Below are 576,716 nucleotides of genomic sequence, written 5' to 3'. Positions count from 1 at the left end.
CATGCGCTGCATAGGTAAAACGACCTTTAGCTATCGGTACAGCTTTTCAGCCAAAAACGTGCACGTGTGGCGATTTACTTGCGGGAGCGAGCGGCTGGCGCCATATGTTATCAATTGTCACAGGTCGCAATTATATGTATTGTCTCAATTTTATCTTGTTTTAGTTCAGGGATTTAGTTTAGTAATCCCTATTGATTGTTTTTCCATATTTTGTTGTATGTATTTGTTTAGTCATAAGGTACGTTATTTTATACCTGTCTTTATCTGTGCCTTAAGGGAACCCTTTCTCTTACCTAGGTTGAATAACCCAATTTCCCTTGGCCTACACAAGGGGTACCTCTCTGTTTTTTACATTAATTGTCACGGTGCCAGCCGCTGGCTCCCGCAAGTGAATCATGCATGCCCCCTCCTCTCCCCCCTGCCGCGTGCGGCGCACACGCTTGTTCTTTCAAAGTAATTGCTCAGGTCCTGAAATTGTTCCACTGGGGAAATGACTCAGGTTTGTCTTAAGGATGCCTCTCTCCCACTCCTATAGGCACTTACTTCATCAAGGCAGACCGCCTATCGTAGTACCTACTACCGTCCGGTTTGAGATCCAGATGTTGCTGGAAAGGCAGCCTAAGCGGACTAAGTAGTTGGACTGGCACCTATACATTCCCTATGCTTGCGCGTGTGCACTCGCTGACGTCATGCGGCTTCTCATTGGTTGATGTCGCCTTGGCCCCACAATGTCTACGCCCCCCAGGCAAACTTAACCCTGAAGTAGTATAGTAGCCTGTAATCGTGGACTGGGCATACAATTAACTCTTTTATGTCAGGAGGAATTCTGGTGGTACATTTAGTCAAACACAATGGCAATTGTTAGCATAGGGCCCATATGTAAGGGTGCAGGCATCATCTCTAAAATGTAGTAAGTCATGCCTCACTTTGTTGAGGGTCAATTCATTATTTGTGTGTAGTTGTGCTCTGTGACCCATTTTAGGGGCCAGTCTCTTATTAATACACAGTAGTGCTCTGTGAACCATGTGGTTGTATCGCAGTAAAAAATCATGGGGATATTTTTTTTGTAAACCATGTCAGTGGAACTTCATCCTATCATGGGCCAACAGAGTTTTTAATACGGTTGTCCTCCATAAATGAAATGAGTACATGGTATCAGGAAACTTTGGTGCTACCCCCAAGCCAGCTTTAAGAGGTATATGCACCAGTGTCCTAAATGTGGAGAAACTCTATACTTAAGTGTATGACTATGAGGGGGGATAGAACTATGTTGTCTGTCGCATGGCGATGGCATTCCTCTGTATGTTGTCATTTAAACCTGTTTTTGGAGTGGAGAGGCAGTAGATACAACATTGTTCTTTTTCTTCTAGGCAACTCTATAGATTGTTCTGGCTTCCTTCTAGTTGTTCTATTATAACCCACGGCATGTTGTTTGGTGTGTGTCCTTCCTTTAAGAAATGATCCTTCATCTTTGTGGTATTCCGTTTGCGTCTTACATTGCTGCAGTGCACGAAGATCTGTGTTTTTATTTTCCTGCTGGTTATTCCTACGTAGCGAAGCTAGCAGGGGCATGTGATCATATATATCACATTCATCGACTTGCAATTCGTGAGTTTCTTTATCATCCACACCTTGCCAGGTTCAAGATTCAGCGTTTTTGTAGTCTTAGTCAAATGTCATAAACTGCTATTGCCACAGGCATAATGACCCACTACTTTGGGCAAACCCCACTTGTTCAATATTGTTGTTCTCTGTTCTGTAGGTCTTTTGGGGCGTTTTGAGACCAGGCTTTCTTTTAGACTTCTCGCTCTCTTAAAGGAAACAAGCATTTGCAATGCGATAGGTCTCACTTTTGCCAGAGATTTAGCTTTTCACAATACAAATAACAATGCCTTTTATTTTGTTTTCGTTTTTGAAACATAAATAAAAGGCATTGTCATTTACAATGCCAATAGCTTAAACCCGCGTAAATGCGAGACCTAGTGCATTGCAAATGCTTGTTTATGCTTGTTTCTGTGGGACTCCCAACATGATGACAGAGAAGATTCAAGAATGTTATTCCTTGAAGGATATTAATATTGTACCGATAAGTAACTTGTATTTTTTTCGTTGAACCTGCCACCGGCGTAGCTAGGGGGGGGGGTCTGCCCCAGGCGACACGATGTTGAGGGCGGCAGCCGCGCTGCACTGGCCTGTTGTGGCAGCCTTTTTAATTTATTTGAGTACACTGACTGACACTACTGCCAGTCAGTTTATCCAAATAAATTATAAAGGCTGCCACAACAGGCCACGTTTGAATTGCCCCTGGAACCTTCCACAACTTCTTTCTCACAAAGGAGAGATATAATTCCCGGAGCCTCAGGGGTACTGCGCTACACAAGAATTCAAAAGGGCAGAAGCAGGGGACGTCACAGGCCCCGCACGCCCTCTGCCTCTGTCCTTTTGAACTCTTGTGTGGCGCAGCACCCTTGAGGTTCCATGAATTATTTCTCTCCTCCACTGCCTGCAGTGGCAGTGCACTTGCTGCTAGCTCACCTCGACCTTGCCCCGTGTCTGCTGCCAACTTGAAGATGGAAGGGCTGGGCAGCAGCAGCATGTTCCCACGATGTGTGGTCCGAGGTCCCTCATGCGCGATGGGGCCCATAAAGTGAGGTGAGGCCAGTGGTAGAAGTGGGGCAGGATCGGCAGGGCACTGCGTGCCCCTACTTCAGAGGTCTTCAAACTTTTGGATGCTGAGGCCCCCTGTCAAATTTTTCAGGCGTAAGGACCCCCTCCTGACAAAAATTTCAGACTTGGTACTCTTCCTCATCAACAACCATAAACACCCCCAGTTCCCATGGCAAATCATTTTTACTGTGGGGAAATATTATTAAACCGGGTTTAGCAAATCAAAGGTTTGTGGGTGACTGTGGTTCAGAGTCGGAGGCTCCTCGGAGTAGCCGTGCGCTATAGAAGCACCCCTTTTAACATAACATAACTACACAGTTAAAAAAAAAAGTCTCCAAAAAGAATTACCTCAAAATGCACAACGGTACATTTTTTTTCCCAAACACAACATAATTTGGCACAGCTTATTTGGATAATAACACATTTCTGAATTAATGTGTGGGTGTGCCTGCTTTTCTCCAGGGAGATGGTCAATTTGTGGATGTATTCTGTGCTCCACCTCAAGTCTTGAACTGTACTTCGTCTTTAATACTGCCAATGCTGAGGACCCAATCTCATATAAATCTGATGGCTAAAAGGCAGAAGAGCCAAGACTGCAATTTTTGACAAACATGAATGTTCTTCACACATTGAGGCTTATCTATAGCTGTGTGGAACATGGATCGCCAAATCTATAGCTATGCAGAATACACAGCAGCAGCAAAACTGCATAATTCTAGTGTCCCTCCCTGCCTATAACCAGGGCAGTCTGAGCCTAACCACTGCTCAACCTGGCCCATTCACTGTTCCCTACCAAGCCTGCATGGCACTCTGCCCTCTGGACACTGCACTGCTCTCCATCCTTTGGACCCTGCACTCCTCTCAACACCTTTAAATGAGGCCCCAATTACTCAATGCTGCTAATAACTCTTCAAAATATATAAACATCAAAACAACTATAATTGAATGTGCTGGTTTTCGTAGTGGTGGTATTTGTTTTTTCTGCCTGCAGCAACATCAACATACCGAGTAAAATTCTGTTTTGGTGTCAGGACAAATCTTTCTAACAATGCTGTGTTTTTTAAATGAATGTTATGTGAAACTGGTTCCTGGTCCAGACTTTCTAAAGAGAAGGAAAAGGACAAGTATTCGGGAAAAATATTTAAAAAGAGAGCATGTGAGATTAAGATTGACCACAGTCACGAGAGAGTGGTACGAAAGAGTCCACTGATTAAGAGAGAGAGGCATGCTGAACTAAGACAGAGCACAAACGCACACTCAACCATGGGAAGGGGCGAGACGCACCAAGCATCTCTCTTGTTTCCCCTGGCATCAATGTCCACGCCCAAAAAGAAATCCTGAGACGGGTGCTGCAGATTTACACTTTTGAGAATAAATAAACGAAACTCACCTGGTCCTGGTTTGTGCGCAGCAGGAGTCCCCCTTAAAACTCTGGTGGTCCTGTGATGAGTTAAGCAGTTCACCCATGCCTCTTTCCTCCCACCCCCATCCTCCCATCCCTCTCACCTCTCCCAACCCCAGATCCCTTTGCAGGCCATTTTCTTTCATCCATGTTTTACATCTTCTGAACTCTCCCCATTCCTCTCACTTCTCCTTTAATCACCTCTTGCTGTTCTGTCTTTTCACTCCTCTCATCTCAAACAGTTTCTCGCATTTATCTCCTGGCCTCTCTGGCCCCGTCACTTCTTTCATCACTCAGCACTTCTAATTCACCTTAAATCTCTCCCTTCAAATTTCTATATATTCGTATCTTACACCTCTCCAGTCAACCAATTCATCTTTCATATCTCCCCTTTGATCTCCCACACCTTCTTGAACCGGCACCCACCACAGTATTTCTTCTCTTCCCCTATCGCTGCTCTCCCTCACCCATGTTGCATTGAATTTTCGTTTTAGCTCTTAGTTCACCTCTCATCTATCTTCTCTCACCCTTCAACAGTAGCCCTCCTCTCTGCACTCACCTCTCGTCTTGCCATTCCGCACTTCCTTTGCCACTTCACAGTTCTCCTCACCCCTGACCTCTTAAATCGAATTCTGTCCCTCCCTTGCCACCCTCGTCATTTCTCTCAACTGCCTCCTCTCACCCTCTCACTCTTTCACGCCTCTCACCCTGCGTCTGCTCACTTCACTCACATCATCCACCCCTTCTCTCCAGTCCCCTCTCATGCCTGCATCCTGCCTCTCGCTCCGCACCTCTCCTTGCCTTCCAGTTGGCCTCGCATAGACACATCTCCCATCCGCATTCATAACATATTATGGTACGTGTTGTGCACCAATATTTCTTCTGTATGTATAGGCACAGTATATATTTTTTTCTATTTTAGCTGTCTGTTTATTCCTAATTCATCATTATACATCATCTTCCAAGTATTTGCCCTAATTTTTCACAACCTCTTTATGCAAAGTTTAAGGGGCACTCGCAAGTTTGGGGTAAAGTAACCCTTTAATCCAGATTGTCCCCGAGCTTTTTTGTTGCTATGGTTCATACGATACAATATAAGCAAAAGCAGAATCGAAATTACAAAGTTTGGCTCCTCGTGCAGTGCCTTGACACTCTTCGGAGCCTTAACTGTGCTCCAAAAAAATATACAAAAGAATACGAGAGGCCTTGAAATTTAGCAATAATCCACCAGTTTGGGTGTTATGTTGTTTCTTTAATGTTGTATCTTCCTCTTTAAGGCTCGTGTGTGTTAGAGCATTAGAATATATAATGCAGGTGTGTTCTAGTTTAACAGGCAGTTGCTGTATGACTGAGAAGCCTCCCAGATGTGTTCCTGGCACTACCTGTTCTTTCCTGCTATATCTTAATAAAGATATTTAAAGTAATCTACTGCCTGGTTACTTTACAAGTGGCGACGAGGGAAACCGGATTTCTTCTAAAACAAAGATTTAAGGATAAAGGAAACGGAGTTTGGAAGAAACAAAGGAATTGAAAAAAAGTAAGAAAAGGAAAAATACTGAGTTTTTACTTCTGAACTATCGTCGTGTCAATAATACTCTCTGCGCTGCTTATGGCAAGGTAGGAAAGAATTAATTCATCGTACCTTTCAGGTCATTTCTATCGACCTGCATCTTTCAAAATTGCCATAGCGCGAACAGTCTCTAGCGCGAGTGTTCGGCGCGAGTGTAAACAGCTCCTGGCGGCCATCGCATCATCATAAAACAGGATATTGACGTGCGTGATGACGTATAACGCATGGTCACGTAGCGTGACCTTTGCGTGGCGGCCATTTTAAGTGGAAAACATCGAGTATTACGTCTGAAAAGATTAAATATCACACGGACACGATCTTTTCATACCTGACTTGATTTAATGAAGAGATATTGTTATTTACAAGTATTCTATTAGCAGAGTTACATATATACGGAGAGAACAGGTGAGGAAGTCGGGACACTTTAAAAAAAAAAAAAAATTTGATATATTATTACATTTCTGCTTGTGAGTGTGAAAGGTGGAAAAGAGGAAATATATATAAAAAAAAAGAATAGAAACTTTGTTTTATTCTATGGACGGAGGTGATCAGACAGGGGTTGAGATTGAAGAAGGAATGGCTCAACACAGTTTTACCATAAGTCCTCCACAACCTTTTTGGTCTACAGGATCACAACCAGAGATCAAATGGGTGGAATGGAAGGAATATTTCACTAACTACATTTGTGCTATCGATGAAGCAGGGAAAATGAAGGCAGAACAGAGAAGAGAATATTATTACATTCACTTGGTCCTAAAGGTTTAAAAACTTTTTCACACATGCAAAAAGTTGTGAATGCAGAATTAAGTGAATTTGAAAATGCCTTGAATGATATGGACAGGTATTTTGCACCTAAAGTGTGCATTGGAGTTATAAGACATAAATTCTTCCAGAGAAAGCAAAATAAAGAAGAATTAGTGGATGAATGGCTGGATGGTTTAAAAAAACTGGCAATTGACTGCAAATGTGGTAATCTTCATGATGATCTTATCAGGGACCAACTGGTTATGCACAATGACAATTCACCTATACAAGACCGGTTATGGATGAATGGAGACGCACCCTTAGATGACGTACTTGCCATTATGAGGAAATCTGAAATGTCAGGTAGATGTGCAAATGTAATTAAAGACACAGTGAAAGATACCGAAAAAACTACTTCAGCAGTGTTTAAGATCCAGAATGCTTCAAAAAACACAAACAGACAGTTCCAAGCGAAATCAACTAGTTTACCATTCAAGAGTCAAGGAAGAGATAAGATTACAGAGGAAAGGAGATGTTACCGATGTGACAGCCGGGAACATTTAGCCTTTAGCAAGATGTGCCCTGCTTTAAGAAAAAAGTGTGGCATATGTGGATTAGTTGGACATTTTAGCAAAATGTGCCGCAGACGTAGTAACGTTAAATGCATTTGGAGTGAAGAATCGTATGCAGGAGAAAGCGATTGTGATGAGGATGAGTGTATAAAGAATATAAGAGGAAACTATATGCTCAATATTACTGATGAAGCAATAGAGGGGAAACCAATGTGTGATGTGTCTTTGGGTGGTGTAACAGTAAAGGTGTATGCTGATTCTGGTTCCCCATATACCATTGTAAGCGAAGAGGTGTGGAAAAGGAAATTTGTACAGAAAATAGGTGATCATCTGAATGAATCTGATGTGAATCCAGTAGGATACACAGGCGAAAGGATAAATTTGTTAGGATTCAGATGGCTATCATTTTTATTTAAAGGAAGGATGACAAGAGGGAAACTATATATAGCAAAGAAGGGGCCATCTGTGTTAGGATGGTATGATCAAAAAAATCTTCATATCATTTTGGACCCAAATAGTAAAGACAAAGTGCTAGTACTAGATGAAGGCACTAAAATAGAAGATTTTTTAAAGAATAAGTTTGAAAATGTTGTTAGTCAAAAATTGGGGGAATTGAAAGGATTTGAACATAAGATTATGCTTAAGGCAGATGCTCAGCCGAAAGTACATAAGGTCAGACCTATTCCAATGTTGATAAGGGAGGAGGTGAAGAAGGAAATTCAGGGACTTTTGGCTAAAGGGGTCATAGAGGAGGTGGACACATCAGAATGGATTTCTCTGATTGTGGTCGCGAGGAAGCCCAACGGAAAAATTCGTTTGTGCATCGATTTACGCCATCTTAATAAGAACATTGTCATAGAGAGGTTCCCCTTGCCAAAAATAAATGAGATGGTGTCATATTTAAGAGGGGCAACTTGGTTTTCTACAATCGACCTCTCTGCTGCCTATCATCAGGTGGTTTTAGAACCAGAGTCAAGACATCTCACAGCATTCATTACGCCATTTGGGTGCTACCAATTTAAAAGGATGCCTTTTGGCTTAGCGTCAGCGGCTGCTGTTTTTCAACGTTTGATGCACAGGTTATTTGGAGAAATGGAGGGTATATGTTTTTTTCAGGACGATGTTCTCATTACTGGAAATAACAAGGAGGATCATGACGCTAAGTTGATGAGAGTGTTCGAGGTTTTGAGCTCTGCCGGTTTGACTGTGGAATTGACAAAGTGTAAATTTGGTGAAAGAAGTGTTTCTTACCTGGGTTATGTGATCAGTGAGGATGGTGTCAGACCTAAGGTGTCCTTGGTTGAGAATATTTTGGCTGCGCCAGCCCCTAAATCTAAAGACGAGATTAAATCATTTTTAGGGATGGCGGAATATTGCGCAAAATTCATAAAAATTTTTGCTTCGAAAGTGTATAACATTAGATCTTTGCTTAAAAAGAATGCAAGATTTGATTGGACCGAGCAGTGTGAAAGAGAATTTGTTGAAATTAAGATGGATTTGCAGAAGGTGAATTCACTTTCAAGTTTTGACCCTAATTTGGATTGTTTACTGACTACTGACGCAAGTGATAAGGGTTTGGGGGCAGTGCTTTCGCAAATTGATGATGATGGTAAAGAAAAGATTATTCTCTTTGCATCCAGAGCCTTGTCACCAGCTGAGGGAAGATACCCTATCATAGAAAAAGAAGCGCTGGTTTGTGCCTGGGCTTTAGAACATTTTCGCGCTTTTGTGTGGGGCAAGTTGGTACACATTCGAACAGACCACAAACCGTTGGTTCATATATTATCTACGGAAGGGACTGCGACAGCTTCAGCTAGACTTGCAAGAATTTCAATGCGTATGAAAGAGTATATTTATAAGTTAAGTTACATGCCAGGTAGGGATAACGTGGTGGCGGATTGTTTGTCCAGGTTGCCTACCCCTTTGGAGGAATGTGTAGATGATCCATGGGGAAGTTTTAGTGTGGCCCTGGTTCAGGATTCTGGTGTCCCTGCTATTAGTAAGGAGGATTGGGCTAAAGAGCATGGTAAAGATAAGATCTTAGTAGATGTATCTAAGTTTATTTGCAAAGGTTGGCCTAAGGAGAAGTTTATTGCCAATGAGTTGAGACCATTTTGGGAAGTACGCCTGGAGTTGTCCTTTGAGAAAAATGTATTACTCAGGGGTGACAGGATTGTTCCACCGGTAAGCTTACGGAAAAGGATTATACAAATGTGTGTTTGGTTTGTACCTCTGCCGATAAGTCTTTAAAGACTTTGAAACCTATGATGAGTGAAGGTTTAATTCCTAATTTTCCTTGGGAGACTGTTGCTGTGGACATTTTTGGTCCGGTAGGGGAGCTCAAGGAGTATGGATTGGTTGCTATAGATCTTTTTTCTAAATGGCCAGTAGTTAAATTTGTAGAGAAGGTGGATACCCTAACTGTTCTTAAATTTTTGGACAAGATTTTTACAATGGAAGGGTTACCAGTTAACATCTTAACAGACAATTGTGTGCAATTTTTATCGAATTTGGCAAAAGAATATTTTGGAAGATGTGGAATTAAACATAAGACCACTGCTCTGTACAATCCAAGTGGCAACGGTACTGTGGAACGATTTAACAGAGTAATTAAGGGAATTTTACAAGCTGCAATTAATAAGAAATTAGATTGGAAGCTACAAATACAGAAGGCTGTATGGTCTTACAGAGTTACGGTGCATAATAGTACAGGGTTATCCCCTTTTGTGATCTTAAGAGGCAGGTCGCCAAGGTGCAAGTTCAGTCCTGGATGGATGTTTGAAGGTAAGTTGGAAAATTGGTCTATTGATGAGGTGAAGAGAAATTTAGAAAATGTACATTCTAAGAGCAAGCTTTATTATGATAAGCTTCATGGTACCAAAGACACTCAAGTCAAGGTTGGAGATTGGATTCGAGTGAAAAAGCCTTTTAGAGTTCAGAAAGGTGAGAACAAGTTTGATGTGGCCAAGCAGGTAGTTGATGTTTTTAGAAACTCAGTTAGGTTGGATGATGGGAAAGTCTGGAATCTCAAGGATATTGCATTTGATATCAGTTTGGACCATGATAAGGTTGTTCCTAGTGATGGATGTGGTAAAAGATTTTGATTGGGTGGAAGATTATTTTGAAAATAGTGATTTGCAGTCTCGGTTGGCTTTGGAGGAAAGACATGATGTACAGTCTCAAAGTTGTCTTTCTAGTGGGAGTGTCTCAACTGTGCCTTCTCTAGTAAGGGAAGGGGAAGGGTCAGTGGATAAGGATGGTGGTGATAATGAGAACTTGCAGTCAAGTGTTGTGGAAGACACTATTTGTACAAAGAGAAAAAGAACGCCACCTTTGTGGTTGAAGGATTATGTCAAGTGAAATTATGGAATTACTGTTCAAGGTATTATTACATCTCAGTTTTGTTTAATTGTTTTTATTTATTTTCTTTTTAGTTCCTTGTATTTTGTGAGGGGGGGGGTGTGTTATGTTGTTTCTTTAATGTTGTATCTTCCTCTTTAAGGCTCATGTGTGTTAGAGCATTAGAATGTATAATGCAGGTGTGTTCTAGTTTAACAGGCAGTTGCTGTCTGACTGAGAAGCCTCCCAGATGTGTTCCTGGCACTACCTGTTCTTTCCTGCTATATCTTAATAAAGATATTTAAAGTAATCTACTGCCTGGTTACTTTACATTGGGTTGTTGCCAACTATGTCGCAATGCATGCTAGCGTTAACCTTTCACCGAAATGCACAGTAAATTAAACAAAAAATTATATGAAATAGCCAGGTCACCTAAACCGAGGGCTGCATTTACTTCATACACATTTAAACTAACTGCAGCCATGTTCCATGTGTTTATAGCAATGAAATGTAGATATGATTCTGGGGGAAATGTGTGTGACCAGATAGAAGGGGTTTAAGGCACTAGACTAGGGCAACTTTTTATAAAGACAATGTGATAGTATTCCCACAAACAGAAAGCCCATATTTCCAAGTAGCACAAAAAGGACACGAGCTAAAAAAAACACAGCAGCAGTGGCAACGAGGAAGACCAGGAAAGGCAACAGGACGGAGTGCAAGGAAGCGGGGACAGAATAATATCGAAGCACTCCAGAGCATTCCACAGTTGCATATTTCTGGCCTCAGTTCCCGCCCGGCCCGGCATTTCCTGATGTTTATCCTGCAGTCTCTCTGATTGGAGGACAGTTATGGATGACGTTGTATTCTTTTACGATGTCGTCCAATCAGAGAGCCCATTGAGATGCATTCTGGATCCAAAACAAAGAACAAACGTTTTGGATTCCGGATCCAGGCAGTTCCATGCTGGAGTGCGACTGAGAATGCGCGACCCCCTTTGTATGTCTTCACGCCCCCCCCTGGGGGTCGCGCCCCACAGATTGAAGACCCCTGCCCTAGAGCAACAGTGACTCTGTCACTGATATCACAGGACCCTTGAGTAGGGTGGCTCTAGAGCGGTGCGATTAGTGCGATCCAGGTGCTGACTTAGGGTGGGGGCATCATTTTTGCAAGTATATTATGTTTCTAAAAGCACTTCCTGCCTCCTTCCTGGCCTACAGCAATTTTCAGCAAACATAAAAATGTCATGATAACTGGTGTTTAATGTTCTTCCTAGAGGGAGATGGAGTTTTGTCAAGTGGAAGTTTTGACTTGTGGAAAGGTAGTGCAGAGAGTTTAATGTGCCTGCTGCAAAGAACATGTACCATGCAGATCACAAAGTGCAAATAAAGTAAATTGGTCAGTGGGCTACTGCTTTTGTCAGTGAGATCCTTTTATTACTCGCAGCTTATAAGTCAAAATCTTAACATAGAACAGTGAGCTATTAACTGTCATCTGAGAGCTGCATGCAAACTGCAAGGTATAAATTAGAGCGTTATGGTTTTCCCCCAGTCTTTGATTATCCTAATATTCCAAAAAGGGTTCATTTGGATAGCAATGAATTTTGGTTATTAAAGAGAACCCCCAACCATGGTATTATATTCTAAATTCAGAGTTTGTGTTTCGCCAGACCAATCACTATTAAACTATACTGACTACTAGTATAGTTGTTATGTGACTCCTACACCTTGTAGTCCTTTGTCTTATATAACATTTCCTATACAGTGATTTACACACGCCTGATTGATTGTCTCTGTGTAATGTGTGTGATGTAAAGTGCTCTGACACCCTACACTGGTATCAGTTGCGCTGTAAATCAAATTAAATGCATCTGAGCCAGAGTGTGGTTATGGAGACTTGAGGGGCACTGTTAAAGGGTCGTAGTGAGAGAATCTGTGGTGGAGGGAGTCGCAGGGGGGCACAGGGATCCACCAGCAATAAATCTGTCGTTGCCCTTGACGCCAGTCTACCTCACACATTGGTTACTCCATTGGGCTTGTTTCAGCAGTAGTAGCTGCAACTTACCAGGGGTCTGCAATGCATGATTTGCATGCACGCCAAACTAAGTTTATAAACTTCATGGTCTCGCTGCTTCATGCACAAGCACTTTAAACATATGTGGCTTGTTTTGGGGGTCACTGGAATTATGCAGCAACAGAGGACAAATTATGCTGCAGTGTTGACTAAATTATGCAGTAAAAAAAGGCTGCAGCATAATGCAGTATATTTTCTGATACTGATTATTTTGACATTTTTACACATGCTAACAGTCTCTGTGAAGATTTTGCCTTATTAGTACCAGTGTAACATACAAATGCATCAGTGAGAAACGTGATCAGTCAACCTTTGCAAAGGGTCGTCCACTTCGCAGAAACACATTTTCTATTAACTTTTGATCTGTTTGAGCTACAAACTATTTATTAGTTCAAATTGTCAAATTATGCAGCAGATGATGCATTGTGTGGCTAACATTGCAGAGCCATATTTATATAGAAAATATTTGCAAATTAGGATATTTTGCCATTCATGTTTGAACTGCTCTCATGGAAAGAGGGAGAAGTGCTGATGTCAGAAACTCCATGGCTTTGAGACAAATGGCTTGTGATTCCACTTTTAAGCATATTTGGGACATTCTGTGATTGGAAATGAATCCCACTCTGTGAATCTATTTTAATGTCAATAACTCATAACCTTAAATAAACGTGTATCTATGGGTTGAATTAAATAATGTAATAATCAGTAACTGGGTAGTGAAATGCCAAACAAATACTAAAAATAAGAATAATTTGCTCTTTCTGGCAAATCCGCCCACTGACCCAGAACTCGGGTTATTCCCGCCCTCTGATTCTCCGTCCACAGTTCCCCTACTTTTTTTCCCCCACTATGTGTGACATCGAGAGATCACAGACAGCCTCAGCCTCTTCGTGTTACCACTAAAGCTGCACTGGCCTCCGTAGCTTGTCTGACCCTGTGACCGTCCCTTTAAGACTGGGAATGGAATCCTTGTAAAATGGGGGTTCCTCGACACAGTGCAGACCTGGGTTATTGTGATGCACACCAAAGTGTCTGTATCCTCAGCTTTGAAAGCAATAGATGCCCCTTTGGGGGGCTGTGTGAATGTGTGCACGTTCCTCTTGTGCTAAGTGGTCCCTGACTGCAGTCTGCAACACCTGTCCCACACGGATGTAGAGCAGGCCTCACACTCACACATGCACGCAAGACAGACACAAACCAACACAGTCTCAAAAGCAGATGTCAACATACACGCACACAGAACAGACACTTGCACAAGCATGCACACACGCAATGCAACAGCCACAGTGTCATGTATGTGCATGTAACTTGCATGATCGAGGTAACCATTAGCGGCGATACTACATGTCTCTCGGACCTCTTTCAGGTGCTAGCCGTCGTTTTTCCCCAGCACCCCCCAGGGGGGCGGCAATCTGTAGGATAGCCCCGGGCGCCACAAGCTCTAGCTACGCCTCTGGAACCTGCTAGTAAATAAAGACTTCATTATTACAGTGTGTGATCTTCTTTGACTTCAACAGATTTATTAGGGCATTGGTGTGAGAAACCTCCTGAAAATTATTTTTGAATACCCACAAACTTGAGAGGTTGTCTATGCTCATCAACTTTTCTTGGTAGCTGGGTCAAAAATGCTCACAAGACCCTAAGTAACACATTTGCTCACACAGAAATACCAACACATAGACTCTCCACATAAGCAAATGTCATTGACAAGTGCAAAATCTCAAAATTCCTGGGTATGTTGTTATGTTATGTTATATAGTCTTATATAGCGCTCAGCTGCCCCAGCAAAGGGGCGTCCCGGCGTATGTCAATTGGAAGCTGGAAGTTGCACTCACAGATTGCATTTTTGAGCCCCTAACATGTATTTAGGAGTAAAAAAAATATTTGAGAATTTGTGCCTTGATCATTAGAATGACGGGTATGTGAAACAAACAATGATTCTTGCTTCTGCCACTAAAGAACTGGTGAAATGTTCAATAGATTAAGCATAAAAAGCACAGTTCACTGTATGCACAGGTGTTAATTTCAGGCCGCATGCAACATTCTTACACTGCAGCACCAATCGAAAAGGCACTGTCCAAGCACCCTGAAACACCTCAGTATTTCTATTTTTTAACTAAATATCTTACCACATTCTGTTTTTAAAGTATAGTTTTGCTGATGAGTTGCAGTTAATGGAAAGATTTTAGAATTTCAGAAAAGCTTTTCAATAATTATCATATCCCACAGCATCACGAGCCAGACAGGGGCTACTGGGTTTCAACCATATGGGTGGAGGTAATTTGCCACTGACTATCAATCTGCAAATTGGCTCTCAGGGTAGTAAGGGCGCACAGTCACAGGCTTCGCAGGGAGGTAGTGTGGGGTGCTTAAGCTCAGAGGTCAACAATCAACCAACAGACCTAACATAGTTAATGTCTAGCTTAGTCCTTAATTTTGTAAGAAAGAAAAATACTTCAGTCACACGGTTGTAATCAGTACTACACACCTCAATACTTGTATACAAGTTATTGCCTCAAGGTGTTATCTCTTGTAAACACTGCACCACCCAACTCACTCTCGGGTCTTCATCCAAGCTCTGTCCCCTGGTTCTGGGTCCCCCCTCTCTCTAAGTGTTATCAGGAGTAGCGTGGAACAGGCTCAGGTGCAATTCAATCACCCACAGATTATAGTGTATTTAGTCTCAGGTTTTACTCGTTTGCTGAATGGAATAATTTTTGCAAGGTGTTTTCAGGGCTGATATCCTCCAGCAGCACTCCTATGCACTATTAGAAAGTGGGAGCATATGCTGCTCGCCCAGACTTCTGCCGCACTACCGTGGAAAGAAGATGGAGGCTGGGGCAGTTGATAGCTCCATTTCAGGGTCTTGGGTCTGAGGCGTATCTGTTGTACCCTGCAAGGCTTAAGGTGATTAAGAAGGGGCAGGTTAAAATGTTTTTTTCAGAGGAAAAAGCACAACAGTATGTGGAGGGACTGAAAGGACAGGAGAGGGTATGAGGCAGAAGGTATGACTGCTGAGGACTAGACAGTCCATGTATCCTCCCTATGCTGTAATAACTGATAAATGACAAATGGGATTATTGGGTTAAAAGCAAGGGGTACACCGTTTGGACACATCATGGCACTGAGGGGGGAGGAGGCTGCGACAGCTGCGAGCTTAGTGGTCACACATAGGTCATGGTTGACCTATTTGCCTGTAAGGGGGGAGGAGTCTCCAAGGGGGGGCTTTGGGTGGGATGGGACAGGGTGGGTGGGGCTGGGGAGGAGGGAGGGCATGAAGGGGAGCACACACAGCACAGCACAGACCAGAACACTATTTAAAACTTTCTAATTTGCTGGTGTAAAAATTGGGACTCTCATTTGATGTATTTTAATGAGTATTCAAATTGCGTCAATTAATGTTTGTGGCCTTAATGATCACGCTAAAAGGCAGCAAGTTGCTAGTGTGTTAAAGGTAATGCAATTAGACCTGGCATGCTTACAAGAGACTCATATAAAGGGGATGAGGGGCTACCTCCTGGAGCAGTTAGGATTTTCACTTCTGGTGCATACCAAGCAAGGTGCCAAGACTAGGGGAGTCGCGGTATTAGCCAAAAGGGGCGACATCCCAGTGAACATGAAACTGGAAGATCAATGGGGCAGATGGGTTCTTTTTGAGTGTATAATGCACAGCAAAGTATTTACCATAGCTTCAGTCTATGGGTCAACGGATGATGACCCTAACATCTTTGAATACTTGGATACAGAATTAGCCCTATGGCCGGAACCAATAATCTGTTGTGGAGATTTTAATGTTAACGGTTTGGATGGACTAGGGATTGAGGGGGGACAGGTCTATAAGGGCCGTAAAAAAAGACATGCCGTTGAATAGTTAACATCGCCCAACACAACTCTCTAATTGTTGTCTGGGCACGATTGAATCCTATAGGTTCTGGTAGCACATATTACTCAGCACCACATAAAATTTGAGTCAGGCTGGACTATTTCTTAGTCACCAATTCTTTAATGGAAAGAACCCAGATAGAGAAATTCCCCCGGATCATATTCAACCATAACGCATTAGTTATTACCCTTAAGATGGGCAGGTCAGTTAAAAAGGAGAGGTCATGGTCATTTGAAAGGGCATTAATAAAAGATGATCACTACATAAGTTATATGAGCAACTGGATGGTCTCCTTTTGGGATATTAATAGGGGGAGCGCCTCCCCAGGGATGATATGGGACGCATTTAAGGCATGTATAAAAGGTGAGACTTTGAGCTATAGCCTACACAAACAATAACAGGAAGGAATAAAAGTGAAAGAACTCTTTAAGGCAGTAGCAGTAGCAGAGGAAGAATTAAATATAGCAATCCAGCAGGGTACATCCCTAGAGCAAATTCTCCTTAAAAAAATATCTGGTAAAGCAGAGGCTGTCGAGAATATCGCTAGGAAGGCAGCAGCTAACTTTTTGCTCAGGAAAGAACTATCAAATAACAAGAGAAAGTGCCAGTGCTGATAACATTTATTCAATGATAAAACTCATCATCCACATCAAGAAAAATAATTCAAGATTGGGTATTGCTACTTAGTCGCAATTTTATTTTATAGAAATTTCAACCATTATTACAAAATGTATCTGTATACATCCAAACACCCCAATCATGTCACAGTCAAAAAGACATTCACCACTTTCATACCAAAATCAAACATAACACATCATGCGGATACAATAAAAAGAAAGAAAATACAAACTGGGTCTGCACAAATTATACAAGACTTTTTTGTACAATAATTTGAAACTAGTACATTCCAATAGATTTATAAGTTTTACACCATTCATTAGAAATTAATACAATGATAGGAAATGTACAGTAGATGATATGGAGTATATGAGTAATAATGACTCCTAGATACTCAAGCAGACCAGTTCAGAATGGCCTACGCGTTTCAAATCCCCTTCTATTCGCCAGGGATTCTCATCAGGGCCTCAAACACTGCAAACGTGAAGAGAGGAAAAGACATAAAATAAATATTTAAAACAGAGGAAATAAAAGTGAAAATAGCATATGTGAAGGATTCAGTTCAAAGAGCTTATTTGAAAAATTAACAGAGAGTGCACATCAGAAATCTAACGTCTTAGCCAAGCACCTGTCATCAGTTAGCACTAGGCTGAATGGAACGTATTATACAGAATGCTCTATGGAAGAACAACCTAGATGCCAGTTGGTTTACGGCACTAGGGGAAAAACAAGGACGATTCCTCTTAATGGTTTTGGGATTCCTCAGAACGCAAGTAGTACCTACTTCACACTGTGTATTGTGGATACTTACCACCCAACAGACTGAACATCGGTCCTATGGGGGTAAGAACAGGATGGGCTTCTCTGGGATGGCAAAGCCTAAAAAATATAAAGAGTGAATTGTTAACGAATGACTTAGCGGAGGCGTGGTTCTACTGGGTAGCTGGAGGAGAACCCGGATAACTCAGCCTTAATAATGTACTATGGCTACATACATCGACCTACATTGGAAAATGGAATACACGCCCTAGTGGCGAGGCCACATAGTAGATGCCAAGCCACATGGTACAAACTGGCTCTGTGTCAAACGTTAAAGTGAACCATACATGATACACGGGAGAATTAAAGTACCTAGTAAATGCTTAGTTGCGAGTGCTGAGGAAAAGAAAGAAATATACAAAATTGACACCAATGGTCGCGGAGGGTATGGCGGGAGTCAGCCTCGGGGGAAGGGAACACCAAGGGTTCAGGACCCAGACTTATTAGGCAGCGATTCTTACCAAAATGCTTGAGTCCGAAGGTGTCTCACTAGGTGCTGGGGTCTGGCGGCGTCTAATTTCACGCTAATCTCTCGCGCAGGCGCGTTACCCTGCCGAGTGCGGTTCTCCTTAAATAACGGAGAGGATGGACTGAGACCGACTACTACGGGGCGGTTCTACGAATGCGGGAGGGGAGGGTGGATCCAAAAAGTGGAGGGCGGGGTTCTGCTCAACGGCGCTGTGTGAAGAGAATCCCTAATTAGAACAAAACAATGGACATTATACCAGGCCAAAACGGAAAGAAAGTGTATCAGAACCGGGACACTAGGCTTAGTTGGCAATAAGTTCTAACACTCTTGCCAAAGCTTGCTATAGTCAGAACAATGGTTGTGAAAAGGTAACTGGAAGAAAAACTTGCAAGAGGTCACATTGTCCTAAAGAGGAAAGCAAATTGTGGCGTGTCAAATTTAACAATCAGCAATGCCTCCCTTTTGGATAATTGGAGACTCACGTCATCCCCCCCCCGTGGATCTTTTTCTATTCTAGAGATAGAATAGAAAAAGATCCACGGGAGGTGACGTGAGTCTCCAATTATCCAAAAGGGAGGCATTGCTGATTGTTAAGTTTGACACGGCTGTGTCAGGCCTGAACGAATTATCTGAAATCTTCAAGCTATGATCAATGTACATGGAAGCGCCACAATTTGCTTTCCTCTTTAGGACAATGTGACCTCTTGCAAGTTTTTCTTCCAGTTACCTTTTCGCAACCATTGTTCTGACTATAGCAAGCTTTGGCAAGAGTGTTAGAACTTTTGCCAACTAAGCCTAGTGTCCCGGTTCTGATACACTTTCTTTCCGTTTTGGCCTGGTATAATGTCCATTGTTTTGTTCTAATTAGGGATTCTCTCCACACAGCGCCGTTGAGCAGAACCCCGCCCTCCACTTTTTGGATCCACCCTCCCCTCCCGTATTCGTAGAACCGCCCCGTAGTAGGCGGTCTCAGTCCATCCTCTCCGTTATTTAAGGAGAACCGTACTCGGCAGGGTAACGCGCCTGCGCGAGAGATTAGTGTGAAATTAGACACCGCCAGACCCCAGCACCTAGTGAGACACCTTCGGACTCAAGCCTTTTGGTAAGAATCGCTGCCTAATAAGTCTGGGTCCTGAACCCTTGGTGTTCCCTTCCCCCGAGGCTGACTCCCGCCATACCCTCCGCGACCATTGGTGTCAATTTTGTATATTTCTTTCTTTTCCTCAGCACTCGCAACTAAGCCGACTTGTGCTGACGCTGCCCCTCCTCTCATCTTTTCAACGCTGCAGAGGGGAATCTTTTAAAGCTGACTATGCTTTTCAGTCTTCCAAGGTGAGATAACCACGAGATAATTCTAAACCTTTGCCTTCCTCCCGAGGCTGACCCCCGTACACCCTCCATGACCCTTAGTGTCAATTTTGTCAATTTTATCTATTCTTTTCCTCAGCACTCGCGACTAAGCGGGCTTGTGCTGACGATGCCCCTCCTTAAATCTTCTTAACGCTGCAGAGGGGAATCTTCTAAAGCCCACTACGTTCCTCCGTCTTCTAAGGTGAGACAACCCCGAGATATTTCCAAACCTTTACACCACCCTTACTTCCCATACTAAGCCCTGCATTTCTTCCGCCTCTGTAGAAATACCCTTACAGCATCAGCCATCCTCGACCAAGCGGGGAAGCGCCAACCATCCTGACGGCGACAGAGATTATTTCCGTTCCACACGCCGACCAAACGTCATCCTGCATATTCAGCGCTTGGATTTAATTTACTAGGTACTTTAATTCTCCCGTGTATCATGTATGGTTCACTTTAACGTTTGACACAGAGCCAGTTTGTACCATGTGGCTTGGCATCTACTATGTGGCCTCGCCACTAGGGCATGTATTCCATTTCCCAATGTAGGTCGATGTATCTAGCCATAGTACATTATTAAGTCTGAGTTATCCGGGTTCTCCTCCAGCTACCCAGTAGAACCACGCCTCCGCTAAGTCATTCATTAACAATTCACTCTTTATATTTTTTAGACTTTGCCATCCCAGAGAAGCCCATCCTGTTCTTACCCCCATAGGACCGATGTTCAGTCTGTTGGGTGGTAAGTATCCACAATACACAGTGTGAAGTAGGTACTACTTGCGTTCTGAGGAATCCCAAAACCATTAAGAGGAATCGTCCTTGTTTTTCCCCTAGTGCCGTAATCCAACTGGCATCTAGGTTGTTCTTCCATAGAGCATTCTGTATAATACGTTCCATTCAGCCTAGTGCTAACTGATGACAGGTGCTTGGCTAAGACGTTAGATTTCTGATGTGCCCTCTCTGTTAATTTTTCAAATAAGCTCTTTGAACTGAATCCTTCACATATGCTATTTTCACTTTTATTTCCTCTGTTTTAAATATTTCTTTTATGTCTTTTTCTCTCTTTACGTTTGCATTGTTTGAGGCCCTGATGAGAATCCCTGGCGAATAGAAGGGGATTTGAAACGCGTAGGCCATTCTGAACTGGTCTGCTTGAGTATCTAGGAGTCATTATTACTCATATACTCCGTATCACCTACTGTACATTTCCTATCATTGTATTAATTTCTAATGAATGGTGTAAAACTTATAAATCTATTGGAATGTACTAGTTTCAAATTATTGTACAAAAAAGTCTTGTATAATTTGTGCAGACCCAGTTTGTATTTTCTTTCTTTTTATTGTATCCGCATGATGTGTTATGTTTGATTTTGGTATGAAAGTGGTGAATGTCTTTTTGACTGTGACATGATTGGGGTGTTTGGATGTATGAAGTGTCTATTGAATATAGTTGTGTCTTGAATTGTTCTAATTCTCCTTATGCTTTTCTTTTTTAAGAACAGATACATTTTGTAATAATGGTTGAAATTTCTATAAAATAAAATTGCGACTAAGTAGCAATACCCAATCTTGAATTATTTTTCTTGATGTGGATGATGAGTTTTATCATTGAATAAATGCTATCAGCACTGGCACTTTCTCTTGTTATTTGATATATAGGCTTAGCCTTGCTGATTAGAGCCAACCCTATTTTTGTTTTTTCAGGAAAGAACTATGCCACGAGCTAAGCGAGAGGGTGGACACACATTGGCGATATGTACAAGACAGAAGGCTGCAGCAGGAGAAATAAGGGATATTTTGGATGGCAGAGGTGGCACTATATCAGATTCTAGCGGGATTCAGGAAGTCTTTAGGCTATTTTACGTTGAGTTATTTAAAGAAGATCAGCTAAGGGATGCAATCGAGACCGATGCATATCTTAAAGATATACCTCCCACTGGCCTCTCTGAGGATGAGAAGGCGGCATTGGAACTCCCTATAACTATTGAAGAGTTGCTAGCGGCATTAAACAGTCTCCAATCAGGCAAAGCGGCAGGCCCCGATCAGGTGCCCCTTGAATTTTATAAAGTTTTCCAAATGATTCTAAGTAAGGATATGAGGGATACGATGTTGCAGGCACAAATAGGAGAATCTATACCAAACTCTTGGGCAGGGGCAGAGATAGTAATAATACTGAAGAAAGGCAAACCACCGCTAGAGCCAGGATCTTATAGGCCCATAACACTCATGAATACAGACGCAAAAATCTATTCTAAGATATTAGATTCAAGGTTAGCTAGAGTGATAGAGGGATTGGTTGGCCCCACTCAACACAGCTTTATACCAGGAAAGGGCACTGCGCACCACATAAGACAAGTTATCACTCTCTTTGATGCAGCGGAAGTCTCGGGGGACCCTATGGCTGTCCTACTTTTAGATGCAGAGAAGGCATTAGATAGGGTCTCCTGGGACTACCTCGGGGCGACCATGAGGTGGAACGGCATTGGGGAGGGATTTATAGAAGCCATTCAAGCTTTATATAGAGGTCCTACAGCCCGGTTTAGAATCAACAGAGGATATACCGCGCCCTTAAAGATTAAGCGTGGGACTCGCCAAGGGTGCCCTTGCTCGCAACTCCTTTTCACCCTCTGTATTGACCCACTGCTACGCAGGCGGAATTAAATGACAGGATTGAGCCATTGTAATGGCTGCCTTTTTGCTGGCTCTTTGGAGAAGGAGAATGATGGAGAGTGACTCCAGCCTATCACCCCCATAGCATAGGGATTAGGACTATAGACAGGGACTCTGTCTTACATATATTAGGGCATTTTCGTGTCATTTTCCTTAAAGTAGGGCTTATGAATTTAAGGTAGGGGATAGATATATAAGTATTAGTTATGATTTGCTCATTTGCTAACATGCTGGGCTATTTTCCATGGAGCTATGCATATTGTGGGCTCCGTAGGCCTTAAACGAGACAGACTCCATTTTGCTTTCTGCCCGGTAGCCGAGAAGGCCTTCTAGGTCAAGTGTGATATTATAGTTTTAAGCTGTTGTTCGCTTGGAGAGAACCGGTTCAGGCTGGCCCTTATCGAAGGAATGTATTTTTCTCCACTCCGAAGACACAACTTCAGGCCGGCCGGCTGGGAAAGTGTCCTTGGTACGGGGAGGTACAAGAATTTGGTGGGCGGCAGGTTACTGGCCGTGAATTTCCATGAAGGAACGGGCTTTGATATTAGCGAAGGTGTTAGTCAGTTTGTCAGTTAGTCCGTAGGCGGCATCTAGCCGTTAGCATCTCTGCCATTATTCATCTTATGGTGGACAAGTCGCCATCTTTGAACTCTGACAAAGATTTAAGACCGAAACTCTCTGAGAAAGACTGAACGAGAAGCAGCGCGGAGCGCACTGATACAGAGAGAGAGAGAGACGGTAGCTAATAATCAGCAGGGTTCCGGTGTCCTGAAGAGAAGCAGACGAGGTTGAGCCTAGCGGTGCAGACGTGTACTTGTGACGGCTGGGGGTGACTGCAAGGCGAGCCAGGATACAGAGACGAGAAGGGAACCTAGATGACTGCCGAGTCCAGACTTCCTATTAATCAGGTGACGTCCGCCCAACTCTAATAGAATGTGCACTCTAATCTTTACCTTTTCTTTGCAGAAGTTATGTTGCATAGTAATGTGATTCGTGCCTATTGTTTATAAATACCCTAATTCTTATAGAATTATTGTGTACCTGGTGTTCATGTTCAATCTTGGTAAATTCAACTCCTAGTTGGGAATTGTTTATGTGAACGGATGGGAAATCCCGATCAGGTAAATGGTGATCAAATAAAGAGGGAGTGAGTGGACCTTTGATGCCAAGAGCAGGGAGTACACTATATAATTTGGAACTATATTCAAAGTTATTATTGTAGTTTTATCCCGAGCAGATAACTGAGATATTATCCCGATAACTGTTCATAGGAATGTGGTCGTCGTTGATATGCGGCGTTAATGAGAGCACTGAGTAGGAGATCAGTGTGTATACCCACTGGATTGTGGCTTGAATAAATGAGAGCACTAGGAGGTCGAACTAGTGTGTAGTTTTGCAGGATTGCAAACACTTTGGAAAAGGGAGCATTGGGTTCTGCAGGCCCGTGTGTAGACGCACCGGATTGTGTGTCATATCTGCCCTAGGGTAGAACGGTCTGGGTCGGGGTGGCCGCGAGACCAACTGATGTGAATAAGATATTGTAGAAAATCCATACATGTATATTGTCATTCCCCATCCTTAGGTGCGATTTGTATATATCTGTATATCTATCCATTATGAATACGATCTGAGGAGGGAAGGTGAGTACGTTTTGGCTGGGTCATAGGGGCCCCTGGGGGCTGATCCCATCTAAACAGAAAATCCGGCCAATACAGCCATTAAAAACGAAAGGGCAAGATTTTAAAACATTTGCATACGCGGATGACGTGCCAATCGTAACTGCAATGCCAGTTGGAACGGTTGAAGAGGTAGAGAGAGAAGCTCAGGCTTTCGGGCAGGCTCCAGGATATGCCCTCAATAGGGCTAAAACCCAGATAATTAAGAATAATAAGGAAGTGTGCGATGATGAGAGGGTGACAGATTCAGCTGTCCACCTTGTGATCAACATCTCAGCAGACCTGGACAAAACAGTGGAAAGGAATATTGAGCCTATGATCACTAAAACTAAACGCGATCTCCACAGGCTGCATAATCTACACCTGTCATTAGTGGGGCATGCAAATGTGATCAAAATGATAATTGTGCCTAAATTCCTGTACCTATTTAGGACAATTCCACTCTTTTTCGAGGCCAAATGGTTTGTGGCATTAGAACAAACTCTGAACAGGTTTATATGGGCTCATGGTAAGACAAGGAGAGCACTGCGGTACATGACTCTCCCTAGGGCTAGAGGAGGCTGGGCGATACCGGATTTTAAAATGTATTACTGGGCAGCGGCGCTCCAGTATATGCAGGGTTTCCTAGGAGGACCGACAGGGGACTTAAGAGTAAAGATTGGTTCTACTGAGGTATATGCAGCAATTCTGGGTGAAGAAGCAGAGAACTGCCTCCTCAACTGTGCCGATTTTTGCTATTATAAAAGAACAAGGTTCAAAACACTGCATGCAGTTTGTAAGATATGGGTAGCATTCTCTAAAAAAGACGGTCTTGGCAGATTTAATCACTATACACACATGTTTAGGAACGTGTCACTCCCAGGAGAAATATTTGCGGATACAGTAATGGCTGAATGGGGAAGGCAGGGTATCTTGAAACTGGGAGATCTGATGGGGCTTGATGGGATCCTCCAATTCACTGAGCTGCAGGCGATTTACGGGATCGATAGAAGGAGCTTCTTTAAATACTTGCACGTTCGGAGCTTCTTCTGGAAAAAACAGGGAGGCTCTGCAGGGTTTAATAAGAACACAATTCTCGAGGCTATAGAGAGTGGGCTGACTGCTCTATCCGCAGATTCTACTCAGAGCTCTCTGCTACAAAGGCGGATGATCTGGAGAAATACGGCACTAAATGGGCAGACAAGCTGGGGATAGAGCAGGACTGCTTCCAGGAATCACTAGAATTCGGACAGACCTTACTGTGCTCAGCAGGGCTGCAGGCCCAACATTATAAGACGATATATTCTCTATACTACACACCGGCAAGGATAGCTCGGTGGGGGGGACAACAGGGATTACCTGCCCGCGCTGTGATTCCTCGGAGGCAGACATAATCCATATCTTCGCCCGCTGCCCCCAGTTATATACGCTCCTAAGAGCCATAGAAACTTTCCTATTCAGGTCGTTGGGAATTGAGATTACACTCACACCGGTCTGGATTATCCTTGAGGTTAGTGGAGAGCCTGACTAAGGGCCTGATGCCTAGTTTCTATTTATGGCTATGGCTGTCCTATGGCTGTGTGTGTAGCAAGGGCATGGTTGGATAGAGCACCACCAACTCTACACCAGTGGTTGGTCTGCCTCCTCGCTGCATTTACCTAGAAAAGGGCATATATGCAAGAAAAGGTAAAAAGGGTAGATTGCTAGGGAGGCGAATATGGGAACCTATTCAGAAATGGAAAGAAAATATTTTAAAAACCCTCGGTAGGGTCTTAGCCATGAAGGATTGTATGGTTTGTTCTTTGTTTTTTTTTATCTGTTTTTCCTTTTTTTTGTTGCTCCTGATACTCTTTTCCTTTTCATTGTTGTGGTCTTCTTTAATTTGATTGATTCACGCTGTCTGTAAATTCTAGAAATATGCTGAAGAATGTACTGCAACTTATGGAAATTTGATTTTTTCTTTTTTTGCTGTGCTGTAACACCAAAAACCTTTAATAAAATATTTTTTTTTTAAAAAGAAAGTGGGAGCATATGTCTGTAAAGCAAAAAACACATGCCCCTGACATCCAGGAAGTTTGCTCATTTGCCTTTACTTACCTTCCAGACCGCCATGCTTACTGGCAGTTACATAGATGAAAAAAAAGTACAACAGACCGTACCCTCTAAATAGAGCAGGCGGTCTGCTGTGCTTGAACTGATTGCACAGTGTCTGTTGAGCTTTCGGTGTACAGTTTCCACTGTCGGAGTCAACAGAGGCAACACCGTTGGAAATATGATGGTCACTTTGACTCAAAATAGAGTGGGACGGACCATCAATTTGGTGGGCAGGTTTCTATTCCATGTTTGTGGAGGAGTGCCCTATCCTCAGAAACTCTAACTTGGGTCTAGAGTTTGCAGTCCCACCCCTCAACCCTACCGTCTGCCGAATAGCAGTATTCAGGAAGACTATTCAACAGCTCATTTCTAACCAAAAGGCCTCATAGTATATCTATATTAGATTCTGACTCCACCTCTCAGTTCAGATTTTAGGTGTCCTCCCTGCAACTGCAGGTATGTAAGAAATGTACTTCCACTGTCTGGAAGTACCCTCCATCCTGTGCAAGGCCAGGCCAGGGGCATCCAATATGGATCCCACTGGCTGCTATTCTTCTGGCCCATTGACACACACCATGCCTGTGCCACACTGGCCACATACAACCACATGATTATGCATTTTGGATGTTAGAACAACGAACTGGACAAGTGCATAGAAGCCAAACTTTACAGAGGTGGGCCAGTCAACATCTACTTCAGCGACCTAGAGAAAAAGGTCTGCTCACACTATTGATCCTTAAAACATGGCATTGTGCCATCACAACCTTATGCACTAAATCCATGGCAGGGACAGTAGTCCTTTTTCACAAAAGAGGAAAAGCATTCACAACCCTGGAGAACAAAGGATAGGGCCTCTCATAGGCCAGAAAATGCCTAAGCCTCTGGTCACATGATTAGATGACTCTTACGCCAGGGTTAAAAATAAAAAGTCAGGACATCAGATACAAGTAGTGGGACACTCATGACAGTGAAACACATGAATTGACTATGCAGGGTAACATTCTCGTCCAAACAGAGAAGCAAGGTTTTAGATGGGCCATCTCAGTAAATAAAATAAGGGTCTGAATGTAAGGAATCTGTCTGAACAAATAGACATCATTGTTGTGTTTTATTCTGTGCTACGCCTCACCCAGGCCACTTCAGAGCCCCAAAACAGAAAGGAAAAAAACATAACAAGGGCAAGTTGTTTTTAAGGTTTCATTACAAATGTTTATTATGTACATTGTCAGACTTGGTCATCTCTGCAGGGCAGCTGCCAAAATATTTGCCTTCTCCCACCCTGGTTAGCTGAATTCGTTTTTGTTGGACTTTAGGACTCTGAGCACTTTACAACTGCTGGCCAGTACTAAAGTGCTTGTTCTCACTTTCTAAAACATGGTGCCGTGATTCCCAAAGTGCTTCCGAACTCGGGGCGAAGTCTCCGCAGCCGTAGTGGGATCTCCCAATTTGTGGTGTGATCTCTGCATAGAAGTTTCCTATTGTGGAGATCCCGCCACACACTTATTATGCCACCCGCTTACGTAGTCCCTTAAAACATGCCTCAGGCATGCCACTGCAGCATATATGCAGTGATACAGCCGTTGCATTCAGTCTCCATATTAGTTTTCTTTATCAGCTTAGCATCTTTTTGAGATGGTGGTTTGAACATATTTTTCATTAGCACGAGAAAGTGCCATGCACGCATTTCTTTTTGGTGAACATCGTTGTTCTGTAATCTCCACTGTTAGTTTCAGGGACACACTTACTAAAACGTGATGTCCTTGCCTTATTATATGCGCGTAGGAGACAAGTCTTATCCCCAGACTAATAAAGATGTTATTCTGAGTCACAAGCAGAATGAGATAAAGCTGGTGTTTTAATATTTAAAAATATATATTTTTTTTTATTCAGGAAGAGTGTGGTAAAATCTAATTACCCATGCTTAATTTATACGGTAAAGTCAATACGAATAACTCAGATAAATAAGAGGCAAAATCCGTGATATTGAGGTTTACTCAAAAAGGGTTTTATTCCTTAAAAAGGAATTGGGTATTTGGCTCGAGCCAAGGTGGCATACCATTCCGTCACCACATAGGTTCGGGAAGGGACTGACAGACAACATTTTATTGACAGTTATTCATATATATAGTCAATGCATTACAGTAAGACATATGCAGAAGGCGTAACAGCTGAAAAGAGAGATAAAACGCTCATACGTAACAGAAAAAGGCGTTGCAATAGGCGTGCATGAAGGCGTGTACTAGAAACGTCATTTATCATGAGGTCACAAGTAGGTGGATCCATAAGAGAATCCTACAGTGTCAGCAGAATTACATGGCAGAGATGCGCGCGCAGCAGTATGACGTGTGATTGACGTGTAACTGGAGGGTGAAGGGGACTCGACATTTAGCCCTACAAGTGCAGACATAAGTCTGGGATGTCAGACCAACCTAATCCCAAATCATATCTGATATCTTATGTTTAAGGAACTGTAGTATCTGGAAGGGAAAGGTCTCTCGGACGGAGGCTATTCTATACTGGTTGTGAATGCGTGTATAAGCGTTTTGTGTCTACGTGTCTGCATGAGAGGTGAGGGGGCATGGGCCTACCATGGCAACGGAGTCTATGAATTACTTGCAGGGAGACAGAAAGGCCGGGCCCATTGCTCCTGCAGCTGGGAGGATGTTTACTTGAACGACGAGACAGGAATGTATTTTCGAGGAGTGGAGCCGATAAATCGAAGGTTGAATACAGTCTTGGCAGGCAGTAGGCTGAGCTAAGCGCCGTGAGCCGCGCAAGAAGTAAGGCAGGGGTCACTGGTACAGAGGCAGCCTGGGCTGAGGCCCTCAGAGTCAGAAGGCAGGAAAAAGAGGCTCGATGGCAGAATCAGGGCCTACTTCGCCAGAGCTGAAAAACGTGTAAAGTATATCACAAAAAGACGTTGGCATAGCATATTTAGAAACTGAATATTCAATCCGTTCATGGCGGATCTGAAAGAGGACATGTTAAAGATGGACGCAAATGTATTTGCGTCTTCATAGCTGGCACAGGAGGGAAATTACATGCACTTCAAGCTAGTACATGGAGACGGTGGGGTACGCGTTAGGGAACATTACTTGACCAAAAATCTATATTTCCTCATTCCCTCCTTGTTCCCTACGGACCCTTCATGATACATCGATCCTCATGAATCGATCTATCTGTTCACGTAACATCATTTGCTCTTCTTTCTTCTTTTCGCGTTTTGAATGAGAATTTGAATTTGAATGCGGAATGCATGATGTGGCGCACAGGCCACAAATCGCCGGCCCACATTGTAGACACAGGCAGCAACTGAATACTATGAGAAGGGCAATGCCTAGGAAGGATAGGATCTTCCATCCCCAAGCGGTCAACGTTGTCCAAAACCAACCGGACCAAGTCCAGGTGCCTGGATTCTGGTGTATCAAACTTGCAATTTTATGAAGATGTGTGATAGCTTTATATACAGTTGGCGCGTTCTCTGGTATGAAAACACAGCAACTTGACCCGATGACCTTACAAGCTCCACCCCTATCTGCCAAGATGACGTCAATAACGAGACGATTCTGAGGAACAACAACCCGCATGGCGGACTGCTCCTCCGTTAGGTTACCTAGAGCTGAAGTAGTCTCATTCACTACTGCTTCGAGAGTTCTGGTCAATCTGCGTATCAGTTTACTATTAAAAACAGCACCTAGATAGGGGAAGAAACCTTTATTGAAATCTGTATATTGCTCCCATGCCGTTTCAGTGTAATCGACAAGCGGGAGATCTCTTCGGAGTCGATGGTTTACTAGATTAGTATTTCTATGATAATCAGGTGGGGCTAGGAAAACAGGTGGCAAAAGGAATGCAATGTAACAGGTACCATCCCAATCTAGAGGTAAGCGTATGTATGCGGTATGGCCGCAAACAAAATAGGAATGACGTGAAGCTCTGAATGTAGATCTGCCGTGGTCACTGAATTCGACCACAGTAGTGCATTTGCTATGACCTAAATGTACTGAACCATTTTTCCGGACACATAATTCGCCTGTGACTGGTAATACTGACATAGCTGGTAAGGCTGGTGCAGCTTCAGATTCAATAGTTAGAATCATAAAATTAACGGTGTAATTACCTAACCCATACACTTCATTTTCTAAATCAGTTCCTGTCCCAACGGGAAGTCCCTCCTTGTCAGGGTAGCAGGCTTTAAGCAAGACTAAGTTCAGGTTTCCCCAAACCCAGCTTCCTTCATATACAGCAGTATCAGGATCTAGGGCATTAATCAATTTAAACCACGCGCCACATGAACCATTGTGAGTGAACGGGTACGGAAAGAGGGGCAGAACTCCCTTGTATTTCTGGTAGGGAGGTAGTCGGCCACATATCCAACAATTGGTAGCGTTATTAGTCTGATGGGAGTGATGTAACATACTAATGAAAGTGTTGTTGCGCAGCGCAAGTCTGTAAGACAATTCATGGGGGGGTAATTCACTAAAAGAATGTTCAGCAGTGACGTTATAAGCAGATTGTGCATGCTTGAATATAGGGTAGTAGATGTGCAGCAAGATACTAGCAGCAATAATCAGAAGGCTTAAGAAAAACATAATCAGTAACGTCACTATACAGTGACTACGAAGTGATTTACAATATGCACGCTTCTTTTGTTGTCTTTGTCTATCTCTCTCTCTATCTCGATCTAGGGGATACATGTCAGAAACTAATTTAACCGATTCACCTAGGGGAGGACTTAAACAATTAAACTGTCTGACTTGCTAGATCGTAATTTTAGTCTATATTCTTCAGAAGCAGTTTTTTCAACTAAAGGGAGTTTTGAATCAGTTTGTGTAGGAGGGCAGGGCTTAGAGTCCAAGTCCGAAGGAAGTCCGTGGAATTTCTTGACGTGGCTGGAATGCAGCCACCCTTTCCTGCCCTCAACCTTGACAGCTGTCCTCGTTGTTAGAAGAACCAATTTCGGGGTTTGCCAGCGGGGCTCCAACGGACTTCTCCGATCGAAGTTGCGCACAAAGACAAAATCCCCCGGGACCACTTCGTGGGGCGTCACCTCGGTGTTGTCGGGAAAGGCTGCAGCTACCTGTGAACGACAAGATTGTAGTGCAGACATCAAGGAGGCAAGGTAATCTGTCAGCATAATACAGTCAACATCTGTAATTTTACGTGGAATAGGCGTCCCCCACATATTCGGTGGCCTCCCAAAGACCACTTCATACGGGGATAGCCCAGTTCGAGAATGGGCCACCATCCTCATATAGAAGAGGGCAACCGGCAGAGCAACTATCCAGTCAACACCCTTCTCTCTACAGATCTTGGAAAGTCGGATTTTTAGAGTCTGATTATGGCGCTCCACGAGACCTGCTGCCTCGGGATGCCGGACACAGTGGAACTTCCACTGATAGCCTAACAGGAGTGTAATGTGTTTCACAAGCTCGGATGAGAATGGCTGACCGTTATCTGAGTACACGATACGGGGCAAACCATACCGTGGGAAGAATTCACGAACCAGCTGCTTGGCAGTGGTCGGAGCAGTATAATCTGGGACTGGGTATGCTTCTGTCCATCGGGAAAGAGCACATACGACTACGAGGACATATTTGAATCCTCGGCAACGTTCCATCTGGATATAATCCATCTGGAGGACTTCAAAAGGGTGTTCGGGAGGCTGAAATCCACCTTTCTCTACGGGGATGCTTTTACCTGGATTAAACTGACCACAAATCATGCAAGTACGCACTTTCTGCTTGGCTGCTGCTCGTAAGTTATTATTGGACCATATGTGTTGAATACTGTCTAGCATTGCTTTCTCTCCTAGGTGTGCAGGACTATGTATCGTGTTAATGATAACCTGAACCATAGAGTCGGGGAGAAACCATGTAGATTTTCCCTTCGTCATCCATCCCTGGTCTGTTTGGATCCCTCCTAATTCAGTCCACTTCTTGATTTCGTCTGGCGTGGCATGTGTTTGTATGTCAATTACATCACGTGCGGGATCCCTGACTGTCATGCAGTGTGTTGGTACTACTATTTGTGTCTGGTCAGTTACATGATGTCGGTTTTGAGCGGTTTGCTTTGCTGTTCGGTCTGCCAGGTCGTTACCCTGGGAGATGGTATCGGTAACTTTTGTATGTGCCTTACATTTCATGATCGAGATTTCAGTGGGTAGATGTATTGCATCTAACAGAGCTTGAATGAGGGGACCATGTTGGATGTTGGCACCGTGAGAAGTTAAGTAACCTCTCTCTCGCCAGAGGACTCCAAAGTCGTGAACGACTCCGAATGCATAACGTGAATCAGTGTATATATTGACTTTCTTATTCTTGGCTTGAATACATGCTTGTGTCAGAGCGATGAGCTCTGCTGCTTGAGCTGACAAGGTGTCGATACAATTGGTTTCAATAACTTCGGTGTCTGTCGTGACTGCGTAGGCTGCCACTAATTCACCTGTCTTTGTTCTCATACATGAACCGTCCACATAAAGTGTCAGGTCTGGATCTGATAGTGGAACATCTGTCAAGTCTTGTCTGGGCTTTGTTGTAATAGTAATGACTTCAATACAATCATGTGCCAACGGATCTACTCCATTGAGTGGTAATAACGTAGCCGGATTTAATGTGCTGCAGCGTCTAATTTCTATGTGTGGTTGAAACAATGTTAATTCGTAACCTGTCAATCTTGCTATGGTCAGGTGTTGAGTCTGTGTTCGATTCAAAAGGACTTCCACGGAATGTGGAACCTGTACTGTCAATGGATGTCCTAATACAATGGAATCACTCTGTCTGATTGCTAAAGCTGTTGCTGCAACTGATTTCAAACACGCCGGGAGGGCCTGGACTACTGGATCTAATGTGCTAGAAAAGTAAGCACACGGTTTGTGTGAACCTGCTTGTTCCTGAGTGAGGACTGACAAGGCAGTACCTTCACGTTCTGTGACAAAAAGCGTAAAAGGTTTATTGTAACATGGTGTTGCTAAAACAGGTGCTTGACATAGGGCTTTCTTCAAGTCTTCAAAGGCTTGTGTATGTTCCTGTTTCCAAGGGAGGACAGTCGAAGTCGCTGCCTCCTGTGTTGTCAACTGAATGAGTGGTTTTGCTAGAAATGCATATTGGGGAATCCATTGTCTGCAGTATGAAGTGAGGCCTATGAAAGCCCGCACCTCCTTTTGTGTTTTGGGTGGTGACATGTTTACAATTAACTGAATGCGATCAGGAGTGAGCTGTCTCCCCACTTTGGACAGCAAGTGACCCAGGTACACAACTTGCTGAACACAGAACTGCAGCTTCGAAGGGGACACCTTGTGCCCTTTGTCAGCCAGGAAGTTCAAAACAGTCAGTGAGGCATGTTCACATTCAGGTTCGCTTCGAGCGGTGATCAGCAGATCATCGACATATTGAAGCAGGGCAGTGTTAACTGGCATGTGGATACTGTCGAGTTGTTTTTTCAATGCTTGGCTATAAATGCTGGGGCTTTCTGTGAATCCTTGAGGTGCGCGTGCAAATTTGAAAGATCGTCCATTTAAACTGAATCCGAACAAGTATTGGCTTTCCGGATCGATCGGGACACTGAAGAAGGCGTTCTTGAGGTCAATTACAGTGAAGAACGTCGCTTCTGAATCAATAGCTGTCAGTAATGAAGAGATATCAGGGACCACAGGATACTGTGGCACAATGCATTTATTCAATTCGCGCAGATCAATAACTAATCGATAAACAGGTGGTGCATTTGGGTCAGTACGTTTAAGAACTGGAATAATAGGAGAATTACATACATTGGAGTCAGTTTCCACAACCACTCCTTGTGCAATGAGCTTGTCAATGATTCTTAGTAAAGCCACTACAGCATCTGGAGGTAACTTGTATTGTCGAATACGTGGTAATATCACCCCTGCTTTTAGTGTGACTCGATATGGTGTAATGTGCATACAACCTACATCAGTGGGGCCTTGCGCCCACAAGTGTGCAGGGACATCCCGTAACCTGCGATCCATGTCTCTCAATACATAATGGCCTTTGAAATCTCGCAAAAACAATCGTACTCCTTCTGGAGAACAGCATATAATAGCTCCTAGAGCTTTCAATGTCTTTATGCCTAACAAGTTTTCTGGACATGATTTCGTAAGCAATAAATCTGTAGTCCGTGTCAAAGGACCAACTGCAAGAGGAAGAGGTTGTGATACCTCATTAATAATAGGTTTTCCTGAAAATCCAAGGGACACGTTCTGTGAGCCTGAGAGGGGTGCCCCTGGTACTTCATTGTGACTTATCGTGGTTCTGCTTGCCCCTGTATCAATGAGAAACTTTCTGTCTTTTCCTAATACTTGACTGTGTACATAAGGACCCCTTTGATCTACAGGAACCTCAATAAGAGGCAAGCGGAACTCCCTCTCCAGGCTGTTTCATGTGTATCGTTGATAATCGGGGTAATCATTTTGTGCATACTGGTACATCTGCTGTGTCGTGTTTTGTGTTGCGGTGATAGGCTGTTGTTGTGGTATCGCTACGGTCTGTGATGAAGCTGGCATAGGCGGAATATGTTGGATATTCTGGGGTACTTGTTGTTGAACCTGATCTTGTCTAGGTGGACGCGGTCTCTCCTTGGTCTTACCCGTGGCGATATTGTGTTTCAGAACTGCACAATCGTTTATATAATGACCTGGCTGTTTACAATAGTTACATATCCCTTTAACAGGAGCCGTTGAATTACTGGGCTGGGTCGCACCCTTTTTGTGACCGTCGGCAGGAACCGACTGAGCAACTAACATTTTCATTTTCGTATCTTTCATATGTCTTTGTTCGTGTTCCTGTTCTTCTCTAAGTCTATTCTGATGGTACTGTAACATTTGTAACATTTGCGAAGGAGTATTAGCTTGCCAAGTGCTTTCTACTTTCAGTACTCTGTTCTTAACCTGGGGCAGGGAATTCTCGACTAATTTCGTTACAAAAAGATGTGGATATGACTCGCTACTTGCTTTCAGACCGCTATTAATACCAAAACATTTCTCAAATCGGGTGTAGAAATCACTAGTGTCTTCATCTGGTTTCTGTTTGCAGGCTGAGATTGCACCCCAATCTTCCTTTTTCGTACTCAATAAACGTGGCAATACCTGTACTAACAACCCTGGTAACGCCTTGACTTTGTCTCCAAGCCCTAGGCCTGGAACTCGAGTATTTTCTTCATCTTCTAATGCAGCCCAATCAATCTTTGTGTCTCCCACCTCCCACTCTTTTTCTTTGAGTTTCTCATATATACCTGGAGGCAGTAATACTTTCAATATTTTCATAAGGTCTGGAAAAGTGTAATCGCCCATTAATAACATATCCTTTATTTCACGGTGAAAACCTGCGGGATCTTTGTCATGACTAGGTACTAATTTCTTCATCTCCAATAATTCCATTTTAGTTATGGGTGTGTACACAAACACGCGTCTAAGCGTATTGTCTGCGTTTTGTACTGGGTGCACTTCTCGCAACGGATTCTGTCTGTCCATGTAATACATTTTTCTTTCCATGACATGTGTTGAGTTGATCTGTGGACATAAGAAGGTACTATACTTGTGACGATGTTCTAGAATTACTTTAATTAGATCAGTACCCAGACCACTCCATCTGTTCATGAGCAGTTCTATTAATATATCAGGAAGAGGGCCTGGATCGGAATGTTGGCTTCTATACAATAAGAGCAGGTGTTGTATCATGTATATACCAGCTAAACGCTGGTCACTCGGTGTCAGGTTCAAAAACGTATGTGCTAACGCATCATCACTATACTTCTCAGAATTGTCAGCCCATTGCACGGCTGACCTGGCTAATTCTTGTTCGTCCATAGAATCGAGTACATGGTACCCCATTCGTTCTTGAAGTACTTTATCAGTGGCCTGGAATAAGTGTTCGGGGGTTCTCGGATTACACATGGCTTCCTGAAAAATCCTTTTACTTTCTGGGCGCACTGGGCGCATTGAATTATTGAACGGTCTTCCTTTACCTACATAAGCTATCATTTCTCTAGCCGGTGTCTGTGTGTGCTCTGGTGTCTCTTCTTGTTCGTTCTCCTCCTCCTCCGAGGATTCATGCTTGTCTGAATCTACTTCTGGTAGTGGCTGTCTTTTCTCATGCATTTTATTTATTGCAGTTCTGATTCTTCGGTACATGTTTTCTATACAGGCCTGTTTGTCATGATTCCCATCTGCTATATTCTGGCCCCACCTGTGGAGTGCCTTTACGTCATCCGGGTTCATACCCGGCCTATCCACTTCTCTTATGAAACAGTTTATAAGAAACCGTAATATCTTGGCTTGAGTATCTACTTTCTGGTAGGTCATGGCCTCCTTAATACTTTCAGGCCCTACTCCTGTCTGGACAAACCGATATATTCGATCTAGGTGATCTATCATTCCAGGTAGTGTTAATAGGAAGTTCGTGACTCTCCGCAATCGTACTGATGCGAGCAACATTCTTTCATCATTCTTTTTACCAGGTACTGGATCATATCTACAATCTGCAAGACGATCTCTATAGATGGTAATATCGCCTGTTCTAGGTGTACGTTGTTGTGCTTGTTCTCTAAAAGTCATCCGATGGGTGGGTGGCGGGGTCTGGAAACCTACCGCTCCTCCGGACGCGCCACCTGAGGCGCCGGCTCCGAAGGGGTTAGTTGGGGCCATATCAAGGGGTGCAGGTCCAGGAAGAGGTGGAAGGAGGATTGGAAGACCAGGAGGAACAGCGGGAGGAGGAGTAGCTTGTCGGGGAGGTAGGGGCTGACCATCTTGGCCGCCAGGCGGAGGTGTGCGTGGCGGCACGGTATTAACATATGCAGGGGCTACATCGTCTAGATAGGAAGAAAGGAAAACGTCCTTTGCTGTTTTCTGGTGCTTTTTAGTCGGAAGCAGTGGGGGTGGTAGGTTTTTCGGGACTTCCGGGGTGGCTTTAGGCAAACCCTCAGTTAAGAGGGGATACATGCCATTCATGAGTGTGTTTCGCTGTCTGTCTACTTGTTCTAATTTTACTCGGATACCTTCCTCAACCAATGCGTTTTCTCGAGTCTTTTCAGGCTCCTCCTTCTTTTTCTCTTCTAGTCTGTGTGCTTTTTCTGTGCGCCTATGCGATTCTTTACGCCATAGTTCAATGGCATCTTTCTGTGACTGTCTGGCTTTCTTTTTCCATAATGCTTCCTCTACTCTCATGATGCAATCTGCATCCCATGTCCCAGCAGCGGGCCATCTCTGATTCTCTGATAGGTCTTTAGTGTAATCCACCCATAAGTCGAGAAATAAAACGGCATCTAGGCCATGCTTGTGGTACATAAAGTACCCTGGAGTGTCCCTAGGTGGAATGGGGACGGCTTCTTCTAGTACCCCTTTTCTAGTTTTTATTTGTCTTAATTTGGAGAATAATGGCATTCTGAAATCTAGCTACTTGGTCCTTACTCAGATATGAACACACTGAACACAATAATCACAATAAAGAAGATCGAACATTCACTCATACCACGACATTTGAATGACACATTAAAACAATTCAAAACGAACAACGATAATTATAACAAAACCTACTAACTGCGTGAAACTAGATGTACTGCTAAACAGTACAGATACACTGCTAAACAGTGCAGACCAGGTCTGTGTACCCAGACCTGTCTTGACCGGCACAAACTAATGCGCACGTCTAGATGCGTCCCTAGCAACGGTACTCACCGGGAAGCACGGAAACAGAAGGCCTCGGAAACCCTGGACTGGACTGGACTCGGACTGGATTCGGCTCGTGACACAGATACTTCGGAACTTCGGAACCTGGTGGGCCTCCGTATACCTCGGATCTTGCTCTCTCAGCTAGGCTCTGGTCGGGATCCTCCGCACTCCTCACCGCCTCGTCTGGGTGTCGATCGCAGCCTCAGTCACCTCCGTTGGCCTGAGGGAGATACAGGAAATCCTGCGGGTACGCGTAGTTGTCCGTCCGGCTGTGGCAGGGGGCCAGGCCTGCAACGCACCGCCGGCGCGTGAGATGGGGGAGGGGTCCCTATTCGGGCGCCAGTTCTGTGGTAAAATCTAATTACCCATGCTTAATTTATACGGTAAAGTCAATACGAATAACTCAGATAAATAAGAGGCAAAATCCGTGATATTGAGGTTTACTCAAAAAGGGTTTTATTCCTTAAAAAGGAATTGGGTATTTGGCTCGAGCCAAGGTGGCATACCATTCCGTCACCACATAGGTTCGGGAAGGGACTGACAGACAACATTTTATTGACAGTTATTCATATATATAGTCAATGCATTACAGTAAGACATATGCAGAAGGCGTAACAGCTGAAAAGAGAGATAAAACGCTCATACGTAACAGAAAAAGGCGTTGCAATAGGCGTGCATGAAGGCGTGTACTAGAAACGTCATTTATCATGAGGTCACAAGTAGGTGGATCCATAAGAGAATCCTACAGTGTCAGCAGAATTACATGGCAGAGATGCGCGCGCAGCAGTATGACGTGTGATTGACGTGTAACTGGAGGGTGAAGGGGACTCGACATTTAGCCCTACAAGTGCAGACATAAGTCTGGGATGTCAGACCAACCTAATCCCAAATCATATCTGATATCTTATGTTTAAGGAACTGTAGTATCTGGAAGGGAAAGGTCTCTCGGACGGAGGCTATTCTATACTGGTTGTGAATGCGTGTATAAGCGTTTTGTGTCTACGTGTCTGCATGAGAGGTGAGGGGGCATGGGCCTACCATGGCAACGGAGTCTATGAATTACTTGCACGGAGACAGAAAGGCCGGGCCCATTGCTCCTGCAGCTGGGAGGATGTTTACTTGAACGACGAGACAGGAATGTATTTTCGAGGAGTGGAGCCGATAAATCGAAGGTTGAATACAGTCTTGGCAGGCAGTAGGCTGAGCTAAGCGCCGTGAGCCGCGCAAGAAGTAAGGCAGGGGTCACTGGTACAGAGGCAGCCTGGGCTGAGGCCCTCAGAGTCAGAAGGCAGGAAAAAGAGGCTCGATGGCAGAATCAGGGCCTACTTCGCCAGAGCTGAAAAACGTGTAAAGTATATCACAAAAAGACGTTGGCATAGCATATTTAGAAACTGAATATTCAATCCGTTCATGGCGGATCTGAAAGAGGACATGTTAAAGATGGACGCAAATGTATTTGCGTCTTCATAGCTGGCACAGGAGGGAAATTACATGCACTTCAAGCTAGTACATGGAGACGGTGGGGTACGCGTTAGGGAACATTACTTGACCAAAAATCTATATTTCCTCAAGAGGCACATCACACCGAAGGTATCATGGAAGCTGCTGACTGAGATTCCGCTCCTCAGGTCCCAACATTCATCATAAGAGGGACTGAGGCCGGCTTCCTGAAACATTACACCAGGGTATGGGATTAGATCATTCCAACTGGGTCTGGTAGAAGGTACTTCCATCATGCTCTCGCTAGAGTAGGGATATTGGAGTATGATAGGAGTAACATTAGGAACAATTAACATGGTTGAATTGTTTGTGTTTTCACCATTTGAATAATGCTTATGAAAATGATGTGTCTCATCTGTCTAATTATCACAGTTCATGTTTTACTTACAAGGATTAGATGTTTTCAATGAACATTTGAAAATGTATTATTGTCTCTTCTGTTTGTAAAACCTTGAGCACACTACATTGGCAAATGAAAGGGTTAGATCTGTTTTCATGAATTCCTATGGAATAAGAGTGGTTATGTTCAAGGTTGCTGACAGCATCCATAACTGGCGATTTTAGGAGTTTGGATATAGTACTGTGAGCTAGCCGAAACAACATGTATTGATGATATAATAAGAGTTTGGGCCTAATTATGAGTTTGGCATTGTGGGAGCAGGCCGCCACGCCACCGCCCTGCTCCCACATTGACAAACCTCACCGCCGCCACCTGCCTGCCATATTATGAGTCATGTCATGGTCTGGCGGGTGGGCGGTCCCGCTGCGGTGCAGACAAAGGCTCATATGTGACACAGTGGCACCACCAAGCATATTGTGTGCCTTAAGACTGCCGCTCCAATACCAGGGATTGCAGATCCCTGGCAGTTGCAGCAGTCCCATGGAGGTCCGACCACTGTACTCATAATGCGGGAGTCAGACTGCTGGTGCAGCAGTCCCCAAATGCCACTGCACCTCCAACAAGGGTTTGGCAGTCCTATGGACCGCCAAACTCGTAATTAGGTTCAGAGTCCCTATATTATGTTTGTTGATAAAATACACAGTTCTACTAAATCCTTAGGAAGCATATAACATGGCACCAACAACGTTTTAGGTTTGGTACCTATTTAAAGGGTCTCCTGAATAGTTGGTATAGTTTCTTCAGTGTACCCAAGGCTCCTTTATTGGCTTTATATGGAGACATCCATGATGATAAGGGATTATGCTGCTCAGTTTAATAAGAATTGTCTATTTATTTCTGTAGTTTGATCAAGTTTGGTCTTTTAAAAGGATAGTCACTTATAGTGTTTAATTTCTTTTAATTAGGCTCACTTATATGGTAGTGCAAGCAGTGATTATTGCTATTAATTGTAGACAAGCAATAACTCATCATTTGAATAGATATAGGCTTGCGGTGGAGATTTTACCTTTGTGGTTGAGGCTCATGAAGTATATAAATGTGAAATGTTTTATTTCTGGGTTAATTTTCCTGCAGTCGATGCAAATTCACAAACATGTCATATGTACTGAGGCCACTGTTCCACCTGCACATAGATCTTATGAGTATTTAGAAATCCCATTAACTTACCAGGAACATCATAATTGGTTCCAAGATGCCCTCCACATACACATCAGAATGTAAGACTGGGCCCTCTCAGTAAGGAAGGGACAACCTGGCTGGTCTTAGCAGGCCATATGCCTTTTCTGCATGCAAATGAATTAACACAATAAGAGACAATTGCTCTCTTAAACAATTTAGTTAAACTGTATCGACGACAGATGCAGTTTATAATGCGTACCATAAATACTAAACCAACAAAGGCTCCTCAAGCTGGAAAGGCACAGTTAACTGTGCCTGCAATTAGTCAAATGACCATTAATGCCATTATGGGTAATATCATAGCCAAATGGGAAGATTGCATTTTGGATAGCAGACAAAACAAATCAGTGTGATGCCGTTTTTCCACAAAAGAGACTTTGAGATAAGTTTAAAATCTTCACTATGGGCTCGGTTGTGATGTCATTCAGACTTGAGTCCCCCCGACACCGTTCCGTCTCGGGCACCACTGACCTCTGGTCGGGACCCACTGACCTCTGGTTGCATTTTGGATAGCACACAAAACAAATCAGTGTGAGGCCATTTTTCCGTAAAAGAGACTTCGAGATAAGTTTAGAATCTTCACTATGGGCTCGGTTGTGATGTCATTCAGACTTGAGTCCCCCCGACACCGTCACGGTCTCGGGACCCACTGACCTCTGGTCGGTAGTCCCAACACCGCTATTAGGATGTGACTGAACATGGTGCGGTTGCATACTCCCATTTCTTTATGGGAGCTTGCGTTACAGCCTAAACCCACCATAAAACAAGCTCCCATAGAGAAATGGGAGATTGTGTTAATCCCTGCACCCTGTGGCAGGCACCTCAAGGTGACTGCCACAAAGTGCAGGGATCAACAAGGGGGCACCATAGGTACCCTGTCAGCCCCCAATCGGAGGCCAGAAATAGAAGGTGGCCCTGCTAGGGGCCCCCAAACACGCTTTCCGACAGGCTTTTCATGTCAGAAAGCCAGCATGGAAAGCCTGTCGGAAACCTTGCATCACAATCCAGGCGGTGTAAAAAGCTGTCCAAATGGATTACGGACGGCTTCTGACTGTCCGACGGGCTCCTTGAGCCCATCAGAATCCTGCCGGAATGACTGTCCGGTTTCAGTTCCGACTGTTTGTATTGTAATCATCTGGTCAGAATTGAAACCGATGATCTCGGTCAGAAAGCCTCTGACCTAAAGTCCCCTATGTGTCTTCCACTTGGTACGGTTCCCCCATTTGAGGAGTGTAATGCATGGGGTACTATATTTGCTAGCCTCTACACCATTACTCATGGTACTCCTTCAATTGCTGGTTGCCTGAAGTGCTTAAACAGATTCAACCTGAACATGGTGCAGTCCCTGCCCTAGATTTGGGGATGAATCTTAATGGCAACTTTTCCGCAGGGTCCTCAATTATTTTAAGTAACTTTGGGGGAGGCAGCTTCTTTCGCGATACACCAATGGCTCATTTTAGTTTCAACTGTAAATAAAGAACACAAGATGCCAAAATAATTTCTTAAACCTATACTTTTAAAGATCGAGATAGTTTGGGAACCAGGCCAATAAGCCACAAATGAAAGGCAAGTCAGAAGCAAAAATTACTAAGCAGGCACCTGAGTCTTCTAAAAAAAACACTGGGATAAAAATAAAGAAAGGACCAGAATTAAAAGACGGAATGGATCACCGGAATCTTCTGAGAAACTTCATAATTTACGTGACCATGATAAAATTAAACAGCCTGATAGGTATCAGTATTCTGAAACAAGTCCTTCTCATTCCTTGTAGGACTCTCCAGACGAGCAGTCTTAGTGAGGAGATTGAGGTGATCACAGACAGGAGGAGTATGTCAAACCAAAGCCTGACTCAGCACTCCTCTGACATCATTATAAAAAAGGAAGATAAACTTCACAACAACAAGCGCAGCGGGAAATGAAGAAACTGTCAGGAATTTCCAGTAAAAATTGCATAAATGCTAAGAACTCTTCTTCGAAACAAGACATGGGCAAGAAACCTTCTCTAAAGGTTGGTAGAGGTCACAATAGTTCATCGCACTCTTCAATAGTTTCTGGTGGTGAGACGGACTGCTGAATATGTACAGGTTGAAGCTCCAGATCAGCGGCTTAGCCCTCCAGATAGAATGTATAATTTGGACATTCAAATTGAAGGCAACATACCGCTTACTATTAAAGCAATATTCTGGAAGAATTTGACCACTGATTATGACATTCTCTTGGCTGAGTTTGATTGGCCACCCGAGTTTGTTAGAAATGTTCTACAAGGAGGGGATGTAACTATACCTTGCTTTTTTGTTCTTGTTGCGTAGGAGGTGAAAGCAGCATATTCTGCAAAGAGGGCTCTTGTTCAGGCCCCAGTTTTATATCGTACTCAAGGAGGTTGGATAAGGACAGCCCACAGCCTCAAGCACAAAATCATATTAAACATTAAGCTAATCACCAAGTTAGGGAGATTCTATCTCAATTAGAATATCAAGGTGTGATTGAACCTTATGTCTACCCTATGAATAAGACGAAGAACTGGCTTGGTAGTTTGGGCTGAACTGTTCCCATAAGGTACAAGGTCAAGACTGATTTGCATATAGTTGGTTCTGAAATGGGGAGGCGAAGTGAACTAAAGAGTGCTGATGGATTCAACCCAGATCTGTGACTGGAGTTGAGTGTCTGAAAAGTTACAGTGCTCCGTCCATCAACTCCTTGAGTTTGCTTTGTTCACCCTAAATTGGCAGGGGGACGTGGCATATTATGTTCTGTACATTTCTTTTCTTGTATCATCTCTTTGAAAAATGCCTTCTAACATGGCCACTCCCTCTGCTGACCTAATGTTAATCAATTTCGGCTTCAGTACCATGTAATGTTCAACAGTGTATACAGGGCACATTATACAACACCACTTTTTAAACCTCATACCTCACGCGCCATTTAATATGTTTAATATGATGACTCCATCTGTCTGTATTTAAGTATTCACACTCAAATGATGAAGGTTGTATATGCACTTTTAATAGTGTTCATTTTGTTCCTCTCTAATTGTATCCACAAAACCATGCACTATTATTTACTCTATGTGTATATTGTCATACAGTGTATTTCAACTGAACAGTTTATTTCAACCGAACACACTTTAACCCGAATCACGCTGTTCCGCATATTTCTTTATACTTATCTTTCTATCCTCACTCCAATCACAATACTCATCATATTGCCCCCCTCTTCCTTTTCTCCCGTCTTGGGTGCACTACCCTTTGTCATTGTTCAAAATAACTTTACAAATTGAAGTCGGTTCAGTGTGATTAAACAACACTGATTACTGAATATTTTATTTGTCTTTCCTGGTATATACTTTGACGCATTGTATGTTTTTTGTTGATGCATTGTCAATTGGGCCCTTTTCCTAATGTACCAAATTAAAAAGATTACAATACCTGCATCAAAATTCAAGAAATAAATAACTGCCCAGTTGCTATCTGTACTGTAGCATCTAGTGTGCATGCGTCCAATAAAAAAAATTGGTGATTACTTCAGGTAGTGCAGTGATAGATTCCCTGCCTGCCTATATTGGTCTCAATTTCTTTTACAGACTCAATTGCCACAGCATTTTGATGAGCTTGTACACTGTGTTGTTAATGCTACTAACACAGGTGGAGTAGCACACTTTTTTAAAAATGATTGGTTCTGGACTTGTTTCTATTTTCCACACTGTACTTGGAGTTATTCGACCATTTTGCAATTCTTATTCTCAAGCATTTTTGGAGGCATTTTGATTGTATTATTTCTTCTTGTTGCTGCATTGGTTCTATTGTTGTTGCTCTGCAATGTGTGTCCCACAGCAAGGCCAAATGGAAACGAGACTACTGCACAGACTTCTGTGACGTGAACGCATGATGCAGCATTTTGGAGGTTCAATATTACTGGATCTGAACTAGAACTGGCCTGTATGGTTTCAGAGAGTGTAGCCTGTGTTTCACTGTCTATGGTGCTCATTTGAGTGTGAACTCGACTTATGCCTTGCTACTCAATTGTTGCAGTCTCCAGATATAATTCTGCGTGTGTGCTCTTTACAGTCGCATCGGCTGTGTTGTCAAATGATACTGCTTCCTTTGCTGCAAGAAGCCGATTATAAGCCACCTTCGCCAATGCCAGGTGCTCTTTCAGCTTCAGGTTTTCTGGCATCTGGGCACTCTTCGTTACTTGTATCTTGCTCTTCAGGCCTCATTCAATATGATGTGGGTGAATGCTGGTTCCCTCCATGGCCCTGCAGCCACTCTGGACATAGATGTTGTGGAGATTTCGTAGACACCACCCTTCACTTTGGATGCCTCTTCAATTCATAAATTGGCATTTTGGAATTATTATTTTCTTTTTTTGTACTATATATGGTTTTTAATTGGAATTTTTTTCAAACTTTAAGTTTGCTTATGTTGTTTTAGTGTTCATATGAAATGCTCTGCTTTTTACACATTCTTGCTGCTACTGCTATTATTTCATGGGGCCCGCCCAAACAGAGATCTTCTTGGGAGAATATTTAGTGCACATTGAACCCCATGTAAATGAGTCAGCCAACCCCTGCCAGTACCTAAGACTCTAGCTGTCAAAGATTTCTATAAGTAACGGTTCATTCGCTCCACTATTCAATTGCCCTCAGGCCTGTATGGAGACGAAAATTACAATAGCACCCCCAGCGACCTCATCGCATCCTTGTAAGCCTTAGAGGTGAATGCAGGACCTTGGTCAGATTGGAAGGTCCCACAAGCAAATATTCCGATAAAGACACGCAAATCCCTAATGACATTTCGGGCATCAGCCCTACGTTGCGGCCAAACCCAAAGGAATCTAGTGCACGAATCCACTGCAACCAAAATATATTTATAGGCAGTGTCGGACGTCAAAGGACTGCAGTGATCTAGATAAATACATCCAAATGGTTGATTTGAGATGTATAGCTGGGTGTGAGGTGGACGTGCAACCGTGGACGGTTTAATTTGTTGATCAATGTCACAAGAAAGTATAATTACGTGTCTGTCTATATAGACCAAGCCGCCAATAAAGCTGCTGCAAAAGAGAAACTGTCATTGAAACTCCAGCATTGCAGAGGCCAAGCCTTCGTGCACAGCAATTATCAAAGGAAGTCTGCTGTCCTCAATGGGAATCAGCCAATCCCCAATGGACAGAATGGAAGCAAAGGGCACTTGTTCCAGTGTTAAATGATAAGAATGGTTGTATGGGAAACCTTGTGGGAACACTGCCCCATCCCTTATGGCAGCTATAGATGTCAGAATTTCATTATCAATTTTAGTCATGGACCTTGTAATTGCTGCTAGTGAAAAAGCCTATACTAAAGCCCGCAGCTCAGCCAACTGAGCCATACAGTCACCAAGGGACTGTGTGTAGACTGAGGAAGACTTAAACACACCGTCAACCATACAGCCCGCCACAATGGCACAGGTGGCAGAGTAAGCATGCTTAGAACCAATAGCCGGCTATGTAGATCCGTCGGTATAAACTATACATTTGTTTTGGTCAAGAGGAAGCAAAAATTGAGGCACATGGGGAACCTGTTCATACTAAGCATGGGTGTAAAATCTGTTTCGTTTGCGGAATTTGCAGATTTATGGCAAATTTGCAGTCTGCAAATCGCGCAAATTTGCCCAAAAATCCGCAAATTCGCAAGCTGCGAATTATTTTGCTTGGTCGCGCTTGAAAAATACAATATCGCGCAAGCAGCATTGACTTACCGTGATTCTGAGTCCGCCAAGTTGTTTTTCTCCCGGTTTGCGTGTGCTGCGCCATTTTGGATCTTGCTGCGTGATCACGTGAGAGTTTTTCGAACGCAATTACGTCATTGCGGCTCACCCTCTTGCACAGCGAGAGTTTGACAACGCGAGTACGTCATAGTGGCCCGCGATCACACATTGCGGGAGTAAACAATGCCGAACACGTAGATGCGGTACAAAAGGGGGTGGTGATGGACGAAGCATCTGAACCAATCAAACACTCACACCCAGTCAACAGATCTGGGTTTAATCCAACACCGTTCTTTAGCCCACTCTGCCAACCCAGTTCAGACAGATGCGGCGCGCAGCTGACTTCCGGCGGGAGATTTGAACAGCTCGCTTTCCCGAAATTGCAAAAATTGCAATTCTGCACAAGAAATCCACCGCAGGAAGCATAAACCTTCTGAAAATTATGATTTTGATCAGAATTACTCCTCAGATTGACATTTGGCTGCACTTTTTGGTGCAAGGAGTCCATTTTTTTTGGGGGGGGGGGAAGGAAGTGCCCCAGAGTCTCCAACTTCCTGTTCCTCCCCAGCAGGCTCCTCCCAGTGCTTTGTCCATGTCCTGGTCACTTTTGATTTGGGTCTGGAGCTGGAAGGATTACTTTTTGTGGCTGCTGCTGGATATTTGTATTTGAGGACTTTTTGGACTTTGGAGTTTATTTCACTTTTGGACTTGAGATTTTATAAGTAATTTGGTGTTGTTTGTTTAGGACATTGCAGTTGCTGCAACTATAGTTTTAAAACTTTATTCACAACTTAAAAAAAATATGTATTGTGGGTAGCCACAGTATCCAGTAGGCCCAGGGTTAATCATGGGTGCATGATACAACTGTTTCTGTGATTTTTTTTTACTTAATTCTCATTTATGTCATGGAATTTGAGCTCACTGTTATATGTTCATTTTTTTGTGGGGTGCCGCTAAAGCCTCACTAGCCAGTAGGCCCTGGGGTAGTGAGTGGTGCATGGACCAAATCTTTCTGTGGGGCGTCTTTAATTTATACATCATTGAGGGCATGGATGGCATTGGATTGTGGTGATTTTTGTGTTTTTTTACTTTTTCGGGTGTTGTTGGGGCCTGGCCATGTGGGTGGGGGCCATTTTGAGGCTTCCTAGAAGATCTTCCTCCAGGGCACCGCTCCAGGCTTTGCACTGGCTTCCGGTTGGAGCAGGGTGGAATTCAAGGCTCTTGCCACTTGTCACCGCATTCTGAGAGGCAAAGCCCCTGCCCCGTTACAGAGTCTGGTTACTTGGTACGAGCCTACAAGGAGTTTGCGCTCCTCCTGCACAAGACTTCTGAAAATCCCCAAAATAAAGAAAGCACGCATGGGGGGCAGATCATTCAGATATCTGGCCGCGAAGCGGTGGAATGACCTGCCTCCAGAACTACGCTTGGAGCATTCAGAATCCTTGTTTAGGCGGAAACTTAAGACTCATCTCTTCAGACGCTAGGTAACTGTGATGGCTGTTTAGACTGTTACCCTACTTACCATAGCGCGGGGACACGCCTTTGGGCGTAAACCAGGCGCTTTATAAAACTCCCTAATAATAATAATAATAATTTTGAGGCCTGGTCCAGGCAGTGCCTGGCCATTTGGCTGGGGGTCTAGGGTCCATTTTGAAGCCAGACCGTGTGCTCAGGCCTGCACCCAGTTTGCCTTGCTTTCTTCCATTAGGCCCAGGGGTACTCAGTGGTGCATGGACCAAGTCTTTCTGTGGGGTGTCTTGAATTTAAACATCATTGAGGGCATGGATGGCATTGGATTGTGGTGATTTTCGACTTTTCGGGGTGTTTAACTGATGTTCCTCTGGCTTCCATTGCTTTTAGGTGCACAAGAGAACCACCAGTGCCAGGAAGAAGTCCTGCAGCGGTGTGTGCAGCACAACGTCACGTGACGTCACGTGTGGCCACAGACAAGACAACTCTGCAACTCGGGCAACTGCGGCCTGCTGTTCTGACATTGAAGAAGATAGGCCCAAAGAAAGGTGGCGGTAGTGCCTCAGCGAAAAAAGTTGCCAGTGCCACTGTCAGTAAGAAGGAGCAGAAGAAGCAAGAGGCACAACCTTCCAAGGAGACTGGTGTGCCCACCGACACCTTTTTGGGGAAAAAAACTACACCGGCAGCAGCAGCGGTGTCCGCCGGGGACCAAGCTGGAAGCAGCACCTCCACTTCATTTGGCTCAGTGCCACCACGCCAAGTTAGGTTCAAGACCATGAGTGCTGTTGAGGCAGCCACTTTACTTTCTCAATCACCATCGACCAGTGATGTTGGCTCATCACAAGAAAGTACCATCCAATCAAGGCCGGGTGTAACTCAGCTGACGAGTGTTCAACAACCACAGCCACAACGACAACCACAGGTGCAACTAGTACAAGCGCAAGTACATGGGCAAGGAGAGGCGCAAGTAGAGGCGCAAGGAGAGGCGCAAGTAGAGGCACATGGAGAGGTGCATGGAGAGGTGCAACTAGAGGTTCATGGAGCGGCACAACTGCCTACAACGCTTGTTCCTCCAGAAGTAGGGGCACATCAGGAAATTGATATTCAAGCGTTATCATACGAGGAAGCCACTCCTCCTGATGATGATCCATTGTCTTCCAGATCCCCAGCAAGAAAAAGGTCAAGGATGGACACTACTACTACTACAAGTTCTTCTTCAAGCCCCCTTCATTCTGATGATCTTGATCTTGATTGGAACCCAGCAATGTAGTCTGAGAGTGAGTCACGCCATGAGCCGACAAAGGTAGCTAAGCCTAAAAGGAAGGTTCCCACAAGGCTTCGACTTATGGGTGATGACGACGAACAAGAAGTGGTGTCTTCTGCTGCTGATGAATAGTCTGACGATGACCCAGTCATCACAGTCATCACTCCAGCCCCAAGGGGCATGCAGCAGACATACATTTTTGCCTTATCCTGAATGGCTGCTGAGCGGGATGTGGGCGGCGTGGCACTGGTACCACCACCAACGCAGTTAACTACAACACCAACACGACCTACAGCTTCCATATTTATTAGTCAGAAGGGCCGGCAGGGACCTCCATCCAGCTCGACCTCAAGTAGTGGTGCTGTAAGTGAACAACAGAAACTAATTCAGCCACGCCCATCCTCCACTTCATCTGGCTTTGAAAGTCAAAGTAGCACCTTCACCACCAGCAGACATTATCAGTCCCCAGTTTGGGACTTCTTTACTGTTAGCGAAAAGGCAGAAAACATGGTAGTTTGTTCGATTTGTAAAGTATTAGTCGGGGTAAGCTTGGTACCAACTATGGTACCGGAGGCCAGAGAGCTCATCTCAAAAAACACCACACTATCCAGTGGGATGCGCACATAAGGAACATCCGGGAAGACCAAAGTATAACTGATTTAAATGTATCCATTCACATTGCATCTGATGCTGACGAGGGGCTGATTGTGCAGGGGGGAGTCAAGAACCGACATTTTTTCTGGTACACCCAGTACCCCTGACAGCAGCACTGCAGTGGTAGCGCCCACACCCTCTACCCCTGCAACATGTATGAGGCACACTAAGAGTCTGGGAGAGACACCAATGCGAAAAAGTACATCACTGGGCCTAACTGGTTTGAAGAGGTCATCATCATCATCACATAAAATGGTCCAGCCCACCATTAGCAGAATGTTTTGGTCGGAGGCGCCATTTGAACGCAACCACCCAACGGTACGTCTGTATAACGCAAAGCTGGCTAAAATGCTAGCGCTGGACCTTCTCCCTTTTTCTTTCTTGGAAGGGGTGGGTTTTCTAGAATTTGTGGCAACAGTCTCCCCAAAATGGAAGGTTCCTAGCCGGTCCTATTTTGATAGAGTTGCCGTTCCAACACTACATCAAGATGTGCTGGAGGTGATTGGGGCAGCTTTGCAGAAGAGTGCTGTTCACACTACCCACTTGACAACAGACATGTGGACCAGTTGCCAAGCCCTTGATTACATGTGCATCACTGCACACTGGGTCTCTTTTGCAGGGGTTAGAGACAAGACAAATGCAGATGTTGACCCGGACACAGTTTTTCAAGCTACTCGGAAATATGCAACATTAGCCATGTTTGCCATGGAGAAAACTCATACTGCACCTAACCTTTTGGACAAGGTCTCTGAATGGCTGCATCCTAGAAATCACATGGTTGGTTATGTTTCCACGGATAATGGCAGTAATATCGTTAAGGCCATGCAGCAAGGTGGCTATTTCAGACTGCCGTGTTTGGCGCACAGTATTAACATCGTGGTGCAAGATTTATTGAAAAAAAGAAAACACAGTCAGCAAGTTACTGACCACCTGCCGAAGAATCTGCACACATTTCAGCCATTCTTTTAAGGCCCGGAAGGAGCTGAGGAGCATTCAACATGAATGTAGAGTGCAAGTCAAAGGACTCATCCAGGAGGTGGCAACACGTTGGAACTCAACCTTTTACATGCTTGAGCGTCTGTTTGAGCAGTGGGGGGTAATAAATGATTATGTCTATAAACTGGGTTCTACTACGAAAGACATGAGGCTAGAGTTGGAGGAATGGAAGCTAGTTGCAAGCCTAAAGAGACATGCTTTGCCCTTTTGAGGTCTTCACGCGTGAAGTCAGCAGGGAGGACTGTTCTTTGGGCAAAGCTATCCCATTGTTGGTCATGCTAGAGCACCAACTAAAGGCAGTGTCTTCAACGTTCCGAGATGATGCTGAAAAGCAAGACGCATATCAGTTGGCGGAGAGGTTATTAAGCCACCTAGTTGCCAATGAAAGGCTTAAAAACATACATACAGAACAACATTACATTTGTGCCACTATTCTGGCTCCACGGTACAAAAAGGCAGTGGCTAGCAAAGCATTAATTGCTTTTGATGAAGCAGATGTTTCAAAGTACAAACATTGGCTAGCTGTGTCAGCCACTCGGTTCGAAAAAGAGCGGCAGAAAATTCAAGGAGCCGGCAGAAGTACAACTGAATCAGCAGGCCATCCGGCATCAAGTTCCACTTCTGAATCTGTGGCCGAAGGGAGTCACTTTCCCACACAGCCGTTAACAACACCAGCAGCAACCGTATCATCATCCTCACCTGCACCAGGCCCAGCCATAATATTGTCGGAAGAGGATTGGCTAACTCATCAAGGGTTTGCTCGTCCCAGTGCTGCAAAGGCCACAGATGGTACCCAAAGTGGAGCAACCGTGGAGAACTTTGAGTCGATGGTGCAGGCCTATCTGGATGACCCAACAGAGGTCTTTGTTAATCAGAACCCATTGCTGTATTGGTATAGGAAAAGGCCTCTATGCCCACTGATCACCAACCTGGCTCTAAATTATTTGTCTTGCCCACTCGCAAGCGTGTCTTCTGAACGTGTTTTCAGTGCTGCTGGTGCCATTGTAACTTCAAAAAGGACCCGCCTCTCGTCCAAAAATGTGGAGAGGTTAACACTGATCAAGATGAATCAGCAATTCATACCACCAGATTACAAAATACTTAAATGCACGCAGGAAGAAGAGGACACCGACTTAGGTGACGGAAGTTCTTCTCTGTTAGCTGACCTACTCCCGTCTCAATTTGTAGAGTTTGAGGACGAGCTTTACTTCCCTGACACCGACGCCTGAAAATGACTTCCTTTTTTTCATCCTTATTCACTTTTATTCCTGTGTGTCTTTCTTTGTTTTGCAACTTTTACCACAACAAAACTCTCACAACAAGTCCATCAGCAGCACTGTCTTCATCTTATTTTCCTTATTGATTTGAAGGTGCCGCAGTCTGCATTCCTGAGGTTCACAGGTTCACAACTCAATCATGCTCCTCTATCCTCCTCCTCCAGACTCCTCCAGACTCCACTTATCCATTTCCCTCAAGGCATATGGATGGATTGCAAAGAATAAAGAAACGTTTTCATAGACGAGTCCCCTCAAGTAGGACTGAAATTACTGACTGAGTACATGCTTGCTGATTGCTGACATAGTTACTTCTGAAATTGACAGGAGAGGCTGCCCTGTGGGCCCTAACTTTCCAAAGAAGATGGGGACAAAAAGTAGAACAGGTAATGAATAATTGAGAAGATGGCATGCAGTGGACAGCAATGGCTGTCTGGCTCTGATGAAACCAATTGCTGTTTGTTTTTTGTCCATGAAATGAATCATGTGTCTTGTCTAAGTTATTATTTAATCTTTTACATAGTAATTGTAACTCATGTCTACTACTCTGGTTTTTTTACCTTGTTTAATTCAAATTGTACTTCAAATTCAGGGCCCACTATTTTGCATTTTACAGTATGCAAAATGTCCTTGGAGTGGACTCACTTGCCAATATACCATGATGATTGATTAAATAATATATATTTTTTCTTTACAGTCACTTACTGGGATGGATGGATCATCAGCGTCAGTTTACGGAAGAACTATGGCCAATTTGTGAGTGGCAAACAGGTAAACCAGTCTACAACAACTACTACAGCAGAACTACATGTCTTGTTATTCGTGGTATGTAGTGGTCGAGGGCGAGCAGTGTATTGTTGTTGTTATGCCAGGCAGAGTCCACTCCAGACAGCAGTCCATGTAAAATTGGGGCTATGTGGGTTGCTGCATACAATTAGATATGTAAATGTAGGATACTTGTAAAGCGCACAGCTGCCCATCACCAGGGCGTCCCGGCACTGTATAACGCTGAGGAACCCTTCCTGGCTCTCCCTGTGAGATGCCCCTCCTGGGCCCCCCAAGGTGAAGCCAGGCATCCCAGTGTTGTAGGGGCCGTTGTGGAGATTAAGCAAGCTATTGCCCAGAGTTGCAGCGTGGGACCCTATGATTAGAGTAGGCGCTGAGGCGAGAACTATCGAGTCCGCAGACAAATGAGCCCAAGACCCTGCCACGTCGGGAATTGAACCCTGGTCCCGGGCCAGACCTCTGCATCAGGTTCTGCCGCTCTAACCATTGAGCCACACTCCTCCAATATGCTTTGTCTGTCTGACAAAGAGCCTAGGTATGCTACATCAGGTTGCTTCACTCAGTGGTGCCTGCCTTGACCGTCTGCATGGCACTGCCTCAAGCTTGGGCCAAACATCCGTTATGTTTGCGAAATTTGCTGTTTTTCAGTTTTTCGCGCATCTTGCGAAATTATCGAAAAATCGCAAATTCTTGAGCGGAACGGATTTTTGGCCCATGCTTGCGGCAGGGCCATGCAGACAGTCAATGCAGGCATCACTGAGTGAAGCATCCTGATGTAGCATACCTAGGTTCTTTGACACAGACAGACAAAGCATATCTAGGGTTTAGGGTTCAGTGCGATTTACTAGGATTTTTGGGTTTAGGTTGGTAGGGTTCCCACTGAGTCTAGGGCTCAGGGCCCGATGCAGGCTCATTCATAATGATGTTGGCAAGGTTTAAGGGGGTTTGGCGTTCTTTGGTCCAGAATTGGCAGAATTTGGGCCTTTTTTGGTGTTTTGCGGGCGTGTGCTTTTGGGTAAAAACGAAGTAAAACTAGTGGTAGACCTTCTTCTTTTTCTTCTTCTTCAAAGCGCAGTGGTTCGATTTTGTTCTGCCTTGCTGAGATTCTTGGGAAACGCTGGAACAAGTGTCCAGGTAAGTTTCAAGAGGATCGAAGTAGTGGAAGTGCTGAAAACAGCAATTTTTTGTGAACAGCGCAATTTGCCATGTTTTGAATATACCAGTATAGCATGTTTTGGGGGGCTGTTTGGGGGTGTTCTAGATTTGTGGGGGTGGGTCGGGGGGGTCTTGGAGCACTGCTGGGAAGGTCTAATTTTGATTGCAAGTGGTTTGTAGAAAATCCATGGTGTAAAAGGGGTGTTTGGGCCTAGTTGCAGACAGCGTTTTGGCACAATTTAAAATAAGGCCTAGCAGTATTGCGTGTTTTTGGGGGGCTGTTTGGGAGGGGTTTTTGGGGGTGGGTTTGGGGGTCTGGGAGCACTGCTGGGATAGTATAACTTTGATTGCAAGTGGTTTGAAGAAAATCCATGGTGGGAAAGGGGAGTTAGGGCCTAGCTGCAGAGTGCGTTTGGAGTGATTTTGACTGGTAGGCCGGAAATCTGTGTCACATTTTCTATTTTTGCTTTTGGCCTGTTTGCGGGTGTTCTACTTTTTTGCGGGAGGGTTGAGGGGTCTGGGGGCATCGCTGGGAAGGTCTAATATTGGATGCAAGTGTTTTGGATAAAATCCATCGTGAAAAAGTTTTTCCGTTTTTGCTCACTTGCTTGTTTTTGGGGGGCTGTTTGGGGGGTTCTAGGTTTTTGGGGTGGGTTTGGGGGTCTGGGAGCACTGCTGGGATAGTCTAAATTTGATTGCAAGTGGTTTGAAGAAAATCCATGGTGGAAAAGGGGGGTTTGGGCATAGCTGCAGAGTGGGTTTTGGCACAATTTGAAGTTAGGGTTCAACCTGGTAACAGTATCGCATGTTTTTAGGGGGCTACTTGAGGGTGTTCTAGATTTTGGCGAATGGGTTCAGGGGTCTGGGAGCACTACTGGTAATGTCTAATTTTGAATGCAAGTGTTTTGAAGAAAACCCATTGTGGAAAAGGGGGGTTTGGGCCTAGTTGCAGAGTACGTTTTGGCACGATTTGGAGTTAGGGTTAGCACTTTCGCATTTCTTTCTGGGGGCTACTTGGGGGTGTTCTACATTTTTGCGACTGGGTTCAGTGGTCTGGGAGAACTCTTGGGAATGTGTAATTGTGATTGCAAATGGTTTGAAGAAAACTCTGAGGTGAATTTTCTTTTTTTTTCTTCCAAAATTGCATTTCTGCGGAGGGCTACTTGGGGGGGGGGGGTTCTAGATTTTTGCAACTGGGTTTAGGGGTCTGGGAGCACTCCTGGGAATGTCTAATAATCATTGCAAGTGTTTTGAAGAAAATCCATGGTGGAAAAGGGGTCTTTTGGGCCCAATTTCAAAGTCCGCTTTCTGCTTGATTTTCAACTAGGCCTCATCCCCGTCGCAGTATTGCATGTTTTTGGGGGGCTAGTTGGGGGGGTTCTACAGTTTTGCGCCTGGGTTACGGGGTCATGGGGCACTCCTGGGAATGTCTAATGTTGATTGCAAGTGTTTTGAAGAAAATCCACGGTAAAAATGGGGGGTAACTTGCAGAGTGCGTTTTGGCACGTTTTGAACTTAGGCCTGTAGCACTATTGCGTGATTTTAGGGGGCTAATTGGGGGGGTTCTACATGTTTTCAACTGGGTTCATGGGTCTGAGAGCACTCCTGGGAATGTTTAATATTGAATGCAAGTGTTTTGAAGAAAATCCATGGTGGAAAAGGGGGGTTTGGGCCTAGTTGCAGTGTGCTTTTGGCACGATTTGAAGTTAGGGTTCAACCTGGTAGCAGTATCGAATGTTTTTAGGGGGCTACTTGGGGGTGTTCTACATTTTACCGAATGGGTTCAGGGGTCTGAGAGCACTCCTGGGAATGTCTAATTTTGTTTGCAATTTTTTTAAAGAAAATCCATGGTGGATCCGCAGAATTCAACCATAGTTACTATTACTATCCTTGTAAAGGAGAACCAGGTTATGCACTTTTGAAGTGATGATTGTATATAATAATAATGTCAGCTCTGAAAACTGAAAGTGTTATTTTTGCATTACACAGTGTACCTTAGATTTTTTTAACAGTTGTATGTTGTTGCAACGCATGCTTTTACCACGCATGCCTTTACAACGCAGGTATTACAACGCAAGTCGTTACAACGACTTGCGTTGGGGGGCGCTGGATTGTGAATAGTTTAATTTACTATTCCAACTCCAGTCCCAGTGGATAGTAAGGTTGTAATGCCTGCGTTGTAAAGGTACTGCGTGGTAAAAGTTTCGTTGTAAAGGGTGTTCCCCTTTTTTAACTGGTTCACTTCCTGTTTTTTTCCATCAAAAATTACAGGACTGCTTTTAACATGTGCCATGGAACAAACAATGAACTCAGACGCAATCCGCAATTACTCATCAGGCAGCCAGTGGACAGTGTGTCTGGTCACCAATATTGATTGACGGAGCGTAAGATGGAATGGAGGAGTATATAGCGAATAAGAGGAATGGCTGGATGCATGCAACTTCACCAATTCAACAGGACAACTACAACATAAAGTTACAGTATTCTCTCTTAACTTCACCTTATCTATCAAATGTTATTGTTGTAAACTTGAACTTCTACGAATGTGACTAGGTGCGTTTCTTTGTTCTCTGCTTCAAAGTCATCTCTCCAGCTATTTCATACGTTTTTTTGCTATTTTTATAACTAAATTAATGTACTTATAATACGTGTTTATTCTCTATGAGGGCAGAAAGGCAAGTGAAATTGCGTAATTAATCCAGCCCTGTACTAGTGTCAATGTCAAATTGTTTCCTCATACTTACCAATAAGATGTAGTAAGTACAACTTTTCAGTAACCTAACCATCCGTTTAGCAAACAACTTCATGCATGCAGTAGTGCACTACCTTTATATCCCTTAAAAGATTTATGGATATCTTTGAATCCAAACTCTCCACAAAACTTTTCCCAAAAAACCCCATTCCCATCCAATCTTCAAAAACCCTAACCCACTTCCCCCGGGCTGTGTGGTTTTTCATTGACGTATGACTAAATGACAACAAGAAATTCCACACACTTGCAGGGGAGTATAAGGTCTAAGCAACAGAAAAATGTTGGAAAATGGAATTTCATTTGCGACATGGTGGATTGAGCATCAAACATCATGCTCGTACACATGACGAATCAAATGATTAATTCTTATGTTTAAGTATCCTTTGCCTTCATAATATTTCTTATAGTAGCCATAGTCCACAAAACTAGTACTTATATTTAGAATACTTTAGCACTGCTTAGGCTACAATTTATGGCACTGTTCTGTAGCGTACTATCTATCGTACTGTTTCTAATGCTACGCTCAGGCCACTCAATGTTTAATTTCCTTTTATTTCATATGCTGCTACTGCCAGTGTGTACCACTACTACTACCAGCACAACAATGATATTTCATCCGTCGAGGATTCAAGTCAACAACCAACCTTAATCACCATTTGCCATGCAGGCAGCCCTGTGGCCACCCCTATTCTCAAACACGAATTACAGGTAAGATAAGCATTTTGGAGAGGTAGAAAAATGGGTAAGGACTGGGAGGAGAGCAGAGACTGCCAGTACTACTAGTAAAGTACTAGTAGGGCTACTGAATTCACTGACTTGGTTACTGGAACTTTGATACATTTCAGGACTAGATGTTTCATTCATGCTGGTAAGTTGGAAGAAACCAAACGTCCAGTATCCACCGCCCACCCCCACACAAAATAATATGAACGCGTATACTATGTTTTGGTATGAAAAATAATTATTGAGAAATATATTGAGGTAGTCAAAAAATTAAATAAATTAACCCAACTCTCCCCCTGCCTAACCCCAACCAATGTACAAAAGTCCAAAAGTCCCCTTTCCCAAACACCCAATTCCCACCCCCCCCAACAGTCTTTAAAAAAGGGGCAAGGGACAGTCACTTCCTCCGGTGGCGTAGTGTGGACAGCTGATCCTGCACGTCCCGGAGCTGGTGCTGATGTTTTTCGACCAACCGCTCCAGGTATTCCACTCTTTTACGGAGGCGGCGCTGGCGTACCATCCAGGCTCTGGGGGTGGGGTCAGCTGATTGTGTTGGTGCTGTGCGGCGGCAGCGGGAGGCTGTCGGGCCACGGCTCCGTTTGGCTGAAGGCTTCTGGCTGGTGGACCCGGGGGCACTGGAGGAGGATGCAGTGGTTGCTGTCTCCTCCACCTGCTCCCGAGCCCACAGCCGCCGATACTCGGCACAAATAGCCTCCAGCTTATGGGCCCTGGCCCGGACAGCCATCTCCTTTCTGGTGAGCTTTTTCGGAGTAGCATCTATATGAAGAAAGAAAGAAAGAAAAATACTGTAGCCAATAGTCTTTAACATAAAGTCAAAATAATTCAACAGAAAGTTGACTCTCAGTAACACCAGCGAGTAGCAAACACAGTGTAACATTTTGGCATGTATCTTTCCGCCGTCTTAGTAGGCCTGTGACATTACTGGGAGTTTCAGGAATTCCACTAGCAGGACTATGGATGGACTCACTACTAAATACATAGTTAGAGAGTACTAAAAAAAGTCTTCAGTTTTTTTCTCTGGTTTTGCAAAAGAAATTACCGGTACATGAACTTGTGGTAGCCGGCATGGCAGCTCACTCAGCTTGCACCAAAGAAAAATAGACACAAGCCATGATGAGGCAGACTCGCAGTACTTTAAGCAGCACATGCAGGTGGGGATAGGAAGCTCTTACTTTTCTATAGAGGTGGCACTGCCACTGGCCATACTCGGTTACATCAAGGGCTACTGCTCAATGTAATGATATCTTTCGCACTGCCGTGACTACTACAAAAGAAGAATGCAGATTATTCAATTCTGATCATATATCATTATCCTGCCGATCACATGATCTTTGGTTATATGATGGATGACTTTAGGTGCTTTGTTTTGATAGATTGAGTGAACTACAGCGATAGTCCACCGATGACACAGCTGAAATAAAATTATTAGCACAGGGAGTGAGTGTGGTACCCATAATTGCCGGAGGAAAGGACTTGACTTGATATAATGTTGTCAACTATACAATACATACACAATAGATGCTGTGCTTGCAAAGTAAAGTACTGTACTGTTAGTCAAGGCAGGGAGTATTTGTGAACAATCACAAATTCTAGTATTTGGATTTCCTCAGCTTTGCTACTCTGGCACGGACATGCTGTTCAAAGAAACAATCTTCATCCACTCAGCGTCTGCTCTACTACATCATACACCTCTGCTATCGATGAAGAAAAAGAAGATAACATCCAGGCTTCCTAAGTACGTCTATCATTCTTCTTAATGCCTCAAATGTACCAATTTTTCTTTTTCTCAACAACCAACTAACACCCTTTTCATTATATTTTGGAAACCATTGTCTTCTTTTCTTGACTTGCATTCAAAAACACCATTCTTTACAGTCATAAATGTTAAGACTCGCTCGTCCTTCGTTTCACCCTTCTTTCACTTTTCGTTCTTCACATCCCTAAAGTACATCTGATATGACTTGGCTTCACGATAAAAGTTTGCCAGCTGAGTTGAAGTCAAATATAGGGGGCCATTGCTTACCCGAGAAGTACCGCCGCTAATGCTATTACAAGTCAAGGTTATTATTATTATTATTATTATTGGGACACTTGTAGAGCGCTGCGTTACGCACACCGGCGTGTCCACACGCTGAGAAGGTTGACTGTCTTCTCCGTGGTAGCCAAAAAAGTAGTTCTAAATTAGTAACTGTTCTTAACAGTACAGTGTACTTGTATTAGTGTACTGTGTACTGTACAGTACATCATACACTCCTTTGCGAGCCTACTCAAATATTTCAATAAGTAAGGAGTATAATAACTTACCACCGTCCGCCGCCACTGAGCCTCCCCCCCCCCCAGCTCCTCTCGGTGGCACCGCCGCATCCGCCCCTAGAGTGGACCCCTCCACACTGCTGCTCCGGCACTTGTGGTCCTCTGTGCCGCATCAGATGTTGTGACATCTAGAAAAAACATGTCATATTTTCAGATGCCATACCAATACCCTATTTCGTCTCGTAATGGAAGAAAATGTTACATAATACGTTTTTTATTACTGGGATTGAAGAAAAGTAACGGTTTTGGGGAGGGTGTTAACTTTTTATATGCTTATTCCATTAAATGCTACACTTCTTAAGACAACTGATGAATGCTTGCTTAACGTGACAACTGATGAATGCTTGCTTAACGTGCACCATTTTTTTAATTACAGAAAGAAGACTACATTGCCCTTCTGCCAACAGGGCGATTCACCAACTACTAGTAAGTCATCACCAACAGTACTTTAAGTACTTTAAAGAAGGTGGGGGCTCCCGCACAGTTATTCTAATAATTTCATGTGTCTGTTAACTATTACGTTAAAGTAATTTGATTCATGGGAATGTTGTTTAAACTTTAACGTCATCTATCAGCAGTGCTCACTCCGAATACTACGCTATTAAAAATAAAGAAATAATTTTTTCATTTCTTAATGCAAAATAAAATTTTAAAACTAACAAACACTGTGTGGTTTTTGTTCACGAGTGAGTTAGCGGAAGGGTTTGAACTACTGCACTTGGCAGTCATGTTTCAGTGACTCAGATAGGCCCGGACTCGGCGGAAGTCTTCTTCTGTTCTTCTGGGTCGTAAAATCATTGGTCAGACACACTCGATAGTCGGTCAGGGGATTGGGGGTTCAACTTCTGTTCGGACTGAGGTATGTGGAAAGTCGAACTGCACCTATCATCAATAATTTCCTATTTCTCTTGTCCATACTTCTTTATGTGCAGAATAGTCCCAGAAACACTAGCGGTATGGTATGTGCTCCTACCAAATCAAAAAGGCAACTGCTACCTTTTTCTTGGTGTAAACATTGACATTTTGTTGTTGGAAATTGTCAAAGCACTTACATTAAGAAGACTGGAATAGACAGCAAGGGCAACCCAGATGACTGCACTCAGTGCCTAGAGCTATTGCTGGATCAGAGTTTTGTTTAACACCGTTTGCCGACTGGGCAAGCTTAGCTACCTACACAGACCGACTCATAATCGTTAATAGTAGTAGCACAGAGAGTGATGGTAGAGGCAGGATAAGAATGTAGAAAGTAGTCTAGAATAAAAGAAGATCGAAGACTATTTTGTAAAAAATAGAATTAGAAAACAGTTTGTAATGAATAGGAGCTGTAAAAGTTAGGGAAGTATAAGTATTAATATAACAATAGAACAACTTACTGGGCCAGCAGAAGAGCCTGCAAGGGACCGATCCTGTGACTGTCCACCTTCTTCCACCGGAGTCTCAATGGTGCTAGTCGCCTTGCCACTGGGAGGTGCTGATGATCATGAAATAAAGAAACACAACATGGATGATTGTTTCTTTGAAATATTTGATTTCTTTGAACACAATCTAAAATGATCTCGGGGAAACAAATTAACAACAATTGCACTACATGTATTGACCTATCTGATCTGGTCAACTAGGAGGATAGTATAGTATTGCAGGATTCGCAGACCGTCTAATAGGAAAGTTATGTAATTCACTAACTACACCAACAACAAAAAGGTTCTACTACGACTGCCATCACTCAGCAGCACGAGACGTCACGTGACAGACACAGTCCGTCATCGTGATTGCAGACCACTAACAAATAAATAATATACTCAACGTATCAATCCATAACTATCTCTTCTTAGTGGCAGCAGGAGTACACAGAAGTACTAGACTTGAGTCTCTACTGTCTCTAGCATTACGCAGTTATGCTCTCAAATGAGCAAAAAGTTGCAAACAAGTAAGCATAGTAGCAACGCAAATTACCTGGCGAGCAACTGCAATGGCAGAAGCTATTTAAACATTAATTTACCTGCAATGTATTCGAATCAGCAGCATTCGTACTATTCCGGAAAAAAAAAGATTAGCAATATAACACAGAGCAGAAGAAAACAAAGCAGTTATTAAATAGCTACTCACCAAGGCCAGGGATCTAAACACCTAGCAGGTCGAGCAGGTCATGCTCCCGGTCGAGGACGTTGGCCCACTGGTGCGTCGCTTGGTCGTGGGTGCGCCGGACCCCCGACTCCCTCCGCATGGCCAGCACACCTTATCCCACCGCTGGTGACGCTCCCGGAGGCCATACCCTTGACCGGGCCTGCCCCCTGCTGCCACGGTCTTAGGGAGGGGGCGCAGAACAAAAAATATAAGGGCGGCCACCTCCACCGCGTTGAAAATCTCCCTGGCCACCACTTGCCCCCCCCTCAAACGCCCGCATGGGAGCCGGGTGCGGGGTGCGGGACCCTTCCCCTACTCTTCCCGGCTCCCTTTGGCATGGTCCTGGACAGCTGAAGAAAATAAAATAGGAAAGAATAGGGGAAAAGTAAAGAAAAGAAAAGAGTTTTAAAAAGTAGCTTTAAAAGTAACGAAAAGTTAAAAAAAAATGTATGTAGATGTAGGAAAATAGAGGGATAGGTAAAAAAGATCAAAAAAAAGTTCAAAGAAACAAAGGATTGCAGAGATTAGGGAAGGATAGGAAAAGCATGCCCAGAACCATACCAATGAATGAAAAACAAGATGGGCGTGCCCATTAAGGACCGCGTGGGTAAGTTTGCGCAATATTTCCCCCGCGAGCACGCAAAAACACACGCAAACTCGTAATAGAGCGCCGCACACAATGCGAGCTTGCCAATAGCGCCTGGAAACAGAAATACGCAATGCGCACAAGATGGCCGCGCCCATGTACGACCGCATGGGTAACTTCGCTGTCGGTGAGCAGCAAGCGGCCCGCAAATACACAAAAACCCTGCGAACCCGCAAAAAAATAATCCACAAATTCGCACAAATTCGCGAATTTTGTCGATTGCGAGTTCGCTTTCGCACGAATTCACGGATCGCGAATTCGTAAATTTCGCCCATACTTAGTTCATACTGCAAAAACTCCAGCATCTGCAAAGATGAGTCAAAGACAAAAGTGACATCAGCCGATGTCAAAGAACTTGCCCACTGAATCCCACTGGGGTGTAAGGCTTTAGAAGTCGGAACGTTCGCCTTTTTGACCTCTTCTAGAGTATGCACAATCAATACCATAATAATGCATTTTTCCTAAGCCAATGAGCGCTCCTTCAGGATCGTCATTTGTACTGCTGTAAGAATTTTCTAAAAGGGTGAAAAACGAGATGTACAAATGCGATTTGTAGACAATGGGGACCGTATCCCCCTCATTGAACGTCGGGTAAGTGAAACCCACTGTAACCGGTACAAACCGTATGACTAAGTTAGTTGTGTTGTCACTAGTGAACAACAAGTTAGCGCAAGCAGATCAGACTGCAAGGACCGAAGAATATCTGTATGTTTCGGAGGCCAGCTGGGAGACAAAAAAGAGGGTTGTACCAACGCGTAATGCGGTTTGATATGCTGAGCATAATCAGGAATATATGTCTTCCCGAAATTCAAAAATCCCAGCAGAGGTTGTAACTTCTTAAGAGTGGAAAGAGGCTGTAATTGAGCAAATGTTTCCAGCAAGTGGGGGTCTAACCCCCTCCCTTCATTGTTGAGTTTGTAATCCACAAAGAGAACTGCCAAATAGGCAATGTGCAACTTAGCAAAATTAAATTTGTATCCTAAGTCTGCAAAAGCAAGAGGATGTGGTCAACACACACCAGATGCAGTTTCAAGTCGTCATCAGTCAAAAAAAAATGACGTTGACATAAGAGAAATCATCATGACCTATGTCCTGTAAAAGTGACACAACACGTGCAGGAAACGCATCAGGCCTATTCTTATAGCCCATGGGCAATCTTTGTAAATCTTTTCTGATTGCCAACCGCAGTAAATGCGGTCTAGTCACGGCTCTTAGGAGCCAAATTGTCACTGTAAAATCCATTGGAAATGTCCAAAGTTGTTTTATACTTTTTACAGACAATAATATTTATTAACACAGAGCTGTGGGTGTTTTGTATGCCAAACATGCAAAAATTATTGTTTAAATTAGAATGGATGCCCCTCCTTTTTAGGAGGGGGTTTATTTTGAGGCTGAGTAAAAGGTTTATTCCATATATTATTACACCCTAATGGTTTATACACCTTAGCGATAATCTTAAGCAATTTGCGTTGTTTCTCAACATCTTCTACTGCCTCAAGGCACTAACTCACTTGCAAACTGACCACTTCTCCTTTTATATTGTCAAGTATCATATCAGAGACTATAGGGAATACCCCAACCAGTCTCATCCACAACTCCAGGGCAGCCTCCGCCCAGGGCTCCGCGTGAACCTTCTTAAGAACTGTCGGAAGCACTGTCATGGAGGAGATGCCAAAGCAGAGCGAATACAGCGCCGCAAACACCTTACCCCAGTGGTGCAATCAGTCAAATTGGGAATAAGACCTTTTGGTAAACTCATTGTAAGGATTCTATGCTTATCCAAAAGGGAAGTATTGAGGAATGCAGTTTTGAGTTGCTCAAATCGCTCGGCTAACCAGAACGCCATTTCATCTCTATTTTTAGGATGTTTGTCCATCACTGAATTAATCATGATTGGGCTAATTACCATTCCTCCATGTCCTGGTTGCTGAGGATGGGCCCTAGCTGGAGCCGCCTGGACCATGTGACACACATATTCTATCACACTTCTGTGTATATGAACTAATGATTCATGCAATAGACGCAGCTCTGCGAGTGTAACACCACAATAATTTGGGTGTGGTGTAAAACCCGCCAAAACAGGCCATGTGGCTCCGTCGACCGATAAAGGGCCTAAAGGAACCATTGTAACAGGGTTAGGTAGGGCACCATTAAACCAGATGGTGTGCTCCCAAGCTGACAACGGAACTTCAAGTGACCGATAAGGTCTATAATCCTGGGGAACCGTGGCGTATTCCTATTCATGAAAGAAATTTTCATTCCCATCCACCGCCGGGACCTTAACCCCTTCCATGCTGATGACGAACCCCAGCCGTCATGCACTACGGTGCTCGTGTGCTGATGACGGCTGGGGTTCGTCACGGCCCGCCCCTGTTCGTGCGGTTTACAGCACACCAGGGGAATCGCGGCAGCATGGAAAGAGTTAACCCAAGAAAAAAACACCTTGAAGTGAAAAGCAGCGTTTGCTTCAACCACAACGATAATGTCTGCCCACGTAGCCGGTACTCCATGTTGCATCAAATGAGCAGTCAGTGCTGCGCGATTATGAGCAGCAATAGCCATTATCTATCAGAGAGGAAAAGAAAAAAAACCGCAGTGCAACACTGGGCTTTAAAGACGAAAAACTAACCCTTTTTAAAATCCATGCTTGAAAAACGTATAATTGCTAATATAGGAGGGTAATCCCCCGCACCACATACGTCTCCGGTAATTGGTGAGAGGGGTTTGTGGACAAGCACAAGTGCTACTCAGGGGTCTCGTGAATAAGTACCAGACCAAACGTTGGTAGCTCCATGTTGCAGGGATTCTGCTCATACACAGAACTACGCGCAGGAAAATGGGACCTCGGTGTATAGGGGCTAAGCCTTCCCACCACATTAGTGCCCACAAACCCAGGACTGACTAGCTATAGTGTCTCACTCGCTTTCCTACTCACAAATGGAGAAACCAATGATTAGACCCCCCAGAACACAATACTCCCGGATCTCTCAGGAATCGCAGTAACAAGAAACACCTTTTCGCTCACACTCTTGTACTTGTCCACAATAAGATCTGAAAGAGACACAAAAATAGTTTAAAATATTTATTTTAACTAACGTGCTCTAAGATGCAGTATACGAGCCTGGACCGGCAGCAAAATGCATAATATCAATATAGTCAGCATTGCGGCAAGGTTACATATCATAAAGGTAGATGTAATTTACAAAGACAGTAGATAAAGGACTATAAGGCCTTACCACCCTCCCCTTGGTAATCAGAAGTATTCTATTCTATTCTTCTATACTAATATAATAAAGAGAGAGCCAAACCTTTGAGGCAGGTAATCTCAGGAACCACAGCACCAATCAAAACCCAGTCCAGTGTTGGGAAGGGCAGTTGCAGCAGAAGGACATAGGCTATGCAGACGTCCACCATATACATTTAAAAGGTAAAAGAACCGTGCCAGCAAAGTAGTCCCTTGTGGGCGTGTGCTGGGGGCGTGACAAACGCTGGGGGCGTGTGGTATGTTCCGCCCTTCATGACATGTCTCATATTGTGTGCTAATTCCACCCTGCTCCCTTTAAATACCCCTGCACCCCATAATCATAACCCACCCCTTACTTCTTAAAATACCCCAGCACCCTTAAACACTAACCCATCCTAACCCTATAAATATACCATGCACCCCAAAACCCAAACCTATCCCTAAACCCTAAAAATACCCCTGTACCCCAAAACCCAAACCTAGCCCTGAACCCTTACAATACCCATGTACCCCAAACCCCAAACCCCAAACCTACCCCTGAACCCTAAAAATATCCCTGTACCCCAAACCTAGCCCTGAACCCTAAAAATACACCTGTACCCCAAAACCCAAACCTAGCCCTGAACCCCAAAAATACCACTGTACCCCAAAACCCAAACCTACCCCTGAGCCCTAAAATACCCCTGTACCCCAAAACCCAAACCTAGCCCTGAACCCTTAAAATACCCCTGTACCCCAAAAGCCAAACCTGCAACTGAACCCTAAAAATACCCCTGTACCCCAAAACCCAAACCTAGCCCTGAACCCTAAAAATAACCCTGTACCCCAAAACCAAAACCTACCCCTGAACCCTAAAATACCCCTCTACCCCAAAACCTAGACCTGAACCCTAAAAATACCCCTGCACTCCAAAACCCAAACCTAGCCCTGAACCCTTAAAATACCCCTGTACCCCAAAACCCAAACCTACCCCTGAACCCTAAAAATACCCCTATACTCCAAAACCCAAACCTAGCCCTGAACCCTAAAAATACCCCTGTACCCCAAAACCCATACCTATCCCTAAACCCTAAAACTACCCCTGTACCCCATAACCCAAAGCTATATCTGAACCCTTAAAATACCCAAACACCACAAAACATATACCTCAGTACCCCAAAACATATACCCCTATACCCATACTTACCTTATCCAAACATTTTTAAAAACCATGCTTTTACCATTCATGCATTTACAACGAATTTCGTTGTAAATGTATGCGTGGTAAAAGCATATAAAATGTAATGCCATGCGTTATAATGGCATTGCGGAGTCATGATACTTTCGTAATGAAAGTATGCGGAGTGATGGTATGCGGAAATAAAGTTGCGGAATAATGGGTGTTTACCCACCCCCGGTAAGTATATTGGTGGCATGGCGGCCCACATCTCCAGCAACATACTCATATTTTTTCACCACCCATTTGAAAAATGCACAGGTCTCTCTCATTGATGGCCAGCACCGACATACACTTTTAGACACACCTCTCGCCACAAGTTCTAGGATTGCGAACTTTAGAGCTGGGGAGCTACGTTCGAATCTCGGCATCAGCTCAACATCCTGTGATTACAGGCAAATCGCTTTGTCTCCCCGTGCCTACCACAAATGAATGTGTTCTTCTGTAATGTAAATTGTGCTGATGCCATGTTGTCGAGTTCGCGCTATATAATATTGCAAGAAAAAATAAAGTAGGGAAACTCGAGTTCACACACTACTGAACGTGCACTCTTAAGTGCATCAGCAGTGCACTGTGAATCGGAGCGTTTCACAGGCCTGTCACAGATAAGAAATGCTATCAAAACGAAATCCTACAAAACAATATACTACTGGCCGGCAGCAATTCATACCCGGACAACGTTGGGACGGGCTGCTAGAATTGTATAAAAGAAGATCTCTGGGCTTTGTCAGCAGACCCCATACCTCAGGCCGTAGATCGTATTTCTACGTGACAGGTGCGGGTTGCTCTTCTCCCTGGAAAAGTCCCTCTATACATTTGTTTTACCTAAACATGCATCCTCATAATATCAAAGTACGAAACAGCTGCATTGGTTTGTTTTACCTAAGTGCTAGGGCCTGACCAAAACAGTAAAAAAAAGACTCAGTGTTTATCGGCCTTGCGCACAATGTTCAGACAAAACTCCAGGAACAGGCAGAGAACGAGCACAGCAGAGGGTTCTCATGTGAAAGGCAGAAGCAGAGTCATGCAAAAATAAAGACATGCAGTGTTGTGCTCAAAAGCAGCATCATGCCTACCGAGCTCATGCTAACTAAAAGATGTCGACAATGTCTCTAGTAACCACATGACACTATCTCCGCCCCTACGGAGATATACAAGACCCAAGTCTGTGGGGCCGCCCTTCATGGAGCAGAATATCCTCTCTAGTGCGCCAATACTCCCCATTCATATGGGGATGTACATGAGATCTATCTTGTATATAGCAGCATTGAGATCTATTCAATACTGGATAAGATTGTGATCAGTTGAGGACCTATAACCAACCCTATATGAATTTGAGGCCTGCTGGATGGCTCCACACTCATAAGATCCTCTGGTTTATCAATATAAAAGCTGGCTTTTCAAGCTAGGCCTGGAGGACGTTTGGTTACACCTTTCAGAGCTCTTGTGTGATGCACATGAAAAGCTAAAACTGTCTTACTGAAACTTTGTCTTCAGAGGGAACATTTCAAGGATCACCTTGGGGAGTTTGACAGATTGTTTCTTATCATGTAAATGTTCATTTGAGTTTGACTTTTATCTAGATATGGTGTCTGAACCTTTTGCACATGCACTCTATATCAAACTCAGATTAGTGATTTTATCATTAGCAGCTTTTAACTGATCATGGAAAATTAGACTGATATGTCAAATATATGCCTAATGGGATGTCATGCAGTGGAGACCATTGAACATGTTCTGTTTTGTTGTATGGCCTACAAAAGGCAACAATTCAGCTGGATTAAACCCCTCTGCAAACTCATGGGCTTTAGGGATTGCCTTATAACCCTGAGAGTATGTAAAACCAACATCAGTGACCCGGTTGTGTTTTCAATTGTCAAATGTTTTATCAGCAATTTGGTATATTAGGTCAAGGACTCTTGCCTAGAGACAAAGATCGCTGCTTTCATAGGAGCTTATACATCCCCTTCTATTTCTATTCGGAACCTGAATATCTTCTTTGAAGTGGAAATTCTTTTTAACATTTTCCTTGTAAATGCATGTACATATTGTTTGCATATGAATGTATGTTTGATGCCTTTTATTGCCCTATGTGAGCCAACATAAGGAAAAATATGAAAAAGAAGACTTAGTCCCAATATTATGAAGCTTTGTTGATGTAATACACAGTCCTATTAATTCCATCGGAATCGTATAACAGCAGTTTTAAATGGTCAGTTTGACTTGGCAAAATAAACCCTTTGCCAGACCTAAACTTCCCTTTTTAATACATATAAGTCACCCTTAAGGTAGGCTCTAAACAGCCAATAGGGCAGGGTGCATTGCATTTAAAGTTGAGCATGTATTTTGAATGTTTACATTTCCTGGTAGTGAAAACCCCATAAATGTGTGTTTCCACTACTGTGAGGCCTACCCTCCCATAGGATAACATTGGGTTACCTTATTACATTTAATAAGTGATAATTTATGTTTGGGAACAGTTGGAAATGTCATTTTTGATGTCTAAAGATTTGTAATTTAAAATACTCTTTAATAGCAAAGTCGAATTTTAAATCACAGCTCAGAAAATGCCGCTTTTAGAATGTTGGTACTTTCTTGTCCTAACCATTTGGTGCCTGCAGCCCTTCTCATGGGTCACATGACTAAGTGTAGTTGGCAGTTGGTCTTTGTGAATTCCTCCCAGACAGTCACACAATAGAGGTTTTGGGTAGTGGCAGGAAGGAGGGGCAGAGCTGTGAACAACTCCATTTGCACTTCAAAGACACTGCCTAAGCACAATTCACAGTGAGAGGGACAGGGAGCAGAACAAGAAGGTCCAGTACCCGTGCTCTCAAGAGCACATATCAAACACACTGAAGGGTAACTGTTCCTAAGGAGGTAAACCGGCTCATTCGGCTACAGATTGTCTTGGAGAAGAGATAGAAGAGTGGAGATGATTCATCCAAGATGGATAGGTCTCAGGTTGGATATAATAGATAGTGGGGAAATTCCTCACATTTGAAGAGTTTCCCTCACACACCTGTTAAGGTGTCATGCTTCATCATAGGGTGTTTTGCTCCTCGTGGGGTTGGCGCTGCAGTCCACCATGGGCCCAACGAGAGGGCTCTTTAAATGAGATCTTTTCAAAGGAGAACGCTGTAGTGGTGCGTGCGGGTGTTTTTGGGAAAGTACAAGGGTGGGTTGAAAATGCCATGATGATGTCCCAAAAGGTAATGGTATATCCAGTATGGTTAAAAACAGAAAAACTAACTTTTGACCTTCCACCAATGAGAAATTGCAATCTGGTTCTAAGAAAGTGAAATAGTGATAAAGGTCATAGGGTTGACATGTCTTATGCCCTGGTGGTCCAGAGAGGATCCTTGGCGTTTCTTCAGGACAGAAAAGAGTTATAAAGTGAGTCTGCGTCAAAAACATACAGGGTACAGTGCTTGATTGTAACCTATCAGTTTCTTCAAAGTAAAATTCCCATTTCGAGGTTTTGAAAGTCTTTTTTGCTCTTGAGTGGAACATAAGCCCAGCATCTTACTATCCTCCTCCCTCCGTGTAGAAAAAACACCAACATTAAGGGCAGGAGCAAACTCTGGGTTAGAATGAATTACCGAAAACGGGGGTGGAAAAGACGCAATTTCCATGAGCAGCCATGTGATCTCAGAGACATACATCACTGAGGGACAATCCCTGCTCGGGAGCCATAAAAGGTTCCACAACGACCTATGTATCAAGGCATGTCCTAGATGTGGTGGAAAACGAATTTGGATGTGTGTGAATATCAGGGATTTGAACAGACACAAATGGGTTGACTGTCAACCTCTTCCGAATATCTCCGAGGCTTTGACAATGTTTGGTGGTGCCCGTGTTTTTCGTGTGATGGACCTATCGTCAGCATACCAACTAGTTAAGTTTCATGATGATGGCAGACACCTCACGTCATTTATTACCCCCCCCCCCCCCCCCCACCCCCCCATGGTGCCTATCGGTTAATCAAAATGCCTTTTGGGTTGGCATCGGCTGTGACATGTTTCCAAAGAGTGATGAAGAAAGTGCTGGAGGGTGTACCCAATATATTGTTCTTTCAAGATGATATTTTACTTCATGGCAAGAACATAATGGCAAATGATGTCATGTTGAGATTAGTCTTAAATAGGGTGGCAGTAGCTTGGCTTTAGATAAATGAAGATAAATATAAATTCTGTGTTACTGTTGTAAAGCATTTTAGAATCAAGCGAAATTCACCGATTCATGGCCTTTTATATCTATAATTTACATTGCCCCTATATAGGCATAGAAACCATGCCCATATTTAGATATAAACCATCCAGTCCAAATACAGGCATGGCTACTTCCACTAGTTCCAAAAAGCCACAACGATTTCTTGGAAAACTCCGCTTCAGCAGTCAGGGACATCCTCTTACTTGAATATTGATTTGTCCTAGAAATCATGGCGTTTTTAAAGAACTACCATTCCCTTGGGGTTCTTTGGTGACGTTATTATGTCCGACTTTACGTCAAACAAGGCACCTTCAAGGTATAAATATGCCTACACTCGCCCTAGCAAACACACGGTGGTTCGGAGCAGCTTGACTATCTACTTGCCCGACGCAGTTCGCTACAGCAAGTCCCGAAGGAAGCCGACCCCCCAGCTGACTCACTGACAGAGAAGCTGTCCTTTCTCTTGCTGAGAATCCAGCTCCAGTATTTCCAAGCTTCCCTCGCGGGGTGTTGGGAAATCGAGTCCCGAGATAGAGATACCAGACTACCTTCATTCTAAAACCAAGGTACAGAGCTGATTAGACCCTAAGAGAAATCTTAGTTAGATTCTTGGCAAAAACAGATTAAACCTACGATACACCTCACTTACTTCTTCCTTCGTACTAGACTTAGGTTAGGTACATTTGGGGTAGGCGTATTTTAGAAGCACCAGTTGAGTACTTTTTAGCTTTGTTATTTATGTATGTATTTATCTATAGTCTAGGAACCATACAAGGCTTTTAGAGTATTATTTTATAATACTCTTCTTCCTGTACGCATTATACTTTGCAACCAGTATTACGATTGTAGCAGTTCACTTTACTTGCATGAGAAAGAAGACTGTTCAATAAACCCTTTTATTGAAAACGCCCTTCTCTCTATTTCTCTGCACCTCTGATGAAACGAAGCATGCACGATTGACTGAGTAAAATATCTATCTATTTTTTCCACGACTCTGAAGATCAGTTTTATTCTTGGGGAAACAAAGTTGTCATGTTTATGCAGTTGTCAGAAACGAATCCCTTCTTGTTTATTCGAGAACATTTCTAGTGACCTCTGAGCTAGCTGGCACTCACAATTAAGTCTAGTATATTCGATAGAGACCTAGTCGACCTAAGTCCTACGTCAAATCTATAGGATATATTATTCCAATGCGCAGAGCCTATTGGGAATATAGGAACTACACTACATGGCGCCAAACGTTTGGTAAGGCACTAATTTAACGCTAGATAATAGAGTAACTCAGTCGTGCTTTTCACAGAGACCCCTTTTTCCCATAGACGTCTGGAGTGGGTAAAAGGATAAAATATCCGCCATAACTGAGTAGGACGAAAATCCTATGTATTCGTTTTTTGGTTTGTTCAACGTTGAAGGACACAGTGTTCCAAAATATTGTGCCCCTTATCTTTGTCTCCTTGAAATTTGCTCTGCAAACTTTCAGTCAACAAAATGGCCGACGAGGATACTCCCGGGGCCAGTGGAACTGCAGCGTCTACAGCCCGACCGGGTTTAGACGTTATAGGTATCCAACAAAATGGCCCGGATGCTATAATCATCCTGGAAAACATAAGGAAAACCATCACTATAAAGCTTATAACACATGGCCTATCACCTAGAGGTGGTAGGGTAATTTTTGTCATAGAGGCACACGAATATCGGCAGAGAGAGGTATTCTATTCATGGATTGTCTTCCCTCAAGCAAATCCAGTAACACATGAGTTCCACTTCTACAAAGTAGAGGAGCCTCCAACGGAATACACTCCTTACGAGGACTTTGAAATTCCACTAACTTACCAAGAGCATCAGCTCTGGTTTAAAGGCACCCTACAACATCAAAATCACATTACCAGGCTCGGTCCACTAGGTAGACCAGGAGCAACATACAGGCCAGGCCAGCTATACACCACATCCTGACATTGAAGAAATGTCAAGTGAGGAACTATTAGTTCAACTAAAACAACTAATAAAAATACATAGACAATTGGTTCAATATGTCATGCCGACTCTAACAGTCCAACCTCCTATGAGGATTCCACAACAAACCCCTGACCAGGGGAACACAATAAAAATTACACCACAGACTATACAATCATTCATCAGGTAAATTGCCCGCATTGTCTTATTTGGGTCACACCATCATGGCTAAGGGGGTTAAACCAAAATTTTAGTTAGCTATTTCCATCTTGGAAGTGCCAGCTCCGCAGGATAAAGATCAAGTAAGGTATTTCCTTGTGTTGGCGGAGTGGGCATAGTTCTACTCCAGATTCGTTAATAATCCAGTGTGGATCAACTCATTAGGTCCCTACTCAAGAAGAGTAACAAGTTTGATTGGTCAGAAGATTTGAATTTGAGCTTTTAAGACCATCAGGGAAAGTATAAGCAAAATGCCTACTCTGTGACATTTTCAAATGAGGAGAAAAAATATCTTGGAAACAGATGTTGTTGCATTCAATTCACGTTCACTCAAAGGTGCTGAAGAAAGTTACTCAGTGGTTAAAAGGGAGGCCCTGGCATGTGTATGGGCATTCAGACATTTCACATTTTATTTGTGGGGCTTGCCCTTTGTGGTTTATTCTGATCATAGACCCCTTACACAATTGTTCGCCACTTGGAAATATTATGAGGTCACCCCAAGAATCAAGAGATGGGTGTAAAGTGTAGTGATTTTAACTTCGGCGTTGAGTATTTTCAGATGCTAAAAAAAATGTTGCGAACTGTTTGTCCAGGCTTCCTATGGATGGTGATGTCGGTGATTAGGATATGTGTCAGGCCAGTTGGGCTTGTGAAAGCGCTATTCATAAGGAAGTATGTAGGATGACGAAAGAGAAGGACACCGAGGCTCAGAGTATTAAGGAATTTGCCCCAGTATTGGAACTTTCATAGATTCCCATGCTTTGTATCATTCCCCGTCGTCGGAATGGGAGTCTCGGTAATAAAAAATACCATAGTAGTAGGTACAAAAGAGAAAGGAAAGGCCTAGGCCTCATTCCCTTTTGTAGCATATCAGCCTCTTTTTGTAAAAGAGACCAAACTCTAGGCATCAGCCAATCAGAAGAGCCTCATCCCTGGAACCTTCCTGAAGGAACCTCAGAGCCTCAGATTTTCTACCGCACGTTGTGCTAGGGAGTCTCCATTGAGCTCTGCTCTATTTTCAACTCTTTCTAGTAGATTTCTACAGTTATTTCTTCAGGAATGTCTTCGGGTTACTTCAGAAAACTCTCTTTTTCTTCAAGATGTCTGTGGTTCAGAAAAAGAAAGCCCTTTTCAAGCCCTGTTCCACCTGTGGAAAGAAAAGGCTGTTTGTGGAGGACAAACACAAGGATTGCATCTACTGCCTTTATCCAGATCACAAGGCAGAGGACTGCAAGATTTGCCGCACTCTCTCCACCAAGACCTTGAGAGATCGTGCTGGAAGACTGCTTACATGGCTGCAGAAGCAGAAGGAAAGGAAACATTGAGTTTCCAGTGATGAGGAGGAATCGTCTTAATTTGCTTCCTCAAAAAGGTCAGTGAAAAGGGGTAGAGGTTCCCCATCTTCCTCTGTTGGGCGCCCCTCAAAGGCTTCAAAGAAGACCCCCAGAGAGTCTGATGGCCGGGGTTCAGGAAGTTCCCCCCACCACAGTGGGACGGATAAGGCAGAACTGGTTTCGCCTCCTAAGGGTGAGAAGACAGACCCAGCCTTCAAAAAACCCTCCTCACATTCTTCAGAGAGTAGTTCCAAGTCCTCTACGACGAAGACTTCGTCGACGGTGGCTCCGTCGACGACGAAAATGAAGGCCAAAATCCAATTGGTCCCGTCGACGGGCTCGTCGGCGGGAGGGTCGACGACGAAAGCTCCGTCGTCGTCGTCGAAGAAGGGGTCGTCGACGGAAGTGTCGACAGAGAGTGTGCCGACGACATCGTCGATGAAGACATCGTCGACGAGGAAACCATCATCGTCGGCGGCAGTGACGACGACGGCAGTGACGACGATGACGTCGACGACGGTGATGTCGTCGACGAGTGCATCGACGACGACGACGACGGTATCTCCGGCGTCGACAGAACCACCGACGATACTGGCTACGGAGAGACGGGTGACGATTTCTTTGACGAAAATCACGCCTGAGATGACATCTCCGAGAAGGGTGACCTCTTTACCGCCGACTTTGTTGTTAGACCAAGAAGACTCTGAGGGAGACGGACAGGATGCTTTTGAATATGCCAATAGCCCATCTCAGCTTCTCATCAAGAGTCAAGACACAGATTCGGAGGGGGCGTATGACCAAGGAGAAGGCGAATATCATCAAACGGCCCACTCTAGGAGCTATGAGCCACAAGACATGGTTTCAGTTCCTACAACATTCCTGCATGACCTTCACGAGATGCTGCAGGACTATAAGTCAAAAGCAGAAAGACCAGAACCATGTAGGTCTGCTCCTTCGACACCAGTGAGGAACCAATCATCTGTAGTCCCTCTGGTGCATCCGATACAAACACCAACTCAAGCTCAGCGGCCAGTGCCTCAGGCTACGTCGGAGCCAGCCGATGATCCAGATGGGGATAATGATGATGATAATGATGTGTCATCAGATGATAATCAAGACTCGGATCATGACGGGGATGAATATAATGACTACATCATCCCAGACCAAGCTTCGCCTCATCAAGACTTAGGAGATTTTCCTCCTGCTGACATCGGCGGTTTTCACCAGCTGATGGAACGTGCAGCTGGAAGATTTAAATTGGTAATGCCTGCTCAAACCACGGACTGTTTCTTATACGATTTTAAAGAAACTCACCGCAAAACAACAAGGTCGATTCCAATTGTGGAGCATTTGTGGGAGGAATGCTTGAAAGCCATGAAAAACCCAGCGACGGTGGTCCCTGTGCTACCGCGCCTGGATAAAAAGTATAAAGCACCAGATGATGGACCTGCAGCACTAACGGACCATCCGAAACCTGACTCTGTCATCTCACAGGCAGCACAGAGGAAGTCACGGAACCCTTCTGCTCCCTTAATGGCCCCTCCTGACAAGGATGGACGACGGCTTGATAACACGGGCAAGCGGTTTTCATCGATAGCTAGCCTTCTGGTTCGCGCCACCAATGCTTTGGCAATATTAGGACAATATGATCGCCAGTTATGGTGCGATATAGCTCCATATTTAGAACAACTTCCACCGGAGTCAGTGGTGGAAGCAAAGAAAACTTTGCAAGAGGGTGAGGCAGTCTCGATGGAAATAATAGACTGTGCCATGGACATTGCCACAACGTCCTTTCGGGCTTTGGCAGGAGCGGCAGTGTTAAGACGCCAAAGGTGGCTAAAGGCAACTTGGTTTAGACTGGAAATCCAGAACAAAGTCCTTGATCTGCCCTTTGATGGCGAGGCCCTTTTCGGTAAACTGATCGATGATACTCTTCAAGAGATCAAAAAAGACACAGAAACAGCTAGATCGCTGTGAACCCTCCAGTATCGCAAAACCCCTTTCAGAGGTGCGAGAGGCAGAGGAGGTGGTTATAGAGGTTCATACCAACAACAGCAGCAACGCTATTCTTCGAACAGCTCTGGATACCAGCCAAACCGCCAGTCATACCAGCAAAGACAGGGCCAATCTTTGGGTTACTCAAGGCCTTACAACAAAGGCAAGCAGGCTGCCCGTGGACGGGACTCGTCCAAACGCCAATAGCGGCCTCCTGGCTCTGCCTACTGTTCCCTCCTCCAAGAGATCATCAGTTGGAGGCAGGGTGTCAAAATTCCTTCAAAACTGGTCCCAAATTACATCGGACCATTGGGTGCTCAACATCATCAAACGAGGACATACTTTGGAATTTATGGAAGTCCCTCCACCTAGACCTCCGGCAGCCATTCCATCAAAACATCTGCATCTCCTAAAACTCGAGGTACAACAAATGCTCCGCAAAGGGGCGATAGAGCCGGTCCCCTCCAACCAACAGGGCCAAGGTTTCTATTCCAGGTTCTTCCTGGTGAGAAAGACGCTGGAAAAATGGCGCCCCATCCTGGATCTCAGGGAGCTAAATGCCTATCTCATCTCCCTATCCTTCCGGATGGTATCCCTACAGGACATATTGAAAATGGTCAGCCCGGGGGATTTCATGGCCACGCTCGATCTGGAGGACGCGTACTTCCATGTCCCGATTCACCCAGCACACAGAAGGTTCCTACGCTTCACAGTAGCTAAGAGCCATTTTCAGTTCAGAGTTCTACCGTTCGGTCTTCGCTCTGCCCCAAGGATTTTTACGAAGGTGCTGGCACCGGTGGCAGCGTTTCTGCGAAAGAACCACTTCTAGGTCTTCCCTTATCTGGATGATTGGTTACTGAAGGCCCCGACCAGAACATTAGCGCAGGACGCAGTGCAGGCTTGCACCAATCTGTTCCTAAATCTGGGTCTCACTTTGAACAGGGAGAAATCCACGCTGATGCCCTCAAGAAGAGCATGGTTCCTGGGAGCAGTATTAGATTCAAAGCTCTTGAAAGCGTTTCCAACTTGAGAGGGGATACAGAAACTACAACGATTGGCACGAGACCTTCGAGGAAAAAAGTGTCTTTCTGTTCGCAGCTACAAGTCGCTGCTAGGGGTGATGTCATCATGTATTCCCCTAATTCCGCACTGCAGACTGCGGATGCGTCCCCTGCAGGAACAACTGGACCTCCAGTGGGAACAAGTGCACGGATCGTTCGAGGACAAAGTGGTTGTCACTCGAGAGATGAAAGAGGCAGTGATTTGGTGGTCACATCAAGACAATTTGTGCCAAGGTCTATCCTTCGCAAGCGTACCATCGCCTCAAATACTAACGACGGAAGCGTCATTGGAGGGATGGGGAGCAGTGATGCAGGATCTGCAGATCAGCGGCCATTGGTCTCCTCGCGAGCAAAAGCTGCACATCAACCTGTTGGAGCTGAGAGCAATCAGGCTAGCTCTTCAAGCCTTTCTTCCCCGACTCCAGGGTTCACAAGTGCTAGTCAGGACGGACAACACCACAGCTATGCATTATGTGAACAAGGAAGGAAGAACGAGGTCACTCCTCTTGTCTCGGGAAGCTCAACAGATACTGGAATGGACAATTCTTCAAGGAATTTCACTAAAGGCGGAGCACTTACCAGGAGTGCTGAACGAAGGTGCCGACAGACTGAGCAGGCTCACCTCAGTCAGTCACGAGTGGGAGGTAAAACAGCAGGTTCTAGATCTACTCTTTCAGACATGGGGCACACCAGAGGTGGACCTCTTTGCGATGCCAACCAACAAGAAGTGCCGGACATACGCCAGAAGGTTCCACCATCAGGGCTCATTGGGCAATGCCCTATCAATAGCCTGGACAGGGAGGTTTCTTTACGCGTTTCCACCGATTCCCCTGATTCCACGCCTCATCAGGAAAATGAATACGGAACCATGCAAGATTATCCTTATTGCCCCGGCATGGCCGAGACAATTTTTGTACACCGAGCTGCATCTGCTGTCGCTAGTTCCTCCAATGGGGCTGGAGGAAGTTCCGGATCTACTGACAATGTCCGAAGGTCAGGTTTGGCATCCAGACCCAAGGTCGTTACACCTGACTGCATGGCTCCTGACCAGCGAGAATTCATGAATGTCCCTCTTTCCAAGGAGATCAAAGACATTCTTTCCCAGGCAAGAGCACCATCAACAAACAAGACATACAGATTGAAATGGAAAAGATTCTGTATTTGGTGTAAAAAGGAAAAGGTTGATCCTTTCACTTCAAAACCTCATCAACTCCTGCCTTATCTACTCTCGCTAGCTAAGTCTAATCTGTCCCATTCTACGATCAAAGTCCATTTGGCGGCAATTTCAAGATTCAGGAGATCTGACTCTGGTCCTTCATTATGGTCTTCAAGAATTGTCAAACAATTCCTCAAAGGCCTGTTCAGGGTCTATCCGCCAGTGAGATCTCCTCCTCCAACATGGCATTTAAACTTGGTCCTGGCTCAGCTGATGAAGGAACCATTTGAGCCGATTCACCGCTCAGACCTCAAATACTTGTCATGGAAATTGGCTCTGCTCTTGGCCCTCACCTCGGCAAGGCGAGTGGGGGAATTGCAGGCCCTTACTATCCAAGAACCGTTTTTGCAGTTCAAAAGGAACACGGTCATCTTGCGGACGAACCCAAGATTCATTCCTAAAGTTCCTACAGACTTTCACTTAAATGAGCCAGTGATTCTAAAGACATTTTTTCCAAACCCAGTCACTCCAGTGGAAAAGACATTGCACACTCTGAATTTACAACGATGTCTAAAATTCTACATAGACCGTACCAAAGAATTTCGAAAGTCTTCGCAGTTGTTCATTGCCTTTGGCGGTCCAAGTAAAGGTCTCCCTCTGTCCAAACAGGGGATCTCAAGATGGATTTAGAGTGCTATTCTGCATTGCCACAAGATAGCAGGGAAACCTCTGGTGGGCAGGATCCGTGCTCACTCAACGAGATCAGTGGCATCTTCAACAGCCCTCTTTGTGGGGGTACATATCAAAGACATTTGCAGGGCTGCTATCTGGAGCAGCGTGCATACGTTCACTAAGCATTACTGCTTAGAGTCATTGCAGCAGGATGACGCGGCAGTGGGCCAGGCTGTCCTGAGAAACCTCTTCAAGTGATTGGTGAGCTTTGCTTTCTATCCCACCTTCCATGGGTAACACATTTTGTACTTTTATTTCTACTGTTATAATGTACTTATTTGCAAAATGTGTTTATGGTGTTACTGCTTGCTATTCTGATATAAAGCATGGGAATCTATGAAAGTTCCAATACTGGGGCAAGAAAACAAGTTACTTACCTGTAACTTTGGTTCCCCAGTATTGGTAACTTTCATAGATTCCGATGCGCCCACCCACCTCCCCGGGGAATGCTCAGCCTTCAGCAAGTAGGGTGTCTAGCACACAATGGCTACGAAAATCTGAGGCTCTGAGGTTCCTTCAGGAAGGTTCCAGGGGTGAGGCTCTTCTGATTGGCTGAAGCCTAGAGTTTGGTCTCTTTTACAAAAAGAGGCTGATATGCTACAAAAGGGAATGAGGCCTAGGCCTTTCCTTTCTCTTTTGTACCTACTACTATGGCATTTTTTATTACCGAGACTCCCATTCCGACGATGGGGAATGATACAAAGCATGGGAATCTATGAAAGTTACCAATACTGGGGAACCAAAGTTACAGGTAAGTAACTTGTTTTCTTATCTTGAAGGGTTGGACAGAGTACATAACACTTATGGAAATTTTTTTTTTTGAAAGTTTTTGAAAACCTTTATTTGAGGAAATGGATGCATACAAATACGGGCCTACAACCCGGGGGCCGGCCACGGAACAAAACTGAAAAGCACCATTATCAATTAAAGGCACGGAGTGGTTAGACGATATTACCTAACGCTGCAAGTCAATGATACTAGCTAACTGGAACCACTCGACATAGGATCAAAGGAGATTAATTTTATATATTAAAAGAATAAAGGATCAGTCGTCTAGGTAGCAACCTGGTGTACGTGGCGGGGAACAAACCAACTGTATCATAGCAGTACAACTAAAAAGCAATCATCAGAAAGGTCCAGAGCATGCAAAGCATAGGTTCGCTTACAGTTCCTCATTGGTAGTGTCCACGCACGACCACTTGTACCCAGAGACAAACTGAACAGCGTTTCCGTTATAATAACAACCATCAGGGAAACAGATAAGTTGCAATCATTATACAACCCAACCCGAGAAATAAGAAAACAAAAGTACAAAAAAAAAGGGGAAGTAGGGGGACTCCACGTTACTGTACCCGCCCCACGGTGGTGATGGCGATCAATAATACAAATAGCGAACGTGCTTGGGGGCGAAGCAACTAATTCAGGATAAACAGAGCTATGGGTACCATATTACATATAATATCTATTCCTCCCCCCCATTATGCACAGTCGTGGAGACCCAAGAAAAGGACACAAAAGAGCCATAGAAACAAAGAACTATCTAATAGACCCTAATCCACCCGCCCCACCCTGCACCCCTGCAGAAGGCTACGGCCTACCCCCCCAGCAGCGTGCCTGTCGCCCTAATTAAGAACTCGAAATATAGATGAGATGATATAGAGAAAAGGAAAAGGAAAGAGAAAAAAGGAAAACCTGGGGAGAGGAACCATGTAGCAGATGACGCGGCCCCCGCCCCCCACCCACACAAACCATGAGTGTGGCCCAAAACGAATCTGGCAAGTGTTCAGTTATACGTAAATATGAAGGAATCAACAAAGTATCACAATTTGGGGCAGTCCATAACTCCGTTCACCGATTAGTAGTCCTCCGAAGTAAGAACCGGACTCATCCTAGTCCTTTCTTAGCTAACGTCACGATGTGTGTCGATCCAGTGGACATAAAACATGGCGATGAGAAAAGGCCGTGGAAAAGTCGCTGGACGATCAATGGAAGCAACCCATGGGACCTCCTCTGCCGATGGCAATGCAGGAGCTGTTCACGGCAGTCGTGTATACCAGTGTCAATGATCATCAGCGGTTCTACCCGCTCACATATCGGATCATCGCTACCCCAACCTGAAAGCGGGGAACAATCAATGACCACCTCGGGCCCATCCGCGTCCTCAAGAGACGACCCGGGAGCAATGGCGGCCATCACATCGTCCTGTACACAAGAGTCCTTGGCCATGGTCAATTTCCAATTCTTCAACGCTTGCAGGACATCGCCAATCGTGGGTTCGAGCTCACCAGTACAGGTCCAAGCGGAGCACAAGGGCAAAGGATCGGCATCCCGGGACGTTACACAGGACATGGCACCAGCCGCCATTTTGCGACAATTGCGCCGTCTCGTCGGAATCATCTCCAGGGGTGGGCTCAACAGCAGGGCCCCGGCGGGATCCCCCTCAAGCGCACAAATCGCACCCACGGCGCTAAAATGATGACCACCAAAAGAGGGGGACCCGCCGGCGACACCACTCCGCTAGGATCACTCTCCGCTACCGAGCGAAGGAGTCCGGTACGGCCGGGCGGCAACAAAGGGGGGAGCCACCAACACGGCGTCCCCCTCCCACAACTTGCCGCACACCACCTCTGGAGCACCGGACGGTAGTCCCAGGCGCGCTAATCTGCCTCTGGGCTCTTCGCACATCGGCATCTTCCGGCCGGCCCCAATCCTCCACCCGAGGCCGCCGCTGACACCGCCTCGCCGGCAACTCGCTAAGGGCGAGGCCCCGGTCTCAACCCCGGAGAGGCCGCACTTTCCGGGAGGACGCCACTGCGGATCCACTGAGCGCCGGATCCACCAGGATGGTTGGTAAGTGACTGCGGAGCTTTGCATATAAGTTGTTGTCCTTTTTGGATAGGATGAGTGACAGGATATTCGAGTTTAGGCAGGTAGGACAGCGGAGCCGAGCTAACGTGCGGCCATCTCGATGTCGAGCTTGGCTCCTCCCCTCACTTATGGAAAATGTGAAGGGTTCTGGAATGTGAGAGGGGAGTTAAATTGGACTGAAGATTAATTATTCACAGGGTAAATAGGCAGCCTTACCTCATTCTTTTGGCAGACTATATGTCTAAATGGGTTGTCATGAAGTGTTTGAAATCCTTGGACACTAGGATATTGGTGGTATTTTTTAAGGAGTAATTCGCTCGGGAGGGCATACCCAATTACAATATGACAGACAATGGGGTCCAACTAACTTCCCTAGAGCAATCAATTTTAAAGAGTCTCTCAATTGTTCTTCTGAAGTCGGAGCTATAGTCCCCAATGGGTTGGCTGAGCGAATAAACAGGTTGGTTATGTCAAGTGTGCAGAAATGCTGTTGATTTGAAAAGGCCTTTGTCTAAAGTTTTGAACGAATTGTGGTGGGCACACTGTACAGTCATAATCTAGTCATTTTCAATTTACTTTTCTTTTGGATGAGAGGTATAGTGGGGAATACCAATTTGAATCCTGCCTGGATGAATGATGGCATTCATGATCCAGGGCTGCTGTATAATGAGAAATACATAAGTATTTGAAGAGTCATGGAAGGGGCTTGAGATAGAGTAACCAAAACCAAATGAGAGGAGGTATATTCAGAACAAGTGTGTGAAATTTATGCCTTGGTGTGTTGGTGATTTCACGTTGGTAAAAACACCAGGGTTCATGAAGAAAGGGTGTGATCGCACTTCATGGGTTCTTTAGCAGTCAAAACCGTAATGAGACATGTTGTAGAATTGGAAAATGGTGATGTGTGGGGTATGTCGAGATTGGTGAAGTGTGAGGAGAGCGCCTCCTCTAATGTCACTTAGGATTCCACACATTTCCCCTTGGTGAATAAAGATGGCAGAACTCGTACTGGTAGTGCACGTGAAGTAAGATCGTCTCATAGATCTTCTCATAGACCCAGTTAGTAGAAAGATTTCAAGATGTTCTAATTAGAGAGTGTATGTACTGATTTGTGTCTCTTTTATATTTTTGCATTTTATATTATGCTATTAATATGGCTTTACCTATTGCATATACTTAGTCAATAAGTTAATGTTGTTGTTCTCTGTATTTCTTATCAATATGGTATCATACCTGTGGTTCCCATTATTGATTCCACTTATATTATTTTGGTATTGTGGGGAAGGAGACATGTTATGATCTTCTTTGCCTGCCAAATCAGAATGTCTTCCAGCCTTCTAGAAGTAATTGCATGATGTTGTAATGTATGAGGTGGAGTATTCCAGTGAGTGTCAGTTGGAGACTGGACTTGTACAGTGACCGGACCCTGTCTGTTGGAGTTGAGATTCATCAATTAAGCCTACCAGATACGTCTTACACTATGCGAAAAGGAGTATTCCTTTTTCAACTGATGCATATTTCTGTATTATTAACACAATGTGAGATTTACCACTGGAAGAATACCTTTTTTGTATTGTATTGTAATTGCATTTATATAGCGCTTACTACCCCTGACGAGGCGTTGAAGCGCTTTTTCAGCGGGTAGTACGCTACTCCGGGACCCATAAAGGACCAGTGTTGAACGAGCACAGTGAAACATGCAAGAACATTCCAAGTGGTGGATAGGTTAGTCATCCATTTGGATATGGAATGAAAGCAGAAGGATAGAGGAGGAAAAAGGTCTGCACCCATCTATTGCTTGTTGACGCATGCCACTCAGGAAGCCCACACTCATCCTCGGGACTTCGCGTCACGAACACATGACCCAAAACCTACGAGACCTCCACTGGCTCCCCGTCGAGAAGAGGGTCACCTTTAAACTCCTCACCCACGCCTACAAATCCTTTAACAACATCGGACACAAGTAACTCAACGAGAGAGTATCCTTCCACTAGTGGTGGCTGGTGACATTTGAAAGTGGCGAGGCATAAAAGTTAGGGATGACTTTTGAGGAGCAGCGAGCACTGCAATTTCATTTACTTTCGCCTGGTTATTATTTAGAAGACTGTGCACCCCCATAATGGCGGTCCCATCACACCCATTTAGACAGAATCACAGTTACTACAGGAGTACATGACCACTGCTCCGATGTGTTCTGGCCCGAGATATTGAGTGCTCTGTTTTTTGGTAGATCTTGCTTTATAGTAATGCTCTTTTTACTTTAGTAAGCATCCTTCTTGTTAAAAAAAAGGGGCTATAATACATACAAAGGTTGAAAATATATGTGTTAGTATGTCAATGTAAATATTGTGTACAGTTTGTGATGAATATAAATGTGTTGTATATATATGTATTTGTTGTGTATATGTAGTTTATTGTACAACCATAAAAATAATGATTTCTGTCTATGAAAAAATAGAACAGTAATCAAAAATTAATAATAAAAAAAGAGCTACTTAGTAAGTTCTTTCTGTGTCATTTAGTTTGGTTTCAGATGAACATAAAATATAGATTGGTTCTGATATGATTCAATTCAAGTAGGAAGGGATACTTTTTTTTCTCTGTCCTTGAAATAGATTGATTATTATTTCCTGTGCATCAGTTTTTGTGGAATATGTTCTTTACCCAGATGCCATAGGGTTACTTGGGTTACCCCTCTTTATAAAGAGATTGTGATAACACTTTTTTAAGTGTGAGGTTTTTTGTCAGAGAAACTATGTTAGTCATTGCAACATTGTGACTAGGTAGTTTAATACATTCATCTGTTTCCAAACTGACCATATATATATATTTTTTGTGAATGTATATATAGATATATTCTTTCTGATTTTTACTTGAGGTATGTTTAGGAGCACTGTGGTATATATATTATTTTTATACACAAATTTTTTGTTTGTTGAATATATTTGGATATGTCAGAACCTGTAACAGTTGGTTATAGCGAAGAAGAAATCAGTGCCATTTTGCAAAAAACACCATCATTATTGAGTGGTACCCAGCCAGCAACACAAGCTGCTAATGTAGATAAAATAGAAAAATTAAAGCAATTGAAAAAGAAAAATATTAGAACTCAGTTACATGCTAAAGTGTTATCTCAACATCTAAAAAACAATACCATCCCTGTAGGACTTCAAGTCAAAAATATCCCTGTAATTTTCATCACAGACAAAACCTATTTGAATAGGTTTCGAGGTGTGGGAACAAAATGTTCAATTGATTGGATGGCCTTATCGGTAGAAACAGCATTAAGATTGAACGAAGAAGAACTAAGAGAGATTGAGGTGCTGGGACAAGAAATACTAGGAGATACTACCATTAAAGACTCTAAACAACTGTTAGAATCAGTAGAGAAAACTATTGCAGACTTTACGGTACACAATAAAACTTGAAAATTACCAAAGTAGCAAGAGATATCAAAAGCTTTAAACTCGATGAAGTATATCCTTTTTTAAAAGACGACTTCTACCAGAATAATAACCCGAGTTCATTGAATCTCCAGTACAGAGGCAGATCTCGTAAGAAATATATTACATTTTCTGAGAGTTCATCAGATTCTCATCAAGGGTCTTAGAGTGGTTATTACTCTAATCCCCTATATCCAAGATCGTTTCCATCTTTTTCAGGCATAGGCAGGTATCGAACAAGGGGAGGAGGGCCCCGATGGAGAGGGTACAACCAGCAAGTGAGAATGTTCCCCCCACAAGGCCAATTCCAACAGTCCGAACAACATCAGAATCAGGAATCCGAGCCTTTCCGCACGCTGAAGAAAACCTACAGACGTTAAATATGATGATGTCTGAAGGAGATAAAAAGGCCAACACCATACCCATTTATAACTTGTCTAACTATACACCAACAGAGCCTGAATTACCCATTTTATCTAAGGGTCTTTCATTCGTTCCAACTACATTGCAAAATCCAATTGATACTAAGATAGAAATTCTTAACTTTCTCAGAAAAGTTAGAATAAAAGCATTCTTCTTAGAACGGGAATCCCAAGAACAGATCAATATAAGCGGGTTAAGGAATAAATCTAAATTTATCACTGAAAGTGTCCTATTACCAGCAGAAATTTTAATTTTTGAAGACTTACAGCCCGATTCATGAAGCTAAATTGCACTCGCAAAGGGCCAGATTCTGAGAATCTGGCCCTTTGCGCGTGCAATTTTTGCATTTGGGATTCATCATCCCAAATGCAAAAATCGCTATTTGCGAAATCGCATATTTGCGAGGAATTGGATTTAAGGAATCTCTATTAGAGATTCCTTAAATGCAATTCATTAACCAATTGGAAATTGTGAATTCGCAATATTTGGTCACCATTTACCACGAAGTCTGACTTTGTGGTAAATAGCGAAAAAATAGTAAAAAGCACTTTAGTGCATTTTTTTCTGTTGCATGTTACACACACATGTCCTTTGGACATGTGTGTGCGCAACACCTGTTTAAATTTGCATTTCAGGGGTGCTACAGGGTGTCCTTTGGACACCCCTGGCACCCTTGATATCGCTATCTTATTTGCGATTAGCTAATTGCTAATCGCAAATAAGGAATACTTCCCATTCATTTCTATGGGCCTTTCCATAGGAATGAATGGGGAGTTATTCCTTATTTGCGATTAGCAATTTGCTAATCGCAAATAAGGAATGTGTAGGAATCACAATTTATTTTTCGATTCCTACATGAATCCCGTTTTGCGAGTCTGTAATAGCGATTCCTTATGAATCGCTATTAAAAACTCGCAAAACGGGTCTTTGATGAATCTACCTGTTAGTCCTTCGAGAATTGGATTCTTTACAATCAAAAAAGATTTTTTTCAATGCAAATTGTAGTAAAACTGAAAGGGCTGCCCTTAAGAATCTATCGAATAATCCGTCCTTAATAATTAAGCCGGCGGATAAAGAGGGTGGAATAGTTCTTTGGGATACAGACAAATATGACCTAGAAGTAAGTAGACAATTGTCCAATACAATTCACTATAGACAATTGGAGAACAATCCTAAAGAGAGATTGAAAGGAGAAATTCTTAACATCACAAAAGAGGGTCTAGACCAAGGTTGGCTATGCCAAAACTAATTTGACTTTTTAAACAGTGAGCAGAATAAAATACCTAGTATCTATGTCCTGCCGAAGGTTCATAAATCAACTACTAACCGGCCGGGCAGGCCTATAGTATCTGCTTGTGGCTCTATGTTAGAACCCCTGGCCAAATACATAATAGATATTTTTCTTATTCCCCTGGTAAAAGAGACTCAATCATACATTAAAGATTTATTTTTAAACATGTTTTATTAGTTTCATGTCTAATACAAAACATTAGAGTAGAATGAAATCCTGATGAAGCCACACAATTATTAACACTGCAGTAGGTAAAACATGGTACAGATGCATAGTGTCTAGGCGCCCCTGCAGGCACAAGAATAGTTAAATCTGTTACAAACCGACATGAACGTCCATATCGGTTAGGGCAATTGTGCAGTTCCACACCATGCATAGTGTATCTGCAATATTACTATAATGAAAGGAAAAGGAAATTATAATCTTAATTAAAAAACAAACAAACAAAATAAGATAAAACAATCCCTCTGAATAAATCCCCCCGCCACCCTCCTCCCCAAGGTCACGGTGCGAGGTCGTTGTACATATACTGTCGGAACTACTAGAAGGGCGGGCAGTGCCACAAGTTAACAGGGTGAGAATACGTTCAGTGGCATACCGCAGTGTGGATGTGTATTGCATCTCATAGCCATGACACCAACTCCCAGTACTGTACCAACCTGGATGAAACCTATGTCCCTTCAGCTCTTCTCTTGTGCTCTTAAACCTTCCAACATTACTTCCCATTCAAGAGAGATCGGTGTCTTTCTAAATCCCTTTGCCTCTTCCCTACGGAGTGCGGCGCCCTCTGCCGCAGCCCAGCGCAGGACCTCTTCTCTCCAGATGTGTACCTCAGGAGGGAGACGGGATTTCCATTTTCTAGTTATGTTACGTATTGCTATTATGCATGCCAAATTTATAAAGCGGTATTGCACTTTGTTAGTGGTGATCCGGGCATGTAGCCCTAGAATGCATTCCGCCGCTGTGTTTTTGATAGTAATGTGTTTGGAGGTTTCCAGTAGATGTCGCACCGATTCCCAATAATGACTTAGTTTAGGACAATCCCATACTATGTGTTGGAATCCCGCCCCGATTAGTAGACAATGCGGGCAGTGGTGCTGCGTCTGGGGAAACATCTTGTCTAGTCTACGAGGAGTGAGGTATGCGCGGTGTAAAATCATCGTCTGTATAAACTTAAATCTAGCATTCCTTGGGATTTTTTTGGGGTGTTCCAGCACTATCTCCCATTCCTTATCTGAGAGGTCCTTCCCCAACTCCTCCTCCCATTTGGTCTTCAATATGTGGAGGGTGAGCCTCGTGTGCTTACTAATGCCATTATACAACCATTTTACCAAGTGTCTCCCTCTTCCCATGTAGTACATCATCTTTATCAAATCATTGTCAGGGGGGATATACCCCGCGGGGCCCAGGTTTTCTTTACAAATCTGGCCAGCGCCATGTGTGTGAGAAACATAGAAGTCGGAGCACCAGTGCATTGTACCAATGTATCATGGTCCATAAGTGTCCCGTCTTCAAACAAACCAGCAAGTGTACTCACACCTACCTCCAGCCAAGGGGATAGGATTCGCCTCGTCAGTCTGACAGTAGCCAGTGGAATCCCCAACAGTGGAATATTTCCGGAATATCCACCACCCGAACGAGTGTATCTCAGTGCCGCTTTCCATCATCATAGGGCTGTCTGTAGTAGAGGGGGGAGGATTGCAGGAGCACTACTCCCCGGAAGCAGAAGAGCGTTCAATCTGCCTCTTTCTATGTCATCTAATGTGTAATCTATTTCATGCAGGTTACGTCCTGCAGTCCATTAGGATAACCACTGCAGCTGACAAGCATAATAGTATGCACAGAAATCCGGCACTCCCAAACCGCCAGCAGTAGAGCAGATCTGAAGTTTTTTAAGGCTAATGCGCCTTCTACCCGTACCCCAGATAAGATCGGTCAATAGCGTGTTAAGCAATGCAAAAGTGCTCTGTGGTACCAGTATAGGAAGGTTTGTAAAATAGTAGAGCAAGCGAGGTAGCATAACCATTTTCGCTATTGCAGCCCTGCCGGGGACGGAGTGTGGTAACGTCGTCCTGATCGCGATGCTAGACCTCAACGCCCTGATAGCCTTATTCAGATTCCCATCTAGCATATCCGCTGATGTCCGATAAATTTGGATGCCTAAATAGCGGAACGACGTGGGTGTAACCTGTATTGTAGAGCCCCCAATGTCTAGTTCCTCAACATCCGCCTCCTCCATAAAGAAAAGGCATGCGTCTTGGACGTGTTTAAAGCCAGCCCAGATACGCCCTCAAATCCGTGAAACGCTTCAAACAGTGGAGCCAGCGGGGCGTAGAGGTCTGATAAATATAATAAAATATCGTCAGCGTAGGCCGAGAATAGGTGTGTGGTGTTACCCAAACGGATCCCCAAATCTGCAAAATCACGGCGCAGCCGTATAGCCAAGGGTTTGAGCGCCAATATAAAGAGGAGGGGGAACAACGGGCAACCCTGACGAGTGCCTTTGTGTATAGTATACACCGCCGAGATGTGGCCCCCGGTCCTAGTCCGCGCCGATGGCGCCTCATACAGTATCCTCACCCATTCAATATATTCCATAGGAATGCCAAATTTCTCCAGTGTACGGAGCATGTACCCCCACTGAATGGAGTCAAAGGCCTGGCGTAAGTCCAGGGACACACATCCGGCAAGCGGGTAGGTCCTCGGGGCTTCGGTCAATAAATAGTGTAATTTCCGGACATTAAGGGATGTACTTCGAGCTGGTAAGAATCCAGTTTGGTCATCGTGAATCAATTTTGGCAGTGCGGGACTAGTCTGTTAGCGAGTATCTTACTCAGAATCTTGTATTCTGTGGTCAATAATGACAACGGACGATAGTTAGCCATATTCGTGTGGTCTCTGCCCGGTTTTGGGAGTGCAATGACCAGTGCCTGTGCAGATGTTTGGGGCAGTGAATGCCTGTCCCATATTTCTTTATATAATCTCACCAGTTGCGGCACCAACAACTCCGCATACGTGTCATAGAACTCTACGGGCAGGCCGTCAATACCAGGCGTTTTGTTGCGAGGTAGATCCCTTATAGCCTTTTTAATCTCGTGCATTGTAATGTGACCGGTCATACCCTTGCGGAGTGTTTCCGGTATCGTCGGGTATGTCAAATCTGATAAATACTCATCTATCTGTGAGTTCGTCTGGGCCACTGGAGGGCCATACAAGGTGGTGTAATAATCACGGAACGCAGAGTTAATTTCCCCCTGCGTAGTAAGCATGCCGCCTGTGCTAGACAGAATACGGGGTATTGCCATAGGCGGGGGGGCATCTCGCAATATTCTAGCCAGCAAGGCTCCTGCTCCATCTGACCCACCATGTACACGTTGTATGAATGCCGTATGATCAATTACTCTCATTGACTCCAGCAGTTCTGCATGTTGTATACGTGTTTCCTGCAATGGCTCTTTCTTCGTCCCATCCACAATTGCAGCCTTCTCTAGATCTCCCATACGGTTTTCCACCTCCACTAGCGACTTGTGAAGTTCTTGGCGTGCCCCTACCGTTGTACCTATGGCCCTACCCCGCACCACCACCTTGAATGCGTCCGATTCGATTAATGCATTAGACGCTGTATGGCTGTTTTCTGCAAAGTAGTGAGCTATGCTGTCAGAAAGGGTATGCCGGAAGACCTGGTCTTCTAATAGTTGCGACCATAGCCGCCATGTGGAATTGGAGTAGGTATCCTGCCCCATGTCATGGTAGTTTCCAAGGGGTTATGGTCTGAAAGTGTCTTTGGTAAATAAGTGGAGTCTAACACCTGTTTGACTATACTACCCGTCTAAAGAAATCTGTCAATTCTTGTATGAAGGCCGTGCACACCAGAGTAATATGAGTATCCCTGTCAAAAGGATGTCCTAAGCGCCACACGTCCCTCAGGTCCCTGCCTAACAGCCAATTAGTGAAAGCGTCTGCTTGTTTCAATACAGAGGTGCCCTGCAGTGGGGCGATTGATCTATCTAGCGCCACATCCATGACTACATTACAGTCTCCTCCCAGTAGCCAGGGGCACCCCTCCCAACCAGCAAGGGCCCCACTTAGTATGGGCCAGAATTGATCCTGTTCGTAGTTGGGGGCATAAAAAGTACATAAGACCACCAAGTGGCCATCCAAAGACCCTTTTATAAACACATATCTACCCTGCTTGTCAATTCTTTGATCTTGGGCTATGAAGGGTAGACCGTGTCTGATCCAAACCGTGGCACCCCGGGCGTAGTTAGGATATCCAGTGGAGAACACTTGGCATCTCCATTTTTTCTTAAGCTTCGCTATCTCACTGTCTATCAGGTGTGATTCTTGAAAATAGGCTATGTGTGCTTTGCGGCGTTGTAATTGAGCATGAATCCTGTGCCTCTTGTGGACCGTGCCCATACCACTTACGTTCCAAGTGATACGTTTATACTTTCCCGGTGTTTGCAGTTGGCAAGATAATAGAGCAAATAACAGCAGTACAACATACATCGACAGGTGTCCACTCTCAAAGTAATAAACAAACCCAGACCGTGACCAGACCCAGCCCCCTTAATACCAGGTCCAAACAAAAACAAGCATCGGACCATAACTCCCGCTAACATAAACCAACATTGTTAGAAAACTTGGCATTGCAGGAATAACAAGCATAATCACATCAAACAGGATATGCATTCGCCATATGGGGGGTTGCGGCGCCGCCTTGCTTGTGGTAGCACTTAATGGGCAGTTGTCGAAACAGGCTACTACCGCCCCTGAGCATAGTATGATCGCTTATATATATAGTATAAAAGAAACAAGGAGCATGGTGCGCGGGGAGGGGAGCAGTGCGTCCTATACTACACATCACATAAAGGAGTAAGGACCAAGAGTTACAATACTTGAGTGAGTCCGTCAGCCAAACAGGTTAGTTATCAGCTGTGGCGTTGCCAAAGGAAACAGAGCCACGATACCCTCAGAGTCTGAACCTTGAGTGTCGTCAGTGGACGATGACGAATTAAGCGGTGGTCTCGTCGCATTCGTGAAAGTTGCCGTGGCCAGCACCGCCTGCTGCTTGTTCTGTTGGGCCTGTTGCTGAGGAATCCTTACAGTGTCTCTGGTACTCTGCTGTTTTCGGCCTCGGCGCCGGGACGAAGAGATCACCGACGAGCTCTTCCGCTCCTCCGCAAGCAGGGTCCGCTCTTCCGCGTTGGTAAGTTCCATTACTTCCAGCCAGTCCTCGACATTGCCCGGGCTCTCAAAAAAATAAGATTTCTGGTCATGTATGATTTTGAGACGAGCAGGAAACAGGAGCGCATATTGGAGTTGTAAATCCAGGAGACGTCGTTTCACTGTCAGGAAGGAAGCTCTCTGTTTTTGTACCATCACAGTGTAATCAGGGAATCACGAGATCCGGGCGTTTTCAAAGTTGATCGGTGCGGCCGTTCTAGCTTTCTGCAGCAAGATGTCACGATCGCGAAAGTTCAAAAATTTAACGATCCGGGGCCTCGGGGGGACTCCGGGCATCGGGCGACCTGTTGGGATTCTGTGCGCCCTTTCTATGCAATATTGCGGAGACAAGCCCTGAGTCGTGATGTTGTCCTTGAACCATTGTTCCATAAACGCAACCGCGTCCGATTCCTCGCTTCGTTCCGGAAGGCCAATGACGCGGACATTATTTCTGCGCGCCCTGCCTTCCGCGTCTTCCACCCTGTCCATCAAGGTGGCCACCTGCGTCTGGAGCCTCAGCAGCATCAGCAAGAGTCACCCTCTGTTCCTTAACAGTATCCGCTGTTTTGGCATGGTCAGCACGAAGCAAATTTAGGCCCGTGGACAGTGAACCAATTTGCATCTCTGGCGCCTTGCGAGTGTCCCGCAGCTCATTTAAGATGGTATCGAGCTTATCTTCCTGGGCGGGCGCCGCAGTCGGGGGAACATAGCCAGAAACTGTTGCCTCACCCGAACTCACCATATCTCCCTTGGAGTGGTGCGCATTGTTGGAATAAGGCATCTTCAGTTTAGGGCGCCCCACCTTCCCATAGTCTCACCACCCAGCGACACCAAGGGGAGGCAGAAAATAGAGGAGTGGTTCGCGTTGCGAGGGCAAACCAGCAAAACGGGCACCTGTATGTCAATGTGTTCATGTATGGGGGAAGGGTGGGCAGCTCCACTCCGCAGGTAAGGTACAGTCAAGCAGATGTATCCCCTCAGGGCCCCGGTGATATGGTGGGCCTTCTGGTTGGACCGGGCCCAGTCACCGATGGCGCCGATGGCAGCAAGAGAGGGGATGGGCAGTGTGGGAAGCCCAATATAGTAAATGAAAAGCTCAAACAGGACGCTCACAGTGAGGGAGTTCTCACCGCCCCTCACCACGTGGAGGTATGTAGCAGGGCAGATGGCGTCACCGGTCACCTCAGGGAAGCCACAGCGGGAGGTTACAGCCTCGTGGAGTCCGTCAACGTCCCTCGTTCACACCATCAGGAAGGCCACAGGGGATCCCCGGGCTCACGTAGTCATGCGATCCGGGCAACAGGCAGGCAGCATATCCGGACACCGATCGCGTTCACCGTTCTGTGGCGGACAATCCCAGCTTCACACCTGACCGCCAGTCCTCGCGCCCACCTCCGACTCCTGTGTCAGCTGCCCGTGGTCCTACAGTAGCGGCACCGTCTCAGAAGCTGTACGCAGCAGCGAACGCGGCCTGACTCACAACCGCAGCGTCCACCCGATTACGAGCAGCAATTCACCATAATCGGGCCGCTCCGCAAGGTAGAACCCGGTGCCATGAAAATTAGTTTGTGCACCTTGCTCCGCTCCACCCCGGCAACACGGCACAGGCAATTATGGGCGCATTAGAACAGGATTTCGAGCTCTCTAGGCCGGAGCTCGCTTACTTAGCGTCCGCCATGCTTGGCAGTTGGCCACGCCCCCCCAATCATACATTAAAGATACAATGGATTTGATATCAAAGATAGAAGATTTACCTTAGAATATGGAGAACCAATTATTGGTATTCTTTGATATTGAATCACTTTACACAAACATACCCCAAGATGAGGCTTTGCCAGTAATGAGACATGTTCTAGATTTACGAGACCGCCCTCACCACGTACCAACAGAATTTTTGATATCTCTAGCTACTATTTGCCTTAAGAACAACTTTTTAATTTCAAAGACAATCTATATTTGCAAACGTCTGGAGTGGCTATGGGTTGTAGTTTTTCACCCGAGATAGATGGGAAACATCCTTTACAACGCAACTTTTACCACGCAGTGCTTTTACATCGCAACTTTTACAAAGCAAACCATTACAACGCATTGCGCTGTGGGGCGCTGTAGGATAGGGAATAGAATTCATTTACTATTTAACAACTTTCCTACTATACACGGGGACTGGAGTTGGAATAGTAAATTAAACTATTCACTATCCAGCACCCCTCAACACTATGCTTTGTAAAGGCATGCGTTGTAAAAGTTGCGATGTAAAAGCATGCGTGGTAAAAGCATGCGTTGTGATGTCATACATCTGAGATAGATAATCTAGTGATGGCAGAATTTGAGAAAAAGTGGATATATAGCGACACCAATCCCTTTAAGAACCAGGTGAATTATTGGTGTCGCTATATAGATGACATTTTTATGATCTGGAATGGAGAGGATTTTCTGTTAAAAGATTTCCATAATTGGTTAAATACAAGAACCCATGAATTCAATTTTACCCTGTCCAGTGATAGAAATAGACTCAATTTTTGGGATGTATATATTCAACAAGAAATGGTCATCTACAAGTTAGTCTGTACACAAAACCGACAGACTGGAACACACTTCTACATTTCTCGAGTTGCCATCCTCGCACGTTAAAAGAGAATTTGCCATATCGTCAATTTCTCAGTGTGAGGAGAAATTGTAGTAAAAAGGAGGACTATTTTGAAAGTGCAGAGATATTGAAAGACAAACTAGTGGCCCGGGGCTACCCGAAAAAATTGGTTAAAGTTGCCCTAAAAAGAGCTTGGTACACACTGAGAGAAGTACTTCTGGTGGCAAAAACTAAAGAGAAAGAAACCCCATTAACGTGTGTTCTTACTTATGATCCCAAAGCAAATAAAGTTAAAAAACTGATTCAAATAAATTGGAAACTTATTGAACATTTAGGTATCCCAAAACCCCTTTTTGCTTTAAAAAAAGGAAAAAATGTGAGACAGCATTTAGTGAGAGCAGCAAGAAAGAAAGATTCGGTCAATAAAGATCTAAGGGGGTTACTGAATTTACCTCCAGTAGTAGGACAATTTTCGATGTCAAACCTGTGCCGCATGCAGCTTAACAAGAGACTCAAAAGAAGTAGATATAAATCGCCAGATTCACCAGCAGAGAACTTTCTCTAATTGTATTTCAAAAAATACAGTTTACTGTATTAAATGTCCCTGCAACAGGTTCTATATAGGACAAACTACACAAATTGTTAAGAAACGCATATTACAACACAAATCACGAGTGAAATGTAAAGTTCAAGGAGCCTCACTTGTCCATCATTTTCAAAGTAATAATCATTCAGAAAACGATATCGAATGGACAGTGTTATGTACATTGGGTAAGACAAATCTGGAAGAAGTTGAAGCCAAATTGAATCGATTGGAAGCAAGACTAATAGAAAAGTATCATACAGCGGTATCAGGTCTTAATGATAGAGATGAAATCTGGGCATTAATATAATGAGCATCGTCTGTCTCTTCAGATGATAGATTTGCTTGGCACACTACATGTCTTGAATTTTTTAGATTGTAAGGAGTGGCGGCACTTTCTGTATCTGTGAAGTTGATTTATTTCCTTTTTCATTTAATTGAATTATTTATTATTTTATATTTTTTGCTTGATTTATTAAATCCTTTTCTATTATTAAGTACATTGAAGTTATCCTTTAACCCCTTGCGTGCTCGTGACGGAACGGTTCCATCACGAGCCTCGGGTGGGCTGTGAGAGAGCGCAAACTGACCAAATTGTAGAAGTGCGTCACACTTACACGTAGTAAGCACAAGTCATGAAGAGAAATGCCATGAGTGCTGATAGTACCTACAGTTATATTCTGAAATGTGTAGTTAATGTAGAGATTTAAGTAGAAGTGGAACTAATACAGAAATGTGTGAACCAAATGATTTAATTAAACGTGATTATTCCTGAATCCATGTTGTGTAGCTGCTAAAATATAAGATGGCATACAGTTAAACGTAGAACGAGGTAGGCCTCAGGGCCAGAGCTAGAAGGGAGGGGGAAGGTGGTTCAATTTCACAACATGGATTGCACTAATGTTTTAGTAATAACAAATAGACCATGATTTATAGATGTGTTTACTGAATAGCAGAATAAGAGTACTAACATGCCATAATTAAAGAAAAGTCGAAAGTTATAATCATTATGAGAAATGTTGTAGGCCTGAAAAGTTTAACGTTGATTTACACATATTAGTCTGGGCCGGGGAATGTTGCAACGCTGTTGGAAGTCTATGAGAATTGGGATTTGGCTGCAAATATCTGTCTGTAAGAGAAAAGGGGGTATTCAATTAGAAATAAAATGAATAGAAGTCTGTTCAAGAAGCGGACCAGACATGGAGGAGGGTTCCGGAATGTTTAAGGGGTATCAGCGGGCCGGAGACGAGTCTGAGAAGCAAGGTCGACTCTAACCACAAGGCCTCATCATGGAAAAAGCCAGAAGCTACACCACGTGAGGGGCGTCTCACGAGGGGCGTCCTAAATGATGTTGTATTTTTGTATTAGGGACAGCACCCCTGGGTGGAGTTAGAGCAGAAGCCTGAGGACCCTTAAGAGAGCGGATGGGTAGGCAGAGAGGGGTCATGATTGGAGAACTATAGGTTTTCACCAAGAGACTGAGAGTGGGTGACTTCCCTTGGGGGTCATTCACTGCTGACACCTTTGTTAGGTAGGGACCTGATTAAGTAGGGATACCAACTAGATCAGGGTAGGGACAGCCTAACCTGTCTTTTCCCTCCGGCTGTAAATGACTGAGAGATCTCAGTATGTGTCTATGCTAATAGCCCTATTATTTTTAGAACTGGTTTTGGTAGTTTCCGTTGCTCGTCTGAGGGCTTTCAGAGAGCACATGTATGTAGTTGGGCCCATGTATCTTGTGAATCTCATCTTGAGATGCTTGTACCTGCAACTTATCTTGACTTTATAATAAATCCTTGAAAGCTAGAAGTTGTTTGTGATCCTTTTAAGCGGAGTCCTTTATTGGGTGAACTAACTTGGTAAGAGATGCACTTTCTTCCCTCAATGACAGGCAATAAAGATTCAGTCGACCAGATCGGGGTTTTAGATCAATAGTGATAAGATATCGATCAAAATCTCGCCCTTCCAGTTGGTAGCAGAGGATGGTTGCCTTCTTGAGGAAGGTGATCTAGGCCAGGTTAGATTACCCCAAGGCCCCTAGAGATCGATGATCGGAAGAACCGCCCGCCGAAGAAGGACCGGATGACGTGAGACAGAAAAGCAGCAGTATCGGTCGAGAGTGAGTATAAAGGGTCATGCGTGTTAAGATTGCGGTGTTTTGTATTGTACCTAGGTTGTAATGTCTGGCGGAGTTGAATGCCTGTAGAGTGACTGTGGAACAGGTTGTGAGCGCGCACAACCGGTGGAAATCTTAAGTTCAAGGAGAGCTTAAGTGGTTCGGGTGTGCCGGACACCCAGAGTAATTGTCAACTAGTGTAAAGGGGGGTCACGAGGTACCACTGATCACCCGAAGGACCGAGATAGGGGGAACGTAAGAGTGAGTGCGTGAGTAACGGACGCTGGTCGGAAGTTACTGTGTGTGTAAAGAACCTATCAGAGAGACGATAGACATCTCGTCAGTTGTGTTGACAATTACAGATAGACTGTGGACGTACAGTCGAGGGAAGTGACCGCTTGGTCGGAAGTAGTCATTTTTCGGAGTATGAATGGGACGCATGCATGACCGCGAAGAGAGCTGAGAAAGGAGGGGTGCTGCTGCGAAGCGGAGACTAGTGACGTCAGAAAGTGCCGCGCTGGGATTGGCCGGCCGGTGAAAGACCGCGCTGCGATAGGACAGCTAGCAAAGCCGCGCTAGGATTGGTGGATTGTCATCAGGAAGTAAACAGAGTATTCAAGCTGGAAATTTTACGCATAATCATGAAGTGTTTTAAATGGTTAAGAGCGCTGTTTAAAAGAGAGAGGCGGGGATCGTATGAAGGGGAAGAAGCCCCGCCGGAGGGTACACCAGCCCGTTATATGGGGACAAATGTTGGGCTGCATACGATTCTATGGATCACAGAGTGGAGTAAGATGACAGACGGAAATGAGGAACTTACGTTCCCGAAGTACGGGACGTTCAGATTAGAGGTGCTACACAGATTAAAAGCAATTATGACCTCAACGAGACCCTTGCCTAGACCAACCCAGTTTGAAGCCCTTAATGCATGGATTAGGGCAGCGCATGAAAAGAACATGAACAGACGGCAAGAAAGAGTGAAACGTTCGGTAAGGGCAGTACAGGATGCCAAGTGGGATGCGGATGCTAAAAGATGGAGGGTGCATAACCTGGAAGTAAATAAATTATATCCAGTGTTAGAGATGCCCGGGAACAAAAGCCCCCTAGAAGAAGATGACGAGAGCGAGACAGAGGACAGCCTGATAAACAGATTATTGACAGACAGGCCACCCCCGTATAACAAAGGGGGGGATGATGAGAATAGTGAGAAGGGGGGGGGCAATGCAGGAGAGCATAGGCCGCTTCCCAGTCCTGATTGGGATCCCGCTGCAAAGAAAGAACTGTCCCAGCCTAGCCAGGTGCAACAGGTGGTCGGGAGGTTTGTGGTGCAAAGGCCGCCAGAGACGGAGTGTGCCACATCCTACGCATTACCTGATGCACTACAGGTACCCGTTACCATAGGTCCTATAGTATCGATATATGACCCAGAGAGAGCTAGAGGGGAGGAACGGGTACGGAGGGACAGAGAAAGAGCAGGGATGGCAAGGAGGAATGATACGATCAACTCCCCAAGCCAGTTGCCGATACCAAGAGAGTGGAGCACCCCAGTACACACAACAGGAGATCCGGGGGGCCATAGATGGCCAGAGGATATGAGGGGATCAGGACGGAAATCCTTTCAGGAGTTAAACGAGTACATGAAGAAGTGGGATGAGGCAGTGGAGGCTCACAAGAACATCATAACTGCAGAAGCTGAAAGGGAAAGGCAGGACAGCAGAGCCCGGACTCACTGCGGGGCTGAAGAGAGCAGTCCGGAGTGGGACGGGAGGGAGAAAGGCAGTAGGAGAGGCACCCATTGGGCCCGGAGGGAAGGTAGATCAGACCTGGAAAACGGGGACCCAGAGAACGGGGGGGTGTCTCGCCCAATACATAGTGAAGAAGACAGGAGGGCTCAGGAGTACAGAGACAGCTTTAAGTGTATCCACTGTGTACCCGGCAACAGAGAACAGAGTGGGAGATGCGAGAGACCGCACCATAGTCCCTGTGATGACGGACATGAGCGCAGCCCAGGGAATATGCGAAACCAGGAAGGATCGTATCAGATACTGAGTGATACGAGGGCAAGAGAGAATGGGGACCGAAGGGAGAATAGCAGAGAGGCTTACTGTGAAAAGAGAGGAGAGAATGGACAAAGTAAGATAGGGGGTAACAGGCCCGTGTTCCATCACCTTCCAAGATCGGATGGCCGAGCATGGGACCTGGAGAGATGGGAACAAGAGAGAGCACTCCCCAACTCTCCCGAACCCAAACGTAGGGCCCGGAGTTGGGATGGGAGAGAAACCTGTGAACCCCCCTCGAAGGAGGTATTGCGAGCAGAAATAAAAGCCAAAAGACTCGATGTCTCCAGCTTAAAGTCGGATCTGGATGACATGGTAGACGGTACCCTGCCCTTAGAGAGAATGGACATGTATGAGCAGGATGAAATTCTGTTCATGGCAAAGGACGTAACTCGAAAGGCGAGGGCAATCCATGAGAAATTGGTAGAACTAGCAGGCAAATATATGGTGGACCTGTCAAGAACCAAAGCATTACAGGGCAACCACAGACTACATTACACGGACCGAGATCTAGATGAGAGGAGAACCATCGGATTGAAAACACACATAAGAGAGCTGATCACTGGAATAAGGACATGGAGGGCCCTAGATAAGTGGGAAGAGAGGTGGTCCAAGAGAGGGACCGTCAGGAGAAGCACACTTATGATGACACCAGGAGGACAGCAGGGAGTAGAGACATACCCTTTGAGGGAAGTCGCAAATGGGACCTATGTCCACGTCCCTTGGAGTAGGGGGGATTTAGCTGCTTTTACCACCTCTTTCCCCAAACTGCGGGAAAACCCAGTGGAGTGGTATAAGCAAGTTGAGAGATTCGTAAAAATCTCAAAGGTCCTGTGGATAGATTTGAACACGCTGTTTGACATAGTAGTGCCAGGAGATTTGTGGACCGCATGCAAGGTTAGCGCCGAGTGGCCCACCATAGAGCCCGAGAGAGATGCTAAGACTAATGGGCCGTCCGAGAGTGTGATGGCAAAATTCGAGAGAGTAATGACTTGGCTGAAAGATAAAGTGCCAATGCAGGACATAGATTGGGTAAAAATTGACAGAACAAGACAGGAACCCAAAGAGACAGTTCACGAATACTATGAGAGATTGCTGAAGGCGTTTAAACAGTATAGCGGTCTGGATGTAATGGATCCAAAGGACATAGGGCAATTTGTGTCCAAGTTCGTCTTGGGCCTGAGACCGGATATTAGTTTAATGATACAGCAACACTTGATTTGTTGGCAAAACAAACCCCTAGACGAAATACTGAGGTATGCCAGGTACTGCTGTGATGAGATAGACTCCAAGGCTAAGAAACTAAAGGAGAAACTGATGGTGGTACAGATGCAGGCAGCTGGGAAGGGGGGACAGCAGCAACAGCAACCAGGAACAGGTACTGGAGGGAAGAAACAGTACAGTCAGAACAAGGGCAATGAGGAGAACTCCACCTTTAGACCCAGGATAGATATAGCTGCCTTAAAGAAAACAACTAGGTGCCACCAGTGTAACGAGGTGGGGCATTGGAAACGCGAGTGTCCCTATAATGTTGAGATAGGAGACCAAGAGGTAGAAGAGGAAGTGACCCAGAGTGCGCCTGCAAGAGGGGTAACGCAATACCAGGGAAAGGTGCTCAAAGGGGGGGGCCCACCTCCCCGAGCTCAGTTCCCGCAGCCACCCAGAGTAGGGACTATGGGTAAGACCTATAGACAGATGCCACTGTTTGTCGGAGGAGAGGAATGCTATTATGTGGACCCGCTAACTGGACAGAGGGTAGAAAGGGACGACTGCACCCTCGGGGCAGCTCTGGAGGTAGATCAGAGGGGACCCTATGTTGAGGCCGAAGTGGCAGGGTTCCCCACGACATTTTTAGTGGACACAGGAGCCACCCGATCCACGATCAGATCAGCCGCAGTGCCAGGCCTGCCCATGTCTGGAGAGACCATACAAGTGGTAGGGGTCGCTAACAGGAGAATGACCAGTCCTCTGACTGAACCCGTGCAGGTGAAAATAGGGAAGTACAGTGATGAGCATCAGTTTGTGGTTTGCGATTCTAGTCCTGTATGTCTGCTAGGAAGAGACCTTTTGTGCAAGTTAAATTGCACCATATACTGCACACCACAGGGCGTGGAGGTATTGACTAATGACGATGATGCTGACTTTAAAGTCGTCAATTCCAGAATATGTGTGGAATTGTATCCCACTCTGACAGTAGATGAGCTCCCCTGGGATCTGAGAGAGACAGTTGCTCCAGAAGTGTGGGATTTCACTGGAGAAGAGATTGGGTTGGTGAAAGGGGTGGACCCAGTGAAAATTGTAGTGAAACCGCATGCTGAGTTTCCAAGAACACCTCAATATAAATTGACTCCAGAAACGATTGCAGGCATCAAACCCGTGATCGAATCCATGATTAAGCAGGGAATACTGAAGGAAATCGTGGGTAGTCCATGTAACTCCCCGATTATGGGTTTGCAGAAACCAAATGGGAAATTCCGGATAGTGCAGGACCTCAGAAAGATTAATAACATAGTCGTTTCGTGTTGTCCAGTGGTACCGAATCCATCAGTGATACTGTTTCAGATACCGTTCCAAGCAGAATGGTTCACTGTAATTGATCTTTGTCAGGCTTTCTTCTCGATCCCTCTGGACGAAGAAAGCCATTTTCTTTTCGCATTTAAGCTGGAAGGTCGCGTCCTAACATGGTGTCGTATTCCTCAGGGGTATACAGAGAGCCCGTCGATCTTCAACCAGCTTCTAAAGAAAAATCTTGAAAGTCTAGTGCTGCCCCAGAGGTCAGTTCTGGTCCAGTACATAGACGACCTCCTTGTGGCGTCAGAAACAGAGGAAGCTTGCAGGGAAGACTCTATTGCTTTGTTAAATCACCTAGCTGAGAATGGGCATAAGGTGTCCCCGGGAAAATTGCAGTACTGCTTGACAGAGGTGCAATACTTGGGACACAGAATTGAGAAAGGGAAACGAAAAGTGTCACCAGATAGGATAGAGGCCATCATGAAGATGAATGCGCCTAAAACACAGAGAGAAGTCAGGATGTTCCTAGGAATGGTGGGATATTGCCGACAGTGGATTGCAAACTTTTCACTGAAAGCAAAGCCTTTGCAAAAACTGACGCACAGGGAGGTGAGTGATCCGGTACCATGGGACAAAGACTGTTTGATGGCGTTCCTGCAGCTGGGAGAGGACTTGTGTCGTGCTCCGGCTCTGGGAATGCCAGATTACGATAAACCATTCTTGCTCTACTGTTGCGAGAGAGAGGGATGCGCGCTGTCTGTGTTAGTCCAAATTCATGGGAATGCCCGTAGACCAGTCGCTTATTTCTCGGCTACTTTAGACCCAGTAGCCGCAGCGTTGCCCGGATGTCTCAAATCCGTTGCCGCAACAGGTGTCAGCATTGAGAGGTGTGAAAATATAGTCATGGGGCACCCGTTAGAGGTGCATGTGCCCCACTCTGTTGAATTGTTGATGACCAGGACCAAAACACAGCATCTGACGAACAGCAGGCTCACGCGCTATGAGCAAGTCATTCTTGCTGCAGAGAACGTGACCCTCAGGAGATGCTCTGTTTTAAATCCTGCTACCTTGATGCCACTTCCAAACGATATAGAGGATGATGATGATTGTACAGACCATGACTGCCTCGATGTGACTGAACTATGCACCAAACCAAGACCCGACATCGTAGATGAGCCACTGACTGACCCAGATGAAATTTTCTTTGTCGATGGCTCATGTGTAAGAGACGAAGTTGGGCAGTTGAGAGCAGCTTACGCTGTTTGTACAATTACTGGAGTTGTGGAAGCTGGATGCCTGGAAGGAGTACACTCCGCTCAGGTAGCCGAGATTATTGCCCTGACACGTGCCTGCCTGGCAAGCAATCAAATCCGAGTCACCATATACACTGACAGTCAATATGGTTACGGGGTAGTTCATGATTACGGGCAGTTGTGGTCTCCAAGAGGTTTCATGACCTCTTCAGGCTCTCCCATTCGCAATGGAGAATTTGTGCGCCTGTTGTTAGAGGCATTGCAATGCCCAGCAGGTATTGCAGTTGTGAAATGCACCGCACATACCAGAAATATGGACTTCGTGTCACAAGGCAATAGATATGCCGACGAAGTCGCACGGTATTGCGCGGAAACAGGGTACTCTTTCACCGAGGTGGAAGTGGGTGGAATAAATGTAAGGACTGAATTAGCCATGATATTAGAAACTGTTGATACTTGGGACGAACTAAAAGACATGCAAGAAAATGCTCCTGATAGTGAAAAAGAAACATGGCAAAAGGCAGGATGTGTGATGGGTGAGGCCCATTTCTGGGTCTCAGCAGATGGCAGAGCAGTGTTGCCTAATGAGATGGTGAGCCCAATGGCCAGACACATACATGGTCCTGTCCACTTAGGAAGAGATGCTATGCTGAGAGTGTTTAGACAGACCTGGTACAACCCTAAGTTCAGAGTAGCAGCCGAAGCAGTGTGCCAGCGTTGTGTGACGTGTCAGCAGTTGAATGTAGGAAAAAAGACACCAGTTGCACTGAGCCACATTGGGAGGTCAGGAGGTCCATTCAATCGAATGCAGATAGATTTCATTGAAATGCCAAGGTGCAGCCGCCTCCGTTATATCCTGGTGGTTGTTTGCGTTTTCTCCAGATGGGTTGAGGCATATCCTACACGTAGGTGCGACACCCTCACAGTAGCCAAGTTACTGCTTAGGGAGCTTATCCCGCGCTTCGGGGTGCCGGCCTCTTTGGAATCAGATAGGGGAACGCATTTCAACAGCTCGCTTGTGAAAATGATTTGTGCAGCTTTGAACATAGATCAGAAACTACATTGCAGTTATCGACCAGAGGCTTCAGGAATTGTGGAGCAAATAAATGGCACCATCAAGGCCAGAATTGCAAAGGTGTGTTCATCAACATCCTTGAGTTGGCCTGATGCGTTGCCATTGGTCCTTATGAGCCTCCGTAGTACCCCGGATAGGAGAACTGGTTTGTCTCCTCATGAGGTATTGATGGGAAGAGCAATGAGGTTACCTTCTGTCCCAACTGCTGCACTGATTAGCATCACAGATGATATGATCCTGGACTATTGTAAGGGGCTGTCTGACGCCATTCATTCTGTGTCCCTTCAGGTGCAGGCTGCCGAGGTACCATCGTGCCAGGACCCGTGTCATGACTTGCTTCCTGGGGACTGGGTCCTGGTGAAAAAGCACGTGAGAAGAAGCTGCTTGGATGTTCGTTGGCGTGGGCCCTTTCAGATCATCCTGATCACGAACACGGCAGTGAAAGTGGGAGGCCTGCCCAACTGGATCCACGCGTCGCACACGCGGAGAGTACCAGCACCTCTGGAAGACACAGCTCCTCTCTCGGATAGACGTCCAGCTGCGGACCGAGAAGCCATAGAGGGGGCTAGCCAAGCTGTAGAGGTGCCAGCGGAAGCAAGGAACGAGTCTGACCAAGCTGAGGACGGTCAGTACAGCAGCGAAACCGACGACGCTACTGAAGGAGAAAGTAGCTGGGAGTACGAGTCAGACACTGACAGGTCTGACAGAGAGCGCGAACAGACGAGAAGAAGAAGGAGTAGAAGGGTACGTGGAGAAGCGGATTGGCCGCAGAGAAGAAGCTCTAGTCTGAGGTCAACTCCAGAGAGAACCCTTCCTCCGATATCAGAAGATTCAGACCCGGAAGAAGGTGCTCAGGGCGCTGAAGCACCGGACTTGAGGAGGTCAAGAAGAGTGCGTGTACCTAGCAGGAGATACTCCACCCCTGAGTGGACATATCTGGCGACAGATGGCTTCGAAACCAGTGACAGGGAGGATCCGAGCGGTGGTGGTGTCCAGTTCTGAGCCCATCATAACAGTAGAGATACGACTGTTAGTGCCCGGTGTCGAACAAGAAGGGTCACTGACATTTATGGTTCCCCGACCTCCCCGCCTCAGCAAGTTAAAGCACATGTTTCTCACAGAATTGCAATTCCCCGATTTTGGTACAAAGATATCAGCCCAAGAAGAGCACAATCTTCGTATGGAGATATTGAACTTTGCTGTCGAAGCTGCAGGCGATCGCCTGATAGTAGATGCTTAAAGGACTTTGTAAATAAGCGAGAAGAAAAGAAGATTACCTAGCGCCCAGGAAGCAGAGAATCTTAGGGACCTTCCCTTGAGTTACTGGAGAAGGGCTAGGGTTGTCTGTATTGGACTGTAAAGAACTTTTGCGAAGAAGGTTGTCAGCTTCCAGTTGTGTGGTTCTAAGGACAATAAGGAGTAAAAGAGACTGTAAAGGAACGAAAGGAAAGGAACTTTGTGCCAAGATAAGAAAGAGCCATACAGTCTGACGAAATGGAGGCCGGCACCCAGAACCGCAGAGCGAAATGTATAATAGGTACACTAATAGTAGGAGTGATAATATTAATAGCTTTAGTAGTAACAGTCTCTTATGTAAAGGGACGTGAGGAAGAGGTAAAGGTAACTGATGGGAAATCTGTAGAGGCGCTTACACCCACCGTTGCTGGTGAGAAAGGGGAAAACACTCAAGAAAAAGCGTTATTAGCTGCAGAAGCCCGCAGGTTACACGTAGATGAGTCCCAAGGAGACTTTAGGTCTAATGCTTATGCTAAACTTCTGTATGAATACGTGGATGCCATGGAGGTTAAGGACTGTTACGTCTGCATGCAGTTGCCGGCGTCTGTAGATGAAGGCATTCGATATCATCACCTCCCGCTGACATATGGCATTACATGTAGCTTATTGCTTAGTATATTTTATGGGAGAGATAGTTTTGAATACTATTTCTCCAACTACGATGCAGTGTTACCAGAAGTCCCTAATTATAAACAAATGAATAAATGGGACTACTGGAAGAGTGAAGACAGGTTGGCAAAGTTTTTCATTCCTTGGATTACCTTAGATACTTCACATGCCCGCAGAAATAACCTGACATGCAAGGTGTCAGAAGTCGAGAAAAAGTTCATAGGGCAGGTGGATGATCGAAATAGGAGACAAAAGATTTTGAAAAAATCAGGACAATGGAAAACAGATTGGACCGAGGAAGAGAAGGCACACAAGAGAAAGGGTAGTAGTGGTCCAATAGCTTTAGATAGAACGCAGAGAGGAAAGTTATGTCTTCATAGAGCCAAAACGTATTATGAGAATGTATACGTGGGAGAAGTTAGCTGTGAACATGCTTTCAATTTAGAGTACTATACTAAAGACTTCCTGAAGGGAATGCAAGCGATTCCAAATGTATATTTTGTATGTGGGAGAAATGCCTACGTGAGACTACCTGACAACTGGTATGGATCATGTTATTTGGCAATTATCTTCCCTAAAATATATCATGCCCAAGACTTAGAGATCATCGAGGGCAAGACATCATCGAGGGGAAGGAGAGAGGTAGGAGGTGTAGAAATGGTTGGAGATGTCTTTGGAGCTGTGTTCCCTCTTTTGGGATTAATCCTTAATGATGTCAAAATTAGACGACTGGCAACAGTCGTAGACAGGTTGTCTGCCAGCACTGCTCAGTCCTTAATGCTGGTAGAAGGAGAGATGCAATCGATAAGGGCTATGGTTCTTCAGAACCGTCTTGCCTTAGACGTCCTATTAGCAAAAGAGGGCGGAGTCTGTAAGGCTTTGAAGGTCCAGGAATGTTGTACTTACATTCCAGACAATTCGAAGCCCCTTGAGAAAGTTATTAGGAACATAACTGATATTCACAAAGAGATCGAAGACCTGAGCAAAGAAAACGTCTGGGAAAAGGTGGGCCATGGAATAAGTGAAGCTGGAGGTTGGCTCACCACCTTAGGCAAAAGCTTTGTGTGGAAAATACTAAAACCTATCATCATAATATTGATCTGTGGGATCGTGTTGTGGGGATTGGTGAGGGTATTCAAATGGTACAGATCAAGAAGGTCAGAGAGGGCTCGGAGAAAACAGCTGCAGAGATTGGCTGCCATACAAGATAGTCAGTACCGGAGTCTGAGGGCTCTGGAAACACAGAAACGAGTTATGCTAGCAATCACTGCAGTTTGAATGTTAATGATGACCCCGAGAGGTCATCAAAGGGGGGAACTGAGAGAGCGCAAACTGACCAAATTGTAGAAGTGCGTCACACTTACACGTAGTAAGCACAAGTCATGAAGAGAAATGCCATGAGTGCTGATAGTACCTACAGTTATATTCTGAAATGTGTAGTTAATGTAGAGATTTAAGTAGAAGTGGAACTAATACAGAAATGTGTGAACCAAATGATTTAATTAAACGTGATTATTCCTGAATCCATGTTGTGTAGCTGCTAAAATATAAGATGGCATACAGTTAAACGTAGAACGAGGTAGGCCTCAGGGCCAGAGCTAGAAGGGAGGGGGAAGGTGGTTCAATTTCACAACATGGATTGCACTAATGTTTTAGTAATAACAAATAGACCATGATTTATAGATGTGTTTACTGAATAGCAGAATAAGAGTACTAACATGCCATAATTAAAGAAAAGTCGAAAGTTATAATCATTATGAGAAATGTTGTAGGCCTGAAAAGTTTAACGTTGATTTACACATATTAGTCTGGGCCGGGGAATGTTGCAACGCTGTTGGAAGTCTATGAGAATTGGGATTTGGCTGCAAATATCTGTCTGTAAGAGAAAAGGGGGTATTCAATTAGAAATAAAATGAATAGAAGTCTGTTCAAGAAGCGGACCAGACATGGAGGAGGGTTCCGGAATGTTTAAGGGGTATCAGCGGGCCGGAGACGAGTCTGAGAAGCAAGGTCGACTCTAACCACAAGGCCTCATCATGGAAAAAGCCAGAAGCTACACCACGTGAGGGGCGTCTCACGAGGGGCGTCCTAAATGATGTTGTATTTTTGTATTAGGGACAGCACCCCTGGGTGGAGTTAGAGCAGAAGCCTGAGGACCCTTAAGAGAGCGGATGGGTAGGCAGAGAGGGGTCATGATTGGAGAACTATAGGTTTTCACCAAGAGACTGAGAGTGGGTGACTTCCCTTGGGGGTCATTCACTGCTGACACCTTTGTTAGGTAGGGACCTGATTAAGTAGGGATACCATCTAGATCAGGGTAGGGACAGCCTAACCTGTCTTTTCCCTCCGGCTGTAAATGACTGAGAGATCTCAGTATGTGTCTATGCTAATAGCCCTATTATTTTTAGAACTGGTTTTGGTAGTTTCCGTTGCTCGTCTGAGGGCTTTCAGAGAGCACATGTATGTAGTTGGGCCCATGTATCTTGTGAATCTCATCTTGAGATGCTTGTACCTGCAACTTATCTTGACTTTATAATAAATCCTTGAAAGCTAGAAGTTGTTTGTGATCCTTTTAAGCGGAGTCCTTTATTGGGTGAACTAACTTGGTAAGAGATGCACTTTCTTCCCTCAATGACAGGCAATAAAGATTCAGTCGACCAGATCGGGGTTTTAGATCAATAGTGATAAGATATCGATCAAAATCTCGCCCTTCCACTGTGCTGGTGATGGAACGGTTCCGTTACGGCCTGCTCGCCGCGCCTGCGCAAATTCCGCCCCTGCACTGAGAGTTCTATTAGGCGGGCGGGGCCGTGACGGAACCGTTCCGTCACAAGCACAGCCCACCCAAGGTTCGTGACGGAGCGGTTCCGTCACGAGCAGGGGAGCACAACGCGGCTCCCCCTCCCCCTTAGCACTGCGGCGGAATAGCCGCCGCAGCTAAGGGGTTAAAGTCGGTAACCACATTTTAAGAGAAGGTTTCATTATAGACATGACACTGCCTTCTGTTGTTTTGCACGATCGGCCCCATTGGTTGTAGCTGTGGAAATTTTGTCTCCCAGATTCACCGTGGCAGTTTTGTAGTCCCTTGTTTGTTTCGCTGTATTTCGTGAGACCTATCTATTTATACTTCTGCATCACTTGACTAGATGCACGCTAGAAGAATCAGAATGGCGTTTAGCCTACATGCAAATTCGCGCTAGCAGGGTAAGTGTAGTTTTGCCTTTTTGTGCTTCGCGAAAGGAATTGTCATAGCTAAGCAGGCTCCCCCCTTACAGCGTTTATATTCTATTTTAGAAAACTAAGCGATATAAGGTATCTCCGGCCACACGTTTGTTTCGATACTCTGCAAAAACAGGGTAAGACCTCAGGGAGAGATTTCTTCTTTCCTTGTCTCGCATGTGTAAATCGTTTTGTTTGTTACATGGTACAGATACAGCATTTATATTTATTTGCAGAGAACGTGGGTGTTTATTTGCCAGCCCTCCGTTACCTATTAAAAAGCGGCGATCCATACATACCTAGAACTATAGATCTCTGTCTGGTAAGCCACACGGGGCGGCACATGTGTTTAGTGACTACATATACTTTTGTGTGCGCAAGACTGACAGCGTTTTACTTTTCCCTAGCTGTCGTCAGAATAAGGAATTAAGACTCTTCTAGATTTATACCATCCTAACACACAGGATGATGTAGACCACAGTAAGGGGGTTATTAGGATTGCGGATTTTCCGCATCCTCTGGGCCGGCGGAAGCCACCGCCTGCCCGGAGGATGCGGAAAATCCGCTGCGGACCCACCAAAGACCCACCGCCACATTAGGATGGCTGGTGGGTCCTGGTTTCCATCCGCAGCTTTTCCGCCGCGGCTGGCTTACACCCGCGGTGGAAAAGCTCTAATATGGTGACGGTGTCTGTCAGACACCGTCCGCCATATTAGGATGGCCTGTTTCAGATGCTTTTCCGCGGCGGGTTTTCCGCCGTGGAAAAGCATGTGTAACTTCACTGCGGGGGCTCGTTGCGGGCCCCCTAGGTGAAGGGGGGGTGGGGGGTGCACATGTGGGGTACCTATGGTACCCCCCTGCATTTGTATGCGGAAAGCGACAGGCACCGCGCGGTGCCTGCCTCTTTCTGCATACAAATGCAACACCTGCATTTTTAACATTGCCGCGGGTGCAGCTTGAAGCCGCACCCGCCGCAATGTTAAAAATAGAGGATGTGACCGCCAGGGTGGCGGTCACATCCTAATTGCACAGGAGGGAACTCCGCATGCCATGCAGAGGTTCCCTCCCGCTCTGGGGTCGTGGACGGATGCAAGTCCGTCCGCGATCTTAATGAGGCCCTAAATACGTTTAATTGTCATATAGACGATACTGTTGGTTGGGGTCTATTCTTTGTCACCCTATTCTCCGAAAGCTGTTTGATTTCTTTCAATAAGACACACGTTTTCTTCAGTTTGGTTCCCACTTCACTTGGGTGTTTTTTGGATAATTTTTTTCTGTGCCAGACCACTCCGAGGAAGAGTTTGTAAATAACGTGAATATAAAAGATATATATATATATAGAAAATACCCCTTGTTTCTATATTAATATCATGGAGCATTTCAAATTAGTATTAGTGTATATATAAATGTTTTTATTTATTGTTTTTTTGATTCCATAGACGGACCTTTAATAGCCCTTGTTCTGATAAGGCCCGTATCTATTGGGCTGAAACGCGTCAACATTATTATGAAGTCACCATCAAAAATTTATGTTGCAAAAATAGATCGATGAGTAGTGCTTAAATAAGAAAGTTCCAAATAATATATACCTTCTAGGCTCCTGCTCTGTTTTTTGGTAGATCTTGCTTTATAGGAATGCTATTTTTACTTTAGTAAGCATCCTTCTTGTTCAAAAAAATGGGCTATAATACATACAAAGGTTGAAAATATATGTGTTAGTATGTCATTGTAAATATTGTGTACAGTTTGTGATGAATATAAATGTGTTGTATGTATATGTATTTCTTGTGTATATATAGTTTATTGTAAAAAGAATTCTTTCTATGAAAAATAGAACAGTAATCAACAAATAATAATAATAAACAAGAGCTACTTAGTAAGATCTTTCTGTGTCATTTAGTTTGGTTTCAGATGAACATAAAACATAGATTGGTTCTGATATGATTCAATTCAAGTAAGAAGGGATAATTTATGTTTCTTTGTCCTTGAAATAGATTGATTATTATTTCCTGTGCATCAGTTTTTGTTGAATATCTGATTTATAAGGCGGCTGCATGCCTTTTCTGCAATATCAATTCTGTAGTGTAAGGGCAGCACCTACAATGCAAATCATGTAATGAAGCTGGCACCGTCTCCTTAACTGTTTATTTGGCGTGCTGCTGGCGTACATGTGTTTCTGAACAGTGTGTAGAAAGTTAACACGATCTATGCTGCGACTGCAATCAGACGTATTTGAAAACATGAATTAGATAATGAGTGGGCTAGTGCGAAATGTTATGAGGAAACTACAACTGGTGCCTCTACTGGCATATATGGGAGCATAAGACTTCTTCCTGCAGTGAGATACTCACTGTGAGTGCACATCATGGTACGTACTGACTGTGTTGGTCTCCAGCCTTGCCACCGGCACACAAAGGCCGGGCAGGATGCAATCACAAAGTCCGGTCCATACAAACAGAGCTGAATTTCATGCTGTTGGCATGGTTCATGCTGCCTTACATCACAGATGTGGTGGCAGATTTGAGATTTAGCACCTTCTGCTAAGTAGCACTGCTAACAATCACAGTCCCATCTTTATTTTAATTTTATCCTCAGGTCCATCATAAACAGACACCCCAAATTCAATCCTTCGCTGAACTATGTATCATTACTATATGCATCTAGAGAGACCGAGACATACAGGTCATGCCACATGGTCACAGCCACACTTTGGAAAAGATGCAGGCAGGCATGGCAAGACATGTAGTGCACCGGCCTGTCTGTCAGCGGCAAACCTCAATCAGAGCTCTCAGGTATCAGGTCCTACTAGTGTGAATTTCAAGCTGAATCTAATATTAAATATACCTCCCTGGCACGAAGTGAATGCAGTATGTTTTCACCTGAGCAAAAAAAGACTTCTACTCTATGTAGCATAACAAGTGTACTTGTGAGAGTCTGGGTCCCTGTGCCTAATGATAACCTTTCATACCAATTAAATAGCTTTCCAGATCCACCCCAGAGTAGCTAGGGTACAGTTTTCTTTGCATTCTGGAGATCACATTACAAGAACTAAAAGTCCCAGAAGGCAAAGATACAGACATGTCAGCCCTTCAAAATAATCTGTGACAGCTCACTGTTTAAGCCAACTCTCGGTTATAGTAAAACAAGGACTTCAACAAACATGCCCTCATTGGGACAGATATAACTATGCATTTAAGCGCACTGTGTAATGTTAGAAAAATACGTGTTATCGAATTTATCGCCGCTTGAAAAAGATGTCGCTGGCGCACATCTGAGGGGAAAGAGTGAGCAGAGGCCCCTGAGTGGTGAACGGTCAGACAGCTTGTTTTCAGGAAAAATGCAGGTTTCTTTCAAGTACAGCACAGACACAGCGCTAGCAAAGAACATATATGTTATGGTGCCATGAGCCTGCCTATGAACCAACCGGTCCTCAGAATACTTCACCAGTCACCCCAATAGCAAGTAAAAAAGCCTGAGGGCAAGCCAAGTAACGTGGACTTAGGAGTGCCCATGGCTATGCTTGGAGTGAAGATTAGCTATACTGGTTATAGCTCATAAACGGCAGGCCTGAACCCGAGTGAGTTATTAAAGGTTTCGTATAAGGGTAAAATAAATGTAAAAACATTCCATCCCTGTGATCTCTTCCTTCTCACTGTTGTCGCTTCCCTTTCCTCTCACTGCTGTCCCTTCCTTCCCTCTCACCACTGCCGCTTCCCCTCTCACCACTGCCCCTTCCTTCCCTCTCATGCTTCCTTCCCTCTGTCGCTTCCACCCCTCTCACCGCTGTCGCTTTCATTCCATCTTAGCGCTGTTGCTTCCATCTTACCTCTATTGTTTTCCTTCCCTCTCACCGATATCGCTTCCTTAGCTCTTATTGCTGTCTGTCACCAAAGAACAGCAGTCACTATCTTTCCTCCTGCCCTCGTTAGTGTCATATCGTTATGCCTGACCTCTGTCCAGGGACAGGGCAGGCAAGTAGGAAGGGGCGGGACCGGAAAGGGAAACAAGGTTTTGGGAATAAGTTTTGTACGAGATTGGTAGTCACAGAATAAAGACGTACAAATGCATGCTATGATTCTGGTGTCTTTCTTTGGGACAGAAGGTTTCTACATAAACGCAACTTGGATTACGAACGCTACATGTTCAACTTAGCCACCCAAGAGAAAGAAGAGCGCATGTGTGACTTCATTGTGCACATCAGAAGACTGGCGCGTCACTGCGAGTTCGATGACTTCAACACTGAAGATGCGCTATGACTCTGCATCATTGAAGGCTGCCAATCTGAGTCACTACGTTGGCGGCTGTTAAAAAAACATTACACTCTCGAGGAAATTGAGGAACTAACGAGAATCAACGACCAAGCAGAAGACCATGCGAAGAAGATGGAGACCCATAAAACGGAAAGGAAGGAACAAGCATTCCGGATGCAAGCCCATAAAGATACAAGATACAAAACAGACTCTCACAGATCAAGCAAATCAGCTCATCCCATGACCTCTAGGAGGACATCATCCCGACACGAGTCACGTCACACAAAATCCAGCAAAACTGTGCCAGCATGCTACAGGTGTGGACAAGACTACCCTCACTCAGGACAATGCCCGGCCATCGGCCAGCGATGCCATCGCTGTGGAAGGGAAAATCACTTTGAGACAGTTTGTCAGACCCAGCGGTCAAGACGAAGACCCTCCAAATCCCGACCTACCACTCGACACCACGTTCGCGCAGTCAAAGGAAGGGAAGGACGTTCCTCCAGCTCGTCCAGGTCAAGTGTTCGGTCAGCAAGCTCGTATCGATCACAAAGCCGGTCAGCAAGCTCATATCGATCACAAAGATCAACGTCCAGCGAGTCACTATCGCACACACCTGTGTCACAAGACAGTGACGAATACATCTGTATGGTGTCAGACCCTGATCGCCTGAAGAAGTACCCGAAATTGGACATCCGGATTGGAGATCACCCGGCTAAGTTCGTCCTTGACTCAGGAGCGTTGTTAAACTACATCTGCGCCCTCGAGTACCAGAGCATGAAACCACGACCCAAACTAGAGCCAGCAGCTGTCCGCATACTCATGTGGATGTCAAGAAAACCACTACCATGTCTAGGCCGTTTCAACATGACTCTCTCATACAAAGACCGGAAAATACCAGCCTACATCCATGTTGTGGAAGGCCCGGATTTAACTGAATGCCTACTCAGCTTGCCAACAGCTGCAAGACTAAAACTGGTGGAACTCCTCCATATGACTGAAGATGCCCCCGACATTGTTGTAAAATTCCCGAACCTCTTCAAAGGACTAGGTAAACTTAATCACTTCAAAGTGAAACTGCACATCGACAAACGAGTGACCCCAGTCGCTCAACATCACAGAAAGGTGCAGTTTCACCTACAACAAGCTGTAGACGACGAGCTTCAAGAGCTTTGAAAGACGGACATCATCGAGCGCACGTCGGGATCGACCCCATGGGTGTCACCGGTTGTAGTAGTGCCCAAGAAAGGACAAGATAATAAAGTGCGTCTATGTGTGGACATGCGCGCGCCCAATACTGCCATCGAGCAGGAGCGCCATCCGGGGCCACACATAAGCGACATGATTACTCGCCTCAATGGAGCCACAGTATTCTCCAAGCTTGACCTTAACAAAGGTTATCATCAGCTAGAGCTCCATGACAAGTCGCGATATATCACGACCTTCACGACACATTAAGGCCTCTTTCGCTACAAGCGACTGAACTTTGGCATCTCGTCAGCCGCTGAAATCTTCCAAGAGGCCATTCGGCGAGTCATTCAAGGAATTCCCAACGCTTTCAATTACAGCGATGACCTACTAGTTTTCGGGAAAGACCAGACCGAACATGATACCGCTCTGGACAGAGTAAGCCACGCTTTGCTGAACGCCAACCTAACACTAAATGCGAACAAATACGAATTTTACAAGACCACTCTGAAATTCTACGGTCACATCTTTTCCAGAGACTGAATGAAACCAGACCCAGAGAAGGTGTCTGCTCTGGCTGACACCCCGACACCCCGAGACGTTAGCGACCTCCGTTCCTTCCTCGGAATGGCAAGCTACTGTGCACGCTACATCCGGGATTACGCTACCATCAGCTATCCCTTAAGAGAACTCACATGCCAAGGTCAACCGTTCACGTGGTCAACTGCGTGCGAACAGGCATTTGTCAAGATCAAACAGGCCGTCAGTTCAGCCATCAATCTTGCTTATTTGGACACCAGAAAGAGAACGGAAATCACCGTTGATGCTAGCCCTTGTCACCATCTTTGGCAACCCCAACGCCAAGATGCCACCGCGCATGGAACGGTGGGGACTACGTCTCCAGGACTACATCTATACCATCGTCCACAAGCCAGGAAAGGCAGAAAACCCGGCTGACTATATGTCCAGACATCCCCAACCACTCACAGGCGTGGCACACTCACTAGCCGTAGAATACATTCATTTTGTTGTTGGCACTGCCTGCCCACCTACAGTCCCACTGGAAGCCATCAGGGAGGCATCAGCGCAAGATTCAGTCCTGCAAGATGTCATGGACCGCGTACGCAGCAACTCGTGGTGCCTTGTAAAAGACACCTCACAAGACTCAAGTAACGATGTCCGTGACCTGGTGGCATTCAAACATGTCCAAGAAGAACTATCCATCAGTGAAGACGGTTTACTCCTGAGACGGGGGAGGCTTGTAATCCCACAAGGACTACGGCAAGGAGTGATCAACCTCGCTCATGAAGGCCACAGAGGCATAAGTGCCATGAAGAAAGCACTACGGGAACGTGTCTGGTTCCCCCACACTGGATCAGATGGTGGAGACTACTCTTAAAGACTGCGTCCCATGTCAACTGGTGAGTCGCGAAGAACCACCCGCTCCCCTCCAAATGTCAGAACTGCCAGAAGGGGTATGGCCATAAGTCGCCATCGATTTCTTTGGCCCTCTAAAATCAGGTCAATACATCGTCGTCGTCATGGACGAATACGCCCGATTTCCATTTGCACACCTAGTGCCATCCACCAGAGCGACAACAGTGATTCCAGTGCTTGACGAAATCTTTGCAGCATGGGGCATCCTGCTGCGAGTCAAATCCGACAACGGGCCCCCATTCAACGGCTATGAATTTGCAGAGTTCGCAGCACATCTCAATTTCAAGCACCAGAAAATCACACCATTGTGGCCCCAAGCCAATGGCATGGTGGAGCGCTTCATGGGGACTCTAAAAAAGGCTATTCAGCAAGCAGAGTTAACTCATCGAGATATCCAGCAAACCTTGAACGAAGTACTGCGGGCATATCGCACCACGCCGCACAACACCACTAATCAGTGTCCGGCCACTGTGATGCTAGGAAGAACTCCCTGCACTCGACTGCCCACGCTGGACAGCACACTCCAATCACGGACTGTGAATATTGATCATGACACACTAGTCAAGATAGATTATGAGAAGAAATTACAAATGAAGACGTATGCGGACCGGCGCAGACAAGCCAGACACACTGACATCCAAGAGGGAGACTGGGTGATGGTCCGGGGTGACCGAAGAACAAAAGCAGACAGTCGCTACCTCGCTCATCCTCTTAAAGTCAGCAGACGAAAAGGAACTATGATCACAGCAGAGGCTGATCACAAACGGATCACCATAAACATCACGCACTTCAAAAAGTGCAATTCCAACAGCTACTATGAGGCCCAGCCACGTGGAGCCTCCGCTGATTCAACGAGCCAAAGTGAAAACAGGGACCGAGGTCACTATAGCCCAGCGAGGCCTGATGATACCGCGGATCTCCGCGCCAGGACACCAGAGCGATCAGGCCGCCCTAGAAGACAAGTCAGACGGCCAACACGTCTCATCGAAGTGATATAAGAGACAGTAAGATATTGTACAAAAGGGGGAGGTGTCATATTGTTATGCCTGACCTCTGTCCAGGGACAGGGCAGGCAAGTAGGAAGGGGCGGGACCGGAAAGGGAAACCGGGTTTTGGGAACAAGTTTAGTACGAGATTGGTAGTCACAGAATAAAGACGTACCAATGCATGCTCTGACTCCGGTGTCTTTCTTTGGGGATTGCAACAGTTAGTTCTTGCTTCTTCTCACATCTTTCTCTGTCCTTTTTCTACATTCTTCTTTCTTCCCTCTCCCCAGGCTTCATCTTGGTCACCTTTCATCCGTTTCTCCCCATTCTCCTACCCTTATCTCGTCCATGGATCCGTGAGTTTAAAACGGACTCCAGTTGCTGATTTCTCCTGAGGGCGCAAGAGCAACAAATAATATTTTATTTTCATAATGCTGACAATATGCCAGTTACAGTTTTTAATTAGGAACACTAACAGCAAGTGGTGTCATGTGGCAGGGGCAGCGGGCTTCGGATCAGCAGGTAAAATGCAGAATGCCTCTGGCAATTAACCCGCTGAGCCATCGTTCCGGATAATAGCATCACCAGGCACCATGCTTGCAGTATCGCGAGGCACCGTGCACGCAGTATCGCGAGGCCCATGTACGCAGTATAACAAGCCACTGTGTACTATCACTACTACAGAATGAGCATAGTAACACAAAGCCTGGTCCAGTAGCAGCAAGCACTGTGTGCTCACAGTCCCACCTGGTACGTTGTGCTCACAGCATCAGTGTCACCAGGCTCTGCGTGTTCACAGTGTCTCGAGGCACTGTACAGTATTACCAGGCACAGTGTCTCACAGTGCCTCCAGGTATCGAGTACTCAGAGTAACACGAGGAGCTCTCTACTCACTATATCACAATTCAAGGCCCTGTACAATATAACCAAGTATTGTCTGCTCACAGTAACGTCTTGTTCGTTGAGGCAGTGAATGTGCAGCAGCGCAGAAAAGGAATCCAACTTTAAAACCGCCTGACCAGCTTCTCTGATCAATGCTGGAGGTGCCACTGTACCAAAGTTATTAAATGCAAACAATCACTCAGCTTCTGGTGGTGCCGACATAGACCATCAGTCAGAGACAACAAAGAACACTTGCGGACTCCTGGAGGCGTGCATCGAGCTTGTGAATGTGACTGTTAGCTCAGCCCTCAGTCCCGCTGCTATGACTCAAGAGCCAATCTAAGTGCTGCTCCCTTGCTGTTATTGATTGGAAACAGCATTAAAGCAGCGCAAGGATTGGCTTGGTCAGACGCTGCCAACGCTCCAAAGTAGACATGGGGGCTGCAGCAGCAATCCTTGAGGCTCCCTACGTTGTGAATATATGCAAGGGATCAAGTGCGCATGTCAAGCTGGGCAGAGCAAGACACCCATCCAACCCGACATGCCCACTTAACTCCAGGGAGTCCTGGCCCCATACCTGTCAATTACTCAAGCTCCCCTCGCCACACTCTGCTGAAAAGGAAAATTTTGCCTGGGTGATGCTGCGCCGCGCACTATAGCTAAAAGAAAACTGAACACAGTAAAGTCAGAAATCATGATTTAATATGGGGCAAATAAACAGGGGTGATGCCCCCATGCCCATATGAGGAAACCCCCACTGCCTTCCACGTTCCCAAGAGGAACCACCGCTCCATCGACCTCGCAGAGGTCCCCCGCATCAGCAGAAACAGAACATGCGGGAGAGTCTTCTTCTACATCGTGGCCAAGACCTGGAACTATCTCCCTGTAAACATCAGACGCTCCCGGACCCTGCACACGTTCAGGAAGGACCTCGAGACCTGGCTCTTTGACTGATCTGGAGCTGCACCCCCCTCCATCCCCAGTACCATGACACCCTCATGGGTGAGTAGCGCGCTTTATAAAACCCTAATTGATTGACTGATTGAGGCTGCAATATGCTGGCAGTGCTGCTGCAGCACCACCAAGCATATTATGATTTTCCTCACATCCACCCTTTTCATGGCAGTGAGCCCGCTATGAAAAGGGTGGCGGTGAAGAAAACAAGTCCGGCAACTTGACCAAGAATGCCACGCGCACAATAGAGCGGTGTACAAGCTTTTGAGTGGCCGAGAATAATCAGACATTTGTCGCATGAGGTGCCATAGCTCCAGTGGCCATATCTTGATGGATTTGTAACAAAGGGCAATAGAGAAGTGTTGTCCATATCTATTCATACAATTCACTCAGCTTTTTGAAGTCAACATAAGAAGACTCAATAAAGGGAAGACGCGTACGCCCCTAATTTTAGCTTCACTCTGTGGCGAATGTGAGAAGGAAGTTGCCACCGGGAGGGAGACAGATCCCCCCACCTATATATTTTTATATCATCTGCCTTGATGAATGTGTTGGGAGACACTGAATTGTATTTGTAAGCCTGAAGAAGGTGGTGGAACAAACTATACCACCGAAACAAGTTGCTTTTTGAAAACGCACCCAAGCAGTACTTGATTCTGTCGGAAAAAAGAACGCTATGAAGAATTGAACCAGTGTTATTAATTCAGCTTCTGTACTTGGTCTGCTCACTTGATTTATCAGATTCTGATGTTACTATTATCTGTTTTACTCTCCCAGGTTTTTAACTTAGATGAATATTTGATGAGTATTGATGCATGTGTTTTTTTTTAATGTATATAGCTTGAATCTATTAGGATCCTATTAATAAAGATACAGTATATATATTTACATAACTTTTTTGGTTTCTATTTTGGTGTAGGTGACTGGTTGTGGATTTATGATCATAGTGAGTAATTGTATGTTTAAAAGAGACCCAAAGGGATCTTGTCTTTGACAGAAGTGTCTATCTCTGATGTCCTGTCCCTTTGGGGAGAAAGATCCCTCTCTCTAATTTGGGAATTTGTCCCTAAGAGGTGCCAGTGTGGAGTCTGGCAGGCCATGGACCAGGACATTACCATCATACAGATGTGAAAATACAAGAGTTTGAACAGCAGGTCAGAGGTCACTTTATGGAGGAAAGAGTTTGAGTGTGTTTAGAAGAGAAAGCTGGTATGAGGTTTTCTTTGTGTTTTTGGCAGTGCGTTTCATGAGTGTCCAGGGAAAATGCAAAGGACTTGGCATTTGGTGAAAGCTAGTGTTCAAAGTTGTCAAGGTTTGTGTCATTAAGCCATATTTGTACTGTATCTTGTTTGTTGTTCTTGGCAAATAAATTGATTGGGTGGAGCTTCAGGTAGGCGCTGGACAACTAGGTCGGGATAAAGTGTAAGCCGTGTTTGAGGCATCGGATGTCTGAAGCAGAAGAGACTTTCAAGTAGAGTTGTATATCATCAGCATTTTGGTGAATCTTGAGCACCAAGCGAGTCTGTGTAAGGGTACCTCGAGTATGGAAACCTGGGGGAGTCCACAGGGGACACAAATTTTTCTGTGACCTAGAGGTACCCATACGAACAAACTGGTCTTGGGTGGAAAGATAGAAGGAGAACCAATTAAGGTCATTGCCGGTGAATCCCATTCGAGGCACTGGGGTGCGTATGAGGGTGGTATTTGAAAGAACAGATTTTATATATATTGCCCATATCTCCAAGTCAGCATTGTAATGCCTGAACGGACCAGTCTTTTTTTGAATTGATGAACTCTACTAATATGCTCAATGCTCCCTCCAAACTTATTGTACTTCTTAACTTGGAAATATTTCAGGTAATTGAAACTGATGCAATGAGTTTTACAAAGTATCCCACATATCTTTCTTTGATCAAAAGCGTTATGTTACCCATTCAGAGCACGAGCTCTCTGAACTGAATCTACAGTCAGAGGGCTTGAAACTGGAAATGTGCCTGGTAACTGCAAAAAGTGGAGTTTGACTTAGGTTCACGAACACAAAAAACTTACTAGCATACTGACTTCCTCAGATGTTCGCTGAAACACACCAACTCACGCTCCAACAACTAATCCAAAATTCTTGCACCTGTGCCTTTTAATAGTATTTATGGATTGCATTAGTCCGAGGGACTTTGTAAACAACCACACTGGACTCCATGCCATAGGTACTGTACCCTAGGAAGCTAACATATTGCGAAGATCACGCAGGGCTCGGCCCGATCAGATGAAGCTGAAAGATGAACGGGGCAGTCTCCCTAATCAACTGAGCAATGTTCTTAGAGTGTGTAAAGTGAGAGGCCTCATCCCTTTCATGCCAGAGAGCTCTGACAGCAACAGGCCCTGACACCAATGCACCCCCGCCGCTCGAGGCTTCAAGTATGAATTATTCAGCAAAATGCAAAATTGAAACTAGAGCAAGAGCAAAAACAGAGCATTGCTGGGTCGAAAGCAGATTAGTCTGCGGGTCTGCCAGACACAGTTTAACTCTAGATATGTTATTGGATTATGGATTTTCTTTTATAGATTTGCTCCCGGGACGCCGCCCGGCATCCAGTGACATTGCTTGATGATGACGGGGCAGGAGAGGGAAGCAACATCCCAGTGACCTGCTCCGAGGGTGGGCACGCGCTTCTGACGCTGCTGTCACTTGCAGTTACTGCTAAGACTCGTGACGCCTCAGCCCTGCAAGCAAGTCAGTGGTCCGAAAGAATCAGTAAAGGAAATGTGGCCCTCACCGGCATCCATAGATGTATGAAATGAGCTCATGATGTTCTCATTTTGGTATGGATGTCTTCGAAAAGGAAGAGTTAATATATAGAATTATAAATTGGCACACGTGGGAGTGACAACCCTGAGGTCCCTGTGTACTAAATAACGGTACACGTGTGGTGGAACACGCACTGCTTTTTTAGAAATGTTCTTCTGATTGATACGTTATATAGCGTGCTTCAAGGGTATCACTCTGATCTGTGAGTGTGACACATTGAAGATGCAGGTAGCGTCCCCTAGATTCGGGGGCGTACCCCTGAGCACAGCCAAGAGCCCCCAATAGGCTGAGTGAGGAATCTAAAAGATGCGGTAATTTGCATAAACGAGGAATCACAAGTGTTCTGTGAGTTTATATCATCGTGAAACTTTTATTCTTGTATCGATATTTCATCCTTCATATCAGATATTGCCCGAAATTCATTATGCGATTCGTTTCAAATGATGTGAGATTTAACCATCCATCCTTAAAGCATCTGATATGAAGGATGAAATATCAATGCAAGAATAGAAGTCTTACCATGATATAAACTCACAGAACACTTGTGATTACTCGTTTATACAAATCACCGCATTTTTTACATTTCCTCACTCAGCCGATTGGGGGCTCTTGGCTGTGCTCAGGGGGTTGCCCCCGAATCTAGGGGACGCTACCTGCATACTAAATAATGGTGCATGTTCAATTAAATCGACCAATTGCAATATTTATTCTGGACCCAACTCAAACGAGCATTGACAAAGCCAATATGTCTGATGTAGGGCCGCCAGCCTTTTGGCAATTCATGGTTTGTTCTGTCGTGATTTTTGCAAACCATTGTTGCTGGGGACTCGGAGGCTGCTGGATCCTCTTCAATTAAAAAAAAACAACAAAAAAAATTGGCTGAAGCCAAAAATAATTTTGTCTCAAAAAAGCACTCATTACCTTAATAGTCCAGCCTGGCACTAAAGTGAGCTACCTTGTGTGTAAATGTGGTCCGTGTGAAGGGCGGCCTGACATAACACACAGTGAGGTCAGCAAATGGCTGGAGTGGGCTGGTCATTGCCTCATGATGCATGCTGGAGTGGGTGGAATACACATCTGAATGACACAACAACAGACTAATGGTTGATGTATGAAAGCCCCTAGAATGCCTATACACATAATTTTGGTCAAATGAAATGGTCTTAACGAATACTAGATCGCATAAAAAGCCAATCGGTCTGGCATTAGCTGCCAGCTTCTTACCATTGCTGCAGCCACGGCCGGAAGTGGGAGTACCTGCAGGGCGGTGACGTAGAGAGGGGGAGGGCAGGGTGGGGGGTAGTAATGTATGGATTACAGGTAAGTAAACATTTAAATAAATAGAATTTGTGTGCACTGCATCGCATTTGGGGATGCAGTGCACTCAACGAAATTCGTTTTATTTATTTAAATGTTTACTTACCTGGGAAGCTCCGTAATCCATACATTACTGCCCCCCACCCTGCCCCTCCCGCTCCCGACGTCACCGCCCTGCAGGTACTCCCACTGCCGGCCGCGGCTGCATTGCTAATGCTTTTTTTGTAATGTGATTGTAATTTTTTTATTACAAACAGAGCGCCTTGCAAACAATTACAGATAAATAGAAAGCCTTGCAAATACATACCCAGTGGTAGTTGCCACTGGGTGGTTATAATTAGAATCATGTTTCCATAGGAAAAGCGCCTTTTGTTTTCTGAATAACTTTGGCACCGTTTGACAAATCTGTACAAAAATTTCCAACAAAATACCTCTTACACCTCAGCTCCATCCTGGAAAGTGTTGGTGTGTTGTGTCATGCAGGGAACTTAGAAAAATGGTTTGGGGGTTTCCAAAACGCATATTCCCCATTTGATTTTTCATAGGAAATTTAGACACAGCTAGAGCCAAACGCTTGAACACATTTACACCAAATTTAGCAGAAATCTAGACCATGGTTTAGAAAGAGTGTTTTTGTAATTTGCTGTAAATCCATTCAGCAGTTTTTTGAGCAATTGAAGTAAAAAAATGTATATTTCACGCTGCGGATGATCTGTGAAGCCAACACATCTCATGGCGAGATCTGATTGGCTGCCACCACATCAAGAAGGATGTAGCAGTATTCATTCTAGGACTCCAAACTCAGTTCAGAGTCCTATGACAAACATACACGAAAAGACATAAGGTTACAGGGTAGGGATACTCTGACCCCCTAGGCCTGGTGGCGGGGTCTTAGAGCGACCTTGGCTTGGACCAAAAACATTTTTTTTAAATTTTGCTGTGAATTCACAGAGGATCTGCGAATCCACAGTACAATTAGAGAAAAAAAACGCAGGATCCTGTGCTACTTTAAAAAAAAAAAAACAGATTGAGCCAGGGACTGTGGTGGCGCAAAATATTCCTTTTATGAAAGATTATGCGTGTGTCCCCTCCGCAGGCCTATGAGAGGCTCTGGTGACTCCAACCCCTGGGGTAAATGTGTAAAATAACAGGATGGGGTGTGTATGCCCCCCTCAAGCCTCAAAAGGCCCTGGAGACCCCCTGGGCCAAACTGAACTTTAAAGAGAGGGGGCCACACACCCCCCTACCTGAGCCTGTTAAGGCCAGAGGACCTTATTTCACAGGCCTGGCTCAATTACGGTGTCCCGGGAGCCCACCCCTGGGAAACAGTAGTTTCTCCGCCCTCATCAGCATACCCACCTAAAAGAAAGAAAGGCCTCGTGGATGGGGTCCCCAGGGCCACAACAGACTTGAGGAGGGGAGCTGTGTGCCCCCTTCTCCTTTTTATAGCATTTGGCCCCAGAATGGGGTCCCTGGGGCCTATTAAGGCTCAAGGAGGGGGGCCAGATGGTCCCCCTGGCCTCTTCTAAGGAATTCGGCCCCAGTGAATGTGGTCCCTGGGGACTATTAAGGCTTGGGGAGGGGCAGTGTGCCCACTCCCCTTAACATATATGTTTTGGGCCTCGAGGATGGGGTCCCCAGGGCCATTAGCAGCTTGGGGAAGGGGACTGTGCACCTGGCTCTCCTAAATTAAGAAATGGCCCGAGGGGATTGGTGTCCCCCAGGCCCAAAGTAAAACTGAGAAGAGGGGTGCGTACCCCCTCCCCTTTAAAAAAAAAACCCTTGGGGATAAGGGGTCCCTGGAGACCAAAGTGGCTTGGGGAGAGGGGTGCGATAATGTGTTGTACGCAGGGCCTGGCCGCACACCAAGCCGTGCTCTATGTGAGTTTGTCTGCCTGTGGTGGGGTTGGATGCAGGGTGTGGCTGCTGGTCGGACCCTGCGGTTACGCCCGCCGGAGAAGGAAGGCCATGCTGAGTGAGGGTTTGGCTTTTCCTATGATAATAAAATATTACTTTATGTTAAAAAAAAACTATAAATTCACTGGAAAAAAACAAAGGTTAAAGTAATGTAGGTGAGAATTTCAGTGACAATGTAACATTTTAAATGTACAAAACAACTGAAATTCACCAGTTATAGTTATCTCAAGTAACTGTAACTCATGCCCTAAGGTAGTTATAACTTGCGCCATCGCAGCACACTGCTAATTAACCAACATATTTCATAACTCAAGACATCTTTTATGACATCATTGATAATATCGCTGCAAAGTTTGCATGAAATTATTGATGTAAAAACTGTGCATAGGAGATTTTGAAAAACAATCAGGGGAATATATTTTTCCCATTGAATTCTTTTGAAGCAAATCAATTTTAGGTGGGAGACAGCTAAAATAAAGCAATTTTTGCTTACAATAGTGGAAGTCTCTCACCTGAATAGAGCCTATAGGCAAGTATGCTTACAATTCATTAAGAGATCCAATAAGGTGGAGAAAAGCGCAAGCATCTCCCTGGCTTCAAACTTAGCCACTCCTCACCAGCTTATTTATTCAGGAGTTCCCCCAGTGTGCCACTGGCACCAGGGCCTTTGTTCAAGTGACAAATGATAGAAAAAAATAATTGTATGCATTTTAATTAATAAGTGCAGCGTCATTCACACCTTGTCCAGGGCTTGGGAGGGTTTTGATCCAGGCAGCAATCTGGGCGGTAGAATCAGAAGAAAGGTTAGACTGTAGCACCTGCATGGCTTGTGGGGTGTGGCTGCTGCTGAGAAGATAGAAAGACCCTCATGACAGGAGTCAAGCAGATATAATTTTGTTAAAGGATAAATAATAATATGCTCACACTGGCCTAGAGAGTATTTGCTTGCTTTCCATTCAGAGTAGTAACCTGCACACGTATTTTCGCTTCCAGACAGGCCCAAAACAAAGGACTTATTTAAGGGGCCATCAATCCTCCTTTTGCTTGAGTATGATCCAGGCTGAGAGCTATCTGAAGCCTATCACCTAGAGGACAGTGCAATCGAAGGAAATTTCACAAGTACCTAAGAGAAACATTGGCAACAGGTTTTTGACGTTGTTCAACCCCTGTAAATGAGATATGCATACACTGTAAGAATGTCCTGAATAGGGCTGGGCCTTCCCTCTACAATGCTGGCTCAACCTCCTGTGGCTTGTCTGATGTCTCTGCCCTGCACTGTGAAAGAAGACGAGAGTCATGTAAACAAAGTGCTCAGGAACTGGTTTGGACTAGGCAGAGGCCTCTCTACCTTCAGAGAACAAAGGGTTTTGGGTTATAAATATTGGGACCCTGATCCCAAGAGATTAGGGGCCATATGTATCAAGCAAAATTGAGATCGCAAATGCCGAAATTCGTATGAGGCAAATGTGCGTGCAAAATAAGGAATCGCAAAATTTGCGATTCCTCATTTTGCGATTGCATTTAAGGAATCGCAAATTTTGCAAATTCTGACTGCAGACTTTTGCATGTCGCTGGGAGCTGGAAGCACAATGCATCGAGAGGAAGCGTTTCGCAGCCGCAGTTGAAATCATCGCATCGCCGGAGGAGCGAGCCTTCGCCGCATCTCCCTGGAAGCGTGTGTTCATCGAAGCTGCCTGCTGTCTCCTCACCGGAGAAGCGTGACGCCATCGTGAGAGTCGCCATTGCATCACCGGAGAAGCGTGTCGCAGGGCTTGTCGCGGCTCCAAAGTACAGAGTCGTCGCAAGGCTGCCAGGGTGTCATCGCATCGTCATCACTGCATCAAGGGCGCCATCTTCTTGCATTGCAACCGAATCATCGCATCGCATCAAGGCGCCATCTTGCGCACCGCAACGGGCCTGCAGGCCGAGAATCTACGCATCACCTTTTCACCGGTAAGGATTACAACGCATCCCCTACTCTGCGCAAGCATTGAGGCACGACGCATCATCTCCCCCGGATCATGGATCCGACGCATCTCCCCTTTTGCGAGCCTTTTGTTTACTTTGCGTTATGCACATAGGTACTTTGTTGAGAACTTTGTCGCATTTATCATCAACTTGAACTAAGCAACTTTAATCATCTTTTAAGTAATCTTAAGTGTAGTATTGTGGATTTTTGTTGTTTGTGGTCTTGTGTTTAAGTCTACATAAGAATACTTATTTTAATAAAACCTGTGTTGTGTCCATCTGTAGTGTTTTCACTGTATTACTGTGTATATTTACAAATGCTTAACACACTGCCTCTGAGATAAGCCTGTCTGCTCGTGCCAAGCTACCAAGGGGGTGAGCAGGGGTTATTAAGGAGTGTAATCCCCTTATCCTGACTTAGAAGTAAGGGTCCCTATTTGGGCAAAGGTGAATACTTTTACCAACCAGAAACCCCCAGATCTAACAGGATCTTAGAAGGTAGATGTGAGCATGAGGGACTGATTGGAAAATGTTTCTTGTGACTACGGGGACCCGGTGGTACAGTCAGGGAGAATGGTGTAGAAGGTGCTGCCAGTTGTACACTGCCTCTGGCATTGGCAGAACGTGGGACAGGGTCGGATTGGGATCACAATTCGGCCCGGGCACTGACAAAAAAAGTGGCCCACATTCAAGAGGCGTGGCCCATATTTAAGGGGCGTGGCCCACATTCAAGGGGCGTGCCCTTTCATGAAACACCATTTGCACAGACAAGGAATGAAAGTGGGAGGATACTGTTCTTGCACAAGACACAGGGCCAAGGTGACAATGGCCTACATGCTGAGCAACTAAAAAAAATAGCAAGGCCCCTTTTTGTCACAAAATTATTCCAGCCCTCCAGCACAGGAGCACCTGAAAAGCAGCAAAGCCCCTGCTATTACTAACCTACTCAGCCCTCCCCAGACCTTCAGCTCAGGAGCACATGAACAGAGGTAAGGCCCCTGCAATTAGTAAATTAATCAACCCTCCAGGCCTTGGGAAAATGTCCTGGCAGGGGAGCACAAAACACCGCTTTCTGGGTCATCCAAGGTAGCCAGGTAGCCAGGGGGGAGGCTGAGGTGAAGCTGGTGCATGGGAAGTGCCTTCCCAGTGTGTTCTGGCAGTTTGAGTATTTACCAATCTGAAAGAGACACGTTAGTGATAGATTCCTTACCTTAGAATATCCCCAGGCGTCAGACTGGATCCGGAAATCTTTGCGTAGCAATACCCCTGCGCGCTGGTAGGCGTCGTCTGCGGCTCCGCGTCCGTCGTCGGCGTCGTGAGCGCCGGGATGACGTCATCGGAGTATATAGACGGCGCCCATGCGCGCTGACGTCAGTTCTTCTTTTTTCCGCGCCAGCTAGCGCAGATCCGGAAGAAGCTCTACCCCCAGTCACTTTTTGACTGAAAACTTTTTTGATCTTTTTGATCCTCTAGTTAGTCGATTCTCGACTATCGGTGCCAGGGATGCCCGGGTTCAAGCCTTGCTCGAAGTGCGGCCGACTCATGTCGGTCACGGACCCCCATCGCCGGTGCCTGAAGTGCTTAGGCCTCGACCACGACGATCGAACCTGCTCCGACTGCCGGGCCCTGACGTCGAAGGCTAGGCGGGAGCGGTCCCGCAAGCGTCTCGAGCTGAGGCAGTCGGCCCCGCGCCGCTCCAGGTCCCGGTCCCGGTCCCACGGGAGGTCGAGGGACAGGTCGCGAGGTCGGAGTCATCGACGTTCCGGGAGTGGACACCGATCGTCTGGTTCCAAGTCCTCAGGTAAGAGGCATGAGAGGTCGGAGCGACACCATCGGTCCTCCGACCCGCCCCGTCGCTCGCTCGATGCGACCGGGGATTCGGGCGACACCGCCCACGCGGCTCCGCGGGAGTCGCAAGCGTCGCCGCCTGCCCCACACCTTCGGGTCCCTGGGCACGGCGCGTCGCAGGAGGAGGTCGAGAGGTACCTCATGGCCATGAGGGCCCTCCCTCCTCAGTCGGTTCCCGTGGCGCCTTCGGGCCGATCGGCTCCGTCTGGAGGTCCTTCCGGGTCGGGCGCTTCGGCCCCGACGACGTCGGGTGCTTCGGCCCCGGCGCCGCTGGCGACTTCGGTCCCGGCGCCGCGCGACCTCGCTGGATCCGGCTCCGGATCCGGGACCTCGCCGGTCGACCTTACGACCTCGCCGGCGACGTCCCTTCAGGTGTCGTCCCCGGCAGCCGACGTGGTTGCCGACCCCAATGCTTCCTACGGTCCTGCTCAGGTGTCGGAGGGGCGCCGCTGGGCGCCGATTCCGTCGGCCTTCGGAGAGTTCTATCTCCACGAGGAGGCCCTGGCTGTTAATCCTGGTCTCCAGGAGCCGGGTGACGAGGAGCAATGGGAGGGGTCCGAGGACCCTCTGGCACGTGATTGCCAGTCTCATCAGGACTGGACATATGAGCTTGGGGAGGCCAGTGGTATTGACACCTCGCCAGACACTGGATTTACGTCGCCCCCGACTGTGGCTTCGGAGGCGGGTTCTGCTTACAGTGTAGTGTTGACGAAGGCAGCTAAGGCCCTAAACCTTGAGCTCCCCGTCGCGGCCGTGAGGACTAATCTCCTCACTGAGGTACTCAAACAGCAGTCCGGCTCCGCGGAGCCCCTTCTGCCGTTTAATGAGGCCTTGTGTGACGTTCTGCTGGGCACTTGGTCCAAGCCCGCCACAGGTCCCCCTGTGGATAGGAACGTGGCCAGACGCTACCGCCCGGCACCGGGCGACCCTTGCTTTTTGTCCACCCACCCCACCCCCGAGAGCCTGGTCATCCAGGCCTCCAACTCCCAGACCGCATTCCCGTCGGCCCCGCCCGACAGGGAATCCAAGAGATATGAGCAGTTCGGGAAGAAGGTCTTCTCGTCTGTGAGCCTAGGGCTCCGGTCAGTGAACACCAACTGTCTCTTGGGCCGCTACACCCACACTCTGTGGGACACGGTTGCGGAGGTGCTGCCACAATGCCCTGAGGAGGTCAGGGCTAAACTCAGCCAAACCCTTGCGGACGGCCGAGATGCGGCACGCTTTTCCATCCGGTGTGGGCTGGATACCACGGACTCACTGGGCAGGGCGATGGCAACGACGGTGGCGGTTCGACGCCACGCCTGGTTGAGGTCCGCCAATTTCTCGGCCGATGTCCAGGCCACTCTCCTGGACATGCCGTTTGATGGCCGTCGCCTCTTCGGCGACAAGGCAGACCATGCGCTGGAACGTTTTAAGGACTCCAGGGCCACGGCCAAGTCCTTGGGCCTTGCGGCCCCACGCCAGCAATCGGGTGCCTTTTGCTCCTTTCGTGGCCACGGAAGGGGCGCCCCACCACGGACCGTCAGCCACGCGCCGCAGAATGTTCAGCAACGCGGTGGCGGCCGTGGAAACCGCCGTGGCGGTGGTCGGGGCCAGCGGCGAGGCCAGTCCACACCTCCCTCAGCAGCCCCCGCCTCAAAACCTTCCTAGTCCGAGCTTTCAGGCCCATGTGACGCCTGTGGGAGGCAGGGTTCGCCATCACCTCTCCCACTGGCATACAGTCACTTCGGACAGGTAGGTGCTGCAAATTGTCCGAAGGGGTTTCTCCCTCCCCTTCGAGTCTTCCCCTCCATCCATGCCACCTCAATACCACCGTGTGTCGGGGGATCACTTGCAACTTCTGCAAGAGGAGGTTTCGGCCCTCTTGGCCAAGAGGGCCATCGAGCGCGTTCCTGGGCCAGAAGTAGGACGTGGCTGTTATTCCCACTACTTTCTGGTACCCAAGAAGGGCAAAGGGGGCCTACGCCCTATCTTGGATCTACGGAACGTCAACGGCTTCCTCCGGACGGAGAAGTTCAAGATGCTCACTTTGGCTCAGGTCCTGGCTGCCCTGGACCCAGGAGACTGGATGGTAGCGTTGGACTTGCAGGACGCCTATTTCCACATCCCCGTCCTGCCGGCCCACCGGCGTTACCTGCGGTTCACGGTAGGCCAAGAGCACTTTCAGTTTACCGTGCTCCCCTTCGGCCTTACCAGCGCCCCACGGGTGTTCACGAAGGTGATGGCGGTGGTCGCAGCCCATCTGCGCAGGCAAGGGGTATCAGTCTTCCCCTACCTCGACGACTGGTTGTTGAAGGCGGGCTCGCCCCAGACAGTCGTCAGCCACCTCCAGACTACGGCCGACCTCCTGCACTTGCTGGGGTTCTCCATCAATGTGCCGAAGTCACACCTGTGTCCCTCTCAGAAGCTCCTCTTCATCGGAGCGGTTCTCGACTCGGCGCAGTTTCGGGTTTACCCACCCGAGCAGCGGGTTCGGGATATTCAGGCTCTGATTCCTATCTTCGGGCCGTTATCCCGGGTCTCGGTCAGGTTGACGCTGCGGCTTCTGGGACTGATGGCCTCCTGCATCCTTCTGGTGCGTCACGCCAGGTGGCGGATGCGGGCTCTGCAGTGGGACCTGAAGTTTCAGTGGGCCCAGCATCAGGGCAACCTGTCCGATCATGTCCTGATCTCGGAGGGCACTGCGAAGCAACTGCAGTGGTGGCTCACGGACCGCGACTGGGTCAGTGGCAGACCCCTCTCTCTACCCCAGCCGGAGCACGTAGTTGTGACGGACGCGTCCCTCCAGGGCTGGGGAGGCCACATGGGAGAGGCGGAGATCAGAGGCCTCTGGTCTCCGGCGGAGTCCCGGCTCCACATCAACCTTCTGGAGCTGCGGGCGATTCGTCTTGCACTGAAGGCATTCCTCCCCTCTGTCAGGGGGAGCGTGGTGCAAGTGTTCACCGACAACACCACCGCCATGTGGTACTGCAACAAACAGGGCGGTGTGGGGTCGTGGACCCTTTGCCAGGAGGCTCTGCGCCTCTGGCAGTGGCTGGAACATCAGGGCGTGACTCTGGTGGTTCAACACCTGGCAGGTTCTCTGAATGCCAGGGCGGACGAACTCAGCCGCCGGTGCATGATGGATCACGAATGGCGTCTGAACTCGGACGTGGCGCAAGGTCTCTTTCGACAGTGGGGAGAGCCTTGGTTAGATCTATTCGCCACAGAAGAGAACGCGCAATGTCAGCAGTTCTGCGCGTTGGAGTTTCCAAGGCGGCACTCGCTCGGAGACGCTTTTCGTCGCGAGTGGAGCTGCGGCCTGTTGTACGCCTTTCCGCCTATACCACTTCTGCCCAGAGTGCTGAAGAAGATCAGGCGCGACCGGGCCCAAGTTCTCCTTGTGGCTCCGGACTGGGCTCGAAGATACTGGTATCCCGAGCTACTCAGCATGTCAGTCGATCCCCCGATTCGTCTGCCTCTTCGGGAGGACCTTCTGTCGCAGCAGCAGGGGACGGTCCTGCACCCGAACCTGTCCAGTCTCCACCTACAAGCTTGGAGATTGAGCGGCGGCAGTTGAGGCCATTTGACTTGCCTCCCGAAGTCTGTGACATCATTCTGGCAGCCAGGCGTCCCTCCACAAAGTCGGTATACGCCTGCCGGTGGAATAGATTTGTGGCATGGTGCGCAGCAAAGGCTGTGGATCCCCTCTCTGCACCCCTTTCGGAAGTGCTGCTCTTTCTTCTTTCCCTTGCCCAGCAGGGCTCTGCTCTGGGCACTCTTAAAGGGTACCTTTCTGCTCTTTCAGCCTTCTTGAGGCTACCAGATCAGCCTTCTTTGTTCAAGTCCCCTATAGTGAGTAGATTTCTGAAGGGCATCACGCACATGTTCCCTCCTGTTCCCTTCGTGATGCCCCAGTGGGACTTGAATCTTGTTCTCACCTATCTGATGTGTGCTCCCTTTGAGCCACTTCATAACTGTCCTCTTCGTCTCCTTACGCTGAAGACGGCCTTCCTGGTTGCCATCACCTCTGCCAGGAGGGTGAGTGAGCTCCAGGCTCTTTCTTCTTCTCCGCCTTTCCTGTCTGTTCATCCTGATAAGGTGGTGTTGCGTACACGACCTTCCTTTCTGCCCAAGGTTGTCACGGCCTTCCACATCGGGCAGTCCATCACCTTGCCCACCTTCTTTCCGCCTCCGCATCCCTCGAAAGAGGAGGAGAGGCTCCACCGTCTGGATCCAAAACGTGCGCTCTCCTACTACCTAGACCGCACTCGCCAATTCCGGGTGGATGACCAACTCTTCGTTGGTTACGTGGGCGCGAAGAAGGGAAAGGCTGTACACAAGAGGACCATCTCCAGGTGGATCATCTTGTGCATCCAAGCATGCTACTCCATGGCGAGGAAGGAGCCCCTGGCTGGATTGCGGGCTCACTCCACTCGGGCCACGGCAACGACAACTGCCCTGGGCCGCGGTGTCCCCCTGCAGGACATCTGTCAGGCAGCCACGTGGGCCTCGCTGCACACGTTCGCAAGACACTACTGCCTGGACAGTCAAGTCCGGAGGGATGGCTTCTTTGGCCGTTCCGTCCTCCAGGACTTTCTGGTGTGATATTGGTTCGCAGACCCACCACCGGGGTTGGTATTGCTGGGGTATCTATTCTAAGGTAAGGAATCTATCACTAACGTGTCTCTTTCAGATGCACAAGTTACTACTTGTGTAACGATATATCTGTAAGAGACATTAGTTAGTGATAGATTCCTTACCGCCCTCCCATCCTCCCCGTTCTGCGAACCGATATTTAGGGTTAAGGTCATCCCCTTTCAGGGCCCTAGTTTCAATGGCACCAGTGTTAGTTCTATCATGGCTCTGCGTATCTGGCGCGGAAAAGCTGTGTTATCAGAACTGACGTCAGCGCGCATGGGCGCCGTCTATATACTCCGATGACGTCATCCCGGCGCTCACGACGCCGACGACGGACGCGGAGCCGCAGACGACGCCTACCAGCGCGCAGGGGTATTGCTACGCAAAGATTTCCGGATCCAGTCTGACGCCTGGGGATATTCTAAGGTAAGGAATCTATCACTAACTAATGTCTCTTACAGATATATCGTTACACAAGTAGTAACTTGTGCTTTACTGTAGTATTACCCTGTGTATGGTACCCTTTTGTAACCTGCACAAGTCACTTTTCTCTTGTAACACACTGTTTGCTACCTCTCACTTTTGTTTGCTTTAGATACTTGCACAAGTGCCACCATTGCCTACGTAACGTTTGTTCTTGTGCTGGAGTGTATGCCATTAATTGCAGTATTATACCTCTACTTGTATTTTGTACGCTTTTGTAACCTGCACACATATCTCTTTTTCCTCCTGTAATGTATTGTTTGCTCCTCTTGTATTTTGGTTGCTCACTATTGTCACTTTTGATTCATGTAACTTAACATTTGCTTTTGTAATTTGTCCACTTATAATTTTCTCCTCATGTATTATTGCTGTTCCTAGTGTGAAGCGCTCTGACACCTTCGGGTAAAGTCCGCGCTATATAAAATCGCATAAATAAATAAATAAAACAAAAAATTCCAAACATCACCAGGCCCCCACAGCAAGACCCATTCTTCCTCGCCCACTATGCCCTGAATGTGAAGGGCTGTGGGCGAGGTGCTAAGACTAACACCGTTTCTGGGCTGCATGGGCGCCAGGGGGCCGAGGTGCAAATGGCTCAAAGGCCTGAGAAACACCTGGCCCCCAGGGAGGCCGATTATTGCAAACAATCACCCCTCCCCAGCCCAGCCTCAGCTTGATTGCTTGGCAGGGTAGGGGTGAAGGAGAGCCCACAGCTGACAATCGCTGTCTGGCCGCACAGCAAGGCTGCTTTCATTTTCTCAGTCTCTGTCTCCGTGCACTCTGTGGGCCGTTTTTTTTTCTCCCCTTTCCTATTCCACTCTCTGTGGACTGGGACAGGGGAGAAAAAAAACGGCCCACAGAGGGCACGGAGGCACCGGCCCTTCGGCCCATTCCCGAATGCCCACCTTGCCAATCCGCCCCTGACGTGGGATAATTCTTTCAAATATTTTTTCCAGAGGTGTGGGGGCAGATACATTGTGTGTGGGTGGGGAAAAGTGTGTAGTGGCTAAGATGGGGAAGTGGTTTGGGGGTCCAGTGATTGGTGACGGTGGGTCAGAAGTGTGGGGGAAGGATGGCAATGACCAGGGCAGTGGTCTGGGGGCAGGTGCCAAGTGGATAGTGACAAGATTTACACCGGAGTGTAGCTTTCAGGTAAGTAGTAAAGGGTGGAGCATAGGAATTAATGGGCAAGTGGGTTGGTGGTTAGTGACTGAGAAGGGAGCAGGTGGTTCTTGTCCGACGATGGGGAGGGTGTGGCACTGTGGTGGGCAGATGAGTAATTACAGGTAGGTAGCGGACAGGTGGTGAGGCAAGTGGATGGTAACAAGTGGATAGTGACAGATGTGGCCAGTGAATAGGTGAAAAGATGGGATTAGTGGTGTAGGGCTCAGTGAATGAGATATTTGCAGCACATTGTAGTAGATGGTAGTGTCAGGGGTTTGAGAAGGGGTGGCTGCTGGGCTAGGTTTGAGGGGTGCTATGGGGTGTGTTTGTGGGGAAGCAGATGGGTAGTGATGAGCAAGGGGCAGGTCGGTAGTGATGCAGATTTGGTAGAAGTGGTACATGAGAAAGGGGCGGAGCAAAGAGGTGGATGGGTAATGAAAGAAGAAGCAGAAGTGTGGGCAGTTGGGTAGTGACCCACTTAGAGAATAACAACCTCCTGCATTCCTCTCAATCAGGTTTTCGACCGGGTTTCTCTACGGAGACGGCCCTTTGAGAGCAACAGAGACCCTGCGGCAAGGGGCGGATTCCGGACTAACCATGGCACTGGTTATGCTCGACCTCAGTGCGGCATTTGACACTGTTGCTCATGCCATCTTACTACAGTCTATTCAAACGTGGAGACCCAATGTACCCTTGTAGGCTTGGGCAGTTAGCGATCAGATAAAGGGTGACTACAAGGGATTCTGTTTTAGAATCTAACTCAATTGATTTTACTATTTATGGTTCACGCAAAAGAACCCGACGTATCCTTAGGGTAACTTATCAAAATAGTTAAATGATTTTTTTGTAACAAAACATTACATTCCTTATTAAAAAAGTAAAGAGCACACAGCAGTAGAGGGTTATGTTTAAAAACATTTTGTTTATATTGGTATAAATCACAAAATAAATTAATGGGGATAAAGATTGAGCAAAACTATACAATGACCATCATGAATAGCAACATATAAATATTTGATTGACAATTCATAACAGTGAGATCAACTCCATTGAGTAAACAAGGAAACCAAATTCAAAAATGTATCCTGGTGCCCTGTAGTAAAAATAGCTGGGGAGATGATGCTTATGTCAATATAATACATAAGCATCATCTCCTCAGCTATTTTTACTACAGGACACCAGGATACATTTTTGAATTTGGTTTCCTTGTTTACTCAATGGAGTTGATCTCACTGTTATGAATTGTCAATCAAATATTTATATGTTGCTATTCATGATGGTCATTGTATAGTTTTGCTCAATCTTTATCCCCATTAATTTATTTTGTGATTTATACCAATATAAACAATTTTTTTTAAACATAACCCTCTACTGCTATGTGCTCTTTATTTTTTTAATAAGGAATGTAATGTTTTGTTACAAAAAAATCATTTACTATTTTGATAAGTTACCCTAAGGATACGTCGGGTTCTTTTGCGTGAACCATAAATAGTAAAATCAATTGAGTTAGATTCTAAAACAGAATCCCTTGTAGTCACCCTTTATCTTACTACAGTGTCTAAACAAAGCAGGTGTCACGGAATCCGCTCTAAGTTGGATGAAAGCATTACTAACTGACCGAAGCTTCCAGGTCCAAAGGGGTCCTTCAAATCTTCTGCCATAGCGCTAGAACGAGGGGTGCCCCAGGGCTCAGCCTTGAGCCCAAGTTTGTTTAATCTGTATATGGCCCCCCTGGTAGAAGTGGTGCAAGCGTATGGAGTGGAGTTAGTCTCCTACGCTGATTACACCCAACTGCTGATCTCCCTGTCCCAAGCCCCCGCTACAGCGGCATCTAACTTCAAGGCCTGTATGCAGGCTTTGGCAGGATGGATGAACTCTCACTGTCTAAAGCTTAACGGCTCCAAGACGGAGGTTATGGTGATTGGAGGGAGCAACTCAAGCTGGACAACGGACTGGTGGCCAACATGCCTAGGCCCCACGCCCACTCCCTGTAAGGAGGCAAAGAACCTGGGAATATGGGTGGATCCCAAACTATCCTATGAGGCCCACGTCAACCGTCTAGTGGGAAAGTGTTTTGGAATACTGAAAACTCTCAATCACACATTAGACTTACTCCCGCTGGAGGCTCGACGTACCATGACACAAGCTCTGGTTACGTCCCGTATGGACTACTGAAATGTTCTGCTCTTAGGCACCACTGAAAAAAGCTTAGGGCGATTGCAAGTCCTTCAAAATACAGCCGCCCGTCTGGTGCTTAGACTTCCTAAAAGAGCAGCCTCCAAACCAGCTCTTGCGGCGCTGCATTGGCTACCGGTCAGAAAGAGAGTGATGTATAAAGCGCTCCTAATATGCCACAGGATTATATGGCAGAAAGCACCATCCTATCTTCATGACCTGGTACACATTTATGAGCCAACAAGAGCACTACGCTCAGTAGGAGCGTGTCTACTGAAAATCCCCCTCGTAAAAAAAGCAAAATTGGGTGGTCGCTCTTTCAGACTGACGGCAGCCAGCAACTGGAATAGACTCCCGATTAGCCTCAGATTGGAAGGATCGGAAGTCAAGTTCAGAAAACTCCTAAAAACCCACCTGTATAATCTTTAAACACACAGCTGAACAGAGGAGCCTTCCCTTGCTTCTGAGCGCTTCCTTTCTCCATAGCGTGGGGACACGCCGAGATGGCGTCACCAAGCGCTTTATAAACCTCTTTATTATTATTATTATTATTATTATTATGAGCAGTGTTCTGGAGGCAGGTGAGAAGCGGAGTAGGTGCTTAGAGACATGGGTGGGATTATTTTACGTCAGTAGGGGGCCGTCCGTCCCCACACTGGCTGCCTCACTCCACATGCAGATCGTATACTTCTTTTTCTGATGGATAATGTGACATTCAGCAAATATGGTAATCCAGTGTTGGGGGAGTTAGTGTGACAATACTGTATGACATTTCAACCTCTTTCACTTTATCAGTGCCTGTCACTATCTCAGTTCCTGGAACACTCCCAGCTCCCGACACAACCACCTTCCTAACCTCTGCCCCCTTTCCCATCCCTGACAACCTCACAGTCCCTGCCACAATCACCATTGTTGTCATCTTCCACATTCCTGTCATGCTGTCCCCTTCACAGTCCTTATCTGGCACTCTATCCTTGTCACGCTCCCACAGTTCCAGTGCCTTCCACAATCCCAGTGCCTGCTTCCCTCCCTATCCCTCACCTTCCCTATCCCTGGCATCCTCCTCATACATGCATTGTTCCCTATTACTGACACTCCCCCGGTACCTGTCACCCTTCCCACCCATGTAACTATTGCAATCCACGACACTTCTGCAATCCTTGCCACCCTCCCCATATTTGAATCTTCTCCATACCTGTCGCACTCCTGGGCCCTGTTGCCTTCCCCATCTTTGTCACACTTCCAGTTTAGTGGAGTCGCAAACCTGGTAAACAAAACGTTCAGTGAGAGGGTTGCTGCAGGACAGAGGAATGGGAGTGAAGACACAGAGTGGGAAGACAGAGATGGAAGAGGGAGAGGAAGATAGCGAGAGAGAGAGAGAGAGAGAGAGAGAGAGAGAGAGAGAAAGTAATCATAATAATAATAATAATAATAATAATAATACTACTACTACTACTACTACTACTACTACTACTAATAATAATAATAATAATAATAATACTGTGATTTATAAAGTGCATGACTACTGTAGAAAAAGTTCCCAAGTGCTAAAGTCCAATTTCTGAGGGTCCAGATCCTGTCTAATGTATCATGAAATCAGACCAAGCTAAATAGCCAGGTTTTTACTTTTTTTCAGATTTTCAGATTCCGATGGGGCCTGCCGAATCTGGAGAGGCAGAGACGTTTTAAGGCATGGGCAAAGTGGACTCTGGCCCAGGGCCCCAGGCTTTCAGGCCCACCCCCATGGCGTTAGATCTGTTCTGGAGAAAATCCTGCCCTGATGGCCTTGTATAATTCTTAATAAGGTTTTTTTAAATAGCGTTTTACTTTAACTTACTTTTAATGAGAGTGATGCGTGAAAGTCTATTGCAGACATGTTGCAGACAAATGTAATGAAACATCCACAAACCAGCGTCTTTTAGATAAAAACAGGACCTCTTAAATGAGAAATGGGAGGGTGTCACAGAAATTATTTCCAGTAACAATAGTGAGATGCTTCCGTGTTACAATATTTAAAACACACATCACTATCTTTGAATAATAGGTACAAATACATTTGGAATTTGAACTAGTGCGCTAGTGCACTGTCTGTGACCTGGCCAAAGAGGGCATGGAAGAGCTGAAAGTGGATCATGAATTTAAAGCTGTTCCAAATAGGGGCGCCAAAAATGCATTAAGCTCAGGGCCCCCAAAATTCTTAAGAAGTCCCTGTGGAGAGGCAGGGAGTTGCACAGTTTTGGAGCTCAGTAACTAAATAAGGAGCCCCCTATACGCACTTTCTTTACTGTGGGGGTCATTATCCAGAAGATCTGGGATTCCTGACCGGGAGGCAAGGCTTGATGAGGGAATGTAGATAGCGAGGAACCAAGCTTGCCAAAGCTCTGTATCAAAGGCACAGGGCTTTGAAGGGACTCTTTGTTTCAGCGGCAACGAATGTAGTTTAGAAAATGAATCCTTCATAGGAGCCCGGCTGGGAAGGTCATAAGGCGGGCCACCACATTCTGCACACGCTCAAGTCTTTTCAGACAGAGTTTAGACACCGCCAGGTACAGTATATTACAGTAGTCCAGCCTGCACATAACCAGTGCCTGAACAACTGTTTTTTTGCAGACTCTGCCAGGAAACAAAAACATTTTTAAGGGTCTTTAAAATTACAAAACACTTCCTTGCCAGAGCTGGGATTTGGCAGTCAAAAGTGAGCTTCTCGAAAAACCAAACACCAAGGTTTTTATCAATGGGCTTTTGAATAAAGGGCCAGGAGAGTTTTTACTCGCACAGACAGATACATCTTGAATTCTTACAGTGCAAGTACATCTCTTACCTAGGGAGCTGAACAAAGTTAAAAACCTGCCTCCAATAGTTTCGCTTAAGTAACATGCTGCATGCCTTTTTTCCTTCCATTGCATTGGCTTCTAGTTGTTAGGCTCCAGATGGGTCCCAGCCAGGATGATACTTGAACTAAATGGGGGTTGAAGTCCTTATAAATGACGTCTTTGTTTTAGGCCCAGCTGGATGTTAAAATAAGAAAGTCCCCTTGCTGTGTGCAGGTTGCTGCTCCGAACAGAAAAGGAGACAATATGCGGGCACTGCTGAATTATGTCCTAGTGTCGGAAGATGACACCATGATAAATCTAAGTCTAGACTATTGCTCCTTAGGATCCCATCACCAGTCCGTGATCGCATCGCGTGCAAGATCCCGCTCTCTGGATGTAACCACGACCCCTGAATAACCGTTTACCTTTTAACACAATGGCGATTAGTGTGTGCCGCTTACAGCAACCACATTTGAACCCCCGCTCTTCGCGGTGTTTCACCTTCTGACAGATTTCCACCAACACGCAAGGCCCCATCTTCCTATTAACATACACAGCATCGGCAAAAGACGCGGAATTCCGGGTGACTATTCATTACCGTGAGACGCTGTCTAAAAACATACTGGTACAAACATATCAGACGCAGCCACAATGTCGCACCCTTGAGAGCCTACCGTTATTGAACTTAACTCATTGCACTTCCGTACCAACTTAAGATTCATTGCCCCACCTTCCACATCCCCTGTCCTGATGAAGACCCTCTAGCAAGGTTTACACTACGCCTGCATCTACTTGGGTCGAAACGTCGACACTTCCTCCTGTGTTCAGCCTCTTCCCTGATTTATCATTTGTGATTTTATTTGAGGCATGATTGCTAAATTAATTGATGAGTTATTTTTTCCATTGTGTTAACTTATCATTATTTCTGGTGTATTCAGGTCTCAGTGACCCTTGTTGCAATTCCCATACCTTCACCATCCCAACACTACCCTTCCCTATTCCATCCTTTAGGGGCATTATATGTGATTTACTATGTATTTTTTTTATGAATAATTTTTTACGATACACGTTGTGATTAAAAACAATGTTGTTATAATTGTCTTTGTATTCACTCAAGTGATTTTTCTGCTGAGTTAATTGTTCGATTATCTGGGACTACTTTGTCTGTATCAACTATTCACCCAGGTCCCAGTGACTTTTTGGGTTAACCCGTGTTCTTACAGCACCATGATAAATACAGCATTTTTCCCTGGGGAAATAAATGTTTAAATGGCAATTCAGCAAGACCCCCCTATCAATCAATCAATGAGTACTTGTAAAGTGTGGCTTATCACTTGTGAGGGTATCCAAGCGCTGGGTTGCTGTAGTTGAAAAGCCAGGTCTTGAGTCTCTTTCTGAAGTCGATGTTCGGAGGTGGAGAGTTCTAAGACTTGGTGGTGAGGTGGGAGAAGGAGCGGCCTCTGCTGTGCTGTGGCTACAGCAGATGTGCTGTGTCTGTGCGAGGGAGGCAAAGTGAAGGTTTCTGGATGGTTGGTGGAAGTTCAGGCGGTGGTTCATGTACGCTGGTCCTTGGTTGTGGAGGATTTTGAAGACATGTATCAGTAACTTGAATTGACATCTTTGCTGGACAGGGAGCCAGTGGAGGTTCCTTAGGTGCAGGGTGATATGGGTCTGTTTGGGCAGGTTGAGGATCAGTCTGGCTGCTGAGTTCTGTATCTTCTGGAGCCTTCTCATGCATTTAATGTTGTTTCCTGGGTAGAGTGTGTTGCCATAGTCCAGCCGACTGATGATTAGGGCTTGCGTGACTGTTTATCTTGTGCTTATGGAGAGCTATTTGAGTGTGGAAGCAGGCAGAGGAGACTGTGCTGATCAGTTGTTTCATGGTGAGTTTTCTGTCTAGGATAATGCAGAGGTTGCATGCGTGCTCTTTTGGTGTGGAGGTGGGTCTGATTTCAGCCGGCCAACAGGTGTCGTTCCAGGGGGAGGCGTGGTTGCCAAAGATCATCACTTTGGTCTTGTCTGTATTGAGCTTCAGACAGTTGTCCTTCATCCAGGCTGAGAGAGTGACCTCTGGCCTGCCTTTGGTCAGGAGCTCGCTCCCCCACGACCGCAGCACCAACTTTGCTGTGTCCTGCCCTTGACCCCCGCCCACGCTGCTTCTCATGTGCTCGAGGCCCTCCTCCACCCGCAGGCATCCGCCTGCGCCTCATCCCTGGTGTCTAGTGGGCTTCTGGTAAGCGTCGCTAGACTCGTGCATTGTGCCTCTACTGTGACTTTAGCGTGACTTTTTTGCTGTGATCTGACTCATTGTGCCGTTTTTCGCCATTCGTCTCCTTTTGTGCCTTTCTGCCTACTTTTGCCCCTCGTGCGCTCCCCTTGCCGGTTCTCTCCGAGCCGCCTCCCTGCCGCTGCCTCCCTGCGGCCCGCCCCCCTTGCGCCCCTATTCATCGCTCCCTCCCGCCTCCCAGCTGCTCCTCCCTACTCCCTTCTTAATGGCGGTCGCTGCGCGACCGCGCAGCAGACGCGTGCAGCGGGCGCGCCGCTGGCGCACCGGAGGCTCACCAGAGGCAAGCCCGTCTGCGCCCGTCCGCGACTGGACCGCGCCCAGCGCCACCCCCCCTGGTCCTTGGGACCCCCGCATCGCCAGACGCCGCTACACGGCCAACAAACTCAACGCTCTCAATGGTGGCCACAACACAGCTTGCTTCCTAGCTTCACCTAGGAACACCAACGGACCCTTCTCTTGCCGCGCCTGCAACTTCACCTGCGACAGAACGACGAAACCCGCACAGACCGGAACCAACCACCTCCACTGCATATTCCTCAACACCCGCTCCGCACGCAAACACGCCATCGAGCTCTGGGACCTGCTCGACACCACCGCCCCAGACGTAGCCTTCCTGGCCGAAACCTGGTGGAACAACTCCTCTGCGCCTGACATCGGTATAGCCAAACCGGACGGCTACAAAATCACCAGAAGAGATCGCACCAACGGAATCGGAGGAGGAATAGCCATCGCCCACAAATCCACCCTCAAAGTCCACACCCACACGGACGACACCCTCAAGACCGCCCAACACCTGCATTTCCAATCCACACCGACCACAACACCACTCTCAGAGGAACGCTCATCTACAGACCCCCCGGTCCACGAGCACCCTTCAGCGACTACATCGCCGACCTCACCAGCACCCACGCATTCTCCTCAATGGACTACATCCTCCTCGGAGACCTAAACTTCCACCTGGAGAACAACAACGATGCCAACACTGCTACCCTGATCGACAACCTCTCCAACCTATCTTCTCCGCAAGCGCCCACGTCACCTTCAACCACACCACCGAACTCCACTGGACCGACCACCACTGCATCCACTTCACATTCAAGAAACACATCGAGCACCACCGCACCCAACTATCACCCCCCGGATATGGGAGTAAAGTCACCGAAGACCAGCTGACCAGCACCCTCGCCTAGAACCCACCCACCGACCCCACCAACCCAGACACCGACGTACTCAACCTCAAACGATGGATCAACGACTGCGCCAACACCCTCGCACCCCTCAAGAGACCCACCAACAACCAAGACAGAAAAAAAGCTGCCTGGTTCACAGACGAACTCCTTATCTCCAAACGCAACTGCCAGAAACTAAAAAAGAAATGGCTCCTGGAACGCACAACCGACAGCCTTACAGCCCACAAGGTCGCCACCCACAAGCACCACCAACTAATCAGACTAGCCAAATGAGCCCACTTCACAGAACGCCTGGACAACAAAGCACACGACAGCACAGAGCTCTTCAGCATTGTGAAAGAACTCTCCAACCCCAGCGCCAACGTCAACGACATCCCACCATCCCAAGAACTCTGCAACGCCTTGTCCACCTTTTTCTACCAGAATATCGCCAACATCCACGACAGCTTCAGCACCACGCCCACGACAGACCCCACCCCCGAAAACTCCACCTGTGCTAACCGCCTAACCGCCTGGACCAGCGTAAACGACACAGGGACACGCAGGATCATGAACTCCATCCACTCAGGATCTCCGTCAGACCCATGCCCCCACCACGTCTACAACAAAGCCGACTCTACCATCGCCCCCCAACTACGAAAGGTCATAAACATCTCCTTCAAAACAGCGACATTCCCGGAGAGCTGGAAGCATGCCAAAATCCACGCCCTCCTTAAGAAGCCCAAAGCAGACCCCAACGACCTCAAAAACTTCTGACCGATCTCCCGGCGAAGGTCATCGGGAAGATCGTCAATGCTCAGCTAACCCACCACCTCGAGGACAACTCCATCCTGGACCGTTCCCAGTCCGGCTTCAGACGCAACCACAGTACCGAGACCGCCCTTCTCGCCACCACAGACGACATCAGACGGCAAATGGGCAACGGCGAAACTTCAGCCCTCATCCTCCTGGACCTCTCCGCCACCTTCGACATGGTCTGTCACCGCACCCTGAAAACACGCCTCTACGAAGCCGGAATACAAGGAAAAGCCCTCGACTGGATCATCTCATTTCTCTCCGGCAGGACCCAGAGAGTCCGCTTCCCACCCTTCCGCTCTGAAGCCACCGACTTCATCTGCGGCGTCCCCCAAGGCTCCTCCCTCAGTCCGACGCTGTTCAACATATACATGGCCCCCCTCGCACAAGTGGGCCGCCAACACAACCTAAACATTCTCTCCTACGCCGACGACAACCAGATCATCTCCTCCCTCACCAAAGACCCTCGCACCGCCAAAACCAACCTCCACGAAGGATTAAAATCCATTGCCGAATGGATGAGAATCAGCCGTCTGAAATTGAACTCCGACAAGACGGAGGTCCTAATCCTCTGACCCACCCCCTCCGTCTGGGACAACTCCTGGTGGCCCACCCCACTAGGAACCCTGCCAACACCAACCGACCACGCACGCAACCTAGGTTTCATCCTTGACTCCTCCCTCTCCATGTCCAAACAGGTCAACGCAGTCTCCTCCTCCTGCTACAACACCCTCCACATGCTCCGTAGAATCTACAAATGGATCCCGACAGAAACAAGAAGAACGGTGACCCAGGCCCTCGTCAGCAGCAGACTAGACTACGGCAATGCACTCTACACAGGCATCCCAGCAAAAGACCTACGACGCCTTAAACTAATCCAAAACGCCTCCGCCCGTCTGATCCTTGACGTACCCCACCACAGCCACATCTCCCATCACCTGAGAGACCTCCACTGGCTCCCCGTGGACAAGAGGATCACCTTCAAGCTCCTCACCCACGCACACAAGGCACTCCACAACGCCGGACCAACCTACCTGAACAACACACTCAGCTTCTACACCCCCACCCGCCAGCTCCGCTCTGCCAGCCTCGCCCTCGCCGTCGTCCCCCGCATCCAGCGTAAGACCTCCGGTGGCAGATCCTTCTCCTACCTCGCCGCCAAGACCTGGAACACCCTCCCAACCAACCTACGACAGACCCAAGACCTTCTCACCTTCAGGAGACTCCTTAAGACCTGCCTCTTCGACCAGTAGCAGCAACCCCTACCCACTCCCCCTCACCCTTCAGCGCCTTGAAACCCTCGCGGGTACGTAGTGCGCTTTACAAATTCTGTGATTGATTGATTGATTCATGCAGTCATGGAATTTAGTCTTACTGGTGGTGGGGTATACTGAGAGAGAGAGATGAGCTGCCTGTCATCTGCACAGGATATGGTATTGATATTGCGGGATCTGATGATGTCAGCTAGAGGTATCCTGTATGTTTTGAAGATGGTGGGGTTGAAAGATTAACCTTGAGGGACGCAGAAGATGGTGCTTGTGGTTTCCGAGGTAAAGGCGAGGAAGGGGGATTATTTGCACACATCCTGTGAGGAATAATGCAATCCATCTGAGCATGTCTCCCTTGATCCTTATCTGGTGCTGTCTCTTGATGAGTGTCTGTTGGGATACGGAGTTGAAAGCTGCTGAGAGGTCATTAAGGATCAGGACCACCGATTCTCCTCTGACGAGTAGGGTGCGGATGTCATCCCTAGTGGCGATCATGGCAGTCTGGGTGCTGTGGATGATGCGGAAAATAGATTGGGAGGCGTTTAGCAGGTTATTTCTCTCCAGAGCTTCGGTGAGCTGTCAGTTGATGGCCTTTTTCAGGACTTTGGAAGGGGAAAGAGAGCAGAAAGATGGGGCCGTAGTTCTGGAGTTTGCTGGGGTCTGCTGAGGGTTTCTGGAGGAGAGGTCTGACTTCTGCGTGTGTCTATGTGTCTGGAAAGGAGGCTGCTGTAATGGATGCATTGAGGATGATGGTGAATTGGTGACTGATCTTGATACTTCCTAGGTTGAAGAGGTGGTGGGGGCAGGGGTCGGTGGGTGCTCCATAGTGAATGGAGATCATGATGACTGTGGTTTCTGTGTGGTGAGCTGTTCCCATACGGTGAGATGTTGGTCAGGGGAGGTTTGTATTAAATTGAATTGAAACTTATATAGCGCAAACTGCCACCCTATAGGTTTCCTGGCGCTTAGATTTGAAGATAGCCACTGTAGCAGCAGAACCAATTGTCAGTGGGAGGATCTAGTGTTCACCCCTCAGGAACAGCCAGGTTTTCAGACTCTTCCTAAAGCAAGTCAAATAACTGGCCTGTCTGAGGTTCTGACGCAGCTCATTTCATAGGCGCGCAGCAGCCACACCAAAAGCTCTGCCACCCATCCTGGATCACTTAAACCTGGTGCTCGTTATCAAATTTGCACTAGAAGAGCGAAGCTGCCTCCTGGGGTTGTACCAGGTGAAGCTCTCCTGCAGGAGAACTGGGCCCAGGTCATGTACGGCTCTGTATACAATACAGAGAGATTTAAAACAGATTCTCTCCTTAATAGGCAGCTAATGAAGGTCTCTCAAGGCCAATGCAGTGGAAGACCTACGCTGTCTATTTAACACCAGCTTAGCTGCCACGGACTGGACTCTCTGCAACCCCTGCAGAATATATTGTGGTGCTCCCAAATACAGGGAGTTGCAGTACTCCAGTCTGCTCAGAATTATACTCCTCACTACAAGAGATCGAGTATCTTTTGGTAGTAACGGAAGAACCTTCCGTAGCATACGTAGCAGGGAGAGGCAGACACTAGCAGTTTTGTTGGCCTGTGATTCCATTTGGAGATTGTCATCCACCAGGACCCCCAAATTTTGCACCATTTTAACAGGAGTCAGTGGTTCATCCTCGGGGGTAAGTTGGAACTCCACTGGTAGATGTCGGGACATTCTAGTAGCAGGGCAGTACACCACCTCTGTTTTCCCCCCATTAAACTGTAAGGATTTTTTTCCTGAGCCAACCAGCAGTCTGGCGCATACACTCCTGGAACGTATCCATAGATACCGCTTGTTTCCCTTCCAGGGAAAACGCCAGTTGAGTATCATCTGCATAGTTGAGCAGGTCAATTCCATAAGATTTATTAATGGGGAACAGAAGGCGTAAATAGATATTGAAAAGAATAGGGCTAATCGCAGAGCCCTGCGGGACCCCGTGGTGTACTAGGGACTTGCCAGAAGTGAACGGCGTCATAGACACAGCCTGTTGTCTTCCTGACAGATAAGATTGTAACCACTGCAAGGCCCATCCTTTGACCCCTATATTTTTCAATCTCTCCACTAGCACTGTGTGGCTCACCGTGTCGAATGGGGCTGACATGTCCAATAACACTAGGACAGTGGAATTCCCATTGTCAGCACGCATTTGTAGAATATCCATTACGGTTGCCAAGGCAGTCTCAGTGCTGTGTCCTAGGCGAAAACCAAATTGGTCCCTATCCAGCAAGAAATTGTCCTCAAGATAGCATGACAGCATTTTGCTAACTGCCAACTATTTTGATTGGATATGGCAGGAGGGAGATTGGTCTCACATTTGCTGGAATTGTAGTGTCCAAAGATAGTTTTTAAGCAAGAGGGTCACCACTGCCTGCTTCCATACCTCTGGCACCTCTCCTTCCTCCAAAGACTGGCAGCAAATCTGTTGCAGCCAGGGGAGGGTTTCTTGCACAAATATTTTCCAGATTTTATGTGGAAGGGGATCCAGAGGACACACTTTAGGCAAGATGATTAAAGGAATCCTCCGTAGGAACTTGAAAGTATTCCAGAGAGGTATCTATCTGGGACCTGCATCTAACATCGAGGAGGAATCATCCTGGCCACTGATGTCAGTGGGATGAAGATCTCCAACAATTTTGGAGTGAGGAGGCTGAGGAGGTTGGTGCGTTGGGGCTCGAAGTTCCTGTAGCTAATGGATATCTTGTTGTGGAAGTGATTCGCTAAAGCGTTGCAGAGTTCCTGAAAAGGAGAAATTGTGTTATTGTGGCTGTTGGGCAGAAGATCTCTCTGACGATGGTGAAGAATTCCTTGGTGCACTTGGCCCTTGCCTCGATGTAGTTTGCAAGGGCATCCTTTTTCACATCTTTGAGAGTTGTTAGTGGTATTTGTTGAAGGTTGACTTGAAGGTGGCTCAGTCTGTATCGTTTCTGCTTGTACGCCATCTTCTCTCCAGTTGTTAGCAACTGCATTTCATTTTGCTGAAGTGGATGATGGAGTGATCCAGTTAAGTTCTGTGGCATGGCTGTATTTGAATCTTTTGCCCAAACGTTCAGATAGGATCTAGCGCGTGTCCTGCTCTGTGTGTGGGGTCTGTAACCAACTGGGTGAGGCTGATGTTGTCCATTCATTCCAAGAGGTTGGTAAGTGTCCTGCTTTCCAGCACTGGGTCTGTTCAGTATATACTCTGTATGTACCTCCTCAGCTGTTGTGATTTCAAAAAATATATATTTTGCACTCCTTTCTTGTACCTTGAAAATGTGCAAGTTGAGTGTATACATTGGTAGACAGCGCCTACCCACTATTTTCACAAGGTGGACACCATATACCCTGACAAGAGGTTGGGCTCCAAATAAATATGCAGATTTTGTATCAGTGTCATTTTACGGCACAGGACAATTTCAGCAGCGCCTGCACATTGTCTGCTTTTGTTCCGTGCAGCAACATGCAAGCGGGTATTGGGCTTATCCGATTCCAGCTCATTCATAACAAAAGCCAAAGTTAAGGGGCCACCCGGCCTCCTTTTGTTGGAGTGTCCTGGCTGGGAGTTATCAGGAGCCTCACACCTAGATGCAATGGAGGGAAAACAAAGGCTCACAGCATGTCATAACTTCACAGGTACTTAAGAGAGGCATGCTTTTGACTTTGTTCAGTCCCTATATATAAGAGATATAAGAATGTCAGATGTGTTGGTCTGTCCCAGTATTTACACAAACGTCACTTAAAATACCAATATTTTGCTATATTTCTTTAATAGTGCTCTCACACTTCTCATCCCAATGCAGGGTGTCAGAGTGTTTTACATCAAACGTACAAATTATACATTGACAATAAATCATATGTGTGTAAGTCAATGTACAGGATGTGTTAGAAAAGACATTGAGGGTTACAGTGTGTAGGAGCCACATGTCCTTCATAGCTCTCTGTGGTATTGTAGAAGGATTACAATGTATGTACTACAAGTAACAAAAGGATCTCTGAGTTAAAAGCAGTAAACCTATAACCCATTTATATAAAATTAAAATATGTCACCTGCGTGCCACATAATGTGCATTGCCGGACACATATTAACCCTCTATGCTACTTTGATTCACAACTGGGACTAGACAAAACACAGATTTTTCCAGCAAAGAAGTTATCCTCCAGAGTTACCTTACCATTATTATTATTTCCTAAGATTTAGCTGGCACTCAAAGATCTCTGCAGCAGATGCCTTAACTCCACAAGATATTTAAAATATAGACTTTGCAGCCAATTAATAATGGCTGATTTTCTCCCAAATTTCTCCTTGTTGCCAATTTCTTTGTGGCAGAGTTTTACCCCAAAAAAATATAAAAATAATTATAAGTTGAGTCCCAGATATTGCATCTGCATTGCAACAATTGTTTGGCACAATCCCATTGCAAATTCTCATTTGTTACATAATGCAATGCTCTGAAATGGTTTTATGAAAGACCTGCTAAGCATATATGAGCTCTTGAGACCGGATGTTACTTCCTGGGAGGTCATGTGTTGTGGTGTCACTTCCTGTGTCACTTCCTGTGATACGACATGCGATGCCACGTGCCATGATGTCATGCACTGTGATGTCATGCGCCATGATGTCACTTGCAAACTGCCTAACTTGGATTGTTCTCCCACTTCTTTTTTTAGGACTTTTGCCCTGAATTTTAAGTTTGTCTGGGTTTGGTACTGTCCTGAAGTAGTCATTCAGTGCTTTGATCAACCCATCAAAGTAAATTTCCTCTGTGACATCACGGAGATTGCTATGTCGTGCTTGCACATCTGATGGAATGTAATGGAGTAGTAGGTTTGTATTCTATGCTGCCTCTTTCATCTCTGCTGTATGTGAGTTTGTAGCCTGCCGTACCATACTTCTTACCATGGCCCTACTGTTGCTGGGTGACTTGAGAGAATGATTCCTACCAGCACAGTTGTGTCAACAACTAATGTAACATATAGTCTCATATTGCTGCTGTTTACTGAAGCTGCTGTGTTATTAGATAGCAATTCTGCCTCTAGGATGCCTATGGACATATATACCTTTCATTTCAAATGTTTTATGCCCCATCCGACCCACCCCTACCTACCCCGGAGTCCTCCTTTTCGCTTGTGCCACTGCACTGACCTAAGGCACTGTACCTCTCCTCAGTACCCACTCCCACTTCCATCATGTATTTCCCTTTGTGAAGCCTTTCCCTTCCCCTCCCGACAAGCCGCTGGCATCCATGTCTGAGAATACCATCTTTAGTGTCCCAAATGCTTCCTTTACCTTACCTGGCGCTAAGGTCGGTGCCGGTGCTGTTGCAGTCAGCCTCACCAGTTGTCTCTCCTCCTCCGTGCTCCTATTCGGCTGTTCCTTGCGCACCTGCAACACACTGTACAGCTGATTAGTGGGCCTCTACCCCCTACTAAATTCCACCTTATAGTCCAATATTGTGACACCAAGCAAATCCTCCACATCTCCCCAGCCAGGGCCAGCACCCATATCCTATAACCATATAACCATATAAGCTGTTCCAAAAGTCACATGGTAATGCGACGTGTGGCACCCGGAGGGGCTGAATTAAACCCATCACTGGCACTCCACTAACGCTACTCGCCTGCCTGTTGTTTCACATGTGTCAGAGGCCAGTTTCAGACCTACGAGCTGCTGGTGCCAACAAGGTCATTCTGGACCTTTGTATGTTGGCCACGCTGAGATCCCCTCCCGATGTCAGGAGCACCGTGCTGTGACCAGCCCTCTCTTCCCTTCGGTGTTGACGAGCCGCACCCAACTCTACTGAGTCAATAACTCTGTGCTTCCCCTGCACTTGCAAAAAAAGATGACAGGATTGCTGGCACACTGCGCCTGACCTTCCACGCCCATTGTACCCCAAGAAATTCTCCAATCACTCCTGGTGTCCCTTGTCTTGTCCCGGGACCTCCGCGCTCCCCAACCTCCCGCACCACCCTTGTTGTGGAGCTGGCCCCCATGACCCCGAAATCCTCATCCTCCACGCATTCTTCCTCTATGGCATCCTCCTCCCGATCTGTTCCAGCATTGCTGCCACTAAAGTACCCTGCTGCCCCCTGTCACCTACTAGGGAAATACCTCCCCCTCCCCCGCTGCCCCTCCAACCCCCACATTGGAGCTAACCACCCCTTCCTATGTAGGCGTCCACCAGTGCCACTCTGTCCAACTCCCCCTTGCAGCCTCCTCCAAATGCTCAAATATGTCCAAGCCCCCCCAGTCTGCCCTGTCCTTCACCATGCTATGGGTCTTTTCATGGCCGGACTGGGAACCAAAACCGGCCCTGGCAACATGCTCTGCCAACCGCCGGGGGGGGGGGGGGCGGAGGGAAGGGGGGTGGGCTGATGGGGGGGAGGAAGGTGGCTCAGATGTTTGCTTGGGCCGCTTTTGGACGATTTTGGTAAGGGTGCCAATATTGTCAGCCCCGGTAACATAAATGGCCCTCAAGGGCCCAAAACCGGCCCCCACCCTGGGGCCCACTGGTGAAACACCAGTGCATGCTATGGCCAGTCTGGCCCTCGGTCTTTTCCTTTTCGTTCTGTTCCCAGCCCCTCCAATTCTACATACTCTGCCTCAGGGGCGGCTCTAGGCTCATGGCGGCCCTGGACAGGGAGCGTAGGTAGGGGGCCCCGGAAGAGGGGTTCCGGACGGGGAAGCCGAGAGGCCAGTGAAGAGGGGGGGGCAGGGTGTTTGGAAGTGGAACAGAGCCAGAGGCCACCAAATCCCTGCCAGGGGCCGCCACGCAAATATGTATCTATCCTCAGAGGATTATTATATTAAGGATATATATTGGTTCGGTGGCCCCTGGGTTTTGGCGGCCCTGTGCAGGTGCACAGCTTGCACATGCCTGAGTGGCAACCCAGCTGGCTTCTGAGCCACCACATGGGACTCCCACTGACCCTCCCCCACCCCGCTCCTCTCTGTGCCTTCTCAAGACTCTCCTGTGGCACCACGAGGGGCTCCACATAGGCCCAAAAACTCCAAACACATTCTTATAGCATGAATCAAGGAACCTCTATGTAAACTTGCAACGCCCTAAAACTATATCAATTACATATGGTGCTATATTACGATTGGGAATAAACTGAACAAAGGACTATGTAAAGCCTCAGATAAATATTTTTGTTCAAACTGCTACTGCCCCGCACAACTAAAATTACCGATTGGAACGTCAGACATGACCTACACTGTTGACATGAAACTGGTTAATTATTGCTACTGACTCGCGGGGCTTTGTGAGGAATTGATAAAATTCATAACTTGGAATGAGTTAAAAAAACATCTTGACCGAATTATAATACAGCTACAAATTGCTGAAGGTTGGGAACACAAACTCAGATATCCAGACTTTCAAAACAGAGCCCAAGATACAAGCAAGCACCTTATATTGGGTGCGAATATAGAAAGACTTCTGAAAATATAAAAAGGCCCGGCTGTTAGATTCCTATACTGGTCTACTGTCTTAGTACTACCTACAAACCCATCTAAAAATCTGTGAACAGGCAACATTTATGTGGTTTCGTCTTCAACTCCTAATCGCAGAATAACGAGCAAAAAGGGGTAATCATTCTAGATACCGCAGCCTTTTCGGGGTCAAAACTGATTTGATGTACCTCTTGATTTGCACCTCCCCAGCCTTATTTATAGAACGTAAAATTTTATTACGCCCTATTTTCCAATGCCTGCATAAGACGATCTGTGACGCAGTGGGTAGAAATAATAAGCACAAGCAAGGGAAAGAGGAAAAAACACACAGAAAAGTAATTTTATCTGTAAGAAGTATTGTATCGAATAAATCAACAAATAAATATACGGGGATATGAAGAACAAATCAGTATCAGCAAAAATGTTATGGACAGATGTATGCAAAAGTCAAACGGTCAGTTCATAACAGATCATCAAACTCCTTGGATTCATGAAAAGTAACCAAGTCAAATAATGTACGATGGTTAACTCTTGACGCAGATGAATTGCATTAGGAGATGATGAAAGGGTCGACGTTTCGCTCTTGGTTGCAGATGTCATAAGACCATCATCAGGACTGTAATGTTTTTTTGCAATGAGTGCCCCCTGTCGTGTTCTGTAGCACAGATCCAGTATTTAAAACTTGAAATCGGCAGAGTAGACAGGTCAAACAAGGCGCAATCTATTTTAGAGAGGCGCTTCCTGAAAACAGCACATTCCGTGTTCCAGCTGGTAACATCGGTCCGTAGTAAAATGATACTGATTTGTTCTTCATATCCCCGTATATTTATTTGTTGATTTATTCAATACAATACTTCTTACAGATAAAATTACTTTTCCGTGGGTTTTTTCCTCTTCCCCTTGCTTGTGCTTATTATTAACTTTTTTCCATTTAATGAAAAGTTTCGTTGTTATCCTATGGATACATTGGGGTTAGATCTTTGCTAACTAACTCATAAGTTGACCGAAAATAATATACAAACGAAATCCCTTGTAGCCACTCTTTACCTCAATTGCCTATTGCCCAAGCCTACAAGGGTTGATTGGGTCACCCATTTCTTCTTTACGCAGTGGGTAGAAGGGATGAAATGTAAGCTTATTTTGTTGCTTGGCTAAATTCCTAGATAAAGCTCTCCTCCTTTTATTTGCGACATGGTGCCCAGATAGTTATCCTGTCAGGGGAACAGGACACCTCCCCAAACTCAAAGCATTTGTTTGTGCTCTGGTTGCAAGTTCACATCTTATCAAGGAGCTATTCAGTTCCTGGATGACAGCTGAAACCACATGCAAATGGGTTTCTAAAGGCTTTAGGATGCAAATTGTGACTTTTTAGAAGTCCCCTTTGAAAAATACTTAGTACAAAATCGACTTTACCAATTAATTGGATTTGTAATAAATATTTGTAAAAATTAAGGAATTAACTTTATAGCTTATTCCTAGGTGGAGATAATTTTTTTTAATTTTGATAATAACTTGCAGTGCTTTCCTATGGAACAGCTAACCTTGCTACAGTGGAAGTAATATTTGTGTGGCCATAGGCAGCCACAAATGGAGCCGGTCGCACAAGTCTGAGCTCCAGCACCGAGCCCCGTAAAGGCGTTTATCCTGAGACCCGGGAGCTCTATTCAGAGGCGCTGACCTGGTGGGGGCCCCCCAGAGGCTCTGACAATACACCTGGGGAACAACGAGGTTGCAGCTGTGCTTCAAAATGGCTGCAGTGCCTGTGTTCTGAGCCTGGCAGCTACAGTGTGTTGCCATAGGTGGCGGCATGCAAACCAGCGGCCCTAGAAGGCCTGTATTGACCACCAGGCACGCCCCCAGGACAGGGGGGTTATAGCAAATCCTGTGACCTGAGGTTGCGGAGATGCTGAAAGCAACAACTGCGGTGGCTGGGCAAGGCTGCAGGAGCTGCTGCCAGCAACTGCAGGACTAGCTGTGAGGGCCCTCTTACTACACCACACTTTTTTGTGGACAGACTGGTAGGTCCTGGGGTGACCACCCTTTGGAAAAATGATTGATGCTGTGCCTGAGGACGACGGCTGGGTGGCTGTGCTGGGTGTGGTGCCCTGAGAGAGAGAGTGCAGGGGAGAGGTGAAGTGGACCGGGACAAGAGCGGTGCACCTAGCTGGTGGGGTAAGCCGGGGTGCTTGCTACTGTCAGCCCGGTGCTTGGCCCACTTTTCTGCTTGAGCCTGGCCTGTGGTAAGCGGCTAGGCCCAGAGGGGGCGGTGGTGCTTGGGTGCCTGGGGGCAGGGGGGCTCCCTGGGTAAGGCGACCATGAGTGGAGAGGTGGAGCATCTAGTGGAGCACTGCAGGTGTGGTGCCGCGGCTAGGGCGACTGACTCCGGAATCTGGGGATCACGGTTCGATCCCTAGCACCGGCAGCAGATTAGCCCAGCACCATGTGACTCTGGGCAACAGCTTGCTTAATCTTCCTGATGGCCCCCAGCGCCTAGAGACCATTACGGGTGATTGTGCGCTTTACAAAATGTGGATTATTTCCTTGGACCGGAGAGGCGCAGTGTCTCCTACGACAATGGTGCAACCAAAACTACAGAGGATGGTACCGGCGGTGGACCTGCCCAGGCTTGGAGAGGAATCGAGCCAATTTGCCTTGGTGAAGGGAGACCTGGGAATAGTGGCCCACAAAGCAACAATCCTGGGGGCGATCAGAGATACCAAAGCCGCACTAGACCACAAAATTGTTTCCTGGATTTGGGACTCTTGAGGGAGGACCAAAAAAAGCTTACAGAGCGGGTTGGTGATACGGAATCTTCTCTGACCCAACTGAAACCTACACTTCCAGAGACAGACGATAAGGTATGAAGGATGTTGAAAACTGTAGCCCATCTTTAAAATTGAATGGAGGGTGTGAAGGGCAGGTCTTGGGGCAATAACGTGAGGCTACTAGGGCTTCCGGAGCACACAGAAGGCCCCAGCATGGAACTGTTTTTGGAAAACTGGCTCCTGTACCGGGGGCAAGGCATCTAATATGTATATGGTTGAGAGAGCCCACAGGGTAACGGGCAGTCCACCGTGGCGGGGGGTGCCACCCTGGCCAGTGCTCACAATCTGTTGAATTTTCAATATGTCACAACATTGTGTAGATGGCACGTGCCCATGACCCTTGGGAACTGGGTGGTGGTTCTGTGAATATATATCCAGATTACACTGACGCAGTGCAACAACGGAAAGAAACTTGCAGGGAAATGCCACCTGAGAATACTAAACCTTAAGTACCCCAGATTCTTTCCAGCCAAGTTAAGAATCATTGACCAAAACTGTTCCCATTTTTTTGCAGCGGATGCAGTGGTCTGGGACTGGCTGGAGGACACCCTACCCCGGAGAAACAAGAGTGGGACAGGCCAGAAGAGTGGCAAAGACACAAGCATAAATGGAGTCCTTGCCGGAGCTCAACTGCGCCCCCTTCAAGGAAGCAGGTGGAGATGGAGTGGACCAAAGTGGTGGCAGAAATCCAACAGCGATGATCCCTGGCCATGGGCCACCAATGGGCCATATTGCTAAAGGACTCTGAAGACTCTTGAAGTGACTTTGGAGATTCCCTGGGGAACTAGAAGAGGGAGCACTCCTGGTGGTCACCACAATGATGGCAGATATGTTGGGCTGACGGCCCATGGACAAAGGAGGACCCCAGTGCTGCAAAGATTTGAATGAAGCCTGGGTTCATGGCTGGTGAACAGCTAGTACTGTTTACTCCTTGAGGGTCATGCCCCCTATTGGCTGTATTATTGTGGCATTGTAAATTGTTTGGTGCACAGTAGTCAAACTGTTGATACGTGATGTACAATTTTGTTCAGTTGGGGTGACAGACTCCTCTGGCATTGGGTGGGGGGTAGTTTTACGCCTGGTGCTTGAGGGAGTAGGAAGGGGGGTGTTGGGAGGGGTTGAAGTGAGACACAGTGGTTCAGGATGCAATCTAGGAAAGGTCTGGCAGCCTGGTGGGCCTTTGACATAACCAATGAATGGGAAGATACACACACTCTCAGGTGCCCTCAGGGTTAACCCTAAAAAACTCTCTTGGAATGTGAACGGCCTGGCCAGTAAACAAAAACAGGGCATTGTGTGGAAATACCTCTTTGGACAAGATCTGGATATCGTCCTATTGCAGGAAACCCATCTCGTGGGCAATTGCTGTGGATTCTTGACCCGGGGCAGATACAGATTATTAGCCCATGCGTGGTTTGTTAGAGGGTGTATAGAGGTGGGAATCCTGGCGTGCATGTCCCTCCCACTACAGGTCCTGCCATCATGAGTGGATGACTTGGGATAGAAGAATTGGTGTTGGTGGCCTACTCCTTCCCCTTGGGACAACAATCAGTGGGATTGAACCAGCTGAGGAGTTGGCTAGCGAGGCTGCCAGAGGCTATGCTTTTGATTAGTGGAGACCTCAACCAAACTGCACATGGGAAGATTGACAGGGTGACTGCCTCAGGAGTGACACCCCAGATGGACCTGCATTTGTTGCAGTTTCTAGAATCACAGGGATTGGCCGATCTCTGTAAAAGGGAGCACCCAGCGACACACCAGTACTCTTTCACAGCTAATACGATGGACTCTTTGTCCAGGTCGGATAATTTACTGGTGCCCTACTGTCATTTGGGCCAATTCAACCGTACTGAATTTTTACTGCAGGGTATCTCAGATCACTCCCCTATGATTACACACCGACCTAGAGTCATGGTCGGTGGACAATGACACTAGGGCCATATTTTAGGACGGAGGGGTGCCACAGAAAGCCCTGACCACATTGACCTGGAAGTCCCTCAAGGGTGGAATCGCCCTCCCTAATCTGCGTCTATATTACTGGATGACTCAGTTGCCAGTAATAAATGACTGGGTGTTTTCGCCACACAGCAGTAGCCATCGTTAATGGTGGAGCAGAGAGCGATGGACCCGGGGATTATATCCAACACCTCTATTGGGGGCCGGGTTGCCACCACTTCCCCCTCCAACAGACCTGGTCATAAATATATGGAAGACTGTGGCAAACTCCCTGGGATGGAAGGGTAAAGTAACATTGGAAACCCCATTGTGGGATTCCAATATATTGAAGAGCCTGCAGGTTATTTTGAGGGGCAGAGGCAATGGGACGTGCTGGGTATTTCCAAGCTAGGGGATGCGTGGCGTGATGGCAAGATAATATCATTCTCCGAACTCCAAGCGCAATATGAACTGACGGGTAGTCAATATCTTAGATATCTGCAATTGACATATATCCTAGGCAACACAAAGAGGTACTGAGCGAGATGCAAGACTAGACACCTATAAAGTATAGGGTGCCAGGGCTATCCCTGACCAGCCACACAATGTCCCAAATGTATTCCACACTGTTACATAACTTCCACCCTCCACTAGATAACAAGAAGTGGGAAGTCAACCTGGGTAAACTGAAGGACAACAACTGGGGAGCGGCGTGCCGCTATCCTAATGGGGTGGCGATCAGAGCAAGGTTTCAACTGATCCAGCTGAAAGTGCTTCACAAGGCATACTTTGCAAAAACCAGGCTGTTCTGAATGGGTGATTCCGACCTATGCTCGAGGGGATGTGAACAGAGGGGCACACTGCTAAACACACTCTGGGGCTACCCTAGAATTCAGCCATTCTGGGGGGTAAGGCACAGGACCTCGGAAGTGCTAGAAATAATAGAAGATCTCACACAGCAGCTGATGGCCCTGGGTATCTGGGGGAGCAATCCTCAGAAAAAGCACAATGTTTTTCTCTAATGTTGCCTTGATGGTAGCTTGCTGCAATTTGATCTGCAAGTGGAATGGTGCTACACTCCAGACAGATTGGGAATGGTGGATATGGGCTGAACAACTTGTGAATCAAGCTAGGGGCAGTCCCAGAAAATCTGACGAAGTGTGAGGCCCTTAGAGTGCGGCTGCTGATGTTGGCTGATGATGCCAGATGGGGGTAGCCAACCGTGTGTGGGGTTGATATCATGAGGGGGGTACACCAGGAGGGAATGTTACTCGAGATTTGAATGTTTGACATGTAGGGTTGGATGCTGGCTGGATAATATACTCATGATGATGCCAGCATGTATTGTATTGACAGTAGAACCATTGTGTCTGATTTTTTTGTTTATGGTTCCCAGGTATGTGGGATTTGTTGTATCAAAATGTTCAACAAAAATATGTTGGGAAAAAAAGTTTTGGGGGCCTTGTCTCTGAAAGGACATGTTTTACATAAAATGTTTGTATGTCCTACTTTTAAAATATCATGTACTCTGCCTTATTTGGAACAAAACTCCATTCTGTCTCATCCCAATTAATAAGACAGAAACCTCAAATACCTTAGATAAAACAACAAGTAACGCTACCTTTACATGCAAAAATGTATATAGTCAACTCACAAAAATGAAAATACAGCAAGCAGTGAGAGAGGTGATGATTTTAGGGTCCTCCCTAACCTAGGGAGAGAAACAAGCAGATGCCTTGAACACAAAGAGCACATCATGCTGAGCGATTCTGTGGTGGTCCCATCCTCCTAGGATCACCCCAAGCACAGTTGTGGGCAAAAATACAATCCAACCAAAGGCCCTTCAAAGCATTATGGGACGAGATTGTAGAGTGCAGTGAATATTATAGTATCCAATATCAAAACATTCCTCAAGGGGCAGGCTCTCCAGGCTCAGCTGAGAGCTAATACTATAATATTCACTGCAAGAAAGAACAGGTCCTTTTTACCTGTGTCACTGGAATGAGGCTATAGGCTCACTCATTTAAAGATTCACTGCTGTGTACTTAACACACCCTTGGCCTTCGTCAGTTTGGTGTGTAGTGCTGCACATTGCATGTGTGGTGCACATGTGCTGGATGTATGTATGTGTGCCTATGAATGATACAATACAGGGATAATGCAGTAATGTGAAGTGTTTGCATGTTATATGCAAGTGCTAGTGTTAGTGGTATAGTAATGAGGGATGTAGTGCTGTGCAGTGCAGTGTGTGTATGGTATATGCATGTGCTGGGAGTATGTGTGCCTGTGAGTGGTACAATAGATGAAGTATGTAGTCCAGTGCGTGTATGCTATATGCATGTATTGGGTGTATGTGTACCTATGACTCTGGGTTTAATTTTGGGAGACCCAGGCCTGCATGGTGAAACATCAGCAGAGGAGATAAAAGAATCCCCCAGGCATATTTATGTATTGCTAAATTCCTGTAAGCTGGGTGGGTACACACACTGGGGAGGGGAGAACCAGGCTTCCCCCGCACACTTCAAAGAATGTTCTTTAATTCAGTTAGATGTCACAAAGAAGAGGCTTGGGCACATCTCAGGAAGGAGATGGGGCTGGTAAGAGAATCATAAAGTATAGGAATGGGGCCACTCCCATGACCTGTGTTGTGGGGCTATCAACTTTAGAGTCACTCCAGCTGTGACAGCATTCTTTCTGGAGGAAGAAAGGCCAGAGGGGTGGGGACTTCAAAAGGAAGCAGTACTCCCAACATAAACTTCAAAGACGCAGACTCTAAAACACATTTGGTTTCTGGAAATGGACTATAAGAAGGGGAGCTTGAGACGCCAAAAATTGTCAACTGTCAAGTAGCCAGTCAGGTTATGCTAGGAGGAGAATCTCTGCAAGACTGCGCTTGTGACCAGGACTGGGGCCCAAGCCATGCTAGTCTCCCAGCTGGGTGGGGGGCCATCACCTAAGGAATCTGAGACCTCCTGCCCTAGAGCCTTGGGCACCAGCACCTGCCTGCTTGCCAAGACCAATGTGCCCTGTAAAGAAGAAGACGAGGAGAGTGTTGGGTGGGGGTGAGGTTTGGTGGGGAATCCTATTGAGTGGGTTGCCTTTGTGAGGGGTGAGGAGACGGCTGCTGCACCGATTGGGCCTTTGTCCATGTGTAGGAACATGGCAGCAACACTTGTCTGCCAGAGGTGGACCACTGTGAACTGAGGCTTGGACATAGCTATGCCCAGTGGGTCATCACCCATGTGCAGTGAGGAGTCGGCGGCCGCGTATGCCAAGAGGGGCCGTTGCGAAGTGCACTGTGAACATTGCTGTGTTGCTTGGCTGTATCCTGTGTACAGGGCCGTAGAGATACCAGAAGGGGTCCTGGGAACCTGCAACAAGTGTGACCTGATTGGGATCGTTGCTGAAGGATTGAGGCTGCCACCTACCCCTACCCCCCTACACTGTAATAAAGGATCAGCTTCATGACCTTCTCACAACTTCCCCCCACCGAGGAATGGACAAAAGACTTACCCTGCCAGGAGGATCTGCAAAGAATCTCTAGATGGTGTGATTGGGTGACCACAAGTGAGGAACTCAAGGATAGCAGAGCACAGCCTACCTAGGCTACTTGCACTGAACTCGCCTGGAGCAACCGCTCAGGAACTTCAGTTGCTCCAACCATACAGGTGCTGGTAACAGTGATTTCGTGCCAGTTGGGCCATAGGGAACTTGCTTTGTAGATATCACTTTGCTGCTAGAACACTTGACTGTAATACAGAGTTTGAGAGGTCTCTTGAGACTCAGACTACTATTAGGGCTTACCCTGGATGTTGCCTATAGTGAATGGGGAATAACCACTATTGCTAGAGTGAGGAGGGGGTGGGACATGAGGAACTGCCTTAGAAATATTAGAGCCCTGACCTCAGAGGAACTGTGGAAGTTGATGATGAATGTCGTTTGTCTCTTTGAGTTAGTAGAGGTAAGAATAAATTGCTTCTCTTTTTTCATAAAAGTGAGAATTTGGCTGCCCAAAAATGTATTGCTGCTGCCTGTATTTTGAGTTGTGAGGCTGTGCAATGCATTGGTTCTGCCTGTATTTTGAGTTGTGTGCCAGTGCGATGCATTGGTTTCTGAGACGCAGAGAGGCGGCTATACGAGGGCCGTCGTCAAGAATCCCATTGACAGACTTGCGATGCGAAGTCCTACATTGAGGATGCAGCATGCAGTCTGGGTGATGCGTTGATTCCGAAGAGCTGCGACGCAGCGATGTGGAGTCCGTCTTCGAGGCTGCTGTCGACGAGGTATGCGAGGGTCTGTGCTGAGGATGCTTCGCGCAGCAAGAGCGATGCAGCAGTTTCGAAGAGCTTTGATATTGTTGGACATGGCCCTTCATAAGGAAATTTCCCTCAAACTTTTTGTCCTCCTGGTTTTGCCAACTCTTGCTCTGACCATAGGACACTGAACACTTTACCACAGTACTACAGCAGGAAAGTGTGCATGCCCTTCCTGTACGTCAAGATAGGGTGCTCACTTGATTGGTTTAGGTGTCATACCTGTGAGTGCCCTGTAAGAAGGTACACCACATACCCAGGCTAGGTGCGACACTGGCTAATACAGGGGCGCCACACTAATTGCGCCACCCACCCGAATTGCCTGTCAAAAATATCTCATACTCAGGTTGGCCGGTCTCCGTAGCCAACCCTGAGTAGGCTTTCACTGTCACCAAACCGAGGTAGGTGACTGGCCGGGTAGGTTCATCTATGTTTGCACTGCTGGGCAGGGATGAACCTCATGTGTGTTTTCCCAACCTATGATGTCGACTCTTCCCGGGTGTGTCCGATTTTCTTTATTAGGGCCTTAGGACCTGGAGCACTTTCCTACAGTAAGTGCAGTGTGAAAGTGTGCATGCTCTTCCTACACACATTAGGAAGTGGTGCTTACCTGAGGTTTCTAAAGAGTCGTTCAGGTCTGCCATAGCTGACCAGTGAGTGCGCACTAGCACCTATGATGTTTTAAGACCTGGGTCCTGCCTACCAGTGCGAACATGTACCAATGGTGCCTTTGAATGCGTGCCCAGCCTGCCAATGCAGGCTAGTCTACACACTCGCATAGATGGAGCTCCTAAATATTTGTCCAGCCTGTCATTGCAGGCTGGTATGTGCTTTGCACTGATGGTGCTCCTAAATACGTGTCCAGCCTGTCATTGCAGGCTGGTGTGTACTTTGCACCAATGGTGCTCCTACATGCGTGTCCAGCGTGCCATTGCAGGCTGGTGAGGAAATAGAAATTTTACGTGGCCAGTGTGCCCCCTACATGCACCCTATGTCTGTACATATACCCCATGTATGTCCATGTCATCACGCATTTCCCATCTCATGCCTGTAATAGTAATGCCTCTGCATTTCCGTTCAATGTTAGCATGTCAGTTATCAGGCCCTCCATGAATGAAACGTTAATTCTGCACTAAGGCCTATGTTGCCAATGCATTTACATGGTACACGTTTTAATGTAGAAATGAAATTGTTATCGTGGCTCAGTCGAGCCAGGCCCCGAATTCAGGCTCCAAGCCTCTTGACTCTCTGAAAGCTGCAGTTTAGCTATGCATCCCTGACCTCTCACATACTTCCTGCTCAGCCGAGAGGTACCCAGCCTGGCCTGCCAAGACAGTATTTTGCCTAACAGTTATCTGCCCTGCTCCACAGAAACACATTCCTGTCTAATGAAAAGGATAAACATATTCCGCCAGCAGAAGATAGGGCCTAGCCTTTCTGTCTCCATTCAAGTGATTTACAGAACCCAAATCCATAGAAGCCCCATGGCCCCCACGCAATGCACGAAGAAATATATGCACACACTAGCATTTAGTGATGAGTAGCCTTTGCTCGAGCGACCTTTACTTCAGACAATACATCCTCCAAACACAAGATATTAGATAATGCCAGAGGTGCAGGTCGTCTTGACATTCAAGACTTCCCTACTAGCACTAAAGTCAGCTCCCCCCAGCTCTCCCCAGTTACACGTCAATTCCACGTCATGACCAGTTTTGCGCGCACAAGTAGGGTAAAGGTTCCTGCTGACCATGCAGACCCCCTCTATGCATCCACCCACCTATGACACACCTAGGACTTATCAAAGTGAACACCCATGTGTACGCCTTCTTGCACGCCTCTTTCACGCCCATGTGCTCTTATCTCTCTCTTTCACTTGCTCCGCCTGGAGCGCTCCGCCTTCTCTATCCAATTCAATGTATGTTTTAACTATATATAATGTATTCTGTGAATAAAGATCCAGATGACGATCCTTCCTGATCCCTAGTGGAGATGGAACCCGATTCTCCTTTAGCTCGAGCTATTGAATAAAGCCCTTCTGAATCGGACACCACGGACTCTGCCTCTCATTATATGCATGATCTTTATTTAATGTATAGAAATTATGACAGGGTAATTAATTATTTACCACATTAATCTGGCGCCCGAACAGGAACCAGTCCCCTTCCCCACGCGCCGGCGATGTAGGTCCAGCCCCCTGACCCCTTCTACAGCTGAGACAAACTTCAAGTGTACACGACAGCGGGACTTCCTGCCTACTCCCTCAGGCCCACGGAGGAGACGGAGACTGCGACCAGGCATCCACACGAGGCGATGAGGATTGCGGACCATCCCAACCAGAGCCCAAGCCGTGAGAGAGCAAGGTCCGAGGTATCCCGAGGCCCACCTGTTCCGAGGCGCATGCGCAGCAGAAGCAGCCGCAGCAGTAGCAGTCCAGTATCGAGTTTCCGAGGCCTTCAATTTTGCTTCCCGGTGAGTACCGTTATTGGGAATGCATAGAGACGGGTTCATTTATTTGAGCCCGGTAAAGACGTATCTGGGTACACAGGTACGGTAGAGACGGGTCCATTTCGGTGGACGCGGTAAAGACGTGTCTCTTTACGAGACCAGTATGGTTGTACTGTTTTGCAGTGCATAAAGTAATAAGTTTTTCAGGATCGTGTCTTTTTCTATGTACTAGTTAGGATGTATCTGTTTTTAATGTTTTAATGTTGTAGTGTGAATGGTTGTTTCCAGTCTATTCTTGTGTATATTGTGTGTTCGTTCAAGTTAGCTCCAATATGCCACTGTTTTCGAAATTACGTCAGATAGGGACCAGGAAAGGGATACTCGAAGAGGCAGTCCCCGTCCCGCCTAGGGACACTCCTGGCCATTTCATGTACCAAAAGCATGGGTTAGATGCCATATTGTTTTTAGACTTATGGGTAGATTACACAAAGGATCTGGACGAGAAATATAGATGGCCTGCCTCAGGGACATGGGATGCTGATTGCATTATGAGAGTAGAGGAAGCGCTATGGAAAAAGAAAGCTAGACAGTCCCAGAAAGATGCCATTGAGTTATGGCGTAAAGAAGCGCATAGGAGAACAGAGAAAGAATTCCACAAAGCAGAGAGAAGTAAAGAAGCAGCAGAAAAAGCCAGAGAAAAAGAACTTAAGGAAGAGGGTGAACGGGTTAAGGCAGAACAAGCAGATAGACAAAGACATGCCCTTATGAAAGGCATGTATCCCGTCCTCGCTGAAGGACTAACTAAAGTGACCCCGGAAGTACCTAGTAATTTGCCGCCACCACTGATCCCGACTAAAGTACGCAGTCATAAACAGACAGCCGCGGAGGTCTTCCTTTCCTCCTATTTAGAGGAGCCCGCTCCAGATTATGCTGATGCGGGTTTTCCTCCTCCTCCTGGCAACAATCCTTTTCTCCCTCTGACCGCATCACAGGACCAGCATGTACAACTGCTTCCGTCACCGACAGTGATAGACGATTTAGGACAAAGGGCAGTGGGAGGGGGGCCCACCACAAACATACCGCAAACACCGCCACCATCACGAGCATTGCAAGAACTAGCATTACAACGAACGCCACAAAGGACAGCATCACCCCATAAACATAATGTAACAATTGCACACTGTATATACGATTCAGTACCAGGTGTGGGCCCATTGCTCATATTCTCACTACGATTAAGACGTGTTGCAGAGTATTTGATCACATTACCAGGCATGAAAGACAAGTTAGACAGAATATACCATTTCATTAGAACGGGGGAGGGACCCGAGAGTATACATGAGGCTATGGCACAGCAAAAGGTGGAGGTTCAACGCGCAATTTTACGTTTTTTAATTAATTGTCTGATCAGGGGACGAGACCAGCCAGATAAAGGAGTAACTAAGGGTATGACAGAGTGGAGCGACAATATAGCTGCCTGTAAACATGATACAATGTCAAAGATAGAATGCATGTACAGGAAAATTCGTAAAGAAATTCTGAACTTACACAGGAATGAGTCAGACGTACACAGGAATGAGTTAGATGCACACGGGAAAGAGTCAGACGAGATAGAGAATTCAGCATCAGATGATGACGAGCACACAACAGAGGAAGTGAGTAGAATAAATTATGTAGGCAGAGCACGACCGTTTGATAGGCCCATATGCCTCGACTACCGCAAAAAGGGACCTCCTATAAAAGAAAGATATTCCCTCGAGAATCTATTCCAAGCTACTGAGAACGCACTACAAAGACGAGTAGAGTGCGATAGACCCCACACCGTACACGAACAGGAATTAGCCCAGTCAGCAGTTCAATGGGTGTCTAATTCTAACATATATAATGGTGACGTAGTGGCTCAGACCTTTTTGAGCCTTCCCCCGGAAGAACAGCGTTTGGCTGGTATTTACATGGTTCAACATCTGATCACATTGTATGAGAGTCAACGTTCTGATCCCGGTCCCTTGTATAAATTACTGGACGATATACTTCTAGAGAGATGGATAGGCCTAGGTACTGAATTAATTAATGTCATTCTAGACCAACGACATAAGTACGTAACTTTTCTGACCACACACATGATTCCTGCCCCACACCACGACAGAAAGAGTTTACACATAGACAGACAGAACCCCCTACGAGAGGTACATCCCGTCAAAAATGCAAATAATGAGCTTCAACGAGTATATGTTTACACACCCTTGACGAAATTAGAAATACTGGAAATGAAAAAGTTGCTGCCCTGCCATGATAAAGACCCGGGGGGGTTCCACCGTGAATTAAAAGACATTCTCCGCATAGGGGATTACACGTATGCTGACATCATTAAATTATTAAAAGTACTATTACCAGCAGGCATTTATGAAAAGCTTAAAGAAAAAGAATGGGAGGTGGGAGAGAAAAAGATAAATTTGACAGAATTGGAAGATGAGGATAGAACACGGCTCCCTGGTGTTGGTCTTGGGGACAAAGCTAAAGCACTACCTGAACTCTTGATACAGGTCCTGCCAAGATTATTGATTACTAAAAAGGAAGATTGGGATGCTATTTCAGCATGTAAACAGAAACCAGATGAAGACACCAGCGATTTTTATTCCAGATTTGAAAAATGTTTTACTGTTAATAGTGGCCTTAAGCCAAGTAGTGAATCGTACCCACATCTTTTTGTGAGCAAATTAGTAGAGAATTCCTTACCCCCGATCAAGAATAGAGTACTGAAGGTTGAGAGTACCTGGCAAGCAAACAGCCCTTCCCAAATGTTGCAGATGTTACAATACCACCAGAACAGAATTAGGGAGGAACAGGAACATGAAAAGAGATGCATGAAAGATACGAAAATGAAAGTGCTAGTCGCACAATCAGTACCAGCTGATGGCCATAAAAAGGGCACGATTCAGAAAAGGGGGTGGTGATGAACAGAGTGTCTGAATTAAGCAGACCACTCTTACCCAGTCCAAAGATCAGGGCTTGATCCATCACCGTTATTTATCTCACTGCACCATCCCAGCTCAGAACCTGGCTATATGCAAATCAGTCTGTCCCTGGCCCAGTGCATCATGGGAACAGGGCAGACTAAACTACCAAGCCAATTCTTCACCAGAAAGGAGACAAGCTACCGGGGACCTTCCCAGTGTAAGAATTGGCTTGGTAGTTTGGTTTACCCTGTTCCCATCATGCACTGGGACAGGAACAGACTAATTTGCATATAGCCAGGTTCTGAGCTGGGATGGTGCAGTGAGCTAAAAAACGGTGTTGGATCTAGCCCTGATCTCTTGACTGGGTGAGAGTATTCTGCTTAATTCAGAAACTCTGTCCATCACCACCACTTGTTGTTAAATATTTTGTCCACCCTAAGCGTGGAAGGGTATACTCAGATGTGAGTCCCTTGCTCATTGCACCATCAGGATTCAAGCAAGCCGGGCCGACGACGGCTGAAATGCCAGAAACCGGTCCCCGGAAGCTTGTTTCTTTCCCAGTGTAAGAATTGGCTTGGTAGTTTGGTTTACCCTGTTCCCATCATGCACTGGGACAGGAACAGACTAATTTGCATATAGCCAGGTTCTGAGCTGGGATGGTGCAGTGAGCTAAAAAACGGTGTTGGATCTAGCCCTGATCTCTTGACTGGGTGAGAGTATTCTGCTTAATTCAGAAACTCTGTCCATCACCACCCCTTGTTGTTAAATACATAAAAAGGGCACGGCACCAGTTAAAGGGAACTGTAATTATTGCAAGCAACCAGGTCACTATGTAAATGAATGTGCTGTCCTGAAACACAATATAGCTACAGGCAAGACAAAAGAAAGACCGCGTCCTCCTAGACAGAATAGCATCCCACAGAACACGCAAACGCCACAGAACACGCAACAGACAGTAGCTGTACCGCAACCAATAGCTGCCACACAACATGTCACGCAACAAATGTACCAGTACGCACAGTCAGACTATCCAGAATATCAACAGTACTCATGAAATAGCCTAGAGAGGGAGGTTGGCTTGCCCCTTATTGAGGTTCCTGTAGATCAAGAGGGTCCCTATGTACATAGTCGTGTATTGGGAAAAGACAGAAAATTTCTAATTGACACAGGGGCGAGCAGAACTACCATCAGTCATGACGAGGTTCCAGGGGCACCCCTCTCAGGCTCACAGAATATTTCCCTGGGATTTTCAGGAAAGCCTATTGTTAACGAAGTGTCAAAGCCAGTTTCCCTAGGAGTCGGTCCATTGTCCCGTACTACAGACTTGTTACTTACTAAGTCATGTCCAGAAAATGTGCTTGGTATAAGAACATTGAAAGAACTAGGAGCAGTAATATGTTGTTCTCCGGAAGGAGTGAGATTGTTTTTACGTGATATTAAAGGACATTATGTGATGAGAGATTTTGATCCCAGACTCCAGAATGTACCACAGCATTTATGGGCGCAAGGTCCGACTGATGTAGGTTGCATGCACATTACGCCATACCGTGTCACTCTCAGACAAGGAGTTGTACTGCCACGAATCCGACAATACAAGTTACCACCTGATGCCGTAGTAGCATTATTGAAAATTGTTGACGAACTCATTGCACAGGGAGTGGTTGTAGAAACTGACTCAAATGTATGTAATTCTCCTGTCATCCCTATTCTTAAACGAACTGACCCTAATGCACCGCCAGTCTACAGACTGGTGATTGACCTCCGAGAACTGAACAAGTGCATAATACCCCAGTACCCAGTGGTCCCAGACATTTCTTCATTACTGACTGCAATTGATTCCGAAGCGACGTTCTTTACTGTAATCGATCTCAAGAACGCCTTCTTCAGTGTCCCAATACATCCTGAGAGCCAGTACCTTTTCGGATTCTGTTTAAATGGACGCAGTTTCAAATTTACGAGAGTTCCTCAAGGATTCACAGAAAGTCCTAGTATTTACAGTCAAGCATTAAAGAGACAACTAGACAGTATTCACATGCCTGCCGACACCGCCCTGCTCCAATACGTGGACAATCTTTTGATTACAGCACGAGCAGAACGAGACTGCGAACGTGCATCACTGACAGTCTTATACTTTCTGGCAGACAAGGGGCACAAAGTGTCCCCTTCAAAGTTGCAATTCTGTGCACAGCAAGTGGTGTACCTTGGACACTTGCTGTCCAAGAGGGGTAGACAGCTGACACCAGACCGCATTCAGTTAATTGCAAATCTTCTGCAGCCCAAGACACAAAAGGAAGTACGGGCCTTCATTGGCCTCTCTTCTTACTGCAGACAATGGATACCCCAGTATGCATTTCTAGCAAAACCACTCATACAGTTAACAACACAGGAGGCAGCGTCTTCGACTGTCATCCCTTGGACACAGGAACATACACTTGCATTTGAGGAATTGAAAAAAGCTCTATGTCAAGCACCAGTTTTAGCGACTCCATGTTACAGTAAGCCTTTTACACTTTTTGTCACTGAACCTCCAGATGGATTATATTCAGATGGACAGATGTCGAGGATACAAGTATGTCCTAGTAGTTGTATGTGCACTATCCAGATGGACAGAAGCGTACCCAGTCCCAGATTACACTGCTGTGACCACTGCCAGGCAGTTGGTCCGAGAATTCTTCCCGCAGGACGGATTGCCCCGTGTCGTGTACTCAGATAACGGTCAGCCATTCTCCTCTGAATTAATGAAACAAGTATCTCTTCTGTTAGGGTACCAGTGGAAGTTCCATTGTGTACGACACCCAGAGGCAGCAGGTCTCGTCAAGAGACACAATCAGACACTTAAGACAAAATTAGCGAAAGTCTGTGCAGAAAAAGGCGTGGATTGGATGGTAGCCTTGCCGGTTGCCCTCTTTTACATGCGTATGGTAGCTCATTCCAGAACAGGATTGTCCCCTTACGAGGTGGTTTTTGGTAGACCGCCGAATATGTGGGGTACGCCTATGCCAAAAAGAATTACCGATGTTGACAGTAATATGCTGACAGATTACCTGGCTTCCTTGATGTCTGCACTCCTTTCTTGTCGTTCACAGGTTGCAGCTGCCTTCCCCGACAACACCCAAGTGAAAGAACATTCGATCGTTCCTGGTGACACAGTGTTAGTACGAAACTTTGATCGTTCAAGTCCTCTCGAGCCCCGCTGGCGAGCTCCGAAGCTGGTACTTCTAACAACGAGGACCGCCGTCAAGGTCGAGGGAAGAAAGGGCTGGATCCATGCCCAACACGTGAAACGATTCCATGGACACGGAACAGTAAACGAAACTAAGGACTGCCCAGATACCAGTGACTCAAAGCCCCCTTTGCTAGAAAAAACTCCGCAACAGGAGTACAAATTAAAGTTACGGTCTAGTAAGTCAGACAGTTTAATTGTTTAAGTCCACCCTGTGGTGAATCGGTTAGACAGGTTCCTGACATGTATAAGATCGTAGACCAGCATAGTAGAGAGAGAGATAAGAAGGAGAAGTATTGTAAGACCTTACGCAGCAGATGTATAGTAACTCTGATCATTATGTTTCTTCTAAGTATATTGATTATATGTATAAGCTTGACGCTACATGTTTTCTTTCCTCCTCTTGGGTCACATATACATTCTTCCTTCAATGACACTGTAGAGCACACATTCAGTGATCTGCCACCTCATGAACTGTCATATCGATTAGCACTACGCAATAATACTTTTATTCGCATGTTGCACCATTCTCATCAGACCAGCAATGTAACAAATTGTTGGGTATGTGGCCGACTCCCACCTTATCAGAAAACGAAGGGAGTTTTGCCCCTCTTTCCTTTCCCGTTCTCGCACAATGGTTCGTGCGGAGCATGGTTTGCTCTAATGTCATCACAAGACAGAAAGTTCACAGATTCCCAGACTGAAGGGATTTGGGGAGACTTAAATATAGTAATGAATGAGGCATGTTTTCCAGACAAAGATGGTCTTCCCCAGAGAAAAGGAACAGATCTAGAAAATTAAGTGTACGAGCAAGGAAATGTTTCCCTTAACTTTATGATTCTGAATGTCCAGCCCGAGAAAAATACAGATTCACCGTTCATAACAGTCTTACCAGTAAAAGGTGAATTATGCGTTAGAAAGAAAGGCTCAGTGCATTTAGGACACAGTGATTGTAATACTGTAGTCGAGTTCAATGATAAAGGAAAGTCTACTTTCAAAGCTTCCCGCCATTCCTATTTTATTTGCGGTCAGACAGCCTATGTACGTCTGCCCTTAGACTGGGGTGGGACATGTTATATAGCGTTCCTACTGCCACCTGTTTTTCTAGCCCCATCCCATTATCATCGAGATTCCCGACTAGTACATGTTAGAAATAAAAGGGAGACCGATTCCCCAGTTGTCGATCAGACTGAGACAACTTTAGAGCAATATACAGATTTCAATAAAGGATTCTTTTTCTTCATAGGTCCCGTCCAAAACAGTAAATTAATACGTAGGTTAACAAGAACTCTTGAAGCAGTAGTGAATGAGACTACTTCTGCTCTAGCGAACTTGACAGAGGAGCAGTCTGGGATGAGACTTGTTGTTCTTCAGAATCGCCTTGTTCTTGACGTCATCCTGGCAGATAGGGGCGGGGCTTGTAGAGTGATCGGCTCCAGTTGTTGTGTGTTTATTCCAAATAATGCGCCATCCGTATACCCAGCAATAACGAGACTCCATAAGATAGCTCACGAGATACATCAAAATCCAGGCACATGGACTTGGTCCGGTTGGCTCTGGAGTATAATATCAGCATGGGGATGGAAGGTATTGTCGTTCCTAGGACTGATACTGCTAGTTCTATTTAGTTGCTGTCTCTGTCTGCAATGTGGCCCAGCGATTTGCGGCTTGTGTGCCACTGCCTGTATTCCCCGTCCGCGTTCACGTGTACAAAAGAATAAAGATGAGCAAATGATGCTGTATGATCAGATATATGGTATCATGAATATAGATGTGTCCTGAAGGGCACAGTAGGGGACAAGGAGGGAATGAGGAAATATAAATTTTACGTGGCCAGTGTGCCCCCTACATGCACCCTATGTCTGTACATATACCCCATGTATGTCCATGTCATCACGCATTTCCCTTCTCATGCCTGTAATAGTAATACCTCTGCATTTCCGTTCAATGTTAGCATGTCAGTTATCAGGCCCTCCATGAATGAAACGTTAATTCTGCACTAAGGCCTATGTTGCCAATGCATTTACATGGTACACGTTTTAATGTCGAGATGAAATTGTTTTCGTGGCTCAGTCGAGCCAGGCCCTGAATTCAGGCTCCAAGCCTCTTGACTCTCTGAAAGCTGCAGTTTAGCTATGCATCCCTGACCTCTCACATACTTCCTGCTCAGCCGAGAGGTACCCAGCCTGGCCTGCCAAGACAGTATTTTGCCTAACAGTTATCTGCCCTGCTCCACAGAAACACATTCCTGTCTAATGAAAAGGATAAACATATTCCGCCAGCAGAAGATAGGGCCTAGCCTTTCTGTCTCCATTCAAGTGATTTACAGAACCCGAATCCATAGAAGCCCCATGGCCCCCACGCAATACACGAAGAAATATATGCACACACTAGCATTTAGTGATGAGTAGCCTTTGCTCGAGCGACCTTTACTTCAGACAATACATCCTCCAAACACAAGATATTAGATAATGCCAGAGGTGCAGGTCGTCTTGACATTCAAGACTTCCCTACTAGCACTAAAGTCAGCTCCCCCCAGCTCTCCTCAGTTACACGTCAATTCCACGTCATGACCAGTTTTGCGCGCACAAGTAGGGTAAAGGTTCCTGCTGACCATGCAGACCCCCTCTATGCATCCACCCACCTATGACACACCTAGGACTTATCAAAGTGAACACCCATGTGTACGCCTTCTTGCACGCCTCTTTCACGCCCATGTGCTCTTATCTCTCTCTTTCACTTGCTCCGCCTGGAGCGCTCCGCCTTCTCTATCCAATTCAATGTATGTTTTAACTATATATAATGTATGCTGTGAATAAAGATCCAGATGACGATCCTTCCTGATCCCTAGTGGAGATGGAACCCGATTCTCCTTTAGCTCGAGCTATTGAATAAAGCCCTTCTGAATCGGACACCACGGACTCTGCCTCTCATTATATGCATGATCTTTATTTAATGTATAGAAATTATGACAGGGTAATTAATTATTTACCACACTGGGGTGAACTTTGCACTGATGGTGCTCTTCAATATTAATGCAGGGTTGGAGAGTAACATGTTTTCACATATATCTTTCAGATTAATACTCCAGGTTGTAGAGAACAGTTGATTTATCTGGAGGGTCCTGATGAAGGTGCTCTACATTGCTGTTTTTTTCCACCGAAACGCATTGGCCAAATCCTTGTAAAAACTTTACCCATCTGGGTACATGTTGAACAACAGATAAAGAAAGAAACTAGGCTGTTTTGTGCTTTTGAGTAATTTAAGTGGTGTATGGGGATGAGTGTGTATGAATGGTTGTGAATAGGGTGTTCTCTACCTGGAATATCATTTATTAACATGTTGCATTTGTAGAATTTTGTTTAATAACGTAGACTGAGATGAAAACAAATTATTCTTCAAATGAGAAAATAATATGTTTGCATATGTTGTAATAAGAAAAAAGAAATCAAATGAAAGAAAAAATAATTTAAATAAAAAACAAATGCAAAAAAAGTAAGAATATTGTGATGTGTTGTTGCCCTGCAAATCAGAGGTTATACCCTGAGATAATATATTAAAGGTCACAAGGGAGTTCTGTTGATTATTGTATTCATTGTTTTTCCCCTCTTTCTCCCTGACCTCAAAGTAAACTCTAGAGGGGGTCCCTCAAAATAGCTACTTGCTCTTCAATATGTGTCCAGCCTGTCATTGCAGGCTGATTGGCGCAATTGCGTGTTTACTCAACCTGGCATGCTTAAGTCACTAGCCATCCTGAGAGGACATTTCACTTCCACCTGAGTACCCAGAGGTTACAGTTTAAGGGGTTAGGCGAGTGGCAGGTGAAAGGTAGGACAGGTACACATGTGTGTCACCTGCCCAGGTAGTGAGGTATACCCATATGAGTTTTCAATAACTATGACGTTTTCTCTTACCATAGGCTAACATGGGGAAAGGGTTGAAATTACTTCAGACTGCAATAGTGGATTGCAGTGGAGCAGCCTCATGATGTTTCCTAACATTGGATTAATTGCACCAAACCCCTTGCTAGTGGTAAAGGTGGCTTTGTCGTATTTCGATAGAAATGCCAACACTAGAAAGTGCGCATTTCTCTGCTATATAACTTTTTGTGTGTTTGGTGCTTGGCTCCAATTGAAAAAACAGAAAAAGTTGGTTGATCAGGATAATATTCAAGCAAAAATCTAGATCCACGCAGCCAATATGTACTACGTGGTCAGCGGTTTATATTCCAAAATAATTTATTTTCATTTGCAATTAAATTTCGATGATTTCACAAAAAATGGCATAAAGGGAAAACTGTCAGCACAGTCAGTTCAAAAACATGCAATTGTGTGTACAATATATACAAAATATACAAATATACAGATATACAAACACTAAAGGTGAAAAATCAAAATCAACATATGACACCAAGAAAAGGCTTTGGTACAACAAATGACATTTCAAACCAATTGCAAAGTGAGAAGACCTTTACACAAAACACATTATTTACGCGTTTAGAAAAGACCAGTCCTATACACTAGAATCCAGTGGACAGGCGGAGCTAAGATGGAGTGAAGTTGCCTGCCTGTCTCACAACACCTGTGATAGAATGTTTTTAGGATTTAACAGCGAGGGCCCACAAAGGTGGTATGATTAACTCCCTGGCTGCACCCTTCGTTCTTGCCACAGGCTGGGTGTCAACGCGTTTCGAACCGGGGGTATTATAGGTTCTCCTCAGGACAGGGACTGGGTGAGGGCTTATCTGCACAGCGAGCACAAGGGCTGCCGGAGTGTAGGTCTACCGCAAATCAAAGTGAATGTCTGTGCTGGGCAAGATAATTGGCGAAAGACACGGTGCCCGCGAAGCGGTAGACCTACACTCCGGCAGCCCTTGTGCTCGCTGTGCAGATAAGCCCCCACCCAGTCCCTGTCCTAGGACTGGTCTTTTCTAAACGCGTAAATAATGTGTTTTGTGTAAAGGTCTTCTCACTTTGCAATTGGTTTGAAATGTCATTTGTTGTACCAAAGCCTTTTCTTGGTGTCATGATATGTTGATTTTGATGTTTCACCTTCAGTGTTTGTATATCTGTATATTTGTATATTTTGTATATATTGTACACACAATTGCATGTTTTTGAACTGACTGTGCTGACAGTTTTCCCTTTATGCCATTTTTGGTGAAATCATCGAAATTTAATTGCAAATGAAAATAAATTAGTTTGGAATATAAACCGCTGACCACGTAGTACATATTAGCTGCGTGGATCTAGATTTTTGCTTGAATATTATCCTGATCAGCCAATTTTTTCTGTTTTTTCAATTGTTGAGATCCGGGCTGGCCAGTTGTAGGATCCATTACCTCCATTGGTTCACTGGTGCTTGGCTCCAGCACACACTCGTGGTAGAGGGGGCACATTTGGCCATTACCCAGCAACAGCTATGAAATTCTGGGCATGCAACTGAATCGACAGACCACTGCCACTTTTGGGCCGGCTGGAGAGATTGGCCACTTGACCTCTGGAGCTAGATCATGGCCCCACTAAAGATAAAGATCTGCGTTCCAAGGCCTCATGGCAGACAGGACTGAAATTTAGGGGAGACATCTGTGGTTAAAAGGGAGCCCCTTTGAACCACCCTCAACTTCAAAGGCACACTCAAGTATAACTTCTTGCAGCAAGAGGTGATATACGCTTGTGGGGATGTGGGGCCGGAAATCCTGGAGCAACATGGTGCAAGTTGCCAGAGCACTTTTTGTGCACAAGGATGAGTACCTCCATTGAAAGGGACTGCGTACCCTTCCTGAGTAGTGTCTGGCCTGGGCCGACTACCTGCTGCTGTGTGGCAACCTGAAGTATGCTCTCCAAGGGCTTGGTGAGCATGCCCCCTGTTCTTTCAGTCGTCTCAGGGACATCAAAGATCTCCTAAGAGGGACCCACGCCATTTACATGTGACACCTGAAGCACGGTGCCTTCTCAAGTACCACATCATCTGCTGGATTCGAACTGGTAGCATGGCGTGGGTGTGGAACTCAGAATTGTGTCTAGAGACCGGATTGTCTTGTGCAGAGCCCCGAAGTCTGGCCTGCATTTAAGGCATGTGGCGGCGCCTGCATTGTGGGGACCTTGGCTCGCATAAGCATCTTGTTGGTAGTGAGTGGATTCACTGGTTGCAGGACCCAGTATGGCCAGTTTCGTCGACCGTGCCGCTTTTCTCTCATGTGACATGCCGACTGCATGCTCATTGCGTGCGGTGTCCGATTCACAGATTGCGACCCTCGGCGATGGGGTCGTAACCCCAGTAGCACCTCATTCTACCTCCTAAGGCATTGCTGAACGTAAGCCTGTGTGTGGCAAATGATAATGTGTAGAAATCGGGTTTCTGCAAACATTGATCATTTGCACATCATCAAGAAAGTGTCTTGATTTGTTTTGTTCCTATTCAAACCATTGTTTCCATCGCACTTCAAAATTACAATACAAATTGCTTCATTTGCGCTTTTCTAAATGCTGATATAGTTTGAAATGTTTGTGTTTGAAAAAAATTACATCATATAGCCTTCACTTTCACACTCCCAGTAACCCAAGCGTGATTGTCAGATAGCGCATTTTACAAAATCTTTTAACTTTGTAGTCCGAGAAAGAAAAATAAACAACAATGTTCATGTTAAAAAATAAGCAGCAGTTTGACAGAAGGCATAGACTAACATTTGACATCTGTCTTTTAAACACGCAGCAAATGTGACAAGATGAAAACAAATTTTGAAGGCATCCTCGTTGCTCATTCACCGTCTGAACTTTAGTATAGTTATTTTGAGGGTTCTGCAATACCCACAGCAGCCCCTACTTCCAGAGTCACTGGCATCCCTGGGATGTCACTAATCATACATGTGAAATACCCTAAAATGGGATACTTTCATTTAAGAAAGGTTATTTTTCCTGTTTCCACGCACGTTTGAGGAAGTAAACTGTGTTAAAAGTTATGGACAAAAACCCTACCATTTGGCGAGCTCAGACTATAGTTTGACAGTGCAACAGAAAAGATGATTTTTTTTTAATGATAGTTTCAGTTGTGTCTGTGTGGACAGCGCCTGAGGAGTTAAAACGGGAGAGCTGGCTCAACTCTGTATTCAGGCATGGGTGCTGTGTCTACCTGGCACAGCGCCACCTATCGGCGATATGCTGCAGGCGGCCTTATGACGTCATGGAAGGTTCTGAACTAGGGCTCTGGGGACGCGCGTGGGTCACGTGATGCGTCCGCCCCCTCCCCCGCGGGACCTAAGCTGAGACCGGCCGCTGCAGCAAGGACCGGACCTCAGCTGTCAGATCCGCGGCAGCCAGCGGAGAGCACTCATATCCCAGAACAGGACCGGGCCCAGGAGACGCAGGTCCCGGCCCAGCAGAGACAGGACCCGGGCTGACAAGGGACACCTTTTCCCGGTCATCAAAGTCGGACATCCCAGTTCCTGTGGTACACTGGCGGAGGGCAGCGCGACGCGGTCATGAAGATGCACTCCCCCTGGGCTGGCTTCTACTCCAACAGCTGCTGCCTGTGCTGCCATGTCCGCACCGGCACCATCATCCTCGGAGTCTGGTACCTGGTGAGGATTGAGAGGAGCTTTTGCATTAGTGCTGCAGTGTACTCCACCACCAAACACCTGCCATAATGTTGCCTTCCATTACTAACGAGGCACCTACTGCAATAATGCACAAAACTGTTCCACTGATGCCTCTGCCCTTTCTTTACACTACTGCCCCAGTCTTTATTGCCATTTGTTAAAACCTGTTGCGTAAATACGCAGTACAGTGAACTAATGCAGCAACCTATTGTGTTGCAGTATGTATATAGTGCTTACTTACTACCCTAATGTGAGGCGCTGCAGTGCTGATCCACACTGCTAGCACCCTCACCGTGTAGGGTTTGTGGTGGTGGAATGTGTGTTGTCTTTGCTTTAGGCTTATGTCAGATGTGTTTTCGGTTCGTGTGTGAGTGTTCAGAAGTGCATATATTGTCATAGAGCGCTGCGTTCAGCGGTGTGAAGAGTGACAGGTGTGTGAGCGCCAGACTCGCCGTGGTGACGTGCTGGCATCTCTGATTGACTCCGCACGTTCCATTGTTATAAGTTCTCAGCAGCTGTGCCTAGCAATGAATGGTCTGACAGCATAGCTAGTCGGACCCAGCAGGAGTGGACAGCCTTAGAGTCCATGGGTGAAGCATCAGCATGTTGCTGCTGGCAAACCGTCTGCTGAGCACCACTTGTAATGATTTTCAGCATTTAAGGCATTTCAATAATCTTGTATTTAGGATTAGAAATCGATATTTATTTGAGTTGTATGAAAGCTAAGCTTTTAAATTAATTACTATGTGTTTAAATGGTAACTCTCTCCTTTTAAACACCACATTTGTGTTGTTCAGTTCAGTGTGAACCCATTGCATTTAATTTCGAGCCGTACTGCTCTTTCTCAGGGGGCTCTTAACATAGTAAATGCTTACTCTACCAGTGCGTGCGTAAACACGGCTTTTGCTCTCGTTGTAGCCTTCTTTTGTTCTTCTGGGTGCTTTTTGATGGATTTCCTTGTGAGAATCCTTCGTTGGCCAGCAATGTGTGGCAGATCATGTTTTGACATTATGTGACTGTCCAGTTCGCATGTAATGGTTGGTTTATAGTGGTCTGGTTAGTTGCATCCCACTCACACGAGCAATCTCATGATTGCATAGCTGCTAGAGATGGATTGGTATAGCTACTTCACATTTGGCGGAAGGACAATGTCCCTCTAGTCCTGGTGTGGTACCTGTTTCTGCAATCACATCGTAGCAGGTGACCGAGGAAGATTATAGCCGTGTGCCACGCGGTACTGGTGGTAAATTGCAGTTCCAGGCTCTAGCTTGGACCAATAGCCCAGGAATTATTTTGGAAACAAGCAGGGTTTCACCTGTCGTCTGAATTTCATGTGCTCGTGTATACTTTGTATTTTGCTTAGCGAGATGTTGCAGAGAATTGCTGCTTGGACCAACAATGGTGAACCTATTATGGATTTCTGTTTGTAAGAGGGTACAGTGATCCATGATCCATGATGCTAATCTTTAATGTAGAGGTGTTTTGTGAGGTTCTCTGACAGTGCAGAGTTCCTTGAACAGTGATCGCTTAGCTGTAGGCAGCCAGTGCAGGGCTAGTAAGACTGCTGTTATATTGGGGTGTAGGTTGAGAAGAAGTTTGACTGCAGCATTCTGGGCTTGTAATTTGTGTATAATGAGGGACAGAACCCCTACCTATAGGCAGCTTACATGTTCTGCCTTGGAGATCACGAGGGTGAAAATAGATTGTAGCTTGTATTGGTATCCAAGGTACAGGAAGATGAATCTCTTTTTATTGTGGTTAATGCGTTCACATTGACATTGTTGACATGTGGTATCAGGAACAGGTCTAAGTTCATGGTTACCTTGAAGTTTTTCATTTCTCTTGATGTGGTACCCAGTTCTTTATGACATATGGTGGTAGGTTGGCGTTTGTGCCACTGTCTGCAGGTTAATCACAGTTTTTGTGGCGTTTGGGGTAATCATTCCTCAGCCATACATCTGTGGCACACCGCCAGTTATCTGAGGCAGTCATCATTGCAAAACTCTCATAACTATTGTTCTAATTCCCCATCCTGAAAATCCCCAAGTAATTGGATTGAAGATCCACCATCTGTAGCAATGCTTGGCTTTATCCATCAATGCCCTTCTTCACCACTAATGTCCATTATAAAGCCAACCCAGTGCCCTTACCTTCTGCATCAATGTGCCTTTCTTATGCACATATGCCCAATGTTGTAAACCAGTACCCCAATTTTAGGTTGAAGCCTACCTGCTGCCTGGTTTGCTAAAAACAACTTCAGGACAATCAGAAAGCTGGCCTGGGCAACGGCAGCTTGTACAGGTAAATGCGGTGGGGCAGTGAGCCGGGGAGTAAGTGGGGCGGGGTGGGGGATAGTGGAATCTGACATACGACGGGAATGTGAACATTAACTAAATAAACAAGTACAACTCCTTACCTTGCTCTCGCCGCAACGCAAACTTCGGTTATGCAGCAAGCGCAAGGTAAGTGGTTTTAATAATTTAGTTAGTTTTCACATTCCCGTCGTATGTCGGATTCCACTACCCTCCACCCCGCCCCAACCTTCCTCACCGCCCCACAGCATTTACCTGTGCAAGCTGCCGCTGGACCTAGGAATGCATTCCACATGTTGCTTACCATTGGCTTCGTGGTTTGTAGCTCACATTTTCTGGCTTTCTTTTTGCTGGCTTTATTTGCTTTAGGCTGTCCAGCTTGAGTTCGTCCCTCCTGTTGCCCAAATCTTGTGTACTGTATTCTTCCACAACCTCTCTTTCTGAAAACAGGCCTTTAAATCCTGCTCTTATCTTGTCATATTTGTTGTGCATTCAAAGACAGATCTCGAATGTCAAGCTCTCTCTTCTCAGGAAACTTGGTGTTCAATTTTCTTTCCCTGACTTCAAAGTGAGAGAATGTATGTGACAATCCTGCAGAGTATCCATGCAAGAGGAGAGGGTGTAGGATATATATTTATTTCTTCAAGTACACAAAAACAAGAACTGTGCTGATGTTTCAAAATTTATCAGAATTAGTTCAAATGAAGCACATTTTTTTGTAATTCCGAAGTGTGGTAGAAACAAATATTTGAATATGATCAAAACACGTCAGTCTGCTAGGTGATTTGCACACTTTATTGTTTGTGTGCAGTAAAACCATATTTAGGTGAAAATGTAATGTTATTTAATTGAAAATGTGGTGCCTGTAATGGCAGTGCCATACCACAATACTCATGCTCCAATCTATGCCACTTCACTCCACTCTGTGCAATTCCACTCTATTCCACATCACTCCATTCGATGACACTCCACTTCACACTACAACATGCCATTCCACTCTATGCCCCTCCACTCCATGACACGCCACTCGACTCCATGGCACTCCAATCTACACCACTCACTCCACGACACACCACTCCACTTATCGTGTTCCATTCTACCCCACTCCAATCTACCCCACGTCGTTAAAACCGATCCCAATTTACTCTACCCCACCCAATCTACCCCACTTCAATCTACCTCACTCTAACCCAATCTACCCAAATCAACTCCACTATGATCCATTATACCCTACTCCACTACAATCTGCCCCACTCCAATTTACCCCACTGCACTCCACTCTAACCCAGTCTATGCCAGAACATTCCAATTATCTCCACCCACTCTAATCTACCCCACTCCACTTCTATCTACCCAACTCCACCAAGTTTACCCCACTCTACTCCAATCTACCCCTCTCCACTCCTCTCTACCCCACTCAGTGTACCGCAATACAACCCACTCCACTCCAATCTACCTTACTCCACTCCAGTCAACCCCACTCCAATCTACTCAACTCAGTCTAACCCAGTAAACTCCACTCCAGTCGAGCCCACTCCACCCCATTCTACAGCACACCACTCAAATCTACTCCACTCCACTTCAATGTACCCCAATCCACCCCATTCCCTTGTACCCCAATCCAACCCACTACATTCTCCATTCTAATCTACCTGACCCCACCCCACCTCAATCAACTCCACTCCACTCTACCACAATCTACCCCACCCCACCCAAACCTACCCCACCCCACTCTTCTGCACCCCTCTCTACCCCACTCCGATCCAACTCACTCCACTTCAGTCTACCCCACTCCATTCCAATCTACCCTACTCTAATCCATCCAATCTGGCCCACTCCTCCCCACCCCAATCTTCCCCACTCCACTCCATCTACCCCACTCCACGCTTCCCCAATCTATCTCACTCCACTCCAATCTCGACTCCACTCCAATCTATCCAACTCCACTCCAATCTACCCCACTCCACTCTACCCCAATCTACCCCATTCCAACCTACCCACTCCACTCTACCCCAATTTACCAGACTTCATTCCACTTTACTCAATCTACACATCTCCGGTCTACCACATGCTACCCAAATCTACCCCACTCCAGTCCAATACAACCCACTGCATCCCTCTCCAATCTACCCTACTCCACTCCACCCCAAACTACCCTACTCCAACCCCCTACTCCAATCTACCCAACTTCAGTGTACCCCAATCTACTCTACTCCACTCCAATCTAATCCACCCCACCCTAACCCAGTCCACCCCACCCGAACCACTCTATTCAACTACACTCCAACCTACCTCAATTCACTCCAGTCGAGCCTCCCATGATCCACCAAATCTATCCCACTTCCATCTACTCCACCCCACTCAACCATAATGTATTCCTCTCTCCTCCAATCTACTTCTCTCCACTCCTATCTACCCCTCCCCACTCCAATGTACCCCACACCACTCCAATCTACCCCAATCCACAGCACTGTTCCCCTATATGCCCGCCTCCACTTTACCCCTATATACCCTACTGCACTCTACCCCACTCCAGTCTACCACATGCCACCCAAATCTACCCCACTCCAGCCCAATCTAACCCGCTCCACCCCACTCCATTCTATCCAACCCAACTCGACCCCAAACTACCCTCCTCCAGTCTACCCCAACCCAACCCAACCCACCCCACTCCAGTTCACCCGCCTCCAATCTACTCCACTCCAATTTACTCCACCTCATCCCAATCTACCCCACACCACTCTATCCCACACCACTCTATCCAACTCCTCTCCAGTCTACACCACACCTAACTACCCCACTCCTATCTCACTCCAATCTATCCCACTCCACTCCAGTCTACCCCACTTCACTAGACTCTACCATAATCCACCCAATCTATTCCACTCGTCTACTCCACTCCTATCTACCCCACTCCACTCCAATTTACCCCAATCCACTGCACTCCACTCTTCCCCAACCTACCTCACTCCACTCCAGTGTACCCAAATATAGCTCACTCCACTGTACCCCCAACTACCGCACACCAATCTACCCCACTCCAATCTACCCCACTGCAGTCCAATCTACCCCACTCCACTCCAATCTACCTGACACCAATCAGACTTCCCCACTTCACTCCAATCTACCCCAATCCACCCCACTCTACGCTAGTCTGCCCCACCCTATGCCAGTTTACCTCACTCCACTATACCCCAATCTACCCCATTCCATTCTGCCCAATCTACCTCAATCAGCCACACTGGTGTACATAACGGCTAAAACACATTGCCAATAGCTCTTGCATAGGCAAGACCTTTTGACTTTGCCAATGCTTGTTAAACGAGTGTCCCACTTCCTGTATTTTTCCCCCACTTGTGATCTAAAGGCAGCCACTTCTTGTGAAACTATCTCTCTTTTTGCACAAATGCCAGCTTATATCTACTACACTAATGCCCAATTTGACTTTTCACTAATATCGCACAGTCTGTACCAGTTTGCCACTTTGGGCTGTAATGCCACACCACAGCACCTATACCCCGTCCTCTGCCAACTGGCTTCTGGAACTCTGCTGTTGCTTTCTCAGGTTATGCCTTGGCTGCACTGGCATTTATGCTATCCGCATTTCTTGGGGTGGCTGGTGCAGTTGGAAGCCAGTTTTAAGGGCTAGGGCTGCTGCTTCTGTCATTTTCTCCAGCTACCCAGGGTTTATAGCAGCAGGTAGAGCAGAGGCCTGGAGAGAAAGAAGGGAGAAAGCGAGAGGCAAACAAGAAACAAAATCAGTCCTAGTTTGAGCATTTTTGCCAGAGTTGGTTCTAGTTCCTAGTCGGGCAACCCCCAACCTACTGCACTAAAGCCCCAACAGTTTACATTAGTAGCTATGTCCTGTATTAATTCCCCCTTTTTTTGGACTGATGTCAATACTGGCACATTGGGTCCATTTCCTACACATAAGGCCCACTCTCAGGAGCGCTCTCTTTGTGAATGGTGGGGTATTTCCTGTGCAAGCATGCCACGTGTGAGCACTCTACCAACACTGCAACTTCAATGAGCCTCTCGTCTTCTTTTCATGACATAATAGGCCCATCTGTAGAGCCCACATTCGCACCCGAGGAGATATATTGACACTACTGATAGATATGGATTGTTTATTGCTATCCACCCAATGATACTTGTTTTTATCGACCTCGAACAGTTGGATGTCTTTGCCGACCTGCTGCAATTCAAACCTCTGCGATAAAACACAGTTCACAGCATTGGATGCTTCAGACTACTGGGTCACTAGGTCGATTAGTTTGGGATCTAGTCAAATGGACAAGGTTGGCAAGAACTAGAACTCGAGGTGCAGTTTACATTTTGAAGTTAAGAATCATTATTTTAGGTCCCCGTGCTAGAGATTATTTTTTTGCTAAAGGTAGTATATCCGTCACACCTCTTTCCTATGGAATGGACTCCAATATGGGTTTATGCCCAATGATGTCATATCCCATGTTGGGGTGGAGTTATATCTGGTACCTCTTACCCAAACTCCCTGTGAAAACGTTATAATGGGGGCAGCTGGAGGGTCCGTTGGGTGACCACTTCTCTTCAGGTCATTACAGACACGGTCTCCAACCCTCAACTTTTCACCTACAAATTATTATTTTCAGTTGTGAGTGTCTCATTAGTTTAAGGCAGCAATACAAGAACACAACACCCAGGAAGTGTTAGGCTATTACTTATAAGTTCAGGACTGGCATTAGTGTCCTTAATTATCTGGAGGGAGGTGGTCACCCAAAAGAACAGGTGTGTGCCTTAGCACCTGGGCTAGACGCAGTGCCCAGAACAGCCCTCTGTGCACTGCGCACCCTGCTTACCTGGCCCCCTATGTTCATCAGGAGCAGAGCGGCCGGGAGTGACTTCATATGTATAGCCAAGAACTGTCAGTGACTACCTCAAGCAACCAATACACGTTTACATATCCCGGATGCGATGCCCTCTTAAAACGCATGGAACGCTGAGAGTGCGAGTTCAGCTTCCGGGTGAACTCCTCAGAAGACGGAGGTGTCTTAGCATCCGTAAGGGTTTCAATTGTTAACATAAGGACATGTCAACGATAATGTATGATGATATAACATTATTGATTAAAGCAAGAGCCAACAAAGGAAAGTAAATGAAATAACACAACCTCCTATCTACGGATGATTTATGATATGTTTAGATCCGGTGGCACCTGCTTTTCTTTTAATTATTGCAGTTCATTTTTATGTAAATATTGGGTGCGAAGTGTGCAGCATTTAATACATTATGATCCAACAAGTAATAAATAGACAAAAAAGAACTCGATGCATCGCTACACATATGGGGGCCGTGCCATCGCGGAAAAACTGTTGTATAACAGAAGCTTAAGTCTGCCCGCTAAGCTGGTCCCAGCAGAACTGCGGGGGATGATGATGCGCAGCTTCTAAGCGGGTCACAGGACCCCACGCCGGCCAAGGGCGTTGCAAGGTTGGTCTGGAACAGAAAACTGTAATGGGCACCAAAATAAAAGTGGCCTCAATTCGTGAATTAGTTACTTAAAAAGTAGCCCATGCTTTCAGGTTGGGGCAGTTTTGAACTTACTTGTAAAGTCGCTGTATACGTATTTTGAAAGGTAGAAGACCAAATGGATTGGAGTTTGATGCATGCAATTTTTATTTTTATTTCAGGGAAATTAACAATAAAAACTGGCCTAGCAGACCATAAAAAAGGCTGACAAACAGCTAAAAACGGCCTACACGCTGGCCTGTCAGTAAAGATGGGCGAGACAACAAATTAACTGGGAGAGCCGAGCCAGCCTGTCTCAGATCTTAGAGCCCATGCACGAGCCGAGCCCTGAAAATACTTGCCATGTAAATCATACAATAAACTGTGGAGTCCCCGGCTTTCCCCCAATGACCACTCTGAAGGCAGGTTGTAGGTGGTAGGAAGTATTTATTAATTATACAACACTATGGGAAGAGCGCCGGGCGTCTTACTGCAATCGCGCTCCGACTCGCTCTGAGAAGCGCGAACCGCTGTTCGTGCATGCGCACTAATGCGCTCTCTCGCCCAGTGCGTGTTGCGTCACACGCACACTGGCGCGACTAGAGCGCTAACACCACATATCTCCTACTTTTACACATTGGAATTATTGCAGTTCCACGTTCAATGTTCTCTCACTCAAAGTCTCTAAGGTGTGCAGGTCTGACTATCACTCTCCCCGCACGCGTGCGCCTTACCAGAGTGGAGGCTTCGTGGACACCCTCGGTCACTGGGCTCCCCACCTTTTCTGTCCCCTGACCGTCGCTACTTCATTTGCTGACGTCTCCCTCACACTCGGGTCAACTAGCTCTTCACTCTCTATGCACGCATCTTCTTCTCCATGGCTTTCGCCGCCTGACGCTCTTTCTTCTGCTTCTCTTTCCAGTCTCTGAACAGGAGTGCTATTTCCTTTCTCCTCCGGCCACTGCACGATTTTATTTATCTTCGCCATGCGATCCTGGGACCACACTTTTCCATCACTAAGCAGTGCTGCTCTGGTGTACACTTTTTCCACTTGTAGGGGTGGGCTGTACTTGCTCTCTCCCTTCTTCCTCAGTACTGCCTGCTTGACTCTCACCCACTCCCCTTTCTCCAGCACTGAATCCTTCACCTTTTTTCTCTTGTTGTAGTGTTCTGTGTACACCCTCTGGGCCTTCTCCAAATTTTGCTGGACCACGGCAGGCGACCATTTACTGGTGATGGTCTTTTCTCTCCATACCACATTGTCTTTCGTGAACGGATGCCTGCCCCTTAGGATCGGGAAGGGACTATACCCTGTTGAAGTGGGGGTGATCCTGTACGCCCACATCATCCTTTGAATTTCTGCTTCCCAGTCCTTGCCTTGCGGATGGCCGCTTGAATGGACCCGATGAGGACTCGGTTAAATCTCTTCACCTGTCCATTGCTGGCTGGATGGTACACTTAGGTGTGTTTAGATTTGATCCCGTTCCTCTCGGTGTATCGGTGCCACTTATCTGATGTAAACTGCAGGCCATTGTCTGTCAATATTGTCCTCGGGATGCCTTCCCTTAGGAACACTGAGGTGAGAAATTTGATTACCACTTCCGAGTCCATCTCCTCCTGCACATGCACTTCCGGCCATTTGGAGTACTTGTCAACTACAACACACAAGTATTTAGCTGTCCCTTGGCCATCCAATATCGGTCCTAGGATGTCAACCGCAAGGTCCTCCCAGGGATTATGGGGTTGTTCAAATCTCCCCAACGCAGGTCTCAATGGTTTGAGTACTTTGTCTGACCCCTGGCATTGGTTGCAGTCCCTAACATGTCTCTCAATCTGGATGTCCATTCCTGGCCACCAGTACATCTGTTTCACCCTTTACTTGGTCTTTACAATGCCGAGGTGGCCTTCATGTAGTTGGTTCAGCAGGGTCGGGACTAGCTTTTCTGGCGGCACTACCTTGTCACCACGATACAGGAAGGTTCCTGAGTCACTCATGGATAATTCCTCCCGCACCTCATACAGTTTCCTAGGCACCTCTCTTAACCTTTTCTTTTCTGGCCATCCTCTGACGAGGTACTTCTTAACCTCTTCCAAGTTCTCATCCTCTTCGTATGCTTGTTCCTACTCTTGTATGCTGATGGCTCTTTCCATGTCTTCCATCACCGCTGCCATTTCTTCGTTCTCCGCTACAGGTGTGGGCGCTTCCTCCATGGCTGAGGCCCTGCTGAGGTAGTCAGCCACTTTGTTGCGTGTCCCCGGGATGTACTCCACGTTGTACGTGTATTCTAGGAGTTTGAGAGTCATCTTCGCTATCCGCGGGGTGGCTGTGGCATGCCCACTTGAGGTGAGCACTTTAACTAACTGCTTGTGGTCAGTCTGTAAGCGAAACCTCGTGCCCCATAGGAACTGCCGGAACTTTCCCATGGCCCACGTGACAGCCAGCATCTCTTTCTCTATCACGCTGAACTTTTGTTCAGTGTGCGACAACGCTCTGGACGCAAAGCTGAGAGTTTCAACTGTGTTGTCATCCCTCTCTTGTGCAAGGACCGCCCCCAGGCCCTTTTCACTGGCATCAGTGGTGAGAATGGTGATTCCTACGGGATCATGTCCGTGTAAGGGCACGGCCTGGCTAATGTTCCCTTTCAGTTCTTCAAACTCTTTCTGAGCCTCGTCATCCCACTGGAACAATGCCTTGTCTCTTATAAGTTGCCTTAAATTGTGCGTTTTCGTGGCAAAATGTTGGACAAATTTGCTGTAGTACTCAGCCATTCGAAGAAATGACCGCACCTCGTCCTTGTTGGTTGGGGCTCTGGCCTCGCAGATTGCTTTCACATTGTCCCTCTTGGGAGTGATCCCTTGTCCGCTTATCTCGTGCCCCAGGTAGGTGACGGATGTCATGCCAAATCTGCACTTCTCCCATTCTGCTGTTAGTCCTTTCTCCTGCAGTATGCCTAGCACCTTGTTCAACTTGATGTCGTGGTCCTTACGGTCCTTCCCCATTATTAGGATGTCGTCCTGGAAGTACTGGATGCCTTCGACGTCTTTGAACAGGCGGTGCATGAGTTTTTGGAACACCGCTGCGGCGGACGCCAGCCCGAAGGGCATCCTGCGGAACTGATAGCATCCATACGGGGTGATGAAGGACGTCAGTTTCCTGCTCGACAGGTGTAGATCAATTTGATGGTATGGAGAACCATTTCACTCCTCTAGTTTCCGCCAACATTTCCTCGATTCTGGGGAGTGGAAATTTCTCCACAACCAAGCATTTGTTCAACTCGCGCAGGTCCACACACAGGCGCACCTTGCCGTTGGGTTTCCTGGCGACCACCAAGGGGGCCAACCACTCCGAGCTATCTATAGGCTCGATGATTCCTTGTTTTTCCAGCCGGGACAGTTCTCGTTGCACCGCTTCCCTCACTGCTATGGGCACATTTCGGACTTTATGAGACACTGGCTGAGAGTCTTCTTTGAGTATGATTTTGTGCATGAATTTTTCCAGTTTCCCCACTTTGCCTCCGAAAACTTTGGGGAATTCTCTTCTCACTCTCTCCAGGTCTGGCCATTTTTCTATGTCCGTCAACAGTACTTGTTCCTTGCCCCCTGGGTCTAGTTTGATTCCGAGGTCTCCTTGGTCTCTCCATCCTAGAACTGAGAGGCCTTTCTCTGCCACGTACAACTTGCATGTAGCTGTCCTCCCTCTGAATTTGAACTTCAGGCTCCAGTATCCTACCATCGAAATCGGGTTGCTCGTGTATGACACATGTCTTATGTCAGGTGGTTCTAGTTTGCGACCCAAGCTCGGTTTGAATTCCTCTTCCCATACTGATCTCTGCAATATGGTGTACGGGGATCCTGAGTCAATCGCGATTCTGATTTTGACTCCCCCTATTATGTCTGCTCGCTGTTTGTCGGATTGCTTTGTGTCAATGCCTAGTACTTCCTCCTCAATACACAGCACCCTGTCGTCTTCATCTGATTCCTCGTCAGCTCCTTCTTCAGGTTGCGGGTGCGCTATGTATTTCACTACTGCTTTCTTCTCTTTCCTTCGCCACACTTTCTCGTAGTGTCCTAACAGGCCGCAGAACATGCACTTTGCGCGAAAAGCCGGGCAGCATTTGTCTTGGGCTGCGTGACTCGCGCTTCCACATCTATAGCACGTGGACTTGGTGTACGAGGACTGCTTTCCTGCTTGTCCGGGTCTTCCCGCCCATTTGTTGGTTCCTCTGCTGTCTCCGGGCGCCATCTTGTGTCTTCCCGATGGTTCCGCGTCATCTACTTTGTTGACCATGATTCTTTGCCAATCTCTTTTTTGCGGCTTCAGCACATCGCTTAGAAAGTTCGGACTTCTTCACCATCGCAATTACTTCCTTTAGCGTTGCTTCACCGTGAGCCCACAGCTTGTCTTGTACATTCTTGTTAGTGGTGTGCATTACAATCTGGTCTTTGATGAAGTCTTCTTCCAACGCCCGTACTTGCACGTGACTGCTAGTCTCCTCAGGGCTGCTATGTAGTCGTCAACCGATTCTCCTTCCCCTTGCTTCCTCTGTTGAAAGTTGAACCTGTCAATGGAGACACATACCGCTGGGCGGTAGTGAGCGTCCAGGTCTTCTAGAGCTTGTTTGAAGACGTCTGCATCTGCTGCTTGTCGAGGTGTCGTCGCTATGTTCGTGAACACCCTTATACCTTCCGGGTCCAGGTTGTGCAGTAGTATTCGTTTCCTTCTTGCGGGGTGAATTTGTCACTGGATTCGTCTTCTAGGGCTTCTAGGTAGTTCTTGAAGTATTCCCTCCAGTCCTCCCATTTCATCTGGGGTTCACCTGGCTTGGGTAGAAATGGGATCAGTGCCGTGAGTGAGGACGCCTGGTTACTCATTCTGGCTTGTCTTTCTGGCTCGCCCTCCTGATTTCCGGGGCTGCCAGGCGTGCTGTTGTTCCCTCCCCGATTCCTGGAGCTGACCGGTGCGCTGGCGCTCTCTGCTTGCGACGCGTTGGGGCTGGGTTCTCCACTTCCCCCTTCCACGTGGTCACCCTTTTCCGCCAGTGCCTTGGTGGGGACACTTGTGTACTCCTACCGTGCTTCTGTGCAGGTTGCTGCGTCACTTGACCCCTGGACACGCTGTGTGCTTGTCTGGGTCTCTGCGCCTCTGCCACGCTCTTCCCGTGCGACCTGCGGCGGTTTCGCGCCTTACTCCTTCTTCTGCAGGTGGTATGGGTTGGTGCGTCCCGGTTCCTTCTTTCTCTCCACTGTTGTTCTTTTTTTTTGTGTAGGGACAGATCCCACTCCTCGTCACCACTGTGGAGTCCCAGGCTTTCCCCCAATGACCACTCTGAAGGCAGGTTGTAGGTGGCAGGAAGTATTTATTAATTATACAACACTATGGGAAGAGCGCCGGGCATCTTACTGCAATCGCGCTCCGACTCGCTCTGAGAAGCGCGAACCGCTGTTCGCGCATGCGCACTAACGCGCTCTCTCGCCCAGTGCGTGTTGCGTCACACGCACACTGGCGCGACTAGAGCGCTAACACCACATAAACATCACGCAAAACCTGATAAAGTCTCTTCAAATGCCAAAAAAGTGCATTCCTTTAACGTGGTAGCTTTGACATTAAAGTGAACATTACAGCACTGCACTGAGTACTTATTAAAAGTGATAGTTTTGTACACCCGGTAGCCTGAACTTTTTGAAAGTGCTTTCATATGTGAAAATGAAGAAAAAAGAGTTTTGGTGAAATAAAATATTTGCGCGCGATTACACAATTTAAGCAGGGAGGCCTCGCTTTATTAAGGTTTTCTGGTTTCATTTTCTACAAATCAGCCAGTAAATGGGCATTTAGTTGTCTTCCCTTACATTAAGGTTTTGTTTTGACATTTTAGAGCATTTTTCTCTAGTTTTTGAACTATAGGGCTAACTCCACCCAAAGGTATTGTAGAGCTTTACATAAGCATCATTTATGTTACACAAGGTCATATGCATTTTTATAGGCATGGGGAGATTATCGGCCAGATTCATGAAGGTAAAATCGGCTCGCAAAGGGCCAGATTCTGCGAATCTGGCCCTTTGCGAGCGCTTTTATTGCATTTGGGATTCATCATCCCAAATGCAATATTCGCAAAATCTGAAATCGTTAAATTGCGAAGAATTGCTTTTAAGGAATCTCTATTTGAGATTCCTTAAATGCAATTCATGAACCATTTTAGAACTGTGAATTCGCAATTTTTGGCCGCTATTTACCGCGAAGTCTGACTTCGTGGTAAATAGCGAAAACTTAGAAAAATGCACTTTAGTGCATTTTTCTAAGTTGGATGTTACACACACACATGTCCTTTGGACATTTGTGTGCGCAACACCAGTGTAAATCACCATTTCAGCGGTGCTACAGGGTGTCCTTTGAACTATGAACAAATGGTCCTTGACAACAGGGAATCTAACTTGGTAATAATTATAGGCCACAATGAACTCTATAACATAGAGAAAGTCCAGCCGGACTTTGAATTTTATTCAATATATTGAAGATATGCTTAATCAAACGAACAAACAATAAAGCAGTGGGACACAGTCCTGCATCCTCGATGCTACACATACATTCAAAACATACAGTTACAGTAGTGCTTCAGGCATTTAAAAGGCATCAGCAAAGGGAGTATTTTGAGTACATTTGCTTCATATATGCGGGAAACAAACACTTTTGGCACATAATAGTACACTTATTGTTTAACCCACATATTGTGTCGACGGCGTTTCGATCCAATTGTATTAATGGATCATCATCAGGACTTCCAATGTTAGCCTGAATAAATTCATTCAGGCTAACATTGGAAGTCCTGATGATGATCCATTAATACAATTGGATCGAAACGCCGTCGACACAATATGTGGGTTAAACAATAAGTGTACTATTATGTGCCAAAAGTGTTTGTTTCCCGCATATATAAAGCAAATGTACTCAAAATACTCCCTTTGCTCATGCCTTTTAAATGCCTGAAGCACTACTGTAACTGTATTGTTTGAATGTATGTGTAGCATCGAGGATGCAGGACTGTGTCCCACTGCTTTATTGTTTGTTCGTTTGATTAAGCATATCTTCAATATATTGAATACATTTCAAAGTCCGGCTGGACTTTCTCTCTGTTATAGAGTTCATTGTGGCCTATAATTATTACCAAGTTAATTCCCTGTTGTCAAGGACCATTTGTTCATAGTTTAATTGATACCCCAGGTCCTTGGTTACCTAGTGGATTCCCTTGTCTCTTATAACAGGGTGTCCTTTGGACACCCTGGCACCCTTGAAATTGCTTCCTTATTTGCGATTCGCTAATTGCTAATCGCAAATAAGGAGGCCCATAGGAATGAATGGGGAGTCAATCCCTATTTGCGATTTAGCAATTAGCGAATCGCAAATAAGGAAGATGTAGAAATCGCTATAAATTTTGTGATTTCTACATGCATCCCGTTTTGCGAGTCTTTAATAGCGATTCCTTAATAATCGCTATTAAGGACTCGCAAAAGAGGAGCATGATGAATCTGAAGGTTAGTGATTGGTCTAGAGCACGGGTACTCATAGTACGGCCCGCGGGCCGGGGGCGGCCCGGCAAGCCTTCCCTGGCGGCCCGCGGACTGTGCAGACATCGTACCCGTGTTTGTTTGTTTTTTAAAGAATCTCAGCAAACACCCCTGCGGCAGCGCGATGCAGAGACTCTCTGTGAGGGCCGGGCGATTTCCGTCAGAGTGGGGCTGCAGGGGCCTAAGAGGTGAACAAAGCCTCATTAGCATGCAAATGGTCTTTTAAAGACCTGTGAAGTGCTCGGGTGCGGCCGGTTGGCTGGCTGGCTGAGTGTGTGTGTGCCCAGAAGCTGTCTCAGCCCAGGCACACACAGGCAGGGTGAGATGAAGAGGGAGAGGAGAGGGAGGGAAAGGGAAGGAGAAAGAGACAGACAGACAGAGGAAAAGCGAGGGAGACAGAGGGAGAGCACGGGAAGGAGACAGAGGGAAAGGGAGGGAGACAGGCCGACAGAGGGAAAGATAGGGAGACAGGCAGACAGAGGGAGAACGAGGGAGACAGAGGGAGAGCGAGGGAGGCACAGGCAGACAGAGGGAGAGCGAGGGAGGGAGACAGGCAGACAGAGGGAGAGCGAGGGAGGGAGACAGAGGGAGAGGGAGGGAGAGCGAGAGAGACAGAGGCAGACAGAGGGAGAGGGAGGGAGAGAGAGGGAGGGAGACAGCAGACAGAGGGAGAGCGAGGGAGGAAGACAGGCAGACAGAGGGAGAGCGAGGGAGGGAGACAAGCAGACAGAGGGAGAGTGAGGGAGGGAGACAAAGGCAGACGGAGGGAGAGCGAGGGAGACAGAGGCAGACAGAGGAAGAGCGAGGGAGAGGGAGGGAGACAGCAGACAGAGGGAGAGCGAGGGAGGAAGACAGGCAGACAGAGGGAGAGCGAGGGAAAGACAGAGAGAGGGAGGGAGACAGAGCAAGGGAGGGAGACAGAGCAAGGAAGGGAGACGGAGTGAGTGAGGGAGACAGAGTGAGTGAGGGAGACCTCAGAGTGAGTGAGGGAGACCTCAGAGTGAGTGAGGGAGACCTCAGAGTGAGTGAGGGAGACTTCAGAGTGAGGGAGACCTCAGAGTGAGGGAGACCTCAGAGTGAGGGAGACCTCAGAGTGAGGAAGACCTCGGAGTGAGGGAGGGGGAAGGAGAGAGGGGGAGACAGAGGGAAGGAGGTATAGGGAAGGAGGGAGAGGCAAGGAGGGCGAGGGAAAGGAGGGAAGGAGGGAGAGGGAAGGAGGGAGAGGGAAGGAGAGAGAGGGAGACAGAGGGAAGGAGGGAGAAGGAATGAGAGAGAGGGAGAGAGAAATAGAGGAAGGTAGAGGGAAACAGAGAGAGAGAGCGAAACAGAGAGAGCGAAACAGAGAGAGAGAGTGAGACAGAGAGAGAGTGAGACAGAGTGAGTGAGACAGAGGGAGAGAGGGAGTGAGAGGGAGTGAGACTGTCAGAGTAAGTGAGACAGAGGGAGAGAGAGGGAAAGAGAGAGGTAGGGAGGGAGGGAGGGAGGCAGAGAGAGAGCGAGAGAGTGACAGAGAAAGAACGAGAGAGAGAGAACTGTGTGTATGCCGGGTCTGGTGGCTCAGTGGACGAAGGCGTCCGCTCCAGGGACCTGTGATCAACCTCATGGTCAGTTTTTTAAATCTCTTGCCCCGCCCCCTCCCCCACTGACCCCGCCCCCACCGGTGCGGCCCTCGGACACATACCACACTGTAAATTTGGCCCCCGAGAGAAAGTTTGTGAGTACCCATGGTCTAGAGTAACAGGATGTTGAGCCGACACTGAGACTCGAACCTGCTTCCCCAGTTCTACATTCTGCAGTTCTGCCTGTTACGCTGCAATCTGGGTAGAGGCAGTGGTGTAGCACAGGCCCCCGCAGCCTCTGTCGTGTGGGGGGGGGGCAAGCTCCAGGGGCCCCCCTCAGCACAGTACTCTGGCTGGACAGCTCCAGATTGAGTCCGGTGGGGCCCCACTACGTCCATTGCGGGACCCCTCAAGTTTCATTACGCCAGTGGGTAGAGGGAGGGCGGTAGGCAAAAGCTCGGCTCATTATGGGCTCAAGGTTCCAACAGAACCTTGAGCTGAGCCTGGCCCTTGCTACAGGCTTGAGCCTTGCTCTAGCTTAGCCCGACTCTGGGGCAGTGGCGCAGCAGGTGGGTGCATGACCAGCGGCACGAGACAAAATGATGAGCCATCTCTACAGAATGTGTTGAGGGTTCTCCTAGTCTCTCACATCTCACAAGTATTCTTTGGCCTTAATCTGAATAGGGCCTCCTTGAAGGTTTGGGGCCCCCTAGAGAATGTGGGCCCCCCTTCACCGAAGAGGCTGCAGGGTCTTACGTTACACCCCTGTGCAAGGTGCATGCACAACTAGATGCACCATGCAGCCAAGGCACAGCCTCACTAGGCTTGAGGTAGCGCAAACAACCGCTCATGGCTTAGGTGGAGTAATACGTTTTAGTAAAAGGTCTTGACTGAATTCATTATGTGCATTACATCAAAGAAACATCAAACATTTCACTCAAGGGACTGGTAAAGTTCTCATTCATGCACCTTCAGGTCGATTGATAGGCCTGAAGCCAAACCCTCAGTGCAGCAGCAGTCGTGCTGAGACCGAGGCATTCCTGAGCAAAATGATTCTCATGTCAATACCTTTGACCAGGTCCGCGCACTGCCCTCTTCCTACCATTAACCAGTGGCCCTCCTGGAAGGAGGTTCCTGCAGACAAAGACCACCAGGCACAACTATTCTGGAGGCCACTCCCTCCCACAATCATGAGTGACAAAAAGCTATTAACTTAAACAACAGTACTTGCAACTACCCAGTTAGGAAAGACAGAGACCCTTTCTTTATCTTGCCCACTATGAAAGTCATCATTGGGCCCCTACGTCCCAGTACTGGGCAACTTCCCTGCTAACATGGCTAAAATCTGAAAGGATTCCCTCTGGCATGGCGTCTTCCTTGGCGCCATCTTAGCCTTGACTCTGATACTAAGGCAGCGCCTTCAATAGATCAAGGGAGTTCACAGTCATGACATATTTAGACTTGGAACAAAATGTTGATGTTTTAGCAGAAAAAATGTGACTACAGGGTGAGTTTTAGAAGTCGCTACAGAGCATGAATTAAAAAAAGTCTGAGTGCTCCAGTGAGAGAGATTAGGGTTATCCGTGGGCATTCTTGTGTCACCTTGTACCTCCTCCCATAACCCCATGTCTTATGCAACCCGTGGCAAAGTAAGGGTGCCATGAGCCCTATTGCTTGCAATTAGACGGTGCCTCCTTAACCCCAGTGGACCCCCCTCCCATATCCGTGGTCCCCGTTGCCACTGCACCTGTTGCACTAATGACAGCTGCACCCCGTTTGCACACAAACCCACTGCAGCGAATGCACAGTTAGTGCAATTGTCATATTTTATGCTTCAGAAAATAACATCTCGTCATTTAATTAAGTTATTTACTTTAAAGTGCAGAGGCTTCACCAATTTAGTGTTAACAGATTTTTCTCCCTATATTTTGTAATATATGAACAGTGCCTTCATTTTTTTTCAAACCCTAGCCTACAAAAATGTTTTTTCTGGTGGTAGTCGTGGTCTGACCGATTATTGCAGAGGATAATAAATTAGACGGATGCCGCTGGGCAGACCTGCCAGAGTGTAATTCGTTTTAACAGCTCCTTGAAAGGCACTGGAGCCTAAGAGGGATTTGTCTTGTGAGGTAAGAGGCCGCCGGTAGATTTATGTAATGGCGGCTGCTGGAAAGGTTGCTGCTGTTTATAGGGGGCGAAGCGTTTGCCACACTCCAGAATGAAATAGCGGTGCTCTCCGAAGTATCTATGGAGTCGACGGGGAGCTCGAGATACCTGAAACATGGACAATAATCCTCACTGTTAATTGAAACACTTGTAGTGCGATGCACACTGCCCAACAATGCAATGAAGAGGGAATAACTGCTATGGGACTGATGACTGTGTGAAATTAGCGGAGAGATGGAGTAAACAAGCATTTACAATGCAACGGTCTCGGCTTTGCCAAAGTTAGAGCTATTGGCATTGTAAGTGCCAACATTTTGTTTTATGAGTTGGTTTTGAAAACAGATAAATAAATGGCATTATCATTTACAATGTCAATAGCTTAATCTCTCGCAAATGCGAGATCTATTGCATTTGCACCCACCCACAAACCCACAGAGAGCCACACACACAGAGCCACACACACACACAGAGCCCACCACACACACACACAGCCCACCACACACACACACACATAGTCCACCACACACACACACAGCCCACCACACACACACACACAGAGCCCACCACACACACACACACACAGAGCCCACCAGACACACACACACACACAGAGTCCACCACACTCACAGAGTCCACCACACACACACAGCCCACCACACACACACACAGAGCACACCACACACACACACACAGAGCCCACCACACACACACACACAGAGCCCACAACACACACACACAGAGCCCACAACACACACACACAGATCCCACCACTGGTACTGATGCTCATGTTTGTCACTTAGCTTCACGTAACTTAGCGTTTGCTTTTGCAATGAGTTCACAAAGGTGCTCTCGTTTAACAGTACTGTTCCTCCTGTGAGGTGTTGTGACACCAACGGGTAAAGTCCGCGCTATATAAAGGTAAAAAAGAGTGAATACATGATTGTTAGTTAAATGGGACCGTAAGGCGGAGGAGTCATCGCCTCTGAGATACCCTCCTCGAGACGGTACGTTAGCCCCCTGCTGCATCGTGAGAGGGTTCCGCATCGAGGATTCCGCATCGAGGATTCCAGTGTTCAGGCCGTCGTGGCCACGTCCTCAGCACGAGAATGGACCAAGAGCCTAGCTCTGTCCCTGTTCAAGTGCTGGCTCCTCAGACGTGCTGAGATGGGCCATGTCGGTAGCACTGGCTGCGAGAGGGGCAGCTGCCGCCTCATGCTACGTAGCCTGCACCGACCTCGGAATCTTACATATTATGACACATGTAAACTACAGCCACCCCCTGAGCGTTATCTTACATACCTTCAAATAGCTAAGTGCACTAACATCTGACGCGTTAAAATGGCGAGCTCATAAGCAATATACTGACCATTGCATTTCAAATGGATGCTAAACATATTTGTGTCGAATCATCACCTTTTCGAATGATATGAAAATTGACAAAACATCCAGATTCACACTTTGAGTGGTCCTGAACCCAAATGTCATTTTACAGATTCGCTTTTCCCGCCCACCCTGACACTCGAACCCGGGACTCCCAGGCCGAAGGCGAGCGCTCTGCTGATTGAGCCACATTCAGATTCTGGTGTCGAGAAGTGATGGTTTGTGGACTGCTTTCAACCGGTATAGAGTATATAAGGAAAAAATGTGAATTTTCAAATGTGTACGTTAATTGCAACTGAATATACCCGAAGATCCTCCTACTGCAGGGCCTTCATTGGTTTGCAGCGTTTATAGCGCCTCGGCCGCCAATATCTCATGAAGCGATATAAATCCTTCTCTCACTAATAATTTACTGTTACGGCTGCATACAATAAGAAAGTCAAGTAACACTGTCGTAAGCAGTGGCTGCCTGGCAAACTAGGCAGAAGAAGGGGGCTCAGGCTTGAGGAGTTAAAGCGTATGCCCAAGATCACATAGGGCTTTCATACACGGAAGACGCAGTAGGTTCCACTTTGGTTTGACACCGGTGGACACAACCGCACATTTTCCCCACAGTCCATTTTTTATTTTAAAGTGTCATAAAGGTGGCGGCAAGTCCTACATGAAGAATTTGTGTGGTCAGGACATAATTGTATGTACCTCTGATTTCTCAGTCTGTGTGAAACTCCACTTGGAGGGTCGGAAAGCAGAGAGTGAGGTCGGGGGAGGGAGGGCTGGGGGCAATGCATTCCTCTAAACCACGTGTGGCTCCTTTAATCCTAAACCTTGAGGAGACCTCCCATGATTGTCACTCCAGAAATCAGAGTCACAATGCGCTGTGTATGCGTAGTGCCCTTTCTACATTGCTCAGTGGGCCAAGGTGCTGGCTGCAGTCATCAGCGTGCAGCAACGTGCAGTTCACAGGGTTGAATGGTGCTGGGCCAGCTTATCCTTTCATCTCCACTTGGCTGATAATAAGTGCACCGCTTAGTAGGGTAACAGTCCGACTGTCACATGAGACTGCCTCTCTCTCTGACAGAATCAAGATCTATCTCACGGATCAAGTATGTAGCTCATGTATCAGTCTTATTGTGATGCTCTCTGACACCTTCGGGTAAAGTCAGCGCTAAATAAACACGCATAAATATCATGTAATATGCATGCGCCCCACCCCCCTCCCCTGCCCCTCTCCTTCGCCCGGAAGCCCCGCAGAGCGTGCGGCCTACACCTGACCCGTGCCACGAGCCACAGGGGGGGTCCCCCCGCTCCCGTGACAGGCCCCAACAGCGCCAAGACCCTACGGGCGCACCCCGCCCGATGTGCGCCGCTCCCCCCCCCCAGAACGTGGGAAGATGAGGACGAACCTCAGCGCCGAGGCGCGACACACAACACCTCAAGTGCAGCGTGGCTCCCGCCAGCAGGAGAGCCGCCGATGCTGCAAGACCCCCACGCGATGTCGGGGGGGCCGCTGAGGCAGGAGGGGCTCTGCGCACAGGCGGCAAGACTGGACTCGAGGCAAACCAGGTCAGGCCCCGCAACTCCCCAACAGCTCCTTCTACCCGAACAAATGGCGAGCAGTTCACCGCGCCCTGCTCAGAAAGCACAAGAATGCGGCGCAAAAGGCAGATGACTAAAAAAGAACCATCCTGTCCGCTCAAGGGATGACAGCGCAGGGCGGCACTCGCAAAGTAAGCAGGCCCCACCAGCAAGCACAACAGCCGCCTACGGGGCCCAAAACCCTTTACCCGGAGTAACAGGAATGAAAGCGAGAGGAGACGACCGGACCCCATTCCCCACACCCTAGAAGGACCCACCAGCTCCCCTCCTAAGCCTGCGCTGCATAAAGACATACCACTGCATAAAGGGCGGCCCCTCCACCACACCGCCCGCACGCCCAGGCCCACCACCCCCATCCCTACACCGAGCATGCACCCACACAGGACTTCTTCCGGCAGCGTTCATCCAGAAATGACTTCAGAAAAGCAGGGCCATTTTTGCGATTCGGGGGTGTATTTTTAGCAGTTGAGTGACGGATGACGTCACGGCTTAAAAACTGCAAAAAACACGCCCCCGAATTGCAAAAAAGACGGGGCTTGAACAGAGTGATGCCCCTCTCCTCCAATGGCTGGCCTCCGTTTAGGAAGCCAACCAATGGAAAACGAGGGGCGATTCAAGCCCCACTGTAGCCAAAACAAAAAATCTCGGACTCCGCCTACTGTTCACGCAGACCTAAAAAATGGGCACTGTTGTCACAGCCAATACTATCTCCATAGCTTTTATCAGCATTAGCAGATCAGTACATTCTTCCAATTTAAGGCTGCAACAATATAGAACAATATGTCAGTTATACCACACTCCGGAAAGAATAACAAAATGGTCCTCAAACTATACTAACAGCGATCGCACAAAGTGCCCAAAATATGACCTAAGGGCTGCCGACTTGAAGCATATGTTTTTTCTCTGTCCTGAATTAACAGAATTTTGGGAAGGAGTTCTTAAAGCTCTTTCTCAGAAATTTGGGCGACCCTTCTCACTTACAGCTCTAGAAGTATTAGTGGGTGGGCAGAACGGGAATACCTGTCAGAAGACTTAATAATTATTTTAATAGCCTGTACTAGCCTGACAATAGCCCGGGTCTGGATATCGCGGAGCCCACCGACGGTTCTGGAGTGGTGAAGTCTGGTGAAGGATACATATGATATGGAATATGCATTGGCAAAAACAAGGGGGATTCAATCATTACGGAAAATGGGGATAATCTGAAGATCGTTTAGTTAATATTTCTATTATTGATATTTGGTGTTATAATTACTACGAATTGCTAAATTAATTTTTCTATTTAATGAATCCTTTCTGCTTTTTCTTTCTTTGATGATTATGTGTTTGTGCCTTGTTATCTCTCATGTTGTCAATAAAAAAAATATTTAAAAAAAAAGGAGAGGGAATAACTCCTCCAGCCATCTTTATTTATACAAGACATTAATGTAAGAATCCACTGGAATTATATTAAAGTGTATCAAATGTAAGAGATGGCCGATCCAGTGAATGAAGGAGTTTGGATAGGGCCCAAAACTAGGCTGAGTTCACAAGACTGGTGTACGCCACCCACTTACTCGTTAAATTGTACCTTAAGCCTCATCCTGTGTTGGCTTGTCCGGGTACGCATTACAATCTACACTCCTCTCCCAGCTCCTGACCAGGTCTTTGGCCCCTAAACATAAGAAACACTTACACTCTGGTCACCCTACAGTCATTACTGCTACTATCTGAAGGCTGGTACCACTGTCTCTCTACTTAGTTGTAAGTAAAATTGCTACGGCTGATCGATTGTCTCATCTAGGGGTGGGCACACAGGATTGCTCCATTGACAACACGATTCAGAAATCCCTATCTTGGTCCCGGACAAACAGATCTAGTGTGTCCCAGGCTCTCGTCTAGCTAATGATGGACCTGAAACACAGGAATAGATGCCACCAACTAGCTGTGATGTTTGGTTCCCTGGGAAGAAAGACGCAACACAAATGTTAAAACCCTGATTCATTCCTACTAGGAATTAATGAGACAATCCAGTTCTTCACAACCAGTGTAAATATTGTACGTTATTTAACATATTAGAAAGAGTAGAGCGACCCAGTCAGGGTCAATGCATTGTTGGTGTCAGTACTCTATTTACTGGTTGAACCTTGACTCAAGTCTCTTCCTGTGTTAAGCTTTTCAGATATGCGTAACTGCCTACATTCAACTCCTAACCTGTTTCCAGGCCTTAGGGCGGCCCCAGTGTCATGCTGATCACCCTACAGTCATTGGCTTCCCAGCTGATGGTCAGTGTCACCGGAGCCAATATATGATAAGACACATAGCTCTGCTCCTGAACTGGCGTTGCCGAAACTGCCATTAGTACAATGTGATATTTATTCTGGACTCACACGTGAGCAGGTGTTTTAACACATGTAGTAAAGCATGAACTCGTGTAAGGGGAAAACACGCTCCTAAATCTGTAATGGCTTAATTATATGATCATGGATTTGGAAACTTGGATATATATTTCTTTTTATGAAATTAATTTTTACAGTTGTTGGAATTAATTCACAGTGGTGTTTTCATGGCCATTTAGACCAAAATAAGTTAACGGTTTTGCTTTGGTACTACAACAAGAGTTCCAATATCATCTCAGCAATAAATTGCTTTATCCATGGACAAAGAATTTAAACAAGTTTAGCTTTCGTTCCAGTGTAAGTCAACCTCTGGGATCCCGGCTTTCAGTGCAATGAAAGTCAACATAACCTAATTTCTCTTATGGCCTGTAATGTTCTGAGACTTGATGCATTCCTGGAATTAGGATATAAAACTTCTTAAGTTAATTGTGGTGGTCATCAGACAGTGTCTTGAGGTGTTCCTTGTTTCGGTCATGTAGCTGAGTTGTTTACATGTGTTGGAAATGTCCCCAGCTGCAGGGTCACACCCACACTTTTAGCCTTTCCCCTCCCTTTTTTGCCGAACTCATTTTTGCTGCCTTTAGGACTCTGTGCACTTTACCACTGCAAACCAGTGCTAACATGCAAGTGCTCTCTATTTAAGACATGGTAACATTGGCTTATGCACAATTGGCATACTTCATTTACTTACTTAGTAAAATGCACTACATATTCCCAGGGCCTATAAATGAAATGCTACTAGTGGGTCTGAAGCATTGATTGTGCACCCGCTAAATTAGCCTTTTAAACATGTCCCAGGCCTGCCACTGCAGAACCTGTGTGTGCATTTTACACTGCCATGTCAACTTGACATTTAAAACTCCTTTTCAAGCCTTAAACTCCCCTTTTATTACAAGTTATTATCGGAGTGATAATAGACCCTGCCCTCGATCTGGGCTGCCAGGTGAGCAGAACCGTTTCCACCTGTTGGGGCTTGATTCACATCCTGCGAAGGATTAGGAAATATTTATCCTTACAGGCTAGAAAACAAATAGCCGTCGCACTCATTGGTTCCCGGTTGGACTACTGTAATGCGCTGTATGCCGGACTAAACAGGAGCCACCTGCAGCGCTTACAGGTAGTCCAAAACGATATAGCCAGATTTGTTCTGGATATTCCCAGACGCTCCTCGGCCACTGTGGCCAGGAAAACGCTGCATTGGCTACCGGTAGAACACCGAATCCGGTTCAAAATCTTATGCATGACCTACAGAGCCATCGCCAAAAATAGCGACACGGGCATTGGGTCTATCATTTCCCACTACATCCCTGGAAGGAACTTGCGTTCCTCCGGGAAACTGCTTTTGACAGCCCCCCGTGTTCGAAGAGCTAGATGGGGTGGCAGGGCTTTCTCCACTCTAGCCCCTAAATGGTGGAATGATCTTCCCCTTGACCTGAGATCCCTTCCTTCTTTACAGAACTTTCGCACTGCCCTAAAAACTTTCCTCTTTCGGCAAGCCTACATGTAAGGACGTCTGTTTCAACTTTTGATCATATTTTTAGGCGCCTTGATACCTGCGGGTTATTGTTTTGCGCATTATAAATTTTTATCATCATCATCATCATGTGTCACCCATAAGGTAGCCCATAGGTAGCCCATAGGGGAGGTTGCTGTGTAATCAAAAGGTAGGGCATGTACTTTTAAGTTTTGCATTCCCTGGTAGTGAAAAATACCCATATTCATTTTTCATTGCTGTGAGGCCTACCCCTTTTATAGGTTAACATTGGGATTTCCTTATTACACTTATAAGCTGTAATTCCTGATTGAGAAGGAGTAGATCTGTCAAGTTTTATATTGCTGAAATGGGAATGATAAATCCTTTTTACTTGTAAAAATGAATTTATTATACCCTTTAAAAATTCACTTTTAGAAAGATGCGCCGTGGGTCTCATTCAGCATATTAACATTTAACAATACATAATAAGACTTGTTTTTCATGTGGACGTACTTTGGAAGTCCGATATAGGCCACCACGACATAGTTTTCGTTATTCATTTTAAACCAACACATAAGGTGATTTGTTTGCCTTTTCTATGGCAACATTCTTAGGCTGGTCATATTCTATTTCTATGGATATTTTGACCTCATATACCAAGAAGCGCCACACAAATGCCCTGGAGAAGTCCAATCTCTTTGGACGAAACGCGTTGGCTGATCAACATGGAAAAGTTTTTTTGATATGTTTAATTGAATTGTTATTAAATAAAAAGGATGATGTAAAGAACAACTATTGGACAAAGATTTCATAATTGTGTAATACCATTCATATGGTGGTGCACCGTTTGCTCTGTTTTGTCTAACGTTGTAAAGTCCAGTAGTTTGGACTGCACCGCGACAGTGGGTGCTTATAGTGTGTGCACACAGTCCTGGGGTATTTCCCATTATTTCATACAAATCTGGTGATAGCAGGTTAGGTGCTAGTTTCTATAGGGTTTGACTTTCAACATTCACATTTTTCTAGTATACGCTTTCACCATTCTCACTTTTTAAAAAACTTTTTAACAAGCCTGACCATTTGTGACCATCTCGCCGGAAGGTCACATTTTTTGTTTTTCGTTTAGTTTAATGCCTCCCATCACAAAATAATCATACATGTTCTCTAGTTGCTTTTGTAGAGCATTTTGTGTCCAGCAATAATTGCTGCATCAATTGAATCAAGTAACAACAAGTATATCCTCCTATTTCTCTACTTGGGTGTTGCCTCAACCATGTAATTCAGCAATTACCCTAACAATCAGATGCAGGCAAGCCCGCCTGCACCTGTCCGCGCCTGGACCGCGCCCAGCACCAGAACGCCTGGACCCCGCGCCCCCCGCAACGCCAGACTCCGAAACAACGCCCTCCTCGCTCTCAACACGGGCGGGACTGCCGCTGCTTCTAGGCCGCCCCAAAACGCACCCATGGACCCTTCTCCTGCCACACCTGCAACTTCTCCTGTGACAGAACCACCAAGCCTCCAAGGACCGGACCCAACCACCTCCGCTGCATACTCCTTAACACCCACTCCGCATGCAAACACGCCGTCAAGCTTTGGGACCTACTCAACACAACGGCCCCAGATGTAGCATTCCTGACCGAGACCTGGTGGAACGAATCTTCGGTACCGGACATTGCCATAGCTATCCTGGACGGCTACAAGATCACCCGCAGGGATCGCGCAAACGGAATCGGAGGAGAAATAGCCATCGTCCACAAGGCCACACTCCAGGTCCACACCCTCGCAGACGACTCTCTCAACTCCGCCGAACACCTCCACTTCCGGATCCACACCGACCCCAACACAAATCTCAGAGGAACACTCGTCTACAGACCTCCCGGACCCCGGGCCCTGTTCAGCGACTCCATCGCGGACCTCGCCAGCACCCACGCACTCGCCTCCACGGACTGCATCCTCCTCGGGGATCTGAACTACCACCTCGAAAACAACAAGGACACCAACTCCGCCACCCTGATCGCCAACCTCGCCAACCTCGGCCTCCGACAACTCGTCACCGAACCTACCCACGTCGCCACCCACACGCTTGACCCCATCTTCTCCACAACCACTCACGTCGCCTTCAACCACACCACGAACTCCACTGGACCGACCACCACTGCATCCACTTCTCATTCAAGATGGCAACCACGCACCACCACACTCAACAGCTACCTCGCCGCTGCTGGGGCAAAATCACAGAGAACCAACTAACCTCCGCCCTCGCCCTGGACCCTCCGACCGACCCCACTGACCCCGATACCGCCGCCCGAAACCTCAGACAGTGAGTCGAAGTCTGCGCCAACACCCTAGCCCCGCTAAAGAAGCCCTCCATCAACCACTACAGCAAGAAAGCCGCCTAGCTCACTGAAGAACTCCAGACCTCCAAACACACATGCCGGATGCTAGAGAAAAAATTGCTCCAAGACCGCACTTCAGACAACCACGCTGCCCACAAGGACGCCATTCGCAGACTCCACCAACTCATCAGAACAACCAAGAGATCCTCCTTCAAAGCCCACCTGGACAACAACGCACACGATTGCAAAGAGCTCTTCAGCATCGTCAAGGAACTCTCCAACCTCAGCGCCAACACCAACGACATCCCGCCCTCGCAAGAACTGTGGGACTCACGGGCCACTTTCTTCCACCGCAAGATCATAGACATCCACGACAGCTTCAACTCACAGCCAGCCCCGACCACGACTGATCCCACCCAAACACCACCTGCACCAACCAGCTGACATCCTGGGCCCCCCTCAACGATGACGAGACACGAAAGATCATGAACTCCATCCACTTGGGATCACCAGCAGACCCCTGCCCATACCACGTGTTCAACAAAGCAGACGCCACCATCGCCCCCCAACTACGAAAGGTCATCAACATCTCCTTCGACTCAGCGACATTCCCGGAAAGCTGGAAGCACGCCGAAATCAACACCCTCCTCAAAAAACCCAAGGCGGACCCCAAGGACCCCAAGAACTTCCGCCCCATCTCCCTGTTCCTCTTCCCGGCGTAGGTCATTGAGAAAATCGCCAACATACAGCTGACCCGCCACCTCAAGGACAACAACATCCTAGACCTGTCGCAATCCGGATTCAGACGGAACCACAGCACCGAGACAGCCCTCATTGCCGCCACAGACGACATCCGACGCCAACTTGACAACGGCGAAACCTCAGCCCTCATCCTCCTGGACCTGTCAGCTGCCTTCAACACGATCTGCCACCACACACTAAGAACACGCCTCCAAGAAGCCGGAATTCGGGAAAGAGCCCTAGACTGGACCACCTCCTTCCTCTCCGACAGAACCAAGAGGGTCCGCCTCGCACCCCACCGTTCCAAAGCTACCAACCTCATCTGCGGCATACCCCAGGGCTCATCCCTCAGCCCGACGCTGTTCAACATCTACATGGCTCCCCTCGCTCAAGTGGCCCACCAACACGACCCATCTCCTACGCCGAAGACACCCAGCTCATCCTCTCCCTCACCAAGGACCCACACACTGCCAAACCAACCTCCACGAGGTAATGAAGGCCGTCGCCAAGTGGATAAGGAGCAGCCGTCTGAAGCTGAACTCAGACAAGACGGAAGTCCTCATCCTCGGCCCCACCCCGTCTTGCAGGGACGACTCCTGGTGGCCGACAACCCTAGGAACAGCACTGACACCCACAGACAACGCATGCAACTTGGGAGTCATCCTCGACTCCTCCCTCTCCATGTCCAAGCAGGTCGGCGCCATCTCCTCCTCCTGCTGCAACACCCTCTGCATGCTTCGCAGGATCTACAAGTGGATCCCGATCAAAACCAGAAGAACGGTGACCCAAGCCCTCGTCAGCAGCCGGCTGGACTACGGCAACGCACTCTACATGGGAATCCCAACCAAACACCTATAGCGACTACAACGCATCCAGAACGCCTCTGCCAGTCTGATCCTCAACCGACGCAGCCACATCACCCCTCACCTCAGAGACCTTCACTTGCTCCCCACCAACAAGAGGATCACCTTCAAGCTCCACACCCACGCTCACAAAGCACTCCACAACTCCGGACCAGCCTACCTAAACAACAGACTCAACTTCTACACCCCCGCCCGCCAGCTCCGCCAGCCTTGCCCTCGCTGACGTCCCACAAATCCAGCTTACCACCTCCGGAGGCAGATCCTTCTCCTTACTCGCTGCCAAGACCTGGAACACCCTCCCCACCCACTTGAAGCAGACCCAGGACCTGCTCACCTTCACGAAGCTCCTCAAGACCTGGCTCTTCGAGCAGTAGCAGCAGCCACCCCCCCCCCCTGTGCAGCGCCTTGAGACCCTCATGGGTAAGTAGTGAGCTTTACAAGTTCTGTGATTGACTGATTGATTGATTGATCATCTCTACTTAGCACATCTATTAGTCAACTATTAGGCAAACAGAAAAGGTGGTGTCTGTGCAGGGTAGTTCCATCCGGCTGCTTGCTCTTGAAACCATAGAGCGCTTTGCAAATGTAAAGCCCAATTTACTAAGTTAATGGCCAGAGTAAGGTGAAAGAGTACTTTACACAGATGACTGTCCGTGGAGCAAGCGTATTTTTCTGTCAAGGTCCTCAACAAAAGATGGTGACCTTTTCTAAAAGCTGCCACTGATCCTCTTTTCCTCAACCTTGCTGGTCCATGTTTAATCTGGTTTTCTAAGAATGTCTACAAGTATTACTGGCTTGAATGGGTTTTGTTTTCAGGAGTCAGGCACCCGGCGTCTGGCGGGGAGCGCAAGTTATAGTTACTATAGGGCGCGAGTTATAGTGGCGGTACTTTTGTTAATTTGAAATATTATATTTTAACTCACATTTTTACAATAACTATAAAGTCCCTTAAACATTTGTTTTTTTCGTTGGAAAAAAATATATATATATATGTATTCTCACCCAGCCTCTTATGTGTTTGCAAAATAAAGGTGCCAGCATGCTTGCACTCTTCCATTCAGTGCAAAATATTCTTTATTCACTGCACACCATGAGAAAACTCAATGCGTTTTGGCTCCTACTTATTCTTGGTCATTATAGCAAGCATCATCTTTGGATTGCTTGTCAAACACTGCATGTTACTACTTAAAAAAGCATACTATGTATGGTTGACATAATTCACATAGAGCTTCTTGTCCATCTTAAAAAGAAGGAATAGAGTTTTCAGCAATAATAATCAATAAGGTGACATTAAATATTACAAGTATTCCACAAGTCAAAATCTTCTTAAATTAATAGTTACTTCAGTGCAAATAGCATTTTACATGTAAAGTGCTAGATAAATGTCTACTGAAATCGCATTCTGTTGATTCATAATGCAAATGGCACCTATATGAGCAATGTCAATTAATTGATATCAATGAAAGTTTCATATAAATACGTATGCAGAAGCACAACAGCCATTAATCAAAACCATAAAGTACATTGTTCATGGTGAAAGATTGTCCTGCAGTTGAACAATTTACCTTGATACCTCTGTTAAGATCCTACTGCCACCGGCACAGCTTACTAATAATTCAAAGTCCTTCCAGCTCTGTGTGCAGCTGTAAACAAAAAAATAGCACTCAACATATTACAACTACACATCTAAAAGGCAAATCTAGGACAAAATGGCATATTTCAATTGATATAAGATTTCCTAATAACATTTTAGAATCATAGTTGGACATGAATTTTAATATCATTGACCCATATGTGTTTGTGTTTCGAACTCAAGAATGTACCTTCTTACAAACCTCCTTAATGCTTTCTCTCTCTGTGTGTGGAAGAAGCCGCTATGGTATATACAAAACGGCTCGAGAAGGCTTGTGATAAACTAGCCCCCAAAAAATCTTTCTCCCCTAAAAGACAATCCCCATCTGCCCCGTGGTATACTAAAGATTTGAAAAACCACAAATTCTCCTGCAAACGGTTGGAGAAGGGGCTATAAAGAAACATATTAAAAAAACTCTACAGCGAACACCAGGGACGCTGTTCAGATATTGCTATATATATCTATCTATCTATCTATCTATCTATATATCTATCTATATATATATACATATATATATATATATATATATATATATATATATATATATATATCAAAGAGGGACATTCCTTCTTCATTCTGTTGGAAAATCTTTGATTTATTAGGGACTCGCTACCCCGTCTGGGCCCTCCGCTGCAAAGGGCAGGGGTTCAGAGCGAAACTTCAGTTTTGGATATATATATATGTATATATGTGTATATATATATATATATATATATATATATATATATATATATATATATATATATAAATAAGCAGCCCGTCCCGACGTTGTCCGGGTATGAATTGCTGCCGGCCAGTAGTATATTGTTTTGTAGGATTTCGTTTTGATAGCATTTCTTATCTGTGACAGGCCTGTGAAACGCTCCAATTCACAGTACACTGCTGATGCACTTAAGAGTGCATCAGTAGTGTGTGAACTCGAGTTTCCCTACGTTATTTTTCCTTGCAATATTATATAGCGCATACTTGACAACATGGCATGAGCACAATTTACATTACAGAAGAACACATTCATTTGTGGTAGGCACGGGGAGACAAAGGGATTTGCCTGGAATCACAGGATGTTGAGCTGATGCAGAGATTCGAACGTAGCTCCCCAGCTCTAAAGTTCGCAATTCTAGAACTTGTGGCGGGAGGTGTGTCTAAAAGTGTATGTCGGTGCTGGCCATCAATGAGAGCGACCTGTGCATTTTTCAAATGGGTGGTGAAAAAATATGAGTATGTTGCTGGAGATGTGGGCCGCCGTGCCACCAATGTACTTACCGGGGGAGGGTAAACACCCATTATTCCGCAACTTTCTTTCCGCATACCATCACTCCGCATACTTTCATTACGAACGTACCATGACTCCGCAATGCCATTATAACGCATGGCATTACATTTTATATGGTTTTACCATGCATACATTTACAATGAAATTCGTTGTAAATGCATGAATGGTAAAAGCATGTTTTTTTTATGTTTGGATAAGGTAAGTATGGGTATAGGGGTATATGTTTTGGGGTACTGTGGTATATGTTTTGGGGTGTTTGGGTGTTTTAAGGGTCCAGATATAGTTTTGGGTTATGGGGTACAGGGTAGTTTTAGGGTTTAGAGATAGGTATGGGTTTTGGGGTACAGGGGTATTTTTAGGGTTCAGGCCTAGGTTTGGGTTTTGGGGTATAGGGGTATTTTTAGGGTTCAGGGGTAGGTTTGGGTTTTGGGGTACAGGGGTATTTTAAGGGTTCAGGGCTAGGTTTGGGTTTTGGGGTACAGGGGTATTTTTAGGGTTCAGGGCTAGGTTTGGGTTTTGGGGTACAGGGGTATTTTAGGGTTCAGGGGTAGGTTTGAGTTTTGGGGCACAGGGTTATTTTTAGGGTTCAGGGCTAGGTTTGGGTTTTGGGGTACAGGGGTATTTTTAGGGTTCAGGGGTAGGTTTGGATTTTGGGGTACAGGGGTATTTTAGGAATCAGGGCTAGGTTTGGGTTTTGGGGTACAGTGGTATTTTTAGGGTTCAGGGCTAGGTTTGGGTTTTGGGGTACAGGGGTATTTTTAGGGTTCAGGGGTAGGTTTGGTTTTTGAGGTTCAGGGGTATTTATAGGGTTCAGGGCTAGGTTTGGGTTTTGGGGTACAGGGGTATTTTTAGGGTTTAGGGATAGGTTTGGGTTTTGAGGTACAGGGTATATTTATAGGGTTTAGATGGGTTAGTGTTTAAGGGTGTTGGGGTATTTTAAGGAGTAAGGGTGGGTTATGATTATGGTGTGCAGGGGTATTTTAAGGGAGCAGGGTGGGATTAGCACACGATATGAGACATGGCATGAAGGGCGGAACGTACCACACGCCCCTAGCGTTTGTCACGCCCACAGCACACGCCCACAGCACAACGCAGACACGTCCACAAGGGACTACTTTGCTGACACGGTTCTTTTACCTTTTAAATGTATATGGTGGGTGTCTGCATAGCCTATGTCCTTCTGCTGCAACTGCCCTTTCCAACGCTGTATTGGGTGTTGTGATTGGTGCTGTGGTTCCTGAGATTACCCGCCTCAAAGGTTTGGGCTCTCTCTGTATTATATTAGTATGGATATATATATGTATATATATATATATATATATATATATATATATATATATATATATATATATATATATATATCTATATATATCTCCAAAATAAAAGTTCGCCCTGAGGCAAGAATCACGCCCACAACAGGATGATTTTCATCATATAGTTTACGGAAACCAGCAGCCACCGTCCAGTGTACACTCTTCACAATCCTAACATGTTTCAGAACTTCACTCGCTCTTTCATCAGAGGAAATGCAAACAGAAACCATAGAGCTGCTTATTCAGGACTTTAAACGCATGCGCCAATTTGCCCCGAAAACTATCAGGTGAGTATTCAAGTCGGCATGCTGGTCCCTGTAGTACAATTCAAAGCACCAGTGGTCCCCAAGTGGGTTTGGTTATTCTGCTGCCGTTTTGAAAGTCGATAAAAAACCCCAGTGGGCCATCAGACCGGGGTGTTGGTTTTTCAATTCCTGCCCTGATGCACCCATGAGGACTCGAACTCCTGTCCAGTCCTGGGCCTCACATCAGCAAATAACGTTTTGTTATATATATATATATATATATATACGGACTTAAGGCCTTGGAATTTTACCTTAATAAGTGCCCTCCGAATTCGATAGCTCATAACAAAATACTATTGGACATGACTAGGATGTGTCTGGACCAAAATGTCTTCATTTTCAATGGGGTCATCTACCAGAAGGTCAGAGGTGTGGCGATGGGGGCCTGCTTCTCCCCCAGCTACGCGTGTTTACACGTCGGGCTGTGGGAGGAGCAGGTCCTCTTTGGACATCACCTAGAATTTATTACCAACAATGTTTTACTGTACCTGCGGTATATTGATGATGTGTTTCTTGTTTGGAGGGGAACTATTGAAAGTGCCAAGGCCTTTGTGGAAGTAATCAACAAGAATAACATCAATTTAAACTTTACTTCCAATATCAGTCCTAGGTCCATATGTTTCCTAGATGTGAAGGTATTTATTGTAAATAACAGTTTGTCAACTAGGTTGTATAGGAAGCCAAGTGCTAGCAATACAATATTGCACGCCAGCAGCTACCATCCTGCACATCTGATCCGGAGCATTCCCTTCGGGAAATGCTTCGGATCAGAAGGATCTGCAGTACGGAAGCCAAATGTGCAGTCGCGCAGGAGGCTTGCAGATTACGCTTGTTGGCCAGGGGCTATTCAAATACCAGTTTGGTGAAAGCTATCCAACGGACCAAATCTATCAGCAGGCAAAAGGTTTTAGTTCCTAGGGACAGGACCAGTACAAAGGTTGACCAATTATACTGACCTATAACCGCCAGCATGGAGATCTAAGAAAGATCATATAGAAGAATTGGAATCTTGTTCAAAGTGACCCTGTCATCAGACATAAAGTGAGTAACAAGCCCTTGCTCACTTTCCGTAAATCACCCTCCATGTCTAAGGCTCTGGTCAGCAACACTATAGAGCCAAAACTTTCAAGCACTTGGTTGTTACTCAAAAAAGGTTTTAAGACCTGTCCCCAATGTAAAGCCTGCCGCTATGGCAGCAACAGGACACACTACAAAAGCCCTTTTCGACAGGAACCTATTGCTATCACCAAGAGGTTGACATGTAAAACGGAATATGCTATCTATGTGTTGGAGTGTCCGTGTGGGCTGCAATATGTGGGCAGCACTAGGCTGCCCGCTCACAAACGGATACTCCAACACATACGGGCGATTTCGGGACACGACCAAAACTATCCGGTTGCCAGGCACTTTGAAGCCAAACATCTAGGCATTCCTTATCAGCTTCAGTACTTTATCATAGATGCAGTAGTGGTATCAAGGAGGGGAGGTGACCGTGAGGCCAAACTCCGTCTCCTTGAGACCAGGTATATACTGGAGCTAAACACAAAGAATCCGAATGGATTGAATGACAGGGAAGATTTATGCACTTGCATTTAGGATTCTCAGGATTTTACGGTTGACCTGTCCGGATAATGTTTAGAGTAGACTGGTTTTAGCTAATTTTTTAAAAAGGTGTAGTGGCTCATATAGATGAATCTTTTGAAATTTTTGTAAACATTAGGAATTTGTACTGTTTTATATACTTTTGCACTTTATAGCATTTTTGCACATCACTTATTATGCACTTTAGATTTTTAAGCAGACTATTTTTGGTGACAGGCCCACTTGGGCGTTATGTGTTTAGCAATCATTCACATTGAAAACAGATATATTATTGCAAGTGAGCGGGATTATGTTTTCTTCACTGTAAATTATGTTTATTACTTGCTTGCAATATGATGGTGGTCATAGGACTTATTTATTTAAACTTGTACAGCATATCGCCAAAAAATGAATTGTATGAATTTCCTTTCATAGGTGGATTTACCACCATGACTATATAGGAAATTTCAGCAGTATGCTGCCACCTAGGATTACCTATGTATTATGAATTTTAAACTTTTTTTTAATTAAGTTTATTATTGTACAGGTGGTTTTAACAAGTAATAATATATTTAAGTAATTTTTCATGCATTGTTCTGACCATCACGATTTTTGCACAGTATTTTGCTATGTCTATTGCTAATCAATCTGCACTGTCACTTTAAATAGTCTATCTATAGGCTAGCAGTTTGTCATGTGATCAAGCTTCTTTGGAAGCGGAATGCGTCATGGGGGCAGTGCTGGCAATCATGAAATAAAAACCACTTGTTTGCACCAGCAAGTATTGGGTTCACTCCTCGTCATTTTGGATGTTTGTAGTGGCAGTCTGCAGTGTGACGATTTTCCAAAATATATATCTATATCTATATCTATATCTATATCTATATATATATATATATATATATATATATATATATATATATATATATATATATATATAGATATATATATATATATAGTTATATATATATGCCTCAGAATGACCCGCAACTGTAGTACCGAAAAGGGCTTGACAGAAGCAAAAGAGAATTTGTTCTCAAGACTGAGAAACAGAGGGTATAGTCAAAAAACCTTGGAGATAGCGGAAAGCAAATGCAAAAACAAAGACAGGAAAGATCTCCTTTTCCCAAGAAATTCAGTCTCCAAAAAGGAAAGTGGGATATGTGAACCCCTGAGACGTATCACAGGGTTCAACAATTACCAGGCGAACCTTCGAAAAATCCTAACCAGGCATTGGCCGTTGGTACGTAATGACCCAATAATAGGGCCACTATGTGGTAAGACACCCTCCATAAACTTTAGGAAGGCAAAATCAATTTGGATTCAACTCGTGTGCAATGCCCCTGCCATTACTAAACCTAAAATTTGGTTACAGAACCAAAAGGGGTTCAAGAAATGCACCAAGTGCAAAGCATGTAAACATGGAAGCAATACCAGCACTGTAACACTACCCTTCAGACAGAAATCATACACAATCAGGGGCATGTACATGTGCAAGACAGACTACGCTGTATATGTTTTGGTATGTAGCTGTGGAAAACGATATGTGGGAAGTACAATCCACCAAGTACATGTGACTATCCTTCATCACCTCCGGGCGATAACCAATGATGATCAGGCATACCCGGTAGCCAGACATATAAACTCTCAACACGCAGGAAACACTCAAGATCTGTCATACTTTGTGATTGACAACATACCCAAAAACATCAGGGGAGGTAACCGTCAACTAGCATTACGACGGTTAGAGTCAAGATACATAATCCTGCTCGACTCCAAGATACTTAATGGGTTAAACGCAGATGAGGCGCTTAAGTACACTTGTAAATCCAGTCTGCTTGTCCCGAACCCTTGTACAACTCTTAGAAACATCTGCGATTCACTAGTAAAATGAACCAACAGTAATTGTACATATGAGCACCTTCTTAATTTGTTATGGTTAAGCACTTTTTGTTTAATATAACTCACAGTTATAACTTTATTTTGATTTTAAGGAATCACGTAGAGTCAGAGCACCACGAGGCATATGACACATGCATTGATACATACGCAGCATAATCCGACCGCAACCAGCCCAGCCTCTCCTGTCCACTTGGAGATGAGGCGTTATACAATCTATGTAACAGACCGTAAGGGGAATTAAGTAACTGAATATTACATAACCTTGCAGTGTACTCAAACTTTTGCAAATTGGCTAGACCGCGTGGCGAAACTTTAGACGACTGCGTAAATACCACACTGGGTGATCGTTACCAGTTTGAACCACAAAACCTTTGCCAATACACGGGACCACTTGGTGTTGTTGCACATTAGGCATACAGACCCCACAGATTACATGTCACAGACATAGTAAATGTGTATTTCATGTGTGTTGCTCTCTAAAAATGTAGAATTAACTGGGTTACCTAATTAACATCCCATGAATGCCAGTAGACTCTTGAGTTTCTGTTCTCTGCGTAGACACCCGGTTTGACAAATCAAGTATTATTATACAATGACTTTAAAATTTTTATGGTATTATTTGAATTCAGTTTGTGAATTTAACTTAATTTAATTCTGTCTTATGCATATTAATTGTGTATAGAAATGTCCTAGGAAAATGTGTGCTAAACAGTAGGCACAGTGACAAATAGGAAATGTAGTGAACCATGACTCGTGAAAAATGTAAAGAACTCTGCTAGGTCTGTCAGGAGTGTCATGACAGAATCACTATGGCAACGGATTCCAGTTGCAACCTGTCAAGCGATTTGCTTGTATGTATGTATATATAAACTGGCATATTTGTTTGAGCAGATGTAGTGAAACGCGTCTGAGTAGCAACTGAGAATAAATCTTACTTTGGAAAAGAATTCACGGAGTCAGCGCCGTTCTTGATTGAAAGTTTGGATTGGTATTCAATATATATATATATATATATATATATATATATATATATATATATATATATATATATATATATATATATATATATATATATATATATATATATATTCACTGAAAAAACCATAGGTTATAGACCATATATAGTTAGGAATTAGCTTTTACAAAACCTTGAAAATTCACTGAAAAAACCATAGGTTATAGACCATATGTAGTTAGGGATTAGCATTTACAAAACCTTATAAATTCGCACAAAACCATTGAAATTCGCATATATAGTTAGTTGCACTAACTATATATCGCGCACCCGCAATCCACTGCTGATGATGTCACATATTACATCATTCATGACATGGTCAGTGACATCACTGATGACATCATCCAGTGACTGTATGTTTCTGTAAAGTTAAAATATGTCTTACATATTGGAAAAATGAGTGAATGTATAAGTGTCTGGATGAAGGATTTAGTAGGTGCATGACTGATTGTATGAGTGAGTGATTAGATGTGTCTCACTGAGTGCATGGGTTAGTGACTAAACTGTCTTAATTTGTACATCATTATGTCTGTTGTTCTGTAAACTGCTGCATGTGTTGATCAGTAGCTATATGAGTAACTATATGGGTTATTGATTGGTTGCCCAAGTATTTGTATGGGAGACTGAGTGTGTGTGTATGGGTGGCTGGGAGGTGTGTGACTCTGTGCATAGATGTGTGAACAGTTGATTCACTAGATGTATGGGTTCAAAAGTGCATGTGGAATTAGCTGTATGGGCGGTTGACTGTGTGCATGAGTGTATTGGTGAGTGAATTGATATCTTAGTGCTACATGTCAAAGTAAGTACATATGTAAAACACAGTACATGTGAGAGTTGACATATATAAATAACTGTGCATAAGAGCCAGTGAATGTGTGAGTGGCTGTATGGATCATTGTGAACTTGTATCAGGGATTGTATAAGAGAGTAAATATGTGTTAGTATATGTTTGAATAAGTAAGGTGTGTATAACTGTATAGTTGAGGAAATGAAGGTGTGATTGATTCTTTGCATGACTGACTAGCTGTGTGAGTAACTCCATGGATGAGTGACAGTCTGTGAGTGTCTGTTTACACTGAGTGTATGTAAGGTTATATTAGAGTCTGAAGAGGTTCAACGTATTATCACATGAATGATATCATCAGTGATATGATCAGTAATGTCAAATTAGATGTCATCAGTGATGTCATTTGAGATGTCATCAGTGATGTCATCAGTGATGTCACTGACCATGTCATGAATGATGTAATATGTGACCTCATCAGCAGTGGATTGCGGGTGCGCGATACATAGTTAGTGCAACTAACTATGTATGCGAATTTCAATGGTTTTGTGCGAGTAAAATAAGGTTTTGTAAATGCTAATCCCTAACTATATATGGTCTATAACCTATGGTTTTTTCAGTGAATTTTCAAGGTTTTGTAAATGCTAATTCCTAACTATATATGGTCTATAACCTATGGTTTTTTCAGTGAATTTCAATGGTTTTGTAATAGCAAATATCAAAAGCTGTAAAATGTATTCTTCTTTTAAATGACACTTTTTCCCCAAACTGCCTTGGTATATTCCAATATATGTCAAAGACAAAAATGTAAGTGGTCAAATCAATTTTTTCCACAATTTGAGAAAGCACAGAAACATGTAAATAAATCTGTTTCTGCTTACATGAGAGACTATGGAATGGGTTTAATATACAACAATAACTTGCGTTCCAACATTCAACACATCTACAGAAGAGATGGTGTGCACTTCTCCGATGAAGGGAATAGAATATTCGTCCTTTATTTAAAAGTGTGCATTGGAACCTACTTGTAGGTACCTAAATTAGCCACAGAACACAATAGCTCTTTTCAGAGCTACCCTACCTCTGATCATTCAAAACGTTTATCTTTTTCTAATTTTTTTTTCTTCACCAAAGTACGCTCCCCGGTTAGCTTACCGGTGCGCGTACCGGGCGCTCCACCCGCGAAATTTTCAAAAATTAAATTTTTTTATTTTTGCATATATCAGCGTCCTAATCCCCCCTCAGAAAACCTAGAGGGTCACAAAGTGTCTACCGTGCCCCCTTCTACCCATTCCGTACATTGTTTGTCCTCCATCTTATGTCTCAATTCTACCAATACACAAAATGGAGGACTCCCGTAACGCTGCCGGTTTGCGTACCGGGGAGCGCACCGGTAAGCGCTCGATAAAAAAAGGTGGGAAAGTAATTTACAGAAAAACTACTACAGACACTTTCATCAAATATAGAATAGGGCCTACTACATAGCAGTCCCTACCATTTACCCAAATTTGATGGAATTCCATTGAGAAAATTATGCTGTAAGCCCGACTAAATATCCTGAGGTAAATTACCTAACAAAAACACTTATGAAGTGTTAGAATTGACAACCAATCAAAATGCTACTTTCAATATCTTCTATTATTTTATGACATTTGATTGGTTATGTACCTGAATATATATAAAGAAAGAGAGATAAACACAGCCATTTTGACTACTACTTCCTGAAGTACATATCAAGTGCATTTCAACTGAGAACTTAAACTTCTTTTTGATTGGTAAGATGATATTTTAAAAACTGAAGTATGTTCTGCACTTTAAGTTAATTAGGAAAACATTTTCTGATAGTTATATACTATCCCTCTGTAATAGACTTCCCTGTTTTTGTTATGGATGGAGTTAGGCTTGTCTTGTATAATTAAGAATTAACTTAGGCTTTATCACATACATTTTTTTATATTTCTACTTCCAGTCTGATACCCTACACTACCCAAAGATAAAATCACTGTTTAAAAAAACAAACTACCTGTCTGTACTTAAACCCAACAGTGCCCTATCTGTACTGATATATTTTTTTAAAATTCGTTTTACAGCACAAAAATGGAAGGAGAGAACAAAACTAACTTGGAAATTGTTGCAAGAAGCAACACAGATACAGAAATTGACTCTGAATTCTATGATGAATCACGGGACTTTGAACTTCTGCAATGTGTGGAATCAGTAGATTTCCTAATTGAAAATGAAAACAAATCTGACAATGAATTATTAGAAGTTCTTTTTAATTTTGAAAACGAATCAGAAAAATAAATTTTTATTTAATAATTCAAAAATTGTTTGAGACATTATTCATTTTTATATGTATTTTGTAAACTAGTAGCAAATTGATTATAATGTAAAATCAGACTTTAAATATACTGTGCAACTTTTTGTGTTACATAGTAAGTTTGCTCATATTTACTTCCTTTCTTCCACTATATTATCTCCAAAGTGTATTTAACATCTCTTTATCATCTCCTGCCTCCATGGTGTTTCTGCTTTCCTGACAGACTACGCTATGAATTCCATATACCACAATAACTTCTGAAACAACATGCAAGATATTTACAAAGAAAACGGTGTATTTTTATTTTTAGACTCTGCATTGGTACCTACATCTTGGTACTTAAATAAAAATAAAAAAAACAACAACAATCAATAAACATACAATATTTGAACATTCTTTCATCCCATTTTCCCAATATTACGCTTCCCGGTGCGCGTACCGAGCGCTCCCCCCGCAAAAAAACGATAATAACTTTTTTTTTTTTGACCCGCGGGGCCCTTTTAAAGCCCCCTCATCAAACCTAGGGGGTCAGGGAGGATGTACTCTGCCCCCTTATGCTCATTTCCCACTTTGTTTTTTCCACCTCTTGTGTCTCGATCCTACCGAGACACAAGATGGCGGCCGCTCCGGACTGTTTAGAATGTTGACAGTCACCGGGGAGCCAATCCGCTTCTCCTCGCGAAGTTCCGTTACGCGTCAGGTACGCGAACCGGGGCGCTAACCGGGACGCTGTCACAGATATATCTGTTTTTTAAAATGTTAATTTCTCAAAATCCACTGGAGCACATATATTGAGACATAGCAAAGGCACGTCGGGCAAACCAAATCTACAATTTTGCCAAGTTTCATGTAAATCCATTCAGCCGAGCTAAAACTGATTCCAACCGCCCTATGGAAAAATGAATGGGAAAAACGCGTTTTGGGACCCCCCTTTTTTCTCGGCCCCCCCTTGACGTAATCCCCCCAAATTTTCAGGGGCTGCTCAGAAACAAAATGTGGCATTTTCCTGAAAATTTCAGCCAATTCCGTCCACAAACGCCAAAGTTATTCGACCTAGAATTTTCAGAAATCCCATAGGAAAAAAATCCTAACTATATATACCTACTGGCGACCGCCAGTAGGTAATATATATATATATATATATATATATATATATATATATATATATATATATTGGTAACAACGTTACTTCCACCACAAAAAGAGCCCAACACCGACTGAGTGACAAGCTTGACTTTAATACGTCTTGAAAAACGGAGCTGAATACACCCATATATCCTTGCGCGTTTCAGAAATTAGGCCTTGGTCAAAGGTGAGTGTAGTTATCAATTGTAGTCCCAGTGGTCACGTGGCTTGATTCTTACTGCAAGCCCCAGAATGCAATGTTCTTTGCTGTCCGGCACCGGGACATAGCATGATTACAATTTTGCATCAATGGCGTGGATTTTGCAATGTTCCAATGTATACTTTCATAATTCATCTCTGCATAGTGCGGTTTGCTCCGTTTTCTTTAAATAACCGCTTGTCATGCGGTGCCGTCGGGGAAAGAGTACTCATTCTCTTCTCCCTTTCTCGTTGTAAAGCTGCCAAATAACAGTGGAAATCCTTCTTGCTGGTGCTTTTCGCAAGCGGACCATGCACCCTCAATTAAGTCCTTATGAAGGTGGTATGAAATAATGGATAGCTGGCACGCTGCGTCAACAGACATCAATGACGGGAGACCTCGTGACCTAAGATCTGAACAAAAGCTTTGGATATAAGCGAAGCTAGACTGTCTCATGGACAGATAGTACTTGAAAATAATGGTGGGGACTTTATCATGCATTGTATTAGAGTTATAAGATGAGTTGGGTGAGAAAAAGTAAGTTTTACAGGTTGTTTTTCATGGTATGAGCAATAATTGTCGTTGGAAAAAATAGAAGAAACCACAGTAACGCCTGTTAAATATTAGAGGCAGGTGAATCTAATGCTTTTGAGCAGGAAATGCTGGCATATGGTGCGCATTTCTGGATCTTAAATCTAAAAATTCTAATCTTTTTGTCGCCTATGAACTTCAGAATCATAAAGCATGGTCAAGCATTAGTAAATAAACCCTGATATATGGACTTCTGTGAAATCTTTTGTTATATGATGGTTGGGCGCAAGACTCCTAGAAATGTTTGCTTTGTTTTGAACAGAAACAACATTTTGAGCCATGTAAATGTGTGTTGGAAATCGGACCTTGTGCTGCTGCCTGCGCTTTCCAAAGCCTTCAGGAGGACCTGCCCAGGGGAGTAGAGCGCTCGTGACCAGGAGGACGGGACTGCGAGGACCAACAGGCTGTGCGTGCAACACCTAGCACACCTGCCGCCTCTTCCCGTGTCTCCGCCTCCTCTTCTACTGCTGGTATAAGTACATTTGCCGAACGCGTTAGCGGGACGCGTGCGCGGGACTCATCCCGGGACAAAGCCCGGACTAAGGGCGGACCCTCTGAGACCCTCCGAGAACCGAGGAGACCGGACTGGACTTATAATCCTGGTATTTATCCTGTGCCATTTTGTTTCTAGATTGTTGTGTTTCTGTGCCCTTGGATTTCACGTAGTGATTTAATTTTCGTGGCAGATATGTCTGAAAAACAGGGAACCCTGCTAAACAAAACTCTTGATGATTATTTCTCTAAAGCTTCCCCAGACATGCCTCTGGAAATAGTCTTGGCAGAGCGTCGTGCAGAGCGTCGCCGCTCTGTGGAAAGCTTAAAAAGTCGGCCATTGTCACCAGTATCCACACCTCTCACGAATGTTAATGTAAATTCCCAGCTAGCTGACGTTATAGTCCACACAATGGACAGCCAACATGTGGTACCAATAGTTAGTACCCTCTGTACAAATAACTCTCCCCAACTGGATATGATTGGCCTTGAGGGCATTACACACACGAGTACCCCTAATGCCCCAAAACCGCCCACGCCTAAACCATCAAAAATAGTGCATAGTAGAGCCAAGAAACCGTCATTAGCTTCAAGGGTACATGGGCCACCCCCATGTAAAAAACGACGGAAAGGTGGGGCTCAAGTTCCATCAAAATTAAGTCACTCAGATTTTGGGAAAAAGGCCAAAGGCCCTGCTGACAGCATCATCATTACACCTGTTATTACACCTGCTGACAACGAAGGGCCTATTGCAATTGTCTCTCTGCCACCTACTGTTGTAGCCATAGACACGGAGGATGTTATGGAAGTCTCTACGCAGTCTAAGGCGCCCATTATAGCCTGCGATTCTGCTACTTTAGATTCCATAGAAAATTTAATTAAAACCTACTCTGCATCTATCTTGGAGAGGTTGCTCGAAGTAGAATCTAGACTAAGCTCACTTGAACATGCACTGGGAAACAAGGGCGAATTGGTTGTAAAAACACCACACATAATAGAGCACAAAACTTCTAACGTGACCAAGCCCAGCACAGTTGCCCCAGTTCCACCAGCTAGTCTTACACCGTTGGTGAACCCCCCTAATTTGGTGCCCAAAGGGAACACTATAACAACTGTTCAATTAATTCCACCGCCAAAAAATCCACAAAATAAATCTGCTCCTAAGTCAGCTACCGTTACAACCAACTCATCTAATGAAGTAGCTAGCACTTCAAATGAAAATCATCGGATGGAAGCAAGGGGACAAAAGCCAGGATGGGGAAGGCCTAAATCGATTCCAAACCCAGAATTACCACCAGAGGCAGTGCCCTTTGTGGTAGTTCTAACGGGGGTTCCAGTGCTACCAAATAACAAAAGGGAGGGCTTTGCACAACTCAAAAATAAGATCATGCATTGGCTAGGTCTATATAGGCCCATAGCACCACATATAAATGGAGAAATTGTGCATGTCCGCCGCCTCCAATGGTTGGGAAGTCGATCAAAAAATATTGAGGGAGATGTGGTGGTTGTAAATTTCAGGGATCCCAATGCAGTACAATTTGTACTAAATTGGCCCCCGGGAATTACAAATAATTGCATAATACCCAGGCCATTGACATATTTCTACCCCAGGTCTGTGGTTTTTCCCTCCCAGCAACAACTAGCCTCCCATGCAACACCCCAAACTACATCCTGCACTTATCCACCAGTTATGCAGAGGGCTGGTAACACACAACAAATGATGCAACCACTTATTAGACCTAATCCCATGGAGCCCTTTTATCCCCCAAATCCTCCACCTGCACTTGGAGCATTTGGCTGGAACTATGTCCCGCAAAGGCAAAATAACCCCAACAGAAGAATGGACCACTTAAAGCCCTTCACCCCCTTGGAAACCTTTAACAGATTTGACATTTTCAGCGGTCTAGATGACTGTGATTGATGCCAGCAGTCCAAGGGGTTGGACGGAAATGAATTGTTGACTGTTGAACTGTTGGGGGGGGGGGGGGAATAGGGAGTGAACCCTGTATTCAAAGAACTGATGTTACCACTATTGAAACTATTTTTCCCGAGGATGCAATCGTATTACCGGTGTTGGTCCCCATAACTGGGGACAGCTTAACAATAAGGGGAGGTGTTTTACCACAAAATGATTTGTTTTTAGAATCTGATGTAACTAGCCAAGAATGTCATATCAATGTCCCTGAGGTGGTGGGAGATGTATTGATGCAACCAATTCAGGAACCATGGCAAACTATCAAATTGGTTTCCTGGAACATAGCCGGGATTACAAAAAACCTAAGGGACCCGGAATGGTCAAGTTTCATTGATACCTTTGATTTCTGTATGATGCAAGAGACCTGGTCAGTTGAAATTACTCACAGGCTAGGCTACAAATCCTATGGTATCAGTGCGACCCCCTCCAGAAGTGGAAGACCCTCGGGAGGGTTGTTGATTTGGGTAAAGGTTAATTTAAAAGTGAATATAGAAGTTGTGGACACCAATTCCCCTGATATACTGATCTTGAAAATTAACGCTTCCAGAGGGAAAAAACTTTTTTTGGTGAATGTCTACAACAGACCAATTCCTAAATCAAAAGAATCTCCCTTATTAACCCATTTAGATCTTCTATTGGGTAATTTAGACACTAGAGAGAATTATGTGATCATGGCAGGGGATTTTAATTGTAATTTTGAGCCTGTTGTGGGGTTCAGTGACATCTTTTTAGAAGAAGACGAGGCAAATGGTATCCCTGCATTAGATAACATTAAAACAGTTAAATGCAGCCCTCAGGCACTCCAACTGAACAGGCTATGTGCGGAATATTGCACTAGAGCATGTAATGGGCGGTTACCTTCAGATGCCAGGAAAAAGTCTACCTTCTTTAGAGGGAACTATAAGAGCAATATAGATTTCATCATTGCCTCGGTGCCATCTTGGGAATTTCTCCTTGACATGGAGGTAATAGAAAGACTAGAAAGTGACCATTTCCCTCTAGCTCTCCAGATCAAGGACTCCCTATTAGGGGATTCAGTTCTTCCTTTGACCAGCGAGGCAACCAATCGTGACCAAATTGAGATACATATTAGCAACAATAGACGTTCCCTCAAATGGTCACTAATATTGGATAATGGTGAAGTTATTGTTGAAATCTATAAGCTTTTTGCCAGCATCTTTGAAGGATATTTAAATAACAGCCCAAGGGAGGGGAGTGGTGGTCTTTTTACGAAATTACACCAAAATTTTTTTGATGCCTTAAAACCCCTAGTCACTAAGATGCCCAAGAAGGGGCAGCAAAAATTACAAAATTTGCCCCATAGTAAACCGTGGTATAACAGGGACTGCAGGGAGTCCAAGAGGGCACTTTTAACCGCAATAAAATCAAAGGATCGTTTAGACATCCTCTCAGCCAGGAATAATTACAAACTGGTTCAAAGAATGTCTAAAATGGCATGGGAAGAAGCAAAATGGGCAGATCTCCTGCATGCAGCAAAAACTAGAGACAACATAGCTTTCTGGAGGCTGATAGCTAATGGAAACCATCAAGGCAGAGTGGTTAAAGACGTCTATCTAGACGAACAGACATGGGTAAATCACTTTTCTAACCTTTATAAGGAATATGAGGCACCCATTTTAGATAGAACTCTAAGCGAGGCTATCACGGGGGATACTCTGGATTTTACTTTAGGTGAGACAGAACTGGCAATAACCCAGATTAAGTCGGGTAAAGCCCCTGGGCTAGACAAGATTCCGGGAGACCTATATAAGCATGAAGTAGAAATTTGGGCTCCATACATTAACCATCTGTGCAACGAGCTATCCCGGAGTCTAGAATTCCCAGAGAGCTGGAAGGGGGCGGAAATAGTTTTAATATATAAGAAAGGCGACAGGATGGATCCCTCAAATTATCGCCCAATAAGCCTTATGGATATTTTACAAAAAGTTTACTCCAGACATATCCTATTCCGAGTTAACGATTGGCTGGAGGAAAAGGCAATCTTGTCTAGATACCAAGCGGGATTTAGAGCCAAAGTGAGTACTATCGATCAAATCTTTCGCTTTTGCTGCCTTTATTGGAAGTATATCAAGATTAAAAAGGGACAACTATATGTCGCGTTTGTCGACTTAAGGGCGGCGTTCGATTTAGTCCCACGCAATTTATTGTGGGAAACATTAAGTCTAGTAGGGATGCCACCCACTCTGATAACACAAATAAAAGAACTCCATAGAGGCAACTTTGCCAGAGTACGATGGGGCCCTAAAGGCGAACTAACTCCAAAAATTCCAATTGAACGTGGTGTGCGCCAGGGGTGTGTACTGGTTCCCACTTTGTTCTCGCTATTTGTAAATGACATCCCTACATACTTGGAGGGATGTAAAAATGACTCCCCCAAGCTGAATGGCGAAAAAGTTACCTCCCTATTGTTTGCGGACGATACTATCTTAATCTCCCAGACAAAAAAAGGTCTCCAAGCCCTCTTAAATTCGTTTAATGACTATTGTATCAAAAAAGGATTGGAGATAAATGGGAAGAAAACGAAATGTATGGTCCTAAATCCAACTAAAACTGATAAGGGTTGTTTAACTTTGAATGGACTAAAATTGGAATCAGTCCCACACTTTGGATATTTAGGCGTAACTCTGGATTCCAATTTTACTTGGAAAGCCCAATTGGAAAAATGCAAGATGATGTTTAACCAGAACGTAAAACCCATTCTTAGGGAGCAGGGCAAAAGTACAAGCAAGGCCGTGTCCCCTGCAGTTGAACTTTTTAAATTTAAGGTCCAACCTGCAGTGCTATACGGCTCGGAAATTTGGGGCCCAGGGTCTAAAGATACCTTCAGAGTCCTGGACAACAACTTCTTGCGAAGTTTGGTCAGAGTCCCTAGAAGTACTCCGCTGGTCCCACTCCAGCTCGACCTAAACTTTCGTAGAACGGACCATCATATCATTCTACGTCCTTTACTGTTATGGATTAGGTTGTGGTGTGTACCCGAGCTGAAAGCATATAAGGATGGGTTAGTAGAAATTATGGAGCTTGACATCTTTAAGGTGATACCCTGGTTTAAACATATTAAATTCTGGCTTACCTTAATAGGTTTGTCGCATTACTGGGAACATCCTGATTCACTTTCTTCTCAATCAAAAACTATGGTAAAAAAGAGTTTTTGGTCGTACATTATGGAAATGATCAAAAACGCTTCTGCAAATGGGTCACTCGTAACAAGGTTTCTTACCTTTAAAGACGATCCATCCTTCGAGACCTTCTTTGATGAAATAGAACCACCCCTAGCAAAGACCCTATTCATGAAGTTCAGATATGGAAATCTTCAGATCGGTTCCACACTAGTCCGTTGGTCTGGTGGTGTAAACTCGGAGAATTATGTAGAAGATGAACTGTGCACCATATGTGGTTGTAACCAAAATGAAAATGAATCACATATCCTCTTTTTCTGCCCAGCATATGCCCAGGCTAGAAAAAGATGGATTAAACCTATATGTTTATCATTAGGTGTAAGATCGTGTTCCCAGGCTTTAAGGATTCTTTTGTCTAATACCAGCCAACCTATTGTATTTAGTGTAAGCAGATTTTTGCACAGTATTTTCTTTCTAAGAAGAAAGATGGGCTATAAACTGTAAAATGTGGTTATGTTTAAAGTGCTGTCCAGCATTAACTGAGGGCTAATTAATGAAATTCTATCCATGTTGCCCATAAATGTTCTCACCAAGTATTAGGTATGCTTTGAACACCTTGATTCAATTGTATGTAATTTTAATATTGACATGAAAATTGATTGTTTTTATATAGCACGTTGTGCATTTTTAAAAGAAATGTTTTATTGTATTGATGTATTTGTTCTTTTATGGTATTCATGCCGAAATAAAGATTGATTGAATTGAATTGAAATGTGTGTATTGTTTGCTTAATGCAAATTACATTCACTGTATTTTAAAATAGGTAGGTGGATATTGAGCTCCACATGTTAAACATATTAATATTATTTAGATTTTGGAGGTACCAGTGTTAGTGTGCGAGCCTACAAATTTAAGTGTGAGTATGTTTTGTGTCATCTTTGTTTCTTATGATTAGTGTTCACTTTCTTATTTATTTATTTCACAGATTCTTATGGTTCATTTTCACTCACTATATAAATGCACTTTACATTTTAAAGATAATACCAAGCATGGTCATTAAACATGTTAGCAAATGAAGATCTTACTCTTGTGCATATTTTGCCAAAGTTTGTTTAATTACCATTTGTTGGCCTATCAATTCTAAGTGTAGCCACTCTTCGTAGCCTAGTGCCAGGTATCTTCTTGGCAACTACTTTCCCTCTTTGTCATTTTAGTTTAGTTAGCCTTTGATGGACCTGGCCTTCAATTCTGTTTGGTGTAGGATAGGAAATATGTTTCTTTATAAGTAATTAGTCAATATTGAAAGATGTCTGTCATGTATAGATTTTGCAATTGTTGTGGAAAATACGAAAGCACTTTCTAACAATGAATTTAGAATCGAAATCTCTTATCCAATTAGATCAATTATAGTGAAGATAGTGGCCATTTTATATTGTTCGCATTTAAATGTTTGGAAAAGGCGGAGGACTATAGAAAATGCAGAAATCTTTTTGAAAAGTAGTCTGGTAATTCTACGGATCATGAATGCTCCTCACGTCTTCTTCCTGTTCCATAAGAGTGCAGCCACTTTCCTTGAGTTTATGTAAAGAAAGGGCTGTGCGTGTCAGACGAGATATCAGGTTTATGTTTGGTATGTTTGTATCTATGTGTATGAATTTTTTTTAATGATTACATTATTATTATTTAATATTAATTATACATTATGAAATATAAAAATACCCAATTATTGAATTGAATAATTACATATTTTTAGTTATATATTATAATGGAGGAATGTATAATGCAATGTGAGAACGTGTGATCAAATGAAAAAGTGACAACACCTTTAATACTTTTCTAATTTCTTTGCATTTATTGGTCTAGTTTCTGTTACATTTATTTATTTATAAAGTTTTATATAGCGCTAGCTAGATTCGTGGGTATCAGAGCGCTTTACATACACAAAGGAAAAGAAAAGATTGCATAACATCGCAGGACATGAGGATGCATGAAGATAAAAGCAAAGACATAATACTTATGTATCCAGTGAGGGGAGAAGGACGCAGGTGACTGACACAGTCAGAAAACCACCATCCTTGAAGGTCAAAGGGAGTGGGGAGTCCACTAGGTTATTTCATGCCTGGCGCACCTTTTTTGCAGTTGCTACATAAATGTACCTAGTGATGATGAAAACGTAGCTGTACTGTAAATATTTCGATTGGAGCCTTACAGTCCTTGGTACCAATATAAATATATATATGGAAAATATTTGCATGTATTGAATATTAAAGGTGATCACCTGCCTTTTTTTTAGCTCTGTTTATTGCAGTTTTAAAAATGTTTTTAGTTTACATGTACATATAAGGTGCAGCATTAGTATATGTGGAATATACATCATTGTAGTGCAAAACATATTGGTTATATCTTTTATACAATCAATGTCTCAGCACATGGCACTTTTGCCGTTGTGACGTGGGCTGAAGGTCTTCCAGCAGCAGATGCCGCTTTCCATTTTGTCCCTACTTTCTACATGGTTTCAGCAAATTAACAGAATAGAAAATAATCATAATAAACAATATTGCAACAGATGGATATAGCATAAAATCTGTCCCTGCCTGTGTATGTGTTCACCTCGAAGGCGTGCAGTATTGCCTAATAAAGTTGTTCTGTTTGTGGTGTATGCGCGCACTTTTTTAGGTGCCGTTTTCGGCATCGGTGTTGGGTGTATGTTGGGCTTAGTCAACTGTTGGGGTCTCCTTCAGGTGTTTGAAACCGTGAGAATTTCACTCCACAGTTTCATTACAGGGTATTTTCGAAGTCCCTGTCACTCCTTCGTCTTTTATAAGATGTGTTCTCTAGTTGCCCATTTGCAGACATCACTTTTCCAACGTGCTATGCACCTCTTGGCCCGCATAAGGGCCAGGTCTATAAATTTAGAGCTGGGTCTGCTCCCTATGGGCCTGGGGAATATGCCCAGTAGGCATATTTCAGGGGACGTGTGACTGACGTTTTCATTCACCACTTTATTCAGTTGTGTGATAATCTGCTTTCAGTAGTCCCAAAGGGCTATACATTGCCATACCATATGTGAACAGTCCACATGTCTTGCCTTGCACCTCGGGCATCTAGGTGTCCCTACTCCAGTCAATAAGTCCAGACATCTAGGTGTGAAGTAAATTGGAGATAATTAAATTGTACATATTTGAGTCTCACATTGCTAGAGAAGCTGTGCATGTACTCCTCTTTAGTCTTTTCTAATTCCTTGTTCGCGATTGTCCTTCCTATGCAGTGATCCCACCTGCCCATGGCCACCTGTAGAGATGGCTTTGGCCATATGTATGAACGACTTGTAGAACCATGAAATTAGTTTTATGCCACTCTCCTTTGTGAACAGGATTGTAATGCACCAATGGTTCGGTGCCAGCAGGACACCATATCTAGATAATGGCAGTTCTAAGTGTAGCATAAGTTAGAATTGTGCTTGTGACCACAGCGGTTGTTCTACCTTCTCCGCCATAGTTGGGAGTCTCTTAACCTGCCCACCCCCGCCCCCTACTCACGTAGCATCCCCTATGGTTAAAGATATTGCATTCTTCCAGGCATGAACATGATCAATTCATTTTAGCGACCATGCCTGAAGCAGACCCTTGATGGGGATACTTGGAGCATACATGGGTAAGGTTTTGGTTGAAGTTGCATCTATCCCAACATTGAGTTAGGATGTTGGTCCTTTCTTCGCCTGCCTTGTTCACCAGCTCTTGAAGGTTTTGTCCATCAAGTCACTGCTATAACCATTGCACCAGCTAATAAGCCTCAAAGTCGGGTGCACCAAGGCTTCCTTCAGTAATGGGAGCCTTCAATATATATTCAACATATTTTCTTTCTGCATAAAATGATCAATGATATGGTATATATCCCAGCTGTTTTTTTTTAAACCAGATTTTATTGGGGTTTTACATGTTAAGAGCATACATCTTTTTCAAGTTGTCATCGAAGGCATGCTGTGCCCATTATGTCCGAATTATAATTGCAGATACAATAGAATATTACTTCATCCTTCTGCAAGTCAATTGCACTCCCTGTAATCTCAGCGTGTAGTGCCCAGCCGTATTAGTGTCAGGTGTCATATCTTTGCCGCCTAGCAGCATCTTTCCCGGGAACACCAGCAGTTGAATACTCAAGCATGCTAGATATAGTCTCCTCTCCCTTCAATAATTCAGGCAATGGAACATCCAACTCTCTTCCCCCCTCCCCCCTCAACCTGTTCACACCCAACCCTCCTCCCCCCCTCCCCCCCTACCCTCCCCTCTTCCCTGAGACATGCAGCTACTCCATCACTATGTGTACCGCTCACAATGTATTCCGCCCACTCCAATTGAGCCCTGTGTCAGTGGTCTAATCATCACTCGGGAAAATGCGCCCAATCAGAGGATCCCACCATACACCTACTTGGTCATCACCCAGTCCGTACCCTAGGTCCTGCCCAATCTAAATGGCAGGTAAGATCAGGGGGATCCGTCCTCTTCGTCAGCCGGGTCCTTAAGTAGGTCTGGCTGTATCCCACAGCTTGTCATTATCAGTTTTTCGAGCTAGTTGGAGTTGGAGCGTCCCTTCGTAGTCCGCCCACTTAAGAAATTCTCTGAGCCAACACCCCGCATTAGGTCCCTCGGCCACTTTCCAATGACTGGTGATTTTGCGTTTGGCTAGGACCAGCCCCAAATCCAAAAATCTGCTGGTAGTTTTGTTGCGAGCAGTGTGGGGGAACCAGTGCAGCAGACACACAGCTGGGGTACTTTGTAGGTCCCTCTCTGTTACCTCAATCAGTTTGGCCACTATCCCTCCCCAGTATCCCCGGAGTATAGGGCAATCCCAGAACATGTGTATGTACCCTGCATCCTCCAGTCTGCATCGTGGACAGGCATCATGAGAGTCGAAGAACTCATTACATTTGGAAGGAGTGAGGTACGCCCGATGGAGCACATAGAATTGGATGAGTTGGAATCTGGCGTTTCGGGAACATTTCCATGCTCTTTCCATCAGCATTTCCCAAGGCTTAGGCTCAATGGGAATCCCCAAGTCTGTCTCCCACCTGGCGCGCAGTCTCTCCAGCGGGGTCCTCAAGCCCTGTGTCAATCTGCGGTACAGGCATGTGACCGCCTTGACCCTTCCCGCAGAGGTGACTACATATTGGCAAGGAGGGAAAGTCCGCGGCTCCTCTAGTCCTCCCTTCCAGTGTTTGTGCACCACAGCCGTCAAGGCCGCGTGAAGGAGAAAGTCCTGCGCCGGTAAATCATGCCGGTCCACCAGTTCTTGAAACGGCAGGAGTGCACCATCTTCGTAGAGATCTCCAAGGGTGGAGATCCCGAACTCTTCCCATTCATGTAGCCGCTGCCAATTTCCCCCATGGGGAAGTTCTACGCAGAGCCATATCGGAATCTCAGGCGAGTACGCCAAGCCACCTTTCTGGCGTTGTAGGGCCCTAGTCCAACAGAGCCTCAGGACCCAGAGGTCCCCGGGGACCTCCCCAGCCCGCAGGGGGAGGTGCAGAAGAATCCGCGCCAAATGGTGCATCTCTGTGTCCCAACCTCTCTGAGCTATTTCCAGGCCTAATCTCCCCACTAATCTTTGAGTAAACCATTGAAATTGGGCCGCATGGTAGTAGGCCTCAAAATCAGGCGCTGCAAGGCCTCCCTCCCGTCTTGGGCGCATCAGGGTAGGTAGTGCCACCCTGCGTCTCCCGACCCCCACAGGAAGCCCGAGATCATGGAATTAAGCTGGGCAAAGTACCTCCCCGGTATCCAGAGCGGCAGAGACACAAAGTAATAGAGCAGCCGGAGGAGGGTTATCATTTTCAGAATTGCCACTCGCCCCGCGAGCGACAAGGGTGAGGACCCCCAAAATTCCAGGTTATTGTTGGTGTTTCGCAGGGCCCGGCCTATGTTACCTTCAAACAAATCGGCCACGCCATGGTAAATCCCCCCCCAAGTACGGTGAGCAGCTACCTTCCCATCTCACATCCAGCTCCTCAGGGGGAGCACCTCGGTCACCCCGCATCGGAAATAGGCAGGTCTTGGCCCAGTTAACCCTGAGTCCCGCCTCCTCCCTCAGCCTCTCCTGCAGTTCCCGAGCTCCACGGAGCGTGCCATCGCTATCGGCAAGGAACATCAGTAGGTCATCTGCGTATAGGGCAATGTGGTGTATTCGACCCTGCACTTCCAGGCCCCTGTAGTGTTCCCCCCTCTGTGCACGCACCGCTATGGGCTCCATTGCCAAGGCAAACAGGAGGAGTGACAGTGGGCATCTCTGCCTCGTCCCTCTACCCACCCCACACGCCTCCGAGATCACCCCTCCCGTCCGGACGCTGGCCATCGAGTTTGAGTATAGGATCTGTGTCCATGCCATGAACCCCTCACCTAAGCCGAAGGTCCTCAGAACCCGAAGCAAGTATGGCCATTCTAGGCTATCAAAGGCCTTTTCGATGTCAACGGATAGCACACATGCCTCCTCGCCTCCGGCCTCCGACGCCCGTAGCAATTGATACAGCCTCCTGATATTCACCGCCGTGTTCCGGGTGGGGATAAAACCAGATTGGTCCTCATGTATCAGGGTCGTCATGTGTCCCATCAGGCGATGTGCCAGAATGCCACTCAGTACCTTATAATCAATGTTTAACATCGCGAGGGGGCGATACGCTGTGCGATCCAATTCCGGCTTCCCCGGTTTAAGGATTGGGACAATCACTGCCTCTCTCGTCGAGGTGGGCAGATAACCAACCTGCTTCGATCGATTATATAGGGACATCAGCTGCCGGGCCAATGCATCAATGTAAGTGACATAAAACTCCGACGGGAATCCGTCAGTGCCTGGGGTTTTGTTCTTAGCCATGCGTTTGAGGGCTCTCCGGACCTCGCCCACTTCCACGGGGCGGCTCAACTCCTCTGCCTCCTCCGCTTCAATCTGCGGCAAGTCTATAGCTAGGAAATCCCCGTTTCCCAGCTCTCTGGAGTCCAGCGCTCTATGATATAACGTGGAGTAGTAATCCAGAAATTGCGTGTTGATTGCCTGCTGCCCAAAGTGGGACGCCCCCCCCCTCGTCCCGTAGCTCAAGAAACGGCGTGCCCAGGCGGGCCGGATTCGCTAACCAGGCCATACTGCCCCTGACTTATCATGTTCCGCATGCGCTCTCACCATGTAAGCCTTATAATCAAAACATCGTAGCCTCTCCACTAGTGCGGCAAGCTCCTCTTTTGCCCTTAGTAGCTCCTCCTGGACCTCTACCCGCCCCGGTCTTTCTCGTTCCTTGTCCCGAAGCCGTTGTTCCGCCCCCTGTACCTCATCTAAGAGAGTTCTACGAACACCCACCGCCTCTCCAATGCACCGTCCACGGATCACCGCTTTAAACGCGTCCCATTCATTATGCAGACTGGAGGAGGTGCCCGCATTGTGTTGGAAATACTCTTCTATGGCTGTGCCTATAGTAGCCTGGAAGATCTGATCCTCCAGGGCCTCCGGCCGAAGACGCCAGTTTGGAATCACCGTCTTAACCCGAACCCAAGTCAAAGCCACCAGTAGGGGGTTGGCATCAGAGGTCGTTCTGGCTAGGTATTCACTCGATGTAACCTGCATATGAACTTCCGGGGAGCACAAGACCGCATCCAGTCTGACATGCAGCTCATGAACAGCAGAAAAGTAGGAGTAGTCACGTTCCCTGGGATGATGGTGTCAGTAAGCCCCCAATTCCGCTGCCATTCCCGCCAGCCGTCCGCTATCCTATGAGTCGGGGCGTCATGTAGTGGTGGGTGGGAGCGGCCCAGGTCCACGTCCGTTGCACAGTTAAAATCCCCCCCAGTAGCACAGGGCCCGTGAGCACCCCCGCTAGCTTCTGTGAAAGTTGTGCAAGGAAGGTGGGTTGATCTATATTAGGGCCATATATGCTTCCCAGTGTTATGTCCCATCCATCTAGTCGCCCTGTGACCACTGTGAATCTACCCTCGGGGTCCCTCTGGCGTATGCCGAGTAAGTGGTGTTATAAACCTGACCTTTCCAGCGACGCTGGAGCGCCTTACCCTCTACCTCCTTCAAGTGCGTTTCCTGAAGGAGAGCGACCTGCACTCCACTCCGTACCAAATATGTGTGTACTTTGTGTGGCCTGCACAGGGTATGCATCCCTCGGACATTCCAGGTCATGATTTTAAGGCCTATGGAGGTACCCATGGATCTGGTGTGTGTGCGCATGCACTGCACCCCCCCTAGCGGCATGTCTGACCCTCCCCCAGCCCCCCCAGCACATAAACTTCTCCCATCTCCCACTCCCCAGGACAGGTATACACAAACATGCTCGCATCCAAACCAAACTGCTCAAAAGCATAACTGCAACTAGGAGGAAACTCTCAGCTCGCGCTTGATGTCCCCAGAGCCCCCCCCTCCCACCCCTCCAGGCCACCCCCCTCCTGGAAAGAAACCTGTATAGCCAGCTAAGACCCCGGCTAAGACCCCGGCATTCTTGAGGTCATCATCAGTCTCGCTACCCTAACTTCAAGCGCCCCCTAAGAGCAGGCAGCATATCAGGTCCCATATCATGTATCTTACATAGCTTCTGCAGGGCCATCACCCAAACATTCCGTCCGCCGTCTGTGGGGTGACATTCGGTAAGTCCATATCTGAGAGACCCTGGGAGCTGCCGGAGACCGGGCTCCCCGGTCCACTCTTCGTTGCTTCAGTGATAACACTGGACGGGCTGGTCTCTCTCAGACTGATGCCCGCCACAGCCCGGATCGCTTTGTCGCGTTCATGTCTCTGAGCCGCCGAGGAAGTGGGGCTGCCTCTTGGCGAGGCAGGCTCTTGTCGTTCTCGGGGTGAGGTTGGCCGCGGGGGAGCCCCCTGTCCCACCACCCCGACTCTCCAGCCAGTCCCATGCTGTCTGCGGGGTAAGGAAAAAGTGGGTCTTCGCATCCGCCATCACCCGCAGGCGTGCTGTGAAGAGCATGGCGTAAGGGATGCTGAGCTGTCGCAGCCTCTTCTTGACGGCCAGAAAGGAGGACCGCTGTCGTTGCACTTCCCTGGTGTAGTCCGGGAATATCATCACTCGGTTATTTCCTATGTGCAGGTTCTGGTGGTCTTGCGCCCTTTGTAGGATGAAGTCCCAGTCACGATAGTGCAATAACCGCGCCACCGTCGGCCAGGGCGGAGCACCAGGCTTTGACCCTGTGGGCTCGCTCCAGCGCATAGAATGGGGAAAGGCCCTCAGGGGCCACCTCTGTCTTCAGCCAGTTCTCCAGAAATTGGACCGCGTCCTGACCCTCTTCACGTTCCGGCACACCCACTATGCAAAGGTTATTGCGCCGGTAGCGGCCTTCACTGTCCTCCGCTCGGACCTCAAGGTCCTTGACTCTGTGTGTCACTTCATTCAAGGAGCGTCGTAGGTCGGATACCTCATCAGGGATAGGTTTCATGTTGGTCTCCTGTGTCGCAACTCTCTCCTTGAGCTTCCTGTGGTCGTCTTTCAATAATGTGAGGTCCGTTCCGATGACGTCCATTCTTTTCTCCTATGCTTTACGCGATGCCACGATGGCCTGCATTATTTCACCCAAGGTAGGATCTCCAGGAGGACTCAGCCCTCGTCTCCTCGCATCTCCATCATCGTCCTCCGTGCAGGGTCGGGTCTTCCAGGCGCAGCACCTCAAAGCCTTTTTTTTTCCTGGATACACGACCCATTGTTGTGGGGGGAGATGTTCAGTAGCTGCAGCTCTGGGGGGAGGCCCCGTCCACTCCCCACAGTAATAAGGTACCGCCACCAACTAGCCTTCGGTGCCCCCCTGGGTCTATTCAGGCTCTGTGTTGCGCAGGAACCCTCTCCAGCAACCCCTCTCAGTGCCAAACTGCCTGATTTGTAGCAGGTAATGTCAAGGTGGTGTCATCCTCTAGTCGTCCGCCGTGCACACCTCGCCCGCGTCTGATAAACGTTAGCCACAAGTGGCGGGCCCCTTGGGACTGCACAGGGGGTCAGTGTTCCCTCAAGGTGCAGGGGCGAGTAGGCACGGTGGCCGGAACGTGCAGCCAGGTGAGGTGCCACTGGTCGTCCACGAAGAGCTCGTGGGCCTTATCGTGATACGTCTCAGCGAAGGCCCGGGGCACCATCCAGGAGCGCTCCCTGTCCAAGCTGGGTCAGGCCCCAAATCAGCAGCTGCTGCGTGAAGCCGGCTGTCAGGTGGGCCGTGTGTCTCAAGACCCCCACCGGTTGTCAAGCCGCTCCGCAGCTCGCCTCGAGTCGTCCTGGGTCTAAAGGCGATGTTGGGGTCTCCGCCGCCCTTAGTGGGGTGCTCGTAGGGCTCTCAGCTGGAGAATTCGCGTCTAACGCCAAATGGCGCCCGTCCTGTCCCGGGCGCCGCCATTTTAGGGTCAGGCAGCTGGGGAAAAACAGATGCCGCTGGATGGTCCCCGCCCGCGGGCATGCGACACCTCCTCACCGCAATCGCAATCAGGAGCAGCAGGATTTCCTCTGGTCACAGTGGAAGAGTAGCAGCTCCCCCGGTGCAGCCACCAAATTCGGTGGGTCCCCTCACTGCCTGACGCCAGTCTCGCCAGTCGCGGGCGCCATCTTGTCGCCTGAAGACTGAACGAGCCGGGAGAGAGGTATGTAACTCCGATTTTCGGCCCCTCTCGCTGCCGCAGCCTCAGGTAGTAGCTCTCAAAAGGGGCACTGGACCTTCATATGCGGATTGTGGCGCCGGGTCCCAGGATTGCCGGCCAGGATGGTTGTTTATGGAGGGCGGCTGCGGAGGAGCTCCGGTTCTCGCCTCCGTCTACATCAGCGCCTAAGCCACGCCCCCGGTATATATCCCATCTGTAACTGTTATTCCTCTATCTGCGTGCTCCATCCGAATTATTGCGGCAAAGGGGTTTATTGCCCATGCAAAGAACATCGGTAGCTGGAGGCACCATTGTCTGGATCCTCTATATCTTTCGTATGCAGGAGATAGTGTTCTGCCTCTTCTTACTCGTGCTGTCAGTTGCAAGTACAAAAGTTGGATCCATCGGATCCACTGGTTTCTCATATTGATATGTCGAATTACCATCTGCAAGTACCTCCAACTCAAGGTGCCAAATCCTTTTTCTAGGTTTATTGATAACACTAGAGCCTTCGGTCTCTGTTTGACTGGGGATGAACCAAGATTGATCTGACTGAATCAAGTTGTTCATCGGAGCAGCAGCCTGTTGGCCAGCACTTCGCTTAATATTTTGTAGTCTGAATTCAGTAGTGATAGAGGCCGGTAGGATAACCTGTCTAATAGGTCCCTGTGGGTTTAGGCAGCGATGCGATCAGAACTTCTTGCATGGTTGATGGCAGAGCCGTCTTTCTACCCCTGTGGTGTATAGTTCTGCCAGGTGAGGCACCAAGAGGTCAAAGTAGATGTGGTAAAACTATAATGGCAAGCCTTCAGACCCCAGCGTTTGCCTAGGTACAGCCATGTCCTTGGTGTCTGCCCAGATTTCAGATTCTGTAACCGCTGCTCTCTGGCCTCTGCCAACACCCTGCACACTGTACCCACTGCAGGTAATTCACTATCACCGGTTCAGGATCCTTCTGGCAGTAGAATGCCATATAATAGTCAAGGACCACCTACTCTCTTTCAGATTGGGATGAATGAATGTTGTCCTGTGAATCTGTAACCTGAGTCATGGTAGTGCTCCCTAGGTTTGGTTTTGTAAGTCACACCATAATTTCCCTACTTAACTCCCTCTCTATGCTGTTGTGCTAGGTAGTTTGAGTAATTTAACCCCTTCGATGCTTGTGACGGAACCATTCCGTCATCAGTCAAGGTTCGGCTGTGCTGATGATGGAATGGTTCCGTCACGACCACACCCATTTCAATAAGGGCCAGCACAGGAGGAGAATTCCATCAGCAGGGATGGTGTTAAGCATTTCAGGTTATCTATCAAGACCGCATTCCATTCCCTTGTTGTTGTGGGTGTGTTGCTGATGGATTGGTCCATGAGCATGGCCTATTCTAGTTCTCTCAATTCTATGTAAAGGGACCTCAACTCTCTTTCCAGGGTTATACAACTCCCTACTGTTTGCCTCATACAATGGCCCTTCACTTCTATCTTGAAAGCCTTCCACTGTATCAAATGTGACATGGCTGTGCCTAGGTTTTATCTTGAAAATAATGTGCAATGAAATTCCAGAGTCCCTACCAGAGTGCCTCGTCATCTAGCATGATGCTCTGAAGGCACCAGGTGGAAATTGGAGGAGCAGGAGTCCCCCAGTGAAGCTATGTTAAAAGTGGGTTGTAGTCGGAGATGGTACAACCCAGATATTCAGATTTGGATAACGTGAGGTCGGTGACCCTAGATGCTATGAATCCATTAAGGTAATGTGTGGGTTGTGCGGGGTGAATAGAAGTAGTATTCCTTTTCCCTTATATGCTCATTCCTCCATACATGTTTGAGTTGCCAATCCCCCATCCACTTTGTGAGCATCTGCTCTGGTTTCGCTGATGCTGTGGTTGGCAGAGGCAGTTAGGAGCACTCTAGTGAAGTATCAAGCATACAATTATTGTCCCCTCCCAATATTATGGGTGTGCCCACTTTACTTGCTAGTTTAGTCGACAGTGTGTCAAAGAACCGCTTCTTCTCGACATTAAAGTTATATACCTCACCCAGAACAATATTTTTGCCATCCAGCTTGCTGAGACTAGTATGAATCTGCCTTCTACACCCAAATGTGTGGAAGTGGCCTTGAGTGGCAATCTTGGACATACCCATATCAAAATCAGTCTGGCAAAGGGGAGTATCCAGTCGTGTAAACCTGCCCCCTCCACTTCCTGTGAATTTAGAGACTTCTGTTCTTGTCAGATGAGTCTCTTGTAAAAACGCCATCTGTACACTTCTCCTCCGCAGGTAAACATGAATCGCCACTCTTAATTGCAGACCCCAGTCCTTTAATGTTCCATGTCATGAGATTAAACTTATCTGGTCGTGCCATATTGTTGTAACGTGCATCCCCCATCTTAAACATACCCAATAAAGAGCACTCACTCCCCAGTCTGGCATAGATACAAGGTAGCATGTCTACACTAGTTTACCACTTGTTTGTGTCCTTTGGCATTGGGCTTAAGACTTTATAACAGTAACAATCCCCAAACTCCCAGTCCCCAGGACTGAAGGCAACTGGCTATCTGCCCAATAACAACTCCCAAATTCCTATGCTTTCCACTACTTTTCGCAACACCCGCATAGATAGTCAAAGGTAGTTGGTATACTCCTGGTTTGCGTCCACTGTCCCATCCTTCAAGTGGAATTGATGAGGTTGAGGACCTACCAAGCCTTATGAAAAGACAGTACCTTTGTTCATGAGTCCTATAAATCGGATGCTGCCTGGGTATAATGACATGAAACATTTGCTTTTCAAATTCAGAGCCCTCCCCCAATGTCACTGGCATGGTGCCCTCTGCATTTGAGAGTTTTTTTCTGTCCACCCAATAATGTCACTGCCTCTAGAACTGCAGCTGTGCTCTCCCTTTTCTGTTCTTTTGTAGGTTTATTTGTGCCTCCTTGGCTGCCCCGGGGGGCCATTGGATCTGCAGTGCAGTGGCTGGTCTTGCCTGCTTGCTTGCTGGCTTTGTACTCTTCTAACCAATTCCATGCTTCTGTTGCGTCCGTTAAACAAATTGTATTTGCCGCCCATCATCACTTTTAGCCTACTAGGAAACTGGAGGATATACTGTAGTCCTTCATCACTTAGGGGTCTCTTAACCTCAGAAAAGACGTTCTAATTTTTGCACCTCCAGTGTGTAGTCTGGGAAAATTGCAACCTTTTGATTCCAATCACAAAGTTACCAGCTAGAGGAGTACATCTCTACATCTCTTAATGCAGGAGGTGAGCAATCACCGGGCCTCAGAGGCACACAGTGTGCCCTATCCAAGGTGAAGAACTTCAACACTGCATGAGGTGCTACCATCATGCTTCACCAGGATTCTAGGTATTTAACCTTGTCTGTGCCCTCCTCTCCTTGGGCGATCCGAGGGTACAAATATTGTTTCTCCTATTGCAGCCCTCACTGTTGTCCACTATGCATTCCAATGTGCTTACTGTCACCGTGAGGGCCATCACTTTCTTGTTGAGGACGTCATCTTTAGGAGATATTTTGTCCAGTTGCACCTAACTTTTGTGCACTTTTTCAGCTAGCTTTCTCTGGTCATTGCGTAAGAGGCCAAGGTCCACTACCACTGTATCAATTTTGCCACTGGCACCTAGAGGGACCTGGAGATACCCACAAGGATTTTGTCAAGGCTTGTTTTCTCAGACAAGGCCAATTGGGCTTACACTGCTCCTCGGGGTGTTGGCTTAGTCAGTGACACTATTATGGCTGATGATTCTTTTGTGGTCTTGATACTGAGATTAGTGCTCATCTGGGTAATGTGTTAATGAAGCTCTCATAGGCCTCCATTCACTGTGGCTGGTGGTGTCCCAGTGCCCCAGACCGCGCGAAAGCTCAGTCAGGGTGTAAATGTCTATTCCCCTTCACAACAACCTTATGCCAAAGGGCTCACCTGACTGTTCCCCCTAATGCTCTTGCTGGTCTGTGGCTGATTCTCTCAGTGCCCAGTCGATGCTCACCCCATGGCGGCTGCACAGAGTTTACCTAGTGCCTGCTGGTTGCCAATGCCCTCACCTCTAGGCAGAACTGCCAGTCGTTCAGCGATGATGTGGGGGCTCAAGGCTTGTGGTTGAGTGCAGGCTGGCCCGTGCATGTGTTGGGGTCCCACTGTCTGTAGTAGGTTTTCATGGGGCTCTTTCCCATGACGTTCCTGAGCCAGGCAAGCACCAATAGGCCTCTGGGGGTGTCCGCAGTGTACAGCGAACTACCATAGCTCCCAGGGCGCTGTTGCACCGTGACATCCTGCTCCAACCCAGGCCGACCAGAAAACTCCCTGTGACCTCCGCGCTTCTCGGTGGACACAGCTGCAATACCCAGCTCCTACGCCACAATGGAACCCGTCTCCCAGCTGATGCCATCTTCGATCAGCACCTCAACCTGGGAACGCAGCAGATTGCTGCCAAAATGACAGTTTGGCAGATGTTCTCGCTGCCTTGTTCTGGTCTGGGATTGTTTCAGGCTGGGCTCACGGACCACAGATTTGTCAGCACCTGTGGCGGTGGACCTGTAAACGACATACTTGGCCAGGTCTATCAGACGGGAACTGGACCAATGCGTCTTACTCCATGCGTGCCTAGCCCCTGAGGTCACCTGCAGCTGTGTCAGTTATTCTGAAACCTGGCTGTACTTTACTCTACAATATACTGACGACTCAGTCCTTGTTACTGCAAAGTAAGATTAGACAAACGTTGTCTGCCTGTGGGCTGAACCATTTACAAAGTCCCCTCTGTGCTACTGTAGTTTGAATGTTTTGGAAGTCTTCTGGAGAAGGACTGCAGCGTTCACATGCTATCGTCTTTCTCTGTAACCCGACTACATCTTCGAAGCAAAAAGAACAATGTCATGTCTGAAAGAGTTTCCATTACCTGTATCTGTTGACAAGGCATAATGTCAGCACTACAAGCTGCTGAGGGGAGCTGACCAGCGGTTCATCTTTTTTAGGACTCCGATATAATGCATTTAAAGAGGTCATGAGATCAATGATGTCACAGTATGTCTCAAAACCCCAGCTGACATCATCAAACAAAACAACATATTAGAATGATAATTGTTAGTGATTGCTGGTGATGAGGGACTAAGTTAGGGGGCTTTTTTTCTCTTTAATGGAGACCCTTTACATTTTTTTCTCAAAGCCTCCCAAATCAGCCTCTTTTAAACCTCTGCATAAAATCCATCATCAATTTCAGTCTGCGCCGCTCCAACTAACTTCACAAATATTCCACTAAAATGCGCAAGAGTATGCGCAAACGTCATACCAAAATAAGGAATGCAATTAATTGTGATTGACTGTTGAGGCTCAACCGCTACATCATGCGAAGCCAGTTTCTTGGATACGTGGTAGGAAAATATTTATTTCAAGCACAGAGTATTAAAGCTTTATTTCAAGTGCAGATTAATGACATCAATTTGTCCAGCAGCAGGTTAGGCAGCTACTTCCATCCAGATGCTCATGTCACGATTCCAAATGACACAGTGAGATTCCACACTCCAGTACATGACATGCTCAATATTTCCAGAATCACCCTAGGACAAACTACAACACTTCTCTTTCCCAGAAACAAATGAATGAAAAACAAACAGTAATTGGTAATAAACAGAATAAAACATACGGAACACACACACTTATGACACCAACAACCTATAATAAATATACAGCCACAAACAACTATGTAGTAAGGAGGACCACGCAGGTAGGATTAAATTCAGGAAGCTTTATTGAAGATGGTTACATTTAGAATAGTTCCAGTACAGCAGGTAGTAAAGTTCTGTAAAGCAGCCCCACCAGGAGCAGCCTTCCTGCTGCTCAGCCCATGCTCAACTGTCACTTCACCTCACAGGCTCCCAACATTCCGAAGCGCATCATCACTCCAACATTCTATGCAGCACACAGCATAAACACACTCGCTGAGCAGGTGGTGAAAATGCCATAACATTCACATGAACAGGATACTACGAACCAACTGAGCATCAATGGCATGATAGCGTACAAACCATCAAAATGGGGCCTATCAAGTACAAAAGTCCACAAGAAATAGATTCACTGAGGCTCAAAGTCCTTTCACCAGCCAAGTCTTTTCTTCTGTCATTTTCCACTCTATTGCTTCTTGCACGATTAAGTAGTTGTAATCTCAAAGCAGTTGGTTTGAAAGTCATTAATAGCACTTCCAGACCTTTTTACTTATCGGGACATGTTTCACAGGTCCTGAGCATTTACTACCACCTCATTCATCCTTGTGAATGGGACCGTAAATCATAGATTTGTCCTTTTTAACAAACCCTGGCCTTAACACTAAAACATAATTGAACACTTTCCACTTTGCCGCCTGACCTTGTTCTTCTGGCCATATCAATGCTTGTATCAGAACTGGTTTACATTTCCTGTCTGCAGCATCTCAACCTCCCTTTGCACACGAAACATAACCATTCTGATCGTGCAGGATCTGCCAATTTATTGGCATGTGGTGAGTACAGAGCAGTGTTTTGTTGGACTATAGCCACCTTCCTCATACATCCCTGTATTATTTGTGACACAAATTTAATACCATTGTCAATAACAATTGTCTTGAGAACTTGTCCTTCAAAAAGATTCAGTACCACATTCATATTGATACCATTCACACACTGGGTAGTAGCCCATTTGGATGTAAAATCCACTAACAGCAGGACATATCTCTCTGAGAAGTTCAAAAGGGACTATAATCTCTAAACCTAATTTACTCCAGGATTTTAAACAGTGTGTGACTCAAACCACTTACCACTTAACATTTCCAGCACACAACACACACTCCCTCTCAACAGCGTCTGGCTGATGATCTATACACAACCACCAATATGGTTCCCTCTAACCTGGGGCCCGGTGCATTTCCTTCCCAAGTGCTCTTGTGGGTAAGTTTACTATTGTTTTTTACAAACTGCCATGAGGAACCCACCCGTCACCCCTAATCAGTCCACCATCAATAATACATACTTTATATCTCACATTCCTGAATTTTTTTCAAAAGTTCCTGCAGCTGGCTAATGTTTCACAATCAATTTCATGACAGATTGTAAAACTTCATCACACAGGCTTGTCCCACTCTACCAGACATCTGGCATCTTCCGCTGCCAACAGCACATGCACAAACAGTCCTCACAACCATAGTCTTCGGTGGGCAGCCACGACAAGCATTCTGCTTCCTGGTTTCTGATGCCAGGAAGATAATCCACCCAATAGTTAATTTCACTCAAGCCTTCTATCCTCCTTTTAATTCGGTGCATAACTCTTTCTGAATTACTACTGGCAAAGATCTGACTAGAGCCCAGATGATCCATCCTCACCACAAATGGAAGCTGCCATAAAAAACGTGAAGTTCTGGAAGACTCATTCACATGCCAACCACTCGGGCTCAGCCACTGAATAGTGTTTTTCAGCATCATTAAGCGACCATGATTTTAAAGCTACCACTCTCTCACCTCCAACCACCAACTGGGACAAAACAGCAGCCAGGCCTCCCAAACTGGCATCAGTTTTCAGGATTATTTTATTATAAATATCATAGTGGCCCAGCATGGACATCTTGCTTATCTCCTCTCTTACTAGTCAGAAGACTTCCTCACTTTTACGAGGTCACTTAAAACACACACTTTTCTTAAGCAAAAATCTCAAGGGTTAAACAGTGCGTCCAAATTACGTACAAACCTTGAAAAGTACTCTGCCAATCCTTGAAATGATCGAGCTTGTTCCTTGTTGTAAGGAATGGAAGCTTTTATTATGCTTCCTGTTAGGTGTAACTTGGGCTTGATCCTTTCCCAAAAGATTATGTATCCAAAGAAAGATACAGTTTTCACCTGGTATTGACGTTTCTCCCTCTTCAAAGTGATTCCATCATGTTCCAGCCTTCTCAGAACTCCCTTTCTGAGTGTCCTCATGCTCTTCTCTATCTCTCCCAAACCCTAGGATGTTGTCTTGGAAAAAGCAAACCCACTGTCACAGCCTCCAAAACCTACTTCACGTTTCTCTGGACACATTCCGTTGCAAATGCTAGACCGAATGGCACTATTTAACATATTTGCCCTCAACAGTGTGACAAATGAAGCCATGTGTATGGAACCTTTGCGTTACATGACTTGAAGGCATGCCGTTTACAGATCCATGATGCTGAACAATTAGGCATAGCTCAGCGTGGCTAAAGTCTCAGGAACTGCCTCTTCACCAAATATTTCTGTTATGATTGTGAAGACCGACACACATTCCATTTTCTTACCACCCTCCATGGCCCCCAACAACACCTGAGCCAGACTGCTAGAGACTTCTCCATCTTGTATCACCCCTAAGACTAAGCAACCTTCCAAGCTCATGATTTAGCGGTTGTATCATCAGACTGGGGACCCACCTGACTTTGTGGGCTGCTGGTTTTATTTATCTCCTCCTTTAGGATAATTCTGTGCTTCAAATTCTTCAGCAAACCGAGGTCTTCACTGAATACTCTTAGAAACTATCTAATTATATCCTCATCCTCAATGAACCTTGCTATTAGCATCACTTGTTCAGGGACATTGAGATTGAGTGTAATCCACAAATCCCTTTGATGCTTACTGGCAAAGAAATTATCTTTCCGTCTTGCAATAGTTATCTTTGCCTCTAAACTTTATGCGGACCACAATAAATTCCACTAAGCGTATGTTTGCTCCTCCATTGCCCACTGGAGTCATATCAGGAGCTGAAAATTCCAAATATGTGTCTCCATATACTTTCTCCCAGTTCTTATTCCCAGTCGACAAGAAGGATGAACATGAATCAACCAATTACCGCCAACCTCAGTTTCACATTCAAGCACCACAATCTTATCCTCAGCAACTGATTCATTAGTACTTTTCACATTTAAGACAATATTCTTGGTTACCTCAGACATAAAAGCTTTTCACTTTTATAGCCTTGTGCAAATTGATTCTTCATGCCACACATAATACACAGTACCCCTAGTAAAACAGTTCACATAGTCAAAACAATGCCCCATGCTGCCACATTAGAAATGCTATCTGTTGTGACTCTTGCTCAGCCCAATGTTTTGAGCATCATTATCAATCTTATGTACACCTGAAATTCCTTCAACAGCATCAATTTTAATTAGGGACATTTTACACATTTTCTTCCCCAACCATGCTGTGTGTTCTATGCCCTTGACTATTGCCATAGCAGATTTGATACAGGGATTTAGGTGCACCTCTCAAACTGGCCTAAGTTAAAGAATCTGCAAGGTCCCAAAACCCACATATATGCCCCTTGTTTTTTATACAAGCCTCATATTTTCCTACCAATGCTGTTCTACCTTCAGCTTCAACCCAGGCAAACAACTTTTGATATTCTAGTACTGCATATATACGAGTATCTAAACGTTACTAAAACATTCTTCTACTCATTTTTGTATATATCTCTTGGTTCCCCTTTTCCACTCCTGATTGGTACTTCATCAGTACTTTCATAGATATTATTTCTCTTGCCTGAATGCCAGAATTTTGTAGAAAGGATGCCTTGTTCCTAACAGTAGTAAATGATTCACCCTCAATGTCAACAAAATATATATCAAATAGATGTTTCCATCTCTTCCAAGACAAAAGGGGTTCTTCCACTGCAGAAAGGAAGAGAGAAGGTTGTAACATACTGTCTACTGCCATGTCTATGGTGAGAAGATTTTATGTGCATGCTGATCGAAGGGAAATTATTGTTCCATGTGTTAGTACTGTTACCATTGAAATTCAAGGACTTGTTGTAAATGAATGATAATGCTGGAAGAAAATGATATCTTGAGTTTATATTGAGCTCTTTACTCTTCTAGAAACAAGCAGTGACCGAACATCCAGTCACCAAGATATGTGTTGTGAAATATCATCCCGTAAGAAATGAGTAATAGTGAGGAAATTAGTGAAAGAAGCCGGTTGGTACGAGCTGATGTTGGAACAGCATCAAAGGGCTGTTTATGAAAACTTACTGTTGGAAACAAATAGTAGATTAAACTGTCAGAGATGGGCACTTGGACTGAATATTTTTTTTTCAGGGATCCATTGAATTAGATTGATGTAGTAGGAATACCCTAGAAATTAGCAGTAAATTAACAGATTATTTCTTCAGGCAGGACAGGCCTGTGGGGAAGGGAGGAGGAATAGCGATCCTTTTTAAGAAAAATCTTGAATGTGCACTGGAGTCCACCCCGGTTGCTGAGAGTGAGGCAGGTACTTTTACCATACATATACATGGGGGGACGGTGATTAAAGGCTTTCTTGTCTACCGACCTCCTGGGCCTTGCACCAAGTTTAGAGAGAGCCTGGTAGAGAGTCTTACCGAGGCAACGTTACGTAGGGACAAATTTCTTTTACTGGGAGATTTGAATTTACACCTTAATAGCCCAGAGGACAAAGGAGCGGAGGAGTTTTGTAGGGACATCCAAGCACTTCAGCTTGAGCTCAAGCTCTCTAGTCCCACGCATCGCCAAGGCCATTTACTGGATCCGGTGTTTGCTAACTGGGGAGGGGTGCAAGTCTCTACAATTGAGCCGATTCCCTGGACAGACCACTCTCTGGTGGCATTTTCGATAAATAACACAAAACCGATAAAGTGTAGTCAGGCACCCCTGAACTATTCTCGTAGGAAGTGGGCAAAATTCTCTTTGGAGGATTTTAATCTAGCACTAACAAGGGAAGGTCAGCCTGGAGGTGCGGACGTTGAATCTGCTGTTTTTAACCTGAATAGGCGCATCACCGAGGCGTTAGATCAGACAGCGCCACTCTGCCGTACATCTGAGGGCGGCCGCAAGGAAAGATCTGCTACTTGGTTTAATGGAGAGCTGCGGCGGACAAAGGCAGAGTGCAAGCGTGCTGAACGAGCCTGGAGGGTATCTTATGATGCTCAAGCCAGGGAATCGTTTTTAGCGAAGAGGCGGCTGCATCACAGACTGATCAAAAAGTCGAAGGCTGCCTTTTACGCAGGGAAAATTCTAGGGGCAAAAAACTCTGCTAAGGAGCTCTTCTGTATCTACAAGTCACTGACCACAATCGACTCGTCCGCTGACCCGAAGAGCTGTTCGATTGAAACCTGTGACCGCATCGCCAACTATTTTTCCACCAAAGTCGAGAAAATCTACTCGACCTTCCCCAATCCTCCTCCCATGGGGGCTGAGTTTGAAGCTACGGCAGTGGGGATGGAGATTCAGGGATCTCTCACAAATTTCATCACGCCACCTCCTGAGGAGCTGGTCAGGACGTGCCTTTCGGTAAAATCTGGCTCCCCGATGGACCCGGTGCCTCCTAAGCGGTTGGGGGACAGCCTGAGTGTCCTGGAGCCTTACATAAGGCACGTCTTGGATATCTCCTTTAAATCGGGCACGCTTCCTGAGGGGTGGAAACAGGCGGTGGTACTCCCCCTTCGAAAGAAGTCTCACATTGGTTTTGAGGTGTTGGAAAATCTGAGGCCCATCTCACTCCTACCTTTTCTGTCCAAAGTGGCTGAGAAGGTAGTGAACACCCAAATCATGAAGCATGTAGAGGAGGTGGGTTTGCTCCACGATACGCAGTTCGGTTTCAGACCGCGTCATTCCACAGAGTCCGCCCTTCTCATGGCAACCGAACATCTGAGACAGGGCGTAGACGAGGGGCAAACCATGGCCTTGATCCTGCTTGACCTCAGCGCGGCGTTCGACACTGTAGCACATTCCACCTTGCTGCAGTGTCTGAGCAAAGGTGGCATCGCCGGTACCGCGCTGAGGTGGATCCAGTCCTTCCTTACAGGAAGGAGCTTTCAAGTGAGGCAGGGTGACCATTACTCTAAAGGGGTACCTTTGGGCCAGGGCGTGCCTCAGGGCTCGTCCCTGAGCCCGACCCTTTTTAACTTGTATGTGGCACCTGTTGCATCGATTGTGGAGAGCCATGGCCTCCAATTGGTAACCTACGCTGACGACACGCAGCTGGTCATCTCCCTGTCGCACGCGCCCTGTCTTGCTGCAGATGGCTTCCAATCGTGCATGAAAGACCTTGCCGATTGGATGGCCATGAATGGCTTGAAGCTAAACGGCAGCAAGACAGAGGTGCTGGTGGTAGGGAGGGCCCAGTCAGCTTGGTCGTCAGCCTGGTGGCCATCCTGTCTTGGACCAACTCCTGCCCCTTGTCAGGAGGCCAAAAACCTGGGCGTATGGTTCGATGCGGCCTTGACCTTCGGGCCTCAGATCAATCGGGTGGTAGGAGTTTGCTTTGGGGTCCTGAAGAGACTAAGGAAAGTTCTAGACCTTCTGCCATTGGAAGCCCGCCAAACCTTGGTGCATGCCCTGGTGACCGCAAGGCTTGACTATGGGAACCTGCTGTACCTCGGGGCACCGATTAAAAACGTGGCACGCCTTCAGGTGCTGCAGAATGCGGCGGCACGCCTGATTCTTAGGCTGCCCAAAAGGGCGCCCTCGAAACTGGCACTCCAAAAATTACACTGGCTTCCAGTAAAGAGCAGAGTTGAGTACAAAGCCCTCTGCACATGTCATCGGATTTTGCATGGTAGGGCGCCCCGACCTCTGCAGAAACTGATTGAAGCCTATGAACCTTCTAGAGAGCTCAGATCTGCGGGCGGAGGACTGCTGAGGACTCCCAGGATAAAGAAAGCTCGTATGGGAGGCAGGTCTTTCAGACACCAGGCCCCCAACCACTGGAACAAACTCCCAGTGGACCTTCGCCTGGAGCCAGCAGAAATGAAGTTTCGAGCTAAGCTAAAAACTTACCTCTTTACTAGATAATCCTGACCTGTCAGCACTGTTTTCCCTGTCTTATGTTTTTCTCACTGTCAGCGCGGGGACACGCCGGTGCGCGTAACTCAGCGCTCTATAAATGCCCCTATTATTCTACTGAGCGACACTGGAATTTTTCGAATTGCTCAGGGGTTGGAAATGTAGTATATTGAGGAAATTATCTCATTAGGTTACCCTTTTTGTAGAATAGTTTGTAACTCTCAAACTAGTCCTGATAAGAATCCAATAAGGACTGAAACGTCAACAGATACAGATTGTATCATTGTTGAGGCTGCTTAAGTGATGGGAATATGTTCTGAAAGTTCACAGAGTATCGCGCCTTGGAGTTGTGTGTTTTCTCATTCGTTGACTTGACTTCCCTTGTTTGTTAGTTTTTAACATGTTAATGTCCTTTCTATTTTTTGTATGTACTGATTGTATTCTTTATATAAGTGTTGATGGGTGTGGTTCTGTCAAAGGTTGGAGTCTGAATTGCAGAATTGCAGTAAAAGTATACTCTTTAAATAAATAGAAAACTCAATTTTTATTCTACATATTTTTTTATGTTTTTACCAATAATTGTCTCTTTCTCTCGCTCTCTCTCCTAAACTGTTTCAGCATAATCTGTGTACCTAATAGGATCCGTAGAGCTATTTATTACCTGTTTTGCATTAGTGCATGAGAACTACTAAGAGTTCCCATGGGGCAGCTCCATCTGTTTTTGTTGCATAAAATATTGGACGGGGGCAAGTTCACTCCACTTTTGTGGGTAACATTAATTTGCTTCAAGGGCAAACCCATTTTTTTTAAGGCAGTTGGTCTTTAGAACCTTCTCTGCTTCCTGAGATGCCATGCATAACGTACGCATAGCAGTTGGAAATGTATTTGAAACTCCAAAACTCATGTACCTTTGTTTTGCAATGTTTTACATTTTATGTATGCAGAAGCAAAGTAACCACTTCCTCCTCCCCTCATTGGCATAGCTGGCTATGCTGTCTTTCAGGCACAGCCAAGAAGAGGGGAGTTGGGGACCATTGTACGGCTTTGACTTTGCTGATACCAAATATATTTTGCACCCTCCGTACGGGTAAATGCACTGCCTCTTCAGTTCCCCTAGCACTTATATGCATCTTGTAAAGATGAACAAGAACTTGAAGGCTCGGGGTTGGCGGAATTTGCGTAGTCGCGCTACACAAAGCTCCGCGAAACGGTAAAAAGTCTCAGCGAGCATGCCGAAATTTTGAGAACATGCTGAATTGCTTGTTCGCAATGCTTTTTTCCTGTTTGCGAATGCTGTTTGCGTGCTCAAGTGGAAATATCTTGCGAACACGCATTTTGAGAACACGAACAAGCAAGAAATTCCGCAAAGCCCCAGAACGCAGAATTTTGGGCAATTCCGCCTTCTCCGCGGAACGCAAAATTACCCAAATTCCAATAGCGTAACGGAATTTACTGCCCAGGCCTACTCAGAACATCTTCCATTGACACGATACACTCTAAATGGAGTTTAGGATTTTATATGGCTAAATGAGTTTCTTCTATAGTTAACTTCTAGTCCATGCATCTTTTAAATTAACTTTGACCTTAGTCTGTTCTCTTAATCTATCCAGGCAATTCAGGGGATCGAACGTTGAGATCTTTTGGACGGTTAAGCATCCTTTGAGAGGGAATGGGGTCATTGCTCCTGTCATACCATTGTGCGTGTATATAGGAAAAGGGAATGGTTACTATTGGTTTTTTAGCTTTTGCTACATCTGCCAAGCATTGTGTAGTAAGTCACATAAACAGATTGGTGCCAGCTGAATTTAAAATTATCAGCCGTAAAAAAAGCCATCAGTGGCATTTTTTGTTGTTGTGGAAAATATTTGTTGAAATACAGCTAGTAACAATAAAATGAACAATATATGGTACAAAGTGGTGCTAATATCAATCACTGTCCATGCCACCCCGACAAAAAAATACTGACAACTTTCACTTCTAAAAAATTCAAATACTGCTGAAGCAAAACTGTTGACTTTGTATGGCCCAAGAAATTGCTACCTGTGAAAGAGTTTGGTGCCACTACAGCCACAGATTGCTCCTTTTCCTCAACCAGATTGTTCTTCATAGGGAGATGGAAAAAAGTTATTAATACTTAACATTTCCCCTCACTATCTTCATTGATTGACGGGCTACCTACTGTGCAGGACTGTGAAGTTCAGAAACGAGGTCTCGAAAGACCCGAATGTTCTAAGCAGAGAGGGCACCAACTATGAGACCATGGTAGACGTGTGAAGGGAAATGCAAGAAAGTAACAATGTTTCGATACACCTTTAGAGGCTGGTAATGGTTATACAAAACAAATGCCCAGATTTCAATCTGGGCAAACGGCCTGCAGTTCCACCATGGGGTTGGAGTAAATGACTACCTCCCCATAACAGAGGGAACGCCTGCCTAATTTATAAATGACCGCCAATTTATAAACGCATTGTGAGGAACAGCCCTGACGACGGTTCCTGCCAATGCATTTTACTCGGTGGTGTGTCAGCAGGACGCAGCTGTAGTACTTAGTATTTCTTTTTCTTTTATTAAAAGAAAGTCCTGAAACTGGATTTCCTATTTTTAAATTAAAAAAAAAATTCTCCCCTCGCTGTGAAAGTCTTCTCTCATGGAAAGGGGAGCATTGTTAAAAATGTACTGTCCCTCTCTGCCAGTTTTTGCCTGGCACTGAGAAACAGTACAAAATGGCTTCATGTCTGCCCCACTAAGTTGGGTGTGTGGACATGTAGCCAATTCTCACACATCCCTAGCTCCCCAGGGCCGTCGGAGACAGAGTAGTCTCTGCGGTGGCCAAGCTGATGGTCCGCCTGAATTTAGATCTATTTCACCATCCCAAAGTATAGATGCTTTTGGGCAGAAGTTAACTTTTCAATCCCTAAATCCATTATATTCTGTGACATCAACAGCACATATGTTTTGGACATCCCAGGAATCACCATTTGGGAGATCACTTTAGGTACTTATGAAGTTTAAAATGGTAGGCAGCCTTTTGTCAGAATTACCATGAGCCAAACATTTATAAAACCCTCGTTGTAGAAAAAGAATAGCACGTATATGTGTTCCCCTGATAAAGGTGACTGCTGAAGCTTGCAGTTTGCCAGAGGAAAAATGGCACCAGAGCATGGTATGTGTATAGGAATGTAAGGGAGTCACCCACTGGTCAATTAATATAGCGCAGCTTGCACAAGTAGGCAATGCTGCCCATTGAGACTAGGCAGTGTTAATATATCAGAACTGATGCCAAGGGGTCTTTCTGATGAGATGAAATTGTGGTGAGAATTAATTTTGGTTTCAATATAATGTGTGGCTTTCTCTTCACATATGTCTGATGAGGATAGCCTTTTTATGATCCCTCTTGTGCTGTACCCTGCATGTGAAATTTCCTCCTCCCTGCTACTGCATCATTCTCTGTCTGATGTCGTTAACAGAACAGACATTAGGGAGAGAGACAAGAGAGAGAGGGAGAGATAGAGAAACCGATTATGCACTCCGATCAAGTTCTTAGGCTCAAATGTCATAGAAATTTCCAAAAAGCAAAATAGCTCTCTATCGGCAGCAACAGAAGGGTGCTCTCAACCAATGAAAAAGCAGGGAGAAACCTAGAGCCTCCAGGGGTGGGATAAATACAAGAATAGAACCAATAAATCAGGAACAAGGGCTTGAAATGGACAAAAGAGCCATTTAATCATGAGCAAGGGGCATTAATCATGAGCAAGGGGCAAACCCAAAGCCCATTTTAAGTACATGTTAAAGTATTGCTTAAAGTGCTATCTGCGATAAACAGTTAAAGCTGTCTGTAATGAATCCGCAACTGAAAATGCGCCTATTCTGAGCTCCAGTAATTCCTCACCTCTCCCTACCATGTCTCCCTACTCTGTGAACTATCGACTCACTGCTCGCTCTCCACTCATAAGCACTATAGGAGAAATCGAGTTTTGCAATGTGTGTGATGCAAATTTACATGAATAAATACATGAACAATAAACATATTAAAGGTAAAACATGTTTTGTACAGTTAATCTGTAATGCTTTTCTGCACAACGTGGACCATGGTCAATTTGCTGACAACCTGTATGTAATGATGTCTCAAATATTAAAATACGTACATTTAAAGATAATTTGACGTTCTGCACATATGGTGTTCTATACTTCATGCCAAGGACTTCCTAAAAATAACTTGACCCAGATGTGGATGTTGCTAATCCATATTACTTTATAGCTTGTATGGCTATAAAGTAGCATGTTGAACAGTTATTAAACATGTGTGGTGTTTGACATGTAATCAATTTTATAATTAGTAGCAATCCAGTCAACATGTTGCTATGCCCAAGATTAAATATTTCGTGCATTGTAATTCATAATCCCGGTGTGATTGTGTGTGTGTGTGGTCATCTGTTTTCACTGTACTTCTTTACTGGCAGTTTTTTTTTTTGCTTACGGTAATTATTTCTCAGTTTCATTGTATTAACAACTTGCAAAGTTGTTGTTTTAATGTTAACGAATTACCACAAATTCTTTGGGGGAAATGGGACGTTCTTGGGAACAGATTAAAAAAATGTAAAACAGTGAGCAATATAAATAGGAAATACAATAATTTGCTGCATAAATCTAATTAACTATATACATCCAAGCAGCGCAGGTTTGAATGTTGTTCATTTTGTTTCCAGGAATGTGTTGAAGTCATCTAGTGTCCATCTTGTGCTCTTCCAGGGTGGCCAATCACGTTGATAAATCAAACACTGTCCTCATCCCCTCACCTGTTACTCACCATCCTGTAATGAATTCTGTTTTACAACTACTCTTTCTCTTATCTCAGCTACTTCTTTTGACTTGTACTTTTGTCACTCATGGGTGTTTTGTACTTCTCTGTCCTCCAAGAGCCTTCCAGCCTCTCGATACCTTTGCCTTCTTCTATGTCAGATTGTAACTTTGCGCACTGTTCTCCATTGTGGAGATGTGCTAAAAGTCTTGAACACCAATGTAATGACCGATTGCATCAGTACCTAATCTGAAATACCTCTTGCTTACTTTTGAAAATTTGCCCTTCCTGCCACATCCCCAGGGATTATTTTGCCTTCTTTGGCTGAACAGGTTTTTGCTGGCAGATGCATTCCGTGTATTGTACTCCTGCTAACCATTGGTAAAGTGTCTTGTGTTCTCCTCTCTAAATATGTTAGAATTGGCATATCCCTAATTGGCACATTTTTAATTTACCTGCAGGCCCCTGGCATATGGAACAACATGTACCCAGGGTCTGTAAATTAAATGCACTAGTGTGCTTCAGCAATACCCCCACCAAAGAAGCACTGTAAAACATATCTCCAGGCCTGCCATTGCAGCCTGGGTGTAGAGTTTTAAACAGTGATTTCGACCTGGCAAAACAACCTTTTGACAGGCGTAAACCTTCCTTTTCGATACTTATAAGTAACCCCTAAGGTTGGCCATAAATGGCCATAGAGCAGTTTGTACTGTATTTCAAACGTAGGTCATGTATATTTCATGTTTTACATATCCTTGCAGTGAAAACTTCCAAAGCCATTTTTCACTGCGGCAATGCTAGCCCTCCCATAGGTTAACACTATTATAAATGCTAATTTCAGCGTGGAAGTATCTAGAAAAATTGGTCAAGAACTCATTTTATTAGTAATTTACAATCCAGATTAATGGTCAAGTTGGATTTTATATTAATATTTTCAAATTTTCACTTTTCGAAAGTTGTCATTTTCCTTCCTAAAACCAAAAGGCTTTCCAGCCTGTGTCAAGCTGTCACTTGACCCCTGATTACTCCCCTGTGGTGGCATGCATATTGCTTCCAGACAGCAGACAAAGGGCCCTTGGAGTGGGGAGGGAACTCCTCCTTTGACAGGATGGCTAGGGGGGGCCCTGTCCCTTCCTGAGCTTCAAAGGATACCTACCTTATACTGGAAGAGGAAGTTCACACCCAGGCCTGCCTCACCTTTATCGCTCTTGCATCTAAGACACTGAGGGTATAGGAACTGACCAAAACTGTTTTAGGAGGGTAGACAAAGGCTTGCCCTCCATCCACAGGTTGGCACTGGGCATTGAAGTGTGCCTCATAGACCTCTCCTCAGAATACTCCTGGACCTGTGAAGAATCAGAAGAAGGACTTCCCTGCTGTGTGAGGAACCTGAAGGGAGACTGTACCTGCTTGCTTTGAATCCAGGACTCGAGAAGTGACTCCAAGGGTCAGTTGGCTGGCCTCCGTTTGAGTAATAGAGACATAACAAGCTTCCAAGTAGACCTGCCGTGAACCCTGCTGCTGGCATCTGTTGAAGTGAGTCCTAGCCCTCAGTTGGTGCCCCCAGGTCCTGGTTCATTCACTGGTATTTGAGTGTACTTCTCCTGTCCCAAACTTCAAGAAGTGTTTCTTAGAAACTGTTTGCCAACTTTCTGCCTGAAGAACCGACAGACCAGGATCTCTGTCAAAATCACTGCTGTTGGTGTTGAATTGCATTGCATCTCAGCTTCAGCTTGCTGAATTTCCCCATTGAAGGAGATCTGACTTCTAGAAAATGTTCCAAGTCCGAACATTGGGGACTTCATTGGGGGTCAATGCTGAGCAGCATCTGATTGATTTCGAGGCCTTCCTGGGCACACACTTTGCCACTTGGAGCTTTCCCGCCTTTGTCCAAGACGGCATTGGGACCCTGTTTTTAAACAACAGACCATTGTCAAGCCCTGCTTTGGCTCCAGTTTACAGCTTGCTCCACTGACAATTTGTCGATTACTACTTTTTCTCTATAAAGGTTTTTAAGTTAGAAGGTAAAACTTTCCACTGGGGCGAACCTGGTCCCTGTATCAGACTTGCGCTCTATCGCGCTATGCCTTAACTTTTGATTGTGGCCTAGTCTAGCTTGACCAGATAACCGTGGTTGGTGTTTAGTCCTTTTTTGCTCTATTTTCCAATTCAAATTGTTAAAATTCATATCTTCGGTTCTACTTACTGGAGTTTTGGTGTCATTTTATTTATTAAAATATTCTGTATCTCTGTAAATTGGTTTGGGGATTATTGTTGTGTTGTGTTCCCACTTTATTAGTGTTTGAGAGTTGCATAAATGCTTTACACATTGGCACTTAGGCATGACTGCTTTGTGCCCAGCTTTATTTACTGACTTTTGTGGTTCACACTGACAAGGGTTTTGATTCTTATTTGACCTGGGTTCTCACCACCTTCAATGAATACCCTAATTCATTACACATCCTTTTCTTACTGGTGGCAGTACTTGTTTTTTCTTTGGTTCAGTTTTATGTGCCAGAGAATTTGTACCTAGGTGATGTGCATATAGTAATATTCACCCTTTCCATTCAATCTGGAAGCCTCCACATTTGGATTTACTTTTACTAATCCCGTACTAGTGGATATCTGGCCTTGTCAAATATGCAATTTTCCTGCCTCATTAAGAGGTGAGAGAGGCACCAGGTTTATATCTGGCAAGCCTGTAAAACTTTGACCTGGGGGTCTTTCTGTTACAGGGCCACCAGGTCATAGTGACTGCCGACCTGCCCCATCTAGAGTGAAGTGACCATCACAAGGTATTCCTGCTCAGGATAGTGAAATGCAACGCATGCCAGCCCTAGGCTTAGAAACAAATTAGTGGACCTGCCACACATGGAGAAAACTCCATCTTGGCTGTTAGTTTTTGTTTTCCTGTACCAAACCCTTAATATGGGATCTGTTTTTGGAAACAGAAATAGTTCACCAAATAAGCTCCATGATCATAGCGCCCGCTCAGCAAAAATGTAAAAAAATAAAAAGTATAATGTAGTGGTACTTGTATAGCGCACAAATCACCATGAGGCATCTCGGTGCTTGTACGAATACCACTGAGGAACCCTTCCTGGCCTTTCCCTGAGAAGTGCCCATTCCTGGGCACCCCCAAGCTGAAGCCAGGCATCCTAGCGTGGTTGGGGCCATTGTGGAGATTAAGCAAGCTATTGACCAGAGTTGCAGAGTTGGACCCATGATTAGAATAGGCACCGAGGCAAGAATTATCAGATCCGGGGAAATTGAGCCCAAGAGCCGCCGAGGCAGGAATTGAACCCTGGTCCCGGGCCAGACCTCTGCATCAGGGTCTGCCGCTCTAACCATTGAGCCACACTTCTCCACTTCTCCAACAAAGTCGAAGCTCCTTTGTTTATGAATATTTAGTGAAAAAATGCCAATTTTTAGCATATCTTCTAAAATAGTCTCTTATTTTCCTCCAAACAATTCTGTCCCTACTTCATTCTATTCATCTGTAAACGTCGGCATCATGTTTAACTTTCAGCGGACCTTATCCTACAATAATAGTGATCATTCTGGAGATGGTTCTACCTATCCCATTATTTACATCACGCGACAAACTGCGATATTCCAGCTGCTTTTTTTGCTTTACTTATAGTGTAATGAGTTGATATAAGATGAAGCTGCCAAATGTTGCATGCAACCGAGCTTGTGGGATGAAAACATAAAATGCAACCAGTTTCCTGATGATTGCACGAGAAAACTCTTTTAAGTTCCAGCTCGCCCTGGCAGTTTTCATTTTCTTGCATGATCAGGTTATGTTAAGTTCTGCAGTGTTTTTACGCATGCTTAGTCTCAAGATTCAGGGGCCTGTAGAGAAGAGTAGCAGTGTACCAGACACCTAAGGTGCAAAGCAGTTTTGGTAATTTCTGAAGTTAGGGATCACTTTCCAAATAGCTAGGCTGCCTGAATATGTAAAGCCGTGCCACCAGACTGCAGTAGGTGGCACTTGGGCACATGGTGTTTATTAGACTCCTTCTCGGAGGGGGTAGTTTACTGGACAGACAGGAGCTTCTGGGCCCAGCTGCGGTTGTTGTGTTCAGTCGAGACTGGTGCCCTGGGGCCCACCTCGGCAAACTGGCCAAGTATAGCTTTTAGACCTTGACTCACAGTAGCGAGGACAAGCCGCCAAAGCCTTCACCGGGAGGTAGTGTGGGTGTAAGAGCTCGGGAATCCACAGTCAGCCACAGACACAGTCACTTAGTGAACCGCCCAGTGCTCATCTTTAGTTAAAAGAAAGTACTTTAATGACACAGCTTATCATAACTCTACACAACGCAATCAGGAGTCTCAGACAGGTGTAATCCTGCTTGCATCTTCAGTGAGGTGCTGCCTCCTTTCCGTACCCTTCCCTTACTAACAACGTTTTCTAGTGCCTATAGTCCTGAGTGTGTAACTAGGCACTGATTAGGAACTGGTGCATTTCATATTATTATTATTATTATTATTATTATTATTATTATTATTATTATTCCAAATATTCCAGAGCACGGATGTGCACAAAAGTTTAGTTCGCTCTCATCAATTGAAATCCACCAAGTAAGTAGGCTGATGACTCTACAACACTACAGGAGCATCATTTGAAGATACTATAATTTGCTTTACTTTACGCTAGTATAAAGCTATAACCTCTGTAGTAGAGGTGTCACAGAGGCGAGTTGCCTTTTGCTTTGGTTAGGAGTACTCACAGCTGGCGGTGAGGATAGATGTTGAAGGTGCACTTCCTGGGGGCTGGTGGAGATGGAGAACTGGACTGCCGGACCTGGAGGCCAACTGTGGACGCTCCAGGGGTTTTGGTTGTAGATAAGAAACCAGGGTTCACACAGCCCAGATCATGTCCGGGAATAAACCAGCTTCTCTCAGCCTGCTGTTCTCTCTCAATGATAGTAGGCCGGGTTGGGCAGGGTCAGTAGGCTGGACGGTACAGGGTCAGTAGGCTGGACGGGGCAGGGTCAGGCTGGACGGGGGCAGGGTTAGTAGGCTGGACGGTTCTGTGCCAGTAGACCAGAGAGTGCAGGGTCAGTAGGCTGGACAGGGCAGGGTCAGTAGGATGGACGGTGCAGGGTCAGTAGGATGGACGGGGCAGGGTCAGTAGGCTGGACGGGGGCAGGGTCAGTAGGCTGGACGGGGCTGTGCCAGTAGACCAGAGAGTACAGGGTCAGTAGGCTGGACAGGGCAGGGTCAGTAGGCTGGACAGTGCAGGGTCAGTAGGCTGGATGGGGCAGGGTCAGTAGGCTGGACGTGGCTGGGTCAGTAGGCTGGACGGGGCAGGGTCAGGCTGGACGGGGGCAGGGTTAGTAGGCTGGACGGTTCTGTGCCAGTAGACCAGAGAGTGCAGGGTCAGTAGGCTGGACAGGGCAGGGTCAGTAGGATGGACGGTGCAGGGTCAGTAGGATGGACGGGGCAGGGTCAGTAGGCTGGACGGGGGCAGGGTCAGTAGGCTGGACGGGGCTGTGCCAGTAGACCAGAGAGTACAGGGTCAGTAGGCTGGACAGGGCAGGGTCAGTAGGCTGGACAGTGCAGGGTCAGTAGGCTGGATGGGGCAGGGTCAGTAGGCTGGACGGGGCAGGGTCAGTAGGCTGGACGGGGCAGGGTCAGTAGGCTGGACGGGGCAGGGTCAGTATACTGGACGGGGCAGGGTCAGTAGGCTGGACGGGGCAGGGTCAGTAGACTGAATGGGGCAGGGTCAGTAGGCTAGATTGTGCAGGGTCAGTAGGCTAGAAGGGGCAGGGTCAGTAGGCTGAATGGGGCAGGGTCAGTAGGCTGGATGGGGCTGGGTCAGTAGGCTGGAGGGTGCAGGGTCAGTAGGCCGGACGGGGCAGTGTCAGTAGGCTGGATGAGGCTGGGTCAGTAGGCTGGAGGGTGCAGGGTCAGTAGGCCGGACGGGGCAGGTCAGTAGGCTGGACGGGGCAGGGTCAGTATGTTGGACGGGGCAGTGCCAGTAGGCCGGAGAGTGCAGGGTCAGTAGGCTGGACGGGGCAGGGTCAGTAGGCCGGACGGGGCAGGGTCAGTAGGCCGGACGGGGCAGTGTCAGTAGGCTGGACGGGGCAGTGTCAGTAGGCTGGACGGGGCAGGGTCAGTAGGCTGGACGGGGCAGGGTCAGTAGGCCGGACGGGGCAGTGTCAGTAGGCTGGACGAGGCAGGGTCAGTAGGCTGGACGGTGCAGGGTCAGTAGGCCGGACGGGGCAGTGTCAGTATGCTGGACGGTGCAGGGTCAGTAGGCTGGACGGAGCTGGGTCAGTAGGCTGGACGGGGCAGTGTCATTAGGCCGGACGGGGCAGTGTCAGTAGGCTGGACGGGACAGGGTCAGTAGGCCGGACGGGGCAGTGTCAGTAGGCTGGATGGGGCAGTGTCTGTAGGCCGGACAGGGCAGTGTCAGTAGGCTGGACGGTGCAGTGTCAGTAGGCTGGACGGGACAGTGTCAGTAGGCTGGACGGGGCAGTGTCAGTAGGCTGGACAGGACAGTGTCAGTAGGCCGGACGGGGCAGGATCAGTAGGCTGGACGGGGCAGTGTCAGTAGGCTGGACGGGGCAGGGTCAGTAGGCCGGACGGGGCAGGGTCAGTAGGCCGGATGGGGCAGTGTCAGTAGGCCAAAGGGTGCAGGGTCAGTAGGCTGGACGGGGCTGAGTCAGTAGGCCGGATGGGGCAGTGTCAGTAGGCCAGAGGGTGCAGGGTCAGTAGGCTGGATGGGGCTGGGTCAGTGGGCTGGACGGGGCAGGTCAGTAGGCCGGACGGGGCTGGGTCAGTAGGCTGGAGGGTGCAGGGTCAGTAGGCCGGACGGGGCAGTGTCAGTAGGCTGGACGGGGCAGGGTCAGTATGTTGGACGGGGCAGTGCCAGTAGGCCGGAGAGTGCAGGGTCAGTAGGCTGGACGGGGCAGGGTCAGTAGGCTGGACGGTGCAGGGTCAGTAGGCTGGACGGTGCAGGGTCAGTAGGCTGGACGGAGCTGGGTCAGTAGGCTGGACGGGGCAGTGTCAGTAGGCCGGACGGGGCAGTGTCAGTAGGCCGGACGGGGCAGTGTCAGTGAGCCGGACGGGGCAGTGTCAGTAGGCCAGACGGGGCAGTGTCAGTAGGCTGGATGGGGCAGTGTCTGTAGGCCGGACAGGGCAGTGACAGTAGGCTGGACGGGGCAGTGTCAGTAGGCTGGCCGGGACAGTGTCAGTAGGCTGGACGGGGCAGTGTCAGTAGGCCGGATGGGGCAGGGTCAGTAGGCCGGACGGGGCAGGGTCAGTAGGCCGGACGGGGCTGGGTCAGTAGGCTGGAGGGTGCAGGGTCAGTAGGCCAGACGGGGCAGTGTCAGTAGGCTGGACGGGGCAGTGTCAGTAGGCTGGACGGGGCTGGGTCAGTAGGCTGGGCGGGGCAGTGTCAGTAGGCTGGACGGGGCAGTGTCAGTAGGCTGGATGGGCAGTCTCAGTAGGCTGTGACAGTGCAGGGTCAGTAGGCTGGACGGGGCAGTGTCAGTAAGCTGTGACAGTGCAGGGTCAGTAGGCTGGAGGGTGCAGGGTCAGTAGGCTGGAGGGTGCAGGGTTAGTAGGCGTGGTGGTGGTAAGTGGAGTGGTGTGGCTCACTGGTTAGAGGCGGCAGACCCCTAAGCAGAGAACGACCCGGGACCAGGGTTCAATTCCCGACGCGGCAGGGTCGTGGACCAGGGTCAAACGGACTCGATAATTTGCGCCTCGTGCCTACTCTAACCAGGGAACACACTCTGCAACTCTGGGCATTAAGCTTGCCTCATCTCTACAACGGCCCCCCACAGATGCCGGGGATGCCTGGTTTCACCTTGGAGATACCCAGAAAGGGACCATCTCGCAGGGAAAACCAGGACGGGTTCCCCAGCGGTCTTCAGCGCTAGGATACTCCTTGGAGTCACAGTGCGCTTTACAAGTACACCCACATTTACACCCAAATTTACATTTACATTTGGCTGGACGGGGCTGGGTCAGTAGGCTGGACAGGGCAGTGTCAGTAGGCTGTGACAGTGTAGGGTCAGTAGGCTGGACGGGGCAGGGTCAGTAGGCTGGACGGGGCTGGGTCAGTAGGCTGGACGGGGCTGGGTCAGTAGGCTGGACAGGGCTGGGTCAGTAGGCTGGACGGGGCTGGGCCAGTAGGCTGGACGTGGCTGGGTCAGTAGGCTGGACAGGGCAGTGTCAGTAGGCTGGGACAGTGTAGGGTCAGTAGGCTGGACGGGGCAGGGTCAGTAGGCTGGACGGGGCAGTGTCAGTAGGCTGGACTTGTCAGTAGGCTGTGGCAGTGCAGGGTCAGTAGGCTGGACGGGACAGGGTCAGAAGGCTGGAGGGTGCAGGGTCAGTAGGCTGGACGGGGCAGTATCAGTAGGCTGGACGGGACAGGGTCACTAGGCTGGAAGGGGCAGGGTAGGCTGACTGTGACAGTTCACTGTGGAGGCACACGAACTCTAGACTCCAGCCCAAAGCAATTGTAAGGCAAAGTAAGTAATGGTCAGGACCCCGATCTTCCGAGGGGCCCCCTGCTAACATGATTGAGCTAGACAGAAGCCCATCCTAAATAAGAGTCTGTATAAAAACAGAATATCGTCTTCCGATGTAACCGCTGGGCAGGCTCTGTCTTGTTACGGAATTTATTGTGTAGGTTAGGCCTGCCCAACCGTGACCCTCTTTCAGTATCCTGCTTCTCTCTTTACTGCCCCTCGTCTCGTTTCCCTCCTCCATCTCTTTACCTCTCTGTCTCTACATTTCTTTGCGCCCACCACTTCACTCTGTTTCTAATCTTCCTACTTCACCTATGACCACCTCCCATTCCTCACTACATCTCTCTCTCTATCCTACCTTTCTGTGCCTCTGTCCCAACCTTCCCTGTCTCTACCACAGAGCTCTTTATGCCGGCGTCTTTATCTCCACCTCTTCTGTCCACCACAGTTCTCTCTACCTCACCCCTCTCTCTGCTCCATGCTGCGCTGTTCCCATCTCACCGCACTTACCTGCCTCCATCTATGTCAATCTCGTTGCGTGCACTATCGATTCTCTCTTTTTCTCTCAGTACCTCACCTCGTTCCACCTCATTCCTGTATCCTGTCCCTCTCTCTTCCCCGTGCCTCTCTCAATTCATTTCACTTCATCTCCCTTTGCCCCTTTTCTCTCGCACACTACGTCACCTCTCTATTTACCTCAAAATACATTTTCTACCTCACCTCTTCACCGCCACTTGCTTCCTACTTCTGTTCCCTCTACTGTTCCTCTGTCCTTCTTGCTACCTACCTTCCTCTACCTCTTCTTCTCCATCTGTCATTACCTCCTCTCGCACTCTCTCATCCCTCTCTGCGCCGCCTTGTCTGGTTCAACGAACTCGCTCTACCTCAGCTCTCTCTATACTTCTTTCTTTATTCATCTGTACCTCATCCCTGGACCTCACGAATCTCTCTGTCACTCTCTCGCTTTCTCTTTGTCAGCCTCGCCTCTGTTTTTCTACATCACTGCTCTTTACTTTCTCTCTCTGCCACTACTGCCTTAATCTGTCCCTCGCCCCTCTCTCGCTACCGTCCACCCCCTGTGACTGCTCTCACTGCCTCTCCTCTCTACTTGTCTAGCTCTAGCTTTCTCTGCCTCATCCCCTCTCTAATTCACTTTTCTTTCTTTTAGTACCAAGACATGCAGACAAATCCGGACCTAGCAGCGCGCTGCCTACCTCTCATGCATGTAGACGACTTGCAGAGCCAGGACTACCATAATCTGAGATAATACCAGAGGCTAAAGTAGTGGGGCAGCCTTTCCAGAAGACAACCCTGCATTGTTTTGGTATTTCTTCCCTGGGGACACCCAGGGCTCTACTGTAGCCTTTCTTGTAGCTCCCAAGCATGACCCAGGCTAGGGAGGTTCCTGTTCAACCCAGAACCACCATTGAGGCCCTTCAGCGTGGCTAGGGCAGAGGGTTCACAGAGTAATTGACCTCCAGGCTTTAGCCGCAGCCAGATGTTCCTAGATCATCCGGGTAGGGCCTCCATCCCTGCAAGGCCTCCGTGGACTTGGTCACCCTAATTCCAGGTGTTCACACACGTAGAAAACACAAAAATAAAATAAACACATGCTTTTTAAATTGCACAGGAAAATCATGCTCATCTTGTAACACTTAAATGTTGTAAACACGTCATGGTGCTGCGCCAAGTTCACCCGCAGTTAGACAAGCTTTATGCTGGTCTTGCTCTTATACCTTGTTGTTGGACTTGGCCCTTCTGGCAGGGTCACCCCTAACCTTCAGTGAGCTGGCTCTGGGCCCAGCCTTGCCCCCCTACCTGCCTCCAGACCTTTGCTGGAGCTCTATTTTGCTTGGAGTGCCTGGGAGCGCTTTATTTGCCTTTAGCGCTTGAGAGCGCTTTATTTTTGGTTCTTGCACTGTGGAGCGCTTTTGTTCACAGCCGGTGCCCACCCGGAATTTGCCCCGCACACTTGACGATTTTAAAGTCCCCTGGCAGGTGCCCACCCCGCCAGGGACCTTGCCGCTATTTTTGTGGCCCGATCGAGTGCCCACCTCGCTTTATTATTTCAAAGAAGCCGGTGCCCACCTGGCATTTGTCTCCAATTCACCGCCGCAGCCCAGGATTGTACAAAGAGGTCGCCGGGCCGCCGCGCTGCCTGCGACAACCCGGAAGTGGTTGGGAAGTCCCGCCCGCAGCCTCAGGGTGAGAAGGAGTCTTCGGCAGCCGTCCGGGGCCTAGCGAGGCTCCCTCAAGGAAGAGGAGCCCCGCCCGCGGCCCCAGTAGAGCCGCTGCCGCACAGAGAAGCCGCCGCTGCACGGAGACCCAGTGAGTGGGGCCCGAAGTGCAGTATCGTGGAGGAGGGCGTCGGGGCACATTGCTGGTGCCCGCCCCTTCCCTTCAGTGTGTAGAGCCTGTTGAGGCTCCAGGGGCAGTTGGTTTCCTTTCGCGTCCCCCATTGCGGGACTCCAACGTCATGGGGGTGCCCTTGCGTTGGGGCCCCAGAGGCTCCCGGGTGCAGTGTGCATCTGGAGCCCCGAGAAGCTCAGCGCACCCCTTCGTATTTACGAGCCTGCGAGGCTTGAGGGGGCATTTGCTCTTCAGAGGCTGCGAGGCTCCACAGCACCCGGGGGCATTGTTGATTCAGAGCCCTGAGAAGGCTCCCCGCCCCCCACTTGTGTTTAGAGCATAGATAGGCTCTGGGGGTATTCTTTGCTACGAGCCCAGAGAGGCTCACAGCCCACATTATTTGTTCTAGAGCCCTGAGAGAGGCTCAGAGTGCCATTCTGTTGTTTAGAGCCCAGCGAGGCTCCTAGGGGACAGTCAGTTGGTTAGAGCCCCGAGGCTCCCATTGCTGCACCTCTGAATGTGTTTTTATGCGTCATGTGCCTTGTTTTTACACCGCTTAAGTATGTTATGCATCATGTGTTTTCCTTCCCTACACCTCTGAATGTTAATGCATCATGTGTAAGGTTCCTATGCTTATACCCCTAAATGTATGGTGATACTTAGGTGGTTGTTTTTCTCCTAGTACAGGTGTTGCTAGTGAGGTCCTAGTTCCCTGCGTGACATTTTCCTAAGGTGGTTAGGGTTGCGTAGGTGGTACTTACCTGTTACCAGTAGTTACTGGTTGTGTGCTTCATGTTCTATTTTGTGCTACAGTGATTATTATTATTCCTACAAGTGCTAATTCTACCAAGTACTAAGTCTGAAAGTGCATATTCCTGACAGTGGTCCAGGTGGCCCTGTCTTGTACATCTCCCCTGTAAATTCTGCCTGTGCCTGTTGGCACATTGTAAAGTGTGTGTTTTTATCTAAATGTGTTTTGGTGTAATACAAAGGCTATTTTTATATATAACCTTGTGTGGAGTTTCCTTTGTGGTGGGCCTTGGGTGTTGTTGCTGGGGGTGCGTGCGCAAACACTTAACTCACATTGCCTCCAAGTTAAGCCTTACTGCTTGTGCTACGTTGCCAAGGGGGTGAGCAGGGGTTATCTTGGCGTGTAATTCCCTTGCCCTGATGTGGGAATGGTGGTCTCTGACTGACTTTGGCGCAAGCCTTAGCCAACCAGAAATCCCATTTCTAACAATTGTATTTGCCAAGTGGCTTTGCATTCCACTGCTAAGTGTTGGGCCCTAGGGGACACCTTCCGCTCAGGGGTGGAGTGGGTCACAGAGACATCCTTTTTGGAGGAAAACCACATAGCCCATTCACTCAGTGTGGAAATGGCTGGCAGGTGGTAAAATAGGTCCACTTACCCTTCTTTCCACCCAGTTGATCAGCTGGTGGAGGTATTACTTTTCTCTCACCCTCTGGGCGGCAGACATATTATCCTCCCACCTTGTAATTTTTTGTAAACTGGACCAGAACTTTTATTTAATTACTCCTGAATTCAGGGTATTTCAAAATAACGTTATTTAAATAGGCAGATGAGGTTGTAGGTGACGCTTCACATTTAGGGTCTTGTGCCCCTTGCGCCGACAGAACGTCCCTTTTTGTGTCACTCCGGTGGCGCAGGAACCTGCTTCATATTTATGTGGCAGCACTAGGCCACTTTCTTGGCTTAATGTTGCCTCGTAAATATGGCTCCCTTTAACGCAGCTTTCTGCGTTAAAGGGGGTGCAATGGGTGTTGGGGGCGTTCCCAGCAACATCCATGGCTTTTTGACTCTGCCCCAGATTTATGAGAAATCATAATTCTGAGGCAGCGAGGCACAACGAGGAAAAATATCTTTATTTCTCCTTGTTTTTCCATTTTTGTATATGCTGCATTCTAAAGCACAAATAGAAAGAGGAAAGAGACTCTTCTGTTTTTGTGCAGGAAGATTTCCCTCCCTGCGCAGAAAAACCCATCCCTGCAATGCAGGCACCGTTGCACCATGGTGCAAATGTGCCTGCGTTGGCGCACAGCAGCTCATTGTGCACCGGTGCAGGGGAAAAGGACAGGAATACGCGGTATCTGGTAGATACAGTGCATTCCTGCCCTTTTCTCTTACCTTAGGGCAGCGAAGCAGGAAGGCCTGTGGCGCTGCTCTACGGCAAACCCTTAGAGTCCTTGATAACAGAAAGTGACTGAGGTCACTGTAATTCTATTTTCTGTTTGTCTATTTTCTCTGTGTTCTGAGTGATATCTTATTTTCGAACTGGTGACCTTACTGATTGGGATAACTGAGGAAACAGCACTGACATCTGAGGAGGATGTTGAACAAACATTCTATCCGACGCAGAATAAGTTGGCACGAGACGCAAACGGGATGACGTGTGTGTATGAGAGTGAGATTAATGGTGCAGCTCGGTGTAATAACGCAAGTGAGCATGCTAGTGGTTAAGGGGTGGAGACGTGGGCAGGACAGGAAAGGGAGGTGTCTAGCAGGGGAAGGGGCAGAGTAGAGTAGGGACAGGAAGGGAACAGTCAAGTTAATAAAGCCCTTAAAAGAATACAAGAATCCGTGTCCAGTTATTGCCGGTAGGACTCTACACTCAGATGTCTGCCAACAGAACTCTCCTCTCTTTAAACACAGCACCCAGAGAGGATGTGCGCTTCTTGCTAGAGTCCAGAGAGAATGTTAAGTACACCCGAAGATGTAGTGAGGTTATAAACGAGGCCATTGCGAATGAACGCCTGACTGTGGTTGGACCCATTTTGTTCCTCTGCCGGACATCACAAAATTACAAAGCGGGGTTCTCATATTTGTTCCTGTTTCAATATAACAAAAAAGGTATATTATACAGCCAGGACTCTTGCTTCTACTAGATGCCAGCTTTAATAAGTGTTGGCAACAGGACACATAACATTGAGGTTCGACACTTGTATTCTCAGCGGAAGCAAGTAATTAAGTCATAGACCCTTAAAAAACGTCAACATTGCGGGAGAAGCTCCGGGACTCATCTTGGCAGTGCGGTGCCTCGCCAGCCTGGCAGACTAGGGTTTTCCCTGGGGCTGCTAGGAAGCCAGTTACAGAAGGTTAGTTAAAAGGGACTCCTTGTGTTTTATGAGCGGCACTGCTAGGTCAAAGCATCACAAATTAATATGGGGCACTCATCCTCTTTTCCTTTGGACCACAGGAAGGGATTTGCACAGTCACACAAATTGTGAAAGCGATCGTAAAATATTTTGCAGGTTACACGTAGACAGCCAATTCACGTTAGAGAACGCAGTCATTCCGGCGCTCCATCATGTGGGAACCCATATTCTCTGACAATATAAGTCAGATTAAATATTTCGAACGTATTTCTTTAAAGGTATTTAAGACATTTATCCAGCCAATACAACTGCTATACGTTGCTTCTTCAGTAGTGCATCGGTGGGTGAAGTAACACTTTCTCGACTGGTGTTTAATGTCACCCATCTCAGTAGTACTCATGTTCAGGTCTCTGCGAAACGACAGCTGTTATATATGGTTGACTTAGGCCTCACACCAGGCACGATTGTGATGGGCCACTGGGGGGCCTTCCGCCAGGAAGCAGCGTTCGCGGGCGGCCCGCGCTTGTTGGACGCTGCAAAATCCATTTATGTGCAATTCACCGCATAGCTTCGCCGCGCCATGCCGTACGAGAAATTATCTGCGCTCACCCCGCCAGTACGGCCTTTTGGGGCTCGCCTCTGGCAGTCCCGTGCCCCTACAAGGAATATATATTTACCCTGACGCGTCGGAGCGATTCACGCGCTTGCTGCTCTGGACGGGCCGGATGGACGGCGTATAATATCGTTACAAAAACCCGAACTCCCTCTGACGATGCGTCATTGCATGAGTATGAGGCGGCCTACGATGACACCCCGGGGACAATGCAGGCCATCCCCCCCTTCGCCATCACAGACTTCAATTCTCTGCTCGTTCATGTGAACCCAGAGTGATGTCCCCTTTCCCAGATAGCGCGGACCACACCGTAAGTCGACAAACACCATAGACATAAAGACAGAATTAAATAACACCCAATCGCGTATTTACCAACTAAAAGCAATTATCAATAGATATCAAATGTGCCTTTCATGATGTTGGGGGCGCTTGCTGTTGCTTGTCTTTAGTGACTGGTCCCGACGATCCACTGGATGGGCACTCAAAATCTACAAAAGAGCACTTTTATAGAATAAGAATTGGCGAGGCCCTTAACTGGAAAGAGAAGAAAGAAAAGAAACTCCACCCCAAGAATTCTAGAAAGTATCTCAGGGACTCACCTGACGTCGCCACAAGTACGTGTAAAAGACACACAAACACTCATATCTAGGCCGGCATGAGGCAGACCAGACAATGAGGAACAGCATTGGCCTACTAAGACCATCTGTGGCTGGCCATGGACAGGGAAGGATGGGCGAGCAAGGATGCGCTGACTAGCAACAGGGCAGGAAGTGATGTCATGGAACTTGCCCTTACCTATCTAGTGAGGAGGTCATGTATATTTAAAACAAGTTTTAAGAGCTCAGTTGGGGTCAACGTGAGGCCAGGTTTCAGCGACAACCTCAAAGGATGCTGCACGGAGTGACCACAGCCACTAATAGTTGGCGAATGGGAGCTCCCAACTTTGTACATTAGTTGGGGGTTTTCTCATTTCATAACTTTTAGAACCTGATTTTCCTTTGTGGGACACCCACGATACCAAAAGACTCCGAGCAAAGCATTGCCACCCTATGTTGGAGACATACCCCCCGTCTCCCATTAGTTTTGGAACCGTAACACACTATTCTGGTGCACACCTTGCACCAGTCCAAACAACACTTAGGCTGATGGTTGTAAGTCAGCCGTAAGGACCTGCTATCCTAGAGGTAGCATGGACAGAGCAGTCTGAGAGTGGAAGACCCTAGAGGGCGTGTAAAGCCAGCTGGTTGACCATTTGTAACGCTTTGAATACCAAATAAAAGGACACCACACAGGTTATATAAAATATAGATGCATTTATTTTATCACTACCCTCGGAACTCTGCATGAGGCGGAGGTGCAAGCACATAACAAGACACGCAGGCCCTGGGGGCCAAGCAAACAATATTATAAGAAGTGGTCTAAGTACCAAGTCACGAAGAAAGGGAGGGCCTAGGGAATGGCTGGGACCCCCCTGATCTAACAATATAAGAAGTAGGTAGCCCACAGTAGGTGCGTTCAATGCCTTATACACATGCGGGTTCCAATGCAATGTCAAACGGGAACTTAGAAGTTAGAAGATTTTAGGTCACTTAGATTTGATCACGGCGGGTACAGACAAAATTTTGCATGCGCAACTTTGCAACGGTGTCGGTGTACATATCTGTCTCACTTAAACGTATCCAGAGCGCGCTAAGGCTCGTACCAGGAGGAAGGTAGCCCCTACATAGACTCTGGGGCCCTCGAATGATCCCGTCCCAACAATTTTGAAGTGCTCGTAAATTAGTTGATATTGTAACATTATCAGTATGAAGGACAGCCACTTGCAACAGTTTAAGGCCTGATTTAAAGATTAGTAAGGCAACATACATATAAGCCATCCCTATAGCCAAAGTTCACCTGAACTCTATTATAGCTGGACTAAAGACTTTGCGCCGTCTTATATTACTGGTTGCTTGATTGTTTATTGGTATTTTATCTGTACATGACTGCTATCATATTAGTCTATTGACTATTATATTGTACCCAATAGTCTGGTTAGTCACCCTCCTGCTGCCCCTCCCCCCGGCTTCTGTAAGCGCTCTGATATCTGCAAAGATCTTGTTCGCGCTATATAAAACTTTGAATAAATAAATACCATAGGTAAAGTGACATGTACAGGCGACAAGAAACAATTTAATTTTCCGTGGGATTTATAGGTCCCCAGATTGTATCCAGGTGACGTGAACTGTAACACCTTGACAGAGCCGCTGGGACTGATAAGTGGTCCTTGGTCAGAGGCTTCTTAGTTACACAGACTAGGGGCCCGATGTAGGTAAACCCCAATTTACCACTTCTTAATACCGAATCATACCGATTCGGTATTTGAGAAGTGGTAAATTGGAGGGGGGGAGATGTGGGTATTTCAGAATCGGTAAATACCGAATCTGTAAGATTCGGTATTTACCGATTCTGTAAATACCGAATCGGTATCCCCCATTGATTCCTATGGGCCTTGAAGCCCATAGGAATCAAAGGGCATTACCGAATCGGTATTTACCGATTCGGTAATTACCTATTTCTGCAAGGGTGCAGGGGGTGTCACTTTGACACCCCCTAGCACCCCCAATACAGGCTTGGGTGCCATGTGGCAGGCATACATGCCCTAGGGGCAGGTCTGCCTGCCACATGGCATAGGTGTGCATGCACACATGTGCATGCACACCGGAATCGGTATTTTACCATGAAGTTGTATTTCATGGTAAAATACCGATTCGGTAACAACTGTGGGACTCAGAGGAGTCCCACCTACATTAGGAATTTACCGAATCGGTAGAATTACCGAATCGGTATTTTACCGATTAGGTAATTTTACCGATTCGGTAAATGTGCAGTTACCTACATATGCCCTCGGAAACGGGCACCTATATACCAAATGGCCATTTACCGGTCGGAAACGGCCGAAATCGTCCGTTTCCGACCGGTATTAAGGCTCCTACATCGGGCCCTAGGAATCTACATTCGTTCCAAATTAGAGAGGGAGGCTACTATAACAACTATGCGGTATATCGCAAAGTCTCATGAATTCAATGACAGTACGATGTCAACTTATGCAGCACAAATCTGATTTTTCACAGGAGGACCAAGAGAAGAGGTAATACAGTTTCTCGTCTTTAGTTCACTGCTTATGCTGCCTTAGGAATAGGCAATTTTCACTTGCGCAGTTCATGCCTTTGGGCCTCCGGGCCGGTTATCTTACAGTAAGTGTCTCGGCCGGGTCTCCCTAACATAAAGTTATTTAGGCACCTGTATTGTAGCCGAACTTCCTTGCATTGATAGGGCCACAGGTCGACTTGCTCGTCTCACGGTTCTGGCTTGCATGTCACTTAGATCTGGCAGGTACTAGTGAACCGGTTCCGCAGCCATTTCACCAGAGTCCGCTCAACTACAACACATACATGCAAAATCCTTTTAGAACCCCGTGCAGGTACCCAACACCAAGTGAGTAACGCATAGGTAAACAAATACACCTGGCCTGCAACACTGAGTGGGGATGGCATGGCCTCTGGTGGTCAGAGATAACTCCGAGACCCTATGGCATTGGGCGAGATCCCATGAGGTGATGGTAGTTGCCCGCAAGCGCGCAAACGCAGCCAAGTGTAAATTCACGGAGAGGCGGGGTTGGTTTCCATGAGGCACGGCCTCCTGCATGTGTAATCCTTTGCCAAGGTACGGGCTGCTGGGGATCCGACAGGGTACACTGTGGCGATATTCTTACCAGGCTGGGGGAAGCTCTGGAAACAGCGGGGGCAGATAGACGAGAACTAGGGAGCTAGTGATAAGGGAGGACTAAGGCTAGGTAGTGGGGGCTCTGGGCGCAGCGGGTGCCACGCCCAGGGCTGTGGAGAAGTTACAAGGCGATCCCTCATGCAGGACAGGCGCAGGAACAGGACCTGAAGCCTCAGTGCAAATGCACAGCGCAGAGTCATATATAAGCCGAGGGGCCCTTCTTGGGGACTTGGTTCAAACGGCACCCCGTTAGTCCTTAGGGCGGTTGTAAGCCTGAGCAACCGGGGGTTTGCTAATAACGCCCCGCCTGGCTGGGCAAGGTGTGAGTTGACTCTCCCTTGTCTGGAGGGTGGGGCAGGTGGACGATAGGTCCACCGGTGGGAGGCTGGTGCCTCCCAGGTTCTACACCTGACTAGGGTCTTTGGTGTACGCTTCATTGGCTCAACTTCAGGCGCCCTGCAACGAGGGGTTGCGGGGTATAGGGGGGTCGCCTGTCAGTTAACCTGCTCTGTTATTTGTATCACAAATAAACCTGCAACTTCTTATTCCCAACATACCTGTCTGTGTATCATTTGGGTGGTGAGGGTTGTGGGCGAGGTGTACCGATGCAACTACTATGAGGGAGGCCCGAGGTCCCTGCAGGGGACCCCATAGGAGGGCAAACCCCGTAGTAGGGCGCAGGGAAACGAGGCCTGCCCAGGGGAGGGAGGGGGGGCGGGGTCACACAAGGTAGGCCAGCCCCTGGCTTCCGGGACGGTTATAGGGGGAGCCCCTCCCTCTTGGCGCCCTCTTTGCTGCTGCCCCCTCCATTGCTCGGCTGTACAGGCTGCTCCTCGCCAGCCTCAGGCCCCCTCGCCCCGTTAGGCCCCCTCCCGCTCTCCCCCCTCAACACAGGACGCGAGGCCCGCAATTTCTTCTCCCCTCCCTACCGCTCACCCGCAGAAAGGGGGGAAGTGGGGAGGGGGGAATATTAATGTTGTATTTATGTTTTCTAGGTTGCAGGAGGAGTTACAAGGCGATCCCTCATGCAGGACAGGCGCAGGAACAGGACCTGAAGCCTCAGTGCAAATGCACAGCGCAGAGTCATATATAAGCCGAGGGGCCCTTCTTGGGGACTTGGTTCAAACGGCACCTCGTTAGTCCTTAGGGCGGTTGTAAGCCTGAGCAACCGGGGGTTTGCTAATAACGCCCCGCCTGGCTGGGCAAGGTGTGAGTTGACTCTCCCTTGTCTGGAGGGTGGGGCAGGTGGACGATAGGTCCACCGGTGGGAGGCTGGTGCCTCCCAGGTTCTACACCTGGCTAGGCCATTGGTGTACGCTTCATTGGCTCAACTTCAGGCGCCCTGCAACGAGGGGTTGCGGGGTATAGGGGGGTCGCCTGTCAGTTAACCCGCTCTGTTATTTGTATCACAAATAAACCTGCAACTTCTTATTCCCAACATACCTGTCTGTGTATCATTTGGGTGGTGAGGGTTGTGGGCGAGGTGTACCGATGCAACTACTATGTTAAGTACACCCGAAGATGTAGTGAGGTTATAAACGAGGCCATTGCGAATGAACGCCTGATTGTGGTTGGACCCATTTTGTTCCTCTGCCGGACATCACAAAATTACAAAGCGGGGTTCTCATATTTGTTCCTGTTTCAATATAACAAAAAAGGTATATTATACAGCCAGGACTCTTGCTTCTACTGACCTAGCGATGTGAGACAAATAATGGTGCACTCTTTCCCGAGGCCAAATGAAAATCATAGGCCATACGGATCCTCTCTTGATATGGGCGCCTCTGAAGGAGCAAGGTTCACTCTGCTGCTCCCGCAGTACATGCACCCTCAGCCTTCCTGCACCCTCGCCTCCAGGAACGGACGACTGATACTGCAGCCACTGAAAGTGTGGCCCAAGATCAACTCACCCTCATAGTGTCATGGAAAAGGGGAGGAGTTCAGCTACTTGGTTCACCTGGACAGGGCTACTCCCCTCTCCCCTCCCCTCTTCCAACTAAATCTCTGTGCGTGGTAAGCAGTCACTGATGTGGAGAGAAAGTGAAATTGCAGGCAGGAAAACAATCTGGGTGGGAGCAGGGACATCTTAAGGATTTTGGGGGCCCTGGGCCGAATGTATTTGGGGGGGCTCTGTTCAGGACAGCTTTGAATTTATGATCCATTTTCAGCTCTTTCATGCCCTCTTTAGCCAGGTCACTGACAGTGCACAGGCACACTGGTCCAAATTCTAAATGTGTTTACAACTAATATTTAGGGATAGTGAGGTGTGTTTTCGATACTGTAACACAGGAGCAGCACACTAATATTACTGCAAATAATTTGTCACATAGGAACATGGGAGGTCCTGCTTTTATTTGAAAGAATGAAACTTACACGCAACATTTCTCTGCATAATGTCTGTTTCAAATACCATATGCAAAATGTCTGTTTCAAATACCATTTTCCTTTCATTTATTTTGCATATGGGTGATGTGTGAAAGTCTATTACAAACTGTTTAAGAATTATTCAAGGTCATCAGGGCAAAACTTTCTGCAGAAAAGAGGTGGTTCTATCAGGTGCCCCCCTGAAAAGCTGGGGCCCTGGGCCAGAGCCCACTTTGCCCATGCCTTAAAACGTCTCCGGAGGAGAGAATATATCCCTCCCAGCTCCATCACCTGGGTGCTTAATATCCTTCACCCATGCAACCAGCTTCCTCCTCAATCCACCTGGGTTTCCTATCCCCCTGCTTTGCACCCCGTGTGTGCCCACTGCTGTATCAATATCTGGCCAATGATTTATCCTTTATTCCATAAGAGTTTGTGATGTCACGAGTGTTCCTAAGTGAGTACAGGGCCGGTCCTAGAACTCCTGGGGCGAAAGAGAAGATGTGAGGCCCCTCTAATTTGGATATATCTTCCAGTCGCAGCCGGCATGACTCGCGGGTGGAGGATCTCGCGGGAGTTCGGAAGGGGGGGTGGAGAACAGGAAGCAGGCAGCCTCCCTCCCCTCCCCTAAGCCAATTATAATGCTGCAATGGCAGCGTTGTAATTGATCAGGACGCCGACCAGCCAGGCGCCTATGGGAGGCCATTTTCCCCATGTAGGCTGCATTGCAGCCTACATAGAGAAAGGCCAGAGTGCGCATGACTGGTGTGGCCGAACAGTCACCGTCCTTAGCAGTTGGCAAGGGAATCCTCTCCTGCCCTAAAACAGACCCGCCCGCCCCCAACGAAACACTTCTGCTTTCTCGCAGTTCTAGAAGCAGAAACATAAAATGGTCGTTTTAGCGTTTTGTGTTTCTGCTTTTGCCAGAAAGTAGTGGGGCGTCGCCCCTCCACCCTAGTGAAGGAGCCGCCTTTGGTAACATCACAAGAAGTGACATCAAAGAAAGTGACATCCCAGGACTATTGATCTTATTTGGCATCCCTGAAGAGACCTAACGTGGATATCAGTAACATGGACAAAAAGATAAATATACAAATGAAATAAGTCCATATATTTTAAAACTGTTAAATGGATTACATTTGTCTCATTAGATGGAAAAGCTAGGTGCAGGTCTCACAAAGATGTATATTATTGATCACAGGAGTTTCATGACATTTTTGTTGTTGCCGAAAATTCCTGGAGACCAGGAAGGAGGCAGCAAGTGCTTTTAGAAACATAATATATTCGCAAACATGACCCAAAGTCAGCGCTCAATGCGATCTCACTGTTTGCACCACCCTAGAGCCTCCCTGCTCAAGGGTCCTGTGACCTCAATGACAGAGTCACTGTTGCTCTAGGGTGTGCTGCTTCGTAGGCCTGCCCAAAAGACTTGCGGAGGGCTTGAATAGGGATTGTGGTAGACAGGCATTCAAGGTTAACCCACACTTGCCACTGCTAGGGTTCACCTGCTGGTACTAAGACACCAGGGCTTCTAAGGTCGTGCGGGTCCTTCCAAGGTCTAGCATGGAAATGCGCTCCCTCAGGGAGATTAGTCTGGTGGACTGGTTATGAAGGCTGAACCTGGCTCCCCAGTTCCAAATTCGGCAGCTCTGACCATAGTGCCACATCCTCTCTCCACTGAACACCTTACTACCCCACTGAGAGAAACTCGCACTGCAACTACAACCCAATTGTGCCCCGCTACTAACACCTAGAGGCGACTCATATCAAATTACTCACTAGACAAGAGCAATATGCTGCCTAAAAAAAAGTGACAACATTCTGGAAAAAGCAAACACTCATAAGGAATGTAAGATTAATTAAAGCATGTGAAATGTAAGCAGGAACAACATGGTTACCTTAACGCTTTAGCACTTATTCAGAAATGAATGAGTGCTTTTGCATGAAAAGTTAAGGCCATGACTACAGGGCCGGAACGGACCTGCTTCAATGCCCATTGAATATATCCTTACAAAACAAAAGCAATATGGTTTAAAAAGACCACATTTTGTGAATACGGAGCAGCGGTGTGCATTTTATTTTTCAGTCCGCCCATCAAGGAGGTATTGCAGTACATCCAGAAATGGTGCACTTCCCCACCTGGGAAAAACAATCCTGTTTAGAGAAAGACAAGAAAACAAAAGTAGCGCTTCACTGGTAAACTCTGTGTAGTGGCACTAATGTGATTTGGGTGTGAATAAAATCAATCTGGCCCCTTTTCGACCCACTCTGACTTGCTTTAGTTATGTTTTACAGTTTGAATTTTTTATTTCTCTCTTTCCCAAGGCTGCACTTTGAAAGTGAAAAATGTCACAAAAAAGATGACCTTTCCAGCAAAAAAGGTTTTCTTTTTTTGGATTCATTTCACAGGGGAACAAATAAAGGAAAGGAAAAGAAAGAGGGAGTAGTGGCTACAAGGCGCTGGGAAGGGGGCCCCCACACCCTGACCTTGCAGATTTCTATAGTGCTTAGAGGCCCAGGGAAAGGGGGCCCCCTCCCCTGGGCCTTAAGCAGTAACAAGGCCTTTCTTAAAACACTGCCCCAGCACCAGTTGATCTGGCTGCTCCCTCCTCCCCTCACCCACTGCTCCTTACCTGTGTCCGGCTGGTCCTGGAAACAAAGGGGCCTTTAGTCACCTAGCAACAAAATGGAGACAGGGAATGGCTGGTGCTTAAGAGAGGTGTTGCCTCGCCCCTGACACTCTGAGCGCTAATTGCTGGCCCTGCTGCTTTGACTGTCTGTTTGTCCCTCCCCCCCACCCCTGCACCCCCAGGAATGCCACCACGCGGTCGTCACCAGACATCTCTGATGTGTATTGGAATGTGTGGGGAGGGGGCCCTGGTGGAGCAGGGGGGCCCCCTGCCTCTCACCTGAGCGCGAGGCCCTGGGCGGCTGCCCATACTGCCCATGCCTAGCGCCGGCCCTGAGTGAGTATACATTGCAGTGTGTACAGTGACCTTGAGCTCGCGCCTCTCGGCGTCTGCCCCCTGCTCTGAGAACCCTCTTGTTGACTATAATTCATCTGTGGAATTGTTACGTTGTTCGCGTTATGTAGATGAACAAATCATTTTTGCCATCGTTATGTTTTTCACATTACATGACATATAAAATGTTTCGGAATCGGACAAAGTTATCAAGCTAAAAGCACACTGAATAATGTTTTCTAAGGTAATTGCCCGCCACAGAACTAACGCCGTCTGTCGAGTGTTCACGAACACGTGCCTCCGTTTCTCGCAATGTGTGATCAGCATTTAAATGACAGTGACTTATCAGGTGTCCTCTTAGTGGAATTGTAAGCAATTTTCTTAATGGAATTCATTCAGCCGGGCGGTATTGATCTGTGAGCAATGATAGCGGTAATGCATAAAATGTCTGCCCCTTGTGATGTCACTTACTCGTAAAGCCGGCTCCTTTTTGTCAAGCTCGTAACTCTCCACACCCAGCCTTGGTGGACAGTGGTTTAACAGAAGAAGCTTGCAGTATTTGGAGCAGTATCTCTTGCAGGGCTTTAAGCGGGCCGGGTCTCAAGGGGTCTGAGCACCGGCAGTTTTTTTAAGAGGCCCTCGAAACGGGTCTCTATCGGGCTCTGTTTTGAGCCCTGGCACAGGCGGTCTGGTTCTTTTCCGGACTGCAGTGATAGCAGTTTCCTGTCACTGCAGTCCGGTAAAAAGTGCCAGGGCGCAAAACAATCTGAGAGAGACCCGTTTCGAGACAGCAAGCACATCAATGTGCGCTGCTCATTTCTCACTAGCAGAGAAGTTACGGCATGACGTCATGTAAGGTGAGCGTTGTGTGGGGGAAGGGAAATCCTTTAAAGATTCATTTTCTTTCTGGATTTCCCTTCTCTTTCTGATACACAAGAGCAGCAATATTGTGGTAGTGTCACGAGGGCTTTAATTGGAAGCTTTTTTAAATATTATATATAACAAGCCATAGTTGCAGCTTATTTATCTTATGCAACTAATAACCATTGACAAAGCCAATAGTCCCTACTTGTTGTAGGTATGATGTTACTTGCTGTATCACATATCTTGATGAAATGAAAGAAAAAGAAAAATACAAGTCGGGCGACACACTATGCTAAACACAGATTTTTTGCGTTAAGTGTTTAAAGCCACGCCCCTAGTTACACTGGCCACGCCACTTTGAGAAACCCCCCAGTTTATTCATCCCACTTAAAGCCCTGATCTCTTGGACCAGACACAAGTTGCTTTGTTGCTATTTCATCGACCATTTAATCAAGCATAATATTGTATTTTAATTCCCTTCACACAGTGCCTCGCACCCCGTTTTAGGGTACCGAAGTGCATTTAGGACAAGTGGCACGTCACACTGTGGAGGAGCACTTGGTTACAATGGCGTTGTGTATTTACTGTGATGTGGGGTTGACACCTTTCTTAAAAAAACATAAATAAAGGCCATTTGTTTATGATTACCTATTATGCAGCAGCCACAACCTGGGAGGAGAAAAATAATTTCTGTAAAATAATCAGTATTCTTTTATAACATGGTAATTAAACCTCTCTTTTTCTAATAATTGCTCAGAAACAATTTATATAGCTCTCTAATACATTTTAACTAATCATGAGGTAGTTTTTGTTTTAGGTTTACGTTACAGAAGGGGAAAAATACTAAATTTCGCTATGTTTCCAAATATTTTTAATGGGAAATGGACAGGCGGCGACTATAGGCCTGTAGGGAGTTTAGGTCTATTGTTTGTGTTTTCAGTTCCAACACTTATGTCTTGATTTAGAGTTTGGTGGACATGGTACTCCTTTACAAACATGACAAGGTACTCTCTTCACCAAACCTTTAGTCCACCATCCTCATTTAGATACAGGGTGACCTGCCTGGAGAGAGGATGCTTACTGCACGTGCCTGATATATTGATGCCGGGCCCACACACTGAAGCCTCATCTTGTTATATCTCCAGTTATCAATTTAACTGACTTTGATTTTGGCTCCCACACATGGACCACGGGGTTAACAGTGAAATCTGAAGTATATTTGCTTTTTATCCATCATATTCAAGACCCCATCATTGAACTACTCACCGCACACATACTACTCGAGCCCTGATGAAGTTTAATTCTCATTGAACGAAACGCGTTGGCTGGAGCCTGTTTTAGGATTACATTTGAATAAAAGAATTTAATACAAAGGAACTTCTGTCCGTTTACATAATTTGGAATGAGTTCATACATGGTGCACCTCTCCATAATCATTCACCTTAAGTTTCTGTTAACATAGTCCCCGTTGGTCCATCTATAGAAAACTTCCTCCCACAACTGAACAGAGAAGGGACTATCATTATGTCTTTTTTTCCCATGTCCGTCACCACCGAGAAAAACCTGGCAGTGAGTGACGGAACTATAATGGCCCTCACCCCATGGGAGAAAGCGTCCAGGGTGTAGAGTCATTTGCTTTTTGTTTTTCTTGAACAAACGTATGCTTTGGGAGTTTCAGAAAACTAAAAATCTTTGCAAAGTTTGGTGAACTGCTGTGAAAATTGATGTAGGCCGTCCACCAAGCTTTTTAGATCGTTAGTGCTTTTTCTCGAACCAAGATATGCTGTATCTACATCGGGGCTCACAGCCAGTTCATAGGCTTCCCATTTGCTGGCAGCATCGTCGCTCCATTTTTTCGTTCTCCCCATTTGTCAAGGGCATGCATATGTCATGCCTTTTCCGGTGTTTAGCTTTCCTGAGTCCACCGCCCAACTACATTTTAACATAAGCAGTGTGCATTGTTTCAGAACAACTTTTTTTAATTTTTTGGGACAGTTTGGTGAACGGCTGTCAAAATTGATGTAGGCAGTCCACCAACCTTTTTAGATTGTGAGCGCTCTTTCTCGAACCGAGACATGCTGTATCTACATTAGGGCTCACAGTCCGCTCATAGGCTTCCCATTTGCTGGCACCATCGTAGGTCCATTTTTCGTCCTCCCCATTTGTCAAGGACATGCATATGTCACGCCTTTTCCGGTGTTTAGCCCTCCAGAGTGCACCGCCCAACTACATTTCAACACAACCTGTCAGAATTGTTTTGGAACAACTTTTTTTATTTTTCGGGACAGTATTACCACTTCCAACTACACCCAGAGGTCACTAAATGTAGGATTTTGGTAAAGAAAAGTTGCCTTTATCCCAAACAATCACAGAAACTGGCTAAGGTCATTTGATGTACAGTACGGGCCGAGAATGGCTATTATGCCTAATCTATTACTTTTTCCGAGGTTCGAAGTTCCTGAAAGGTATGCAGGAACATACATGCCACATTCAATAATGTCCACATCACACAGGCAGCGTCTTGCAACAATATCTCTTTCATCATCTAAGAATTCTTAGTTGCTTGTGCTGTCAAAGGGTATACAAACCATTTGAAAGAGAGGGTCTTCTTAGTCCTCATATACATGGAAGTATAGGTAGGCTTTTGCTTTCATGCAGGCTTAGTTGTATGCATTGCATCCAAATATCCCTTGTTTTGATCAGTGTGGCGATGCCACAGAAGAGAGTTTGGGCTGGTGAGGTTGCCGGGCTGCAACAGTTTCATTGAAAGGCACAATAACAGAGCAGACTTTAACCCCTTCCATGCGGCCTCGATTCCCCTGGTGTGCTGTAAACAACACGAACAGAGGCGGGCCGTGACAAACCCCAGCCGTCATCAGCACACGAGCACCGTAGTGCATGACGGCTGGGGTTCGTCATCAGCATGGAAGGGGTTAAAGGGATAGCTAACAAAGTGCCATTTTAGAGTAATCTCTGGCTCCAGATCTGGGTTTAATCTCGGCCAAGAAATGGAGGCCGGATGTGTAAACATTTTGCTGTGACTTACTCTTGTACTACTCCTACAATTCATGAGAAAGCCAGCAGTACTACATGAGAAAGATACAAACGCTCATAAACCAGTGTTTGTGAATCAGGACATTAGATTTGTAAGGGCATTTCAAAAACGATCATTCTTACATGCTCACTCACATGTGCAAAACAGTAGTACTGCTCCTGTGGGAGTAGACCAATCTGTGAACCAGTAGTAACACTTTTGTCTGAGCTCATACTTTTGAATTTCTTCCTGGCACTGTTACCTCTCGATCCAAGTGGGCAAACCTAGTTTGTATGCCTTTTTCTCCCACCTCTAATATCAGCTAGTTGAGGTTTTTCTGGAGGGATTCTCCACATCAACCTAACAATATTGTTCCCCAAAGTTGTTGTAGTTGTAGGATTTGCCAAGGAAAGTCATCTCTTATGACAAGATTGACTTGCCCTGATTCATAAGTGAACAGTTAACAGGCCATATGTTTCCTTGTTAAATGCAGTAACATCAAAGCAACCAAAGAAGTATTAAAAAGGTTATTTTAGCTAGGGGTGGGCGGAACTTGTGGAATTTGACTCCACGGAATTACACGGAGTTACAAAAAAACTCTGCGGGATTCCAGAAACGGGCAGAAATAGGCCCATAGTGCATCTTGCACTGTGATTTAGTGCTAGGAGCTGATTATGAGCTGAAAAATCAGCGTTAACAACACTGCGCGGCTTTCCAGAATGTGCAGCAACTCGAGTTGATTTTGCTGCAGCTCAAGTAGATTTTCTAATTGAGCAGCAGCCTTCTGACTGCAATCAGTCACGACCGCCCGCTTTGGAAAAATCTCACAGGATGTCATCCTAGCCACCGAAATTTGCAATGGGGATACCCAATCTTTTCAAACTTACTGATATGGTGTGTGTGTAAAAGAAATTCCGTCACGCTGATATTCGTGGAATTTGGCTAGAAGTCCTAGTTACAGAAGTAGCACTAAGTCACCCAAATTTCACCAATTCCGCTGGCGAAACAGAATATTTTACCCACCCTTAATTTTAGCACACATAAAAGATAAATGCACTTGAAAATTAGCGCACAATGTTAAACACTAATATTCATAACAGTGATAGGTTATTTAGTTCTCTTGTTGACCAAGTCTTTAAAAAAATTGTAAGGGAGAAATCTTCCCCTATAATTAATCATACAATTAGGCAGTTTATATTTCTTACGTTTTCAAATTTAGCTAAAAACGGGACCCTCTGAGTTAATGTGTCTGCTGGGCAATTCTTTTGCCGTTACTCCATCTGTTCTCACCAATTCATTAAACAAAGTAAAACTTCTAACCTTTGCCAACGGCTGGACCAGCAATTTCTTAAAAAGTCACATTATAATTGGTGGGCTTCACTGTTGGTTAATAAGCATCTTTGCAATGGACACGATTCCTCTCATCTGTAAAGGTAACATATTTAACCTTTGTTAAAAAGAGTTTCATCACCGACCTTTCAGCTCCTATCCAGAGTTAACACACCAGCTAAATTGTGTGTAAGATCTTCGTGGTCAATTTTTTTTTCTTTTTTTTTGATTACACAGTTCAGCAAAGAGAGACTTACAACACAACCAAGTCTACAAAATATAATATATATATATATAAATAATATGACATAGAAACAAAAAACTTTGAAAAGCAAGAAAAGAAGAAGCAACAGCTCGAAGACCTAACATCCTACATTCGTAAACTCGGAGAAGACTCCCCATATAGATTCTCCTAGTTTACGTTTCATAGTTCCTTTAATTGAATACAAGCTTGTTTCTAAATTTGCTAAATTAAACATTTTGATACACCAAGAGTCAAACCTTGGAGGGTCTGGGGAGAGCCACTCAGAAGCTATACATAATCGAGCCACAGTCATTGCCACAAATACAAAATACCGCTGTTTGTAAAAAAAAATTGCCCTTATTAACCCCTTGCCCAACCCCTAAAACCATTAAAGCTGGTCTAATAGTAAATGGAGCTTTTAACATCTTTGATAAATAACTTTCAATATCCTTAAAAAATATGTTTAATTTAACACAACAAAAAAATATATGGAGGCTATCTGCGTCATCTCCCCCACAACGGAAGCATTTGCCATCATATCGATCTACCCATTTGTACATTCGTGCCGGAGTGTAATACAGGTTAAATGCAGTTTAAAAAAATTTTACTTTTAGGTTTGCACACAAAAAACTTAATTGGACGTAGCAATTGAAATGAAATGAATGAAATGAAATTAGATTTGTAGAGCGCATGGCTGCCCGAAAACGACCCAGCGCTTGCTTAGGGAACCCATCCTGGTATTCCCCTGCGAGATAACCCATTACTGGGCATCCCCAAGGTGAAAGCCAGGCATCCCGCTGTGAGGGACCGTTGTGGAGATTAAGCAAGCTATTGCCCAGAGTTACAGAGTGGGACTCGATGATTGGAATAGGCACCGAGGCGAGAATTGTCAGGTCCGGGGGGAAATTTGAGCCTAAGACCCGCCGAGGCGGGGAATTGAACCCTGGTCCGGGCCAGACCTCTGCGACAGGGTCTGCCGCTCCAACCACTTGAGCCACACTTCTCCACTATTGCTTCTTCTAGTGATATTTCCTCTCCCAATATGGCAGTCCACTGTGAATTATATTTCTCGGTCATCCATTCTGTATGGAAATAATATTTTATACAAAACACCTATCTTCCCAAAAGATCTAACAGCCTCAATTAATGGATTAGACCTCAGTTTCAACTTTCTGCAGCTTAGGAAATCTCGTATTTGAAGATATTTAAAAAATTGTGAATGAGACACCTGGTGTTGTTTAACAAGGTCTTCATACTGTATGAAGAGTCCCCATCGCCGTATAGATCTCCTAGCTGCCTAATACCCTTGTCTCTCCATCCAGTAACAACCTGATCACCAAATATTGTGAGCAATAGCTTCTACGCATTCATTGGAGTATAATATGTTAGGCCTTCTAAATCAATTAATTTGCGTATTCTCCTCCAAAGTTTGAAGGCTGCTTCCAAGACCTTAAACCTGGTCCTTTTATAGTAGCTCCCATCAATTTTTCTTAATAGGCAACACTTTGCCTCAGATCCTAAAATTAACTTGAAAATTGAGGGAGCTACTGTAGTGTTATCGCCTTTTTCTCCACTGAGTAATACTAGCATTTTTTGCAAAAAAACAAACGTAATAATAAAACGTTAAATCAGGTATTGCTAAACCGCCCCTTGCAATAGGGAGTGTCAAAAATCTAATAGCTATCCGGGGTTTTCCTGGTGCCCAAAGAAACTTAGAGCAAAGTGACTGTAAACTTTGCAATTGAGTTGTTGTTATTTCAAGTGGTATGGACCTGAATAAATATAAAACCCTGGGAAGTATATTCATATTTAAGACATTCCCTCTACCTATTAATCTAAGGTGTAACCGTCCCCATCTAGCCAATGAGTTTTTAATATTACAGAGTAATGCTCCCCAATTAGCATCTACTACTTCTTTCATTGATGTCCTGATTTTAATGCCTAAATATGTGGCCTCGGCAACTACTCTGGAGTCTTGTATTACGAGGTTGTCTGTAAAAACAAGTTGCGTTTTAGTGATATTCAATTTATAGCCCGACACCAGACCAAATTCAAATGCCAACCATTCAATTTCTAAGAGTGCAGTGGCCAGGTCTTCAGACATCACTGCGATATCATCTGCATAAGCAAATACCGAGTGGGGGACTTCTTGAACAATAAATGGTCGTATCAACCTCCTCTTACAAAGCATTTCAACAAAAAGATTGATATATAACGCAAAAAGTAAAGGGGAACAGGGGCAACCCTGCCTCGTCCCTCTGGTAATTCTTACTACTTCAGAGGTTCTACCCATTACAGCAATTCTGGCGACCGGGGAAGCGTACAAAACCTGCAGAGCTGTCATAAAACCTTTCCTAAATCCAGCAACTTCCATCGAGCTCCACAGGTAATCCCACTCCACCCAGTCGAACGCTTTTTCTGTGTCTAATAAGATTAATCCTAATTGTCTCTTTTCAACTTGAGCAATATCAAAAAGGGTAATCACCTTATTGATATGCGCTACTGTTCGCCTTCCAGGAACAAATCCATGTTGATTCTGTGAAACTAACGATGATATAACCTTAGAAAGACGATTAGCCAATATTTTAGAATACATTTTCCCATCACAGTTCAACAGCGAGATAGGACGGTATGAGCTGGGTAGCTCAGGGTCTTTTCCCTTTATAATATTTCCCCTTTCCCCAATATTGAGGTGCCCGTCCCCTTTGAGCCTCTCTAAACGTAGCCAAAATAATTTCTTTTAGTTGACCAAAGAAAAGTTTGTATATCTCTCCAGGTATGCTGTCAGGGCCTGCAGCTTTCCCTAGTGCTAAAGTTTTGACTGCAGATTCCAACTCTTCCATGGTAATTGGGGTGTCGAGCTGAGCTGCTGCCTCTGGTTCTATCTCTGGAAAGGCCCTGCCCTGCAACAGCCTTTCTACTTCTAATTCTACACTCCCCCTCTTCTTTGTATAAAGCTCTCTGTAAAATTGATGAAAAATCGTCAAAACCCCTTGCTCATCAGATATTAAGGTCCCTAAATTATCCTTTAAGGCTAGGATTTAGCTTCCTTCATACGTAATTTAAGAGCAAGACATCTCCCTACTGTTTCCATATATTCATGACATTGCTTTCTATGTGTCAGAAATTTCCTTGCCTTCTCCTTGTCCCAGATAACCTCTTCTTTTAGCCCGTTTCCTGACTACGTCCTCCTCCAGCTCTTGTATATTGCACTGTTGCGCTATACCATGTGACAATTGCTCCTCTGCCCTTTGCAGATCCCCATATAAACCCTGCACCTCTGTTTTAAGTTTTTTTGGATGGGACAATCCAAAGCTCAATACTTCGCCCCTAAAACAGGCTTTGAATGTATCCCAGATAATGTCAATTCTAGCTGAGTTCCTGTAATTATTAAAAAAACTCTGTCAACCACCTGGTGATATGCTCTCTAAAGTGATCATTAACACATAATTTCCGATCAAAAAAAACTTTTTGGGTCTCAAAACCTCTCCCCAATCTAACATCTCTAATATAATAGGAGCGTGGTCTGACGAAATGCTAGGGTATATCTGCATTCTCGCTCCCACCAAAAGAGTGGAAGATAAAAATAAAAAATCTAATCTCACCATTTTTTTATGGGGAAAGGAATAAAATGTGTATCCTGGATCTGTTGGGAATAATTTACCCCAAGCATCCACCAGGCCGTGGTCCTTTAACAAATTATACAGAGCCTTAAAAACTCGAGGCTTCCGACCCTTATAACCCGGAGGACCCACTGTAAGATCCTGATTGGTTAGATTGATATTTATATCCCCACAGATAATCAAGGGGGCCGGCCAAGTAGCTAGCTCTAAGTTCAGCTCTTCCAAAATTATAGCCTCATCTAAATTGGACCCATAGATAGTACAAAGGGTAAAATTACAATTATTTCCTCTACATTCAGTTATGACCCAACGACCAAATTTGTCAGCTAAGTCAATTTGGTTTCTTGAGTTAAGTCTAATGAAATTACTCCGAAGACCCGGACTGGCTTTTAGGAAGGCTTCTGTATTATTCATAACTCTTTTGGCCTTGGTGGCTATTCGAGTGTTTTTTTTTTATAATGAATGATGCCACTTTAGGGTTATTTTGTTGCCAATAGTAAAGCCTTTGGTTTTGATAATATGTGTTCTGTAGCATGTTTCGTCTTGGCGTCCCTATAAGCCTTATTTCTGCAGTTGCCGAGTTTTGTACTAATTCTTGGGCAGTAATCAACAGAACTTTCGTGGGTTCTACTTCCAGTCGGAATGCTGTGGTGATATGTTCTTGAAGTTAATAGATTTAACACCTCCCACAATGGCCTTGACATGTCCACGGGGCAAGCTTCTACATATTCTCCTTCATTAGGCAACCCATGCATAAGGACATTTCCTTATGCTCATGATGCTCTCTTGCTTGACTGAACTTCTATGGGCCTACAGCATGCTTCATTGTATTGACCACCTACTTATCAATCTACAAACTGAAAGTTATTGTTGGTAAAACCTCAGTCGAGTAGAAATTCAAGGTAATATCACAGCTGTTTAGCAAGGTATTTTGACAATGGTCTCACCAGAACACCTTTGTCTGAGTCAATAAAAAAGTCTGTAGGTATTGTATCTGTTGCTTCTTGTGGTTTTGCTTGCGCTTTGGAGAATACTCCTTGCCTCCTCTCAAAAAGCCTGCAGGTCGAAAGTTGTGTTAATAATATGTCATTGATGACCTGTCTGGCTTTCAGTGGTCAACTTTGATTCAATTGTCTAGAAAGCCTGATAGAAAGTTTAAAGCTATTTGTACAGCTGCTTCTTGTTGTTTTATATTGTACCATTGACGTTTTAATTCTGTACTTTTGAACCTTAATAATCCTTGATACTTTTTAAAACTTTATATTGTACACCAATAATAAGCGGACTGGTGATGGGATTTACTGAGCCACATGGCATGGTTTATTTTTTAATATTTGTCTAAATGTAAAAGCAACTGCCCAACTAATTTGTGAAGGTATACATAGGGCCACTGGAATTATGCAATTCTGCTGCTAAAACATTTTTTGCATAACAATGGATTTGCCGCTTTTGACCCACAGTCCATCTTCTGCATAATCTGTTTATTTTCACGCAAAAAATTGTTTCTTGCTCAAACAGATGAAGCAGAACGGGTAGGGTTTGCACTATGCAAATTTCTGGTGAAAATTCAAGTACAAGCTGCACTTGAGTGCTTTGAATTGAAGCTTCACATCAGCAGTTTAACAATATATAAATTAGAATTGAGCACATTTTGCCCAAGAAGGACGACAGAGAGAAGTAGATTTGGAAACCATGACGTTTATTAGCAGAGTAGCAAAGTTACAGTCTCAAATCAATCAGATTAATTATTAAATCAATAATCAACTGGATAAAGCAGTGTTCGGTATAATCGAAAGCGAGTCAAAATGACAAATACAAAGACAGTTATTTAAAGATTGCAACATGCAAATCGAATAAGATTCAATGTCCAATTGCTAAGCTTAAGGAATCAAATGAAGTCGGGTAAATTCAGCAGAAAGTGCCAACCAGCAAAGCTTCTAATAGCAGAACTAAATGAAGGTTCATTCAGGCATACAAAAGTAGTCTGGCTGAAGAGTTTAACTCTATGAGCAGGAATAAAATAAGTATAGGATGTCAAGAGAATGAAAAGGGATATCTGCTCTTGGAAGAGTAGATAGGAGCATGTGAAACTAACGAGCTCAGCAGTGCACACATAAAACACAGAATTCAAGAGATTGATACACTCCACACTGTTCTCAAGACGCGGGAACCAATCAAAATCCAGCATTTCTCCACTAAGGAGCCACCCCCTTCTTCCCATCACAGCTGCACAGCCTTCAGAAGATATCTCGTATAGGATGGTACATCGCAGTCAGTCCGTCTCGAACGAATTGTTTAACTTTCAGTCGAGCTCACAAAGATACAGAAAATAAACAACTGAAACAAGTCATTATTTAAATCACTGCAGTTAGAACTTGGCTCCTAAAATGAGAGAAAAGGGTGAGATAACAACACATAGAAGCCAAAAGCATAGTTTCAGTGTCAGCAAGAATTATTTAACCGAGGCCTTCATTCTAAATTAAAGTGAACACACACAAACTGTGGTCAACTATAATTTGAAAATTACTATGGTCAAACTCAACATAAAAAACACACTTTATATATGGATAAGATATGTGTAGTCACATGCATGCAATTTAAGCCAAATCCACAAACGGTGACAATGAGTCACCACCGATCAAAGGTGACTAAAACATAGCAACATGTGTTCTTGAGCACTGGTAAACGCTTCATAAAAGATTGACCTGTCATCTTTCAGTTCGTTATTGCTGTATTTGGGTGTTAAATTGCGGCTAATAAGGTGAAATCGTTTCCTAGACAGTGATACCATCTGTAAAAATAACAAAATAATAGAGTAATGGTAACAAAATGTACCGTATTATGCCACATCATTTGTCTTTTCTTGCTGCATTATTGAGTCAACCTGCCACATAATTTGGTCCTCTTCAGCCACATAATTCCAGTGGCCCTGGGTACACCTAGCTCCATCCATTTGAAAGGCAGGGATGGATAATGGCACTGATAAAGAGTGCTGGCGTAAACGTTTACATTTGCAAGTGGGTCGCATCTTTGATTTGCATATAATGGGACATCGCAAAGATGCAAAAGTTCTTTAATATAACTGTTGAAAAATAAGCATTTTATTTTTGTCGTTTGTGCTCATTTTTGAGCACGGAGGGAGGGTGGCGTGTCTGCGATTTCCCCTTCCATTAGGAGAATTACCAGCTGTTTCTATCTCTCAAATTTTTTTCCTAAGGACGAGTCACAGGTCCCCCCCCCCTGGCATCCTGGCACGCGAGAGGCTGAAGTCATTTTCTGCAAAATGTTCCCAGCGCTGGGATCTTGTGCTGCCAATCTTCTGGCGCCTATGATAAGTGCGAGCCGGAAGTCTCCGAGAAATGGCATCCACAGTGAGCTTTTCTTTGTCATCTTCACTCACCAAAGTTACATTTTGATAACACATTCGAAGTTTTTCTTTTCTGCCACAAGTCTGTACACAGGAACCATTTTGGTCACTTTGAAAAAAGGACTCGTTTTGAGGAGGAAAAGACATTTTCTTGAAAACTCGACATTGCCCCAAGCATCAAAATAATAAATTTGTCATGCCCCTCACAATCTTCAAACACTCCAAAACAACTCTCCTGGTCTCAGAACCATGCCTATGACCTTACAATCACACTCTAATCAGGACCTTACTCTTTTCCACTAGACTAATGTCTCCTTAAAGGACCCCCTTTGCAGCCACCTTCCAGTACTTTGATGAACTCCTGGTCATCTTTCTTGGCCAACTGACTAGCAGACCACCTTGTTGCCTGAGCGCAGAGCTTACAATCTTCTCCTCTTGACACTATTCCTTTAGAAAATATAGGACTCATGTATTGTAACAAAACTCAACCCAGCAGAATTTTTACAGTATATTCCTTCTGTTGCGCCAGCCAGCCCAACATAGTTTATCTGTACCACTGAAACACAACACTTAAGCATCACCAATGCCCAAACCTTTCTCCTAAAACGCACCTTGGTGCTGCTAAGATGCCATTCATTATCGCTGAAAAATGGTGAAGATGTGGTTCCGAAATTTATCAGTACCTGTTTGCACATGGTTGCCTGTCTTGCACTCTTTAAGTACCCTCCTACATTTGACCATCTCCTGGCTAATCACCTCAGGGTAGAGTCCATGCCTTGCCTGCTCATGTCATCCATATCCAGGGTAGGGGAAGGAGGTATCCCTTACTTCTAGGGCATCATGTGAATACATAATGCTACATATAGACTCCTTTAAACAAAAGACTGTTTCAGAGATTAAACCTGAGCTTGAAAACTCTGCATCGTTCACCTGAACATAGCGTAAACAGTAAATGAGCACACCCTTTCTCCTATAGCTGACTCCAGTCCCCAAGAATAAACCATCTCACCCTAGTTGGTCTCACAATCCACTCTCTCTACTAACTTCCAGTCATATTCCAGACTTCATAGCCTCACCCACTTGCTCCAGGTATCATGATCTGCGTCAGGCCACATGGCTAACTTCTATAACGTTAGCCGATAGCAGTCCAGGCAAAATATCCCCCAGTCTAAGTTGTCAGACCAGTGGCTATGTCGAACTTCTCAACCTAACGGCTAGAGGGGTCGACCTCAAAGCTGGGGAACCAGGTTTGAGTCTTGGAGGGGACCCTCAACATCCTTTGATTTTGAGAAAATCACTTAGGGCCAGATGCATCAAGCATCCATTTTGCAATTCCTTATTAGCGAAAAATAAGGAATCGCTAATAAGGAATAGCAAAATGGAATGCATCAAGCAATCACTATAAAAATAGCGATTCCTTAGAATTCCTTAATTGCGACTCGCAAATTGCGAGTCGCAATTAATGAATAGCTCCCCAATAATTCCTATGGGCCTAGAGGCCCATAGGAATAATGGGATCGCAATCTCAATTTGCGAATCGCAATTAGCGATTCGCAAATTGAGATTGCGAGTTCAAGGGTGCAGCGGTGTCCAAAGGACACCCTGTTACACCCCTGAATGTGATCTGTACACATATGTTGCGCACACACATGCCCTTAGGGCATGTGTGTGCGCAACATGAAACTTTGAAAAATGCACAAAAGTGCATTTTTCAAAGTTTTTGCAAATTACCATGAAGTTGTACTTCGTGGTAATTTGCGTGCCCTATTAGCGAATTCGCTATTTTTGATACTTTCATGCATTGCATTTAAGGAATCTCAATTTGAGATTCCTTAAATGCAAACAATCGCAATTTAGCGAATTCTCTATTTGCGATTTTTGCATTTGGGATGATGCATCCCAAATGCAAAAATTGCACTCGCAAAGGGCCAGATTCTGAGAATCTGGCCCTTTTGCGAGCGCATTTCGCTTGATGCATCTGGCCCTTAATCTCCCCGTGCCTAAGAAAATAAATGTATTCATCTGTAATGCAACTAGTGCTTGTTTAAAGCGCTCTGATACCGTAGGGTCAAGTTTGCATTATATAAAACAAAAAATAAAACTAATTCGCGTATGGAAAATACAATTTTTAATAAACAACACTGCTGTCTTGTAACATTTCTGGGACATTCTCCATGCTGGGATGGGAATGTTCCACGCATGGTGATTTGGCAGGCACTGCTACCCTAAGCACCTAATTGCATGTGAAACTGATATCCTGCCTTTTATTTTGGCCCGGGTGTCGCACTAATCTAGCTTGCGCGAAGAGGCGTAGACCTGTCCTTGATAATGTGAGGTCCAGGAGCTATCCTGTGACCGGGGGGGGGGGGGGGGGGGGGGGGGGGGGGGGTCGCACTAAACGCGCATTCATAGTAGATAGTAGTCAGCTAACCCTGACGTTGGTGTAACACGCAATGGGGTGTGGTGACAGCATACTGTGTTTTGCGATTTGTTAGTATGACCAGACCTTTTATCTGTGTCGGTGGGACTGTGACATGCAGATTTTTTTGTGTGTAAAGTTCTGCTATGTGAAACTCAGAAACGTGCACTTACATCCCATGTGTATGTGTATGTTGATGTATATGTGTATGTTGCAGTACATCTGTCGTAGTAGGACTCTGTGTGTGGCATTCTGAGTACTGAAGCCAGTGGTATCCATTGTTGATGCCCCTGGTTGTAGTATGCAAGGATGAGGATAGCTTTCCAAGGCAGTAAACTGTGAAAGACACTTGAAATACAACCACCCATACTGGTGTTGATGTTTCAGAACAGTGGGATTCACATTCCCTGTCTGACAAATGTCAACAAATCACCCGGTCTTTGTTTCCATGCCACATTCCTTTTGACCAAGGAAAAGAGTGCTCTGCAGTGTACATGAAGAGATCTTGCCTAACCAGGGATTTGGCCTGCTGACAGCCAGTCTCTAAGAGATGAGGAGACATCACCTGAAAACTACACTTTCTGCTAGAGAAGCTGGGAGTCTGCTTGAAGGACTGAGAAGACTCTCTGCTGAGAGAGAGAAGGGTGCTGGGCCCTCTGAAGGGAACTTGACTAAGTGGTGCCTGAAATGTGTGACCCAGTAGTGATAATCGAGTGCAACTGCTGCAGATAAGAAGCAAAGGTACCGCGGGACCCCTAAATGGACAGTCAAATCTTCCTAAAGACTGCCACTGTCTGAAATCATCAGGAGAAGATTTGGCTTGGCAGTTGGGATGGATACCAGTGTCAAATGATCTCAACCACCTCAATTGGGCCCCAACCGCCCCACCTGCCCTGTGACCTGCCAAACAGGGTCTGACCCTTCTCCTGTTGCGAGAGACAACTAAAGAAAGGCATTTTATAGAGTTTAACCACAGTGAAGATATCTCTTCTGCTCAAGCCATCTGCCAAAATAATCTCTGTCCTGCTCACAAACTAATTCAAATGACCACCAGTCACTGGAAATAGTGTAGGTAAGACTGCTTATAAAGTGCACCAGCACCTGGATGTACTCACTCCCCTCTTCTGCCCTACTGAATGTGATCCCTGCCAAGCCACTGGGCAAGACTTTGGGAACTTCAAACTTACCCTGTGCATGCTATTTCTCCAAAGTCCTCTGAGGCGAGAGAAGCAAGTATCGCCCACCACTACCCACCCCCCCATCTTCCTTCACCTCACCCTGTGGTCATATTTCAGGTTACACGGCTTGCATGACCTCATCCTTTTTGTGCAGCCTTGCTGCAATATTTCATCATATTGACTTCGTAGTTCACTTTACGGTACAGCTCGTCTACAGGTCTCCCTAATCACCGAGGATCAGCTTATCATCCTCTAGAACCTTATCCTTCTCTAACACAACATTTTCAGCTAACCGTGTCCCCATCTGCAACATTTCCAGTAACCAAGAAACCCCTTTGTGGTATTCTTTCAATCCCTTGCTTTCAGGTATTCCATCATTACATGTCTCAACCTTTTGAAAAACACCTCAACAGTAGACAGGTAAACTGACCCTTTCCCACAGGAGAAAATGCACCACACTGACCCTAATCTCTTCAAGGTGTAGCAACTAATTAGTAACTTTCTATAACACAATACATCCTTCCTATTAGTGTCACTGTGATTATTGTCAAAGGCTTCCCACCACCCATATTGTGCTTGGATACAACAAACCGTATCACATTTTGTCTTTGTGTTGAACTAGGTCATTCACCCCTAGATGAACCAAAACCAAATACAGCTATTGCTATGCCCTTAACGGATCCATGGCCATAATCATGTCTCGAGTCAAAAACATCCCTTCCCTACATTGCACATCCACCTTATTAAACGTATAACCTAACTGTGTGGTATGTTCTTTCTTTTCAAATTGCAGTAATAAAAATGAATTAAAAAGATGAAGCAACACAAAACTAGGACACAATAGTAGAACATTAAATATATTACAAAGCCTTTGTGTAGTGATGTCCCTCACAGCAGGGTAGACGCAGGCCTTGAGCACTCAAAATCGAGGCACAAAGAGGTGTGAGATTTCTGCATTTGCCTGTCATCAACCCAACTCGAGGTGCGATCAAGGAAAAAAAAGGCTGGGTCGAACCTAAATGTTCCCGTTCACCTTACACAACATAATCTTCAGTCCCACTCCTAACCCCATCCATCTCCAAAAGGTCGATTCTTCAGGAAGTCTAATAGGCAACCCCTTGCTAACAAAGTCTTCATGGAATTTCTAAAGGGAAACCAATAACCATCCTCCTCAGTGTTTGTACCTCCAGCCACAGGATTGAAGGCAACGCACTTCTGCTGTCTCAGGAACTGTCCTTACTCTTATTCTTGTGTAATAGGAGACTAGAGGCATTAAAAATGGATCTCCTTTTGCTTTGTAATTAATACTAAGAAGTCAGCCGTTCCAGCTTTTACTGACTCTCCTTTTCAATGTCTGAATTATTTATCTACTTATTTTCTCACGTTGCTATGATCTTGAGGCTACTGCTTCCTTTGAGAGCACCCTCTTTCTACCAATATCCCTGTATAGCGTGGTCTAGCCTAGCAGTGTGCAGACTGTTTGTCTTATCTATCAAAAGTACCCAATATAGCTCTAACTTCACATGCAAGTAATGTTTCTTTATTCAGTCTTGCATCCTCAAATTGCATGCGGTCTCAACAAGCAACTTCTATATTTCTAAAATCCGACATGAAAACTGGCCTATACTTAAAACTTCTGATTGCTGTCTCCTTTTTTTTTCTTCTAAAATGGATCTTGAATTGATCATTTGCACACCTTCTTTCTATGACAAGTCACATATATATTTGCTTTACACTCTATTATATATTTCTGCAAACTGCCCACAACCTTTTTCAAAGATTACAGCCTTCCCTTCTTTGAAAGTCATACCCCTGCAGCCTAATAAGACCTAATCTCCTCTCACTCAGTTAAAATGACTGGAGATGATCTGATCGACGTCCTTACTCCATCGCGGTAGCAGGCAGGGTGGAGTAATGGCGTTGATCAGATCGCCTGAAGTCGTATAAATTATGCTGTGCCCCGGATTGCCTGATTCGTTCAGCAAACTCTTGCCACACATACGGACCTGAATAGTACGTTCCTTGGATGGTCTGGGCACCACCGTCATGGTTTCTACTCAATAACGGGATTTGTCCTTAGTTGGCCCTTGCCACTTTACGGGCATTGGTGTAACCAGGTTTTGGACTCCAATTAAGCATTGCAAGATTGATGAGGATCACTTCACCTATCCCCTTGTCCTGAGGAAGATCCGCATGGCTGAGGTATTAAAGTTCCTCGGTTGCCGATAAGCCGGATCGAAATGTCGACGCTACCCCCTACCGCACCTGGACCAATTTCCCTTCCCCATTACCCCTGTTCACAGCCTTAAGGATATTCTCTCTACAACTTTAGAAAATATAATTCAAAGGAATAATTTGCTTGTGGCCAGGTTGCATCTAACTGTTTATTGGATATCAGTTTTGTACAGTCGTGTAAATATATGCCCTTTACTTTTCTACAAATTTTGAGCTCTGTTGGTTCCTATATATACACTTGAGCACTATCTTTTACACGTTCCTTAGAACATTCTCCTACTTTCGTAACCCTCTAATGATTGTTCATTTAAATTACTAAATAAATATATTGTAATAATACTTAGTGGTTTTTTTTCCACATCTGTTTGTTTTAATTATTTTCACGATTTACAGATGTTTGTGAGCTGATTAATGTAAGGTCAAATAAGTCGATAATTCTGTTAATCTAACTCTTCCTTGAATAATTAATCCAGGACAATTGTTTCTTTATAATAAGCGATACCCATGTCCAGGGACCATTTGGGAATACCCCATTGTTCATAATGGCCCGTATTGGACTAGGCCCTTTCTGCAGGGTTGTTCCCAAACTTTGTGCTTTCACCCTCCTGTTTTCTGAACCCGGTTTTGTTGGATATAGGGATTCTACCAACCAGTGCTATAGTGCATGTGTTCTCTCCTTTAAACATAGTAACATTGGCTTACACCTAATTGGTGCATTCCATGTACGTATAAGTCCCCTGTACAGTGGTACTACATGTAACCAGGGCCTGTGAATTAAATGCTACTAGTGGGCTTGCAGTACTCCTTGTGCCACCAACTTAAGTACCTTTTTAAGCATATCTCAAGCCTTCCATTGCAGCCTGTGTCTGCAGTTTTAAACTGCCATTTCAACCTGGAAAAATAAAACATTTGCAAGGCCTAAACCTTCATTTTTAATACATAACAGTCAGACCTTCGGTAGGCCTTAAACAGCCAGAGAGCAGGATGCAGTGTATTTTTAAAACTTGCACATGTACTTTTAACTTTTTCATGTCTGGTTATGAACTACTCATACATTTAGTTTTTCACTACTGCAATGCCTAAGTCTCCCATAGGATAACATTGGCTTACCTTGTTACATTTAATATATGACAGCTTTCAATTGGGAACACGCAGAAATGTCAAGTTTTATACCTAAAGAATTGTAATTGAAAACCTTATTCAATGCTAAAGTTGGATTTTAAGTCACAATTCTAAAAATACTACTTTTAGAAAGTTTGCATTTTCTTGTCCTAACCATTTGGTGCCTGCAGCTTGTATCCTGAGTCACATGAATAGGTGTAGCAGGCAGTTGGTCTTTCTGTATTGCTCCGTAGTAAGACCAAGGGGAATCAGTGTTGGCAGGATGGGCCATCTCTGACTTGATGAGGGGGGAGGAGCTGTCACCTACCACACTTTCACATTACAAAGGTGCTGCCTGAGCATACTCACAAGGGGTTTTCACTAGTCTTTTGTGACCCCAGACAACCTGGGGCCAGGGAAGAAAGGCAGAACATTTGAAGCATCTCTGGGGCTGGAAACCTCCAGAACGTTCTCCTATTTCAAACTGGACAACAGGTATAAATAAATATTGGACCCTCAGACCCAACTCTTCACTACACTTCTGGACCTTAGGAAGACTCGGAAGGACTTCTGTGCTACAAGAAGGATTGCTACTGTTGCCTTGCTGCCTGAGTGAGAAGGACTGAACCTGCATCTTGAACCCTGGACACCAGACTGACTCCAAGGGCTAGTTGGCTTGCCTCCTGATCGGAGCCTCAGAGAAAAGGCTCCAACTACCTTGAACCTTGCACCTCAACTCTGCGTACTGTGACTTTTGCCCCACCAAGTGGTGTCACCCTACTAAAGGACCATTGGAAGTGGGCTTGAAGGTGCTCTGCTACCCCAGCTGTGGTCTGTTTGGCAGAACTGATGCAGCGAGATGCATTGTCCCGCATCGTACCCGTTGCAGCAAGAGGCATCCCTGACGCAGCATCCTGTAGCTTCTTGGAACCACTGTTTTGCAACGCATCCTCAATGCAGGACCTTGCATCACAGCCCCGCAGCTCCCTTTGAACCACCACTGGGCAACGCATCTTCGATGCAGGACTTTGCATTGCAGCCCACCGCTCCTCAGAACCATCATTGTGCGACGCATCCTCGACACGGGAGCTTGTTTCACAGCCCCGCTGCTCCTTTGAAACACCGTTGTGTGATGCATCCTCGATGCAAGACCTAGCAGCCGCCGATGCTTGATGCATCCTAGATGCGGGACCTCGCAATGCTTCGTAAACCAGATTTAAGATACTTTGTTCAGCGAACCTAACCCGGTCCCTGTATGCGCCCACGTTCCATTGCGATCAGCCTGAATTTTGGCTTGTCCCGGATCGGCACGACCAGATAACCACAGTTGGCTCTTTGTACTTACTTGTATGCGCTATTTTCACTTGCATTTTTAAAATTGCATATTTGCAGTTCTACTGATTGGATTTTTTTCATTTTGATCTCAAAATAATGTATTAAACTGTATTCTATTTTTCAAAAATTGTGTGGGATTTTTCTTGTGTTGTATTTTCACGATATTACTATTTGAAATGCTGCTTCATATTGCCCCTAGGTTGAGCCTGACTGTTTTTGTGCTAAGCTATCAGAGGGTTAAGCACAGATTAATTTGGAGTTTGCTTGTATTTCACGCTGACAAGAATTGTAGTTGTTGCTTGAGCAGGGTTTCACCCCCTTAAACAGTAACCCAATTTCATATAGTCCTCAATTGAAAATGGGTGGTAATGGGGCATCCTCATTTAGATGGCTGTGAGATGCTGCCTTCCTGAAAGTGGAACTGCTATTTGCTATGCCATCAGAAGCACCATTATTCTGCGTGAGGGAATGCTGAGGGTAGTGGCTAAAGGGCTATTCATTTTGCAGTTGCTGGTCTGCTACTTCTTTCCATTTTGTCTCCTTTGTGACACCCTGCAACATTAACCATCGTGATCTGTCTCAGACCTACCCAAAAGCCTCCCAGCATGTCAGATATTTCTAAAATGAATACTGGTAAGGTACCCTTGTTTAGAAGAGGAGCCCTTTCATGACCCATATTTGTTCAGAAAAGAAAAGAGGGGGGCAGCTGTGTTAAGGTGGTGCAGTCATAGGGCCAGAGCAAGTCATTTAGATAGTGAAGGATCATTTGGCAGGTTCTGGGCAAATCATGGCGGCGAGGGCACCGCCGCTAGGGATTTTTTTAATAACCGACCAGGAAGGCAGGAATCCCCATTGGTAATCAATAGACACAAAAAAATGTTGGAAAAAGTCAAATGAGGTGGCATGCTTACATGGGTGTGGCAGAGATGCTTCCTCTACCATGCCAGTTCTTTGCCAGACCCTCCGCCAAACCGTGAATTAGCCCTTCAAACTGGAGCACCATGGCTAGACTGCAGCTTTTTTTGGTCATTCACTGCAGCATTACATTAATTATATCTTCCAGTTCTGGTCTACGTTTGCAGAATCCCATCCAACAGTGCTGCCTATTTGCTTACCAATGCTTAATTTCTGAAATAATGAGTGCCAGTGCCCAAAACACTACTCAGAAGCCAACGGCTGTCGCTATAAAATATCTGCATTGTCTTGATACCATCTCAAGCGTCTTTAATACACTATTTGACACTCCCTGTCCCATTATCTCTTTGCAGGTTCCTGCTTTCTCTCTATGTGATGGTTTATTTGTCTTTCTCTTCCTTGTCTTTCCACTATATATATTTTTCCCTTTCTAGCTCATGGAAAACGTCTACACATCCCCAAAAATGAGTGCTGGTGGCCTCCACAAGCTCAAATTAAGCACTGTCTTATTATCATGCCCTATGACAATCATGACGTGTAGAGTGTTTGGACCTGATAGACTTTCTGTCTCGCACTGAGGGGAGTTATCATCTTTGCTAAATTGGATGTCGAAATGTCATCGCACGCAGAGTGCTCCACCAGGGCAGACAATCCATCTGTGTCTGTAACTGCTGCTGTAAATATGGCAACAGATAGGGAAACTAGACATTTACAACAGGCGAGGGATACAGTGCCCAGATATCTAGTCTCCAAGCATTCGGTTAGGGTGGGGTCACTCCAGGCATGCTGGGCACACAATACAAACCTTTTGGTGACAGTTCCTCACCCCTTTCCAAGGCCGACTTTCAGGGAGGGCTCTTTTAGAAGTAGTCTGGTATTTGTCACTCCAGATCAGTGGTCTTCAAACTTTTTAATGCAGCATCCCCCAGTGGAAACAGAAAAATCATCAATTCCCCCCAGCATTTTTCACAATCATTCTATTAAATTGGCAGTGTTTACATATGTCTGGACTTATTTAAACGTTGCAGTTAAGTTGTGTCGCAGTTTTAAAAATGCAATCAAATTAGTGATTGACAAACATACTATTCTGGTCAGGCAGACCTTACTAACATGTAGAAGCATTCACTGTGTGATTATTAGAAATGGGGTTGGGGGTTTTGAAGAACATATGGAGTTCCTTCCTCCTAGCTGGGATTAAGCATGGGCGAATTTTGCGAATCTCGCGTTCGCGAATTTTGCGGATTTGCGAACTCGCAATTCGCAAAATCCGCGAATTCTCGGGAATTTGCGATTTTTTTTTGTGTGTTCGCGCGGGTTTCTGCCAGTTCGCGAGGGTTTTGTACAATTTCGCAAACGCGAACTTACCTGTCGGGTCGCAAGTTTCGCGAACTTGTTGTTTCTACGTGTCCAGCCTGTTTGGGACACTCTTCTTCATCACTGCCACTCTCTGTCACCACTGCCACTCTCTGACTACTCATGCCACCCTCTGGCCCACCCATGCCACCCTCTGTTTCATCACAGCACCCTCTGGTTGTCCAGTCAGGGTACATTATTGTGGCAAAGCAAGCACACCTTCCCTGCCTCAAGTGACCTGAATTAATTTGGGGCTGATTAATGTGTCACAGAATATTTTTTTAGCTGGCATCTGCTTCCTTAGTGCTTCCTGATTAGTGATCTTTTGCACTTGCTAAGTGCTTTCATTGTTGCAAAATTAGTTACAACACCTGCCCTGCCCCAACTGACAATAATGAATTAGGGGCTGATTAATGGATTTGAACTTCCAGCCTGGCTCCTGCTTGTCTCCCTTAGCTGTAATTCAGGACCTTTGTGGCATATGTGTAACTATTCTGAGGTTCAGAGCAGGGTCACATAATAGTTGCAACTGGCAACTGAACTCTGGAGGGGCCCCTCAGGAAGCACTACAGGAAATGGCTACTAATGATGAGCCTGAACTTTTGAACCTGGTAAGTAGTTTCAGTTTTGCTAAGATCGTATTTCTGCAATTTTGCGCTTATTCGCGGGGCGCAAAGTTGTACTGGGAAGCCGCGAACTCACGCGAACAGTGCGAGCAAGCCATAAAATCCGCTGCTCGCGGATTTGCGGATTTTGCGGGAGATTCGCGAATCTCGCGGATTGCGAATTTACCGAAAATCCGCAAAATCCGCGAGCGAAACGGATTTTCCGCCCATGCTTAGCTGGGATATAAATGACAAAAGATGTTAGTGGTGGCCCATTGCAGAGCGGCTTACTGCTGTTCATTTTTTTCACCTTCAACGCCTCAAAGATCTGGAACTCCCTTCCTTTTCATTTGAGATCGAATCCTGACCTTGCCTCTTTCCTCAAACAATTAAAAACACATCTGTTCAAATCCCCTTAAACAATTCAGCCCCACCCCCCTCCTCCCAGTCTGCTATCCTCATTTCTCCTCCATCTGGTTCCTCTAGCGCTTGGACGCCTCAGGGCAGCAATTCGCGCTATAAAAATCCATTTTCATTCATTTTTTTCCCTCTTAAAACAAAGCACTGTTATCAGCATAATGCTTTTTCTGGCCAGAACCACCTGCCCCCTGGGATCACTTGATGCCCCCCTCCCCTGTTCTAGATCCACCACCATTTCTGGCAGAGCTCCATTCACACTACAGGGGACCAGATTGTGGAGCTGGTGCAGATTACATCAGCTTGTGGTCCTTCTTCTGCAAACTCTAAATAGGGGTGGGTGTTGTGCATGAGACACTGGCAGTAAACCTGACATTTTTTAAATATGTTTTGTCCCACCTTCCTAGGTCAAATCTTTCTTGTTTCCTTTTTGTTTGTTGGAAGGTGTTCTGTGAAAAGTCTTTGTTTTGCTTTCTTGCTGCCCTTGCAATAATATGCTTTGTTGGAAATGGTAGAATATCAACTGCAGTGAATAAAGGACTTATGTTTTAGGATGCTTTGGTTGAAATGAAACAATATTTTCATTTGCTTGAAGTTCACAGATAAGGGTTATTTAACTGCATCTTTCAATGTCCATTAACATTGAAAGACTTATGGTAATGACCCCGAATCCTTCCTGCCCTTTCCTTAGCAGCTTATTAAGTGATATAACTTCTCTGCACTTATAGCACTGTGTTAAGCCAATTATAGGAGGGCACGCAATGACCAGCCTATGTGTTCTGGACTCTGCATTAATGCAGCCACAAAGCTCACTGCGCTCATTTATATATTTTACCCTTTTTAATGATAAGTGGAAAAGTCCATGTTATTTGAAAAGGAGTTGGAATAAAGGCCATGCTACCTTGCCAAGTGCTGGTACTATGGTTTTTCGTTTGAAATGTTTCTCTGGATATACAGATTTATTAATACTATTTTGTGTTAATGACTTTTTTTTTAAAGAATTGTTACAATTTATGTAGTACCACAACCCTCACCCCCTTTTAAGAGTTTATTGGCAGTGTTGGATTAAACCCTGTGGCGGCTCCTAGGGAGTCGAAATTTTGGGGCCTCCCTTGTGATGCACTCTAGTGGGATAGCATTGTACTAAGTAGTGTGCACGTCGGTCGCTAGATGGAGATGACCATCACTACTGTACATTACACATAGGTAGTTTGCACCAGATTTTTTTACAAACTGGCAGCTGCCAGAAGACGAGCTTTTAAGAGACAAACTGTTATGTGAATCTGAGATCTCTGGTTTATGTACTTTAAGTTGTTCACGGGTACATTACATTAATACAGGATTTTCTTTATAGAGTCATTAATGTAAAGTTTTCGTTTCTTTGAATTAATTTTTTTCTATATTTTGGAAACAATTTAAGAAAACTTGATTGTAATTTTCTTTCAAGATCAAATCAATATTATTTTGATTCGATGTCACTGGGCCCCTGAAAGGAGTGGGGCTCATGGGCCGGTGCATACTTTGCCTATTTGGCAATATGGGACTGCTTAATGATGTATGTTCAGATGTATTTTTTATGGGGTTGTGTTGAGTTGACAACTTTGCAAGTTCATGAGTTTGTGAATTGAGCACCACATTGCTAGAGGCTGATATTTACCAGCAAATAAAACTAGGAGCAGAAGTATTTCCCAACTTAAAGTAATCAACAAATCATATATATTTTGGCATACCTTCCTATCTAAAACTTTGCTAATTTCATAATCATCTTGAAGATTGTGAATCTTTGAATGGGTGGATGCAAAGATGCTCATTTTATTTACATCGCCACTTGGGATTAGCTTACCTGGAGACACCTGGCCTGGAAGCCTCAGGCTGACTGTAGCTTGATAGTGAGAAGAACGAAATTTGGTTACAGTAACAGGAAGTGAGCTTTCTGTCGGAGCCAGTCGATACCTTGGGTGATTTTTTTACTTCTGTCGCTAAAGCCAAATCACCTTGGTGTCAGGTGTTACCAAGATCTGGCCTTTGAGGTTCATTAAGTCTCGTCCGTCTGTTACTTGGTGTTGAATCTCCTGAAAAAGAATCTATATGCATTTCCCGGTAGGGGCTGCCCTACTTTATTGGACCAATGATTCTCATATGGCTCAAAAACGACAATGCCTTTTGTGCTGGGCTACCAGGCGCTTTTATTGAGAAACTACCTATGCTACAGATCATGCCAGTTCGTCTTCTGTGTGTTATCTGCAAATATGATCATGAGTCTGCTGCATGTCATGCTCTTCACTTGTTGCCTATCGGGCAGCATCAATTTTAAAGTGCTTTGTCTTGTTCACCAGCCCTTGTATATAACTGTCCTGGTATTACTTTCTGACCTCATACTTTCTCATGTCCCTGTGCGGTGCCTGAGATCTGTAGCACTTCAGCTGCTGAAGCTGCCACACTTTAAAATGAGGACATGCTAAGCTGTGGGCACACTACTTAGCATGTCTTTGGCCATTAATTTTTAAATGCTTTACTAGCACAGTCTCATCATACCCCTGATTACTTCTGTCGTCTGAAAGTTCTAAAAGTGTTGTACCTTTTTAGGTCTAGCCTAGCGGCAGCGCGCATTCACCGCTCGCTCTGCGAGACTGCTGTAGTAGAGTATAGGAGAGAAGCTGCGCCCACTCTCTTCCCCTATTTTTTCATTGGCTTGCGTCTTTGTATTCCATAAATGCTGCCTTCGGATTCGTTAATAGGCTTGTTAGTGCTTCCTTAGTACGGCCTTGTCTTCATTTGTACCCTCCCATGGTGACTGCCCCTTTTACTTAGGTTCTTACACAGGACCTGTTATTTAGTCTGTGAGCACAATTTACTTTATTGAGTTTCTCTTACTGCAGGCCAGACATGCGCTGCTTCAGCTGAAACGGCTTGTCTTTTTTTTTATGCAGCACGGCCGCCCCCGTAACACTGGCGCCTGCTTTCAATCACTTTAACCCAGCATTATCTGTTTCACCCCCCTCCCCAAGTAAAATGGATTTAGAAATGATTAGCAAATTAAGTCATGTGAATTCCAGGTAGCACATAATCCTTTGCTAATGGGCTGAAGCTGACAACAGCACATATGTGTTACATGTCATCTGTACTAAAGCCATCCGACGGGTTGTTTTCAAAAGTGTGTTTTATCAACAACAACACCACCACCACCAATGCCACCACCACCACCACCAATACCACCACCAATACCACCACTACCGTCAATACCACCACCACCACCAATACCACCACCACTGCCAATCCCATCACCACCGCCAATCCCACCACCAATAACACCACCACCACCACCAATACCACTAGCACCACCAATACCGCCACCAATACCACCACCTCCAATACCACCACCACCAATGCCACCACCACCAATACCACCACCACAAATACCACCACCACTACCACCACCACCAATGCCACCACCAATAGCAACACCATCAATACCACCACCAATACCATCGCCAATGACAATACCAATACCACTACCACCTATACCACCAAAACCACCAATACCACCACCATCACATATACCACCACCACCACAAATACCACGACAATACTACCACCACCACCAATACCACCACCAATACCACCATCACCACCAATACCACCACCATTACCACTACCACCAATATCACCACCACCACCAATACCACCACCACCGATACCACCACCACAACCAATACCACCATCACCAATACCACCACCAATACCCAATTGCCACCAATACTACCACCAATACCACCAGTACCACCACCACCACCAATACCACCACCACCACCAATACTGCCACCACCAATACCATCACCTCCACCAATACCACCCCCACCAATACCAGCACCAACAATACCATCACCACCAATACCACCACCACCACCACCACCAATACCACCACCTCAGCGCCTCTCGCTCACTAGTAATAGCAGGGGGACTGTACGAGGCCAGAGCTGCAGCCGAGACCATCCCTCCATCCCTCCAGGCCTGCCACAAAGCACAGCCCGCCCTGGACCAGGAAGTGAAGCCAGGACCCTACTACAGCTGGAGTGTTTTTTATTAGGCCAAAGATAGCAATGACATTACGCAATGCCACACTACACAATCAAATCACGGGGAGGGCAGGAAATAGCCTCCCCCTCCAGGGGATCACTCCGCGTGGTGCGTGTCTGTAATAGAACACGAAGAGTAAGTGACACAAAAGCTTGTTGGGCTGTGGTCACCAATTAAAAGCAAAGATATAGAGCGGGCTTACCCAGTTGAAAAATAGGTATGGCACGAGTTCAACAGTGTAGTTCTGGGAAGGTCGTACAGTGATATCTGCGAACGAACAAGGGAACTAGTCACTCTAAGATGCTGCCATAACAAAGGAACAGGACATGCACAGCATTGTGAACTCTGTCCAAAGGCTTGCCCAAAGTTGAGGGATGTCGGAAATCAGGTCTACGGGTATAATGACTCCGTTGTATCTGTGGGACAATTTGTGGGGGGATCATTAGTAACGCCTGTTGTCATTAGAAATCTAATCAAAAACGTTACAAAAGGGTAACAGAGACAAACTTACGAATCGCCGATTAAATCTGGCAGGGGAAGCCGCTCTTAAACGCAATGGCGAGCCGAGTTTCCTGATTCAGATATTACTATGGTAACCATACCACGTGATTCGGGACTACCGTATAGAGGTGGAAGACAGACCCCGCGCTGTATGTTAAAAGCCATGGTTCTCGATTGTTATCAATGGTAATATTATTGATGGTATTGGTGCAAGCATGATATTTAGATCGCGGTTAATATTTCAACAATAAACATTGATAATTATTAGCTTGGCAACTTAAATGTATACTCGATGTTCATTATCATGTTGGTACACAATGCAACAATAGTCACAAATTATAAAAGACAACCCAATAATGTTGAATCACAATTAATGTGAACATATGATATTATATTATTCAACAAGGACCATTGTATGTGAGGGTGGTTAGGACATGGATACGGCGTAACTGTCAAAAGATGGTAAGGCCGTAATGAACAATGTCATCAATTCCGATGGTTGTATTACATGATGTTAAATGAAACAACATTAATGTTAAACTGTCTATATGGCGTACCTCTTACAGTGGGGTATAGGCCAATTCAGTAGGTGGTCATAATGGCATTTTCACATAATCATAGATGGTATGGCGTACCTCTCGCATGAGGGTATAGTCACCGCCTCTCGGGCCAGCTCTCGGCTCCAAACGCTCTATATAACCAATCCAGTGTACTTTGATTTTTCATATGTACGATGACGTTTTTGATCTATTCCTCAAAATCACAGTCCCTACCAATCTCAGAATTCCCCATGCAGGTAGTACCAAATGGTAACGCCTGCCTAGTTAAGGAGTCACAACACGAGCTATAACCTTAACGGTATAGCCTCTGTTGCATTTATGTGCTTTAATTGGTCTTGATTACACAATATGAGGCATATCCCACTATCAACGAATAACTCTTCTTTATTCTATATATACTAATCAGGTTGCCTGCCCCGCATTTTGTCCTGATGAAGACCCCACAGCAAGGGCATGACTAATCCCTGCGAACTTTTGAGGGTCGAAACGTCGACAATAACCTGTTTGGTCGTCAACTTCACGCCACTATCTTTACATTTATTGTATTATGTGAAGTATGATATGTTTTTGATTTATGTTTCGAACCAATGGTCCTTTGTTTTGTATATAACTCGTTAATACAGTTTTGGTAACTGGCTGATTTTATTGTCACTAATTCCCTTCCATCACAATATCCTCACCCGATCACCTCCCCCTCCCTCCCTGGGGCACTGTACAACCGCTTACAATATTGATCAGTTGTCTAGTATATTCAGTATACCCAGTCCCATTGTGAATAAAACAATGTGGATGCATTCATTGTCTGTGTAAATATTGTTTGAATTGTAGTTTAGGTGATAGTTCAAGCATTCTAATATTTAATAATAATTTCTATACTTGCCCTTCATTTAAAATATAATGTATATTCTCACATATAGGAGAAGCACCATACTGGAAGTTGCATGCATCTGCTCTTTCCTCCGCAATTCACAAACCCCGGAGTATGTAGTTCGGCATAGTGAGAAGTACGCCTGAGCATGAGTGTAAATTCAGCATGATCGCCTAATTCACAAAACTTTCAGATGATGTATGCATGCATTTCTTACGCTTGTCATAATCAAGAAGCACTGTTGATTATTTTTCACTAGCAATACATGCGTGTGGTATACTCATTCACTCACTAAGGAGTCACAGGGTTAGAGAAGTACATGAATTACACTTTTTATTCTTTTTTCTTCCAAATCATATTATTAGTCTATTATAAATCTGTCCTTTTTACACATCTGCTATAAAAGCTGGAGTAATTGATACACTTTTTTCAAGGGTTTCAGTAACATTCCCGCTTGGATCTTCAAAGTGTAACTTTAATGTACTGAAGTCTGTTGAAAGTGCCTTTACAACTATTTGTAAATTGCCACGAAGTTAGAAATGCTTGAGTATTTCCCAATTGTACATATTTCCTTGTTAGTTCATCGTGATGCATCCTTCTGAATACCCACAGCTGTAACTTTCTTTGAAAATTACAAATGTGTAATCTAAGGGTGTTTAAGACTATGCTGCTAAATATCACATGCATTCACAGCTCTTCGGTATTGTGTATTGTGATTTAACTTTAAATTACACATGCTTATGTTACAACGTTTTCTAGGCATATTTAAGTCATGCAATACTCTGTGAAACAGCCGAAGAACCTTTTTGCCAATTATTAGATATGAGCAGGTAAAACGCTCAGAATTTACCAAAATTGTTATTAGCATTTCTACTTGTGTTTCATGGCTAGACCTTTAAAGTGGTCCAGCTCTCAGTCCCCCTGTGTACTGGGAAGAGTGTTGAAGATCAATTCATCTCTGTCTTAGTGTACTCTGACCTTCTCATGCGGTTGCCTGTCCTTGTCCACAGTCTTAATCTCCCAGTTACATGAAGTGATAGTTTTTATGCTTCACCATCAGTTCTATTCTACCATTTTTGAGAGAAAGCGAAGTCCAAAGCCAATACTTTAAATCTTCTATGGTGAATATTGAAAACATTAGTAACCCAATCAAAAAGAAAATAAATCCTGCAGTTAAAGCATTGAAGATTACCACATACCGATCAGACCAGAAAGCTAACTTAGTTTACGCCCTGATTGCAAAGACATGGTCAGCACCAGAATTTCATTAAAATATCTGCAACATCAACTAATGATCAAAACATTTATATTCATCAAAACTTTTAATCCATCTAGCTGACGTCTTGTTTTCCTTCTTCTACCGGATTCATCGCTCTAGATTCAGAATTATTTTGTATTTACAAACAACTTATGAAGAAACAACATCCATTAACTAGACATTGATCTCATAACTGTCTCAGACCATGACCTGATAAGCGTATCCCTAAGTACAAATCACTAGAAAAACAAATCATTCAGCTGACACCTAGGTACTGCTCTTCCCAGGTAACACGGTACATATTCTTCTCTTTTTCCTCCACACTAAAACAATGACAGAAAGAGCTGAATCAACAACTACAAAGCGTTAACAGAGTCTAACTCTTTTGCAGGTAGATGCCCATTGAACAGAAACTAAAAACTCTTAACAATGAAATCCACATTCTATCATAAACAACCATAGCAAATTATACGAAAATCGAGAAGGAGTGAAACCATCAGTCCTCTCTTAAGGGTAAGATATGCCACATAAAACCTAAAGACAAAGACATTATCACAATATTTAAATCCCTCTACCAAAAAGCATGCATCTATTGTACCAGACTCTTATGGGGTGAATAGGATGGTTTCTTCAAGAACATCCTACACTTGAAAAATAATTGGCTGCTGGACTTTAAATTTCTAGAAACCAATATCACCAAAGCAGAAATGAATAAACATTGGCCCAATTGTAAAACAGAGAGGCCAAGGGCATTAGTTGAATGTTATAAAACATTAATTGCTGAAGTTATACTCAAACGTTTAGACTTTTTCAGCACTTCTCTACATTCAATGGAGGCGAAATGACCCGTACAAAAGAAATAATTTAATCCATGCCTAATGTGATTTAATCACAAAATGGAAGGCCATTTTGTTTAATTGTAGTTGTAAAATGTTCTAAAAAATGGAGCAGTGAAACTAGCCAAAAATTTACGAGTGCTAATCTGACCAGAGTAAAGTGGATCGTTTAAAGGGAGGGTCTCAGCTTGAAATGCCATACAATCAGTGGTGGCTCGCCGAGGGAGTGCTGCGGGGCAGTGGAGCGGGGCAGTGGAGCGGGGCAGGGGAGGGGCAGGATGGGGTGTAGTGCTGTCCGACATACGACGGACATGAGTAAGGTAATTAATTAAATAAATAAAACTGTTTTCCTTTAGTGTGCTGCATAGCCAACTCGATGATGCAGCGGCCACAAGGTAAATCGTTTTATTTATTTAATTACTTACCTTACTCCTGTCTGTCGTGTGTCGGACTCCAGTACCCCCCTCCCCTGCCTCACTGCCCTGCAGCACCTCCTCGGAGAGCCGCCACTGCATACAAAAGTTCTTTATAGTATATTATCTTCAGCAGAGCACACCGATAAACAATTGAGCTATGACGTTTAACAGCCTAAATGCTTTTGATAGGCTTGAGTAGTATTTTTATTAGATATCCTGATCATGAATTCTCACAATACAAATACAATCACGCATAACAGAGAGAAAAAGAAATGTTATTATATGCCAGATTTCCAAAATGAAGGGCCTCATTACGATGCGGTTTGGACCGGTTGCGGTCCGACCCACATCGACTGCTGCGTTTTGACCGCATTAGGATGCGTATGGTCAGAGGCAGCAGTTGGAGGGACCGACCAACGCCTTCCGTCGGGATTATGACAATGCTTTCCGACAGCCTTTCCATGTCAGCCTTTCTGACATAGAAAGGCTGTCGGAAAGCGACATTGGGGGCCCCTTTGCCCTTTGCATCTGGGCCCGAGGGGAATTTATGGTGCCCCCTGAAAATCCCTGCACTGTGGCAGGGCACCATGAGGTGCAGGGATTTTCATAAACTCTCATTTCTCAATGCAAGCTTCTTCTGCAGGTGGTTTCCGCCCACCCCACAAGCTCCCATTGAGAAATGGCAGTTTGCGACCGCACCATGCATCGTCACATCGTAATCAGATATGCGGAACCGCCGAACTATAGTCAGGCGGTTCCCTCTCCGAAACGGTGTCGGTCGGAGGTAATTCTGACTGACATCGTAATCAGACCCCTAAGTGTTTTTCTTCTGGAGCTCTAACGTAAAAGAAAAAAATGATCTGAGTATTATCGACCCGAAGTTAAAAAAATAGTTAGCATAACCAATTCCATTTCTTCTTTCAGAAATGTAATAAGTAAATTGTCCTGTCCATCCCTCCCTTTGTTTTGAGTCAACTGCCTGTAACTCAAAAGTTAGGATTTGGCATTACCAAAAAAAACAACCTATAATATGTATAAAAAATAGTAGTATCATTCCAACGATCTTAGTGTGCCCACCTGGTTGCAGATTTCTCCCACAATTTCTAGTAACTTCCTCTATTTTGCTGTGAAAGTTGTGTAAGATTGATGATATGAATCATAACATACCTTGGGAATTATATCAGAACTAGTAAGCCAGAATTGTTTATTTTTTACTTGGGCTGCCATCGCAGAATGAATATGGATAATAAAAAGTTGTGATAGTTTCAAGTCTGTGTTCAGTAAATGCAATAATTCTATAAACCGCCTAGCGCTAGCAGTTGAACTATACAACCGAAAGGTTTGTTCTCTTTATGACTTGCTCTAACTAGAATTCAGAGTTTGATTGCCTAAACCTTTTAATTTCTTGTGACTTGTGTGGCCAGCCCTACACACCGTGATATATCATTTTAATTGGTTGTCAGCAGCAGCCTACATTTGCAGTATTGCAAAGATTAGGCTGGTCTCCCGAGGCATCTGCAATGTTCTCTGAGAAAGCACAAGCAGTCGGCATTGAATCTGAGTTTTCGTGACTGTAGCGAGTGGTCAGCTTCAAAAAGTGACCATTTTTGAAGCTAGAGACGAATGTAAATTTTGTAGACCTAAATTTAAGTGTAGTCAGTCTAAAGGCTGAACAAATAAATGAAATAATGATAGTGATCGCTGGCAACCTTGGTTCTGGTCTTTGGATCTGAAAATTGCATCCGGAGAATGTTGAGCCACAGTAATCTTGGCCAAGGTCTATTTATAAAAGGCACACATTTGAGAAGTGATTCACGTTTTTATGGTATTCATCAAAGACTGAAGTGAAGGAAGTCACATTTGTGCTGTCAAAAGCTTTTTCACATGAGGGATAGATCTGAGAGAACACATCTCCCTCTCTTTTAATTGCTGCTGATCCTTATGAATGATGCCCTCGACACTTTATTAATGAAGAATCAGTGTTGCCTCCACCTCCTCGACACCGTACCATCATAAGGTCCTTAGTTCAACATTGATGGAACACCCAGAAGCAGTCTCATATTTCAGGTTTCGTTAATGGGCCTTGTAGAGGGAAATCAATCTGTTCCTTTATCTGCTGCCAACATAAGTATTTTACTGAACATTTGTTTAAAGTCGGACAAAAAGCTGATACGTGTAATATTTATGAGCTGTTTCTGGGAATTGCAGAGGAGTATTTGCTTTTATCCAATCCATTTGCAAAACAACCCGTGCATGCGTTCACTCCAGAGTTGGACTCTCATGCACAGCTGGATATGAACATTAACATGCCAATGCTCCCAGTGGCTGCTGGGACTAAGTTTTCAGAGAGCACCATGACTTGTTTAGAAGAGTCTTTGAATCCCACTCTCTGTGCTTGAGAAACATGCTCTGGGTTTCTCTGAGACAAAGTAGTCTCCTGGGATCACCCATGCCTCCTTCGAGTGTCTTTACTGGTCCACACAGCTTTCAGAAATGTTTCTCCTTGTGTTATTACCAAGTCTCAGTCCACTCGGGTTGAATGAACTCTTTTCAATGTGAGAGTATCAATGTACTGTGATTTCACAGCACCAGTGTATTACCCAGGCCCCACCACTTGCCTCACCTCGGGTGAGGATGCTCTTGGCAGATAAACCTCTATTGAAAAGATTCTGGGAATTCCATCTCTCGCCAGGTTAGATTTGCTTCTACAAATGCTGTGATGTTCCAGACAGGGCTGAGACCCAGGTGTAAACCACTGGAGATAACAAAGGCGTGCGTTCAAGGCTACCACGCGGATTACTCTTACATAAAAGCTCTCCCTGGCTGTTCTTTTCGTGTTACAATCTCATTACCGAATTTACCCTGCAGCTCACTTTTTTTAAAATCTGACCTTTAACTCTGCTGACCCTATCAAGTACATTACATCAGAAGGAAGGCAGGCAGGCGACGAGGCCGTGCATGGTGGGAGGGCTGAGCATGCATGCCCTCAAATATAAAAGCTGTAAAGCTGTCCATCTGACAGTTAGCTCAATGCTCCCCAAAAATGATAATTTAAAGGGTTTTAATGCTTGTATAGCGCCCAATTTTGTGAACAAAGCTTGGCTTACTGTTGATCCACAGTATTTTGGGAAATGTGTTGATGTACTGATTTGTTGAACCTGCATGAACCACTTCTGCAGGGATGGGGGCAGATGAGAAATGGTTCTCATTGTGTTGGTCCCAGAAGACTGAGTTTGGGATGCATTGAATAGAAATAGGTCTACTAGCAACTTATTTTTTCATAGATATTACTTCTCCTAACATATATTATTATTCTACGTGTAAGATTCACATTTGCTTGATGGAACTTGATGGAACTAGGAATGTCGGGTAAAATGATACCATTTTTATCAGAATTAGCCCTTTGCATCACATTAATTAACATGATATTTTCAACCGTTAGGTGTAGCTGTAATGTTTTCTTTTTGTTGTGTGTCAGCAAAAGACAGAGCAAGCAGCACTTAAGCACACGTGTCCTCAATAAATGTTAATAAATTGAGGAGTGCAATTAGTTTAGGCAAAGGAAAACATCTCTGGTTTCAAACCAGAGGCAAGCCAAATGCTTTAAGTACCTGGTAGACAACTTGTAAACAGTTGTAGGGCTGTCTAGAGCTTACACCTGACTATGGAAACATTGTTCAATGCAAATAATATCCAAGTATCCAATTGGCTTTTATTGAGCTTGTCCGCAAATATAAAACCTATTTATTATGTTATGTGAATAAAAATTGTCTTACGTTGTTGAATATTGAATTTTGAGCATTCTTCTTGTTCTCTCCTGGTAGATCCTCAATTCGGTGGTACTGCTTATCCTCTTGAGCGCCCTCATTGATCCTGACCAGTACCATTTGCCAAACACTGAACTGAGCAATGACTTTGACTTCATGGATGATGCCAGTAAGTATTGATTGTTCTGATTTTACATTTAAACCTGGCTTTAGTGTCTTTACGCAGGGTATGTTTTTGATTGCATGCAGTGAAACGAGTGAACAATACTCCAGAGGTCCCTCATGCTACGATAACCTTGACTGCTGTAAGAGATAGCTCGCCATCTCTTTCCACCATGTAACATTTCTGACCCCGCTGAACAGTTTCCGGTCCTCTTAGTTTAACGCATTGAGTAACAGGGCTACAAGCGCTGATACCATACAATGGGACACAGTTGTAAGTACCTGAAAGTTTGGCACCGTCCCTTGATCGCAGTCCAAGGGAGAAAGTAGACAACACCAAACATCTAATATTCAGAATGATTTTCTGGTGCCATCCTAAGAATGTTTGCTCCAAAAATCCTCTATAGTAAGTCCCACAGTATTGGTCTACTTTTTGTATGCTTTCCTTACTCTTGTGTTGCCCATTGCTCGATTTGTTGCTGTGGGACATTGCATATAAAAAGCAGTGAGGCAAAGGAAAAAGAAAAAAGGTAAGACTATCTACATTGTTGAAACAACGCATAGCTCTGCATTTAAAATAGAAAACAATTAGGCACTGCAGGAGGATAACTAGGGTCAAGGTGTATGTTACAACATTACCAAAATACAGAACTGATGAAGTATGCATACCTTAATGTGAGTAAATGAAAAGGATTCTGTGGCATACACCAAAGAATACTAAAAAAGCATACAGTGGTGTTTTCAGTAAAGCTAACAAGCCTCTTTAATGAAATAGACATTAAGGGTATAGATGTTTCGAGAAAGGCTAACGTCTTCCTACTCCAAAGGTGGAAGGAGAAGGTGGCTAAAAGCAGGTTGAACGCAGTTTTGTAAGTCAAGAATAGTAAAGCATTGTGACATTAACACAGTGTGGGTTTAAAGTTAGAGGCATATTATACATGTCTTAATTGTATTATATTTGATGCAATTATCATTGTGATAGTGTGTATTAAATGCAAACAGTAGTTGTAAAGTAGCTCCGGTGCAGTCTAAGCAGTACTTGATTCTGGAACCTGGAGGCCGAGGGGATGGCAGCAGACTATCCGAGCACTTGTCTCTTTACCCACATTTCCACTGACCACTGGTCAGAGTATCGGGTATTGGGAAGGAGTCATTATTCAAAGTTGCCCAAGGAATGGACTGCCCTGAATTTTAGAAGGGGGATAGTGTGAATGCTTAAAGACCAGGTTCCGTATCATGCAAAGAGCCTGAGGGAGCAACAGCCATGAGCGCCTGCTATGTGTGCCCTCAGGGCACTTTGGTATTGCTTAAGAGGTCCAATATTTAATATTGATATTGTTGGTGCACATATAGTGCCAGCGATCTCCTGAGAGGGCATTCCTTCCTTTGCATTATGGGCACAGGTGCAGAGGCAAAGATGCCTTTAGGAGGTGCACTGACAGTGCAGACCCCCCAGGATATAGCGGCATGGATTAGCAAATTTAGCGGCACAAAAATGGAAATTTAGCGGCACAAATATGGAAATTTAGCAGCAATTGTGCGGCATGTAATTTGGCCATTTTTCCTACAACAAACACAGATATCTTAGTTTTTTTAGTTATTTAACAACATGAAGCTATGTATATTTGGTTTATTTACAATGTAGACACTTTGTTTGGCTTCAAGACTACATATAGGACATAAACATGTTAATGAATAAATGCCCCAAAAGCAATGCTCCCCAGGGACCGCCACACACTGGGCACACAGAAACACACTGTGAGGTAGTAGTATTCAGTAGTATTCAGGGGGCAGACGTTTAAAGCATGTCTTTGATTGGCAGCATGCAGGATTAACATTTGTTGTCAGGGTTGTCTTTTGGTAGTGCGGCCAGTGCCAATTCAGTGGTGGTGCACCCTGGGACCACGAGTCCCACCAGGGCGATGCGGCGAGCGCAGCAGGTTCCCTCAAAAAGCAAAAGACTGCCCGTCAGCAGCCCAGAGCAGCAAAATAGCGTTACAGGCGTCCAGCGCTGCGCGGTGTCAGCACCTCCCCAATGCAGCAGCTGTGCCCAATTCAGTGATGGTGCACCCTGGGACCACGAGTCCCACCAGGGCGATGCGGCGAGCGCAGCAGGTTCCCTCGAAAAGCAAAAACTGCCCGTCAGCAGCCCAAGACAACAAAACAGCGTTAGAGGAGTATTTATTATGCCATTGTAAATCTACGCATCTACACATATTTAATTACCTTGTCAATATATTGATAGTATTCTTTAATCAATATTGATGCAGCTCGATAGTAAAAAAACAAACTATACTGAGGTACCACACTTAGTCATATATACTCACCTTGATATAGTGGTAGTAGATATTCTTCAGTCAATACTGCTGCAGTTCGATACTAAGAAACCCGACATTGTTCCACAACACCAAGAGAGACATGCACTCTGACTAGGCTAGTCAGTGAGTACATGTCTGTCTTGGTGCTAGTCTAGGGTACGTCGCTGAGAAGACTCCAATGTTCGGCCCCAACCCCCACCTCCCACCTCCCACCTGCTCGACAGGCACCTAGCAGTCCGAGCTCTGAAGTGTCAAGGATGGCTCATAAAGCTAAAAAAACACACACACACAAACTGATAAATAAACTTTATGATAAAATAACCCAGGATGTTCACATTTATGCAGTGTACAACTCTGCAGATTAAAAAAATAAATAGAAAAATGCACAACAACATATTTAACTTTAAAGCTTGCATGTCTTGTTTTTTTGTTACCGCGCTTGACCGCATTTTCTTCCTATCTGGTGTAGCTTTTCTCGTGGCGCCTGAGGACCTTATCATAAAATGTCAAAAGAAGAGCTGGCTAGATTTCTTCAACATTCCTTCTGTCCCCGGCACTTTCTTGCTCAGCGTTGAGCAGCATACCAACATCTCCAGAGACTATGCTCTGAAAAAACAGCATTTCTAAGAAACATCTTTTTTTATTTTATTTTTTTATTTATAAAGTTTTATATAGCGCGAACTTGATCCCGAAGGATATCAGAGCGCTTTACAATTTGAAGGAAAGGCAGGTAACAGTTCAGTACATGAGTCAATGTGAAGTGCGCTTGTGGATAATGAGGAGCCCCAACCTGCTATAAGTGAGCTTGAGGAGAAAACGCAAGCAAACTATACTGCTTCTATTTTTTGCTTTTGCGAATAAAGAAGCATCACTTGCCTTTATCATCTTTCTTTCTTGTTTCAATGAAAAATACATTCACCACAATATACCATATTATTTCAAATAAGAATATTAATGAATAGAGAAAGAGACCTATGCAGGCAAAACTCAAAGTTCTCCCCATAGTATAGCTTAACTAACTTGAATAGTCACTGCAGAATGCCGCACAGATTCCACATTCCAAATCATAGAATAAAACACTCCTTGTGCTTTGGTTAAATAACTTTCTTCATGGTGGAGAAGTGTGGCTCAATGGTTAGAGGCGGCAGACCCGGAAGCTGAGATCGGCCCTCGACCAGGGTTCGATTCCCAACGCGGCAGGGTCTTGGGTCAAAATGTCCGCGGGCCTGATAATTCTCGCCTCGGCGCCTACTCTAACCTTGGGCTCCACTCTGCAACTCTGGGCAATAGCTTGCTTAATCTTCACAATGGCCCCTTCAACGCAGGGGATGCCTGGTCTCACCTTGGAGGTGCCCAGAAGGGACCCTCTCACAGGGAAAGCCAGGATGGGTTCCCCAGCGGTATACAGCGCCGGGACGCCTGCGGTGCGGGCAGCTGTGCGCTTTACAAGTATACAACATTTACATTTACATTCATACCTATCATGCGCGCAAAACACAGCATGGTGCCTACTATACTTGCAGATCAAAAAGAGTAGTATGCTTTTCAGTAACGCTATTAAGGGAGCTGAGGGGCATCGTGGCCTACTGCAGGTTTGACAAATTGTGAGTCATTGCTACTTTCACACCAAAAAATAGAAAACAGCTAACAACTGGGAACAACGTGGACACTGTGTTGCCAGTAGAAAGGCCACCGAAGGGCAAAGCATAAACTTAACACCTGCTACTATCAATCCCCAAATCCCTCAGGTTTTGTAAGAAAGTGCACAGCGAGACCAATCTCAGGAATTATTGCCATAAATTGGTGGTGCACTGTTAGTGCGCCTTCAGGAGGGTGGAAAGGGGGTCACATGCACACCAGACATCCCCCTTCAGGCGGGTGCAGTGACTCCTGCACTGTGCAACACAGAGTGGCTCGGAAGAAGCCGCACAGTATTTTACTGAATGCACTGCTACCAGTGCAGCGTAACTTTGTGGCTGCCCTGGGGGCAGAGCATTCATCATAAGAGGGTGCTTTATGAATAATTGCTGATGAATCCTGATGCTTTGCTTCGGATCTGGTTTAGCCGGGAGGGTTGAGGGCTCGATTCGGTGGTACTCTAGCACGCCTGGGGGGGTGAGGGGTCCGGGAGAGGGCGGGGGGGCGGTTTTGGGTAGGTTCTGGGCGGGGTGGGGCGGGTAGTTGGGGTTGGGAGAGTTGAGGGAGGGGCGGGGGGAGGGCTGTCCAGTAGGGGTGAAGAGTGACTCTTGGTTCAACTGGACGTGGGCCACGGAAGAGGGAGCGTGAGGACTGAAAAGCAGCACTGCCATTTCCCAAACACCTGGTTGCTATGTCCCAACACAGTATTCTTCGGCGCGGATTGTCCCCCCATGGTATTGACGCTCAACCTCCGGGGTGTGAGCTAAATGGTTGTGTGACACGGAAGTGGGGAAGTCGCGCATTCCTAGAGCGCCAAGGGAAATGGCTCGAACATACTGTATGTATCACTAACCTTGCTGCAATAAAAAGATATTTACAAAAAAAAAATCATAAGAGGGTGCTCTATTCTTTTGAAGGTGTGCCATAGCGCAAACAGGGACAGTGCACCCGGTGTATACTACAGGCCCAGAAGTGGATTGTCAGATAGTTTCTCAGCTAACACAAGATATGGGTTTTGTTCGAAATTCCATTACCATTTGACTCAACATTTGATCTAAATAAACAAGAGCTAGCCGCTGAGCAAAGCCATAATAATTTGATAGAACGTGTGGTATTTTGGAAGCTACATTTTCTCAAGTGTATCCTGTCCTGGAAAGGGCTCAGCAAAGGACCAGAAAGCAGGACAATTGTGCTTAGCCCAGTATCTGTCTGGCTGTTCAGCTAACGCCTTCCATGGTAAATGAAGAGACTCTAAGACCCAGAGTCAGAGAGTACAAAGAAGTTCCCAAATTGCTGACACTTGAGGTAATATGGAAATAAACATGCAAGACGTGATTCACAGTCCATTGAACTGCATTATTATTGTCTGTGTAATTTTTAGTAATTTCTAGAAGAGGACACTAGATAGTTCTGCAGTGCAGATACCAGAGGACTACTTAGCCCACAATTCCTTGCCTGCATGTGGAGCGGGAACCCATGATGAAGTGCTACAAATCGCTACACTGTCCGAATCCGGAGGAGGATGGGCTGGGCCACTCTACTTTAGCCTGAAACACGGTCTCAACAATGCTTGCAACTTAGCAGTTGGTTTATTCCTTACCGTTTCTTTCTCACGCACCTAATGCCCATGGGCAAGAGTGGAGCTAACTCAAAAGGGGTGCAAAGAACAATGCAGGTACAACAACTGTGCCAATTACTAGCTACCTCACCACAGTATGGGGTCGGTTAATAATGAAACCGGACTTGTCGAGGAGAGGATTGAGGCAATGTATTGGCAGTCAAATCACTCTCTCAATAAGAGTCCAATAAGAAGCCCAACCCCAGAAACGGTGCCTGGGAGGGTAGGGGATGCACAATTAGGACATTTTGGTCTTTATGGAATCATAAAAGAGGCAAGAAAGCAACATCTAATCCTTGCATCTAGTTTGATCTTTTGTGTGCCAGCATTGGTGGGAACTTAGTGCCACCTAGTTCATCCCTCCCAAAAGGAAAAGAAAAGAGATGCCACAACCCTCTGATCAGAATGGAACAGAAGAGTGCTATGATAGAATTTTATTAATTGATGGCATTAACTCCCTCCAAAAAACAAGTACAAGCTGCCCAACAGAGAAGGAACAATTTGAGGGACCTGAAAGGCTTACAAAATAGCATGACGGAGCATTTCATCAAATGTTTTGCAAAGTTATGGGAGACAATTATGGTCCTCTGAATGGATATTCAATGCAAATTGAAAGGCCTGCATGACAAACTAACAACTCAAACAAAATTATTCAAGCAACCCCTTAAAATTGTCAAATGAGCCACCCAAATATTCGGAAATATGGCTGAGCAGAGACTTTGATGAGCTCTGAAAGGTGAATTACGGGTGCGCAATGGACTGGTTGGAATCGCACATCCAAATATGGAATCAACTACCATTATCCCTCGCCGGGTCGATTAGCAATTGCAAAAATGATCGTGTTCCCAAACTTCTTGTACCTCTTTGTCAACATCTCAATGCCACTCACAACGCTGTTCTTTAAACGTCTGAGATCCAACTTAGTCACACTCGTATGGGCTGGCCGACAGCCCAGAGAAACATATGAACTTCTAACATTGCCACTCACCCACGGCGAACTTGGTGCAACGGACTTACAATTATACACCTTCTGTGCTCACGTGAGTTTCCTGCACTATGGGCTCCATCCCACCCCATTTCAGCCTTATGTGTCAGCGGAGCATGGCCAGTCGTCCCCATGGCCATTAGCAACAGCATTGTTTCAACCATACAATGCACCTAAGGCTGAAATCAATACAGTGGAATGCATGCGAAGGGCGTGGGACGGTCTCCGCTGATGCTTTCAACTTAAAATATTATATGCACTGTCAGCTCAGCTGGCAGACAATCCCATGTTCCCAACACTGCAGGACAGAGGCACTGTAGGTCAAGCTGCCACATTCGGAATGAAAACGACTGCAGACTTATTCCTGGATGGCCAGTTCCTCCCCTCATTTACCAACTCCCCAACGTGACAGTATGTACATTCACAACCACCCCCTCAGCCTCCACAACACTCGAGTACGTTTACACTACTACGTCTCCTCCCAAACTTATCATCCGACTTTACTCGATCACAATGAATGCCTCCATGCTTGACTCCTCTTAGACTCGAGAGGCTTGGGGGAGGGAGCTGGGCTATGAAATCCCTGCAGACAGGTGGGAATACTGCTGTGACCAGACGGAACCATTAACCCCCAACCATAGGCTGTGATTAATACCCTCCAAATACATACACAGGATGTAATGCACACCTTTGCTAGAACACAAGATGGGTCTGCTAGGGAACTCAAATTGCTCACGCTGTTCAACAACGGGGGCCACGTTCTTACACTTAGCCTGGACCTGCCTGAGGTTGGCGAACTGCTGGGTGATGGCATTATAGGTGACATTAAAGAACTGCTATCCCACCAGACCTTCTGATCTGCCTCCTCGGCTCTGTACAAGAAGCTCCTGATGCACTTTGCCATCTTGTGGCAATGATGCTCCTACTCGCGAAGCACAGGGTAGCAATACACTGGGGCCGGAAGCCAACACCCACTAGCACTGCGTGGCTATCAGATGTCTCCTGCTGTCTGGAACAACTCATTATATTCTGGGACCTTATGTCTGCAAGATCCAAGCCCATAGACATTTGGGAACCTTCCATTACATACTTCATAAATAGGGCTGCCACAGAGCTGGACGCGCCTGATCAGGCTGCGTCTGGCATTCTGACTGCTTCCTCTGGGCATCCCTGGGATGGGCTGTGAGACCACACCGAGATGCTGGCTGTATGTCACCAGGCTTGAGTAATGCTACCTGGCATAATTGTGTTACAGTTACACTATTGTTTATATAAACACATGCAATAGGTATATAAGTTGCTTGAGTACCTGTAACATCAATGCATTGGACGTTGTGATGCTGGGACGATGTGTTGAGCCTCATTTTTGTAATGTATGCCTATTTCAGCTCAATAAAGTTCATATATTAAAAATAAATAAAAAATAAGCGAGATAATTTACCTGACCAGTTGCAACATACCTAAACATTAGACTCCAAGAACACCCGGGTCTCTCAAAGAATACAAACCTCTCGGCAAACGATTGAAGCTGACTACAAACCAACACCTGTTACAAGAAAATCAATGTAGCGAGGCAACTCCCATTCTCCACACATACCTGAAAACTCATGGATCAATAGTAAGCCAAGTAGGACGTAAGGACCATTTACCCACTATGTTATTATCTTAGAGGGCATACCTGCTCTAGTATCAACTTAGAGAGAGGAGCTATTTATTGTAAAAATACAAGGTTGTTTGTTGGATTGTTGCGGGGATTCTGCACATATACAGAAATAGGCACAGGAAACCAGGAACTCAGTAGATAGTGGTGTACCAACCTATCCCCTCAGTGTCCAAAATCCCAAAAAGCAACTAGCAATATGTCTCATTCGTTCTCCGACTAACAGCAAAGCTACCAATGATTAGACAACCCAGAACACGACACTCCTGACTCTCTCAGGAACCTCGGGAACAAGACAACTATTTCGCTCACTCACTCATACTTGTCCACAATAAGTGTATTCAGAGTCATAATATAGTTTAAAATGTTTATTTTAAATAACGCGCTCTATGGCACAGTACAAGTGCCATTACCAGCAGAAAAATGCATAGAAACAATATTGTCAGCATTGTCACAATCCCATAGAATACAAACGGGGATTTCATTTTATAAAGACAGTGGAAAAGGGCTAGAGTGCCTAACCACCCTAGTAATAAGTAGTTTATTATAAAAAAGAAGACCTCTGGGCTTTGTCAGCAGATCCTATACCTCAAGGCCAAGATGAAAGGTTTACATATTAGGACAAGCACATCTCTTCTCTCTGGAAAGGTTCCGCTTCAAATGCTTGAACAGCATGTTTAGCTTGCAATATTAAAGCATACGATTTTCAGTTAATGCAGCTGTGTGTCATGTTATGTCTCGGTGCGAGGGACTGATCAGAATAGAATAACAAGGGGCATTGTTTATCGACCTTGTACATCGTGTGCAGACTAAACCTCAGAGCACAGCAGAGAACGCGAAAAGCAGACAGTTCTCATGTGAAAAGGGCACAAACAAAGTCTTGCAAAATATAAAAATGTGGTGCTGTGCGCAAAAGCAGGCTAATGGCAGTGAAGCTCATGCTAACTTAGCAATGTCCACAATGAGGCCACCATCTATAATTCAGGATAAAGAAATTTCGTGGTGGGCACATGACCTGTTTAGAAAATTCTCCTGATCAGAAGGATTGTGTGGATTGGCCCTAAAAGTACCCTGGGTGACTGTGTGGTAATCCGTTTTAAAAGAGTTTTGTGTTGCAAGAAGCTTGCTATGAGGATTGGAATATTTGGTCAGTTACCAAATAGAATTAGGGTTTACCCTTTAGCCCATTCAAATGCATCTTGCTTCCAGTGCTACAGACAAAGGAACTCTCCGAGGCTGATACACCAAGAAACACTTAAGAATCGCTTGAGTGACTGGAAGAAATATATTGACTCTTTCTTGTAGATGCTGCAAAATCTGTGCAGCCACTGGCCAATCAAACCGAAATAGACCACAATGTGAATCCACAAGAACCCCATGATAACTTAGTTGAATCCCTTCTTCGCTCGTGGAGTAATCCTGATTGGCTGGCCAGAATGGATTTGATATAATTTTTGCCAAGAAACGTGGGCAATGTATCAGTGGCGGCTGGTTTTAATGGGCAAAAGGGGCATTGCCCTCCTACCATCTGTGAGAAGAGAGAGAATGATGAACACCATTGAGCAGCTTTAAATTAAGTGCAAATTGCTTCCTGCTAATTCCAATAAAAATTCTAGTTTTTGTTTTGAAGGAAGGGGTGAGGTAGGAGAGGAGTCCTCCGGCGCATGTGCTGGCCGGGGCGAGGGCTATTGCTCGCCCTCGAGATACACACGAGGAGAGTGATGTCAGTATGAAGGAAGGGGCCGAAGGAAGCGGCAATGGTTTACCTTTCAATTGGGCGCTTCTGCTGAAGCCCAGGCGTTTTCAGCAGAGCGCCATTGAACTAAATGGTAAGGGGCAGGGCTGGCCTACATGGACAAAGTGAAGGGGGTGGCAACAACAGAAGCACTCCCTTCACGCTGAATGGATGTTGATAGCTTGGGGAGTGGGCTGTGGAAGAGGTCATCTACGCAGCTCCGATTTAATTTCCGGGATAATCAGCACGCCGCAGGTGTTCACGTAGGCTGTTGTTCAGGAGGGAAACCAGCACTGGCGCAAAGTATATACTGCAGTCACAGCAGATTGTTGCCCGGCTAGGGTGAGAGCACTTTTGTTTTACATTATACAACCACGTGCACCTGTGCTATCTTCGTCAAAGAAATGGCATGCCTTGACCTATGTTGATTTATGTGTGACACGAATAATCGGGCTAGAATGTGTTCCATTTCCCAGATGTCATGATTCATGAAAGGTGTCGAGGCGATTACGTCTTTCTAGACTTTAATACATTGAAGTTTGTTAAATAAATTCAAACATGTCGCCAATTTTGTCAGCTCTTGAGAAGTGGAATGCACAGGATCACTCAATTGGTTGAGTGGGAAACCTTGATTAAAACTACATGCTCATCAGGCGCGCAACGCCCATTGGACTCATAGGGTTTCAGCAACCCCCTCTCCCCCCCACCCCCACACACCCCCTCGTCGTGTGTGGCAGCCCGGGATGAGACAGCTTCCCAGGCACACACAGCCGCACCCGAGCACTTCACAGGTCTTTAAAAGGCCATGTGCATGTTAATGAGGCTTTGTTGTTGTTTTACCCCTTCTAAGAGCCCCTGCAGCTCCACTCTGCCTATTGCTTAAAGATTCAGCCCCCTCACCATTTTTTCTTAGTCCCCCCCACCCCCCGAAATTTGGCTCTAGTTGCGCCTCTGATGCTCATTGTCCCACCTTCGTTAGTTTTGCCACCAGTCCCATTGTGCTTAATTTGTCTGTGTGGTGTGAGAACTGGCAGGTACAATGAACCTAGAAATCAGGAGAGCCCTACTTGTGAGCCCTTAGATGTTATGTAACACTCTGGATGAATGGCCTGCATTGTAAGCTACGATACCGGTTGTCAGCACATGTATCAAAGTCAAAATTTGGCTCTTGAAACTCTCCACGGCTTAGTCACAGCGCAAAGGCTACAGTACATGTTTTCCTTTGCATAGAGGGAAAGCAATTTGCCCGAAAGTGCATGATTATGACTTATGAGCCAAGGCCACAATTTGAACTTGGTACATTCAAAAGTAGGTCGTACTGTGGGCTGTGGCGCTTATATAATGTGAAGAGAAAGCCTTTGGCAGCGCCCTAATGCTCAATTACTGTTTAAAAGGCTGATTTAGTGAGCTTTCGAAAGTCTAAAAGATGTCATTGCTGTCCGAGGTTGTGCGCTGTTTACCTCACAATGCACTGTCTGCATTTCGAAATTGGCGCTTTTATAGAATAGATTCGATTGTAGCAGCTGTTGGACTCACTCCTATTTCCATTGCAGTCGCTCTGCTACAGATGCCAATGCAATTGAGCACCACGTGTCAACCAGGAATGCATGGGGTAAACACAGCAAGTCGAACTATTGAAAAGATATATATAATTATGTTTGCAGTTTTATATAGCGTATATTTGACTCGAAAGCATTGGAGCACTTTACATGAGCAAGTAGTTACATTACACATGGACACATTCACCTATTTAGATGATACAGGACTCACTTGTTAATTACAGCTAATAAAGCAGATTTGCAAACCACAGTAACCTAACTGTTGAACATATTTAATGCAGAAGGATATGGGGTATTTTGTAATGTGTTTAACTATTTCAAGTCTACAGATTCACAATTGCTTTATAAACCTTCTTGCACTCTCAATTTTGCCTTAAATGCTGTATTTGCCCATTCTTTTTTTCAAAAACGCATTGCGACGTAGCACTCATCCATGACTTTTCCGCTCTACCACGTTTAAATGTCACCAGCCGCCACTGCAATGTATGACTTCCAATTGAATCTTTCTTATGCCTTGCGCAACCTGGCAACGATGTCCACTGTGCACTGAGCTAAAGGGGTTCTGGCTACTTTTGTTTTGGTCAAGTTAGCGGACCTTCTCATTGAATCAAATGCTGCTATTGAAGCTCTCTATGTCCCCTGATGTTATTTTGGGTAATTTATACTACAACAATTTTGGTCATAGATCTACCCAGGCAGTTGACGAACGTAATATTGTTATTGGGCCATATGTATCAAGCTATTAAGCATTCGCAAAGGCCGAAATTCTGCGAATTTCGGCCTTTGCGAATGCTAAATACCTAAATGGTATGTATGAAACATTTTTGCATCAAAATATGGAATCGCAAAAATTGCTATTCCTTATTTTGCGTTTGCACTTAAGGAATCGCAAATTTTGCGATTCCTTAAATGCAATGTATCAAAGAAAAAAAATGCAAAAAATGCCATTAAGGAATCGCAAATTACCACCAACTTCTAGTTGGTGGTAAGTTGTGAATTCTTTTAATAATGCTTTTTTAAAACAAACCAAAGGTGCCATATGACGCCCATACATGCCCTTAGGGCATGTATGTGCGCCATATGCCCCCAAATGTCTTTTTCAGGGGTGCAGCAGGGTGTTCTTGAGACACCCCTGCACCCTTGAAAAAATTCCTAATTTGCGATTAGCTAATTGCTAATCGCAAATTGCACCTTCATTCCTATGGGCCTCCTGGCCCATGGAAATGAATGGGTAATTTGCGATTAGCAATTTGCTAATTGCAAATTAGGAATGGTACAGAATCGCTATTTAATAGCGATTTTGTACATACATACAGTTTTGCGAATTACAAATAGCGATTCCTTAAAATTCGCTATTTGGAATTCGCTAAACGGTAGTATGATACATATGGCCCATTGTGAGCTTTATCGGGAAATGTAAAAGGCCGACTTTAATGGTGTCAGTAGGAGGTTTTAACATTCCTTTATGCAAAATTAGTAACACGCCCATATGTGGTTTGATGGACACAAGTGGGGTAGAACAGACACATTATAAACACGTTACTTGTGGTGAAGCACTAAAAGAGTTAAAAATTGAAAATGATTTGGCGTTTGCCTGCGATCTCAGGTTGCCCACTCAGCTTCAAGTCCCTGTGTTTAATGGTACTGGTTCAGGAAGCACAATATATTTTATTTTAAAATCAACACAGTTCCAATGTTGTCCAACTTTAGAGTTCTTACCAATTGTGTAAGCGCCCAAAACCCACATAGTCAATTGGTATAAACATGAGGGGTAAGAGTAGACCTGATGAGGCGCGGGTCACTGAATATTCCAAAAAAAAAGGTGTCAGACTAAAATGGAACAAAAGCAAGCGGGGAACAATTTTAATATGCCCTTGTAAAACTCATGAAGAATTACTTGGGGTATGTATGGCCCATGATGCAGACCCCTGTATTATCTTAGATTATTTTAGCTGTTAGTGCATCTATGTAAAAGCCCAGAAAGTCAACAAAGAGCAGCAGCAGTGGTACTGGTTTAATACAGCATGCCAGCGGCACACAAACAGCTTAAATGAGCTCTTAAAAAGTGCCCATGGTCTCAGAGTGATATTAAAGCATCCAGCCATATTTATGAGAATGCTACAGCCATAAGGAGGGAAGAGATTAGATTCAAGGCTTGGGAGGATCTGGAAGCAGCAGAAAAGGCAAAGGATAGTCTGGGTTTTTGAAAAGTGGTAAATCTTCCACATTTTGTACAGCCCTTGATATCCCCAAGGTGCAGTGCTTAATCCCTGCGGATGTTTGGGTTGATCGAGTTACCATGGCCAACCTTTAACTTATCCTCTTACTCAAGATGTTAAATCACTTGATAATGTAACCTCAATCGCCTTAAGTTGTACAATAAAGGAGAAAGAAGTTTACCCTGGCAATCAAGAACCTTTCCAGTGGAAAAGCCATCAGGCCCAGACGGCATCCCTATGGACGTGTTTAAAGAGAATCACCCCTTTTAGGCCCCAGTATTAACTAGTGTAATCAGAGCATCCATATTTGGCTCATTTCTAGCATCATGGAAGGAGGCTGTCATAGTGCCCACCTTTAAAAATAGGGCCGAGCAATTTGCAAAGTGGTTTTCAGAAAACTCAGACATAGATATTTTGGGAAGCAGGATTTAAAGACACTGTGGGTCGTTTAGAGTTTGGCATGGTGGGTGCACCACCATAAATATGTGGTCCTACCTCCCGCCAAATCTGCAGCTCCCTCTGGCTCTGCTGGCATAAACCTATGACCTCACAGACAGTCTGCCACAGGCCGCCAGGCCATAGTGACTGTCACTCTGTTCTTCTTAGGGTGGACTGACTTAACTGTCACTCATTCAAAATGTGCATCGCTTCTGCTCATGTCACCAATTCCAATTCTCACCCTTGTGCCATCCTTTACCAAATTCTCCATTATCTCTGCCTTTTGCATGTTGGCCTATGGATTACAGGGACATCTCTGGTCACCCATTCACCTTGGGTGTACACACACTGAGCATCCCGCTACTCTTATGACATGAAAACACTTCTTATATCGGCTCAGAACAAAAACAACACCTTTCCAACACTCATCCCCACAGGATGTTTTGTGCTATCCATGTGGTAAGTGGTTCAGCGCTCCACACTGGGATAATAAGCGCTATTCAAATTCTACAATGCACCACTGTACTCATTTTTCCTACTGGGACAGTGTGGTATCTTGGTTTGGGTGCTATGTATCTTCCCCGCTTACCTGCCTTGCTGCTCAGCCAGTGTGGATGAATATTGGAATGTTGGTATGTGTGATGTAATACAGAATGTGGTGGATGCCTGGTGGATGGATGTCAGTTGAGAGATTGGTCTGAGCATCAAGGGAGCTGCTCCTGCTGGGGCTTTTCTATATTCAGAACTTAAGATCTAATTCTTCATGTAATCCTGTACTGAAGATCTAATAAACCTACTTAATCATCATTCTTCGGCTACATCTATTCCTATTACAGGCAGCCATGCCAGCTATGGTTATTGTAGGTAGGGAACATGCAACGCAGCCCTCCATGTACAGACAGACCACTCCCTGCAGATCTGGGCCATTGTCCCTTTGTTTACTGAAAACAAACTTCCTTGTTGGGAGTTTGTTTTCAGAAAACAAAAAACAATGCCGACTGCACACATCCAATATGGTGCTTGCTTGTCAAAGCTTAAGTGCCTTCAATAGAGCCATTGCAAATTCAGTTCAACTGAAGGCGGTGAGATCCCCTCACGTGTATCTGCACATCAGGGCCATTGTCCCTTTGTTTACTGAAAACAAACTTCCTTGTTGGGAGTTTGTTTTCAGAAAACAAAAAACAATGCCGAGTGCACACATCCAATATGGTGCCTGCTTGTCAAAGCTTACGTGCCTTCAATAGAGCCACTGCAAATTCAGTTCAACTGAAGGCAGTGAGATCCCCTCACGTGGATCTCTAAATATGGCAGGCTATCCTCTGCATAGGAAGTGGAGTGCATAGCCTATACTAGCCTGGCCGATCTGCGGATCGAACACTATATTCTAATGAGGCGTTTTATCTATGGTGGCTAGTGTCAACTGTTATTTCATCAAATGCACACACTTTATGAACACAACATGCACTCGCTCACTCCAGTTTCCAGTTTATAAACTTTATTTCGATTTTAAAAATAAATCACAAAAGGCATCACAGAACAGACACAGGGACTAGGTTAATTGATAACATTACACTGACACAAGAAGCATGGTGTGAGTATCAAAACAGTTATAACATTGTTAAAACAATAAATAATTTAATACAACTAAAAAACCAAGCCAAAGTGGCGACCAAGAGAGCAGTATCTTTTTAAAAGAGCATCTTCATACAAAAGTAAAATAGAGATCCAGATTCTAGACATAAAAAATGTTAAAAAGAAGTGAAGGGATTTATCGATTCCTCCCTGCAGACCAACAAATCACCCAGGCGCAGCCCAAAAACTTAGCTAGATCGACCATCCACTGCTGTTTTCAATAATCTATAGGCCTCACTGTGAACCCTTGTTCCCAGAGTTAAGCACACTGGTTTCAACCAGCGTCTTCTCAGATTGTGATATGCCGGACAAGCAAATAACATATGATTCACAATTTCAGGCCTGCCCAAGCAGAAGGGACAATCACTAGAATTAGAATGCAAATTAGACCACTTAAAGGTAAAATCCTTTGTAGGTAAGGTTCCTACTCTGAACTGATGGAAAAGTTTTCTATCACGAGATAAGGTGATTAGATCCCAATATGGTTCGTATTTGGTGTCAAATTTGATTTGGAGAAAGATACTAGAAAGGGATGGACTGCTGGAAGATGCAAATTGCCTGGAATATATCAGATGCCAGTATGCTGCCTTAAGCTCTGTTTTACTCGATAATGGGCTGCCAACCGGGGAAATCCACAATTGATTCATACCCAATTCACATAGAACAGTTTTAATACTCCTGAACCACCCAATTTTGTAATTCACATCCATGTCTCGAATTTCTAAAACAGCCGAAGCATAGATGGCAAGTTCTGGAGTCACCCAAAGCCTTCTCCAGTATAATAGTAACCTATATCTAACTATATCTCTAATAAAGTGGCACCCCAGGTCCAAATACAGGGGAATCAAGGGGGTAGATTGAGGCAACCCCATCAATGATCAAAAAAATGTGTTTTGTGCCACCACCAAAGACTCAAAGTTTGCGTCACTCAGTCACTTACCTACCTGCCCTCCTTTCCAGCAGGAATCTGACAGTGGGATTGATACCTGCAAGGGAGCTGCACGTAGACCTCTGCAGTTCATATCTTAGTCCACTTATTAAACCCTCAAATGGAGAATGACTGAATATTTTTCAAACTGAGAGACACAGTTTTCATTCTGTTACATGCCCTTTAATGGAAAATTCAGATTGGACTAGAGTTTAATGTGCAAAGAACTTGACAGCTTGAGAAATACGTGTTGTCCATGACAGTATAAGATAAGAATCACTTAATCTTAAGATTGTTTTTGCATAGCCGCTAAATGGGCTCATGTTACGTGTGACATCTTCAGGCAGTCCATTTAATAGATTAAAGCCCTTTGTATGCTTTAACATTCCTTTTTACATTATAAGGACGGCCATAAAAATCCCAGAATGCAGAGTGATATTGGCTAAATAGCCAGGGCTGGTCGAAGATTCCTTTAGCAAATATGCACAATACTAAGGCCCTCATTACAAGTCGGACGAATTATGATTTTTTGTAAAATTACAGCAGATCAAACCTGCCAATATTTATCAGAGAGAAGAATGCACAGTAAATGTCCCAAGTTATTCCCCAAAAACTTGTGACGTGATAATGATTGTACCTTATCAATACCGGACACCTTGATGTTGGTTTTTATCGGGCATGATAGTTAACGCATGCGACCATGGCCAACTCTAAATGAAAGCCTAGGTGATTGAAAATGGCTAAAAATAAAGGTTTGTGTTTCTTGAAAGGTGAGGGCAGTCGGTAAGTGTTCAGCTGTTGGCAAGCAAAGGCAATCAACTTAATTATGTCCTACACGTAAAGAGTTACAGAATAGTTGAGAATAGAAATAAGTCCCACTGCAGGTTGCTAAAGGCAGGGTATGGTGGTGACACCAGTTGGTCAGCTCCCTCCCCTTTGACTACAGCTTGCATTGTTGCATTGCATAGATACCCTTGGAAGATAACACTTGGCCAGTCCTTCATCAATATAGTGCATTGGTCCAAACATCTAGTCCCATCTGGCCGCTCTTCTTGGCAGTGCGCTTCATCCGAAGAATGTCTTCATAGACCATGAATAGGCATCTGCCTGTGATGCACCTACATTTGAAAGGAAACCTGGGAATACCAACAATAAGTAGAATTGTAACTTTCTTTTCTCTTGCCTAATACATCTAAAGGTATTCTAACAACGAAATCGGAGGAGGAATCGCCATTGTCCACAAGAACAGCTCCAGGGTCTCGACTAGCACCGACGACGTGCTCAGGACCGCCGAACACATGCATTTCCAGCTCCACACAGACCCTAACTCCACCCTCAGAGGCACCCTCGTCTACCGACCCCCCGGACTCCGCCCCCAGTTCAGCGACTCTAATGCCGACTTGATCAGCATGCACGCCCTAACCTCCACTCACTACATCCTCCTCGGAGACCTGAACTTTCACCTTGAGAGCAACAGCCACAACAACTCCACAACCCTGATCGATAATCTCGCCAACCTCGGACTGAAGCAACTCGTCACAATGCCCACCCACTCCGCCGGCCACACACTTGCCCCGTCTTCTGCTCAAGCCCGCATGTCTCTGTCAGCCACCACCGAACTCCTCTGGACCGACCACCGCTGCATCCACTTCGCCTTCCAGAAAACCCACCACACACCACCACACCCAACAGATCCCCCGCTGCTGCTTGAGCAAAATCACCGAAGACCAACTACACGCAAACCTCGCTCTCAGCCCACCCACCGAACCCTCCAACACCGACGACACTGCCCACAGCCTCAGACGCTGGTTCGAGAACGGCGCCAACACCTTCGCCGTGCTGAAGAAACACCCACACAGAGACACCAGCAAGAGGGCCAGCTGGTTCACCTCAGAACTCCTAGCCTCCAAGCAAGCACGCCGGAAACTAGAGAAGAAATGGCACAGTGAACAGCCACGCAGCACACAAGGATGCCATCCGCAACCACCACCACCTCATCAGGGTGGCCAAGAGGACCTCCTTCAAAGACTACCTCAACAACGACGCACACAATAGCAAGGAGCTTTTCAACATCGTGATGGAACTCTCCAACCCAGCTCCAACACCAATGACGTCCTGCTGTCGCAAGCCCTGTGCGACTCCCACGCCACCTTCTTCCACCACACAATAGCAGACATCCACGAAAGCTTCAACACCCAGACAGCTCCAACAGACAGCAAAACAACAGACCCTCCACACACCATCGACCATGACCCCCTGCTAGCCTGGGCCAGCGTGAGCATCAATGACACCATCAAGACCCTGCGCACAATCCACTCCGGCTCTCCGTCAGCCCCATTCCTGCACCACGTCTTCACCAGAGAAAGCAGTTCCATTGCACCCCACCTGCGCAACTTCATCAGTCTCTCCCTCGAGACCGCGACCTTCCCAGAGATCTGGAAACACGCCGAGATCAACGCCCTACTCAAAAAACCTAAGGCAGACCCAAGAGACCTCAAAAATGTCTGTCTGGCCCATCTCTGCTCCCCTTCCCGGCCAAGGTCATCGAGAACACCGTCAACAGACAGCTAACCCGATACCTCGAAGAAAACAGAATCCTGGACCCTTCCCAGTCAGGGTAGCAACCACAGCACTGAGACTGCCCTCATCGCCGCCACCAATGACATCAGGACCCTGCTGGACAATGGCGAGATCGCAGCACTCATCCTCCTAGACCTCTCTGCCGCCTTCGACACCGTCTGCCACCGCACACTACGTGCACGCCTCCACGCCGCAGGGATCCGAGACAAGACTCTGGATTGGACCACCTCCTTCCTCTCCGGGAGAACCCAGAGCGTCCGCCTCCCCCCATTCCGTTCCAAAGCCACAGAGTCATCTGCGGCGTACCCCAGGGATCCTCCCTCAGCCCGACGCTGTTCAACATTTACATGGCCCCACTTGCACTGGTAGCCCGACAACACGACCTCAACATAATCTCCTACGCTGACAATACTCAGCTGATCCCCTCCCTCACCAAGGACCCCATCACCGCCCAAGCCAACCTCCTCGAAGGGAATGAAGGCCGTCGCCGACTGGATGAAGACCAGCCGTCTGAAGCTGAACTCGGACAAGACGGAGGTCCTCATCCTCGGCTCCAACCCTTCAGCCTGGGTTGACTCCTGGTGGCCGACGGCATTGGGGGCAGCCCCGACACCCACGGACCACACACGCAACCTGGGAATCATCCTCGACTCAACGCTCTCAATGACCAAGCAAGTCAACGCCGTCTCCTCCTCCTGCATCAACACCCTCCGCATGCTTTGCAAGATCTAAAGATGGATCCCGACAGATACAAGAGGGCTCCCGCGTAGAGGAAACGCCCTCTACGCGGGAGCCCCGACCAAGCTCATCAAATGACTACAACGCATCCAAAATGCCTCGGCACAACTGATTCTCAACGTGCCACGGCCACATCACCCCCCACCTGAGAAACCTGCACTGGCTCCCCGTCAACAAGAGGATATCCTTCAACCTCCTCACCCATGCACACAAGGCACTCCACAAGACCAGCCCAGCCTACCTCAACAGACGGCTCTCCTTTTACATTCCCAACCGCCAGATATGCTCCGCCGACCTCTCACTCGCCACTGTCCCGCACATCCGAAGAACAACCACCGGTAGGAGATCCATTGGCTCACCTCGCCGCCAAGACATGGAACACACTCCCACTGAGCCTACGGCAGATCCAAGACCTGCTGACCTTCAGAAGGCTACTCAAGACCTGGTTCTTCGATCAGTAGTGCCCCCCCCACCCCCTCCCAGCCCCCCAGTGCCTTGAGACCCTTGCGGGTATGTAGTGCGCTTTACAAATAATTGATTGATTGATTGAAAAACCATGAGCACAGATCCACATAGAGCTGTGGTTGGTCTAGGCAGCTCTGGTATATTACTGTACGGGTGTTGGATTTAGTTCTTCTAGAAATATTAAACAGTTATTATCCATACTGGCCCCAGCCAGCCCTGCCCCATTCTTGTGCTGTGATATCTGGGCCTTTTATTCACTAGCTGCTCTCCAGGTCTAATCTTCATTCAGTGTTCATGCGTTAAATAGGGATATGAACTGGTGGTCTTGATAAACATATGCTCCTAAGCAGCATGCAATGCTTCACAACTGGCATTGAGATATACTAATCTATGGGTTTTGCCTTTTTATCGAGCTGTAACTGAAAATTTAGCACAGGAATCATAACATTAGCTGACGCAAAATAAACGGTATATGCACCAACTGCAACATGCCAGACAGGCCACTGTGTTTCACGGTGCAAGACTGTTAAAGGACAGAGAAGAGACCAAGCTACAGAGGGAGGTCGGAAAATAATGAAGAATTACATAAAAGAGCAAGAAAAGGGTAGATGAAAGGGAAGGGAAGGAAAGGAAAAGTGAAGAATGGACAATAGTAATGAATGAAGGAAGGAATTAAAAGCAGGTTTCTTTAAAATCACAGACAACACTGTCCCTGTGGATTATCACAGCACAAGACATGTAAATAGCAATAACCACTGCTTTTTACAAGTTTTGAAAGCAGAATTCACAACGAATAGAAACTGAAAACAGTAAAGCCTGAATACCATGTGTTTGACATTGATTGGTCAATTGAGCTCACATGCTTTGGTTTTCCGTCCCAGTAGCCTCTGAGAAATGTGGTCTGTTGTATTGTTTTAGTTATATGTCTCTTGTGCTTACTAACAAAGAGTTGCGTGCCCCATTGCTAGACAGCAGATGAGTAGCTCAGGAGCCAGTTTTACTCCCGGGTACTTTGACTTTCTAGGGCCCTCTCCTCTTGGCCAGGAAAATGTCTATAGTGATACCAAAGTGGATTCTGTATTGCCTCAACTATCACTTGGCATGGTACACACATAAATGGAACATAAGACAACCGATTAACTATTATTGTGAATATTTCTTTCTGATGTCACATGATAACTTAATGGTTTACTTCAACTTTTTCTTCTAGATGTGTGCATTGCTACTGCAATTTCTCTTCTGATGATTTTGATCTGTGCTATGGCGACATATGGAGCTTATAAGGTAATAGAGTAAAGCTCATTACAATATGTTTTTATGTTTTCTGATAATTTGAATTAATAATCAATTCTTCTAACACAAACAGTTGTTTTACTATACGTTATTCATTTGTTTGTTGTTTATGTGGTGTTTTTTTTGTGGCAACGTGTATTAGATATGGACAGTCCTTATGTGGATTTAGGATTTGTTAAAATAGTAAGAAAGTAATATTTTAACACATAACTTTGCATATGCTTTTTGGATCAATCGATTGCAGATACCTATTACATTGCAGTAGTGGAGGGTGAAAATATTTAAAACCATTGTAGTCAAACTCATTTAAACAATATTATATACTTAAATGGTCATCGCATATTTCCGTATTAGGATCCTGAAGCAGCTATTATACCACGAAAACTATCCATTGCATTGTGTACACCTACACCAACGAAAGCTTCATCTGTGCTAAATGTCGAAATGTACTAAAAATAAGCTCAAGTAATTCTCAAATTGGTATTATCTCCCTTGAAGATAACTTTTCTGCTTTGGAAATTGATTTATAGCTATATTCTAAAAACAAAGGGGGCTATTCACAAAGGTAATTTAAACTTGTGAGTAACTTACATGTGTAATTTACTCTTGCACTTTTGAGGAACTATACTTCTTTGGGTTATACTTATCATTTGGACTTACCTCCCTGACGTGGAGCAATGAACTTCCGTTTTCTATCCTTTTAGGCTTTAGTAACTTTAGAATGTCAGTTTGTGAGAAGCAGTGGGCATACTCGTTTGTGGGTAGATACAAGTGCCTCCCTAAACCTTTTTCTTAACCCCTCCTTACATCTCCCTAAATCCCTCCTATTGCAGTGGTAAGTATTCCCAATTTTCCATCCACTCCTACCTGTCCTTCCCATATTTACTACTAAAACGTATACTTCCCTGTGCAAAGACAGCGGTCAGGGCAGAGGTGTCCGAACAGAAAAAGATGAGAGAGGCAGACGCTCCACATGTAGGTTAGGGAATAGCAGGGTGTGACTTAACGGCTAGAGCGGCTGTCTTTCAAGCTGGGGTGGGGGCTGGCGGAGGCTCAAGCACCCTGTGATTCTGGTCAGATCACTTAATCTCCCAATGCCTAAAATAAATGTGTCCGTCTGTAATGCAACTGGTGCTCATGTAAAGCGCTCTGATACCTTCGGGCCGAGTTTGTGTTGTATGAAACTGCAACAACAACAAATGGTTTGTAGTACTACAAAATGCACATTGTAACTAGACCCCTGACTGCACAGCGAAAGCCTCGTAGCTTGACAAATTCCGAAGCTGTAGAGTCTTTGCTGCACACCCCCACAGCCTACAGCGTGATACATCCAGCGGTACAGGTGGGTTGTCTCCTTGCTGCCTCGATGAGGAGCCTAGACAGGGCAGGTCCCCTTACACACGCTGTTGGGTTAGGCGTCCCTTTCATGCCTACCTACAGTCATCCTTTAATACCTCTTGTCTTCTTTGTAGCAACACGCTGCCTGGATCATCCCGTTCTTCTGTTACCAGATCTTCGACTTCGCTCTGAATACTTTGGTTGCAGTCAGCGTGCTTGTGTATCCGAACACAATTCAAGACTACATGCGACAGCTGGTAAATAATTTTGTTCTCAAATCGCGTTGTTTATATTGTTGTGTTATGTCACGTTTCAAATTTGATATTTTGCGTTGTGTATTTTATTATTGTCTCACGTCGCGTATATAAGCATTGATTGCATGTCAGGATTATAAGGCAGTGTCTTGGGGTACACGTGTGGGGTGATGGAAGTCAGACAGTAGAAAACGCATTTTATGCAACAAGGTAGGAAAGCAGAGTTAAAGTTGAGTAATTTTTTGTGAACCCAAATCATCCGATTCAATTATGCGAGGTGTTACCGCCACCGTGTGGACCGTTCGATGAAACGAGCTACAAGTGCAATACTTATTGAGTCAGAAAATGTATACGAAAGCTGGCTGCCCAGTGCTCTCGTTTACTGACATGATGCATGCATTCCCCACGCCTCATTTCAGAGAAAGATGACTAAGTGGGTGACATCTTATCCCGTCACTGCCAGCCTATCTAAACGCTCTCTGCCAGAAGAATTTACAGCATTCTACTATTAGGCTCTTTCGATGGTTATCTTCTTTACCCATTGTCCTTTGATGCATGTTTTTTGTCTGGTATATGTCCTGTTTTAATAGAGCAAATATAAACGGAAATATGTCGATTTTCTTTTCTTATTTTAGCTAAAATTGTGCAATACACTAATACTTTGTTGTGATTATAAGACAGACCAGCATACATGGTGGAATTCTTACATAACACGTTTACCTGAATCTGGCAAAAAACAAGTGTGCAGGTTTTCATATATGTTTTTGTCTTAATTTTCACCGATGTATTCTGAGCATACATCAGCCCTTTTTATACATTGCCTGGAGAAAGAATCTTATTATACGCACTGATTTGTATGATATTGTAAATAGCTTTTTATTTGTATATTAATGTTTTTATCTCTTTGTATGATTTTTAACTAAATCGAATAAAGATTCTTGACTGACTGACATACATCGGTCCATTCTGAGACCATTCCTGGTTATTGTGCACACACGGATCACAGAAGAACAATCGATTCCCTACACCGTGAGGAATGCATCGGCGTCTGGCAGATGTTGATCCTCGTGAACGGTGACCAGGAGCACTTATGTACAATTGGCATCTTTTTTACATGAACTTTTATGTAACATAGGGTGCCAGTAGGGAAGTTGCTGCAGTGTTAGCCTTGGTTCTCATTAGTGTGGGGACAGCAGAGCTGAAGGCATTAAACCAGACACATTGAAGGCTTCAGTTTTCATAACAAATTCAACCAGAAAAGCTACTCTCTGGGTTGTGTTGGGTCTCAGTCGCGCTGATTTGGTTGCTTGGAGACTGCAAAATATGTTTGCTTTGTAAAAAAAATATTATTTCCTGCAATTCTTTTTCATGCAAGAGCTTATGCATGGTAAAAGGAGAGACATTCTTTGGATTTCTGGAGTGTGGGGATGCTACACTCTGATTCGTTTTTAGGTCTCGTATAGGGCAGCGCATGCGCTGCATCTACGAGGCATAAAGTAATTAGAATTAGGGGGAAACTCCACCTATTGCGTTTTATTTGTTTTATCCCTTGCCATTGGCTTACATCTGGCATTGCTTTTTTTATCTTCCTCATTATTGGCTGGTTGGCTGATGCGTCACTTCCGTTTTCTTCCGTTTTAGGAGGAAGCAGCATCGACCAACAACAGTTACCTTACGCTGCAGGGCATTATCTTTCAATGTAGGGACTACTTCGTTGTTGCCTGGTGCCTCCTCTCACACCTGGACAGGACCAGGACGCACTTGGGCCCGCAGTACTTCTCTCTGGACAGTACACAGCACTCGGGACCCTTTCTCTGTATTCACTCGTGGAGTCTGGAGTGTTCTTCGCTCCACCGCGCTCAGTCTCCGTGGGAGGGGCGAGCTGGCCTCAGACAGAGTGTCTCACTCCTGCAAGCAGTGCCCCGGCCTGCCTCTGCTCTTTCCTGGGTGTTAGTGCTTCCAGCTCAGATTCCTAGCTGCTGGCAGCGTACACTGATGTTCAGGGGCACCCCTGATGGGCAGGATGGGTAGAAGAGGGCAATCTAGATGGCCCCTCCCTCCATACGCCAGTTCCCCTCACATTGGCCAACATGTCGCAGAGCAGTGCCAAGTGGAGCTCTTCGTGACGGTAAGAGGCAGCGCCGCGTTATCACTTGCTTTACATGGCGTGTGATTCACTCCCAGCCACATACATACTGGGGCTTTCTCTGTTAGCCCCGGGGCACATGACCCGTCCTCTCCCAGATCATGCTTAGTGGGATTTGCGCTTTCTCTCAAATATTCCAGAAACGGAGTAACTGCTGTCAGGTTGTGGCAACAAACCTTTTTACGAAGTAACCGAGCATACTATAACTCCCTCCCAGCGCTTCCCGTTTTCGAGGCTGAGTGGCGGCTTTAAACCGATTGCTGTCCCGAGCTGGAGACATGTTAAGGTCAAGAACACAATATTTTTGACTAATAATATAGCTTCTACTCAGAGTACGTAGCACCTGAATAGCATGTCAGTCTGCAACTTCAAAACTGTTGTGCAGACACAGTCCATTACCTTTCTTAAAACTTAAGCAGAGGTACCCGTTGGTGTCAAACGTTGGAAGTAGCACTGAAGCAGGGACGCAAAGAATAGCCGTGTGCAGATGCACACTGGTCTTTAGTCATCACAGCTGTTTAGCTTGTCCTAGTGCTAGGTCTTGTGATGAAACATTCGATCAAAGGAGGGGATGAAGGTAGGTCAGTCAGTGATAAGGCTGCATTTTCAATACTGTTTCGGTTCTTGCTCTACTGTAAGCAGCAACGTGTCGGTGTTGACATGGAGCAGCTACTATTTATATGAGACTCAAGTATTTATTTACCATGTGGACAGAATAAGAGTGTCGAAGTAGAGGCCACACGATTTCAGATGTTATTTATGCCTGTACATTCCCATAGCTGGCAAGTGCCTTTGTGCCTGTGACCTTCAGCCAGAACTTTTGCATCCTTTTTAAACCTACACTTATAGACATAATTTATTTGCAGAACGAGGACACTTTCATGGCCCAGTTGATTTACATTTGTACAGTGGTTACGTAGTTAGGAAGAAAGAAAATAAAGCTCTCAATGTTTTGAGGAAACTTTATACAGTCTCTTTTGGCAATAGGAAGAGTTGTAATTTTATATGCATTGTACTATTTTCACCAGCATGAATGTTAGTGTTATTGATGTGATGTGAACGTGTTATCCACTACACAATTCAACAATATTTTGTGGACATTTGTAATGAGCATTGCTGTAACTAGTGTGGTTTGGTAGCGCTGTTCTTACATTGACTGTTTTTTCACACAAGTTGGAACTTGTAAGATAGGTGCATTAGCCAGTTTGGTCTAGGCTGGAATTAGCTACCTGCTTGTCTTGTCCGATTTGATATAGGCTGTAGACTGCATGTGTGGTGGTCAGAGTAGCCAGTTTTAGCTCTTCTAGTCTAAGCATGAGCATAGAGAGCTACTCTGATCGTATCCCTGTGATGTGACACTGCTCATATGCGTGCTGGTATCATGAGGAGTTGCGAGGTTAGAGGAACTATTTTTGTGCAAAATATGAGAACAACTCCTTCTCAACCTAGTGACATTGGTTATGTCTATTTAAAGTATGTGGTTTCTCATACACCTTACACTGATTAAATGCATTTTTTACCTGAATAAAATAGATAGAGTTCATATTTTTTACAACTAGCTTTATTTATGAGAATGTGGGGTGTAAAAGACAGCTCCAACTGGCAAATCAAGCCTCCTTAATACACAGGGCATCCAAGGCCTAAATTCAATAACAAAAAGCTTCCACGTGGCATAAAGAGTTACAAACCTTTTAAAAATGTTAATGGCAGTTCCCTTTAAATGCACTCTGTTGAATAGGAGGTAAGAATAGTTGCACATCTTCTTCACTGCACTATGTATCACTACTTTGAAGACATTGCAAGCCGGTCTCCTTCTCTGATATGTCCAATCTAACAAGCGGTCGAGAAGGCCCTTTATTGCCATGCAATAGGCCTCACAATTGCGACAGTTTAAGCTATTAGTATTGTAAATGACAATGCTTTTTATTCATGTTTTAAAACCTAAAACATAAATAAAAGGCATTATAATATACAATGTAAATAGCTCAAACTTGCATGAATGCGAGACCTATTGCATTGCAAATGCTTGTTATATTATAGTTTTTGGAGTCCCCTGAAGCTAAAACCTTTTTCAGTGCATGACCTTATTCGATTTCACATGAACATCTGTACTACTGAATATCAAACCCAAGAATATCAACATATAAGAAAATTGTAATCAGAATATTGAGGGACGAAATATCGAAAGGTAAGTGGATATATCAGAAGTATAGATTTAAATCTATACTTATATTTGCATGCCTCAATATTCTGGATTTGCTATTCAGGGTGCACACCCATCAAATACACAAAAGGTGATGGAAAGATGCTTCAAATACGTCTAATCACTGGCAATCGCTAGGGGTAGCATTCCATTTTCAACCTATTGTTTGTTCACCTACCGTGCCACCTTAGATTAGACCCAGCCACATGCAAATCAGTCTTGACCCTGCTAAAGTGGCAACAATCCAGCTTGAACTATTCATGTATAAACACTGACCTACATTGCTCTTGAATTACTAGGTCCTCAGTGCAGTGCCAGTCGGAGTGGAGTGGAGTTGTGGATGGGCTGGGTGCCATACAGTTCCTCAGCACATCTGACCTCACTAGTTGGCAAAAATATATTGTTAGTATCCAAGGAGACCATGCCTTTGTCCATTCCAGAATGGTCTTTTCGAGTTCTGGGTACTATGTGGTCTACAGATTCCCGGGCCATACTCCAGTGGCCGGTTAAAAAGTTTCTGCCTTTGTATGGATAAATAATTTGTCTTCTATGTGGACAACATAGCAATGTTCAGTATCAGCTGGAAGGATTAGCATTTCCACCCAGAGGGTTTTTGTGGACCAGTAAAAAGAGACGGTTATTAAAGATCATTTGAATGCACTACAGAGTGTCAGGAGGTGTTTGTCATGTTAAAGACAGCCCAGAAGAAGAATCTGTATTTAAATGCTTCTGGCTTTAGTCAGCCCTCCAGAGTGCTTGCTAATGTGTCAGACAAAAGAGTTGACATCTGTCTCTGCCGAATGAGACACGCCATGAGCATCCACTCGTGGCCAGGGAACAAAGCTGGGCAGTGGTTGGGAGAATGCTCCACAATTCTTTAGGCTTCGAAGTGCTCCTGTCTCTTTTCAAAATCCAGACAGACCAGAACTGCCTGAAATGGCTCTTGGTCATGGAAGCTAAAACCCAAAGCTATTGCGGTACTTCTACTGTAAATGTTGAGCTTCATGTGGAGCACGACAGCACTGTCATATAGGAATGCTGATTGATATTGCCAAATCTTCGCTTGCTTTTTTGATAGAGAACTCTTTCAAAAGAATAAGCTCCAGCTGGTCTGATCTGTGAGTAGTATATCTTTGTGTTGAAAGTGTTTAATGGGTGATTTACTGTGGCGTTCTCTCTCATACCTGTACATTAGACCCTGTCTTTTCTTCCAGTTGGCTTTTTTACGACATGTCTCAACCTAACTTTCAAAACGTTGTCTGCGAGTAGTTTCCAAGCATAAGACTCACAGAAGTCATGAGTAAGCAAATCTTGGGAGAAAATCATATCTTGGCCTGGAGCATGGTAATTAGGGCCTGATATTGAGGTGTTATTTCATACCTGAACCTGAACTGAGATAAACTGTTGAGAAAAAGATTTAGGAATTCGACCCTGTACATTTACAAGTACGACTAGAAGCCTTCTGTAGGAAAGTAGGACTTGCGTTAATGTTTAGCCCCACTTTTTGCCTGGTGCTATGCTGTTTCTGAATAGTCTGAATGGGATCCTACTGATCAGGACCCCAGTCTCTGTGCTTTCTCCCCTAAATTGGTTATGGTGAGTTCCTAGGTATATCCCAGATTGGCTACTCGTGTACCCTTATAAGTCAATAGTAAATGGTACTGAATTACCCAGATCATAGGTACACCAGGGATCCCCCATGGGCTGAAGCATGTATAATGCCACCAATGGGAGACCACCTAAACTATGAGTACAGGCCTGCCATTGCAGACTGTGTAAGCTGGTTCTAGCACCACTTATGACAGATATAGTTTTCCCTAAATCTGAGGTCACTGCTCTTAAAACCTATAAGTCACCCCTGAGTTAGGCCTTTCAATCCTGAAGGCAGGGTGCTCTGTTCTAAGTGTGAGGGTGCCCCTGCATGAGCAGGACACCCCATACAACCTACAGAGTCCATTCACCCGGTGTATCAGCCATCTAACATATAGAGGGGACAAGCATCATTACGCGATGACCATCTCTAGACTGACTGTAACAAACCCTGTCATGTGTGGTATCAAACATGTTGGAATCATACCCCCACACCAGGAGGTATGATTCCATGCAGTGTAAAGCTCCTCCTGGAGGCCCTCAGTGCTCCCGGTACCAGTCCCCAGAGCCAGACATCAAGCTAGGGCTGCTGCCGACCAGAGACATGTTTCTGCCCTCCTGCTGCCGAGACAAGCTCGAGCAGGGGAAGGCAGAACAATTGATATCCTGTCCAGGGATGTGCAACTACCTCCCAGACAGGGTATAGTGTTTTGGGGCAGGGTGGGGGCACTTGCCAGCGCCACTGAGACTGCTGGAAGGACACACATGGTGCCCTCCTTGCATACTACAGTTCAAACCAGTTCAGGGAGCCATTGGCTCCCGCTCTGGCATGAAACTGGACAAAGGACATGGGAGTATCCTTCCCCCTGTTGAGCCCCGCCTCTGGGAACGTCTACGCCTGTGCTCCTTACAGGAACCCTCCAAGGCCTGTGGGCATCCAAGACATCGGAAGGAATCTCCCTTGAAATGAAGGAGTCACTTCCCTTGCAGGCACCGCAACCAAGCTGAGCGGTCTGCTGCTCCTGGACTCCCATGGACTCCGAAAGGCTCAGCAACACAGGTGGTGATTCTACAAATCCCTTGAAGCCTGCACTGTCTTCTTGCAAAGTTTGAGGTCAGTATCCCTCGTTGGAACCGCAGGAACCAAACCACTGTGCACCACGTTGACTTGCCATTGCAAAGGCTTGTTGGCTTCCTTCCTCCAAGATCTTTAGGCTACAAGTAGCCCTACCCTCAAGCATATCCTGCGACCAAGATCTTCATCCTCACCGCATTGCTTGCACTGCGGGCCTGCATCTTTGGTGAGCTGCTCAAGGTCCTCCTGCAACTCCAGTGCCTCCGGCCTGTGGATGCTCTCGAGGGTCATCTTTCGCTTCAGTGGGCTCACCTAATTGCTTGGGGCCTACTCTGACTACCCTGTTTGTGGCGAGTCCCTTGGATCTTGCTGGTCCCAACATTGCACCTTTTTCGCTGGCCTTGATGGTAGCAGTTGCCAAGGCTTGTTGGTGTTCCCGACAGACACCAACCCCCAACTCTCGACAGCTGATGTGGGATGTTCGGGTTCTGGTCTTTCACAGTGTCACACAGCTGTAACTTGAAGGTCGCCGTCAACTCTCCTGCAGCCCGGACATCGGTGGGCATTCATCTTCCGTGCCTCCGGGTCACCCCTGAGTGGCAATGGCTCTGTCCCTTTTGCTTGCAGGTACGTCTCAACTTAAATTCCACCTTTGGGTTCCACCAGATACTTTCACCTTCTTCGCCAGCTGCATCTTCCTGAAGTCCTCCATTGAGTCTGACGGCAGTTTCTGACGCCACTTTGCACCTATTCACCCGGCTTCACTGGTGTAGGTATCCTGGTTCCTAGGGTATCCATGGGTGGGGTGGGGTGGCTCTCCAACCTTCTGTCTTTCACTGGATTTCTTCAGGGCCCACTAGGAAGGGTCCTTCGTCTTTAAAATTGCAACAGCGACTTACTTATTGACTTAAATTGAGCATGCAGTCACGTTCCCACTCTTCACACGGCCTTCGTGTGGTTCCTGGTTACTTACCTTGGGTGATTCCTTGGATCCCCAGCCCTTCTACGTCTTCTGGGTATAGTCTTGACTTGGGTCGTGGCTCGCATCCCAATTATTTTAGTATATGGTTTGGTCCCCCCGTCCCCGGTGACCACTGTGTATACCGTGCTACTTACCTGTTTTCCTTGCAAAGTATTGTGTACATCTCCGGGTAGGAGATATCTGTACATATTAGTGAGTGTCTTATAATAAATACCTATTTTTATAAATACTTTGTGTGGTTCTGTTTTATTACTATATAGCAATAAGATTACATTCTGGTAAAACAAGCTGCTTTACACTCCTTCTGGACTAAGCCTGAAGGCTGCTTTCCACAGCTACCACTTAGAGAGCTTTCTAAGGTTGTCTAAGACCACTAAAATCACCAAAATGGTCACCTGGATTAGTGCAGGGTGCTACACTTACATAAGTGAGCACCATGTACTGAGCTAGCTCCTACATCTTCTATTAAAACAAAGTGCTGGACCTGAAAATAGAGCCCTATTTAAGAAATAATGGGTGTCTCTACATGTCCATCGGAGTCTCTAGAGGTGACTGCGACTATGGGGAGAAGTATTGCCCTGCCGCCTGCTCAGTCCCAAAAGGCAGAACCTAAACCTAAACCTCCCTCTCAAGCTGGCAAACAGATTTAACTGAATGATGCCCTGCTTCTCTGTGGTGCTTTCCAAGTACTATTGGTAAATTTAAACAGGTTTGCTTAAATAATTCCCCAAAGAACATAAGTCATCATTAGACGGTTGCCCGCATGATAGAGTTTGAAAAAGAATTAGATGTTTAATATGTTCAGTTGAATTTTTACAACACCCATATCCTGCATCAAGTAGACTTGGCAGATTTGTGAGAGCAGTGGTGCTGGAACAATTTTCACAGTGGGGATGCAGCAATGAATGTTACATCACTGAAGTCATAGGTTTGTAAAAAAAATCTGCGTTTCACACAAAGAACAAGTGTAGCAAAAGTATTCATAAGGAGAGTGGTTAGGGTGTATGTAGTATGCAGCTGGTGGTGCTTTGTGGAGCACACGGTCACAAATATATTACTAAAGCATGGTATGGTAGCGCAGTTCCATTGACAGACAGCAGGTTTTCCATTGGAAATGACCACTGAAATTGCTCCGATATACAGTTTTACTGATAAAAAAGCACACAAACGATAATGTGTGGAAGTATATCATGATTTATTTTAATCCTATTAAGATCTTTGTTACCGCACTTTTCAGAATTACAAAATATTTTCACTTTGTGCTTTGCGAACTACTGATATATTCTAATACGTTTGTATTGTTCATTTACCTTTTATTATGTATATAATAAAATGACATCCTACACTCTTTTCTTCACACTCACTGTACCCCTGCAAGATTGCTACATAGTTTACTTCACAAAATCGTCTGTCACTTTGCAGTCATTGAAAAGAAACACCAATCTCCTTTTTGAAAGAATAAACAACTATTTACCAGAAGATATTGCCTGGTATTTGGCCTCTCTCCATGAAGCACAACAAATTTGATCAGATATAAACAAACTTTAAAAATGCATGTTTATTGCTGATTGACCTTCGGAACTCCAGCCATGGCCGAACTTGCCATATAAGGCATGGGGCATTTCCGCTGGTGGCTGGAGAAAGGATTTTACCTTCTGGAGAGAAATTGAAGTGTTGTCTAGTGGCAGTTTTTACTCATCTATGGTACCGCATAGTGTTAATCTGCCGTCTGCAAAGGAGGTGTACCATGGAGATCACAGAACAGTATTTTATGTGCATAGCTTAGTGGGTTACTGCCTTTGTCATAGAGACACTTTTGTTACTGTTCAGTTCATAAATTACAATCATAGTCTAGTACAGTGAGCTATGAAAAGTGTCATCAGAGAGCTACATGGCAATCTACATGGTACGGGATGTTTTTTTCTGAGTCTTTCATTAACCTAATCATGCTAAAAAGGGGTTGTTTGGTTAGAAATACATTTCTTTAGGAAAAGCCAACCCTAACCACTGTGTTACTTTTTGAATCCTGAATTTAGCTTCTCCAAGACCAAGCACTCTTAAAAAATGCCTACCAGTATGGATAACATGAATCCTACACCTTGAGTCCCCTTTGCCTTATGTAACATTTTCTATACACTGATTTACACACATAATTCATTGTCTCTTTATTTGTGTGTGATGTAAAGTGCTCCGACACCGTAGACTGGTATGAAAGGCGCTATTAAATTAAATATATGAGAGAGGGTCTATAGAGTGATGAGGGGCACTGGTGTAGGGTGATAGCGAGGGAATCATTGAAGGGCCCCGGAAAAGTTTTTCGTATTCAGGTGCTCTGTAAGGTCATCATTCAGTAGGCTTTAAAAGCTAATACAATTAAATATATAATGGAAAATGTGTTGTAGAATGCAACATTTTTGCCCATATTTTCTTTAGTGGACCCCTCCTCAACCACCCCCCCAACGCCTCCCCCCCCCCCCCCCCCCCAAAAAAAACCCTCCTGTAGTGGTCAGGCTCGCTCACTGCACTCACTATGCACCGTACGGGGGCTGGTCTGACAACATCTTTTCCAAGGCTGCTTTGTGTTCCCAGTCTGGCCCAGACTCCAGAGAATGGTTATTTTGGGGTAGCTGCAGCACCACTACTTCGAGCGCCTATGTGTGGGAGTGGTCTAACATGCCAACACAGATTTAGAAGAAATTATCAATCTCAGTTCCTTCAAGCTGGGTTGGGCTGCTGGCAAAATGTGACTAGAGATTCATTCACCCCCCAGGCCGAAGTAGTCCATTCCAGTGGCTTCAGATCACAATGATGAGCTTATTCCATTCTGTTATTTTGTGAATGAGTTTTAGGCATTTGCACTGCTCTGGCTCTCTGTTCTTTGCCAGACATAAAGTGTTGCTGTAGGTCGATTTCATAACCCTTTGAGTCACAGACTCAGGTTGTATCTGTAGCATACCTCAAAATGATGGAATCCTACACGCTACTCGTCCTAGTGTAGACGTTGCCAAATCCCACAGCTTGCAGGAAATGTTCTGGTAGACACTGGTGCCTGCATGCCATTGGTAAGGCGAGTTAGTTTGGGGCTGTGTTAGCTCCCACTGCTGAGGGGTCTAGTAGCTGCGTTCTTACACAGCTGCATCTGTTTCCGTTGTATCTTGTAAGCCTGTGACCCCGTTCAAAGAGTGAACCAGGCATCTGTGCAGGACTTAACAGAAGCAGGGTACCAAACCTTTAGTGTTGGGTTGAAAGTAATCTCTGCCACCATAACCTATGCCACATTTGCTCTTGGAACTGCCTCTTAGAAAACATCAAGCGGGATTTATGAGTCTGTCGAGAGTGCCATCTGTGTGCTGAATTTGACACAGGTTCACGTTGGAGACTGAGTTCATTAAAACGCAAGTTAAGTTTGTCTGCGGCATTTTACGTGTAGGCACAAAATCCGCGTATAACCTGTGCTGTGTCAGCGAGTGATGTTGGTTAGCTGACATGAAATGTGCATGTCATTTCCCGAGACATTTAAAGTTACTCTGCAGCTTGGCAGAGTTTGTGGTATAGTTGCTTCATTTAAAAGAAGCGATGGCCACAGTAATATCAAGGGGTGTCCCATGCACAAAAAAGAATGTTCAACTCTTAAAACATTTTCACCACCTAAGTGAGACATGCACATGAATATAGGTTAGGTGGAAGTCGCTGCATGCAAAGTCCAATCCTGATTGTAAAAGTGAGGACAGGCACTCCTTCAGTTTGCTTACAGGTATTGAAGTTATGCTAAATATGCAGATGCATTCTCAGTTGCAATAACTAGAGAGTGCTCAGAATATTGTTAGGAGAGTGGTCTAGGCAAGTGAGGAGAACACACACAAAGTCATACTTTGTGCAAATTCGCAGCCATCTGTCATTTTCCCCCCCACACTTCCCAGAACATCTAAACCTACACCTGAATAAACCAGATGGAAGGAGGGTAGGGTATGTTTGAATGTGTGTGGAATACCACCAACCTTTTTACAAGAATTTGTGAGGAAAAATAACTAAACCTTTTGAGCTATTCGGAAATATCGTAACCCTATGCATGGATGTAGCAGTTGCCTGCTGTGACATGTAGGCACCTTGACCGGAATCGGGTACCTGCACTAGGTAGGTGTGTTTCTATGGATTCCAGTTGTACAGATGAATAACCAACTTTGATTCCTACATGCAATTTGGAAAATGAACTGCTCAGTCACATGTTTTTATATTATATACTTTGACGGGATCTGAAAGAGGCATTCGAATCGATTCATGCAAAGCCACTTGTGGTACATATTACAATATCTTATGTTATTTTTTTGCTTTTGCCCAGTGCAGACATCTGAAGACATACGTATTGAGCTTAGGAGCGCATTGTCCATGACCTCAATCAGAGTTTATCTTTGTGTTATAAGCCAAAGGGATTTTCGCCTCTTCCACCTCTTTTCCTGTAGGTCCTCTTGGCCCTTCAATCTTTGTAGGAATTTGTGGGCATTGGAGAAGGAGGAATGTGCTGGGAGTCTCAGAGACCCTTGGTGGGCCAAGTCATGTGGAAGGGGTCAGCATTGACACCACTCAGGCCTTCCAGAAACTCTTGTGGATCTTGTGGATATTTCTTTATGGGCCCCCATTTTGGGCTCTGAGTAGTCAAGGAATACAGATATTTTGTAGTTACAAATTGTTATTCAACGATAACCTCGGTAATTGAAAATAACAAGCGAATATGGTAACAAGTAATGCATTAGTAAAGGAACGTAATAGAAATGTGAAGAAAGAAAAGCTAGCTAACATTTTATTAACTGGATTCTCGAAGCCTGCATAATATTCTCTGCTGATCTTTATAAATGTACCTAAATCCCTCCAACCTTTCTGCTTACTAGCAGAGCAAAGTGCTGTGTTCAGGTGTGTGGGCAGGGCATGTGTCAGGCTGTCATCCTGTCCCTTGGCATCCAATGGTCTGTGAATTTCACATGTTGTAGCACACAGTGCTGACATATAGGTATCATTGAATTAATAAAAACATTCGAATAAATAAACTTTATGCAAGCATATTATAACTTTGCAGTATTTTTTTTTTCAAATAGACACCTCAGTATATATTTTGCTTGTGTTTTCCCAACATTGTTTCCCAATTCATCTAGTGTTCAAATCAGTCCAAGCTACCAATTCTATGGATCCAATACTGTCTCTCATTTCTAAGAGCATCCACTACTCTTCTATGCCATTTTCTCTATGACATGCACCAGACCATACCCCAGCACCATACCCTTATATCAGGCGTCTAACTGCCCCCTCATTCGCAGCTCTGTCCCTGTGCACAGTCGTTCTACCCACAATATCCCACCATAGTGCGTATGCACTGTGTTATGAGAAGTATTTTGAGCTGCCTCACCTGCGGCTCACTTGTATGGCAACGTTTCAGGGATAATTCAGAGCTTCCCTCAAATCTCTCTACAGCAATGAGTACGTCTCTTCCCCATTGAGCCTTCATGTGCTTCACTCAAAGGGAGAACAAACATCAGCTGGGCTCAGCTCCTTTCCTCTTGGACTTGGCTGGGTAGCAGCTCTCGGCGTAAGACAGGATCTTGCGGCAGTACAGCAGTCTTATTGTCTCTGTCAGGATCTTCTTAGCAGTATCTTGTCCGTTAATCTGGGGCGAAGGACCTCTCTACCTATGTGGCCTCTTGACAAACCTTTTACATTGTTGATCCCAGATCTTATCTGATATGGGGATTTTTTGAGGGATTTCTGCCATAACCTGTGTCCGTCAATATGCCAGTCTTAAATGCATTAGTATAAACAAATATGGTGAACATACATCAACTCAGACTACATTGTTTATGTTATTATTGTTTGCTGACATTCAAATCTAGATAACAAGAAGCTTGACCTAGACTGATGTCGTAATCGGTGTCTTATTGATGTCACTGTCTGGATGACTTGACACCTTCACAGTTTCTTAGAAAGATGAGGACAGGTGGCATCTATGTTAAAGGTAGACAAGCTGATGATCAGGCAGAAGATGGAGTCTCAGCCTGCTCAAAAGGGAGTCTGGACTTACTGGCTTTATTTCATCCCCGGCTTATACATCTAAATATGATGTAGTGACGCAGATATAAGTCTACGGATTTGATTTTGCAAAAATGAATCAGTGCTCTCAGAAACACATATAAAACTCTATATCTAAGACTATTTCATAACATTACAATAACATTAATATATGTAAAAGCATTACACAAAATATGAAAGCATAAAATAATGCAGTAACCTGCCATGAATACTTTCCTCAAGCCTTGGAGGTTTCAAGCGATAAGAAGAGATAATTAAAGTTTACATTGTATAAAAGACGTTATTATAAAAGCATATTAAATCATGATGTCTATTAAGAGAAATGTATTTTGGTGATTAAACAGGCCAAACATGATACTGAATATGCCAAATTGGAAAAAACAATGTGGCTTAAAAAAGAAAAAAGTTTGTTGAAATTTGTCTTCCTCCGGACAAAGTCTTTGTAGTGTTTAGAAACTCTGTGCATGTTTCTTGACAAATTATGAGTTACTCTTTAATCATCATCTGAGGATATTTCAGTAACATCAGGTTCACACACACCAGCTTATGTGTGGTCATGGAGAAGGACTGTCAAGGCATGCATTCTGTCATTGGCTCGTGAAACGGATGGACCAGGAAGTGGTTGTTGCTCTAAAGCACCTGGCGATGCTGAAGGTTCCTCACTTGGAAGCTCAATTGACAGCAGTGACTTGATCCAACCTTCGGAAAGTTATTCAAAGAGTGGCGCTGGTGATGAGCATCTTGCAGTAGTATAACACAAAGAGTCTCTGATATAGTATCCAGAGGACCGGGGGGTTTAAGAGGGAAAATGGAGTATATCCTCCTTACAATTATTTTATCACAACAAAAATACTCCAAAAAATTACTAAGCCTGAGAATGGTATCTAGGTCGTATAACACACATGGAATTTAAGCCTTGTGTGTGGTAGTGGGGGCTGAAAGACTGATCACTAGTGGTATGTTGGACTTTTTAGTCATGTCCATTTGTATGGGGGGGAAACTAGTTCTTTTTAGTTACCCTCACACACCCTAGTGGTGTCATGCTTCATCATTGGGTCACCCCGACTCCTAAAAGTCGAGGTTGGGCTCAACCACAGTGTTGGGTAGCTCTTTGAGAGATGAAGGATGGGGAGTTATAAGATAAAATACCTCAATCAGACCCCTGGTTTCCCTTTATTCGTGGGTCTGGTTGGGTCATTAAAAAATATTTAAAAGTGGGTCTTCTTTGGATTTTAATGGTCCTATGACCCTAGTGCCAACATGTTTCAGTCCATATAGATGGCCATAAAGGTCCAGGACTTTCATCAGGGCTGGGAACAAACCCCCTCTATGTGTGGGGAGTATATAGGAAGGGGAGTCCCTATCCTACCATTGTAGCTTGACCCTTTAGCTCAGCTAGATATGTGTACTCCATGTTGATGATTTCTTTGGGGAATCAGGAGGAAGATTGCAATACCACAGCTGATGAGCAGAAGGATGGTAGGAAATCCTCCAAAAACGCCTGAAGAATAAAGAGTGAAAAATGATGGTATCAGTCCAAACACAGCTTTAGTCAAAGTTTAGCTAGAAATCAAAGGGACCTCTTTTTGTAATAACACTGCAACTTGTTTGCTAAGTTCATCAAAATGCAAGTCTTGCTTAGCAATACAAGGCTGTTGAGGCAGTGAATGCAAGTTTTTCGACAACACTGTATTGTTTTATAAATCTTAATCACGTCAGTTGCTGCAGGTTTCAACCTGCAGCAACTGATGTTGGTTAATATTGAATAAGAATCTTTATTCAGAAGTTCATGGTGCATGGGATGGCTGAAATGGAAGTAACGGATATTACACAATTTCACCCAGTCATCAAAGCATTACACATTTCATGCAATGCATTAGTGATTTTTGCATCTGAAAACACTGATAAATACACAGTTATCTTCCTCTTCATTTAGGCACATGTAAGAAATTGGAAATTTCCACAATTTAAATAGATGTGAATTGTGCATTCGTTCATACCAGCCTAATAATGTGTCCTTTTGATAATCATGAAAATGAAAAGTTGTAATATGCAGGAAATAACTCCTTGTAACAGCCGTGTAACAGGAGAATTTTCACTAACTTAAAATGGTGTTTCTTCTATTTGTTTGATACTTCACAATGTGTATGTAGATTCTTTTTTAGCCATTGTTTTTTGTGCCAAGTTCAAATTGTAAGACTCAAAATAGCTGTTTCATATAGAAATCGCCAGGGCACAAAACCTGATTTAAGAGATTGTAATGCCCAATCTAATGGTGTTATAGCCCTAAACTGAGCTCGGCCATGCTGTAAAAGTCATAAATCACCTTCGATAAGATCTAAGGCTGAAGACATGATGGTATTTAAGGAGTACACTCTTTTCCAAAGTGTGTGCATGCCATTGTGGATAATTTTATAAACTGCTTGCAGGTTTTCTTTATCTATCTGTTGAATTATTTCTGCAGCTTCCTTTTCTGATTAGTTCTCGATTCATTACAGTTAGTACAGTATAGAATTGGTCCCAGTGGAACAATTCTTTGCAAAACACACAGTAAGCATAATACACTCATACTTTGTAAATGATAAGTCCAATGTTATTTAATCACATTGAACATAGCAAATGCATATGAGTAAATCAAAGAATATGACAAAAACAAGTACCCACATGGGGGGCGGAGAAACTAGGAGGGAGAGGTATTGTGCATCAAGTGAGGGTTGAAAAAGTGTAAAAGAAAGATACTGACATTATACTCATCACACATTTATTTACATTGAAGAACGGCTTATCCTTAAGCCTCACAAATAAAAGGATGAAAAATGTATAGCCATGATTGAAAGTACACTAACACAGTGAGAAATCGCTGTTGATCAAACTGGCATGTGACAGTTACAAAGTCGACGTTTCGACCCCCGAAGAAATGTAGGTTGCTTAATCCCTTACGGCGGGGTCTTCCTCTGAACTGTGAAGAAGGGGGGCACCATGAACCACCCCTGACTGTAGTTTGTACCGTAGTGGTTGGGCCTGTAGGCTCCAAAGGCGAAGAGCGGACATATGGCCAGGGTGATTGGCATTAGGACTGGGGTGTTGGGAAGGAAACAATGCATACATCTGTTGGAATTATAAGGCAATAGGGTGAAACCTACAGGAGGGAACTGGGAGGATTATAGCTTCTATTTTGAATGATAACAATTTATGTTGGCGCCAGAGGTGTTAATTTGTGATTGCCAATTAGTGAATAATGCAAAAAGTAGCCTTTGGTATGGAAGGTTTCTTAGAATCTTTCATGGTTTCAAATCCCAGACAGTTAGTCTCCTGGATAGTTTCATTCAGAATTTTATTTTTTTGGATATAATACATACTCTAAACAGGGCTTCTTCACATTGAGCAATATGTGCCCCCTGCATGCACCCCCATCCACAGGGTCAAGAGGGGGCCCGTAGGGAGGAACCTCCATGACTCAGCTGGCAGTGAGGAAAGTCGTAATATACTTGGCGGGGCCTCAGGGCACAACCAAGTACATTGCTGCCCTCAGAGAACCTGGTTCCCTGGCAGTTGCAGCGGTGCATTGGCTGTCCGACCACCAAAATCCTAAGAGGTCGGCCATAACGCTGGTGCAGTGATGGCTGAACTGCCACCACTGCAACACCCCTCCCACCCCCAGACTCGTAATTAGGAGAGCAATCCAGAAGGCAATTTCATCATGCTTCGTTTATCGCTTGCGGACTGATTTGTTGCACGACAACCTGCCCCTGTACTGTGAGTCCTGCTAGAGCTGGTCTAGAGTTTATAGTTCATAGCACAAAATGCACGAGTTTGATGTATATGGAGACTGTATAATTTAGTATCCCTACAACATCAGCAATGGGTAGGGTCTCAGGACGTGGAAAGGGTGTGTATGCAGCTAGTCCTGGCCATGTAGCCCCCTCATTACTCAGGGGAATCAATCGTTTTGCTGTGTGTGTATGTCTGTGTGTTTGTGTACATGTGTGTGTGTGTCTGTCTGTCTGTCTCCACCAGTAAACCCATTGTGATGCTCTTGGTCATTTAAAGGAATTTCCAGATCTTGGTCAAAGATTGAAGGACCATGTATTCTAAACACTTTTTTGACCCATTGATCTACATCGTCTTAACTCAAGAGCTCTCAATTGAAGCCCGTTATAAACACCTGGAGGCAACTCGGTTTAAAGTATACACTATACCAAAGTGATATGCTACTTGAAAAAACTGAGAACTACAAAATCCTGGACATAGTTTACTTAATCTTGCATTCCTTAAGAGTGCTAAACATGTGAAATGTAAACAGGAACCAAGGGGCATATTATTATAGCGGGCGGATCGCCACCGCCAGTGGCAATCCTCCCGCCAAAAGTCACCACCCGCCTACCTTTTCCCCCGCCACATTACGATGGCGGGGGGACCCCGGCGGACAGGAAGACAGTCCGCTGGTTTTCCGCCAGTAGGCAATCCACCCGATTGCCTACCAGGCGGGAAAACCCAGCAATATGGTGGCGGTGCCTTGTAGGCAACTCCATCCATATCAGGATGATGGGGGGAAGTGTCTTTCCATGGCGGAGACTCCGCCATGGAAAGGCGTGCAGTTTTTACATTGGAGGCCCGTTGTGGGCCCCCAGGGTGGTGGGGGTGCACTCGGGGGGTACGAATGCACAAGGTGGCAGGCACCGCGCGGTTTCTGTCACGTTGTCCATTCAAATACACAACATGCATTTCTTGCAGCACCGCCCGCCACAATGTGACAAATGCGAGATGCGCCCGCCAGTGTGGCGGTCGCGTCTTAATGCCAGTGGCGGGAGCGCCGCAACAATAGCGGGCAGTTCCGTATCCAGTAAAGTTAAAGACTTGAATATAGGGCCCGATAGGGACCCGTTTCAATGTTGTATTTTTATTACCACTGGGTCTGAGATCCAAAGAGACCCGGCCCTCTTAAAGCCCTGTAAACAGCAATAGTCTTTTGTTTGTGGTGAGCACGGGTAGCTCTCCTACATCTAGAATGTTGATTTCCACAGGAGCAGGGTGAAGGATACACACAGGAGAGGCAAAATGTATTATTATTCATTTGTGATAGCAGTGAAGCCCCAAGGGGCAGCAGAACCGGATTGGAGGTGGTGGTAAACTATGTGAAGGAAAGAAGTGATACATACATTACATGTACATACACTGACAAATATTGTTATTTCTGGGGCATCATGTTTTATGTTGGTGCTTGTCAGCTGGAATGCAACAAGAGTTTTACAGGACAGCCAGAACCACATCCTTCTGTCTACCTTGTTCAGGGGGTCTAATCCTCATAAAGAGTAATTGAACAAGTCTAGCTCGTAGAGAATAGCGGGCAGTGGGAAGTCAACGGTGCCTCAAACTCCAGGCCATGTGAAAGAATCTAGGCATTCCATGGATGAGGGGCAAGGAATATCAGAACAAATTATGTGCCACTGTAACACAAAGCAAAAAATGCATATTAGCCACTCCAGTTGGTTCGTTCACCCAATCTACCTTCTGCAGCAAGTGTCTGGAATCAAAGTTGCTCTCTAACTAGGCCAGCCAGGATTAGAAAGTGTCATGGCTGTGTATCACTCTGCATCCAGTGACTCTGATTTACAGGCAGAATGACTTGCTTTACAATGAACATTCAACCAGGCGATGAAGAGGCCGCAACAGGCAGCTGGAGGTTAGCCAGAAACGTCCAAGGAATTCAGCCAGATGGGACATGACATTCCATTAGGACAGTTGAGGTTCAAGTCATTTAGAACTTATTGCTATTCTTCTTGTTTAAAAGTTCCACAACAGTAAACCATGTGATTTCATGTGCTCCTCTAAAAGATGACCATGGCCAAAGAGCTAGTAGGAATAAAGTGGAACCCCATTTTAACTATTGGAATACAAGCGTTGGTGTGTTTAAAACATGTAACGTTAATTAACAGTTGAGTTTTCAGCAGACGTTTCCTTTAACTATTTTCTACTCAACTCAAGCATATTTTGAAAACATTTCAGAGTGGTAAATACGAATTTACAAGCCGTAATTCTAAATAATAAAATGCTCTTGTTCTAAACATAAATATGTAATATATATATGATCATTTGGATCTAATTAAAAAACAGAAGATGCCCTTCATGGTTGCAGAGTAATGTATATATTGTCCGATCAACAATGGGACCAGTTAAAGAGACAATTCAGGGAGATGAGGGGGGAGTAGAATGGCACTGGTGAGCGGATGGGCAATAGAGCCCGTTATTTGTAGTACACACCTCATAACGGCCAAGAATTCACAGATGACCCAGATCTCAGTTACTATTTAGAGTCCAAGGAACCTTTCGGCTGAGGCCACCATGCTGTTGTTATTGAGAACGTTAAACATGAAGTGGTTCTGCCACAACACACTAACTAAAATAAACTTTTTTATCCCCTTCTACCGTGGGATTTCATTGAATGTTACACAAATATCTGTCTAAACACGTATTTGAAAAGAGAAGGAACAAACTAATTGTACTGTTTTGAAGCATATTTAAACTTTATATTAAAAAAAGCATTTATCAATATGGAACAGGACATATACACATGAAAATCTAGTGTAATTACTAAAGTGAAACATAAGGGGAGTGAGGTGTACTATACATATATCACACCATAATGCAATAGGTACAATAAAATTACTACATATAAACAACTTCATTTAGGCACAGCGTGAGAACATGGTGTTAATCTCAGCGTGACCTGGAATTTTATTCCTTCTATTTATGATGGTCAGGTTGGACTGTAATGCTTCTAGTTATGCGTTGACGTTTCGATCCTTGGATTACTACATGTAAACAACTACATTTAGGCACAGCTTGAAAACATGGTGTTAATCTCAAGGTGACCGGGAATATTATTCCTTCTGTTTAAATCATTTTATTGAAATTCCTGCTATTTATGATGGTCAGGTTGGACTGTAATGCTTCTAGTTATGCGTCAACGTTTCGATCCTTGGATTAATGTGCAATTTATGAACATCAAACTAGGGTCTTCCTCAGGACAAGAAAATGATAATCTGTTTATAGCCTTGAGAGTTTGGTCCTGGGTGGATACCAGCAGATGAGAAGGGGGTATTACATGGCTCCCTCCTGGAGCTTGTTAAATGCTCATGGATAAGTTGAAAATAAATCAGGGGCGGGCACAGCGTTCTATCAATCCACCTCTGGCGCTATGCGCTCAGAGAATTTTATATAAACTTTAAATATGCTTCAAAACAGTACAATTAGTTTGTGCCTTCTCTTTTCAAATACGTGTTTAGACAGATATTTGTATAACATTCAATGAAATTCCATGGTAGAAGGGGATAAAAAGTTTATTATAGTTAGCGTGTTGTGGCAGAACCACTTCTCGTTTAATGTAATAGTCCCCAGGTTCTGTGCATTACTGGGTATCCCAATTTGAACAATACTGACTTGTTATTGAGAAGGCACAAAGGGACTGATTCTGATGCGGTTAGGAAGGCCTCCTAATGGCATTTGCTCCTTCCAAATCCGATCGGCAACATGTCTTCCCGACCCAGGGCCCAATTATGATGCGGTTAGGAACATATGCTCCCATTGAAGTCAATGGGAGTCCAATCAAATCGTAACTGAAAGCATCCGGATGCATTGTACTCCGTCGGTTGGATTCTCCCGATCCGAGTGGATCGGAAACCATTTCTAAACCGATTCGGTCGGAAAGCTTTCCAACCTGCATCAGAATCAGGCCTCTCTTAAGTCTGTGGAAAATGTTGTCTGTGAACTTGATTGGAATCCTTGATGGGGCTGGTATGATAGCTTTGTACATGGAGAATGACATCTGCTGTGGTGACTATTCTAATACTATCTGTGCTGTTGTAACATCCCCATAACCTCACTGTCTTATTTATTTATTTTCTCCAACATCTCATCTACCTGCATCCCACAGAGATCTTCATCAACTAGTGGCATGTTCAGTAGATGATTTTGAGCTTCTGGTCTATATCAAGTCACTCCAAGCCAAGAATGTTTTGCTAGCAGTTTGCTTGTATTGATATGGCGACTGGCCGTGTCTGCAGAATTCAGTGCGCACCATATAGCCATGACGGAGATAACTTTTCTGTAGCCCATATTTTCTAGAGCCCTTTTACTACAGCTTTCTGGCAAATACTGCAAATGTTCTACTATTTCTTGTCATTGATGGTGATCATACCTACTCAATAAAGCCTGGTAATATATCCTTATAGCCTACCATAGCGGCTATACCGGCTATTAAAGGTCCGCTCCAGCGTTAAAGGCCAGAGCCGGAGGCGAGGGCCTTTAACAAGGGAGCGGGACTTTATTAGCCAGAGCTATAAGGCTATTCGAACATTCTGCCACTAGAGGGCAGAATATTCAAACAAATAAAACAAAAGGCGTCCCGGAGCCCGAGGGGGTTTAAATCCCCTCAAGATCCGAGAAGCCTTTGTTTACAGCAAAAGCTGTGAACAAGAGAAACATTGGAATGTTGCTCTGCGGGCCTTTACAGGCCCCTAGAAGGGGCCGCCCAACATTCCAATGTTCTAATTGGTCATACGGCAACCCTTAGCTTCTCCCATTGGTACACTCTTTCTAGTCATGTTTTTGAGCTCACTGTCTTGTCCTGGACATGGACCATATAGCTTGTGTCCTCTGCATCACAGCTCTATTTCTGGGTATATGGATGGTCATAGAATCTGGGAGAAAAAGGCTTTTGATGTAAGGTGGTGCTTGTAGGACAGTCTTATTTTACACTCTGCTCTTGCCAGTATTGCAAGTCTTGAATGGTGCCTTGACATTTCCTGTTCAGGTTTTTTTCAAAACAGTTTTTAACATAGGTCGATGTTGATTGTTTTTTATTTTAAACCCTTAGTAATGTCTTAATGAGGGTAAACAGACAGAATACCGAGTCCTTTATTTCGACTTGCAGTAATATCAAGAGTCTAAGGTAAGTAATATTGTTCTAAAAAATATCGGTCATTAATATCATTTGCAAAAATATAGGTGTTAAGAATATAGTTTTTGTAGTTAGTGTTATGTATTTTAGTATGTGTTTTACTTTTTTGTCTTAGTTTTGTATTTGTTTTTTAATACATGTATTACATTTTTAGACGTAATTAATTTAATTTTAAGTACATTTTGCTTTTTAGTTCCGTAGTGGGTTGTGGGTTTATAGGGGAATAGGGTGGGAAGTAATTAAATTATAATAAATGTATTAATAATGTTTAGAATTTTTAATTTTATTTGGATTAAATTTTGTGTTTTAGTTCCGTAGCGGGTTGTGGGTTTATAGGGGAATTGGGTGGGAAGTAATTTAATTATAATGAATAAATTAATATTTTGTATTAATTCATATTTATGTATTGAATATTGTGTATTAATAATTGTGGTAATTGTATTATTAATTATTTAATAATTGGTTGTTAATGATTATTAATTAATTGGTAATTAATTTAATTGTGTCATTTTTTTAGGAGCTGGTTGGGGGTTGATAGGGCAGTAGGGTGAGAAGTAATTTAATTTTAATACATTTTTAATTTTTTTTATAAAATGTAGGTAATGTTATTTTATATTGTTAATTATGTGAACTAATTTTGTATTAATTTTTTTATTTTGCTAGTTAATTGTTATTGATTAATTGTTAATTAATTATGTTAATTGTGTCATGTTTTTCAACATTGGTGGTTTCATTTATGGGGGATTATGGCGGGAGGTAAAATATTTATAATTAAATATTTTTTTGATAATTAATGCTAATTCCTTAATTAAAATGAAATATATTAATTGGGGAATCATTTAGATGTCTGAGTTGTGGAGTTTATAGTTGTAAATTTTGGGAAGACATTTTTCAAAAATTAATTTATGATTTGATGATAATTGTTATTAACGTACTAATGTAAAATTAGTAATGGAAATTGTGTTAAAAAATGTAAGTATGTGTTTTAGTGTTTATTAGGGTAGACGGTGGAAAGTAATTTAGTTGAAATAAATTTAACATTAGTTGATCCTTAATATTTATTTATTAAATTGATCAATATTTTTGGTAATTATTTTGATTTGAATTTGTTTGGGGATTTAGATTCAGTAGCTGTAACGTTTAGTTTTATCCCCTCCGCTATCCAACACTTTCCCTACTGATGCACTCGCTGAGGTTGGAATAGTAATTTTTATCCCTCCGCTATCCAACACATTTTTTCTTCTGTTGCACTTACTGAAGTGGGAATAGTAATTTTTACCCCTCCGCATTCCAACATTTTCCCAACTGTTGCACTCCCTGGAGTGGGAATAGTAATTTTATCCACTCCACTATCCAACACTTTCCCTACTGTTGCACTCGCTGGAGTGAGATTAGTAATTTTTACCCCTCCGCTATCCAACATTTTCCCTACTGTTGCACTCCCTGGAGTGGGAATAGTAAATGTATCCCCTCCGCTATCCTACACCTTCCCTACTGTTGCACTTGCTGGAGTGGGAATAGTAAATGATTTCCCTTCGCTATCCAACACTTTTCCTAAAGTTGCACTTGCTGGAGTGGGAATAGTAATTTATCCCCCTATGCTATTCAACATTTTCCCTACTGTTGCCCTCCCTGGAGCTGGATTAGTAATGTTATCCCCTCCGCTATCCTACAGTTTCCCTACTGTTGCACTTGCTGGAGTGGGAATAGTTAATTATTCTCCTCTGCTATCCAACACTTTCCCTAGTGTTGCATTCCTTGGAGTGGGAATAGTAAAATATTCCCCTCCGCTATTCAACACTTTCCCTACTGTTGCACTCGTTGGAGTGGGAATAGTAATTTTTACCTCTCCGCTAACCAACACTTCCCCTACTATTGCACTCCCTGGAGTGGGAATAGTAATTTTTATGTATTTGCTCTCCAATACTTTCCCTACTGTTGCACTTGTTGGAGTGAGAATAGTAATTTTATGGCCTTCGCGATCCACCTCTTTCCCTACTGTTGCACTCATTGGAGTGGAAATAGTAAATTATTCCCCTCTGCTATCAAACACTTTCACTACTATTGCACTCCCTGAAGTGGGAATAGTAATTTTATCCACTCCACTATCCAACACTTTCCCTACTGTTGCACTCGCTGGAGTGAGATTAGTAATTTTTACCCCTCCGCTATCCAACATTTTCCCTACTGTTGCACTCCCTGGAGTGGGATAGTAAATGTATCCCCTCCGCTATCCTACACCTTCCCTACTGTTGCACTTGCTGGAGTGGGAATAGTAAATTATTTCCCTTCGCTATCCAACACTTTTCCTAAAGTTGCACTTGCTGGAGTGGGAATAGTAATTTATCCCCCTATGCTATCCAACATTTTCCCTACTGTTGCCCTCCCTGGAGTTGGATTAGTAATGTTATCCCCTCCGCTATCCTACAGTTTCCCTACTGTTGCACTTGCTGGAGTGGGAATAGTTAATTATTCTCCTCTGCTATCCAACACTTTACCTAGTGTTGCATTCCTTGGAGTGGGAATAGTAAAATATTCCCCTCCGCTATTCAACACTTTCCCTACTGTTGCACTCGTTGGAGTGGGAATAGTAATTTTTACCTCTCCGCTAACCAACACTTTCCCTACTATTGCACTCCCTGGAGTGGGAATAGTAATTTTTATGTATTTGCTCTCCAATACTTTCCCTACTGTTGCACTTGTTGGAGTGAGAATAGTAATTTTATGGCCTTCGCGATCCACCTCTTTCCCTACTGTTGCACTCATTGGAGTGGAAATAGTAAATTATTCCCCTCTGCTATCAAACACTTTCCCTACTATTGCACTCCCTGGAGTGGGAATAGTTATTTTTACTGCTACGCTATCCAACACTTTCCCTACTGTTGCACTCGCTGGAGTGGGAATAGTACTTTTTACATCTAAGCTATCCAACACTTTCCCTACTAAGGGGTCTATTCCGATGTCGGACGGACCTAGGTCCGTCCGACATCGGGCCGGAGCTATAACTGACGACCTGCTGTCGTCTGTTACAGCCCCGGCAGTACGATGCGACCGAACAGGGTTTGGTCGCATTCGTATACCTTACAATGCAAGCATGCTTCCCGACCGGAAAGCATGCTTGCATTGCTGAAAGTAGGGGTGCAGTTCATCCCTGCACCCTGTGGCCGGCACACCAAGGTGCCTGCCACCGGGTGCAGGGATCAACGGTGGGGCACCATAGGTGCCCCCAGGCCGCCATCCGGTGGCCTCACACTCATGGTGACTGCTGGGGGCCCCCGGAGACAGCTTTCCACTGCCTTTTCGTGCCGGACAGACCGGCACAAGAAGGCAGTGAAAAGCTGCCATCGTACTCCCTCGGTTGCACAGAGGCGACCGGGGGAGTACTGGAGGATTTCCGGTACGTAATCCGGAAATCCGAGTCATATTCCTTCCAGACTGAGCCCATTGGAATGGCTCGGTCGGGAAGGAATCCGACCGGGCTCTATGGTTCGGAGCCCTTCCGGCCGAAATCGGAATCGGCCCCTAAATGTAGTTTAAAAAAATACTACATATTTTAATAATTTAATTTATAATATATATGTAAAATTGTATCATTTATTAAAATAATTATTTATTAATTATTATTAAGTAAATATATATATTACATTTTATATATGTATCTTTAATTTATTTTTACATTGCATTTATTACTTATAATTGTTAACATTTTATAGTAATTCTCAATATTTTTTTAAGTTATTTGTGTTATTTAATTTATTTTATATTATATACATTAAAAAACGATATTTCAAAGTTTGATATTTTTAACAACGATATATTTTACTACTTACCATTATGTAGATCGGATGTCAATATTTTTAACATTCATATTTATGTCCCGATATTTTGGGAACACAATATTTCGACCTTCGATATTTTGTCAGTGATCCCTTAATGAAGAAAGCAACCTCCTCCTCTTCTATTTCTGTAATCATTTTGTGTTGCAAGGCTTCTCTTTGAACAACTAAACAGTAAGTAGAAGTTTCACCTGGTGAAAAAGTCCTAATAAGAGTATTGGTCTGGTGTCTCTTCCTCAACTGAATCATGACATATGCATACTATGCACCATCCTCTTCTTGGACATCCTGATTCTGATCCTGACCTGTATGGATATCTTCTTCTGCTATTATATAGTTTTAATATATTGATGAATCAGTAAGATTAGGTTCTATGTCATGATTTTTTATGTGTACTTTTGGGAATTTTATAGAATGTTCATCAAATGCAATGTTTCTCTTTTTTGAGGAATACGTGAAGTTTCAGCTCTAGTGGTCCTAATAAGGCCTATGCCAGGATCAATCTGAATTTTGTCTGGTGTCATCCTGTGAAGGTGAAAATTAGGGGCAGTATAGTCTGCTTTCTTCTCAAGCTCCTGCATCAGACACTTTTCAGGTTAGAGGCGGCTCTTCCAACATCAAATCTTTTCAAGGCCAAGAAGACTTCAAAGCCAATCTTTCTCTCCAAGTTTTCGAAGAGTTACTTCCTTTCAATGTGCTGCCTCATTTACACTGCCAACATCATCATAACATGGATGGCGGTGCCTGCAAGGCACCTCCACCATATTGCTGGCCTTTTCTGCCCGGTAGTGACGATTGCATAACGGCGGAAAAGAGGCAGACGGTCTTTGCGTCCACCCCAGTACCCCCTCCATGCTAGTGTGGCTGGGGTAAAAGACTGCCCGGCGGGGTGTTTTGGCAGGCGGATCGCCGGTCTTTTGGTGGGCGGATCGCCACCGCCGGTAGGGCAGTGACGATCTGCCCGCCATGCTAATGGGCCCCTTAGTATGGACATCAATAGTCTGTAGACTACCAGTCAGTAAATACATTTAGTTGCCGGTACCACTCCATCTTCCTACGTATTCTTCTGTACTGGAGAAATGCTGGGCAAAGCTAAAACATATTTTTCACTCAATCGGTCAGGAGCAACATACATCTCTGCCTATGTCACCATGCTCAAACAGCATGTTGTTTTCTAACCCTCTATGTCTCAAACCTACAAGAAAATGGAGCCAGCGGCTAGCACAGTGACTTTCGGTCAGCAGTCGAAGTGTATAAATAAAAGTATGTGAACTGTATCCCTTAGTACAATGAGGGTGTGTCAGCGGGTGTGGGAAGTGAAGAACAAAACATTTTCTGGATTTTAACCATAAAGCGGAAGAAATCAAATGGACTATCATAGAAATGTTATCCATAAAAAACAACAATGCTGAGCGGATTTTGTTTGAAAAAGAACATAGTTGGGTAGACCGTTTGAAAACCAACAGTGAAGGACTGAATGATGATGTACCTTGGCATCAACTCTTTTGAACTAAGAATTATTAGTTTACAGTAAATCAATAATAACACCAATGATGATGTACCTGGCATTCACGATGTTGAATAATTGTCTATATATATATAAAAACGAAAGTATGTCTGTCTGTCTGTTTGTCTTTTATGCAATACTGCACCATTCATCCGAACGCCATGAAACTTTGGGAAGTTGTTGAGTACACTCCTGCGAAGGTTTCTGTCAAAAACATTTTTTTTAAATCGGCCCCCCAGGGCCCTCATAATCTTTTGAATACTGAAATAGACAGCGAATTTGCCAGCATCGTCGACAGTTATGACCCCCAAACAGAAATCAAATGGTCAATCTACATCAGAAGCACGAAAGAAAGAGGCATTAAGAGCTTCAGAAACAGACAAGCAACGGGATGCAAGATTAAAAGCTGTTCGAATACAAACTGCTCAAGCCCGTAATTCTCAAACGAACGAGCCACGAGAATCAAGATTGGAAGCCGATCGAGTACGCACTGCTCAAACCCGTTCTTCTGAAACTAACAAGCAGCGAGAATCAAGATTGGAAACAGATAGATTACGCACTGCTCAAGCCCGCTCGAATGAAACAGGAGAGCAACGAGAATCAAGATTGGAAGCCAATCGAGGACGCACTGCTCAAGCCACACTTAGAAATGTTTTCAAAAATAAAATGAATAAGTTTCAATAACAATGACATAATGTACATTTAATGTTATCATAATGAGTTTCCTTGAATTTCCTTTCTTCTGAGATCGCAGCAATGTGCGATGGGTAAGCTAGTTATTAAATAATTACTCAACAATCAGTCAAGAACAATAATGATCGAATTTGCAAGAATCACAAAAAATGACACCTGTTAAAGCAATCACTATAAAGATATGATCTATTAAAACTCACTTTTTTTACGACACGTAAACATCACAATTGCGGATAAAAAATGTTTTTTATCAATTAATGCGACACCTTCCATATCATGTCACAAACAATAGCGATTGTTTTTATTAAAAGCACAAGCACATGCTTCTTTAGAGTATCACCTTTTTATAACACTATTTTTTAACAAAGGTATACCAAGCACAAAAGATTCATGAAGTCTTTCCTCAGTATCTACGATACTAACAATAGAAAAAGGACATGTGCAGATTCTTCCCTGACTTCCAGGGGCAGAGCAAGCACAAGCAAGGAACTTCCAAGTTGCTGGTAAGGAGAGACAGACGGCAGAGCCACGAATGCCAGTACGAGTAAGATAAGTAACTGACAGAGTTTTCTTTACTACAAAAGACCGAGAAACTTTCTCTGGTTCACTGAGGAAGTAAAGCAATCCCAGATTCTGAGGTAACATAAACGCACGCAGCGCTGTTTGTATAATTGAATTAATGGCCAGAGAGTACAATTGTGAACAGAGCGCAAGAGAAGTGAGATTAAAAGCTCTCCCTTTTCCCAAACTCGACCTTTAACTGTGATTAAAATAAATGCTTAAACATGCAGGCACGTTAAAAAGCAATACTGCAACATTGTTACAAAACGTGGGAGTCGCGCATATTTTCAAGATCAATGCTAAGCACATTACCGCAAAGCTACGCTAATAGTTTATCACACACGCCATACACAATCTTTGATCTATTGGTGCAAAATAGGAACGAGTGATGAGAACTATTTTAAGTTTGCCGTCCTCATGCAAACACAACATTAAGGCTCCAATTGATTTGCAGCCGACGTTTAACCATGTTGTTTGCGAATCAGTGATATGACATCTTTTATGTAGTGCATAAACGAGTAGACAACATGAATTTAACAAAACAGCCAAATGAGATAGATATGCCTCTATCCCAAAGAACATAGACGTAACCATACCTTATAGTCTTCAGTAGAATCATTGCAGAAATTTCCAGTAACTGCAAGGTGTATATAATTAACCCCTTCCATGCGGCCGCGATTCCCCTGGTGTGCTGTAAACAACACGAACAGGGGCGGGCCGTGACGAACCCCAGCCGTCATCAGCACACAAGCACCGTAGTGCATGACGGCTGGGGTTCGTCATCAGCATGGAAGGGGTTATGAGCGCTAGAAGCAGACTCTGAATACAAGCCTCACATAAATCATGTTGTACTTTAATATAGGGTTGAGAGATGAGTAGATATCTATTTGTTGTTGTTTTTTCATTGTTTCAACTACAGGTACTATTGGCCTCAGCTTAGTGAGAGTAGAGCACAGAACCACCTTCAGGTGCTACACAAGTTGTGTGAGTACTATTACTTTTATATTGGTCCTGAAGAAAGCCCCATAGACCCGGCTGGGCACGGTGGGGCTGAAACATGTCGACCTATTTTGTATAGAGGATCCAGTAACTAGATCCATACCTACACAGCAAGTTTTTTAGGTTTCTTGAATCACTTTCTTCAAATAAATATTTTTCGTGTTGATTCAAAGAAGTTTAACTCACTATATTTTTTGAGCACTTAATTTATCTGGACACTACTACATATCCAGTGGTTACCTCCGGGTGGAGGTTAGCATACAACAATAAAAACACTATGATGATGCACTAACGCAACGTAAACCGGCTTAGAACCAACATATACTGCCCTACCATCTACGTACGTGTATGTGTTTTTTTTTATGAGAGTCATCCAGTACCATAAAAAACCCTTGCTACGCAGTCTCAAGTGATCCATTCTCCTCAATTGATTTTTAGGTCTCGCCTGTCGATGCGCATGCGCATCGAGCAAGCGAGACTATGGGGGCTTATCCACTCTTTATCCAACTTGCAAGGAATCGTGGCGATTCCTTGCAGTGCCCGTGACTTTTAAGCTCAATGCGCATGCGCATTGAGCTTAAAAGCACGTGCACATCAGTTCCCTCAGCCGCACTCCAGGCCCCTGCTGCTTTCACACCCCCTCCCCGCTCCGCCCCCTCCCCTGCCCGCCGTCTGTTCCCTCAGCCGTCTGTACCCTGCTGCTTAACACCCTCTCCCCCGCTCCGCCCCCTCCCCACCATAGATTTGTTTGTTAGCAGCTCTCTCGATCTCTTCACTTCCCTCTCCTCCCCCACGCGTAGTCTCTTGGAAAAATTAGATCAGAAATCGTCAAGCCCGACTAGCAAAACAAGTATTACATATCCGTAAAAAATCTTCTCCGCCATCGTCCTCGGGTTATTAGATACTGCGAAGTGCACGGCATGCTTCCAACTTAAATAGCCCGCAAGCGGATAGGTGGAACGCTGTAATAGCTATCAGCTGTAATAGTTTCTTCACATTCATGCCACGTCATAGGCGGCTGCCGAAAGCTAAACATCGACAGCGGACTCACTTTATGTCGCCATCTTAGAGTAGTATCGACGCGATATCAAGTACCGGCATATAATATATACCTAAAAATAAAGTCGAAGTCTCCTGTAATCGTTTCTTCAAATTCATGCTACGTCGCAAGCGACTGCCCTACGCTAAACTTAGACAACGGACTACCTTGATGTCGACACAATGTCAATTGCGGGCATGTAATATTCAGCTGTAAGTAAAGTCGAAGTCTCCGAACATTTATTACCTATTGGATCAAATGGCCAGACCCCTGCATACTGATAATTTAACAATCGGAAACGTGCTCAACCGATAAGGGACCCCCCAAAGAAAAGGAGGGGGAATTTTTTATATATATACACTCTCGACATACAGAGTTACCTTAAAAGCACTTGTGAAAGGCAATAGTTGTTAGGGGTTCCTGAAAATCGAATTCTCGACTAGCAGTGATGGATCAAGACACTTACCTTTCACTTTTGGCAGAAAAATTATGATCTGCGTATAAGACCATGTTAATGTTTAGCATACACCTGGCCATTCCTGCATATACCCATGAAAGCCCTCTTCAAGCCTAAAGAGGATAGATAAGCACACCTCTGGGTTGTCACTAGTATAGAGAAAGGCTTCGTAAAACCTCACAGTAACCAATTTATTAACCCAGGTATAACTTTAAAGCTGAAAACAACCAGTGTGTATTAGTAATTACCAGAGTTTGGTAATAATCCACTGAATTTCTTCATTCAGTCCTTGTTTTACAGACTCAAAATAGAATATCCAAAAACACTCACGTCGTTTACGTGAGATGTCCATAGGTGTACTAGTATTTGCCTTTACTTTTTCCAGAATGCCCGCCGTCTGTTCGCCGTCTTTTCCCTCAGCCGTCTGTACCCTGCTGCTTAACACCCTCTCCCCTGCTCCGCCCCCTCCCCGCCATAGATTTGTTTGTTAGCAGCTCTCTAGATCTCTTCACTTCCCTCTCCTCCCCCACGCGTAGTCTCTTGGAAAAATTAGATCAGAAATCTTCAAGCCCGACTAGCAAAACAGCCTTGGTACCTCAGAAACAGCAGCCGTTGCTAGTTCATGTATTTTTTTTTTTTATTTAGCACTCTGAGGTTTGTAATCACTTAATGGAAGGATTGTTTGCCTAACCTGTGCACATATATTTATTGATTTACTAGTTGAGTTATTGTTCGTTTTTGGTAAGATCTCTAACTCATTTGAATTAATCTTCTGGATGTTGGACGAAAATACCAATTAATGTGACCTTTAAAGTGCTTCAATACCTTTGGGTCAAGTTCACGCTCTATAAAACTGTACAAAATAAAAAGAGGAGGATGGTGGATTTTTTTTTTTTATTACGGAGGGACCAGATGCGAAAACAATTTTTTAAGTGAATACAATGCAGGGAATTGTAAAGCTCGTAGCAATACCCTCACTCACCCTCAACCCCTCACCCTCACTCACCCTCACTCACCCTCAACCCCTCACCCTCACTCACCCTCACCCTCACTCACCCTCACTCACCCTCACTCACCCTCACCCTCACTCACCCTCAACCCCTCACCCTCACCCTCACTCACCCTCAACCCCTCACCCTCACCCTCACTCACCCTCACCCTCACTCACCCTCAACCCCTCAATCCCTCACCCTCACTCACCCTCACCCACCCTCAACCCCTCACCCTCACTCACCCTCAACCCCTCACCCTCACTCACCCTCACCCTCCCTCACCCTCCCTCACCCTCACTCACCCTCAACCACTCACTCTCACTCACCCTCACTCACCCTCACTCACCCTCACTCACCCTCACTCACCCTCACTCACCCTTACTCACCCTCACTCACCCTCACCCACCCTCACTCACCCTCAACCCCTCACCCACCCTCACTCACCCTCAACCCCTCACCCTCCCTCACTCACCCTCAACCCCTAACCCTCAACCCCTCACTCACCCTCAACCCCTCACTCACCCTCACCCTCACTCAGCGCAACCACAGCATCTTCACTAAATATATTTAATAAACTTTAAGCTATTGCCAATATAAAATAAAATCCATTTGATTTACGTATTAATTATTAATTGTTTTTTAAAGCCATTGATTTTTTTTATATCAATACATATAAGTCACATATAAGTCCCGTTATTACAAAACATGTTGCTTTACAAATGCTAGAGGTGTCACATTTACAAAAATTATAACTATTGGCTTTGTAAAGGAGAAAGCTATTAATTTAGCTATTTCGAAAAAACAACACATAAATAAAAAACAAAAAAATAAATAACACCTATAGCTCAAACTTTACTACTGCGAGACCTATTGCATTTCCAATGCTTGTTTAATATATAGCCTGGAAGCTGAATGGATCTTAATTTCTACCTCCCTCCACTTTGATTAAAAACTAACAAAATATTCTGGAATTTTTTGTTGGCATTTCACTTGGGTGACTGCATAAAAAAATATAATGCAGACACATTCAATGAAAATTATATGTAACTTTAACTTATTTGTGGGAAATGCATTTTTCTGGTAGGGCTTGGTTGGTTAATGCAATTACTTCAGATGTCAGTAGGTGTAACAGGAGAGCCACTGATTTGAATAGTGGTTGGAGTACTGGGGAAATAGCGACATATGTGTAGTGCTAAGAGTTCCAAGCCTGTGATAGAAACCACTGTCACTAAGTAAGTCAGTTAAAGAAATGTGTAATACATATGGTATAAGATAGGTTGCCTATAGTGTAAATAGGCTGCTGCAAAATGCACAAAAAGATTTTCTTTAAAGGTTCACACTGCTTTCACCACGCAGCAGGTTACAACGCGGTCGTTACAATGACCGCGTTGTTACCACGCATGGCTTTACATCGCAAGTCGTTTCTACGACTTGCGCTAGGTGGCACGCTGGACTTAGGAGTGGTATAAATTGCTATTCCTACTCCAGTTAGTGCAACAGCTGGGAAGGTGTTGGATTTAAAATCCAACACATTCCCTTGTGTTGCACACCACCTAGCGCAAGTCGTAGAAACGACTTGCGATGTAAAGCCATGCGCGGTAACAACACGGTCGTTGTAACAACTGCGTTGTTACCTACCTGCGTGGTAATAGCAGCGTTGTAAACGCCTTTTCCCGTTTTAGTAATATGCTGATTGTAGATAGTTCAAACCCTTTTTATTAGGTTCCATAAAAAGGACAGATTCTATCAATTAAAACCTATAGTGGTTCTCAGGATCCTTACATTTGCTGACTAAGCAGCTGCACTTATTTCAATTTCTTTCAGATAACAAGCATCTTGGATAGACAGCTTGTTTAATTTTTAGCTGCCTCTCTCTTAGCTCCCTGAATAGGAGTCCCTTCTTCTGCCTTTCCACCTGTGGCAATGCAACAATACAGGAATGGTTCTTTTTTTCCTAAATAAAAAGTATAACAAACCTTGGGAATGCCTTTCCTCTGCCCACTTCGATCTTATGTTCTGCAGATTTGCATAGCACGCTAATCACCTGTGAGGGTACATGAGCGATTTGCAGGTGGGAGGAGATGGTCTTCCCGGGAACTATTCGAAGAACTCAAGAAGTGAGGAAGAGGCTCTGATTTGCTGTGGGAGTTTGTGCTATGCTTTGTGGGAGATCTATGAGCATGTGTGACCTCCTGCTCTAGGGTGGCCAGTAAGAGTCTGGAGCGGATGTGTCTGGAGGGTTGATGGAGGGGAATGCAGCTGTTGGCATAGGAAGGGCCTGTGTTGTTTAATGCTTTGTATATGTGTTTGAGGAATTTAAATTGAGTGCGTTTGTGTATGGGGAGCCAGTGGAGTTTCCTAATTTGTGGTGTAATGTGGGTGGGATGTGGTAGGTTGAAGATTGAAGTCAATTCAGGAGATGTTTAGTGATTCCAGCGCATAGTGTGTTGCCGTAAACAAGTCTGCTGGTTAGGAGTCTGTTTCCTGGTGTTATCTGCTGTTAGCCACATGAAGATTTTTCAAAGCATCCTAAAAGCAGGTTATGACGATGGAGTTGACATGAGTCGTCATGTTAATCCTTTTGTGTAAGATGATTCCTAGGTTTCTTGTTTGGACGGTGGGTGGGGTGGGTCCTAGGTCTGTTGCCCAACAGGTGGTGTCCCACTGTCTGGTCTTTCTTTCAAAAATCATTACTTTGGTCGTGTCTGAGTTGAGCTTGAGGCTGTTGGACTTCATCCAGGCAGCCACTGCGGTCTTCCAGGTGGAGAAGTTGATTCTTGTCCTGGGTGTCTTGTGCGTGAGAGACAGTATTAGTTGTGAGTTGTTTGCGTAGGGGAGTATGTTGATGTTGGTCAGAGGCGCCATGTAGTTGTTAAAAAGTGTCAGCTTACTGAAGATACTTGGGCGACTCCACAAATGAAGTTCCTGGGTAACTAAGTGTATGGTGGAATGCGGACCTTTTGGGTTTTTCCGGTTAGGAATGAACATATCCAGGTGAGGGTGGGTCCTTGGATGCTGGTCTCATGCAGACTTGTTATCAGGGTGGAGTGGGAGACTGTCAAAAGCTCCTGAGAGGTCGAGCAGGATCTGGGCTGCTGTTTCCCCTCAGTCAAGGGGGTCATCCTGATGTAGTCTGTTGCTGCAATGAGGGCCATTTCAGTGATGTGGTTGGGTCTGAAGCCTGATTCTGTGGTGCCTAGAAGCTGGTGGTCGTTGAGGTAGTCAGTTGTTTGTTGATAGCTTTTTCTATATCCTTGGCTGGGTATACTAAAAGGGAGATCCAGCGGTAGTTTGCTAGCTGGTCAGGGACTCAAGATGGTTTCTTTAGGAGTGCATTTACTGCTGCCTGTTCTCGCACTTCTGGAAAGGTGGCAGTGGTGATGGAGGTGTTTAGGATGCTGGTGAGTGTTTCGCTGACCGGATAGGCCCCATGTTGTAGATGTGGGGGTACCGGTCAACCTTGGCCCATAGTGTATGGTTCTCAATATGGTGGCTGCCTCTTCTGTAGTGATTGGTTTCCATGCGGTCATGGCGCTTCCTGTGTCTTTATTCTCTGATTCCGGTGGAGATACTCCCTCTTCTCGCCTTGGCCTCTGAAAAGCTCGCCGACCCTTCTAAATGGCTAGCAGGGGGTGCCCGCAAGGGGCACACTTTGAACCTTCTTTTTAGGTTTCGCCTCGTCGAAAGCTGCGCTCTGCGCAGCTTTTCAGCGCAGGCGAAATCTAATGTTAGAAACTGTGGCCTTTGTTCCGCCTATCTGTTCCATTGGCTAGCTCCATAAATGGAGGCTAGCCATTGGAACAGAGATGTGTCCGTCATTCACTGAGGCGATTGGTGAGCGTTCCGCCGATTCTTTCCCTCTCCGCAACGTCATGAAGACGTGGCCACTGTGGGTGTGTACTTTCCCCCCCCCCGATGTTTGTGTTCAATGTTCGTCTTGTTCCCTGTCCCGCTGGCTGTTTCCTGACCCCCCTCCCGCTGTCGTGTGCCCTTAACCCGCCCCCGTCCCGCTGTCCGTTCCCGCCCGCCTCCCCCCTCCTCCCGCTGTTCGTGTTTAAGGTTTTCGGCTACAGAAGCACAAAGGGAACTCTGAAAAGAACTGAATCTATTTTTTTTGTGCCAAGTGAATTTGAAAAGCGCTTCGTGATGGACTGTGTCCATTTTTGGAGAACTAAATTAGCTGCTGCTGGGGCTTTGTTTTTGTTGTCGCGGTGTATAGGTTGTGAGGCCGTGCAGCTGCCACCGCAGTGGGCGAGCAGAGGAAGGAAGAGTTCTGGCCTCCGTTTCCTGGCAGTGCCTCTTAGGTACTTCTGAGAAGGAGAAGAGGTGCACTCCCATCACGGCACTCCCATCACGGCTTTCAGACATGCAGCTGTTACTCTTGTTTAGATTAAAGAACACAAGTGCCTCTGTTAATGCCAGACTGAACCGCGCAGGCGTTCTGATTTTCTGCTTCGGATAAAATGGCGGCTTTTTCGGTGTCGGAAATAGTCATCCCTTGGTAAATGCCCAAAACAAACAGGGTCAGCTGACACTTCTACTTCTGGGTCATAATCACATGCCCATAAGAAGGATGGCGCCCTTGGTCAGAGCGATGGGGGTGGGATTATTGGAAGTCACTTCCTGTTACGGCCCTGCCAGAGTTAAAGATGGCGGCCGTGGGGGTGCTGGAAACGGTAGAGAAGCTGCAGGCAAGACTGACCGGTGACGGCGAGCCTAAGAAGGTAAACACCGGGGCGACACGAAGGAGAAACATAACCGGGGGAGGGAAGGAGAAAGATCGGCGCCGACATCAAGGCGAGGACGTGGCAACCTGCGGAGCGGGTGGTTGACGAACATAAGAAGGAAGGTATTAGGAGTGAAGAGAAGAGCAGTTAAGGTAGTATTGGGAGCAGTAGGAGAAAGAGATTCGATGGAAGGTTGCAGCAGAGAGATTGTAGAAGAGTGCATAATAGTGAAGAGGGCAGCGAAAGGAGGTCAGTGGGACCATGATGGGAGATCTCTGGGTTTTTTGTGGGAAGGGGTTTCCTGGGAAACCAATGAAAGGACAGGGACATGAATGGACTTAGTAAGGGCTAAGTATGCAGCATAGTTAAGGTAGAGAGAGATCGGTGGAGGCAGAGAGTAAGGGCAATGACGCTGGAAAGTGAAACGGAAATTAGGTCGTGCAGTGAGTTGATGTGGGGGCACTGCAGTGAGGGTTGCCTCTAGGATAAATGCTGGTGGCAGTGATGTGGATCTGTAGGGATGGGTACTGGGTCGGACGAGTAGTTGGGTGATCATGGCGGATCCCTGGGTTAGGCAGAATGGTGATCCTCTGCACTCCGATTATCCCTGAGGTGATCAGGGCACTACTTTTGAAACATTTGTGTTTTTGCTACTAGAAATCGCTTCTGTGTTTTGTTTCTCTGCACGGTCAGTTAAATGAATCATATATCTACGTTTCTTGGAGAGCGTGGAGTGTTAAAAATGCGGAGCTTGGAAAGTTTTCATCCGATGACCTGCAACCATCTTATCACGCTGCTCGTGCCTTCCCTCTCATTGATCATTCCATACATGTTTTTGGAGTATTTACCAGTTTTTTTATGCTTCAACCAGGTGAGGGTGATCGATTTTACCGTATAGGCTACATTTCTCGCCAAATTAATAGGTGTTGGATGTTATAAGGAAATGTTGATGCAAAGTACTATATCACTTCAATAAATGCGTTGACCAGTTGGCTTGCTTGTCTTCATGGTGTTTTCAGAGCAGGTATTCGGGTGGCTGTCTTTGGATCTCGCCCTCTCACTTGTTTTATGTTCAGTTGCCCACTGATGGATTGGTAGTGCCAGATCAATAATTGCCACAAGTTCTCTCAGTAAGATCACAAGCTGGATCCCCCGTCTGTGTTTACTTAGCCCTTTTGTGCAAGTGTGTACTGAAGCCTGTTCTTCTTAATCGTACTCGTCTGAAACTTTAAAATAGTAAATGAGATGAAACTCTTCATAATTGTAGCAGATCACTCTATCTATGAGGATAGTAGTGTGAAGCAACCATTGGAAGGTAACTCAAAAGCTTTTTGCATTCACAGGGGGTTATTTAGCCAGCAAATTGTATTTTTCTGTTATAGTATCTTGCAGCAAGGGACACATTTCCTGATCGGTTGTGCCTTAGGTTGTATCCCCCGGAGCCTGGTACGCCTCGCGCTTCACTGGGCACCTGTTTGTAGCGTACGCTGGCTCTCCTGAGGCTGGTACGCCTCATACTGCTGAATTCAGTGTTCGCGTCGTATGCCGTCTCACGCGAGATGCATGAGGTTTAGCAGGGCACCTACCGCGAAGCAGCACAAAGCGTACTAGAGCGCTACGAAGCACATAGAGGGACTAAGGAGCACCAAACCGTCAGGGAAGTGGGCAGAAGGCCCTAAATATTGCCATAAAGAACTGTGGCACCCCTTTATAAAGAACTGTGACATTATACGCTGTGCTTGCTTCCCTGCCCCCTGGCTGTGCTTGCTTCCCTGCCCCCTGGTTGTGCTTGCTTCCCTGCCCCCTGGCTGTGCTTGCTTCCCTGCCCCCTGGCTGTGCTTGCTTCCCCGCACCCTGGCTGTGCTTGCTTCCCCGCCCCCTGGCTGTGCTTGCTCCCCCGCCCCCTGGTTCCCCTTCCCCTGGCTGTGCTTGCTCCCTGCAACCTGGCTGTGATTGCTTCCCTGCCACCTGGCTGTGATTGCTTCCCTGACCCCTCGCTGTGCTTCCTTCCCTGACCCCTCGCTGTGCTTCCTACCCTGCCCCCTCGCTGTGCTTGCTTCCCTGCCCCGCGCTGTGCTTGCCTCCCTGCCTCTTGGCTGTGCTTGCTTCCCTTCCCCCTGGCTGTGCTTCCTTCCCTGCCCCCTCGCTGTGCTTGCTTCCCTGCCCCGCGCTGTGCTTGCTTCCCTGCCCCTTGGCTGTGCTTGCTTCCCTGCTCCCTGGCTGTGCTTGCTTCCCTGCCCCCTGACTATGCTTGCTTCCCTGCCCCCTGGCTGTGCTTTATTCCCTGTCCCCTGGCTGTGCTTGCTTCCCCGCCCCCTGGCTGTGCTTGCTCCCCCGCCCCCTGGTTCCCCTGGCTGTGCTTGCTCCCTGCAACCTGGCTGTGCCTGCTTCCCTGCCACCTGGCTGTGCTTGCTTCCCTGACCCCCTGCTGTGCTTGCTTCCCTGCCCCCTTGCTGTGCTTGCTTCCCTGCCCCCTTGCTGTGCTTGCTTCCCTGCCCCCTTGCTGTGCTTGCTTCCCTGCCCACTCGCTGTGCTTGCTTCCCTGCCCTCTCGCTGTGCTTGCTTCCCTGCCCCCTCGCTGTGCTTGCTTCCCTGCCCCCTCGCTGTGCTTGCTCTCCTGAGTGTGTGTGTGGCTCTGGGTGTGTGTGTGTGTGGCTCTGGGTGTGTGTGTGTGTGGCTCTGGGTGTGTGTGTGTGGCTCTGGATGTGTGTGTGTGTGGCTCTGGGTGTGTGTGTGTGTGTGTGGCTCTGGGTGTGTGTGTGTGTGTGGCTGGCTCTGGGTGTGTGTGGCTGGCTCTGGGTGTGTGGCTCTGGTTGTGTGTGTGTGGTAGTAATTGCTGTCTGCTGAGCTCGTCCGTAGGGTACAATAGGTCTCACATTTGCGAAAGATTAAGCTAATGGCAATGTAAATGACAATGCCATTTATTTATCTGTTTTCAACATAAATACAAATTTTGTCATTTACAATGCCAATAGCTCTAACATTTTCAAAGGTGAAACCATTGCATTGTAAATGCTTGTTTACAACAGGTATTGATAATGGACCCGCTATATTTCCAACTTTAATATAAAAAAGGGAAAAGAACATTTCACAAAAGATAGCGAGACTCAACATTCTTGCATAAGTGCGGCTTTACAAAATGTAAACGCTCTCATGGGAAATGTGCCTCGTTAACATGGTGTTGGTGTAAAAAAAATGTATTCATTAGAACATCTGTTCACAGATAAACTGGCAAGTTACAACATCATATAAGGCACGCCGGCCTTGTGTCTTGTGTTCTTGACTACTCTGTACTACGGAGGCACTCGGCGGGGAAACACCGACTTCCTTTCCCATTTTCGCGAATTATGCAGAATGTCTCTCTGCTCAGCATCATCACTAAGTAACTCTTGCAGCCTCGAAGGAATCTGCTTTTATTGGGAAAAGAGTGACGTCCTGCTATTTTCTACTTATCTCCACTGTCTGCATGCCTGGTCAGCACTCTCTGCACAGCCAGGCACGTTTCCAGATTTCATCCGTCCTTGTGTTACTCGTGTCAAGCCGCGGCGCTCCGGCTGCTTCTAACACACGACCTGCTACTTTGAAGCACATGAACCCTGACGCAGAACAGTTAGAATTAGAGTGAATTGGCACGGCCCAGCAGCAGGTGCTTTCCGTCATTTCCGGGCCACCCAGGAGCTTCAGCGCCTGCATCCCGAGTACAGATGAGAAAGTAAACCGCGTTAACGAGCATAGGAACGCAGTGATGAATAGTCAGACGAGGGCTGGACTTGTGAGTTGTGTGAAAAGTGCACTGCTTTATGCACGTAAACACCGAGTGAGGAAATGAAAAAAGAAAACCCTAACCAGGGCACGAGTCGGGGTACCATGCGGGTGGACGGCGTCCCCCCACTTATTTTACAGGGTGGACGCCGTCCCCCTGCTCGAAATCTGGACTTTGTAAAATGGCGACGTTACTTGCCCGTACGGCCGCCCCAAGCTTTCTAAGATTTTGTTGGCCATAGCAGTCGTCACCGGACTGGCCTGAAGGGCCTCACTGTTAAGTCCACGCACATCAAAAAGCGTTTCATCAATTTAAATGTTCACTTTTATGGAAGCAAACAAGACCCTCACAACAAGGGGAGGGCAGAAGGCACCCTAGTTACAGGGCCGGCCCTAGGCATGTGCAAACTGTGCACCTGCACAGGGCCGCCAAACCCCAGGGGCCGCCATGATGAGGATCCGGGGCCCCTCAGCTGAGCCCTCCGGTAGAGAGCTGTGTCTCTCTCTCTAAAGCAGCTGCTGCTGTCTGCAGCCTGCTCCTCGCTGCTCCTCGCGCTGCTGACCTTTGACTGAAGACACACAAAGTATCAACTTCCATTGTTTCTCTTCAGTCAAAGCCACCAGCAAGGCCCGGAAAGAGGAGGGGGTGGGGGCCCTGAGATAGTGCATTCTCCTCAGGGCACTATTCCTTTGAGAAGGGAGGAGGCCAGGGCTGTGATGGTTGGGGGAGTGGGGGTTGTCAGGGTTTGGGGGCCTACATGGGCTGGGAACCTCTTAATGTGATTGTGGCACCCTTAAAAAAACTGCTTCCCTGCCTCCCCTACAAGTTATCTAAAGACACAATTACAATGTTGAAGCTGGCTCTGTTTCCACATCAGCATTTTAAAAGCATGCTTACATTTTCTGGATGATTTTTACGCATGTCTAACATTGCGAAAGTGAAAGCGATTTGCACACCCCTCTTGAGTGGGCCTCGGTAAATGTGGAGAGCTGGCATGCTGTCATGTGGCGAAGACGCAGTGTTCTGCTATGTGATTGTGCACAGGTTGGCCCATGGTGAATTATAATTATTAGAAAGAACGCTCCAGATGCAGAAGCACTTCCTCAGCCACCAAGTTTGGGACAAGGAACGAGACAGTGAGTAAGTTTATTTTTATTGTTGAAAAATGAAACAGAGGTCTCGGTGGAATGGGATAACGGGCCTGCAAGTAAGGGAAGATTATCTGATCTCTGTTCAGACAGCCTGTAAGTCCTTTCTCCAACATAGTGCCTGTGTAATATAGTTTGTAATCACTGTGACATTTTTAGGAACTTTTATACATAATAGAAACTGTGTTTTCCGACAAGTCATGGTTCTTTTAAACAAAATACAATTTTAATTGCTTGCTTTATCGTAGTCCGTTTCACGCTCACCCTGACATCTGTTTAAGTCCTCCGAGTCATTTGTTATTCTCTCGGTGTACCAAGTCAACCTTCCCTCTGAGTTCGGTAAGCTGAGTTACAGTGACAATCGTTATGCACAGCACATAGAGGTGTCAAAATGGCATTTGTACAAACATTAATTTTATTGTGAGAGAAAAGCATCCTCATTAAAACATGAATGCATGTGAGGGTGATGTGCTCTCTGCTCACCCTTGTTTGGCCGATATATTGTTGGTAGTTCTTAGTATTTAGTGTGTATCCTTGGCTTGGGATGGTGGCACTTTCCTTGTATAGCCAGAGTACATATGGATACTGGATGAAAACTGCAAACTGATAGTAGAGCACCTGCCATGCATTTACTAAAAATAAAAAGCTTGTCTATTAGGTCAAAATTATTTTGTTTGAAGAAAGTGATCAGCTTACGTTTTGGAGTCCAGGCGGAGGGGGAGAAGGGTGCAAGGCAGAGGGGAGAAGGGTGCAAGGCAGAGGGGAGAAGGGCGGAAGGCAGAGAGGAGAAGGGCGCAAGGCAGATAGGAGAAGGGCGCAAGGCAGAGAGGAGAAGGGTGCACGGCAGAGAGGAGACGGGTGCAAGGCAGAGGGGAGAAAGGTGGAAGGCAGAGAGGAGAAGGGTGCAAGGTAGAGAAGGGTGCAAAGTAGAGAAGGGAGCAAGGCGGAGGGGAGAAGGGTGCAAGGCAGAGGGGAGAAGGGTGCAAGGCAGAGAGTAGAAAGGGTGCACGGTAGAGAAGGGTGCAAGGCAGAGGGGAGAAGGTTGCAAGGCAGAGGGTAGAAGGTTGCAAGGCAGAGAGGAGAAGGGTGCAAGGCAGAGGGGAGTAGGATGCAAGGCAGAGAGGAGAAGGGTGCAAGGCGGAGGGGAGAAGGGTGCAAGACAGAGGGGAGAAGGGTGCAAGGCAGAGAGGAGAAGGGTGCAAGGCAGAGGGGAGAAGGTGCAAGGCAGAGGGGAGAAGGGTACAAGGCAGAGAGGAGAAGGGTGCAAGGCAGAGGGGAGAATGGTGCAAGGAAGAGGGGAGAATGGTGCAACGGGGAGGGGGAGAAGGGTGCAAGGCGGATGGGAGAAGGGTGCAAGGTGGAGGGGAGAAGGGTGCAAGGCAGAGGGGAGAAGGGTGCAAGGCAGAGAGGAGAAGGGTGCAAGGCAGAGGAGAGAAGGGTGCAAGGCAGAGCGGAGAAGGGTGCAAGGCAGAGGGGAGAAGGGTGCAAGGCAGAGAGGAGAAGGGTGCAAGGCAGAGGGGAGAAGGGTGCAAGGCAGAGAGGAGAAGGGTGCAAGGTGGAGAGGAGAAGGGTGCAAGGAAGAGGGGAGAATGGTGCAACGGGGATGGGGAGAAGGGTGCAAGGCGGAGGGGAGAAGGGTGCAAGGTGGAGAGGAGAAGGGTGCCACGGGGAGGGGAGAAGGGTGCAAAGCAGAGAGGAGAAGGGTGCAAGGCAGAGAGGAGAAGGGTGCACGGTAGAGAAGGCTGTAAGGCAGAGAGGAGAAGGGTGCAAGGCAGAGGGGAGAAGGGTGCAAGGCAGAGGGGAGAAGGGTGCAAGGCAGAGGGGATAAGGGTGCAAGGCAGAGGGGAGAAGGGTGCAAGGCAGAGGGGAGAAGGGTGCAAGTCAAATGGGACAAGGGTGCAAGGCAGCGGGGAGAAGGGTGCAAGGCAGAGAGGAGAAGGGTGCAAGGCAGAGGGGAGAAGGGTGCAAGGCAGAGGGGAGAATGGTGCAAGGTAGAAAAGGGTGCAAGGCGGAGGTGGAGAAGGGTGCAAGGGGAGGGGGAGAAGGGTGCAAGGGGGAGGGCGAGAAGGGTGCTGCAAGGCAGAGGGGAGAAGGGTGCAAGGCAGAGGGGAGAAGGGTGCAAGGCAGAGAGGAGAAGGGATCAAGGCAGAGGGGAGAAGGGTGCAAGGCAGAGGGGAGAATGGTGCAAGGTAGAAAAGGGTGCAAGGCGGAGGTGGAGAAGGGTGCAAGGGGGAGGGGGAGAAGGGTGCAAGGGGGAGGGCGAGAAGGGTGCTGCAAGGCAGAGGGGAGAAGGGTGCAAGGGGGATGGAAATGAAGTTAAAAATGTGCCCCCCCGGAAACATTTCTGCGGATGCCCATGGAACGCACATTACTTTGTGAGAGAGAGTGGGAGAGAGTGGAGAGAGAGAGAGTGGAGAGAGAGAGAGTGGAGAGAGAGTGTGGAGAGAGAGAGTAGAGAGCGAGAGTAGAGAGCGAGAGTAGAGAGAGAGAGTGGAGAGAGAGTGAGGGTGGAGAGAGAGGGTGGAGAGAGAGAGTGGAGAGAGAGTGGAGAAAGAGTGGAGTGAGGCAGTGGAGAGAGAGTATAGAGAGAGTGGAGAGAGAGAGTAGCGAGAGAGTAGAGAGAGAGAGTCAGTGGAGAGAGAGTGGAGAGAGAGTAGAGAGAGTGGAGAGATAGACAGTGGAGAGAGAGTAGAGAGAGAGTGGAGAGAGAGAGTGGAGAGAGAGAGTGGAGAGAGAGTAGAGAGAGAGAGTGGAGGGAGAGAGTGGAGGGAGAGAGGTTGGAGAGAGAGAGTGGAGAGAGAGCGTGGAGAGAGAGTAGAGAGCGAGAGTGGAGAGAGAGTAGAGAGAGAGAGAGAGAGTGGAGAGAGAGTGGAGCTAGACAGTGGAGAGAGAGAGAGTGGAGAGAGCATGGAGACAGTGGAGAGAGTGAGCAAGAGAGTGGAGAGAGAGAGAGTGGAGGGAGACAGTGGAGAGAGAGTGGAGAGAGAGTGGAGAGAAAGACAGTGGAGAGAGAGTAGAGAGAGAGTGGAGAGAGAGTAGAGAGAGAGAGAGTGGAGGGAGAGAGAGTGGAGGGAGAGAGAGTGGAGGGAGAGAGAGTGGAGGGAGAGAGAGTGGAGAGAGAGTGGAGAGAGTAGAGAGAGAGAGTGGAGAAAGAGTAGAGAGAGAGAGTGGAAAGTGGAGCTACGCAGTAGATAGAGAGTGGAGAGAGAGAGAGAAAGTGGTGAGAGAGACAGTGAAGAGAGAGAGAGTGGAGAGAGAGAGAGAGAGAGAGAGAGAGAGAGAGAGAGAGAGAGAGAGAGTGGAGCTAGACAGTGGAGAGAGAGAGAGAGTGGAGAGTGGAGAGAGAGAGTGGAGAGAGAGAGAGAGAGTGGAGAGAGAGAGAGTGGAGAGAGAGAGAGAGAGAGAGGAGAGGGAGAGAGGAGATAGAGAGTGGAGAGAGAGTGGAGAGACAGTGGAGAGAGAGTGGAGAGAGAGTGGAGGGAGACAGTGGAGGAGACAGTGGAGAGAGAGATAGAAGAGAGAGAGAGTGGAGGGAGAGAGTGGAGAGAGAGAGAAGAGAGAGAGGAGAGAGAGTGCATAGAGAGTGGAGGGAGAGTGGAGGGAGACAGTGCAGAGAGAGAGTGTGGAGAGAGTTGAGAGAGAGTGGAGAGGGAGTGGAGAGAGAGTAGAAAGAGGGTGTAGAGAGTAGATAGAGGGTGGAAAGAGAGTGAGACAGAGAGTGAGAGAGAGAGTGAGAGAGTGGAGTGAGAGAGTGGAGAGAGAGAGGGAGAGAGAGAGCGGAGAGAAAGAGAGAGTGGAGAGAAAGTATAGAGAGTGTGTGAAGGGAGAGAGGGTGGAGAGAGTGGAGAGAGAGAGTGGGGAGAGAGTGGGGGAGAGTGGAGAGAGAGTAGAGAGAGTGGAGGGAGACAGTGGAGGGAGATAGTGGAGAGAGAGTGGAGAGAGAGTAGAGAGAGAGAAAGTGGAGAGAGAGACAGTGGAGAGAGAGTGGAGAGACAGTGGAGATGGAGTGGACAGAGTTGAGAGAGAGAATGGAGAGAGAGAGAGAGTTGAGAGAGAGAGAGACTGACTGACTGACTGACTGACTCAGAGACTGAATACTGACTGACTGAGAGACTGACTGGCTAGGAAACTGACAGAGAGAGAGAGCAAGATTGGCTGACTAAGAGAGTGACTGACTGACTAACAGAGAGAGAGAGACTGATTGAGAGTGAGACTGACTGGCAGAGAGAGAGACTGGCTGAGGTAGAGAGATACTGACTGAGGTAGAGAGATACTGACTGACAGAGAGAGAGACAGAGAGAGAGGCAGAGACTGACTGACTGAGAGAGATAGACTGATTGACTGCGAGAGAGACTGACTGACTGAGAGAGACTGACTGACAGAGAGACTGACAGAGAGAGAGAGACTGACTGAGAGGGGGACTGACAGGGAGAGAGAGAGAGAGACTGACTGAGGTAGAGAGAGAATGACTGACTGAGAGAGACTGACTGACTGGGAGAGAGAGAGACTGATTGGGAGAGAGTGAGACTGGCTGACAGAGAGAGAGACTAAGAGAGAGAGAGAGAGACTGGGAGACTTACTGGCTGAAAGAGAGACTGTCAGAGAGAGATAGACTGACAGAGAGAGAGACTGAGAGAGAGATTGACTGACAGAGAGAACAGAAACTAAAGAGGGCCCATGGAGCTTTGTTTACTTTTCTGTTGTCTCCATTTCTTGCTCTTTCCATAACACCTCAAGCAGTAAATAAGAGGCCGTCGAAAGTCCAAGGTTAGACACGCCTGTGATGTCACTGGGTGTGAAAGGGAGTGACATGTCGCTTTTGTCACCCATAACATTTTGGCGAATCGATGTCCATGAGGGTCCGGACCCCCTCTTCCGGGGCCCCCACCTACGCTCCCTGCACAGGGCCACCATGAGCCTAGAGCCGGCCCTGCTAGTTATTCAGGGCCAATAATAGATTTAAAAGCAAGCTTTCCTGGTAATTACTCAAGAGACAGTTATATGCGGTCCTACCACTAGAGGGCGCCTAAGGTCAGAATTGCCTTGTTTTCTCTCTCCCTGGAGGATTAAAAAAATGTGGCCGGTTTTATATAGCGTGAACTCGACTCGAAGTTATTGGAGCGCTTTACATGAGCACCAGTTACGTTACACGAGGACACATTTCATTAAAAAAAAAAAAAAGAAGTGATTTGGTCAGAATAACAGGATGTTGAGCCGACGCCGAGGCTCCAGCCTGGTTCCCTAGCGCAAAAGTCAGCAGCTCTGGTCTTTAGGCCACATCCTCTATGATACTTGACACAAACTTATACATAGCTGCCAAGGTTCCAGATTGCTATGTGTGACATTATTATGATTTTGGTGTAATTATGAATGACATTTCAATGACTATGAGTGATACTTTCTGGTGAGCAAAAAGCAAGCAATGAAGATGTGGGAAACATAAAAAAATAGGAAATTAGACCCATTTCAGCATTGAGAAATTCTAAGAAGACCTTAAAAACTGCTGCAAACGCCTGCCGGGCTGTACTCATAATTACAAATAAATGTTGAAAATGTTACACATAGCAATGTGAAACCTTGGCAGCTATGGACATCTAGAAAGCAGGGCCCATGGCTCCCCTGAGAATTAACACCAAAAAGAGCAAGGACAACTGGAGTGAAGCCGTAGAATAAGTGCCACTGACAATACAAGATAACAGTTTAGTAGAGAACACAGATCTTTACTGCAAATTGCCCCACCAATGTGGAAGGGGTATTGATTGGTGCACATGAAATGTCCTGTCATCAATATCTCTTGTATCATACAGTGTGTCTGCGTGATCCAGCGAGTGATAAGTTACACGCCAAGTGTAAATACACCAGACGACACTTATGGCAAAGATTGAAATGTGTTTTCTGTTCATGGGCAAGAAGTGAAAACATGTAAACAGCACAGAAGCAGCATGATCGGACGTCGGGTATTCTGTCCGTCCTGTATTGCTGTTTGAAGCTTGCAGAACAGCAAGAGCCGAAAGACCCCTGAATCCAACACCCCACCTTTCAGATCCAGACACACGCAGGTAAGTGCAATAGTAGTCTGACAGGCGTGACAGTCATGACGCACGCTGATAAGAGTACCTGAACTGATGTCCCTGCAGCTGTTGGAGAGAGCTCAAATAATAAACCAGGCGAGGAGCATCACTAAACTCCATGCCCCTCTCTCTGTCCCACGTGTGACCTGGACCGAGACCATAAAGTTGCCTCAGGCATATTCATAAATATATTAGTCAGCTGACTCCGGCCACCGCCGTCTTCCCATGTTTGAGGTGAAGCCTTAGGAGAGCCTGTGAGACACACATAGCGGTCACAGTCAGGCAGATTGACTATTATTTCAAAAATGTCACACCAGTATAATTAAGTTAGCCTCCTCTAGGTCCAGTGCGCCGCCAGCTACTATTGCGAGTGCAGATAATTAACACTTACTTGTACAAGTTAATAAACTAAAAGAACAGCATGTACTCTGAAGCAAACAGAAGCCATTTATGTAATTTTAAAAACACAGACTTACTGTATATATGCTTTGCCAGTTCGTCTTCAGCCGAGCCTCTCTTCCTGCTGCAGAGTACACCTTTCCGCCCTCGCTGTCAGGATTCCACCATCCTAACTGCTCTCTGAACAGATATCAACTTTTCCAGTTAGATACTGGCAGACTTACGACGTTTCTCTTCAAGCGAGAGAAACTCTTGCAAGCAGGTTTCTTTTTGTTATTTTGACGTCACTCGCAAACCAGCTAGTGCGGAGTCACGCAGGCCCTTCCTCAAAACTTCCCGCTCTCCGGCAGCAGGATGTGAGTGACGTCTCCCTCGGCGCCTGACTGGTCTTTAACTTCTTCGGATCATGGGGGTCATGATGGTAGGCTGTCGGTCAGCCATGGTGCGCCGCGCAATTAGGAATCTGATCACATGAAGTTTATCCATGATAGCTCTGGCACAGTAGTTCCCTTTTACTGTGAGTTTGAGCCCACCAGCACTGACTTAGCTCACAGGGCAAGTGCCAAAGCCTGCTGATGGAGTACGGCGCAGGCAGTGCACGCCACGTGCTGCGTTGGCGCTTTAAGTGACAGCTGAGACACAACACAGATATGCATGACAATGCATTTTAGTTCGGTAATGCGGATTGCCACACTGAAATGCGTTAGTCTAATGACTAATGCATGGTACTTGGCAGGATTGCTTATAACATGTCGGGGTCACGTAGATCTGATAGGTTGGACCGAAGCGAAAACATGTGTGCTTGCAGTGTTGGCACCTTATTTATGTGGTGGATCATAAAAGTGGAAGAACAAGCGTAAAGGGGTTTTACATCTGTTTTGTGTACATTACCATATTGTAATAGGGCTGGTCTTGCTGGTACCACCGGGAAAAACGGGTGGCAACAGAGCGTGAAACTTCAAAAAAGCGAATTTCGGGTCATTTATTAAACTTGCAGATGCATTACAGACAACATTAGTCAATGATAGTGAAAGCTTTGGCCACATGGTAAGGGAAGTATATAACAACCCAAGAGCAAAAATTATAATAAATGGGAACCTGACTAGTAACATCAAAATACACAGGGGCACAAGGCATGGCTGTCCGCGCTCGCTATTACTTTTTAATCTTTACATAGAACCACTGGCCGGCTCCATCAGAAAACATCACTCAATAACGCCTTTCAAACACCAAAACTGGTCAAAAAAAGTTGCATTATATGCGGATGACCTTATGATATTTACAGACAATTTTGAGGACTCCAATCAGGCAATAGAAGAAACGATAAACAACTTTGGTAGGGTTTCAGGCTACCTAATAAACCAGGAGAAAACAGAGGCAATGAGCTGGAACACGTCTCCTAATGTTCCATATAACAAAGACAAAATAAAATACCTTGGAATTATGTTGGATAAAGAAATTGAAAAAATTCCACAAATAAACCTGAACAGGGTTGCTAAAGACATGAGAAGACTACTCAAAGTCAGGACGGGACTACCACTTACTTTTTTGGGAAGATCCAATGTAATAAAAATGACTACCGTCCCAAAATTTACATACATTTTTAACACAATTCCATTGGAATTCAAAAAAGATACACTGAAGAAGATCCAGGGGGAAATAGCTAGCTTTATCTGAGCTTCTAAAAGCACGCGAATAGCCTGGAATAAATTAAGGAGGAGGAAAGATCAAGGTGGAATAGCAAGTCCTGATTTATATGAATACTACAGATCATTTCAATTTAAGAACTTTAGACCCTTATTAAAGAAACATCAACTCTACCCAAACTATCTACAGAATCTGACGGACAGAACAGATCACTTCTTATATAAGTTTGGCAACCCAAAATTAAAAAAATAAATAAAACTAAAGATCTTATATAATGCGGTAAGGCTTTGGAACCAGATCAGAAACAATGTAAATATACCGTATTACAGTACCATGGCACCGATATGGGATTCTCCAGGGACCCCAGAATGCCTGAAAGACTCCCTGGCAATACCATTAAAAAGAGCAGGAGTTGAAAGATGGGGACAATTGATGATAGAAAACTCTATAATAACGTGGGACCAACTATAGGTAATTACTGAAGCCAAGTTATCAAAATTCAAATACTATCAACTAACCAGTTGGGCTGACACGTTACTAGAAAGGAAAAAGGGTAACGAGAATCTTGAAAAGGAAATGATAAAATTATCACCCGTGAAGAAAGAAATATCAAAGTGGTACTGGGCTTTCATAGGGGCCGGAGAAGAAGATTTCTTAATACCGGAAGCAACATGGAAGAAAGACATGCCGGACCAAGAATTAGACTTACAGACCATCTGGCAAAGCTCTCTAGAAAAATGTTGGTCCTGTATAAAACCAGCTGCACTAAAGAGAAATCATATGTTCACCATACATAGGGCATACTGGACCCCCAAAAAACTATCAAAATTTAAAGGAACAAGCATAAAGTCCTGCCCTAAATGCAGAGAGAAGGCGGATGACACCCACATGTTCCAGAACTGCCCCGCACTCAGCTCCTACTGGTATGAGATTGGTAAGACATTGACTACGGTATTGGGAACCCAGATAACTGTAAGTACTCCTCTCATTATCTTTGGGATATATAATGTCAATGAAGTGGGCATTGGCAAGCTAACTAAAAAACAGGAAAACCTCCTATTCATTCTGATACTGCTAGCAAGGAGGGAGATTTGTATAAACTGTGTTAAACTAACACCACCCTCACACTCCAACTGGTTAAATTCTGTAGTAAGACATAACAAACTTGACAGGAAAGGGAAAAGCTCTAAGAGAGCAAACTTCTGGGAAATATGGGAACAACATTTTCAGATGGGCCATTAACTCCTCTTGGGTCACCGGAAAATAAACATCCAATGATTAAAGCGATGACAATAATTCCAGACAGAAATCATTTCTGTCGAGTAGCCAGGAAGGCTAGCTCCCCATCCAACCTCCGGAATTATTGATAAAGATAAAGAGCATTGGAGTTAACTGACTGGTCACAATTCCCAAAGGGATACTCCCCAAACTCAATCGAAAATAACGGGGCAGTGAAGGAGCAGAACTCGGGACCACCAGACTCCTGTAGCCTCCTTATTCATACAATCGCATAATGAGGAAAAAAAAAAACATTAGTCAATGATAGCAATCTTAACATACACAAGTTCAAAAGCATATTCATCCCTATTTCCCCTTCAGTTCTTATATCCCCTTATTCAACATTGTTTAGTAAGACGCTTCAAGTTATCCTGGCTCAGGCTAGCTCGTTTCTGCACGCTCATTTTATTTATATCATGTAACATTTCAAATCCCCCTATATTCCATCCACCTGTTCAATATTTTAACCCTTTCCTCTGGGCATCCCCAGCTGCGATTATTACTTTTTCTGCAGCTCCACAACAATCAAAGCCTTTTTTCTAGTTTATGACCCTAGAGGGGTGTGCTGCTCCCCATGCCCTAGCTATGTTTCTTTTAGTAATCACAGCGGCCAATAGTAACCACTGCCTGTTGTATCTCGGCCACCTGGTGTCCCCTGTGATACATAGTATATGCGATCTGGCATCTAGTGGGACTGGCTGACCAGTAACTTCTGCCATCACTCTTTTGACCCCGCCCCAATATTTTTGCAACCCCACGCCGCCCCAAAGCACATGGTAAAATGAGCCTTCCCTACATCCTCTCATGCCTTTGTTATAATCGTGTTCTAGTTGTGTATGATCTGTGCAGGATTCAAAGCTGTATGAGGCGGAATGGTGTTTTCATGGATACTTCTCTAGGACTTTGTATAGCCTCCCCCCAGTCGTTGCCCTCCAGAGTCCCGACATCCCTTTCCCATGCTACTCTCAGGGCCCACAGTGATTCTGGTGCCTAATTCCTAATCTTTTTGTATACGAAGGAGGTGGTTTTTGTGGTCGTTGGGTCTTGAAGTAGTCTGTCTTCCAATAGTGCATTTTCAGGTATTTGTTCTCCCGCCGATATGTGTTCTTTAATGGCATGTTGCAATTGTATGTATTAAAACTGATGCATGCACTAAATTATCTTTCATATTGCGGCCCTTTTTTAATTAAAATAATGTAGGTAGTTATAGTTAGGACCTAGTTTCCATAGGAAAAGCGCATTTTGATTTGCCAATATCTTTGGTGTCGTTTGACAAACCTTTTGCAACATTTTCTAAGCTAATGGGGCGGTCAGATCAGCTGCTGTGTTGAAATGTTTGAGGTGATATGTCAAGCGTGGCCGAGAAAAAGGGGAGGTTCTCAAAACTCATTTTCTCTTTCTTAATTTCCATAGGAAACTGTTGATGCAGCTACAGCCCAAACTGCTGAACAGAATTACACCAAATTTGGCAAAAAGGTAGCTCTTGGTCTAGAGTGCACTCTTTTTATTAAATGGTGTAAATCCGTTTAGTAGTTCCTGAGAAATGTAAACACTTCTCAGATATAAAAATATGGCCACAGTGGAACCGCAAACCATCCGAATCGCATACCTAAGATCTGATTGGCTGCCAACACTTCAAACCATGAAAAACTTTAAAAAACACAAGAAAAGGGGCCAGGGTAGAAACCCCCTGACCTCCTAGGCCTGCTCAGGGGCACTAAGGGACCCCCCCAGGGTCAGAAAAAGCACTTTTTGTAAACAGAATTCAGCTAGATGTAGGATCCGCAAATCCAGCTTAAAACACAAACAAAAACAAAACACACTTTGTTTAATGAGGCCCCCAGGTGGACCAGGTCTCTGGGGCAATAATTCAAATAGTGTGGGGTCCACACGGGCCCTTGAAGCTCTTGGGACTGCCACCTCCCAGGATCTTATCTACTTAATGCAGTGGGGGGTCTACGAGGCCCCCCTGCAGCCCCGGGGACCACCACATCCCCAGGGCTATATTTTAAGATAAAGAACATGTTGGGGGTTTCTGCCCTCCCCCCCCAAGAAGTCCGTGGGCCGCCACCTCCCCGGGGCTTTATATATTAAATGGGGGGAACACGCAGGCCCTCCCAAGTCCTGGGGTCGCCACCTCCCTGGGCCTAATTCAAAAGATGCGTGGGGATTCCAGCCCCCTCCACTTCCCCGGGGCTACATTCAAAAGTGGAGGGAGGCCGCGTGGCGCCCCTCCTGGAGGCGTAAATGGCCCTGGGGACTTCCATCCCCCATGCTGGCTCCAGCAATGTCCCTGGATGCCCAACCCCATAGGACACTGCTGTTTGCTATGGGATGGCTGGAGCAAACAAGTGCTCCACTCTGAACAAGTGAAAGCATTTTGCTCTCACTTGTTCACAGTGGAGCACTTTGCTTTTTACCCTCAGGGAGGTGCATGTTCCCTGCTTCCTGGAGGTAAGAAGGGATCGCGGCTCCTGCGGGAGCCGGCTGGGACTGTGGCGGCCTTTAGGCTCCCCCGCGATCCCCGACCATCTGGCCATGCCCCGGGGGATGGGGTCCCTGGGGCCGAAAATGGCCATGGGGGGGCTCGATCCCCCTACCTTTTTTATTTAAAAAACAAATGGCCGTGCCCCGGGGGATGCAGTGCCTGGGGCCGAAAATGGCCCTGGAGGAGGGCCACTAGGACCCCTTCCTTGAAAATGAGTATAACCATGGCCATGGCCAAGAGGATTGGGTCCCTTTTCTCCACCACTCTGCAAATGTGACTGCAAATTAAAAAATCTTGGAAATTTCCTGACAAAACCACAGGTTTTAGGGATGTTATAGTTAGGAATTAGAATTTTAAAAACTTAGAAATTCACGGAAAAAAACAAAGGTTACAGGGACGTTAGAGTTAAGTTGACATTTTCATATAAAACCAGAGAAATTCAGCCGTTAGTTAGCTGAACTAACTATAACTTTCTCACTCGCAATGCACTGCTGATGACATCACATATTACATCACTCAAGGCATGGTCAGTGGCATCACTGGTGACATCACTGATCACATCTCAAATGACAGCATTTAAAGAATGGGGGGGAGTAATCAATGTTTAATTTGAATCTGTGGTTGCTGGTGGGACCCACCTGCACTCATTTTTGGGGACCTGCACTTAGTTTTCTTTATCAGATATTGGTAGTGAAGAGAGCGAAAAACACACAAACTGGAGAAAAGAAGGAGGAGATTGATAGAAAAACTGGTTCAAAAAGAGAAAGCAGGGACCGCAAGAGTGAGATTAAGAGGCAGCAGTGTCTGCAGGAGCAGAGGTTTGGACACTGGGCACTCATTCTTTTTCAAATTAAGCACTGGGTGGGGCAGTCACATCACCAGTTTTCTGTCTCAGTAGGTGGACTCAAAAGTAATGAAGGGGCCAACGGACATGGGAGTAATGGGTACAAATACTGTTTGTGCTCATTCTTGCATACATGCTGGGGTCGGAGGTGGAGAAACAAGCTGTGCATAAGCTACTGGCCTTGCTTGAATTCTCGAAATATGACACTGGTGAATACAAAACTAGTATCAAATACAATGGTGAAGATCTCAAAACAAAAAGAAGGAAATTCCACAATTAGACAAACAATTTACTTTTTGTCATTTATAATTCATAGTCGGACTAACTAATCAATAAATTATTCAATAAATTGCTGTTCTGACAAACACCGTTCACATATGCTCTAGCAAAATAAGGTTCAAACCAGTGCCTAATTAAAAAAAAATGCCAGGGCCCTTCTCTTGAAGCCACTGCAGCCGGCACCACCCATTGCCCCTGTCAGCGCTGCCAATGACAAAACCAACATAGTTACTGACAGTTGCACTCCAAAAAGTATGACAATTCAGACCATTCCAGGCAAACCAAAGCTATAATAATAGCATGAGCAACAGGTATAATTAATTTTTAATATTTTTGACTTATTAAAAACTGTTGTGCTCATCTCAAAATTAGACAGACAGTGCCACCATGTGGTGGACTGTCATTAGATTTGGTGCAAATCTTCAATCTTGTACTGTGTAGTCAGAACTCATCAATCAGATTATTTTAGGCAGTCGGTTTCAAGATAACCTCATGTATTCTGTGAAGCCATTTATGTTTTGTTTTTGCATACTCAATCACATTTTTTCACTTGATGCACCGTGCGCAGGCGGAGCGCTGAAGGCGCGCCAAAGGCAAGCCCGTCTCCGCCCGTCCGCGCCAGGACGTCGCCCGTGGCCCGGTCCCCTTGCCGACGCCTCCCATCAAGCCAGGTGAGTGGTGTAACCACGCAATGTTAACTTATACCAGCAACGAGCTGAAACTCCTAAACTCCGCAAAACTTTTCAACATTGAAGCCACCGTTCCTACCCTTCAGCCACCAGACTACCCCTCAGTGTGAGCTTATATAACATCTCTCCGCCACTACACCTAATCACTACAATCAGAATTCAGTACCCACATGTGAATCTACCTCAACGCAGAGCATCAAATCCATAAGTCACGCTAAGACACTCACCGAACTTTATCTCAACACACGATCTGTACCCAAACATGCACTTGAGCTATGGAGCTTGATTGATGCCGAGAAACCTGACATCTGTTTCTTTACCGAAACATGGCTTCACTGTCAGGCCTCCCCGGACATAGCAACTGCATTCCCTGAGGAGTATCATCTCACCGGAGTGGACAGGGTAGGGAGTCGAGGTGGAGGCATTGCAATTGCAGCTAAAGCTCCCTCACAAATCAAGCTGCTAGAATCTGTTTCCAACCCCTCTGCCGAAATCATGATCGTTAACATCAAAGTTTCTTGTGTGGAAACATGGCGAGTTGCCCTAGTCTATAGACCCTGGCTCCAAATCTAATTTTGTTAATTCCCTTTTAGAACTAATTGTCTCCCATGTTCTAGCAACTGCTAATTTCATCCTGCTTGGAGACTTTAATTATCACGCCAAACTTTTGTAAGACCCTGAAACTATCCATTTAATTAGCACAATGGAAACCTTAGGCCTTATCCAACGGGTCACCGGCCCCACCCACCGCGCGGGACATACACTTGATTTAATTTTCACCAACTCACCTAAACTCAGAAACGAGGCCCCTCTTCCCATGCTATGGACAGATCACCACCTCCTAAAGTTTAGCATCCCTGCACCTCTCGAGTTCATGTCCAACTATAAAAAAAGAGTCCCTATCCGCCCCTGGCGTAAATTGACCCTGGAAATTTTCCACCCCCACTTTAAATTGCAACAGCCACACCGGAAACCCCTGTGGAACAAATGGCTACCAATTTAGACTCTGCCATCTTAAAATCCTTGGACAAGGTCATCCCAAAGACAAATGTTAACACAAAATTTAATGCATCTCCATGGTTCACCGTCGCTTTAAAAGCGGATAAACAATCCTGCAGAGCGGCCGAATGCCAATAGCGTAAACCTAAAACTGCGGAGGATAGAAAGACCTAAAAGCTTCGGCATTTGCTTTATTTAAAAAACATCAAAATGGCCAAAAAGACCTTCCTTACACTACAGGTAAATAATGCAGCTCACTCTAGCAAGGAACTCTATAAAACAAACAATCCCATTTCACGCCCAACCAAGAATGGGTGGACTCCATGTCCGTTTTTTTCGAAAACAAAATTATAACAATTTATTCCTCTTTCCCGAGCATGGATTCTGGTCAACTCCATCTCATCAATAAAATCTGGGATAATCCCCCCCGCGAATGCACTCATGGCCACTCCTTGCCTAACCCAATTTGATCCAATAACATTTGCAGATGTACTGGAGGCCCTACACAAAGTAAAATCTGGCTCCCCAACGGATCCCCTCCCTCCCCGTTCCTGCGCCAAAATCATACCACAACTGGCAGATCCACTCATGTATATTTTTAATTCTTCATTAGCTAGGGTACCGGAAACGTGGTAACATGCACTAGCCAGGCCTATTTTAAAAAAACCTTCTAATGATCTTACCCAATTGGTTCACTACCGGCCCATTTCCCTGTTACCTTACTTTGGGAAAGTTTTGGAATATTTAGTGAACAAACGGCTCACTACATTCGTGGAGGCACACAGGATCTTAGATCCATCCCAATCAGGCTTCCCTGCCGCCCATGGTACAGAGACTGCAGTCCTAGAGATTGTGGATAATATCAGGCTAACGTTGGACAGAGGGGAGTCAGCAATTCTGGTCCTTCTGGACCTATCGGCAGCTTTTGATACCATCTCCCACGACATTTTGAAACATCGGTTGTGGGAGATGGGTATTAGAGGAAAAGCCCTTGATTGGCTAGGTAACTATCTGACGGACCGCTTTACAACAGTTCAAGCTGACTCTCTGACATCCAGCAGCCACCCAGTTACCGTGGGGGTACCCCAAGGATCCATCCTAAGCCCCATGTTATTCAATCTATATTTGACCCCGTTGGCCAATTTTATTAAATTACACGGCTTTGAAAGTGTATCATATGCTGACGACACCCAGTTGCTTATCACATGCGGTCTAGAATACTTTGATACTCGCCGCCGCTTTAAAAACTGCATGATCGATATAAGCAACTGGATGAGCAGCATCAAACTTCAACTAAATAGTAGTAAAACGGACATTATTCTGTTTGGCAAAGCCAAGGAATTCTGGTCACATGAGTGGTGGCTGCCGGAACTGGGCTCCTGTCCTCCCCCTAAACCTGCAATCCGCAACCTAGGGATAACAATTGATCACTCCCTGTCCATGAAGAATCATGTCAGCCAGGTTATCGGCATCTGCTACGGGATCATTCGTAATCTCCGAAAGATTTTCAAATGGCTTCCCATTGAAACCAGGAAGCCTCTGGTGCAGGGCTTGGTCATCAGCCGGCTCGATTACGGCAATGCCCTGTTTTTCGGACTCAACGAAAATCTGCTCTCCAAACTGCAGTCCCTGCAGAATGCGGCGGCTAGACTGACCCTTGACCTTCTACCCAGAACCCCTTCCTCCCCCACGTTGAAAAAACTCCATTGGCTTCCCATCCGCCAAAGAAGCCACTTTAAGATTCTGACTCTTGACGCATGCTATCTTGTATAAATCTGATCATAACTACCTCCGAAAGAAGCTCAATTGGTATGCACCAGTAAGATCACTCAGATCCAGCAACAAATCATTCCTGATCCAGCCGCCTGTTCGTACCTCCCGTAATGGCCATCGCTCTTTTTCCTATATTGCCTCTCGGCTGTGGAACAAACTGCCCTCTCACCTCTTATCCATCTCTGAACACAAACTCTTCCGGGCCAGTCTTAAAACCTGGCTGTTCTCGAAATGAGGCCTGCCGCTGCCTGAATCATCTCCTCGGCATTGTTTCACTTGTTTTTCTCTGCCAAAAGCCCCTTGAGACTGCGCTCTACAAAAACTTTTGACCTGACCTATTGATAAAGTAAGACAGAACAACTTTACACAACAATATGGTTTTAATCAATCAATCAATTGGGAAAATCAGCAAGTCTAAAAATGAGACTAAAGTCTGAAGTTCAAAGTCCTGGATTACATGCATTAATACATATACTGCAAAAGCCACAAAAAACGCGGGTTACAATTTTGTCCATGAAGCAGATATCAAGCTGGTCAGATAAAATGCTGCCAAAACACGTACATATTTCCTAGAATTGTGTACATCCATGTTTAGCAGTAGTGGGTTATCAGAATAAAGGTGAGATAACATTGAAACTCATATTTTGTATTCTGCATAGAGTGATTATCTCTTGTTTGCCGTCAGTGGGCCCAACCCAGCCTATGTTACTTTAACATATTCTCAACAGGCTTGAGCTAAGTGAGAATCCACAATTGTTTACACCCTGTGCTGAATGACAGCGCAAACACTGTTTCAACTATAGACCTCTTGTTCTTTAACAGATAGAAATGCGGTGGCCTTTACTGTGATGTGTGTACTAATTGGTGATGTCCTGTGAAGTTTGAGTCTGCAAAGAAATATAATCTATTTATGTGTTTAAGTGCAGCTAAATTGACCATGCAACTTTCATGTGTGTTTCCTAAAACTATTGTGCACTGTGACCTATGTATCTTTGCTGAACCCACACTTAACTTTCTCAGGACGGCCATGTATTATTCTAAGCCAGTTCACTGCTGACAGGTTTAAAACTATCGCTTACCTGAAATGTATGTATAGGGGTTTGGGATTTTATACTTATGTATGTGTGAATATAAAATGTATTCCTATTATTTCCCTACAACAAAAGGAGCCATACACATGGCCTTTATGGACCTCTCCTGTACCTTCAATCTAGTGGACTGAGATAGCCTGTGTGTTATCATGGAGCGAGCAGGGGTTGTTCTGGCCATATTGCATGTTTTAAGAAGCCTGCACCATGATACTTACATGCGGGTATGCTCTACCTAAAATGGAGATCTTACTCTCCCTAATCAAGCCAGTTGGGGTGTCAAACAGAGTTGTATATTGGCTCCCTTTTAACTTCTTGTACACTAGATATCCCCAAAATGTGTTCACATCTAGTCCCTGTGCTTTTGTATGCGGGCGACACTGTTGGAATAGCCTGCACAGCAAACAGATTACAAGCACTTTTAGATTGTTTGAGTAATTTTATAAAGGAACTGAACCTGAAGGTTAACCATACTAAGGGGGTCATTAGGATCGCAGACGGACTTGAGTCCGTCCGCGACCCCAGAGCATGAGGGAACGTCCGCATGGGCTGCGGCGTTCCCTCTGTGCAGATTAGGATGTGACCGCCAGGGTGGCGGTCACATCCTCTATTTTTAACATTGCTGCGGGTGGAGCTTCAAGCTGCACCCGCAGCAATGTTAAAAATGCATGCACAGCATTTGCGTGCACAAAGCGGCAGGCACCGCGCGGTGCCTGCTGCATTGTGCACGCAAATGTAGGGGGGTACCATAGGTACCCCCCATGTGCACCCCCCACCCCCCACTACACCTAGGGGGCCCGCAACGGGCCCCTGCAGTGCAGTTACACATGCTTTTCCACGGCGGAAAAGCTGCAGCGGAAAAGCATGTTCCCAAGCACATCCTAATCTGGCTGACGGTGTCTAAGAGTCACCTTCACCATTTTAGTGCTTTTCCGCCGCGGTTGTAAGCCAGCCGCGGCGGAAAAGCTGCGGACCTAAACCATGACCCACCAGCCATCCTAATGTGGCGGTGGGTCCTGGTGGGTCCGCATAGGATTTTCCGCATCCTCCGGGCCGGCGGTGGCTTCCGCCGGCCCGGAGGATGCGGAAAATCCTCCATCCTAATGACCCCCTAAATACTATGTAATGACCTGTGGCCCAATAAATACCAGGTCTAAAAATATTTTTATTGGGGAGACTCCAATTTTTAAGTCAAAACATTTTAGTTCCTTGGGGATTTTATTCAATAACAACATGAAGTAGGAACGATTATTAACCCAGAGGAAGCGTTGTGCGAATCCATTTTTAGGTTTGCCAAGAAACTAGGACAAAAGCACCATACTTTATAAAAGTAAAAGCCTCGCTATTGGCACATACGGGACCGGCATTTGGGGGTACTTGGCAGCTAAACTCCTACAGGTGGTGGAGAATAAATTTTTAAATTGGCTACTGGAAACTCCAAAATAATCTACTCCAAGCTTCATAACACAATGAATTGGGTGTAAGCTTCTTAAAAGCTAGGGTAGACCTGGCCCTATTTTATTATGAATCAAAATTAGGTCCACTTTTGAATTGGCTTTTTCACACAGAATGGTAGAGGACTGTCTAGTGCAAAAGAATTGGACAGCCGTGCCATGGCTTAAACATGTTAAAAACAGTTTCCAAGGGATGAGATAGAGTAATCTTTTTGAAAATCCAGCCATTATAAATACACACTCTAAGGTCCAGATCAAGAAATAGTTCCTTTAAAAAAAAAAGAGGATGCTAGGATCATGAAAGCACTTGATATGGTGACCATTCAATCATACGTCCTGCTCTCAGCCACCCAAGACATGGGCCATACTTAACATTGATAAAGGCATCATAGCTCAGATTTAATCCCACAAGATTAAGAGTGAACACAATTCATTACTTAGTGGGGTTCCCTATTGCTCGTATCTGGTTTGCGTCAGTGCCCATGCGGTCGGAGGTCACTTCAGTCAACTAAACACTTTATGCTATTTTGTACCTTGTACACTTCTTTTAGAAAACTATTCCTCCGCCACAAGCTCAGGGGAGTATCTTTTAATAAACATTACGAGAGTTTGCATTATTTACATCATATTCTCCCTTGATATATTTTGCAGTTCTGAATTTTATTACTCAAGCGCTGAGATTCAGGAAGAAATATGCATTGTGATCTAAGTTTTTGACTTTGATGCGTTGCTTCATTGCTCAGTATAGATTTGGTTGGCATCAAAGGATTTCTATAGGTAATTTGAAATTTGAGTACGATCAATTGTATTAATTCAACTTACGATTTGTAAGGAGTGAACATATTTTAGCTTAAATTAGATTTTTATTATGTTTTTATTGAAGTGTGAAATATTTTTTATTGTGCTTTTGAGGTTAAGATTGACCAAATAAAGATAAAAATGATGATGTAAGGTCACTTTTGGACCAGTGGATATTCTGCCAGGAAGAAGGACTGCTGTGCTGCTACAAAGACTTCAGGGACCTGCATCTCTTGAACTCAGAACCCAGAGGGACTCCAAGGGCTAGTTGGGTGGCCCTCTGATCTAAAGCCTCAGGGACATAACAGGCTTCCCAACAACCTTGTGGCTGCACCTGGCGTTTGCCCTCTGTGAGTGTACTCTACCAAGTGGTGCCACCCCAGTCCTGGACTCTTGGAAGTGGGCCTAAGGTGGTCTGCCAGTCTGTGGATCCAGTGGTACAGATGCATCTTCTCTGCTGTGCGGCACAAACCCAAACAGAACCGATGCATCTCCGCTGCTTCATGGATTAGACCTATCCTAAAGATCAGCATTGCCTTTGCAGCCTCATTGGAAATGCCACTGTGTTATGCATCCTCGGTGCAGGCCCTCTCATCCCTCTTCGACGGCAGCCTTGATGACGACGATGGACTCTGCATTAGAGCCTTGCAGCTACTCTGAACCGACACATCACCCAGCTGTGCGCTACATCCTGGATGCTGGAATTCACAACGCAACTCCCATCGACTAGATCCTCAGCAACATTGCAAGCCCTTGCATTGCAGCCTTGCTGCATCTAGGACCAACCGTTTGCTTCGGCTGCTTGACACATCTTCGATGTGGATCCTTGCTACCCTCCGCAAGCCAGGATTTAACGTACTTTGTTCAGCACTCCTAACTGGGTCACTGTAGCCGACTCGTGCTCCATCACCCTCGGCATGAACTTGTGACTTTGTTTCGGTCTAGCAGATATCCACAGTTAACGCTTTGTGCTTTTTTTGCGCTATTTTCACAACAACAACAAAAATGGAATATCTCCAATTCTACTGATTGGATTTTTGTTGCTTTGGTCTTGTTTTATTTATTAAAGAAAATGTTATTATTCTAACCTGGTGTGGATCCTTTTTGTATGGTGTTTTAACGCATTATGTTTTGAAGTGTTGCACAGATACTTTACACATTGCCTCTAAGTTAAGCCTGACTGCTTTGTACCAAGCTACCAGAAGGTTGTGCACAGGTTAATTTTAGGGTTAGCTTGTACCTCATCCTGACAAGGATTGCGGTTGCTGCTTGAACACGGCTCACAACCCAGTCAACCAACAATCAAGTATTTTTACACTGACTTAAATCCAATAAGGCCAGACTCCATTTTAAGCAAGCCAAGACTCAATATTGTGCCTGATCATCGCATGTGACGTAGAGGCCGTCTGTACTTATCTTTCTCAGAATCTGTCATCAGACAGTGACACTGATAAGACATCTTATGCGACATTAGTCTGAGACAAGCATCTTGTTATACATACTTCAAGGTCAGCTAATAATAATAGAAAACAATGTAGTCTGAATTGGCGTGTTTTTACCATATTTGTTTACATTAATGAGCCTAAAACAAGCATATTGATGCTCACAGGTTATGTCAGAAAACCCTCATAACTTCCCGATATAAGATAAGATATGTGATCAACAGTATAAATGGCTTATCACGTGGCCATATAGAGAGGTTTTTCTCCCTAGATTACTGCACAAGATACTGCGAGAAAATCCTGATGGAGACAGCCAGATTATTGAACTGCCGCAGCATCCCATTTTACACGGAGAGCTGATACCTAGCTAACTTTGAGAGGAAAGGAGAGGAGTTGAGCCCAGCTAATGATTATTTTTGATGGAACACTCCTCTCTCCTGGCTACTGATAACTACAGCTTTTTGCTATAAACTGGTATGCAGTGTGGTGATTCCTCCTACGAAGCTCTAAATGCAAGCTGAGCTACTGCATGCTCTCATAGTATAGCACATTGAAGTAGATTTTAGGGTGTTAGGTTGTCAGATGGCATTTCCACTATGGTAGAATTAGTCCAATTATTTTCATTCATAGCAACATGCGTCAGTGCTGTTTTAATAATATTCTGTGCGATTATTTTACATGTGCTAAGCAATAGGATGAGACTGTTGAAATAAAACACTTTTAAGCATAAAGTGTCTTTCTCTAGGTGCAGTGCTTGTGTGTGATATTATAAAGAACTAAATTGGGTTTGAATTACCACTGCCTCCTGACCCCTTTTCTAAAGAACCGTTAGTAACCCAGAAAGCATGGACACCACATCAAATATGTATTGAGTGGGGGTTGTGTGGGAACACAGTAACCTGTTCCTTCACATTTAAGCATTGTTACACTGAAATAAGTTAAGGCATCTGTGGGTGTGAAAACAAACCTTGATGAAGCTATGCCAGAGTCTTTGTTTACGCAACATAGTGCTCAAAGGAGGGAGATTCAGATTTTTTTAAGCTTTGAGTAGTTTTTAAATATGCACACACAAGAAAGCCATCAATACAGATACACTGAGATGTCCGCACTAATCATGGTTGCCTCCTGCAGGGAATGAGGGAGCACCTATTGCTGTATGCCTGTCAAGCTTGACTTTGAAAAGGCTATTACAACATCTGTGGGGTTTCTGTGTCTTTTGAATCCAATGAATTTTGAATCTGGGTGCAATGGTGGATCCTGTTGCAATAGGAGTAAGTTACTAAGAGGCAGTCACACCACATATCAAGAACAGAGTGGACTCATGAGTGGTGCGGGGGCAGTTACATCTGTATTCGCTGCACAACCAGCATTAGTCTTTGAGACATTTTAATCATTGGTCGAGTTTGAGTACATATATCCTGCCGCAGGGCAGTTTCAGGCTAACAAAACCGGAAGCACCGCCTTCACACTATATTGGGGGCACCAACATTTTGCAAAATACCACTGCATACGCATCTCTTCCTGACCCCTTAGCAAGGAACTCATTATAAAAATATTTCGACATTTTACAATTAAGAGACGTTTTGTGAGAAGAGGGGACTTTCATTTTAAAATAAAAGCTTGTCCTTAGAGTTAGAACTTTCCTTTAGTGCTTTCTGTTTAGTATTTCCCTGCTTTCACTGGAGGCCTGCACACCACTTTGTCTGCATGCAGCTGGCTCATTGTTTTGTGACCTTCCACTGAGCTGTTTCCGGTGCTATGACTCACTAATAGCCAAGTGAGAGAAATGCTCTTCAGGGGCTCTGTCATGGTGGGCTTTGCTGGCGCAGCCGACAGCTGAGGGCCTGTTTTATGCGCCTTCAGGGTGTGTAGTGAATTAATTTAACCCAATATTTCTGTGAGTTAGCAGGGTCGGACTGTGACAGAAAATAGACCTGGCCACCGGAATAAAAGTGGCTCCCATTAGTGAATTAGCTACCTAAAAAAGTTGCCCATGTTTACAAATTGGGGCAGTTAAAAAAATAGGTTTATATGCTGACCTGTCAGACTAACCTGTCGGGCCCTGCCCGATTTGCCCTGTAGGCCAGTCCAATCACGTGTCAGTGCTTTATTTGTAAATAGTACCGCTTAGAAACATTGAGCAAGTTCGCCTTTCTGTGTCGGTGCTGTCTGAAAATAAAACACTAACTCAGAGAAATATCGCCTAAGTGATTTCACTACACCTCATGCAGGTCCATAAAACAGTCACTTGGCTCTGCACTGCACCAGCAAAGTCCATCATGATACGATGCCTTGTATCAATGCACACGTCAAATAATCTCTTACAAAGCCCTTTGTAAAGTTGCCAGAGATCTGCTCTTCTCGTGCAACTGCGTTTTTACAGATCGACCCTCTGGAATGCAGTCTCTCCTTTCACTAACCACAATCTTGCAGAGCTAGCATTTGCACATAGGGTCAGGGTTCCAGATTTGTAAATTAAAGATCTAAATGTATCATACCACCATCAGGATGTGGTTTTTACATTTGTAAATTGCGGGTTATTATTAGAGGGAGATGGATCTAATAGGAGGTTGTTTATGTTTATACACTCATGTTCTCGCCACTCAATACATATTTGCCACAAATATATGCATCTTCATTGTGCAATGTAGAATGGACTGCTATTCTGTTTTGTTTTTTGTCTATCGAGACAATTTTGGGCACCTGCTAACTTGCAATTTAAATGTTTTAAAAGTTCACCAGTGGTTCAAGTAAGTAGAGTAATTTGGACGTTTTCGTGAATAAAGGAATTGCCTACTTATCAGGCAATACTGTCAAGTCAGAGCCAGAATTTTGCAGTTTATCCCAGATGACAGTTTTCCCTGCAGCCTTATTTCTTTCGCTACTTCTACCACATTCTCATTTTTTTTTACCCAAATCTTGCATGTGTTTATGCTGCTGTCATTTGTGTAGTGTCCAGTAGGACACGGTCTAGTCGTTTTCTGTATGCCCTACACTAAACACCCACCCACCACTGATGTCACTGGTCAGGTGACACAGCTTAAATAAAAGTGGCCGAGCGCACGTGCTCTGGGCCAGTTGTACCATGTAGCCCACTGTGTCTGCGTCAGTGATTGCGAGCATGAGGGCCCAGGGCCCCAACATAACATTGGTGATGAGGAGGGCGGACGATAGCCACGCGTGCCGCAGATGAAAGAAAAAACCCCGGGAAAAAGAAGGGAACTGCCCATGCGAAGGGCACCCCTCCGGGGAAGCGGCGCCCCCTGGGGAACCGAGCCCCAGGCCTGCTTCATGACACAAGGTGACCGGGAGCCCACCCCACACCTCTCGATCCCACTGTGAGCTGCTCCGGCCGCGGAAGTGCCCCGGGGAGAAGGAAGGGCCGAGCGGAGCCCACCTGCGACAGCCGCGACGCCAGCGTAACAGTGAGTGACCAGCGGGAGCCCACCCTGCTCCGTTTGCCCGACCGAGCACAGTGCTGCCAACAAGAAGCATTATATATTAAAGCAAGGCCAGCAGAGCCCACCCGTGGCCTGCCGCAGTGTCCCCTGTCCCCGCCGCGCAGCGTGTGAGCATGAAGCTGCGGCGGCGGGGTGAATGAGCCCGCAGCAACGCTACGCCGACGCCCGTATGCCTAGAACGGTGCCGGGAGTCTCCGTCGGCAGCGAGCGTCCCCAAGAGTGCCAGCAGCCTGCCACATTGATGAGGAGACCTCCCCCACCCGCGTGGCGTGAGGACTGAGCCAGCGGCGGTGTGGTCGGCGAGGTGAGGCGAGGCCTGGAGAAGAAGGCGCGCCTCGTACGGCCCTCGAGACGGCCAGCGGGAGTCCCCCGGTGCTGCCCGAAAGCTGGTGCATGCCCCAGGGCACCGGACAAGGAGTCGAGGAGGCGCGGAGCAGCTGTGAGCCATCAGGAGCCCGGCCTGGCACAGAGTATCCGAGAGCGGCCGGCAGCGTGTGGAGAGCTGCCGGGCGCCTATAAAAGACAGCGGAGCCCACCCGCCGTAAGGGAAGAGTGATAGTGGCCGGACCAACTGCCCTGCAAGGAAGGGGCCAGCCATGAAGCGGAGGCCGCCCGCGGCCAAGGTGACAGCGAGCATGATGGAGGAAGGGGTGTAACTCACCGGAGCAGTGAACCCCCCCCTCCTTCCTCACAAAGCCCCTGCCAAGTAAAGAGCCTACCTGCCATCCACGAAGCCTGCACCTCCATCAGGTCGTCCGCTGTCCCCAAGCACACCAGTGAAGCCAGAGTGGCTACTGCAGCACCGGCAGATCAACTCCATTGAGGAGATCGAGGAAAACTCCACAAAAACACACAAAGACGTGGACTGCTAACCAAGCCATCCAACACTGCCATCTAGTGGCCAAAAGCGAAAAGGGCTCCTGCCATCAGAATTGAACTTAGCTGCAGGACTGGTACCACAATTGTGTCAAGGGGCAACAGACGGCGTAGCGCCCATACACAGGCACACACACACGCAGCAAGTGAGTGCGGAGCAGCGCAGGAGTCAACCACAACAGCAAGGAGTCTGCAGCTGCCACTTCCAGCGCGACGTGCAAATGAAGAGCAACGCAAGGAAGACAGTAAGGCAAGGAGAAGCACGAGTGCTCAGTCAGCAATCAAGGACTGGAAGAACTTCCAGGGAAAAGACTGCCATGATCAAACAACGGAGAGAGCAGTGACGCCTTGTGGCCACAGGCACTCACCGTAGCATCAACAGCTCCCGCCAACGATCCGAAGCAGCAAGTACCCGACGACACGAACCAACAAAGGCGCTCAATGAGCGCCCTGTGTCTGTCTGACGCCACCGCAACCAGGTGAAAGAGCGCACGGAGTGACTGCGCTGAAGAGGCTCTACAAACGAACAAATCAGCACTGGAGAGTGAAGAAGTCGCACCCAAGGAACGGAGCAGGAACGCGCAAGGAGTGAAGGAACTCCACACATCAGGACAGCACAGCATTGCACAGGACCGCGTAAGGAGTGAAGGAACTCCACGCCACCATGACGGAGAGACGCGGGGATCGCGTCCTCGGAGACCTGTCAGTAGGTCACAGCGAAGATGATTTGCCAGAAAGTCACCGCCAGAGGCGGACCAGTCGGATGGTCGCCCGAAAAGAAAGGAAGAAGCTGACCAGTCGGATGGTCGCCCGAAAAGAAAGGAAGAAGCTGGCCAGGCAAATGGTCGCCCGAAAAGGAAAGAAGACGCAGACCAGTCAGTTGGTTGCCCGAAAGGAAAGGAAGAAGCTGACCAGGCAGATGGTCGCCCGAAAAGAAAGGAAGAAGCTGACCAGGCAGATGGTCACCCAAAAAGGAAAGAAGACGCGGACCAGTCAGTTGGTCGCCCGAAAGGAAAGGAAGAAGCTGACCAGGCAGATGATCGCCCGGAAAGAAAAGGAGAAGATGACCAGTCAGATGGTCGCCCGGAAAGAAAAGGAGAAGATGACCAGTCAGATTCACCCGGAAAGAAAAGGAGAAGATGACCAGTCAGATGGTCACCCGGAAAGAAAAGGAGAAGATGACCAGCCAGATGGTCGCCCGGAAAGAAAAGGAGAAGATGACCTGCCAGAAGGTCACGACTGCGAAGACATGCCAGATGGTCAAAGCTAAAGTAACTGAATAGTCTGACATGAAGACCGACGTGAAGTTCAAGAAGAGGTCCATGGACGGGACCCAGAAGATGTCTGATAACACCGACCCGAAGTAAAGGAGGAGCGACAGGAAGAAAGGTACGATGCCTAGTTTTGGTCATCTGAAGAAGAGAAGGCGTGTCCTGAGGGTAGGACGCAACCAGGGAGACACGTGTGGAGTGCACGCCACACGGAGATGGCCTGGGTAGTTAAGACAAGATAAGGGACCAACCACGTCGTGAAAGGAATGGAGGAGAAGAAGGGTAGTGAGTGTCACGGTGCTACTAGAAATCACAAGGAGAGAAGAGGTGTGACCAGTCAACACACACACACCAGAAGAAGAAGATGTGACCTGCACTGGAACACCAGAGTGCATTGAAGAAAAAGGCCTGGCAAGAACACTGGCAGCACAAGTCAAAGATATCTACCTACGAGCCATCCATCCACGTGGCGAACGCAGAAGAGGGCAAGTTGGACTGTTGGCAACAATCTACCTTTGGGGTTGAGTGGAAGATTGGATGGCGAGAGTGCTCACACATTCGGCTGAGGAACTGACCACTCCACTCCGACCCGTGGCAACCCAAGAAGCAGAGGCCTCAAGGGACTCTGGTGGCAGCAAGTCCCGCAAGAGAGACAGATCCACAGCAGCGCGTCTGCAGGACCCATGGAGAGGAAAGCTCAGCGTGCAAGAAAAGAGTCAACAGCGTAAACTTCAGGCGGAACTAGGACACAACGGTGGAGATCGTGGAGCGCCCCGCTCACGGCCCGAAGGCTATGGTGGAGCAACATGACCGAAAACACCAGTCCAGTGGAAACCTGGCAAAGAGGTCCTCTCGGACATCTTGTGAAAGAGGAATACCGGCGAGAGGGGCATCCTAGTGAGAGGGATGTTTGCACCTACTCTTTTCACCTGCAATGAGACATTTTGAAGCCTGCCCAGAGACATCACCAAGGACCAGGACTGAAGAGGAGCATCTGGAGGACAAACAACATCCATATCATTTCACCCTTCTCTCTAACTACCAACTGTCACCAGTGGTGCCAAGCAAAGGCAAGACCGAGAACAACGTCCAGGCGGCGTAGATAGAAGACAGGACCCGCCAAACAACTGCGAACCATGCCACAACTAACTGTGGTCCTGGATGCAGTAACTACACTATCTGCGGCCTGTAAGCTGCCAAAGAGACTTGTTTCAAATCATCGAGTCCAATGTTATATTATGGTATAGTTTCTTTCCCACAGGTTGAACTTTGTCGTGGGGTTTGCGAACTGTACTTTTTCTCCCACAGGTTGGACTTTCCTTTGTTTTCATTTTTCCCCAAGTTTGGGAGGGATGTAGTGTCCAGCAGGACTCGGTCTAGTCGTTTTCTGTATGCCCTACAATAAACACCCACCCACCACTGATGTCACTGGTCAGGTGACACAGCTTAAATAAAAGTGGCCGAGTGCACGTGCTCTGGGCCAGTTGCACCATGTAGCCCACTGTGTCTGCGTTAGTGATTGCGAGCATGAGGGCCCAGGGCCCCCAACATAACAATTTGCAACATCAATCAATCAATTGTATAGCGCGACTACTCACCCGTAAGGGTCTCAAGACATAGGGGGGAGAGCTGCTGGTGCATCGAGGGCCCTGTGGTTCAGTCGAAGACCCAGGTCTTGAGGTCTTCCCTGAATTGAGGCAGTGACTGAGATTTTCAGATTTGGAGGGGCAAGGTGTTGTAGGTCTTTGTTGCGAGTAAGGAGAAGGATCTTCTTTTCTGTGGTCTTGCGGCTACATGGGACGGAAGCCATTACAAAGAATGGGCTGACCCAATAACAGTTTTGGACCTGGGCTCAATTAGATACAGAAAGCAATGGTCCTGAAACCTTCACTCAATGCAATATAATTCAATTATATCAAATCAATATTTTGGGCTCACAAAATGCCGGCTCACAGTAATTAAGACATAAAACAGAGTAATGTGCAACAACCAAAGGTATCCAAAATAAACTATTTTTTTCAGTCATAATTGGAATAACAGTTGGAGTCTAACTGCATTTCATTTGGATACATAACAAAGGAGATTTATAGTGGTTGCTCCAGGGGGAACGTGCAGAAAGGGAGTGTGTGCTCAAGTGTGGGGATTGGGAAGTTTCGCAGGTGAAAGTAAGAAGGGTTAGAGATAGTTCCACGATTAGATTGATAAATGAATATCAATCAAGGCAACCTGACCATACAATATTGATAGTTTACACGGTCTATTTACATATTTTTCACATTCCATGAATGTATCATTGTCTCTAAACCCTTCTGTATTTCCACTTTATTGCTGTTGGAGTACTGCATAGATACTGTGAACCTTTTTTTTCTTTTTTTTTATCCTCATTTTGTAATTATATGTGTAAGGAGTTTCAGGAGTCTGTTGTTCCAACGTTCTATACCGTCACTGCCCCATGTTTATCGTACTTGTTTGGGGAGTATCCCTTTAGGTGTTGTTTCCAAACATGATTCTCCTTTATCCTTTATCATAGTCAATAGTTCTGCAGCGGGGGGAGGGAGCTAGCCTTCCTGGCTACTCGGCAGGAATGATTTCTGCCTGAATTATTGCCATCGCTTTAATCATTGGATTTGTTTTTCGGATCCATACAAAAAGGTGTTAGTTGGGTGTTTGGAAATATTGTTCCCATATTTCCCAGAAGTTTGACTTTTTGCTAATTTTCCCTTTCCTATCAAGTTTGTTAGTTTTTAGTGTGGAGTTTAGCCAGTTTGCGTGTAAAGGAGGTGCTGGTTTAACCCAGTTTATGCAAATCTCTCTCCTTGCTAGCAGTATCAACACAAATAGAAGCTTTTCCTGATTTTTAGTCCGCTTACCCATACCCGAGTCGTTAGTAAAATAAATCACAAAAATAATTAGAATTATACTTACATCTATTTGATTTCCCAATACCATGCTTATCGTCTTACCAACTTCATGCCAAAAGGGGATGAGTGAAGGGCATTTTTGGAACATGTAGATATCATCCGCCTTCTCCATTCCACATTTGGGGCAGGATTTTATGTTTGCTCCTTTAAATTTTGATAGTCTTTTTGGCGTCCAGCATGCCCTATGGATTGTGAACAAGTGATTCCTTTTCAAGGTGGCTGGTTTTATGGTGGACCAGCATTTCTCAAGAGATTTTTGCCAGATAGTTTGTAGGTCTAATTCGGGCATATCTTTCCTCCATGTTGTTTCAGGGACTGGACAGTCTTCTTCTCCGGCCACAATGAGAGCCCAATACCATTTAGATATTACCTTTTTAATTGGTGTGGCTTTTATCATTTCTTTCTCTAGGTCTTCGTTGCCCCTTTTTTTCCGTTAGGGATTTTGCCCAGCTGGTCAGTTGATAATATTTAAATTTATATAAGGTTAATTTGGTGTTTGAGGATATTTGGTCCCACGTTATTATGGAATTTTCTGCCAGTAGTTGTCCCCAGCATTCGATTCTTGCTGCTTTTAGTGGTAGGACCAAAGAGTCTTTTAGACAGTCTGGGGTGCCTGGGAGAGTCCCATATCGGAGCCATAGTGCTGCAATATGGTATATTTACTGTGTTTCTAATTTGATACCATCGTTTTGCAGCACTGTATAAAATCTTTAGTTTTATCTTTTAAAAGAATTTTGGATGGCCAAACTTAAATAGAAAAAAGTCTATTTTGCCTGTCATGTTCTGTAGGAAAACTGGGTAGGATTGGTACTTCCTTAATAGAGGTCTCATGTTCTTAAATTGGAATGCCCTGTAGTATTCGAATAAGTCAGGGCTAGCTATTCCTCCTTGCTCTTTCATCCTCCTTAGTTTATTCCATGCAATTCTTGTACTCTTGGATGACCAGAGGAAGCCGGCTAGTTCTCCCTGGATTTTCTTTAATGCGTCTTTCTTGAATTCCAGAGGTATGGTGTTAAAAAGGTATGTGAATTTGGGTATGATTGACATTTTTATTATGTTAGATCTTCCCAGGAAGCTTAAGGGTAACCCGTCCCAGACTTTGAGTAGTCTCCTCGTTTCTTCGTTCAGATTCAATTGAGGGATTTTTTCTAGCTCTTTAACCAGGTTTATCCCCAGATATTTTATTTTGTCCCTGGTGTTTGGGGTATTGGGGTGCATATTCCAGCTCATAGCCTCAGTTTTTGCTTGGTTTGTTAAGTAGCCTGATACGTTACCAAAATTAAGTATCGTGTCCTCTATTGCATCAGTGGAGTTTTCAAAGTTGTCTGTGAATACCATCAAATCATTCGCATAGAGTGCCACATTTTTTGACCAGTTTTGATGAATAAAGGGTGTTATTGAGTTATGATTTCTAAGGGAGCATGCAAGTGGCTCAATGTTAAGATTGAAAAGTAACGGATATAGTGGACACCCTTGTCTTGTGCCTCTTTGTATTTCAATATTACTAGTGAGGCTTCCGTTAACTAGTATTTTTGCTCTTGGTTTTTTGTATATTTCCCTTACCATGTGGCCAAAGTTTTCTCCTAGGTTGTATTTATTGAAGGTTTTGTTTAAAAAGGTCCAATTGACTCTTTCGAAAGCTTTGGCTGTGTCAAAGGTAATTATGGTTGGAGGAATTTCTTCGCAGGTGGCTATGTCTATTGTTACGAACAGTTCGTGTGTTATCTCATATATTTGTCTTCCTTTTATGAAGCCCTTCTGGTCAGGGTTAATCAATCTTGGTATTACTGTGGCTAACCTCTTTGCTATGATTTGCATGAAAATGTTTAGGTCACAGTTTAGCAGTGAAATAGGTCTGTAGGACTCCCAGAGTTTAGGGTTTTTCCCAGGTTTTAAAATGATACTGATCGTCGCATCGTTCCAAGAGTCGAGGATTCTTTCCTGGTCTATGTAGATTGTATTTATTAGTTCTGTTAATTAAGCAACCATTGTTTCCTTCAATGCTAAATAGAATTCGTTGGGCAGTGCATCAGGGCCAGCAGCTTTCCCTCTTTTCAGATCTTTTATGGCGGCTCTCACTTCTTCGAGTTTGATTTCGCTGTTTAGCTCCTTCTTCTCCTCCTCCGTTAGTGATGGGAGTGGTACGGAGTCTAGGTAAATTCTAATCTGTTCTTCGGTTGGGTTTATATCTTCTTTATTTAGGTTAGAAAAAAAAGTTGTGAACTCTTGCATTATTACGGAATTGTCAGAACTTGGTGCCATTTGATTATGATTCTGAATGCAAGATATTTGATTTCTTGTTAGGTCCGTTTTCGTTCTCCACGCCAACATTTTTCCGCACCCTTCCCCATATTTGTGATTTGACAGTTTGCTTACTTCCCACTTTTTTCTCACTATATTCTCCAAGAAGTCGGTCAGTTTTTCTTTGAGCATTTGGTTGTTTTTTTCTAGTGTTTCCTTTGATTCTGAGGAACTTCCTACCGCTATTTGTGCCTCCATTAGTTTGATATCATTCTCCATAGTTCTAATTTCCTGTTTCTTGATTTTAGATTTGTGGGCTCCCAAATTTATTAACTTCCCCCTAGCAACAGCCTTATAGGCGTCCCAGGTGGTTTGTTTTGACGTGCCAACTTGGTTATCCTCAAAGAAGTTTGCAGAAACAGTTATTAGTTCCTCTATGCAATGTGGATTAGACAGTAAGGTCCGATCAATTGTCCATCTGGGTAGTGTGTTATTGTTTGTGATTAGGAGGGTGAATTGGACTGCAGAGTGGTCAGACAAGTGAGCTGGTAGGTGTTCAATACTTCTAACGCTACCTAGTAGGCTCCTATTTAGTAGAAAGAAGTCTATTCTGGATCTGTGGCCCAGTTTTCTATTGTGGAAGGTAAATGGCTGCCTATTGTCTCCCTTTTGTTTCCACATGTCCATCAAATCCAGGTCTTTTTTATAGTTACCTAGCCATTACCTCATCTCAGGTATATTTGCATGTTTACTAGGAGGGGATCTATCCGTTTTGGGATCGAGTATAATGTTATAGTCACCAACTAGTATTATGAGGGCAGTGGTTGATAAAAGCTCTGAGTAAAGTTTTTGAAGAGGAGTTGGATCGTCCAGATTTGGACGATAGTAGCCAGCTATAGTGAGCATGTTACCATTTATTCTTACTTTGGTCACAACCCATCTTCCCTTGCTGTCCACTGCCTTATATTCGATCTTGGCTTTAAGTGATTTTTTGAAAATAATTGCTACCCCTTTGATAATACAATCTTGATTGGTGCATACACAATCATCCACCCAGTTTAATTTTTTCACTATTTGATCCCACTCAGTGCTTAAGAGGTGTGTCTCTTGGAGTATCATTACTTCACTCTCGGCTTCCTTCAAGTATTCGAGGATTCTTCTTCTTTGATTGGCGGTTCTTAGGCCATTAACATTCCACGAGAGAACTTTACATTTTTTTGTGTTATCTTCATTTACTTATATTTTTTGGGTAGTGATCTAAGCTGGTTTGTGATTTATGGTTCCCGATAACTCCTTTTATTTTAATTAAAGAGGACATTTTTTCTATTGTTTTCCCTAATTTGCACCCCACCCGTGGTCTAGTTTTACTTTGTGATAATGTATCCCGCCCTGAGGAAGCCTCCCTTTTTCTTTTTAGGCGGTGTTTCCGCCCGTTTCGAGCTCCGTTTTCACCAGGTTTAAAAGAGTCACTTTCCTAGGGTTTTTTTTTTTTAGTTCTCAGTTCGCAGTTGGTCCTTAATCTTTTCAATGAAGGTTTCTACCTCTTTGGGATCCCTTATGTTATGCATTTTGTTCCGCCACATAATCCTGAGGGCAGCGGGGAACTTCATTTGAACAGTGGCCCCAAGGGATTTTAGTTCTTGCATGAATTGCCCCAGTTCCCACTGTCTATCCTGAGTGGCTTTGGACATGTCGGAGCGGATTCTGAAGGACCAATTGTCTTTTTTCTGTGTTCCATTTTTTAAGCCTTCGCTTAAAACATTTTCTTTCAGCGTGTAGGTCTTGAAATTAATTAAGATTTTTCTTGGTGTCCTTCTTTCTTTGCTTTTTCCAAAGGTGTCTCCGTGAACCCTTTGAATGTCCTCCATCAAATTACTTTCTTTGGTCCAGGGGAAAAACTCTTCTAAGAGGGAGATAATTAATTTTTTTATGTCTGTCCCTTCCAAATTTTCCGGGACACTTAGTACTCTTAAGTTGTTCTTCCTCGTTTGATTCTCTAGCGATTCTAGTTTTTCTTTGATACTTCTATCGCTGTCTTTTAACGATCTTATATCTTTTTGATTGGTGTCCACTTTCTTGCTGAGAGTCTCGACGGCAGATTCGACTTCGGTGACTCTTTCACCCAGTTTGTTTAATTTTTGGTCTAAGCTCTCACATACTTCATGAATTTTATTCTGATTAGCTTCCGAGACTGTAAATCTTTCCCTCATTTCTCCCATTATTTTGTCCATGAATTTTTCCATGAGTTTCTCGGTATGATTTACAGCGGGAAAGTCACTCCCTGTTTGGGTTAAATCCAGTTCAGAAGCTTCTGTTATGAGGGTCATGGAGGCTCCTTTAGTAGACTCCAACCGTGGGGCTGCTTGAGATAATTCTCCCTTGCTTGTGACCTTGCCCGTGACCTGTGTTTTATCTCCTGGGTTTGCAAGTTCTAGTCCCTCATCCATTAGGGGAGTTATGTTTAGAGTTTTGCCTGGGGTTGAAAGTAGGGGTTTGTTCTTGTCTTGTGGGGCAGGGCAGTTACCTCTCACTTGAACCAGTTGCTGGACTTAAAAGAAGAATCTTAAAGAGGGGGTTACTTAAATTTTTTGTTCTGACTGTAGTTTTCCTTGCTTTTTTGCTTTCGCAGCTTTGGTTTTTATGTTTTGCGATAGGTTTTCTTTCTTTTTTTTTTTATTGAACTCAATCCAGACAGGTACATAATCAAAGAAGAAAGAAAAAAAGAAAAACAAGAAAAGCAAACTACAGAAAAGTACAAGTTGAGTCATAAACCAACATAATCATAATCATAATCATATTCCTATTAAAGGGCTTCACATCAATAAGGAAGACAGATTTATACAATAACTGATACAATAGTTGATACAACAGCTTAGATGAGCCAGAGATTTCCCCCATTAATTCACGAAATATATTACTTCAATAGCAAAGGATTTTAAAATAAATTACTGTTTCAAAAATTATAAGTTAAATGTTACCTTCCAACCGATCAAACAAAATCTAGGTAGATGAATTTATTCCTGCTTTCCAGTTCATAACTGGAGACCAAATCGATTCGCCCATTCTTTTCCACTTAATCCCTCTTGTAGAATATATGGCCCTCTCAAAGCTGAAAACAGCTAAAAAACGAGTAAGCCACATCTGAAAGCTTGGTGGTTCAGCTTCTTTCCAACGGGCCGACAAAATAATTCTAAGTACCGCCGTACCTATAAATAATAAATTTTGCTCATTCTTTGATAGAGCGATCGATGAATCATATCCTAAAATAAATAATGAATCTGTTTCTGGAAGGTTATGACCAAACAGCACCTCCCAATACTCAGCAATCATATGTTTGATTTGAGTGAGTTTGGGGCAGCTGCTTAGCATATGTATTAAGTTAGCTGGTCCTTGTGTGCACCTTGGGCATAAATCATTTTCCCTTTTACCCCAAGAGTACAATTTAGCGGGTGTGTAATAGAGGCCAAAATAGTTTTATATGTTTGGGCTTTAAGGTTGCTAGCCCTAAAAAGTCGTTGGCTCAACTCTAGACTTTTATATATGTCAACATTGGGATTGCTAAGTTTGGCTGCCCAGCTAGATTCAGTTTTTTCCAGATCATCTTGTACATTAACAAGGAGAAGATTATAGATAACACCAATTATTGTATTAGATCCATTAACAGCCTCCAGAAGATCTATTTTCTGAAGCCCAAGGGTAGGTCCTTTAGCCTTAAGGTTTGTATATATTTGCACATATTTAATGTAGTCCCTGTTAGAGAGATAATATTTATCCTTAACATCTAAAAAAGTGGTTTCTAGATCATGTACAAGAAAATCTTTAACACGCAGGATTCCAAGTCTCTGCCATTTCCTTGCTATAATGTTGTTTGAAAATGCCAGGGTCTCCTTCGTATACCACAAAGAGGTATATCTATTCCATTTGCTAATGTGCAAGTGTTTAGTAACTTTGCCCCAAACCTTTAGTGCCCCGTTTATAATTTCGTATTTCCGATCATTGATGTAATCCTGTGCCTCAATCTGTTGTAAGAACATTCCATTGGCCTTATCCCCTAGTAATAGCTCATATATTGAGGGTGGAATATTGTTATCAGGGGTTGATACCCTTACATTATAGCTGATCAGTGGGGTCATTTGTTTAAGGAGTGCAGCCCAGTGATACATACTAGTATTAGGTATTGCCAACCCACCTCTTTCGCTAGGTAAAGACATTAACTTGTGAGACCTTCGGATTTTACCATGTTGCCAAACAAACCTAATCTTGAGGGATTCAAGAGTTTTTAAGATCTTAGGATCAATAGCCAGTGGAATTGCTCGAAACAGATAAAGGCATTTAGGAAGTATATTCATTTTAAGGAAATTAACTCGCCCTATAATAGACAAGTGGAGCCCATTTACTCTATCTAAATCTTTTGTAATATTTTGAATCAGTGGGATGAAGTTATGGTTAATTATGGTTTTAACAGTGGGAGCAATGACAATTCCTAGATAAGTAGCGTTTGCAGCTCTTCTTTGATCATTATAATCGATGTTGTCAGTACATAATACAATTGTCTTCCTTTTGTTTAAAGAGTATCCAGAATAAATGCCATATTCTGTAGTTATATTCTCAATTTCCTCCATAGCCTCAATCGGGTTCGATGTTAAGACCGCGATATCATCAGCATATGCTAATACGCTCTCAATAAGTTTCAAAATTAAAGGATTAATATATAGGGCAAATAATAAGGGGGAGCAAGGACACCCTTGCCTCGTACCTCTAGTTATACTAATATCGTCTGATTCAGACCCCATCAATTGAACTTTAGCTTTGGGAGATAGATACATTGATTGATCTTATCGCCTTAATAAATTTGGGGCCGAAATTGTTTAGTTGCATAATTGCCCAAAGGAATTTCCACGAGACGCGATCAAAAGCCTTCTCGGCATCTAATAGTATCATTGACATTCGGCCCCCCGTGACCGTCATGGCATCAAACAAGGCAATTACCCTAGATGTATGGTCCGTTGTTCCTTTGCCAGGAACAAAGCCATGTTGCCACGGGGAGACGATTTGCTCAATAACACCACTGAGTCTCGTGGCTAACACTTTGGCATATAATTTAGAATCCGCATTGATTAAAGATATGGGACGGTATGACGTTAATTGCTGAGGTGATATCTCTTTTTTGGGGAAGACAATTATATTTGTATTATTCCAGGAATCCGGGGATACCCCGTTCCATTGAATACCTAAAAAAAGATCATGAAGTAGTGGTCCCAACTGAGAGCTCAGAATTTTATATAGGTCTATAGGTAGTTTATCAGGACCGGCTGCTTTACCCGATGCAAGTGAGGTTAGAGATAGTAATACCTCATCTAGGGTGATTTCTCTTTCCAGATCCTGGCGTGTAGTATCATCTAATCCTTTTATGCCCTCAATATTATTAAGAAAATTATTCAGAAACTCATATTCTGTATTTGTCAGAGGGGTAGAGTCTTCAGTATATAGATTCTGATAGTATTGCTGGAATAGCGAAGTGATCTCATCTGCCTGCGAGTGCGTATATGATTTACCATTATCTGTTATTAGTTTTATCTGATTGGAGACATTTCTTTGCCGGGTGTGTAGTGCCAGTTGTCTACCCACTTTTTCCCCATTTTCATAAATATCTCTCCTATGAGCACTGTAAGTCTGAGCTGCTTTTTGACTAAGGCTATTGTTTAGCTCATTTTTTAATAGAGTAACTAAATACATTGACTGTGTAGCATCTGCCCTTTGGGAAATAGCTGTGGTATGATCTTCTTCCGCCTTAGCCAGGGCTGGTAGGTTTTCAAGGTTGGGGGATCCTCTCTGTTTTCTTTTTGTGCTCCTGGGGGCCACGATCTGTTTTAAGGGCGGAAGGAAGTTTTGTTTGGAGAATTGTCTATTTCTGAGGCAGTAGGAGGAACTAACTCTACTCCCACTCTCAGTCATTATCTCAGGTGCTATCACGATTTGAGTGTCTCAACCCCCCTCAGCTCTTCTAGTTTCCTGAGTAGCAGCTATGGGAGTAGCTATGGTTACTGTCTCATTCTTTGCCCAGTCGGCTTCTCTCACCGCCTCTCCACCACCCTCTGCAAAATTAATTTGTTTGCACCCGGCAATCAGGTCCAGTGCGGCAACCCCCTGCCCTCTTTTCCCCCCTGTACCTTAATCATGGGCGTATAGTCCGTTCTCCTGCAATGAGTCTCCTGCTGGGGTCCTAAGTGTCTCGTTTCTATTTTGGATGATAGCTGGAGCCCCCTTTCTGGTCGCTTCCTTTTGTCAGCCTCGTTCGCTGCTGCCTTCTCTGAGCCCGGACCTCTAAATCTGTGGCTGTTGTCAAAGTCGTAGTCTTTTACAGCGGCTCCGTCGTGTCCTCCTTTCGCTGTTCGGTGATGTAGCGAGCCCACTAGGTTAGGCGTCACTGTCTCCAGGTTACTGCCGTTGTGTATGTGTCTACTGCTACTGCTGCTGCATTTACCCCGGAACAGGAAGGGAATTCTTCCTATTATTTCCGTCAGTTTCTGCTTGCGTCCTGCGCCGCCGCCCAGGTTCCAACGTACGAGGACCTGCTAGATCCGGAGGTACTCCAGTGAGGAAGATTTTGCATACCGGATCCGAATTAGATACTCCAGGGATCACCAGGTAGATCGCATTAACTGTTGTTTTCGTAACCACGAGTCTCTTTGGTAGTGACGTGAGTGGAAAGCGGGTTATGCATCAAATTATGATTCGGTGAGCACGGAGCTCCCGACCGAGCGTCTTAGCCGGCCGCCATCTTCCTCTTTCTCCCGATACTGTGCATCTTGCTTTAAGTGAAAGCTGACTGCTTTTGTGCCAAGCTGTGATTATTATTTAAAGTGTGTCTGTCTGTGTGATTGCACATTGAATTGATTTGGTCAACACTGCATGTCCTACTAGAAAAAAAATTGAATCATGGTTTTCTAAAGTCTTGAACTTCTATGAGCAGCATACTTTAAAACTGTGTATCATAAATCATGCAAAGTCTGTATAGCGAAGGAAACTTGACTGATAATGACCAGCTCCATTGAATAACCTACAATCTTCTGTTTTTCAGCCTGATAATTTCCCGTACAAGGAAGAGATCTTGTCAGTGAATCCAGCCTGTGTAGTTGTCGTCATTCTCCTCTTTATAAGCATCATCCTGGCTGTCAAGGTGAGACTTAATTTTAAAACACACTCCTTTCAGTCCACAACATCCATCCCTTACATTAATAGTGTCTCCAAGGAAGGTATCCGTGAATTTGGGGGATAGGAGGGAATATTAAGTGCAATGTAGATGCTTTTCATTTTGGATTTCACATTTTTTGTAATTTGTTTAGTGTGGTACAATGCTTTTTTTAAGCACAAGTGTGGGGGAGTTAGAAGTTACAAAGGTGAAAGACCAACCCAATGCTCCTTGTTGGTTCATAATGTGTGCATATTACATTAATGTAGTTGGGTGCACAGCCGTGCTGTAGTGTAGTTCCTATATTCCCAATAGGCTCTGCGCATTGGAATAATATATCCTATAGATATGACATGTGACTTTGGTCAGTAGGTCTCTATCGAATATACTAAACTTAATTGTGAGTGCCAGCTAGCTCAGAGGTCCCTAGAAACTTTCTTGAATTCACAAGAATGGATTAGTTTCTGACAACCGCAAAAACATGACAACTTTGTTTCCCTAGGACTGGAATAACTATCTTCAGAGTGGTGGAAACAATAGATAAGTATTCCCCTCAGTCAATTGTGCATGCTTCGTTTCTACAGAGTTTATAGAGAAATAGTGAGACAGGCGTTTTTAATAAAAGGTTTATTGAACAGTCTTCTTTCTCATGCAAGAGAGGTGAACTGCTACAATCGTTAGATAGAATGCAAAGTATAATGCGTACATCGAGAACAGTATTAAAAAATAAAACTGTAATAGCATTGTATGGTTTCCAAGCCATATGAAAATACATACATATATAACACAGGCTAAAATACTCAACTGGTGCTTCTAAAATACGCCTACCCTAATATACCTAACCTAAATCTAGGACTAGTACGAGGGAAGAAGTAAGTATGGTCTTTAGCATAGGCTTCGTTTTTTGCCGAGAATCTACCAAAGGTTTCTGTAAGTTCTAATCAGCTCCATACCTTAGAATGAAGGAGGTCTTGTATCTCTGTCTCGGGACTCGATTTCCATACTCCCTGCAAGGGGAGTCAGAAACACTGGAGCTGCATTTTTCAGCAGAGAAGGGCAGCGTCCTGATCCGTGCGTCAGCTGGAGAGTCGGCTTCCTTCGGCACTTGCTGTAGTGAGCTGCGTCTGGCAAGTAGGTCGTCGAAGTGCCCCGAACCACTGTGCTTTGCTATAGCAAGTGAAGGTATATTTATACCTTGCAGGTGTTTAGGAATGCCATGTTTGACGTAAAGTTGGGCATTTGAACGTCATGAATGAACCCCTACGGAATAGATGTTCATTGTAAAACTAACTGAGTTCTTGGAGAAATCAATATTCAAGCAAGGGGAAGTCCCTAACGGCTTAAGCTGGTTTTCCAAGAAATCGTTGTGACGTTTGGTGAACAGATGGAAGTAGCCATGCCTGTATTTGGATTGCATGGGCTATGCCTAAATAAGGGCTTGATTTCTATGCCTATATAAGTGCAACGTGAATTGTACCTATAAAAGGGCATGAATCGGGAAAATCCATTTGGAATCTAAAACGCCATACAACACCCACTCCACTTTCTTATGTATGACATTACTAAGTTCTAAACACATTACACATATCTAAACATGATGTGTTAAAACCCACCCAAAACACATAAAAATGCAATGGTACTGGTTGTACACAAAAGCGCATTGGTGCTGTACGCATTCAAAGCAATGTTCCATTCTAAGCATAAAGATGACATTTGTAAATGCTGTTCGAATGAATCACGAAAATACATTTATGAAATGGCTCGTAAATACAGAAGAAAAAGGTGCTGAAACCATTTCATGTCATATTACATATAACTGTTGGTATGAGGACAAGGTCAAATATTGTCTCTGGAGGTTTTTCAAAGAATTCTAGTTCTCTATGAATAACTCTACTTTAAGCAGATTACTTTGTGCCAAAAAATGAAAAATACAAATTTGGAAAAATTTTAATGATCGTAGAAAAAAGAGTTCCAAAGTTAGAACTTTGTTTTGAAAAAATTAAGGTCGAATTCAGAGTCTCTCAGAACACTGTGTGCCAAATCAAAAGTCAATGTTATTGTTTGGAGAAAACATCAAATCTTCTAAGTCTGTAAAGAATGTGTCTACCATAGTAGGTGAGAGTTGGATTACCTCGTTAAGAAGATCAACCGCACATAGATGTGAAGCATCGCCGTCAGCATTGGTCGCATTAGCAATGTTCGTAGTGGATGATACCTGTGTGCCTGTATCCTCTCGTACCTCACCATCAGCATTTTGCGTCTGTGAGATCTCAATGAATGCCGTCATCAGAATTGGTAGCCGCTCAGGACAACACAGTTCATGGGCCATTACTGGTTCAAGCAAAGTATCAACATCCGTTGGCATGACTGATGGGAGTGCCAGACATGTGTCTAGCATGCATTCTTCTCTGCATAGCAGGCAGCGTAGAACAGGTAAGATGCAATCTTGACAAATTGGTCTGAATGATAGAAACCATGTGGTATTTAATTCTCTTAGACGAGGTAGTCCCAAAATTTGGACGATGCTCTCATGACACTTCATTGCCAGTAGAGTTGTCTCCATGGTGAACTGGGTGTCGCTTGTGAATTGGCTAGCCATATCGTAGCAGGAGGAGCAAAAATAGTATCCCTGCAGTGAGTCCCAAAATGAGAGGCAATCCGCCAAACACTGAGTGCATGAAGTTTGGAAATATTCCTAGGACTGCTTCAAAAGGTGCTAACAGTCCAGAAAATACTGTCTTAAATACATGTACAATACCACTCGTATCAGACATGTTTAAGATACGACGTAACATTTCCGAGAAATGCATAGGGCAATTTGTAGTTAAGAGGGCATGTATTTCTGCAGAAGTACTTGCGATTTGCAGATCATAGGTTTCTTTGGCCGAGGTCAGTGGCACAGTTTTCTGTAAAAGAATGGCTTTCATTCTGCTTAAAGTATCACTTCGTATAGAAGAGATGTTCAGTGAAGGCCATAGAGGCGACTCCCAGGCTGTCTTGGTTGTTGGAAACAATACTTGCATACAGCAAGTGACCCTGGCTTACACAGTTACTAGATAGGGTAAACCTGGCAACATGCCACAGCAGCTGTGATCGTTCAACATAATATAACTTCCATTTGAAAGTTGTCCAAAAAGTGGATCAATCACCGCAGCTGTAGAACCTTGCAGGTGGTAGGCAGGCCCGTGTAAATTAATACCCTGACAAAGGAAAGAACCGCTTAGTGCGTTTTCACAGTTTTTACCACTAAGAAACACCTCTCTTCCCCCACTCCAACATCTGTGTGTGTACGGTAATTCCCAGGATGTCTTGATGTATTCTTTACCCAACCTTTCATATGTGCCTGCTGGTATGTGTTTTATGAAAAAATGGCCAGCAAGGGATTTTGTTTTTTGAGATCTTTACAGCACCTTTAGGACTTGTTATTTAATCACAGTACCTAAGCAAGAATTCAATCCGTGGCTGTTAAATTCAATTAGAATAAGCATAGGATGTTACCACACTAACATCACGATAGAGCATGAATGCTCAATAAAACAAGGAACCAGGGTTTATTGTCTGAAAGTTATTATTAAACTTCAAGGCAAAATATCTGTACAAAAACAATGAATGATCATAAAACACAGGGTGCATACATGGATATACAATAAGGATATTCAAGGCCTAGGTTGCTTTTCCTTGGACATATCCAAATAACAGTCCAGACTGCTGCGTCACAGTGGTTGATTGGTTGTAACCCAAAGTCAGAAGAAAATCAAAATCTTTTGATTTTCTTCTGACTTTGGGTTACAACCAATCAACCACTGTGACGCAGCAGTCTGGACTTTTATTTGGATATGTCCAAGGAAAAGCAACCTAGGCCTTGAATATCCTTATTGTATATCCATGTATGCACCCTGTGTTTTATGATCATTCATTGTTTTTGTACAGATATTTTGCCTTGAAGTTTAATAATAACTTTCAGACAATAAACCCTGGTTCCTTGTTTTATTGAGCATTCATGCTCTATCGTGATGTTAGTGTGGTAACATCCTATGCTTATTCTAATTGAATTTAACAGCCACGGATTGAATTCTTGCTTAGGTACTGTGATTAAATAACAAGTCCTAAAGGTGCTGTAAAGATCTCAAAAAACAAAATCCCTTGCTGGCCATTTTTTCTACAAACCTTGCCCAAGCCCGCAAGGGTATATTGGGTCGCTCACCCTTTTGTATATGGTATGTGTTTTAGGCAATATTGAAAATGGAAAATTGTAACAGGCAGAGTGATTCTTCCATGTATAATCCATTCTGTGGCTGTTTTTTTAGCGACAGTAAATTGCAATCTTTCCAGTTTTTCAATATCGTCTGCTCCCCTCTGTGCCAGTTTGATCTGTTTATCAGTGAGATTGAATTCTGAAAACAGTGACGTAGTATTGATTAAACGCCAAGGCACATAGCCTGAACGTAAGTTTTGTAACGTCCAGCATGATAGCACATAATTGCGGTACAAAAGGGGGTGGTGATGGACGGAGCATCTGAATCAATCAAACACTCCCACCCAGTCAAAAGATCTGGGTTTAATCCATCACCGTTCTTTAGCCCACTCTGCCACCCCAGTTCAGACATGGGTATATGCAAATCAGTCGGACCCTGTGCCTCATGGGAACAGTCCAGCCTGAGCTGCCAAGCCATGTCTTCCCTGGACCGGAAACAAGCTTCCGAGGACCGGTTTCTGGCATTCCAGCCATCTTCAGCCCGGCTTGCTTGAATCCAGTGGCAAAGTGAGCAAGGGACTCACGTCTGAGCATACCCTGCCACACTTATGGCGGCCAAAAGTGGTACAAAAGGGGGTGGTGATGGACGGAGCATCTGAATCAATCAAACACTCACAGCCAGTCTAAAGATCTGGGTTTAATCCATCACCGTTCTTTAGCCCACTCTGCCACCCCAGTTCAGACATGGCTATATGCAAATCAGTCTGACCCTGTGCCTCATGGGAACAGTCCAGCCAGAACTGCTAAGCCATGTCTTCCCTGGACCGGAAACAAGCTTCCGAGGACCAGTTTCTGGCATTCCAGCCGTCTTCAGCCCGGCTTGCTTGAATCCAGTGGCAAAGTGAGCAAGGGACTCACGTCTGAGCGCACCCTGCCACACTTATGGCAGCTAAAGTGGTACAAAAGGGGGTGGTGATGGACGGAGCATCTGAATCAATCAAACACTCACACCCAGTCAAAAGATCTGGGTTTAATCCATCACCGTTCTTTAGCCCACTCTGCCACCCCAGTTCAGACATGGCTATATGCAAATCAGTCTGACCCTGTGCCTCATGGGAACAGTCCAGCCCGAACTGCCAAGCCATGTCTTCCCTGGACCGGAAACAAGCTTCCGAGGACCGGTTTCTGGCATTCCAGCCGTCTTCAGCCCGGCTTGCTTGAATCCAGTGGCAAAGTGAGCAAGGGACTCACGTCTGAGCATACCCTGCCACACTTATAGCGGCCAAAAGGGGTACAAAAGGGGGTGGTGATGGACGGAGCATCTGAATCAATCAAACACTCATACCAAGTCAAAAGATCTGGGTTTAATCCATCATCGTTCTTTAGCCCACTCTGCCACCCCACTTCAGACATGGCTATATGCAAATCAGTCTGACCCTGTGCCTCATGGGAACAGTCCAGCCCGAACTGCCAAGCCATGTCTTCCCTGGACCGGAAACAAGGTCCGAGGACCGGTTTCTGGCATTCCAGCCGTCTTCAGCCCGGCTTGCTTGAATCCAGTGGCAAAGTGAGCAAGGGACTCACGTCTGAGCATACCCTGCCACACTTATGGTGGCCAAAAGTGGTACAAAAGGGGGTGGTGATGGACTGAGCATCTGAATCAATCAAACACTCACACCCAGTCAAAAGATCTGGGTTTAATCCATCACCGTTCTTTAGCCCACTCTGCCACCCAAGTTCAGACATGGCTATATGCAAATCAGTCTGACTCTGTGCCTCATGGGATCAGTCCAGCCCGGACTGCCGAGCCATGTCTTCCCTGGACCGGAAACAAGCTTCCGAGGACCGGTTTCTTGCATTCCAGCCGTCTTCAGCCCGGCTTGCTTGAATCCAGTGGCAAAGTGAGCAAGGGACTCACGTCTGAGCATACCCTGCCACACTTATGGCGGCCCAAAGCGGTACAGCAGGGGGTGGTGATGGACGGAGCATCTGAATCAATCAAACACTCACACCCAGTCAAAAGATCTGGGTTTAATCCATCACTGTTCTTTAGCCCACTCTGCCACCCCAGTTCAGACATGGCTATATGCAAATCAGTCTGACCCTGTGCCTCATGGGAACAGTCCAGCCCAAACTGCCAAGCCATGTCTTCCCTGGACCGGAAACAAGCTTCCGAGGACTGGGTTCTGGCATTCCAGACGTCTTCAGCCCGGCTTGCTTGAATCGTGACAAAGTGAGCAAGATACTCACGTCTGAGCATACCCTGCCACACTTATGGCGGCCAAAAGCGACTGACCATGTTGCAACATGACCAAGTCCTGTTCTATGATATCTATGGCAGAAGATATTATGCTGTAAAAATAATATATCCTGGACGACAGAGTCGTTCACCCATTGTCAACCACAGAGAGAGTTTTCTCTAAATTAATACGATCAATTTCTCGTATTCTTTCTGTAGTCTCTGGTTGTGTAAGCTTCCATGCTTCATTATAAGCAGCATAGATACCGGCATATATAAAACGTTTATGACGCGGTTTTCCTGGTCCTTGGAGGAATTCCCTAAGATCAGCGCCATCTTTAAGTAAAGATAAATGTTGTTTTACATCCTTGAGTGTAGATCTTTGTAACCATTCAAGGCACAGTTTCCCTACACTGTATGTTGTTACTATTCCTGGATGCTGTCTCTGAACATATCTTGGATCTGGCCTAGTGAATGTGAACCCCTGTGTTTTGTTCAGGAATCTATCTTGACAGTTGTTTGTGTCTGTGGGCCAGATCAACCATTTTTTTCCAATCTGGATCTGTTCTGTTGTGATGCAAAATAGTATGTACGTCGACCTCCCCCTCTGAAGTGTTATCACTAGCACGTGTCGGTGTTGGTATGAACGGATTGTTTAGGTCTTTTATCTTGGCTAACCCAAGACAAGATGTCTGTTGGACAGTGTCATTCCAAAACATTATTTGTTCAGGGAGGATGCAGGCTCTAAATAAAGCTTCTATCCCCTGCACTTGCCAATCTTGTGTGCCCCAGATAGTTTTTGTCTCAATATTGTCTTTCCAAAGGTGGAAACCCAGTGAAGACAGCTGAGCATAAAAGGCTGCAGAATAAATTTGCATGGTATTCGTCAATATTCTTTTCATTCCTGTCTCATTAAATTTTTTAAAGTAAAATGATTCTTGATTGGATACATTAAAACCTGAAAAGTATGGACATTTTCCAATAAATGTTTTTGAGCTACCCTTTGGTGGCATAGGACAATGTTCCCATTAGTTATACATCAATACATTTCTAGGGTTTGCAGATTAGTGCAATAAATGATGACCATAGTGATTATAACAATACATTTGTTCATAATCTGATGAACCTTCTAAGTATTCATGATTTGTAAATACAGCAGACATTTCTAAGTCTGACATCATATTAATAACAGTCTCGAAGTCCCAATCATCAGAAAAGGTACTAGATGAAACAAAGTCATTCAAGGAAATGTTGAACTGGTGTGGAATCTTCAACAGTTCCGCAGGGCCAAAAATGTCATAATCAGTTCTGTCCCAAGCTGTACCCCCTGGTATAGGAACAGCTGTGATGTTCACTGAGGACAAGTCTCTTTGTTCACGATGAGTTGCTTTTGTGTGGCTTGAGTAGTAAGTTGATGTTCTTACTTGCTAAGTCCTTTTTGACATATCTTCCATTTATCAGCATTCCTAAAGTTATTACCAGAGTCAACCAAAGTAAAAGAAAAAGCACACCCAACATAATCCAAAGTTCAATCCATGGTGAAACCAGATAAGTCTTTTCCAAGTGATGAAAAAAGTCTGTTGCTTGTTCTTTCAAATTCGTTTTTACTGGCGTCGTTTCGGGTTCGCTGGGATCCTCGGAAAACGTATCAAAGTTAATGAAAATGCCAGAGGCAGTTCTGGCAATTGTAGGGATTGCATCAGGATTTCTTTGAAATCTCTGGAACCACAGGATCACTTGTTACGTTTGTGTAGACAGATGCTACTTCGTTGTAGACAGGTGTTTCTTGACAAACTGTTATTTGGGTCTCAAGAGGTACAAGTTCCATGCCTTTGTTGCGTAGACCTTCATTTCGCACTGCAGATTCTTCAAAGGTGATGAGTCTCTCAGTTTGAACTTCTTAGATAGTAGCTAGATTCGGGCGTCTGCTACATTGGCGGAGTCCACTTGGCCTACTGCTTAAGATTGGTCACATAATGTGGTTTTATCAGGTTGATGGACACAAACCTGTTCACCTTTTTACCAGCAAAGGGCGGCAGTAATACTGTTCTTCATCCGTGGATTCCTAGAACAGGTATTGGTTGTCTGTAAGAAGGCCCAAATTCCTTCTTGTCCGCGATCTTCTCTCTGACTAGATCCCAAAGCTTAGGAATCCAGACAGGCCTTGCTGGGACGGTTGTTTTTTCTTCAGTGGTGGTAGGCTTCAGGAACATGTTACTTTGTTTCGTTCTTATTTCATTTAAGGCCTGTAAAATAGCCAAACGGTCTTTGATATCGAAGGGTTTTAGGTCTACCACTGAAGTCTGACAATCGAGGTCCGATAATAACATTCTGGTCCCAAACAGAACTTCATATGGAGTGATACCCCCTAGAGAACTTCTTGGCAGATTGTTAAGACTATGTTGGACACTTATTGGATGTTTGACCCACCCGCCACCTGAGCCTAATACCCTAGCTGTTATAGATTGCTTTATGTCCCGTTTTTTTCTCTCCACTACCGAATTTCCCTCAGGATGGAATGACTAGAGTACCGCAATGCAACGCCCAATTTGGCCATGGCCTCCTTGTAAGCTTGAGAGCTAAAAGCAGGACTCTGGTCAGAATGTAGCGTGCCGACTGCGTATGTGCCGATAAAGACTCGCAAATCGCTGAGGCCACATCCAAATGAATCTTGTCTTAATATTTCTGGGACCGCATTTGTCCACAGGGACGTCTGCGTGTAGAAAGTCTAATGCTGTCTAACAATGGTGTCTGTACTGGGCTGGCTAAGCTGTAGTGGGGTATCTGTCTGCATTCTGTGCTGCAATCTCTGTTGCTGTCTCTGCAGTTAATTACAAATGTGTGAATGTGTGCATTCATTCCTGGCCACCAGTACATCTCTTCTAATTCTAGTATAGACTTAGAGATCCCCTGATGTATCAGACCCTCTCTCAAATGTGCTTCGTGTATCAAAGCTACTCTACGTTTCCTGTTTGGAATTACCCTATCCCCCTCTACAGGGATTCGAGCAAAAGGAACGGAGTTTGCATCAATTATATATGAGTATTTGAGTGGAAACTTATTAGGTAACGCTGCACAGCTGCCTTTGCTTGTGGCATTGACAGCTAGCATTATTTCGCTGTCTGTTTTCTTTTTTGAACGAGTGATTGCAGCTACGGAATTCGTTTGCACAGCTACCTTCACGGCTTCATCAGCCAATGAATTCCCTTCAACGTGAACGCCATCACGTTGATGACTCAGCGTATGTATCACGTGAGTGTTTTGTAGTCCTTTTTGTAACTGAACTACTTGTTCCTAAAACAGTTTATGTTTGATTGTGCCATTTTTGCATCTTTGTAACCATTTTGAATCCAGCTTTGCAAGTATTCATTGTAAGATTGAACACAATAATACGAATCGCACATTATGAGTGTGGGGAATTTGCGATCTGTATTTTCAAGTGCTATCTTGAATGCTTGTAGTTCAGCTCGCTGAGCTATACAATCTCCTAGAGATTGTGTTTTGGTGACCATTGGTCGGAATTTGCCATTGCGCCAGCAACCTTTAACGATCGTGCACGCCGCACTATAGGCTTGTTCACTTCCGTACATTAGGACATTCTTGTTCGTATTGTAGAAATGCTTGTGTTTTCAAATATGTGTCAAAAACGTATTCAATGTAAATGTAAATGTAAATGTGGGTGTACTTGTAAAGTGCACTGTGACTCCAAGGAGTATCCTGGCGCTGAAGACCGCTGGGGAACCCGTCCCGGTTTTCCCTGTGAGATGGTCCCTTTCTGGGTATCTCCAAGGTGAAACCAGGCATCCCCGGCGTCTGTGGGGGGCCGTTGTAGAGATGAGGCAAGCTTAATGCCCAGAGTTGCCGAGTGTGTTCCCTGGTTAGAGTAGGCACCGAGGCGAGAATTATCGAGTCCGTTTGACCCTGGTCCACGACCCTGCCGCGTCGGGGATTGAACCCTGGTCCCGGGCCGTTCTCTGCTTACGGGTCTGCCGCCTCTAACCAGTGAGCCACACCACTCCACAATGTCTGTTGCAGCAAGAGAATTAACCCATTGTATCCATCTTGGATGTAAAGCTTTAGCATTTGGAATGCTCGCTTTTTTTGTCACTGCCTCTAAGGCAGGTACAGGTGTAACGACCAAAATGCGTTTACCCTGTGCGAGGGCTCTCTCAATTGCTACTGCAGTTTGAACCGCTGTCAGAATTATTTCTGTTGAAGTGAATTTAATATCTGCTTGTATGTACAAATGCGATTTGTAAGCTATTGGTACTTTTTCACCTTTGTTACAAGTTAAGTACGTGAATACGCATTTGCCTAGAATGATTCGGATCACTAAGTTGCGTACGTTTACATGTGTTTGCAAATGTTTTGTTGTTAACATGTCTGTTTGTAATGAACGCAAAATTTCTGTGTGTTTTTGTGTCCAATTAACTGTTCTGAAATCAGGTTTGATTAATTCGTAGAGAGGTTTAACCCTTTCTGCGTAGTTTACAAGGTATGTTGTTCCGAAATTCAGGAAACCTAGAATCGACTAAGTTTTTCTGTGTTTTTGGAGGTTAGAGCAGCGCACATTTCTCTAGAAAGTTTGCTGCCAGGCTTTTGCCTTCACTTGAAAGTTCATATCCTAGAAAGAGGATGTTTAAATGGGCAATTCTAGATTTTTTGTATTGAATTTGTACCCTTCAGAGGTGAATCCCAATATAATTGTATTCACCCTATTCAAGTGCCTATCCAAGTCATCATCTGTCAGATAGATGTCATCGACATATGACAAGGCTTCGTCATAATAAGTTTGTAGTAACTCTTTACTCTCACTGAAAATAACTCAGGACTATTCTTGAATCCCTGTGGGAGATGACAGAATTGACGCTGTGTCCCCATAGTTGAGAAAGCTGTCAAATACCTACTTTCTGGTGCAATGACAGAAAAAAACGTTAGAAATATCTAATGTGGTTTTATATTTTTTATGCACAATGTTATTCATTAATGCTGCACTGTGTGCATTTTGTACTGCAAAAGTTTTGAACAAGAGTTTAAATGTCTGTAGTCCCAAACTAGACAATATGTATTGTCTGGTTTGGAGACAGGAAACAAAGGATTGTTCATTGACGAGGTGCATGTTTCAATCACCCCTTGGTATTCAAGTTGATCTAATATCTACCTTACATTATTTTTAGCTTCTTGCTTAACTTAGTACTGCCTTTGTGCAGTTGGTTGATTTTTCAACTGGATTTTATGGTGAGGAGAATCCTCATCCCATCCTACATGATTTTTATATAATGCAGGAGCTTGGCTACTGCCCATTTCCTGGCATAGGTATATTTTAAATGAATTGGAATGTGGTTGGATAAGGCTGGCATAATGATGTCTTCGCCATGTGGGCACTCCCTGACAAATTGTGGTGGCCAGTCTTGTACAGCTAGAAGAATGTCATAACCCTTAGAAAATCGCCCCCAAAAGAGGGCTCTCACTTTTCTTGGTATGTCCCCCTCAATCCGGAGTATTAACCCTGGTATCTGCAGTTTCAATTTGAATGAATTCATTCAAGTCCACTGTCTTCAGATGATCCTTCAAGTTCTTGCAAGCTATGGTGACTTCTGCTGCGCTGTCCAACATTGTCTGAGCCCATTCCCCGTTCTTGAGTTGTGTCCTCAAGATCCTCTGCATGTCTGATTTTTAGACCTGCTATCTTCTTTTTGTTGAATTGAGGTTTCTTGTTTTTCTGAACATGCTGATCGTCTTTGGACTTCATGTGTTCTTCCTTGTTTTCTGACCGTCCTCTTCTTTCGGATTTCTGTGACGAAGTCTGAAAGGTACGAGAGGAATGTGTATCAGTATATTGATACCTATCAGGTTTTCTCAAATTATCCCTATTCCTGAGGTTATACCTCCTTTCAGAGGGCTCCTTTTGAGGAGACCTACCTCTATATTGAGAACGCGTCTCTTTAGAAGTTTGTTTGCTATTTTCCTACTTCTATTTAATAGGATTCTGCTTTTCATTCTGTTTTTATCTCTGTGTTGTGTTATCCTGAGCAGGTCTCATCATTAAAAGCGCCGGGACACTCTTTTTGAGTAGCCGTGCGCTATATAAAAATAAATATAACATAACATAACAGGAGTAGGAGTGTTTTTAGTAAAGACCTTTTCAGGACCTTCAGACAGTTGGGGTTTCACTGGTTTCCCACCCAAACTGTCTCTGCCTAATTCTTCATAGGATTTTTCAATTGTTCTGGCCAGTTCTTGTGGTTGCTCAAATTCCCTTAACTTTTAGCGGATTGCCTCGGATGCTGCTTCACCTTTGATATTGGCTAATATTATTGTTGAGACCTGTTTGAAATCAGTAATTTCATACCTAGATTTAATGGAGGCTCTGTCCCGTATTCATTTTGAATCTATTTCAGGACGTCTGGTATTACCGCCATAGACGAACACCGTGTGTTGTAGTGCAAATTGCAGCAAAGACTATACCTCAAGTGTTGCAGTCCTCCAGATGTGGTGCGATCCCCAATGGTAAACAGATTGTTAAAATTCTGTGTTTCTCATGAGGGGTAGTATTAGGAAATACTGCCTTGTTTTTGAGCTATCCAGAATGGAATTTGTTCCCGTTTCGTGGGTAATTTACCAACAACCGAATGTAGAGTCTGTGGTGTCATTTTATTTGTGTTCCCCTGGTGGGGGGAATGCTGTAGAATCATTATTGATGGTTGGACTGTAAGAGTACGCATGCCATATTGAACCAATTGTCTATACATTTTTATTAGCTCCTTGAGTTGAGCTCGTAGTTCCACATCTGTCATTTCATTAATTTCAAGATGCGGAGTATAGCTGGCTTAAACCGGCCATGTTGCTCCTGGTCTACCTAGTGGACGAGCCTGGTAAAGTGATTTATATGTTTTAGGGCGCCTTTAAACCAGAGCATATGCTCTTGGTAGGTGAATGGAATTTCAATATCCTCGGAAGGAATATATTCCGCTGGTGGTTCATCTTCTTTGTAGAAGTGAAACATGTGTTCTTGGATCTGCTTCAGGTAAGACTATCCATGAATCGAATACCTCTGTCTGGTGATATTCATGTGCCTCTATCACAAAAACTGCCCTACCACCTCTCGCTGATAGGCCATTTTTTATAAGTTTTATAGTGATGGCTTTCCTTAAATTTAGAGGTATGCTTATAGCATCCTCGTCGGTTTTTTGGAAACCTGATATGTTAAAAGCTGCATCAGCTCGGTCAGCCGCAGCTCCACTGGCCCCAGGAAGTACTTCGTCGGCCATTTTGTTGACTGAAAGTTTGCAAAGCAAGTTTCAAGGAAAGAAAGATACGGTGCACAATATTTTGGAACACTGTATCCTTCAACATTGAACAAACCAAAAAGCTAATACAAAGTATTTTCGTCCTACTCAGCTTTGGCGGATATTATCCCTTTACCCACTCCAGACGTCTATTGGAGTATTACGGAAAAAGGGGTCTCCAAGAAAAGCACGACTGAGTTACTTTAGTATCTACCATTAAATTAGTGCCTTACCAAACGTTGGGCGCCATGTAGTGTAGTTTCTATAATTCCCAATAGGTTCTGCCCATTGGAATAATATATCCTATAGATATGACGTAGGACTTAGGTCAGTAGGTCTCTATCGAATATACTAAACTTAATTGTGAGTGCCAGCTAGCTCAGAGGTCACTAGAAACATTCTCGAATTCACAAGAAGGGATTAGTTTCTGACAACCGCGTTTCTACAGAGTTTGTAGAGAAATAGTGAGACAGGCGCTATCAATAAAAGGTTTATTGAACAATCTTCTTTCGCATGCAAGAGAGGTGAACTGCTACAATCGTTAGACAGAATGCAAAGTATAATGCGTACGGCGAGAATAGTATTATAAAATAATACTGTAATAGCATTGTATGGTTTCTAAGTCATATAAAAATACATACATAAATACCAGGCTAAAATACTCAACTGGTGCTTTTAAAATACGCCTACCCAAATGTACCTAACCTAGGTGTAGTACGAGTGAAGAAGTAAGTATGGTCTTTAGCATAGGTTTAGTTTTTTGCCAAGAATCTACCAAAGGTTTCTCTAGGTTCTAATCAGCTCCATATCATAGAATGAAGGAGGTCTGGTATCTCTGTCTCGGGACTCGATTTCCCAACATCCCGCAAGGGGCGTCAGAAACACTGGAGCTGGATTTCTCAGCAGAGGAGAGCAGCGTCCTGATCAGCGTCCTGATCAGTGCGTCAGCTGGAGAGTCGGCTTCCTTCGGCACTAGCTGTAGTGAGCTGCGTCGGGCAAGTAGGTCGTCGAAGTGCTCCGAACCACCGTGCTTTGCTATAGCAAGTGAAGGTATATTTATACCTTGAAGGTGTTTAGGAATGCCATGTTTGACGTAAAGTCGGGCATATGAACGTCATGAATGAACCCCTAAGGAATAGATGTTCATTGTAAAACTAACTGAGTTCTTGGAGAAATCAATATTCAAGCAAGGGAAAGTCCCTAACGGCTTAAGCTGGTTTTCTAAGAAATCGTTGTGACGTTTGGTGAACGGATGGAAGTAGCCATGCCTGTATTTGGGTTGCATGGGTTATGCCTTAATAAGGGCTTGATTTCTATGCCTATATAAGGGCAACGTGAATTGTACCTATATAAGGGCATGAATTGGGAAAATTCATTCGGAATCTAAAACTCCATACAACAGTGCAAGATCTTGTAAACTAAGTAGAGTACTTTGAAGCTTGATCTTTCTTTAGTCACAAGCCCGTATTGTGCAGTCAAGGCGGTGGTACAGTGGTCTGATCTCCTTACCCCCAAGATGAGACCAGTCAGTGGTTTTGCACTTACTGCAGTTTAGTCATTTTATTGGCTATAGAGCCATGTACTTCAAATTGCAATAGCGAATGCAACACTTGACCTCTGTTATGACCAGTGCTATCCACTGCAATAAAGAGTATCAGAGAGCCCCCATTGCAGAAGACACAAGTTGTAGCAGACATTCTTTATTACATTGTTGACTTTTAGGATACACTTGTAAGAAAGTGGCTCTATATATACTGGACCAAAGTAAGGTACAGTGTGTATAGAGACCCCAATCTCCAGAGATATGACAGAGGTTAAAGTCAGATCTGACCTTACTCTCTAAAGTGGTAGCTTGGTCGAGCAGTAAGGCAGTATCAGAGGGCAGTGTAAAGCATTTGTTGCACACACTCAGTCAGCAAAAGGTTTCACACACTCAAGAACTGAACTCTAGGCCAATTGTTTTTATATCACAAGATATAGTTGTTTTATTTTAGAACCAACAGGTATCAAAATATACTTTTCTCAATATGAGTGACTGTAGGTAACTACTTTTGCAGAAAGGCAAAAGACTTGGTAAGTACAATAGTTACTGGGGTTGCAATAGGCAACACAATTCTAAACACAATTTAACATTGAGCTCAATGGGTTTTTCTACATAAATGGAATTGATTATTTTCAAGATTACTTTTCTCACCACAGGACTGGATCCTGGATTCAGTCCTGCGACCTAAGCTGTAAACAGTTAAGTAAAAGCGTTTTGGCTACAGTTGTAATTTTTAAAGAATATGAATGTATTTTCAAAGTTGACACTTAGAAACGTTTCAGTGAAAAACTAGCAATGTTATCCTATGGAAGGAAATTCATGTCACAGGTAAAGTAGGTTCTCGTTACTTTTGTAATCCAGTACTGGACTCCTAGGTTCAGCACTGGGGCCTCTACCTAAGACAGGTAAGTATTTACATTTCAGTAGTTGGTACGATTTTTAAAAAATATTTGTAATTTGCAAAAATCGACTCTAAGAAGAAATTTCAGAGAAAAACAGTCAATGGTTTCCTAAGGAAGAAAATGCAGGTAACTGGTAAGTACAGTTAGAATTACTTTTGAGGTTCAGTACTTAGCTAGAAAGTACAGCACTCGCTTCTCTTCTGATCCCAGGTGAGTATTTCGGAAATCGTTATTCGGTTGATTTTAGAGGAATATTTTAAAGTTTCAAAACTCCACACTTAAAAGAAATTTCAGTAAAATCCAGTCAATGTTAGCCTATAGAAGGAAAGTGAGTTATCGGCTTTCAGGTGAGTACTCGACTGGTGAGGTTAAGTTTCTGGGCATAGACTCAGGGGTCACCCAGGGTCGGAAAGGTACAGTGTTTACATCCTTAGCGGCACAAGGGCAGCCGGGTGCACAGAGGGTAGGCCCAATGCAATCCATTGGAGGGTAGGGGGCCTTTGGTTGGTGGCGGCAAGCAAGCAGGCCAGGCGGCTGTGGGAGTTGAGCCCCTGGTCACTTACTCAGGGCAAGTGGGGAAGTAGAGTAGGGTAGTAGTTGCACTTCCAGCGGCACTCAGGCGGCTAGTTGCAGGGTGCTTTTGAGCCATCGGGCGCTCAATGTTATCCAACGGGAAAGTTACAAAGTGAACAAAGGCTGCAGGCTCGGGGACGGAGATTCTTCAGGTGCGATCACCACTTCGAGAGGTAAGTTGGGTTTTTGGAGAAGAGGTAAGTACCCCAAAGGAGGGCACAGGGGGCCGTGGGGCGCAGGGTGCATGGGTGTCTTTGGTTGTCGGGAAATCTTACCCTCTGCTGGCCGCGGTTGGGGGGGTCCCTGGTTCTGAGACTGGAGGAGTCATCTGGGTCGTCGAGGAGGGTCTTTGGGCACTGGACTTCAGGTCCCAGTCGCCGGTGGGACATCCTCGTGGTCTTGGATCACTCGGGCACGGCTGGGCTCGGCGGGTGCTGAGTGGGCTGGATTCGTGGTTCCTGGCTGGCACCAGGGGTATTGCTGTTGGAGCAGAGCCTCTGCTCATATGAGTCCCAGTCTTTGAGAGGGTCAAGTCAGGCAGGTCCTCCTGGTTTTCCAGGGTTTCTGTCCGCAGGAGTCACCAGGATTTAGCAGGGACAGGTTCCAGGATCGACAGGCCGGTAGGGCTGGGGCCAAGTCAGTTGGTGTTGTCCTGTTGTTAGCAGCTGCACGGCAGGTCTTCTTCTTGATCTTCTTTCTTGTTTTCTTATCGGGATCTGAGGAAGGAAGGTTCAGGGTGCCCCTAAATACTAAATTTAGGGGCGTTACAGGTAGGGCAAGGGCAGGGACCAATGGGTCTCAGTCCTGTGGTGGGTACACCCCCTAGCGTACTCCTCTCCTGTGGGAGGGGGGCTGGAGCCTAGCTGTGATTAGGCAGGGCTCCCCATGTTCAAGATGGCCGGGGCACAGGGTCGTGCTTCACCTCGCCTCTCCCACATGAGGGGTGGAGTTGGCAAGCGTTGGCAGACCCCCCTTCCTGACGTAGAGTTTCCCGCCAGTCTTCCCGCCAGAGTGGGGGTCAGAGCCGGTGGGGGCCAGTTGCTGGGTACAGCAAATGGTCTGGAGGAGCTCACAAGGGCGGAATGCCTTTGAAGCTCCCCCTGCCAATCCTTAGGGCACCTCGTCCCAGGATGTGCATTGTTGCAGGCCCAGCAGAGTGAGGGCTCTCCAGCTAGAGGTCCAGCAACATGTCTGCTGTGTGGCAGCCTAGGCAGCCCCTCAGACAAAATGTGGATTGTAGGTTATGTATGTTTCAGGGGGCATCTCTAAGATTAACACTTTGCACAAACAGGTAGTGAGGTATACTCAGTGCATAGCCCAAGCAACAAATATGTAGGACAAATTATTCATAGATTGCATCAAGGGGAACGAAAGACAGCGACCACCTAACGCTGTCAAACAAATAACAATAGTACAGCAATTGTTATTATAACAGTGAACAAGAGGAACCCAGCACTTAAAAAATATTCACAAATATAAATAAAGAGTTTTTTGTTCAAATCAATTGTCCATATACACACATTTGTAGTAATCAGTCCTTTGTCTTTTATTTTCTTATTTCAGAGATGTTCATGAAGACTTGTCGATACACATGTTGAGTCTTGATAATGCACACAACAGCCAACAGCCAACACGTGTTTCGTCAAAGGGTGTGACCCAAAGTCTTCCTCAGGGATGTAACAACAGATATAGACCCAATTATAATCCCCCAATAGGTATGCCAAGCCTAAGTTATCAATACCACCACCAAAAAATAATAATCAAATAAAGTGGGAAAAGAAAAACAAAAACACCCATAAGTGCAACCAAAAACGTGCACATAAGTACCAGAGAATCCCATATAGAAAATCTCATAACTCCTATTTATTGATATCCATATTTTACTTACCACCAGAACATCACTCAGTCACACACCTCCGTGCAACAACTTACAATGTAATAAAACACTTTCACTTAATGTTGAAGAAAGGAACTCACCCTAGACTGTCCTTCCCATGTGTAACAATCAAATTGAGTTCTTTTTCATATCAAATAACTCCTTTGTTCTGTATCCAAAAAAGCACAACATATATCCTTATTTCTTTTATACCTAATATTTTAAAAAAAACGATTTTGCCCCACAGAGGCCTCTTTTGGTAGGGTGGGTGGCTGAAATGGATAAATGCATGATGGCTGAGAAAACTGTATATAAGGTCAGGGGGTGCCCTAAGAAATGGGACAAGAAATGGGGACATTGGAATGTGTACAGGGGTGAACTCTGCAGCTCCCCCTCAGCTGACATGGCTATGGCTAGGGCCGGACCTCTACGCTGTCATGATTCTTTATGTACTGCTTTTTACGTAAAGCCCATTACTGTACATTCTGTAATGTATTGATTGCCAACTGGATGATGACTTTGCTTTTGTTTTAATAAAATATTAGATTAAAAAAAACGATTTAATAATCGTAAGGTCCATAATTCTCTTACCAAATTAGATTTCTGTGTTCAGTATTTAAAATCATACATCAGCCACTAATATTGCACTTTCGTCACAGGCTTTAATTCACAATCAATCCAATTGTACTTCCTCTCAGATTCAAAATCCAGATTTAACACATATCTAAAAACGAAGAATAAATATAGATCATCAATCACTGTCTTATTTTATAAGAACAGCGCACAACCATACCTTAACCAAGAACTCCGTTAAGACCGATAATATGCCATGTCAAAGTATTCCAAAGCGCCCTCACGAGCCAGTCCATTATAAAACACACAGAATCAAACTCCTTCCATATATCGACATTAAGTCTGCCCCTCCAGTTATACCGATACCGATAACAGTATATCACACACCTTAGAAGCCTCGTTTTAACTTAAAGAGTATCGCTAGTTTCCAGCACTTACCACTGAACATATAAGATTCTCTGCATGTCTGGTCAGTCGTAGTACGGCGTTTTGCACAAGCACCATGTTGCCAGAGTATTAAAATGTATGGATATCAATAAATAGGAGTTATGAAATTTTCTATATGGGATTCTCTGGTGTTTATGTGCACGTTTTTGGTTGCACTTATGGGTGTTTTTGTTTTTGTTTTTCCACTTTATTTGATTATTATTTTTTGGTGGTGGTATTGATAACTTAGGCTTGGCATACCTGTTGGGGGATTATAATTGGGTCTATATCTGTTGGTACAGCCCTGAGGAAGTCTTTGGGTCACACCCTTTGACGAAACAAGTGTTGGCTGTTGTGTGCATTATCAAGACTCAACATGTGTATCAACAAGTCTTCATGAACATCCCTGAAATAAGAAAATAAAAGACAAAGGACTGATTACTACAAATGTGTGTATATGGACAATTGATTTGAACAAAAAACTCTTTATTTATATTTGTGAATACTTTTTAAGTGCTCAGGGTTCCTCCTTTTGTTCATTGGCATCTCTAAGACGCCCTCTGTAGTGCAGTTTACGTTAAATCCCACACTGGCCTCAGTGTGGGTTTAAAATGCTGAGAAGTTTGATATCAAACTTGCCAGGCTTCAGTGTAGTCATTATGGTGCTGTGGAGTTCGTGATCACAACCTCCAAGCACCATATACTCTTAATGGCATCACTGCACTTACAGTGCCCAGGAATGGCCCTAGGTACTGTAGGGGCACAGGGCTCATGCACCTGTGCCCACACCACTGGCGTAGGGCACCCAGCTAGAGGGGTGACTGAGGTATGCCAGGGCAGTGGGTTTTGTGGGCATGGCACACAGGGATGTGTGCCATGTCGACTCTTTGTTTAGTTCTGTACTTAGACACTCTGTCTGCAAAGGCAGTGTGTGGGTGTCAGGGTACAGGGCCCCTAAGGGTGGCACAATAAGTGCTGCAGCCCTTAGGGGTCTTTTCTGGTCACCATGCCCTGGGTACCTAGGGTACCATTTACTAGGGGCTGACAGGTGGCCAGAGATGCCAATTGGGTTTGAGTTTCAACACAGTTTTAAGGGAAGGAACACAGGCCCTGAGCACCTAGTTGGCAGGAGCCTAGGTCACACTCAGTCAAAGCACATCTGCAGTTCAGCAAAAATTGGGTGCATACCAATGCAAGAAAGATAGCACTTTCTCACAAAGCTTAAGAAATATAGGTCTGACTTGGTTTCAGAATGTGCTTCAAGGTTTTAATCAGCAGAGGGTATAATGGAGGGCTTACACAGGCCAGTGAGCAGGATTCCAGTCTGGGAGGCATTCTGGTAGGAGTCCCTACATATTCAACAGTCTTCTACAATGGCAGAACAGCAAAGGTGGCATTGAAGATGCTTTCGATGTTAAATAGCATTGCCACCTTTAATTCTTTTCTGACTTTGGGTGAATAATGGCTGGATTGTGTTGATTAAAATGGCAGTCCATGTACTTGGAGGCCGATCATTGGAACCTAAAGCAGAAGTTGACTGAATTGGAGAAGAGAAACAGGCTTAATAATACCATATTAACTGGTATACCTGGAAAAATTAGGAGAGAATATGATTGCCTTCCTCACTCAGTTCCTGACAGCTATTTCAGCTCTAAAATGTGAACCCTCCCCTTGGAATACCCGAGGCCCCATCACATTAAATCCATGCATACTACTCTCAGACAAATCACTGCCTGCCTTATGCTACATTAACAGCTTCGGCAGTTAATAATGGTGGCTAAGAAACACTTACAAAAATCAGCATCTTGCTGAAAAAAATTCTTATCTTACAGGCCTCAGCTGAAGAACGTTGACTTATGTTTTGGCCTAGTCAATCCTAACATCATATTAGTTGTTATTATATATGTTAAGGCAATGGAAATTTACTGATATTAAATGAATGAATGAATGATGTCATTTATAAAGCGCTAGCTATCACTCCAATGGAGCATCATGGTGCTGAGAGCGGGTGTCAAGGGAGTGCGGTCTCAATATCGTTGTTGTCAGATGAAAGAAAGGGCCAGACTGTCTGGAACTGTGAAGATCCAAGTTTTCAGTTTTTTCCTAAAGATAGACTCTGTCTATGTGAGTCTCAATTGAATAGGTAAATAGTTCCAGGCTTTTGTCCCTAGTACAGCCATGGATTTTCCTCCTCTGGACTTCAGATGGAAATGGGGGGTACCAGTAGATTTTCCTTAGAGGATCTCAAATTACGAGCAGTTACATAGGCTTTTAATCTGGTCCTAAGGTATTTGGGACCACTTAGTTTTCCAGCTCTGAAATTTATCACAATGTTTTTAAAGAGAATTCTCTTGTGTATGGGTAGCCAGTGGAGGATTTGGAGAGCCTTAGACGCAGAAGACCCCTTTGGTAAATTCAGTACCATTCGGGCTGCTGTGTTTTGTACAGTCTGCAGCTTTTTTAGGGTATTCTTCTTAATACCTGCATAGAGACTGTTGCAATAATCTAATTGTGATAAGATCATAGCCACTGCCATGGACTTGTGAGCCATGGCTGGAAGGAGTTCTAAGAATTTTTTCAGAGTTTTTATTCAACAAAAAAAAGTTCCTGCTACTGACAGGGCCTGCTGACGAAAAGAGAGTGAGGTATCGAATCGTACTCCTAGATTTTTTGCAGTGTCCACAGTATTAGGGGGTGGGGCTGCGTCTGTTGGCCACCACATTTTGGGTGAAAAGATATTACATTTTCCCAGCAACAGAAGCTCCATTTTTTGGCTGTTAGGTGAAACCGTTGGTGTACGTGCCCTTAAGAAGTATTTTTAACATAACATAACATAACATAACATAACATAAGGTTATTGATCTTCATCCATTTGAAGACAGCCGAGAGACATTTTTGGAAATTGTCTTCGGCTGCTGTAGATTCTTTATCCAGGGTGAGGATAAGCTGTGTATCATCAGCGTAAGACACAGTCGCAATGACAAAAGATGATACTAATTATAGCAGGGGCACCATATCTATGTTAAAAAGTGTGGGGCTCAAAAGTGAGCCCTGAGGCCCACCTGAGCGCGCCTGCTTCTCTGTTGAAGTGTAGTTGCCAAGTGTTACTGATTGTCTTCTGTTGCCCAAGAATGATGTTAACCAAGCCAGTGCCTTCTGAGAAATCCCTGCTCTTCTTAGCTGTTTGCCCAGGGCAATATGGGAAACCGTATCGAATGCGGCTGAGAGATCCAACAGAATCAGCACTGCCATCTTTACTTGATCCAATGCTATTTTTAGCGTCACCTTTGTGTGTAGGAGCGCTGATTCTGTTAAATACCCAGCCCTGGACTCTGATTGCCTGGGGTGTAATACGTTATTTAGTAGGAGGAAGTCATTTAATTGCTTATTTACAAGTTTCTCCGTTATCTTGCTTAAGCAGGGCAGTAAAGAAATATGAGAAATGGTTCTAACTAGAACGAGTTCCCATCAGTCCACCATCGAGACCGCCCTTCATCATCTGGGATCTCTTATGTAGTTGTAAATCACAATCAGGGGTAAAAAAAACCTGTGCTGGAAGGTGAATACACCATGCACAGGAAAAACCGTGTTGATGCTGATGTGATAGGAATAGCGTATCTTGTGGTGAACTGAATAGCAGTGCTTAGAAAATAGTGAATGTGTGAAAAGAGAGAGAAAAGGCTCTAAAATTAGGTCGTGATCGGGACAGCAATTTTAATAAACACCCTCACACTCCTAAATCAATAAAAACAGTGCAAATTAGTGGTATAGCAAATGTCCACTAAAAAAGGATATAAGGTCGACATGTTTCTGCAGACTAGTGAGGTCTAGAGATCCCCTGCTGCTTCTTCAGGACCATTAGTGCTACTGCTGAATTAAACCATATCACCTGAGAGTGTATGTGCGATCATCTTCTCATCCTAGACCATAAGGAGGAAAATAATATATATAAAGGTACAGTGTCAGAAAATGCAATTTAGCCAACATAACATGCACTGAGTTACAAAGTTATGTAGGATATACTGGTCATGGACAAATAATGACCAGCATTTGGACCGTCAGAGTCGGTCAACAGTCACTATATTAAGTGTGTTTTACAAGTATGGATTCACTCACCCACGTGATGGGAAGGAACAGCCCCACCTCACCTGGCACGAGCTCAGGTAGTGGATGTACCGCACTATAAAAAAACAATGAATAAAAGATGTATTTACATCTATATATAATCCCTAGTCAGACCTGTCTTAGCATACGCCACATCCGCGTCACACACCCACAGATACATAGGTACGTCACCTGGTCAAGTTATTCCTTTATCGTACAATGGTCATGATAGTCTTTAGGCTAAAGAGCCAAGTCCAGAAAATAGTTAAAAAACATTGGAAGATCCTGAAAACAGGCACCGACTCCATACCTTCTCCACTGTTCGCCTTTAAGAGAGGCAAAAACCTGAGAGATCAGTTGGTCCACACTAGACCCAAAACCACGCTTCCAAGGGCAATTGGAACCCTGTGGGACATGCCCTCGGTTACTGGACACCACCCTTGCGGTAGCTGTGCGGCTTGCCCCCAAACTAACAAAACATTGACTATAGACATAGGCACTAATAGACCTTGGCAACTAAGACGGTTCACGAACTGTAATAGTTCGAATTTGATCTATTTAATAACCTGTCCTTGCAAATTGAATTATGTGGGGATGACCACTAGAAAAATCAGGCTCAGAATTTCAGAGCATAAAAGTTCAATTCGCTGCTGTAAACAAGCCACAAAAATGACGAATCACTTTTTGCAAGTGGGCCATCTACCTACTGACATTAGGTGGACGGTACTAGATCAACCATGGATTCCACCCTCTGTAACCGACATTGCAAAATTTTTGTTCAAATGTGAACAAAAATGGGTCTATAGACTTCGCAGCGATATATGCGGATTGAATGAAGAAATCCCATGGATGTCTCTTTAATCTATAGCCATTTTTTCAACCTTTGTTTGAACCTTTTATTCAACATAGTGATACTATATGCCATGATTTTGTTCATCACCAGTGATCATGGCCTTATCTGAATGTGAGATATTATATGGCTAACTTTAGCATATATCGTTTTTAAAGAGCAACAGGCAAAAGTGTCCCCTACGAGGTTCTTTTCTCTTTTGTCATCAGTACAGGCGATATACAAAAGGCTATGAGCATGTCCAAGTACCATGCGAGCGTAGGCACAGGACTAACCTTTTTTATTGAGCCACAAGGTTTTGGGGAATGTTTTCACACCCATACTCCCAGAATGAGGATGTAAATTTCACACACGTAAACGGGACCTACAACTCCCGACACGATCAGTCCGCTTTAGCGTGCCTGACGTCACCATGTATTGTGCGTGGCGCCGAGTGTGAACGGGCTCTAGGAACTACTATTCCCGACACTAACAGCGCGCCCACCAGCACTAGCGCGCCCGACGTCACCACGTAGTAGGTGCGTCAGAACAAGCGCGGCGCCTAATGCGGAAGAAGAACCAGGCATAAAAACCTCGCGGGTGCACCGAGTCGGTTCCTCCCTACGATAGAGCTTAGAGGGACGACCGGTGCACCGACGGAGAGGTGAGTCATTGTGTGGGTCATGTGTGGACTGGCTAGTATTGGCTCTTTAGCCTAAAGACTATCATGACCATTGTACGATAAAGAAATAACTTGACCAGGTGACGTACCTATGTATCTGTGGGTGTGTGACGCGGATGTGGCGCATGCTAAGACAGGTCTGACTAGGGATTATATATAGATGTAAATACATATTTTATTCATTGTTTTTTTATAGTGCAGTACATCCACTACCTGAGCTCGTGCCAGGTGAGGTGGGGCTCTTCCTTCCCATCACGTGGGTGAGTGAATCCATACTAGTAAAACACACTTAATATAGTGACTGTTGACCGACTCTGACGGTCCAAATGCTGGTCATTATTTGCCCATGACCAGTATATCCTACATAACTTTGTAACTCAGTGCATGTTATGTTGGCTAAATTGCATTTTCTGACACTGTACCTTTATATATATTATTTTCCTCCTTATGGTCTAGGATGAGAAGATGATCGCACATACACTCTCAGGTGATATGGTTTAATTCAGCAGTAGCACTAATGGTCCTGAAGAAGCAGCAGGGGATCTCTAGACCTCACTAGTCTGCAGAAACATGTCGACCTTATATCCTTTTTTAGTGGACATTTGCTATACCACTAATTTGCACTGTTTTTATTGATTTAGGAGTGTGAGGGTGTTTATTAAAATTGCTGTCCCGATCACGACCTAATTTTAGAGCCTTTTCTCCCTCTTTTCACACATTCACTATTTTCTAAGCACTGCTATTCAGTTCACCACAAGATACGCTATTCCTATCACATCAGCATCAACACGGTTTTTCCTGTGCATGGTGTATTCACCTTCCAGCACAGGTTTTTTTACCCCTGATTGTGATTTACAACTACATAAGAGATCCCAGATGATGAAGGGCGGTCTCGATGGTGGACTGATGGGAACTCGTTCTAGTTAGAACCATTTCCTCCTTGTATATTTAGGTACATTGTTCAATTTGGACTCTCTGTTAATTTTGGGTTGGTGTCAATTTTGTTCAGGGGGCTTAACAGATAGGGTCTATAAACTTACCCCTGGGACCTTTTCTGTGTTTGGCAGTAAAGAAATATGCCTAAGATTGGTCAAAGTGGTTGGATCAGCGAGATGTTTCTTTTGAAGAGGTTTAACCGATGTAACTTTACAGCTATCTGGAACTACTGCCTGTCTAAGTGAGGAGTTAATAATCTGATTAATAATGAGATGAACTCCTTAGACCACTTTGTGGAGAATCTTGAACCCCTCTGATGGACACCAGTGGACATCACTGGCTAATCCAATCCATGACAGACCACCCATCCCCACTGGAAGTGCAACAATTGGGAACTTGTGGTGCATAACTGGTCAAAAGCTGAGCAACATGATTCTCACAAATGTGAAGAACCAAGAGATAAATCTCACTCGTCACTTAAGGCCTAGCACTGGGTCAGATTGGTAAGACTGTAGTCACTGGAAAAGAAGGTTACCCTCTGCCATATCTTTTATGTACTTTTTTACTCTTTCATAATTATTTGAAATGTACTCTTAAGATTTTGTTTGAGAAAGAGTCCTGGACTATGACACTTTCTTTGTCCTTTATAGATCAGGTCAGATATGAGGCCTATATTCTACTATATTATACCATATCTTTCCACTGGCTTAACAAATTTTAAGGGGGGCCGCTGCAAGGTATGTGGAGGGGCCCCCTCCAGACACAGTCAGGAGCTCTCCGGCCAGAGTATTGGGCTGAGGGGGCCCCCTGGAGCTTGGGGGCCCCCTGCACTGTGGGGGCCTGCATTATGCCAGTGTATCTTCCTATACTAGTTAACATGGATGCTCGTAAAGGGGTTTTTGACTCTGTCCACATTACATCCTGCAATACTTACAATTGCAGGTGGTAGGCTGCCTCGTTAACAGGTCACACTCCTATAAACTGTGATTGATTACTACCCTTTTCTCCACTATTCTCTTTGTTTAGTGGCACCGAGCCCATAGTTTCTTGTCTACTATCACTTTCCTCCCCAGATTTACAATTTTCACACACCTTCTCTCTATTTCATTGCAAGTCAAAGCACAAGTTTAAAAAAATGATTTGCTTCTTATTTATTCACATCAATGCAGGGGCCCCAGGGCCTCATCCTGATAGTCTTACTGAGTGATCAAACAGACTGTACATCAGCACTTCTGCCTATAACCTGCTCATAACAATTTGGTCCACTCAAGATGCAACTGACAATAGGGTTCTCTCTATCTTATCCCCCAATGTTAACAGCCTTACTCACTACATAAAGAGGAGAAAGGTACTCACTGCACTGCATAATAGCCATCATTACATAGCATTATTCCAAGAAACACACCATTACCCTCACAAACATGCTAAACTGAAAAGAAATTGGGTGGGTAGAGTATACTTTGCAAGTAGACCCTGCTATTGTGTATTTTGTATCTGTTGTATGTATTTAGAAGCTGGTGGATTTAAGCATCTTGAAACAGTATTGATAAAAAACATAGATGATAGGCACAAGAGCTAAATAATTGCATGGTTCCCAGTGTAGCAAGTACGGAATTATTATACGCAAATTCTACAAGAAGAAGATATTTATTTCAGCCGTCATGTTGATCAGCATATCAACAAAGGTATTGCTGTAGGGTGAGATGCAGTCTCTGGATTTGCCCAGCAGTTTGGGGATGTATGCAGTAGAATATGCAGATTTAATCTACAGTAAATAAGTTAGGGCCTGACTTAGAGATTGGAGGACAGGTGACTTCACCGTAAATGTGGTGGATATCGCGAAACAAAATTAGACCCTTAGTTCCTTCCAAAACTTTGAAGTAAGCCATGTCCCTTGATTAGTAAATATTTTGATGATAGTCCTTTCAATCTGTGTACATGATATAGAAGAAAAGGCAGGCTAATTCCTTGGTGGTGGGCATTTTGATGGAAGATATAAAATGTGCCATAGTATAATCCACAATTATCGTTATGGTTGTCATTTTCTCTGAGATAAGTAAATTAGCAATACATACATTCAATAGAAATCTGTGTCTGAAGTTGAGTCAGTGCCAGGATGGAAATCATTTTGCTTGAAGTTGGGTACTTTTCTTAAACACTGCTCAGACAGGGCAAGTGTGTTTGTACTCCTGTATCTCAGTCTTTATGTCTGGCCTCCTAAAATGTCTTTGTACTTGTTCTAATGTTTGCTTTTAACCAAAATTACCTTCTCTGGGAGGATCATGACACCAATATTTTTTATTATTTTCTGATCTCTATGTGGAATGACCAACATTTCCTTGTGTGTGAAGCATCCACAGGGCTATTTGATGTAATTGGAATATCCTTGTTGTAGGTTTTGCTGTTTCATCAGCATACAGTCTTCAGCTAAATCTTGTATACTTTACCTTCGGGATGAATCCAGTTATTTGATGTAGTTTGAGGTTCTGTATTAGTAGATTCTTCTAAACGTTTTGAGCACATGAGCAAATTGAATATTAGTTCCTGGCTTAAAGAGCATCTCAAAATCGAAATGAAAAAGCAAGCTACGGGAAGGGAGTTGGGAATGCAAGACAAAGGAAAGAAAGGGAAGGGAAGGATAAAAGAGGAGAGATGAGGTAAGTAGAGGGAAAGGAAGGGGAAGGAGAGGGCAGGGAGAGGGAAAGCAGAGGGAATTTAGCAATGGAGAAAAAGAAAGGATAAGGGAAGGAAGAGTGAGTGAATAAATTGATAGGGTATGCATTGAAGTGGGTTTGGAAAGGAATGGCAGAGAGGGGAAAGGATAAAGAAAGAAATAGATGGGCTACATTAGAAGGGAAGTAAACTGGAGGTAAGGGTAGGAGAAGGAAAGGCGAAGAGAGGTGAAGGGAGGCTAAGGGAAAGAAGGGGAGAAAAGAGGGCGATGAAAGAAAAGGAAGGGGTTTGGTATAGAAGTGAATGGAAGGGAAGGGGTTTGAGACGGTAAAGAAAATGGTAGATGAGGGGAGACACTATGAAAGTAGGGCAGGAGAAGTAAAGAGGGAAGAAGGGGAGATACGAGTGGAGGGAGGAGAGAAGCGGACAGAGGAGAAGGGAGCAGAGGGGCGGCAAGGGTGGCGGAGGGGAGTGGGCAAGGCGAAAGGAGGGGAGGTGATGGGAAGGGAGGTGAAGGACAGGCAAGGAAGGGGAGTGAGGAGAGGAGAAGAGGGGAAAGTAAAGGAGGAGGGGAGGACAGATGAGAGGAGTGGAGGTGAGGGGAAAAGAGGAGGAGAAAGGAGAAGAGAAGGGGAAGGGGAAGAGGGCTTGAGATGGGAGTTGGAAAGGGGAGAAGAAAGGAGGGGCAGAGAGAAGGAGACAGGACAGGAAGAAAGAAGGAAACAGGAGGAGAAGGCGGGGAAAGGAAAGGGAGGAGGGGAGAGGAGATGAGAGGAGGTGAAGATTGGAAAGGGAGGAGGGCAAGGGAAGAGGAAGAGAGATGCTGGAGGAGACGATGGGATGGGGGTAGACAAGATGAGAAGAGATGAGACAAAGTATGCAGAAGGGAAAGGAGAGGAGGATAGATGAGGGGAGGTGGAAGATGAGAACAGCTGGACAAGGGAACAAAATCCAACCCTGGCAGAAATGCTCATACAAGCTCCACTCTCTTCTCAGCTCACAATCTCTCTCTTTCCATCAATCCATTCTCTCTTCCTCCTCTCCTTTTTCTTCTCCCTTGCTGTCCATTTTCCATTTCTTCCCCCTCCCTCATTACCTTTCTTCCTCTCTCTTTAAACCTTCTTTTCCTTCCCCTCCTTCACCCTCTTTCTCCCTCTTCAAACCTTGCTGTACTTAACCCCAATGAGCTAGTGTAAATGACAGAGGCAGGAGGAGCAGCCCTGGACTTTCAAAAATGGACTCCAAGAGCCCCAGCCCACTGGTGAAATGCCTTGTGGAATAAGAGGCCTTTCCAGCCTTGGCAATGAGAGGGGGAGGGGAGGGGAAGGGAAGAGAGGATTGGACTCAATGAGATGGGAATATACAAGAATGAGGAGAGTAGAGGAGAAAGGGGAAGGGCAGAGAGGAGGGTGGGGGACAGGAAATGAGAGAATTGGAGGGGAGAAGGGAAGAGGAGAGAAGATGGGTTAGGAGGAGACCAGAGACCAGAGTAGGCAGGAAAGAAGAGAAGGAGGGGAGGGCAGAGTGGAGGCGAGGGGAGGGTTGGAGGTGGGGAAGGGAGAAGAAAAATGAGGAAAGGGAAGAGGATAGAAGAAATAAGAGATAGAAAGAGGAGGGAATTGAAAGGGAAGTAGGTAGTGGGGAAGAGGGCAGTGAGAAGTAGGGAAGAGTGGGCAAGAGGGACATGGAGAGTAGGGAGGAGAGAAGTAGAAGGGATGAGGGAAGTGACAAGGAGGGAAGAGAGGAAGAAGAGAGTGGGGGGAACATGGAAGGAAAGAGCAGAGGAGAGGGGGAGGGGGAAGAAAGAGGAAAGAAGAGGGAGAAGGAAGGAAAATGAGGAAAAAGAAGGCAAAGATGGATGGGAGTAGACAAGTGGGGACTATGTAAGAGTGAGGGAGACAAGGGAATGCAGAAGAGAGGTGAAGGACATAGGAGGAGGAGGAGGTGGATGGGAAATGGAAGGGAAGAGAGAAGAGGGGGAGCGAAGGACAGTGGAAGGGAAAAGAGGAGAGTGTGGATGGGGAGGGGAGCTACCTGGAAGAGTAGTGGGGTGTGGTCGATATGGGATGGGACAGAAGAGGGAAGGAAGTGGGGAGGAGTGGAGTGAAAGGAAATAGGGGAGTGGGTGAGTGGGGAAAGGAAGAGAAAGGAAAATGGGGAGGAGTGAAGAAGGAATGAGAGGGAAGATAGAAGGAGGGAAGTGGAAGGAAAAAGGGGAGGGATGAGGGTGGAAGAGGAGTAATGAGGAGGAGGAAGGAGTAAAAGGAGGAGAGAGGGTAGGATGTGTTTCGTTGGGATGGGAGTAGGCAAGTGGAGAGGGGGAGAGGGAATGGGGAGAGAAGTGGAATGAAGATCCCCCTCTCCCCTTCAGCCTGCCTCCCCTCCCCTCACCTCCCCTCCCCTTCTGCTTCTCTCCCATCCCTTCCTCTCAACCGCATCCCCTCCTCTCTTCTCCCTACTTCCCTTCCATTTTCCTCTCCTCTTCTCGCCCTCCCATCTCTTTCTCTCACCTAATCCCCTTCTATCCCCTTCTACTTCCTTATGCCTGCTCCTTTTCCCTTGCCCTCCATCACCTCCTCTCCCTTTCCCTCTTCCCTTCCACCGCTACTCTCCCAAGTGGTAGGGAAGAGTGAAAGGGAGAGGAGGGGATGGAGAAGGAGAGGGAAATGGAAGGGAAAAGGTGTGAGGAGATGGGAGAGAAGAGAGAGAGGAGTGGGGAAGAGGAGGGTAATGCGGGGATAGAAGGGAAGAGAAAGGGAATGAGTAGGGGGAGTGGAAATGATGAGGAGGGTGGGGAGGAGGCAAGTGGAAGAGATGAGAGGAGTGCGAAGGAGGGAAGAGTAAAGTGGGAAGAAAGAAAGAATGGAAGAGGGTAGGGTGGAGAAGAAGGGAGAATGTGATGGAATAGGAGTAGGCAAACGAAGAGGAGTAGAAAAGAGGAGAGGTGAGGAAAGATGGGAGAGGAGGTGGTAAGAGGGTACAGAAGGTGATGGGAGGGGTGAGGAAGGTAAATGGGGAAAGAAGGGATTGGAAGGAAAGGGGAGGAAGTTAAAAGGAAACGGTAAGGGGAGGGGAGGCTGGAAAGAAGAGGGGAGAAGAGGAAAGGAGGGGAAGGTACGAGAGGGGAAGGGGAAGGGAAGGGATGAGAGTAGCGTTGAGAGGAATTAGGGAAGGGGAGTTGGCAAGAGGAGGAGTGAAGGGGAGGGAAGAGGAGAGGAGAGGCTGGATAGAAGATTGAAGGGCAAATGAGGAGATGGAAGAAAAAATGGAAGACAAGTAGAAAGGAAGATATGAGGAATGGGAGAGAGAGGGGATTGGAAAGGAAGAGGAGAGGGGAGGTGAGGAGATGAGGGAAAGAAGAGGAGGGGAGGGGGATGGGAGGGAAGAGGATAAGATGATGAGAAAGAAGAGGAGGGGAGTAGGGATGGGAAGGAAGTGGAAGGCAAGAAGGGACGGTAGGGTAGGAGAGTAGGGCAGTGGATGGGAAGCGGGGAGTAGGAAAGAGGACAGGGGGAAGAAGGAAGGGTGGGGAAGAGAGAAGTGGGTAGTTGGGAGGAAGAGGGAATTGAAAGGGAAGAGTGGAGGGAAAAGGAGGGGGAGAGGAGGAGACAGTAGAATGGGATGGGAGTAGGAAAGGGGAGATGAGGGAAGGTAGAAGAGGTAGTGAGGGGAATGGAAGGGGGGTGGAAGGGAAGAAAAGAGAATGGGGTGAGATGTGAAGGGGAGAGGAGATGAGGGGAGTGGAAGGGAAGAGAGCAGGGTATGAGGGGAGGTGGAAGGGAAACAGGGAGAGGAGAGGATGGGGAAGGGGGAAGGGAGAAGAGTGGAGGGGAGGGAAATGGAAGGGGAGTGGATTGGCTGGTAGTGCAAGTGGACAGAAAAGAAGAGGAAAGGATTGGGAGAAGGAGGTGGAAATGAAGGGGGAGAGGAGGTGATGAGACAATAGAGGGAAGTGGAAGAGAAGAGAGGAGGGAAAGAGATGGGGAGGGATGGGAAGTTGAAGTAAATAGGGAGGGAAGGGGTCAGTGAGGAGAAAGACGTAGAAAGAAAGAAGGAGTTGGAGAGGGGAAGGGAGCTGAGAGGAGGGGAGGGAAGTAGAAGAGTAGTGGGATAGGAAAGAAGGGAGGGGATAGGGAAGAGAGAAGTGGAAAGGAAAAGGAGAGTGGTGAGGAGGGAAGAGGAGTGGGGAAGAGGGGATCGGGGAGGAAGGACTTGGGGAGAGAGGAGGAAGAAGGGCGGAAAGATTAGGAGGAAGAGAAGGGAATGGAGAAAGTGAGAGGATAAGATGGGGATGGGAGACAAGTGGAGACAACGGGATAAGAGGGGAGATGATGGAATGTGGAATAGGGGGGGAGTGCAAGGGAAGAGTGAAGGGGAATGGAAGCTCTAGGTGAAAGGGAGGAATAACGGATGGTAGGGTAGGACAGTGGAAGGGAAGAGCAGAGGGGATAAGAGGGGGGTCGGAGAGGTGGATGGGAAAAGGAGAAGGGGAGGAGTGGAATGGAGGAGGGAGGGAAGTAGAAGGGAACGGAGGTGGGAGTGACTTAGAAGGAAAGAGATGATGGTTTAAGGGGGATGGGAGAGAAGTGGACTGGAAATATGGAGGGGAGAGGAGGGGTTGGTAGGTGGAAAGGAAGTGAGGTGGAAGGAAAGAGGGGAGGTGAGGTGAGTGGAGGTGAGAGTAGGAAAGGGAAGAGGAGAGCAGAGAGGAGGGGATGGGAGGGGAATGTGTGATGGTAAAAGAGGGTATGGGAGGGGGAAGGAAGGAAAGTTGAAGGGAAGATGGGATGGGAAGGGTGAGAGAAGGGGAAGGAATAGGAGGGAAGTGGAAATGAAGAGTGGGAGATGGTAGAGAAGAGAGAGGAGAGTAGGGAAGAGGGAAGCAGGGAGGAGGGAAGAGTGTGAGAAGAGGGGAGTGGAGAGAACAGAATTGGAAGGGAAGAGTGGAGGGAGGAAGAGAAGTTGGGATGGGAGTAGGAAAGTGGAGAGAAGGAAATAGGAGGAGAGGCAATGAAAGTCAGAAGACGAGAGGATGGGATGGGAAGGGGAGGGGAGGGGGAAGTAGAAGGGAGGGGAGAAGAATGGGTCAAAGGAGGAGGGTAGGGAAGTGGAAATGGAAAAGAGGAGTTAGGAAGGGGGAGTGGATGGGAAGGGCAGAAGGGATAGGAAGGGAGAGAGAAAAGAGAGGGGAATGAGGAGGAGGGAAATGGAAGGAGAGAGGGTAGTGGAGAGAAGAGAAGTGGAAGGGAAGGGGGTGGGGAGGAGGGATAGGTATGTGGGAAAGAGGGGAGTGGTGGTGGAGGAGGTGGGAAGAAGAAAGTGGAAAGGAAGAGATGGGGAGAGGCAGGAGGAGAGGGAGGAGGCATAGGGAGAGGATGAGGGAGTGGGGTAGAGGATTTGATAGGATGAGATGGGATGCGAGGAGGCAAGTCTAGAGGAAGGGGAGGAGGAGAGAAGTAAAGTGCAGAAGAGGAGAGGAGTTGAATGGAAGTGAAGAGGGTAAAGGAGGGTGTGAGGAGGATGGAAAGAAGTGGGAACGATTTGAAGGAAAGAGGGAATGAAAGAAGAGTGAATTGGAGGGAAGGGAAGTGGAAAGGAAAATCCCTACTTCCCCCCATCAGCTTCTCTCCTCTCCTCTTCCCTTCTACTTCCCTCTCATCCCTGTCTCTCTCCCCCTCGTCTACCCCTCCCATCCCCTTCCCTCCTGGGATGGAGGTGGCAGGGAAGAGCAAAGGAGAGAGATGAGGTTGGGAGTGAAGAGAGGAGAGGGTATGGAGATGGGGAGGAATGTAGGAAAGTGGAAGGGGGTGGGGAGTGGGGATGGGAGAGGAGTGGGGAGAAGTGAAATGGAAGGGAAGAGGGCAGTGGGAGCATTGGATACAAGAGAGAGGAATGTGGAGGAGAGGTGGAAGGGAAAAGGGGAGTGGGGAGGAGGGAAGTGGAAAGGAAGAGGGAAGTGGGGTGTGGGGATGAGGGAAGAGGGGAGTGGGGCGTGGGGAGGAAGAACGTGGAAGGGAAGAGGGAGGATGGAGGGGAAGGAGATAGGAAGGAGCAGGGAGAGGAGGGATGAGGCATAGGAAGAGAAAGAGGTATGAGAGCATCTATGATGGGATGGGTGTTGGCAGATGGAGAGGAGTAGAGATGAGGGGTTGTGAAAGAGGAGAGGAGGTGAAGGGAAATGGGTTGGGAGAGGAGAGGATAAAATATGTGGGGAGGGGAAGAATGGAGTGGGAGGGAAGAGGAAGGGATGGGGAAGGGAGGAAATGTATTTATTTATATATTGATATAGCACACTACTACCCAGGGGCGTCTAGGCGCTTGTGGAGGAAGCCCACAGAGCATCTGCGTGATGTAGGAACCAGTGCTTACTTGAACGAGAACAAAACCTCTCCTAGACAACACATTTAATACATTGGTAGTATATACATTAATTTGTATATGAAATCATTGTCCCACAACAATTTATTTGAAAAAAATATTTCTATTTATTTTTTAGACATTGAAAAATTATACTCTTTAGATATATACAATGCACATTAAGATATTATACATATAACCGCCCCATCAACCTAAAGCAGCCAACCATCCTCACATGCATACAAACAACCATACACAATAACACAACAATACAACAATATATTTACAAAACAAAACACAAAAAAAAGAAAAAAATATATATAGAAAATACAGTGATTGAAAACATACAACGAGAAACAAGGAAAAAGCGCCAACGCGCGTTTCGGAAAGGACCACTGTCCGGAGTTCCTTCGTCAGGGTGCAAAGTATACAGTTCTTCAAAGGACGATGCTTTCTTCAAATTTCAAATAGTAAATCAACAATGTATGTTATAATAAAAGCGGGGGGCTCAATCTTGAGATATTCCAAAGCATATAAATATAATCTCCAATACACATAAGTCTATTCTCTGTGGGGACAATGAGACCAAGAATAATAACTAAATAAATAATTTAACCAACCATAAAATTTGAGCTGCTGGAAGATCTTTCACAAGTTTAAAAAAGAGAATGAAGACTCCCCGGTGTTTGAGCAAGAAATATTACTGAGTGGAAAAGCAGTACTAAAGTGTCATGAGAAAAATAGAAAAAGGTAGGAGAAGAGAAAATATACAACCAATAGATGGATGCTGTAAGTTTTTTTACGTGGTGACAGAGGGAGAGGGAGGTGTCTATGATGACTCCGAGATTTTTTGCCTTAGTGACCGTGTTGGGAGAGTCCCCAGCTGAGGGTGAGATTGGATGGGAGGGTAGTGGAGAGGAATGGGAAGTGGAATGGAACAGGAGGGGATGGGATGGGAAGGGGAGGTGAAGGAAGTGGAAGAGAATGGGTATCCGACTTAGAAGGGAGGGAAGTGGAAGGGAAGATGGGAGGAGGAATGGGAATTGAGCGGATGGGGAGGGGAGAACAGAGGATGAGAAAGGAAGGGAAGGGGATTGGAGGAGAGTGAAGTAAAAAGAAAGAGGGATGGTAGTGGGGAAGGGAGGGCAGGGAAGTTGGTGCAAAGAGGATTGGGAGGGGGAGAGGAGTTATTAGGGAAGCAGGAGGGAATGGAAAGGGAGGGGAGGTGAGGTAAGAAGAGGGGAGTGGGAGAACTTGGAGAGAAGAGAGGGGAGTGCGGAGGAGGGAAAGGGAAGGGATAGTGGGGGTAGTGGAAGGGAAAAGGGGACTGGGGAAGAGTAGACTTGTGGAGTAGGGAAGTGGAAGGAAAGAAGGGTGTAGTAAGGAGGAGGAGAATGGAGGAGTAGAAGGGAGAGGAAGGAAGGTGGCATTGGATGAAATAGGAATAGGAAAGTAGAGAGGGAAGGAGGGTGGGTGGTAGAGAGAAGGTGGAAGAGAGGAGGAGAAAGGAGGAGATGGGAGGAGAAAATGAAGTTAAAGGGAAGATAGGAGGGTATGGGAGACAGAAGAGGAGGGAGGTGAAATGGAAATTAGGATTATAGAGGATGTATTGGGAGAGGGTCAATCAATCATATCATTTGTAAAGCACACTACTCACCTGTGAGGGTCTCAAGGCGCTGGGGTGGGGAATGCTGCTACTGCTCGAAAAGCCAGGTCTTGAGGAATTTTCTGAAGGTCAGCAGGTCTTGGGTCTGCCGTAGGTAGATGGGGAGGGTGTTCCAGGTCTTGGCGGCGAGGTGGAAGAACGATCTGCAGCTGGAAGCGGGGGACTGTGGCGAGGGCGAGTCGGTAGAGTGGAGCTGGCCGGTTGTTGTGTAGAAAAGCTGAGTCGTCTGTTGAGGTACGTTGGTCCGGTGTTGTGGAGTGCCTTGTGTGCGTGGGTGAGGAGCTTGAAGGTTATCCTTTTGTTGACCGGGAGCCAGTGCAGGTCTCTCAGGTGGGGTGTGATGTGGCTGCTACAAGGGATGTCAAGGATCATGCGTGCAGAGGCGTTCTGCATGCGTTGGAGCCGTCTCAGAAGTTTGGCCGAGGCTATGCGTAGAGGGCGTTTCCGTAGTCCAAACTGCTGCTGACGAGGGCCTTTGGTGACTATTCTTCTCGTTTCAGTTTCCACTTGTACATCCTGCCGAGCATGCGGAGGGTGTTGAAGCAGGAGGAGGAGACGGCTTTTGACCTGTTTAGTCATGGAGAGGGTGGAGTCGAGGATGACCCCTATTTTGTGTGCGTGTTCAGTGGGTGTTGGAGCGGTTCCCAGTGCGGTCGGCCACCAGGAGTCGTCCCAGGCCAAAGGGGTGGATCCGAGGATGAGGACATCTGTTTTGTCCGAGTTCAGCTTCAGTCGGCAGTTCCTCATCCATTCAGCGACGGCCTTCATTCCTTCTTGAAGGTTGGTTTTGGCGGTGTGCGGGTCCTTGATGAGGGAGAGGTTCAGCTGGGTGTCATCGGCGTAGGAGATAATGTTGAGGTTGTGCCGACGGGAGATGTGGTCGAGCGGTGCCATGTATATGTTAAACAGATTTGGGCTGAGGGATGAGCCTTGGGTTATGCCGTAGATGATCTCGGTGGCTTTCGGTGTAGAAGGGGGAAGGCGGACGCTCATTGTTCTGCCGGAGAGGAAGGAGGTGGCCAGTCCAGGGCCTTCTCTTGGATCCCGGCGTTGTGGAGGCTTGTTCGTAGTGTGTGGTAGCAGACCGGGTCGAAGGCGGCTGACAGGCCCAGGAGGATGAGGGCTGCCGTTTCTCTGTTGTCTAGCAGGGACTTGATGTCATCGTGGCGGCGATGAGGGCAGTCTCGGTGCTGTGGTTGCTGCGGAACCCGGACTGGGAAGGGTCCAGGATGTTGTTCTCCTCGAGGTAGCCGGTCAGTTGTTCGTTGACGGTCTTCTCGATCACCTTTGCCGGGAAAGGGAGCAGGGAGATTGGCCGGAAGTTCTTGAGGTCCTTGGGGTCCGCCTTGGGTTTCTTGAGTAAGGCGTTGATCTCGGCATGCTTCCAGCTCTCCGGGAAGGTTGCTGTGTCAAAGGAGGTGTTGATGACTTTCCGGAGAAGGGATGCAATGCATGTGCTGGCTTTGTTGAAGATGTGGTGTGGGCATGGGTCTGACGGAGATCTGGAGTGGATGGTGTTCATGATCTTGATGGTGTCGTCGTCGTTGATGTTGGTCCAGGAGAGCAGGTGGTTGGTGCGGATGGTGGTCGTGGGGGCGGAGGTCTCAGTGGTTGTCGGGGCGGTCGTGGCGTTGAAGCTGTCGTGGATGTTTGCGATCTTGCGGTGGAAGAAGGTGGCCAGCGAGTCGCACAGGTCTTGCGAGGGTGGGACGTCGTTGGTGTTGGAGCTGGGGTTGGAAAGTTCCTTCACGCTGTTGAAGATCTCTTTGCTGTTGTGTGCGTAGTTGTCTAGGCGGTTTTTGAAGGAGACCCTTTTGGCGGATCTGATGAGGTGATGGTGTCTGCGAGTGGCATTCTTGTGGGCTGCGTGGCTGTCCGGTGTTCGTTCACGGAGTCAGATCTTCTCCAGCTTTCGACAGGTTTGCTTGGTGGCCCGGAGGTCTTCAGTGAACCAGCTGGCTTTCTTGTTGGTGTGACTGTTGGAGGGTTTCCTGATTGGACGAGGGTGTTGGCGCAGTCGTTGATCCACTGTCTGAGGTTGCGGGCGGCGGGGTCGGTGGAGTCGGTGGGTGGGCTCTGGGCGAGGGTGGTGGTTAGCTTGTCTTCGGTGACTTTGCTCCAGCAGCGGCGAGGCATCTGTTGGGTGCGGTGGTGCGTGGTGGGTTTCTTGAAGGTGAAGTGGATGCAGCGATGGTCGGTCCAGTGGAGTTCAGTGGTGTGGTTGAAGGAGATGTGGGGGCTTGCGGAGAAGATGGGGTCAAGCGTGTGACCGGTGGAGTGGGTGGGTGTTGTGACGAGTTGTCTGAGTCCGAGGTTGGCTAGGTTGTCGATCAGGGTGGTGGAGTTGGTGGTGTTGTTGTTCTCGAGGTGGAAGTTCAGGTCCCCGAGGAGGATGTAGTCCGTGGAGGTGAGGGCGGGTGTGCTGACGAAGTCGGTGATGGAGTCGCTGAACTGTGGTTGGGGTCCGGGGGGGTCTGTAGATGAGGGTTCCTCTGAAGGTGGTGTTGGGGTCGGTGTGGATCTGGAAGTGCAGGTGTTCGGCGGTGCTGAGGGTGTCGTCGGTGTTGGTTGAGACGCTGAGAGTGTTCCGGTGGACGATGGCAATTCCTCCTCCTGCTCCGTTGGTGCGGTCCCTGCGGGTGATCTTGTAGCCTTCCAGGACGGCTATGGCTATGTCGGGTGCCGAGGCGGGGTTCAGCCAGGTCTCCGTCAGGAAGGCGAAGTCTGGGGAGGTTGAGTCGAGTAGGTCCCAGAGTTCAACGGTGTGTTTGCGGGCGGAGCAGGTGTGGAGAAGGATGCATCAGAGGTGGTTGGGCTCTTTCCTGGTCGGCAGCATGGTGGGGCGGATGCTTGTGCAGCTTCAGTTCCAGCAGGTTAAAGCTCCGTGGGTGCGCTTTCGGGCGTCCAGGAAGCAGGTGTGTGATTGTCCGATGTTGAGTGCGTGGAGGGTTCTGGCATCGTAGGGATGTCGGGCGTCGTGGTGTATGTGGGGTCCTATCGCTATGCGCAGTCCAGGCGCAGACGGTTTGTCTTAGGCCCTCCAGCGGTGCGCCCGCTGCGCGGTCTCCATATGAGGGGATGTGGGAGGGAGCAGGGTGGATGAAAAGTGTTAGGAAACAGGGGAAGGGAGAGGAGGGGGTAACAAAGGAGAGGGGCTGAGGGAAGTGGAAGGGGTAGAGGCGAGAAGGGCATGGTGGAGGTGGAAGGGAAAGGGCGGGGAGGGATGGGTGTGGGATGGAGGTAGGCAAATGGAAGGGACGACAGGTGGGGATGAGAGGGGTAGGAGAGGGAAGTTGAAGAAAAGAGGTGAGAGAATGATGAAGGGGAGGGTAGTGGAAGGGAAGATGGGAGAAGAGGAATGGAGATGGGGAGGGTGGGATGGAGGATGGGAGACGTAGGGAACGTGAGAGGAAGAAATTATAGGGGAGGAGAGTAAAGTGGAAAGGAAGAGGGGAAGAGGAGGGATGGGTGGGGGAGGTAGCAGGGAAGTGGATGTGAAGAGGATTGGGGAAAGGAGGTGATGGGATGGGAGGTGTGAGGGAAGTGGAAGGGAAGGCAGGTGGGTATGGAGGGGCAGGTGGGGGAAGTGGAAGGAAAAAGTGGAGTGGTCGAATGGGAGAGGAGGGAAGGGGTGCAGAGGGGAGGAGAGTAATGGAAGGAACAATGGGAGTGTGGAGAGAACAAGTATTGGGAAGGAGGGAAGAGGGGAGGGGAGTGAAAGGAGAAGGAGGAGATGGCATTAGATGGAAATAAAGAGATCATGGAATGCAGAAGAGAAGAGGTTGTGAGGACAAGGAAAAGGAAGAGGGGAGAATAAGGGATAGGAAAAGGAGGGCATGGAAGTAGGAGGAGAAGGAGGTAGTGGGAGAGGAGGGGATATAAGTGGAAGGTAAAAGGGGAATGGGAAGGGGAGAGGCTTGGGAAGGTAGAGGTGGCAGGGAAGTGGGAGGGAAGAGGGGAGTGGGGTTGAGAGAGGGAAGTGGGAAAGAGAAGTAGGACGGAAGAGGAGTGTGAGGGGTGGAAGAGAAGAGGGGGAATGGGGAGGAGGGAAGTGGCAGGGAAGAGGGGAGTAGGAGATGGGAAAGGGAAGAGATAAGTGGAAGGGAGGAGGGGAGTTGGGGAAGGTATAAGTGAACTAGGGAGGAGGAAAGAGGGGAGCACGGAAGAGAGGAGTTGGGAGGAGGAAAAAAGAAGCGGTGAGGAGGGACGAGGGGAGTGGAAGGAAAGGAGAAGGAGGAAGGCTAGAAAGAGGAGGATGAAAGAGTAGGCTGAGAAAGGATGGATTGGATAGGATGGGAGTTGGCAAGTGGAGAAAAGGGGAGACGAGGGAGTGCGGGAGAGGGCATGGTAAGGGGAAAAGAGAAACAAGATGAGGTGGGAGAGAAAAGGAAAGGAGAGGTGGATGTGAAGAGAGCAAAGGAAATAGGAGGGTGGAAGAACAGGTGGGAAGGAGAAGAGTCAAGAGCGGAAAGAAGGGGAGGAGAGTATAGAATAAAGTGGAGGAGTTCAGAGGAGAGGAAGGGAGTAGAGGGGAAATTAAACAATATAACATCAACATTGTTAATTATGCTGATGATACTCAGCTGATTCTCTCCCTGGAAGGAGAGAATTCAACTTCGGTCGAGGAGTTTCATAGTTGCCTGCGTGATACGGCTGTGTGGCTGAGGGAACACTAGCTGCAATTTAACGCCTCGAAAACGGAGGTGTTGTACGGCTCGACGCAAAAGATCCCTCTGACGTTGCCCTCCAATTTCTGGCCATCGGAGACCCCCAATGCGGTCCGGTCGGTACAGACCGTGGGCAATTTGGGGGTGATGCTTCATGACAAGTTAACCATGGAGGTGCAAGTGACTAAAACCGTGGGTTGCTGTCTGTCCATCATCAGATCCTTGCGCAAGATTCTCCATCTGCTCCCCCCCCGACGCACGTAAGCTAATTACTCAGAGCACTATCCTCAGTAGGCTCGATTATTGCAATGCCCTCCTACTCGAGTCTCCTAGAACTCTTTTGGATAGGTTGCAAAGAGTCCAGTCTTCGGCGGCGAAACTGGCGCTTGGTTGACCTAGGAGATCTTAATCTTCGCGGGCTCTTGCTGAGCTTCACTGGTTGCCAGTGAAGCAGCGTATTCAGTTTAAGTCACTCTGTATATTGTTTAAATCCTTGCATGGAGCTGGCCCGGTTCCCCTTCAGAACATGTTTGACTGGTATGTTCCTACCAGACTGTTGCGTTCGGCTGAAGCAAAGCTGGTGAGGGTACCAAGATTTAAGAAGGTCAGAGCTGTTGGTAGGTCCTTCGAAGTTGCAGCAGCCAAGTTGTGGAATACCCTTCCGCTGGAACTCAGGCAAATCGGTGAACTCCTCCAGTTCAGGAGGAGGTTGAAAACATGGCTATTTCCCACACTATAGCCTAGTCTCAGCAGTTGTGTCCTGTGGTATTGTCATTTCCGATCCCTCGGTATCACCGTCCCACCGTCCCACCCTTTCTCTAGCGCCAGGATGCCTGTCAGGTGATTGCGCTCTCTATAAATTCAATAAATAAATAAATACAATAAGTAAATAATGAAGGAAGGCTGGGGAGAGGAAATGGATGAGGATAGGATATAGAAGCAAAAGGAGTGGAATGGAATGGAAGAGAGGAATGATAGTGAAGGGGAGTGGAAGAGAAATGGGGGGTTCGAGAAGGAAATGGGATGGGAATAAACGGAAGGGATTTAGGGGAGGAGCATAAAGGCAATCAATGTTGAATGAAAAGAGGCAAGTGGAAGGAAAGGAATTAAGGCGGAAAGGTATAGCGAAAGAAGCGCAGGGAGGAAATAGGCATGGAAGGGAAGATGGGAAGAGAATGACGAAGAGTGAAGGAAAGAGATGACTGAACTGCAAGTGATGGGAGGGGTTGGAAAGTAAATGGAAGAAGAGGAACGCAAAATAAAGGAAAGGGGGAGGGGATGGTAAAGAAATAGGAGAAAAATGTGGTGGGAAATAGAGGAATGTGTGGGAATGGGATGGAAGAGAAGAGAAGTGACTGAAAGAGACCAGGGTAGGGCTGGAGAGAGAAGGGAATGGAAAAAAAAGAGGACGGGAAATAAAGGAAGGGAATGAATTGTAGAAAATATTAGGTTGAGAAATGAAGGACTGGGTAGAAAGGTTTGTGATTTGAAAGTAAAGTAGTGAGAAATTAACGATTAAGGGAGACGCAATTTTAAGTCCGTTTTCAGTTTGTTTTCGAGTCCAGTTTGGTTTTCATTTGAGTTTGGATTTGGTTATTATACTCCCCTCGTTTGTTAATCCAAACTCCCTACCTCATCCTTTTTAGAGCCTGCACCACACATGTAGCGTCACCCACATCGGTCCTCCTGGCCTGGTGTCATTGAGTACAGTGCTGCAAGTTGCTGGATGCCAGGCTTTTATACCAAGGGCACGTCACAGTGAAGACTATTCAATATGTCATCACACGTCACCATTGTGGGCGATGCCATGTTTTTAACAGGGGGAGCAGAACAAGGCAAGTTCATGATCCAATTTGTTGACGAGATCCAGCTCCTGTCGATAACAATGATCCAGCCGGGAACATTAAAAGAAGAAGACCCCATGTTACCCAACATGACGTCCCCCAACGGTGGACTCTGTCATTTCCTCTTCAGCTGTGCAGGCACCCCCCCCTCCCCTCTGCTCGCACTGGAGGCCTCGACTCGCGACATCACACTGCAGGCCTGTGATCTCATAAGCGTTCCATTCCCCAGGTTCTGTTTCTGGTGGTGTTGTGAAGGCAGGGAGCTTTCAAATGAATGCTAGGTTAATTTTGAAATCTAGTTATTAAGATTACATAAAGAAAGAAAACAGGTTCACGTAATTTAAAAATCATTTTAGAATGTATGTTTTTCTCAATTTAAAGTAAATTGCACATTCAACATAATGCCCCTTCTTACAACTTGTCTGCACGGAGCACACTCGATTTATATGTTGAAGGATTCTCACCGGGCCATATCGCAGTGTCTGGCCTGCTCCGTTCCTCTGGCAACTGCTGGTTTCCCGCTTTCCTTTCAAAAGACTCAAATATCAATGTGATGATGTAATCCAGGTGACGGGTCTGGAAGCCTGTAGATCGAGCCGTGTCCCATTTTGGTAGCTGCCTCAGACGACCCTTGTGGCTCTGGAGATGTCGCTTCTCTGGATGAGCATGGTGGTCCTGACGAGAGGTCTGGCCTGCTACTAGTTCACTTCTTGGTTCCTTTTTGGGTGCCCTCCTGCAACATGGCCCTCCCCTTTGTTAGGTGCTGCTATTTGCTCATCAGCTCTGATGGTGGGCTTCTTACCCTCAGAGCCAGCTTCAAATGAGGGATTCCTTTTCCTAGTCCATGCTGACATATTTACATAAAATGTCATCATTAAAAGTTTTGAAGTGCATGCAGAAACGCGCCATAAACGTTACACGTATCTAGTGGAACAACCAACTAAAGCTTTTGTATAGAGCGAATTTGCATACTTTTCCTAATGCGTTGTTAATGTTTCCTCCATCGTACTCAATATAGCTTCTATGCGCTATAGAGCCCATCTACATAGTGTAATAGATCCTTATTAAGATAAGATTCTAACCCATAGAAAAATTGGTCACCTATACTCCCTGCTGTCTGTGGGGTAGGTAATCCTCGATCTTTCGTTGTTTAACAGCATTTTTGGGTTCCTATGCAAGTGACATTAAAAGTGGGATTTATGCATTTAGTTGGGGTAAAAAGGGAAAAAAACTCACAGCAGCGAGGAATTGTACAAATGTTCAGGAACAGAAAAAGATAACATTTTGGTGCCAAAGGACAGACGAATGCTATAAGCAATCAAAGTGTGTATGTGTTGAGGTATTTTCTGCAGGGTCAGTATTGATTGTTTCAAGGACCTCCATATCACAATGGTGGCACACAAAGGATTAAAAATCTGCTCCTTAAATTTGTTGGGTCTTAATAATTGGGCAAAGCGACAGAAAGTGGCTGCGGAATTACGATATATTCAGCCAGACTTACTGTGCATACAGGAGACCCATGAAAGGTTTGGGATTTTCGTTAATATATGCCGCTCGACAAACAGGCATGATTCGAGGTGCTGCCATTTTAGTCAGACTAGATTTTGTTACTACTGGACATATATTGGCAGATAATTATGGGCGGTGGCTCATAACCGAATGTGTGTTTGAGGGATATAGGATCACACTATGTACTATTTATGGGTCTAATCTTGACGATCCTGGGGTTTTAGTAGAATTAAATACTGAATTAGCTCCATGGGAACATCCTGTTGTAATTTGTGGTGATATTAATATCAATTTAACTAATCATGCACTACAGGAGTGTACCCAGAAATATAAAGGACGAAAACCAAAAGTTTTTAAAGCACTTTACAATCTAATGTGTGATCATGGCTTGGTGGATGTCTGGGGTAAATTAAAGGACCACGATTCGGGCTTTACCTTTTATTCTCACCCACATAAAAAATTAGTTAGATTGGATTCTTTTTTTGCCCCTGCTTCTTTGGTAAAAGATGCTTCTATCCAGGTGTACCCGAGGATTTTTTCGGACCACGCCCCTGTTGTCTTAGAATTAGCTATATTTAGGAGGAGGGCTTTATTTAAGACCTTCTCATTTGATCGGAAGCTCTGTTTAAATGAAGAATTTAGAGAATATATGAATAATTGGATTAGGGAATTTCTTTAAAACAACAATTTATCTGCTCATATCACCATTATCTGGGATACTTTTAAGGCTTGTTTTCGGGGGGAAGTTCTTAGCTTTAGCCTATATCACCAAAAGAAACTTAAGTTTGATTTAGCTCGACAGTATGAGGCTCTGAGAGAGGCGGAAGCCGCCTTAACTAAAGGGATTGCTACATTTAGGAACAATATTTCTAGATTAGACAATGATGTTGCTAAACACCGTGCAAAAAGTTTGGGGTTTTGGGGTGTCTAGAATGCTTGGAAATATTTAAACAGCAAAATCATGAATTTGGTGAGACTATTGGAAGGCGGCTGGCATTGAGACTTCGAATGAAAGAATCCGTTCGAACTATTCAATCCATGAAGGATCAGGGTGGTGTGTTGCACTCTGACCCGCAACAGATACTTTCTATTTTTCATCGGTTTTATTCCGCTCTTTATACCCGGCAGGGAGGGTCGGTCGGGGGCGAGAGTGTATTTTTGCAGGAGGGATTGGCACAATTAGACCCTCTTATTGCGGAGCAATTGGATTACCCGATCTCTGTGAGTGAATTAGAAAGCGCAGTCAATAGTTTAGCTTTAGGGAAAGTGGCAGGACCTGATAGGATTCCTGTTGAGTTTTATAGGCTGTTCCTCCATCAAATTAAGGATGAGTTGTTGAAGGTTTTCCATGCGGCACAATTAGGGCAGCCCCCTAAGTCTTGGTCAGAAGCTACGATTGCTGTGTTTTGTAAAAAGGGTAAAGAACCGGAGTTGGTGGGATCATATTGCCCAATTTCGTTATTAAATTTTGATAACAAAATCTATTCTAAAATTCTGGCCAATCGACTATCCAAAGTTATTACCTCTTTGGTTTCTTTAGATCAACACAGTTTTATTCCCCAACGTGGAACTGTTGCACATGTGAACAAAGTTATAACTTTATTTGATATTGCTTGCACAGAAAAAAAGGGACTTAGCTTTGATTTTATTGGACGCCGGAGAAAGCGTTTGATCGTGTGGAATGGGATTATTTGTGGCGACTCTTGGATCGAAGCGTTTCGGTAATACATTTATTATAGCCTTGCAAGCTCTGTATAATGCCCCCACTGCTGAAATCTCTGCAATGGGTCTTTCATCGGAGGCAGTGACCATAACTCGGGGTACCAGGCAAAGCTGTCCTTGTTCTCCCCTTTTATTTGCTCTTTATACTAACCCTTTTTTAGAACAGTTATCTCATAATGTTTGTATCCCTCCACTTGTGTTTTATGATTACCAATTTTCTGTTTTCGCATATGCCCGCGATATAGCCGTGACTACTGTGGATACTTCCCGTGCGATTGTTGAGATTGAGCGGCTAGCGACAGAATTTGGATCAAGTGCTGGGTACAAGCTCAAAGTGGCGAAAACGCAAATTCTGTGCTCAGATAATATTGTTTGGTTTGATGAGCGGGTAGTTAAAGAGGTGACATATCTGGGTATTCAAATACGATCCTCTATGTCTGAAGTGATGGAAGTGAATTGGAATTTATTGATACGTAATGTTAAAAATTCTTTAGATAGATGGGGGCATCTACATTTTACTTTAATAGGGCGTAGTAATATTATTAAAATGAATATTCTTCCTAAGGTTTTATATTTATTTCGTTCACTGCCTCTGGAAGTGACAAATGTTAAATTGCAATAGCTTCAATCGATTTGTGGGAAATTTATCTGGAGTCCTACTAGGCCTAGATGAGCTATGCGATTTATGACGCTACCTGTTAAGAGAGGAGGCCTAGCAGTACCTGATTTTGCTTTATATTTTATACATGTTTTTTGTTAAAAATGCGGACTCTAATCACAGGGGAAGGCGCTGTGAATAGTGTTATCGCACCCACAATTTTTGAAATTCTTATAGGTCCAATTGCTAGTCAATGTTTGTTTAAAGAGGTGGATGGAAGTTATTTTAAACGAACACGGTTTAAAGTTTTGTATAGTGCCTGTAAAGTCTGGAAACGATTACGAATGTTTGACTCAATGGGGAGAATTTCATACTATACGCCCTTGAATGCAGGGAAGATTTTACCTTCCATATTTGGTGATAGTATAGTTCTAGGCTGGAGAAGGAAAGGTATTAGGAAATTAGGGGATTTTTTTTCACCCGATGGGGTTTGTAAATCTTTTGCGGAATTAGTTTTACAATATGGTGTACCTCAAGTGCAGTTTTTCAAATTTTTGCAGATTAGGGATTTTTTATTTTGCATTAAAGTTAAAATGGTATCCCACTCTCTTACAGAGACGGTTAGACAACAGGAGAAAATTGGTGTACTATATCAGTTATTATTATCAGATAGACCTGATGATCTGGATAAATTCAACAATAAATGGGCTAGATAGTTGGGAGAACCGGATTTCTCGATTGAGAAACTCATAGTAACTTCTAGGGAGACGTTACTATCAGCGAACTTGAAAGTGCAGTTCTTTAAGACTTTATTCGACTTATACTATACCGCCGCTCAGATGTCTAAATGGGGGGGGAGGTTTGAGGGAAAGTGTTTCCGATGTTGGGCTGATAATGCTGGAAGTCTACATATATTTTTTAGTTGTGATAAATTGTTTAGATTTATTATAGAAAACTTTTTGTCTTTAGTTATGAATAAACGCTTGACAATCACTCCTGCTATGATGTTATTAGGGAAATTGCCTGCTAATGATCATTTGAATGTAATATACCAACAACGACAGCTGATATTTATTTCTATGACTGTTACTCGTCTTTGTATCGCTGGGGAGTGGCTGCAGAAAGATCCCCCACCATTTGAACTCTGGCGGCGGGCAAACATGTATAATTTATACAAGCTAGAATGGAGTTTATTTTCTGTGAAGGGGCTTAAAAAATGTCAGATGGGTATTAATATTTGGGGATCTTTTCGTGACTATTTTGAAGGTTGATTTATTTATTTATTTTATATGTTCTTGCCTTTCATTTTTTCTTGTTTTTTGTTTTTTTTGTTTGTGCATTCTTGGTTAATGTATACTGTTGTGTGATATCTTGCTGCTGTGAAGATATAAAAAAAAAGTGGGATTTATGGGGTTTATGTCACAGATCGATACGTTTGCTGCTCAAACTTTTTCTTTCTTTAATAACTGGCATCTGGGCCAGCAGTGCCACCCAAACCACAACCTGCTGTTCACACCGAGAGATACAAAGTACATACCTGTGTTAAAACATTAAACATACCAGGGCTTTTGGTTACAATTAATGCACATGACCTGATACAAAGGTGCTACTCATGTGTGGATTAGGGACTCCGTGCCTTTTGTTTTTCAGTTTGAAGATCATTCGCCATAATCTTGTGCTGTTATCACATCCACACCTGATACATTTGTGGAAGTCCTATCGACATTTTTTCTTGGTCACTAACTGCAGTGCTTGCAGGTTTTTGTTACCCACCCCATCATCACCCCATCGCAAGACCTCTGCAACTCCCTCGCCTCCTACTTCCACAACAAGATCGCGGACATACACAACAGCTTCAGCACTCAACCGACGCACGCCACGACCGCAGCAACGCCACCCACCACCACCCTCCGCGCCTGGACCCCGGTCAACACCGAAGACACCGTCCACATGATGAACTCCGTCCACTCCGGATCTCCGACCGACCCCTGCCCTCACCACGTCTTCAACAAAGCCGATGCTGTCATCGCACCCCACCTGCGGGACATCATCAACACCTCATTCGACACCGCCACCTTCCCCGAGAGCTGGAAGCACGCCGAACTCAGCGCTCTACTCAAGAAACCTACAGCAGACCCCACCGAACTCCAGAATTACCGCCCCATCTCTCTACTCCCGTTTCCAGCCAAAGTCATCGAGAAGACCGTCAACAAACAGCTGGCCGCCTTCCTCGAGACGAATGGATCCCTCGACCCATCGCAGTCCGGATTCTGCGCCAACCACAGCACCGAGACCGCCCTCATCGCCGCCACTGACGACATCCGAGCCCTGATGGACAACGGAGAAACAGCGGCCCTCATCCTCCTAGACCTCTCCGCGGCTTTAGACACGGTCTGCCACCGCACCCTAGTGCAGCGCCTCAGCAACGTCGGAATCCAGGAGAAGGCACTGGAATGGATCGTCTCCTTCCTCGACGGAAGAACACAAAGAGTCCGCCTACCACCGTACAAGTCAGAGGCCACCGAAGTCATCTGCGGCGTCCCTCAAGGATCCTCGCTGAGCCCTACTCTCTTCAATGTCTACATGAGCCCCCTCGCGGCCATCGCACGCCAACACGACCTCAACATAATCTCCTACGCCGACGACACCCAGCTGATCCTCTCCCTGACCAACGACCCCGCCGCCGCCAGAGCCAACCTGCACGAAGGGATGAAAGAGGTAGCCGAGTGGATGACGACGAGCCGCCTGAAACTGAACTCAGATAAGACGGAGGTCCTCATCCTGGGTTCCTCGCCCTCCGCCTGGGACGACTCCTGGTGGCCCCCCGCCCTGGGCACCGCACCCAAACCGACGGACCACGCACGCAACCTGGGTTTCATCCTGGACTCCTCCCTCTCCATGACCAGGCAAGCCAACGCCGTCTCCTCGTCGTGCTTCAACATCCTGCGCATGCTTCGGAAGATCTTCTGGTGGATCCCCACAGAGACCAGGAAGACCGTCACCCAGGCCCTCGTCACCAGCCGACTGGACTACGGCAACACACTCTACGCCGGAACCACCGCCAAGATCCAGAAGAGACTCCAGCGCATCCAGAACGCCTCAGCCGGACTCATCCTCAACATCCCACGACACAGCCACATCTCCGGACACCTAAGAGACCTGCACTGGCTCCCGGTCAACAAGAGAATCACCTTCCGCCTCCTTACCCAAGCACACAAAGCTCTCCACGATCAAGGCCCGAGCTACCTCAACAACCGCATCAACTTCTACGCTCCCAAACGCCACCTCCGATCTGCCAGCCACGCCCTCGCCGCCGTCCCACGCATCCGCAGAGCCACCACAGGAGGAAGGTCCTTCTCCTACCTGGCCGCCAAGACCTGGAACTCCCTCCCGGCCGACCTGCGCCTGACCCAAGACCACCTCTCCTTCAGGAAGAAGCTCAAGACCTGGCTGTTCGAGCAGTAGCGGCACCCCCCCCCCCCCCCCCCCAAGCGCCTTGAGACCCTACGGGTAGGTAGTGCGCTCTATAAATGTCTTTGATTGATTGATTGATTGATTGATTAACCCACCCACCCCACAGTCTCACTGGCAACACATGTTTAATATAAGTACAGACATGTTCATTTGTTCATTCATGTTTATGCCTTCTTTGGCATAATAAAGCCAGATTGTTTTTATTTTCTATTAGGATGAATCATTCAATGATATAAAGAAAAGATATAACCATAGGCTAAAATATTTACTTTCCTAGATAATTAGGGATCTGGCAACCGTCAAAGCAATAAAAGGTTTGTTTAAGCTATGGAGTAGGGTCTCCTTTGTGAGATGTCAGTGGCTGTGGGGATAGTGACTGCTCTCATGTTTGAGGCAATGATGCTAAAAATCTTCACGCCCTGTGAAAAGCCAGAACATTGGCAAGCAATCACCAGGTACCTTACTCACCTTGGACAACGGGCGTCTTTGCTTTTCTCAACTCCGTGAATGAAAATGGAAGTTAAGTATAGCAAATATTTACTGCAGCTGTGAATATGGTGCAAATTGAAACCGCTTAGTGTTGAAAAATTAATAACATTGGCGTATCCCCTAAATGTGGGGTGGGGGCAGGTGGTAGTAAGCCTCAAACAATGGGTTAGATAAGGCAGATATTATACTCTTTGAGCTACTTGCTGATTTTACACATTTTTCAATTGGGACGACGTTGCTGTTAGGACCCTCTTTAGCAGTTAGGTTTATTACACAGGGCCCGATTCACAAAGGTAAACTTAGACCTAATGTCTAAGTTTAGACCTGAAGTTTAACTTTAGACCCAAAGACTAAGTTTAGACTTCAGGTTTAAATTTAGACTTAAGGTCTAAGTTTACCTTTGTGAATTTGCCCCCAATGTCTTAGTTGGGTGTAATGAAATCGTTCAGCCTTACCCAATGTAAAGACCCATTTAAATGTCTCAGGGGAGTGTGGTGAGGGAAATGCAGTTAGGTTTAATAAGCATTTTGTATAGGGTTTCCAGACTGTTAGTGCGAGTGAACCTGCAGATATAAGTGCTTGGTCTTCCATTCGGGTGCCGAAGAGTCATGCCCACCACTGTCCCATCCCTGTGTAGCCACAGTTTATCGGTCTTTCTGAGGGACAAATCTGAGAAGGATGATAGCTGAGTTACCCAGTAAAGCACTAGGAAAAAGCAACTCTTCCCCATCCCCACTCCTCCTTTGTTAGTTTCAGGTTGACTCACAGTACTAAAAGCTATTCTGGCTCGTGTCTTTTTCTAGATGAATTTCAAAGTGCTTTTTTCCTTCACCATGCAGAACGTTTTGTCTACTAAGCGAGGGAGGGCTTGAATAATATAAAAAAAACTCTAGGGAGTACATTTATTTAATGGTATGTATCCAACTTATTCATTAGCAAAAGAAAGATGACTATCTCCTAAAGTCGTTATAAAGAGATGAGAATGTATATAGATAGTTGACCTTGTGGACGTTCGTTCAGTCTGAGGTTTCAGTGTGTTCACCCTGTTCAGAGATAAAGCCAAGATCCAAATTTCTGATTTTGTTAAGTAAATCTTTAAAAAAAATGTATAACCTTTATTTTTCAGTTTCATCAAACATATATCAGCAGTTCAATTTTAACAGTCTAATTATTAGGTTTGGCATAGGTAAAGAATACATATATTGATAATTAAAGCCAAGCAGTTCATACTCGTGCGCCCTTACCTTATTAACAGTCTAGTCACTCTCTACCCACCCTCCTCGGCAGACATGCTCACACCTGTCTCAGTCGTTCAAGGTGCTCATGTCCATGTTGGGGTTTAGAAATGCATCGCACAGTTCCCTCCACTCCCGGAGTTCTTCCTCTAGTTTCTCATCCCACCTGCTTAGTTTCATCTGTATTTCTTCAGCCAGTGTCCACTCCAGCACATCCCAATGCCAGAGTTCTACCATGAGGCATGTTAACCCTTCCACGTTATGGCTACTCTACGCTAATACTGAAAGCAGTTGCAGTAGCCCATATGCCATCTTGTACATCTTTGGTTTTCTACCATAGCCCACCAAACAGTGTAATGGGAAACTATCAATGTGAAAACCTGTACCCCTCTCTACATCTGCCACCACTCAGATCCAGAAAGATTGTACCATAGGGCACCTCAAAGCAGAGTGCAGAAAATTGCACTTGTCTCGTCAATAATTGATTCTCCCATTTGTCCCCCTCGTCAAGCCACTGGGCTGCATATTGTAGGTCGGCTGCATAATAATGCAAGGCCAATATTGGTACCGCCAGTCCTTCCTCGTCGTACCGTTGAGACAGGGTAGGGTGCATAGGACTACTCTGCTGCAGCGACCAGCCCAAAAGTTAGAAGGTAATGCTGAGTTCAGTTGTTTGAAAACTGTCTTGGGGATATGGCATAGCGAGTTTTGCAGTATATACAGGCAGTGGGGCAATACCACCATCGTGGTCACCGCCAATCTGCCCATCAGCGAAGTGTTAAGGTGTTCCAGAAGGCCACAGACCTTCACAGTGTCATAATGACTATCTACATTAGGGTGTAGTAGCGGGGCGTTTGTTTGTGCCACCTGCATGCCCAAATAGCGGAAGTGTACCTCTTCCCATCGCAAACCAAGACACAGGAGGTGGTCCAAAGGTTTGGCGACCATGTTCGCCAGAGGGAAAATTAAGGATTTAGCACAGTTAAGGCGCAGGCCCGATAGTTCCCCAAAGTCATCTAGGAGTCCTAACAATTTCGGTAATGCCGCTCAGGGCAAGGCTATATAAAAAGCATCATCCGCGTATAATGAGACCACGTGTGTAACACCACCCAGGTGGATGCCCCAGTTTGCAAGCTCCCGCCTCGCCCAGGCCGCTAGTGTTTCTATCTACAACGCAAATAATAGTAGCGACTATGGGCACCCCTGCCACGTTCCCTGCCCCAACGTCCACGTTGCTGAGCGACTTCGACCCATGCGTACCCTGGCGCTCGTATAGACTAGTTGGACCCAGTGCCAAAACTGCAGCCCTGTGCTCACTGCTCTCAGTTCTTCCAAAAAGTAGCCCCAATCTACTGTATCAAAGGCCTTTTCCAGGTCAGTCGCCACCAGGGCCAACTCCTCATCCCTGCACTTCACCTCATGTAGTAAATGAGACAAGCACCGCAGATTCATGCCTGTGTTTCACCCTAGTATAAACCCACAATGATCCTCGTCACCAGTTAAGGCATATGGTGGTGCCAGGCGAGGAGCCAGCAGTTTGCACAGCACTTTTATATCTGCATTAATCCTGGTGAGCGGTCAGTATGCTGCTGGGTCCGATTCATTATCACCTGCTAAGTTAATCTTAAATCAGAAACTCAAAGTCTAAAAGTTGCGATTGAGGTTGTAAAATGGAAATGTCTGGTACAGTTAGAGTTACCGGCAACTAAGGTGATTCTATGCATATCGTGTCCAAGCATGATGCCCTTAGTGGCCCTACCTGTTCTGATACATAAAACAAAAGGCACAATGCTGAGAGTAAAGATCAGTGTGGTATACTCCTGTTCCCAGAGCAAAACGGCATGATCGTTTGGGCTTGATGGAGAACCTCAATGTGGGTTCATGATGATCCCGACCAATTGCCATAGATATGAAGGTGGGCCCTAATCCAATCTTGAGGAGCATTTTTAGAAGAAATCAGTACTTCGCCATGTTGAATGCCGCTTCTGCATCCAATGAAAACAGTGGTGGAGATATAATTTTGCTTCTGACTTTTTTGGCAAGGTAGACATTATGGGCGAATATTATTCTGCATTTGCTGCCCCTTAATACAAATCCTGAATGGTTGGATTGTATCAGATCGGGGAGGATAGGAATTTTTATATTCACTTTGGCATCAACATTAGGCAAGGCTATAGACTTTTGAGAACCACATACATTGGGATTTTTCCTTGCTTTGGAGTTAAGGAAATGTTGAACTCGCCCATCATGGGGGTCACTTTCTCTTCCTTTGAAAATGTATGAAAAGGATGGGTTGAATGTGTGGTTAGGGAGTTATCAAAGGTGTTATAAAAGTCTCCAGTGAAGCCATCTCAGCCAGGTACTTTGTGTATCTTGATGGATTTTATGGCTGCCTACAGTTGAGAGTTTGTGATAGGGGCCTCACGGTCATCTCATTTGTCTCAGCTTAAGAGAAACACATGATAGACACGTAGATTGCTCCTTTTTGGAGAGAAGGCCAGAACAGTATACTTAGTATAGCATTCTCGAAAAGCTTCTAACATACCCTCTTCCAAGGTGGAAAGGTGGCTATCTTTGCTTTCTGGGAGCACTCAGCCAGTACAAGTCATTTGATCAGGGGCTTCCAGATCAAGTACCCTAGTACCCACATAGTCAATATTAAAGCAAAGGATTTCTATCTTGGAACCAAGCCAGCAGTCAAAAAACAAGGCTATAGGTCTTGAAATCAACACCCTCCTTTTCTTACCGGGATTATCTCCTACATGTGTGTTAACTCTCCAGAGGAGGTGGGGGCACACTGCGCATTCCATTGTAGTGTCCAAGCATCCCCCGAACCTCAGTGGCAAAGAGGTAGCCTAGGGGCAGCTACTGCACCACCGTATGGTACCATTCTCACGTGACCACCTTCTTTGGGCCTTCCCACATTGTGTTTGCTGGCACACTCTTGGATATCCAATTGTTGTGGCTGATATTGGGTCATCACTGTAATATTACATCCTCTGGGTTGGGGAGGTGCCTACTGAAGTCTCTGTTAGCTAATCCGGCCACACTCCACCACTGTCACAGCAGTCAAGACTTCTAGGATTCTAGATGGTCCCTTAACAAGGGCCAATAATGATAGAGCCCGCGTAAGCCCCAGAACGGCAAGTCTGCTAACATTGATGTCATGACTTCACCCCTTAATCCACGTTTTAAAAGAAATGCTGCACTCTCCACCCTGTTTCAGGCAGCTAGGGCCCCATTTCGAAATTCTGCAGTCTTGTGCAGGCTTTCATTTCTTCTTCTAGGACACTAAATGGGACCAAATGAATCTGTGGATGAGATCCTTAAGTGTGAAGCCCTAAGTGAATCTTCATATCTGTGGCAGCCCTTTCTGACTCAACCTTCTGACCTAGATAGAATCCTAACAACACTTGGTCCTCAATCATTATATAAAAAAGCAAATACCAATTTGAATCTATACTACTATAATAAAGCAGAAACTTTCAGGCTTTGAGGCGGGTAAACTCGGGAACCACTGCACAAATCTACACACCCGATACACCGTTGAAATCGGCAGGGTGTGTAGATGGTTATAGGCTACATAAATTTAAAAAATAAACGTTATTTAAAATTTTAGATTAAAAAAAAAGTAGTCCCTCAAAAGTAGCGCCGGCCGCGACGTACGTGGTCACGTTAGGAGCACGGGGAGGAGCGGCATCCGAGGAGCGGCGGACATGGCGCGGGGGAGGAGCGGTCACATGAGGAGCAGACGACCGGCGGCGGAGGAGGAGCAGCGGACATGGCGCAGGGGTGGAGCGGTGGTGCGAGCGGACAGGCGGGAGCAGCGCCGGCGGAGGTAAGGGCACTCATGTAGGGGCAGGCGGGGGACGAGACGGGACGGGCCGGGCGGGCGGCGGTCGGGGAAGCCTGAGGACAAGAAAGAGGAGACAAACGGTGCACTACAAATGTCAGACAAACGGTGCATTACAGGAGGAAAAGGAGGAAAAAGTGACGTGTAGCCAGAGGGGTTTTAGATGCTGTAAACGTTTGAGCCACCTCGGCTTCCGTAGGATATTCCCATGCTCTTCTCAATGGGACTCAGTGCTCCGCCGTTAACAAAGTGCGCAACGAAGGCCTACACACGGTCAGGAGAAAAACGGTACCCCCTCAAACGAGGCCACCTTCTGTCAAAAAGGGGAGAGTTTGCTCACATAACTGTCAGCGGTGAATATGTTATTGTTTAGATGCGTTTGCTTCACTATAGGAGATTATATTTATATAGGAATATTTCCTTCACGAATACCTGCGTCCCATGGGTGGAGTGGAGGGAAGGGGGTGGATGACGTGTGCACGAGGAAAAAGTGACTTGTGCAGGATACAAAAGTGGGGCGGGTGGGGCCCTGAAGCAAAGTAAATTACAGGTGGAAAAAGTGACGTCTGCAGGTTACAAAAGCGGGGCGGGACGGGGCCCTGAAGCCTAATTGCTCCCGGGCAACGTCGGGACGGGCTGCTAGTGGTTAATAAAAAATAAAATATAGGAAATGTAGCAGTGAAACACATTTACTACGCTGGAAATTGAAAGCAAACCTCGCCCACGCCACCGTCCCCCGCATCCGACGAGGGACCGCCGGTGGCAGATCATTCTTCCACCTCGCCGCAAAAACCTGGAACACCCTCCCCATTCGCCTGCGACAGACCCAGGATTTGCTGGCCTTCAGGAGACTCCTCAAGACCTGGCTGTTCAAGCAGTAGTAGCACACCCACCTCCCCCACCCCCAGTTCCTTGAGACATTGACGGGTGAGTAGTCCGCTCTACAAATGAATTGATTTATTGATTGATTGAAAGCAGGAAATTGTACTCTTATTGGGCAGTGCCAACACGTCTCAGCATGGATACTATATGCACGTCATGGAGAGTATCAACACATCTTAACAAGATTGCTATACATTTTATTTTATAAATTTGCATAAAAAGATTAGAAAGCAAAGGTGAAAGTGATGTTATAGTTAGGTAAAAATGTCAGTTTAAACATAAAGTTTGAAACTCAAAACCCCACTGAGATTTACCATTTAGAGTTAACTGAAGTAACTATATCTCGCACCCTCGACATGCACAGTGTTGTCATCAATGATATAGTTTCAAATGTCCTCAGTGATATTATCAATGATGTCATAGAACATGTCATGAATGAGTGATGTAATATGTGAGGTCATAAGCAGTGCGGGCGAGGGTACAATTGTAGTTACTTCAGTTAACGATAACTGGGGAATTTAAGTGTTTTTTAGTTTAAAATATTATGTTTACACTGACATTTTCACCTAACTTTAATGTAACTTTAACTTTTTTTAAAGTAACTTTCTTAGATTTTGTGAGAAATTATTACCCTACCTAACTGTAATGTCACTGTAACCATTGCTTTTTTCAGTAAATTTTTAAGGTTTTTTTGACATAAAGTAATATTCTATTACCATAGACAACTATATCAACCCACCCACAGTTCACTGCCTTTAGCCAAGCAGGTTGTGTGACCAGACCCTGTCCCCAACAAACATGATTTGATGGCATGGGAGCACTTGTCTGCTAATAGTTTTCCAGAGCTATGCCAGCACTGGATTGACAGTAAGCTGACTGACCCAAGGAAGCTTGCTGTGGAGGCGGACTGCTGGGTCAGCAATAGGGTCTACAAAGGGTATGTGGGAGTCTCAGCCAAGGTTGGGCAGGGTCCCCAGCAGAAGAATGGGGGGGTCAAGGGTAAACAAAAGGAGTTCCAAAATGGACCCCAAAACAATTCCAAAGGGAAAGGTTCCCAGCCCCTCAGTGGTAAGAAGCAACAGGTCTTTACAAGGAAGCCTACAGAGAAGGGACCCCACAAATGTTATGCTTAAGATCAGGTGGGTCACTTCATTGAGGATCGTAAGTGTCCTAAGCCTCCACATGTACCCACTGGTGCACCGCCCTGCGGGTTGACTAGTATAGCGCCAAGATGAGTTGGACCCAAAGGGTGGGTGGGAGCCAGCAGAATTGGCCTTTGTCTCACTAGGGCACAGTGAGATGGGCACAAGGACCCTCCTGCATGCAAACACTAAGAATTACAGGCAGTGGGTGACCATTTATGGCCTTAGGGTAGAGGCTCTGAGAGACACTGGAGCCAGTGTGACAGCTCTCAGTTGTCGGCTTTTATCTGAAGAGCAGGTTGTCCCCAACGTACTTTACTCAGTAGTTGCATCTGACAAATCAGAGTGCCTCTGCAAAGTGGCACAGGTTACCTCTGAGTTGCGGGGGGCCTCGGGTACCTTGAAATTTGTTGTGAGACCAGCCCTGCCTGTTGACTGTCTGCTTGGTAACTACCTGGAATGTTCCCCTTGGGAAAAGGTGGAGCACAAGTCTCATCTGGAGATGTTGGGGCTGCCTGAATGGGCATGTGTGACCACTCGGTCAATGATACCTGGTAAGGGCAACCAAGAGGAGCTGGAGCCTGAAAGAGTGGCCCAGGTGCCTGCTAGAAAGAGAAGAGGCAGGGGGTGTGGGAAACCGTCCCCCCTCGAAGTTTCCCTCTGTCCAGGAGGCGGCAGACATTGAAGGCTATGGCCTGGAGCCTCCAGGGGAGCAAGTGGCCAAACTAGGGACCTGCCTTAGCTGATCCATTGGCAGTAGGAAGGGGGCCCCACCAGCCTGCTGACACCACACAATTGACTCCGAAGCCATCACTGAAGCAGCTGCCTGCACCAGAGCCAAGGCACCGCCCGATTCGCACAGCAGCCCTGACTTCACCGACACCGGTGCTTCATCGTTGTGGAGCCCATACCCAACGCGAGTGACCTCCCGAATCCATCGACCCCGCATCGTCCTGAGGAACCAACGCCACCTCGACTTCACCTTCCCGGCAACAGTAAGGAACTGACACTTCACCTCCCCTGCATCGCAGTAAGGATCCAATGCCTCACCTCCCCTGTAGCCGTAAGGAACTGACAGAGCCAGGCCCCAATGAAGCATCACCTCCCCGACGCCGTGCACAGTCTGAGATTTCATCGTTTACCAAGGTACTGTTCTTTGGGGTCCATGTGACTCCAGGCCTGATGCCGCTCTCCTCGTGGCCTGTGACGTACTTTGGGATTTTCACTTCTCACAACGTTGTAATTGTTCCAGGTGGAGTTTTTTGTTACTAGCTATTTGATATATGTATTGTGGATTTCTGGTGTGGTGTCCATTTGTAGTGTTTTCACTGTATTACTGTATGTGTGCACAAATGCTTTACACACTGCCTGTCTACTCATGCCAAGCTACCAGGGGGGTGAGCAGGTGTTGTCTAAGGGCGTAACTTCCTTACCCTGACTAAAATCAACAGCCCATCACCAGTCTGATGGACCTTCCTGATCTAGAGTGGTGGGAGGATTTGGCACTGATACCTGAGTAGGGCTGTCCCTGTTCTCACACAAAGAAGCCTCCACCCCCTGTAGTGTGTTTGGAGCCAGGTCAGGGAAAGGCAGGGTCTTGTGCACTACAAAGACTTTCCTTTGAAGTTTACCTACTTCAATAGCTGAAATTTGCATAAGTACTGGAGCTCTGACTCCATATACTCAGAACTCCCCTGGGTTGAGGCCATTCTGCCAGGAAGAAGAGCTGGATACGCTGTCAGGAGGGACTGCCACATTGCTGTTTGCTTTGCTGTGTTGGCCTGCTGCTCGCTGCTTCTGTCCTGGGAGTGAAAGGACTGGACTCTCTTTCTACATCCTGCTTCCAAGGTTTTCCAAGGACTTGAGTTGAGCTTGCCTCCTGTTAAGAAGTTTCAGGGCCATCAAAGGCTTCATCTACCAGTTCCTGGGCTTTTCTGCTGAAAGTCCTGTCTTGCCAAGTGGTGCCAACTCCAATTCCTGGGCCCTTGGAAATGAGTTTTGGTGACCCAAAGAATAAAATCCATGCATCAACTCCAAGTGTTGTTCAGAACTGGTGCATCATCGTCAAAACTTGACGCATCGCCACTTCCTGCACCGGAGCATCGTCCCCTCTGCACGCAACATCTGCGTGTTACAACGCAGGCCCCAGCTTTTTGTTGCAGCCCTGCCGAAGAACTGCTTGAATCTCGGGCACCGCATCAATGAAGTCCATGATGCATCGATCCGACTCAGACTCTGACTCCATTCATGGGAGAAGAATTTCGAGTCTGTGATCGACACTGCTTCAGTATTCTGAGTCCAGGCTTTGGTGGAGCAGCTGAGGTCCAACTTGAGGTTTTGACAATAGCACATCATAAAGGTAGAAAGATGAACTCCTAAATACTTTTCACACATACAGAGTCAGTGATTGTTCAACAGCCAGCAACAATGGAATATTCTGCTATATCTGATAGCCAACCATGCAGTTGCCCAACACTACCTAGGCAAGCATCCATGAATCATGTATTCATCCAGAGAGCAGATAGGTATGCATCAGTTGGTAAGGTGCCATGCATCATATAGGAGAGGCTACCTTAGAAACCAGCCAGCCACCAGAGAGTCAGGTCGCAACCTGTTGGCTAAGAGGAATCAGAATAGATAGTCATTCATCCCAGCATGCCTCTGAAGTGGTAGGCGATGCACTGATGTTATTGTAGGTGGATACTATTACCTTGATATAGGGTTGTACAGTCACAAGTAACTTTTCCATTGAGATCCTTTAAGAAGTCATAGCATGGCAAATACCAAGCTTTAACAAGCAGTAGCAAATGAGAGGTGATTTGTATGAGTGGGCAACATTGTGTATGCTGTCTCTACATGTACAAGGGTGAAAATTCCATAATGAACCAACATCTTGGGCAACAACAATATGGGAAATATGTCTCAGAACAGACTTCATTAGCATAGTTAAGCTAAGTTCAAAAGAGTTTGGAAGAATATTGTAAAATGAAGTCTGAAAATAATTGTAGTGTTGTAAGTGCTGAACCTTAAAGGCATACCTATTGCATAGTAGACACTTTTGAAAAAGGACCAGATTTCCATTGCATCGTTAATAACGCCTATTTGCTCACATGTTATTGCTTTGTGATCAAGAGACATTGTAAGTCCAACAATAAGTTACTTAGGGCCTTATGTACCAACACATTTCCCCATAGACACAGAATTTGCAAAACACTTTGATACATCTGGCCCTTAGATAGCAAAGTAAAATAAAGGAACATGCAAGGGTGCTTAATATATATAGCACCTTGTTTTTGCAAAAGGCTAAGACCAAGCACCCCCTGAAAAGCCATAAATCAGCAATTAAAATACTTTGATTTTGCCAAAGTAAATTCACCAAAAACACACTGAGTCTCAAGCTACACGTTGCTTCTGCAGTCTTGCAAAATGGCTACTTGATGGCCCAATTAGCATGCCTTAATGGAAACTCAAATGTCATCATCCTCAGAGTACCATGGATGTGATGAACATACTAGCCAAGCAAAGGCAAACCACAAAAACCCATAAAAGCCAGAGAGTTGAAGGGGGCTGACCAGAAGCACGCTCCCTCTCACTGTACTACTTCTTGTTGACGTTTTTTGAAGAACTGAAGACATGAGCCTTTCCAGGCGCAGTTGCTGTCTGCAGCCCTGCCAAAAATGAGAAAGTTATTACAAGTAAAAACAAAAGTTTAGATTCTTCCTTAGGCTATGGACTGAGGAAGGCACAGCATGATTGACACGAATGGTTAGTTTGTTTATAACACTGAGACTAACACGAACGCGCCAGTGGCAGTGATGGGATTTTGATCACCAGGCCCCCAAATACTACTGTTGTCTTCCAGTCAACAGATACCATTTGCTGCAACGAAGCTGACAGAAATCTCACTCTGAAATGTTTCCTACTGTGCCTTGCCAAGTGTACGTTTTTATTGAACTGACATGGAAACATTTATTTAGGTGTGACTCAACATGACTAGTGCAGCCATAAACGGTTTATCATTTGATATCCTCCCAACATACAAGTGAATAAGGCATTATCCTTCCAACACATTTCAAAATGTATATTTCAGTCCTTTGTCTGAAAAGCAGCTGCACAGTGGAGAAGTGTGGCTTAGTGGAGAAGTGTGGCTCAAGTGGTTGGAGCGGCAGACCCTGATGCAGAGGTCTGGCCCGGACCAGGGTTCAATTCCCCGCCTCGGCGGGTCTTGGGCTCAAATTTCCCCGGGCCTGACAATTCTAGCCTCGGTGCCTATTCCAATCATGGAGTCCCACTCTGTAACTCTGGGCAATAGCTTGCTTAATCTCCACAACGGCCCCTCGCAGCGGGATGCCTGGCTTTCACCTTGGGGATGCCCAGTAATGTGTCATCTCGCAGGGGAATACCAGGACGGGTTCCCTAAGCAAGCGCTGGGACGCTTCCGGGCAGCCATGCGCTCTACAAATCAAATTTCATTTCATTTCATTACAGTGCAAGAATGCAGGCTTCCAGGGTGATCAACACAGAATACAATGAAGAGATTCAGTGGCCTCTCACTGATGCATTTATGACAGTTGACTACAGTAGACTGCATAGCATTCGTGAGCCTCTTCTGAACCTTAGCAGTGGTTCTGAAATAAAATATGACACTAACTAATCTACACTTAGTGCACTGCAGTGTGGTTATAGTGTGCACCAAGAATGATCTTAACAGTGATAGAATAAGGAATTTCTGTCAGATGCACCTCGCCTTTTAGAACTTGATTTAATCACCTGGTGAGGAGGTTAAGAGGCTATCAGGTGGACTCCTGAAGGTAACATAGGAGAAGGAACAGCCATAGGTAGAAAGGTGTTAGAGGCCAGCAAGGGAGAAAAGTGTGGCTGCGCCAGACAGTAAAAAGAGGTAGAAGAGACAATGTGGCACCACCAGCCGAGGCTGAGAATGTCTAAGGAAGAAAAGCTGGGTATGCAGGAGCTCTCAGCCAGGGAATGCAGGAGATGAGCCCACAAAGTACTTCTCAAGTAGGTGGCTGTTCTTGGCAGTGACAGGGTGCCAAAGCCAGTTGATTCGTCCGAGATCCCCATTCCACTGTTGTAAATTTCCAACACTCCCAGCTAACAATGGTTAGGGGCATATAGTAGAGTGCCTTGCTGAGGTATTGCGATGTCTCATCAAAGGTTTGCGTGGGCAGCAACCTCAGCAGAAAAGCTAAGCAGAAATAAGAAAGTTTAAAGTGTAACACAGTTTTGGGTTTGAGATGTAGATGGAGAAACTTAGTTAGGACAACACGGCATCAGGCGTAAAGTAATAAAATAAAAAATATATAAATAACTACAGTTGACAAAACATTGAACAGTACCTCTTAAGAGGACCTAACAATGTTTAAAATAATACAAATTTTCTATCCTTAAATTTGTTAGAGGGAGTGGAACCAAAAACAAAAGTTTGCCTACTATAGTAATCTGTGAGATTTCAGGTAACAAAATACTTGTCTACAGGCTACAGCACAGTTTAATAGCAATCCACCCTTAAATGCCTATTGCTTTTAACATGATTTTCACAATAAATAAAACTGACCTCCTGCTTTTGTCATACCTTCTCATAATACACAGATAAGGCCAATAACCTTGATCATTGACTTAACGCCATAACCAACTTAGTCTTTCTGTACTGATCACAAGTTTTCCTGCACAGTAAAAGTGCAAAATCAGCGCTGCTTTTTAGTGGAAGCACACAAGTTCGGCTCAATCGAATGCTGCACTCACAAGCCTTTATAGGCCTCAGGCCCCATACGTGAGGGCTCTGCCATATTTAAAAGGGGCGGTGAGCTGTGTGGCCCCCCTCCCTGAGCATTGTTAGGCCCTTGGGACCCTGTGCATCAGTGCCATATTTATTTTAAACTGGAGGGGGCTGTGTGGCCCCCTAATGAGCCTCATTAGGCCATGGGACCCCATACTCCAGGGCTGTATTTTTTTTAAAGAGGAGGGGAGCCTTGCAGCCCCCCTCTCCGAGCCTCATTAGGCCCTGGGGACTCCATCCCCCAGGTAAAACTGTTTAGGGGTTTTTTGGTTGAGATATCAAGGGCGCACTGCCTCAATTTCTACGTTACTGTGTGTTGGTTCAAAGGTTGCTGTGTAGTGCGTGAAGAGCAGACGGTAAAACACCCATAACCGTCCAATGAGTCAGAGACCGAATAATCAATTAAACAACTGTGCTCTCGCAACTACTTCAAGGTATTACAAAGTTACAAAACAGTGTGAGGTATGGAAAAATAAACAGAAGCAGATTCCTCAGTGTGTATTCTTGTCCCAGCAGGGAGATGGTTTATTGCATCCAGACTATAATAGTCTCACAAAATGCCGACACGTGTTTCGTCGTGTGCCGTAGAGTCAACACGACTCTTCAGGGCTTTAGACTCAACACCAGGAATGGGTCGAGTGAAGTCTGGAGCTAACGTTAACAATCCGTGTGGGTGGTTTAGATAGAAGCCATGATTATTTGCAGCTCAAATCAGTTGAGAGAGTGAGGTTGGAGTGTCCAGTTTAATCACATTCTGTTATGACCATTAGATTCCGCCTTAGCCGGTGTGTAAGAGTCTACACATTAAGCAATTATCTGCCTGGAAACGGGTATGTTTCACTTGGTAGGTTCGAAATTGGTTAGTTTGGCTGTATTCCGCTGTGAGCAGGGTAGCGAGGTGTATCGAGTATTGACTTTGAAAGCGTGTGTCTTTCCGGCGGTAACCGGGAGGGGATCCGTCGATCAGTGAACATCCAGAAACGTGTAGGTTTCAAAGATAAGCGGCGTGTTGAATTCAGGTATCCCTCCTCTTCAGGTTCCCGGTGGCCGTCTATCATGAACGGACCATATATAAATAACTACAGTTGACAAAACATTGAACAGTACCTCTTAAGAGGACCTAACAATGTTTAAAATAATACAAATTTTCTATCCTTAAATTTGTTAGAGGGAGTGGAACCAAAAACAAAAGTTTGCCTACTATAGTAATCTGTGAGATTTCAGGTAACAAAATACTTGTCTACAGGCTACAGCACAGTTTAATAGCAATCCACCCTTAAATGCCTATTGCTTTTAACATGATTTTCACAATAAATAAAACTGACCTCCTGCTTTTGTCATACCTTCTCATAATACACAGATAAGGCCAATAACCTTGATCATTGACTTAACGCCATAACCAACTTAGTCTTTCTGTACTGATCACAAGTTTTCCTGCACAGTAAAAGTGCAAAATCAGCGCTGCTTTTTAGTGGAAGCACACAAGTTCGGCTCAATCGAATGCTGCACTCACAAGCCTTTATAGGCCTCAGGCCCCATACGTGAGGACTCTGCCATATTTAAAAGGGGCGGTGAGCTGTGTGGCCCCCCTCCCTGAGCATTGTTAGGCCCTTGGGACCCTGTGCATCAGTGCCATATTTATTTTAAACTGGAGGGGGCTGTGTGGCCCCCTAATGAGCCTCATTAGGCCATGGGACCCCATACTCCAGGGCTGTATTTTTTTAAAGAGGAGGGGAGCCTTGCAGCCCCCCTCTCCGAGCCTCATTAGGCCCTGGGGACTCCATCCCCCATGGCCGTAAGTAAATTAACAAGCATTTGCAATGCTAGGTCTTGCATTAGGAACTTTTGAGCTATTGGTATTGTAAATGACAAATATTTTATTTATGTGTTTGTTTTGAAAATAGCTAAAGTAATAGCTTTGAGCTTTGTCATTTACAATGCCAATAGTTTTAACTTTTAAAAACGTGACACCTATAGCATTTGTAATGCAATATGTGTTGTATTTACATGATTTAGATGTATTAATATTATTAATATTACAAATATCAATGGCTTTTATTTTTTTGATAATTAATACTTAAATAAAAGTTATTGTAATTTATAATGGCAATAGCTTAAACTTTTGTAAATAACTTTTTGGGAAGATTATGTTCAGTGTATTTTATTGTGATGAAAATCCAAGAACAGCAGTGAAATATTAACATCTTTTTGTGACATTTGTATTAAAGCTTGAAACATTGAGAGAACATATTAGAACCAGTTGTTGTTGAATGGTTGCACAGAGTGATGCTGTGGCGTTCAGTGGTGCTGAGTGATGTTGTGGCCTTCAGTGGTGCTGAGTGATGCTGTGGCCATCAGTGGTGCTGAGTGATGCTGTGGCCATCAGTGGTGCTGAGTGATGCTGTGGCCTTCAGTGGTACTGAGTGGTGCTGTGGCATTCAGTGGTGCTGTGGCATTCAGTGGTGCTGTGGCATTCAGTGGTGCTGAGTGATGCTGTGCCGTTGAGTGATGCTGTGGCATTGAGTGATGCTGTGGCGTTGAGTGATGCTGTGGTGTTGAGTGGTGCTGTGGCGTTGAGTGGTGCTGTGGCGTTGAGTGGTGCTGTGGCGTTGAGTGGTGCTGTGGCATTGAGTGGTGCTGAGTGATCCTGTGGCATTGAGTGATCCTGTGGCATTGAGTGATGCTGTGGCGTTGAGTGATGCTGTGACGTTGAGTGATGCTGTGACGTTGAGGGATGCTGTGCACTGAGTGGTGTTGTGGCATTGAGTGGCGCTGTTGCATTGAGTGGTGCTGTGGCATTCAGTGGTGCAGAGTGATGCTGTTGCATTGAGTGATGCTGTTGCGTTGAGTGATGCTGTGGTGTTGAGTGGTGCTGTGGTGTTGAGTGGTGCTGTGGTGTTGAGTGGTGCTGTGGTATTGAGTGGTGCTGTGGTGTTGAGTGGTTCTGTGGCGTTGAGTGATGCTGTGGTGTTGAGTGATGCTGTGGTGTTGAGTGATGCTGTGGTGTTGAGTGATGCTGTGGGAAGGTTATAAGGAGGATAAATAGAGGGTAGGAAAGAGAAAGGAGAGATGAGGGGTGAAAGAAAGGTTGGCGTGGAGATGCAGAATGATGTGAAAGATCACTAAAGGGGTGTTGGACAGCACACATACCATCTGATGTACATATAGATTGCTCTAAAACGTTGTGCCGATTGCTTTACTAGGATGGCTTAGCATATGGGCACTTGACCCAAGAGAGGGGCGCTCATTAAAATCACCTAATATAAGTTCTTGGGTAGACCAGCATGCCATTCACTATACAGAAGTTCTTTTGAATATTTGGGTGCTACGATACTGCCAAGGTCACAGGTTAACGTAGCCAAAAATATGTTTGTTCAGACAGCACGACTTTGCCATGCACTGTCAGCATTGTTTAGCACTGGGCAGCTGCCCACGAAGAACGTGAAATTACATCCAGTCAAGGTAAACTATAGTGCATACTCAGAGTGATTAAAAAAGTGTTGCCAAATCTCATATTCGTGCCATGTGTGAGATCAAGCGTGACTCTGTGCGCAAACAAGCACTTTCAAGCATAACTCAATGTGTGTCTAAGTCTGCAGATCCCAATTATTACGAGCTACATTAACTGTCCAAATGTTGTGCGCAGTGTGTGTGAGTGAGAGAGTGTGAGAGAGAAAGAGTGTGTGTGTGAGAGAAAGAGTGTGTGTGTCAGAGAAAGAGCGTGTGTGTGTAAGAGAGTGTGTGTGTGAGAGAAAGAGCGTGTGTGTGTGAGAGAGAGTGTGTGTGAGAGAGAGAGAGAGAGTGTGTGAGAGAGAGAGTGTGTCTGTGTGAGAGAGTGTGTGTGTGTGTGTGAGAGAGTGTGTGTGTGTGTGAGAGAGAGTGTGAGAGAGAGAGTGTGAGAGAGAGAGTGTGAGAGAGTGTGAGAGAGAGAGTGTGAGAGAGAGTGTGAGAGAGAGTGTGAGAGAGAGAGTGTGAGAGAGAGAGTGTGAGAGAGTGTGTGAGAGAGGGAGAGAGTGTGTGAGAGAGTGTGTGTGAGAGAGTGTGTGTGAGAGAGAGTGTGTGAGAGAGTGTGTGTGTGTGAGAGAGTGTGTGTGAGAGAGTGTGTGTGAGAGAGAGTGTGTGTGAGAGAGAGTGTGAGAGAGTGTGTGAGAGAGCGTGTGTGAGAGTGTGTGTGAGAGTGTGTGTGAGAGAGTGTGTGAGAGAGTGTGTGAGAGAGAGAGTGTGTGTGAGAAAGAGAGTATGTGTGTGAGAGAGAGAGTGTGTGTGTGAAAGAGAGAGTGTATGTGTGAGAGAGAGAGTGTGTGTGTAGCGCTGATCTTTTGATTTTAATAAAATAATATATGTGATATAGTTACAGGGGCTTTCATGCAGTCCTCGTCATGTACTGGTCTGTAATTGCGTCATTCAACATTTGTCTTTCGCCCACTACTACATACATAGGGGAGGCGGGTGGGGGTGTAGTGGGTCAGTCATCACTTTACGCTGAGTGATTGGTCCAGCCCTTTCACAGGGAGCACATCCGCTCACAAAATAGTTCTCCAATGCCTTGGAATAGTACGAGAATAGGCGTTTTTTGAGGTCAAAAGCATATTTTTATTTTACATCTGTTTAAGTTCTAGGTTTTGTTAAAAAAAAAGACAAAACCGAAAGGCTTGCGGCCATGCCAGACCTGTTGTGTTTCACCGATGCGTGCTTCCATTATGCCGTTAAGAAAGAAGCGTTGTCTTTTTGTTGGTGATCGAAGCATCACCGTTCAGGACACGGTAGCTGCATGGTAACTCTGTCGCAGTAACCCCCTCCCTTAGCTACCGAATCCCACCTCTGTGCTCGTGGCACAAACAGAAATAGGTGTTTTCTTAAACGGTCTTTGAAGGAATCTGGACCTGCCATCAGGCCTGCTGTCATAATATCTACTTGAATCCCCTCTGGGGAGGGCTGAGTCGGTAGAGAAGGGGGTGGATGGCCCCCGCTGTGAGGTGGGTTCACAGAGGAGGTGGGGGAAGCCCGGTCTGATGTCAGAAGTGACGAGAGCCCGTGCGTCTGAATTTCTCCAGGAACAGGCCGTTATTGATGTAGCTTGGCAGAAGCTGGCATGCCCGCTCTTAGGAGCTGAGATTCGGGCACATTCCTGTGAATGGCTGCCCCATGGGCAGACGGGCAAAACAGCACACACGTATTAACCAGGCACTACCACTGGCATAAGGGCAGACAGTGACACCCCCATATTCTCATGACACCTCGAGGCTCGATCTGGCCAATTTTGCTGTCTGGGTAATCCGTTGTGAATCTCTCCTTATTTTCGTACATTGACCCTCACAGCCTGCAGCCTCGGTGGCACGGGAATGACTTGTAGCGCTAAGAAGAAATTTGTTCCCCGAGATTCTCCAGGGATTTTTGTTGACGTGCAAAATATTCAGCGAGCGGTTATGTGAAAAAGGAACAGGGAGTGATTCATTTAACTTCCCTTCGATATTAATTGAGAAAAGGCGGGAACAAATACCTTATTTTTTGCAGATTTATTATAGGGGGAACTAGACCCGAAGTATTAGAGTGCTTTATAAACGAGCAGCAGTTACGTTTCACAAGGACACATTCGTTTCTGGAAGGCACGGGGAGATTTAGTGGTTTGCCCACAATCACAGTAAGCTTAGCCGACGCTCGAACCTGGAACCCCAGCTCTAAAGTCGGCAGCTCTAGCCACAAGCCCACGAATAAAACACACGCAACAACAAAGAGAAGTGGAAAGTACTAATGTTGGTTCAAACCCGATGTTTTAGTTCGGAGGAGTGGTATGCTGGAATCGTAGGGTTTGGACATAAGCGGGATTGTGTACAGCTAATTAAAAAGCAATTTAATTAATTGTTTCGACACAAAAGAATGCATGTGCCATGAGCGCTGGGAGGGGCCTGGGCAAGCATGCCAGCATTCACGAGCAGATGGTCCTATTTATGACCTGCGGAGCGCGTGAAGTGGCTGGTGGCAAATGGACTCAAAGCGGCTGGTCGCTTTGATGTTCTTGGCTTGTCTTGCTTGGTGGGGGAGCGTATTTCTGTGCACGCGCATTTATCATATGCACTGCATGGAATCCGGGGAGGTATCCGCTTGTTCAAGAAGTGTTGTTTCCCCTGCAATAGGTTCTGAGCTATAAAAAGCTCGACCTAAAAAGGGAGAGGGGTCACGTGGCCCCCCTTCGTAAGCCTCATTAGGCCCTGGTGATCCTATCCCCCCCAGGGCCGTAAGTAGATTAAAAGGGGGAGGGGTCATGCAGCCCCCTCCATGAACCTGGGTGGGGACCCTATCCTCCCCACGTCCCCCCTCCCTGAGCCTATTATTGCCCCCAGGGACCCCATACCCTGGGGCCTGCCTTTATTAAGATGGGTACCCTGGTTCCAACCAAGGGCACCCACCATGCACACGTTGGGGGCTTTGGAGGGCCCCAGGCCCCACTCAGTTCTGTCCGGCTACCTGCATGGTGTGGGAGCCGGCATTGATTCTGCTCACAGGCAGCAGCTATATATGCTGCTCCCTCTGGGCGGGAGCAATATATTGTTCTGTTTCTCAGTCTGCATCAGTGTGGGCATGGTAACACAATACAAGTCTACTCTCAGCTGGTGGGAGTATTTTTAAAGCTCCCTTTCACTGAGACCAGACTTTGTATGCTCCCGTTTGGCGGGAGATTAAGAAATGCTCTTGCCAGGCAGAACAAACACAAATGTACCTGCCTGCACCGATGTGGGCAGGGAAACCATTTGGTCCTAGGGATGGGCTCCTCAGGACACTCCATCTGAGCTTGTCCAAGAGGATGGGATCCTCAGGCCATTAAAGGCTCAGAGAGGGGTCTGTGCGGCCCCTCTCCCTTTAAAGTTCAGTTACATCTTGAGGGATGGGGTCCCCCAGGCATTTAAATTCTAAGAGGGGGCGGGCACACCGCCCCCTCCTCTTAGAAAATACTTTTGGGCCTCCTGGGGATAGGGTCCGTGGTGCTGAATACGACTTAGGGAGGGAGGCCCGCGCAGCCCCTCCCCTGAATAATTAATTTGGGCCCCAGAGGATTGCGTCCCTGGGGTCGAATATGGGTCAGGGAGAGGGGGGCATAATGCCCCCCTAAATAAAAGCATTGAGCCCCCTGGAATGGGGTCTCCGGGGCCGAATATGGCTCAGGGAAGTGGACCCCACTCCCCTTCCCTAAAAAACGAAATTCTGCAACACAGAGAATGGGGTTCCCAGGGCTGAAAACAGCTGGGTTAACACATCCGCCCGCCTCCTCCCTTTAATTTAAAGAATGCGGCCCCATACCGCCATTTTTTTTTGTTTTACGATACAGGGGAAGTTCCGAAGGATAGAGGCAAAAATTACCATTTTTTCCTCCATTTTGGCCCTCTGGGTCCCCGCTGCGGGGTGTAAGGGGAGCAGGGTATCCCTACCCTGCACCCTTACATCAAAAGTTCTGGACCTAAGTTCCTAAGGGCCAGATGTAGGTAGGCATTTACCGGTCGGTAACGGCCGAATTCGGCCGTTACCGACCGGTAAATGCAATTTGAGATGTAGGGCCCTGTATTTTACAGAATCGGTAAATTTACCGATCGGTAAATTTACCGATTCTGTAAAATACCGAATCGGTATTTTTTCCGATTCGGTAAAATTGATATGTAGGTGGGACTCTTCTGAGTCCCACAAGCATTACAGAATCGGTATTTTACCATCAAATACTATTTGATGGTAAAATACCGATTCTGGTGTGCATGCACATGTGTGCATGCACACCTGTGCCATATGACAGGCAGACCTGCCCTTAGGGCAGGTATGCCTGCCACATGGCCCCCGAACCTTTTTTGGGGGTGCTAGAGGGTGTCAAAGTGACACCCCCTGCACCCTTGTCAGAATCGGTATTTACCGATTCGGTAAATACCGACCGGTAATGCCCCATTCATTCCTATGGGCTTCAAAGCCCATAGGAATGAATGGGGCATTACCGGTCGGTATTTACCGAATCGGTAAATACAGATATTTACCGATTCGGTAAAAGGAACATCTGGATGTTCCTACATATCCACCCCTCAGATTTACCGATTTTTAATTACCGAATCGGTAAAATTCGGTAATTAAAAATCGGTAAATCTCATTTACCTACATCTGGCCCTAAGTCCTGTAATGGCTGCCAGCAACATTTCTCTAATGGTTCTGGCAGTCAATCAGAGCACTCGGTTCTTGGGGAGAGTCTGACTCCTGCTGAAGCGAATTAGCCCAAGGGAAAAAAAGCTCCATGGGCCAATCAGAATGCTTCAATTTGAAAACGGCGCTCCTGTGAGCCTCTTGCAGACCCAACGGTCCAGCTACACAAACATTTTTAACCCTTTATTTTTCAAAAACTACTCAACAGAATTACACCAAATCACAAAAAGCATTGGCATAGCCAATAGGTCTCGCTTTTGTGACCTTATAAGTATTTAGTTATGCAGCACAATATTCTTGGTACAACAACATCAACTGTTGCATGGCTAAACACTTAAAAGGTCCCAAAGGCGAGACCTATTGGCTATACCAATGCTTGTTGCACTTCCAGGTGACAGAAAGCCCTGCCCTGGACCGAGGCTGGAGGAGGCCACCACATGCTGTGCCAGCCCAGACTGACCCATTGTTATTCTGTGTGTGGCAATCAACCCCACACAGAAAGACAATGGACGGGTGAGGCTGCTCTTGTGCTCCGAGGAGTGCAAGGTGGCCCCATCAGGGAGCGGAGGCCTTTTGCAGGGGTACAGCTCTGTTCCCTGAAAGGCCCAAAATTACGGACAAAAGGCGTCCGTAAAAGGGATCTCACCCTACCCAATGTACATCCTCGGATACACTTCCCGAACCAGAATCCCCAAGACCAAGGACCTGAGTGGTGCCTGTCAAGGAAGAGGCAGGCATACACCAGGCGTCTTTGATGTATGCGACAGACCCGTGGGATTACCAGCCATTATTCAAATTACACAGACATCTGTAACCACAATGCGCCATTTAAATCCGCCCATTCTTAAACTCCAAAGTGTTTGTCAGCTGGGCTCCGGAAGCATAGAGGTCACAGGAAAATATATTCATCGGCGGCCTGGGCTCCTGTCTGCGGCTTTGTGCACCAAACAGCAATTTGCTCTTACAAGCCCCCTGTAAATGAAATCAAAGGAGCTTCCTTAAGCCGTGGGCGTCAGACCAGCCGCCGCAAAGCGACTCTGTCAGGGCCACAAAGGAGCCGGGGCAGATAAGGAAGGTAGCGCAATAACAAAGGCAAACAAAACACCTCCCAGAAAGTGCGGGGAAACAATGGCGTGTGTCTGGAGGATGCTGTTCTCACACACAGGCAAGCGGGAGACAACTCCGGGCTAGAGTGCATCTCGGCATGATACGCTATCCACAGGGGAGTGGTAGAGGGGAGGAAAGATGCTGGGAGGGAAGAGGTAATGAAATAGATACTAAAGAGGGTGGACAGAAACGTATGGAGGGAGGTAGGAAAGGAAGCACCATAGCTAAGAAGGGATGAAATAGCAAGAGAATCCGTAGAAAAACTGTAATGGAGAAAGAAGTGAAGACAAGAGGGAAGAAAGCAGCGAGGAGAAAGGAATTAAATATGGAGGGAATACAGCCGAGAGGACAGGAGGGAGTGGAAAGGTTGTAATAAGGAGAAACAGTAGGAAACAAGCATTGGGAATACAGCTAAGAGGACAGGAGGGAGTGGGAAGGTTGTAATAAGGATGAACAGTAGGAAATAAGCATTGGCCGCGCGGCCGCAAAAGTGAATCGGCCTGCGAAAGTGATCATGATCACGATCAAGCGCGGCGGAGGAAAGACACATGGCGGCAGCGCGCGTGCACGCTCACGTGCACGCAAGCTTTAGGCCACAGGGAGGACTTTAAAAACCTGTACACTAAATGTCTCGGCCAGACCAGCGCATGCGCTGGATCAGGCGAGACCTAAAAAGCACAATCTGCGGACCAATATCTAGCATTGTGCCAAATTTGGTGTAATTCTGTTCAGCAATTTTTGCTGTAGCACTTCTTAAACAAGTCTATTGAAAATGCATGTGGATTTTGAGTTTTAGGATCCCCTTTTTGTTTTGGTCCGCGCTCGACGGATCACCCCGAAACTTCATATCCACAAAATAGGAAAAAAAGACAACTTACTGGAAAAGTTTTGTGGAGATTCGTCAAACAGTGTCAAAGTTATTAGCAACACAAAAAATGCATTTCCTACGGAAACGCTGACCCAACTATAACTACCCAGTGTCAACCGCTACTTGGTAATATAAATAAATATATATATATATATATAAATATATTATATATATATATATATATATATATATATACCTCCAAAGCAGTTCCTTTTCGGGAGATGGTGCAGCGCTCACGCATGTGCGGTAGCGCTGCACCATCTCCCGAAATGGAACTGCTTTGGAGGTATATTAAGAGGGAGGCAGCGACCGCCGATGCTGTGAGACACAAGACGAAGTCTGTTTGAAAACGTACACACCCAGCGCTGACATCAGCAGAGCAGAACGCAACAAAAGAACACGCGCTAGGAAGAAACGGTAAGCGTGTGCGTTGAATGGATGCGAGTGAAAGCGTCTGCTTGTAACGTACCGGCATCGGCTTGTCATCGGAAAATCGAGTGACCAAGTTAAAAACCGCAATTGTTCCATTGTGAGTTAGCGGGTTCAGAGCACTACTATTGGCCATTCGGAAAGTACCGACCAACAATTGGGGAACAACAGTAAATCCGTTTGTAAAAGTGACATTACCATTGAAGGGAGATAACAACACAGGCACAAATATGGAAAAGCGCGAAGCAAAACGCGCAACGAAAGTAACCGAACTTTTTGACAAAACCACCCCAAGAGAAAAAACGGGTGCAGTGTCAACCTCAGGGAAAACGGATGTGAGAAGTAAATTGAAAAATTGGGAAAAACTGAGTCACAAGGAGATCAATAAATCCTGGGAAATTATCACGTTAGAGAAATATTTGGAAGCAAAAATGGTACCCAGGGGTCTGAGAATATTATTGATGCCCAACAACAATGATGCATCTAATGAACTATTAGAAGAGTGGGGCGAACATATCCTTGGGTCATCTTTGGGACTAATTGTCATTCTAATCAAACACATAAATATAGCTTTGGAGAAGCTTAAAGAAGAATTGCAGGAAGTGGAGAAAGAAATCAATACTCTAAAATTAACATCTGAAATGACTAAATTCAAAGAGGATCTTGAATCAGAAATAGAAAAACATGAGGAAACCGTAATGGATAGGAAACATTCCAAATTCATTAGAGACACGAACGACTATGCGGATGGGCGTATTTTCTCATTTGCTAGGAAATTCGATGGTCTGAAGGAACAAATGGCTTGGTCAAGTATGTCCAGTTTAGCGTCCTCCACAGTATCCAATGAACAACTATCCAGAGAAGAAACTGAGAACGCCAAAAGGATGCCTTTTTTAGGGGACATGCGCCTCATATTACAACAAAGATATTGGGAACGGAACCGCCCTGCACCACAATTCCAGTCACGGCGAGGAAGGGGAAGAGGCAGACAATGGCCTGGAAAAAATGCCACAGAAGAGGAAAAAGGAGCAAGTGGCGGAACAGAGAGGACTGGTGTGGAGACGCGAACGATGAGGCAGAGGAGGAAATAATGGATGAACTACAAGTAATTAATCTATCGGAAAGAACATTGACCACAACTGAAACATCCTTATTGAAGAGGGGGATAAACTTTTGTCCCAAAAGCCACATGAACCTGGCACAGGTGAGAATTGATTAATACCTGTACATAAGGAAAATTAAACTAGCTAAAGCATTTCGGGAAAAAACATTGAAAGAAAGAGACACTATCTCAGTAACATCCAATGAGGAAAATGTACCACTAACGGATGCAGAAGGTTTTCTGACTCTAATGAACATAACGCAAGATCCAATGCAGGAAGTGACAATGTCACAGGCCATAGCCCAATGTGGAGCAGGATTGAGTGGTAAAAAACCGAAATCAAAGTTCTATCCACAACTAAGTCCTGGGAATAAAGTGGACCTGTTTCAAGAAGCAGTTATACAGGACTTATATAAAATGAAATTGAATTATGGTCCAGACAATTTATCTAAAGAGGAACGATTGGCTTTAAAGCAGCTATCTGAAGATGACAAAATAGAAATAAAAGTTGCCGACAAAGGCGGTAACGTGATAATTCAGGATCGCAGTGCATATGAAAAGGAAGCAAATCGACAATTGAGGAACCCTATGCATTACGAAAAATTGAAAACCAATCCAACAATGGAGCTAAAAAAGACAATTGATGCAAAATTAAATTGTTGGAAAGACAAAGGATTAATTGACGATATGGAATTGAAATTCCTTACTGTGGCTCACCCGATTTTGGCAACAATTTATTTTTTGCCAAAAATTCACAAGGACCAAAAAAAACCACCTGGAAGACCAATAATTTCCGCGAAGGGCTCATTACTGGAGCCAAAGGCGGAATACGTCGATCACTTCTTAAAACCCTTCGTATCAAAATTAAACTCCTACATACAGGATACAAGTGACCTACTACGGAGCCTGGTGGACACACCATGGCAGGAATCCTACTGGCTTATCTCAATGGATGTGATTGGTTTGTATACCAATATTGATAATGACATGGGTGTGAAAGCATGCAACTTCTTCTTAAAAGAAAGAACTTTGGAATTTAACAACCACAACAAAATGTTGGAAGAAATGTTGATAATTTGCCTGGAACAAAATATCTTCACCTTTGGCGGTGAAATCTACAAACAACGGAGCGGGACGGCTATGGGTTTTTCCTTCAGTCCATCTTACGCATGCCTCACCATGGGGTGGTGGGAACAGGAAATAGCGTGGAACTCAATAAATGAATTGTCGGTGAACAAAGTGGTGAGTTGGAAGCGATTCATCGATGATCTATTAATAATCTGGGATGGAACAGAAACAGAATTCCAGGAATACTTTCAGACAATGAATACCAGTGTGAAAAATCTGAAATTCACATACAACATGAGCAAGGAGAGAATAATATTCCTGGCTACAGAAATCTACATAAAAAATCAGCAAATTCATACAACTCTCCATCGAAAAGCAACATCTACTAACGCCACGTTAGAAGCCACCAGTTTCCACCAAAAGACATTACTCAACAGCATTCCGTACGGAGAATTTTTGAGAATCCGGAGGATATGCATTGAAGAAGATGAGTGGAAGAAGAACAGCAAAAGGACAATGGAAAGATTTATCAAAAGGAAATACCCACAACAAACAGTGAAAAACAGCCTCGTCAAAAGCAAAACAAAAACACGCGAGGAATGTTTGAAGAGAAAAAATAAAGAAGCTGATCCTGAGGCAAACAAAATCCGTCTAATAACAGATTATTCACAAGAGAGTGAAAAGATTGGCAAAATTCTCCGAAGAAATTGGAAGTTGTTACAATTAGACAACACTGTCAAGGAGATCGTTGGAACACATCCCACAATAACCTACAGGCGTGCCAAAAACCTAAAGGACCACCTGATACACAGCCACTTCCAGAAAAAGAGACAGGATGACTGGCTGAAAACCAAAGGATTCATGAAATGCCATGGGTGCAAAATGTGCCAGATAGCCAAGCCAACAAAAGAAATCACTTTGGCTAACAATAAGAAATGGAAAATCAGACAATGTATAACATGCAAGACACCATTCACTGTATATGTTGTGGAGTGCCCTTGCCCCATGCAATATGTGGGCAGTACAACTGTTGAATTGAAGAACCGAATCTTGCAACACATGAGGGCTACAATTCACAAGGACCGCTCAAATGCCATAGCCAAACATATGGAACTAGCACACCAGGGTGATTGGCAAAAACTGAAATTTTATGGCATTCAAACAATATTTAAAGGTGAGCGGGGGGGTGATCGTGCGAAAAAATTGCGACAAGCTGAATCGAAATTCATCATTAACCTGAGGACCCTGCACCCGAATGGGTTGAATCAATCGGAGGAGTTGTATGTGCACCTATGAACAGACTGAAATGAATCAACTGCGCAAGGACAAGTGTCAGTAATCAGTAAGAGTCAGCCTATTGGAAGGCAAATCAAAGATGGATATTCTAAGCCTATTGGAAGGCACATGACTAAAATGCATTTAATTTTGAAAGTTTTAATTTAATTATTAATTTGGGTGCACTGTTTTTCACAAAAAGTTTTTGTCAAAATTTCGCAAAAACTAGAAGGACCACAATCCTTAGCACACCATGTGACAGGAAACACAATTGTTTTTTGAAAAAAGAAAAAAATTGTTGTGGTTAAATGTTTGTGGGTGGGGCAAACCCAGTGATCGTGAACAAGGTGGAGTGACACCGAAACGCGTAGATCTCTGCGCCTGTTGCCCTTGGAAATGAGTAAAATTAAAAGGATTGCTGTTTAAAATCCAAAGTTGGCTGTGCGACCCGTTTTTCCCGTGCTGGGAGAAAGTTTTGAGGATATATATATATATATATATATATATATATATATATATATATATATATATATATATATATATATATATATATATATATATATATATATATATATATATATATATATTGCCACAGAACTCCTCCCAAGCAAAGAAGAGCAGAGACCCAGGGGGAACAGTTGGAGGCTCTTTAATGAAGAAAGTGGCAGATGCATTTCTGGCCGTTGTTAGCGGTCGTCAGCGCCCAAAGCCTGTATATATCACTTTTGACTTTGTCTCCTTGCAATCCCCTTACACGGGGAAAAGAACGAATGCTTACTCTGAAATCTGGTGCAAAGTTAGCGTTTATTTTGCCATTACACCGCCATGACGCGTTTCGGCCTCGACATGCCTTGATCACATGACGCGCCCACAGAGTCTCTTTGCTTATTTAAAGTGCCTTGTGCATACACACGTGATACAACAGCAGTGTAGACAGAGAAAACATACTTTGAGGTTCCATCATATACAATCAGCAATTTATATTGAGCTTGATTTATAGCAATTTACAACAAATAAATAATTAAAACAATCAATGTACACTTAATTAATTGCAATAATTTAAACATGTCTAAAAAATCTAAAAGGGCCTAAAACCTGAGCAATAACTTATGTAAAATACATAGGTAAAATGGCGTTTTCTATTTGTTTATTAAATTTTTTCCGGCCTGTTGCAACCTATTCATGTAGTTATTTTACCATGATTAATTGCTTCTATGACCGTTTCTCAAGGTACAAGTTGATACATATAATATGTATAATTGCCAGTTGTATCAGTTTCCCCTTATGTGACCCACCCCCTAAAAATCAGTTTTTAAGACCCCACTGAATGCTTCTGGAGAACCAGCATGTACTTGCATTAAATGAACTGGAGGGAATCTGCACGAATCCTAAAGTATGTTGCCCTTGAATACGAACTGTCAAGCCGTCTTACGTTACAGGCATCTTTGAACTCTTTCTTCTGGTGCAAACCAGAAAGGAGGGAAGAGAAGAGCAATAGGTGTCCAGTTTTATGTTCAGTGAGCATTTCCACTCCAGGGGCCAGATGTAGGTAGGCATTTACCGGTCGGTAACGGCCGACAATTTGAGATGTAGGGCCCTGTATTTTACAGACTCAGTAAATTTACCGATAGGTAAATTTACCGATTATGTAAAATACTGAGTTGGTATTTTTACGGAATCGGGAAAATTGATATGTAGGTGGGACTCTTCTGAGTCCCACAAGCATCAAAAAATCGGTATTTTACCATCAAATACTATTTGATGGTAAAATACCGATTCTGGTGTGCTTGCACATGTGTGCATGCACACCTATGCCATATGACAGGCAGACCTGCCCTTAGGGCAGGTATGCCTGCCACATGGCACCCGAGCCTCTTTTGGGGGTGCCAGAGGGTGTCAAAGTGACACCCCCTGCACCCTTGTGTCAATCGGTATTTACCGATGCGGTAAATACCGACCGGTAAATGCCCAATCATTCCTATGGGCTTCAAAGCCCATAGGAATGAATGGGCATTTACCGGTCGGTATTTACCGCATCGGTAAATACCGATTGTTTCCGAATCGGTAAATGCACATCTGAATTTACCTACATCTCGGTACTTTTATTTTACCACTTCTTAAATACCGAGTCGGTATGATGCGGTATTTAAGAGGTGGTAAAATAAAATTTACCTACATCTGGCCCCAGAAGTTTATACCTGAGAAGTAGCTCCCTGGGGTAGCTCTCAGGGATGTTCGCAGCCTTGGCAAGTGCCACGCATCCCGAGTTAGACTAATGCAAATTGTTAGTCGTTCCCGCACTGGCACCACATTGTCACACAATTCTGAGAGTTTTTCTTCGCTCTCTTACTTTATTAATAAACTATTACAGAAACTCAAAGCATTGATATTTCAAAATGAAGCCATATGTGGTGTAACCCAGCCTTACAGGTGACAACAAACATATTTCCATACTCCATTTCTAAAAGTAATAGTATAACTTGGATTTTGAACTTTCTTTCACGTACCTTCCTACACATAACACAGATATCATGGAGGCAACAAATTATTTCTGGCCAGTAGGTGGCACCAGAGGTCCAGATCATCGCCTGCTACACTATGATGAGTCAGTCCATAGGCACAAGTCGTACACATGGGAGATCCTGGCTGCATACAGGGGGTATGGTATGATATAGTATTTAGCTATTTGAGTAGAATGAATCGTGGGGGCCACTAGGATGTCTTCAGCGTGTGGTGTGCTCCAAGTGGGAATCGATAGAGGCTTTTATGATTTTAAATATTGTTTGTTATCATTTGCAAACTATTAATAATAGAAAACACTATAAGACCAACATTTTAACCCTACTAAAACGTCCACTCACCCCTCCCACCCCCGCTACACAATTAGATACCGGAAACTTTAATCACTGATGTCATACCATATATCATAGCATATTCAATAAAATTCATACAGTTGATATCAAAAGGGACAGAAAGAGAAAAACCAATGAAAATATGAGCAAATCCATTAGGGACAAGCAAAGTGCCAGGGGGCTTATGTGTGCATTGTGCCCAACCTCAACAACTTCTGACATCAACCCAGTCTAAAAGCAGGCTCCACCTCCTCAATGCCTTCCTTTTAATACGAATTCCCTTCCTTGGGAAAATTGACTTCTCTAAATTGCAAACAGCCAGCACCCTGGCTAGCTACTGTTGGAACCCTGGGGGATTGCTGTCTAGCCAGGCTGAGGCGATACATAGACGACAAATAGTCATAATAATAAAGATCAACTCTCTACCTCGTGTCGGCCTCTCATATTCTCAAACTCTCAAGAGGATCACTGCAGGGGATAGAATTACCTGAATATTCAATTTATTTGACAAGAATTCTGTTATCTGGCTCGTAATGATAGATAAGGACGAACAAGTGGCAAAGATATGCACGCGATGGAGGCTTTTATATTGATTATTGTTCTGAATGTCAATCGCATAAGAACAGCAACACATGGGCATGAACCTATCCACCAGCCCATCGTGCCTGTCTCTTCCTGTCTCGCTTTCTCTCTAAAATAAGAGGGGATGGGCCAGCCTGGGGGAGTCCCCAAGACATACATGGCCTTGGGGACCCTATTCCCCAGGGCTCAATGCTTTTGCTAAGGGCAGGGGGGCTGTGTGACCTCCTCTCACCGAGCCATATTTGGCCCCAGGAACCCAATCCTCTGGGTCCCAAATTAATTATTTACGGGAGGAAGCCCCCCTCCTCCCCAGGCCATCCATATTCAGCCCCGGGGACCCTATCCCCCCAGGGCTCAAAAGTATTTTTTTCCTCCCTCTCTATCTCTCTGCATTTCTATTTGCATATATCTTTGTTTTCCCTGAACTTCACTTGCTACAGATAGACACTGCCCAATTTATAACCCTATCCTTATTTTCGAAGTTGTCCTCATTGGTTAGTTCTTCTGCCTGCAGTGCACTCGTACAGCACTTGACCTTTTGTGTGCATCAAGGCCGTCCTGTACATGGCAGGCTGCAGAGAGTGTGAAGCAGACCACACACCTTAGAGCTGAACCCGCCCTGTGTCAGTGGTCAGTGCCACACACCTGAGACTAGACTTTGGGTCTCCGCCGCACAGCTTTGTTGATGAATTATCACCTAGCCCACAATGTTTTAATAGAAGAGGTGTGCTAATGGTACCCATAAGCATTCCAGGGGTGGTGCAGCTGTTTCATTGCAACTTCCAGAACTTCTCTTTGAACAAAAGATGGTGTTATATAATATTTCTCACTTCATGGATTACACTGCTTGGATTTGCTAGCGATAAAGTGTCACTCAAAGTGTCAAACATAATTCAGTCAAATGTCACACGTAAGCAGGCTAAGGCCATGGAAGTGTCAAACATAAGGGTTATGAAAACTTGGCATCTGTGGGTTTAGCTGGATGTAGGCTCCAGCTCACCCCCAACCTTCCAACAGAAGAACAAGACAAAGGAATCTCTATATCTCTCAGACCCCGAGAACGGCAATGTGGTGCCCACGCCCCCAATTCATGTAGCATGCAACCCACAACCCTCAATATGCTCTTGTGAAATGAAGGACTTCAAGTATGTTATACATTTTGAGAAAAAGCTCTTAAAAGAGTACTAGTGATATGGTCTGTAGCCCAAACAAGAAATTACTGTCAACACTGTCTATCGCTCCATGATCTGGTGAGGAGCAGGAACCCTCCATAATTCAGCGTCAGGGTACATATTCTCGGCAGGGACGTAGCTTCGGGGGTGGGCGGGGGGGGGGGAGGGGGTGTTACACCCCCCTGAAATGTATTCTGTAGTAGACAGTTGTGTATAAGTGGTTTTAATCAGGTATGGTGAAGTGTCTGTCCTATTTCACCTGGAATGTTTACATTCCCGAACTGACAAAAACTCATGCCCACTCCCTCATCTCTGTTTTGAAGGCCTTACAAAACATTGATTAGTTTGAAAAATGTGTTTTAAGTCACCCTAACAAGACACCCTCCTCTCTGCTTCCTCTTAAGCCCCCACGTCCTGCTTCTCATATATTGTGTTTAACAAGATATCCCAGCTAGATTGTTGAGAAAGCTAAAGCTCATACCCCCCCAAATTTTAATGACCCAGCTACACCTCTGATTTGCGGGGCATCGCCTGTATAGAAGAAAATCAGAAAGGACTATTTTCATTTGTCTCGAAATGCAAAGTCACTGACGAAAAACACACACGGTCAAATGAAGAAAAAAAACATGTTAGAATGTACTACTCGGGTCAAGGGAGTAGCCAGAAAAATGTAAATACCTCCCACTTTCTTGCGATTATCTATTCATTTATCCTTTAATCCACCTGCTGATATATACTGTTTCACCTTTAAATTCTGTCATCAATTAGTTCTTTTGTCCATCATTCAACCTTTCACCATTCCGTCCATCCACCCATCCACCTCCAAACTTACCCATTATACTCAACCATCCTTCCATCTATCCTCTCACCTATCCACCTCTACATTCACCTTTTTACTCATCCATTCATCCTTTCATTCATTCATTCATCCATTCTTTTGTTCGTCCATCCATCCTTTTGCTCCATCCATTCTCCTCTTCACTCATACATACATCCTCTCATACATCCATCCATCCATCCACCCATCAATCCACTCAGCCATCTATCCATCCTTTTACCCTTTCGCTCATCCATCCATCCTTTAACTTACTCATCCATCCACACTTTCACTTATCTGCATGCATTCACACTGCCTTTTACTCTTCCATACAATATTTCACTCATCCTTCCATCCACCCTTTTTATCCATCCTCACTCCCTTTCACTCACCCATCCATTCTTTCACTCATCCATCCATCTTTTTATCCATCCTACCATCCATCCACCCTTTCACTCATCCAACCATTCTTTCACTCATCTATCCATTCACACATCCATCAATTCTGTCATACATCCATCCACTCATCCATCAATGCTTTCACTCGTCTATCTTTTTACTCATCCATCCATCCACCTTTTCACTCCATCCATCCTCCCTTACACTCATCCCATCCATCCAATCATTCTTTCACTCACTCACTCATCACATCCATCCTTTCACTTTCTCACTCATCCAATCCATCCTTTCATCCTTCCATCCATCCATCCTTCCATCCATCCATCCTTCCATCCACCTTCCCTTTTAGCCGTTCATCCATTCTTTCTCACATCCAGCCACCCTTTTTATCCTCCATCCATCATCCACCCTCCCTGTCACCCATCCATCCTTTTCACTCACATCCACCCATCCTATCACTCACTCACCTTTGTCTGCCTAGTTGCAGATAGAAGAGGCACATCAAGAACGTCACCCCTGCTGTAGCTGCTAAAGTTGGGGGTTTGTGCCTCCCCAGCATCCATGCTTTTACTCATCCATCCATTTATCCACCCTGTCACTTTATCCATCCACCCTGTTACTTCACTCATCCATCCACCCTTTCACTCATCCATCCACCCTTTCTTTCATCCCTTCACCCTCCCTTTCATTCATCCATCCATTCTTTCACTTATAAATCCATCCATCCTTTTATCCACCCATCCACCCTCTATTTCATTCATCCATCCATTCTTTAACCTTTCAGTCATTCCTCCATCCATCTACCCAGCCACCGTTTCAGCCACACACCCATCCACCATCCATTCACTCACTCACCCTTCCGTTTTATTTATGAGCCTTTGTCTGCTGAGTTGCAGACCAGCGAGGCCCATCAACAACTCCATCCCCGCTGATGCGCTGAAGCTGCTAAAGCAGGGGTTCGACTCCCTTGACCGAATTCTCGTTCAAAAAATGGTTTACGCGCTGTTATGTAAATTTCCCCGTTGGAAACACAGCACAGTTTCTGAACTTGGCCCTGTGGAAGGCTTTGTGGAGCACAGCAATGACAGGCTTCCGGTTAATATGAGGGGAAGAGGGGGCGGCTGCAGGCTCTCAAGACTCACCCCGCAGTGCTAATGTTTACAGCTTTAACACCAGACTTACAGAATCCTTTACCGTGTGTGACATAGAGATGCAGGCGCGCGCTGTGTGCTTTCCGCAGGCGGCCGTTAAAGGGAAAGATGTTTGTTTCACTGCGTCCTCTTCAGCCTGCTTAATGAGGTGTATTCAGTGCTTAATTTGTAAAAAAGTAAGTTCCAGAGCCTTCGTCAGACTTCCACCGAGCTTGCACCACCCATTGCGACAGCCGTCGCAGCCAATGACACTACTTACAGAACTACTAGACATCACAGGGCTACAAGTGCGACAATTCAGAGTGTTCGAGGTCCTCCAAAGAAGTGAGAATGGTTTGGGATGCAGCTATTAGTTTTAATGTCTATTTGCTAAATCAAGCAAACACAAGGAGATGACGGACGGAGCGCTGAAACTTTTCAGACACTCACCCCCAGTCACAGATCTGGGTTGAATCCATCATCATTCTTTAGCTCACTTTGCCACCTCAGTTCAGACACAGCTATATGCAAATCAGTCTTGACCCTGAGCCTCATGGGAACAGGAGATGAGCCACTGGATTCAAGCTAACCGGGCCGATGAGTGCTGCTAACCCGAAACCGGTCCTAGGATGCTTGTTACCGGTCCAGGGAAGACATGGCTTAGCAGTTCGGCCGGACTGTTCCCAGGAGGCACTGGGTCAAGACTGATTTGCATATAGCTGTGTCTGAACTGGGGTGGCTAAGTGAGCTAAAGAACAATGATGGATTCAACCCAGATCTGTAACTGGGGGTGAGTGTCTGAAAAGTTTTAAGCGCTCCGTCCATCATCTCCTTGTGTTTGCTTTATTTGCTTAATAAACAACTGTTGTGATCTGCTCTATATTATACGAACAGCGCCACCATGAGGCAGCTGTCATAAGTTCCAGTGTCGTCAATGAAGTGCAGGTGTTGTGCCACCGGCCCAAATTAAGCACTTGTATTTCTGTTTGCACGTCATGGACATGTCTCTGTGACTGTACTGAAACGGTAGAAGCCTGGCACTTTGATATTCTGAACTGAATGAGACGGAATTGGAAACAAAGTGAAATTGACTGCTAGTTATTTTCTCTCACTTACCTACACCATGCACAAGAAAGGGAAAAGCACGCAGATTGGAAAGACGGAGAAGAGAATCACAGCAAAAAAATCACACAGAGAGAAAGCCGGAAGGTGAAGGCATGAAATCAAGGGCCCAGGAAGTGTCTGGTAGTTTATTATTTTGCACTGAGAGTGCCGTGGGACTCTCTTTTTCAATTTAAGCACTGTCTCAAGCATGTGCACAGATGTCCGCTGGCCCCATGAAAAGAGAATTACCTTACAACAGGACTACTCGGTCAGGAAAAAGCACATAGCATCCTGGACATCCCTGTCATTGGCATGGCTCTATAAATCCCACGACGCTTGATGCTGTTGGCTGGAAATCTGGACTGGATGAAAGTCACTTTCTGGGCACGTGGCCAGTTGGCATCTTGTCCACCCCAGCCAGTTGTGGTCTTCACAAGAAACAGGATCCGTCCCAGGATGTTAGCAAAATCTTAAGCAGCAAAGTGCGCAATGCACATGCGGTCCAGGTCTGGTGCAGTGCTGGGGAGGGTGCAGGGTCGGACTGACTACTGGGCGTTTTTAGGTTTCGCCTGGTGATCCGCTGCGCAGCAGCGTTCGCGCAGGTGAAATCTTTTGTTAGAATAGTTGTTGGCTTTGCACCGCCTCTCTCTTCCATTGGCTAGCTCCATAAATGGAGGCTAGCCATTGGAAGAGAGATCTGTCCGTCATTGTCCGAGGCGATTCGTGGGCGTTCCGTACATTTTTTCCCTCTCCGCCCCCTTGCGATCGTCATTGCGGCAGTGGGCGGATGTTATTTTTTTTTTTTCGCCAAGGTTTGTTTTTGGCATTCCTTTAAAGATGGCGGCCGGGCAGTAGCTTACTTGCGAAGCTCCGTCTTGAAACTTTCGAGTTCGTATATGTAATGTACCTTTTGCACCTCGTGTATTTTGTTTGCTCACAATTGTCACTTTTGCCTCATGTAACTTAACGTCTGCTTTTGTAATTTGTTCACTCGGGAATGACAGTGACTCGTGATTTCTGAGGCTCTTGTTCTGTGGTCGGCGTTGTTGCGGTCTCCTTTGCTCCCGCTGGACACGCTGTGTCTGCAGCGTGCCTTGGGTGACGTGTAGCCGGGACCAGGTGGTGGCTGTCCTGCGCTGTGAGTTCCGGGGACAGGGAGGACCTTTGGGGCCTTTCTTTTCGGCTGAGCATCTGGGCTAGGGGGAGTCAGGACTGCCAGTCATGCACTGGGCTCCGAGCCTTGGGCTTGGATTGGCAGAGAAGGGGGTTTGAAGTGTTGCTAGGGGCCGGTTGCTCAGCCCTCCGTCTGGCGGCGCGTGGAGTGCTCAACGAGGGTCCGCGTCGCATGGTCAGGCCTTCTAGCGCCGCTCACGCATCGGGTCAGTGGTTGCCTTTGGCGCCTCTGGCGGTGAGTCCCCTGCTCCCCCTTGTGGATGCCATGGTCCGCTGGACAGGCTGGCATGTTGCGGTAAGGTGCCCGGGCATTGTCTCCCCCCTCACCTGCAGTCCCCGAGGCCGGAGGTTGTGTTTTGTTGCATGGGGGGCAGAATGGGAAGGGACCGCGATGTGGTCCTGCACAGCCTTTGTGGCCCCTGGGGCCGTGGTTCCTCGCCGTGACACTCGCTTTGAAGATATTTAGTGGGAAGGCTGCCTGCCTTGTTTCCACCTCCTTTTGATGGGCAAAATTGAAAAACTGTACAATTGGTGTTGTTGATCTGGTAACACGATCGTAGGATGACGTTGGGACTGTCCTTGGAGGGTGAACATTGGGGTGAACTGAGCGTGCTTTCCGGCTGGGGTAAGCTCATGCTTACTTGGTAAAGTAAGTGATAAATAGGTGTTCACACATGATGCTTTCTGTGGTGACTGTTGTCATTTAAGTGAAGTAGTGTGGCTCACTGGTTAGAGGCGGCAGGCCCGAGAGCAGAGGACGGCCCGGGACCAGGGTTCGATTCCCGGCGCGGCAGGTTTCTGGACCAGGGTCAGCGGACTCGATAATTCTCTCGCCTCGGTGCCCACTCTGATCAGCAATCACACTCGGCAACTCTGGGCATTAGCTTGCCTCATCTTCACTAACGGCCCCACCAGACCGCCGGGGATGCCTGGTCTCACCCTGGAGATACCCATTAAGGGACCATCTCTCAGGGAAGCCAGGAAGGGTTTCGCAGCGGTCGAAGCGCCTTGGGACCCTACGGGTAAGTAGTGCGCTATATAAATGCCTATACATACATACATATACATACATGTATTATGGCATGTATTATGGTCATGTATTATGGCGTGGAGGGCAGTTTCGAGAGCCAAGTTTCTAGGTAGAGGGTAAATAGACTAATGTGTTTTGTACAAAAAATTAGAGCAGTTTGAATTGGTCTGTGGGGCGCCTGCCAGTCACCTTGGGCCTGGGAAGCTGCAGGTGGTCTCGGGTGTGATTGGGCTGCCCTGTGGGGGAGGGTCAGCGGGGACAGCCCCTGACAGGCATGCACATGCAATGGGGTTGGAGTGCTGGCTTTTGGCTGTTGTGCCACTCCCGTGTAGCGGCGTCTGATAAGGTCACGCCGCCCCCGGTGGTGGATTGCAGGAGTTAGTGGTGAGTCAGCCTGAGTCCCATGAGTTAGTGGTCAGTTGGCCTGTATCCCATGGCCCCCGCCCCCACCTTTGCTGTCCCCGGTGCCATTGCAGTCCCGGCCACATTTGCAGCGGCGGAGCGGGGCTGTGAGTGAGATACACTGTGGCTCGGGATTGAGGTGGGAGGGCAGGGCATGGGCAACCCCTTGTCCGGGCTCCTGTGTGTTTTGGGGTTTGTGGTCACTTGTGCGTGACCGAGTGGCTTAATGGATAAGGCGTCTAACTTCGGATCATTAAGACTGAGGGTTGGAGTCCCTTCGTGGTCTGTCCATCTTTGTTGCCCTGGGCACACAAGGGGGGATCGCAGTGCTGAGCTTTCCTGCCGGTGCACCCCTCATTCGCAGGGGCCCTTCGCGTTGGGGCCTCGGTCTGGGGATGGCCATGGTGTGGGATTATTCACTGCGACCTAGCACTTAATGGTCCATGACTTGTGCACAATGGGTTGGTATAGAATAATTGCGGTTGCTGTGGTAGCGGACGTCTGGGTTGTCGTGTCCCCGCGACTCCGCGTGCCTTTAATGCCCAGAATGAACATGCCGTATCTTGGGCAGCTTCGGTTGTTCTGGGCTGCTTTCTTCTCTGCCCCGACCTGGTGGTGGTTCGACCCCAGCTTTTAGGTGCTTCAGAGTTGGGGGGTTTTCTTTTGCCCCTGTTGGGGGGGAGGGGAGGCATTGGGGTTGGAGGTGCGTTGCAGCCAGAGCCGGGTTGCGTAGTTGTGGAGCTGGGTCGGCCCGGGACAGCTTGTGTGCGGCTCGGGGGATGGGTCTCCGGGGAGCTCTCGCACAACTGTTTATTTGTGGGAGCACTTCGGTGCCGTCTGTGCGACACGCTGGGCATGAGTGCCACGTTCATTGTCCTTCTTGGGGGGGTGGAATGGACTGACTTCCATTGGAGGGAAGGCGGGTGTACTTGGTCATGCGCTGCTCCTGGAAGGCTCTTACGGTGCATTGGGGTAAGCTCATGCTTACTTGGTAAAGTAAGTGATAAATAGGTGTTCACACATGATGCTTTCTGTGGTGACTGTTGTACGCTACAAGCGTAAATGCGGCAAAAATATTGCCCAATTGTTCATGTATTATGGCGTGGAGGGCAGTTTCGAGAGCCAAGTTTCTAGGTAGAGGGTAAATAGACTAATGTGTTTTGCACAAAAAATTTGAGCAGTTTGAATTGGTCTGCCGGGCGCCTGCCACTCACCTTGGGCCTGGGAAGCTGCAGGTGGTCTCGGGTGTGATTGGGCTGCCCTGTGGGGGAGGGTCAGCTGGGACAGCCCCTGGCAGGCATGCACATGCAATGGGGTTGGAGTGCTGGCTTTTGGCTGTTGTGCTACTCCCGTGTAGCTGCGTCTGATAAGGTCACGCCGCCCCCGGTGGTGGATTGCAGGAGTTAGTGGTGAGTCGGCCTGTGTCCCATGAGTTAGTGGTGAGTCGGCCTGTATCCCATGGCCCCCGCCCCCACCTTTGCTGTCTCCGGTGCCATTGCAGTCCCGGCCACGTTTGCAGCGGCGGAGCGGGGCTGTGAGTGAGATACACTGTGGCTCGGGATTGAGGTGGGAAAACAGGGCATGGGAAGCCCCTTGTCCGGGCTCCTGTGTGTTTTGGGGTTCGTGGTCACTTGTGCGTGACCGGGTGGCTTAATGGATAAGGCGTCTAACTTCGGATCATTAAGACTGAGGGTTCGAGTCCCTTCGTGGTCTGTCCATCTTTGGTGCCCTGGGCACACAGGGGGAGATCGCAGTGCTGAGCTTTCCTGCCAGTGCACCCCTCATTCGCAGGGGCCCTTTGCGTTGGGGCCTCGGTCTGGGGGTGGCCATGGTGTGGGATTATTCATTGCGACCTAGCACTTAATGGTCCATGACTTGTGCCCAATGGGTTGGTATAGAATAATTGCGATTGCTGTGGTAGCGGACGCCTGGGTCATCGTGTCGCTGCGACTCCGCGTGCCTTTAATGCCCAGAATGAACATGCCGTATCTTGGGCAGCTTTGGTTGTTCTGGGATGCTTTCTTCTCTGCCCCGACCTGGTGGTGGTTCGACCCCAGCTTTTAGGTGCTTCAGAGTTGGGGGGTTTTCTTTTGCCCCTGTTGGGGTGTGGGGGGGGCGGCATTGGGGTTGGAGGTGCGTTGCGGCCAGAGCCGGGTTGCGTAGTTGTGGAGCTGGGTCGGCCCGGGACAGCTTGTGTGCGGCTCGGTGGATGGGTCTCCGGGGAGCTCTCGCACAACTGTTTATTTGTGGGAGCACTTCGGTGCCGTCTGTGCGACACGCTGGGCATGAGTGCCACGTTCATTGTCCTTCTTGGGGGGTGGAATGGGCTGACTGGGGTGGAATGGCTCTGTGTGTATGTGTGTGTGTGTGTGTGTGGCTCTGGGTGTGTGTGTGTGTGGCTCTGGGTGTGTGTGTGTGTGGCTCTGGGTGTGTATGTGTGTGGCTCTGGTGTGTGTGTGTGGCTCTGGGTGTGTGTGTGGCTCTGTGTGTGTGTATGGCTCTGTGTGTGTGTGTGGCTCTGGGTGTGTGTGTGTGTGTGTGTGTGTATGTGTGTGTGTGGCTCTGGGTGTGTGTGTGTGTGTGTGGCTGTGTGTGTGTGTGTGTGTGTGTGGCTCTGGGTGTGTGTGTGTGGCTCTGGGTGTGTGTGTGTGGCTCTGGGTGTGTGTGCGTGGCTCTGGTTGTTTGTGTGTGGCTCTGGGTTTGTGTGTGTGGCTCTGGGTGTGTGTGTGTGTGTGACTCTGGGTGTGTGTGTGTGTTTGGCTCTGGGTGTGTGTGGCTCTGGGTGTGTGTGTGGCTCTGGGTGTGTGTGTGTGTGTGTGTGTGGCTCTGGGTGGGTGTGTGTGTGTGTGTGGCTCTGGGTGTGTGTGTGTGTGTGTGTGGTTCTGGGTGGGTGTGTGTGTGTGTTTGGCTCTGGGTGTGTGTGTGTGTGGCTCTGGGTGTGTGTGGCTCTGGGTGTGTGTGTGTGGTAGTAATTGCTGTCTGCTGAGCTCGTCCAGTAGGGTAAAATAGGTCTCACATTTGCGAGAGATTAAGCTATTGGCAATGTAAATGACAATGCCATTTATTTATCTGTTTTCAAAACCAACACATAAATAAAAATGTTGTCATTTACAATGCCAATAGCTCTAACTTTTGAAAAGGCGAAACCGTTGCATTGTAAATGCTTGTTTCGAATTCTGCTGAGCTGGGGGCTGATTTCGTTCATTGAGACCTTCATGTACTTCGAAATAATTCAAGCAAAACGAATTTCGTTCAGTACACGCAGGTCCTCATCAACAAAATCAGGCCCCAGCTCATCAACATTACATAACGCTTGGTTGCCAGTCCGGCCCTGGGAGGGTGCCGGCGTCTTTTGCGCACGTCCAAGCAGTGCTCTCTACTGGGACTTTACCAGGGGTGCGCCTCACCACCCTGACACGGGCTGCTGCACAGACAGTTAACAAAGTAGATATTTTTGCTGCTTTCCTGGTCATACTCTCATCTGATATGCTGCAAGCTAGAGCCCATGAAGGTTAAATTTAGTAGCGGCTGCTCTTCATTCCAAGTGGTGTGGCAGAGGTGGGGGAGCGTGGTGGAGTGGGAGTAAATAACACAAAAAAATTAAATAAAAAAGCATGTAACTGCTACTACCGAACGCCGTCTCTGTGTTCTTCTGCTCCGGTCCTGAATCCAATTCCTCACGGGCTGGTTCAAACTGTGCAGGCTCCCAGACGTCAATCAAGGCAATCAAGATATTGGCCTCATACTGCTAATACAGCATGAGAGCAGTGCCGTGATTGGCCTGAGCGGGCTGGTTTTACGCTCGCTCAGGTCCTACAAGCCCGTGCCTCTTCTCCACCAGCTGTGCAGCACAGCTCGAGTGGCGAGAGGTCTAAGTGCACATGACTGCTTGACTGGTCTTAGACAGCCGGCCAAATTGTCATGCGCACTTACAGTGTGCACTACTTCTCCCCTATCATCATGGCTCCGCTCCGCCCAGACTTCGTTGGCTTTAGTGACCGTGGAAAGAAAAATTAAATGATAATAAAATGGATTTATTATCCTTTTATTTTTCCTGTTTCCCTCAGGTGGCTCTCAGCAGGGAGCGCAACGCTCCACCGCCATCGCAGAGGAGCCGCCGCTGATACGCTAGCAGTGTCCTGTATATTGACAGTGCATCAAATTACAATTTTGCCATCGGGGGCAGGCTGGCATCGGAGAATGCTGCTCAGCCTGAACCTTGTAGTGCCCTGCACGAGGGCTGCCTGTCTCACCAGAGAAAAGAACAAGAGGATTGTGGGTGAAATTACCTATCACGCCTTCCCAATGGGTGCATTTAAGAGATCTTTTCATATAGTTTTCCAGATCATTTTCACCTGCTCTACCAATCTACTTGAAATGTAGCTACCAGTGCTATATTGAGACCACAATAGCTACTTCCTTACTGTGCCTCCACAAATGGCCACCGCAGGGAGCTGAATTGCATCATATGGGCCGATTTGGGCTCAGAAATAGCTTTTAGGTTAGGGGTGAAGGGAGCGCCAGAACGGCAAAGCTTATTTCCTTCCTGAGAGTCTGAAACTCCTTGCTTTGGCATGGCTGAACATTCTATCTTTCTGACAAACCAGCCAACCTGTCTTGGTTGCTGCCTACCCTGCAGGTCATTCTGGTAACTGTGAACACCTTGTGTGCTAAATCAAACTTTGCGGAATGGCAAATACCATTAAAAAATGCAAATTATTACCTTGACTCATTAACTAATAATAATAATTTGATTAATAATAACAATTATAATAATAGTGAAAAGAACAATTTTTATGTAGCTTGTCATATCTCACTTCTGCCCTTTCGCTTTAAATACCAGCTGTTATACGTCATTTTATATTAGGACTTGGAGATAAATGGGGCTATTCACAAGGGTAACTTATATCTATGAATACAATAGGTGGCTGGGAGAGGGTGAAAATCCTGCATGGTTTTCTAGAGGATAAGTCAGTCACTTTGGTGTGTGTTTCTAGCCCCAACAATGATTGCCCAGATTTTTTCCCTTTCCTTTGGCATCAGGTGATGGGATTGAGATGCCTTACGATAATATGAGGAGGGGACTTTAATATGGTTTTACATCCTGAGATGGATAAGGCCAGCTCGGACGGGGACGCCATCCTTGTGTGGTGGCGCAGATGCACACCATTTGCTGGATTATGACCTGGTTGCTATACGGCGGGAGAAGCAGCCCGGAGGCTTGAAGGCACTTGCATCATGACCTCCCATAATGGGTGGTCATGTATTGTTATTGGCTGGTCTCTAAGGATGTTGTGCTTGGACCAAAACAGCTGTACACTCTTCTCGGAGGCTTTCAGACCATGCCCCAATAGTACTTGTACTAAATTTGTCATAGGCACGAGATTGTGCCTTCGCATGGAGACTGCCCCCAAACGCGCAAATAGATTTGTTCTTCAACTCTGAAATCAGGGCAGATATAATCAACTATTTTGTCATAATGAACACTCTGTCCAGTCTATGTGTGTTGTATGCGAGGCCGTCAGGGCTTATATTCCCAGAATATGTACATCCAAACAAATGGGAGTCTTCTGTGACCTTAGAGCGAGCCTTGTCCCTCTTGGACGGGACTTTCAGGAATTGGAGACCCAATTCTAATCCAGGATCGATGTGCAGATACTAGCTCAGCTCCGTAATACGTTTGCTGCGTATCAAGAGGATGCTGAGATGGAGACACACTACATGTTCAGGTAGACCACTGCACAGCATCATGGAGAGGGTGATGGAGCAGAACAAATACTGGCATCCTTACTCAAGACCTCCCAGGGAAGTCCCTATATTACTGATCTAATAGACGCAGCAGGACAACGTCACTTCACTGGGGAGGTCATGCAGTGATGGTGCTGTATTATGCGGCACTCTACAAGTCTAAGCGGACTGTGGTTACCATATGTAGGCCTCAGCTCAAGCTTTTTAAAGTGGACAGCTCTGCTGTTTGTGCACTCCACTGCACATATCTGCGTTATTGGGATGATCCACTTTCCTGATCAGCAGGGATGTGTGACACAGGTATGCCCGCTGTCCCTGGTGCTGTTTGCGATTGCCATGGAGCCCCTTGCAGCTGGGCAACGACATCACCATGCCAACTGTGGCCTGAATTTCACATTCAGGCATCCTATTGTCTCCATGTATGCTGACAACATCGTAGTTTATGTGCGGAGCCTGAACATAATCTAGCAACTATTCTGCAGGAGTTCCTCAGATTTGGGGCCTGACTGGGATCCGTAGCAACTGGACTGACTCCACCATCTTTCCCCAAACCCAGCTTCAGTCCACCTTGATATGGATTTTCTGATGGTGTGGGCTGGGTCCTCGGTCAAATATCTTAGGGTGTGGGTTTGTAGGGATATTGATGAACTCTGGTGTGAGAACTATTGAAGGTCTGTAGCATAGCTAGAGGAATCGATCCCTCGATGGTCTGAACCCCAGTCTCGATGGCTGAAAAAAGTGGTTATAGCCAAGATGGCGATATTGCCTAAATTCCTCTTATCTTTTCGTAGATACCCCTTGCCTTTGAAAAGATATTTTTTAAACTGGCTCTGATCTCTCTGATAACGCTTGTGCCTGGGATGGGAGAGAGCTGAGACTGGAGTGAGAGGTGTAGACATTGCTTTGTGATCAGGGTGATATGGGTGCTCCTACCCTTGAATTATTTTATTAATGCATGCAGCCTCAGTTTGATCATGAGTGGCTTCATTTAGAGCCACACATCCTGGAATGGGACAGCGCTGCCCCCTAACTACCGCTGTATGTGCCACACCGAGGTGACTTGGGCACTGTGGGCTCCACTGTGAATGAGTGGGATGAACTGTACCGTAGAAACCGGTTGTACCATCTCTACTCAACAGAACTACGGCTGCCATGGAGCCCAAATATTCCCCCTACTTTGGACGGTCATGCTCGCCAACAACTATGTCGCATGGGATTGAGGGTAATGGGTGATCTCTTCCCGGAGGGCTCCATTATTCAATTTCAAGATATCCAAACAACTACAGACTGTACGCCCCTGGATGTATTTCTATATTGTCAGCTCTACAGCGCATGTACAAAAGTGCATCCCTCTTTCCCCCAGGAGCCTGCTGGCCTCAAAGCTCTGGACTTGATCCTGATATTGGGTTCTTCTAAGAGACTAATTACAAGAGTGTATACCACTATGCGAAGCGACTTGGGCACATGCAGAGTGGCAGCGCAAGCTAGGAATTGATATCCCAGAGCGGCCGGGGTTGCTGATGTAACACCACTATTATGCTTTCCTGTAACTATAGGCTTCATCTCATACGCCTAAAATTCCTTCACAGACTATATCACACACCTCTGCGGCTCCTACGAGTGGGCCATGCAGAGAATGCCAGATGCACATATTGTGGGGAGGAGAGAGCTAGATTCCTGCACTTGGCTTGGCTGCGCCCAAACATAGCAAAATACTGGAACCGGATACCAGGGATGATAAAGGACATCACTTCTATTGCAATCCCTTGTCTGCCTTTTTGTTAGCCACCCTGGGATACATGCAGGACATCCCCACTGGAGTATGTAAGCTCACTGTAAAGCTTTTACTCCTGGTGAAGGGACTGGTCACTGATTTCCTGTTAAATATTTAAGTAACTTAATTTCAGATATTTATTTTAAATGTAGAACAAAATAAAATATATATCATTTTAATTTATAATTTAATTATTTTGGATATATTTAAATACATTAAAATGATTTAGCTGAAGTTTTCATTAAAATAGAATTTGTTATAATGGTATGAAAAATTATTTAGTGATGCCTAGAATTATCTAAAAGTAATTTGATTATAGTTTAATACAATTAATGTTACCTACATTTTTCAACTTAAATCTTAAGCGTTTTAATTCTAGTTTTTTTTTACATTAAATTTAAATGTAATTATATTTTAAGTAGTTCAAATAATCCAATCTAATTCCACATTATTTCCTATGAAGTTTTATCTTTAAGTTTCTATCTCCATTATTTTCGTTGGGAGGGTTTTGCAGTACCAGTGGTTGGCCATGTGTGGTGTCTCGCTTACTCCAGCTTTGCGTTAGAGTTCATTTACTACTGAATTGGTTCCTTTTCATCTGTTGTAGCTTTAAAAGTGCAGTTTGTGAATATCAATGGCTTACTCTTTCGTGGGTGGATAGCTGTCACTCCCATAGCCTTCTCTAAGCCCCTCCTTACTTCTCCCTAACTCCACCCCATTTAGTAGTAAGTTTGCCTCCTTTTCCAGTCACTCCACTGGCCCCTCCCACCTTTACTTCTAATTGGTAAATTAAAATGTGTGAGGATCTCCCCATAGAAAAATAGGTGAGGTGGAGGTGTAAGCTTTTATGTTTGTGAATTCCATTCTGTAGTAAGTGGTACTACTGTAGTACTGTGTTACGTACTACAAAAATGCTGTTTGTGAATTGAGCACCAAATATTGCGTTTTTCGTAATATGGCTTAACTACACTATAAATAGCGCTAAAGGCAATGAGAGGTGAAGAGATCAAAATGAATCTGAATGTGATTAGAGAAGGGGTTTCCTCAGTTTCAGTCACATGTCCCCAGTCAGAGGAACGTGATCCCAGTTTCTAGTGCTTGGATGCACAGCTGCATCTGTCATTACACTCCGAATTCCCAGTGGCGAGAGCTACTGTGCAGAGGTTTGGAACCTGCCCAATGAGCAGCAAACACCAGAGCTCGACTTATGAATTGTACTGCATTCTTCTGCAGCTTGATGAGTATAACAGATCGGACAGCATTGCCAAAATTAAAATCAACAATTTAGGAAAAAAAGAAATAAACATATTTAATGTGGGATGTTAGTAACTTACTATTGCGATCAATAAAGCCCCTATTGAGACTGCAGTGAACTTCAAAGTTCTGTGTCTTTGAGCCGTTCGCAAAAAATAACACCCCCAGCAATAACTTTTTTTTGTGGCAGAAGTTGTGTGCCTCATTATAGATCTTGCCTACCAACAGCTTAAGTTATCTGCTGAAAGACCTAATATTTCTAACAGATGACAAATATTTAGAGTGTGCTTTGGGTTTGCTCCGTGATCATGAATAGGTAGTTTTTTGTTCTGCTTTATGTAGCGCGAACTTGACCCGAAGGTATCAGAGCGCTTTACAGGAGCACCAGTTGCGTTACACATGGACATGTTCATTTTTTCTTTTTGTTAGGCACATGGAGATTAAATGATTTGCCCAGAATCACAGGATGTTGCGGGTCCCTGCTGAGACTCGAACCCGGTTCCCCAGATTTGGGGGCGATCGCCCTAGCCGTTAAGCAACATCTTCACCTCATCCCGCTATCATGTCTTATGTTTGCTCTTAGTCAAATAGCTTTCCTTCCTATTCTTTTGTTTGCCCACTCAGGCGCATTTTGGTCTCAATGTTAAGTTGTATCCTTCTATTGTGAATTGAGGAGTTTCTTTTGTTTCTTTTTCTTTTATATACAGTCATCCATGGGAATGCATGTGTTTCCTGGCTCTCTGCACTGCTAGTTCTGCTGCATTCCCCACACACTCTTTTTTTCTTCTCAGCCCGATGGTTCCTGATGCTCCCCACTCCATACCCAGATACAGGTTAATATAATTTTTTTAATTTTTAATAATTTTTTTACAAGGGCTCAGCTGCTACAAAGTGCTACCCGGTCACTGGTTTCATTTTTCCCCCAAGGTTGAACACCTTTTTCTTTTCTTTCAATTTATTGTTCTAAAATGGCCGACGTCATGTTAGAAGGGTGGACGAAAAATTGGTACCTTGGGTCCAAAAACATGACGTATTTGCATGCAATTTTTTTTTTTATCATTGGCAAAGCTAAGAGCTTGACATTTTAGAGCTGAGAACTGTTGGTTGTGCCAATGCTTGCTTATTTGATGATGCCTGGATTGGTCTGGAAATAATTGCTTGAGTATCTTATTTAACAAGAAACACCATAAAGAATTAACAATAAAAATAACAAAATACTATTTAACACTATTCGTGTTCAGATAACAAATGTATGCTTGTTCTAACATACGTGGGAACCACCAGTAACTAAATGGCTGGAGGTTGCAACCTATGAGGGATTGCCCTGGCAGCGAACTAATAAGCTGCTTGTACCAGTTCGAGAAAAATGCAGATTTGTCTGAGGAGAAGGAAATTCTACTCAAAAGAATGAGTGCCTCCTAAGTGGTATATATTTTGCAAAGATGTCTGCTGCTTATTTATTTGTTTTGTATATATTGATTTATATTTTATGAAGTTATGCAGCAATTCTGCCCCCTCTGCTACTCCCAGGACCAGCGGGATAGGGAAAGTCGCTACAAGAGGTTATGCGTAGTCCAAGGCAGTGATACCATGAACACGTGTAGAAGGTGTGAGGCCATCCACGAGTACGAGGACCTCATGGATTTGCAAAGTTACTGGAAACACCTTGTGTGTACCAATGGTTCAGCCACACTTTCTTTTGAAAATGCATTTTGATTTGCCTATAAACCTATGGACGGACTTGGACAAAATTTGGCAACTGCTTGTTCTAGTCCGCTAAGGTGCGGTGTGCCAGTTTTCATGAAGATCCTTCAGGGGCAAAAAAGGTGTGTTTTCCATTTCCATTTAACCCCTTCCTTGCTGCCGTCGGCCATTGGCCGAAGGCAGCACTACCTCCCCAGTACTGCCGTCGGCCAATGGCCGACGCGGCCCGCCCGTTTTGCGGAAGTGCCGCACTGCAGGAAAATCGGGGCTGCAGTAAATGGGTTAAGATCCAACAGAATATTTTGCTCAGTCCACACTGAACTGATTTACACCAAATTTGGCATGGAAATAATACTCAGAAAAAAGTGCTTTTGTTGATTTGGTGTAAATCCGTCAATATTTGAGATGTAAGCCTTTTAAAAAGCACCGATAGAAAGTTAACACTTTTGTATATCTTGACCATAAGGATTGCACAAATCCACAGCACAGAACAAACATGTAAAAGAATAAGCGACCTTTGACCCTGCCAACCAGGTAGGTTGCTCCCTTCACCGCCACACAGCCCCCTGTGTGTCCCGGTTCCTGTTGCCACCGTTAGCCGCCTTCCAGGCTAAGTACTTGCTCTGCTCGCCCTAATTGTTTCTGTATTCGTGTTCCCTTGGTGCCCCCACCTGCCACCCTTGCCTTCTGTACCCCCCTGACCCCTGTGCTCGTCTTGAGTGCCCCCTGCGTGTCCCGGCTCCTGCTGCCACTCTAGCCGCCTTCCAGGCTAAGTACCGTGTCTTTGCTTGCCTGATTGTTTATTTGTAAGTGCTTTGTTCCCTATTGCTCTCCCGTGCCACTCTTGCCTTCTGTACCCCTGACCCCTGTGCTCGTTCTCTTCTGTGTGTCCCTTTCCCCGCCGCTCCCGTCTCCCCCTCCGGTTTCCTCCCACCGCTGCATCCCTGCGGCCCCGCCCCCTCGACCCCCATTGGCCACCCCGCTCCCACCTCCCAGCTGCTCCTCCCTCCCTCTACCCCTCATATGGAGGCCGCGCAGCGGCCGTGCCGCTGACGCGCCGAAGGCGCGCCAAAGGCAAGCCCGTCTGCGCCCGCCCGCGCCTGGACCACGCGCAGCACCAGGATCCCTGGCCCCCGCCGCACCCGACTGAGATACGACTTCGACACCCTCAACGCACTCAACGCCGGACGAACACCCGTCTGCTACCGAGCCACCCGGAAGCGAACCCACGGACCCTTCACCTGCCAAACCTGCAAATACACCTGCCGAACCTGCATACTTCCCACCAGACCTCGCGACGACAACAACAACCACCTCAAGTGCATCCTCCTCCACACCCGCTCCATCCACATGCACGCCGTCGAACTGAGGGACCTCCTCGACACAACAGCACCGGACGTCGCCTCCCTCAAGGAATCCTGGATGAACGCCTCCTCGGCCCCCGACATCGCCATATCCATCCCGGACGGCTACAAGATCACCCGGAAGGACCGCGTCAATCAATCAGGAGGAGGAATCATCCATCGTTTACAGGAACACCATCAACATCAGGACCAACACCGAAGACACACTCCGCTGCCGAACACCTACACTTCCAGATTCACACCAACCCCAAGACCCCCCTCAGAGGAACACTCATCTACAGACCCCCGAGCCCACGCACACAATTCAGCAAAACCATTGCCGACTTCATCAGCCCGCACGCCCTAGCCTCACCAGAATACATCCTCCTTGGAGACCTGAACTTCCACCTGGAAAAAAACAGCGACAACAACACCACCACACTGCTCGACAACCTTGCCACCTCGGACTCAAACAACTGGTGAACAGCCCAACCCACATCGCTGGCCACACGCTCGACCCCATCTTCTCCGCTAGCAAACACGTATCCTTCAGCCGCTCCGCCGGACTACACTGGACCGACCACAGATGCATCCACTTCACCTTCAAAAAGAATACATCCCACCACCGCACGCAACAAACTCCCCAAAGATGCTGGAGCAAAATCACCACAGACCAGCTCCACTCATCCCTCAGCCAGAGCCCGCCAGTTGACACCCCCGACACCAACGACGCAATCTCGCACAGTGGATCACCAACTGCGCCGACGACCTCGCACCACTGAAGAACCCCCCTAGCATGACCAGCAACAGGAAAACTTCATGGTTCACAGACGCCCTCAAAGAATCAAAGAAATCCCACGATCCCTCGAAAAAACCTGGCACCACGAACGAACTACAGAAAACATGACAGCACTCAAGATCGCCACCCTCGAACACCACCAGCTGATCCGCACCACCAAAAGGACATCTTTCAAAGAGCGACTGGACAACACAACACTCACAACAGCAAGGAACTCTTCAACATCATCAAAGAACTCTCCAACCCCAGCGCCAGCAACAACGACATCACACCGTCACAAGAACTCTGCAACTCCCTCGCCACGTTCTTCCACCGAAAGATCGCAGATATACACGACAGCTTCGGACCCCAGACTCCGCCTCCAGTCACCGAACCAGTGACCGCCACCCTCAGCACCTGGACCCCCGCCAGCGCTGAAGACACCCCCAACGTAATGTACTCCATCCACTCCGGCTCCCCCTCGGACCCATGCCCCCATCATATCTTCAACAAAGCCAACACCATCATCGCACCCCATCTCCGGAACATCATAAACAGCTTGTTCGCGTCAGCCACCTTCCCCGAGAGCTGGAGGCACGCAGAAATCAACGCCCTGCTGAAGAAACGCACAGCGGACCCCAAAGACCTCAAGAACTTCCGCCCCATCTATCTTCTTCCCTTCCCGGCCAAAGTCATCGAGAAGACCGTCAATAAACAGCTGACTGCCTTCCTCGAGGCAAACAACTCGCTCGACCCATCCCAGTCTGGATTTCGAGCCAACCACAGCACCGAGACGGCCCTCATTGCGGCCACCGACGACATCAGGACCCTGATGGACAGCGGAGAAACGACCGCCCTCATCCTCCTGGATCTCTCGGCACCCTTCGATACCGTATGCCATCGCACCCTAACAACCCGCCTCTTCAACACTGGGATCCAAGGAAAGGCCCTGGACTGGATCACCTCGTTCCTCTCCGACAGAACCCAGAGAGTCCCCCTCCCTCCCCTCCGCTCAGAAGTCACCAAGATCATCTGCGGCGTACCCCAAGGCTCCTCACTCAGCCCAACCCTCTTCAACATCTACATGAGCCCCCTCGCCGCCATCGCACGCAAACACAACATCAACATCACCCCCTACGCCGACGACACCCAACTGATACGGATGTATGACGGTACAACGCGTACTGTTTCAACGCGTGCCTTTACAACGCGTCTTTTACAACGCAAGTCGTTACAACGACTTGCATTGTTGGGCGCGGATAGTAAATAGTATAATTTACTATTCTAACACCAGTCCCCGTGGATAGTAGGGAAGGTGTTGGAATAGTAAATATACTATTCTTTATCCTTTAGCGCCCTCCAGCGCAAGTCGTGGTTACGACTTGCGTTGTAAAGGACGCGTCGTAAAAGCACTGCGGGGTAACATCCGCGTTGAAAAGGATGTTCCCCACTGATACTCTCCCTCACTAAAGACCCAGCCACCGCCAAAACCAACCTACAGGAAGGAATGAAAGACGTCCCAGACTGGATGAAGCTCAGCCGCCTAAAGCTGAACACAGACAAAACGGAGGTCCTCATCCTCGGACAATCCCCGTCCGCCTGGGACGACTCCTGGTGGCCCTCAGCTCTGGGATCCGCGCCGACACCCTCGGACCACGCACGCAACCTGGGATTCATCCTGGACTCCTCCCTCACGATGACCAAGCAAGTCAACGCCGTCTCGGCATCATGCTTCAACACCCTGCGCATGCTCCGAAAGATCTTCCGGTGGATCCCCACCGAAACCAGAAAGGCCCTCACCACCAAGGCCCTCGTCACCAGCCGGCTGGACTACGGAAACGCCCTATACGCAGGAACCACCACCAAACTTCAAAAACGACTACAACTCATACAGAATGCCTCCGCACGACTCATTCTCAATATCCCTCGCCACAGCCACATATCCGCCCACCTGAGAAACCTGCACTGGCTGCCCGTCAACAAGAGGACACATTCAGGCTCCTCACCCACACACACAAAGCGCTCCACGACATGGGCCTCGAATACCTCAACAACCGCCTCTTGTTCTACACTCCCACCCGCCAGCTCCGCTCCACCAGCCTCGCCCTCACCACCGTCCCACGAATCCGCAAAACCACCACCGGAGGAAGATCATTCGCCTACCTGGCAGCCAAAACATGGAATGCCCTCCCCGCACACCTACGAATGACCCAGGACCATCTCACCTTCAGGAAACACCTCAAGACCTGGCTTTTCGAGCAGTAGCAGCACCCCTCCCCCTTCAGCGCCTTGAGACCCTCACGGGTGAGTAGCGTGCTCTACAAATGTCTGATTGATTGATTGAAGGGAGTCCGATTGGATGAAGGAGATTTTTCTCCTGTCTTCTTTTTTGGATCCACACTTATAGAGTTGGAACCGAGGATCTGAGTAATGTGATCTGCTGGGCTCCATTTTAGGACATGGGTCATGGTCCCTGGGTCCTTGAAGTAAAGGCCATTTACAGGGGCAGGGTGAGTGCACGCTGACACTCAGGCCATAGGAGGGAACCTCAAAGAACACCGTCTGGTGTGAATTAAGGAAAAATGTAAAAAGAGTTGCACGGGCCACTGATGTTTGCGGGATTCATGGAATCCAAACCCCTAAGACAGCAGTAGGAGTCTGTGGTACAGAAACAGGTACTGTAGACCACTGTGTCAGTAGTTTGTAAATCCCAAAAAAGGATTCACAAAGCTCCATGCTCGGTTGCTGTGAACTGATGGAAAGCTTCACCAACCCACTAATAACTGACTGGTGATTTATGCAGTTGGATTAGTTAATGCAACCCCGAATGTAGCCTCATAAGTCGGGGAAGATTGTCATAGGAGCTGTGATACCCGGGCATGGAGCTTGCGCAGATTTGTGGTACCAATATTAAAAAGAAAATTGGCTTATCAAAGGCCAGCCTCTGTGGTGCAACACCTAGTTGGTTTGGTGCAATGCCTGGCCGCATGCCAGGGCCTGTGGCCAACCTTTGCTGTGCACCCCTGAAGGCTGTGCTTAATGGGATGACTGTTAAGCGCAGGTAGGGCATAGAGCCTGTGAGCACCCCCCCCCCCCCAAGATTCCAGCATGTATTCAAAGGCAAAGGAGTGATGGGGGAGCCATATACAATATGTAATAAGAACATTGTTAAAATACTGGGCTTTCTGCAAACCAGCCCACCACCCTTTTGACCCCCCCTTCCAAATTAAAACATAAATTGGCTGCCTCCTGCCACACACCGACTCCACCCTCTGAAAAAACTCCTCCCCTTCCCAAATACAAATATATTAAAAATACCTGCCCTTCTGCTACCCACCCTCACCATACTCGGTGTAAACTTCACTGCGGCCTAACAAACAGGAGAAAGAATAGATAACTGGTCTCTTGCAACTCACTCCCAGCATCATCTGCAAACCCACCCAGACCTCCTGGGTCAAACTGAAAAATAATAACTTGGCAGTGGCGGCTCCTCTGCTAAGGCAGATGATCATCGCCCCACTGCTTTTAAGCTGGAAAAATAAAATGACAATAACTCCAAGTTATTATCATTTAATTTCTTCCTTGTTTCTGCAGGTTTGCTGGCGAGGTGGGCTGCTCTTCTGACAGAGCAGGGGAGGGAAGGAGTGGCTACCTGCTCATGAATGTTTGACTGGCTGTCTGGGGCCGGCCAAACAGCCATGTACACTTTGCATATTCTCCACGCAGGCTGCATTACAGCCTGGGTGGAGAACATGTCCAGGGCCCTAATCCCCATCAGAGTGCTGAACCACGGCACTAAGACCAATCACAAAGCTGTTCCCTCGTGAACAATGTATGGAGGGTATACTTATGTCTCCATCTGGAAATAACGCAAAAATTCTGCCCGATTGTGGTGGAATAAGCGATTCTCACGGATATCGTGAAGGGGTAGCCAATGCCAGGTGAAGAAGGAGCCAAATAGGCCGTACCCCTTCCCGATCTCCATGAGAATTGTTTATTCCACTACAATCTGGCAGATTATTTTTTGTTATTTCCGGGTGGAGAGATAAGTATACCCTCCATATATTGTTCACGAGGGAACAGCTTTCTGCTCCGTCAAATAAAAAATATATAGGGAAATTCCTTAATCAATACCAGGGAGGGAACTTTGTTTTGCCCTGAAGAAAGCCCAGGACCGAACAGGCCATCAAACAAGGGTTGGAACATGTTGGCACATCTTTAGGTCATAGCTCCATTACCTCCAAATGACCCCTTGTAGTTATTTATTTTAATATAAGCGACGTCCCCGCGAATAAAAAGATATCTGGGGAACGCAGTAGGATTTTTATCTTTAGTCCCCCTGGCCTACATCTTCTAAGCGCTCCCTGAAACACGGTGGAGCCCACCCTGACCTTTAGGAGTCAGGGTGAACCCGATGATGAAGCATGACACCAATTGGGTGTGTGGGGGTTAATTAACAACAAGCATTTACAATGAAACGGTCTCGCCTTTGCAAAAGTTAGAGCTATTGGCATTGTAAATGACAACATTTTTATTTATGTGTTGGTTTTGAAAACAGATAAATAAATGGCATTGTCATTTACAATACCAATAGCTTAATCTCTCGCAAATGCGAGACCTATTGCATTTGCACCCACACACACAGAGCCACACACACAGACACACAGAGCCACACACACACATAGCTACAAATACACACAGAGCCACACACAAAGAGCCACACACAGAGCCACACACAAAGAGCCACACACAGAGCCACACACACACACAGAGCCACACACACACACAGAGCCACACACACACACACACAGAGCCACACACACACACACACACAGAGCCACACACACACACACAGAGCCACACACACACACACACACACACACACACACACACACACACGCACACACACACACAGCCACACACACACACAGAGACACACACACAGAGCCACACAAAGACACAGAGCCACACACACACACACACATACACAGAGCCCCAGAGCATAATTTCAAGAGCAAATGTAGTTTAAAAATTACTTGTGAAGAAGCATCCGGGGCACCGTGGAGGCGCTGACATCAAGTCTTGAAAGATTTCCTAAATGTCCAGAATTCCACTACGCATGCATACATTCCGTGTTGGCGGTCCTATGACTGGCACCTCTGTAACTACAACCTTGAAAACAGCATGCATTGTCTCTCGCACAAGAAAGGCCAGAGCTAAAAAATACACTAAAACAATTCATGTGCAACACCCAAGCCAGGAATCCGGCACATGTTCTGTTGACACTTGGAGAAAGCGCAGCACAAACGGGGGCATAGAGGCCAGATTAATCGCGCAAAACGTGGAGTTTAATGGTTTCGTCGTTTCATCCCACCACTGCCCTTCAAAAACATCAAAGTTGGTCTGCAGCCAGAGGGAGGAAGCCCTTCGGCTGAGCGCTTGAGCCCCGAGCGGCTCCCAGCATGGGCACAGAGCCAGCTTACTACTTTTTCAATTCTCTTTTTGTTGCACGCTTCTCTTTGGCAGGGGAGCGAGGAGGGGGGGAGGGGCTGGGCTGTAAATCCACACTCGCTGCGAGTCACTGGGTCTTAGACATCAAAGGGTAGGGTGGTCAGAGGCAAGAAATGGACATTAAGGGGACAGAAAGAGTTTGGAGTGACTTTCTAAAAACACAATGGCAGACTGTGCAGTTCAGCAAACCATTGGCGAGAACAGCTTGCTGAGGCTGGTCTGTGTGAGGTAAAGGGCAGGGCGCGGGGTCCCTGCAGGCCCGCTTTCACCTATTATTTGAGAGTGTGCTGACCACAGCAAGCAGCACTGCCGGGGTGAGAGGCACGCAGCCTCCCATTTCTTCGAGAGGCAGGGAAATTGTAGCCGCTCACTACATGTAATATAGGGAATAGCGTTACTGAAAGGCAGTTGCACCCCCTTGCCCCGCCCCTTTACAACAGTGACCTTCCCCCAGCTCCCTGCCATGGATGGTTTAAGACCTGCATTTAAACAAACGAGCAGTGCTCTTATTTAATAAGTAACTCACTCAGTTGCTGCATGCAGCTGCCGCCCTTCACACACAAAGCTCGTCACTCCTGCAGCCATTTCACGCAAACATGCACACTGATTCAGATCTTTAGGCACACAACTTGCACATACCTACAGTCGATTGTAAGCACCATTGCACATCCGTTTCCACAACCCTTTACCCAAAGTCAAGATGACAGGTATAGCCGTGTACAAACGGGGGTGCGCACTCCTACAGCCTTTTGCACACACACAAGTGGAGAAGTGTGGCTCACCGGTTAGAGGAGGCAGACCCAGAAGCAGAGGTCGGCCCGGGACCAGGGTTCAATTCCCGACGCGGCAGGGTTTGGAGCCCAAATGTCCACGGACCTGATAATTCTCGCTTCGGTGCCTACTTGAATCAGGGGTTCACGCTCTGCAACTCTGGGCAATAGCTTGCTCAATCTCCACTACGGCCCCCGCGGCGGGATGCCTGGCTTTCACCTTGGGGGTGCCCAGCTGGGCTATCCTACAGGGAAAAACCAGGACGGGTTCCCAAAGCAAGCGCCGAGATACCCTTTGTGGTGATACGTGCGCTATATAAGAAACTACATTACATTACTTGTTTAGCCCATGTTTTTATTAATCTGTTATTGATGCTGTAAAAATCAAAACCGCATCAGTGAAGTCAATATGATTTATTGAGGAGAAATTTGCAACCTTAACTAGTAAATGTTGCATTTTTCACGGGGGGAGGGCTGTATTGTTTTTAATTTCTCCTACAAAGTGCACGTTTAACTGTCGCCGTAAATATTATCAACACTATTTCCCTCCAGACCCATGAAGAAATAAAGTTTCATGTGTGGTATTGCATTTCTAGCTGTCAAGTCACAATCTCATGGCTAACTTTTCCTCATGTTTATTTTTGGTGACACATTGTTGGCATAATAATTGTGTGGCAGGCCACAGTCTGGAGCAGAAATAAACGAAATATCATCATTTAAAAACATAACATTTTTAAAAAACGGTATCTATGAACATTGAAATGGTGCCGCATGAGCAGCAACAATTTAGTGGCGCTTTTATGGTGACCTCTGTGAGGAGCTCGGCCTGTACCAAGTGGAGGAGTAGGCACTCCCACTCTAATCCCCTGCCTTGATGCACGCACATAATGGCCGCACAATGAGCTTCCCCCTTGCTCTTTGGTGAGCTTTGTGCATGAGAGATTATTTGCCCTGCCAACCCATGCGTGAGGTAACTCCAGAACTCGGCGCAAAATAAAGGATCAGGCCTACGCTTTCCCGGCCAGTGACATTGCCCAAATAAAGCCCCCGCTTAATGATTCCTCACATTCATCAACAAGCATTTACAAGTGGGGCCGGAGACACGGACAGCGGGAGGGGGGGCGGGAACGGGCACACGGACAGCGGGAAGGGGGGGGAATGGGCACACGGACAGCGGGAGGGGAGGGGAGCACTCACCTGGACTTCTTCCGGCGGCGGTCGGCCTGGAGGAATGACAAAAAAAACTCTGAAGAAAAAAAAAGAAACAACCGTCCACCGCCGCATGACGTTCTAAAAGGGGCGGGATAAGTAAAAATCTACGGAACGCCCACGAATCTGCTCCGACAATTACGGACAGATCTCTCTTCCAATGGCTAGCCTCCATTTATGGAGCTAGCCAATGGAAGAGAGAGGCGGGACAAAGCCCCGTACTGGTAAACATAAGATTTCGCCTGCGCATGCACTGCTGCGCAGTGCTATGCCAGGCGAAACCTAAAAAGGAGTTGCCCCCTTTCCAGCATTCAAGCGGAGCACGCCATGTAAGTCTAATTTTGAGCTTGATGGTTCTGGATACTTTACGTTTGTTGAAGCGAGTACATACCCTGGTTGACATCACCACAATGGCTAACCAGTTTGCGTAAGCACTGTTGCAGTGTCACTGCAGTGAATAACTTAATTTCCTGATATTCATGATAAAGGTTTCATTTGGGAGCCATACCCAACAAAACAATAATTTCTTGTCAGTGACCCTTTCTTGTGTCTTAATTTTAGTAGACGTTGGACCTGATGTAGACTTTGGCAGATGGAGGTAAATTTGTCAGTATGACATTGTAATTTACTTCGGCCATACCGAGCGTGCTCCGAAAGTCAAATTTTGAGATGTCTGCCGACCCAGTGGAAATTTCTTCTGCTGCTGTGATGTTGGTTCTGGTCAATGTATTAAACGTTTGACGGGCGCTACTGTCAAAATGAAAGTACCATCTGTCAAACTTTTAACATATTTTTGTATTGTCAAAAACAAAATTCCAAAGCGAGATTTTGTTTCAGAAAATACAAACTAATAAACCTCACACATTGGGAATTTTCCCCACCATGAGAGTTGTCTACCATGGTGTGGGAGTCACTTTGCAGTATGCATTGCCCCATACCATCAGTTTTTACTTGGCGTTCTGCTGAGGTGATATGCCTATTACTTATAAAAAACAATGAATTAGTTCCAAATGGAGAACGTTTGTCACTCCTCCAGTTTATTAGTCGCGTAGTAGTCTGCCTTAGCCAAATTCTTTTGATGAAAGGCGCTGCTTTGTTTAATAGTTTTTACGCAAAGGGATTAGACCTGAGGCCTTGCTGGCATCAGGAAGGGGACACAGGCTGCACGTTAGTGCAGTGCAGACATCCGGACTACCCGCAGATACTGCAATGGAAGAATGTGTTCAATGTGAAAGAAAATGCCACAGTTAGTGAGTGCCAGCATGCTAGAAGTAGCATCTCACGTGTTGTGCTGTTACGTGAATCTGCAGCCACAATGTTTACTGTGACAAAATTGTAAAGAAAGCTCGTGTAATAATAAACCACAAATAGAACTTCGGAAAAGAACATTTTACAGGGTCCCATAGAAACTATCTGCAAGTGTGATCCAGCTGCAGGAGAGAAATATTCTGGAAGATGTAAAAAAAATGTCTGTTGGCTTTTTATGTATATTGCGAAAAAAAATCGTTTGCATAGTGAAAGAATTGTTCAATTGCGGTAAGATTCCTAGTGACATGCTGTGAACTCCTTGGCTCCCATGTGGCGTCACAGAAGACCAGAGGGGGAGCAGGAGGAGAAGGGCAGCCTTGGCTGGACCTCGCAGGCACAGAGTTAATGTGTCCAGAGCCTGCAGCAGCTGGGCTGTTAGGAGATTAATTGTCTGTCTTTGTATCCAAGCTCTCAAGTACTTGGCTGAAGCTCTGTTGTGAGTGGGTTGCTGGTGTAGCTGCCAATTGCCTAATGTGTTCTTGCTGCTGACCCCATTCATTCCTAAGCCACAGAGAGTCCAACTCATTAGTAAACAGCCGACTGCCCTGAGCCGCCATGTTAGAAACAGCACTTCCACTGAGTGGGGAATGTCGCACTTCACCAAGGGGAGTAGCCAGACAATTAAAATACCCCTACTTCGAACCAAAGCTGGTCATCATGACCCGCCCAGAAGAGCTCTCTTGTGTTTTCCATTCAAGCATCTATCCATTCATCCTTTCATCCTTCTTTACTCCTGCTGATATCCAACATTTCACCTTTAAATTCTGTCATCCATTCATTCTTTCATCCATCATTCAATCTTTCACCTTTCCATCCGTCCTCCCATCCATCTTCAAACCTATACTTCCATCACCAAAATCTATCTATCTATCTATCTATCTATCTATCTATCTATCTATCTATCTATCTATCTATCTATCTATCTACCCTTTCACTCATCCATCGCTCCATCCACCCTTTCACTCATCCATCTTTTAGTTATCCATCCTACCATCCATCCATCTTTTTACTCCAACTATACATCCATACTTTCACTCATCCATCCACCCTTTCACTCTTGTCTGCCAAGTTGCAGACAGAAGAGGTTCATCAAGAATTCCACCCCTCTGTAGCTGTTAAGTTTGGGGTTTCACAATGCCCCAGCATCCATCCTTTCACTCATTCATCCTTTCACTCAATCTATTCACCCTTTCAATCCACCCATCTATACATCTATACAACCTTTCACTAAGCCATCCATACTTTTGGTCACTCATCCATCTAGCCTTTCTCTCATCAGCCTTCTAGCCTTTCACTCATCCATCCACCCTTTCATCCATCCCTTTCACTCATCAGCTATTCTTTCACTAATCCATCCTTATATCTATCCTTTTACTCATTCGTCCATCCATTTGCCCATCCACCCTTTCACTCACCCATCCATCCTTTCACGCACTTACCAATCCACCCATCCTTTCACTCACTCACACACCCACCCTTTCACATTGTTTATGAGCCTTTGACGAGTTGCAGACAGAATAGGCCCATGAAGAACCCATCCCCGCTGTAGCTGCTATAGCAGGGGATTCATGACATCCCTGCACTTCACGGACATGGATTTCTACAAAAGGTCATGGATAGTGAAAGTGATGTCACACACCATACTGACGCCTGATGCAATCACAGGTTTGAGCCCTTGTCTCACTCTTAGTCAGTCAGTGCAGACAATTGCTCATGAGGGCATCCAGTCACTAGGTTGCTAGGCTCAGTCGAAAAGTCAGGTCTTGAGTTTCTTCCTGAAGGCCGCAAGCCAGGATGATGATCAGAGGTGGAGGGTAAGGCTGTTCCAGGACTTGGCGGCAAATTAGAAGAAAGACAGACCTCCACTGTAGCTGTGACGGATGAGAGTTGTCTCTGCAAGGGCGAGGGAGGCGAAGAGGAGGACTTTAGATGGTGGTTGATTTATGCTGGTCCTGGAGGGCTTTGTAGGTGTGTGTCAGCATCATGAATTGGCATCTTTTCTCGCTGGGGAGCCAGTGGAGGTTCCTGAGGTGGGGGAGGAGTATCTTCATGAGTTGAATGGTGGTTCCTGCATACAGTTCGTTGCCATAATCGAGCCGGCTGGTGACTAGGGCTTGAGTGACGGTCTTTCTTGTGCTGATAGGGAGCCATTTGAAGATCTTTCGGAGCACATGGAGGGTGTGGAAAAAAGCAGAGGAGACTGCATTGATCTGTCGTTTCATGGCGAGTTTGCTTTCCAAGATGATGCCAAGGTTGTGGGCTTGGTCTTTCGGAGTGGGAGTGGGTCCAAGTTCAACTGGCCACCAGATGTTGTTCCACAGGGAGGCGTTGTTCCCAAAGATCAGCACTTCGGTATTGTCAGTGTTGAGTTTCAGACAGTTGGTCTTCATCCAGTTGGCAATGTTTTTCATGCAGTTCTGTAAGTTGGTAATTGTTGTGGCGATGTTGTCAGTGATGTTGATCCGGGCTGTCTCAGTGCTGTGGTTGGCACAGTAACTGGATTGCGAGGTGTCGAGCAGGTAGCTTCTCTCCAGGTGTTTGGTGAGCTCATGCAGATCATGTTCTTGGTGGCTGTTGATCAAGGTGGTTAAGTTCTGGATGGCCTGTTCTAGGTTGCTTGCGGGTTCAGGCTGGATGGTGTTGAGGGCTTCCATCCATTTGGTCTGTGTCACTTTGCTCCAGCTGCGGAAGAAGAAGCTGGGAGGTCTGGTTGCGGTGCGTGGGGATCCAGCAATGGTGAAGTGGATGGCGATGTGGTTGATCCAGGGGTGTTCTGTGACATGGCTGTACCTGACTCTGTTGCTGGCCGTGAAGATCGGGTCAAGGGTGTGTCCTGCACTATGTGTGGGGTCGGTGACAACCTGGGTGAGGCCAATGTGCTCATACGTTTCAGGAGGTTTGTGAAGTTGGTGTCTGTGGGGTCGTCGAGGTGAAAGTTGAGGTCCCTGAAGAAGATGCAGTGTTTGGAGTTGATGGCCAAAGGGGAGATACAGTCGGGGATGGCATCGCAGAAGCCAGTACATGTTCCTGGTGGTCTGAAGGCAAGCGTGCCTCTGATGGCAGTTTTGCCATCATTGTGGAGTTGGAAGTTGAGGTGTTCCATGATCGGCGCAGCGTTATCTTCGGTGGTGGTGCAGCAGATTGCAGCTGTTGGGTGTTGCTGTGGTGATGTCAGGGATGGGAGCAAGGTCTCTGTGATGAAGATAATGTCAGGTATAGGGGTGCTGATGGTGTCTCAGATTTTGTTAGCAGGTTTGTAGCGAGATCGGGTGTAGAGCAGTAGGCATTGGAGTGGTTCCAAGCTGGTCGGAGATCGATGAGGTGGTAGTGATGTGGTATTCCATGAGGGTGGGAGTTCCGGTGCTGCAGGTGGAGAGACAGCGGCGGCAGGTGAACCGTCCAGCGTTGATTGGGGAGTTGCACTGTAGTAGTCGTTGCGGCTTCTGGGTTCCAGGTATTGTAAATCTCTCAGGCGGAGTGTTCTCCATTAGGTCGGTCCTTGGTGGGGGGGCCGGGTACTGGGTGGCGGGAGACGGAAAACGGTAATAAAACGGTTGGAAGAGAGCTGGCTTCCAGTATCTAGGCAGGATACAGTAACCAAATAAGTAAGAAGACAAAATCAGGCATAAAGTGTAAAAAGAAACAGTGTACAATGCAACAGAAAACAGGGTAATGTCTAATACAGAAGCGGAACTAAGCACAGGCGCTATCTAAACAGGAACAGAAGCTATGCCTGCAAAACAGAGGACATAGACTAACAGTGCAGAATAGTGGCCAGTGGCAGTGATCAGGGGAGTGAAAGCGAGCGCATATAGTGGCACACGGGCAGAGTCAAGAGACCTGCTTGAACTGAGCACGGGTAACTGGCACACGGCTTGCTCCCCCCTCCTATTTTCCACTGAGAGGGCTGGTTAAGACTGGGAGTGGAACCTACAGGACATAACAATAACTCTTTGAGCCCTTATTGGATCTAGCCCGTGCCATGGACCTCATACAATCTTTAGAAGAGACGGGAAAGGGCAGTGGATACCAAAAGGCAAGCCAAGGTTAGCCGCTGCTACCCTTGGCTAATCTTAATTGATGGCCATGTCAAAAGCAGGGTTTTTAGATAAATTGTAGGAATGGGCCATTTCTGGTAATGAGATTTTTTTAACCCAGGGTTGAGTAAATACAGAAAGTTGAGAGTCTGTAGCAGCGAGCCATATTATAAGGTAGACTAAATGATTGTTGTGAAGGAATGTGATTGGCAGGAAGATGTGTTTGTTGGTTAAGCTTTCCAAGCTTGAGCTGCCAGGAATAAGAAAGAACCCATGTGACACAGTACTACCCATGTGCAGATGCCTGGCTGATTCACAGAAGTCTTCCTCATTCAGCTTACACAGGCTCACACAGGTACACATGCAACCTGTGCACAACATCTTACACCAGCTGCGCACCAGCTGACCTTTTTTTAAAAAGTGGGCACTGGAGGATCCATTTCAAAGCCATTTTATCACAGAGGAGTTCCTATCCCACAGCATATATCCAAAAACACGAGATCTAAAAGTGAAAAAAATTGACGTTTTCAGGGGTTACATTCCTTATGCTATGTAACTTACTTGTGTACGAATATAGTTTAAAAGTATGATGGTAAGTATGATAGGTACATAAACTAACTTTGAACTTTCAAAAAGAATTCTTATGAGGAGAGCTATCCTGGATTGCTTCACATCAGGCATGGGCTGGAAAGGATGTCTTCCGGCCACTAGTGGGCCTTATGGCCAATTTCTTAATAGGTCTGGGGGTGACCTCTCGGAGAAACTTGGGGTTTGCCCTGGACTATTTTGTATTACCTTGGATTTGTACTTGGGTATGTAGAGATAAGGCTAGCATGTACAACGGGCTTACATTAAGGTGCATGCAAGTGAAGGGGGCCTCATGTGCAGCAATGGGTTAACTGAGACAGAGCATGATGGGATTCCACCAGATACTTTATGCAAAACTGGTTGGAAGACAGATTAACTGTGGTTGTGTAAGGATAACCAGTGACAAATTTGAAATACCTTTATGATGCTTTGTTGCACTTTTCAAAGGTGTGGGTCAAATAAATCCATCCTGCTGTGGTTGGCAGACAAGTTTACGACTGCGGCAATGTGCTGCACATATCCCTGCAATGGTCAGTTCCCATTTCTGGGCAACAAGGAAGAATCCGGGCAGGTGTGCTAGGGTGTCTGAGTGATGGACTGTGGCATGGAAGGGTCAGTCCTTCTCCTGCTGCTGCAGTGCAGTAATGAGTCTTCTTAACAAGGCAACAGAAGGAATGAGTCTTGTGGATCCGGATTGAAGTGAAGAAAGCTTCAGCTGGCACTGTAGGCTCATAAAACGCAGCACACGCGAGGAGTTCCATGTATTAGAATGTAAATGCACTTTCCAGATGTGCACTCTGCAGATAAAGAGAAATTCGCTTCGACCCAAGGTGCTGCACGCCCGATTTCGTTGCTGCCGGAGAGTCTGCGCGGCCTCGCCGGCTTTGGAGAGCAGGGCTGTTTTGTCAGAAAGCCAAACTTCTCAAGTCTGTTGGCTTTACTATTAGTTGGCATTAAAAAGCTGAGAATGGAGTTAGTTTTAAATGTGCCCGCAGTCTCAGGTCATGTGTATTGAAAATGTAACTGAGGAAGGGGCCTGCCCATCCTCGGTGTTTGTTGTCTAATATACACCGTCCACAATAATGTTCATGTTCTCCCCTTATGGTAATCTAGGGTGACCAGATTCTCAAAACAAAAAACCATGACATGTCATAGACATAGAAGTAATACTACAGTTTGCAGTAACCGTCGATATTAAAGTAGGACTATTTGACAGCTGTCATAGACCTAGAGAAAAGACTACTATGACAGCCGCCACAGACACAGATGAAGAATTACAGACTACAAATCAAATGTGTGACACGGTAAGCAATCGAGGTTTCCCTTTAAGAATGCCAAGAATGGCCTCAAAACTACTAACTTCCAAAAATGGCTAAAAAGCTTGCCCCATTCCAGAAGCAGAGAAGGGGAAGAGGAAGAAGGAAGAGAAAAGGAGACAAAAAGCACTTTGAGGAAGTAAGTCCTGGGGAGGTAAGCCTGTCTGTGTCTCTGAGATGAGGGGAGGGATGAGAGCAGTCCTTCTGTGCCTCAGAGATAAGGGGAGGGTTGAGAGAAGGACTCTCTGTGCCTCTGAGGTGTGGGATGGGCTGTGACTATAGGCCTGTCTGTGCCTCTGAGATGGGGATGTGTGTGTGTGTGTGGGGGGGGCTGTGGCATTTCTCAGGTACAAGGCTGTGGCATTTTTCAGGTACAAGGCTAACTGCTATCTGCCGCCATCGTGGAGCGGTTCGGCGCTCGTGCATTCAGGCAGCGTCGGCCTACTTAAGGCGGAACTTTCTGCGAGGTCAGCCTGGAGAAGGTGTCCTCGGTCAGAGTGGTGCTCTGCGCTATTGCTGACTAGTCGCGCGCATTTAGAGCGCTTACCTGCAACTTTTTAAATCGCCTGTTTTGTATTTTATTTATTTTTTGTTTAATTTCCACTGTTTTTAAAGCGCTGCATCGGCCCCTCACTTGCACCATAATTCTTCCTAAAACTCACCGCAGATTTGCGGGTCCGGTTCCGGGGAGGTGTGGGGGAGCGCCATCTTAGGATAGTTTATTGAAGCTATCTGCCGGCATCTTGGAGCGGTTCGGCGCTCGTGCATTCAAGCAGCGTCGGCCTACTTAAAGCTCCACTTCCCTACGCGCAGCGGTGACGCGCAGCGGGCGCGCCTTCCCTGCGCCTGAGTCGGGCCAGAGTCCTGCCCGTCTGCGCTCGTCAGCGTCTCGGAGGCGGACGGGGCTGGACGGCTGGCTTATTTTCCTTTGGTTTCACGACTCTACCTGCTGCCCTAGTAAGTATGCTCTCCTATTCCTCGGCAGACCTCCTTTCTCTGCCTGGCTCACGCGGCACTTGCCATCATGTCTTTCCTGGGGGACGGGCTCTCAGGAAGGGATGTTCGGGGTGTGGCTGGCGTCTCCCAGATTTGAAGGGATCCTCGCCGGATATTCCATCGGTTCACTACCAATGTCATCTTCTCAACACTAGGTCATTGAGCTGTCACTCCCTTAACATTTGGAACCTGTTGCGGGAGTCTAACATATCTTGTTTATTCCTTACCGAGACTTGGTTGGGGGAAGGCTCTGCCCCTGATTTGGCTAATGCCATTCCTCCTGATTATAATATCTTCAGGAGGGACAGAGTGACTGGTAGAGGTGGAGGAGTGGCGCTGATCATGGACAAACACATTTCCTGTACGACCTTTCCTGTAGATAACATTCTGGGTTGCGAGGCCCTAGGATTTACTCTTCACCTTTCTCCCTCACAAGCTTGTACCGGGATTCTTCTCTAAAGAGCGCCGAGACCTCTTGGGTCTTTTTTCGACGAACTTCAAGTGGCACTCTCAGTGCCGTGCCTTAGGTCATAACATTGTATCTTACTAGGTGATCTTAATTTGCACATGGACAACAATTTTGACCCAGATGCTATAAAACTTGTCGATATTATGGCTCCGTTAGGGCTGTTCCCTTTCATCCAGGGGCCGACTCATAACAAAGGTCATACCTTGGACCTGGTCTTCTCTACGAGACCGCTTAGTGTGTCTCAACCGCAGCCTGTCCTGTGGTCCGACCATTTTTTAATTAATTTTACGCTGCTTTCCACTGCTACAACACGGATGAGGCCTCTAAGAGACACCACGAGGGCCTCTCGGCCTTTTCACCTGATCTCTGCTGATATGTTGTCCGATGCCCTCCATAGTTTCCCCTGTCAACTTTCTGGTAATCTAGAGGAGAATCTTATTCTCTTCCAGAAATGGCTTACGGCCAGACTGGAGGTGTTAGTTCCTGAGAAGAAGGCTAAATCCACTGAGAGGCGTATATCTGCCCCATGGTTTACTCCTCATCTGAGGGCCTTACGTCAGGATTGCAAGAATGCGGAAAGGGCCAGGCGGCGTGTCTGTGATCCAGCTGAGAGATTGAAATATAGAGTAGCGACTAGATCTTACCACAGGCAGATCTGGGATGGAAAAAAAGCTTATCTGGAGCGCAGAATAGATGAGGCCAAAAACGCTAGTAAAGAGATTTTTAGAATTGTAAAGGATTTTACCTCTCCCTCCCTAAATACTCCTTCTTACATGCACTCAGAGCTCTGGATAAATTAATTAGCTGAGTTTTTTGTTAATAAAATCAAGTCCATTCAGGACTCCTTTCTTCCTACCTGCCCCTTGCCGGATGTTAGTTGTCTGTCCTCCATGCCTCCTTTGGATGGGAATGGTCCCTCTCTTTGTGAATTTCCCCCTATGTCCCCTACCATCTCTCTGGACCTATTGTCACGGTTGAAGTCTGGCTCGCCGCTGGATCCCTGCCCGGCGAAATGTCTGGGGAGAGTGGCGCCAGTCCTTAACACCTTACTGAATCCACTCCTTAATTTCTCTTTGTCCACCGGTGTGGTCCCTCAGGCCTGGAAATGTGCCTTGATCTTACTGCTGATTAAAAAGCCTAACCTTGATCCCCTTATTCATGCAAACTACAGGCCGATCTCTCTCCTCCCTGCTCTGGCGAAAGTGACTGAGAAGCATGTGCATCGGTCGATCTCCAATTTCATCTAGGAGAACGACCTCTTACACATGTCTCAATCTGGCTTCTGTGCTAATTTTAGCACGGAGACTGCCCTTCTCGAGGTCACCAACGCCATCAGGGAGGTTTTAGATTCAGGAGGTATGGCCATGTTGGTTATGCTTGACTTGTCGGCGGCGTTCGACACCGTTCCCCACGAAGGCCTCCTTTTAAGACTCTGGGAAATTGGCTTACGTGGGACGGTGTTGAACTGGTTTAAATCCTTTCTTACCGGCCGCCGGCAAACGATCTGGGCGCCCCCTTATTCCGCCGATATGTCGCCGCTAGAGGTGGGGGTTCCTCAGGGTTCCATTCTTGCCCCATGCTTTTTAACATCTTTATGGTCCCTCGGGCGGTGGTGGCGGAATCCTTTGGCGCCCAGATCATATCCTATGCTGACGACACCCAGCTTCTGTTCACGTGTGACAGAGGTGGGGCTTTCAACGGCACACAGATTAGGGACTGTCTAGGTGCTGTCTTCGAGTGGTTCCGGCGGCATGGCCTAAAATGCAACTCCGACAAATCGGAGCTGCTTTTTTTTGGCTGTACTCCTGATCCCAGCTGGAAGGTCTGGTGGCCACAGGATATGTTCCCCCCGGACAATGTCTCCCTCAAGGCGAAAAACCTTGGAATTTTGATTGATTGTGACCTATCTTTCAGACCCCATATCATTGGACTTTCAGGGAAATGCTTTGGCATTCTGAGGATGCTTAGGAAGTTTCTTCCTTTGTTGTCACTCCACCACAAAAAACCATTGTGCAGGCCTTGATAGGGTCGCGTTTGGATTATGCGAACGCCCTCTACTTGGGTCTACCTAAATATCTTTTGACCCGCCTGCAAGTGGTGCAGAATTCAGCGGCTCGAGCCATTTTTGGGCTCCCGAGACGGGCCAGCGCCGCTGAGTTGCTCAAAGCATTGCATTGGCTGCCCATCCCCAAGAGAATCTTATTTAAAAGCCTGACCTTGGCCTTTAAAGCCCTTCACTGTGTAGGCCCCAAGTACATTGGGAAACGCCTATCTTTCTACCTGCCTAGCAGGGCTTTGCGGTCAGCTTCTTTGGCCAAAGCGGCTGTGCCTGCCATCAAGCGTTCCAGAATAGGAGGCCTGTCATTCCGTTATCTGGCTCCGCGGGGCTGGAACGAGCTACCTGTGTCCATAAGAAAGGCTAACAGCCTTCTCGCTTTCAGGAAAGAACTGAAAACTTGGCTCTTTGCTCAATAGTAGCTTTAGGTTCCCCTCAGTTTTTAGTTGTTGTGTTGTCACTCTGCACTTAGTTCTCTTCGCCAAAGCGCCGGGATGCTGTTGGGAGTAGCCGTGCGCTATAGAAGAAAATAAATAACATAACATAACATAACTCTAAAATGGATGCAGTATGTTACTGATGAAGTCTGCTTTGTGCACGCTGCTGCCGTACATAAGTGTCTCCTGTTGAGCAGCTTTAAAAACACCTCTAGGCACTGTGTATGCATCCATTCTTTGCTGTGATAAAACCCAGGACATCATAGTGCTTAAATGCATTTCCCCTAGTGGATTTTGGGGAGTGCCTTTCTTCAGCGTGCAGTTACTGTCCAATTACAAGCCAGCATTTCTGGTCGTCTGGTAGAACCATTCAGCGCCCAGCTTCCTCCCAGGTAAGCGGTCTGAGTAGTGTGGAGAAGTTTACTACAGCACAGACATATTGTAGGTGATAGCAAGCAGAGCTCGCCTCCAACCCTGTGTATCTCACCCAACCATGTCCCTTGAGACAACTGCACCTTCAGACGTCTCACCACTTCTACTTCACACAAGGCCTTCAGATGTAGTAGAAATACTACCCGAGCAGGCTCGGAGGCTGCAGTAACTTGACCACATCACCAGTGGCGCACAACACCCGATGCTTCAACCCCCAAACCCTTTAACCATTCTTGCACCCTGTTTCCTCCCAGTACTCTGAAACAATGCAGCATGCTGAAGTCCCATACAGCGCTCTACAAAGACCAGGTGTCATGACAGAAGTACCCTGGCTTTAAGTGGGATGAAAAGCCTTGGGTAATCTCTCAAAGGTGCATGGTTTAAAACACATCTGTGCTTAGCATAGTGTCCCCCCCGAAAAATGTGCTGCTTCTGTCACTGTATCCAGATAAATAATACAAGTCACAATACGCCTACAACAAGCCAAGACTATCAGCTTTGTCAATTGTTAGCTGCATAAGCTCAATAAGCAGCGACTTTGGCTTTGTTGTACATAACATTGAAAATGCTTCTGTTCTGGAATGTTGAGACTGAAAGATCTATAAAGGGTCTCTTTGAAGGCAGTGAAGGGGGGTACTGCTGCAGTGGTAAGATATATTTTTTCACCCTGAGGGCAAAAATGGAGAGCCCAATAGAGAGCCGTCTCAGCACCTGTGCGAAGTAAGCAGGTACACTGAGACATTATTTAAAAAACCTGGACATTTCTGTTTAACCAGGGCACTGCACAAAAAACGGTACATTTATTTAATTTGGAGCACTGTGTCGGGACACTGCCCAAAAAACCGGGACCGTCCAGGGAAAACCAGGATGTCTGGTTACCCTATGTTAATCCCGCCCCTTATTCACAGTGACCAAACTTGCACCAACATATTCTCTACTCACCTGGCTCAGCAATGCCCGAAAGATGTACTCTCACATCACCTCAATTGTCGTTGTTTCTGTGCTCCTTAAGCTCCCTACATCTCCATGTATCGACTTTGTGTTGCTGTGTTTTTTTTATTTACCTAAAACGTCAATAAAATATTTAGAACTAAAAAAAAGTTCTCCCCTGTTTAGTTCAGAAATCACATACACATCGTTCTGCAGCCATATTCACCAAGGCACACAAGACACAAACAGGTAATGACTTTACCATAGCCAGTTGGATGGTTGATTTGAGATTGTTACTACCAAAGCCTGGATGTTTCAAAAGTGTAGCCTTTTCACACCTTTTGTAAATTTTTATGGGCAGACATGTTTAGAAGCAATGAAGCTAAAACTTGTTTGTGTTTTTTCCAGGCCTATCTGATTAGCTGTGTGTGGAACTGCTACCGGTACATCAACAGCAGGAACTCTTCCGATGTGTTGGTCTACGTCACCACCAATGACACCACGGTAAGCATATGACTGTTTTATCAAGTCAGGCTGGTCACTGTTTGCAATTAAAACGCTAGGGGTGAGAGTATGTACATGTAAATGTACATGTATTTATATAGCGCAAACCGCCCACATCGCAGGCATCTAAGCGCTTGCTTAGGGAACCCGTCCTGGTATTCCCCTGTGAGATAACCCTGGCAGGGTATGACAAAGTTAACATATTTTGGATTATATGATTTGTGGGAGGTCATCAGGGGGAAATCAATTGTATCATAAATGCCCCGATTAGCGTATTGCTATAAACTGCAGATCATTTCTGATAGACCACTCCATTTCAAAGGGAGGGATTTCATGACCGCTATTTGTGTAGATCTTTTGAGCATGAGGTTTCTTCCCAGTCTTGTCCTCTTTCAGTGAAATAAATACTGTCCTGTTGATGCAGCAGCTAAGGTGTCTTACTCCTACTCCTGGACATAATGCAACATGTGAAAGAACAAACTGAAAGAACAGATTTAAAAAAAACAAGTATTGGCAAGTCGTGCCTATGCAAGAGATATTGGCTATGCCAATGTGTTTTTGCCATGTTGTGCACCAGCATGGCTACTATTCAGCATGGCTAAATGGTTGTGGTATAGAGGAGGTGGCATGGAATGGAGTGCCATAGAGTTGTCGTAGAGTGGAGTGTTGTGGATTGCAGAAGGATGGTGAAGATGGAGTTGTGGAGAGTGGCTTAGAGTAGAGGGTCATAGATTGGAGTAGAGTGGAAGGGTGAAGAGCGGAGGGGTGTAGAGTGCGGTAGCATGTAGTGAAGTTAAGTGTTGCAGAGTGATGTGTTGTGTAGAGGAGTAGAGCGTCATAGAGTGGAGTGGCATAGAGTAGAGTGTGGTGGAGTGGTGCGGACCGGCGTGTTGAAGAGTGGCGTAGAGTGGAGTGGCGTAGAATTGTGTGTTGTGGAGTATTGTAGAGTGGTTAGGTTAGGCTAGGCTGATTTGTAGAGCACACAGCTGCCCCAGCAAAGGGGCGTCCTGGCGCTAAAAGCAAAAAAGGGCTGCTAGCAGCACGAAGCCCATTGAGCAGAAGAGAGGCCCGAGAGCCAAGGGGCCTCAGAGACAGACAGAGGTATGGACTAACCAAACCTAGGGAGAGGGCAAAAGGTGAGTTTTCAGTGCTTTCCGGAATGTTAGGTAGTTATCTAAGCTCGGGATGTGAACAGGAAGGGCGTTCCACAGCTTAGCTGCCAGAATGCGAAAGGAGCGCCCACCGGCGCGAGCCCTCCTCACTGGGGGACAACCTTAGAGGTGTTGACCTGCTGAGCGAAGGTGACAAGAAGGAGCGTAGGCGGAGAGCAGGCCCGCCAGAATGCCAGGAGCTGGGGAGTTCAGGATCCTGAACGCAAAGCAGAGAGACTTGAACTGCACCCGTTTTGTCACTGGCAGCCAATGAAGCTGCGGTGGAGGTGGGGCAGCATCTAGGTAAGCCTAGAAGAGTTCTGGCGGCCACATTTTGGACTCTCTGCAGTCTCACAAGCTCCGTCTAGTTGGCCCCCAAGTAGAGCGAGCTGGCGTAGACCAGTCTCGAAAGCACAGATGCCTGGACAATCATCTGTCGGATGGAAGGGTCTAAAAAAAACAGCATGTGCTTAAGCCTACGCAGGATGCCAAAACATGTTGCAGCCACCTTCTTAGTCTGGGTTTGGAAACTCAAGGCCGAATCCACCCCAGGGTTTTTCACCAACTGTTTGGGGGTGGGTGCGAGGCCCAAGGTGGTGGGCCACCCCTGTTCACTCCATAGCTTACGATCTTTCCCGACCAGCAAGACCTCAGACATGCTGGTGTTTAGCTGGAGACAGTTGGCCGTTATCCACCCTACGACGTCCACGAGACTGCCCCAGAATTTTGCAGCATTGTTCAAACAATCATCGAAGAGGGCAACTACTAATTGTGTGTCATCAGCATATGATTCTATAGTCAACCCTCTTCTCTTGGCTACTGCGGCTAGGGGCTGAACATACAGGTTGAAAAGCTTTGGACTTAATGCAGAGCCCTGCAGCCCTCCCTGTTTGATAGGATGGAATCTGGAGGTGAAAGGGGGGGCCGACACCTGGAAAGACCTGTCCGAGAGAACCAAGATAAACCAATCCAGGGCGAGGCCCATTATGCAATACTCCGTATCAAAATCTGGCGAGGGATCGTATCAAATGCGGCACTAAGATCCAATAGGATTAGTGCTGAAGTGCGTCCCTCATCCAGTGCTGCTCTTAGATGTTCAGTCGCAACTAGGAGGGCAGACTCCGTTCTCAGACCTGAGCAAAACCCACACTGGGAGGAGTCCAGTATGTTATTGTCCTCCAAGTAGCCTGACAAGATGGAATTTATATGGGCTTCGGAGATCTTAGAGGCCCAGGGAAGCAGGGAAATAGGGCAAAAGTTCTCCGGTTTAACTGGGTTGAGGGTGGGCTTTTTTAAAAGTAGCACTACTCTGGCCTGCTTCCATAACCTGGGAACCTTCGCCATTGACAGAGACATGTTGATGACCTGGCCCAGAGGTGAGAGTAGCACAGGGAACAGTCTTATCAGCTGGTCAGGCTTCATAGGGTCAGCTGGGGAACCAGATTTAAACTTTTCGCCAAGTACACGTAGTACATCCTCGGACATTGGCGAGAAGGTGGCCAGTGAATGGGCGGCAGGGGGTGCAACCCCAGGATTGGGCCCATGGTAATCTGAGGGAAGGTCTTATAGATGTTCTCCACCTTATTTATAAAGAAGGTGGCAAGGTCCTCACAGTGTTTGTCAGGCTTGATGGCAGACGTCACAGGTGCCCCAGCATTTTTTAAGGTTTTTAAGAATAGAAAAAATCCTTTTAGAAGGATTGTGGCTGTTTTTGATATCATCGGCAAAATGTGCTTCCCGTGCTTTCTGGACAGCCCTATGATATTTCTTAATGGCATCCTGGTAGCAGCTTTTCAATATGGGGTCAAAGTCTCACCTCCATGCCCTCTCCATATGTTTACATGCTTTACTCATATTGGTGAGGTTGGTGTTATGCCATGGTTTGGATTTAGTGCTCTGACACTTAGATTTTTTGGCAGGGATCATGTCATCCAAAGGATGTCGTAGCCAGTCTGATAGTGCTTCACTGGTAGCATCAGGATCTTTCGGCCAGCTGGGCATGCTCGAGGAGAGGATAGAACTGAGATGATCAAAGTTAAGTTTGTGCCCAGGAAAGTGGAGCAAAAGCTTCAGGGGTGAATTTCGAGAGGGCACAACCCCGGAAAGCAACATAGGGATCAAATAATGATCCCACCAACTTATCAGGATAGGGTTTGAGACAGAGAGATGTGAAAGATTGGAAAAAACTGGGTCAAGTGGGTGTCCATTAGAATGGGTGGAACCATGTACAAGTTGGTGCAACTTAACTGCTTCTGGGTCGTGGGGATTGTCAAGATTCAGATTTAAGTCACCTATAATGGAGAAGTTGGCGTATCTCATGACCAGCGAGCCCACTGTATCAACCATAGCAGCCCTGCATTCCTTCAAAAGGCCTGGGGGGCGGTACACCAGTAAGCCAGACATGGTAAAGTTGGATTTAGAAGAGATCCCAAACCATCCACATTCACAGCCCATTACAGTTTCCTTGACAAATGTACAGGTATAGCATGATTTAAAAACGACTGCCACACCACTGCCTCTAGTCTCCTGATTGATGGTGATGATGTTATAGCCCGGGGGCAGTGCCAACCCTGGTTCTGCCACGGTGTCAGCTGACAACCATGACTCTGTCAGAAAAAGAACGCCGGGTGATTCGTCGTTGTGGAATAGGTCATGCACATCTAGATAGTGTTTAACTGGTGTAGAGTGTTGTGGATAGTCGTAGAAGGTCGTGTAGTAGAATGGAATAGAGTAACATAGAGTGGAGTAGCGTAGAGTAGAGGGGCCTAGAGTTGAGTTGAGTGGAGGGGCATTGAGTGGATTGTCGCAGAGTGAAGTGGAATAGAGTGGAGTGGCATGGAGTGGAGTAGAGCAGAATGGAGTAGAATGGAGTGGAGTGGAGAAGCATAAAGTATAGTAAAGTGCCAGAGAGTGGAGTAGTATAGATTGGAGTGCTGTAGAGTGACATAGATCTGAGTGTCATAAAGTGGAGCGTCATAAATCTGAGTGGCGAAGAGTAGCATAGCGTTTCATAGAGTAGAGTGAAGCGTAGAGTGTTGTGAAGAGTTGTAGAGTGGAGTGTTGTAGAGTAGACTGTTGTGGAGTAGAGTGTTGTAGAGTGTCATGGAGTGGTCATAGAGTGAAAGGCCTTAGAGCGGAGAGGTGCACAGTGGAGTAGAGTGGCCTTAAGTGAAGTGGCTTATAGTGGAGTAGGGTGGCCTAGAGTGAAGTGGCGTAGGGTGTCATTGAGTGGAGTGGCATAGAGTGGAATAGAGTAGAGTGTTGTGGAGTGGCATAGAGTGGAATAGAGTAGAGTGTTGTGGAGTGGCATAGAGTGGGTAGAGTAGACTGGCATGGTAATAAAGTGGCATAGTGTGGCATAGAGTGTCTTGGAGTGGAATGATGTAGAGTGGATATGCCTAGAGTGGCATAGCATGGAGTGGAGTAAAATGTCATAGAGTGGAGTGGCGAGGAGTGGAGTGCCGTAGAGTAGAGTGGAGTGGCATAGACTGGATTAAAATGTTGTGGAGTGGAGTGTGGTGGAGTGTCATAGAGTGGTGTAGAATGTCATACAGTGGAGCGACCTAGAATGAAGTGGATTAGAGTGGAGTGTCGTAGAGTAGAGTGGATTGGAGTATTAGGTTGCAGTACGGAGTATTGTGGAGGGGAGTGGCGTAGAGTGGCATGGGGTAGAATGCAGTGTGTTAGACTGGAGTGTTGTGGTGTGGCATAGAGTACTGTAACCCAGTATTTGTAATTTTGTATCCTGGTATTTGTAAAGCGCGAACTAATCCCCCCTAATGGTCTCAAGGTGCTGGGGGCCGTCGGGGAGATTAAGCTAGCTATTGCCCAGAGTCACATGGTGTTGGGCTTAGCTGCCCCCGGCACCGGAGATCGAACCGTGAGCCCTGTGCTTCGTAGTCATCCGCCCTGGCCGCTGCGTCACACCTTGCCACAGTGGCATAGAGTGGAGAACAATAGAATGGCATAGAGTGACGTGAAGTGTCGCGGAATGGCATAGCATAGAGGGTAGAGTGTCATTGAATGGAGTGTGGTAAAGTGGACTAGGGTAGAGTGGAGTTACGTAGAGTGGAGCATGCACGGTGTGGTAGTGCACTGCCATCACAGACAACACGCTTTCAACTTAAATGACCATTACATGTGCACGCACAGTTTGACTGATAAAACTATACAGTGCATAACTGATAATGTGTGTAAATGGCTTTACCAAGGGTATTGATGTGTTTTGATCATTTTAAAATATTTGTTTTGTTCCAGAAAATGTGCTTTATTTGTGCTTTCATAATTCTAATATTTTCTGAAATATTGCAGTTAGTTTACAGACATTTAAATGTTATTGTGTGCTAGAATAAAATTACACTCTACAGCCTTTGCTCTTACATGGGTGACCAGCAGGATTGTCACATAAATCCTCTCACTTTAAAGTCAGAGAAAAAAAGTAAATACCAATCTCCCTGGAAGACAAAGCCTGACATTTGACCTTGGTCTATGAACGCATAGCAAATGTGATAAGATAAGAACATAATTTAAAGGCCTGTGTACAGAAAGTGAGCACTTGTGGAAGAATACAAGGGGCGATGGTGAACAGGCTATGTTTCACAGGAGGCACTAACTCAAGCTCGTCAGCCTAAAACAAATAGAGCCAGCAAATAGAAAGCGAGACAAAGTGTGTTTGAAAGCGCAAAGCAAATGGTAAGCAGTGGGTGGACATTCTCAGGGATGAGTTCAGTATGTCTCCAAAATATCTTTACAAACCAGATAGACTTCAACCTAAAAAAGTCTAATAGCCCAGGTTGACCTGAGTTTTACATTATGACACGACCTGGGAATTCTCGTTATTGTGGTACAAAAGGGTGTGTTTTCTTCTTATTTGCCCCCCACACATTCTAGTAGTGGAATCAAAAACAATATTTTGGGATCTTGCTGTCTTTTCCAGTGGAAGCGTCACATGGTTCTGCCACAGAGACCACGTAACGCCCACTGTGAGTGAGCCACTGAAAACCAAATTCCTGTTGATTTTAAAGGAGAAGGTTTTGATCAGATTTTTCTTACTTTTTGGCGAGAGAGCTGGTTGTATTTGTTTAGTGCATTTTTGATCAGCAATATATTTTTGTGGGTTGATTGTATTGAGGAGGTGTTAGCTTTAAAACTTTGCAGGAGATTCTCAAAACACACTCTCAAATCTCAATTTCTACAAGACAATATAATGTGAATAAGCCATTTTATTAGTGCGTACTTTGCCTGTCAAAATAAATTCTGACATTAATTACAACATTAAAGTGGAAACCTGATCTACTTTTTTTATTCTAGTAGATTTTTGTAAAATGCTTTACTAATAGTTTGTGTTAGTGGTTAGGTATGCATTCTGTGATCCGATGCAACATACTTCTTGCAAACATGCCGGTCAACAGTAATGATTTCACTTCTTTTTGTAAAGTAATGCACACAAAAACATATGCACTACCCTGTTCTGCCTTTCTGTTGCATTTTTTCTCAGTGGTTTTGGGTACACTCTGCCGTTGTAGTCACTAAAAGGTCAAATGAACTACCTTTACAGTAGGGGGTGGTTTCTTTCACCATGAAGAGTTGGAAAACTTCAGTTGCTAGGGATACCTGTAGCGAAATATTAATTTTAAAACTTTAATCTGTACCAACATACCTACTTAGAGAATTGCTCACAGATGTATGTCAGGTATAGATATCTTTATAGCAGTAACTGTCTCCTATTATGATACAAAAATAAATTCTGTTTTGTTAGTGTCAGAGTGAGCCTGAATTGAATTTACAACACAACACTTTGTACTGAGTTTCCCACAGTTTCTCTCAGCTGCAGAGTGTTTTTCTTTCCGTGCTTAATTTGAGCCAGGAGTCACTGGTACTCTGCTTGGCACTTAATTCAACACCAACACTTGTGTCAGTCTGCCACATGGTGGTGCTGGTTGTTTAAATTAGACATAAGCACAACAACAGTTATTTATTATTTCAATATACATTAAAAATGACTAATGCCTTCCACCCAAGCCATTCTTATAACTTTTGGGGCCAGGAATAGTCGGAGTTGTCACACTTGTAGGAGTGTGATGTGTGATGGGTAGTAGTTATGTTTGGTGGCTTGGTGGCGCTGGCAGGGACAGGTGTGTGCAAGCTGCAGTGGCCTCCTAACAAGGGCACTGGCACTAATTTTTTTATTAATTTTTTTTTTTTTTTTTTACAAATTATGCACCGTTTATAACGCTGGGTAGTTGGCGCTACAGAAAATAGTTATACTCTTTAAACTGACAATTTCAGTGGCTGCAAAAGTAAGAAAAAGATGTTTGTTTCGTTAACAGTTTCTGTTATATCTTAGCAGAAATGTTATTAAACCAGTCAGTTCTCCGGTGCACGCAAGTGGAGAGGGTGGTCTATGAGGGAAGAGGCTGTCCCGAGAAATAGGAGAAAATGTAGTCGGCATGGTAGACCTACCGCGAGTTCTAACCTGAAACGGTTCCACTGGCTGTCATACAGGGAACACTCCTGAGCACGAAATACCAACGGCCAGATTCATCAAAGTAAAATCGGCTCGCAAAGGGCCAGATTCTGAGAATCCGGCCCTTTGCGAGCGCTATTTTTGCATTTGGGATTCATCATCCCAAATGCAAAAATCGCAATTATAGAACTCGCTAAATTGCGAAGAATCGCATTTAAGGAATCTCAATTAGAGATTCCTTAAATGCTATTCATGAACCTTTTAAAAATTGCGAATTCGCAATATGGGGCCGCTATTTACCGCGAAGTGTAACTTAGTGGTAAATAGCGAAAACTTAAAAAAATGCACTTTAGTGCATTTTTCTAAGTTGTATGTTACACACACACATGTCCTTTGGACATGTGTGTGCGCAACACCTGTGTACATTTGCATTTCAGGGGTGGTACGGGGTGTCCTTTGGACACCCTGGCACCTTTGAAATCGCATCCTTATTTGCGATTCGCTAATTGCAAATCGCAAATAAGGATTGGCTCCCCATTAGGAATGAATAGGAAATCGCATCCTTATTTGCGATTAGCAATTTGCGAATCGCAAATAAGGAAGCAGTAGAAATCGCAAAAAACATTACGATTTCTACATGCATCCCGTTTTGCGAGTCTGTAATAGCGATTCCTTAATAATCGCTAATACAGACTCGCAAAAGGGGACTTTGATGAATCTATATGTTACTGTGCTATTGGTGACAGATTGTTATTGTACTGGTTTTTAAAAATCGATAAAAATATATAAAAAGAAACATTATGTTCTCCAGGCAGTCGCATTGAAATGTGCAAGGGCATTCAGGAGGTGCAATTTTATTTTTCCTGCTCACACATTTTACTTCTTAGCTGACCTGCTAACCGTCTGCAGAATGTACCTAGTCTTATACCTGGTTTTTGACAGACACATTCACACTCACTTCACTCAATATCTTTAATTTCTTGAGAGCCTGCGGAATCACTCTCTGGCGTGATTATGATAATCATAACTTCTTTGGAAATAATCAGTCTGCCTTGCGACAGATTGCATACACCAGTGTAATCAGCACCAGCAGTGTTTGCAGTATGTAACAGCATGAACCTACACAATGTGTTGCCTCTTTTTTATGGCCTCCTGTGAAAAACACAGGTGTTGCATGTTCTACCAGCTTGCAGCTATTTTTGTAAGAAGTTTCTGAACAATGCTTGTCAGAAGCAAGCTGGTTTAAACCGGATTCCTCGAGATTCCATTCTCTATCACAAAATGATAGGGCCTGAGTACACAATATAGCAAAACTGGTCTCCATTATCTGCCTAGGCCCCACCCCTGGCTTTCATGAAATACATGTTGTGAAACAACAGGTTTCAACTCTGACAATAGTACAAAACATAAACACTATTGAATATGAATTCTAATGAAAGTACAAAATACATCTGATCAGTGTCACACATCCAATTTGTTATATTTGTACATGAGAGTAAGATGAGCGCATATTTAAGGTAACCACTATCAGCATTATACAAGAATACACAGGGCTGATTGGCCTCTTTGAGATGCTTGCATTCGCATAACTTGAGTAACACATCAACAGTATACTACAAGTCTAAGTGTGATGTGATCAAACTCATCCTGGTGCAATAGCATTATATTAAGTAAACTAACATTCTTTTGATGGGTTTATACATGCATATCTCATATGCCCCCTTTCCTATCATATGTAAGAGCTGCACGTCTGTTATTCTCTGCTATTTTCACTCCATTATTGAGGAGGCAGGGATTCAGTCAATTACAAAGGGTCATTTTGATTAGGGCCTGGTCCGGGTCACTACTTGTGCTGGCTATATTTGTAATACTTTTCACTAGTAATAACTATTATCAGCACTGTTGGACCTTGCTCTTTTTGCAGGGTCAATCCAGAACTTTTTGCCTTCCGTTGTATTTTTACTGCCTTGTTTTTGTTGGTTTTATGACTCTGGACACTTTACTACTGCTTATCACTGCTAAAGTTCATGTGCTCTCCCTTGTAAACTTGGTAAGATTCGCCTTCACCTGTTTGGCATATTTAATTTACCTGTAAGTCCCTTGTACAGTGGTATCCCATATACCCAGGGCCTGTAAATTAAATGCTACTAGTGGGCCAGCAGCTCTGCTTTCACTACCCACAGAAGTAGCCTGTCAAACCTGTCTCAGGCCTCTGCCCATGCAGCTCCTGCGGGCACAGTTTACTGCTGCAGTGACGTGTCACTTAAAGTGTTTATCACATCTGAAACTCACCTTTTACTCCATATAGGTTACCCTATGGTAGGGCCTAGGTAGCCCTATTGGCAGGGTGCTGAGTAGTTAAAGGTAGGAGATGTGACTTTGCTGTGTGGCATTTCCTGGTAGTGACAACCAGCCTATTTGGTTTCTCACTGCTGTGAGAATGCCGTCTCAGAGGATAGCATTGGGAAATCCTTGACATATACTTCAGTGGTAATTTCCAATATGAAAGCGGTACAGTGGCAATGTTTGGTATGTTTGGAATAGTAATAATCCTGTTTACTGGTAAAAGCTTATTTGTTTTTACTATTTTAGAAATGCCACTTTTAGAAGTGGGCATTTCTGTGTTGTTATGACTCTTTGTGCCCAGCCTGGTTTTGTGTTCAACATCTGGTTTAGACTGACAGGAGAAGGGGATGTGCATTCACTCTAGACATTCACATGGGGTGTTGAAGTGTGTTGTGCATTTCCTGAGTGACTAAGCACTGGGCGGAATAGACCTTGGCTAAATTTAGAGTGGTGGTAGGAGTGCACCTGCTTCTCAATAGGGCTGTGCCTGACTTTCACAATGCTGTCTTTGCCCTCCTATAGTGTCTGTAGCCAGGGCTGGGGATTGAATGAGGGTGTTGTGCACTTCTAAAGGTTGTTTGGAGTGCCCCTCAGAACTAAGAGTTAAGAGGTATAAGTACACGTGCTGTGATCCCACTCAATGGTGGAGGACGCTTTGTGGAACTTATACCAAGAAGCTGCTGTCTCTACAAGCTGTAGCAGAGGATTTCTGTGAATCAGGAGGAACGCCCATAGGGGGACATGCCTGATTGGATTAGTCTGCTGCCCACTGATCGTTGGGCTGCAGAGGGGGCTACCACTTTGCAACTGTTGCACTGTATGCTGTGCTGCTGCCGCCCTCTGCTTGTGCCCCCTGTGCTCCCCAAGGGCCTGGTGGCTCTTGCTACATCAGCGCATGGGGAGCGCTGCATTGGATCACTTCTTGATGGGGAGCGCTTTACCTGCAACCAGTGCTGTATTAAGGGCAACAGAGGAAGCGCGTGCTAAGCACTCGTCATTGCTGCCATGGAGATTCAGAGAACACCACACGAGGGACGTCAGCTAGCACGGCCCAATCACCTGATGGGACAAGGTGCTCCATTGTAGTTTGCGGCAGCCAGTGCTGTTTCCTGCTGGCCTGTTACTGCTGCTGCTCTGAGACCGCTGTCCTCCTCACATGCCCCGGGGGAGCTTGATGTTTGTCCTACGCTCCCACCACGTGCGGGCGGCCTCGTGGCCCAAGATTGACCCGGGTCTGAGATGCCCTTGGACCTGCTGCCATTTGAAGCGGCTTTGCGTTGGGCAATGCTGCCGGGGAGACCACGGGAGGTCTGCACTACTTCCATTCAGCCGCCGCTTTTTCGCAAAACTGCTGCACTATTTTCAGCAGCTGCTCTGCACGATCGCGGGCAGCTGCCTGAGGGGATCACACACTTTGTGGGTACTTGCCGTCATTAGGAGCATTACGGGGAGAGACCTCGACGGAAGCCCCTGCTCCCTTCAGGGAAAATCACAGGAACTACCACATTTATTGTTGAAGGTGGGCAGGGAAGCCCTGCCACCTACGTGTCTTGGAAGATTACAGGGGATACAAAAGCCTTGGGTGCAGTTTAGACAATCACTAACAATTACCTGATTAAATTCAGCTTCTTCATTTGTCCAGATGGAACACTAGGTAGCTAGAGGTGCCACGTTTATAGTATCTTGGACATACTCGAGGCCTAACCCCAAATGGAGGGGAAAATGCGGCGAAGAAGGGGGCACTCCTAAAAACTCTAAGGCAAAATCTGTTGTCCTCCAGCTGCATAGCATGTACGTCTGTATATCCCCAGATACCCATACCATATGCTAAAATGTACGCTTATAGATCTCTAAAATAGGGGCTATGGGATTTTTACCTATGGACATTGCAAGTGAAGTAGTACCAACTGCGCGTGTAAATCTTGTTATTCTATTTTGTATGCAGGTATGCCACTTACAATATTCATCAAAGTCAAGACCTAGCCGCGCGGTGCCTGCCACTTTGTTAATGCAAATACAGGGGGGTACCACAGGTACTCGCCCGTGTGCACCCCCCACCTCCTTCACTCCGGGGGCCCGCAGGGGGCCCCTGAAGTGAAGACCGCATGCAGGCATCTGTTCTGGCCCATCCTAATATGGCTGTCAGTGTCTAATAGACACCGCCACCATGTCTTTCAGTCCGCAGCGGTCCCCCCCGCCATACTAATATGGCAGGGGGGCATTTAGGTGAGGATGGCGGGCAGATTGCCCCCGCCAGGCCGGCGGTGGCTACCGCCAGCCTGGCGGGAGCAATCCGCCCGCCATCCTAATGGGCCCCTTAGTGTTTTGGGGCCTCAAATCAAAACAAAGTTTTTTTTATAGTTTGGCTCCAACCCCAAATCCTCCATAGGGTTAACATAGCTGGAAATTAGTTTTTTTAGACTGATCGCAGTCCTTGCCATGAGAACTGCGTTGTCCGCATAAAGGAGCGCTGACAGTCTTACTCTCCACCTGTGGCACATCAGCCCCAACCTTAACTAAAGTTTTCTCCAGGTTGTTTCTATCAAGGAGAAATAAGATTGGGGCGAGGATGAATCCATGGTGCACCCCTCGCTTAATACTAAACTGTTCTGAGCAGTCACCAGCATTACCATACCTCACTGAGGCAGAAAGATCGTGGTGGAGGAGCCTCAGAAAGGAGACCAGACCCGCATTGACACCCATATTTACTAAAATGTCCCACAACTTAGAGCGTGAGACATAGTCAAACGTGCTGGTTAAATCCATGAATGCTAAGCGAGTAGAGGTGACCTTCACATATTTATATTTGGCCAGAAAAAGGTGGAGATTAAGACACTGTTCAATCGTGCCTAGACCTTTCCTAAACTTATACTGGGTTGTAGCCAAAATATGGTTTGCATTAATCCAGTCCAGGAGGCGGTCTAGTACAACTCTCCCAATAACTTTAACCAAAGAGGACAACAGAGATATTGGACGATAGCATTTGGGGTCATGCACGTCACCCTTTTTAAAAACAGGCACTATCACAGAAGTACGCAAGAAATTTGGGACTCCCTCACTGCAAACTGAATTAAAAACAGCGGTAAGTTCCTTAAATACATCTTGAGAAATTCCATCTGGACCCGGTGCTTTCTTACCTTTACTGTTAGCAATTGCTTTCCGGACTTCCCCTACATTAAAAAATGGTTTTAACAAGTTAAATTCATCTGTAGTTCGGCATTCTCTGCAGCAAAGTCAGCCGAATTAAGGCCAGCATAATGGGTCACCCAAGTCTCAGGAGGGATATGGACAGTTACTTTGTCTGCTGGTAGGGTGGGAGATAGAACAGACCGTACCGTACATCGCTACTTTTACAACGCAAACCATTACAACGCATTGCGCTGGGGGGCACTCTAGGATAGAGAATAGATTTAATTTACTATCCAACACCTTCCCTAATATCCACGGGGACTGAAGTTGGAATAGTAAATTAAACTATTCACTATCCAGCACCCCTCAACACTATGCTTTGTAAAGGCATGCGTTGTAAAACTTGCGATGTAAAAGCATGCGTGGTAAAAGCATGCGTTGTGATGTCATACATCCCCGTACGGCCTTCCAGAAGGTCTGAGGGTCTCTTGAAAGGCAAGAGCTCACCACTAGATCCCACTTTTCTTTCTTCAATGCTGCCTTTATTTTTTTAGTGGCAAGCTTATAAAGCTTCCTACTTTCCATTACCACTATCGGGTTTCTAGGGTTTTGTTTTAAAACCCTGCGTACGTTATTATTAGCCTCTCTGCAAGCGTGGTCGAACCAGGAATGAGCCTGATTACAAGACTGGGACGTAGGTTTAGAAAGTAGATATTTGACTTCGTCTAACTGGGTTGCAAAACCTTGTAAGATGCGAGCTGGCTCACGTGGTATACAATTACAGCTAGACACCAGGGCAGAACTAAACGAAATGAGCAATGCATGTTCGCTGAACGCCAGACCACCCTGCGCCCAGCCTCTTTAGTGGATAAAGGCTGAATGGTTATGGGCTTGGGACTCAGTCCCCTGAAAGGTAATACTAACTTAGCAGAAATAGGATTGTGGTCACTGTAAGGCTCGATAAGGACCTCACAATCCTTGATAAATGGAAAAATGCCCCAGGAGAAAAATTCATAATCAATAGTACTTCCTATACCAAGTCCAATAAAGGTGGGAATATAGTTGTCAGTCAAATTGGGTGCCATATTAACCATACCTTTTTCTATCAGGTGGCTGAAAAGGACCGGTCCCCTGGCGTCCATTACATTTTGGTCCTGCTCAGAAGCGGCTGGATCAAAGGTGGACTAGGAAAGCGGTAATGGAAGCCCCAATTTCGCATTAAAAAACCCCGCCACCAACAACTTAAAAGGACGATCCACTCGAGCCTCTCGCTCCACTAGCTTGTCAATCAGCATAAATAGCCCATGATAATTGCCATTGGATGTAAAGTTATGATTATAAAAATTTACCAGGTACAGCTTAAAAGTATCTTTCCAGTCAAAACAAGAAACCTGTGCCTCCCCTGCTCCTGGAATAGCTGAAAAATCATGCCAGCAATTTCCACTTTAAACCAGGCTGACATACCCCCCTTTGCTCTGCCGGATGTAGAAGGAACAGCGGGCAGGTTAAAATACTTATATCCGTCAAAAACCATATCCTTACTCTCCCACTTTTCTGGCATAAAAACTATATCATAGGTCATAATAAAAGACTGCCATCCCGCCAATACAATCTTTGAGGCTATACCTGCTATATTCCAGTTTAGAATTTTCAAACAAGCATTATCTATATGGCCTTTAACATTGATTGTACTCACACTTACCCCGACGGGGGGGAGGAAACAGTAAGGAGACGGAGGGCAAATGGGAAACAGAGGTTACATTTGCGGAATCCTCCAGGCTAGTCCCAGTACAAGGTCCTACCCCAGGATAGTCAAGCAGTAAGATGTTGATCCTCCATACACTAGGTCTACAATTACAAAAAAACCCTACTCACCACCTCTAGGCCTGGCACCGTTGGTGCGGGATTAGGTTAGGGAGGGGATTGTATTTGGGTAGCAAACACTGGACTAGCAAGTAATCTGTCTGCCTCCTGAAAAACAGGGTAGGCGGACTCCTCCTCATACCGTCAATCTAATACTTCCAAGCCAGTCAGAGGGGCAAATCTACTGGACAGGTGAAGTGATAGTAAAGAGGGAGGTTCAAACAATACCAGTTCTTTGGTAGGAAAACTACCCGAGGTACCTGATTGATTCCCTAAATGCTGATAAAAGAAGCCAAGTAGGACTTTCTCGATAGAACTATTCTTGACCATTCCCATTCTAGCTTTATAAGTATTTCCTGAACTACCTTTGGCGAACGGAAGTTTACTACAATAACATCTAAATTTTTCCGCAAGGCCCTGCCCTCAATATCACTTGCCTGCCTGGCCATTAAAATGTCACTTGAAATGTCCCAACTGCTAGTAACGTTGTTGTTCAGCCAATGAATAGATTTATTTCTTAGGTCATTTGTAGATGCTGCATTAGTTTCTGTGAGCCTAGGCACATTAGTCAATACAAATGGAGCTGATGCTGGAGGAAGATCTATCACAGGAAGAAAGGCCATGTCTATGGGTCAAGCTGCTGGGAAAATAGCAAGTAGAGCTGTTGGCACAATTTTAACTGGCTGGGAGGCATCCTTGGCTTGTTCAATGGAGCTAGAGGTGAAATCACTGGCCGAATAATGGGTGCAAATAGAGATTGAGGACTGAGAATTAGTTAACTTTGCTATATTGGATTTAATTATATCCAGCCGATCAAGAATGGGAGGTAGCTTGGAATCCAAAAGCTCCCTTAAACATTTGTTCGGAGCACCCCATGAATTCACATTAGGCTCCACCATTCCCCTAATAGGATACCATCTACGGCTTTGTTTTCCGAAAGGGGATTGCAAATTTTGACAGAAATTCTCGGCTTTGTAATTTTAGCAATTTTCCTCCTCCGCATGGTCTATGCCCACTTTCCATTTCCGAGACACTGAGCTAAACCATGCCATCAGAACACGTTGGGCCAGGCACCGGCTCCCCTCCAAGTACAGCCACAGCTCCCGCAATTGCTGGACCTACACCCTCCCTACAGGGCTGGGTCACAGAAGGGGTCAAAATCCTTTGTGCCTCTTGCGGGCTTCTGGTCTCCACTATACCATGTATTGGTAAAGGCTTGTTACAACTCTGATTGATTGAGGATGATTGACCTCTTCAGTTGTAAGGGAAAGGCGGCGTTCAACCATTCAAATCTCACTTGAGACCATGTCCGCAGCTCTCATTAGATAATTGTCAATTGTTGAGCGCGTGCGAGGAGGTGGTAGCACGCTGGGCAAGCTTGGAGCCCCCTTTCTCTTACTCATTTTGGAACTTTTCACTTAAAGGGATAATGTAGGTTAAGCATAACTTCAGGCGTAGCTGTGGGGTAGACAAGATAGGCTGACGCTCCTTACTCCACGGGCAAACACAGTTATTCTCAGAGCTATTAAGGAAAATATGGACACTATACCTCAGGCAGAGAATACAATATGGGTATCCGAAAAATACACTACAAGTCTTAGAGGGATGGCCCAGCCCAGCCTTATCCGGGAGACCGTCGGTTCTTAAGTGCGCTTCCGGGCGCTGCTGATGTGACAAGACAGTACGGGGGAGCTTGGGTATTGGAGTCCAGTGGACCCGCTGCCCATGGCTCTCACCCCCGATGCTACTGGCTGCTGCTGTGGTGTCCCGTGCTGCAGGAGACCGCTGGTGCGTAAGTGCGCCTCCGGGCGCTGCTGGCGTGACAAGGCGGTGCGGGGGAGCCTGGGTATTGGAGTCCTGTGGACCCGCTGTGCGTGGCGCTCACCCCCTGATGCTGCTGGCTGCTGCTGTGGCGTCATGCGCTGCGGGAGACCGCCGGTGCGTAAGTGCGCCTCCGGGCGCTGCTGGCGTGACAAGGCGGTGCGGGGGAGCCTGGGTATTGGAGTCCTGTGGACCCGCTGTGCGTGGCTCTCACCCCCTAATGCTGCTGGCTGCTGCTGTGGCGTCCCGCGCTGAGGGAGACCGCCGGTGCGTAAGTGCGCTCCGGGCGCTGCTGGCGTGACAAGGCGGTGCGGGGGAGCCTAGGTATTGGAGTCCTGTAGACCCACTGTGCGTGGCTCTCACCCCCTGATGCTGCTGAATGCTGCTCTGAGCCAAATATCAAGGGTTCTATTATCACGTCTGTCCATTGAACAGGAATCATATTCCTTATATCAATGCAGAGTAAGAAAGTGCATGCATTTTCCCTATTTTGTCATGGTCCATCTGCAGTTTTCCTAAGCACAAGAGAGGGTCTATTCGAAATATGCTGTTAAGTGGCATCCGTAGGATGCCTCAGTGATGCACAGATAGAGGTCACAGCGTGCATGCACATAGATACATATTTCTTACAGTTACAGGATCAAGAATTATGGACATGCGTTCAAAATGGAGCAAAGCATTATTATCAACCATTAAGAATGTGTGTACCAGAAAGCAGGTGCTTCTGCTTTCAGTGACCCGTCCTGGCCAGAGGAGAAGTTGGTGGGAGATCCAAACTCCCTGTGTGAGTCACATTGGAATGCATAGACTTGGGTTTTTCCTCATCAATAAATGCAGTAAGTATTTCACAGCTCCTTTTTAAAATACATTTTAAATCTGAGCCCTTCATTAACGCCTTTGAAGTGTGTGGGCCCTGTGGAAACCAGACTTGCACTTAGTAGACCTGAAAACACAAGGGTCTCATCTACTTCGGTGCAATCCCTTTGACATGAAAATTCAGAACAAATTAGAGTTTTGTTAACGTGGTTGCTCCTGTTCCTTCACTGACAACCATGGGCTGTAAAAGGTATTTTGCGTAGATCTGTTGCAGAGAACGAAACTGTTATGAAAATCTATTTCACGTTACTTATTTATTTAATTTATTTAATGTCATACTAAAACACGAGATAACCGAAGCCCGGTTGGAATGATCCCGTTCAGAAAAGATAAATGATTTTACTGATTGTGAAATACTAAGGGTAGAATGGTTCGCAGTTTGAGGCCCACGTGGCACACAGAATGGATTCCCAAACGGGACAACCTAAACCTTGAAACCTCATCAGTAAAACCACAGCTGGAGTGCTAGGTGCTTGCGGTACCCTGCTTTGCTAAGCTCTTTTTAAGGTTGGACCTCTTGAGCCCATAATCAATCCTGTTCATTAAACAGAGAGCTTCAGTGGCACCATTTGTTGGACAGGGAGCCGGTGAAGCATCTTGTGGGAAGTCAACACCTGGTCAGATTTCCTCTACACTCTTGCCTGTCTGACCACAGAATTTTCTGTTGATTGTAACTTGGCAGTTACAGAACCAGGGAGGCCAAGGGAGAGACCACTGGAAGAGTTTCTGTGAAATAAAATTATTATATGGTAGCGCTTGGATACCCTGCCAAAAACCGTGGGACGAACAGCAGGTAAAATCATTGCTTTCATTTGCTCCTCCCTGGACTTTTAGGTCTTGCCTAGGCAGCGCATGCGCTGTATTTTTGAGACATGCTGTCTCCAGTATACGGAGTTTCATTCCGCCCCTTGCTGACGATTTGTTCATTTGTATGTCGTTCATAAATTCTTGCTTTTGTTTGATTTATTGGTTTTCTTTGTCTCACCTGCTTGTGTTGTGCTCCTCCTCTGGAGTATTGGCCTATTAAGGCTATCCTTTTTCCGGAGACTGTATGCTTTTGTGGTTGTGCGCTCTTTTGGTATTACTATCCTGTACGCATTTGTTTTGTAAATAGTCCGATGTCTGTGCCACTGTTTTGCAACTGTTTGTTTTAAAATGCGGCCTGCGCATTTATTTTTTCAATGGTTTTCATTTGAAGCGCTGTCATATATTTAGGTTAAGTTCACACTTTATAAACATTATCTTGCAACTCCATGGCGTGTGCACATCTTCGAAGTTAGCTTCCCAGACCTTCGCCACAATGTTCTTCCTTTGTTTTGTCCTTTTGTAATACAATTGGTTTTTATATAACCGCATCGCTGCAACGGCTTTTCCCGCTGTGTGCGGCAATTTAAGAAAAGCCGCGTTACATGACTAGCTCAGCTCGTCATCCGCACACGACTACCGTGGCTGATGACGAGCTGAGCTCATCATCAGCAGCGAAGAGGATAAAGTGCTATTCAGCTGTTTTTCATATGAAGCGCTGCAATATCTTTGGTTTAAGTTCATCCTAACATGTCCTTTTGTAATAAATGCAACTGGTTTTCACTTGAAACGATCTAATATCTTTAGGTTAAGCTCATGCTATATAAAATTGTTACCCAGCACCACAGCACATGTAGAGCTTTGAAGTTAGCACCCCACTCCTTCGGCTCAATATTTTCCCCCAAAGAATTTTCGTTTTGTAATACAACAGTTTTTTATTTAAATCTCTATACAGCTGGTTTTCATATGAAGCACTATAATATCTTTAGGTTACGTTCACACTATATAAAATTGACACACAGCACTACAGCGCATGTAGAGCTTCAAAGCCAGCTCCCTACACACTTGCCCTGTTTATAAACTTTAACACCCTGGGGCTGCTGCTGGTTGCGTTCTGTATTTATATATTTTCGTGTGCGGGATAAAACACTGTGGGCATATTATCTGGGTGCTTATGTAATATACGTGCATTCAGTTGGCGTGTGTGCGTGTATTCTTTATATGCGTGTGTATCTTATGGGGTATATTCACAAGAACGTGTGATAACTACCGCAAGAGTAGCGTAACGCAACTTTCAACATGGCAGCCTATCGCAGGAAAATAACCCTGTGTCAACGTGGAATTCACAACACAGCAGTAGCATGCGATAGACACCAGGTACGATACACAAACGCTAAAAAAAATGCAATGAGGCCAAACGCGGTACAAAAAATTGCGAAAATCAGCCCAGGGCTGCAAATCTCACGTGTCTGGCGGGACAATGCACCATAAAAAACACAGAAAAAATACACCAGAAACAAGCCAAAAGCACGTGGCAAAATGGATGCACCCTGCCCAAGCGCAGAGGCCAACTTCAACCCCACAACCCCCACAGACTACCAGCAAGGAACAACGGGGTCGGGAAAGGCCACGGAGAGGAAGGCGGGGTGCAGACCGCAGGAAAACAAGACCAGTGTCACAGAGGTGACGCAACACTACCAGCAACTGATCCACTAGCAGACCACCTGGATTACAGTCGGAGTGTCGAGGAGGCCAATCCAGGAGGCCAATAGGTGCTGGTATGACGTGACTACCTAAACCAGACACCAACCGCTGCCAACAGGAAGGCAGCAACGGCGACATGAGGTGGCTGTCGAGCGCTGCCGGAGGAGTTGGAGGAAACCCAGGCCACAGTAATCAGTGTGGAGACGGTGCAAGGAGTAGGGGTACGGACAAAGCTCGAGAGGACCTGACACAACATCAACAGGGAGTGCGATGGACAGGGACTGGGGAACCGGGGGAGATGGGCATAATGGCATACATGCACAACAAGGTATAGCACTCTGCACACCCACAAACACCCAGGATCATGTCCGAGATCAACAGGGAGTGCGACGGACAGGGACTGGGGGAACCGGCGGAGATGGGCACAGTGGCATACATGCACAACAAGGCATAGCACTCTGCACACCCACAAACACCCAGGATCATGTCCGCGATCCCCCTGGCACACTGCAACACACACACATAGCACGAACAGCACACCCACATTGACGGCAACGTGGAACAATGTGCATAGCCGACACTGCGGAACAGAGGACACAACTGGCTCTGCACATGCACAGAAACATGCCCACTACATCTGACAGTGCCTGAAACAGTGAAATTGAAATGTACGTGTACTACCTCACATCCTTCATGTAGTTCAAATGTACATTGTCCCGCAGAAGAATCCAGCACCCCAAAACAGTCACAATGTACATTGCCATACAGTCTACTTGCAAACCACCACAATGCGCCAACACATATGTCAACACAAATGCCACACGCACCTCCCCTTCACATCGCAGCACCTCCAGCAGAGCACAAAACACAACACATCAGTGATGCTGGAAAGGACCACCACACCGTCAACACCGATGCCCTACAACAGCCCATGGATATCTCACGCAACCCCGCACCAGGACCCGGACAGCCAAGCAACTCAGGGGTGAACATCGAGCCTGCAACAGACCACACAGCAGGAAGCACCCGCAAGCACAGCTGGCTCAACACTTCACCCACCCACACATGGCACCCCAATGCCATGTGTCAGCATGCCCAAAGAAGGTGGCCCAACAGGTGTGGGCCAAACCCATGGAATGCGAACCAGGACACATACGTAGGGGTCTATCACCCTCCAGAGCCCACGCACACCCCACAAAGGAGACCCACGCTGCCATAGAGCCACATGCAGATGCACATGCACAGCACAGAACCACGCCAAGGGGCGCGCAAATAGCAGTCACACACCCATGTTGGTTGTGCGAACAACGGCCATGGCCACTCCTCTTACGAATTGAGTGGGCGACGACAGAGCTACATGTCCAAGCTCCAACCCGCTGCCTGCGGTGACATGTCACTTCCGATGTACACAGCACAATTATAATGTTGTAGGGCCCAGGGCCCACCTGCATACTACAAGACCACAGGGACAGACGCAGATATCATGTTGAACTGACAACGGGCACATGCGCCCGGCCCCTATATTTGCAGGGCCACATGTACAGTGCCGCCTGTGCTGGATGTGTGTGGGGTGAGTGTAAGCCATTCCGCACGAAATGTCTGGTGTTGGCAATAACTGGCACCTGGAGTGCTGAGCAAGGTGTCAGGCCGATGATGGCATCCGCGACTGACAGGCCTGAGCAACTCAGAAGTCTGTCAGGACCACCGCTTCAACTCTGGCAGATGGCAGTTGGGAGTTGGCCTTGAGGTGGTGGTGTGTGCCTCCTGCGGTGATGCATCGTCCAGGCTGGTCTGGATTCGCTTTGGTGTGTGAGCCCTGATTTGGCCCCGGAGGCTGCATACAGCACAATGCCACAGAGTAATGGCGTTGATGACCCCCAAGGCCTATGCCTCAGGGGCAAGCCAATGTCTCCGGAGAACGGGTCCCGGACAGGACCAGCACAGAGTTAGTGGCCCCGGATGAACTGCGGCCGGCACAGGCACCCAGCCACAGGACGGTGACTTGCTGTGCAGTCAGATAGGCCATGCGACCTGAGAGGGTCACCATCACTGTCTGAGGTGTATGTTTCGGAGTGTTTCGGGGGACAGTGGAAGGTGTCCTCCAGGGCAAGACGCCAAAAGGTTTGATTATATACAGAAGCAGCAAATGGAGGAGTGGAATGTGACGGCCCTGTTGCCACCACCAATTCCATATTAGCTACATGAGGATGTAAACTGCCCCCTAGTCCATAGGCTCAGACGCCACCACAGTTTGACCAGAGTGTCCATGAATGTCGGGGAACAGACTTAGTGGCACCTGGGCTGAGTGGGGGTACAGTCTGCGATGATGCAGGTACACTTATATGAACTCCACCATTGCTGAATCATGGCTCTGTGACCTACTGGACCGCAGTGTAGGCCGGAGGCAGCAGTTACCAGTGGCCCACAGCCACTTGTCATTGGCTCGCGATGCACAGCGCAAGTGATGCCAGGGCAGTTGTCAGTAGTGTACGAACACCTACGTAATGATGATCCTTTTCTCTCCGCAAAGATGCAAGACGTCAACCTCTTACGCCTCTCCTTGTGTGCAATGATATGTAATCTGCCGTGGGCATACTCAATGTTCAGTTCCTAGCCTGTGACCTACTCAAGTGCAGCCTGGAGCGAGAGCAGTGTAGGCCGGAGGCAGCGGTCAACACGGGCCATTCACCGAGTGTCACCGGCATAGGTTGGTGGCCCCATCGGCCTCCGTAGTTCAGGTTCAATGACACCACGTATTCGGTCACCTCCTTGACTGTGACCCGGATTTCGTCTGGACTGAGCTGCATCTCCCTCTTACTCTTCTGCGACCACTGGTGTGGACTCTGCCATTCTTGAATCACGACTGTGCTGGATGTGAGACCTCAGGTCTGCAGGGTTGTCCTGGTCCCTTAACCACGTGTCGCCAGCTGACGTTGAACAGGGTTTGTGGCGGCACATGTTGCCGGATGGCGTTTAACAGGATTTGTGGCTACACGTGTCACCGGATGGCGTTGAACAGGGTTTGTGGCAGCACGTGTCGCCAGCTGCTGTTGAACAGGGTTAGTGCCATCACGTGTCGCAAGATGCGCATATGGAACTATGCCTCACGGATCGAAGGGAGTCTGGTGCTGTGGGCGCTGTCCCGGATTTGAGGTCACTGCCATTCAGGGGCCAGGACACAGTTTTGCATATGAGACCCACTGTGCCGCAGAGGACGCCGGTAGAATATGTCAACGAGGAAGGAATAATGTGGGCCAGCAAAGGGGGGACAGCGGTGGTCGGAAAGGCTGGTGGGGGTCACGGGCCTCAGGCTTGGAGCTTTCACAGGCACGTGGTGGGCCCTCCATAACACACGCCGGTGTTGGATGCAGATCAGTGTGGCCTGGCTGCGTAGGCTTGGGCCTGACGGGTTCGTGGCCAGAAGGCCGGGGTATGGCAGGCGCACAGGATCTCAGGCAACTGCTAACGAGGACAGTGTCGGCCTCGTGGAGGGTTGGGAGGCGCCACCCTGGCAGAGACTTTGGGCTTTCCAGGAGAGGACCACGCCCAGGGCTACGTGCTTTTTATTCACACCTCTAAGCTGGCCTGAAGTACGCCGGGCCATCCCACTCTGCTCACGCTTACAAGGTGGCGTAACAGGCAACATGTCCGCAAGGACCCCCACTGGCTGAGGTGACATGGTTGCGTCCACTGTCCACTACACTCCATTCACCAGAGGTGTATGTCGCCGTGGATATGGGTGTGTTCTGCATACTGAGGTCTGTCCAGCACTTCGCCGCCACTCTTGGCATTGTGTACTTTCCCAATCATGGTTCTACTGCATCCTTCACACATGCCTAGTTGCCTCCTCTCCCCATATTCATCTATTGTGTGGCTGAGTTGCCATGCCGTTGATTGGTCATGTTCTCGGCTTTCCCAGGTTACCATTGTAAGTTGTTCTATCGTGTCTGGTGGGTGGGCATGTTGTGCATGTTGGTTGTGAACTTGTAACGTGTGCATTGCCAGAGTTGTGGATTGCATGGTTGTGGATTTGAGGTGAGTGGGTTGTTAATTGGGAACTTGCCAAGGGGCTGTGTATTTCCCTTGGTTCCATCCTGGGAAGGCTGGTTGCTGATGGACTGCCAGAGGGTGAAGGGATCATGCACACTGGCTGTGTATTTGGAGGCGACATTGGTGTAGGTCCCACGGTGTTCTGATGTTGCTTGCACATTGATGTATGACGCGTGCTTCCTTTTGCGCTGATTGTGTGCTGTCTCACCAGGGGGCGCAGGTGGGACACCTCCTTCTTTTACCTCTATCCTCATAGCCTACGTAACTATTCAAAACTGTTTTTCCCGAACTTTGAGACCTGAGCAAAATGGCTGATGCCCGGTGGAGTTGCTAGACAGCTAATGAGGAGATTGGCCCTGGGTTCCCCCTTGGCTGTCACCTACCCAGCCGGACATTAGACACAGTTCTTCCTCATATCCCTGCTATGACTCCTTCCTCCCCTTCTTTCCTACAAATTCCCTCAACCTCGTTGTTTGTTTACTGTACCTTACTACGCTATTGTAACTGATGTAATTTGTAACGCAATGTTCCTCTGGTATAGCGCTCTGATACCTCCGGGTCTAGCTAGCGCTATATAAACCTTTTTAGATGTACCTTGTAATACAATGATCCTCTGATTAACCGCTCTGACACCTCCGGGTCTAGCCAGCTCTATTTAACCTCCTCAAATCAAATAAACTAAAAACTGGTTTTCCTGAACGCAGAGACTTGAGCAACATGGCAGATGCCCGGTGGAGCTGCTAGACAGCTAATGAAGAGATTGGCCCTGGTTTCCCCCTTTACCGTCACCTACCCAGCCAGACATAGGGCACAGTTCCTCCATGACTCCCCACTATTACTCCTTCCTCTTCTCCCTCCTACGAATTCTTGAAACATTGTTTATGTGTACTGTACCTTACTATGCTCTTGTATCTGATGTAACTTTTAACACAACGATCCTAAATGTAAAGTGTTCTGATACTCTCTTGGGTCAAGTTTGTGCTATATAAAACTTTATAAATAAATTAAATAAATAAATAAATGTGTGCAGTGGATTGCCCCCAACACGTGCATGCATCCGGCTACGGCGTATGGTCCTTGCTTGGTCTCCAGCGGTTCCTGGGCATTAGGTTGGCCGTACGGAGCCTGGGGTGCCAGGGTGATGGTGATGTCCAGGACAGGTGTGGGGGACTTGGATGTGGATTGCTGTGAGACTCTGCTGACTCTGGCGGGTGTTGGTTGGGGTGTGCCAGGGGCCAACAGGTGCAGCATAGCCAGCAGCTTGGTGTGGGGTGAGCTTGGTGTGGGGTGGGATGTTGGTTGTCTGCTGAGTTAGTGCCGTAGGCCTGTTAAGCGATGATGGCCAGGATGTTTAGGATGGTTGTCCCTTTCAGCCTGTAGTGGACAGTGATATTATCAGACGTTGTGCCTGTGAGGCCGGTGCATTTCCTGGGGGGGCGCTGTCTTTGTCTGCGCTGCTTTTGAGGTGGTCTGGGCGGGGTGTTGTGCTGGGTGGGTGTTGTGGCCCTCTTGGGGGTCCGGGCTGCATGTTCAGTTGCTCTGTTGCCATTCCGATGACGCCCTGGGATGGGCTCCCTACTGTGGTGCAGGCTGCCGTCTGACTTTACACCAGGTCAGAGCAGGTGTAAATTTCCTGCTGCTAACGTGCCTTATCGGGTGTTTTGTGTTCTTATCGCCGATCTGTCTGGTCATTGTGAATGTTGGGGTGTGGTGTTGTCGTGGCTTTGTGCACTGGAACACCTACTCTGCATCTCATTGGCGATAATTGCGGAGGTCCTCTGTGGCGATGTTTTTTGCGGCTGCTATTGCGGGGAAAACTGGTGCTGTGGGCTGTTAGCACCTGCTTGTGAATGGTGGGCTAAATTTATCACGACTTTGGCTGCGTTCAAATGCCGTTAATTTGGCGATAGCTCCTTGTGAATATGCCCCTATGTGTCTTTATGGTGTTTTTTATGGCTTCTCAAATGTTTACACAATTGAATTTCAAAAAGGTGGAGCAGGAGGGTTCAGTTTATTGCCCTGTGAACGACAGCCTTTTGGTATTCTTAAGCAGAGTTTATTGCAAGTGTTCACACTACTGCCTAGGTGTTTTATGGATGTTCCAGGAAGGAGACAGCCCTGTTAAGATAAGGCTCAGGAATCATAGGCTATGTCTGTTTTCGTGAAACATGTGTTGCTTTATGCTTGGCAAGAACGTGTGTTGATTTTTTGGTACGATAATATGGGTTTTGATCCTTTGAAGGCGTTACACTAATATGGGGCTTTAATTCTTGCCCTAAAGCTAAACATTTTGTGGTTCTAGCAAACTCACTTAATCTCCACGTGCCTGAAAAAAAAATATGTCCTTCTGTAATACAACAGTTTTTCTCACGATACAACTGGTTTTAAGATGAAGCACTGTAATATCTTTAGGTTAAGTTCTCGCTAATATAAATTGACACGCAGCACCGCGGCGCGTGCAGAGTTTCTAAGCCAGCTCCCTATACACAGGCCCTGCTTGCACACTGCAGTAGCCTGGGGCTCCTGCTCCTAGGTGTGACATGTTTGTGTGTGGGTGTGTGGGGGAACATTATGTGCTTCTTATGTGGGTACATATGTAATGTGCATTCAGTTGGTGAACCTGTAGTAAGTTCCTTGGAGATAAATTTCCAATAAATAAAAGGTAGACAAGTTGGAGAATAAATAAAGAAGTTTTATTCTCATAAAAGTGACCCACGACTGATCACATCAAAATCCAGTAATGATCTAAGTACATCACCTGAACATTCTGGAATACATATGTGTCAAACAGAATAACAAGAATCTAACACTCTTTAAAGTTACATGACATTAAATATGAAAGTATTAATATACCTACATACTTCAGTACATTGTTTATATGCAAGTACCTTGTATATTTGTATATGTGTGTACCTTGTGTGTGTCTACAGTATTTTTTGTACCTACAGAAAAAAAGGTCTTTTGATAATGCACCTGCTGCTCATGTGAAGCACTCCAGTACAGGGGCTTAGCTAGAGCTTCTGGCGCCCGGGGCTATCCCTCAGATTGCCGCCCATGGCCGATAGCGGGAGGGGGAGGAGGGGCTGCGGAAAAAGGACGTATTTGCTCCGGAGCCCCCAATGAAGTCAACCGTGTAGCTTGGCTCTATCGCGTCAAAAAGCTCCAGCTTGTTATTGATATATAGAAGTTCATTTCACACAAGGCCTAGTGACTTACAGAAATCGCACACTGCTTTTGTGTTCAGACATTCTTAGCATGCTTTACGTCATAATGTTAGACATACTCCATTATTCCATCCCGTTACCATGTATTTTTAACCATATTACCCTTATTCCTCATCACCACATTCAGTACCTTCCAGCCTGGGTTGTGACCCCTAGCTATGTGTGTGCCCATCCAGGAATGTATTTTTATCCAAACAAAACCCTTTATTAACATTAGTATAATTAAAGACTGGTGGGAAAAATAATGTTGTAACATATAAAATGTAGTTTGAATGCAGCTCCTTGATGGGAGTTCGTATGTAATTGTGCTATTAGGATATTAACTTATGAACTGCAAGTAACCAAAGGAGCTCTGTGACAAAATGCAGCAACTCACTGAGATAGCCACATAAAAAAGCATTTACAAAGCAACGGTCTCGCCTTTAAAAAAGTTAGAGCTATTGGCATTGTAAATGACAACATTTTTATTTATGTGTTGGTTTTGAAAACAGATAAATAAATGGCACTGTCATTTACAATGCCAATAGCTTAATCTCTTGCAAATGCCACACACAGACCCACACAGAGTCTCACACACATACATACATACCTACAGAGTCACACGCAGAGCCACACACACACACACAGAGCCACACATACACAGAGCCACAAAGGACAGAAGCAGCAAAATACAAGTGGGGCAGCACAATAAGCTAAGTACCGATTTTTGGCTTGTGTTTTAAGGCACGCCCTTGATTACATTGGCCACGCCCCTACTGGAGACCCCCCCAGTTCTTTTATCCCACTTAAAGCCCTGGTAATGCTACCTACCCCCTTCTCAAAATGTGAACACCTTACACCACCCACACTATTTTGTTCGACAATTGCCTAACATTTAGAGTTCTCCCACAAAAGTAGCCAATAGAAAATCCAGAACTGTACAATAAGCCCACTTTGTTCAAGGAAGCTTCTATGCCTTGCTATTGGCTTAAGGCGAAACATAAACACTGATAACATATCAACACTGTGGCATGCGAGCTGGAAAGGAGAGGTGTCAAAGAAAGGCGGAAGACTGAGGAGGGATAGAACCCTTAGAGAGAGCTAGAGAGAATAGAGAAGATAGAGGACAGAAGTAAACCGGGTTAGATGAATAAAAAGGAACGAAACTCTTCGTGAGCATAATATAGGGCATACTGAATAGGAGATAACAGAGAAAGAGGAAGAAGGGAGAAAATAAGATCGAGACGAACTAAGAGGAGGAGGACAATTGTAAGAGGAAGTGGGTAAACAACCCCTAGGAGCAGATGGCAAGAATGGTGTGGTTGTGGAGAAAACTGGGGAACAGAGCGAGGAAAGACTATAGTGCTATGGAATAAGAGAGAAGGATGAAAGGAGGGAGAGAAACTAATAAGGACACAGGGGCGGGGAGAGAAAAATAGACAAAGAAATGGAAGAGAGTTGTAGAGAATAAAACGGCCCTTGGGTCACAAATCTCTTGATTTTTTCCATCGGTCCGTGTAGTTTGATTTCCGATGACAGCATCGTAGCGTCAATGGTTCGATGATGTCATTAACAGCTACGTCAGCATTATATGATAATGACAGGGTTTGGAACTTCCAAAAATATCCTACATCCTTTAGCCATAGAATGTAGGTACGTATGTACCTCACGCCTTCTTCGGCTCCCCTCCATTGAGCACCCATTCTTCAGTTTCCTCACGTGCACCTCCACACCTAATATCCTCCAGTTTTCAGCAATGCCCCTCCTCTTCTTCAAGTGCTACACATACAGTATTTCAGATCCACTTTCTAAGCAATTCTCACGCCAAGCAAGTATTTTTGCAGCTTCCCTAATTCGAATCTGTGAATGTCATATCGCCCCTCCTCCCGCAGCTCGCCACAACAGTTTCATTCAAAAACCCAACATGCAGTACAATCTTCCGAGGCTTCACACACAACTCACCCCCCTCCCCGGGAGCACTGGGTCAGGTCTCCGTTTTTGCGGCCGGCTCGCTCGCTCCCTGTTCTCACATCCAGCCCCGCACGCTCGTCCTGTAAACCCCTTTCTTCGGTAAGTAAACAAACTCAAACATGAAACTGCGCGCCTGCCTCCTAGGTTTGAAAACTCACTTTTGCCCAATCCGCGTGCACTTCCGGTTAGTAGCCATGGGGAGATTTTCGCTTCCTCTACTCCTCCCCAGGGCAATAGAAACTGGCTTTCATGGACATAGTGAAAGGACTCCTGCACAGAGCGAAACGCTGTGATACTTTATTTATGCGTTTTTATACTGAATTCAACAGCTACTGTGAAATGCCGCAGCCCGAGTCACATGAAGGAAAATATTCCTTTTGCTACGGGCCAACAATATTTCTCGCATAAGTCATTTAATTAAACAATGTTTAAAAATTGAGCCATACAAACGTAAACGTAGTATTTTTTTAAGATTTTTGCTTTTCGGTTTGCTGAACATTTGAGTCTTTACTGTATCAGAACGATATAGGGCTCACAGACAGTGGGAGGGGGGCGGGCACACGGACAGCGGGAGGGGGGTCGCGGGGCACACGGACAGCGGGAGGGGGGGCGGGCGGGCTCACGGACAGCGGGAGGGGGGGCGGGCGGGCACACGGACAGAGGGAGGTGGGGGCGGGGGCACACGCACAGCGGGAGGCGGGGGCGGGCGGGCGGGCACACGGACAGCGGTAGGGGGAGCGGGCATGCACTCGGACAGCGGGAGGGTGGTCAGGAAACAGCCAGCGGGACAGGGAACAAGACTAACAATGAACACAAACATCGGGGGAAAAAAAAAAGTACACGCCCACAGTGGCCACGTCTTCATGACGTTGCGGAGAGGGAAAGAATCGGCGGAACGGCCACCAATCGCCTCGGGAAATGACGGACGCCTCTGTCTTCCAATGGCTAGCCTCCATTTATGGAGCTAGCCAATGGAAGACTGAGGCCGGACTTTTGTCCATACTGGTAAACAAAAGTTTTCGCCTGCGCGAACCGCTGCTTGCGCAGCTTTTCGCCAGGCGAAACCTAAAAAGCAGGTGCAGGCACATGAACCCTCTGCGTTACTTCATGATCAGTAAGATCTGCCACTAGACAAAATGCTGATCTCCCTCCAGCAGGAACTTTATTTACTTGTGTTATCTTGACATTTTAACTGTCTCCTGAAAACATCTGGACACACGGGGAAAATTAACACCAGTGCTACTAGTCATGCTGGTGAATCACATAGCTGCCAAGGTTTCAGATTGCTATGTGTGACATTTTCATAATTTCAGTGTAATTATGAGTGACATTTCAACAACTAGGAGTGACACTTTCTTGCGAACAAAATCAAGCAATGAAGACAAGGGAAACATATAAATATCAGAAATTACACCCATTTTAGCAACGTGAAACATGAAGAAGATCTTAAAACTGCTGCAAAGCACCAGAAATGGAAGGGCACTAACTGAAGACAGACTGCGTGAATGCAGTTCTCAGTAACTAAAGGCAAGCACTGTCGCTGCTCAGAAGATGATCGCATTGATCTGATCATTCATAACTGCACCCTAGCCTAAAAAGCTACATTTATAGCATAGCAAGTGCAACTCTAGGAGATTATAGGGTCACTTGTCTCAGGCACTTACTTCTTTGAGAACCTGGTATTTCACAAATGCTTAGGCACAAAATAAATGAAAGAATTAGATACAGTATTTTTTAATGTGTGTGAAAGTTGAACAATCAGTGAAATGGTATGAGAACACTACAAATGTACTGGCTGCTTCAGCACCACTGCCAAGAAATATGAGGAAGACCTTGCAGGTGTTAAGGGCAAACGTGGCACTATAGGCACGCAAACAAAACATGTCTGATAATGAGTTCCCACTTAACAGTCATCCCTAACCAGTTTGACTACGTTAGGGTCGGCTTAAGTCCCTGTCACACTTCGGCACTACTAAAACCAAAGACAGACTGCTCAATTTAAAACAACATTCGTGGTAGTAGGTAAGGCATCACTGGCAGCCGTGGTGTCGTCTCAGATAATTAATGCGGTCAGCTGTGTCCAGTCCACGGCACGTGACTCTGATAACAGCTGTATGTAGGCTGCTTAAAATATAGCAAGTTTCAAACTAATGCATTAAATACATTAAATCACATGCCGAGACCTAGCACAGTGCGCACACCACTCGCCATGTAGGCCCGAACAACACAGATCTTCTTTTCTCAGCTACTAAGTGAAGCCAGGCGGCCCGCAGAAAAACAATTTAAACAAAGATTACCTTAACCCAAAGTTTGTCTCCTGGGCCACCCTGATGCCACCAATCAATCAGATGAAGAGCATCAGTGTGGACTCCAGGCCCTCTGACCCACGTGGCACCCGGCCTGATGTGCGGCCACAGCAACACAGATCTTGTCTCAGCAGGTGCCTAAATAGACAAAATTAGGCGTCAACAGTCAGCTGACTTGCGGGCTACAACTCCACAGTCAAGCTGGGCATTGGGCAAGCCTCAGGCTGGCTGAGGCACACAGTGCCCTAGGTCACAGCCGACAGCCAGGGCGATGTAGTTTTAATTATTTATAAAACGAGTTGTCAACTCTAAAAAAAATTACTCTGGACTCTGTGACGAACGCGTGATCACGCACTAAACATTTTTTTTACTACTAAGCACGGAGTCAGTACAAACATCCCTCCAGGCACTTACTTTTTGTAGCGAGCCTTCACAAACACATGTGCTGGTAGCTGCTGCCCGCAAGTTCAGTTGGACTTTACCTGCAGCCGGGCCCACCCACAGCCGCTGGGCATGATTGATTTTGAGGGGCTGCTGGTGTCGTGTGCTAACACTAC

The 576,716-nt window shown here is 45.7% G+C and overlaps 1 protein-coding gene across 1 annotated transcript; it reads left to right on the top strand.

The window, feature by feature from the left end:
- Positions 1–179,015: 179,015 nt before the first annotated feature.
- On the top strand, positions 179,016–544,469 carry LAPTM4B (lysosomal protein transmembrane 4 beta; the record flags this gene model as incomplete). The annotated part of the gene is made up of 6 exons (XM_086950434.1): positions 179,016–179,370; positions 317,083–317,194; positions 338,911–338,984; positions 340,466–340,588; positions 422,438–422,536; positions 544,374–544,469. Coding segments are annotated over exons 1-6 (603 nt in total), but the record flags the coding sequence as incomplete, so codon positions are not given.
- Positions 544,470–576,716: the final 32,247 nt, after the last annotated feature.

Source organism: Lissotriton vulgaris, unplaced genomic scaffold (assembly GCF_964263255.1).
Source record: "Lissotriton vulgaris unplaced genomic scaffold, aLisVul1.2 SCAFFOLD_923, whole genome shotgun sequence".
Classification (NCBI taxonomy): Eukaryota; Metazoa; Chordata; class Amphibia; order Caudata; family Salamandridae; genus Lissotriton; species Lissotriton vulgaris.
The sequence above is the reverse complement of the archived record's forward strand: the minus strand, read 5'-3'. Positions and strand labels throughout refer to the sequence as shown.